The sequence below is a fragment of the Pseudorca crassidens genome, chromosome 4 (assembly GCF_039906515.1).
Source record: "Pseudorca crassidens isolate mPseCra1 chromosome 4, mPseCra1.hap1, whole genome shotgun sequence".
NCBI lineage: Eukaryota > Metazoa > Chordata > Mammalia > Artiodactyla > Delphinidae > Pseudorca > Pseudorca crassidens.
In genome coordinates, this window is record NC_090299.1 from 12,974,132 (window position 1) to 13,550,847 (window position 576,716).

Consider the following 576,716-nt stretch of genomic DNA (forward strand, 5'->3'; position numbering starts at 1 on the left):
AGCCAGCTGATATATGGAATACGCTATTCCACCAAATGTAAGAATCATGATGGCTCTATACAGGAGGGTATCAGCTACCCCACACTTTAGATGCACTGGGATTCCATTATCCTTCTGAAAGAGCTTTTGTTTCTCTGGAACTTTATTTTCAAACTGCCTGCGTGAAGCAGTACTTATGGTCCTCTGGGCAGTCTAACAAAGAGCCAGCAGACTCCCGCAGCATCTTGGCTCAGTTACTGCCCACCAACCGTGACAACTTAACACCAGGAACGGAGATCCGCATGTCGGAACCGGAACTACCTTCTCTCTCTTTCATTCTCAACTCCCTGATTCGTGTATACACAGTGCCGTTTTCTGTTCCTACAGGGCCATTCAATTCCAATTCTTGATAACTGAGAGATGGAACCAACCCCCCCCCTTCCCACCTCCCAAGGCAGCTGCCACATCAGCTGGGGCTTTGTTTCCTCATCATTTATCTCCGTTGGGATTTTTCAAATTCATCTGTGGACATTTAAATGAACAGTTATGTTCTGTGTAGTATTTTGAGGTTTTTAATAACTGAAAGCTGTTTAGGTTATCTAATCCCTACCAACCAAAAAAACCAAGCCATTTAAATTGTTTTTACTGGATATAATGTTTAACATTCAATTCAATGATGAAGAAGATAATTTTAGGATTACTAAAAATGAAACCAAATTTTTCATATATGATTCAGTGAGAAATCTTTATATTAATGTCATATCCAAAATGGTTTAGCTCTTTTTAAAGTTCTTTTCAGAGGCCAAAGATGAAGAATTTGGTTTCTTTCAAAGGTCTATTATTTAATTCATGTAATTTATTAATGTATTTGAATTTATATGAATATAATTAACTCATTTATTCAACTCATTTCATCTTACATTTTCTTGATTTTTATTGAAATACCATGTGTCATGATCTACAAGAATTCAAAAATCAGTAATTTTGCCAACTTTTCCCACTATTCTCCCATAACTAGCCTATGCCCACAAGCTGGAAGGCATTTTACGTCCTCATGTGAAACATTTTTCTGCCTCTGAACCTTTGTTTATGCTTTAAACCATCCATATACTCTTATTCCCTACTCCTCAAGTCTAACTCTCAAACCCTACCCATTCTTCAAGGTCTCTTAATATGTCTGTCATCTTCATGAAAGCACTCTTTATTCCCCAAATATGATCTCCAGTCTCTTTCTTCATAACTCTTCTGGTTTTATCATATTCTATCTTGGTTTATTGCTTCATTGCGGTTTTATATTTTGTTTTAGCTTAGAAAATAAGTGTCTCTTTTTTATTCTTATAGTCCATGAAACACTTGGAGAATTTGTAGAAAGTCAATAAATACCCATTAAAATTCAAGATAACTAAAAGCTCCTTTGCAATTCAAATTGAATGTTTTAAGTAATTATAAATAGTATCATTACTTAAATATAAACCCTGAAAGGGAAGATTTAAAAGTGCTACACGCTACATAAAAGGTGTGACAACACATGGAATAAACCTCTCTGGATTCCCACAAAAAGGGAGGTTTAGACTAGATGACTCCTCAGGTTTCTTCTACCTCTAAAATGCTAATATTCTTCTCCAACTTCAGATGCATTTTCATGAACATTTCGGTCAGGGGGCGTAGTGTTCGCATTGGCAATGAGATGGTCACCTGATGAGGGCCAGGAATGCATGTTCCCCAAGAAATTGGATGCTTTAGGAGTATAGCTAGGGTGGGGTGCACCTGGATGCTTCTTCCTTTCATGCATTGCTGGAAGCCATGTAGAAGCAGCAAATAAAAGACAAAGAGAAAATACCAGAAACAGGAAGAGAAACTCTTTCCTCCTACAATGTCTCCCCACTGCCCTCTATTGTCTTAGCTTAACACTGTGCCTGTTGAAAGTAAGAAATGATTATAGGATCCAGCTTCTTCATTGCAGAGCAGGCAATGCAGGATGGATTTGAAGCTGAGAGGCAATAAACTGATAACTAGCACAACAGGGAATATAAATTTCATTGCATACATATTATCCTCAATTTAGGAGCAGATTTCCTAACACTTAAAAGGTGGAATGGTCATGTTATGATATGAGGAGGTAAATCTGGATTTAAAAATTGTATAATTCTTTCAAACACCAGAGTACTAGTTAATAAACTACAATTTCAGTGTATTAAATTATAGTGAAACAGCTCAATGCATTACATGATTTTAACTTATTCTATAATTTTACAAATGAAGAATATATTTCGCTTTTCCAAATCTGTTCCAGTTTGATATCAAAGTCTATTTGTAATAAATACCATGAACTACTCATTGGGAAAAAGACAGACATGTGCCTTAAAATGAAACAGCATCTAGTGGTTGGTATATTAAATTATAATGAATCTTTGACTCTAACCCCTAGGAACTTACTTGAATAAACAGACAGTGTGATAGCACTAAAATATCATGTTCCTCCACAACACTGTTAATCAACTGTACTTCAATTTTTTAAAAAAATCATGTTCCTCAATTAACAGAATAAAGATCTGTTCTCCACTATGATTTCCTTGGATCGCATCATTCCTTTATTTACATTTTTTTCTATTATATTTAATAAATATAAAAATCCCTTGTACAACTTGGGTAGTATGCCATAGTGGTTAAAAAGCATGGGCTTTAAAAATAGACTGAGTAGGTTTGAATCCTGGCTCTCATACTTGTGCGACTCTGGGCAACTTGCTTAACTTTCTCAGTTTTGTCATTTCTAAAATGGGGACACAGTACCTGCCTCATAGGGTTTTTGTGTGTATTACATGAGCTAATACAAGTAAAGTGCTTAGGACTTTGCCAAGAGCATAACAGGTGACAAAAGTTTGCTATTGTTGTTTTTCCTACTACTACCTATCCTTGAGAACAACTGTCAAGCACTCTTCATTGATTATGTGACTGATTATGTTAAGAAGAAACAACTAATTTTCCCTAAAACTCTATTACCACATCAGAGAATAGAGGGATGAATCTAAAATGAACTCTCTCTCCCCTTAGAATTCAGGACCATTTGACTATTTCTTCAGAATAGGATCAAATGTATTGTTTGTACTTGTCCTAACACCTTGTCACATAAGTCATGACTGATTTATCCCTATCGCTTAAGCTTTCAATTATCATTATGAAACCTGTTTTTACGTTTACATTTATGTATTTCCTCACCCCAAATCACCCAACTGATCCTCAGAAAAAAATCTGTTAAGCTCTAAGGATAAAATTCCTCAGACTTCTGATTTTAAAGCTTGTTAAATTTCCTGTTTCAAGCCATGGATATCAATGCTAAAGAAGTTACTGATATAAAGTTACTTTAAAGAATAATCTGGTCCTGAGAATGTGCAGTTGAGCAGACTGAACATTTTTTTCCTGCCAGCCTTAATACATTCATGTATCTAGTAGCTCAATTCATAATCATTTAATAAAGTGAACATTTGTAGCCTTAAATATTAAGAAAGAAACAGGCTATTAAAAGTTAAAACCCTACTTCTATTTAGCTATGTTTAAAAAAAAAATTCCCAGGAATATTGTAATGAGTCTAGGTTTAGGAGCAAGCATTGTGCAAGTTAATGTAAGTAATGAACCTTTCATGTGAAATGATGTAGTGTCACAACTCATTTGCATCCCACTTATAAAGTGTAATTAAGTTTCTCTGACAGCATGGCTTATGGCTGAAAGAACAGACCTGGTTGCTAAATTAGTCCAGAGTCCCTCAGTTAATAACCCTCACAAAGAAAACTTCACACTCTTTCATTTAAAGTTCCCAAACTCCCATTTACAGAAGTGTATGACAAGGCAGCCCTACAGAGAAACCTTTGTATAAAATTGATGGCCTCTCACCAGATTTAATCATCAAAACACCTGAAAACCGGACTTTGATGAATCAGGAACTGAGAATATGCTATTTTCACTCCAGCTAGGAAGGCTGGTGGTCTGGAGGGGGAGGTTTCACACTTGAATTTCACTGCACTATATATTTAAACTATAGTATGTTTTCAAACTGAAATATGAAGTGTTGGGAATTTTGAGATTTATAACAGAACTGGCTTACCATAATAAGAGTTCAGAAATAATGGAATTTGTTTTTTCATTCATTCTTTCAGGACTTGAGTACTTCATATAAGTTTCCAAGTGAAGTTGCTATTCATTAAATTCTCTTGAGTTTTTGTTTATTTGCTATTGTCATCGTTTGTTTTGTTAAGGATATTCACTTTTGCAATCCCCAGAACTGAATGTGATGTTGCCACAAGATTAGAACTACAGAGTGTTATTTAGAACAAGTTTTAACTAAACAAGGATTTAACTTATAAGTAATCTAAACTGTTTTCAGAGAGGCAAACAAAAGGACAGGCAAATTTCTCAGGATCAGATTCCACTTCACTCCAGGGCAACACAAGAATCCTTGGCCAGCATTTATGCTATTTTCCTCCTCTTCTTTTCCATGCCACCCAAATTCAAAGGCTGATAAGGAAAAGAAACAGTCTATCTTTAAGCTGAAGGTCTCAAAATCAACTATTGGTATATAAATAAATAAATATATTAATATATATATAAATAAATATATATTATATATAAACATATATACAAATAAATATAACTATTGCTATATAAATAAATTGGTTCCTCAGAGAGTCAGTGAAAGTGTTGGTAGCTGGACAAAGAAGACTAGATATACCTTTAACATACAAAACATTCCTGAATCCAAGTGCCCAATAATTTAATAATGTAATGATTAATGGACTTACTCTAGTTCACTCAATCAATATTGCTCAGAGTATTTTAGGTTAAGTTAACACTTATTCTGACAGATGACCTGCAATGCCACCCCTACAAGAAAATTGTCATATTTAGAAATTAAATAATGTATTAAAGTGTAACATTGATTAGAAGCTATAATATTCACCTCCATGTTTTCAAAGCACTGAAATGTCCTTAGGGCAAAATTTACAGCTGTTCATTTTTCTACTTCAGGTCTCAGCACTATGCAATGTATCACTGGAATTTTAACAGAAACATCTCATGTTCTTTCTTGATTTTCCAAAGATCTATTTCAGGGAAAAGAAAACTTGCCAGAAAGGATGAGTTGATGGGAAAGAAGCACCCTAACAATTATTTTCTCTTATCGTTTATTTAAAAAAAAAACATTATTAGTAAAAGATACGGCAGAAGAGTCATGTTCAATTAGATGATTTATTTCTAGCATGTTGTTGGAACATTTACAGTGGTAGCAGACAATGATTTTACTTCAGCTGTCCAACTGAGGCCGAAAGGTGGTGGTACATGGAATTCTATTTGTTAAGTGCTTTTCGTTACGAGCTATAACCTGTGTTGTCAGAAGGTAAAGGATCACAGCAAAGCTCCTTCCACAGCTCTGAGTCTGGCTTCTCCCAGTTGTTTCCCATAATCCACTTCAAGTTGAAAGGCTTGAAATACTCGAGGCGATGGCTTCAGGTCACATAGAAAAAAATTCAAATTTTAAGTATTCAACACACAGCCATGGTTTTATTTATTCATTAAATAAAATTTAAAAGAAAAACATATCCATGCTTTAATTACTTTAAACATTGCTCATTAACGTATCTATTATTTTATTTTAAAATGATATTTATAATAACATATTACATCTTTTTTTACATACATGTATAATTTTTCTTATGTATACAAGTACAGAACTTGCCACAATATTCATTGAGGAGTGAGAAACCATTATTTCTATGCTAATTAATGATTATATATACATATATTTTTTTCTTAATTCAAATCTCACTGAAAAAAGTTTATATGAGCAGTTTGTTGAATTCACATTTTAAGACATGTGAAGATGGTATGAATCCAAGGTTCGCCATGCAATAATAAAGGTATCCTCTCATGTCTTATTGGTAGTTTCTGTGAGTCCCCGATTACTATGAAATACGCTCAACTCACACAGAAATACTGTATACTAATTAAGTACTTTCAGTCATACAACACTCCTCTAAAATGAGCTTTACCTATGTATTATCAAAGTATGCAAGCTTTTACTACCAGCGGCAATGTTACTACTATCATTCATAAAAGCAAACAGAAATCGTACAGTCCTGTACAGTGCCTAGTACAGCCTGAAGGAAGCTGATTCAAGGTGACTGCTATGTAGATTCATTTCCAATTATGTAGGAGTTGATGCAAAAAGACAGAGTTGTTAAAGTGTAAAAAGTAGGTCAAACAAAAATGCTGAAAATAATTCACCTGTGCTATACATAAAGAATACAAAAAACTATATAAGTATACATGTTACACATACTTATTTATAATTTTACATGTATGTGTATTTTTTTATTTTTTTAACTTTTTTATTTTATATTGGAGTATAGTTGATTAACAATGCTATGTGTAGTTTGAGTGTAGTTGATTAACAATGTTATGTGTAGTTTTTTTAATTTTAGGCACTGTGAAAAAAATGATGAATGCTTACATTATCTTCCCCTCAAAATGCATAGCATCTGAAATGAACAGGTATCAAAACAAAAATCTCAAATATTTATAAAATATAATACATAGGGAATACTTGCAAAAAGAACCATGTTTGGATTTGGGGTTGGAGTTAGGGAGGGCTGAGAAATACACAAGAAAGGTTACTTGGTAGATTTAATTCTACATTTTAGAAAGCTTAATTTACAATTGTTCCTTGGCATTTTCAATTCCAATTAGCTCTTAAAATATAAACCAGAAAATATTTTAAAATAAATTTGGTAAAAATCTCACTATTTGTGAATAGAGCTACTTATTCTAATTATCAGAAATGCAATGAAAATCTTTCTGGGATATAAAAAAATGTAAGGAGTTGTTGTTAAAGCTCTTATCTCCCTCTCACAACTCACTGTAGGTAAAGCCTGAAAGTAAATATATAGTCAAATTATTTGCATACTTACAAGTTAGGCCTTGTCCATCTTCCATCTCTTCATGTGGCATTGAATAGAGGGCTTCATAAATTCTTCTAATCCCTGATCCATGAATTGCATATGAATTCATTTTATCAATACCACGTGGAAAATATTCCCAAGGAAGAAATATAATCCCACTCCACTGGTTCCAGGTAGTGTTGAGTTTAAATTGTGAACTTGGCTCTTACTTTCATAGTTAGGAGGAAATAATCAAAACAGCAATAATTTTCAACTGGCAGATTTAATGCATTAAACAAATAGAACCAAAGTTTAAATTAGACAAAAATGATATAATTGCTTTGTAAGGCAAGCTTGTCAGTCATGGTTCCTAAGTTGAAGACCCATTAGTAATGCCATTGAGTATTCACCCCATTCACAGTTTTATTATTTATAAAAAGTTGAAAGTATTTATGGTCTTCTATAAAACATATAAAATGTCAGATTCAATTTGTACAAACAGCTAATTTTTATAAGGGCATAATGATACTGCTGACCTAAACACTGGTTCTTCATGCTTGGAGCTCTAAGGAAAAGCAACGGAAACTGCTTTGTTTGCTCATTAGCCCTAAATTTATTGTAGTTGTTAATATCTATGCTGATCCCTGGCAGGCAAACCCAGACTATGGAGACCTGTTAAGCAGTCACCTTAGCCCAAGGAACCTGACCTGAATCACAGACACAAGTTCTAATGGAATTCATATGCCCCTACCTGCTCGAGTTAATTATTTCATTCTTTGTCACCATTTCAGAAGCTGATCATATTTATTATATTGGTCACGTTCACTCATTCATCAACAACTATTTTATCAGTTTTGTAAGTAAGTTTTTAGAAATTTTTTGCTGACATCAATTTTTACCTTTCTAAATGGTTCATCTCATTAATGCTTATTAATATAAGGCATAAAAGGGATAGGTTTTGGAAACAATCCATGTCCCAGATAGAGAATACTGGATTCCTTTTTTACTTAGATTATCTCCCCGTAGACTTCCTTCCCCGTTCCCAGACAGATCCTGTCAACCCTAATGAAGAATCTAATATCAACTGAAGTTGGCCAGAATCACTGACAATCCCATTCTAAAAATTACCCATTTGGAAAAAGTGCTGGTCAAGAGCCAAATTACCCTCTCTGCTTTCCCTCAGAGACTGAGAAAACTCAATTTTTAAAAACTGTTCGGAGAACTGCTGTAACAGTGTTGTCCACAGGACAACTGACAACCTCTGTGAAGAGACTAAGCCAAAATCTATGATAATCTATGATAAACATATTCCACTGATCACAGTCATTTCCCTTGACAGTCTACTCTGCATCTAGAGAAGAAAGTATGTGAGGAATTTTATCCAGGGATGCTCGGGAACTAGCTCTACTGTAACTCCATAGAGCTGCCAATAGTTGTCTCCCTTTTAGAATTTTTTTTTTTTTTTAAGAGCACTATAAAAATAAAGGGTCCATTGTCAAATTAATGGAATACAATATACTATTCTGCGGCCAGGACGAATTTGAGTAACTTGCTTGACCTACTTTCAAAACAGAAATTCCTAAGAGTTCTCCATTATGACTATAATTTCTTGATTCATTTTAACATGCTAAGTGTATCATACGGATGCCATTTTTCCAAAAGCCATTTTCAAAAAAAGATATTTTTATAAAGATCTGAGCCCACTGAGCTTCAACAAATGTTAGGATCTAAATAGAACACCATTATCTTCTCCTCATTCCACTTGCTTCTATATCAAGAAACTTAAATCAATTCCTGACTTTATCAAGCTCTGGACTGTCATTCAATGAGTATTTATTAAATGCCTGCCATGTGACAGACACTTTTCAAGGAACTGGGCATACTGGGTCAACAAAACAAAGTCCTTGCCCTCACAGAGCTGATATTCTAGCTACATGCATAAAAGCGACTCTTGAGTAACAGCAGACACCTAAGGCAATCATCTTAAATCCCTTTACCATTTACCAAGAGAAGAACAGGATGCCGTTTTTGATTTGCTGAAAGCACTGCAGAAAAACTGATTTATGTTTAGAACCCAGACTATAGCAGTAAATCATTATCCAGCTGAATAACCTTTTTATTTACCATCTGCTATTCCCTTCTGCTTGAGAAGAGTACAATTCTAAGAGGTCAAAGAGGATGCCCACCTTCTACACCAACATGTTCCCATTGTCTAGCACACTTAACATTTGTGGAATGACTAATGAGCATTAGGCCAAGTAATATATGAATAAATGAGTATATTCAAAGGGAACTGTATGACTGTGGTTGATTTAACATCCTTAATTATTCACAGTATCATCTTTCTTGCTTCTCAAAGTGACTCTGTCAAAGTGACCTTCCTGTTATATTAGGCAGCAGGCAAGATCCTAAGAAAAACTGTAAACGTGCTTGTCATAGATTGAAGTAGCTATTTCTGTGCTCTTCGCCCACCCCCAGCCCTTCCCTTCCTCTACCTCCCAACATTTGGATATTCTGCTGCTAATTTCTTTAAATTCTGCTCTAAGTGGTGAAGCAAAAGATTCCATATGGTAGCTGCAAGAGGGAACCAATGTGCCATTTATGTGTTACCACAAAAGAGAGCTCCCTTGACTCCCCAACTGCAGCATCATCAGCCTTCCACCTACCCTCTCAAACCCTACTTGTTTTTCCTGCTGAACTGCTCATGGTTTATTATTTTTTTAATTGGAAAAATTTAAACCTGATTCAGGAGCCACATTAAAATCTGGTCCTCAAAATATTGCAGGACAATCTCTTCAAGGTTTATGGTGACTATTTCTGCAATGTCGCAGAAGGGCTTGTTTAAGCATTTGAGTAGAACCAGAGAAGCTTGTTTGAGAAAAGCTTTGCCTCTCACTGAGGCATTCCTGCACAGTTTCTTTGTAACTAGGATAGATTTTCATTCCAGCAAGAAAATAAGTGAAGCTCTTCAACATTCTTCCTGAAACACCATCTTGGCCATCAACTTTGCCTGATTAAGATTACAATAGAGAATTTCCTGGTGGTCCAGTGGTTAGGACTCTGTGCTTCAACTGCCAGGGTTTGATCCCTGGTCAGGGAACTAAGATCTCACAAGCCGCGTAGCGTGGCCAAAAAAAAAAAAAAGATTACAATAGTCTTCTATCAATTAGCAACACATAATAGAAGGCATCATCATAGTGTACTAGCTGTTGCTTCCCACTGTGAATTTTCTGTCACATAGTTCTTATTACAAACCTAGCCAAGATCATTTATATTTGAGAGGAACTGATTAAAGTGGTCATTTTAAAAAAATTGCGTGATTGTAAGGTATTTAGAAAAATACAAATTCCTAGGAGCCTTTCAAGATCTCCTAAATCTGAATATTAAGAGAAGATCCAATGCCTAGAACAGTGCCTTGCACACAGTAGATGCACACTAAGTATCAGTTAAAAGAATAATGTATGAGCTATTAAGTCCCACACTGCAGTGTTTCATTCCCTGAAGATAGATAGTTCATTCTGTGGACAGAATCATTAGGATTTTCCCCACCTGAACTCTTTGCTAGTCAAGACTTCCCCTGGAATGTGAGGTCCTTGAAGGAAGGAGCTCTGACGGTCTTTTTCACACATATAACCCCAGCCACATGAACAACACCCTGTACGTGGTAAATGCTCACAAAATATTTGTTGAATGAATGAATCAGCCGGTGAATCCCCATATTTATCAAGCCCCATACATAATGCCAAGGGTGTTCAATCAGAGTAGAACTCATAATACTAAATACAGGTAAACCTGAGCCAGAAAAGTTGAAAGTTGACATTGATGACTTCAACGCAGTTTAATAGCCTATTTTCTTTCTTCAAATAGTAATATTTACTATTTGGGAAGGATTGTAATGGCTCTCACATAAAGACCAAATTCTTCTTATTTAAACCTGTATAATAATGCCCCATAAAATTGTATATCTACAGCTAAAAATGTGAAATGTATTAGTTTATTAACATTGTAGCAGATTTTGCAGGTGGCACTGGTGTATCAATGAACTTCTAACCTAAAGAACCATCCTCAAAGAAAAGGTATAGTTTCTAACATAGAAGAAAAATTTTTTTTCTTCCTTTCGGAGCTAAGGAGGTTCTTCCTTTCGGAGCTAAGACTCCCAGTGTAGTAGCATGGCTTGGTGTTGTTTGTTGTTTTGTTTTGCTCTGCTTTTTATTTTTTTATTCCAAAACAGAAGCAGAGATATTTAAACTAGATATAAAGAAAACATATACCAAAAAAAATTTGGAGAAAACTTGTTTTTAAGAAATTCAATCAATATTAACTAAATTAACAAAACATTTTGAAAAAGTGGATACATGTCACTGGAGCAAAAGCTCCAAGAGAGCAGAGACTACACGTTATTTGACTTTGTATCCTTTGCCCCTAACACAGAGCCAGGCCCACAAAAGGTACTCAGTGAAAGTCTGGTAAATGAATGAATGAAAGAATGAATGAATGAATTCATTTCTGCCTAACAAATATATTCAAATAACTAACTTTGTTTTCATTAATCAAAGCCATTTTTTTTTTTTTTTCCTGGTACGCGGGCCTCTCACTGCTGTGGCCTCTCCCGTTGCGGAGCACAGGCTCCGGACGCGCAGGCCCAGCGGCCATGGCTCACGGGCCCAGCCACTCTGCGGCATGTGGGATCTTCCCGGACCGGTGCACGAACCCACGTCCCCTGCATCGGCAGGCGGACTCTCAACCACTGCGCCACCAGGGAAGCCCCAAAGCCATTTTTTAACATACCACTTTCAGTGGCAATTTTCTTGATCCTCAAGTGCACATACCTTTTTCCACATATTCAGACAAAATTGTGCTCCAATTTTCAGTGTTGATTATGCTAGATACTACAGAGCCAAACCATTTTAAGAATTCAGCAAAACATTTAACTCTATTTGACACACAAATAGACAGCAGTGTTAAATCTGTCACTTTGTTTCAGTTACCACTACAACTGTTGATGGGATTTTAATCCGGTTAGCATCTACTTAACAAACAATATACTCACAGCTCTCAGTTTTCATTTTTCCGCTTTTACAAAGTAGAAAGTTAAATGGTAAAATTAATAGAGCTGTAAAAAATATAGTACCAGATTTATTTTAATGACAGTGTGAGTGTCACTGATTTAGAACAGCTGCTCTCTAAATAAACAGACTCAGGGCCTAATAACTGTACAGAAAAAGGTCTATTGCTGGGGCCTGAAGACCTGTTGGCAGGTCACTGCCCAGTTACGATTACTGGTCTCAGTGGCAGTTTCCCCATAGCTCAAAAAACTGCCCAGCTGCTTTTGTATGCAGTGGTTCCTAGATCGATTTCTTACTGGAACAGATTCCTCACAAACAAGGATAATCCTTTATTTGAGGTTTAGCCACTTGAATTCCTCTCTGTACTCTTCACTGTCAGGCTTTGCAATTGTTATTTATCCTTGGTAGAATGCGCTTACTATTGTAGTTATGGCACTTTTCACTCTAAGCCCCTCTTTTCAGCGTCTTCAAGAGAGAAAGGTTTTTAGCTAGAAGTTTCTCATGCTTGCTGACAGTCTGGAAATGATTTATTTTAGAAGAGAATAGAGGTGAAAGGAGTAGAAGGAAAGGTCATTATTCCACCATCTTTGAGAACCTATCAGTTAATCACTGGTTTATTGCTAAATGAAATGTGATGGCTTTCAAGATTTAATTTTATTGCTTTTATCCTTAAGAAGTAACACTAAAATATTTTACAGTCTCATAAGTAGAGTAAATCCAACAGGCTAAAAAGGTTCCCTGTGGCTAAATTAATTTTAATTTATTCTCTCTCATATTAGGTAAAGTGGATTACTGCAACACTAGACAATGAAAAAATGCTTTAATCTTATACATATTTATAAACACATTTACAAATATATTTTTAATGTATGGATCTACAGATAAAAAATATTTATTTTGTGGGTATGCTTTCAGATGCTTTCAAGACTAGCTTCTTCCACACACATGAAAGAGTCCATAGTAATCAGAACTGTCACTCTTTAAAACCTCTACTTAATTTCCTGATATTTTAATCCATTGATTTCCAAAGCTTTTTCTCCACGAGAATTATTGCATATATACCTAGAACTAAATTATAAAACGGTTACTGAAAGAATTATTTAACAGTATTTCAAAATATATCAAACTCACTCTGGGCTTTCTGATTCTGCCACATAGAAATAAAATATTTACTTCTTTATTTCTTTAATTTCTTTAGAGAATAGCAAGATTCAAGGCCATCTGTTGCTTTTGTCTCTTCTTTTTCTAATAAAAGAGTTTCTTTGAAGTAAATTATTGCCAATTACACGTTCATCCAGGGAGAATAGAAAAAATAGTGAGTGGATTTGCTCAAAAGACTATTCCAACTTCACAAGTGTGAAGTCTTCAATATAGACTATTTAAACAGTAGAGACTAGAGTGGAAAATATACAGAGACTAAAACTAAATACTATAACTACTAAGAATTTAAAGGAACCTTGTCATTATCTTTTTAATTAGATGCAAAAGCAAGCTGTTTATGAAAGTTAAGACCCCTATACTTATGTCTGATTTCTTATGCTAACCTTAAAGACTCTACAATGAAAACTCACTGAAATACTGAGTCCACATACAGGTAATAACTTCTCAAAACCAAGCTTATATATCAGAAACAGAAAGTATACATAAAAATATAAAGTTATAAATCATGTTTATTATTATATTTTTATTATCTGAGCTCTAGAACTGGATTTTGTCTCATCTTCGTAATTCCAAAATGTAAAATTAAAATAAATAACCTGTGTTTTTTCCTCTAAGAATGTTTGACTCAGGGTAAGACTAACAGTAAGCCATTACTAAATTTAAATTCCCCTTTCTCCTCTTAGGGCAGGATCAATAAGTTAGAAGTAAGCTGGACATGAATATTGTACATCAGGAAGTTCCCCCAAAGAAGACACTATATCCAGGATAGAACTCAACATGTTATATAAACAGTGCACTGGAGCCAGCCTCACCTGAACTGGAGTTGTCTTAGCTATTGTCCAGAAAGCATAAGCAGGAACATAAGGAAAGATTCTCTTTTTTCCTCCATATTCAGAATAACACATTGGTATCACCTTCCTGGGTACAGGGGACAAGCGTGACTGTTGCCTAACTTCCCAACGTTGAAAACAATTATGCTCACTTGAAAAATCCTTTTTCAGCAGAAAAGTATTACTTCTCACAAATTCTTAAATGGAATACAATTTTATGTCCAATCAAACATTATTATTACTACGTATGAACCACAGTAGGACGATCTGGCAGGTATATTATTTGGGGCACAAATCCCAACCTGTGTTTAAAAAAAAAAAAAAGCATTACATACAATGCTCAGTTAGATGTTAGCCAGGGTTCAAAACGAAAATGTATGCACTAGCCATTCAGAGCTCACAAATAAATAAAAATGCAAAGGTCAGCAATGGTCTTTCTTCCTCACTGTTACTAAGCCTTCGAAATAAGCTCAGGAAATGTATGCAGGTAGTTTTTTGATTAATTTGATAGAGGTACAGCCATGGAACAAATTTACAAGTGATTTGCAGGCAGGCTGGCATTACTGAAATGAACGGTGCTATTACTATGATTTATGCTACTATTCCTAACACAAATGATAAAGTGAAATTTACAGTCCTTAATTACCACCATGAAAAATTGGGAGGGAGAAAAAAGAGCAAAGATTGGTAATTTGCAAACTTGTCAGTAAGGCAAGATGCAAAAATCCATTTGCTTTACTTAAAAATAAAAGATACTGCATAAATGGGCATTGCTATATTGTTATCAACCCACTGGAGAAGGGAAGGGAGTTAAAAAAAAAAAACAAATGACCAAAATGTAACCCTGAGATGCCAGGTAGTGTGGTTCAGGAAAACAGCTGATAAAATGTGGCCTCTATTTATTAAAAGCAGGAAGGCAACAAAATACAACACTACACTATACTTTATTTGGGCCAATCACAAAGGCCCAGCTTGCTCTTCAAATCACTTCCTTTCAAATGTTCTATAGTGGGAAAAAAAAAGAAAATTAAAGAAATCATATCTGTAATTTTTAACCAAATGTTTTTCTCTTGTCCTATTCATATCCAAATAGCACTGAGAATCTGTTAGGATATTCAGAGATGTTTACACAGACATTGCTATTCACAGAACTCTAACAAAGCTTTGCAGAGGCACCTGTTCTGAGACGCATGGCTCAAGCACTGCATTTGTCAAGAGGTTGGAGATTATGTGAATGCCTAGTTTCCTGGGCCCATGGCCGTTTGCTCTCTCCATCTTCCATAACTTCCTACTTTATGGTCCAGCCAGGCTTTATTTCCAATACTCATTCCCTCACATGACTAACCTACTATTAGGGAATGCCTAGGGTTCTAATGGACCTTCTAATCACTATTTGTTACGTTTGGTTCAATATATAGTAATTCCATTCAGTGGTCATTCACACTACTTCACGGACCGCTGCATAGCAAAACTCCGCAAAGTTACAAGGCATGGCAACTGGTTGTATATAACAGGCAAGAGAGATGGAACAATCAAAGATGGCAGAAGTTTCTTGTCTGCCTGATTTAGAAAATAATGGTGCAACTTTAGATAGAGGTGCACAACCAAGACCTGGAAACTGATAAGTTAGTTTCAGTAATGTTAAGTCTGAGTTGCTGTCAGGATACCCAGATGCAGATACGCAGTAAACATTAATAGGAATGTAGGACTGATGCTCTGGAGAAAACTTTAGCCCAGTTATATAGATGTTTGAGAAATCTGAACAGAAATTAAGGTTGAAGGCATGGAAGAGGATCAGATGGTCACAGTGGGGATGTAAAAACAAGAGACCTAACAGCAGAAACAAAGAGAAGACATATTTGGAGGGCTGGAATTAAAGAAAATAATGAGATCAGAAAGGACTAATCAGAGAATAGGAGGAGTCTGAAAAGAATTTCAAGAAGAAAGAAATGATCATCAATGTCACATGCTGCATAGAAATCAGGAAGAATGAGAAAATTCCATTAAATCTGTTGACCAAGATAACTTCAACACACAAAAACCAAAATACAAGATTCTGAGAAATAAACACACATAAGAAAAAGGAGCTGCAAGTGTAGAGTTTTCCTATTAGAAATCAAACAAGAAAAGATTTAAGAGAACACTATGGAGATGAATTAGGAGAAAGCGCTTTATATAGTAGATATAAAGCATACATGTGTCTTATCGATTTCTGATTTCCTGCCACTTCTTAAAAATTTCTTCTTTCATCACTGGGATATTATAGTGTATGGAAAAAGCCTTCAGATAGGTCTTTTATGGAGTTTATCCTTTTTGTATGTAGGACCTCAGTGATCATGATGGACTATTTTCCTTGCCTTGTTCCCAGAAAGCCTAAAAACATGTGTGCATTCTACAACCAAGTACTTTCTCCATTTCTACTTCCTATCAACTCAGGCTTCCTTCCCACTCCATAAATCTTCTTTTTTTAAAGCACCATTTTCTCCATTTCCATAACCTTCCTCCTGAGATTTTAAATTATAATAAAATTTTCACATCTTCTCTAATAACCTCCTTACTTCAAATTCATAAATTTCACACTTTTCCCTCAGGAATTTTCCATACCTCCATTCATCTTTATTTGGATAGTATCTCTTTTTCAAAAGTATTTGCTAAGTTATATTTTCATCACCATACTTGAAATGCAACACATGGAATTTGCAATGCTCTGCTTCCTCTAATTTATATTTCTTTTAACATTTTCATCAATAGTTAATATTAACTACAATTTGAAGGCTTATCCTATGCACTAAACTTTTAATATACTGTCTGACATTCATTGTCTCATTTCATCATCTCTAAAAACCTTTGAAGTGATTGTTTTTATTCTCTCCAATTCACAGATAAAGGAAACTGAGTGTCAGAAAGGTTAGGTCACTCATCCAAAGTCACACAGCAACTAAGCAACAGAGCTGGCTCGGAGTTTGTACCCATGTCCATTTGACTCCAATGTTCATCACTTACATTGCAGAAAATTCTATCTCAATCCTTTTAGTCTTACTTTATAAGAATATCAATTGTCAATTAATGTATTTTCATTATTGGAACATTGCACAGGACAATTAAATGCTCATTAGTGAAAGCAGGCCTCTATCAATTCTGGTTCATTCTAACTCAAAATACTCAAAAGGACAGATTTCAAGAATTGTTTTGTTCCTTCTTCTATCCTCTCTTCACACTTTATCAAGCAGTATCCTGTCTTGCAAGAGACCCAAGTTGTTTTAATGGGTCTTTCCCTCCGTCACTCTCCCTTGTTTTTTCCTCTATCTTAATTACTCTGAATTCTTTATTGGTAGATAGCATAAATGTGCACAAGACCACCAAAATTTCAAATTACCCTTAATTTTCGTTAATATTATGATACCCACATCTTCTAGAGTTGATTTTAGTACATATATTCTTTTTTGTCAGATATAATATATATCATGTATCTATAACATAAGTATATAAACACACAGTTTAATGGTATTAAATTAGCAGTATATATATTAGGTAGCTTTATATTATGTAGCTTAGTATGCATATGTTAAATTTTTATTTTTATCATATTTTATATATTTATATGCACATGTATATGTAATTTAATGGTATTAAACCAGCATGTTTTATATTAAGTCATTCTCAAACAATACATAGATTGGTTTTTTAAAACATTCCTTTCATAACTTTTCTCTCCTTTCTACTTTCACAATTGGAATGCTAGCTATATTCATGTCTTCTCAAGCACATTAAGGATCAAAAAGCACAATTACATTTAAAACAAAAGAGGGGACGTTCCTGGTGGAGCAGTGGTTAAGAATCCGCCTGCCAGTGCAGGGGACATGGATTCCATCCCTGGTCCGGGAAGATCCCACATGCCACGGAGCAACTAAGCCCGTGTGCCACAACTATTGAGCCTGCACTCTAGAGCCTGTGAGCCACAACTACTGAGCCCTCATGCCACAACTACTGAAGCCCATGCACCTAGAGCCCTGCTCCACAACAAGAGAAGCCACCATAATGAGAAGCCCATGCACTGCAACAAAGAGTAGCCCCTGCTCGCCGCAACTAGAGAAAACCCACGCGCAGCAAGGAAGACCTAAGGCAGCCAAAAATAAACAAATTAATTAAAAAAAAAGAGTTCTAGAGCCAGAGTGGGTTTGACTGTCACTCTGCCACTTATTAAAAAATAATAAAAAGAAAAGAAAAGAGAAGATGTCATACCTCTGTCTATGTGATACTTTTTCTAGAACTTCACTGTTCAATACTGTAGCCATTAGCCACACCTGGCAATTTAAACTTAAATTTGAATTAATTAAAATTAAATAAAGTTAAAATTTAGTTTCTCAGTTGCAATAGCCACATTTCGTGTGGCTAGTGGCTACCATTTGGGGCAGAGCATACACAGCACATTTTCCAACATCACAGAAATTTCTATTGGACAGTGCTGATCTAAGAAAATTCAACAGATAAGTCAATCTTTAGTATGTCTTGCTATTTTGCTTAAAATTATTCCCCGCCATGAATGAATAAAGAAAATGTAGTATATACATACAGTGAAATACTATTTGGACTTTTAAAAAGAAGGAAATTCTGCAATATGTTACAACATGGATGAATCTTGAGGACATTATGCTAAGGGAAATAATAAGCCAGTCACAGAAAGACAAACGTAGTATGATTCCATTTACATGAAGTGTCTAAAATAGTCAACTTCATAGAATCAAAGAGTAAAATCCAGGGGCGGGAGGAACGTGACATGGCGAATTACTAATCAATAAGCATAAAGTTTTGGTTTAGCAAAATGAATAAGCTCTAGGGGTCTGCAGTACAACACTGTACCTACAGTCAACAATAACATATTATACACTCAAAAATTTAAGAAGGTAGATCTCATGTTTTTTGTTTTTACCACAATAAAATAATATTTTAAAAAACATAGGACTATATCTGGGCACGGTTCTGAGGGAAACAAATGACCAATAACAAATTATTCTCTTACCATTAAAAAGAAATTATCTTCTTTCCTACCTTTTACTTTTTTTAATTGCTAACGCTTAGTCTTTATAAATTTTTCTACTCACTACCACTTTTAAATAACAGTCTTGGAAATATTTTACAATGTAAGATCAATAATGCAAATGTCCTCCAATTCAAAAAAGTCTTCCATGACTTTTTCTTAAATAAAATAGCCAAGAGATCTTGAACCACTTTTTATTTCCCCTTGCTCCAAAATTTAAATAACAAAACAAAGTAAAACAAGCCATCCTAATAGAGTGAGCAATTCTTTGTAAACTCCAGTGATAAGGCCACTGTCCATACAGTGGGTATGGTCCTTTGCTAAGAATTTTGTTTCTAGAGCTGGAAGAGAACTCCTCAATAGCGTGTTACACTTTTTATAGACAGGTCATTATTTCAGCTCCTAAGTCCTATATTTCTACCACTGTCAGCAATTTTACAACAGACTTCTGGTTTTTTCCTTGCTTCCCCATTTTCTGAGATGTTTCAAACCGAAAGAATACACATGTGAAAAGCTGTCATGACAAAAGTTAGGGTTGTAATCTATATTCATGGACCACACAGAGAATAACTGGCCAACATATACATCAAACCTTTAATCTTGACCTTCTTAGCACACACTCTTTGACTGAGATATCCTTGACAACAAAAAGTTTATGCCTGAATGTATTTCTACTAGAAAAAAGATACATCTTCTACTGTGTCTTTTCTTAATGATTAAAAAGAATTACCAAAACACACACCAAGTATTTTAAATATGAAAACTAGAAAAGGCAGCTAAAACTGTTGAAAGCAGTTACCCATGGAACAAGACCGGAGGGAGGAATAATGGGCCAAAGGTATATTGTATTCAGTCCTATAAGCCTTTCAGTAGTTTTTTTTTAATTTATGTATTTTATTTTTGGCTTCATTGGGTCTTCGTTGCTGTGTGCGGGATTTCTCTAGCTGCAGCGAGCGGGGGCTACTCTTCATTGCGGTGCGCGGGCTTCTCACTGCGGTGGCTTCTCTTGTTGCGCAGCACGGGCTCTAGGCGCACGGGCCTCAGTAGTTGTGGCTCGTGGGCTCTAGAGCACAGGCCTAGATTTTTTTTTAAAGCAATTTTATCATTAAAAAAATTATTTGTAAAAGGCACATGGTTTAAAAATCTACTGAAGGACTTCCCTGGTGGAGAAGTGGTTAAGAATCCGCCTGCCAATGCAGGGAACACGGGTTCAATCCCTGGTCGGGGAAGATCCCACATGCTGGAGAGCAACTAATCCCGTGCACCACAACTACTGAGCCCGCGCGTGCTGCAGCTACTGATGCCCACACGCCTAGAGCCTGTGCTCTGCCACAAGAGAAGCCACTGCAATGAGAAGCCAGCGCACCACAGTGAAGAGTAGAGCCCACCACTCGCCACAACCAGAGAAACCCCACACGCAGCAACGAAGACCCAACGCAGCCAAAGATAAATACATAAATAAATTTATTATAAAAAAATCTAGGGACACAACCTGATTGTCCACCAATTGAGGAACATGTCAATTTTACATATTAGAATAAAACGTGTGAACAACTGCAAAATACGTGAATTTGGAAAATATTTGACTTTTGCCATATATCTATATCTATATATATATATCTGCCCTTGATTCTATTTACAAAAACATCTTAATTAATGGCTCTTCCCAATTTATTAAGAAGAATATACAATTTTTTAAACTTTTAAAATATTTAAAAAACTGTTTTTATGGATACACACATGTTTAAAAAGGCAAGAAAACACTATGAAAATGATACAAACCAACTTTAGAATACTGAAAGTTGAAAAAACTGGAAAAGGTAGGAAGAGGAGACAAGAGAAGGAAGCATAAGGGATAAGAAATAGTTATTGGCTGTGTCTATAAGGATTTATTTTTTAATATCTGTTAAATCTAGGTGGGGAATGTTAAATCTCAGTGGTGGGTGTCATTATTTTCTGTACTTTTCAGTTATTTTGAAGTTATTTCACTTTAAAAAAAAATTTCTCCTTCCTCATTGTTGGAAGTGTCCTTGTTTATTTTAAGATTTTCCAACTAAATACACAGTATTCTCTGCTGCTCCTTTTTAGAGAACTGAGGAGAAACTTTAATCCCAGAATTGTAGTTATCATTATTAAATCCAATGTGCAAGAGCACACATAAAACAACAAGCAATATTAATAATCCGCCCATAAACCAGCCACACCAGTGATACATCAAATGTATATATATTAGCCTCATGCACTTCAGCCCTACTCAAGCCCTTGAACCCTTTTATTTGCTTCCTTTTCCTTGAACTTTGAGAAGAAAATGAAGGTTAAACAAGTATATAAATATTCAAATGTCCAAAATCATGTCAACCTACATTTAAAAATATGGTCACTGTAAAACAAAGGTTGATTTGATTAAAGATTTGTAGTACTCACTGTAAATGAATCCCTGTTGGAGAGCAGTAGGACCAGGTGCTGTCCGTGCCTAAGTGAACAAAAAGAGAATCATAATGATAGAGTTGAAATTAGGCAGATAGTTTGGGCATTTTCAAATTAAAATGTCATCCAATTTAAATTTTTATATAATCTTCTTTGTGATTTTCCAGTAGCTCATTCTCAGAAAAGCTGCAGGCTACTTAACAGACTGAAGCGAAGAATGAGTGACAGTGGGACCAAGAACACTTACATTTACACAGTTTAAAGGAAGAGGTTTGTCTTTCTCCATTTTTGTAGGTTATATAAATTTCTTCAACTTTTAAAAAACCTACAATTAAAGGTGTGCTAAACACTGTCCATAACTCTAAATTTCACCTAAATTTTCAGCTCTAGTTCTATTTTTTAAATTTAATTTTATTTTTTTATACAGCAGGTTATTAGTTATCAATTTTATACATATTAGTGTATATATGTCAATCCCAATCTCCTAATTCATCCCACCACCACCTCCCCACCACCCCTGCTTTCCCCTGTTGGTATCCATATGTTTGTTCTCTACATCTGCGTCTCTAATTCTGCCTTGCAAACCAATTCATCTGTACCATTTTTCTAGATTCCACATATATGCGTTAACATACGATATTTGTTCTCTTTCTGACTTACTTCACTCTGTATGACATTCTCTAGGTCCATCCATGTATCTACAAATGACCCAATTTCATTCTTTTTATGGCTGAGTAATATTCCATTGTATATATGTCCCACATCTTTATCCATTTGTCTGTTGATGGTCATTTAGGTTGTTTTCATGACCTGGCTATTGTAAATAGTGCTGCAATGAACATTGGGGTGCATGAGTCTTTTTGAATTATGGTTTTCTCTGGATACATCCTCAAGAGTGGGATTGCTGGGTCATATGGTAGTTCTATTTTTAGTTTTTTAAGTAACCTCCATACTGTTCTCCATAGTGGCTGTATCAATTAACATTCCCACCAACAGTGCAAGAGAGTTCCCTTTTCTCCACACCCTCTCCAGCATTTGTTGTTTGTAGATGTTCTGATGATGCCCATTCTAACTGGTGTGAGGTGAGGCCTCATTGTAGTTTTCATTTGCATTTCTCTAATAACTAGTGATGTTGAGCAGCTTTTCATGTGCTTCTTGGCCATCTGTATGTCTTCTTTGGAGAAATGTCTATTTAGGTCTTCTGCCCATTTCTTCATTGGGTTGTTTGTTTTTTAATATTGAGCTGCATGAGCTGTTTATATATTTTGGAGATTAATCCTTTGTCAGTTGCTTCGTTTGCAAGTATTTTCTCCCATTCAGAGGGTTGTCTTTTCATCTTGTTTATAGTTTCCTTTGCTGTGCAAAAGCTTTCAAGTTTCATTAGGCCCCATTTCTTTATTTTTATTTCCATTACTCTAGGAGGTGGGTCAAAAAAGATCTTGCTGTGATTTATGTAAAAGAGTGTTCTTCCTAGATTTTCCTCAAAGAGTTTTAGAGTATCCAGTCTTATATTTAGGTCTTTAATCCATATTGAGTTTAATTTTGTGTATGGTGTTAGGGAGTGTTCTAATTTCATTCTTTTACATGTAGCTGTCCAGTTATCCTTGCACCTCTCACTGAAGAGACTGTCTAATCTCCATTGTATATCCTTGCCTCCTCTGTCATAGATTAGTAGACCATAGTTGTGTGGATTTATCTCTGGGCTTTCTATCCTGTTCCACTGATCTATATGTCTTTTTTTGTGCCAGTGCCATATTGTCTTGATTACTGTAGCTTTGTAGTATAGTCTGAAGTCAGTGAGTCTGAGTCCTCTAGCTCTGTTTTTTTCCCTCAAGATTGCTTTGGCTATTCGCGTTTTTTTGTGTCTCCATACAAATTTTAGGATCTCTTGTTCTACTTCTGTAAAAAATGTCATTAGTAATTTGATAGGGATTGCATTGAATCTGTAGATTGCTTTGTGTAGTAGAGTCATTTTCACAATACTGATTCTTCCAATACAAGAACACGGTATATTTCTCCATCTGTTTGTGTCATCTTTTATCTCTTTCATCAGTGTCTTATAATTTTCTGAGTATAGGTCTTTTACCTCCTTAGGTAGGTTTATTCCTAGGTATTTTATTCTTTTTGTTGCAATGGTGAATGGGAGTGTTTCCTTAATTTCTCTTTCTGATCATTCGTTGTTAGTGTATAGGAATGCAAGAGATTTCTGTGCATTAATTTTGTATCCTGCAACTTTACCAAATTCATTGATTAGCTCTAGTAGTTTTCTGGTGGCATCTTTAGGATTCTCTGTGTATAGTATCATGTCATCTGCAGAGTGACAGTTTTACTTCTTCTTTTCAAACTTGTATTCCTTTTATTTCTTTTTCTTCTCAGATTGCCATGGCTAGGACTCCCAAAACGATGTTGAACAATAGTGGTGAGAGTGGACATCCATGTCTTTTTCCTGATCTTAGAGGAAATGCTTGCAGTTTTTCACCATTAAGAATGATGTTTGCTGTGGGTTTGTCATATATGGCCTTTATTATGTTGAGGTAGGTTCCCTCTATACCCACTTTCCTGTGAGTTTTTATCATAAATGGGTGTTGAACTTTGTCAAAAGCTTTTTCTGCATCTATTGAGATGACCATATGGTTTTTATTCTTCCATTTGCTAATATGGTGTATCACATTGATTGATTTGCATATACTGAAGAATCCTTGCATCCCTGGGATAAATCCCACTTGATCATGGTGTATGATCCTTTTAATGTGTTGTTGGATTCTGTTTGCTAGTATTTTGTTGAGGATTTTTGCATCTATATTCATCAGTGATATTGGTGTATAATTTTCTTTTTTTGAAGTATCTTTCTCTGGTTTTGGTATCATGGTGATGATGGTGGCCTCGTGGAGTGAGTTTGGGAGTGTTCCTTCCTCTGCAGTTTTTTGGAAGAGTTTGAGAAAGATTGGTGTTACCTCTTCTCTACATGTTTGATATAATTCACTGGTGAAGCCATCTGGTCCTAGACTTTTGTTTTTGGGAAGATTTTTAATCACAGTTTCATTACTTGTGATTGGTCTGTTCATATTTTATCTTTTTCCCTGGTTCAGTCTTGGAAGGTGATACCTTTCTAAGAATTTGTCCATTTCTTCCAGGTTGTCCATTTTATTGGCATAGAGTTGCTTGTAGTAGTCTTATGATGCTTTGTATTTCTGTGGTGTCCATTGTAACTTCTCCTTTTTCATTTCTAGTTTTATTGTGTTGAGTTCTCTCTCTCTTTTTCTTGATGAGTCTGGCTAAAGGTTCATCCATTTTGTTTATCTTCTCAAAGAACCAGTTTTTAGTTTTATTGATCTTTGCTATTGTTTTCTTTGTTTCTATTTCATTTATTTCTGCTCTGATCTTTATGATATTTTTCCTTCTACTAACTTTGGGTTTTGTTTGTTCTTTTTGTAGTTCCTTTAGGTGTAAGGTTAGATTGTTTATGTGAGATTTTTCTTGTTTCTTGAGGTAGGCTTGTATAGCTATAAACTTCCCTCTTAGAACTGCTTTTGCTGCATCCCATAGCTTTTGGATCGTCTTGTTTTCGTTGTCATTTGTCTCTAGGTATTTTTTGATTTCCTCTTTCATTTTTTCATGATCTCTTGGTTATTTAGTATCATATTGTTTAGCCTCCATGTGTTTGTGTTTTTAAAGTTTTTTTCCCTGTAATTTCTTTCTAATCTCATAGTGTTGTGGTCGGAAAAGATGCTTGATATGATTACAATTTTCTTAAATTTACTGAGGATTGATTTGTGACCCAAGATGTGATCTATCCTGAAGAACGTTCTGTGTGCACTTGAAAAGAAAGTGTAATCTGCTGTTTTTGGATGGAATGTCCTACAAATATCAATTAAATCAATCTGGTCTATTGCATCATTTAAAGCTTGTGTTTCCTTATTAATTTTCTGTCTGGATGATCTGTCCATTGGTGTAAGTGAGGTGTTAAATTATCCCTCTGTTATTGTGTTACTGTCGATTTCTTCTTGTATAGCTGTTAGCATTTGCTTTATGTATTGAGGTGCTCCTATGTTGGGTGCATATATATTTATAATTGTTATATCTTCTTCTTGGATTGATCCCTTGATCATTATGTAGTGTCCTTCCTTGTCTCTTGTAACATTCTTTATTTTAAAGTCTATTTTGCCTGATATGAGAATTGCTACTCCAGCTTTCTTTTGATTTCCATTTGCATGGAATACCTTTTTCCATCCCCTCACTTTCAGCCTGTATGTGTCCCTAGGTCTGAAGTGGGTCTTTTGTAGACAGCATATATATATATATATATATATATATATATATATATATATATATATATATATATATATATATATATATATATATGTCTTGTTTTTGTATCCATTCAGTGAGCCTGTATCTTTTGGTTAGAGCATTTAACTCATTCACATTTAAGGTAATTATCAATATGTATGTTCCTATGACCATTTTCTTAATTGTTTTGGGTTTGTTTTTGTAGGTCCTTTTCTTCTCTTGTGTTTCCCATTTAGTGAAGTTCCTTTAGCATTTGTTGTAGAGCTGGTTTGGTGGTGCTGAATTCTCTTTGCTTTTGCTTATCTGTAAAGCTTTTGATTTCTCCATCAAATCTAAATGAGATCCTTGCTAGTTAGAGTAATCTTGGTTGTAGCTTCTTCCCTTTCATCACTTTAAATATATCGTGCCACTCCCTTCCAGCTTGTAGAGTTTCTGCTGAGAAATCAGCTGTTAACTTTATGGGAGTTCCCTTGTATGTTATTTGTCATTTTTCCCTTGTTACTTTTAATAATTTTTTGTCTTTAATTTTTGTCAGGTTGATTACTATGTGTCTCAGATTGTTTCTCCTTGCAATTATCCTGCCTGAGACTCTGCACTTCCTGGACTTGTGTGGCTCTTTCCTTTCCCAAGTTGGGGAAGTTTTCGACTATAAGCTCTTCAAATATTTTTTCGGGTCCTTTCTCTCTCTCTTCTTCTGGAACCCGTATAATGCAAAATGTTGGTGCATTTAATGTCACAGAGGTCTCTTAGGCTGTCATTTCTTTTCATTCTTTTTTCTTTATTCTGTTCCGTGGCATAAATTCCACCATTCTGTCTTCCAGGTCAGTTATCCGTTCTTCTGCTTCAGTAGATCTTTGCCTCCATTTTTTTCGAAGGTTCTGGATCATCTTCACTATCATTATTCTGAATTCTTTTACTGGAAGGTTGCCTATCTCCACTTCATTTAGTTGTTTTTCTGGGGTTTTATCTTGTTCCTTCATCTGGTACATAGCCCTCTGTCTTTTCATTTTGTCTGTCTTTCTCTGAATGTAGTTTTCATTCCACAGGCTGTAGGATTGCAGTTCTTCTTGCTTCTGCTGTCTGCCCTCTGGTGGATGAGGCTATCTAAGAGGGTTGTGCAAGCTTCCTGATGGGAGGGACTTGTGGTAGGTAGAGCTGGATGTTGCTCTGGTGGGCAGAGCTCAAACTTTAATCCGCTTGTCTGTTGATGCATGGGGCTGAGTTCCCACCCTGTTGTTTGTCTGGCCTGAGGTGTCCCCGCACTGGAGCTTACAGGCCCTTTGGTGGGGCTAATGGCGGACTCTGAGAGGGCTCACACCAAGGAGTGCTTCCCAGAACTTCTGCTGCCAGTGTCCTTGTCCCCACGGTGAGCCACAGCTCCTCCTGCCTCTGAAGGAGACCCTCCAACACTAGCAGGTAGGTCTGGTTCAGTCTCCCTTGGGATCACTGTTCCTTCCCCTGGGTCCCAATGCACACACTACTTTGTGTGCCCTCCAAGAGTGGAGTCTCTGTTTCCCACAGACCTGTCAAAGTCCTGCTATCAAACCCTGCTAGCCTTCAAAGTCTGATTCTCTGGGAATTCCTCCTCCCATTGCCAGACCCCCAGGTTAGGAAGCCGGACGTGGGGCTCAGAACCTTCACTCCAGTGGGTGGACTTCTGTGGTATAACTGTTCTCCAGTCTGTGAGTCACCCACCCAGCAGTTATGGGATTTGATTTTATTGTGATTGCGCCCCTTGTTCTGTCTCATTGCAGCTTCTCCTTTTTCTTTGGATGTGGAGTATCTTTTCTGGTGAGTTCCAGTCTTCCTGTCAATGATTGTGCAGCAGTTAGTTGTGATTCTGGTGTTCTCGCAAGACGAAGTGAGCACACATCCTTCTACTCTGCCATCTTGACTTAAACTCCTCTCAGCTCTATTTCTATTAATAGGAGAAGTTGTCAGATAAAAGAACATTAATTTCAGGACCAGTTATTTAGACTCATGTTAATAATGTTTAACACACTGTTCACAGTATACTAAAATATTCTGCTCACAAAACAGAGTTGGCAAAGTATCAGCATCAATCCAGCCTCAGTTGATTTACTGCCCTTCACACAAGAGATGTGTGTATTTCAACCAAAGTCTGAATTAAGTACATACTTGCTAAATGTCATATTTACAAGGTCAAAAACTAAACTCCCTCATCAAAAATGTTAAGGAATGAACATCTTAGAAGTATTTCTTAATAATTCAGGTTCCCAATAATGATGTCTTTAAAATTAGAAAGTAAAATTAAATTAGTAGTGTTCAAAGTTGTAACATAAGCAAATTAAATTGAAGAATTTTAATACTTAATTTCTTTAAATTTTATTATTTACCATACTTGTTCACCTGTAATAATGGACAAAATAATGACACTCAATTTAGCACTATTTGACCTACATGTTTAAGTTCTTATAGTGATGTATACTATTTGTATTTTTTAAATATCATTTGTAGTGACTGGTAAAAAATAATAAAGAATACATTTTTTGAAAAAAAATTGTATATGCTTTCTACATTTTTCCGTCACTGCATTGACACTCTAAGAAACATCTAAGGCATATGAATTCAGATTTTTTAGAAAAAATTACAAAAATGTATCTTAATTTAATTTTTTTCTTTTTTTAATTTTTAAAACATTCAATTTATTTAAACTAAAAACAAAAAAAACCCAGTTCATCCATTTCTCCCTTTTCCATCTACCCCAACCCCACCCCAACCTCTGGGGAACCAATCTGTTTTCTGTATCTATAAGCTTAGATTATCTATCTCTCTCTCCATCTTTCTATCAATATAGATAGATAGATAGATAATTTTAGATTCCACATATAAAAGAGATAATCAGGTACTTGTCTTACTCTGCCTGACTTATTTCACTTAGTATAATGTCCTTGAGGTCCATCCATCTTGTCACAAGTGGCAAGATTTCATTCTTTTTCATGGCTAAATAATATTCCGTTGTAGATATATATCACATCTTCTTTCATTCATCAATGGACACTTAGATTGTTTCCATGTCTTGTCTCTATAAATAATGCTACAATGAACATGGGGATATATGCATACATGCATGTGCATATATTTTTTTCAAATTAGTGTTTTCATTTTCTTCAGATAAATACCCAGAAGTGGAATTGCTGGGTCATACAGTAGTTCTATTTTTAATTTTTTGAGGAACCTCCATATTGTTTTCCATAGTAGCTGTGCCAATTTACATTCCCACCAACAGTATGCAAGGCTTCCCTTTTCTCCACATCTTTGTCAACACTCATTATTTCTAGTCTTTTTGATAACAGCCATTCTAATAGGTATGGGGTAATACCTCATTGTGTTCCCAGCATGCTTTTGATATGTAAACTAAGCAATCCAGAGCCATGCTTCCTTTATCTGGTCATACCACCCAGGAGGCAGTATTTCTCTGCCTTAATCATCCCAGGGCCAGGTAGCAGGTAACTAAGGACGAACTTAGAGCTTACAGACTGCCAAAATTTTTCAAACAAGCCAAACCTGACCTATTTACAATGCCCTGCCTTGCCTTTCTCTCAGAAAATCCAAGCCTACACACCCCCTCACCTCTGCCCCTTCTGGCTCCTGACCCATGCTAGTGCTTTCTCATGTTGCTCTTCATGTTATGTCTTGCCTTCTGTTTCTAGGGCCTATAAGTATAATAAACTTTGTTTTTCTGAGCTTCTCCTGGGTCTCTTCTTGTGGCTGTATCTGAATGACCATCACAGAACACAGAACATGATGTTTATGTTTCACTTGTTTTCGTGTTTTATACATGTAGTATTACTGCTAATTGTCCATCAGTATCTAGTCTCTCTTGCTACCTTTTAATAATAGGTAGTATTGGGTTTAGCTGGCCTGTGACTGCCTGGCTAGAGGTGACATTTCCTAGCCTCCCTTGCAGCTGGGTGTGGCCCTGTGATTAGGTTTTTGCCCAACTTATCACATAGATGAGAAATAAACTTGTTTTTGTTCATCTAAAAGTCAAAACTGGGAACAGCATCTAGGAAGTATATAGAAGTGAGTTTCAATTAAATATGGAAAATTACTTTCTAACAATGGCATTCTTTAGAGGTTACTGCCCTTCCAACACTATATCTTCTTTTCCATCAAAGGTTGGGTAACAACCTTTGCTCCAACAACAAGACGATTTCTAAACTGAATAAAACTTTGGAATATATGGACCTTAATGGTTCTTCCAGCCCTAGTATTCTACAATTCTAAGCCAGATAGGAAAAGAAAAGTTGCGACAAGGGAGAGAAAGTAGGAGGCAGGAAAAAAGAGCCAGACAGAATGAGGCAAAGGAAAGGAAGGGGTAAGGAAAAGGCAACTTTTAGAACCAAGGAATAGATTACTGGGAAATACATTGAGTACCTAGAAAAAATTTTCTTTAATTATCATTTTTATACAATATCAAATTTCACATATCCTTACCCTTTTTAAAAAACAAAGAAATAACCACAAAATCTTTCAAACAAATATATTTGAAAATCTAGAGGGCAAGCTCTAGATTCAGAGTATAGAAAAAAATTATGTCCCATGGTTGTGAGATTAATTTATTGGAATTGAAGATTCCTCTTATTCATCACCTATAGTAGTTTTAGATGATTTGATTGATTCATGTTATAATCATGGGGTAATTTACTATTCTAATTTATAACATGACATCTGTTGACATTCGCCATACTTATATTTAATCTGCACTTTACAGATTCTGTCACTTCACAGACATCTTAGTTAACAGTTCCCTGCAAGTTATTAGTAAGTTTAATTAAAGCAAATAAGGTAAAGGACTTTGTCACACTCACCCGTCTACTGTCTCTAGTGCCTAACACAATGCCATTATTATAAGTATGGCTCAGAAATACTTCTATGCAATGATCGTTTATTAGCCCCACTGTGTTGCTGCCAATGCCCTGGGCACTGGAAGCAGTGCAGCATGGTGGTTAAGATTGCAGGTTTCCACATCAGATGAGTCTGTGTTTGAATCCCTGCTCTTGATACTTAGTGTACCTCAGTTTTTTATACCTCACCTGTAAAATGAACAAAATAATAATACTTCCTTCCCAGGTGAAGACAGTAAGGTAATATGTACAATATGCTTAGCATAGCCTGGCATACTGTAAGTCCTCAATAAATGTTATTTATAAGTCAATCATGTAGTATCTATAAAATGATGTCAATAATACAACCATTCATATTATAACCTATGTACTATAATTCACTGAATAAATGTTCCATGAGGAAAGGACTTTTTGCCAATTTTTTTTTTTCATTACTGTATCTCCAGTGCCTAAAACAATGCCTGGAACATAGCAAGTACTAAAAAAAAGTATTTTAAATAAATAAATCAGTAATCACGACATATTTTTACATTAAAGTAATTTAATTTTCTTTATTACAGGCGTTCATTTCAAGAATTATAAACCACATGGACGAATGCTCTATTAAGATTAAACGAAGCAGGACTTCTAACATATGAAGATAATCTAGTTCCTTCCAAGATCCTGGCTTAGAAAGACAATATAGGCAATAACTACTTACAGTAAAATGCCTACCTTTATATAATCTAAATAATAAAATCTTCAAAGTGGCAATAAATGTGGCTGAGTTAATGAAGCATACCATTAAGACATTCCGAGAAGCCTTAACACATAAGAACTTGAAAACCCCAAATGATAAATTCTTGATATTCTTATTACTCTCAGGACTACACAAGACAAATTCTTTTAACAGAAGAAATTAAAATGCTAATGATTTCAATCTTATCTCCCAACAACATACCTTAGTAGTTCCTGATATATGGCAAAATAGCTTATGCACATTTGTTTTTCCATTCAGTCCTCCAGAAAATTTGCCAAAAGGTAGGGTTCCAGGTGAAACAAAAGAAAGAAAACGTGAAGAATTTGAATAACTCATAGGATTTATATTTAAGAACTATATAATGACTGTGCTGGAGATGTGAAAATAAAATGAACACCAAACACTTCTCTCTGCCAGATTTTCCTTCTCCCTTTTTCTCAGAACCCTCATTGCCTTTGAAGAACTGCTCCTCACCCTTCAAACTATGTGGTTCTGGCAGGGTTGGCAATGACAGTGTCACAGCCTCCTTACATACTGAAGCAGGAAGAAGAAATCTGCTTCCTTTAAGGTGGCTAAGTTAGGACTGTTGTAAATTTCCAATTGCCTGAGTCACCTCCCTCACCACCACCTCATAAAGGAAGCCCCTCTCTATAGGAGGAAAGAACAACACAGATGCACATAGATGTGGAAAGGATTTAGAGGCGAATGGGGGGGAGGGGTAGGACATGGAGGTGTAAGAAGAGAAAAGAGCAAGAGAGAAATACTTGTTGACATCACCTCTAATCTTTGGATTGAGGCAAACTGAAGGAGGCTAGTTAGTTCACCTGTGATCTTCTGAAGTATCTGAGCCAACAACTCTTTCTTTCTGATCAAATTTCCTTGAGTTGTATTTCTTTCACTTATAAATAAAAGAATTCTGATGAATACTGGAGACTTTCAATTTACTTAGTCACATAATATCTAGAGGCACAGTATAAATTTATAAATCAAAATATTTAAAGTCTTATAAATACTCAAGATTTTCAACTTGTTTTCAACTTTTGTTTTCTATTTTTAATGTTTTATGCATTTATATGATTAAAACTACAAAATATTTGGGTTTTACTCATTGAAACTATTCTCCTTGAGATGTGAATGTCCACACAATTTATAAGAGTGAAGAAAATAACTGATTAATTTTGAAGAAATTATCTTAGCAACTCAAGTTAATATAGTTATTAAGTTATCAGCAGAAGCAGCACAGGGATTAAAGAGCATGGACTTTAAAAACCAGACTTCTTGAATTCAAATTTAGACTCTGTTACTTACTAGCTGTGAAACCGTGGTTAAGTTATTCAACAGATATGTTTCCTCACCTGTAAAATGTACTATGGTATGGCTAAAGGATTTAACATGTGAAAAGTGCTTAGAATAGCAGTTGACACAATGTAAGCATTGTGTAAAGTCATTATTGCTGCTGTTGTTATCTAAAACAACTGATGCTCAATTAACAGATCTCAGGTGTCACCAGCATGACTTGGCAAAAACAATACAGTGCCTTAAAACGCCTCATTGATTGGCCTATTTTATCATCTCACACGTTGCTTCAAAGAAAAAAAATGAGGATCAGAACTGCCCAATAGATGCACAAAAGTTCAGGTGTACACATCCAAACTGATGAAGCATTTTAACAATGTCAGTAATGCCGAAGCCAAGAACAGCATGGTGGTTCCCTCTGCCACTTACCCTTTTTCCTCTAAGGGAAAGGAAAGCAAATGATCTGACTGGGAGCTTGGGACTTGAGACAGAAAGAACCTAATGCTGATTGCTTCTGCGTGTTTTCTATGACAATATGATGATATGTTCAAAAAAAAATTGTTGCACCGTGATTCTAGAGATCTCGTGCTCAAATATGCAGAGGACCAGGCATGCACTGTAACTATGAGAAGCACTCTGAGTGTAAGCAGTTAAATTCAAAATTGTAAAAACACACTGTAAGTAAAAAAACGGAAAAACCAAACCAAAACAAACAAACAAGAAAGACCAATCTGCTGGTCATATTCAGCTATTTAGATGCTGGTTATATACTCAGAGGTGAATAGTGACTTCACCTGGGTAGTAATATTACAGCTGATTTTTATTTGTGTATGTGCCTTTTATTATTTCCTAAGTGTTTCACAATGTATATGATTTCCTTTTATCATCAAAGGAGAAAAGTACACAAAATATGTGTTTTTTATTTTTAAAAAAGTATAGGTTCAGTGACTCAGCTACACCTAACTGAATTTGCTAATTTGTTACATCTAAGAAAATCATAAAACAAGCTTTGTGATAAGAGGACAGAAATGAATAAGCACTTTAAGGAACAACTTTTACCAAAAGAAAGAGAGAGAAATCTGTGGATAAGGTTAATTTGAGGAGGTGAAGTACATACTTAGATGACTGGCTGTCACAGAGGAAGTCCAATATAGCATTTTCACCAGGCAAAACGTGAAGGGATTCAAATACACTGAATGTGGTAAGTGCTTTTTAAGAGTGGTAAAATTATATTTAACAATCCAAAATGACTGTCTTTAAAGCTATAGCCATGCAGTTTGTTTCTAAACCATAATCCCTGACTGAGCATCTTTACAGATATCAATATTGTCTGCCCAGCACAGTAAGGGCCAGAAGAATCCATACACCCTTGTCTGGACTTTGTGTAGAAACGGGTGATGCCCTGGATGGAGTTAAATAGATGGCTTTAAATTTTAAAAGTTTCAAGTTTAAAACAAATGCTTTTGAACTCATAACTCATCACATTAGGAAATTACCTTCTACACTTTGTTTGCTTGTTAACTCAAAGACAAAGTCTATAAAATGTAAGGGGTGTGTGTGTGTGTGTGTGTGTGTGTGTGTGTATGTGTGTATGTGTGTGTGTGTGTGTGTATAGAACTTACTTAGTGGAGTTGAACTAGAATCAAAAGTATCCTAAAAAAACTTTGGGTGTCATAACTACACTAGAAGCTCTCTATAATTTTGAGACCCGTGAGACTAGTTTCATGAAAAAAAACCAATCATGATGAATTTAAATCAGGAAGTGGGTCAGCCTTAAGGAAATATATTCTCAATCACCTGTGTGATTCTGTATTTCAGTGGAAATGCACAGTCTACCTACTTTAACGCTTCTAACTTCGTATGAGGTCTACAATAATAAATACGGGAGGGACTCATGCATATTTTTCAAACCAAATAGAATGAGAGTTTAGTGATTTTTTTTAACATCTTTATTGGAGTATAATTGCTTTATGAGTTTAATGATTTTTAAAACTATTTGGAAAGTTAGCCTAAAGCAGTGAGCAGCTTGTGTATATTAAAAGAGAACTTACGGGACTTCCCTGGTGGCACAGCGGTTAAGAATCTGCCTGCCAATGCAGGGGACACGGGTTCGAGCCCTGGTCCGGGGAGATCCCACATGCCGTGAAGCAACTAAGCCCGTGTGCCACAACTACTGAGCCTGTGCTCTAGAGCCTGCAAGCCACAACTACTGAGCCTGTGTGCCACAGCTACTGAAGCCCACGTGCCTAGAGCCTGTGCTCTGCAACAAGAGAAGCCACTGCAATGAGAAGCCCGCACACCTCAAGGAAGAGTAGCGCCTATTTGCCACAGTGAGAGAAAGCCTGTGCACAGCAATGGAGACCCAACACAGCCAAAAATAAATAAAATAAATTTATTTAAAAAAAAGAAAAGAGAGAACTTACGGGCAGAGTTCCACCTCCAGGTGCTGTTTAGTCTTGCTGTTCAAACAAAAATGATTCAACAACTGCAAATAAAAAACAATCATCATATTGAGAAATTTAATCCACAAAGAGTCAAGAAAGGAAACATTTCTAAAGAGTCACATTCTGAAGAATGGAAATCCAGTATCTTATAAAATTAAAGTTTTATATTCAACATTACAGCAAACTATTTCAGAAAACTTGATGAATATTCTCAGGACCTTGTGAATATTAAAAGTTAATTTATATGTTGTCCATACAAAGTAACGTTTCAATTGTATCCCGAAGTGATTTCATTGAAACATTAATTCCGCAGAATTTCTACAGATAGTAGGTATTAAATGTGGGAGGCAGCTTAGAATAGTAGTTGACTTCAAATTGTGCCTAAGCCACTATGTAAGCTTGGACAAATTTCTCAAATGCTTTATGCTTCAGTTTCCTAATCTGTCAAATGCAGGTAAAAATGATATCTACGTCATAGGACTAATATATGAAGTTTTTAGAATAGTGTCTGGCACATAGTAAGTACTCAATAAATTCTAGTTGCTATTGTTGTTATTAGTATTACTGAAAAGTAGAAAATATGTTTATGTATGTTGGGTTAATAATATGAAACAGATTTCTCTTCTGAAGGATTTGGGAATTACTAATATGCTAATATTCATAGTGACTCTCCAAGGGACAAATAGAGTTTGCAGTGTTTTCTAAACATTTTTCACTGGAAGCTTTTTTTTTCCCCTCAGCATATTTTTCAAAATTAATGTCAATGAACAGACTTGAGGGATTAAATAAATAAAAAGAGAATTTCAAAAAGAATTTTTTAAAAGATAATACAAACGAATTCATCTACTGTAATCAATCTAGTAAGGAATTTAAAAAATTCCAGTTCTAAAACCAGACAACTTGGCCTTTTGAGTACCAGCTCCATTACTTATGCACTGAGTGATCACAGGCAAGATAATGACCTTCTCTGGGCCTCTGCTTCCTCATTTGTAAAATGGTGATAGTAACAATACCTATCTCACAGGATTGCAGTGAGGATTAAATGGAACAGTACTTATAAAGTGTTTGCCAGAATGTGGTCAAGCAGGGGACAGAGATTCTACTCAGGGCATCCTGTGCACTGGCATGTCTCCATTCTTCTACGTCCACATCCAACATGACCTTCTGATGCCACATGAGACTTGAGAAGAGAATTCAGAATGTCTCCAAGTATTTCTGATTAAGGACACATTATTGCTAGTATAAGATTTTCTTGAGCGATAACATAAATTCCAACCATAAAAGTCCATGGCATAATAAATCATTCACCTTCTCGGAGCCTTCATGACTGAGCCCTGCTGGGACTGTGCCATTACCAAGACTTTGGGGGCCAAAGGAAGCTGCTCAGACAGATCCTGTATCTTCTCCTGCTCTGTGTGTGCTTGCTTCTGCCAGATTTCTGTATTCTTTGTCATTACAAATTGGGCAATTAATATAATTTATTATATTGGGGTTTGAGTGGCACAGGGGAAGGGGGTTCTTTCTATTTGTAGCTAAACAGAAATATTACAGCAAAACAGTGCCTCAACATAAGCACAAAATGAATATTAATTGTTAGCTATCATTCCCATTCAGAGGTGGACCCAAGGTTTATGGTGCCAGAAGCTTAACAATGTGGGAGGACCCTGTCTGAAAAAAATTCAAAATTATCAAAACAAAAGTAGACACAGGACATTAGAAGGGAACCATGCAAGTAAGGGGCCCTGAAGCGTAAGTTTCATTAGCTTTATAGTAAATCCACTCAGGGAACAGAAAAGACATGTTCTTGCCTTTTAGGAGTTTTAAAGATAATAAGGAAAACAGACATTACCTAAGAATTGAAACAGCAGTCAAAAATAATAGAGGAAATTCAATTTGGGGTTATGCAAATGTCATGAAGCAGTATATAATAAATTTTTTGATGAATGGCACAGCATAGATATATTATAGGAGTTCAAAAGACTGAGTAATCACCAAGAACTGGATTATCTTAGAAGTCTTCACAAAGGAGGTAACATTTTAGTCAGGTTGAAAAGGGAGGATTTGGGTAGGCAGAAAGGAAGGGAAATTCTATGTGTTCAAAGGTTCAAATCGTTTAAGTTAGAATGAGCAGACCTGCTTGGTTGAGGCAGAGGTTTCTGGAAGAACGGTAATTGAACACAGTTTGAACAGGAGCCAATCAAAGGCCTTGGACAGCAGTCTAACAATTTTGGGCTTAACCTTGCAAGCAAAACGGAGCTATTAATCTTCTTCAAAAAATGTAGTGACATAATCAAAGTGGTGTTTTAGGACCACCAGCCAGGTCACTGTGTGTGGAATAAGCAGGATCAGGGAGATGCTGGGAGCAGAAACCCGTCGGAAACCATGTACTGTGACGCTGGGAGCAGAAACCCGTAGGAAACCATATACTGTAACAGTCTAGACAGTCCTCAGGAAGTCATGCTGAGGATGGCAATGAAGGGACATACTCAAGGGATACCCCCAAAGAACAATCAGCAGGATTTGATAACTGTTTGTGGGGACAAAAAAATGAAGAGGTCAATGATGACATCAGGATCTCACAGCTGGTAACTTGGAGAATAACAGAAACTGGAAAGTCAGAAATAAAAGTGATTGTGTATAAAGACAAGTTCAGATTCAGGTGTGAGAAGTTTGGGATAAAGAAAGGGTATGTTCAGGTTTTCATGTCCACAACAAAGTGGTAAATATGGTTTCAAGAGAGATTCTGGAGAAAGAATTTCTACTCATTAAATTCTAGTAGTTGAAGAAATGAAAATTTTTAAAAAGGACAATAGCATATCTTGGAAGGTTCTGGATCTGGAGTCAAGAGGCCTCAGATGTAGACACAGGTATGTTTAAGGTAGCCAGACTTCTAGACTCCTCACAGGCAGAGTTCCAATACACTATGATTCCATGAAAAGTTTACCTTATTTTCCCTAACTTATTCAATGAAATCCGTAAATTACTAAAACATAAAATATCTGGATGAAAACTCTTTCTCAAAATATATAGCTATATTTTTAGAAATAAGAATCACAAAACTACCAAAAAGTATTTTAAAGGTACAGTTTTATAGTTCCTAGAACTTAGAGAACACTGTCAATTTAAATTTAAGGATGCATGCTTTACAAATGCCATTAAATACCTGAAACAAATCAATTGTCTATATTTATTACTTGAACTAACATTTTCACATGAATTGTTAATACTGTTTCATAGATAATTTTCTTAAATACCTACCAGATATAGACTGTTCATTCCAAAGATCTCAGTTCCAGGTCACACAGTTTTTGACCTCATCTTTCCACGTCACTGCATTTTCAGATACGTGGGATGAGTAGCATGAGGTATTTGGAAACTCTGAGAGGATTAACAGATATTGTAAGAGAGCACTGCCACAACATGTGCTCTCTATTTCTCTCAGCTTTGGTACTCAAAATAGAAAATTTCTCACCTTCATGCTCCATCAAAAGGCAGTCCTGCTTCGCCTGGTAGTGCTGGGGATCATCAAAGAAAGGATCATTCACTTTCATCAGTTAGCCTTGGACCCCAGAATCAAACTTGAGAGTCACAGGGCTCTGTAGCACTGGTAAACTGCGCCATGTTGTGGTAACTCTATATTCCAACTGTCAAAATAAAACAGAAAAGCAAATCCCATGGTATACGTAAAGCAACGTCTTTCTTGCTTCCTCGGTCTTGATCAAATTAAACTGAAATAACATTTTTTACTAATATCCTCGAGGCAATGAATACCCCATTACATTTTAAGGAATTATATTAATTGTAGTAAGACATTTTTGTGCTGTATTCACGCACAGCAAAATTTGTACAAAAAATATTTTGAGGAATGGCTTTTTGTGACTTAATACACAGGTACTTTTATTTATGTAGTATTTACAATGTTTAATGATGTGAATTTGCTTTTATTCATTTGTTGGGGAAGCAGAAAACTTTCCTTTACTCTCCTAGGTTCTGCCGGCTGGTCTAAGAATTAAATTGACATGAGACAAATTAAAAGGAGAAAATGAAACTTAATTTTTTACATATGGGAACCCCACATACGTGAGAGGTTCAAAGACCAAAAGGTAAAATGACGTATAGATGCCATCCTGAGCTAAGCAATGGGATAGGGGCCCAGGGCTTCCAAGGATAGGAGGGTCAGTCACAGGACAGTAAGAAGAAAAGCAGAAGTTTGATAATTAGATGTTTGCCCTGCCATATAGATGGGGCCACTTAGATAAAATTTATCTCTGGTAATAAATCTTTTCTGGGAAAAATTCCTAATTCAAATTCTACTGCCTTTCTCTAGTTAAGAGAAAGGCAGTAGTTTCTCTTGAACCTGCAGGGACTCAATTGCCCCCAGCTCAAAACAATCTTCATACAAAAGTGACACATTCTGAGGAGGCTCATTCCGAACCCCTACACATTCCATAAATAATTTTTGAGATCGTATTATGTGTGTAGCTTCTCACTAGGTTCTGCAGAGAAAATTCAAAGTAGAAGATGTAACCCCTGCCCTAAAAGAACATATAATCTTTATAATCAGAAAGAAAGACAAAATGCACATCTAAAAACCAATGAACAGTTCAACGAAGCATAGATTTAGAACCTGGCTGGATAACACAGAAAAGTAATAGAAAGACGGAGATAAATATAGGTTGGAGTAGTAAGAAAATGCCTCCTGGGACTTGAGCTGCATATGAAAGGAAAATACATATGTTGAATATAACTATCTGGGATAGTTTATTCTGGGTATTTATTTTATCTACTTCAAGTTTTTTGAGAACAGGAAATAATGATGTCAGTTAGTCAGCATTTATTATTCACAGCCCATGCTAGCTTCTGACTTCTATGTATCCCCCCAAAATGTAATATTAGAATGTTGTTCTTACCTGGGTATACATTAAATGCTTATTAAGTGTTAATCAATTAATAAAACAAACATTTCTCGTATAACCACCATCTGCCTTTTCTGTCCTAGATGTTAGAACTCCAAAAACAAGACACTTCCCTTGCCCTTAGGTAACTCACAATCTGGGGGAAAAGAGAACTGTGAACAACATGTGAGAAAACTGTGAAAGTGCTGTAACAGAAGTATGGGAGCACAGAGCAGGAAGCCTCTAGTTCTGACTGCGGGGATTAGAAGAGTAGATAGTGTCAGCAAAGACTTCACAGAAGTTACAACTGAAAGATGTGCTGGAACAGAACGGGAAAGGACACAAGTGTGATTATGAATGGAGAAAATTGCTTGTTAAAAGCAGCATAAGGAGCATGGTGGGTGATGGGGGGATATACTGAGAGAAATGATGCTGGAAGAGGGTGAAGATCCTGGGGCTAACATTAGAGTTTATGCTGAAGCTATGGTAAAACAAGGTCCAGTTCTAAGCAGAGAATTTACTGACAAGGTTTATGTTTTAAAAGAATTACTCTGAAGGATGTCTAGAAGAACAAAAATACTCTAAGAAATTTGGAGTCTTATTCAAAATTTAATTTTCTATTCCAATTTCCCCTAATTAAACTGGTAAGTCTTTGTTTTCAAAGTTATACTCTTTATTTCAAATGATTCTGTGAAACGTCTGTAAGAGAAAAGGATCTTAAAGAATGGAATTGAACTCAATTCAGTAACAATGGGACTCTTTATTCCCTCTCTACAACATAATACTTCTTGAATCTCCTACTGTTAGGTACACTCATGCATTCTCAATTACTCATTTCTCATTCTGTAAAGAAAATTAACCAAAGTGATTCTGATGGAAGGAGAGAAAGCAAAAATTTGAGCCAGTAATAAATTAGTGTAAACATTGAATGCTATAGGTTTAAACAGCCATTTAGAAAACTATCTCATTATAAGAGCAAAAGAAATTTATCCATATATTCAGTGGTATGATTGTTCTTTTGCTCCTATATATTCTCAAGTTATGTCTAGCTCTGAGCTACTTTTGCTTAGAAAAAGAGTTAGAACAATTTTTTAAATGTATTATGTTGAAGGTTTTTTTCCTTTTCTTATAAATAGATTATGTTCTTTCTAATATTCCAAAATGGTCAAAGGCATTCTTCTGGCAACTTGGAAATTTCAGTAAAAATATCACCTTCAGTAAAAATTTAAAATGTCAAAATAATCATAATTTTGTAGGAAATTTTAGTTGTTTTGTTATATAGTTTAGGAAGATCAAATAACAATAAGAAAATTTATGGAACAAAATGAAATTAATATGTGTGGACAAGAAGCACAAATTTTCTACTCTAGTATTCAAATGTTCTCTGGTCTGAAACTTTTGAAGAGAGCTATCTATTTTATTAAACCCACTTTGTATATAAAGAAAAGCTTAAATGCAAAAACAAAACAAAACAATACAAAAACTCCACAACACCATACACAACAGTTTTAGGTACCTTTATGCTCAACTGCTGATGTAATTATGATGTAGCCCCTTGCCTAAAATAGCTTGATGTTTACCAAATTCTCAACTGTTTAAAGTCTTTTTTCTGTTAAATTTATGAAATTCCCATTTGATGCCAGCACTACAAAGAACAGAATCTGGACTGATGAGTTTTGTTTTGTTTTAATCAGATTTCCACAAAGGAATATTATATCACCTGTAGTAACAGAGAGACGTTATTTGGCCAAAAACGCTATAACTCCTAAAAGGTAAAACTACGTTTTTTCTAAACTGGAAGAAATAAACTTCTAAAGTCAATAAAGAGCAAATAACACTCTTAACAGGCATGTTCTATTGAGCATATAAACTTTTACTGTTAGATTTCTTTTTTAAAAGTCCCTATAGGAAAATCACCAATGATTTTCAAGTGATAATAGGAAACCATTATAGGGGTCCCAGAAGAAAAAGAGAAAAAGAAAGGGACTGAGAAAATATTTGAAGAGATTATAGTTGAAAACTTCCCTAAATTAGGAAAGGAAATAGTCAATCAAGTCCTGGAAATAAAGAGAGTCCCATACAGGATAAATGCAAAGAGAAGCACGCCAAGATACATATTAATAAAACTATCAAAAATTAAATGCAAACAAAAAATATTAAAAGCAGCAAGGGAAAAACAACAAATAACATACAAGGGAATGTCCATAAGGTTAACAGCTGATCTTTCAGCAGAAACTCTGCAAGCCAGAAGGGAGTGGCAGGACATATTTAAAGTGATGAAAGGGAAAAACCTACAACCAAGATTACTCTACACAGCAAGAATCTCATTCAGATTTGACAGAGAAATTAAAACCTTTACAGAAAAGCAAAAGCTAAGAGCATTCAGCAACACCAAACCAGCTTTACAACAAATGCTAAAGGAACTTCTCTAGGCAGGAAACACAAGAGAAGGAAAAGACGTACAATAACAAACCCCAAACAATTAAGAAAATGGTAGTAGGAACATACATATCGAGGACTACCTTAAATGTAAATGGATTAAACGCTCCAACCAAACGACATAGACTGGCTGAATGGATACAAAAACAAAACCCATATATATGCTGTCTACAAGAGATCCACTTCAGACCTGGGGACACATACAGACTGAAAGTGAGGGGATGGAAAAAGGTATTCCATGCAAATGGAAATCAAAAGAAAGCTGGAGTAGCAACTCTCATATCAGACAAAATAGACTTAAAAAAAAAGACTATTACAAGAGACAAAGAAGAACACTACATAATGATCAAGGGATCATTCCAAGAAGATATAACAATTGTAAATATTTATGCACCCAACATAGAAGCACCTCAATACATAAGGCAAATGCTAACAGCCATAAAAGGGGAAATCGACAGTACCACAATCAGAGTAGGGAACTTTAACACTCCACTTTCACCAATGGACAGATCATCCGAAATGAAAATAAATAAGGAAACATAAGCTTTAAATGATACATTAAACAAGATGGACTTAATCGATATTTATAGGACATTCCAACCAAAAACAGCAGAATACACTTTCTTCTCAAGTGCTCATGGAACATTCTCCAAGATAGATCATAACTTGGGTCACAAATCAAGCCTTGGTAAATTGAAGGAAATTGAAATTATATCAAGTATCTTTTCTGACCACAACGCTATGAGACTGAATATCAAATACAGGAAAAAATCTGTAAAAAATACAAATACATGGAGGATAAAAACTATATTACTTAATAACCAAGAGATAACTGAAGAAATCAAACAGGAAATCAAAAAATACCTAGAAACAAATGACAACGAAAACATGATGACCCAAAACCTAAGGATGCAGCAAAAGCAGTTCTAAGAGGGAAGTTTATAGCAGTACAATCCTACCTCAAGAATCAAAAAACATCTCAAATAAACAACCTAACCTTGCACCTAAAACAATGAGAGAAAGAAGGACAAAAAAACCCCAAAGTTAGCAGAAGGAAAGAAATAAAGATCAGACCAGAAAAAAATGAAAAAGAAATGAAGGAAACAATAGCAAAGATGAATAAAACTAAAAGCTGGTTCTTCGAGAAGATAAACAAAATTGATAAAACATTAGCCAGACTTATCAAGAAAAAAAGGGAGAAGACTCAAATCAATAGAATGAGAAATGGAAAAGGAGAAGTAACTGACACTGCAGAAATAAAAAAGATCATGAGAGGGCTTCCCTGGTGGTGCAGTGGTTGAGAGTCAGCCTGCCGATGCAGGAGACATGGGTTCATGCCCCGGTCTGGGAAGATCCCACATGCCGCAGAGCGGCTGGGCCCGTGAGCCATGGCCCCTGAGGCTGCGCGTCCGGAGCCTGTGCTCCGCAACAGAAGAGGCCACAGCAGTGAGAGCCCGCGTACCGGAAAAAAAAAAAAAAAAAAAAAAGATCATGAGAGATGACTACAAGCAGCTATATGCCAATAAAATGGGCAACCTGGAAAAAATGGACAACTTCTTAGAAAAGCACAACCTTCCGCGACTGAACCAGGAAAAAATAGAAAATATAAACAGATCAAACACAAGCACTGAAATTGAGACTGTGATTAAAAATCTTCCAACTAACAAAAGCCCAGGACCAGATGGCTTCACAGGCGAATTCTATCAAACATTTAGAGAAGAGCTATCTATCCTAACACCTATCCTTCTCAAACTCTTCCAAAATATAGCAGAGGGAGGAACACTCCACACTCATTCAATGAGGCCACCATCTCCCTGAAACCAAAACCAGACAAAGATGACACAAAGAAAGAAAACTATAGGCCAATATCCCTGATTAACATAGATGCAAAAATCCTCAACAAAATACTAGCAAACAGAATCCAACAGCACATTGAAAGGATCATACATCATGATCAAGTGGGCTTTACTCCAGGAATGCAAGGATTCTTCAATATATGCAAATCAATCAATGTGATACACCATATTAACAAATTGAAGGAGAAAAACCATATGATCATCTCAATAGATGCAGAAAAAGTGTTTGAAAAAATTCAACACTGATTTATGATAAAAACCCTCCAGAAAGTAGGGATAGAGGGAACTTACCTCAACATAATAAAGGCCATATATGACAAATCCACAGCCAACATCATGCTCAATGGAGAAAAACTGAAACCATTTCCTCCAAGATCAGGAACAAGACAAGATTGTCCACTCTCACCACTATTATTCAACATAGTTCTGGAAGTTTTAACCACAGTAATCAGAGAAGAAAAAGAAATAAAAGGAATCCAAAATGGAAAAGAAGAAGTAAGGCTGTCACTGTGTGCAGATGACATGATACCATACACAGAGAATCCTAAAGATGCTACCAGAAAACTACTAAAGCTAATCAATGAATTTGGTAAAGTAGCAGGATACAAAATTAATGCACAGAAATCTGTTGCATTCCTATACACTAATGATAAAAAATCTGAAAGAGAAATTAAGGAAACACTCCCATTTACCACTGCAACAAAAATAATAAAATACCTAGGAATATACTTACCTAAGGAGACAAAAGACCTGTATGCAGAAAACTATAAGACACTGATGAAAGAAATGAAAGATGATACAAACAGATGGAGAGATATACCATGTTCTTTGATTGGAAGAATCAATTTTGTGAAAATGACTATCTTACCCAAAGCAATCTACAGATTCAATGCAATCCCTATCAAAATACCAATGGCATTTTTCATACAACTACAACAGAAAGTTTCACAATTTGTATGGAAACACAAAAGACCCTGAATAGCCAAAGCAATCTTGAGAAAGAAAAACGGAGCTGGAGGAATCAGGCTCCCTGACTTCAGACTATACTACAAAGCTACAGTAATCAAGACAGTATGGTACTGGCACAAAGGCAGAAATATAGATTAATGTTATAGGATAGAAAGCCCAGAGATAAACCCACACACATATGGTTACATAATTTACGAAAAAGGAGGCAAGAACATACTATGGAGAAAAGACAGCCTCTTCAATAAGTGGTGCTGGGAAAACTCGACAGCTACATGTAAAAGAATTAAATTAGAACACTCCGTAACACCACACACAAAAATAAACTCAAAGTGGATTAAAGACCTAAATGTAAGGACAGACACTATAAAACTCTTAGAGGAAAACATAGGCAGAACACTCTATGACAAATCACAGCAAGATCCTTTTTGACCCACCTCCTAGAGAACTGGAAATAAAAACAAAAATAAACAAATGGGACCTAATGAAACTTAAAAGCTTTTGCACAGCAAAGGAAACCATAAACAAGATGAAAAGACAACCCTCAGAATCAGAGAAAATATTTGCAAATGAAGCATCTGACAAAGTATTAATCTCCAAAATTTACAAGCAGCTCATGCAGCTCAACATCAGAAAAACAAACAACCCAATCCAAAAATGGGCAGAAGACCTAAATAGACCTTTCTCCAAAGAAGATATACAGATTGCCAACAAACACATGAAAGGATGCTCAACATCACTAATCATTAGAGAAATGCAAATCAAAACTACAGTGAGGTATCACCTCACACCAGTCAGAATGGCCATCATCAAAAAACCTACAAACAATAAATGCTGGAGAGGGTGTGGAGAAAAGGGAACCCTCTTGCACTGTTGGTGGGAATGTAAATGGGTACAGCCACTATGGAGAACAGTATGGAGGTTCCTCAAAAAACTAAAAATAGAACTACCATACGACCCAGCAATCCTACTACTGGGCATGTACCCTGAGAAAACCATATTTCAAAAAGAGTCATGTACCACAATGTTCATTGCAGTTCTATTTACAATAGCCAGGTCATGGAAGCAACCTAAGTGTCCATCGAAAGATGAATGGATAAAGAAGATGTGGCACATACATACAATGGAATATTACTCAGCGATAAAAAGTAACGAAATTGAGTTATTTGTAGTGAGTTGGATGGATCTAGAGACTGTCATACAGAGTGAAGTAAGTCAGAATGAAAAAAATAAATACCGTATGCTAACACATATATATGGGACCTAAAAAAAGGTTGTGAAGAACCTAGGGGGAGGACAGGAATAAAGACGAAGATGTAGAGAATGGACTTCAGTACACAGGGAGGGAGAAGAGTAAGGTGGGACGAACTGAAAGAGTGGCATGGACTTATATATACCACCAAATGTAAAACAGATAGCTAGTGGGAAGCAGCTGCATAGCACAGGGAGATCAGCTTGGTGCTTTGTGACCACCTAGAGAGGTGGGATAGGGAGGATGGGAGGGAGACGCAAGAGGGAGGAGATATGGGGTATATGTATATGTATAGCTGATTCACTTTGTTATAAAGCAGAAACTAACACACCATTGTAAAGCAATTATACTCCAATAAAGATGTTTAAAAAAAAAAAAAAGGAAACCAAGCTGCATTAAAGGTAGGGCTAGGTTGTATCAAATTACAGAATTTTATTTCTAGGTTTTCTACCCATACCTATAAGGGTAAAAAGTTACATAGAGTTAACACAATTATGTCAAGTCAATGGAATCAATGTAAATACACAGTCCGGCTAACCAGGCTACAATCTCCTTACTGTATCATTTCTTCAATTACAGGGCTTAAAATTTTTGCCCAGCCCTTTTCAAATAAGTACTTCTATTCTCTACCTTGCCTATGTAGACACAGCCCTAAAAGAAAGCCAGTAATTTATGTAGGCTTCTATAGTCATTTTTTATCCTTCTGATAAGTATCTTTGAAGTTATATTTTTTCAGACCTAATACACTACTACTGAGTCATGATCCTTTTTTTAAGATTTAATTGTAGATGGGAAAAAAAGTGATAAAATCAAACTGATCCTTATAGGGGAATCAGTTTATATTTTATAAAGTATATGAAGTATCAACAAAATAGATTAGCTTTATTTAATAAGGTCTAAACATAGCTAATATTTTATATGTGTATTAAAATCATAGGTTACTATTTTGAATTTGTGAAAATATGCATATATTTAGCTATTACCACAAAGTTGCTTTATAGAAGAAAATGGTGAGGCTGTTTATAATCTGAATTTATTCATCTGAAATATAAATATATAAAAGCATATATGTATGTATATATCAGGTAATCTAGTAATTCTATACTTTCACATATTTATCAAATTTAAATACGACTTAATGCATAGCATTTTTACTCCCATTAAGATATAAGACAATATTTAAGTTTTAATTATACCTTACTTATGAGCAAGACATAGAACAAAACAGGAAATATAAGGCTTAGAATTATATAAGGTATCCTATCTACATTCTCGCAATTAATACAGTGATGAGCTAGATACAAATAATAGTATAGGAATAATATAGAATCAAAACTTGGAAAAGAAAAAGTCACATGGTCTTCATTGAGCTATACAAAATTATAACACCATAAAGCTTGTCCCACTGTAGAACAAGGTGATCTCTGAAATTACAAGGCAGTGAATTCAGAACCATAAAAAGGAAATATTACTTCATAACCTTTAGTTAACCTGTAGCTATAGTTCCATAGGAGGCCATGAAAACAAATTCTGTGGTTGGATTTAAAAACTGGATAATTTTATAGCTACTCCTAATATCAAGCTTCAAGCTCACTGCCTTCAGCAGCTGGAATAGAATTCTTTGATCATTCACATCAGTAGACCACTAGGTATGAAGGTAGGTGGTACTACGTGTTATTCTAAAGATTAAATACTGTTTTTTTGGAGTCAAATGACACTGTTTACCACCTTGGTCTCCCTTCTAACATGTGGAGAGTGATGAAGGAGAATAGACGCTGCAGGAAGCTGCCCTCCTAAGTCAGAATTATCATCTTCTTATGGAGTCTTCCCACCAATTTACAAACCCACATGTACAGTAAACCTACTTTTGATAAAACACCAGCATCAGATGGATGCTAGTGTTCCCATTTCCAGGTGATTTCATCTTGAATGATCTTCTGTTTCCAAGCTGAAGCTTCACTGTCCAGAATGCCCACTCTTCTATACATGGTGCTTTAGCTCCTGAGGTTACTTCCTGTATCTATCATTTGCTCAAAAACTACATTTTACATTGTCTTATCTATACAAACATTTAAATTGTTTGTTAAAATGAACTGTCCTTTCATCATTATACATGTTTATAAACTGCTATTTCCTGCTCTGTGCCTTTGCTCATTCTGCCTCTATCACAGGAAAGCCATTCTCTGCCCCTCCCACATCAACTGTCCCTCTTAATTCCAGTTTCTCCATGAAGTGATTCCTGCTCTCCTCAGATGAAAGTGACACTCCAAACCCACCCTCCCTGTATGTCCAAAATATTGCACCTATATTTCTAGTATTTATCCATTTCTACCTTATTTGAAATGATGTATAAATGAAAACAACTTACCTCTTGCTCAGCTCTCTTGCAGAATGTAAAAATTTTATAAGCAGTTGCTGCACTTAATTCATCACTTGTGTGTTTCTCAGCACGTAGTCTAGTGTCTTCAATGTGCCAATTGCTCCATAAGCATTTGTGGCACAAAAGAATAATTAAATGAATGAGGTTTGTTATTTATGGACAATAATCCATGTGGAGAATTGCTTTGCAACATACCTGTTACCAATATCTTTATATAATTCTCACATCTCCTTTTCCAGCTGGCAGTTGTTTTCTTTCTTAGTTACTTTTGAAAATTTCAGTCCTTTAAAATAATAAAAAGAAAATTAATCTCTATAAAGAAAACAAAAAAATACAGTTCTTAGATCCAGTATTCACATGAAAAGAAATACTGCAGTAAGAATAAATAAAAGAGTGCTGAGACTGTCATTATTTTAAACACAGTCTTGTGGTTGTTTCTGGGTAGAGTTGAATAAGTCACCAAAAATATCATTTTGTTAACCTGCTTCTTCCATCTAGTGGCAAAAAGCAGTAAGAAACAATGTCCTAGAAAAACATTGTGATCAGATGGTTCTAAATGCCGTTTCAGGAATTACTTGATGGTGAGAGTCCAACATCCAAGGTTTAGGTTATGAGTATATGATAATTATTAAAAAAAAATAATTCTAGCAAATTGGCAGGGTTCAGCTCAGGTAACAGTAGAATTACTTAAATTTGTAAGTGTATTTGCATGTTTTAACAAAGACTTCTGATATGTATATAAAGGTATACATCACCCTGCATTAAATTGTAATGGATTTGTTTTTGGATACATAGTTTTATTTCTGGACCAAATTATTAGATAACTATTTAGAATTCCATTATTTCCTCAGCTCTTGGCACAGGGCTACTGTGCTATTATAAGTTTCAAGAGGTTAAAACTGAGAGCCACTGAAAGTGACCTATCCCATTGGAATTACCAGTTAAAATACTTTTGCAATAATAATAGTAGGCAGTGAAATACATTATGACCTAAGGCATGGGGTCAAATTGGAGGAAAAGAGGTAAAGTTTAAAGGAGGTACAGTCAGCTGTTCTGCATTGTTCAAGCTGCTTCAAAGGCATTAATGAAAAGTTACATGCAACTGCACAGCGTAATTGTGCATGCTCTGCACTCTCAAAGGCCACCAGCTAATACCTAATACATGAGGTTTGACTGCCCTTCTAAAACTTTGTTTGCCTCACTGCAAATGTAATTAATATTTTAGAAGTCAAATGTGGGTTATGCAGAAATGGATAAAATGTTCTCCAAGACAAGTTTTTCCCCTTCACCTATTCAACTGAGCCAGTTAACCATGCATAATGGTAATATAAATTAAGGGTTATCAATATATTAAGTGGAAAATACATTAAGATTACATAAAAGAAATAGAAGTATTAGTGAGTACCATAATTATTTGAAATTCAATATTTTGTATTAAAAGAAGACTTTTTGTTTGCTTCCTAATTTTCAAGAACTGAAAAACCTTGCCTTAACACCCTCAACCCCGAAAGCAAATCTGAGTGTAGAAGGATTGGCTGTTGGTTTTTCTCCTCTCCCTAGCCGCCCTCCTTGCTCAAATGAAAGTAGACTAAAGTTTTATGTTCTGTCACATATGGGGGAGAAGGAGGGGAAATAGAGCGATGACACAGAGGAGAGGGTGAAGCAAAGAAGATGGGATCATAGTGCAAAGCCATCTGAGCGAATAACAGGGCAGAAGGTGGTTCCCATTTCCCCAGTATTCTTGTGGCCAGTCTTCCTGGATTGGGCTAAGGAAAGGGTGCCAATTAACTGGGAGATCACTGGAGCCACTGCCACTGTTTAGATGCCCCAAAAGCCACAAGACTCGAAGCCTCACCCACAATAATTAAATTAACACAAATGATAGTTGCCACATGGTGTCAGCAAGAGCCAGGATAGGGATGGAATCCGGTGGCCCAGCAGGACTGCTGGCACCTGTAGTGGAAATTAGTCTGGCACTTGTCATTTACTTCATGATCATGAGTCCTCACGTTATAGGCAATTGAAATGTGTGGAACTCTCTTATGGTGTTATAATATAGTTTTGCTAAAACTAGAGTGTTGGTATTTAAAATTTTCTTTCACAGTGAACAAGTACAGTTCTGGAGAAGTGAACTTCAGGCAAACTGTATATACACAGTTATTGGCATTAATATCCTATTCAGTATGTTTATCAGTTCTTTGACCTTGATCAAGTTATATATCCCTATTTTATGGATGATGATACCCATCTGATAAGGTTTTTATGAGGAACTAAGTGAGAAAATGATTATAAATTCCTTGGAAAACGGTAGATGCTCAATAGATATGAAATATTATTAAGTCACAGGGTACTTAATATATACTAAGAATTTTTGTACATTACCCTGCATATATTAAGGTATCTAACATTTACTTATATGTGCTTGTAAAATAAAATTAACAGTGCTCCCTTTGGTGCAAATATTTCTTATCATAGCTTACCTTTGTAAACAGGCATGGTGATTTTTTTAAATAGATCTTTACCGGATTATAATTGCTTCACAATACTGTGTTAGTTTCTGTTGTACAACAAAGTGAATCAGCCATATGCATACATATATCCCCATAGCCTCTCCCTCTTGCGTCTCCCTCCCACCCTCCCTATCCCACCCTTCTAGGTTGTCGCAAAGCACTGAGCTAATCTCCCTGTGCTATGCTGCTGCTTCCCACTAGCTATTTTACATTTGGTAGTGTATATATGTCCATGCCACTCTCTCACTTCGTCCCAGCTTACCCTTCCCCTCCCCGTGTCCTCAAGTCCATCCTCTATGTCTACGTCTTTATTACTGCCTTGCCGCTAGGCTCATCAGTACCATTTTTTTTTTAAGATTGCATATATGTGTGTTAGCATACAGTATTTGTTTTTCTCTTTCTGACTTACTTCACTCTGTATGACAGACTCTAGGTCCATCCACCTAACTACAAATAACTCAATTTCGTTTCTTTTTATGGCTGAGTAATATTCCATTGTATATATGTGCCACAACTACTTTATCCATTCATCTATCGATGGACATTTAAGTTGCTTCAATTACCTGGCTATTATAGAGCTGCAATGAACATTGCGGTCCATGTGTCTTTTTGAATTATGGTTTTCTCAGGGTATCTGCCCAGTAGTGGGATTGCTGGGTCACATGGTAGTTCTATTTTTAGTTTTTTAAGGAACCTCATACTGTTCTCCACAGTGGCTGTATCAATTTACATTCCCACCAACAGTGCAAGAGGGTTTCCTTTTCTCCACACCCTCTCCAGCATTTGTTGTTGTAGATTTTCTGATGATGCCCATTCTAACTGGTGTGAGGTGATATCTCATTGTAGTTTTGACTTGCATTTCTCTAATAATTAGTGATGTTGAGCATCTTTTCACGTGCCTCTGGGGCATCTGTATGTCTTCTTTGGTGAAATGTCTATAGATCTTCCACCTTTTTAATTGGATTGTTTTTTTTTTTTGATATTGAGCTGCATGAGCTGTTTATATATTTTGGAGATTAGTCCTTTGTCCATTGTTTTATTTGCAAATATTTTCTCCCATTCTGAGTGTTGTCTTTTCGCCTTGTTTATGGTTTCCTTTGCTGTGCAAAAGCTTTGAAGTTTCATTAGGTCCCATTTGTTTATTTTTGTTTTTATTTTCATTACTCTAGGAGGTGGGTCAAAAAAGATCTTGCTGTGGTTTATATCAAAGAGTGTTTTTCCTATGTTTTCCTCTAAAGGTTTTATAGTGTCTGGCCTTACATTTAGGTCTTTAATTCATTTGGAGTTTATTTTTGTGTGTGGTGTTAGGGAGTGTTCTGATTTCATTCTTTTACATGTAGCTGTCCAGTTTTCCCAGCACTACTTATTGAAGAGGCTGTCTTGTCTCCACTGTATGTTCTTGCCTCCTTTCTCGTAAATTAGGTAACCATATGTGCGTGGGTTTATCTCTGGGCTTTCTATCCTGTACCATTGATCTATATTTCTACTTTTGTGCCAGTACCATACTGTCTTGATTACTGTCGCTTTGTAGTATAGTTTGAAGTCTAGGAGCCTGATTCCTCCAGCTCCGTTTTTCTTTCTCAAGATTGCTTTGGCTATTCGGGGTCTTTTGTGTTTTCATATGAATTGTAAAATTTTTGTTCTCATTCTGTGAAGAATGCCATTGGTAGTTTGATAGGGATTGCACTGAATCTGAAGATTGCTTTGGGTAGTATAGTCATTTTCACAATATTGATTCTTCCAATCCAAGAACATGGTATATTTCTCCATCTGGTTATGTCATCTTTGATTTCTTTCATCAGTGTTGTATAGTTTTCTGAGTACAAGTCTTTCACCTCCTTAGGGAGGTTCATTCCTCGGTATTTTATTCTTTTTGTTGTGATGGTAAATGGGATTGTTTGCTTAATTTCTCTTTATGATTTTTCACTGTTAGTGTATAGGGATGCAAGAGATTTCCGTGCATTAATTTTGCATCCTGCAACCTTACCAAATTCACTGATTAGTTCTAGTAGTTTTCTGGTAACATCTTTAGAATTTTCTACGTATAGTATCATGTCATCTGCAAACAGTGACATTTTTATTTCTTCTTTTCCAATTTTTATTCCTTTTATTTCTTTTTCTTCTCTGAATTGCCGTGGGTAGGACTCCCAAAACTATGTTGAATAATAGTTGTGAAAGTGGACATCCTTGTCTTTTTCCTGATCTTAGTGGAAATGCTTTCAGATTTTCACCATTGAGTATGATGTTTGCGGTGGATTTGTCATACATGGCCTTTACTCTGTTGAAGTAGGTTCCCTCTACGCCCATTTTCTGGAGGGTTGTTATCATAAATGGGTGTTGAATTTTGTCAGAAGCTTTTTCTGAATCTATTGAGATGATCATTAGGTTTTTATTCCTTAATTTGTTAATATGGAGTATCAGATTGATTGATTTGCGTATATTGAAGACTCCTTGCATCCCTGGGATAAATAACACTTGATCATGGTGTATGATCCTTTTAATATTTTGTTGGATACTGTTTGCTAGTATTTTGTTCAGGATTTTTGCATCTATGTTCATCAGTGATACTGGACTATAATTTTCTTTTTTGTGATATCTTTTTCTGGTTTTGGTATCAGGGTGATGGTGGCTTCGTAGAATGAATTTGGGAGTGTTCCTCCCTCTGCAATTTCTTGGAAGAGTTTGAGAAGGATGGGTGTTAGCTCTTCTCTAAATGTTTGATAGAATTCATCTTTGAATCCATCTGGTCCTGGACTTTTGTTTGTTCAAAAATTTTTAATCACAGTTTCAATTTCATTACTTGTGATAGGTCTGTTTATATTTTCTAATTCTTCCTGGGTTAGTATTGGAAAATTGCACCTTTCCAAGAATTTGTCCATTTCTTTGTGGTTGTCCATTTTATTGGCATATAGTTGTTTGTAGTAGTCTCTTAAATCCTTTGAATTTTTGTGGTTTCTGTTGTGATTTCTCCTTTTTCATTTCTAATTTTACTGATGAGAATCCTTTCCCTTTTTTTCTTGATGAGTCTGGCTAAGGGTTTATCAATTTTGTTTATCTTCTCAAAGAACCAGCTTTTAGTTTTATTGATCTTTGCCATTGCTTTCTTTGTTTCTATTTCATTTATTTCTGCTCTGATCTTTATGATTTCTTCTACTGACTTTGGGTTTTCTTTGTTCTTCTTTCTCTAGTTGCTTTAGGTGTAAGGTTAGATTGTTTGGGATTTTTCTTGTTTCTTGAGGTGAGATGGAATTGCTATGAACTTCCCTCTTAGAATTGCTTTTGCTGCATCCCATAGGTTTTGGATTGTCCTGTTTTCATTGTCATTTGTTTCTATGTTTTTAAAATTTTTTTCTTTAATTTTTTTCAGTGATCTCTTGGTTATTTACTAGTGCCCTGTTTAGCCTCCATGCATTTGTGTTTTTCACAGTCTTTTTCCTGTAATTGATTTCCAATCTCACAGCATTGTGGTCAGAAAAGATGCTTCACAGGATTTCAACTTTCTTAAATTTTCCAAGGCTTGATTTGTGACCCAATATATGATCTATCCTGGAGAATGTTCCATGAGCACTTGAGAAGAAAGTGTATTCTGCCACTTTGGGGTGGAATGTTCTAAAAATATTAGTTAAATCTATCGGGTCTATTGTGTCATTTAAAGCTTGTGTTCATTTATTTTCTGTTTGAATGATCTGTCCATTGGTGTAAGCAGGGTGTTAGCGTCCCCTACTATTATTGTGTTACTGTTGATTTCTCCCTTTACGGTTGTTAGGACTTGCCTTATGTACTGAGGAGCTCCTATGTTGGGTGCATAAACATTTATAATTGTTATATCTTCTTGGATTGATCCCTTGATCATATGTAGTGTCCTTCCTTGTCTCTTGTAACATTCTTTATTTTAAAGTCTATTTTACCTGATATGAGTATTGTTACTCTAGCTTCTTTTGATTTCCATTTGCATGGAATATCTTTTTCCATCCCTTCACTTTCAGTCCGTACATGTCCCGAGGTCTGAAGTGGGTCTCTTGTAGACAGCATGCATACGCATCTTGTTTTTGTATCCATTCAGCCAGTCTGTGATGTTTGGTTGGGGCATTTAATCCATTTACATGCAAGGTTATTATCGATATGTATGTTCATATTACTATTTTCTTAATTGTTTTGGGTTTGCTTTTGTGGGTCTTTTTCTTCTCTTGTGTTTCCTGCCTAGAGAAATTTCTTTAACATTTGTTGTAAAGTTGGTTTGGTGGTGCTGAATTCTCTTAGCTTTTGCTTGTCTGTAAAGCTTTTGATTTCTTTGTCGAATCTGAATGAGATCCTTGTTGGGTAGAATAATCTTGGTTGTAGGTTTTTCTCTTTCATCACTTTCATCCTGCCACTCCCTTCTGGCCTGCAGAGTTTCTGCTGAAAAATCAGCTGATAACTTTATGGAGATTCCTTTTTATGTTATTTTTTGTTTTCCCTTGCTGCTTTTAATATTTTTTCTTTGAATTTAATTTTTGTTAGTTTGATTATTATGTGTCTTGGTGTGTTTCTCCTAGGGTTTATCCTGTATGGGACTCTCTGTGTTCCTGGACTTGGGTGACTATTTCCTTTCCCATGTTAGGGAATTTTTCCACTATAATCTCTTCAAATATTTCCTCAGACCCTTTCTTTTTCTCTTCTTCTTCTGGGACCCCTATAATTTGAATGTTGGTGCATTTAGTTTCATCTCAGAGGTCTCTGAGATTGTCTTCAATTCTTTTCATTCTTTTTTCCTTATTCTGCTCCTCAGTTGTTATTTCCACCATTTTGTCTTCCAGCCCACTTACTCGTTCTTCTGCCTGTTATTGTTATTGATTCCTTCTAGTGTATTTTTCATTTCAATTATTGTGTTGTTCATCTCTATTTGTCTGTTCTTTAGTTCTTCTAGATCTTTGTTAAACATTTCTTATGTTTTTTCAATCTGTGCCTCCATTTTGTTTCTGAGATTCTGGATTATCTTTACTATCATTACTCTGAATTCTTTTTCAGGTAGATAGCCTATTTCCTCTTCATTTATTTGGCCTTATAGGTTTTTACCTTGCTCCTTCATCTGTGACATATTTTTTTGTCTAATTTTTTTTTTTCTTTTTGATGAGTGGGATAATGTTCCTGTCTCACTGGTTGTTTGGCCTGAGGCTTCCAACACTGGAGTTTGTAGGCTGTTGGGTAGAGCTGGGTCTTGGTGCCAAGATGCGGACCTTGGGGAGACCTCACACAGATGAATATTCCCGGGGTCTGAGGTCCTCTGTTAGTCCAATGGTTCGGACTCGGAGCTCCAGTGCAGGAGCTTGGGCCTGACCCCTGGCTGAAGATCCCACAAGCCATGACAGGTGCCAAAAAAAAAGAGAACAATAACAAAGTAAAAAGTAATATTAGACTAGGAAACTAACAGATATGTTAGAAAGAATATAAAAATGTAGATGAAACAACAACCAGAAGGTAAAACAGAACCACTATAGTAAAAAAGAGAAAAAAGGAAAAGAAAGAATAACAAAGTAAAAACATCAGACTAGGAAACTAACAGATGTTAGAAAAAATATAAAATATAGATGAAACAACAACTGGAAGGTAAAACAGAACAATAGTAAAAAAGAGGAGGAGAAAAAAAAAAGGTGGAAAAGGCCATGGTTGTGGAGGGCGTGGCCTAAGCAAGGGCAGGGTTTGGGCAGTGGTGGGGGGGCCTATGCTTAGGATCCATCTCGACCCCACCCTCGGCATGGTGATTTTTGTAAACAATTTTCAAGGCTCCCTCCAAGTCTTTGGGTAGCCAATAAACAATTACAATTAAAATTATGTCAACATTTGTGTCTTGCTTTTTGGAGTTTCTTAGAAAATCTTAGCTGAAGAGCTCAAGATTAATGCAAGGAAATTTAAAAATAAAAAATTTAAAGCGAAAGGAGGCAGATGAATAATAAAAAGAAAACATCTGTTAAAAGTAGGAAGATAAAATTATCACTTAAAATCTTTTAATCCTTGAAGAACAGAAACTCTCATGAATTTCTAGAAGTCTTGCAGCATATGTTTACATGAAGCCATGAGCCCAAAGAATGAAAAAGAAAAGTCATTCCAAAGCACCCAATTAATTTTTCTGTCCCATGGTACTCTGAATTGGAATGAGGCTATAATATGGTAAAATTTTTTGTAAAAAACATATTTAGAGAACACAGACATATTTTCCTCCTATCTGGATAGAATACATTCAAACTAAATGCCTATTCAAGATTTGAAACTTTACTCTTTGTAATTAAGGAGGAAGAAAGAAAGACGGAATTAATTTGCACACAAATGCATCCGAGTTATGATGCCCACTCACTCTTGTTTACTCTTCTGAAGTCAACCTGTAATTATTAGTTGGTCACCTTTAACAGGCAAAATATTTCTGAAGGACTCCCAAGATCACAACAAAAATACAAGATAATTTTAAAATATTTTAGGCTTTTAGGTGAAAGTTCTTTCTTTGCATGTCACATACTTGCTTTTTCTTTCTGAGTCTACGCATGGTTTTAAATAAATTCAGGAGTAATAGATGTGCTCCAGTTTTGACTCAAACTACTGGACTTTAATGTAGAATTTTTTTACAGAGTATCAAACCTCTCTGATTTACCCATACCAATCTGTATGTCTCATGGACACAGGTTTGATGCTGAACACTCTTCAACGGTTCTAAACTGTTCTGCTTACTATTTACTAGCAAAAGGACCTCTGGCATCCAGCTTTCCTTCTCATCTTTTGAAATAAAATTCTTTTAGAATTTTCTGCAGGTGCTCCTGAAAAAGCTTATCCCAAACTGACAGGCACTTAAATGTAATCCTCTCACAATAAAACTTTATCTGAAATGCTAATAATTAGAAATATTTACAAGTATAACCAATATATTCCATTTCTCTGTAATACCTATTAGAAATTTTATAGCATCAATTTTATTATAAACACATGGTAGAAAAGAAAAAAAACCACTCAAGCAAAGTTTCCATAGGACAGGAAGAACTATGACCCTCCCTAACAAATAGTCACATCCCTGCAGAATTGGAAAATGATAAAAAATAAGTCAAATACCCATTTGGCAAAAAGCAGCAAGTATGCAGGGCCTCCACAGCATGCTGCAATAAGAGTTAGAATCAGGATGGCCTTCACTTGTAAAAACTTAAAACAAAAATACATTTTCAACATTATTTATAACTTAATATATCTTATCAAGGTTAAGGCATTAAGTTTCATTATTTACTAGAAAGTTTATGATTAATAATGTTTACTGGCCTTGGTTGTGTTCATTTATTGATAATGGTGACAGATCACTGTGGCAAATATATGGTCAGAACAAGGTGACAAGACCAATATCACACAGCTAAGTCTGAGAGGGCTACTTACAGTCAACACAAACAATGCTTACTTTTTTTTTTTTTTTTTTTTTTGTGGTACGCGGGCCTCTCACTGTTGTGGCCTCTCCCGTTGGGGAACACAGGCTCCGGATGCGCAGGCTCAGAGGCCACGGCTCACGGGCCTGGCTGCTCCGCGGCATGTGGGATCTTCCCGGACCGGGGCACGAACCCATGTCCCCTGCAACAGCAGACGGACTCTCAACCCCTGCGCCACCAGAGAAGCCCATGCTTACTTCTTTTAAGGTTGTTTGTTCTTTTAAAATAGTATGAGAGGGCTTCCCTGGTGGCTCAGCGGTTAAGAATCCATCTGCCAATGCAGGGGACATGGGTTCGAGCCCTGGTCCAGGAGGATCCTGCACCACATGCCGCAGAACAACTAAGCCCGTGTGCCACAACTACTGAGCCTGCACTCTAGAGCCCGTGAGCCACGACTACTGAGGCCCACATGCCTGGAGCCCGTGCTCCGCAATGGGAGAGGCCACCGCAATGAGAGGCCCACGCACTGCAGGGAAGAGTAGCCCCCGCTTGCCGTGGCTGGAGAAAGCCCACGCACAGCACGAAGACACAACGCAGCCACAAAAAGAAAAAAAAATAGTATGATAGTGCTATTAATGGAGGGAAATTCTGTTTATCTTTTCATTATTTGCATAAGTTTAGAGGAAGCATTTTCAGCAACTCTTAACTTACAATCTGGCTTTAGTCTTAATATGACATTTGTTATATCTCCTGAACTAAAACTGGGAACAGATCTTCATTAATTAAATTATTTTCATTTATTCAAAATTATTTCTAGGGCTTCCTGAAACAAAATATTTAGCTTATACTATAGCGGGTAAAAGACAAATTAGGCACAAATCACGTCCCCATGAAGCTCACAGTTTAGTTGGGAGATAATTGGATAAGACAAAATGCAAAAATGATAAAGTGTAATAAAAAAGACATGCAGAAAAAAATTTTTTATAAAGTTTTTGGAAAGAGAACTTACTAGCAACAGAACATTGAAAGTTGGATAGGATGTGTATATGTTCTAAGAAAAAGGTTTTCATTCATTAATTCACTCATGTTTGGACCGATCACTCTATAAAGACACTAATTTAGATCTGTCCACTCTGTGAGAGAAAACTGAAAAAAAAAAAGGTGTGGTAATTTCCTTTCCCACTCACCAGAATATAGCCAGGCTATGTGTCATAGCTCTGAATTTCTTCACTGTTGCACTGTAGGACCTAAAGCAGAAGTTCCCAGGAACCTAGAATTCAATCAACATGTCCAATTGTATTTGTGTGTGTGTGTGTACAAGTAGATAAGGCTACACTCAGAACCATTTAAGTGGCCAACCTGTAGAAAGAGGGATGGTTTAGAGAGTTTTCTGAATGAAAACTATAGACAGAGGTTTGGGGAATTAGAGGATTTTGTATGGAGGTGGAAACCCACGACACTCCTATGCAGAGCCCTTGGGATGTGATAGAGCCTTTGACTGGGTGGGACAGAAATTTGAGGAGGCTGACCACAAAGAAAATAAAAGACTTCTGTGTCCGAGCTTGAATAGGAAGCAGTTGAGTCATGAGTTCAAGGGAACACTGTGGTTTTGTACTATCAAAATACTAATAACCAATGTAGATGAAAGAACAGAGAATACTTCCATAAATATTTTACACTAAGTAAGACTCCTAGAAGTCTTAAAACATCGTAGGAAAGGTGAGAAGACCCCTGAAACATGATTGATAGTGAGTGTCCTGTCAGCCAGGTAGGTGTGGTCTTGGAATAGCTGATCCATTTTAAAGAAATGTAACATTTCTTTACCCATATTATAAAAACAAATTTTCTATCTGCTGCATATTCAAGTATTCAACAAATATGTATCAAGTTCCTACTGTGTCAGACATGGTTCTAGGGAATATCTCACCTGGAGCTTATATCTGAGTAAGGTGAAGAGACATATAATAAAAAATATTTAATATGCTAGGTGGTGATAAGTGATATTAATAAAAATACATCAGAGTAAGTAAAATAAAAGATGAATAAGAAGGAACTTGCTATTTTATATGACATAATCAGAGAGAGCCTATGTGTAAGCCTAAGTAACATTTAAGCAGAAATTTAAATTCAGATGAGGAAATTAGTCCCACATATATCTGGAGAACGTGTGTTCTAGACAGTGTTAACAGCAAGAACAAAGACCTTGCAGCAAGATGGTGCTAATTATATTTGGGGAGTTGATGAAGCTGAAATGCAGAATGAGAGGAAGACCAGTTATACATGAGGTCTGAAAGATAAATGATTGAGACCAATAACTGAGATGGCAAGCCACTGGTACTGCTGAGCAGGTATGGCATGACCTCACATTATAAAACAGTCTCTGAAGTTCTGCTTCTACCCATGAAGGGGTAATTGCTATGGGACCTTCATGCAGGGCTTGCTATGGGTCCTGTCACAAACAAGTAGAAAAACTGGATAGATTATATGAAGCCAGCATTATCAGATGTTAGACAACAACCAGCTGTTGGCCTGGAAGCAATTTCCAGAACTCAGCACAGGGAGAGATTTTAAAAGTTTCAAAAGGATCAATCTGTTAGAGTAATGAAATGTTACTTCTGATAGTAGGTTATTAAAGGACTGCAGCTTCTGTCTCAGGTGTGCACACTTCTCTCTTACTCTCCTGAATTGCTTGCTCTGGGGGAAGTCAGCAGCCATGCCATGATGCAGCCCTGCATCATGGGAAGGCCCATGTGGTGTGGAACTGAGTGTGGGCAGCCAGTTGAGTGAGCTTGGAGGCAGATCATCCCCTAGTCAAGCCTTCTGATGAGACTGCGGCACCTTTAACAGCCTGTCTACAATCTCATGAGAGACCTTGAGTCAGAACCACCCAGTTAAGCCATTCTCAAATTCCTAACCCACAGGAACTGTGAGATAAAAAATGTTGTTTTAAGATGCTAATTTGGGGAGTAACTTTATATGCACCAATAGGTAACTATTAGAATATCTGGAATGAAAATTTAACCTGGTAGAATTGACAGCAGCTTAGACACTGCAAAGGAAGGCTCAGTGAATGTGAAGACATAGCAATAGTAACTCTCTAAAATAAAGCATAGAGAGGAAAAGGCTGGAAAAGAAATGAATAGAATCTCAATGACCCATGTAACTAACTCAAGCAGGCTTAACTGAGGACAGAATAGAACAGAAAAAAAGTATTTTTAAAAACTAATGGCTAAAAACTTTCCAAGTTTTATTAAAACTACAAATTCAGAGACCCAAGAAGCTCAACAAAACCCCAATTAAGATAAATACCAAGAAATCCATACCATGGCACATTATAAGCAAGTTGCCAAAACTCAGTGATAAAAAGAAAATCACAAAAGTAAGTGACCAAATAAAGACACGTTATAAACAAAGGAAAACAAAACAAAACAAAACAAGAATATAGCATATTCCATCAGAAACTATGCAAACAAGAAGGCAATGAAATTATACCTCTAGCATACTGAAAGGAAAAGTCAACCTAGAATTCCATGCCCAATGAAACTGTCTTTCAAAAATTAAAGACTTTTCAAACAAGAAAATTATGAGAGAATTCCTCCCAGCATATCTATACTCTAGTATATATTAAAGGAAGTTCTTGAGGCAGAAGAAAATAATGCCAGATTGAAAAACAAAAAACAAAAAAACTTAGATTTCAAAAGAATGAAAAGTGCTAGAAATATGGGGGGAGATTTAAAAAATTACTTGTCTCTATTTAAAAAAAATTAAATATAACTGACTAACAGAAGCAAAAATAATATACTGTGGCTAGAAGAATAAAGTAATATATTCTAGTTGTAGACTGTGAATTCAGTGAGTAGAAGTTGAGAAGAATCTACTCAACTAGTAGAGTAGAATCTACTCTTTGAAAGATACATTTAAGAAAATGGAAAAGAAAGCCAATTCATAGACTAGGAGAAAATATTTGCAATACATATATTTGTCTAAGGATTTGTATCCAGAATATATTTTTAAAAGAGCTCAATTATAAAAAGACAAAAATAGGCAAAATATTTGAACAGACACTTCACAAAAGAAAATATCTGCATGGCCAATAAGCACAAGAAAAGATACTCATAATCACTGGTCAGCCAAGACATACAAAATAAAACCACACTGAGAAATCAGTACACGAATATCTGAGGTTTAAAATTTAAAAGACTGACAATATCAAGGTTGGTGAAAATGTGGAACAATTAGAACTCTGTTGGTTCTATAAAATGGTAAAGCCACTTAGCAAACAATATATCATTTTCTTAGAAGCTAAACGTACTGTTACCATATGATCCAGTAATTTTGCTCTTAGATATTTACTGAAGAGAATTAATAACTTATGTTTGCAAAAATACATGTATACAAATGTTCATAGCACCTGTATGTAAAATAGCCAGACACTGGAAGCAACCCAAATGTCCATCGACAGGTGTATCAATAAATTGTAGTATATCCATACAATGGAATACTTCTGAGCAATAAAAAGGAACAAACTACCTATACATGCAACAACATGAATAAATTTCAAAAACATCATGTCAGTGACAGACCCCAGACACAAAGACTGAAATCATAGTATATAATTATATGAAATTTCTAGAAAAGTCAAAACTGTAGGGACAGAAAATAGATCAGTTGTTGCTTGGGTTTGAGTGGGGGAGCAGGAATTGACCACAGATAGGCACAGGGGATATTTTAAAGTAATCAAATTGTACATTTAAAATGAGTACATTTTATTTTATGTGAATCTTACCTGAAAAATGTTGCTTTTAAAAAGTAGATTCTGGCTTCTGTTTAGAGAATAGGCATGGGGGTTGGGGTGCAGGGGAGCAAGGCAAAGTGAGAAGCAGGGAGACCAGTTCAAAGACTACTGCAATAATTTAGGGTCTCAATAATCCAGGGAAGATGACAGTGGTTTGGGTAAGAGTGGTAGTAATGAAGGTGTTAAGAAGTGGTGAGATTCTGGATAGATATTTCAAAAGTGAAGATGATGAGATTTGTCAATGAATTGGATTTGGGTCAAATGACAAAGAAATTTCCATCCTGAACTACAGAAAGACTTGCCATTTAAGATAACTTGGGAAATATCAGGTATGGTGGCTGAAAAGTGTTCAGCTTTGGACATGCTAATATGAGATGCTCATTAGACAGCTTAGGGGCAATACGAAGAGGTGTGCATATGTTCATGCACACACTAGGAGGAGGAAGACATACACTTGGGAAACATGAGCACGTACACTGTATTTTAAACCACTATATTGACTGGGATGACCAAGGGAGTAAATATATAGAAAGAAGAGGTCTAAAGATTGAATCTTGGCAAATTCCATTTTTAAAGTTTGAAAAAAGAAGGAACAAGCCAAGAAGAATTAGAAGGAGAACTGAGAAAGTGATATCCCCGAGCGAAGGGAGGGACATCTAGGAGGGAACGATCAACATTGTCAAATTCTGATAAACAAGTGAGATGATGTCCAAAAAGATCATAGTAACGTTAAGAGCAAATTATCTGAGATACCATTTCTCACCTATCTGAATAGCAAAATCCTGAAAGCGTGATAACATACTCTGTTGGAGAAGCTGTGGGATAACAGGAACTGTCATACTTTAATGGTAGAAATACAAATTTCCCTATGGCACATAATTTTGTACTTTCTAGCAAAAGTGTGTATGTGTTTGCCCTTAGACTCAGAAAATATTATTCCTAGGATCATATTCCAAAGATATACTGGCAAAAATACAAAAGTCTGTATGAAGTAACTAGTTCAGCAGCAGAACAGCAATCTACTTTCTTCTTTTATATGGGAATGCCCTAGGTAAAAAGAAAGTGACCCAATCAAATCTCCTTGTAAACCACATCGTGACAAATCTGGTAAAATAATGATATTTGCTCGCATTTCCTTGTCAATGGAATACTTTTAGCAGGATGTATTTGGTTGGTTTAAGATTGCTTATGATAAAAAGAAAATGCTAGATTTGGATTTGTGGGGTATGGGTCCTTGGAAAATGTCACATAATCAATGTAATAATCTGAATATAAAATGGAGATGTCTATTAACTAAAATATAGCCCCCTTTAGTATTAAGTCCTGTAGCTGAAAACATGGGACCTGCTGCCTTTGTTCTTTTCACAGGGAATATTGCCTAAATCCACCTCTCACCCAGTTTTAATTAGCCATGCTAAATGAGAACCTTTGGAATTGCCTGAATCCTCCTCAGGCATTAACTCTAAGCAATACAGAATTCCAGGAGGGCAATAAAAGATCACTGTTCTAATTAAGGAAAAGGTTAAGGTGGAGTTTTGATTCCCATTAACCCCCTTTTATCAGTCCCAGCTACTATATAAGGCAGAAGTTTCCTGAAGGAAAGTAATAGATTGTCAAGGATCAAACAAGGTGGCTCCTCTGATTGCTTCAGTTACACCTAATCTTCAAAACTAAACAGGAAGCGCAACAGACCAAGGCAGTCTATTATGCCAGTATGCGTCTAACTTAACATCTAACGCAATGCCTTTTTATCAATCCCAGATTCAAAATCTAGCCAGACACGGTTTGCATTTTCATGGACTGGAAATCAGTGTTATATTATTATATTGCACATTAAATTTCCTGGCATATTGCCATAATCTAGTGAGTCGGGATTTGTACTAAACAACCATTAAGAGCAAGTTAATGCACTACATAGATGCTATTATGCTAATTGACTTCTCAGAGGAGAAAGGTTGAGAGGAGTTAAGAATCACAGTCACCTTTATGATAGATAGAGGATGGATGATAAATCCAGCTAAAATTCAAGTCCAGCCCAATCTAAGAAATTCCAGGAGCAACAACAGACATTCCTTAAACTGTGAGAAATAAGTTACTGTCTCTAACAAGCAAGAATCTCACAGCTAGGATTTGAGTTTTGGCAAAATCACATTGCTCCTATAAGAATATTGCTAGCCCCTATCACAAAGTTATCAAAAATAAATCTTATTTTAAGTGGGGTTCTGAGAATAAAAAAAAGATTTGCAGAGGATGGTGGCGCAGGGAGCCCAACTAAGACCTCATGATCCAGCTGCTCAGATTATTTAAGAATATTCACCTCCTAGAATATATGTAGATATGAAGCCTTTGGGAGAAATCAAATAGGGCTACTCAGCAAGACCTCTTGGATTTGGACTTCAAAACTAAGAGGCAGCTGTTCATTAAAGCCCATTTGAAAGACAGCTGCTAGCTTGTTACTGGGTATTGGTCAAACTGCCCCCCACCACAGAAGAGGATCAAATAATTCTGAGGCTAGATATCAATCCTGCCTTGGACGATGCCAGAGAGATATTGAATAGAGAAAAGGCAGCATAGCAAAGTTGACTAAGAGGCAATGCTACATGGAAGAGTGCAGTAGGTGGGAAGTTTGGGGGGAGCGCACTGAATACGAGAGCATGTTGCTCACAGAGCCAATGAGAGAGACCTCCAAGGATCTCCCTTCCCTACACTGCTCAGTGGTCCAAGCCCTGTGATTCTCACCCCAGCCAAGACAAGCAGCTGCCTGGTTCACTAAAGGGAGTTCCTGCTTTGAGGCTGTGTTACTGTTTAGAAATTAGCAGCTATGTGCCTTGCTGATAGAAAAAACCTTGAGGGGAGAAGGAACAGGCAAGGCTGCAAATTTGGCAGAGTTGAGAGCTGCTAGTTTAGCAGTGGGAGAAGAACTGGGTCCCTGATCTCAGAGGAGCATTTGGATATTTGCAGACTCTGGGCTGTAGTCAACTGCAAATGTGTCCTAGATCATTAGACAATAGAGAATATCCTTACGTGGCACTCAATTAAGGAAATCTCTGTGGAAATTAAGAAGAATGTGGGTCATGTGGCTGTTCACCCAAAAAAATCGGTTTCCAGCTCTGAAAAGAGACCGGAATTGTAAGGCAGATGCCTTAATCAAATTCCTGAGTTAGCTACCTGGGTTCTTAAAACCAGCAGATATGGAGGTTTGGATACAGAAGCAACCTGTGTCTTCCCTAGCAGAGGTGAATGTTACATAATGAAACCTGTAAAAACCTGTACCATAAAATCTGAAACAAACCAAATGGGATCCAGAATTTATTGAACAATGGACTCTAGTCACCACCCCTATAATGGGGAATGTGGTACAGGAGAAGTCATTTCTGCTGAGAAGGAATAGAATGATCCTATAATATTAACTAATACACGCTGTGTCAAATAGTAATTTCTCTTCTACAGCTGTGTGGTGTAACAAAGAATCTGTAAGTTTATTTATACAATTAAATAAAAAGCAAGATTTATGCAAACAGTGATTCCCCAGGATGAGAAAGTATTTTGAGGAAGCTGAATTAAACCTCCCCATAGATACAACACCTATGGAAACTAACTGGCCAGAGAAGGGAGTGAATTTGGCCTCAGTAACTTATACTCAAGTGCTTCCATCAACACACTGTAAAAAGGTTCAAATTCCTGTGGATAAAGGAAGAAAAAGAGTAACTGAGTTGGTAAAAGCAATTTAAAAGACCTATGAAGCAGCACGGTCATTGTTAAGGTATTCTGTAGAGGAAATTCTTGCACCTTCTAAGCTGCTGGTCCATGATCTGTTTCTCTCTGACCACCAAGGGAACATTCTCTGGGGGAAAAAACCCCACAGGTGTCCCAGTCTAATATTTTTGTAAACATAGTCTAAATATCTTTAGGCTAAAGAAATGTGCTAGTAGGAGTGCCCTTATCTGTGGAATTCTCTTAGCAAGATTATCCCTTGAATCTATGGATTCATAAGGCATGGCTCTGGGGAAAACGTCACATAGGCCCTTTGCCAATCTAAGTACAAAATGGAGATGCTTCAGAATTTAAACAGCCCCTCTTTTGCTATGTGAGGTCAGACACAAATCTCATTTAGAGACCTCATCTATTACTGGCCAGAGAATGTATCCAATGCAGAAAGGAAATACCAAGGTAGCCACACAGGATGGACTAAATTTCTCTTTGATTTGCGTGAGGCTTTTGATTTTATATCCTTGAAATCATTAGTAAATCTGGGATAAGAACCCTTTATTTATTAGTAAATCTGGGTAAGACCCCTTAAATTGTAAGTCTATTTGACTGTGAATCCTTTCTGTTAGCTCTAGTATGCTAACATTTATACCTAAGATGAGAGGATATGACCATTTATACATATTTGCTTATATTAAAAATGGAAGTGGGAACTATAAATTTTTTAATGGTTATCTATAAGGGGGGAGAGGTGATGGGTTAGAGGGAACCAGAATAGAGGCCAGACTTCTCTGAGTATATCTTGATTCATAGATTTGAAGTTGAAACCTCAGAAGCATTAAAAAAAAAAAAAAAATCCCCCAAAGTGAAAGGGGAATGAAACCAATGAAACTAATTGTATTGAGTTTGGTGGCATAATACATAGAAACCACTTTAAAGTGGCTTTAAACATGGGAATTTGGCTGTATATCCTTGCTGGGATATACTCTAAGGTTAAAAAGAACAGCAAAAACAAAAATACCCTTTAAACTCTTGTTAGTAATCATATTGTCGTTGTACTGTTAATTTACTCAGAGTCTGTTGAACATTTTATGGGAAAAAACAAATAAGAATGTTGAAATCACTGAAAACCACTTTGTGTTGTGTTAGAAGGGAAACAGATATAAAATGTATGAGATCAAGTAGCAAGTATCCATATGAAACCATGATGTATTTTTTAAAAGTACTAGAAAAATATACCCAACCCATTAGCAATGAGCACTTCTAGTGTCCAAATAGTGGTCTCTAAATATCATTTGCCACTAAGAGAAACCAAGACTTACTGGAGAAATGGCTAGCTCTATGTCTATAGCAAGCAATGTCCAAGACGAACCTGGAACATCTTGTCATACCAGAAAGCAAATAAGCTATTAATGACGACAAAGGTCATGTCAAAAGACTCAGAAAACAACTTAAAGAGACTCCACTGGCCAAAGATGGAACACATCGAACATCAATGAGGAAACTGCAGTGAATTAATACACATAAAGTATTTTTAATCCATGAGTTCAGAAAGATACTTTTAAAAATCTCATTTGTCATCTTTGGAGACTGCTAGAGGACCAAGTATTCAGAAAACAGCTAAATCAAAGAAAAGAATCAAGCATTTATCTTGTAAAAACAGTTCTTCTTGGTATCCAAATAGTTGAATTGAGATAATTCAAAAGCTATAAAATATGGAAGTAAAAGCAAAACTGATTATCACTCATGGATTTCGGCAACGTTCATCAATGGCTTCTAACATCACGAAATGGAGACAACCAGGAATTATGCTTCTCCTGACAGAAGAATACTATAATATCATTTATGAAATATTCTTACCAATAATTGAACCTGGATGTAACCAAGCTTCTAGATGTAATTCACAGATAATACAGGAGACAGATGGGAGCATGGGAATACAATTTTCAAAATCCAGACTGCAAAAAACTCTGTAATTTTCATAAAATGAGGAAAATATCTAGAATAGTGTCATAAATCATTGAGTATTTTCTCTTGTGTTGGATTTTGTGGTTTGTAACTGTGATACTTGTAATACCCACCGTCATTTCATATACAAAAAGGACAGATGTCTTTGAATCAAGATGACCTAAAAGATGGCAGAGCAAGAAAACCATATACAAATAGAGCTAGAAACCCGATGACACTGTGAGACTGTCAACCTCTACATCAAACTACCAGAAGTATGCCATATATCCTTTTACTGTTTAAGGTAGTTTGAGTTGAGCTTACTTGTACTTACAACCCAAAGCATCTTAATTTATAGATTAGAAAAAGAGCTACATACCGTGGAAACGGACCACCTCCAATGAATATATTTAAAAATTGAGGCTCTATAACTCTGTAAGTCCTACCTATCTATCTCTCTATATACCTATCTATGTATCTATCTTTTTAAACTTATAAATAAAATTGAGGAATAAAGTAGAAGGCCATACTTCTTTCCTTAGTTTTTAAGCTGCATCAGAGACACATTTGAGTTTGAGATTCCCCTCCAAATCTTCTTCAGTCACGAATCGCTGAGAATCTTTTAGATATTAACTAGTTACCCAGAGGAAAATATTGTGAACAACCAGAGTGTTTAAAGCCTATGTTCTGTAAACACTCTAAACTGATAGATTTTGAACTATTGTGACTAGATCCAAAATAAGGACAAAACTCTTGAAGCAATATATGTACTTAATAAATATGATTCATTCTTCTATTTTCAACTCTATTTAATTATTTATGGATTACAATCCACTATATAGATTCCATAATCTACTCCCCTAAGGGTTTGCAACCTGCAATTTGAAAAGTCACTGATATAAATTAATTTACTGCATTATTTTTGACAGATGATCACCTTCTCAGAAAGGAAAACAGATGCATCATCACTCTTGCAAACAGCAAAATACTAAGGACAGGAAAGCAGATACTCACAACTTTTAGGTTTTCTGCATAAGTAGACTATAAGATCATTTAGAATAAATTACTGCTAAATTTCTTCAGTTTCTGATACATGGAAATAAAAGGGTATTATAGGGCTTCCCTGGCGGTGCAGTGGTTAAGAATCCGCCTGCCAATGCAGGGCACACAGGTTTGAGCTCTGGTCCAGGAAGATCCCACATGCCACGGAGCAACTAAGCCCGTGTGCCACGACTACCAAGCCTGAGCTCTAGAGCCCGCGAGCCACAGCTACTGAAGCCCGCGTGCCTAGAGCCTGTGCGCTTAGAAGCCCGTGCTTCTCAACAAGAGAAGCCACTGCAATGAGAAGCCTGCACAGCACAACGAAGAGCAGCCCCCACTTGCCACAACTAGAGAAAGCCCGCACAAGCAACGAAGACCCAACACAGCCAAAAATAAATGAATAATTTTAAAAGACAAAAGGCTATATAGTTACTGCATGTTACTCAAGGGTACGGTTTGGTTGCCAAGTTTTCATATCTTCTGAAGCTTGTCTTTGGATCTTTGACAAAATCCAAGTTAGTAAAAGCGTTTAGTATAGAGGCAGCCTGGGTTTTCTTCCTCTCTGATACTCTACTACACTGTGACTCATTCCCTACTCAGGATAAATCCTAAGAGATCTGCATTCAGATTAGCCACTAGTCTACTACCAAAGTATACCTGCTGCAATGACAATGTGCAGGTGTGACACTGCACTGCTGCCATAAATTGTACCCTAGAGGAGCCTGGGGGGAAAAATGTGTTTCTCTTAGTAAGTGGATTATTAAAAAGGAGTAACTTGAATACCCATCTTCTCTGCGAGTGTACCACAAAAAAGTGAAGGGCTTATCAACCTCTTTCTTCTTCTATGTTATTTTTATTTGTAGAATCAGGGAGGAAAAGAACTTAGCTCTGTAGCTTTATATTACAGATGAGTAGTTAAGACTCACAGAGGCTGTAGTAAAGTTGACAAGTGCCCGGTCTCCAGAACCAAACTTCCTGGGTTCAAATCTACTGCTCCTTAGCTGTATGATCTTGGGCAATATGTTTAATATACGGTTCCTGAAAAATAATAAGTATTAGAAATTTTAATGAAAAGACTTGCACAAAATCAGGCAGTTAGGAGAAAAGCCAGGACTATTGCAGGAATACAGGACACTCGGTGTTTCTAAGGTATATACCAAAGCTTACTACTTGTGGTATTATCTTTTTTCTTCAGGCTATGTTTTCAAAGCTCATTCAAAAACATACATTTGTATTTAGCACATTTTTTTACTGCTTCGAATGCTTCCATTTATAGTTTGGTTTTCTATGTCTGAAAAGCTCTCTCTTCAAAAGAGGTACTCCAGGCACTACAGTGCCTTAGGGCATTATTAGAAACATGGGTTTTCAGTGTACTGTTGAATCAGATATACTGCTTAATGGATATTTCAGGTGATAGGCTGTCAGAAGAAAATTAGTTTTTACTAAACTATGCATTCTCTGTGAGTTTTTTAGTATCAAGTAAAAAATTAACAGAAAAACACTAAAGCTCTCTCAATAGCCAATTATGTTATTACATATTACTGTAATTCATACAAATGGTCAAGTGTATATCATTTGACAATATTTTCTATTTCTCCTTTAAATTACATATTAGATTTATAAACATCAGGCATAAAATTTATGGATCACACTGTATGGAAAATAATATTTTAAGTACTATTTATCATGAAATTATAAGGTGAAATTTATACAGAGACTCCTCACTTTTCATAGATAGATTTATAACTTCTAGTTTCTTATATTCTTCATACATGGGTCATCCTAGCTCTAGTGATAATATTTTCACTATTCCTTACATGAAAAATAATTGTTGGTGATAATAAATGGTTATAATAGTCAATTTTATAAATTTTTTTCTTATAGAGAAAAATTAGGACAAGAAGTGATCAGAAAATGGGTAGTGCCCACTGATTTAGTTATTTATTTTCCTTTTTAGTGCTTCTTTACTTTCTGGCACTAGAAGATGCTCTAGACTTATCTTGTATTTTCCCCGAACTAGCCTTGTCAAGGTGTTAAGCCCCAAGTTTAACATCCCGTGCCAATAAATTTTTCCCCTTTCCAGCCATATATACTGCCTTCTCTAGTAGAATAACTAGATCCACTCCAACATGTACTTCCCTGGTTCCAGGTCCCATAACCTTTCAGTGAACACAGTACTTCTTCCCATGGCATGTACTTATTACTGCCGTTTCCGCTTGAGCCGTGCTGCAATCTGACCCTCATTTTCAGTCTGGTGAGGAAACGGCATGTTTTGGCAAGTACTATTTCTGACGATCTGCTGTAGGTGAGGTTTTGGGGGGAATGTCTAGGCAAGATGATTGCCTCTAACGAGGGTAAAGGAGCTGCTTCTGCCATCCCGGAGGGTGAAGGAAAATCTGGGGTTCAAGATATGCCAGAACAGGTTCATCCATTCAATTGTCCTCATTCCAGGTCTCAGGGTCCCACTCTTTCCTTATGAGGCCCCTAATTTCAACACAGGAGTCAAAGCCGAGCATTCAGTCTCCTTTGCAGTATAGCTACCCTTACCAGTAAATCCTGAACTCGACTTTCCACACTTTCTGCCTTCCAGCTGCTGGAAATTCGGCTAATTCAAATGTTGATGTGCATTTTTCTGATGCTCACAAAGTGCCTCTAGTTTGTAGGTGGCTATTTTCATTTTTCAAGGTTTCCAAAGCCTTTATCAGAAAGCAGTCAACTCCACCTTCAACAGACTCCAGAGTTCCAAAGCAATTAGATCAGACAGTTCTGCTGGTGCAATTGTTGTCTAGGTGGGTAGACACATTCCTGGTACTTCCCACTCCACCACCTTCTCAGAATCCCCTCCAAATTGTTACTTTTTATTAGTGGAGAAATAGCAAATGAAATTATTTCAACATCCGAATTGTTTAAAGAAAAAAAAAAGCAGTTAACTCCACAGTCCCTATTATTTCCACTGCTTCTATGCCAAGTGCTATCTATCACACTGATGTTTGACCTACACCTGGTCCTCAAGCCAGTCTACCACTGGTGAAAGTCTTAGTAACTGATGTTACACCAGGGTCATCACCACCACCAATGGGGTCCCTATCACTGAATGCCCCATGAGTGATACAGTTCCTGATTCCCGTCCTAACGGGCTAATTCTGAGGGCCACTTCAGGTAACAACTGACTTAGCCTGGGTTCCCCGTGAAGCGGACATGGGACAAGGGCTTGCATATAGGTTGATTTTGGTAAAGTAATTCCAAACAGCAGTAAAGAACTAGGAACAGTAAAACGGGAAATGAGGGAAAGGCAATATAAGTTGTGTTTTGATTTGGCCACTGCTGTGAGCAACTGGAGTGTGGTCCTTTTAGGTGTCTTCTACAGAGCTGTGTGGAATCGACCTCCGAATTGTCAAACCAAGGGATGAAAGAGAGGAGTATTTATCCACCTATTCCCATCCTTCTTGGAAAAACAAATCTTGTATATTAACACATATATGTGGAATCTGAAAAAATTGGTTTGGACGATCTTATTTACAAAGCAGAAATAGAGACACAGATGTAGAGAACAAACGTATGGATACCAAGGGGGAATGGGAGGATGGGATTGGGAGATTGGGATTCACATATATACACTATTGATACCATGTATAAAATAGGTAACTAATGAGAACCTACTGTAGAGCACAGGGAACTCTACTCAGTGCTCTGTGGTGACCTAAATGGGAAGGAAATCCAAAAGAGAGGGGATATATGGATACGTACAGCTGATTCACTTTGCTGGACAGTAGAAACTAACACAACATTGTAAAGCAACTATATGCCAATAAAAAGTAAAAAAAAAAAAAAAAGAGTTGTCCCATGAGGTGTTAGCTCCCTCTCACATCCAAGGTAGTTTACGCTCGAGACTGGCTAAATATACTTTTAGCCAGCCCAAGCTGAGGCAGCAGACAAGCCATGAGACGGGATGCTGTCAGTTCCCTGAGTCCAACTGGCTGCTGGAGTAAAATGTTAGGCTGAGAGGATGGGAGGTGGGTCAGGAGAGCTTCCTAATGCACAGTGGTGGTAAGCACCGAAATACAGTAATGTTAAACTCCTATGGAAACGTCAAAGGGCACGAGGAGATGAGCCTTGGGCTTTGAGGCATGAGCACAAGTGTTGAGGGCTTACTGTAATTGCTCCACCATTTGCATCCTCTCTCTTTTTAAATATCAGATTAATTAGTTATCAATATATTCACTATCTTCTGCCCTCAAAGCCTAACATTTTAAAAAGAAGGAAGAAAAGGAAGAGATAAACTTATTTTTTCTGTGGCAAAAATTTTTTTAAGGTTGAAAAAGAAGTATTTGGGGGCTAAAAATAAAAAGTATATTTCCCTCTGGACTGTGACTTAGTTTACTGGAGCTGAGAAAACACATGAGAAAGCACCTGAATAAATACATGCACAGTGTAATCTATTTACGTGGCAAGAAGAGAGGATCTGCCTGATAACTATAGTGAACAATTCACAACCCAGCAAGGAAATGCATTTATGCGTATCTTAAACAAAGAAATGATATTCTTTCATGGTCCTAAAGTGGGAAAACAAATTTGAAACAGCTATTACAAACACCCACTCTCAAATACTAAGTTTCTATAGGGTGCATTGTTTGTATCTGACTAATGGATAAATTTTCCCTGAACTGCATGTTCCTTTCCAAAGAAAATGTTTAACATAATGTGTTTTTGCTTGCTTGGTATTAGAAGAAGGAAAATATTTCTTATCTAAAGAAAAGAAAGTCAAGAGATATTTTCAAAGCATCTAAACAGATAAAAAGAAGATACATATTAGGTTTCAGATAGCTCACAAAGTGCAACATCCAAATTCAATCTTTACTATAGTTTTGATTGTATCTAGGATATTTGTGCTTTACTTTGCTTAACTTTATTTGTGCTTAACTTTATTATAAAGTTATCATTTATATCTGAACCTTTGATGCAGGTACTCCACATTCTCATTAACTCTTGGTATTGTCAGTCATTTCCAATTTTAGCCATTGTGAATTTTTAATTTTGGTTATTTAGTGGTATCTTGTTGTGTTGTTATTTTTTGTTTGTTTGTTTGTTTGTTTTGCAGTACGCGGGCCTCTGTTGTCGCCTCTCCCGTTGCGGAGCACAGGCTCCGGATGCGCAGGCTCAGCGGCCATGGCTCACGGGTCCAGCCACTCCGCAGCATGTGGGATCTTCCCGGACCGGGGCACGAACCCGTGTCCCCTGCATCGGCAGGCGGACTCTCAACCACTGCGCCACCAGGGAAGCCCTTTGTTGTGGTTTTAATTTCCATTTCCTTGGTGATAAGGGAAGTTGAGAACACTGCTATACTTTCTACTTATTGCCCTTTTATATATTTTCCTCTGTGAAGTGTCTGTTCAAGTCTTTTGCTCTTTAATTGGCTTGTCCTTTTATTACTGATTTGTAGGCGTCCTTTATGTATTCTGGGAAGAGTCCTTTATCAGATATATCTATTTTAAATATTTTATCCCAATCTGTGGCTTGCCTCTGCACTATCTTTTTTTCTAATTCTTTTTTTTAAATTGAGGTATAGTTGATGTACAATATTACATAAGTTTCAGGTGTACAACATAGTAATTCACAATTTTTAAGGTTATATTCCATTTGTTGTTATAAAATATTGGCTATATTCCCTGTGTTGCATAATATATCCTTTTAGCTTATTTATTTAATACATAGTAGTTTGTACCTCTTAATCTCCTACCCCTAACTTGATCCTCCCCCTTTCCTCTCCCCACTGGTAACCACTAGTTTGTTCTCTGTGAGTCTGTTCATTTTTTGTTATACAGTAAGTCACCCATATACCAATCTTCAAGTTGCAAACTTTCAAAGATGCAAACGTGCCCAGAGAAAGGACGAAGACAGACAGAGGAAGAAGTAACTGAAGAACCGAAGAGATTCATGATGCAGGAAATGACAAGGGGATTTTCTTTATTTGAGGAGGCACTGTTATTTTTTGAGGCACAGGAACCGAATGTAGAACATTACACGAAGGTTGCAGCAGCCGTTCAGGATGCAGTCCAGTGCTACCGTGTCATCTATGACGAGAAAAAAAGAGCTACTACCCAGACATCACTGGATCATTTTTTCAAGCAGGTAAATAGAATTGAATCCAGCAAGGAACCAGAACCTGTGCCATCCACGTCAGGCGTGAGTGAAATTGAAGCTTGCCCTCTGTCTCCTATTGCTGTCAATCCTTCAGCTCTACCATCTCCCACCTCCTCTCCTTCCTCCAATCAGTAACTCTTCTTGCCTGTTCACTCGATGCCAGCCCCTGTATGCCACCTGTTGTACTGTACTACTGTACTTTTCAAGGTACTGTACTGTAAGATTAAAAATGTTTTCTTTTTTTGTTATGTATTATTTGTGTGAAAAGTATTATAAACCTATTACAGTACAGTACTATATAGCCGATTGTGTTAGTCGGGTACCTAAGCTAACTTCGTTGGATTTATGAACAAATTGGACTTATGAACACACTCTCGGAACAGAACTCGTTCGTATATAGGGGACTTACAGTGTATTCACTAGTTTAGTTTGTTTTATTTTTTAGATTCCACATATAAGTGATATCATACAGTATTTGTCTTTCTCTGACTTTTTTCACTAAGCATAATGCCCTCTAAGTCCATTAATGTCATTGCAAATGGCAAAATTTCCTTCTTTTTAAAGGCTGAGTAGTATTCAACTGTATATATGTACCACATCTTTATCCATTCATCTGTTGATGGACACTTAGGCCTGCTTCCATATCTTGGCAACTGTAAATAATGCTGCTATGAACATTGGGGTCCATGTACATTTTTGAATTAGTGTTTCCATTTTTTTTCAGATATAGATACATAGGGGTGGAATTGCTGGACTGCCTCTTTGCTTTCTTAAATGGAAGCTTTTGACAAACAGAAATTTTAAATTTTGATGAAGTTCAATTTCTCATTTTTTTTCTTTTTTAGTGATTTTTATGTCCTGTTTGAAAAAAATCTTTGTCTACCCTTGAATGTGAAGAGTTTTTCTAGAACTTTTTTCATTTCACCAGTCACATTTAGGTTAATTTTCCTGTAGGTTGTTAGGTAAGTTAATTTCTTTTCATGTTTTTCCAATTATTCCAGCACAATTTGTTGAAAAGACTACCCTTTCCCTTTGTCAAAAATCAATTGACTATATGTAGTTCTTTTTCTGGTTTCTCTATTCTGTTCCATTGATATATTTGTCTAAATCTATGCAAGGTCATATTTTCTTCATTATTGAAGCTCAATAAGTCTTAAAGTCAGGTAGTACAAGTCCTCCAACTTTGTACTTTTTCAAAATTGTTTTGGCTATTTCAGGTCCTTTGCATTTCCATATAAAATTTGAATCAACATGTCAATTTCTACCAAAAAAAAGCCTTCTGGGTTTTTTTAAATGGGATTGCATTGAATCTATAGATTGATCTGTGGAAACAAATTAGGCAGTTTATATTTTCTCTTTATAAAGAAATCTGTAGGTAGCAGTCCAGATATGACATGTTACTCTATTGTGCTGTTTGGAACCCAGGCTCCTTTATCTTCCTACTGAGCTATTCTTGGGTTGTCTCCTCATTAACACAATGGAGCAAGCATGTTACCTCGGGTATCAATTCTATAATTCAGGAAAAAGGGAGAGGGAAGGCAAAGGACAAAAGTACATGGCAGCAAAGTCCTTCATCTGTGAGGCATCTTTTCTTGAAGGCCCATCTAACACTGTATACTTAAATCTCGTTGACCTAAACTGTTTTACAGTGCCATTTCTACCTGCAAAGGAATATGAGTAAATGTAGTTCTTGAGAAAATCCCCTAAAAATTCAAGCTATATAAGAGTTAGCAAAGAAGAAGAGGAAAAACGATATCGCTGGGTAGGCAACTAGGTATCTGTACAAGTAATAAAGGTTCTTCTTCTGTAAGACTGCTAATCTCTGAGTTAAGAATGGTGGTAAAGGACCAGGTTTGGTGGAGAAGTTCATAGATAATCTACTAGATGGCTTCAAGCTATGAATTATAACACAAAATTTGAAAATTATGGACCAGGAGTGTTTGATGTTTGTAAAATAAAATGAAGACATTTTGACATCTTGTTTAACAGCATTAAGAAAATGTCATTTATTTGCAAATGAAAGCAGAATCTGTTGGCCGAATTCAAGATTACTTCATTCCACTTTCTTCTACAGAAGAAAAGTAGTCATAAGACAGGAAATACAGCTAATTAAATAGCACATGTATTTTAATAATGCCTTAACAGATGTGCACCTCCTGTTCAACTGAAATATGTCATTGTTTTCTATTCATTTCAAAAATGGACAGAGGAGTCTGAGTAAAGAATTATTATACACTACTATGGAGTTCAAAAATGTACAAATAAGATGTTCAGTCATAAGCTGGCTGAGGTTTAGGGGAGTGGGAAGAGAAATATTGATTTTGGTTGACAGAGTCCGGGATATGTGGGGTGATGGTGCTGCAAGGCAGATGGTAGAGCCCCTTGGCATGATGGCTCCTGGACTAAGTGACTCCAAGAAACATTTTCACTTTATAGATAAAATCATACATGAACTTTCTACTTTCTTGTTAATTCACACACAATTTGCCACAGAGATACTACATACTTTCACTGACCTCTATGAAATATTTATTGTTGAAATGTGTTCATGGTGTCTTGAAAGAGATTATACTTATTATTAGTTTACCTTAAAAGGTATAGAGAAGAAATGATTGATGTGGTCATCTACTATACTCCTACACATCAGGTTTCTCTATTAGCCACAGGTCTGACTCTGGTTGTTTCCACTCTTCTCCAAGCAGTGTGTTAAAACTGAAAGGCTTGAAGTATTCCAGATGATGGCTAAATGCAAAGAAAAAGATGGTTGGAATTGAAATGAATTATGCATTTGTGAAAAAGCTGTCCTGAAGGGCTATTTATTTTGTTATATCTGTTATAGGACATTCTATTTTAAGAATATCAAAGGTAAGATGTATTCTACATGTACAATTTTCTCACTCTAGCAATCATTCAACTCTGAAAATATTCACCCATATCTCAAAGCACTCTCCTTTCAGTTCTGCAGATAGCTCCCTCACAGCTGGAGGGAGAAATAAAAACCAACCCTGAAAACCTGACTCATTCCTTCTAGCCTTAAACAAATCATATTATACTCTTACAGATGTTTTAATATTCAAACTTTGATGATTTATATCAGTTATGTAAATAACTGTTTTTTTAAAGGTTTCAGCTCAACAGATTAAAGAACAGACTCCTTTGCCAAAGCAAGGCAGGTTTATGTAAAAGAGGGTTAATTCTAGTTCTTTTCTTTCTAGGAAAACCATTTAACCATTAGGAAGCTTTCTATTGTGGTTTAATGAGAGAAAGGTTAGCTAACATGCTGCAATGGAACTCTGCTCTGTAGGAAATCATTCTGCCCTAGCCAATGGCATAATCATACTTTTATCTAGAGTAAGCCTCCGATAACCTATACATAGGAAGCCTGAATACAGGAATACATTAGCTTGTGAAGAGCCAGAGAAACATGCCATCTTGCTATGTGAGCCCTGGGTGAGTTACATCTAGATTCCTGTCCTACTCTGTCCATCTGACCAGGCGGGGCCAGTTTTAGTCAACCCAGATTAAGCAGTTAAGAAAACGACAGTGAAGGATAAGAGAAAGAAAGGGAGAAAGAGGCCTTTCCTAGAAAAGCAAGGGGAAAAGGGAAAAATGCATCCGGCAGAATAAAGGAATAAGCTAGAAGAGATAAAAAGTCAAGTACAGCAGAGTAAGAGCACGACAGGAAGGGCAAGGGAGAGGGAGAACAGTGCAGCACTTTCCAAGGGTGAAAAGGCAGCGAAATCTGTGTACCAGAGTACAAAGCCCACTACGATGTCTCTGTTAGGCTTTTCTAAACACGCAGACTCACGGACTATGTTGGCCACTTGAGTACGCGCTATAGCTATAGTGCAGGAATCTCAGCTTGCCCCAGGACAGAGGCTGGCTTTCCTCCCTGAGCTGGTAGTGTTTGCAGCAGTCCAGAAAGGCTGGCCAGGGCTACATTCTCCTTAAGTGACAGCTTCAGGTGCAAAGAGATCAGACTCAAAATGGGAAAGCATAGGAGATCTCCTGGCTTGTATGCCCGCTGTCCAACAGGAGACAGTATTTCTTGCAATAACTCCCTAGGTATAGCTTCCAGGGTCCCCACAGAGAACATTACTGTTAAAGGGAAATCCCAAAGCTGTGCTGTCTCCATCTATGCTGCCTAGAAATAGAGCTGACATTTTTATCCTTATGAGGTTACCAGGAGAAGAGAACTAGAGAGTTGACTTAATGTCAGATTCTCAAGCAGCAAGGGGAAAGGATTTGCTCTTTGCAAAACCCTTTGCTCACACCAGGAAAAACAGATGCCTCTGGCCATTTCGCTCTGAAAGGGATCATAAATAAACTTACAACCACACTTCTATGCCAGTTGTAGTAATACTCACTAAGCAAGACTTTTCTCACACTGCCATGGAAATCTAAGTGCTCTACTGACAGCAGTGAGAGAGACTATGTTTGTCCAAAGTCAGTCTGCCAGATACTCACTGAAGACCATCAGGACACATAGAATTCTACTTGGTGCTTTTACACGTGTCTTCTTTGACCAAAAAATGTTACTACTACTCTACCAAGAATTAATTTTTAAAAACTGTTATAGTTGGGACATATTTTCATTTATTTTCTACTTACAAATCAGGTTTTTGTCCTTGCTGCAGCTCATGTGGAAGTACAGGGTAAAGAGCTTCATAGCTTCTTTTATCTTTTGATCCATGAATTGCAAATGAATTGAATTTTGTCACATTTGGTGGAAAATAACTCCAAGGAAGATAAGCTCTACCTTCCCATTTTGTCTCTCCTCTGGACGCTTTGAATGATAGATCAAGTTCTTGCTACAGAAACAACATGTGAAACACAAAAGGTAAATTCATATTTATAGTAATATTTAAATATGTATATATTAACATTAAAAAATCTATCTTATACACTTAAGGATTTTGTCTCATATTTTTATTTACTTACTTTCCACACATTTCTTTTTCCAGAGAGTAAAAGCACCAAATGCTGTCCATGGCTGTCAAAATTAAAATTCTTCATGAGTGTTTGAAATAAACATTATTTTCTTCACTATCCTTCATATCTGCCATGTGTATGCTTGTAACTAAATTTCCAAATAATTAAAAGATGCAATACGAATATTGGATAATTACAGGGACAGCCAGCATGTTCAGTTACTTAAAAATGGCTTCTTTGAGTTTAACACGTTCCAGGCAATTGCCGTCAAATGCGTAAAGCTACACATGTTCAGACTCCTTTTTATATTCTTTAAATAGGAAACTATATGAAACTATACTTCAATTGGTTAGATGCTCCAAAGTATGCAAAAGGGGCGGGGTATCTGGAGTTCATAATAAAACTCGTTCCAAAAATGAAAGTATCCTAAGGGAAGCCGGCACCAATTTCCAGGTCAAAATCCAACAACCTATTAAAGGTTATTTCTATAAGAAAACTGTCTTGAAGCTCATTAGGAAGATGGAAGATAAAAATATAGATTGTCTAAAACTACTTAACAGGTTGAAGACTTTAATTTGTAACTATTTTCTCATACAACTGTCCTTGACCTATCTGCCTGCTGTGTTTTCCTGCTTTCAACCATTAGTTCTGACACTGATGTCACATCCTCAAGGAGAAGCACAACATACTCCCAAAAGAAAATTCTAATAAGAGAGCATAGTTGGGATTATCCATGTCAGTAAGAATCAAAGGATTTCAAATAGTTACGTGAAGCAAATTTACGGTCTCTGGAAAAGACTATATCTAAACATTTTGACACAGATGGTCTGTTGGGAGCTTTTCAGGAAGGGTTTCCTTCAAGAAACTAGTCTAACAGAAAACAAGTATTCTTTTCCACTTAAAAGTTCTCTGCTTCCTTTTATTGTTATTATGCAACCTTAAGAATATCCTAAGAACAATAAAAGTTCTTAAAAATTCAAACAAACATATTCAAGTTGCTTTCCTAGAGGTTAACTGTCACAGAAGTTGATTGCCTGAAGCAAAACCATGATTCTTGATTATTAACTGTCCTGATGTATCTAAAAACAAACTTTTAGAATTTATTAATTTTATACATTATGGTTATTGAATAATTTCCTAACAAAAGATAATCTAATTATCTGATGTATCTTATGCTAAGTCATCACTTCATAAAAATAAACTGATATTATCATCTAAAAATTTAAACTAAGGATGTAACTTTAGAATTCTAGCAGATTCAAGTTCTTGACTATCTTCTAGACAAGTTCTAAACCTATTTGCCTTAGCTTCCTCACGTGTATGGTGAAATTTTCTTACCTCACATTACAGTTTATGAGAATTAATCATATTTTTCAATAAAAGATTTTGGCATGTTAGTTGAAGGGTAACAAAGATATATAATTACTCTTCTGAAAAATATAATTGTGAACAGCTATATTTTCCACACTAGTACTAGCAAGAAATCAAAACCAGGGAAAAGAAAATGATATCTAAAATCTCATTGAAATCAATTGTTTGGGACTCTGCTCAGTCTACAAAAGGACAAAGGCTACTAGATAACAGATGCTGAGAAGTATTTAAATGTCATTTTAAATGAGTAATGGAAATATAAAGAAATATTTCATTACTAAATATTAACTTAAAATTTCTTATAGTTTAGATAACAGGTAGGTATAGATTTACTTTTTGACTTCTACAAGAAAAATACTGCCAACCAGGTAGAGAGTTCCCAAGGACCAGTTAAATTTGTACAAAAAGAGTCCAAGGTTAATATTTTTCATAAGTCTAGGAAAAGCCATGTGTGATTTAGTTTTTATCCTTGGCACTGAACATAAAGTGACATAGTATACACTCAGTAAATGAATGATAAATAAAGGAAGGAATACATGAATACATAATTACGTATAAAATTAAAGTTTAATCTAGCTATTAAAAGAATCCCCTAAAAGAAACATTTTCATAAAGTAGTTCACTTCGTTATATCTATATGCCTCCCTTTATTTCTAAATAGTTAATATATAATAATTCAAATTTAGAGTTAATAATAAATATGCCTCTCTTTATTTCTAAATAGCTAATATATAACAATGCAAATTTACAGAGTAAATAATGAAAGAGTTTTATACTAATTTTTCATTTTGCAAAAACACCTTCAAATTTATTAGAAAACCAACTACATTAGTGAATTGAAAACAGTATCAACATAATATTTTTAAAATCTTATATATTCTACATTATACATTTACTTGAAAATAAGGAATTATATATAATTCAGATTAATTCAAATTAGCGTTCTGACTAGTTAACTAGAATTAGTGAGCGTTTACTATATCCATGATTTATAATTAGAAAATAATGTGTTCAAAATATGTAGCAGTGAGTTAGAAGAAATATTTTATACTTACGGACAAAGTTCAACTTCTAAATACTGTTCAGTTATGTCATTCAAGAAAAATGCTTCCACAACTTTTGAAAACAGAGATATGACATATTGAGAAACAATTTTTTTTCAACAATAAATAATTTGTTTATACCTTTAGAATATAAAGTGAATTAATGCATTATTTTTAATTAAAGCTATATCACCACTAGGAAAAGGGGAAAATAAAATAAATAGACATTGCCTGGAAGAAAAAAATACATAGAAAATAAATCATCATTTTTCCCCCATATCAGATTGCCATAAAATAAAAATATTAATGAAGCCTAGTGCTGGTGAGGTTGTAAAGAAATGAACATATCACACAGACTCTGAGCTAGTTATCTTCTTCTAGGAATTTATCCTAAGGAAATAATCACACAACTGAAAAAGAAGTTAGATGGTATTCATCAAAGTACAGTATTACTCAAAAAGAAATGGTCTAAATTGTTATCTCCTGTTATATAAATAAATATCCTATTACATAGGAGACCTGGTAAATAAATTATGGAATCTGTGTATTCCATGTAACAGAATATAATGCAGTCATTAAAATAAAATATACAGTTAAATATTTTTTGATATAGGAAGATATCCATGATATTTGGTAAGTAGGCTGCAGAGCAATAACCAAATGCACATGAAACAAAAATGTGCACATATGCCTGTGCCTAGATGCCTGCAAAACATGCACAAGAATGTAATGGTTGGTTATCTCTGACAGGTGGAATACACGTTGAGTGATTTTTCTTTATAATTTCCTGAAATTTTCTGAGCATGTTTATTTAAAAAACTGTATAATTATAAAAGTGACATGTTTCTTTTAAATTATTAAAAGAACATAAACATATATCTAAGTAAAAAGTCAAAGTCCTTTTCTTCCCACTTTGCTCTAAAACCTATCAGACTTCTTCTGTCCTTCCATAATCTATTTTACCTGCATAGATTAAAAAAATATATATGGAATCATTTTCTGATTACAACTTGCTTTTTTCACACACACACACACACACACACACACAAACTGTACAGCATATAGATACCTAATTCTTTTTAATTACTGCATAGTATTCTTCTATAGAATGTTATGATTTATTCACATAATTCTTTATTGATAGACATTTAGGTTGTTTCTAGTTTTCCATGTGTTATTTTTATAATAATAAGATATAGATATAGCCCCATCCACAACTCAGAGTCTTACTGTTCCTTTTGAAGTCTTTTACCTATGGCAAGGATGGTAGGATGAAGAAGAGATAATAAATGAGGGAAACATTTAGGAGGTGAAACTGACAGGACTTAACAAATAAATCCAAATATGGAGAGTGAGAGAGAAGGATATCTTGGAAAGATCTCACATTTCTACATTTGGTGATTCGATGTATTATAGTGCTATTGATTGAGATTGGGCAATTAGTGAAAGAAGCAAGTTTATGAGAGAAGTGGATGAGTTGAGTTTAGGACTTGTTGAGTTTGGTGTCTATAGTACCTCCTGTAGATTACTCACATTACTGTGTACACCAACAGGAAGCTGGTATATACAAGTTCTATGACAATAAAAGACAACATATGTTTAACATATGATAGATTAACACTGACAAAATGCATACTATATAGATTGTACAGAGAAAGTAGATGTTAGTATGGACTAGAAGAGTCATCAAAGGTTTCTTTGAAGAAATGAAACCTGAATTAGACCTTGAACGATGTGCATTAGAGGCAGGGGGACTCGAATGAGAAAAGGTACATGAGTGAGAATATGCACGAATGAGAATATCAGCCTTTTGGAAGTCAAGAACTTTTGGTTTAATTTGATAGCTTGATTCAGGAGTACCCTGGAAGCTTATGGGAAGGGTTTGAACCTTATCTTAGGGACAGGAATGATTTGTAATCTAGGAAATGGCATCATAAAGATTATTTAAGAAAGATAAGTTTGGTGGCTTAATTAGGATTCATTAGAAGGTGATCATACAGCAAACCTGAAACTGGAATTTCATGGCCGGTCTTTTAGCCCTCACTTAATGTGTGAGATTACTTGCCAGAATAAAATAAAAACTACATTTCATGTTTAAGTTAATGGTGTTTTCATAATAAGTGAAACACCCCAAAGCTTCCATAAAGAAGGTTTACAAGGTTAAAGTGGCAATTTGAAGATACTCAAAAACAAAACAAATGCTGAACTCAGAATAGGTAACAGAAGTAAAGGAAGGAAATATAGCAGCAATTAAAAAATCTGGATTTGTAATTGCCATTTTTCACTGTTCTAGTTATATAGTCGAAGTCACATAGGTAACGTGAAAAAGTCAAGAGTGTGAGATTGGTAGGAAATATCAGAAACTGCACATGTCAGTTGCTCAGAAGCACTCACTTCCTTACAGCAAGATAAAATAATAGTTCTATGAAAGGTTATTATAAAAAGATTTATGTCTGCAATAAAATACAGGACTTTCACTTACCTTCATAATCCCACAGTTCATTGAAAGGCTTTCCTGGTTCTCCTAGTGGGGCTGGAGGATCATTGAAAAATGGAGCACTGACTTCCATCATCACTCCTCTATCACCTGGATTCAGCCTGACAAACACTGGCTCATGCTTCACTGGAAAACCATCCCAAGTGTGTTCAATTTTAAAATCCATTTGAAGACTCTAATGGGAAAAAATATTTAAAAAAAAAACCTCTTTAACAATTTACAAATGTTTCCTTTAGAAAGAAATGAAATGAAAATTTCAAAGCCAAATTTCAAAGGTAGGAAGGCAGCAGAGTGACAAGAACAAGGTTCTGAGAGTCAAAAGGCCATTTGTGTTATGGTAAATCATGGACATGGAGTTCTATTATAAAATAGGTAGTTGGATCCTAAAAGCTTTAAGACTTTAAGTCTAGATCCACCTCGAGTTACCTACTAAAAAGTGTATCAAAATAGTTTTTAAGAACTGTAATTAAATCCACTGCAAACTGTTCATGTATTTAACAACTCTAAGCACTATGAGTTTATATGCCATCCTTTGTCTTATTGTAAAATGTGCAGATGAATTACTGGATCCCCTGGGAATCAAGATCTTTATAGCAAAATTCAATTTGATTTTTCAAAATCTCTATAAATGAGTGCAAGCATTGCTGTTAGCACCTGTTCTTTTGGCTAAAACTTTTCTTTTTGGGGTGGGAGTGGAGGGGTCTTCAACCATTTGAAGGCAGGCAGAGTTTAATATTGTCTTCCCTAGTCTCAGGGTATGGTTTTTCTTAGCCTTTTCAATTTTTGATATTTCAAGTGTTAAATGACCATTTGCTCGGTTAATCCCTTTTCTCCAACTGAAATATGGGAACAAAATCTGCTATCATTTAAACTATGAAATAGACTAAGTACATCTGATGCAAGCAGTATTTGCATTTTAAATTGTTACTCTAAGGATTAAATGGAAGGACACAGTATTATATTAATAAAATTATGTTTTGTTGAACACTATGGATCAAACACTTTATAAACATTATCTCATTTAATTTCACAAAAACTTGTAGAGGAACTATTATTATCCTCATTACAAACAAAGAAACAGACTTGTCCAAGGTCAAATAGCTAATAAATTAAGAAATAAATCAAGAAACTGAACCAATGTCAGCCATGCTTTCCCAGACTTTGGTACTGAAAACCTAAGTCTTTCTACTGGTTCTTTCTGCCTTTTCTCCTAAGATTTCTTTGAACATTGCCTGGAAATTACTGCAAGAAATATCAGCTAGACTTCCACTAATAGGGAAGAGTGCCATGGCTGACATGCCCAAGGGTAGAATGTAATTTTGGCTTTTTGCATAAAATGACCTTAGTTTCTTATCAGAACAACAAATTTATTAATTTGCTTAAAGAACACTCACGTCAATCTAAGCATGCATAATATAACAAAATCAACCTAAAAATTATAGGCCTGCTCACTAGTTTACAATCTAATCTAAAGATAACATGGACCCAGACAGAGACAATTGATTTTCAGCTCCCTTGGGACACTTGGGATTGTGGAGGCTTTATCCCCACCACCTTTCAATTTTCATTGTTTGCACACGTGCTCATATGAAGTAGAGACAATTCGTTTATTAATGTCTTTTACAACCTGGGCTAGTGGGCATCCATGCAGCATTCCATTCCCTGCCACCCTCTATTGCCCATACACTGCTGTTTTGATTCACAGCACTTACATTACATGACATATTGTACTTGTTTTATTTTCTCCGCATCCCTAGCTAGAATGCCTGTAAGTAACAGGAACTTATTATTTATTTGTGGAGTGAATAACTGTTCTAGTCTCTGGATCTAAAATTTCATGATTCTAAGATTTTATGCAGGAGAAATCAACTGTTAGTGGTATCACTATCTCTTTCAACACTATATACTAGAACAATGGCAAATAACTAAGATAAGACATCATATCTAGAAATTTCCTTTCAAATTAGTTTATCAAAGGTTTATTAGCTACTCACTCTGTTTCGGGCACCATAGCAGGTGCTGGAGAAATAAAGTGTAAGAAAGTCTGTGGGGAGCTAGGGATGATTCTCACGTAGCTAATCAACCAGGACTCATGTCCTAACCGACCAGATCCATTAGCAGTTGGTTCATTTTGCACTCCAATTTAATAAAGTTGGATCCCTACACCAAACTAAGCTTTAAATGAATCAAAGATATAAACATAAAAATCAAACCAAATAAAATCAAGAAAGTAAAAATCGGGAGGTTGTTTTTAAAAGATGATCTTAGAGCAGAAAAAGCCTTTTAAGATATAATCCCAAACCCAGAAGACATTAAAAAAAAAACACTGATATATTTGGCTATATAAACATTTTTTAAGAAAAGCAAAAATCTGCCTTCCTCCACCAAAAAAACCCATTACAAAATCAAAGACAGTTTGGGAAAAAATACCTGCAACTCATAGTTCAGACAAATAACTAAATTCTTTAATGTTTAAAGGGCTCCTAGAAATCAATAATGAAAAGATCACCACAACAAAAAAATGGGTAAAGATATGAATAGTCAGCTCACAGAAAGAAAATGCAAAATGTTCAGTTTCATTAATAATGATAGAAATGCAAATTAAACAACAATAAATTACTATTTTTCCCTTAGATTGTCAAGAATCAGAAAGTTTGATAAAATGCTGTGATAATGAGGACGCTGAGAAACAATCAATATATTGCTGTCGGGGCATAATTTGCACAGATTCTGTCAAGAGCAATCCCTCAATATCTATCAAAAAAAATGCAAATGATCTCTGACTCAACAATTCTAGTTCTACGAGTTATTACACCTGTATACATTCAAAAAGACATAAGTTATAAAGATATCTACTGTAGTATTGTTTAGAATAACAAAATATTGTAAGCAACTTAAATACCTACCAGTAGAGAACTAGTAAATAAATTATGCTATATCTTACAAGGAAATACCACACAGCAGTTAAAACGAGTGAGGCAGCTCTATATATACAACTAAAATATATTAGGTGAAAAAAGCAAGGTGCAAAAAGTACACATTTACTTAATAAAAAGGAAGAATATTTGCAAATATGCTTGTGAATGCATATACTATCTCAGGAAGCATATATAAGAAACCAGTGTGGCAGTGGTTGCCTCTTTGGAGGGGATTATCTGCCTGAGAAAGCTGAGGAAGCAAGACTTACTTTCAACTGTATCCGTTTTTTTAAAATCTATTTGAAGCTTATACTATGATAGACATGCATTTATTCAAAAATAAATTATTAAAAATGTTTTAAAGTCTAATTTTAAGCTGGATCTCTCAAACATTATAGTGATGACCTCTTTTCTCCCTTATGTTACATATGCTGAACATTTCTAAAAAGTCAGAATGAATATTAGGAATATTATTAAAAGAATATATTCATTCAAGGTGAACACCATTCTATTATACAATTTTTATGTTGGCTGTGTAAACTTTCTTAAAAAGAATGTTTATTATTAATCTGTACTTTTCCACATTTTAACTTCTATTCTTCAAATTATTCTTTCATCAAAAAAAGTCGAAAATAATTATTTTCATGTTTTACTTGTACTATGGGAAGACCTTTAAAAGGAAGTGAAGGAAGAAAAAGGAGACGGAACCCCGGAGCATTAAGAGCCTAGAGAGCAAAAAAAAAAAAAAAAAAAAAAATCCACAAAGGTTAAAAGAAGGAAGTTATGGAAAATACGTTCTCTCAACTGAACGTTTTGTGAGGAAAATTTCCAAATATTCTATTCACGAACGTTTGTTTTCAGTTTTCTACAAAATGATTTTTTTTTTTTCAGTTTGCATCTTCCCCGCCCCCACTCCCCGTCTCCCGCGTCCATTTAAGAGAGAAACGGAGAAAGGAGGAAGTTAGCCCGAAAGTGGGAGGAAACTGTGCCGCCAGAAGCAGCTGAAAAATAAGTTTCAAGAGAAAAAGCCAACAAGACTAGGAGAAGGTGGGAGGAACGACAGAGTGGAGAAAGCATTGACAAGGAGGGAACACAGACCAGGAGTCTCTTCTCGGGCCACCACTCGCTCGCTCCCTGCGGCAGAGGTCAAAAGACCTGCGGCTCCGCCCCGCTGCCCGCACGCTCTAGGGGAGGGACTTGGCGGACTGAAGCACAGAGACCTGTTGAAGGACCACCGCTGGTCCTTAAAGTCTGAAGACTTAAAAGTCTGAAGACTTTTAATCGTTCCACAGAAGTTTGAGCGGTTTTCTAGAGGAAGAAGGAAGGGTAACTCAGCAATATTTAAAATTGTTGCACAATTTAAAAATCAACTGTAAATCATAAGATTACAATAGAACACGTCTGGCAATAATTCACTTAATGTAACTAAAGGCTAACTGGCTATATAAGCAAAAATTGTAAATTATATTACACTAGCTGTAAATAATATTATCCTAGCTGCAAATTATATTATCCTATTGGGAGGTATAAACATAGTGGTCAACGATTCTAACATTGGCACCAGACTGCCTGGGTTCAAATCGAAATTCAGGCACTTTCCAACTGCGATCATCAGCAAGTTATTGTAAAAGGGATTTAAAAATAGCAACTACCTCACAAGGTTCTGTGAGGATTAAATGAGTTAATATACATATATTTAGAACAGTGCCTAGGGCATAGTAAGTACTAAAAAAAGATTATTATTATTAAAGTATATAGGTTTGCCTAAAGAAAACATTTATCTGTTCAAATCATTAAAATTACCTGTTTTTGAGGTGGTTTTCTTATAGAAAACTAGACTCTCAGACAGGATAGTCTGACCCTTGAGATCATGGAATATGGTTAAGTGCTCTAGAGATATGGTTCTGGTTGCTTCAGTCTTAACTATCCCAGCAGTTTCGGCATCTATCAGCCTATTTTCTTTTTTAAATAGATCTTTATTGGAATATAATTGCTTCACAATACTGTGTTAGTTTCTGTTGTACACCAAAGTGAATCAGCCATATGCATACATATGTCCCCATATCCCCTCCCTCCTGAGCCTCCCTACCATCCTCCCTATCCCACCCCTCTAGGTCATCGCAAAGCATGGAGCTGATCTCCCTGTGCTATGCAGCTGCTTTCCACTAGCTATCTATTTTACATTTGGTAGTGTGTATATGTCCATGCTACTCTCACTTCGCCCCAGCTTCCCCCTCCCATCCCGTGTCCTCAAGTTCATTCTCTATGTCTACATCTTTATTCCTGCCCTGCAACTAGGTTCATCAGTACCATTTATTTTTTTTTTAAGATTCCATATATATGTGTTAGCATATGGTATTTGTTTTTCTCTTTCTGTATGACAGACTCTAGGTCCACCCACCTCACTACCAATAACTCAATTTTGTTTCTTTTTATGGCTGAGTAATATTCCATTGTATGTATGTACCACATCTTCTTTATCCATTCAGCTGTCGATGGACATTTCAGTTGGTTCCATGTCCTGTCTATTGTAAATAGTGGTGCAATGAACATTGTGGTACATGTCTCTTTTTGAATTATGATTTTCTCAGGGTATATGCCCAGTAGTGGGATTGCTGGGTCATATGGTAGTTCTATTTTTAAGGAAACTCCATACTGTTTTCCATAGTGGTTTTATCAATATACATTCCCACCAACAGTGCAGGAGGGTTCCCTTTTCACCACACCCTTTTCAGCATTTATTATTTCTAGATTTTTTGATAATGGCCATTCCGACCGGCATGAGGTGAGACCTCATGGTACTTTTGTTTTGCATTTCTCTAATAATTAGTGATGTTGAGCATCTTTTCATGTGCCTCTTGGCCATCTGTATGTCTTCCTTGGTGAAAAATCCATTTAGGTCTTCTGCCCATTTCTTAATTGGATTGTTTGTTTTTTTTGATATTGAGCTCCATGAGCTGTTTGTATATTTTGGAGATTAATCCTTTGTCTGTTGTTTCATTTACAAATATTTTCTCCCATTCTGAGGGTTGGTTTTTGGTCCTATTTATGGTTTCCTTTGCTGTGCAAAAGCTTTTAAGTTTAATTAAGTCCCATTTGTTTATTTTTGTTTTTATTTCCATTACTCTAGGAGGTGGGTCAAACAAGATCTTGCTGTGGTTTATGTCAAAGGGTGTTTCTCCTATGTTTCCCTCTAAGAGTTTTATAGTGTCTGGTCTTAAATTTAGGTCTTTAATCCATTTGGAGTTTATTTTTGTGTATGGTGTTAGGCAGTGTTCTTCATTCTTTTACATGTAGCTGTCCAGTTTTCCCAGCACCACTTAGCCTATTTTCTTATTGTCTCTTTCACCCAAGGCAATGTGAAATTATTGTTTCTTTATAGGAAAATAAATTAATAACTAAATCATGTATAAAGTATTAAACTTCTCACAAAAAGGTAATAACTTAAAGAACTACAATGCTTCCAAATGGAATTGCTCTGTGTCCTAGTTGCTGAGAGTTACCAAAACTTTAATAGGATCTATGGGTTTAATTCAGCAAGGAGTCACTACACCTGATTGTCACAGCTACTCTGAGAAGAGCATGCATATTCTACAGGTTTAAGTAAAGTTACTGTAATTTTCTCCCAGTCTGCAAGAGCAGATATCACACTGGGGTGTTGCCATTATTCAGATATTTTCAGTTAAAATATTAAGCTAAGCCATATGAAATTTTGGAAAAAATCAACAATTTCACATGGTTCAGCCTAAATATATTCTGCTTATTACATACTTTAAAAAACTTTCTTGGGGGAAAAACAACTTTTGTGTTTAACAGAATGATTATTTTTGTTTTATAAAAATCACTTTTGGTGGGAGAGGGAAATGGGGAGTTGTTGTTCCATAGGTACAGAGTTTCAGTCATGCAAGATGAAACCGTTCTAGAGATCTGCTGTACAGCAATGTGCATAGAGTTAACAATACTGTGCCTGACACTTTAAAAATTAAGAGTAGATTTCATGTTATGTATTTTTTACTACAATAATTATAATAATAAAAAGATAAGCTTAAAAAGAGAGATTGAATTTCTAGGCCATCCTTCTCTTGGTTGGTCAAATAAACATAATTATTAAGAGTTTTTAAAAAATCACTTTTTATGGCATTTAATAATATCAGACAATGTTAAAAAGAAGTTTTGATCCTAGCTTAAACTTCCAACTTTGTATTCTTCATGATGCTTTCCCCACAGTACTTGGTACTCAATGTCAATTTACTGCATACATTAATATTAGTGAAATCTATTAATTTTTAGGGCTTTCCTTATTGCAGAAATATATCAATATAAAAAACATGAATTAGTGACTAGATAATGGTTAAACACATACTAAGTACTTTTCTCTCCTTCTCATTCCTTGTACTCAATTACGGTAATAGATACTTCCTATGCACACACATTCTTTAAATTAATTCCTTCATCAGATACTTATTAAGTGCTCATTGTGTTCCAGGTGCTATGATGGAGCCTGGAGTCAAACTACAAAACAATATGATAGACACTGCAGGAAGAAGCACGAAGTAAGTACAAAGGAAGCACCTACCTTGGGGTAAGTGGGTAGAGAACAGAAGGGAAGCTTTAAGAAGCAAGAACACTAGAGTGGATAAAGATAAGTGAAATCATAGCAACTTTGTTTCTTACAGATGAAAATTATTTTGAAAGTACTTCATTAAAATTCAACCAGTAAAAATCTTGTAACCAAAAAAAAAAAAAAAAAAAGCCACCAAGAAACAAACCACCACACCTCAAAACTGAAAAACTATATAGTTTGTATTGACCTTGACCATCTAGGCCAAATAATTCAAGTACAGAGATAAAAACTCCAATTTTGGATATTTAATTTTTGCAATGTGAAGACCACCTCATCATTTACATCCAGAAAGTACTGTTTGCTTTCACCCATACTAATATCTTATCAACTTCTAGTGTAAATGTAGAGTTAAGTTTATGACTACTTGTTTGGTGCCAAGTTAAATCACCCTATGACAGTATGCAAGGTTCAAATGTAGGGGAAGATACAAACAAGTCGTTGGGGAGTCAGAGAGACATTCCTGAAGAAAAAGCCACACACTGACTTCGAAAAAGGGTTGGGAGTTTGCACTTTCAATTTTTCCTTCCAACAAGTTTTTGTGTTAACTTCATGGCCACTAAAAACCAGATCAAGTTCAATCTTCACTAACTCAAAGCTAAATTAAAGTTTTTATAGTTATTAGATGTGCCTCCATATGTAACAACCAGCCTTTAGGGGAAGGTCTATCTCATTCTCTTAATAGTGAGTATGGAGAAAACCTGTAACAGGACTTCGACTACCTAACTGGATACAGCTGGACGCATTTAAAAAATTTCTTAATACATTCTGCTAACATTACTTTGTTTATATAACACTATAAGTACAAAAAACAAAAACTTCTTAAACTGTTAAAAAGAAAGCTAAATCGACTACTTCTACCTGTCTATTTAGAAACTTTACCTCAACCCATAAAAACACGTATTTGATTAAAAAGCACTAAAACTGGTGGCTGGCTTCAAGTTAACGTTTTGATTGCTGGGATTGAAATTTCCTCTAATGTTAACTTTTAAAAATAATGATGAGCTTTAAATCCAGACATAATCATTTTTTAAAGATGGGGATTGTAATCGGTATACAAATGTAAAGTTTTACCTCATTATTTCTTGCAAAAAATGTGAATTTGTCTTTCCATCTTTTTTTGAGGAATCAAAGTTATCTCTAAAGAAATAACTGCTGAATTTGCAGGATCTTTGGAGTACTTCTAACTACATGTCTTATTGCCACGCGGTTAACTATCTAAACAACAGCTGTGTCCTTTCTCCAAAGACCCACGTACTTAGTTCCTGGTACCAAATTCATACCCAGAATCCTCCACAGCTTTGGAGGTAGACTCTGAAGACGCCAGTCTGGGTTCAGACCGCAGACGCAGAAACCTACGTGCTTTCCAACCATCCGCTCTGGCCAGCGAGTTCTCCCAGTCCGGAAGTGTTAGGTAGCAAAGATACGGGGGCATTTAAAATATGTAGTTAATGCCCTATGTTTACATTTTTGGGGTTTTCTTTTTTAAAAAGGAATAAAAGAAAAAAACAAAAAAACCCGCTGGGCCCAGCCATCCTAGGACACGGGCCCAGCAGCTTATCCGCCGCCACACAGGTGGCTCAGCCGGCTGTCATCCAGGTTTCCACAGCTCCGCCCATCTCTTGACAGACAACCAATAGCGTGAGAGAACTCCAGGAAGCGCGATGACGTAAACGCAGACGTCTGCGTGATGACGCAGGCGGCGTCACCGTCTCCAAGGAGCGGTCTGGGGCACCGGTTTCAAAGTCGCAGGGCGGGCCGAGTGGACTTCCGCTGCTTGGCCCGGGCTTCTCGGCAGTCCTGCAGTCGCTCGCCGCTCCGCCAAGGACGCCGCCACCCGGCTGCCCGCCAGCTCTCTCGGCGCTCTCCTGAGTGGCCCCACACGACCCCGAGTGACCCGCGGGACGCCTGTACATCCCTGGTCCCACCTGGCTGGGATTCGGGTGAACGCGGGACAGAATTCACCTGGCGGGTCCCCAGCAAACCTGAAATCTTGTGTCTCGCTTGAGCGAGGGACTCGGCTGGGACTCGGGAGAAGGAGGTGCGGCGGGGCTGTTGACGCCACGTGAGTAGGATGCTGATTACACCGCTCAACTGGTAGACAACCTCCGAAGCGTTGCTTTAGATTTGTTTTCCCGCACAACGAGCTTTGTGCCTTTTTAGGAAAAGTAAAGGTGGTGAAAGCGTCAAACAAATTGTATCCAAATGGCCACAGAAATCGACTTTCTGCGAGATCAGAGTAAGCTCCACATTCCTTTATCTAGAATTCTTATATGTAATGTTTAATGTCGTCATCGTTGACTAGTATTTTCTGAATGCCTGTTGGGTGCATGGAAATTTGTAAAAACTTAAAAGAAGACAGCTGCAGAAAAAGCTTGATGGTGTATATGAGGATATGTATACATTTCAGCAGAACCGTTTAGTAAATACTGTTAGGTTCCTTAAGCTTATGTGGGACTCTGCTACATGCGTTTTTGTTATGCTCCTGGCATGCTCTGGAGAAATTAGAGGGCTAATGGCCAGAAAGAGTTTCCAAGTCTGCAGTTAGAACCTAGAGAGACAGCTCTGGCCATTTGTTCAAAAGATGTTCATTGAGCTCCTCCTGTTTCTATTATGTGCCAGGCGCTATACCAGCATAGCTATTACAAAGATGAGGAAGACTGTTCTACCCTCAAGAATTTAATTTGAGGAGAGAAGTATATAAATTCCATAAATACACTGAAGTGGCAGCAACTGACAACTCTTTTGCCTCAATTTCCTCACTTGAATGAGGAAATCATTTGAATCATTTGAATCATTGTTCAAATGATTAAATGACCGTTAAAATATGAATAGGATTTAGAATAGTATCTGACATAGTGCTAAACAAATATTAACTCTTACACGGTTATAATTTACTGTGGTCAAGGAAGGTGCCATTTGGGCTGAAACTTGAAGCAGTAATATAAATTTACTAGATAAAGAACTGTGTAGTCGAGTAGAACAATATTTACAACATTGAAGGGATTAGGAATATGCTTTGTTAGAAACTTTTAAGAAAGTTGGTTTGAATGGAATATGATGTATATAGGGAAATGGCAAATGGAGCTGAAAGGAAAGAATTTGGCTAGATAGTAAAGGACCTTGTTTGCTGTGTGTTTAGGAGTTTGGACCATTGCACAGGTTATAGGAATCACTGAAAGGAATTCAGTTGGGAGTAACCTGATCAGATTGTGATTTATTTGAAAAGCCCAGTTGGCTGTTATGAGGAACATGCATTATAGCAGAGTGCAGTTAGGCAATTGTTGTCATTATCCAGGTAAGAAGTGAACTAAGATAGGTTCAGTGAGATTGGAGATGAAGGGATTTGGAAGAAAGAGGTACAGGGCAACTCAGGTTTTTGGCTTGCTTGAGCAATGGAGAAAGTAGGAAAAAAGTGGTACATTCCGTTTCGGAAGCATCATAGACCGGTGGTTGAGAACTCAGCCTCTGGATTCAGTCTGTCTGGGCTCATATTTTAGCTCTCTTTCTAGGTCTTTGACCTTGGGCAAGTTACTTAGCTTCACTATACCTCAATTTTTTCATTTGTAAAATGGGTATAATAGCACAATAACCCTCATGGGGTTGTTGTGAGGATTAAATGAGATGATGCAAATAAAGCACTTAGCATGGTGTCTAGCACATTTTAAGTGCACAGTTTATATTACCTAAAATCATTAATGACATTATAATGATACTATAACATTAGCATTATTTCTTAGGTTTGAAGTGGGAATATCCCTTATCCCATAAGGAGGACTGGCTGGCCACCATCTGACTGGTGTGGGACAAGAATTGGTGTTGAGTAGTTTGGTTGGGGTGGGGAGAGTTCCTGAGGCACTCATAAACTATGAGTTTTAGAGGAATTCACCAGCAACAATTCTTAAATAAAACTGAAGTCCAAATACCAGAGAGAACGGTAGAAGCATAGTAAATTATTTCTTGAAAAATGAGTTCACCAGAAGACAAGGGCATGGAAGAAGGGAATCCTCAGACAGAGGGAGCAGAAGAAGCAAAGGCTCGGAGGCTTGAAATAACTACTTATTCAGGAAATTGGAGCATGGAATGGTAGGGTTTGCATGAAGAGATGAGAAGGAGTGTTAGACGTCTGTGAACCTCCCCTTTTTTCCTATAACTGGACCTCACATGCCAGGTATAGCTGGTGGGTGACCCCATTAGTTGACCAGCTGAACACCAGTTCAGGTAAATGTAGAAAGCTTACCCTTTTCCCACTTACCTCTGACCTTATCGTCATTGCCTTCTGTTGATTTTGGCCTCCTTTCATTTGTCCTAGCATATTTGCCGTACACCATTCTTCTACCTCCATCTGATAAAGGAGACATGATAGTCCTTAAGGACCTGTTCAAAGAGGGACTTGTATATTCTTGCCTCCTTTGTCAAAGATAAGGTGACCATATGTGCGTAGGTTTATCTCTGGGCTTTCTATCCTGGTCTATTGATCTATATTTCTGTTTTTGTGCTAGTACCATACTGTCTTTTTTTTTTTTTTTTTTTAACATCTTTGTTGGGGTATAATTGCTTTACAATGGTGTGTTAGTTTCTGCTTTATAACAAAGTGAATCAGTTATACATATACATATGTTCCCATATCTATTCCCTCTTGCATCTTCCTCCCTCCCACCCTCCCTATCCCACCCCTCCAGGCAGTCACAAATCACCAAGCTGATATCCCTGTGCTATGCGGCTGCTTCCCCCTAGCTATCTACCTTACGTTTTGTAGTGTATATATGTCCATGCCTCTCTCGCTTTGTCACAGCTCACCCTTCCCCCTCCCCATATCCTCAAGTCAGTTCTCCAGTAGGTCTGCATCTTTATTCCTGTGTTACCCCTAGGTTCTTCATGACATTTTTTTCCTTAAATTCCATATATATGTGTTAGCATACGGTATTTGTGTCTCTCTTTCTGACTTACTTCACTCTGTATGACAGACTCTAGGTCTATCCACCTCATTACAAATAGCTCAATTTCATTTCTTTTCATGGCTGAGTAATATCCCATTGTATATATGTGCCACATCTTCTTTATCCATTCATCCGATGATGGGCACTAAGGTTGTTTCCATCTCCTGGCTATTGTAAATAGAGCTGCAATGAACATTTTGGTACATGACTCTTTTTGAATTATGGTTTTCTCAGGGTATATGCCCAGTAGTGGGATTGCTGGGTCATATGGTAGTTCTATTTGTAGTTTTCTTAAGGAACCTGCATACTGTCCTCCATAGTGGCTGTACCAATTCACATTCCCACCAGCAGTACAGGAGTGTTCCCTTTTCTCCACACCCTCTCCAGCATTTATTGTTTCTAGATTTTTTGATGATGGCCATTCTGACCAGTGTGAGATGATATCTCACTGTAGTTTTGATTTGCATTTCTCTAATGATTAATAATGTTGAGCATTCTTTCATGTGTTTGTTGGCAGTCTGTATATCTTCTTTGGAGAAATGTCTATTTAGGTCTTCTGCCCATTTTTGGATTGGGTTGTTTGTTTTTTTGTTATTGAGCTGCATGAACTGCTTGTAAATTTTGGAGATTAATCCTTTGTCAGTTGCTTCATTTGCAAATATTTTCTCCCATTCTGAGGGTTGTCTTTTGGTCTTGTTTATGGTTTCCTTGGTTGTGCAAAAGCTTTGAAGTTTCATTAGGTCCCATTTGTTTATTTTTATTTCCATTTCTCTAGGAGGTGGGTCAAAAAGGATCTTGCTGTGATGTATGTCATAGAGTGTTCTGCCTATGTTTTCCTCTAAGAGTTTGATAGTTTCTGGCCTTATATTTAGGTCTTTAATCCATTTTGAGCTTATTTTTCTGTATGGTGTTAGGGAGTGATCTAATCTCATACTTTTACATGTACCTGTCCAGTTTTCCCAGCACCATTTATTAAAGAGGCTGTCCTTTCTCCACTGTATGTTCCTGCCTCCTTTATCACAGATAAGGTGACCATATGTGTGTGGGTTTATCTCTGGGCTCTCTATCCTGTTCCATTGATCTATCTTTCTGTTTTTGTGCCAGTAACATACTGTCTTGATTACTGTAGCTTTGTAGTGTAGCCTGAAGTCAGGGATCCTGATTCCTCCAGCTCTGTTTTTCTTTCTCAAGATTGCTTTGGCTATTCGGGGTTTTTTGTGTTTCCATACAAATTGTGAAATTTTTTGTTCTAGTTCTGTGAAAAATGCCAGTGATAGTTTCATAGGGATTGCATTGAATCTGTAGATTGCTTTGGGTAGTATAGTCATTTTCACAATGTTGATTCTTCCAATCCAAGAACATGGTATATCTCTCCATCTATTTGTATCAACTTTAATTTCTTTCATCAGTGTCTTATAATTTTCTGCATACAGGTCTTTGTCTCCTTAGGTAGGTTTATTCATAGATACTTTATTCTTTTTGTTGCAATGGTAAATGGGAGTGTTTTCTTAATTTCACTTTCAGATTTTTCATCATGAGTGTATAGGAATGCTAGAAATTTCTGTGCATTTATTTTTTATCCTGCTACTTTACCAAATTCATTGATTAGCTCTAGTAGTTTTCTGGTAGCATCTTTAGGATTCTCTATGTATAGTATCATGTTATCTACAAACAGTGACAGCTTTACTTCTTCTTTTCCGATTTGGATTCCTTTTATTTCTTTTTCTTCTCTGATTACTGTGGCTAAAACTTCCAAAACTATGTTGAATAACAGTGGTGAGAGTGGGCACCCTTGTCTTGTTCCTGATCTTAGTGGAAATGGTTTCAGTTTTTCACCATTGAGGACGATTATGTTTTCACCATTGAGACCTTTATTTTGTTGAGGAAAGTTCCCACTATGCCTACTTTCTGGAGGGTTTTAATCATGAATGGGTGTTGAATTTTGTCAAAAGCTTTCTCTGCATCTATTGAGGTGATCATATGGTATTTCTCCTTCAGTTTGTTAATATGGTGTATCACATTGATTGATTTGCAAATATTGAAGAATCCTTGCATTCTTGGGATAAAGCCCACTTGATCATTGTGTATGATCCTTTCAATGTGCTGTTGGATTCTGTTTGCTAGTATTTTGTTGAGGATTTTTGCATCTACGGTTCATCAGTGACATTGGCCTGTGGTTTTCTTTCTTTGTGATATCTTTGTCTGGTTTTGATATCAGGCTGATGGTGGCCTCGTAGAATGAGTTTGGGAGTGTTCCTCCCTCTGCTATATTTTGGAAGAGTTTGAGATAGGTGTTAGCTCTTCTCTGAATGTTTGATAGAATTTGCCTGTGAAGCCATCTGGTCCTGGACTTTTGTTTGTTGGAAGATTTTAAATCACAGTTTCAATTTCAGTGCTTGTGATTGGTCTGTTCATATTTTCTCTTTCTTCCCGGTTCAGTCTCAGAAGGTTGTGCATTTCTAAGAATTTGTTCATTTCTTCCAGGTTGTCCATTTTATTGGCATAGAGTTGCTTGTAGTAATCTCTCATGATCCTTTGTATTTCTGTAAGTGGTTCTGGGAAAACTGGACAGGTACATGTAAAAGTATGAAATTAGAACACTCCCTAACACCACAAAATACACAAAATACACAAAAATAAACTCAAAATGGATTAAAGACCTAAATGTAAGGCCAGACACTATCAAACTCTTAGAGGAAAACATAGGCAGAACACTCTATGACACAAATCACAGAAAGATCCTTTATGACCCACCTCCTAGAGGAATGGAAATAATAACAAAAATAAACAAATTGGACCTAATGAAACTTCAAAGCTTTTGCACAGCAAAGGAAACCGTAAACAAGACCAAAAGACAACCCTCAGAATGGGAGAAAATATTTGCAAATGAAGCAACTGACAAAGGATTAATCTCCAAAATTTACAAGCAGCTCATGCAGCTCAATATCAAAAAAACAAACAACCCAATCCAAAAATGGGCAGAAGACCTAAATAGACATTTCTCCAAAGAAGATATACAGACTGCCAACAAACACATGAAAGAATGCTCAACATTATTAATCATTAGAGAAATGCAAATCAAAACTACAGTGAGATATCATCTCACACTGGTCAGAATGGCCATCATCAAAAAATCTAGAAACAATAAATGCTGGAGAGGGTGTGGAGAAAAGGGAACCCTCTTGCACTGCTGGTGGGAATGTAAATTGATACAACCACTATGGAGAACAGTATGGAGGTTCCTTAAAAAACTACAAATAGAACTACCATATGACCCAGCAATCCCAGTACTGGGCATATACCCTGAGGAAACCATAATTCAAAAAGTGTCATGTACCAAAATGTTCATTGCAGCTCTATTTACAATATCCAGGACATGGAAGCAACCTAAGTGTCCATCAACCGATGAATGGATAAAGAAGATGTGGCACATATATACACATGGAATATTACTCAGCCATAAAAAGAAACGAAATTGAGTTATTTGTAGTGAGGTGGATGGACCTAGAGTCTGTCATACAGAGTGAAGTAAGTCAGAAAGAGAGAAACAAATACCGTATGCTAACACATATATATGGAATCTTAAAAAAAAAAAAAAAAAGTCATGAAGACCCTAGGGGCAAGACAGGAATAAAGAGACAGACCTACTAGAGAATGGACTTGAGGATATGGGGAGGGGGAAGGGTAAGCTGTGAGAAAGTGAGAGAGTGGCATGGACATATATACGCTACCAAAAGTAAAATAGATAGCTAGTGGGAAGCAGCTGCATAGCACAGGGAGATCAGCTCAGTGCTTTGTGACCACCTAGAGGGGTTGGATGGGGAGGGTGGGAGGGAGGGAGATGCAAGAGGGAAGAGATATGTGAACATATGTATATGTATAGCTGATTCACTTTGTTATAAAGCAGAAACTCACACACCATTGTAAAGCAATTGTACTCCAGTAAAGATGTTAAAAAGAAAAAAAGTGATTGTGTTTCCTCTGCTAAAAAAAAAAAAAAAGAGGGACTTTTGTATCAAACTAAGGAGTGAAAAATTCATTATTGTAGTGGGTGTTATAACCAGTAGGGATGGATTCTTTTTCTTTCTTTCTTTCTTTCTTTTCATTCTCTTAAGAGTGTCTTTCACCGAGCAGAAGTTTTTAATTTTGATGAAGTTCAATTCTTCAATTTGTTCTTTTATGGATGTGTCATATCTAAGAAATCTTTGCCTTACTCAAGGCTACAAAGATTATCTTCTATGTGGTCTTCTGTGGTCTTCTAGAAGTTTTGTAGTTTTAGGTTTTACATTCAAATCTATGAAACATTTTGAGTTAAATTTTGTACAAGGTGTAAGGTAAAGGTCAAGGTTCACTTATTTTGTATATGGATGCCCAATTAAAAAGACTGTCCTTTCTCCATTAAATTACCTTTGTATCTGTTAAAAATCAGTTGTACATATTTGTGTAGATCCGTTTCTGTTCTGTTGATTATCTGGAAACCAGTATCCTACTCTCTTGATTATTACAGTTTTATAGTAAGTCAGATAGTGTTGGCCTTTCAGATTTGTTCTTTTTCACAGTTGTTTTGACTATCATAGGTCCTTTGCACTTCTGTATACATTTGAGAATCAGCTTGTCAAGTGCTACAAAAAAAGGTGCTGGGATTTTGATAGGCATTGTATTGACTTTCTTGATCAATTTGTGTAGAATTCATTTAATGATATTGAGTCCTCTGACAAATGAAAAAATATATGTCTTGATTGATATAGCTCTTCTTTAATTTTTTCTTAGTAATATTTTATAATTTTTAGTATATAGGTTTTGCACATATTTTGTCAGATTTATCCCTGTGTATTGCTGTTTTTGATACTGTTGTAAATGGTATTATTCTTTTACTTTCAATTTCTGAATTACCATTGCTAGTATATAGAAATACTTTTTGTGCGTGAGTGTGTGTGCGTGAGTGTGTGTGTGTGTGTTTTACCGTAGCATCTTTGAAAGCTCGCTTATTCTAGTAGGTTTTATATGGAGTTCATCAGATTTTCTGCATTGACAATCTTTTCATCTGTAAATGGAGATGGTTTTACTTCTTCCTTTCCAGTCTGGTTGCCTTTCATTTCATTTTCTTGCTTTATTGTGCTGGCTAGAACCTTGCGTACATTGTTGAACGGAAGTGGTTGGAGTGGACATCCTTGTGTTGTTGCTGATTTTAGGTAGAAAGCATCTGTTTTTCAAAATTAAATATGATACTAGCTGTAGTTTTTTCATAGATGTTCTTTTTTTTTTTTTTTTTCAGTACGCGGGCCTCTCACTGTTGTGGCCTCTCCTGTTGTGGAGCACAGGCTCCGGACGCGCAGGCTCATCGGCCATGGCTCACGGGCCCAGCCGCTCAGCGGCATGTGGGATCTTCCCGGACCGGGACACGAACCCGTGTTCCCTGCATTGGCAGGCGGACTCTCAACCACTGCGCCACCAGGGAAGCCCTCATAGATGTTCTTATTAGGTTGAGGATGTTCATTTCTATTCCCAGTTTTCTGAGAGTTTTTATCAGAATGAGTGTTGGATTATTTTTCCAAATGCTTTTTCTGCATTTATTGAGATGAACAGATGTTTTTTCCGTTTTTAGTTTTTTAATAGGGTGATTTATATAGATTACTTTTCAATGTTAAACCTGCCTTTTTGAGAGAAACTCTTCTTGGTCCTAATGTATTATCTTTTTTATATATTGTTGAATTTGATTATCTAAAAAGTTTATTTAAAATCTTAACATCTGTGTACATAACACCTTTTTTAAAAAAATTTTTTTTGTCGCGTCACAGCATGTGGGCTCTTAGTTCCCCAACTGGGGATTGAACCTGGGCCCCCTGCCTTGGGAGCGCAGAGTCTTACCCACTGGACCACCAGGGAAGTCCCTTGAAGCCTTTAAAAAAAAAAAAATTTCTAATGTCTTTGTCTGGTTTTGGTATCAAGTAATGCTGGCCTCAGAATTACTTGGAAAAATACTTTGTCCTTTTCAGTTTTCTGGAAGACGTTTGTGTAGAATTGGTATTATTTCTTCCTTAAATGTTTGGTAGAATTTACCAGTGAAGCCAACTGGATCTAGAGCTTTCTTTGTGGGAAGATTTTAAACTGTAAAATCAATTGCTTTAATAAAGAGTTAGTACTCTTTTGTTTATGCAAGACAGACCCTTCACAGATCTTATATATATGGAGTTCTCTCTCTGTACAGCTTTCTCTCCTATTGTTTGTCCTGCCAACTCTAGTTTACTTGGTTTCCACTGAGTCTCAGCTTCATCTCCTTAGCTCAAAGGATTTGCTGATCTCTGCCTGCATTTTTCCTCCTTGTTCTGTGGCCAGAAATGTTGCTCAAGTCAGTAAGCTGGGACAATCACAGGCCTTACTTCATTTGTTTTGTGTCTGTCATTATCAGTGTCTGATGTGTGTTTGCCTGGCAAACCATTGTTTCATTTGTTTTTTTTGGTGTGTCAGGTGGGAAAGTGGACCATTTTACTTTATCTTGAGCATAAGCAGAAGTCCTATTTAATTTGCCCTACTTTTGAAATCTTAAACACGAATATCTTACTCCCACTATAACTGTTCTTTGACCTCATTGAGACCTCTATTCTTTGAAACCTTCATTTTCTTCCATTTCCTTAACTCCTTCCCAGTTTGTTTTTACTACTTTCTTACATAGGCTGTAACAGTTTCCCGTTGGTTCATCTGTTCTCTTGTAAGTAATCTTAATGTGATTATGCCCCTGCTTTTCTGTAGTACATGCCTGGTAACACCTTATCCTGAGTTTGATTTTACAGTTCTCATACCCATCTGTTCAATAACCATAGATAAAAACCTCCTGGATAAGTACCACCACAGTTTCAAGGTTATCTCATAACTAATAAGTAATTGGGCTGGGATTTGAACCCAGGCAGTCTAGTTTGAACCTAGTGTCTGTCTTCTTTACTACCCAGCAAATACACTTGCATGAAAGAAAATTATAGGCCTGTTTTACTTATGCACACAGAAACTAAAATCCTAAATAAAATATTAATAAATTGAGTCCATCAATGAATATAAGTTCATGTGTGTGTTTGTGTGTGCGTAGATATATAATATACATACAATTATCTTCATGCTGGGTTCATCCCACCAACGGAAGGTTAGTTAGCATTAGAAAATTATTCGGTACATAAGAGAAGACCTAGATTAATGGAGCAACATATCAAATTTATGGATTAGAGCACTCAATATAGTAAACATGTCAATTTCCCCACAAATTAATGGGTAGATTCAATGCAATCCCAAACCTAGATTTGACAACATGGTTCTAAAATCTATGTTGATGAGCTAGGAGTAGCCAAAAGAGTTTTAAAGAGCATCAAGGTGGGAAATTTTATTTTACCAGCTATTAAGACTGATTATAAATATCCAGTTATTAAATCAATATTATATTGGCAGATCGATAAGTACATAGATCAGTTAGCACAGAAACAAACACATACATCTCCAGACATTTGTTATCTGAAAGAACAGGCGACTTGAATCAGTGGGAAAGGATAGGCTGTTCAACAAATGGTGCTACGATAATTGGGTATCCAAATGGGAAAGAAAAAATCATAAAGATACTTTCTCACACCATGTAGAAAAATTATCTCCAGATTGATTGAAGGAATAAATTCTCTTTAAACTTTCAGAAAAAATTTTAAGAGGGTGTCTTTTTGATCTCAGGATCATAGAAGATTTCTTAAAGAGACAAACATTTTTGACTGAAAGAAAAATATATATGAATAGACGACATTAGAAATAAAAACTTGGATATCACAAGAAACATCATCAATATAATGACTAGCCCAGCCACAAGAAAGGAGAATATATTTATAATAAATATAATGAAGAGTTGATTACCATTCACAATTTAAAAAGTTTTCACAAACAAAAATACATTCACACTAATAGAAAAATGGTAAAGAATATGATAGGTCATTTACAAAAAATAAAACCTGAAGAGCTACTAAACATATGAAAATGTCAATCTCATCAGTAATCCAGAAAATGCAAATTAAACAATGAGATAAGTGCTTGTTCAATGAAGGAAATGGTAGATTTAAGTTATAGTAAAATTTGCTCCAGATTAAAGTCAGTCTATGAAGATTGTTTTCTCTCATTAATACACAATTGACTTTTTAACCTATTTTATTTACTGAGACATCAGATTTAGTGTTTTTTCTTATTTAAAACCCTATCAGGAAAGAAAAGAAGTAGTTTGTATTGGAATTATTATATCCCTGGCCTTATCTCCAACCTCCTTTTGAGACTGTGAGAGAAGAGTAATAAGCAGAAACTAGATCCTAATTTTGGTGCTATGTGTCAGGTAACTCTCTTAAAAGTTCCGAGGGTAACAATAAAAAAAGGAATAATTCCTTTTAAACTCAAAGTTAAAATGATTTAAATTATTAATACTTTATAATTATTCCTTTATCAGAATCACATATATGTCATATTTCTCCACCAAATTATGTGTGCTTTCAAGGAAGAAACTGTTATCTGAAGTTAACAGTGTAGAATGTATACATTTTGTGTGTGTAATTTTATATTTTTTAATTTATTTGTATATATAGTTAATATATATGTGCATATATATGTATATTTGCTAATGTGTAACATGCAGAAAATAGAGAAAACAAATATAAAGCTAAGAGAATTATTACAAAGCTCAAAACTCATATAACCATAACCCAGGTCAAAAAACAGAACATTGCTAGCACCCCAGAAGCCCTCTTGTGATCATACCCATGTCCTCCTCCCCAAAGATAATCAAAGATAACTAATATCTTCAATTTTACACTGTAAAAACTGTTTTGCCTGTGTTTGAAATTTATATCAATGGAATCATAAACCATGCGTCCTTCTGTGTTTGGCTTCTTTTATTTAATATTATGTTTTTGAGATTTATTCATACTCTTGAATGTAGATGTAGTATGTTCATTTTCATTGCTACAGAATATTCTAGTTTATAAATTTATCACTTTCATCTATTCTTCTTTTGATAGATACTTGCAGTTGTTTCCAGTTTGGGGGCCATTGAGAATAATGCTGTTACCAACATTTTTTGTCATGGCCCTTGGAGCTCAAGTGCACATATTTTGGTTGGGTATATTCCTAGGAATTATATTTGTGTTTAAAATTCTACTAATTTACACTCCCACCAGCAGTGTATGGGAGTTTTCTTTATTCCACGTTGTCACCAGCATTTGTCTTTTAGCCTTAGCTCTTTATTTTATTGTAATTTTAATTTGTATTTTCCTGATGTCTAATGAGGTTGACAGCTTTTCTATGTTTGTTGGGCACCTGGGTAACCTTTTTGTGAAATACTAATTAAGTCTTTTTACCACTGTGTTTATAGGATTGCCTGCCTTTTAACTGATAGAAGTTCTTTGTATATTCTAGAAATAAGCCCTTTGTCAGTTATAGGTGTTGGAAATACCTTCTCCATGTTTGTGGCTTGCATTTTTACTGTCTTAACAGTCTCTTTTTGATGAACAGAAGTTCTTAATTTTAACGTAGTCCAGTTTGTCATTTTTTCTTTTATGATTAGTGTCTTTGTGTTTTGATTAAAAAAATCTTTCCCTATCCTAAGGCTATAGAGACATTCTTTTTGTTTTGTTTTAGAATTTATTGTTTTGGCATTCACAGTTAGATCTTCATTTCACATAAAATTGATTTTTATGGGTGATGTTTTGTTCTTTTCCATGAGCGTATCCAGCTGATCTAGAACCACTTACAAAAAGATTGTCCTTCTCCCCTCACTGCTCTGGATGCCCCTGTGATCACAATTCAAGTGCTCATATATACATGGGTATACTTCTGGATCCTGGATTCTCTTCCATTGGTCAGTTTTGTTTATCCTTATATGACTGTCACACAGTCCAAATGCCTATAGTTTTATAATAAATCTTGATACCTGGTAGAACAAGTCCCCCCGCCCCGGTTCTTTCGCAAAATATTAGCTATTCTTGTTACATTTCCACCTATATTTTATTTTATTTTTTATTTTAGTTTTATGGGTAGGGCATCTCATTGTTATTTTTTTGAGTAGATCTTTATTGGAGTATAATTGCTTCACAACACTGTGTTAGTTTCTGTTGCACACCAAAGTGAATCAGCCATATGTATACATATGTCCCTATATTTCATTGTTATTTTAATTTGCTTTTCCCCAATGCACAGTGCTTATCGTTTTCCAATGATTTCCTAATGTTGATCAACTTATACATGCTTATTTCCCATCTGTATATATTATTCTGTAAGGTGTCTACTCATATTGCCATATTTGTTTTAATTTGGTATGTTTTTCTTATTGTGAATTTTTTCTAGTTCTTTGAGTATTTTGCATGCAAATCTTTCTTCAGTTATGTGTTTTGAAAATATATTCTCGTAGTCAGGGGCTTGTCTTTCCATTCTTTGAACATTGTCCTTCATAGAGTAAGTAGTTTAAATTTAATAAAGTCTACATTATCAATATTTTTTCTTTCATGGATTGTGCTTTTTGTGTTGGATATGAAAACTAATTATCAATACTAGAACTCATGTGGATTTTCTCCCAAGTTTTCCACTATAATTTTTATAGTTCTGTACTCTGTATTTAAGACAATGAATGATTTTGAATGAATTTATGTCTATGGTACAGAGTTTGTGTCTTTATTTTCTTATGGTCATCGATTTGTACCCTCATCATTTGTTGATGATGACTAAACACTAAAAGTCTGTACTTTCTGTATTAATGTGCCTTTATTCCTTTGACCAACGTCAAGTTGTCTGAATTTTCATAGGTGTACTAGTGGGCTCTGTCTGTTCTGTTTATCTTTGTGTCTGTTTGTTTCAAATACCATGCTCTCTTGATTATTTTAGCTTTCTAGTAAATCTTGAAATTGAGAAGTGTGAGTTCATCAACTTCTTCATCAATGTTGTCTAGACTACTCAATGCAATGTTTAAAACAAGTTTGTCCATATCTACAGAATGGCTTTTATTGGAATTGTACTGGATCTTTAAATCAATTTAAGAAGAATTGACATTTTAATAATATTGTGGCTTTTGATGATGAGCAAGGAATATATCTCAATTGATTTATTTTTCTTTCATTGCTTTCAAGAATGTTTCATATCTTTTTTCTTTTTAAAAGATTTATTCAATTTATTTTTTTTTAAAAAAAGAACCAGTTCATCCATTTTTCCTGCCTCTCCCTGCCCCCATCCTCCACTTCTTGAAACCACCAATCTCTTCCCTGTGTCAGTGACCTTGGTTTCTCTCTTTTCATATGGTATTTGTCTTTCTCTGTTACTTATTTCACTTAGCATCGTGCTCTCAGGGTCCACCCATATTGTCACAAAGGGCAAGATTTCATTCTTTTCTTATGGCTGAGTAATATTCCATTGTATATATACCACAATTTCTTTATCTACTCATCCAACAATGGATGTTTAGGTTGTTTCCATATCTTGGCTATTATAAATAATGCTGCAATGAACATGGGGGTGCATATCTTTTCAAATTAGTGTTTTAATTTTCTTTAGATAAATACTCAGAAGTGGAATTGGTGGGTCATGTGAATTATGTTTTTAGTTTTTTGAGGAACCAAAACCTACATACTGTTTTTCATAGTAGTTGCACCAGTTTATATTTCTACAAACAGTACCCATCTCCACATCCTTACCAACACTTGTTATTTCTTGTCTTTTTGATAATAGCTATTCTAATGGGAATGAGGTGATATCTTGTTGTGGTTTTGATTTGTGTTTTCCTGATGATTAATGATGAGTATCATTTCATGTGTCTATTGGCCATCTGTATGTCCTCTTTGGAAAAATGTCTATTCAGGTCTTCTGTCCATTTTTTAATCCAGTTGTTTGTTTTTTTTTCGCTACTGAGTTGTGTGAGTTCTTTGTTTATTTTAGATCTGTTCCCCTTTTCAGATATATGATTTGCAATTATTTTCTCCCATTCAGTAGGTTGCCTTTTCATTTTATTGATAGTTTTCTTTGCTGTGCAGGGGATTTTTCCTCTTTAAGTTTTGAGGTACAGCATTTTCACTATCATCGAGTTCAAAATACTTTTAAGTTTGTCGTGTAATTCATCCTGAGGCCAATAGGTTATTGAAAAGTAATTTCTTACATTATGGAGATTTTTCCTGTAGTTTTTGGTTCTTCATTCTAGCCTAACTGTGCTATTATCAGGTAATAGGACCTCTTTGGCTTTGCAGGGGAGCAAAAATAGTTTTCCTCTACCCTTCTAGGTTGTTGCCTGGGACCTCCTATAGTAAAAGACAGACTAATAGGAGAAAAACAAACAAGTTTAATAACATTTACCTTCTGTATACATTAGAGACCTGGGAAAACTGAGAAAAACTCCTTCAAATGGCCCAAGCTACAATCTTAAATAACATCTTCAGATAAAGACAAAAGAAGAGATGAGAAATTACCAGGAAAAACACAGTAAACAGGAGTAAAGTAGTTAAGCAAATTTAAGTCATTACCTTCTCTATTCATAAAGAGTTTCTAGAAATTTAGAGTCATCTTTCTCTTTCTGGTATAGAGAGGGAGACGTGCTTACAAATGGAGTTTTCCCTTATAAATGTAAATGTCTTTTACAAAATGGTAACTTCTACTCAGTTTTCAGAGCTTTTTCTATTCTGCTGTTTCTTAAAAATTACCAGGCTAAAATAATCCTTATGACAAAGAGGCATATTTTAGAGTAGTATATTCTCCTCTTCAGCTTCAGTCTTTTGAAAGTTGTTGAGACTTACTCTTATTTATTTATTTTAATTTTTAGTTTTTCTTCTTTTTTTATTGAAGTATGGCTGCTGTGCAGTGTTATATAAGTTACAGGTGTACAATTTTTAGTGCTTCACAATTTTTAAAGGTTATACTCTTTATAGTTATTATAAAGTATTGGCTGTATTTCCCATGTTGTACAATATACCCCTGTAGCTTATACCTAATAATTGTACCTCTTACTCCCCTACCCCAATATTGCCCTCCCCTCTTCACTTTCCCCACTGGTAACCACTAGTTTGTTCTCTATATCTGTGAGTGTGCTTCTTTTAGGTTATATTCACTAGTTGTATTTTTTTAGATTCCCCATATAAGTGATACCATGCAGTATTTGTCTTTCGGTGTCTGACTTATTTCACTTAGCATAATGCCCTCCAAGTCCATCCATGCTGCTGCAAATGGGGAAATTTCCTTCATTTTATGGCTGAGTTGTATTCTCTTCTTTATCCATTTATCTGATGATGGACACTTAGGTTGCTTCCATATTTTTGCAATTGTTAATAATGCATGCTCTATGTACACCTGAAACTAACACAACATTGTAAATCAGTTATACCCCAATAAAATTTTTTTTTTAAATAATGCATGCTATGAACATTGGAGTGCATGTATCTTTTCGAATTAGTGATTTTATATACCCAGGAGTGGAATTGCTGGGTCATATAGTAGTTCAATATTTAGTTTTTTGGGAAGCGTTCATACTGTTTTTAACAGTGACTGCACCAATTTACATTCCCACCAACAGTGTACAAGTGTTCCTTTTTCTCCACATCCTGGCCAACATTTGTTATTTGTGTTCTTTTTGATGATAACCATTCTGACAGGTGTGAGGTGATCTCTCAATGTGGTTTTGGTTTGCATTTCCCTGATAATTAGTGATGTTGAGCATCTTTTCATGTGCCTATTGGCCATCTACATTTCCTCTTTGGAAAAATGTCTATTCACTACTTATACCCACTTTTTAATCAGGTTATTTGTATTTTTGATGTTGAGTTGTATGAGCTGTTTATATATGTTGGATATTATTCCCTTATCAGGCATATCATTTGCAAATATTTCATTAAATAGGTTCTCTTTTCATTTTGTTGATGGTTTCCTTTGCTGTGCAAAGCTTTTAAGTTTGGTTAGGTCCTATTTGTTTATTTTTGGTTTTATTTCCTTTGCCTGAGGAGAAGGATCCAAAAAATATTGCTGCAATTTATGTCAAAGAATGTTCTGCCTTTGTTTGCCTCTAGGAGTTTTATGGCTTTCACTCTTACATTTAGCTCTTTAAACCATTTTGAGTTTATTTTTGTATATGGTGTTAGAGATGTTCTAATTTCCTTCTTTTACATGTAGCTGTCCAGTTTTCCCAGTACCACTTATTGAAGAAACTGTCTTTTATCCATTGCATAGTCTTGCCTCCTTTGTCATAGATTAATTGACCATAAGTGTATGAGTTTATTTCTGGGCTGTCTATCCTGTTCCATTGATCTATGCTTTTGTGCCAGTACAATACTGTTTTGGTTACTGTAACTTTGTAGTATAGTCTGAAGTCAGGGAGCATGATTCCTCCACCTCTGTTCTTCTTTCTCAAAATTGTTTTGGCTATTTGTGTTTCCATGCAAATTTTAAAATTATTTGTTTTAGGTCTATGAAAAGTGCCATTGGTATTTTGATAGGGATTGCATTGAATCTGTAGATTGCCTTGAGTAGTATGGGCATTTTAACAGTATTGATTATTCTGATCCAAGAACCCAGTATATCTTTTCATATGTTTGTGTATTCAATTTCTCTCGTCAGTGTCTTATAGTTTTTAGAATACAGGTTTTTTGCCCCCTTAGGTAGGTTTATTCCTGGGTATTTTATTCTTTTTGATACAGTGGTAAATGGGATTGTTTGCTTAATTTCTTTTTCTGATACTTTGTTTTTAATGTATAGAAATGCAACAGATTTCTGTATATTAATTTTGTATCCTGCAACTTTACCAAATTCATTGATTAGCTCTAGTAGTTTTCTGGTGGCATCTTTAGGATTCTCTATGTATAGTATCATGTCAACTGCAAACAGTGACAGTTTTACTTCTTCTTTTCCAATTTGTATTCCTTTTATTTCTTTTTCTTCTCTGATTGCCATGGCTAGGACTTCCAAAACTATGTTGAATAAAAGTGGTGAAAGTGGGCATCCTTGTCTTGTTCCTGATCTTAGAGGAAATACTTTGAGGATGAAGTTAGCTGTGGGTTTGTCATATATGACCTTTATTGTGTTGAGATATGTTCCCTCTGTGGCTGGTTTCTGGAGAGTTTTTATCATGAATCATTGTTGAATTTTGTCGAAAGATTTTTCTGCATCTATTGAGATGAACATATGGCTTTTATTCTTCAGTTTGTTAATGTGATGTATCACATTGATTAATTTGTGAATGTTGAAAAATCCTTGCATCCCTGAGATAAATCCCACTTGAATATTCAAAAACTTAAAAGAGACTTACCCTTTTGTCAGGAAATTATCAGTTTTAAATGTTCCATGTGATCTTGAAAGAATGAGTTTTGTATATTTGTTGGGTGCTATGTTCTATTGTATGTTGCTTTTCTTGCTTCAAATAAAAATATTACCTTGTACTTGCTGAGAGTTCTGAGCTCTTCTGGACCTTCTTTTCCATTGTCTCTTGCCCATTCCTGCTTAATTTGGATACTTTGTCCTGCAGTTTCTCCTCTGTGTGGAGGTTTGTCCTGGAAGAGAATTCCAGCAGATTTTAACTTCTAAACAGGAATGGTTTAGCCTTGTCTTTCCAACTCTTTTCACTTCTAGTAGCAGGAATAAAAAAATAAACGTGGAGAATATTTTTTTGACTTTAGTAACCTGAAGAGCAAACCAGGAGAGACTGAGAATTAAAATTTATAGGAGCAGAAAAATTAGTTCTTTGTAGCTGTTCTTTTTCCCATTGGTAGTACTTATTTGGCTTAGGCCATATAGAATGGCCTAGTTTTAAATTCTAAATTTTAAATTCTAAAATGGTGTGTTGAGATTGATGATTCATTTTATTTTGAACAACAGTGGCGACTAGCAGTTTTGCATTAGATGTATCAAATAATATCTACTTTATTTCTACTTTTTAAAAGTTGAACATTACCCAATTAACTACAAATTGGTTCTTCTCTTTGTTTCAGATCAAAGGCTAAATGAAGTTCTTAGACGGTATCAAATGGAAAATTTTTTCAAATATTCATCGGTACAGGTATGTAAATTAAATTGAGGCCTAACAAATTAAGTACAAATTTGGTTGTAAACATCTCAACATGAATACAAATGTAGAATAAATGCTACCTAGGATTATTCCATGTGAAGTGGCCCATAGCACTTTAAAAGTTTGCTTACAACTTTGATTCTTGTAAGGAGGAAAACTTGTTTTTATTTAATGACTGTAAATTCTTTGACCATAGAAATTGTGTTTTTCCCTCCGGAGTCTGAGATTACGTATTATGTATAGTGTTAAAATGTCTGAGTTCTAAAATGAGAATTCATTAGATTTTTGAAACATCCTAAATAGGTTTCTCAAGATACATCCAACTGTAAACTTTAACTCTGAATTCTTATAAATTATGGCAGAGCATAAACTAACTCAAAACAGTAAATAATATATGGTATAGTTTTAATATTTTTTTCTTGGTGTATTTTTTTAATTTAAATATTGTGTTAAAAAAATTTTTTTTGACCAATAAGGTATACTTACTGGTGGACTCTGAGTTATAGGATATTAAAAGAAAAATATCTCCTAGGTTAGTGGTAGTTATCCACTGAATCAATAAAGAATTGGTTTGCTTTTGGCATAAATAAATCTTGTAATTAAAACTGAAATTGCTTTTAAGAAATTAAAAGGAAGTTGTTTTTAAGATACTAGGTGATAGAAAATCTTTCATAATCCAGTAGCCTCTAAATTTTGCTTAGATTCTTAGGTTCTTTTGCTTCTGCTTAATGTCATATAGAATATGCCTGAAGAGGGAGGATTCAAACAAAAGATTGATTTTAAAGCCTGAGAAGACCTCTGGGCATGGAATTGCATCATATCTCCTGGAATCTGTGTCTGACTTGATTATGAAAGATGGTTTTACCAGATAAAATAATGACTCTCCATAGCCCTTTAAGTGTCCCTGCATTGTGTACTGTGATTATAATTAATTAAAGCCTGATGGTAACATACCAAGTAGGGAAAAGTTTTCCCTTATTTAGTAGTGTACTCTTCAGTGAAATTATATAGCTCCTTTAATTATTTGAAGGTACACATTCTTCTCTTACATGTACTATTCTTGTAGTCATAAGTCAAATCTAGATTTCTATTTCTTATTTTTAGTGTTAGTATATTGTTACTGCCTGATTCCTTTGCAGTCTACCATCTCTTCAGAACATGTTGCTGTCTCAAGACTCTAGTCCTCATGGGTCTTGCCTTTCACTGGGTAGTTTGCACTAGTGAGTGGGAGGTGATATGAGAGCATGAAAGCGAGTTTAATCTGCTTTCTAGCAGAAACGTCCATATCCTTGGTCATATGTAGTGCATCCTTGGGGATTTTTCACCCCAGAAGCATTATTCTGGTTTCTGATAAAATGCTCAGGAGGAATTTCTTTCTTTGTTGTTGTTTTGTTTTTGTTTTCTGTTTATTTTGTACTAAAGGAAGACATAGAAGTAGGAGTTAAACTGTTCATTATCAGAGAGTAAATGGGACCCAGGAGCACTGGCTCAGATCTCTTGTCACTGTAACTTTAGTTGTTGCTACTAGCAACAGAAATTCTTCATAAATTGTTTGCCCTTTTTGTTCAGCTGCATTTCCCAAGTTCCTAGAACAATTCTTGTTAGATATTCAATAAATATTTGTAGGATTAATTAAACAGCTGTATCTTTCCTCTTCTTCCCTCCTACCTACATATCTTCCAAAATTATTTGAGGTCTGTGTGCCAAATACAGTGAAAATGGAGATGTAAAAAGTCATGATCAGCTTGGGAAATACAAACAGTTCATGCCTTTTAGTTCTGTTTTTCAAAATAAAGTCCCAATGAACTGTCCCTTCTTTCTCACACTAGGTACCATAAAATTGCCAGCTCTTGTGTTAAGTGGACATATCTTATGAAACCTTTTTCCAGTATCAAAAAAAACAAACCTGCAGGAGTTTGATATTTATTTCTTACATTTTAAGTTGGTACTTCAAACATAATTTTCTCCAGAAACTATATTATAAATGGTAGTTAAAATTCTTTAGTACTATTACTACATAATGATCATTTAGACTTCTTTTGGATCAAAGTAAGTTCTGTGGATTGCCTTAAGATTTTTTGTATAGCATTATTTCTTAGGAAAATACAGGATACCTTTATAATAACTAATGATACATAAATTCTGTGGATTTAAACAGAAAGTTGGAGTCTTCCAATGTGTTGAATAGCTCATATATTTAATATATTTGGTTCATAATTCATTCATCTTAAAAAAAAACCTTTTCCCTTCCTATAATTGTATGTAACTTTTTAAAGATACTTCATTTTATTTACTTTAATTTTATTTTATATTGGAGTATAGTCAATTTGCAACATTGTGTTAGTTTCAGATGTACAGCAAAGTGATTCCTATATATACATATATATATACACACATATATCCATTCTTTTGTGTGTATATATATACATATATATATATACACACACACACACACACATCCATTCTTTTTCAGATTCTCTTCCCATATAGGTCATTATAGAATATTGAGTAGAGTTCCCTGTGCTATACAGTAGGTCCTTGTTGATTATCTATTTTATATATAGTAGTGTGTATCTGTTAATCCCAACCTCCTAATTTATCTCCCCCCGCCCAAACCTTTCCCCTTTTGTAACCATAAGTTTGTTTTCGAAGTCTGTGAGTCTGTTTCTGTTTTGTAGGTAAGTTCATTTGTATCATCTTTTTAGATTCCACATATAAGTGACATCATATGGTATTTGTCTTTCTCTGTCTGACTTACTTCACTTAGTATGATAATCTCTAGGTCCATTCATGTTGCTGCAAATGGCATTATTTCATTCTTTTTTATTTTTTGAAGAACTAATGGCTTTATTCCAAAATTTAAGAATCAGCAGCACCAGGAGGGGTTGTACAAAATGGAAGGCTTTTATAGGTAGAAGGAAGGGAGGGAGCGAAAAGGTATTAGTAAGTGAAAAGAAAGGATTGTTTCAGGCCAGGTCTTCTACCAGGACCGGAACCGCAGGGGTCTTTCTCAGGAAATTTCAGTTGGACTGTTTTTTTTGTTTGTCTGTTTGTTTGTTTTGCGGTACGCGGGCCTCTCACTGCTGTGGCCTCTCCTGTTGCGGAGCACAGGCTCCGGACGCGCAGGCTCAGCGGCCATGGCTCACAGGCCCAGCCGCTCCGCGGCATGTGGGATCTTCCCGGACCGGGGCACGAACCCGTGTCCCCTACATCGGCAGGCGGACTCTCAAGCACTGTGCCACCAGAGAAGCCCTCAGTTGGACTGTTTTAAAGGTCACATCTCTGGGAGGGGTTGAAACTGGCTTGGTTTGCTGTGATGGGGGGTGGGTGACCCCATTTGGGGCTTGTTATTTCTTTTTTAACACTTAGTATAATGGCATTATTTTGCATTTCCCTGATGAATAGTGATGTTGAGAATATTTTCATATGCTTATTGGCCATTTGGATGTTCTCTTTTCTGACGTTCCTGTTTAAATATTTTGCCCATTTAAAAAAATGGGTTGTTTGCCTTTTTTTAAAAATTTTTATTGGAGTATAGATGATTTACAATGTTGTGTTAGTTTCAGGTGTACAGCAAAGTGAATCAGTTATACGTATACCTATATCTACGCTTTTTTAGATTGTATTCCCATGTAGGTCATTACAGAGTATTGAGTAGACTTCCCTGTGCTATACACTAGGTCCTTATTAGTTATCTATTTTATATATAGTAGCGTGTATATGTCAATCCAGTCTTCCAATTTATTCCTGCCTCCCTTTTCCCCCCTGGTAACCATAAATTTGTTTTCTACATCTGTGACTCTATTTCTGTTTTGTAAATAAGTTCATTTGTGCCATATTTTAGATTCCACATATAAGCGATATCATATGATATTTGTCTTTCTCTGTCTGACTTACATCACCCAGTATGAGAATCTCTAGGTCCATCCATGTTGCTGCAAATGGCATTATTTCATTCTTTTTTATGGCTGAGTAATATTCCATTGTATATATGTACCATATCTTCTTTATCCATTCCTCTGTTGATGGACATTTAGGTTGGTTCCATGTCCTGTCTATTGTAAAAAGTGCTGCAGTGAACATTGGGGTACATGCATCTTTTCAAATTATGGTTTTCTCCAGATATATGCCAGGAGTGGGATTGCTGGATCATATGGTAGCTCTATTTTTAGTTTTCTAAAGAACCTCCATACTGTTCTCCATAGTGCTGTACCAATTTATATTCCCACCAACAGTGTAAGAGGGTTTCCTTTTCTTCACACCCTCTCCAGCATTTATTGTTTGTAGATTTTTTGATGATCGCCATTCTGATTGGTGTTAGGTGATACCTCATTGTAGTTTTGATTTTCATTTCTCTAATAATTAGTGATGTTGAGCATCTTTTCATGTGCTTTTTGGCCATCTGTATGTCTTCTTCGGAGAAATGTCTATTTAGATCATCTGCCCATTTTTCGATTGGGTTTATTTCATTCTTTCTTATGGCTAAGTAATATTCCATTGTATATATGTACTAAAAATACTTCAAGTAACTAGTTTCTTGAATGATCCCTTCAGGTTGTTGTGAAATTTAGTTGTCTTTCTTTGACTATGTTGTGTTTTCTATATAAATAAAAAGTATTTCAAGTCACATTACTTTCTAAGAGTGTAGTAGTAGGCACTGGATGACAAATATTCAAAGATAAGAAAAATATTTTATTCAAGAAGGTGAGTGGGAAATATCCCTTTTTTTCCCATTTCTTTCGTCCTACTTTTATTCCCCCTTAAATCCCTGCCTTTTCTCACATGCAAGCTAATTAAATCCTCTTTGTAACCTATACCACACTAGTATGTGTGTACTGAAGGGTAGGATTAGTGTTTTTGTTCTCTTTGTACTTGCTGGAGGAACAGGGTGGAATATTAAAAATAAGTTTATTTTCTCTGAAAACTCTCCTACAAGTGTCTTGGGACTTCTTTTTCTACTTGTTACACCTTGAACTCAAAATTAAAGTTAAAAAAAAAATTGAGAGTGTCTGCTGGGAAAGAAAAGAAATAACATAAACTAGAAAGAAGAGGAAGGAAGAAATAAATATAAAAGTGTGTCAGTGGAGGTATGAGTTGGTTGTGGAGGGGAAAGACAGTCATTGTGCACATTTATTCACTGATTCAGCAAACATTAATGTGTTAATTCAATAAATTTTGAGTGCATGACTGCTAGGTAAGCTCTGGGGACAGAGCTATGAATAAGATAGACAAAGGATCCTCCTTCAATGGAAGAATATGAATGAATGAATAAATGAAAACTGTGATAACCTATGAACAAAATAAACGGTGCTGAGATAAAGATTAAAGTGCATGTTGTGTGGTGGTGGCCGAGACCCGTTTTTGGTAGAAAGGTCAGAGAAGGCTTCTCTAAGGCAGTTAACATTCAAGTTGGCACTGAAAGTGAAGAACAAGTCAAAGAATGGACCAAAAAGAGGCTCTGAGGCAGGAAGAAATTTGACATGTCTTGTATAGTGTATAAGAGCTGGTCTAATTGTAATCAAATAATAGTTATTGGAAATTTACATTGAAGGAATAGTAGGGCTACTCCTGTTGATCATGAGTTTAAAAATATAACACTTGATAGATAAAATATAACAAACCACTTTTACTATTTAAGTCAAATTATTAGCTTTCTAGACCAGTGCTGTTCAGTAGAACTTCCTGTGATCATGGAAATATATAATTCTGTACTGTTCAATACAGTAGCCAGTGTCACATGGGGCTTTTACGCACTTGAAATTAGGCTAGCACAACTGACAGGTCTTTTATCTAATTTTCACTTGAAAAATGAAATTTAAATTTGAATAGACTAATGTGGCTTATGGCTATTGTGTTAGACAGTGCAGTTCTAAACTCCCCAGGTGATGAATTACTCAGGTAAAACCTTGAAGAGTTGATTTTGCATCATCCCATTGATGAAGATAGAAAATCAATAATTCAGTACTTTAAAGAGTCTGAGTGTAAGTCTATCCATTTCTTAGGTTGTACATCAACCTTTATTGATAAATGATGAAAATCAGTCTCCTCACATATGAATGAAAGGTGTAGGGGTTTGCTGCAACCCTCTAAAATGTATGAGAACACCTTCACAAAATGCTAATCGACCTATACTTTATTTTCTTCCAAAGGATAGAGGAAAGGATGCCATTTACTTATTTGATAGCCAGTGATAATGATTAAAGTCAGGGGCAAAAAATTAAACATTCAGAACTGTAATTACAGTACTTAGAGAGTATGTAGTTTTGTTAATTAGAGGAAGAAAAGTGTCCAGAAAATTTGTTTACCTGACTACAATCAAATATTATTGACATTCTTTCTGTGATATATCATCACTGTCATCTCAGGAAGTCATCTTGAGATCAAAATAGATAGAAATTAATTGTACAGTATCCATTTTTCAAGATTCATAAAATTCTATAAATGTTTCTTTTCTTTAGTATAGTTTAAATTTTGTTTTAGAGAATATAAAAAGTCTTATAAATGCTTTATAGTCAATTTCAATCTTATTTTCCCAACCTGATTTTTTCCCACTTGGTCTCTAGTTTTGCTAGAAGTGGGAAGGGATTGCTGAATCTGTATTTTTATTTTCAAAAATTTTTCTTATGTTTTTATTACATTTATTTTCAGAATCTTATAGCTTTTATAATTACTTTAGATTATTGGGTCATCTATTCTTATATTTGTATTTCCTTAGCAACTATCATTAGAAAATAGTTATGGAGCAGTGTCTTCACAGAATTCACTTTAACCAATATATATTGAGCACCATCTTTATGTAAGGCACTGTGCCAGGGGCTTTAGCAATATAAAGGTATGTAAAATAAAATAACGATTTCAAAGGAACTTAGAGACTAATGAAAATATGGGATGAGAAATATTAAATAATTAGGTAAAAGGCATCTTATTTGAATCTTAAGAACTTTAAAACCAAATATGAGTATTAAGAGAAAAAAGGAGATCATATATAGTTGGAGAAATCTGGGAAAGTTTCCTGAAGGATGTGAGGCATAGTTGCTGGGCACTGATAAATAGGTAGGATTTCGAAAGAACTTCAATGAGGGGGTGGTGAAGAGCACTGAGGGGGTGGTGAAGAGGACTGCAAATGGACCCATTGGCATGATGAGAAGCCAAAGGAGGTGAGAAAATGAGAGTTGTATTTAGCGGCTAAAACATACTTCAGTTTGTGTAATTCTTTCACATATGTGAAGAAGTAATTGAAAGTAACATTAGGAAGGGTAGGTTGTTTCCACATTGTAGAGGACATTGAATGGTTTAGTTTAATAGTTTGGATTTAATTTAATAAGCACTAGAAGATTACTAAATAATTTTTAGAAGAATGGTTTTCTGAATTATCTGGAAGAAATTCATTTATTTGTTTATCACTAATTTATTGTGCATCTATTGTAAATAAGTCATTGTGTTAGACTCTTGATAAAATAATAGTACAGGCATGGTGCTATCTATAAGGTAGATTAAAGTGGAGAGAAACATGTGATAAGAATCACAACTAGGAAACATAATTGATGGGTGGGAGGATAATAAGGGCTTGAATTATTATTTTGCAAAATGTCAGCCATCTTCAACTATCAGTCATAACACTGGTAGTTGATTTTGATTTTATAAAAATTTCTAAGAAATTTGAGAAGTAATATTTTTAAAGTTTAAACTACAGTTGACCTTTGAACTGTGAGAGTCCTCTTAGCTGCAGACTTTTTCCAAAAATTACAGTACCTGTATTTTCATTTTGCAAATCCTTAAATTAGGTAAGTATGGGCAAAGGTTTGTGTTAGATTAGATATTACAATATGTGGAATCAAAAGGACTAAGATTTGAGTCCTGATTCTATCCAGATTGTTTCAGCTTCCTACCCTTGAGTGAGTCATTTATCAGTTCCTTTGTTTTTGAGGCAGAGATAGCAGTTATGTGGGTTTTCGGCTGCTGATCAGCACCTCTACCCGCCAAGTTGTTCAAGGGCTGACTGTATTTAGTTATCCCAAGAAGCTTTTAAACTACTGAAAAATTGAAAGTTAAAATATCACTTGTCTCTCAATTAATTCTTTAAAAATTACAATAAAGTTTTCAGTGGTCTTGGATTGAATAAATCACTCCTTGAAGTTACATAGACGGTTGGATGCATTTATTCCTTAACTCATCAAGTTCTCTCTGGAAGGCTACCTTTCTTTTAGTATAATCCATTTCATAGTTCTTCTGGATCCATGTGAACAGAAGTGTTTTCAGTACTATACATGCACTAATAATTTTACTAAATATGCTCATATATGAAATCATTTTGTTGTATCATTTAGCAGGTTTTTAAATTAAATATAAGTGATACACTATATGTGTCCTTTGGCAAAACTTGCTTTTTTTGTTCAACATTATTTTAAAATATTTGATGCATATATCACCAGTTCATGCACTGTAACTGCTGTCTACTGCATTCCATCGTATGACTGTACCACAATTTAGTTATCCATTCCCCTGTTGAAGGACATTTAAGTTTTGTACAAGTTTTTCATCTTGCTGTAATGCTTAAACACATTCTTGAACATGTCTCCGTATACAGATGTGAGAGTTTTTTTAGGTTGAATACTTAAAATTGGAGTTTTCTCATCTTCAGATTTACTAGAAATTGCAAGAGGGCTCTTCAAGGTGATTGTACTAGTTTTCATTCCATTTCATGGTGTATGAGAGTGCTGATTTTGAAACATCCAACAGGTGGCATTGTCACTCATTTTGTTTTTGTTAGTGTGATTGGTGTGAAGTGATAGTCTAATCATTACAGCTGGAAATGTACTGTAAGTTGATCAGTTTGGATTTAATTTAATAAGTGACAGTATAATCACTACAACTGGAAAACAAATTGTCATGTAATTGTTAGTTTTTTTTTTTTTTTTTTTTTTTTTTGCGGTATGTGGGCCTCTCACTGCTGTGGCCTCTCCCGTTGCGGAGCACAGGCTCCGGACGCACAGGCTCAGCAGCCATGGCTCACGGGCCAAGCCGCTCGGCAGCATATGGGATCCTCCCGCACCGGGGCACGAACCCGTGTCCCCTGCATTGGCAGGCGGACTCTCAACCACTGCGCCACCAGGGAAGCCCTAATTGTTAGTTTTAAGGTTAGAATTCACACTTGGTATACTTTGGTATCCTGTGAATCTAAACTCCATAGTCTCTGCAAGATATTGATGGTTTGAAGCCTTTTTTTTCCCTCCTAAGAGACCCTCTCAAGCCATCTTCTAATTCAGGGCTTAGCAAACTATATCCCACTGACTAAATCTCACCTGCCATCTGTTTCAGTAAACAGAAATTTATTGGAACACAGCCACACTCATTTGTTTATGTGTTATCTACGGCCTCTTTTGTGCTACAAGGGCAGGGTTGAATAGCTGTGACAGACACCTTGTTATTCACAAAACCTAATAAGCTTACTGTCTGGCCCTTTACAGAAGACTTTGCTAACTCTTATTCTAATTCAACTATATTATAAAAAGTAATTATATTAAATGTGAATGAACTAAATACTCCAACTATGTAAAACATAAGCACACACACAAATCCCAACTATGTCAACAACAGAAAGATTTAAAAGAAAAGGATAGAAAAAGTTATACCATGAAAATATTAACTAGTAGAAAGCAGACATAGCTCTAGTAACATCAGACAGAGTAGGCATTAGGTAAGAAATGTTGCTTGAGATAAAGAGGAGGGACATCTGCTGAAGGAGTTAAATCACCAGTAAGTTATAAATTCTAAATCCATATATACTGGGACTTCCCTGGCAGTCCAATGGGTAAGACTCCACGCTCCCAATGCAGGGGGCCCAGGTTCAATACCTGGTTGGGGAACTAGATCCCCCATGCATGCCGTAACTAAAGAGTTCGCACGCTGCAACTAAGCGTCCGCATGCCGCAACTAAGACATCTGCATGCCACAACTAAGAGTCTGCATGCCGCAACTAAGAGTTGGCATGCCACAACGAGGATCCCATGTGCTGCAACTAAGACCTGGTGCAGCCTAAATACATACATACATACATACATACATACATATTTAAAAAAAATAAATCCGTATATACCCAATTGCATAGCTTCAAAATACATAAAAGCAAAAAATATTTTTAATTTAAAGAAGCAAATATAGAATTTCAGGGGAGAATTTAACACACCTCTCTCAATAGAGAGAATAAACAAACAAAAAATTGGTAACAATATAAGAAATACAAACAACATACTTGACAAACTGGATCCAAATGACATATAAAGAACATTGGGGGCTTCCCTGGTGGCGCAGTGGTTGAGAGTCCGCCTGCCGATGCAGGGGACACGAGTTCGCGCCAGTCCGGGAAGATCCCACATGCCGTGGAGCAGCTGGGCCCGTGAGCCATGGCCGCTGAGCCTGCGCATCCGGAGCCTGTGCTCCGCAACGGGAGAGGCCACAACAGTGAGAGGCCCGCGTACCGCAAAAAAAAAAAAAAAAAAAAGAACATTGGACTCAACAAAAATAGAATACATACTCTTTTCCAGTGCACGTGGAACAGTTACCAAAATTGACAGTAAGCTGACTCATAAACAGACTCAACAAATTTCAGAGGATTCATATCATTCATATTTTGTTTTCTGACCACAGTGGAATTAAGGTATAAAGCAACAACGAAAAGATAAACTAGAAAATCCTCTATTCCTTTGAAATTAAGCAATATACTTCTAATGATCAAAGGGAAAATTATAAATGAAACTTGAAAATATTTGAGCTTAATCAAAATTTGACATAGCAAAACTTGTAGGATGAACTTTCATTTCCTGGAAGATGGAGTAGACCTACTTATTCCTATACCTCCTACTAAGTACAGTTAAAAGCTGTGGACACTATATATAAAACAAAGATAAGGCTCAGATTCTTGCCTGTTTGCCTTTTTAAATTTACTTTTCAATCAAAACTTCACACTTTATACAAAAATTCACTCAAAATAGCTCATAGACTTAAACTTAAGATGTAAAACTGAAAAATTTTGGGGGAAAATAATTGGAGATATTTTTTGGAATTTAGAGCTAGTCAAACAGTTTTTGATACCACAAACATGGTCCATAAAAGGAAAAATGGAAAAATTCAACTTTGTCAATATTAAGAACTTTTGCTGTGCCCAAGAGGATGAAAGACATATTACAGACTGGGTGAAAACAATTGTAAACCATATATCCAACAAATTACTACTCTGTAGAAATTATATAGAACTGTCAAAGCTCAAAAGTTAAGAAAAAAAAGAAAAGAAAAGAAAACAACTATACAGTTAGAAATTGGGCAAAAGATATAAACAGTCCTTTCGTTTAAGACACAATACAGATGTCGGATAGGTACATGAAAAGATATTTATCATTATTAAAGTTTTACTTTCCTATTGCTGTTCTAACAAGTTACCACAAACTCAGTGACTTAAAACAACACAAAGTGTGATCTTATACTGCTGGAAGTCAGAAGTTTGAAATGGGTCTCACTGGGCCCAAATGAAAGTGTCAGCAGCACTCCCCACTTTCTGCAGGGTATAGGGGAGAATGGGTCCTTCACTCTCTCCTCCTCCCCATTCTAGAGCTGCATTCCTTGCATTCCTTGGCTTGTGGCCCTTTCCCTCATCTCAAAGCCAGCAGCATAGGCATTTTGGCTTCAGTCTTCACCTTTCTTCTGATTCTAATTCTTCCTTGTTCATAAGGACCCTTGTAATTATATGGAGTTCAGCTGTATAATCTCCTCCTCCTGTGATTCTTAATCACTTCCGCAAAGTTACTTTTGCCATATGTCATTAGGATTTACAGCTTCAGAGAATGCGACATAAATATTTTTAGGTGTCCATTATTCAGCCTACTACAGTTAATTACTAGGTTAATTAAAAAAATTAAAACCATAATGAGATTTCACAACATACCTTCCAGAATGGTTAAAATCAAACATAGCCATAGTGGAAAGTCAAATACTGGAAAGTATGCAGAAAAATTGGATCAATCAGACATTGCTGGTAAAATGTAAAATGATACTCTGAAAAAAATTTGGCAGTTTCTTTTAAAAAAAGTAAACATACAGCCCAGCATTTGTACTCCTGTGAGTTCATCATAGAGAAACCTAAATGAACCATGACAACCTAAATAAACTTACATTTACACAAAAACCTATACACAAATATTTGTAGCAGCTTTGTTCATAATAGCCCCAAATGGGAAACAACCCAGATGTCCTTCATTGGGTGAATGGTTAAACAAACTGTGGTACATACTTACCATGTAATATAACTCAGCACTAAAAAGAAATTAATTATTTATACACATAAAAAATGTCCAGGAAATTATGCTGAGTGGAAAAAACACCAATCACAGAAGGTTACATACTTTATTGGTTCCATTTATATAACTTTTTTTTTTTTTTTTTTCCATTTTTGGCTGCTTTGGATCTCCGTTGCTGTGCACGGGCTTTCTCCAGTTTCAGCGAGCGGGGGCCACTCCCTGTTGCAGTGCGCAGGCCTTTATTGTGGTGGCCTCACTTATTGCAGAGCACAGGCTCTAAGTGCGCGGGCCTCAGCAGTTGTGGCACACAGGCTCAGCAGCTGTGGCTTGCGGGCTCCAGAGCGCAGGCTCAGCAGTTGTGGCACGTGAGCCCAGTTGCTCCGTGGCATGTGGGATCTTCTTGGACCAGAGCTCGAACCCGTGTCCCCTGCATTGGCAGGCGGACCCCTAACCACTGCACCACCAGGGAAGTCCCTATGTAACATTCTTTAAATGACAAAATTATATAGATGGAGAACATATTAGTGGTTGTCAGAGTTCAGGGATGGGGAGGGGTAGGAGGTGGATGAGTGTTGCCATAAAAGTGCAACATTAAGGATCTTTGGGTTATAGAGCTATTCTGTGTTTTAACTTAATATCATTATTATGGAAGTGATATTGTACTGTATTGTCTAGAGTTTTGCAAGATGTTACCATTGGGGGAAAACTGGGTAAAACTATATGACATTTCTCTATTATTTTTTTTAAATTGAAGTATAATTGATATACAAGTTATAGGTGTACAATTCTTAGTGATTCACAATTTTTAAAGGTTGATTCCATTTATAGTTATTATAAATATTGGCTATATTCTCAGTGTTGTACAGTATACCCCTGTTGCTTATTTTATACCTAATAATTTGTACCTCTTACTCTCCTACCCCTATATAACCTCTTCCTCATCCTCTCTCCCCACTGGTAACCACTAGTTTGTTCTTTATATCTGTGAGTCTGCTTCTTTTAGGTTATATTCACTAGCTTGTTGTATATCTGATTCCGTATAAGTGAGATCATACAGTATTTGTCTTTCTCTGTCTGACTTACTTCACTTAGCATAATGCCTTCAAGTCCATTCATATTGCTGCAAATGGCAAAATTTCCTTCTTTTCATGGAAATACAATGGAATACTACTCATGGCTGAGTAGTATTCCATTGTATAAATGTATATGTGTGTATATATATATACACACATATTATTTTATGCCACATCTTCTTTAGCAATTCATCTATTGATGGACATTTAGGTTGCTTCCATATCTTGGCAGCTGTAAATAATGCATGATATGAACATTGGGGTGCATGTATGTTTTCAAATTAGTGTTTTTGTTTTTTATAGATATGTACCCAGGAATGGAATTGCTGGGTCATATGGTAATTGTGTTTTTAGTTTTTGAGAAGCCTTCATACTGTTTTCCATAGTGGGTGCAACAATTTACATTCCCACCAACAGTGTACTAGGGTTCCCCTTTTTTCCACGTCTTGCTAACATTTGTTGTGTCCTTTTTGATGATAACCATTCTGACAGGTGTGAGGTGATATTTCAGTGTGGTTTTGATTTGCATTTCCCTGATGATTAGTCATGTTGAGCATCTTTTCATGGGCCTGTTGGCCATCTGCCTTTTCTCTTTGTAAAAATGTCTGTTCGCTACTTCTGCCCACTTTTTAATCAAGTTATTTGTTTTTTCAATGTTGAGTTGTATGAACTGTTTATATGTTGGATATTAATCCTGTATCAGTCATATCATTTGGAAATATTTTCTCCCATTAAGTAGGTTGTCTTTTCATTTTGTCAATGGTTTCCTTTGCTGTGCAAAAGCTTTTAAGTTTAGTTAGGTCCTATTTGTTTATTTGGGGTTTTATTTCCTTTGCCTGAGGAGAAGGATCCAAAAAATATTGCTGGAATTTGTGTCAGAGAGGGTTCTGCCTATGTTTTCTGCTAGGAGTTTTAGGCTTCCAGTGTTACATTTAGGTCTTTAATCAATTTTGCGTTTATTTTTGTATATGGTGTTGGAGAATGTTCTAATTTCATTCTTTCATATGTAGCTGTCCAGTTTCCCCAGCACCACTTATTGACAAGACTCTCTTTTCTCCATTGTATAGTCTTGCTGCCTCTGCTGTAAGTGTATGGGTTTATTTCTGGGCTTTCTATCCTCTTCCATTGATATATGTGTTTGTTTTTGTGCCAGTACCATACTGCTTTCATTACTGTAACTTTGTAGTATAGTCTGAAGTCAGGAAGCATAATTCCTCCACCTTCCTTTTGTCTCAAGATTGTTTTGGCTATTTGGGGTCTTTTGTGTTTCCTTTCATATTTTAAAATTTAGGTCTATGAAAAATGCCAGTGGTATTTTGATAAGGATTGCATTGAATCTGTAGATTGCCTTGAGTAGTATGGCCATTTTAAAAATATTGATTCTTCTAGTCCAAGAACACAGTATATTTATATATCTCTTTGTGTCATCTTCAGTTTCTTTCATCAGTGTCTTACACTTTATGTAATACAAGTCTTTTGCCTCCTTAGGTGGGTTTATTCCTAGATGTTTTATTCTTTTTGATACGATGGTAAGTGGGATTGTTTCCTTAATTTCTCAGTCCGATATTTCATTGTTAGTGTATAGGAATGCAACAGATTTCTGTATATTAATCTTGTATCCTGCAACTTTACTGAATTCATTGGTGAGCTCTAGTAGTTTTCTGGTGGTGTCCTTAGGATTTTCTATGTATAGTAGGCAGTTTTACCTCTTTCCTTCCAATTTAGATAATTTTTTTGGTCTCTGATTGCTGTGGCTAGGACTTCCAAAACTGTGTTGAATAAATTTTGTGAGAGTGGGCATCCTTGTCTTGTTGCTGATCTTAGAGGAAATGCTTTTAGCTTTTCACTCTTGAGTATGATGTTAGCTGTGGGTTTGTCATATATGGCTTCTTTTATGTTGAGGTATGTTCCCTCTACACCTGCTTTTTGGAGAGTTTTTATCATAAATGAGTGTTGAATTTTGTCAAAAGATTTTTCTGCACTTACTGGGATGATCATATGGTTTTTATTTTTCAATTTGTTAACAGAGTGTATCTCATTGATTGACTTGCAGGTATTGAAAAATCCTTGCATCCCTGAGATAAATCCCACTTGATCATGAGGCATGATCCTTTTACTGTATTGTTGGATTCAGTTTGCTAGTATTCTTTGAGGATTTTTGAATCTATGTTCATTAGTGACATTGGCCTGTAATTATGGGGTTTTTTTGATATCTTTGTTTGGTTTTGGTATCATGGTGAGGCTGGCCTCATAAAATGAGTTCTGAAGTGTTCATTCCTCTACAGTTTTTTCGAGTAGTTTGAGAAGGATAGGTGTTAATTCTTCTCTAAATGTTTGATTGGATTCAACTACTAAGCCATCTGGTTCTGATCTTTTGTTTGTTAGGAGTTTTAAAAGTATCGATTCAATATTATTACTAGTAATTGGTCTGATCATATTTTCTATTTCATCCTGGCTCAGTCTTGGGAGAGTGTACCTTTCTAAAAATTTCTGCATTTCTTCTAGGTTGTCCATTTTATTGGCATATAGTTGTTTGTAGTAGTCTCTTACAGTACTTTGTATATCTGTGGCATTGGTTGTAACTTCTCTTTCCTTTCTGATTTTATTGATTTGCGCCCTCTCTCTTTTTTTCTTGATGAGCCTAGCTAAAGGTTTTTCAATTTTGTTTATCTTTTCAATGAACCATCTTTAAGTTTCATTGATCTTTCCTATTGTTTTCTTAGTCTCTGTTTCATTTATTTCTGTGATCTTTATGATTTCTTTCCTTCTACTAACTTTGAGTTTGTTTGTTCTTCATTCTCTAGTTGCTTTAGGTATAAGGTTAGGTTGTTTATTTGAGATTTCTCTTGTTTCCTGAGGTAAGCTCCTATCACTATAAACTTTCCTCTTAGAACTGCTTTTGCTGCGTCCCATAGATTTTGGATGGTTCTCTTTTCATTTTCACTTGTTTATGGGTATTTTTTTATTTCTTCTGACTTCTTTAGTCATAAATTGGTTGTTTAGTAGTATGTTGTTTAGCCTGCATGTGTCTGTGTTTTTTGCAGGTTTTTTTCCTGTAATTGATTTCTAGTCTCATAGCACTGTGGTTGGAAAAGATGCTTGATATGACTTCAATTTTCTTAAATTTACTTACGCTTGTTTTGTGGCCTAGTATGTGATCTATTCTGGAGAATGTTCCATAAGCACTTGAAAAGAATGTGTATTCTGCTGCTTTCAGGTAGAATGCTTTATATATATCAATTAAGTCCATCTGGTCTAATGTGTCATTTAAGGCCTGTGTTTCCTTATTGATTTTCTGTCTGGATGATCTATACTATTATTAGTATTACTGTTAAAGTCCCCTACTACTATTAGTGTTACTGTTGATTTCTCCTTTTATGTCCATTAATATTTGCCTTATATGTTTAGGTGCTTCTATGTTGAGTACGTACATATGTACAATTGTTATATCTTCTTGGATTGGTCTCTTGGTCATTATATAGTGTCCTTCTTTGTCTCTTGTAACAGTCTTTATTTTAAAGTCTTTTTGTCTGATATAAGTATTGCTACTCTGGCTTTCTTTTGATTTTCATTTGCATGAAGTACCTTTTTGATCCCTTCACTTTCAGTCTGTGTGTGTCTCTAGGTCTTAAGTAAGTCTCTTGTAGGCAGCATAATTTAAGGGTCTTGTTTTTGTATCCATTCAGCCACACTGTATCTTTTAGTTGGAGCATTTAGTCCGTTTACACTTAACATAGTTATTGATATGTATGTTCTTACTGCCATTTTGGTAATTGTTTTCTATATGTTTTTCCAGGTCTTTTTTCCCCCCTTTCTTCTTTTGTTCTCTTCTCTTGTGATCTGCTGATTATCTTTAGTGTTATGTTTGAATTCCTTTTTCTTTTCTGTATGTATGTCTATTATAGATTTTTGGTTTTTTGGTTACCATGAGGTTTTTGTATAGCAGTCCATATTTATACATGATTGTTTAAGGTTGCTGATCTTCTAATTTCAAATGCATTTTTAAAACCCTGCATTTGTCCTCTTCTCCCCTCACAATTACTGTTTTGATATCATATTTTACATCTAATTATTTTGTCTATCCCTTAACTGCTTATGGTGGATACAGATGATTTGATTACTTTTGTCTTTTAATCTCCCTACTAGGTTTGTGTGTGGACGATTTTCTACCGTTACTATATGTTTGCCTTTCCTGGTGAGCTTTTCCATTAAGTAATTTTCTTGTCTCTAGTTGTGGCCTTTCCTTTTTTACCTGAGAAGGTCCTTTAACATTTGCTATAAAGCTGGTTTGGGGCTGTTGAACTCTTTTAGCTTTTGCTTATCTGTAAAGGTTTTGATCCCTCCAGCAAATCTGATCCAGAGCCTTGCTGGGTATAGTATTCTTGGTTGTAGGTTTTTCCCTTTCCTCACTTTTACTATCATGACACTCTCTTTTGGCCTGCAGAGTTTCTGCTGAAAAATCATTGACAGCCTTATGGGCATTCTGTTTTATGTCATTTGTTGATTTTTCCCTTGCTGCTTTCTTTATATTTAACTTTCGTTATTTTAATTGCAATGAGTTTTGGTGTGTTCCTCTTTGGGTTCTTCCTATATGGGACTCACTGCACTTCCTGGACTTAGGTGACTATTTTCTTTCCCAGGTTAGAGAAGGTTTCACCTATTGTTTGTTAAAATAATGTTCTCAGGACTTTTATCTCTCTCTGCTCCTTCTCACCCCTATAATGCAAATATTAGTGTGCTTGATATTATCCCAGAGGTCTCTTAAACTGTCCTTATTTCTTTTCTTTTTTTTCTGTTCAGCGGTAATGATTTCCAGTACTCTTTCTTCCAGCTCACCGGTCCATTCTTTTGAATCATTTAGTCTACTATTGATTCCTTCTAATGTATTTTTTGTTTCCATTATTGTATTCCTCATCTCTGTGTGATTGTTCTTTATATTTTCTAACTCTTTCTTACGAACTTCTAACTTTTTGCTTTTTGCATCCATTCTTCTCCCGAGTATTTTGATCATCTTTACGCTCATTACTCCAACCTTTTCTCAGGTAGATGCTTATCTCCACTTCAGTTATTTCTTCTTCTGGGATTCTATCTTGTTCTTTATCTGGGACATCTTATTTTGCTGCCTCACTTTGCCTAAGTTGCTATTTTTATGTATATGGTAGGTTAGTTACATTTCTTGACCTTGGAGAGTGGCCTTCTGTAGGAGACGTGCAATGTGTACCAGGAGTGCAGCCCCTCTCGTCACACAAGCTATATATTCTAGGGCTGCGTGTGTCCTTCTTTTTTGTTGGGCTCATTATGTGGGTGGTCTGGTAGCGTGGTTGGCCCCTAGCCTGGTTAGTTGCCAGGTGCTGCCTTGTGTGGATGCTGCTGGTTAGCGGGGCATGGTCACAAGGCGGCTGGCTGCAGAGCCATAGGGAGCCCTGGGGTTAGTGTTGGCTCACTGGTGGGCAGTGTCAGGGTCCAGAAGATTCCAGCCTGTTACTGGAGCCTTCAACTGGTGGTTGAAGCCAAGTCCTGGGGTTAGTGCCAGATTAGTGGCAGGAATAGCTGGGTGCAGGAGGGGCCAAGGGATCCGAGAGCTGCTGTCAGAGTGCTGTTTGGGGGGCCGGATACTGACACAGTGGGTATGGGCTCTGGGGTGTACCGAAGCTTGCATTGGCCTGCTAGTGGGCAGAGCTGGTCCTAGGGTAGGGTCTGCCCTGATGTGGGCAGGCTAGATATACATGCTGCAGGACTATGGTTTTCTTGCATCTGTTGTCTCATCTCTGGTATGTGAGGCTAGCGTATGCTTCCTGGAGTGCAGAGTTGGTGCCTGCCCACTGGTGGGTAGAGTTGGGTCTTAGACCTCTGGTGGGCAGTGCTATGTCTAGAGGCATGTCTAGAGGTGGTTGTGCACTCAGGAATTCTTTAGGCAGCCCATCTGCTGATGGGTGGGCTGTGTCCTTGCCCAATTAGTTGTTTGGCCTGAGGTGTCCCAGCACTGGTGCCTGCAGGCTGTTGGGTGGGGTCAGGTCTTGGCACTGATGAGCTTGAGGGAGGAGGATCCCAAGATGGTGGCCACCAACTGCAGCATCCATGCAGTAGATAGCTCCCACTTATGTCTGCTGCCAGTTTCTATGTCTCCAGGGTGAGCCACAGCCACCCACACCTCTCCAGGAGTCTCCCCAAGACTACCAAGGTTGTCTGGCCCTGGCTTCTATCAGCTTACTCCTTTTTCCCTTGCTCCTGGTGCATGTGAGACTTCGTGTGCACCCTTTAAGAGTGAAGTCTCTATTTCCCTCAGTCCTGTGGGGTCCCCGAAATTAAGTCTCCCTGTCCTTCAAAGTCAGATGCTCTGGGGGTTCCTTTTCCTGGTTCAGGAATCTCTGGGCTGAGGAGCCCAACGTGAGCCTCAGAACTCTCACTCCTGTGGGAGAACCTCTGCAATATAATTATTCTCCAGTTTGTGAGTTGCCCACTTGGGGTATGGGACTTGATTATATCACGAGTGCACTTTCCTCCTACCTGTTTTGTGGTCATTCCTTCTTTATGTCTTTATTTATGGAAGACCTTTTCTGGTAGGTTCTGATTTTTTCCATTAATGGTTGTTCTGCAGATAGTTGTGATTTTGGTGTGCTCATGAGAGGAGGTGAGGTCAGAGTCTACCCCACCATCTTGGCCAATCTCCTCAAAGGAAACTTCTATTATTTTTTATGACATATGAAGCAACAATCAGTAATTGTATCAACATAAAAATTTTAATATTTATTTGAACTTGTAGGATGTAGCTAAAGCAGTGCTTAGAGGGAAGTTTATAGACCTACTACATGTATTTGAAAAAGAGAAAAGATAGAAAAAGGTAGAGAAAGCTGAGGAAATTAAATCCAGAGAAAGAAAGAGGAAAGAAGTGAGGTAAAAATCATTGAAATAAAAAAATAAATATAAATATGGGAAAAACAAGGGTAATAAGTTGGTTGATTTAAAAATCACTAATATCCATAAATCTCTACCAGGGTAGATTAAAGAAAAAGAACAGAGAAAAAGCAAATTATAAGGATCAGATGAAAAATTTGACATTGCTGCAGATGTTACATACATTAAAAATGATTATAAGAGGATATTATAAACAACCTTACACTAATATCTTTGACAATTTAGGTGAAATAGATAAAATACTTTGAAAAGCAAAACTTAATAAAACTGACACAAGAAGCAGTAGAAATCTGAGTAGTCTTTCATCTTTTAAAACACTAAATTTAATATTAAAAACCATTTCACATATCAAGCATGTTTTCAAACCACAAAATTATGAGATTAGAAATCAAATAGTAAAAAAAATTGCATAAATACAAACCAATGGAGACTGAACAATGTGCTACTAAACAACCAATGAGTCACTGAAGAAATCGAAGAGGCAATCAGAAAATACCTGGAGACACAGTGAAATCAGAAACACCATGATCCAAAATCTGTGCAGTGCAGCAAAAGCAGTTCTGAGAGGGAGGTTTAATGTGATATAAACCTATATCAGGAAACAGAAAATCTCAAACAACCTAAACTACCATCTAAAGAAACTAGAAAAAGGAGAACAAACAAAAGCCCAAAGTAGTAAAAGGAAAGAAAGAATAAAGATCACAGCAGAAATACATGACATAGAGATGAAAAAAAAAAGAAAAAAAATCAAAGAAATTAAGAGCTGACTCTTTGAAAAGAAACAAAATTGATAAATCTTTAGCCAGAAAAGTCAAGAAAAAAAAGAGAGGATCCAAATAAATAAAATCAGAAACGAAAGAGGAGAAGTTACAGCCGATACCACAGAAACACAAAGGATCATAAGAGATTACTATGAACAGTTATACACCAAAATGGACAACCTAGAAGAAACTGATAAATAGCTAGAAATGTACAGTCTCCCCACACTGAATCAGGAAGAAGTAGAAGGTATGAACAGACTGTATCACAGTAATGAAATTGAATCATTAATAATAATAAAAATAACTTTCAACAAATGGAAGTCCAGTGTAAGAACAGTTTAACACCTACTGTTCTCAAATTCTTCCAAAAAGTGGAAGTGAGAACACTTCTAAATTCATTTTTTGAGGCCATCATCATTCTCATTTTAAAACCAAAGACATCACAATAAAAGAAAATTATAGGCCAACATCATAGATGCAGAAATTCTCAACAAAATATTAGCAGGCCAAATTCAACAATACATTCAAAGAGTCATGCACCATGGTCAAGTGAGATTTATCACAGGGATTCTAGGATGGTGCAATATCCGCAAATCAGTCAGTAAAATACACCATATTAACAAATTGAAGATTAGAAATCATATGATTATCTCAATAATGCAGAAAAATCTTTTGAAGTAATTTAACATTCATTCATGTTAATTCTTAACAAAATGTTTATAGAGGGAACTTACCTCTACATGATAAAGGCCATATATGAAAACCCTACAGCCAATATTGTACTCAGTTTGAAAAACTGAAAGCATTTCCTCTAAGATCAGTAGCAAGACAAGGATGCTCAGGCTCACCACTTTTATTCAGCATAGTATTGGGAATTCTAGCCACAGCAATCAGACAAGAAAAAGAAACCAAACTGGAAAGGAAGAAGTAAAACTTACACTGTTTGCAGATGAGATGTTACCTTATATAAAAAATTGTAACACCTAGGAATAAATCTAAGGAGGTAAAAGACCTTATAGAAAACTATAAGACAGTGATGAAATAAATTGAAGACAGCACAAACAGATGGAAAGATATCCTGTGTTCATAGATTGGAAGAATTAATATTGGTAAAAATGACCATATTATTCAACGCAATCCACAGATTCAGTGCAATCCCTATCAAAATAGCAATGGCATTTTTCACAGAACTAGAACAAATAACTCTAAAATTTGTATAGAAACACAAAAGACCCCAAATAGCCAAAATAATCTTGAGAAAGAAGAACAGAGCTGGAGGTATCACATGCCCTGATTTCAAACTATATTACAAAGCTACAGTCATCAAAACAGTATGGTACCGGCACAAAACAGACACATAGGTCAATGTAACACAATAAAAAGTCCAAACACTAATCCACCTTATATAGTGAATGACAGAAAGCAAGATTACTGGGCAGCTTCATGCAAAAGAATCAGACTGGATGACTTTTCACCATGCACAAAAGTTCAAAATGGATTAATGACTTAAATGTAAGACCTGAAACCATAAAATTTCTAGAATAAAACAGTCAGTACTGTCTTTGACATCATTCTTAGCAGTATGTTTTTGGATCTGCCTCCTTATGCAAGGGAGACAAAAGGAAAAAGGATACTACATCAAACTAAAAAGCTTTTGCACAACAAAGGAAACCATCCACAAAATGAAAAAGCTGCCTCCTGAGTGGGAGAAGATATTTGCAAATTATATATCTGATAAGGGGTTAATATATGAAGAACTCGTACAATTCAACATCAGAAAAACAACCTGATTAAAAATGGGTAGAGAAGCTGAATAGACATTTTTCAAAGAAGACATGTAGATGGCCAACAGATACGTGAAGAGATACTCAACATCCCTAATCACCAGGAAAATGCAAATCAAAACCATGAGATATCACCTCATACCTGTCAGAGTGGCTTTTATCAAAAATACTAGAAATAACAGTTGTTGGCTAGGATGTGGAAAAAAGGGAACCCTTGTACACTGTTGGTGGGAATGCAAATTCGTGCATCCACTACAGAAAATGTATGGAGGTTCCTCTAGAAATGGAAAATATAATTACCATGCAATCCAGCAATTCCACATCTGGGTATTTCCAAAGAAAGCAAAAACATTAATTCTAAAAGATATATGCATCCCTTTGTTATTGCAGCGTATTATTTATAATAGCCAAGATATGGAAGCAACCTAAGTGCCCATCAATAGATGAATGGATAAAGAAGATGTGGTACACATGTACAATGGAATATTACTCAGCCATAAAAAGATTGAAATCTCTCCATTTATGATGATATGGATGGACCTAGAAGGTATTATTCTAAGTGAAATAAGTCAGACAGAGAAGGACAAATACTGTATGATTTCCCTTATATGTGGAATCTTAAAAGACAAAACAGATAAACAAAAATAACAAACAGAAACAGAGTCATAGATACAGGGAACAAACAAGTGGTTGCCAGAAGGGAGGCATGGTGGGGTATGTTTGAAATAGGTTTGGGAAATTAAGTTACAGACTTCCAGTTACAAAATAAATGAGTCACAGGATGAAATGTACAGTGTGGGGAATATAGTCGACAGTAATGTAATATCTTTGTAAGTTGACAGATGGTAACTAGACTTATTGTATAGGCAGGGCCTACTGACATCAGTGTTAATCTTGATTAGCTGGATCTTATAAGCTGTACCTTTTGACCACCTTCATCCATTTCTCCCTCCCCTTAGACCCCACCTCTGGTAACCACAAATCTGATCTGTTGGTTTTTTAAAAATATCTATTTATTTATTTGGTTGCATTGGGTCTTAGTTGCAGCATGTGGGATCTTTCATTGCGGCACACGGGCTTCTGTCTTGTTGTGGCATGGGGCTCTAGAGCACGTGGACTTAGTTGCCTCACTGTATATGGGATCTTAGTTTCCTGACCTGGGATTGAACCTGCATCCCCTGCATTGGAAGGCAGATTCTTAACCACTGGACCACCAAGGAAGTCCCTGATCTGTTTTACTTCGTCTCACAATGAGCATTCCTACATGGAGTGATGTGAGCAATAGTGTGTGAGATATAGTTGTTGGAGTAGCTCTCAGCTTAGGCCGGTTACTCATTTTCACAAGATGAGTAGAGAAATGCCATTTGAAAAATGACAGGAAAGCTACCTCTAATTTCTCCATTCCATTCCCTGCCTCCACTTCCTATTTCTGTTCCTTCTTGCTCATGTTATCCAACCCACCATCCTCCCCTGTCTCCTCAATCTTTTAGCCCTCAGTCTACTTCTCAGCACTGTCCACCTCTTTCAGCTTTATGCTGTACCTGTTTCCCTCTTCTGACGAGTGTCATCCCTTTCTGCCACCCTTCCTTAAGGATTTTTGTTCCCAGCTCTTCCCCTATTCCTTCCAGACTGTCCACTTGCTGCCCTATTCATCTTGCTCCCCTTTCTTTTTACTCCTTTATCTTTGCCCCTACTCCTCCTCCTAACTTCTTCCTAGTCCCTTGTACTCTGGTCCTAATCAGAACTCCAGCCACCCCCAATCAGATCTGGAGATTCACAGGTAACATATTTGAGAGATGATTTATCTACTAGTAGGATAGATCTGGTGCAGTTCAGAATTGCCAGGATGGTGGATTCCCAGAAGTGTGACCTGGTGAACATAGGGAATTCAAGATGATGTCCAAACAAAATTTAGATTGAACGGTAAGCTTGTTTATTTACAGGACCTCTTTTCTATGATGGTGTTTTCAGCTATGACCAGATCCTGGTTATCTTGCTACTTACTATCTGTATTTTGCCTTCTGATTATCTTACTACTGTCTTTATTTTTTCTTCATCCTCATCAGTCCTCTTCAGATGCCAGAGACACCTTTAACAAGTTCCTTTTTCTAGAGAGTCTGTTTGTTCCTATCCTCTCCTGCCTGATCAGCCAGCCTGCATAATTCTCTACATTTGTAATTGGCTTCTTTATGAAACTTCGTCTGTTACCACAAAGCAAATGCAAGACCAGTGACAGAGAAGGTAGAGGAGAGTGAGGAGTGGAAAGCATCTAATCTGATCTCTAGGAGGATAAGTCTATTGATCTACCCTGGGTTAGAGTGAGTGCAAGAATGGGTGACTCCTGAGAACTCACACACAAGGGCCCAAGGCCCATATTGTAGACAGATGAGGACTCAAGGGTTTTTGGTCTGGTTCCTCTAAGACTCCATCTTTTCCTGCATCCTATGATTTTAGAACCTTGCCAGGGACTTTCTGCCCTTGTTCTGCCTTGTCAGGGACATTCTCCTGCAAAAATGGGGGACGGGGGGGCTCCATTGTGTTCTCATCAAAGCTCTGAAGGTTGAGCCTCTCAGTCAGTTGCTTATACCCCAGAATGTGGAAAGTAGCAGAGTCTAGAAGGCAAGGACCTGTCCAGATCCTACCTAGAGGATAGCATCAGATGAACAGATAATTTATTTTTTTAGAAAGTGCTCTTCTCAAACTGATATGTAAATTCAATGCAATCTCAGTCAAAATCCTGACAGATATTTTTGAGGAACTTCACAGGTAATTTATATGGAATGGCAAAGGACCAGGAATAGCTAAGACTGTCTTAAAAACTGTTAGGAACAATTTCCCTACCAGATATCAGGACTTATTACAAAAATTACAGTAATTAAGATTGTGTAGATGAATAAACAGGTGACATGGAATAGAGTCCAGAAACAGATTCACACATATGTGGACACTTGATATAAGACAAAAGGATCATAGCAGAACAGGGGGATAGGACTATCTTTTCAATAAATTGGTTCTGGGTCAACTGGATACTCATATGGAAAAAATGAAACTAGATTCCTACCTCACATTACGCTCAAAAATCAATTTCAGGTAGACAAAGATCTAAATGTGAAAGGGTAAACACAACACATTTTCTAGAATTCCAGTGGTCATGCTATTGAACACTTGAAATGTGCTATTAAGTGTAAAACTTGCACTGGATTTCAAAACAGTGTGACAAAACAATAAAATATCTCAGTAATTTTTATTGAAATGTTGAAATGATACTAATTTGAATATATGGGTTAAACACAGCATTAAAGAAATTTTTTAAAAATCCAACTAAAGAAAACGTTAGGTCTAGAGGACTTCATAGTGAACTTTTCCAGTCATGAAAAGGAAGAAATAAAACCAATCTTACATCTCTGTTCCAGAGAGTATAAAATGGGGAATTCCTTCTCAACTGCTTTTGACCCAGCATAATCTTGATAACAAACTTGGAACAGAGTTTTGAAAAAAGATAACTATAGGCAGTCTTACTCATGAACTTACTTTTAAAATACTTAACTGTTAGCAAATAAAATATATTAATTAAACAAAGATGGTTTAACATTTGAAAATAAATCAACATAAATCACCATATTGACAGCATAAAAAGAAGAAAAATTATATGATTATGTCAAGAAATCAGAAAATAATTAGTAAAATTTAACTCCCTACCACAATAAAAAGTCTCAGGAAACTAGGAACAGAAAGAAACTTCCTTAATTTGATAGACTAGCTACAAAACACTAGATGTGCATTGTACTTGATGGTGAAATGTTGAAAGTTTTCCCCCTGAAAATGGGAATAAAGCATGGATGCCTGGTAAAAATCACTTTTCTTCAAAGCAAGATGAATAAAGATACAAAAACTGGAAAGGAAGAAAGAATACTATCATTATTTGTAGAAAACAATACGATGTATATTGAAAATTCAAAAATCATCAATCTGTCAGATTTAATAAATGAATTTAGTAGTGTTTTTGGATACAAGACAAAATTACAGATTTAATTTTATTTCTATAAATAGCAACAATTCAATTGAAAATGAAATTTAAAGAGTGATACTATTTACAGTAGCATGAAAATACATTAAATACTTAGAAATAATTCTAATGAAAACCTTAAGATAATAAATATGAGGATATACTGTGTTCATGGATTATATAGCTTAATTGAATTCAACAAAATCATAATCAAAATACTGGGGGATTTTTTTCTTCAGATTTGACAAGTTGTTTCCAAAATTTTTGTGCAAAAGGCAAAGAAGAGCTAAGACAATCTTAAAGAAGAATAACAAGCTGGAGAACAGATAGTAGCAGAAGTCAAGGTTTATTGTGAAGCTCTCATTATTAAGACAGTGTGATGTTGGCCAAGGATGGACAGGTAAACCAACTGAACAGAATAGAGTTCAGAAGTAGCCCTACCCACGCCAGATTTTTATGTAGGAGAAAAAAAAATCTTGATCCCTACCCATACTATTCTCACATGTAACTTCTGGATTGATTGTATGTCTAAATGTAATAATGGTTTCAGAAGAAAATTTGGGAGAAAAGTCCATCAGCTTATAATAGGCAAGATGTCTTCAACAGGATTAAAAAAAACATTAATCATAAAGTAAATGACTGATCAACTGGACTACATCCTTGATTCCTGCAAGCCACTGTGTCCCAGCCCCAGCCTATTCCACACCACAGCCTACCACTAGGTCTTGGATGAATACACGGAGAAAGAGACATGACCTCGGGCTGCTTCTGGGCAGAACTGCAGATGACTGCATGGGCAACATATATGTTTGCTGTGACCACACACTCAAGGACAACAGAGCCTGGTCTAACACAACCCTCAGGGTTTCTACTTTAACAACTAGGGAACAGACCCTGCGCAGGCCCTGACAGGGCAATGACAGCAAAGAGGAGGACCTGCCCCTCATCCTGCACAGGCTCTGGACACCACAACACCAATCACACCCTCTATCAAGGGGATAACAGCCAGCACACTCTAAGGAAAGATGTGGTTGGCATCCATATCAAAACTGGCCCTCGCACCAAAAAGATTGGGCTCACTCAATCTACACAGGGACATTCACACATAAAAACACCCCTTCAAGACCACAGTAGATAACTGTTTCCCCTAAATTCATAGAGACAGAGAAAGTTAAGTAAAATGAAAAAGCAGAGGAGCTACTCCCACCTAAAAGAACAAGAGAAATCCCCTGAAAGAACAAATAATGAAACAGAATTCTCCAGTCTATCAGACCCTGAGTTCAAAAAGGAGTTAGTAAAACTGCTAAAGGAATTAAGAAAGACTGATAGAAATGCAGATCACTGTAACAAGGAACTAGAGGCTATAAAGAGGAACCAATCAAAATTAGACAATTCACTTGCTAAGGTGAAAACCGATCTAGAAGCAATGCATAGCATATTAAATGACACAGAGCAAATAATTCATCTGAAAGATAGAATAATGGAACTCATCCAGTCAGAACAGCAGTCAGAAAGACAAATGAAAACAAATGAGGGCATCATATGAGATCTCTGGGATAATATAAAGTGTGCCAACCTATGCATAGTAGAAATTCCAGAAGAAGAGAGAGAAAAGGGATCAAAAATGTATTTGAAGAAATAATGACTGAAAACTTCCCCAACCTAAAGAAAAAAACAGATATCCAGGTACAGGAAGTACAGAGGGTCCCAAACAAGATGAACCAAAACAGACCCACACCAAGACATGTCATAATTAAAATAGCAGAAGTTAAAGATAAGGAGAGGATTCTAAAGGCAGCAAGAGAAAAACAGTTACACGGGAATCCCCATAAGACTATCAGCTGATTTCTCTGTAGAAGCTTTGCACACCAGAAGAGAGTGGCATGATATATTCAGATTCCTGAAAGAGAAAAATTTGCAACCTAGAATACTCTATCCAGCAAGATTATCATTTAGAATAGGAGAGAGAAAAAATTTCTCAGACAAGTAAAAACTAACAACATACAGCAATATTAAACCTACCCTACTCTAAATAGAAAAAAAAAAAAAAGCAAGAATCTATAGGAAAGGGAAAATCACAATAGGAAAGGCAAATATATAAAATGATTGAAGATCACTTAAATAAGCAATGTAGGTTTAAAAACAAAAAATTGTAATAGTGATTATAAGCAAAAGTGATTAACAGCAAAAGGATAAGCATCAAGATGTAAAATAGGACATCAAAATCAAAATGTGGGGGAGGGAAATATAAAAATGTAGATCATTTACGACGTGTTTGCACTTGCATGACTATCAGTTTAATGCAAGTAGGTATAGTTACAGGTCAGCATACTTGAAATCCAGGGTAACCACAAATCAAAAACATACAGTAGGTGTGGGCAGTGACTCTTCTCCCCATCGCACAGTTTGATAAGACAGCTTCTTCTTTTGAGGGGAAGAGTGGGTGGAGTAGAAAGAAGGTTTGAGGCTCTCAGATACTCCTGAAAAAGAAGAAGCATCTCTTCATGTGATGAGGATAATGTAGTCATTGGAGCAGAGGACTCTGGTCCCAGGATCCTTCCACACAGTGGCTTTACCAATGGACATTCATAACAACCCAGAGAAACAAAGTAGGAGAAGGAAAATGCAGAGACCAAAAGAGGAGCTCACATATAAGTCACTCCAAGGTTAAAGATGGCAGAGTAGAGAGACCCTGATCTCCTCTCCTCTCATGAGCACACTGAAATCACAAGCAGAAAAATCATTGATGAAAAAGACTGGAACCTATCACAAAACATCTTCTACAGATAGAGACAAAAAGAAGAAATCACAATAAGATGGCTAGAAGAGGCGGACTCCTGATATAATCAAATCTCATACCCCCCAACTGGGTGACCCACTGGGGAATAATTGTATTGCAGAGGTTTTCCCACAGGAGTGAGGGTTCTGAGCCCCACATTGGGCTCTCCAGCCCAGGTCCAGCACTAGGAAGATAGGCCCCCAGAGCACTTGGTTTTGAAGGGCAACAGGGCTTAAGTGCAGGAGCCCCAAAGGACTGGGGGAAATAGAGATTACACTTTTAAAGGGCACACACAAAGCCTCACATGCACTGGGACCCAGGACAGAAGAAGTAATTTGATAGGAGCTTGGGACAAACCTTATCTGCTGGTCTTGGATAGTCTCATCGAGAGGTGGGGGCAGATGCAGCTTACTCTGGGGATAGAGACACTGGTGTCAGACATTTTGGGGAACATTCAGCCACCTGAATGCTGCTTCTATGGCAGCTGACATCTTGGGATCGTCCCTTGAGCTCATTAGTGCCAAGACCTGGCACCACCCAACAGCCTACAGGCTACAGTGCTGGGATGCCTCAGGCCAAACAACTAACTGAGCAGGGACACAGCCCAACCCATCAGCAGACAGGTTGACTCATGACCTCATGAGCCCACAGGCTCCTCTAGACATGTCCCTGGAAGCCATGCCCACCCGAGGGCCAACACCCAGCTCCACTCACAAGTGACCAGGCACCAACTCCTCCTGCCTGCAGGCCTGCACAGTCCTCTCAACCAGTCTCACCCACCAGGGGGCAGACAACAGAAGCAAGAAAACAATTTACCCTGGGACCAGTTAGGCCCTGGCCTAGCCCACCAGCAGCCCAAAGCCACCTTCAGGACACCCTGGAGCCCATACCCAACTGTGTCAGGAGTTGGCCCCACCCACCCAACATTCTCAAATGATCTCTGTGATCTCTGGGCCCTGCAGCCAGACTCCAGGACAAGCTCTGCCCTCCAGTAGTGTAGTCCCAGGATCTGGCAACAGTGGATGGGCAACAGCTCCAGAATCTTTGGGACCTTGACTCCACCCACCAGTGAGCCAGCACTAGTCCTGGGGCCCCCTAGGATTCCACAGCCAGCCACCTCATGACCAGGCCCCACTAAACAGCAACCAACAGCATCCACATAAGGCAGGGCCTAGCCAGCAACCAGACTAGGGGCCAACCAAGCCTACTAGACTGCCCACAGAGCCCACCACAAGAGAAGGATCCACACAGCCCTATTAGGGGGAACCCCTAGAGCATATAACTTAGGTGACAAGACAGGAGTACCCAGCAGGGATGCATAGGATGCCTCCTGCAGAGGGCCACTTCTCCAAGATCGAGAAACATAACTAATCCACCACATAATAAAAATACAAATAGCAACTTAGGCAAAATGAGGCAGCAGAGGAATGTGTTCCGGACAAAGGAACAAGATGAAACCCCAAAAGAAGAAATAAGATAGGCAGTCTACCTGAGAAAGAGTTGAGAGGAATGACCATAAAGATGGTTAAAGAACTCAGGAGGAGAATGGATGCACAGAGCAAGAAGTCAGAAGTTTGTAATAAAGAGATGGAAAATAATAAAGAACAACTAAACAGAGATGAAGAACACAATAACTGAAGTGAAAAATACACTACAAGAAGCAATAGTAGACTAAATGATTCCAAAGCATGGATTAGTGAGCTAGAAAATAGAGTAGTGGAAATCACTGCTGCTGAACAAAAGAAGGAAAAAAGAATGAAAAGAAATGAGGACAGTTTGAAAGACCTCTGGGACAATACCAAGTCCAAGTCTAGTATTCAAATTATAGGTGACCCAAAAGGAGACGAGAAAGGGTCTGAGAACATATTAGAAGACATAATAGCTGAAAACTTTTGTAACATGGGAAAAAGAATAGTCACCCAAGTTCAGGAAGTACAGAGTCCTATATAGGGTTAACCCAAAGAGGAACACACCCAGACACATTGTAGTTAGAGTGACAAAAATTAAAGATAAAGAACACTAAAAGCAGCAAGGGAAAAGCAACAAATAACATACAAGGGAACTCCCATAAGGTTATCAGCTGATTTTTCAGCAGAAACTCTGCATACCAAAAAAAGTGGCACAATATATTTAAAGTGATGAAAGGGAAAAACCTACAACCAAGAATACCCAGCAAGGCTCTCATTCAGATTTGATGGAGAAATCAAAAGCTTTACAGACAAGCAAAAGCTAAAGGAAATTCAGCATCACCAAACCAGCTTTGTAGCAAATGTTAAAGGAACTTCTCTAGGTGAAAAAGAAAAGGCCACAGCTAGAAACAAGAAAACTACAAAATGAGAAAGCTCACCAGTAAAGGCAAGCATACACTAAAGGTAGGAAATCACCCACACAGCAAGCTACTAGGAAGGTTAAAATACAAAACTAGTAAAATAATCTATATTCACAATAAGTAGTTTAGGGATACACAAAATAATTCGATGTAAAATATTATATGAAAAATAGTAATTGTGGGGGGAGGAGATTACAAATTTAGGGTATTTAAAATGCATTTGAAATGAAGAGATCAACTTAAAACGGTCATGTGCATATATAGACTGCTATACAAAAATGTCATGATAACTGCAAACCAAAAATCTATGATAGATATACACATGAAAAAAGAAAATGGAATCCAAACATAACACTAAAGATAGTCATCAAATCACAAGAGAAGATAACAAAAGAAGAAAGTGGGGGAGAAAAGACCCCCAAAACAAATCCAAAATGATTAACAAATCATGACAATAAGAGCATACCTATTTATAATTACCTTAAATGTAAACAGATTATAGGTTCCAACCAAAAGACACAGACTGGCTGAATGAATACAAAAACAAGACACATATATATGCTGCCTACAGGAGAGTTACTTCAAATTTAGACACACACACAGACAAAGTGAGGGGATGAAAAAGGTATTCCATGCAAATGGAAATCACAAGAAAACTGGAGTAGCAATATTTATCAGAAAAAAAAAAATCTTTAAAATGAAGACTGTTACAAGACCTAAAGGAGGAGACTACATGATGATCAAGGGGTCAATCCAAGAAGATGTAACAATTGTAAATATATATGCACCCAACATAGGAGCACTTCAATATATCAAACATTAACAGATATTAAAGGAACTATCAACAATAACACAATAATGGTAGGGGATTTTAACATCCAACTTATATCCATGGATGTAATCAATTAGAAACACAGGCCTTAAAATAACACATTAGACCAAATGGACTTAATTGGTATATAAATAGACCATTCCATCTGAAACCAGCAGAATACACATTCTTTTCAACTGCAACTGGAACATTCTCCAGGATAAATCACATACTTGGCCACAAAATGAGCCTAGGTACATTTAAGAAAATTGAAATCATATCAAGCATCTTTTCTGACCACAACACTATGAGACTAGAAATCAACTACAAGAAAAAAAACTACAAAAGTCCACAAATACGTGAAAACTAAACAATATTCTACTGAACAACCAGTTTATCAATAAAGAAATCAGAGGAAATTAAAAAAATACCTAGAGACAAATGAAAATGAAAACATGCTGATCCAAAACCTATTAGACATAGCAAAAGTAGTTCTAGGAGGGAAGTTTTTAGTGATGTAAGCTTACCTCAAGAAACAAGAAAAATCTCAAACAACCTAACTTTACAACTAAAGGAACTAGAGAAAGAAGAACAAACAAAACCCAAAGTTAGTAGAGGGAAAGAGATCATAAAGATCACAAAAAATAAATGAAATAGAGACTGAAAAAAAAAAGCAGTAGGAAAGATCAATGAAACTAAAAGCTGGTCTTTGAAAAAGATAAATAAAATTGATAAACCTTTAGCCAAACTCATCAGGAAAAAAAAGGGAAAAAGTGCAAATTAATAAAATCAGAAATGAAAAAGAAGGTACAACTGACACTATAAAAATACAAAGGATCATAAGAGACTGCCATGAGCAACTATATGCCAATAAAATGGACAACCTAGAAGAAATGGACAAATTCTTAGAAAAGGTACAGTCTAAGACTGAACCAGGAAAAAAGAGAAAATATGAACCAATTACCAGTACAGAAATTGAATCAGTAATTTAAAAACTACCAACCAATAGAAGTCCAGGACCAGATGGCTTCAAAGTTGAATTCTACCAAACATTTAGAGAATAGTTAACACCTATCCTTTTGAAACTATTCCAAAGAATTGCAGAGAAAGGAACACTTCGAACTCATTCTATGAGGCCACCATCACCCTGATACCAAAACCAGACAAAGATACCATGAAAAATGAAAATTACAGGCCATTATCACTGAAGAACATTGATGCAAAATTCCTCAACAAAATACTAAAAAACTGACTCCAACAATACATTAAAAGGATCATACTCCATGATCAACTAGGATTTACCCCAGGGATGCAAGGATTTTTTGATATCCTCAAATCAATCAATGATATGCACCACATTAACAATTTGAAGAACAAAAACCATATGAACACATCAACAGATGCAGAAAAACTGTTGATGAAATTCAACATTCATTTATGATAAAAAAACAGCTCTTCAGAAAATGGGCATAGAAGGAACACACCTCAACATAATAAAGACCATATGACAAACCCACAGCTAACATCATGCGCAGTGTTAAAAAGCTCAAAGCATTTCATCTACAGTCAGGAACAAGGATGCCCATTCTCACCACTTTTATTCAAAATACTGTTAGAAGTCCTAGTCTAGCCACAGCAATCAGAGTAGACAAGAAGTAAAAGGAATCCAGATTGGAAAGGAAGAAGTAAAACTGTCACTGTTTGTAGTTGATATGGTGATAAGAAAATCCTAAAGATGCCACCAGAAAATTAGAGCTCATCAATGAATTTGGTAAAGTCATAGAATACAAAATTAACATAAAAATAAGCAAAATTAATATACAGAAATCTGTTGCATTTCTATACACTAACAATGAAATATCAGGAAGAGAAATTAAGGAAACAATCCCATTTTCCATCATATGAAAAAGAATAAAATATCCAGGAATAAACCTACTTAAGGAGGCAAGAATCAATGTATGGGAAGAATCAATATTGGTAAATGACCATTACTACTCAAGGCAATCTACAGATTCAGTGCAATCCCTATCAAAATACCAGTGGCATTTTTCACAGAATTGGAACAAAAATTTAAAAATTAGAGTGGAAACACAAAAGACCCCAAATAGCCTAAACAATATTGAGAAAAATGGAGCTGGAGGAATCACACTCCCTGACTTCAGACTATACTAAAAAGCTACAGTAAACAAAACAGTATGGTACTGGCACAAAAGCACCCAAAGATCAATAGAACAGAATAAACCCAGAAATAAACCCACGCACTTATAGTCAGCTAATCTATGACAAAGGTGGCAAGAATATACAATAAAGAAAAGACAGTCTATTCAATAAGTGGTGCTGGGAAAACTGGACAGCTACATGGAAAAGAATGAAGTATATGAAATATAGAATATCCTGTAACACCATACACAAAAAATAAACTCAAAATGGATTAAAGACCTAAATGTAAGGCCAGACACTATAAAATTCTTAGAGGAAAAGATAGGCAGAACACTCTGTGACATAAATCACAGCAAGATCTTGTTTGATCCACCTCCTAGAGTAATGAAAATAAAAACAAAAATAAACAAATGGGCACTTCCTGGTGATCCAGTGGTTAAGACTCTGCACTCCCAATGCAGGGGGCCTGGGTTTGATCCCTGGTCAGGTAATTGGATCCTGCATGAAGCAACTAAGAGCCCGCATGCTGCAACTAAAAGATCCTGTATGCTGCAACTAAAGATCCTGAATGCCACAACTAAAGATCCTGCATGTGGCAACAAAGATCCCGCATGCCAGAACTAAGACCTGGTGCAGCCAAATAAATACTTTAAAAGAAAAAGAATATTCTCTCAACAAATAAAATGAGGCTCCTTAAAAAAAAAGATATCCCCTAATTAAACTTAAAAGTTTTTGTACACCAAAGGAAACCATACACAAAATGAAAAGACAAGCTATGGATTGGGAGGAAATATTTGCAAATGCTACTGCTGACAAGGGATTAATTTCAAAATATACAAAGAGCTTATACACATCAATATCAAAAAAAGACATACAGCGCAATCAAAAACTGGGCAGAATCCAAGAAAGACATGCAGATGGCCAATACACACATGAAAAGATGCTGGTTATCACAGAAATGGAAATTCACACCACACTGAGGTATCACCTCACACCAGTCAGAATGGTCATCATTAAATAGTCTACAAATAACAAATGCTGGAGAGGGTGTGGAGAAAAGGGAACGCACCTAAACTTTTGGTGGGAATGTAAAGTGGTGCATTCACTGTGGAAAACAGTATGGAGATTCCTTAAAAAACTAAAAATAGAGTTACTATATGATCCAGCATTCCCACTCCTGGGCATATATCCACAGAAAACTCTAATTCAAAAGGATACATGCAGGAACTTCCTTGGTGGTCCAGTAAGTAAGACTCCATGCTCCCAATGCAGGGGGCTCAGGTTCAATCCCTGGTCGGGGAACTAGATCCTGCAGGCTTGCCGCAACTAAGAGTCCACATGCCTCAACTAAGAAGTCCGCACACCGCAACTAAGAAAACTGCATGCGGGCTTCCCTGGTGGCACAGTGGTTGAGAGTCTGCCTGCCGATGCAGGGGACATGGGTTTGTGCCCCAGTCTGGGAAGATCCCACATGCCGTGGAGTGGCTAGGCCCGTGAGCCATGGCCGTTGAGCCTGCGCGTCTGGAGCCTGTGCTCCGCAACGGGAGAGGCCACAACAGTGAGAGGCCTGCGTGCCGTAAAAAAAGAAAAGAAAGAAAACTGCATGCTGCAACTAAGAAACCCGCGTGCCGCAACTAAGGATCCCGCATGCTGCAACGAAGATCCCATGTGCCACAACTAAGATCCAGCATAGCCAAAATAAATAAATATTTTTTAAAAAAGAAAAAAAAAACTAAAACAGAAGGATACATGCACCCCAATGTTCATAGCCACAGCATGTACAATAGCCATGGAAGCAACCTGAATGTCCATTGACAGAGAAATGGATAAAGAAAATGTGGTATATATATATACACACACACATATACATAAAATGTGATAATACTCAGCCATAAAAAGAATGAAATAATGCCATTTGCAGCAGCATGCATGGACCTAGAGATATCATACTTTAGTGAAGTAAGTCAGACAAAGACAGATATCATAAGATATCACTTATATATGGAATCTAAAAAAGTGATATAAAGGAAGTCATTTACAAAACAGAAACCGACTCACATACATAGAAAATAAACTGAAAGTTACCAAAGGGGACAGGGATGGGGAGGGATAATTTAGGGATTGGAGATTAACACACGCACACCCTTGTCAGTTGAATCATTGCAAATATTTTCCTCCAGTCCGTAGATTGTCTTTATTTTGTTGGTGATTTCTTTTGTTGTGCAAAAGCTTTTAAGTTTGATTAGGTCCCATTTGTTTGTGTTTGCTTTTATTTCTGTTGTCTTGGTAGACAGACCTAAGAACCTCTTCAAACAAAAGTCCAGGACTGGATGGCTTCACTGGGGAATTCTCCCTAACATACAAAGAAGAACTTAAATGTATCCTTTTCAAACTATTCCGAAAGATTGAAGAGGAGAGAACAGTCTCAAAGTCATTCTATGAAGCCACCATCACCCTAGTAACAAAACCAGACAGAGACACTGCAGAAAAGAGAATTACAGGCGAATATCCTTGACAAATATAAATGCAAAAATTGTCAACGAAACATTAGCAAACTGGATCCAACAATACATAAAAAGGAGCATTCCATGATGAAGTTGGATTCATTCCAGGGTCACAAGGATGGTTCAATACACAAATCAATCAATATTATACACCATATTAATGAAAGCAAAGGCAAAAACCACATGATAATTTCAATAGATGCAGAAAAATTTGACAAAATTCAATATCCATTCATGATAAAAACTCACCAAAGTGGATTTAGAGGGAACATATCTCAACATAATAAAAGTTGCTTATGACAAACCCACAGCCAACATAATATTCAGTAGTGAAAAGCTGAAAGCCTTCCCAATAAATTCAGATTTAAGACAAGATGCCCATTCTCACCACTGTTATTCTACATAGTATTGCAAATCCTAGCCACAGCAATCAGACAAGAAAAATAAATAAATTTTATCCAAACTGGAAGGGCAGAACTTAAAACGTCACTATTTGCAGATGATATGATACTCTATTTTGAGTACCCTAAAGTCTCCACGTAAAACCTATTCGGTACTAATAAATGAATTCAGCGAAGTAGCAGGCTACAAGATCAATATACGGAAATCTGTTGCTTTTCTTTACACTAACAATAAAATATCAGAGAAAGTGAAAAAACAATCCCATTTAAAATCACATCAAAAAGAAAAAAGTATTGATACCTAGGAGTAAACTTAACCAAGGAGCTGAAAACTATATAACATTGATAAAGGAAATTGAGGGTAATTCAAAGAAAGGGAAAGATATCTCATGCTCTTGGATTGGAAGAATTAATATTGTTAAAATGGCCATACTACCCAAAGCAATCTACAGATGTAATGTGATCCCTATCAAAATATCCATGACATTTTTCACCAAACTAGAACAAATAATTGTAAAATATATATGGAACCACAAAAGACCCAGAACTGCCACAGCAATCCTGAGGAAAAAGAATAAAGCTGGAGGCATAACCCTTCCAGACTTCAGACTATATTACATAGTTATAGTAATCAAAACATTGTGGTATTTGCACAAAAAGATATTTAGATCAACGGATCTTTAGAATAGAGAGCACAGAATTTAACTCACACACCTATGGTCAGTTAACCTCTGACAAAGGAGGCAGGAGTGTACAATGGAGTAATGACAGTCTCTTTAGCAAATGGTGTTGAGAAAGCTGGACATCTGCATGTAAGTCACTGAAATTGGTACACTGCCTCATACCATATACAAAAATGGTTTAAAGACCTAAATTTAAGACATGACACCATAAAACTCGTAGAAGAGAACATAGGCAGAGCATTCTTAGACATAACTGATAGCAATATTTTCTTAGATCATTCTGCCAATGTAAAAGAAATAAAAGCTAAGATAAATGAATGGCACCTAATAAAACTTACAAGCTTTTACACAGCAAAGGAAACCATAAACAAAATGAAAAGACAACCTACCAACTGGGAGAAAATATTGGCAAATGATGCGACTGACAAGGGCTTAATTTCCATAATATACAAGCAGCTCATACAACTCAATAACAAAAAAACAAATAACCCAATCAAAAACTGGCCACAGACATTTCTCCTAAGAAGACCTACATGTGGCCAACAGGCTCATGAAAAAATACTCACCATCACTTATTATCAGAAAGATGCAACTCAAAACCACAAAGAGATGTCACCTCACACTGGTCAGAATGGGTATCATCAAAAACTGTACAAATAATAAATGCTGGAGAGGGTGTGGAGAAAAGGGAACCCTCCTACACTATTGGTGGGAAGGTAAATTGGTGTAGCCACTATGGAAAACAGTATGGCGTTTCCTTAAAAATCTAAAAATAGAGTTACCATCTGCTGCAGCAATCCCATTCCTTGGTATATATCCAGAAAAGATGAAAACTCTATTTCAAAAAGATACATGCACCCCTTTGTTCATAGCAGCACTATTTACGATAGCCAAGACATGGAAACAACCCAAGGGCCCATTAACAGATGATTGGTCTAAGAATATGTAGTATAAATATACAGTGGAATATTAACTCACTCATAAAAAAAATGAAATATTGCTATTTGCAGCAACATGGATGGACCTATAGAATATCATACTTTAGTGAAGTAAGTCAGGCATGTATCATATGATATCACTTATATGTGGAATCTAAAAAGTAATACAAATGAATTTATATACAGACACGAACTCTCAAACATAGAAAACAAACTTATTGTTACCAAAGGGGAGATAAGGAGGGGGAGGGAAGAACTAAGAATTTGGGATTAACAGGTACAAACTACTATTTGTAAAATACATAAGGAACAAGAATGTACTGTATAGCGCTGGGAACTCTATTCAGTATCTTGTAATAACCTATAATGAAAAGTAATCTGAAATGAAATAACTGAATCACTTTGCTATACACCTAACTCAGTACTGTGCACAGTACTTACACAATAAGTCAACTGTACATCATTTTTTTAAAAAATCCCTTTGAATCTGTCTGTCCTTCCCTCTGTCCCATTCCCTTCCTTCTACTCCTAGAAGGTAACCCCTTTTTTGGTGATATATCCATGTTGATACATATGTCTTGCTAATCCCTTGACCTACTTATGAGATCCTATTGTATTATTTTTCATTTATCCTATTTTTTTTTAATTACAGTAAAAGCTCCACTGAAAGTTCTTATACATCTCCTTGTGTTTTGAATGTTTCTGCATACTTTATAATAGTTACTGTGTTTTTTGGTCATGTTAAAATTATACTGTCCTCTTAACCTTGCTTATGGTGTCATTAGTTGTATAGAAGTTTTAAATTTGGATTGTAAAATATGTTATTTCTTCTGTTTATAGATTTTACTACTTGTGTCTTTCGGCTAGAAAATGTATTTTGAGTGAGAGTATGCCAGGCACTGCTTGGAATATTGGTGAACAAAGCAGACAATAGTCTCTGCATTTTTAGAGCTTAAGAAAGCTTTCTGTATCTCAAGGTCAATAATACATTTTCTTTCAATAGTTATTAACTTTTTAAAACATTTGGATCTTTAATCTATCTGTAATTTACTTTCCATTTAGTGTGTGCTGGGATCTAATTTTATTTTTTTACCCAACACTATTAGTTGAAAAGCAGTACTTTGTCCATTTATTATAGTTATAATTCCACTTCTTTTATATACTGCATACCCATAAATACTTGAATCTATTTCTGAATTTTCCGTACTGTTCTGTTTGTTACTGTGTCTGAACCATATTGTTTTAATTACTCTAGCATTATAGTGTTTTCTCATGTAGTAGAGCAAGTTCTCCCCTCTTTTTTTTTTTTTTTTGGCCAGATTATCTTGGCTATTCTCGCACATTTACTCAAACATAGGAACTTTACCATCTGTTTAAGATCAAGTTTCATAAATTATTCTATTGGATTTCTTTTTTGGAATTGCATTGTACCTGCAGTGAATTTTAAGAAATATATACATTTATAATACTGACTGTTCCACATATGAATATGGTATAGAACCCTGTTTATTTAGATCCTTTATGTCCTTCAGTAAAGTTAATATTTTATTAAAGTTATTGCAACATTTTTTTTGTTTTATTCTCAAGTACTACCTTTTCTTATAGTAGTGAATACCATATTTTTTCCTATCACATTTTCTGATTATTGCTGGTATTTGGGAAAGCAGCTGTTTTTTTTATGTTTGATCTTCTATCTGGTGACTTGGTGTACTCTGTTCTTAGTCCTAATAATTGGTAGATTATAGAGAGAGTTTTCTAGGTAAATGGTCAAATTGTCTGTAGATCAGAATAGTATTGTGTGTTCCTTTTCAACCTTTAGATCTCCAACCCCCTGTCCCTGCAGCAGATTCCACTGATTGGAACCTTTAGTACAATGCTGAGTTTTAGCAGTGATAGTGAGCAGCCTTGTATTATTACTGAATTTCGTGCAGTGCTTCTGATGTTCCACTATGAAGAATAGTAATTGATGTAGGTTTTTGGTAGATGTTCTTTATCAATCGAGAAATTTCTTCCTATTTCTATTTTGCCAAGAGTTTTATTATGTATGGGCGTTAAAATTTACTGAATACATTTTCGGCATCAGTTAATATAACTTTTTTTTTCTCTTTCCCTCTTTTGTAATTGCAGTGACAGATTTAAGGTTATAAAATGTTTACTTGTATTTAATTTTAAACTACTGTCAGTTTTGACTAGAAAGATGTGAGAAAACAAAATTTTAATATGCAGTATTTTATGTTACAGAAATCTGTCTTCAAAGGAGTTGCAGGTGACACAGTAGAAAACTCAGTAGTTGACCAAAGGTAAGGTTGAATTACCAGAAAAATATTATTTTCTTAATTATGTTTAATTATTGTTAATTTTTTAGTATTAGGAATGTTTATTTTATATTCTGCTATAATTAGGTTTAAATGATCTGTCATTGAATTGACAAGGGGAAAAAAGCCAGTATTATTGTCTATAATAGTGGTTCTCAACTGAGTGATTTTTGCTTCCCTTCCCTCCCCAGATATTTGACAATGTCTGGAAACATTTTTGCTTGTCACAATTGTGGAGGGTAAGGGTGCTAGTGGCATCTAATGGGTAGAGGCCAGGAATGCTACTAAACATCCTACAGTGCACAGGTCAGCCCCCAACAACAAAAAATTATTCAGCCTAAAATATTAATTGAGCTAAGGTTGAGAACCTCTGGTTTAGGAAAAAGGCAAAGTATTGATTGCTATGGAGAAAATTAACATAAAAATTTTGATGTTTAATTTATTTCATGTTACATATTTATTAAACTAGATTAAAAAGAATATGTATCTTTTTAACTTTGAAATTTTCTTTAGCTTTTTAGTTCCTCTTATTACTGAGTATGATAAGCATCTGGAAGAGCTAAATGGGCAGCTGAAATATTATCAGGTATGGAATCATAGCTATCAACCATTTGGTAATATTTTCTTATTAAAAAAAGAAAAAATAGACTCCCTTTCTTTACAAAAACATTGATAAGGAAGAAAATGTTTACCTGTAATCAATTTACGTGTTATTTTCTGGTGTACAGCAAAGTGATTCAGCTATACACATTTACACATTTATGTGTGTGTGTGTATATATATGTATTCTTTATCAGATTCTTTTCCATTATAGGTTAGTACAAGATATTAAATCTAGTTCCCTGTGCTATACAGTAGGTCCTTGTTGTTTATCTGTTTTATATATAGTAGTGTGTATCTGTTAATCCCAAACTCTTAATTTATCCCTGCCCCCTCTTTTCCCCTTTGGTAACCATAAGTTTGTTTTCTACTTCTGTAAGTCTGTTTCTGTTTTAAGTATAATTTTTTTTTTTAGATTCTACATATAAATGATATCATATGATATTTGTCTTTCTCTGTCTGACTTACTTAGTATGATAATCTCTAGGACCATCCATGTTGCTGCAAATGCATTATTTCATTCTTTATGGCTGAATAATATTCCATTGTATATATGTACACCACATCTTTTTTACCCATTCATGTGTTGATAGACACTTAGGTTGCTTCCAACTGTTGGCTATTGTAAATAGTGCAGCTCTGAACATTGGGGTGCATGTATCTTTTTGAATTAGAGTTTTTGTCTTTTCCGGATATGTATCCAGGAGTGGGATTGCTGGATCGTATGGTAACTCTGCTTTTAGTTTTTTAAGGAACCTCAATACTGTTTTCCAGTTTACATTCCCACCAACAGTGTAGGAAGGTTCCCTTTTCTCCACACCCTCTCCAGTATGTATTGTTTGTAGACTTTTTGATGATGGCCATTCTGACCAGTCTGAGGTGATATACTTCACTGTGGTTTTGATTTGCATTTCTCTAATAATTAATGATGTTGAGCATCATTTCATGTGCCTGTTGGCCATCTGTATGTCGTCTTTGGAGAAATGTCTATTTAGATCTTCCCCCCATTTTCTGATTGGGTGGTTGTTTTTTTGCTGTTGAGCTGTATGAGTTGTTTGTTTAAATTTTTTAATTGATAAAGAACAACAGAAAGCTCTCTTGCACAAATGGTATTTTGCTTTTATTTTTAGGACTAGTGAGCCTAAAGTTTCTGCTGAATTCACTCTCTCAAAATTGCTATAATGACATGTGGTTTGATTGTTATAAAATGGAATATCTAGTTATCTTGAAATTAAACTGTTTTAAATTTTAATTTTTTATAATTTACCTGATTCATATATGTCTTTAATCAGCTAGTTTACTAAGGTGTTTAACTTCATTTTTCCATTTGGCATTCTCCATCTAAGAGTGATTACTGGATTAACTTCAAGAGAGAGGAAGCTGTAGCAGAAAGCCTAAGGGGCAAGAATAGTTGCTACTTTTAGAGACAAAAAAGATGTTGACAGCTACTTCTTAAAACACTTGCTCAGGGCTTCCCTGGTGGCGCAGTGGTTGGGAGTCCGCCTGCCGATGCAGGGGACACGGGTTCGTGCCCCGGTCCGGGAAGATCCCACATGCCGCGGAGCGGCTGGGCCCATGAGCCATGGCCGCTGAGCCTGCGCGTCTGGAGCCTGTGCACTGCAATGGGAGAGGCCACAACAGTGAGAGGCCCGTGTACTGCAAAACAAAAACAAAAACAAAAACAAAAAAACACTTGCTCACATAGATATTATTGAGTAGCAAAGCTCTTATGATTTATCTTATTGACCAGTCAAAAAATAGTATATCTTGAAAGCAGGAAAATATTCACAATAATTCTCTATATGAAAGTTTCTTCCAGAAATGTAAATAATAGGGGAAAATTTGATGATAAGAAAGGTACTGCTGAATTTTTGTTTTCTTTCAACGATTAAATGTTTTGAAATATTTTGCAGTAAAGAATCTTTAGTGTTACTGTCATGATCCACCCTGAATCCTAGTTAATGCATATATCCTACCTAATTATTTGAATAATATTTTTCAAGATACGCTGACATTTTTGCAATTTTTAAAGATCGATTTTTTAAAAATAATTACAAAATGGGGATAATTGCTACAATAAAATCCAAACCTCTTAGTCTGCATGGCATTCAAGCAAGACCTGCCACCTGCCTTTCCTGTTTTACCTCTCATTGCATGGCTCCATGTGTGGTCAGTTCTCAGTTATCTGGTAGTAAATTCATTCATTTTGATTTAATTGTGATTCAGGCACAGCAGGGACCTGGGAAAGGTTCACCTTTCAAGCCGGCTTTGTAGTTATAATTGGCTGTTACTGTTTTCCTAGGGGAAGCTTCCTTGAGCTTCTCTAGTTGAAAGGGAGAGAGAAAGGCTTGGAGGATTGCCTGTTCCACCCTTCCCTTGCCAGGTTCACTCCAGGATTGGCTCTTCTCCTTTAGCCTGGGGTACCCAATCAAGAGTAATGGACAGATCATGAATTGATTGCAGTTTTGTTTTAAGTATGATTTTACATGGCCTCCTTCCTGATCTCCACTTGCTCGTTTACTCTTACTGAGAACTGATGACTATGCCTGTGTCGTCTAATATTTTTTGCTTCTTTGCTTTTACTCATATTTCACCCTACTTGAAATGCCATTTCTTTCCTGTTGAAATCTTGCAATCCCTTTAACCCCTCAGAGAAAATTAAAAATACCTTCATTTCATTCCCTTTACAGTATATATTTTATTCGTATTGGTATTTTAGTTAGTGATTTTTTTTTTTTTTACCATCTTTCCTACTAATGTATGTGTTAGTGACCACATTGGTTTACTGTAGCAGCCTTGTATAGGGCAGAGAGTTTATACAACTAAACAAGGTGGTCAATCAGAGACTGAATGAATTATTGCTAAAGAAGATCTTTATTTGCTTTTTTCGCCATTAACATTTTACTTCTTGAAATTCAAGCACTTACATGGGCTTCACCTAAACTAAGATGAATTACGATATATATTCAAGGTCTAGGGATCATCGGATATTTCTTATAGTGAAATATTAAGGAATATCTTACATCTCTTTTCCTATAAACATCTCTAAATATAGGAATTACATTTTAAAATATTTATTAATATGTTATATAAAATATTTTTACTTATATTCTATTCAAAATGTTCTATTACACTCTGTATCATTAAAATATCTATATTTAATATTGCTTGTTAGAAGTGAAGAATAATTATTTCTTATCTGTAGACTAGTGTCATAGAATCCGATTGCTTGCATATGAATGAACTACTTAATATAAATCTAATTGTCTGGAAAATGTTTTTCTGCAACCATATTTTATTCTTTCAGAAACAGATGGGTGAGATGAAACTACAACTTGAAAATGTCATCAAGGAAAATGAAAGGTAGATCAATTAACTACTGATTATCTTATTGTTGTCTTAGGTAACTTTTATTATTGTTATTTGGTATTTTATTCATGGAGTATACTGGTTATGAGTGTGGACGCTGGGGCCTGATTTCCTTTTTGACTCCTGGCTCCATTGCTTATTAGCTATATGACCTTGGACAAGTTAACCTCTGTGTGCTTTAGGGTTTCCTCATCTATAAGTGGGAGACAATAACAGAACCTATTTCTTAGAGCTGACTGTAAGGGATAAAGTAATTGCTTAAAATAGGGTACATAATAAGCACCTTATAAATATTAGCAATCATGAATAGTATAGTATAGAATATATATTATATTAGGAAACATACTGATAAAACGGAAACCTGTCAACCCACCATCCAGTTAAGAGCTAAAATGTTATCAATACTGGTGCACTTATTCATGTTTTCCTTCCCTATCCCATGCCCCTCCTTCCCTCTGCCAGCGGTTAATACTGTCTTGAATTTTTGTTTATCGTTCCCTTGCTTTTTAAAATTTTTGTAGGTATGTGTATTCCTAATGATATATTATTTAGTTTTGCATTTTTAAAAACTTCCAAAAATAGTATTATTTAGTCTTCTGAGACTTTTTTTCCACTCAATATCATGCATAAGCAGAAGAGTTTCAGGGTTGGGTCATAGGCTATGTGAATATTCAATTTTGCAATATATTGCTAACCTAATTTCCAAAGTGGCTATACCAATTTACATTCCCACCAGTGATATTTATGAGTTCTTATTGATTTGTATATTTTATCAGCACTTGCTCTTACCAGGTTTCTTAATTTTTGTTATTTTGAGTCCTAAATGGTATTTCATTGTGGTTTTAACTTACATTTTCCTGAATATCAATATGGTTAACCATTTTTCATGTATTTATTTACCCATGTGGTTTTCTCATGAAACGCTTGTTCATTTCTTTTTCCCATTTTCTCTTTATCTTTTCCTTAAATTGTCAAAGTACTTTATATAATCTGTATTCTGAATATTTGTTAGTGTGCTGATCAGTGTAAACAGTAACCATCATAGACACTTCAAACAAGAAGGGATTTAGTCACTTACAGTTAAGTACTATGTAGGTAAGATAATTGGTTTTAGAGTCATACCTTAGAGGCTGAGATTCTGAGGCCAGGAATTTATGCTGCTGCCACCATCTCTGTAGCTACCACTACAGCATCACTTCCATGGAGCTGAAAACTTGACACTGGAAAGTGGGGCGTGAGGTACTCACTTCAGGAGACACTCACGTCTATCAGTTTTGCTTGCCATCTGTCATACCTATAGAAGAATGTTCTCAGCTCACTTCTGCCTTCTATATCCCCTTCAAGTGCCCGTCACTGGTGAAACTTTAATTCCACCAGCTGCAAGGACATCTGGGAAACATAGTTTTAGACTTTCAGCCATTATGAAAGATGCTGGGATATGGAAAGGGATGGGAATGAATAATGAGTGCCAATGGTGCATTCAATGCGCTAGACAATAGGTATGTTTCAGATATCTGTTCCCAGGTTGTGATATGTTTGATCAACAGAAATTTCTTTTCCTTTTTTTTTTTAATTTTGAGGTAGTTGAATATATCAGTCTTCTTTCTTATGGTTGTTGGTCTTTGTATATAACAAATCCTCTCTCAGCCTGTGGTCCTAAAGATCTTCTCTTACATTTTCTTCTAAAAATGTTCAGCGTTTTATTCTATCCCAAGTTTAACTTTTAAAGGTCATGCAACTGGACTGAGACCTGATATATCTTTTGTTGTCGCCTTACAAAACAAAACCAAAAAATGAAGAAATACATTTTTTTTTGGTTTTAAATTCATTTAAAGCATAAGCTCTTTTTAAGTTTGGCATTCCTTTGTTTGCATTCTTCTATGTAAATCTCTTAATTGGATTTTCAGTTTTTCTCATTTAGTTGTGTTTTTTCCCATGGGAAAGTCTTTCTAACTTTAACTTTTTATGATTTACTGTTCTTTCTCAAAAATCTTCCTATTAAAGACTATTGCTAAGATTTTTGAATCACCAGTGTATGTAAGTTAAGTTTGTATTTTAATGTATTGGAGATAATACGGTGTTATATGATTGAGCTAATGATTTAGTTGTTTCCTATATTTGACTCCATACTCTTCCTTTTATGTCCAGGTCTTTTGAAACCAGTCTTTTAAAAATCTGCCTTTACCTGTTTAATAGTACTGCAGTCATGGCTCATGAATGTATTTATTCTTAGTATAATAGGGAAATGGGAAAAATGGATTCTGAGCTTATTAAAAGGCACTTTTAGTAACTCGAAATGTCATCAGGTTTTAAAGTGAACTCTATGCCCTTAGGGCAACAACCTGCTTTTAAGTATTGCTGTTAAAGACTGCAAAATCAAAAAGAGCTTATCATTTTTAAGGAAAATGTCTTAAATATGGTCAAGTCTGAATAATGGAAGCTAGCAGTGGCATGGATTATACAATAGTATGCAATTCCACATTATTGGGTTTTGGAAACTTTTTAATACATTTGTGTATAGGCGAGTATTTTCTGGGAATTGATTACAAATAGAAAATAATGAAGTCATTTTATAAAATGAGACTTAGGAAGAGGTGAAAAGATATTCATTTTATCATCCTTCCCATTTTTAGTTTATTCCTTTAAACTCAGTTCATGTTTTTTATTTTGTTTTTGTCTCATTTTTTCTTTAATATCATATTTCCTCCTCATAACTTGCCAGAGGATGAAAATTGGATAAGATAATTAAATGAGTGAATATATATACAGCACTTCCTGGCACTAAGAAAATACTACCTTTTATTGTTATTATTTTTATTTTATTATTGAGGGTATGAAAGACATTATTTGTTGCCTCCATAAGAGCTATTTTCCCTTCTTTCATAATTCATATAACCCTGATTTTGTTCCAGTTGCATTGTGCTCAGCGGAGATGAGCTTCTTCCACAATCTCAGGTGATAAAACTTTGATTATAAACCAGTGCACATTTCTTTTTGCCAGGAATTGGTCTAAGTATGAACTGACTCACTTGTACCCAGTGAAGTATAAGGGAGAGTCTGTTGTAGAGCCTCTGGGAAAGCTTTTTCTCCCTGATAAAAAGAGAGACTGGCAAGAAGAAAACAACCTCCTTCCTGTTCCTTGTCATTTTAGAAAGTGATATATGTTAAAGCTGCTATAGCCATTTTGTAACCATGAGAGTATGTATTAGAAACACAATGAGATTAGAAGAAGGGAAAGATGGGGAAGCCTTTGGTCCTTAAATTACATTATTGAACTGCTGAAACAAATCTATAGCCACTTGCCTTCAGATTTAATATTTGGTGAGGTAATAAAACATTCATTCAGTCATTCACAAATATTTATTGAGTACTTACTAAGTACCAAGCACTGTTCAAGTTTCTGGAATACATTAGTAAATAAAACAGACAAAAATCACTGTTGCTTGTAGTCAAAGTATAGAAACTAGTACAGAGACTTAACGACATCTGTCAGGGATTCACAAACTACAGCTTGAGGGCCAAATCTGGCCTGCCACTTCTTTTGGTAAATAAAAGTTTATTAGATCACAGCCAGACTTGTTCATTTGTATACTGTCTATGGCAGCTTTTGCTCTACAATGATGGAGTTGAATAGTTGAGACAGAGACTGAATGGCCCACAAAACCTAGAATATTTGGTATCTGGTCCTTTACAGAAAAAGTTTACTCTTCTCTGATACATGTAGCTATCTTTTGCTGCTCAGTCTGTTAACTAGTCTTTGGTTCAACTGTCACCAAAAAGCTTTTTTGAAATTTATAACTGTTTACTTTTTTATTTAGGCATATATGTAGCTTTAGAGCACAGAAACAGAAAACTTCAACAGGAGTATAAAGTTAGTATTTAATAAATTAAAACAATTATATTTAGCATATGATTTATTTTACTAAGTTTGTAAGTTTTTGTTTTATGATAGTCTAATATATTTATCTTTTTAAGATTAAAACTAAATATTTATGATTTAGAAGATTTCAATAGCATTATAAAATAGAATTTTTTAGCACTATTTTCATTGATTTGTTCTTATTGACCAATGATAATTGAATAATAAATAATAATATAGATCAGAGTTGTAATTTTAGGTTTGCTTTCACCATCCCTAATTATTATATCATTAGTGTATGTTGATAATAGCCTATGAACACAGTATAGTCTATTTGAAATTTGGGAGGAAGGCGTTCATGTGTATATTTATAAAAATAGTAATAAAGCCATTATTTTTCAGTACTTGTCCAAAAATGGTATTCTCTACCCCAAAACTTTATTTATATAATAGTAAAAGATGAATATATTTGATCTATTTTCCAATGAGAGAGTGAAAAGATATCTCTGGAACAGAGATATCTCTGGAACAGTAAACCCTGCTGTTCTGATGCTGGTTTACACCATTATACTGTGAGGAAACCATCCCCAAAAGTTCACCCAAATCCTAAGCTTTCATTATAAAGTTTAATATTTCTCTTTTTAATAACCTTATATAAATTCAGAGGTACCCTGATTTCTGTGTGTCTCTGTTTATAATAAGTCTGTGTTTGTATATTTATGTATATATATGCCTCTTACCACACCCTCCTTTGATGAGTAGTCTCCAGTCAACACTGGCCGTCTTACTTCGTCTTTCTTAAAACTGGCAAACCAGTTTCCACCAGAAGACCTTTTGCATATTTCTTCTGCCTGGAATGTTATTCTCCAGACCTACACAGGACTGTCTCCTCTTCAATCAGGCAGGCATGCCCTGACCACATTATCTAGCACTCTTCCTCCCTCCCCAACTTTCTGTTTTATATTATCCAATTTTATTTGTGGTACCTATTACTACCTGAAATTATTTATTTGCTTGGTTATTATTTGTCTTATCTACTAGAATGTATCCTTCATGGAGCAGGGCCCTTGTCTATTCTGTTTACCACTGTATACCTAACACCTTTGAACAGTGCTTGATACATATTAAATGCTCAAAAAATATTTTTTGAGTGGATGATTGCAAATATTAGGAACATAAACACATACATATATTCATATTTGGCTGTTTTTTCTTCAAGAAATAGAAACAGGTCATTCTGAGTAAATGGGAATGTATGATAAGGAGGAACATGGAATACAGCTAGAACTGGGAAACAATTAGGACAATCTCTGAGGATATGCTCCTCTTATCAGTTGTCTCATACAGCCTTAATTGTCCCCCTCAGTAATGGCACCCCTTTCCATGTAGCAGCTGCTCCTATTCTTCCAACCAAAAAGCTGATTCTCTCTGTTCTTTAGGTCAAATCCTGAAGGTACCCATTCTTGTTAGTTACTAATGGCCAACACTACTATTTTCAGTACGCTTCATGCCAGTCAGCGTATGATAGGGCTGCCCTTGAGAAATATGCAAAACTTTAATCTAATCATTGACTTCCCTCTGTAAAAAAATAACCTGCGCTATTCCCCAGAGCATGGGTTATGGTCAAGGATTACTTAAGTCTGCACATGGCAGATGGTGTTAACTATAACATGTCCAATATATACATTAGATTGTAATTGTTGAAGATATCACTCTGGCTGGAGACATCAGAGAAGGCTTAAGTGAGGGGATGAAATTTGAGCAGAGTCTTTAAGAATGAGTAGGAGTTCATCAAATGAAAAATCATATGTTTATTAAAATACAGATCATTTACTGTGGTTATATCTCAGCGTATTTGTATAGGGGAATTAGGCATAAGACTGGGATGGTGGGCAGGGAGCAGATCATATAAGATCTTATATGCTCTGCTAAGAAATTTAAACTTGTCTTTCAGATGGCGTAGGGGGCTCTTCAAGGGCTTTTAGCAGAGGAGGAGGGTGCACTGTTGAAGGATTGAATTCAGTTACACTTTAGAACTTGAAAATTCCGAATTTTTCTGGAAAGAATATATATGATTAACTGTAGGAGCAGAAGAAGGGAAGCAACAATTCTAGTTATCAGACTGTTCTGTATTAATCCCCAAAAGAAACACTACACCATGGCAGGGATGTGGATACCTTCACTGAGGAAGCTTGGACTTAAGGATGAAAAATGTCAGGTGAGGGAAGGCATGTAGAGAGGTTGTACCAGGCAGTTGTCTAGAATGTTTTCTAATTATATGTATTTGTCTTACTCTATCTTCTCTCTTACTCGACTGTAAGATTCCCTAACACTATTCCCCGTTCCCCTATTTTAAGATCTACAAAATTGGGATGTAGCAATAGTGAATGACATGTCAAGATTAATAAGCAGCAATTTTTATTTTTAATAGTATGTAAAAGAATGGTGCATCTTACTATCAATGACAAATTCAATTCAAAGAAAGACTGGTTAGAAGTGTGTTTGATTTGTCTTTGTCACCTCAGAGATCAAAACTTTTATAAAGTCATCATGGCCAAAATTCTATTGCCTATTAATGCTAATTAGTTATAATTTCAGGACTGCAGTTACTGGCTGGGTGATTTTCCTGGTATTAATACTTTAATCTATCTGGAACTCAGTTTCTTTCTTTTTTTTTTTTTTTACTGAAGTATAGTTGATTTACAGTGTTGTACCGATCTCTGCCGTACAGCAAAGTGACTCAGTTATACACATATATACATTCCTTTTTCATATGTTATTTTCCATTATGGTTTTGAATATAGTTCTTATTTTCCATTATGGTTTTGAATATAGGATATTGAATATAGTTCCCTGTGCTGTACATTAGAACCTTGTTGTTTATCCATTCTAAGTGTAATAGTTTGCATCTGCCAACCCCAAACTCCCAGTCTATCCCTCTCTTTCCCCCCTCCCCCTTGGCAACCACAAGTCTGTTCTCTACATCTATGAGTCTGTTTCTGTTTTGTAGATAGGTTCATTTGTGCCATATTTTAAATTCCACATATAAGTGATGTCATATGGTATTTGTCTTTCTCTTTCTGACTTACTTCACTTAGTATCATAATCTCTGTTTGCATCCATGTTGCTGCAAATGGCATTATTTCATTCTTTTTTATGTCTAAGTAGTATTCCATTGTATATATGTAGTACATCTTCTTTATTCATTCATCTGTTGATGGACATTTAGGTTGTTTCCGTGTTTTGGCTATTGTGAATAGTGCTGCTATCAACATAGGGGTGCATGTATCCTTTTGAATTATAGTTTTGTCTGGATATATTCTCAGGAGTAGGATTGCTGGATCATATGGTTCATTCTATTTTTAGTTTTCTGAGGAACCTCCATACTGTTTTCCATAGTGGCTGTACCAACGTACATTCCCACCAACAATGTAGGAGGTGGAGCTTAGTTTCTTTTTTTTTTTTTTCTCCATGCAAATTATTCTTTATTTCTTCAGACACTCATACTTTCTTAGCATTCTGTCTGCTCAACATTTTCCAGCAGCCTGAGAACACCACCCACATCTCTATACATTAAACTTATACACATTCTTAGGAACCAATTTAAATATGATCTTTTCTGAAAAATCTTTGCACATTCCATTATAGTATTATTTTTAACATCTTTATTGGAGTATAATTGCTTTACAATGGTGTGTTAGTTTCTGCTTTATAATAAAGTGACTCATTATAGTATTTTTGTACCTTGGTTAGGGCATTTATTACTTTTACTTTGGATTGCAGACACTTGCTTATGTGTATGTGCATCAAATCAATAAAACAATAATTCAAATCTGTTTCATGTCTTCTATTACTTAAATAGGTCTTTTTTAATTAGTTATCTATTTTATACATATTAGTGTATATATGTCAATCCCAGCCTCCCAATTCATCCCCCCTCACCCCGCTTTCCCCCCTTAGTGTCCGTATGTTTAGATCTCAGTTCCTTAATCTATAAAATGAGAGATTTGGACTAGATTTCAGTTTTATTTTTTATATATTTTTATGATTATAGTAAGTGCTAGTTAATTTTGAAGTAATACTGCAAGTGGTAAGATAGAAAAATAATAAAAGCCATAAGTAACAACTTAAAAGGCATAGATATGTAGTAATTTAATGTAAAGCATCATATTATATTTTAGGATAATATTTATTTTCATAAAGACTTTTTATCAGGAATATCTTACCCAATGAAATAGTCAACAGGAAGAGGTCAGAAACACTGTTACTTTTTTGATTTAGTACATTGTACCTAGCATAAAATATAGTACAAACCCTCTTTCTTTCTAGATTAATAGATGGTCTGCAGATTGAAAGAGGCAATAAAGTGGAGAATCATAAGACATACATAGAATACTTTAAAAATTTTTGACGTTGACTCAATGTAAATGTGCACTTATGTAATCTTTTTTTTATATACTGCCTAAGACCTTTACTTGAGTAAGCCTACTAATTGTAGTTCTTTGTTGTCTTTTATACATAAACCATAAAGATAATTCATTCTTTATTTTTTTTTACATATTTATTGGAGTATAATCGCTTTACAGTGGTGTGTCAGTTTCTACCTTATAACAAAGTGACACAGTTATACATATACATATGTTCCCATATCTCTTCCCTCTTGCATCTCCCTCCCTCCCACCCTCCCTATCCCACCCCTCTAGGTGGTCACAAACCACCAAACTGATCTCCCTGTGCTATGCGGCTGCTTCCCACTAGCTATCTATTTTACATTTGGTAGTGTATATATGTCCATGCCACTCTCTCACTTTCTCACAGCTTACCCTTCCCCCTCCCCATATCCTCAAGTCCATTCTCTAGTAGGTCTGTGTCTTTATTCCCGTCTTACCCCTAGGTTCTTCATGACATTTTTTTTCCTTAGATTCAATATATGTGTTAGCATACGGTATTTGTTTGTCTCATTCTGACTTATTTCACTCTGTATGACAGACTCTAGGTCCATCCACCTCACTACAAATAACTCCATTTCGTGTCTTTTTATGGCTCAGTAATATTCCATTGTATATATGTGCCACATCTTCTTTATCCATAAATCCGATGATGGACACTTAGGTTGTTTCCATCTCCTGGCTATTGTAAATAGAGCTGCAGTGAACATTTTGGTACATGACTCTTTTTGAATTATGGTTTTCTCAGGGTATATGCCCAGTAGTGGGATTGCTGGGTCATATGGTAGTTCTATTTGTAGTTTTTTAAGGAACCTCCATACTGTTCTCCATAGTGGCTGTACCAATTCACATTCCCACCAGCAGTGCAAGAGTGTTCCCTTTTCTCCACACCCTCTCCAGCATTTATTGTTTCTAGATTTTTTTTTTCTTTTTTTTTGTGGTATGCAGGCCTCTCACTGTTGTGACCTCTCCCGTTGCGGAGCACAGACTCCGGACACGCAGGCTCAGCAACCATGGCTCACGGGCCCAGCCGCTCCACAGCATGTGGGATCTTCCCGGACCGGGGCACAAACCCGTGTCCCCTGCATCGGCAGGCGGACTCTCAACCACTGCGCCACCAGGGAAGCCCTGTTTCTAGATTTTTTGATGATGGCCATTCTGATTGGTGTGAGATGATATCTCATTGTAGTTTTGATTTGCATTTCTCTAATGATTAATTATGTTGAGCATTCTTTCATGTGTTTGTTGGCAATCTGTATGTCTTCTTTGGAGTAATGTCTCTTTAGGTCTTCTGCCCATTTTTGTATTGGGTTGTTTGTTTTTTTATTATTGAGCTGCATGAGCTGCTTGTAAATTTTGGAGATGAATCCTTTGTCAGTTGCTTCATTTGCAAATATTTTCTCCCATTCTGAGGGTTATCTTTTGGTCTTGTTTCTGGTTTCCTTTGCTGTGCAAAAGCTTTGAAGTTTCATTAGGTCCCATTTCTTTATTTTTGTTTTTATTTCAATTTCTCTAGGAGGTGGGTCAAAAAGGATCTTGCTGTGATTTATGTCATAGAGTGTTCTGTCTGTGTTTTCCTCTAAGAGTTTGATAGTGTCTGGCCTTACATTTAGGTCTTTAATCCATTTTGAGCTTATTTTTGTGTATGGTGTTAGGGAGTATTCTAATTTCATACTTTTAATGTACCTGTCCAGTTTACCCAGCACTACTTATTGAAGATGCTGTCCTTTCTTCACTGTACATACCTACCTCCTTTATCAAGATGAGGTGACCATATGTGTGTGGGTTTACCTCTGGGCTTTCTATCCTGTTCCATTGATCTATCTTTCTTTTTTTGTGCCAGTACCATACTGTCTTGATTATTGTAGCTTTGTAGTATAGTCTGAAGTCAGGGAGCCTGATTCCTCCAGGTCCGTTGTTCGTTCTCAGGATTGCTTTGGCTATTCGGAGTCTTTTGTGTTTCCATGCAAATTGTGAAATTTTTTGTTCTAGTTCTGTGAAAAATGCCCATGGTAGTTTGATAGGGATTGCATTGAAACTGTAGAGTGCTTTGGGTAGTAGAGTCATTTTCACAGTGTTGATTCTTCCAATCCAAGAACATGGTATATCTCTCCATCTATTTGTATCTTTAATTTCTTTCATCAGTCTTATAATTTTCTGCATACAGGTCTTTTGTCTACTTAGGTAGGTTTATTCCTAGATATTTTATTCTTTTTGTTGCAGTGGTTAATGGGAGTGTTTTCTTAATTTCACTTTCAGATTTTTCATCATTAGTGTATAGGAATGCCAGAGATTTCTGTGCATTAACTTTGTATCCTGCTACTTTACCAAAATCATTGATTAGCTCTAGTAGTTTTCTGGTAGCATCTTTAGGATTCTCTATGTATTACATCATGTTATTTGCAAACAGTGACAGATTTACTTCTTCTTTTCTGATTTGGATTCTTTTATTTCCTTTTCTTCTCTGATTGCTGTGGCTAAAACTTCCAAAACTGTGTTGAATAATAGTGGTGAGAGTGGGCAGCCTTGTCTTGTTCCTAATGTTAGTTGAAATGCTTTCAGTTTTTCACCATTGAGGACGATGTTGGCTGTGGGTTTGTCATATATGGCCTTTATTATGTTGAGGTAAGTTCCCTCTATCCCTACTTTCTGCAGGGTTTTTAATCATAAATTGGTATTGAAGTTTGTCAAAAACTTTCTCTGCATCTATTGAGATGACCATATGGTTTTTCTCCTTCAAGTTGTTAATATGGTGTATCACATTGATTGATTTGCGTATATTGAAGAATCCTTGCATTTATTCCTGGAATAAACCCCACTTGATCATGGTGTATGATCCTTTTAATGTGCTGTTGGATTCTGTTTGCTAGTATTTTGTTGAGGATTTTTGCATCTATGTTCATCAGTGATATTGGCCTGTAGTTTTCTTTCTTGGTGACATCCTTTTCTGGTTTTGGTTTCAGGGTGATGGTGGCCTCCTAGAATGAGTTTGGGAGTGTTCCTCCCTCTGCTATATTTTGGAAAAGTTGGAGAAGGATAGGTGTTACCTCTTCTCTAAATGTGTGATAGAATTTGCCTGTGAAGCCATCTGGTCCTGGGCTTTTGTTTGTTGGATGATTTTTAATCACAGTTTCAATTTCAGTGCTTGTGATTGCTCTGTTCATATTTTCTATTTCCTCCTGATCAATCTTGGCAGCTTGTGCATTTCTAAGAATTTGTCCATTTCTTCCAGGTTGTCCATTTTACTGGCATAGAGTTGCTTGTAGTAATCTCTCATGATCTTTTGTATTTCTGCAGTGTCAGTTGTTAACTTCTCCTTTTTCGTTTCTAATTCTGTTGATTTGAGTCTTCTCCCTTTTTTTCTTGATGTGTCTGGCTAATCGTTTATCAATTTTGTTTATCTTCTAAAAGAACCAGCTTTTAGTTTTATTGATCTTTGCTATTATTTCCTTCATATCTTTTTCATTTATTTCTGATCTGATCTTTATGATTTCTTTCCTTCTGCTAACTTTGGGGTTTTTTTGTTCTTCTTTCTCTAATTGATTTAGGTGCAAGGTTAGGTCGTTTATTCGAGATGTTTCCTGTTTCTTAAGGTAGGATTGTATTGCTATAAACTTCCCTCTTAGAACTGGTTTTACTGCATCCCATAGGTTTTGGGTCATCGTGTCTCCATTGTCATTTGTTTCTAGGTATTTTTTGATTTCCTCTTTGATTTCTTCAGTGATCACTTCATTTTTAAGTACTGTATTGTTTAGCCTCCATGTGTTTGTATTTTTATACAGATATTTTCCTGTAATTGATATCTAGTCTCATAGCGTAGTGTTCAGAAAAGATACTTGATACACTTTCAGTTTTCTTAATTTACCAAGGCTTGATTTGTGACCCATGATATGATCTATCCTGGAGATGTTCCATGAGCACTTGAGAAAAATGTGTATTCTGCTGTTTTTGGATGGAATGTCCTATAAATATCAATTAAGTCCATCTTGTTTAATGTGTCATTTAACGCTTTTGTTTCCTTTTTTATTTTCATTTTGGATGATCTGTCCATTGGTGAAAGTGGGGTGTTAAAGTCCCCTACTATGAATATGTTACTGTCGATTTCCCCTTTTATGGCTGTTGGTATTTGCCTTATGTATTGAGGTGCTCCTATGTTGGGTGCATAAATATTTACAATTGTTATATCTTCTTCTTGGATCGATCCCTTGATCATTATGTAGTGTCCTTCTTTGTCTCTTGTAATCGTCTTTATTTTAAAGTCTGTTTTGTCTGATATGAGTCTTGCTCCTCCAGCTTTCTTTTGATTTCCATTTGCATGGAATATCTTTTTCCATCCCCTCACTTTCAGTCTGTATGTGTCTCTAGGTCTGAAGTGGGTCTCTGGTAGACAGCATATATATGGATCTTGTTTTTGTATCCATTCAGCCAATCTGTGTCTTTTGGTGGAAGCACTTAGTCCATTTACATTTAAGGTAATTATCGGTATGTATGTTCCTATTCCCATTTTCTTAATTGTTTTGAGTTTGTTATTTTAGGTCTTTTCCTTCTCTTGTGTTTCTTGCCTAGAGAAGTTCCTTTAGCATTTGTTGTAAAGCTGGTTTGGTGGTGTTGAACTCTCTCAGCTTTTGCTTGCCTGTAAAGGTTTTAATTTCTCCATCAAATCTGAATGAGATCCTTGCTGGGTAGAGTAATCTTGGTTGTAGGTTTTTCTCCTTCATCACTTTAAATATGTCCTGCCAGTCCCTTCTGGCTTGCAGAGTTTCTGCTGAAAGATCAGCTGTTAACCTTATGGGGATTCCTTTCTGTGTTATTTGTTGTTTTTCCCTTGCTGCTTTTAATATGTTTTCTTTGTATTTAATTTTTGACAGTTTGATTAATATGTGTCTTGGCATGTTCCTTCTTGGATTCATCTTGTATGGGACTCTCTGTGTTTCCTGTACTTGATTAACTATTTCCTTTCCCATATTAGGGAAGTTTTCAACTATAATCGCTTCAAATATTTTCTCAATCCCTTTCTTTTTCCTTTCTTCTTCTGGGACCCCTATAATTCGAATGTTGGTGCGTTTAATGTTGTCCCAGAGGTCTCTGAGACTGTTCTCAGTGCTTTTCATTCTTTTTTCTTTATTCTGCTCTGCAGTAGTTATTTCCACTATTTTATCTTCCAGGTCACTTATCCGTTTTTCTGCCTCAGTTATTCAGCTATTGATCCCTTCTACAGTATTTTTAATTTCATTTATTGTGTTGTTCATCATTGTTTGTTTCATCTTTAGTTCTTCTGGGTCCTTGTTAAATGTTTCTTGCATTTTGTCTAGTCTATTTCCAGGATTTTGTATCATCTTTACTATCATCATTCTGAATTCTTTTTCAGGTGGACTGCCTATTTCCTCTTCATTTGTTAGGTCTGGTGGGTTTTCATCTTGCTCCTTCATCTGCTGTGTGTTTTTCTGTCTTTTCATTTTGCTTATCTTACTGTGTTTGGGGTCTCCTTTTTGCAGGCTGCAGGTTCGTAGTTTCCATTGTTTTTGCTGTCTGTCCCCAGTGGCTATAGTAGGTTCAGTGGGTTGTGTAGGCTTCCTTGTGGAGGGGGCTAGTGCCTGTGTTCTGGTGGATGAGACTGGACCTTGTCTTTCTGGTGGGCAGGTCCACGTCTGGTGGTGTGTTTTTCGTGTATCTGTGGCCTTATTATGATTTTAGGCAGCCTGTCTGATAATGGGTGGGGTTGTGTTCCTGTCTTGCTAGTTGTTTGGCATAGGGTGTCCAGCACTGTAGCTTGCTGGTCGTTGACTGAAGCTGGGTGTTGGTGTTGAGATGGAGATCTCTGGGAGATTTTTGCTGTTTGATATTATGTGGAGCTGGGAGGTCTCTTGTGGACCAGTGTCCTGAAATTTGCTTTCCCACCTCAGAGGCACAGCACTGACTCTTGGCTGCAATAACTAGAGCCTTTCATCCACACGGCTCCGAATAAAAGGGAGAAAAAGAAGGAAGGAAGGGAGGGAGGGAGGAAGGAAGGAAAAGAGGGTAAAATAAAATAAAGTAAGATAAAATAAAATAAAGTTATTAAAATAAAATATAATTATTAAGATAAAATTTTTTTTCAAAAGTAAAAAAAAAAAAAATACAGATGGACAGAACCCAGGACAAATAATGAAAGCAAAGCTATACAGACAAAATCTCACACAGAATCATACACATACACACAAAAAGAGGAAAAGGGGAAAAAATAATAAATCTTGGTCTCAAAGTCCACCTCTTCAATTTGGGATGATTCTTTGTCTATTCAGGTATTCCACCCATGCAGGGTACATCAAGTTGATTGTGGAGATTTAATCTGCTGCTCCTGAGGCTGCTGGGCGAGATTTCCCTTTCTTTTCTTTGTTCGCACAACTGCCGGGGCTCAGCTTTGGATTTGGTCCCGCCTTTGCGTGTAGGTTGCCGGAGGGCGTCTGTTCTTTGCTCAAAACGGGGTTAAAGGAGCAGCTGATTCAGGGACTCTGGCTCACTCAGGCCCGGGAGAGGGAGGTGCACGGAGTGCAGGGCGAGCCTGCAGTGGCAGAGGCCGCCGTGACATTACACCAGCCTGAGGCACACCGTGTGTTCTCCCGGGGAAGCTGTCCCTGGATCATGGGACCCTGGCAGTAGCGGGCTGCACAGGCTCCCCGGAAGTGAGGTGTGGATAGTGACCTGTGCTCGCACATAGGCTTCTTGGTGGCGGCAGGAACAGCCTTAGCGTCTCATGCCCGTCTCTGGGTTCCGTGCTTTAGCCGCGGCTCGCGCCCGTCTCTGGAGCTCCTTTAAGCAGCGCTCTTAATCCCCTCTCCTTGCGCACCAGGAAACAAAGAGGGAAGAAAAAGTCTCTTGCCTCTTCGGCGGGTCCATATTTTTCCCCGGACTCCCTCCCGGCTAGCTGTGGTGCACTAACCCCTTCAGGCTGTGTTCACGCTGCCAACCCCAGTCCTCTCCCGGCACTCTGACCGAAGCTGGAGCTTCAGCTCCCAGACCCCGCCTGCCTAGGCGTGTGAGCAGAGAAGTGTCTCGGGCTGGTGAGTGCTGGTCGGCACCGATCCTCTGTGCGGGAATCTCTCCGCTTTGCCCTCCGCACCCCTGTTGCTGTGCTCTCCCCCGCAGCTCCAAAGCTTCCCCCCTCTGCCACGTGCAATCTCCGCCCGCGAAGGGCCTTCTAGTATGTGGAAACCTTTCCTCCTTCATGGTTCCCTCCCACTGGTGCAGGTCCCGTCCCTATTCTTTGTCTCTGTTTATTCTTTTTTCTTTTGCCCTACCCAGGTACGTGGGGAGTTTCTTGCCTTTTGGGAGGTCTGAGGTCTTCTGCCAGTGTTCAGTAGGTATTCTGTAGGAGTTGTTCCACGTGTAGATGTGTTTCTGATGTATCTGTGGGGAGGAAGGTGATCTCCACGTCTTACTCTTCCGCCATCTTCCTAGTTGTCAATTCATTCTTTATAATTTCCAGTTTCAGTTTCTTTGAAGAAGAGTGAGAACTTAGAGATCCTTTTGATCTCCTTTTGATCCTCTGTGATTTTATAAATTTTCTGACTATTATAATTATTTTACCTACCTCTAATTCAACAGCAGCTATTTAACAACTCATCTTTACTGAGCCTTTCATATTCAGTCTAGGTTTCATAGAAAAAACCCCAACTCTCTTGTAGTTTTATTTTTTTCACTTTGGTTCACATTTAATTAAATTATACAGTTATAATAATAGTTTATGGCAGGTATAGTAGATTGGCTTAACATCTGTTCCAACCTCCTTTTTGTATACCTTGTACTGCAAAGGCTTGAAAACTAAAAACTAGTTCAGGGTAGGAATTAGGTTCTGCTAATGATAAACACATGTAAGAGACCTAAATTAGGAGATAAATAGGAGGAGAAGCTGTGTATGAGAATCTGTTTTTGTGGATGAGATTCTAACAAGTGTAGAGTGTCTCTAGAGCCAGTAGTTCTGGCAGCCGCTTCTGTCAGAGCTAAGTCAGGGTGTTCCTGCAGGCAACAGCTCTGGCAGTTACTTCCTGACCCCAGGATCTCGGCTAAAGAGGTGTGCTCCTAGAACCCGCGGTTGGTGTAGCCACTTCCTGATTGTCCAGCTTCCTAATTGTGGTCTATATATAATTTCTCTCAGCAAAACAGTTCTACAGTTAACTAAACCAATAAGATTGACTCTTTTTTTTAGCATTTGCACTAGAAAATAGAGATCAGCTAGTTGATGGTGACTGCAGATAAAGCACCTATGCAGAGAAATGTGGTGCCACTAGTGTTATTAATAAGGGTAACACTGTTTACTTCTACAAAGCTTTGTGTGATTTCTCTTCATTTCTCCTCTTACTGTGAAGCCAATCAAATATGATGGAACTTTCTCCTCTTTATTTTCTTACAGGTCTTATGTTTTGACTTGATTATATATTTGAATAAATACAGCTAGGACCACAACTATCTTACTATCCTGTACATAATATCTCTTCAAATGTTTGTTGAACTTACTACAATTATTGATATCTAATTTTCAATATTTGGTAGCCATACATAAAAAATAATGCTTTGAAAAAGACTAATTCCTTAAACCTTTGCAGTACTTAAATGGCTTTATTTTCTCAATTATACTGCTAAGATCTTTGGAGAATTAAATAACATGTATTTACTTAGTATTTATAAATATATTATTGCAACTAGATAATACTTCAAAGAAAACAAGGGCAAAAATAGACAGGAATGTAAAAGGTATAAAGAGTAAAGAACAAGTTTGAGTATATGTGTGTATATTTTTCTGTTTATACTACTCATATATAAACCAATAGGAATATACTGTGTTTTTCAAGACCCATGAAACATTTACATAGACATGGGCTGCAGACCCTCCCCACCACATACATACATACAAATTAAACATAAATTACACCTACAATAAATTAGAAATAACAAGAAGTGAGTGTAAAGAATTTCTTTTAACTACATTTTCAACTACTGAGATAAAGAGGAAAACTAAAATTAAAAACTGCATAAAATAAATAGCATATCAAACTAGTGAGATGCAGCCAAACTGGTACTCAGAACATTTTTAATTAACTGAAAATAAGTTAGATAGTTTTGTTTAGAGTGATGGTAAGAGACTCCTTCTGAGAAAACTAGAGAATCTGGACAAAAACTAGAAAATCTTGACAAAAATTTGACAAAAATCAAATTTGTTTAAAGTGAATTGGAGTCAATGTAGAATTGTAGGGTAAAGACCAGGAAAAGAAAGAAATCCAGGGATATGAACCTGCATTTGGGGTTACTTTCCCTTAAACATATCTCCTGATGTCAGAAGAGGTGAAGAGTGGTTGAAAACTGAGCAGAGCTCGAAACAAATTCATGGAGCTGGAGAAAGAAAAATTGAAATTTAGAGCCCATCAGACTTGAGGGTAGGTGGCTCAGGAACATCCAGGCTTTGAAGTAAGAGTGACTCCCCCAAAATAGACTAGTCCTGAAAAGATCTAAAACATGACTCTGATGTTTGATACAACATGATGTTATAAATGACATGATCAGGGATTGATAATACCCTCCCCACCTGAAAAAAGAAAAGGAAGACTTTTAGAGGAAGATAACATCATTTCTAGGCCTCAGAATATCTCTGTATTTTTTTACTTGTGATATCTGGCTCATATCTGGTGTAAAAAGAACTGGTAATGGGAAGATTGAAGACAGCATGGTTAAAAAATCATAAAAAAATAGTATACAATAGAAACAGATCCACGGTTTGGTCTTTAAAATAACTATGCACTATGTTCAATGAAATAAGACACAATTTTGAGAATTTCTATAAGAGAACTAAAAACTCTTAAAGAACCAAATAGAAATTCTAGAACTGAAAATTGCAGTAATAATGGAAATGAGACATAACTGAAGAGAGAATTAATGGAATGCAACCCAAGTCAGAAGAAAATATTCAGAATGAAGGTCAGAGAGAGAAGGGGATAGAAAATGCAGAATAAAATAAATAAATAAATAAAAACTAAGAGACATATGGGAAATAGTGAAAACAGCTAAAAGTCATATAGCTTGAGTCCCAGAAAGAGACGACAGAGAGACATCAATCCACAGATTAAGAACACACCATGCATTGTAAGCAGGATAATACAAAAGTACTGTACCTAGGTACATTATTATAAAATCAAAGAAAACCAAAGAAAAAGAAAAAACTTAACAGCAGAAAGAGCTTGTCTTATTATCTAGCCTCAATAAGAGATTAACTGACTTCTCAACAGAGATACTGGAAATCAGGAGACAGTGGAATATTTTTAAAGTGCTTAAAGAAAAACTGTCAATGTAGAATTCTTTACCCAGTGAAATATCCATCAGAAGAAAGGTCAGATGAAAAGAAATTGAGAGCATTATCATTAGCAAAATTAAAGAAAATCCTAAAAAGATATTCTACAAAAAGAAAATAATCCCAGATGAAAGCTTAGAATTACAGGAAATGCTGCCCATGGGAGAACGTCTAATGAACATCAGCTATTCTAAAACAATAATAATGTCTCTAAAATATCTGTAGAGAATTAAATATAAGACAGCAATATCATAAATTTAGGGAAAGGGCATTTGGAGTTAAAATATTCTCAGGTTCTAGCATTACCCAAAAGAAATATAATACTAATTTATTTTAGTTTGATAACTCAGTGATGCATGTTTTAATCTTTAAAAGTAAAGCCAGCTGCCAACCAAGATAATGTAACTGCCAACCATGTAACTGCCAACCAAGATACTATAACTGCCAACCAAGATAATAGAGTAGAAAAATGAAGTAATAAAAAAAAAAACCAAAAGAAAGCATGAAAGGAGAGAAAAATCATAATGGACAGGGCAAATAGAAAGTAAATACTAAGATAGTAGATATAAACTCAAATACATTAGTAATTACATTAAACTTCAATGTACTAAATGCTGCAATTGAAAGACAGTGATTTATCAGAGGAGATTAAAAAAGAAACCAGTTATAGTGTGTATTTCTTATCAGACAGATTTTTAAAATAGAAGAATATTGAATGATTGCAAATAAGAGGATGGAAAATAGATAAACCATGCAGTGCTAACCAAAAGAAAGCTGGTAATATCAGACATAGTAGACTTTACTGCAAGAAGAGAATATTATAAATAGGGATATTTCATAATGATAAAAGATATAACAGTTTTAAATTTGCAAGTACCCAGAGACTTGCTTGGTTGCACAGTGGTTAAGAATCCACTTGCCAATGCAGGGGACGTGGGTTCAAGCCCTGGTCTGGGAAGATCCCACATGCTGCGGAGCAACTAAGCCTGTGCACTACAACTGCTGAGCCTGCGTGCCACAACTACTGAAGCCCACACGCCTAGAGCCCATGCTCTGCAACAGGAGAAGCCGCCGCAATGAGAAGCCTGTGCACCACAACAAAGAGTAGCCCCCGCTTGCCGCAACTAGAGAAAGCCTGCACACAGCAATGAAGACCCAATGCAGCCAAAAATAAATAAACAATTAAATAAATAAATTTATTTATTTTTAAAAAATTTGCAAGTACCCAGTAACAAAGCCTCAGAATAGAAAATTTCAAGTTTTTTGTTTTTCTAGGTTATAAAAATTCAGTGATAGCATTGAATGGCAAAACAGACAAATCCACTAGATAGCAGGATATATAAACATATTGCTCCTCAGTAATTGAAATAAAAACTCAAAAAATAATATATGAACCATGCAATTAACAAACCTACTTAACAGACAAATACCTAACACCTTCAAAATACATATTCTTTTTAAGTACATGTAAAACATTTCCAAAATTGACAAATCCAGAAAGTAGCTCTCGGAACTTCCCTGGTGGTCCAGTGGGTAAGACTCTGCACTCCCAATGCAGGGGACCCTGGTTCAATCCCTGGTCGGGGAACTAGATCCCACATGCGTGCCGCAACTAAGAGTTGGCGTGCTGCAACTAAGAAGTCTGCGTGCTGCAACCAAGAAGTCTACATGCTGCAGTCTTCCACGACGAAGATCCTGTGTGCCGTAACTAAGACCTGGCGCAGCCAAAATAAATAAATAAATAAATATTTAAAGGAAAAAAAGAAAACAACTCTCAGATTTTTTGAGTACTCAGATTCTGTTCCTTAATAACAGTGAAAATTGTATTAGAAATCAGTGTGTGTTTTTTTATAAATTTATTTATTTATTTTTGGCTGTATTGGGTCTTCGTTTCTGTGCGTGGGTTTTCTCTAGTTGCGGCGAGCAGGGGCCACTCTTCATCGCTGTGCGCGGGCCTCTCACTGTCACGGCCTCTCCCGTTGTGGAGCACAGGCTCCAGACGTGCAGGCTCAGTAGTTGTGGCTCACGGGCCCAGTTGCTCCGTGGCATGTGGGATCTTCCCAGACCAGGGCTCGAACCCGTGTCCTCTGCATTGGCAGGTGGATTCCCAACCACTGCACCACCAGGGAAGCCCCTAGAAATAAGTTTTTAAAAAAAAAAGAAAAGAAAAAAAGAATCAAAATTCCCAGCTGTTTCTAATTAAGCAATATGCTTTTAAATATTACTCATAGGTCAAGGAATTAACCATGAAAGCTGGAGAATATTTTCAACTGATAGTGAAAATACAGCATAAAAACTGTGGGTTGCAGTTAAGGCCATTTTTAGAGGGAAATCCATACTCTTAAGTGCATATATTAGAAAAGAAGTCTGAAAATCAATGGACTCTAAGAATTTGCTGAACAGGTTAGGAAAAGAACAGCAAACTAAACCCAAAATTACGAAACATTTGGAGAATTAGGGTACATCAGGCAAGAGACAGCAGGATTGCAAATTGCAAAATTAAACACCGCTACCCCAAATACTTCAGATACTAAAACAAAAATAAACTACTGATGCATATAGGTGGTCCTTGCTTTGCATGACAGTGCAGGACTATAAAAATGACCTTGCAAGGTATGTCCAAGGTGATGGAGTACAAAGACCCTGAACTCACCTCCTCCTCTAGGCACACCAAAATTACAACTATTTACAGAGCAGCTATCAATGAGAATAACTTGAAGACTAGCAGAAAAGATTTTTCACAGCTTAAGATATAAGGAAAGAACCAAAACAAGATGGGTAGGAGGGGCCAGAGACATAATGTAGTCAAGACCTGCACTTTCATGTAGGTGACCCACAAATGGGAGGATAATCACAATCACAGAAGTTCTCCCTAAGGAGCGAGGGGTCCAAGCCCCACATCCGGCTCCCAAGCTGAGGGTCCTGCACTAGAAAGACAGGCCCTCAAAACGTGCGGCTTTGAAAGCCAGCAGGACTTGCATATGGGAGAGCCAGAGGACTGTAGGAAGCAGAAACTCCACTGTTAAAGCACACACACAAAATCTCACATGCTCTGAGTCCCAGAACTGAGACAGCAATTTGAAGGAGGCTGATAAGACCCACTTGCTGATCTCGTAGAGTCTCCTGGAGAGGCGGGGCAACTGGGACTCTTCCTGATGACATTGGCAACAGCCATTTTGGGGAGTTCATTCTACCATGAGGACACTGGTGCTGGCAAGTGCCATTTTGGAGTCCTCCTTCTAGCCTACTAGCACTGGGGGCCTGCCTGCCCAACAGCAGATAAGCTCCAGTTCCAGGACCTCCCAGGTGAGCAGCCAGCCTTGCAGGGACCTGGCTTCACCCACCAGTGGACCAGAACCAACCCCAGGCCTCCCCAACAGCCACACCCAGGTACCCTGGGGCTCAACTCTACCCACCATCAGGTCAGAACCAGCCTTGGAACACCCCTGGCCTTGCCACCAGCCACAACAGGACCCAGCGCTGCCCATCAGCTAGCCAGGACCAGCCCCAGAATCTCCAGAGTTCCAGAGCCAGCTTCATTAGGATGTGGCCCCACCCACCAGTAGGCTGACACCAGCACTGGACCCCCTGGGTCCCACAGCCAGCACCCAGGGAACCAGATCTGTATACCACTGGGCTGAGACCCACCTCCCTGCCAGGTCATGCGACCAGCTGTACCAGAACCCAGTACTGCCCACTAGTGGGCCAGCATCTACCCAAGGACCTCCCAGCCTGTGCATCCAACCATGCTGAAATCTGGCCTGCCCACCAGCAGGCCAGCAGCCACCATGCAAGGCAGGGCATAGCAGCCAACCAGCCTAGGGATGAGCCTTGTCTACCAGTGTGCCGAGAGTAGTCAGCCTCATCACACAGAAGGGCCCACACAGCCCACATATGGGGTCAAGTGCTGCTGGGCCCCATAGGATGTCTCTTACTTAAGACCACTTCTCCAACATCTGGAAACATAACTGACCTACTTAATACTTAGAAATGAACATGGAAAATTAGGCAGAACGAGGAGGGAAGGAATATTTTCCAAATGAAGACAAAACCCCAGAAGAACTAAGCCAAGTGGAGATAAGCAATCTACCTGATAAAGAGTTCAAAAGAATGATAATAAAGATGCTCAGTGCAGCTCAGTGCTTTGTGTCCACCTAGAGGGGTGAGATAGGGAGGGTGGGAGGGAGATGCAAGAGGGAGGAGATATGGGGATATATGTATTTGTATAGCTGATTCACTTCGTTATACAGCAGAAACTAAGACACCATTGTAAAGCAATCAAACTCCAATAAAGATGTTTTTTTTAAAAAAAAGAAAATTCACTCTGGCAGAAGCTAAAATTTGATACAATTACATTTAATACAGATAAATCACAATTAATAAAGCCTGTGTTGTTAAAAAAAAAACATGTAAGTACATATTCACCTTATATTCAGGATATTTGCTTTCTCTTATAAATATCTGTCAGTTTTATTTTCTAATCATCTTTCCTTTCTCCACTGATCTGATGTTATCTTTATTATAAACTAAATACATACATTTGAGTTTGTAAAATAATCACAAAATGAGAAATACAGACACTTGAAAATGTTTAGAGAAAACTGTGTAACTGTGCTGATAAATGTGAAACTATAAGTGAAATAAACAATTTTCTATGAAATAAAAAGGTGCTCAGTGAACTCAGGAGAAGAATGAATGAACACAGTGAGCAGTTAGAAGTTTCTAACAAATAGTTTAAAAATATAAAGAAGTAAACAGAGCTGAAGAAGATAATAACTGAAATAAAAAATACACTAGAAGGAATTAACAGTAGAGTATATGATACAGAGGAACAGATGGGTGAACTGGATGACAGAGTAGAAGAAATCACCCAAACTGAACAAAAAAAGAAAAAAAGAGTTTTTTTAAAAAGAGGACAGTTTAAGAGACCTCTGGGACAACATCAAGCATAATAACATTCAAAATATAGGAGTCTCAGAAGGAGGAAACAGAGAGAAAAGGGCAGAGGAGTTATTTGGAGAAATAATAGCTGAAAACTTTCCTGACCATGGAAAGGAAGTAGACATGCAGTTCCAGGCAGCACAGAGAGTTCCAAAGAAAATGAATCCAAAGAAGTCCACACCAAGACACATTGTAATTAAAATGGCAAAAATTAAAGATAAAGAAAGAATCTTAAAAGAAGCAAGGTAAAAGCAACTAGTAGCATACAGGGGAACTCCCATAAGGCTATCAATTGACTTTTCAGCAGCAACTTTGTGAGCAGAAGGGATTGGCACAATTGATTCAAATTGATGAACATACCAACCAAGAATACTCTACTCAGCAAGGCTATCACTCCAATTTGAAAGAGAGATAAAGAGTTTTACAGACAAGCAAAAGCTACAGAATTCAGCACCACTAACCAGCTTTACAAGAGATATTAAAGGGACTTTTCTAAGTGGAAAGGACTACAACTAGAAATAGGAAAACTGTGCAAAGAAAAATCTGATTCGTAAAGACAAACATACAGTAAAATAGATCATCCACTTACAAAGCTAGTAGGAAGGTTAAAAGACAAAAGTAGTAAAAACATCTATTTCCACAACAAGTATTTAAGGGATACACCCCACAAAAAGATATAAAATGTATCAAAAACATTAAACATGGCAGGGGATTTTAAAAATGCAGGGTTGTCAGAATGGTTTGATCTTAAGGGATCATCAACTTAAAATCATATATGAATGAATTTAAAATATATATTATTTATTATATATATATCTTTATAAATATAGTTATATATGAACCTCATTGTAACCACAAACCAAAAATCTGTAATAGATATGCAAAAAAGAAAAAGGAATCTAAACACCAAATTATAAACTCTAGCACTAAAGATAGTCATCCATTAGATCACAAGGATACAGAGCAAAAAAAAGGAAGAAGAAAGAACCAAGGAAAGAACCAGAAAACAATGAACAAAATGACAGTAAGTACATACATATCAATAATTATTTTAAATGTATTGGACTAAATGCTCCAATCAAAAGACTTAGAGTGACTGAATGGATACAGAAAGAAGAACTATATATATGCTTCCTAGAAGAAACTCATTTTAGATCTAAAGACACAGAGATAGAAGGTGAGAGTATGGAAAGAAGTTTTCCATGCAAATGGAAACAAAAAGAAAGCTGGGGTAGCAATTCTTATATCAGACAAAATAGAGTTTAAAACAGAAACTGTTACAAGAGACAGAGAAGGACATTACATAATGATAATGGGATCAATCCAACAATATATAATAATTGTAAATATTTATGTCCCAACTTAGGAGCACCTAAATATGTAAATCAAATATAAGTAGCCATAAAGGGAGAAATTGTGTTGAGTTACACAATAATAATATGGGACTTTAACACCCAACTTACATCAATGGAAGATCATGCATCCAGACAGAAAATCAATAAGGAAACACTAGCCTTACATCAGATAGACTTTATTTATATGTACATCTATGTATATATATGTATGTATAAAACATTCCATCCTAAAAGCAACAGAATAAACATTCAACTACATATAGAACATTTTCCAGGATAGAGCACATACTAGGCCACAAAATAAGTCTCAGTAAATTTAAGAATATTGAAATTATATTAAACATCTTTTACAATCACAATGCTATGAGACTAGAAATAAACTACAATGAAAAAACTACCAAAAAAAAAAAAAAACAATGGAGGCTAAGCAGTATGCTACTAAACAACCATTGGGTCACTGAAGAAATCAAACAAGAAGTCAAAAAATACCTGGAGTCAAATTAAAATAGAAATAGAATGGTGGAAAAGCTTTGGGAAGCAGGAAAAGCTGTTCTCAGAGGGAAGTTTCTAGCAATATAGGCCTACCTAAGGAAGTAAGAAAAATCTCAAATAAGCAATCTAACCTTACACCTAGAGGAACTAGAAAAAGAACTAATAAAACCCCCAAAGTTAGTAGAAGAAAAGGATCAGAGCAGAAATAAATGTAATAGAGACTTTAAAAAAAATAGAGAAAATCAGTGAAACTAAGCTCTGGTTCCTTGAAAAAATAAACAAAATTGATAAACCTTTAGCCAGAGTCATTAAGAAAAAGAAAGGACCCAAATAAAATCAGAAATGAAAGAGAAGTTACAGATTCATATTTCTGTACTGACAATACAGAAATATGAAAGATCATAAGACATTACTGTGAACAGTTATACACCAATAAAATGGAGAACCAAGAAGAAACAGATAAATACCTAGAGATGTACAATCTAGGTACAAGACAAGGATGCCCACTCTTACCACTTTTATTCAACATAGTATTGGAAGACCTAGCCACAGCTATCAGACAAGAAAAAGAAATAAAAGGTATCCAAATCAGAAGGGAAGAGGTAAAATGTCTACTATACATAGAAAATCCTAAAGATGCCACCAGAAAACTACTAGAGCTCATTAATGAATTCAATAAAGTTTTAGGGTACAAAGTTAACATACAGGAATCTGTTGCATTTCTATACACTAACAATGAAGTATCAGAAAGATAAATTAAGGGAACAACCTCAATTTACCTTCACATCAAAGAGAATAAAATAGCTAGGAATAAACCTACCTAAAGAGGCACAAGACCTGTGTGCCAAAAACTATAAGACATTGATGAAAGCCATCCAAGCACTAAATTCCAAAAGTTAAAGTTTGGAGAGATGAAAATTCCACTGAGACTGAGAAAGATAGAAATACTTTACAGAATAGTTTAAAAAAAAATTCCAGAAGAGAATAAGCAATAGGTGACATTTACATTTTACAGATTGGGAAACTGAGGCCAAAAGAGGTTAAGGAACTTGTCCAAAGTCACATAGCTAATGAAATGAGTTACTGGTTTCAAATTCAGGCAGTTTGGGTATAGGCAATATGCCTGTAACTATTAAGGATTCTTTTTTTTTGTTTAGTTTTTGTGTTTTTTTAATTGAAGTATAGTTGCTGTACATTATTATATAAGTTACAGATGTACAATATAGTGTTTCACAATATTTAAAAGTTATACTCCATTTATAGTTATGATAAAATATTGCCTATATTCCCTGTGTTGTACAACATATCTTCTTAGCTTATTTTATATCTAATAATTTGTACTTCTTAATCCAGTATCCCTATACTGCCTTTCCCCTCTCCCCTTGCCCCACTGGTACCTGAGGTTATTGTCTTGTGACTTATTTGATGAACTTCGTTTTCAATAAATATGTTTTAAGATTTAAGATTGCGTTTTTCTAGTTTCAATGGAGATTGTAGTATTAGTAGATAATTCTGTTTAAATTATTTTAGAGAGATGGATGCAATTCCTTTGGGAAATTTTTACTTTGAGGTGTGTTTATTATAAATAATGTTTTCTGGTTATAATTATATAAATTCAGTGTTTCTAAGTTTTTCTGATATTAAAAAACATTTTTCCTTCTAGGAGTACATCATTTTGACATAAACACCTAATCAGTCTTTTAAGTTGAACCTTTCTATGCCTTTTTTTTTTTTTTTTGGTGTAATTTCAAAGCATGAAATACTTGTAATTTACTTTAATGTAAGGTTCAAGTTGAATTTAAGGCTTTCAGAGTTATGGTCAAGCTTATGTAAGAAAGTGCTGGCAAGTAAATCCTCTAGTCTTGATTTCATAACCACCAAGAATTTTATTCTATGCTTTATAAACTGGAATGAGTGAGAAATCAGATGAGTTTTGTGAAACACAATGAAGAAATTAACAATAATCTACAAGATTTAAAATTCCCTTTCTATTTAAGTAACTAGATGAAATTATCATATTTAAAATTTTTTATGAATGACTTGTCAATTAATAAGGTATAATTTCAGAATTTTACCTCTTTAAAAAATTAAAATCTTCCTAGGACAAACTGAATTATGTATGTTTGAATTAATTATGACAAATTTAATTCATTCACAATCGTGATATATTTTTTCTTATAGCACATTATTTAATGGTTTTAAAACACTTCTAAATTTAGAGGTTGACTTAAAAATGATTTTTGTGTAAATAGTGATTTTTTGACCCAAATGTTTATTTAGTTGACCTGAAACAGTAATTACTATTACCAAAATTAGATTATTGTTAACTGTTTGTTCCAAAGGTTGCACAGTGAATTAAAAGATGCTGTTGAAAAGCAATTGGAAGCCATTCCCTTTGGCACAGAGATGGGAAATGAGATATGTACAGATGATGAAACAGTCAGGAATCTTCAAGAACAACTACAACTGGCCAATCAAGTGAGTGATATATGTATTGAATTATGTCCTAAATAAACAGAGTTTCTAAAAAATCTATCGTCAATCATTATTTATGAATGATAATAACAGAATATTGAAATTGTTAGCATAATGATTTTCTACAGTTTGCAAAATAGTTAACAGGTAACAAAGCTTATAATATGTGCCCTCCCTGTATGTTATAAATGTAGTTGCCATGTATATATTTTAACTGAATCATAATTCTTTTGGCATGATTTTTAAGTGTTATAAAATATTTTAATGTCAAAGAAAATTTTTAAAGAAAAGAATCAATTATCCACTTGCCTAAATTTACATTTTTCATTTTCCTGTGTTTTGTTTTGATACTGTTTTCTTCAATTTTCAAAGATTATAGAATTATATTTTTCTAAAGTTATGCTTCTTTTAGAATTATACTTTTTCTCCTTTTTTCCTCCTTCATGGTAATTGAAATATTTGAGAAGCTATATTGTATATATCCTGTTTTCAGCACCACAATTTTTTTTGGTTATATGTAAGGGAACTTTATTTTAATTTACAATTTTGCATCCTAGGTATCTCATATCTTTTATGGATTTTAATCCCATTCTTCTACCTTCCTGTGTGCCTCAGTTTCTTCATTTTATAAATGGGGATTAGAAATACTTTATTACAATTTTGATTTTATAGTTATCTATGAAAAGTCATTTTTTTATTCCTTGTAAATTTGGTTTTGGAATTCTTTGCTTTTGAAAGTGATATTTTAAGTTAATCGGATAGGTTGAATCTACCTTGATAAGGAGCATTATGTAGCACTGAACTCTTTTTAATGTGTAAAGGGAAGGAATTTGAAAAATAATAGAGGCAAAAATAATGAGAAAAGCATGTTCTTTACTCTGTTCTAGACTAGTATTTCAGAAAGGATTTATTAATGTTGACATATAAATAAATGAAAATTACTGTAAACTTATAAATGCTTTCTAACAAGGTATTAAATATGTCCTTTGAAAGCTGTGGCAGAATGTGCATTTCTTATTACTCTTTAAAAATATTGTGACAGACCATATGTAAAAGTACACCTTCAATATAGACAATGATTATTTGTCAGTCATACCTCAATAAATCCAAAATTTGTTTAATTTATAAAAAGAAAAAAGAGTGCAAAACTAGATAGGATTCATTTTTTGTTTTCTTTTCTTTTTTTGAAACTACAAATCTTATGTCTTAAAAGCATCTCCCTGTAGTACTTTTGTTGCTATAATTTCTTTTTGTTGTTGTTGTTGCTATAATTTGTATTGCTAAATTTTGTTCTTTGTTTTTTTAAACCACACTTGTTCTCTCTTTTCTCACCTCTTTCTCCTCCTATCTTCTCCTGTCTTTGCCTTTCTCCATCTTCATCTTACTTGGTACATATTATTTTTCTGAAGATGGGGTCCTACCTTTTTGCTACATTTTGGATCATTACTTCACAGAAGCTTTGGTGAGGTACAAGTTTGACCAGTCAAAAATGAAAAAGGAGATTTGTTAAAAACAAATTTTGCCACAATATCTGCAATATATTTTGTATATTAAGTATGGAATTTTAACTGAGTGAGAGTTTTGGCAATTTTATGAAGTATGAATAATAGAAAAATGTTAATAAATCCATAAAATAGTAATGTCAGATGTTAATTCTAATAATAGAATAATAATAATAGAATAATAATAATGTTAATTCTAATAATAAGTAATAATTCTTATTACTTATTCATACATGTTTATTAAATTTATTATTAAGTTCTAGTAAAACATATACAATTGTTTTGGTATCCATCACTAGATTGAAAGCCCTTTGTGTCACGCGTGAAGATTAGGTGAATCCAAACTGAATAAATTTAAAACTCAATAAAATACAATTTATAGTAGAAAATTGAGAGAAAGAGGGAGAATTCTTTATTATATTATGCTTTATTAAAGTAATAAGTCTAGAGAATTTAACAGAAGATTCAAATACCTTCATCCATTCCACAGATATTTATTCGGTGTCTATTATATATGAGGCACTGTGCTTAGTATTTATCATATACAGTGCAGAATGTTGGCTCCTACTTTTGTGAAACACACAAGCTTTTGGAAGAAAAGTTTGGCCAAACTTCTTGAGTTTGGTCCCCATTCTACTTTGTAGCTCTATGATCTTGGGAAACTTCTTTGTGCTTCACCTTCTTCATTTATAAATGGAGATTATAATAATTCTTATTTTATGGAGTTCTTATGGTAATTAAAATTTTGAATCCCCATTAAGCACATAGGGTAATGCCTAGCACATGTGTGAGTTCATAAATCTACCTATTATTTTTATCATCTTTATCATTATTATTACTAAACAGCATGATAAAGCAGAATTAAAATTAGGTGCAAAAGGTTCTGTGTATCTCAAGTATAGTTGCTTTGGGAGCCAGTAGCACTAGTACAATATCAAGTACCTAACTAAATATTTTTAGTTTGGAGTATTTTGTTCTCCTATAATAGTGTGATTTGTAAAAATCTTTCTGGAGGGCAGTTTGGCAGTAAGAGCCCTAGAAATGTTCATATCCTTTAACCAATTAATTAGATGGTGACATCACATAGATTCTAGGAATCTGTCCTAAGAAACAGTATATAAAAATATATGAATAAATATATTCATTATAGTAATGTTTTGATAGTGAAAAATTGGAAGTAGTTTAAAAACCTAAAAATGTGGAATCACTTACATTGTGTTTTTTCCAAATGATGTGTTATACATTAGTACAGTGGTTCTCAAATTTTGGTGTGTATCGTAATCACCCGAGGGCTTACTGAAATAAAGATTGTCACCCCCTCCCCCAGGTTTTTGATTCAAGAAGTCTAGGATATGGCTCAGTAATTTACATTTCTCACAGGTTCTAAGGTATTGATGCTAGTCCTTTGAGAACCACTGGCTTAGGAGAATCTGGGGTTTCTTCGTAGTCCAGATGACTTACCATCAGGCACGTTTGGGAAACTGCAGTCTTTTGAGTTATGAGGCATTTTTATGACTATTCTATTGAAAAGAAAGCAGTCTTAAGGAAATAAAATGAATTGTACAGGGTCATTCAGCCAGAATTAGAAATCCAACCCAAATTCTGGCTCCAGATTCTGCTTTTGTCTACATATTTTTAAACTACATACATTTTAGGCAAAACTAATCAATAATTTTAAAAGTCAGGATAAAGGTTATTTTGGGAGGATTGTAGTATCTGTAAGAAAGGGGCAGCTGGCTTCTAGCTGCTGGTAATCATGTTCTCTTTCTTGAACTGGGTGCTGGTTACATGGGTGCACTCACTGTACAAATTTATGATTTGTGTGTTTCTGAATGCATGTTATGCCTCAGAAATAGTTTCCTTAAAGCTTATAAGTGTATATTTATTTGAAATGTATACTCATTTTGTTCCAAAAATGCATATCTTTTCACTACACCTTCTTACCTACTTACTAAAACTGAGAGAATTAGCTCTGACCTGGGATTTAAAAGCTTGGGCTTTAGGGACAAAGAGATGAAAGTTTCTTCTTGATTCTGTCAGCAGCTTGCTGAGGTAACTATACTTCAATTTTTAAAAAGTACATGCAAAAAAGAAAAAAAGAGAGAATAATGCTTTTTATATGCTAGCTTAAAGTTTCTCAACCGTTTTGGTTTCAGGACCCCACTTCAGTATGCTTAAAAATTATTGAGGACTCCAAAGAGGTTTTTTTTGTGTGGGGTATTTATCATATTACTAATTAAAACTAAGACATTTTTAGAAACAAATGGGAGCATAAGAGTGCATTTTGGTAGCCATCAGAGCAATGACAACATCACACAGTACATCATATAAACTTTGGAAAACTGTACTGTACACTCATGAGAGGATGAGAGTGAAAAAGGCAAATAATGTCTTCATATTATTATGAACAAAATTTTTTCTTCAAGGGTCCCCATATCACTTTTGAGAATTACTATATTGAAAGAATAGTTAATGACCTGAAAAAATTCTCATTATAAAATTCCAGGTGAAAAATAGACAATACAAACAGCACACTTTGTGTTTCCCAGTTTTTTTAAAGAAAAAAAATACAGAATTCTCCCCCCCAAATCACATTTATAAACAAGACTACATCCAAACAAGACTACATTCATAAAGATGTTTATATCCAGATGTTAGCAGTATTTATTATCAGGTGCTAAAAAATATTAGGTAATTTTATTTTCTTCTCTATTTTTCTGTACTTTCCTAATTTTCTATGATAAACATTTATTACTTTAGCAGTCAGAAAAAAACCTCTTGTACTTTACCAGGGACAGTTTTCATCAATAATTTCTATGGCTTACACTTTCTGGAACAAGAAAGTGATTGAAGGGTTTTAATTTTAGCTATTAAATCTGAATAAAAAGAAAATTTCAAAGTAAGGAATTTTCATCTTTAGGTTTATTCTCTAAATTTTTAAATTAATTAATTAATTAATTTATTTTTGTCTGCGTTTGGTCTTCATTGCTGCACACGGGCTTTCTTTAGTTGCAGCGAGCGGGGACTACTCATCGTTGTGGTGCATGGGCTTCTCATTGCAGTGGCCTCTCCCATTGCGGAGCACGGGCTCCAGGTGCACGGGCTTCAGTAGTTTTGGCTCGTGGGCTCTAGAGCGCAGGCTCAGTAGTTGTGGCACATGGGCTTAGTTGCTCCGTGGCATGTGGGAACTTCCCGGACCAGGTCTCAAACCCGCATCACCTGCATTGGCAGGCAGATTCTTAACCACTGTGCCACCGGGGAAGTCCCTCTAAATAATTTTATTTACAACTTTATATCATCAAAAATATTTCAACTGTACAATCTTAGACAAGTTCTATTTTTATTTTGTGACTTTATATACAAGAACTCATTCTGTAAAAGAATATGATTTATTTGTACTGTGCAGTAGCCTGCTAATAATTTAATGAGTTCTGAAATGTTTTTCTTTTATAGGAAAAAACTCAGGCTGTAGAACTCTGGCAGACTGTTTCTCAGGAGCTGGACAGACTACAGAAACTTTACCAGGAACATATGACTGAGGCCCAGATTCATGTAGTTGAAAGTCAAAAACAAAAGGTAATCTTGGATTTCATGGTTTTCTTGTATATCAGTAAGAAGTTGCATTCTGGAGAAACTCAGTTTTGGAGAAGAATGCCTAAGTCTCTACCGTGTTATTTATGTTGGCAGTAAATTGATCTTCAGTGGTTAGAAATCTTTTGAACACATAAGATAATCAAAACTGTGCCTAGTGTGCATAGGGTTTTATAATGTGATTAGCAACGATAGCTGTATTTAGTGCTAATAAGCAGCTCTAAGATCATTATGTGTAAATGGATCTCCAAAACTTTTATATTCTTGATTTTTTTACCTGGTTAAAAAAGACAAAGACTAATCATTAGACCATGAACAGGGAAGAAGCCTGCTCTGATGTGATGATAACACTTGTGAAATGAAAATGTTAACAACCTTAAATGTGACCTTTTACTAAAATGTGAAGTTTGTCTAACATAAATTAAGCAGAATAGGATTTTACAATAGGAAGGCTCTTAATGGTTATTAAGGACTTCTTTCTATCCAAAGCAAGAATCATTTTATATTCTTTTAAAGTGAACATATAGCTTTTGCTTTATACCTCTGTTGACAAGAACGTACTATCTCACAAGACCATCCATTCCATTGGAAAATCTACCTCCCTTATCTTTCCATTGATTCTTTTTCTGCTAGGTACATTGAAATCTATGGAGAAATTCCAATTCTGATTCCTTTCCTGTGGATTTTTGAGAGGGCAGCTGTCTAAATATACTGGTTATCATGCCTCTCTTCAACTCTCATTTATAGACTTTTCAAATTCCAGTTTATGACTGTTCCTATTATTATCACTGTAACTAGGAATTTCTACCTAAAGAAGTCATAATGATACTTAATGATGCTTTGCAGTTTACAAAATGATTTTTCTATACATGCCCTGGTTTGAAAATAATCCACATGTAGTCTGTGCCGCAACACTTACCTCTGAGATCTGGAAACCATTACTAATATAAGTTTGTTCTTTTAAGGCTGTTTTTTCATTAGGTTAATCAACTAAGCCATTGGGTTTAGGGAATTTTTTTCCACTTGAATAAGATCATTCTTATGCTATAGCTTTGCAATTAGGGTTTTTTTCTTTCCTTTTTTTTCTTTGGCTGCACCTCTCAGCAAGTGGGGTCTTAGTTCCCCGACCAGGGATTGAACCCATGTCCCCTGTATTGGAAGGCGGATTCTTAACCCCTGGACCACCAGGGAAGTCCCTGCAGTTAGGGTTTTTTGTGTTTGTTTGTTTGTTTTTGTATACGACTTAACAAATAATACTTTGTCCTTATTTCCCTAGTTATCCATCAATCTTGAATTCTGTCATCTGACATATGATGTTTAATCCGATCATAACAGATAATCAAAAAATTTAAAACTTGTGGGGCATTCAAGCCATGAGAATTTTAAAGAAGGAGGAAAGGCACAATAACTCCTGTGCTGTGGTTTGTACTGTAGGTTTTGAATAGGTTTGAATATTGTTTGTCAATATTGGGTAAGGTCTCTCTAGCATATCTATCTACTAATGGATTGATTTCTAGAAATAATGATTTCACATAAAACATAAATAGCTACATTAGTTTCCACATTGCCACCTTATTTAATTTTGTAATCATTAAAAAATTTTTATCTTTTTATTTCTTCAACTGTTAATTCACACAGTACTTGTGAGAAGAAATACAATTGATGTCATCTAGATTTAGGCATAATGATTTTAGCCTTGATTTTAGTCGAATTTTAAATATGGGTTGCAAACAAAATGCTATTTATGTATTCCCTCTTCCTACTACAGGATCAGCTGACCAATTTTCAACAACTGACCAAGCAACTTCATGTAACTAATGAGACCACAGAAATGGTAAGTGAAAATATCCATTTAATGCACTTGTTATATAAACTAGAAATTGTCACTATAAGTAATAATGTTTATTTTTGCTAAGGCAAATCAACAAGAAAAAATACTTGAAATTAAAATAGGTAAGCAGTATTCTTTTCTTTTTATCTGTCTTTTTCTTTCACATTCAGCAGCATGACATGAGGGTTCACGCTGGTTTCCAGAGATTTAAAGCTAACATCTATCTGAAATATATCCTAATCTGAAAATACTCTTAAGAGTCCTTGGTAAGATTTCCTGAGGGTAATCTCGACTGTGAGCTCCTCAAGAGTAGGACTCATGCTTTGTTCTTAGTATTTCATCTAGAACATAGTTAGGTATACACTAAGAATGGTGGAACTTTTAGACAAATGCTAACCCAAATCCTTAAAAACAATAGAACACTAAGAATCATTTGTTAGTTGATTGACCACCACTCACCTAAATTGCTACACCTAAATTTCCCTTTAATTTTTTCTCAAAAGAAATAAAATTAGCCTTCCCAGCTCTGCTCTTTATCTTTCTCCCCACCTCTCACTTTTATTTTCTTATTCTCTTCCTTTCCTTCTTGGAATTTTATTTCACCTCATTGTTGAATGATAGGATTATGACATCCCAGGTAATTTCCTCTCTTTCCTTTCTTCATTTTGCTTAGTTTCCCTGCTAATTCAGAATTAGCAGGGTAGTACCTAATAAAAATGTCTTTGTTTAAGAGTGGAGTTGTGCCATCAAAGGTAAGTTTATCCAATTTTATTGTACTTAAAAAAACTTTCTCCTTTAACCATGTAAAAAATTATTAAATAAATTTCTCCCTGTTTTACTTATGTTAACATTTGGAATTTCTAATCACTTATAATTTTTGATAATATACTTCTTAGAGTTTTTAAATAGTATTAAAGTACTTCAAAATAAAATGATGACTGATTTCCATAATTAAGAAATTCTGGGCTTCCCTGGTGGCGCAGTGGTTGAGAGTCCACCTGCCGATGCAGGGGACGCGGGTTCGTGCCCTGGTCCGGGAAGATCCCACATGCCGCGGAGCGGCTAGGCCCGTGAGCCGTGGACGCTGAGCCTGCGCGTCCGGAGCCTGTGCTCCGCAACGGGAGAGGCCACAACAGTGAGAGGCCCGCGTACCGCAAAAAAAAAAAAAAAAAGAAATCCTGTTTCTACATGACATTAATAGTTTAACCTGCTGTAACATTTGTTTATTCTTTTTTCAGTATTTCCTAGAATTGTGCAGATTACATAATCCTTTGGTATTTTGTACCACAGGGCCCATATTTTATTATATACAGCCCCAAATCATTCTGATGTAAGTCATAGAAAAACATATTTGAGTATTTACAGGACATACTTTAAAAATTTCTAAGGCATTCATAGTTTTAGGCCAAAACTAAGAATAATAAGCTATGGATACAATAAAAGTGATAAGAAAGTGACAAGTTGGATTAAGCATTGTGTTATAAAGAGCAAAGAAAAGACTACCCTGGTTGTTAAAATAGAGGAAATTGGCTAAGAGAAATTTTTAAGACTTGAGTTTTTCTTAATGTATCAATCGTTAAGGTATTAAACATGACTCTACTAAGTGTAAAGGAGGTTTAAGTCATAGTAAAGATTTTGTAAAGTCTCAAAGAGCATTCAGAGCATGGTCATAGGAGCAAGTTTGAGTCAAAATCAAATAATTTCCATTAAAAAGTTTTCTGATTACATGAATAAACTCATGAAATGAACAGGCTCCTATAGATGTACAATAAATTGATGAGTATATAACAAATAAATAAAATCTCTTATAACCAATGTACTTTAGTGACATGCAGAAGGTAAAATGCCCTGACCTGAATGGTACCTAAAAATAGAAGTTTATTTATTTTTACTGTAGATGCAATAAGAGTTTACATTTCCTAGAAATTCCCTTTACTGAAATCATATTTTTCTTGAGACTTACTCATCTCTATAAAGTAACTCAAAAATATTTGTTAATTGCATACTAAGTTCCTTCTACTGCTATAGTTTCTCTAGTTGCAAAAGAAATGTGCATCTATCCACAAAGCCCCTGTCTAGTTGGAAAAACAGAAATGACATATGAAATAATCGGTGAATAAGGCACTAAGACAGATGATTGAAAGGGATTCTCTGAACCTTTATGAATCTCCAGATTCTGTAGTATAGGTATAGTATATAATTTTTTTGTGATCGTAAATACAGAGCATCATAAAGCCATATTCAGATGCAGTTGTTGAGCTCTTACTAGGCTTGCTAGCAAGTTATGTGTGTTTGTTCCCAACACCAGCTTCTTAAAATTCACGATTCTAATTTATACTTCTGCTAATTACTCTACATAATCTACCTTTAAGGTGCTCCCAAATAATAAAAATCACAAGCATTAATTATGCCAGTTCCAAGACTATATATAGTAAAACATGAATGGTACATTATAAACATTATAAAAGGGAATCAATTTGGTCTGAAGTCGTTGAGATAGCTTTACAGGAGAATTTGAAATGATATTAAAGATCATCCTTTCCCTCAAGTGATATAGGCATCCTTCTATTAAATGCTTTACAGTTTAGATGATCCTCTAGCCTCTGCTTTGAATATCTCCTGTAAGAGATCTTGTCATTTCCCCAAAGAGCCTGTTCCTTTGAACTCTGATTATTAGAAAGCTAAAATCTCTCTTACCAGGCTTCCTCCCACTGACATATGGTTTTATCTTTGGGAGTAACATAGAACAAGCTCAATTCTTTTTTAAGTCGACCCTTCAATTATTTGCATATAATCATATGTCTGTTGTAACTCATGCCCAGTGTTACAGTTTTTTGTTTTGTTTTAACTTTTCTGGTGTGGTGTAATTTACCTACCTTTCATTATTGTATCCCTCTTTCTCTGCATGCCATAATTGGTCTCTTAAATTGTGGTCTGTGAATTGAATACTAAATTCTGTTCTGGAGTAGTTTACTTCCCGAGATAAAGATAAAGATGCAGTCCTCAGACTCTCTTTCATGTCTTAGTTAAGGCATTCATTCATTCACTCATTCATTCCTCAAAGGTATAAGTGCTTAGAATGTACTGAATCATGTGCTAGATGCTGGGAGTTCTGGGTGCAGCTGGTCTTCGAAAACAGGCACATGTTGTAGCCAGGAATATACGTAGACTTTAAACATAGTACTTAAGTACGGTGCAATGTGCATTGTAAAAGTATATGTAAAGTTTTATCAAAATGCAGAAAGGAAACAATCAGTTTTGCCTTAGAGTGACCACACAGGTTATGCAGGGATGAATGCTGGCTGAATGAGGACATCCCAAGTAGAGGGAAATAGAAAAGTGTATTAAAAATATGAAGTTGGGGTAAAACCAGCACTTAGAGAAGATAATCAATTCCCTTAGAAAATTTTATTCTACAGTTGGAAGACTGCTTTATAACTTACCTTAGCATTAGCAGACCCTGAGGAAAGGGTTCCAGAGCATGCCATTTATTTGGGAGATAATACCATGAAAAACCAGTAGGGGAGTGGAGAAACAAGACTAGGAAGGGAAGAGAAGGTAGCCAATAACGGGTTTTTAACAATCAAGCAAATTAACACTGTGGGTAACTGAAACTTAATCCCACTGCTGAACTGTGGAAGCCAGTAAAGAAACAGCCTCAGTTATTCCACCGCAGGGCATGGGAGTTGGGGATTTTTACCCACCAATTCCATCCGGTCATTGTTTTGGGGCTCTTACAGAACAGGCTGGGGGCATGAATTCTACACCACCTATATAGCCTTCTGCACAGTTTGGTGAGCAAAGGAGGCTCAGAAGGCCAGAAAAAGCCAGAGGACACAGAAATGCAAATGCAGGTAGTTTGAAGTGAAGCAGGTGTCCACTGAAGTAGTGAAGGCACAGAAAGATGGCCAGGGTTATATTTTATCATTAAAAAAATCTAATTATTATCATGACTTCATTTCATTTTTTTCTACTCATATACCCTGTAGTTAGTCTTTAAAGATACAGTTTTAAATGTTCTGATACTGAATGTTTCTATTTTTTTTCTTTTGGCAGACTAATCAACACTTTTTGAAAACAGTAACTGAACAAAATGTGGAAATCGAGCAACTCCGAAAACAACTTAGGTATTTTCAAAAATAATTTTGTTATTTTATTAATAATTACTTTTCTTCAGGGGAAGCACTGGTGTCATAATTTTTCCCGTGAGTGTTTTTTCCTCCCTTTTAAGCTGCTGTCAGTAGCTTCTTATGTGCATGATCTTTTGGGACAAGAAGAAACTGAAATCAAGACTATCAGTCAGGCAACAATGTAATACATATATGTGAAGGGCTGTTCCATGATGGCAAAACTAGTGCTTATGGAAGAAAGTCAGTCCTCTTCCTGGGACTTCTGGGAACCAAGCCAGCCCCTCCATCAGCCCCCAGGGCCTTGCCTTCTGAACACCCCAGGGCCCATTGGCCTCTGGACACTGTCTTCCCACCAGAGCCCCGCCCACCTCCGGGGGCTGTCTGTAATGGCCCGCAGATCCCCAATTCCCGGATCCCCTCTTCCCCACCCCCAGGCAGGGGCAGAATAAATGTTTATACGGATTTTAGAGCTCAAAAAAAAAAAAAGAAAGAAAGAAAGAAAATCAGTCCTCTTAAAAAATTTTTCTACACATATCTTTCTTTGTATTCTCCCATAAGCAGACCCTAAGAGTTTGAAAGCACGTAGTTTATTTAGAGGTAATACCAGTAGAGGTAATACCAGGAGAGGAGTGGGGAAGTGAGATAGGGAAGGGGAGGAGAAGGCAGCCAATAAGGGGTTTTTAAAAACCAGGCAACTTAATATCGTATGTCTATATTATGGTCCAGTGGTTTAAAAATCATTGCATCAATAGACTTCACGGGAAAAACTCTAAATGACAAAAAAACCATTTTTTCACATTTCATTCCCCTTAGTCATAATACTTAAAATTCAGAAGCTTAGTCATATAAGGTTTTTTGCTGTGATTCTGTCATGTAGAAATACCTTTAAATTGTAATGTAAATTTATATTTTACAAAAGTTGTAAGTTACTGTTTGTTAAATGAACCTTGCTATTTATTTTTCCCACCATCATGTATTTTGCCCTACAAATGCATTATATTGGTTTTGTTTTGAAGGAAAACTTATTTCACGAAATTATTTTTTATTTTACAAAATTTTATATACCAGTTTTCATATTTTTCTCTTATTACCTTCATGAACTTTTAAATTTAATTTAATAAATTTACCTTCTTTTCCCCTAGCCATTTTTACTTGTTGGCTCTTATTTAGTTCTTCTTATTTCTTTCAAAGTTATTGATTTTGCAATTTAAAATACTAATGATTTATATAATTGCAAGATCTTCTTCCTCTTTTTTTTCAAAATATAAGTGGCTTTTAAAATTATAATAGTAATGGAAGTTCATTATAAAAATACTTTAGATAGTATGAAAATATATCAAATTGCAGTACAATTCTGACAGTAAGTTATTACAGACTCCACAGGTTAAGAGCACAATCCCCAATGTGACTACACTCACTCAGATGCCAGCCACAAATTCATGGGTCCCCAGGCCACTCATACCTCTGACCAATTGAATACAAATGTGGGTGTTCTCACTAACCCCCAGGCTCAATAATTCTTGAAAATGGCTCAGAAAACTCAGGAAAGCACCATACTTGTGATTAAATTTTTATTACAAAGGACATAGATCAAAACCAGCCAAAAGAAGAGACTTAACTGGGTGAGATCTAGGAAGGTCCCAAAAGCAGAGCTTCTGTGTCCTCTGCCCATGGAATTAGGGTGTGTCAACATCCTGGCACAGCAGTGTGTTCGCTAACCAGGAATCTCACCTAAGCCTCAGTGTCCTGAGTTTTTATTGGAGTTTCATTATGTGCATTTGACTTACATTCAATGTAAATAAATTTATATTATAATTAAATGGTATTTATAATGACTGCATCATAGAGCAAAACCTTATATGAATAAGCTGAATTTTAAGTATTATGACTGATCGAATGAATCATTGATCACTTGATTGAACTTAGTCTCCAGACCTCCTTCCCTCCCTGAGAGTCAGGAGGTTGGGCCTATATCACGTGGCTCAAAGCTCCAACCCTCTAATTACATGGGGCCTACCGTGAGTCATTTCATTAGCATAAACTTAGGGGTAGTCCCAAGTGCCTACCATGAATAACAAAGATACTGCTATTACTTGGGAAATTCCAAGGGTTTATATTCTCCATCCTAGAAACTTAGACAAAGACCAGACAAATTCTTCATTATACAACTCTTTTTAAGTGGAAAATAAAAATCTCATAATTCCATTATTTAGAGTTAACTATTATTAACTTTTTAAATGTATAACTTAGGTTTGTGTATTTAAGTATTTTAGTTTAAAAAAGGGGGGGATGATATACACACTGTCTAATAGCCTAATTGTTTTTTCTTATAGATTATATGAATATCATATCAATATTATCAACCATAACATTATATAGTATACTATTATATGGATGTGCTATATTTATTAGTTAAATGCTTATTCACTTTCCACTGTGAAAAAGGCTACTTCTTCATTGAACATTACAATTAGAGCAGTTTTAGAACAGTAAATACATAATAGTTAGCCGTAAGTTAGTCTTGGATGTTATTATTGTTTATTGTTATTACTAAATAAAATTTTAGTACTACTAAAGAAATTAAAGTGAATCTTATCTAATTAAGACATTTAAAAGAAAGGCCAACTTGGTTGAATGTTTTGTTATACATTTTTTTAAACTTCCTTTTAAAATTGTTTTATGATAAAAACACTAGACCCTAAAGCATAAACTGACGGAAATATAAGGCATGGCAGCACAAGTCCATAATCATAGTAAGGATTTTAACTCTTTAAGTGACTGATAGATATAGAAGATGTGATTTATGTGATTAACAACTTGATCTAACAGACATCTCTGAAACATTGAATCCATTTATTTAATAAATATCTAGCAAGCATCTACTATTGCCAGGCTCTACACCTGGGGTATATCAATGTATAATACAGTTGAAGACTTCTGTCCTTTTGGAACTTACATCCAGCAGGAGCAAGCAGACAATAAATACAATATCTCAGTAGGTTAGGAGACAATTAGTACTAGAGAAGAACAAAACAAAACAAAAGATCAGGATGAGAGATCTGGAGTGCTAGGGACAGTGGTGAAGTTGCAGTTTATTTTTAGTAGAGTATTCAAAGCAAGCCTCCCTAAGAGGTTGAGATTTGAACAAAGACTTGAAGGATGTGAACAAATAATCCATGCAATACAGGGAAAGTGTCTAGAGTAAAGAACTTGCCATTGCAGAGGTGGAAATGTGCTTGGGGAACAGCGAGGAAGCTAGATGCCTCTTATCTATTGCTGAGTAACAAACCATTGCAAAACTTGGTGACTCAAAACAATAACTTATTTAGATTATGATTTGGGAGAGAAGAGAACAGGCTTTCTGGTCTGGGCCTGTAGGGCTGATATCTACTGAACTTGTCTATTTGTCTCTAGCCAGCTGGTCGGTCTGCTAGCAGCATGGTCTGGTAGTTGGCAGCAGATGATAAACCTGTCTGGCAATTGGCAGTCTCTTCACCAGGTCAGCAAGGCACATCTTACTTCTTCACTTGGCCATTCCCCAGAATAGCAAGAGAGCAAATCCCAACGTACAAATACTTTCCAAGTCTCTCTTGGATCATATTGGGTTGACCAAAAAGTGCCTTTGGTTTTTAAATAAGAATAAAAGACACATTTTTCATTTTCACCAAAACTTTATTGAACAACGTATTCACCCTTTTGTTCCACTACCTTCTGCCGTTTTTCAGGCAGCTTCATAATTCCATCTTCCTAAAACTTTTTATCTTTTTGAGCAAAGAACTATTCCAGATGTCTTTTACAGTCCTCCAGGGAATTGAAGTTCATTCCATTAAGAGAATTTTGTAAAGACTGAAATAAATGGAAATCTGAAGATGCAATGTCTGGCGAATATGGCGGATGAATCAGAACTTCCCAGCCAAGCCGTAACTGTTTTTTGCCTGGTCATCAAAGAAACATGCGGTCTTGCATTATCTTGATGGAAGATTATACATTTTCTGTTGACTAATTCTGGACGCTTTTCATCGAGTAATGCTTTCAGTTGGTCTAACTGGGAGCAGTACTTATTGGAATTAATCGTTTGGTTTTCCGGAAGGAGCTCGTAATATAGGACTCCCTTCCAATCCTACCATATACACAACATCACCTTCTTTGGATGAAGACCGGCCTTTGGTGTGATTGATGGTGGTTCATTTCACTTGCCCCATGATCTCTTCCATTCCACATTATTGTGCAGTATCCACTTTTTATCACCCGTCACAATTTGTTTTAAAAATGGAACGTTTTCATTACTTTTAAGTAGAGAATTGCATGTGGAAATATGGTCAAGGTTTTTTTCACTTATGTGGAACCCAAACATCAAAGCAATTCACATAACCAAGCTGGCGCAAATGATTTTCAACGCTTGATTTGGATATTTTGAGTATTTTGGCTATCTCCCGCATGGTATAACATTGATTGTTCTCACTTAATGTCTCGATTTGATCGCTATCAACTTCAACTGGTCTACCTGACGGTGGAGGATCGCCCAGCAAGAAATCTCCAGCACGAAACTTCGCAAACCACGTTTGACATGTTCAATCAGTCACAGCACCTTCTCCATACACTGCACAAATCTTTTTTGTGTTCCATTTTTACCTTTTCTGAAGTAAATAAAGCATAATATGCCAAAAATGTTGCTTTTTTCCTTCCGTCTTCAATATTAAAACGGCTACACAAAAATTCACCAATTTTGATGTATTTTTTTAAATGCCCAGTGATACGACAGCTGTCACAATCTAATAAAATTGTTTCAAATGAAGTTAAAGACAACTAAGTGTTACTAGAGCCATCTTATGGAAAAAACTGAACGAACCTTTTAGCCAACCCAATTTTTGGTAATTTCTCATGGCAAAGCAAGTCACATGGTCAACCCAAATTCAAAGGATAGGGAAAAAGATACCCCTTTTGATGGGAAGATTTTCAACATCATGTTGCAAAGATGTGAATAAGAGAGGGAAGAATTTTGGACCACTTTTACAGTTTCTCACGCTAGTATATCTGGAACACAGTAAAGTAGGAAGAGGGTAGTAGGAGATAAGGTCAGAAATGTTACAGACGGTAGGAAACAAGGTGATATGGGGCCTTGTAGGCCATTGTGAGGACTTTGATTTTTTACTATGGATGAAATAGAAATAGGTTTTAACAGAAGATTGACATGATCCGATTTATATTTTAATGGGATTGATCACTCTGACTGCTGTATTGAAAATAGACTTGTAGAGAGGCAAAACATGGAAGCAGGGAGACTCGTTCCAGCTGGATATCAGTTAAATACCCAAAGTAGTTTATGAGTGTACATGTTCTGAAAAATGTTAGAAATAATAACCTTAGTAACTAAAGAGAAAAAAAAGGTTTAACTAGGTGTTGAGTTATAGTAAACATTATTATTAAAAATCAATGGTGAGAAGATGGATCAGTGCTTTCACCTGTTCCTCCTGCTAAGAACAACTAAAACCCCAGGACATAAATACAAAACAAACATAGGAAGACCGAAAGGTGGAGAGAAGAAAGCTGATTGGCTAGGTGCCTCAGGATCCAAGGAATGACACTGTGGTCAGTTCCCTTGACTTTTTGATTTGAGTTTGTTTTTGCTTTTTTGCCCCATATATCCCAGAGTTGGAACAGAAGAAGCCAGCAATCTGACAATACCAACAAGGCACAGACCAAAAAAGAAAAGTGCCAACAGAGACTTTCTCCTTCTAGCCAAAGGACCAGGAAAGGAGAAGCCAAGCATGACAAAAAACTTTGAACAATCTCTGTACTCTAGCCAGGTACCAAAGGAAAAAAACTATGTACCCACCTGTACCCATCCTACCTGTACCCACCTGTACCCATCCTAGAAAGGCCTAGTAGGGAGTTTGGACTTCTACCTCTACCTCGCAGTAAAAGACAGCACCTTATTCCCCCAAAAGAAAGGTATCAGAGGAGATAAACTAAAATAATCTAAAACTTATTTGTTAGGTTTCTATCAAAGTCACTCATCATGCCAAGAATCAGGAAAATCTCAATTCAAATGAAAAAGACAATCAGTAGACCCAACACTTAGATGACAGAGATGTTAAAATTATGTGACAAAAATTTTAAACAGCCATCATAAAATGCATTAATGAGAAATTATGAATAAGCTTGAAACAAATGAAAAACATTCCCAACAAGGAAATGGAAAGTCTCAGCGAGGAAATACAAGATATACAGATGAACTAAACAGAAAATTTAGTTGGTTGGGAACATTAAATTCTCTAATGAGAATAAGTCTTCCCATATTTTTAAAATCAGTCTTAATAGAGTTCATATTAAAACCCCTATAGTGTGTGTGTGTATGTATGTGAGAGAGAAACTTGGTAATCCTAACATCATGAAATGGTAAAGTGTCATTTATGAAAACAATTCTATAGAAGAATAAACTGCAATGTTATTTACAAGAACTTGAGTTTGGCAACATAGAACGGAAGGAAGAATATATGTATAGTTTAGTACATGACAGAGGTGGCATTATAAATCAGTAGGGAAACAATCATGTTAGGAATTGTTGCTATCTATGGAAAAAAAAGTGTGAAGTTTTGCTTTTCACATTTAGGCATTTACATGGTTTTATGGATTAAATAAGTAAATGTAAAAATCAAAAGCTTTGCAGATTTTAAAATATCTGAAAATCTCCCTTTAATAAATTTTGCTAGGGAAGTACTTCTTAATCAAAATTTAAATGCAAGCCGAAAAGGAAAAGATTGATATATTTGAGTATGTTAAAATGTAAAACTTCTGTTACAAAAATTAATATAAGTCAAATGAAAAGGCAACCCACAGTCTGTGAGAAGACATTTGCAATGCACATAACTGACAGCGTATTAGTGTTGAGGATACATTACCTAAGCATCAATAAAAATAAAAATCCATAGACTATTGGGCAAAGGATATGAACAAACATTTCAGAAGTCATAGCAGTCAGAAAAATGCAAGTTAAATAATGAGATACTACATCAGACCCAGTTATCAATGTCAAAAATATAATGTGGAGTGTAATAACAAGGTACAAAAGAAGACTGCAGTATTATGCAATTCATATACATTTCAAATGTTTTAATCAATAGTGTGTATTGATTATGTATATTTTAGTTATATATATATATTTAGTTATATATTCATATTCTCATATATAGTAAAATAATTTAAAAGTATGTGTGTGTACATATATATACACATATTCGTATATATATAGTGTGTGTGTGTGCAGTGCATATGCTATTAAAGAATTAAATAAAAACATTTCCAGAAATAGTATGCCCTAATTTCAAGTTAGTGATTATGTCTAGTGATTGTCTACAAGTAGACTATTTGTAGAAGTAGGGAATTATAGGTGGCCTAGGTGTCTGTCACTAAGGAAATGGATAGTAAAATGTGGTAATTGCATCCCATGGAATACTGTGCATCATTTAGAAACATGTATTTACATGTAAAGATGTAGAAACAGCAGCATAGGTAGATCTAGAAAACAAGGTTTATATTAAGAAAGTAAAAAGAGATATGGATCTATAGTACAAAAACACATACATGCAAATAACAATGTATGTTTTACCAGTATATGGATATATCATATTTTAATGTGAACCTACAAAATGAAGGGGAATGAGAGAGCGATTGGGAATGAAGAGGAAAACAACGAAAATAAACAAATAAGAGCAGGTCTTTCATAGCTAATGGTCATGGGTAGATAATGGGGTTATGAAAAGAATACTGTGATTAACTCAACTCTGCACTCAAGGTTCAAAAAAGAGTAGAAGAAAAAAGAGAATATGAGAGTTATGGTATATGTGGGATAAGTCTGGGTGTGGAGATTTTGGAAGGAAAATGAGTAAGGAAACTGGTTCATAACGACCTCTATGATATGATGATAATGAAAATAGAAAATAAAAATGCAAATAAAAGGCTATATATAGAGAAAATGGTGATATTGGGCTAAAGGACGGGAAAAATCATGAAATTTTATGGCTAAAGTTATCTTAATCATTTAGTTCAAGTTCCTAAATTTATGGAAGAAAACCAAACTGAACCAAAGTCTCAGAAATTGTCTTGTCCAGGGTTGCACCACAAATTCAAAGAGGAGCCAAATTAGAACTTGCATCTTGTAATAGCTCATCTAGTGAGTTTCTAAGCCGGACTTTCTGACAGTATTCACAACAGTAAGGTTGATTGTTAAAGAAAGAATGATGAGTGGATACATTGTTTTTTGACAACTGTGTCATTTGACTTTTGGACATTTGGGCCTAAAGATTATAAGTTGGAGATTAACAAAGATAGTTTGGGTTTTCTAAAGCCTAAAATGTCTTAAGTGTTTAATTGTCCATGAGCAACTTTGCCATAATATTTACTGACAGTATTCCATAGCTTAACACTAAGCAGTTCAGAGTTGTATACATAAAACTATGCTTGCTTTTCCTGCCACAGATTTGAAGGAACATAAGGATAAGCAGATGCTTCTTTTAGGGAAAAGGATGTTGCTTTCAAGTTTGACAGATTCTGAATGATGGGCATATTGATATTACCAGAATTTAAGTTTTGAGATGCCCTATATATCCATGCCAAGAATAACTACCTTAGAAACTCTTTAAACACTAGCTTTGTTTAAGTTTGTACTTAAACTGAAAACATATTAGTTTCATTTGTTGTCTGATGTTATGGTGCAAAAAAAAAATGAGAATCATGTGAATTTATAATTAAAGCTTTTATCGTCTTCCTTTTTGAGAGTTTCTGCTGATACCCTATCATAGCAGAGAAAACTTGTCAGCCTAGTTTCAAAGAATCTTCATTCACCTGGTCCTTCCCAACCCTCTAGTTATGTATAATAGTCATTTTGCTGTTTCTCATGGAAGAACTTTTGGTTCCTTCCTGTTTGCCTTTGATCATTATTCTGTTTTGTAGAAAATTTACAATTTTATAAATCTGGTTAAAACTTGCCTTCTCCAGGAAGACATCTCTGGTTCATTCCGCCAGATTTTTACCCTTCTTTTCTTGTGGATATACTGAGCATTTATTCATTTTAACTGAGATTGTATGCTGTTTTTCTTCAGGTGATTTTTTTGTCATATATATTTGTTTATAATGTGTATCTAGCTGAGTTATGGAAATATTTTTCAAGCCATATGTGCTCAGATTTCATATCTGCCTTGTAAAATCTTTGAAGGAAAGGATTTCGTTTGCGTATATCTTTCAGGAATAACCAATATTACCTTTGTAAAGAATGTACTGTAAAGATTGACTCTAAAGCATTTGCACAGGGGTTCATATTATCCTCTCATCAGAGTGGCATTATCAGAATATTTATTAGAAAAAACTTTTAGCCACTAAGGAATGATCTCATTAGCAGCCATAGATAACTGGTTTCATATAAACAGTCTATAACTTATCAATCTATTTATTTTGTATTTATTGAGAACTTATAGAGATATGTGCTCTGAGTTTAGAAATAGTCTTTAATAAGTTTATGTATGATGTGACAGCCTCAAAATTGTTGAAATTTGACCTGTTTCATCTCATGTACACTTTTGTGGCTTCAATAATCTCTAAAGGTAAGAGCCCATTAAATTTTTGCACCTTGAGGTTCTCCTGGTTATCTCCACCCAGATAGGTCCGTAACACTAAACTAAGCTTGTTATTATATCTCCTGAATCTTCCCTTTGTATTTATAAATGGCATCATCCAGTTTCTGCTTCAGAAAACTAGGAGGTATCCTAAATTCTTTTCTGTCCCAACTCTACTTTCTGAATGTCTCTCAGATCCTTCACCTCTGCATCATTATATTGTTATTGCCTTTGCTCAATCCGTCATCTCATCTGAGCTACTGCAGTAACCTCCAATTTGGCTTACCTCTTCTCCATCTTCCTTCTTTTTTGTACTATCATCAAAGTGATCTTTCAAAAATAGAATCTGAACATGTCAGTCTCCTTCAGTGGCTACAAAATGCCTATGGGATATAATCCAAATTTTCTAGCATGACATGAAGTCTTCTACGACGTGACCCCTGGCGACTTAACTCTATATCTTGTCACCCTGCATCTCAATTTCCTGAACTATTGTTGGTTTCCCAAACAAGCCATGCTATTTCACAAATCCCTACCTTTGCTCACATTGTTCAGGCTGCCTAAAATACCCTTTCCTGATAAATATCTTCTCGACTTTCAAGGTTCAGAAGTGTGCTGTCTTCTAGAAATCATTTTCCGAATCTGTGTTTCTTCCTCCCCAGGTAGAACCAAACATGCCTTCCTTTGTGCCTCAGCTGTAGACTGCACGTGTATCTGTCACAGTATTTTTAACACTTTAATTTACTTAATTCTTTGCAAATCAATCTTTCTTTGCTAGTTTTTAAGCTCCTTAAAGGCGTGGATCATAATTTAGCCTTTTTACCTTGCCATCATCTAAGACAGTGCTAGATACATGGCAAGTGCTCAAAAGAACCTTTTTGAGTCATTAAGTCAGTTAATTAATTAAATTGCACTTCACCAGAGGGGCAAAGCTGAACTAATTTACGTGGGTTTTCTATTTGTGTATTTTGCCATTGATCTTTTGGGGCACAACTGTCATTATTTAGAAAATTATATTTTATATTCTTCACCCATGCAGTAATATGTGTCCAGTTAGTAGTCCTGTGTGATGAAGTCTCGTGCCATCCTGCTTTATCTTGCCCAGTTGTGAATCATCATTTTGTCCACTGTATCCGGCCATATCTCATCACTTGTGGGGTCTCGGCTATCAGGTTGACACTCAGGGTACTGCAGTGCTTGTGTTCAAGTAACCCTTACTTTACTTAATAATGGCCCCAAAGCACACAAGTAGTGATGCTGGCAATTCAGATATGCCAAAGAGAAACTTTAAAGTGCTTCCTTTAATGAAGAGGTGAAATCTCTCTATTTAATAAAGAAAGAAAAAAATCTTCTGCTGAGGTTGCTAAGATCAATGGTAAAAACGAATCTTCTATCCGTAAAATTGTGAAGAAGGAGAAAGAAATTCATGCTGATTTTGCTGTTGCACCTCAGACTGCAAAAGTTACAGCCATAGTACATGATAAGTGTTAGTTAAGATGAAAAAGGCATTAAATCTGTACAATGAGAGAGAGAGAAAAAGACCACATTCACATAACTTTTATTACAGTATATTGTTATAATTGTGTTATTAGTTATTGTCAGTAATCTCTTCTTGTGCCCGATTTTAACTTTACCATAGATGCGTACATATAGGAAAAAACATGGTATATACATAAGGCTCAGTACACTCTACAGTTTCAGGCATCCCCTGAGAGTCTTGGAACATATGGGGACTACTGTATATGTACCTTTGCGAGGTAATAGTTTTATTTTAGCTGAGATAACAGATTTTTCTCAGATGTTTCATGTTCCAATTTGAATAATATTGCGTCTTTTATTATAAAAATGCTATGGAAATCTGGAATTCATGGATCACTAGTTTTGATTCATAGTGTCTCTTGGAAACTATCCCATGTGAGAAATGGCCCTGAGCAGACGTGCTTAGTCATAAGAATTGCCAGACAGTTCCTTATGTGTTGGCAGCTAGTTTTCTGAGCATAGAAAACATGTTTTAAGATAAAAAATAGGTTTTTGCTGTCAGTTTCCTGTCTCTTCACACTGTTTTACTTTACTGTTATTTAAGGGGTTAGTTGGTCACCCCCTATTCAAAACTGTTTGTATCTTTCCCACTTAATCTTTCAGGGGCGTAAAGAAGAATATGAGACTTTACTTCTAGAACCTACTGGTCAAGAGCAGAAACAAATTCATAACTTCATTGTTTGGAACTTTTGCCTCTAATAGGTGATTACTGGTTTATTTCAAAATATGTATTTTACTGATAATTATAATTTTATTTTGCAAACACTCCATATTTGCACACCTAACCTAAAAGTGCACTTCTGTGCGGTGTGAAGTATAAAGAGCATAGGTTTTGAAGTCAGACAGCTCTAGGTTAGTATTCTTATTTTTAATTTTCTATTGACTTGGGCAGGTTGCCTAACTGAATGAATTTTAGGTTTTTTTTAATTTTATTTTTTAAAATTTTTTTATTGGAGTATATTTGATTTACAATGTTGTGTTAGTTTCAGGTGTACAGGAAAGTGAATCCGTGATACATACACATGTATCCCCTTTTTTTAGATTCTTTTCCCATATAGGCCATTACAGAGTATTGAGTAGAGTATCCTGTGCTGTACAGTAGGTTCTTATTAGTTATTTTATATATAGTAGTGTGTATGTGTCAATCTTGATCTCACAATTTCTTAATCTCTGCAATAGAAATAAAATGAGCTTCTTTGAGTGTTGCAGTGTACTATAATTCTTATTGTCTTTGCTCTTCTCTATTCTACTTTAGTATCCAACCTGTGTAGGTAGGCTTGTATGATATTTACAAATTAGTTGTTAATAGATTTACGAGTTAGTATTAATGTAATAAGTAGACAGCAGATATTTCCCTCCCTTGCTCTGGAAACGAGCCTTACCTTTGTTGTTGCTGCTATAATTTCTAGGAGCCAGATGAAGTATTCCTTTCTTTTTCCCTCCTTTCTATTTTTATATCCCCATGTCTTTGCCAACTGTACAACCCTAAACTCTGTTTCTTCTGGTATGTTCCATCAGTTATATTCATTCTTTTTAAAAATCTTAGTCTCTTGTGTGTTTCTTCCAAGACCTCAGGTATATATACCTCCCCTGATGATTCCTCAGATTACTATATTTTCTTCTTCTCATTCTTTGAAATTGCTTGGAAGAAGAGCCTGTATTTGCTATAGTCACTCTTCAGAATTTCTTTCAATTTGGATTTGGTCCCATATCTCTTTTTTTCTCCTCAAGATGACTGGTACCTTTTTTGCCTTAAAACAAAATACTTCATTCTCCTTGGTTATTGATTCTTTTTGATTGATGATTTTTCTGTCCTTCTTGAACATTTTTCTACTAGGTCTTTTGTATTTGTGTCCCAATTTCTTCTCTGACCCTTGTCACCATTTCCTTTCCTTTGCTTTTCCCATTTCCTTACCATAGCCTACTAAAAGTACAAATTTCTTAAATTACTATCCATTTTACACACCTTTCCCCCTCTCCTTAGATGATTACCTTTACCCTACCCAACTTAAACTTTCAATGTTTCCCACATAGGTACCTCTGACCTTGATCACTTTGTTGAGCTCTATACTTGAATCGCTAGGGCAGTGGTTTTCAAACTATCTTTAGTTAAAAAAAATCTTATACATAGAATCCCAGTATACTGGTAAAAGTGGAATTGCTGTGATTGAAGTAAGGAGTGAAAATCTTCCCCCTCTTAGTAACCAACACCCTCACCCAACCTAGGGATTTTGCTTGATTCCTCGCCTTTGTTTTACCCCCACATCCAAGTCGTGTGGGCTCTGTATCCAGATTATCACACATCCAGTCATCACCACTATCATCGCTACCCCAAGCCGTCACTCTCTCTTGCTTGCATTTGCCTCATCTCTCGTCTCCCTGCTTTCACTCTTATCCCACTGTTATTTATTCTCCACACACCAGCCCAAGAAGTCTCCTCAAAGCATCAAACAAATCACATCACTCACCTGCTTACCACACTCAGTGGATTTCATTACAACTGGAACAAATTCCAAAATTCTCACTATGCCTAAAGGCACATATATGATCTGACCTCTCTGCCTTCCTAACTACCCCGTACACTTTCTCTCTCTGACACATCCCAGCTAATTGTCATTTATTTAAGTACCTTTCTCATACTCTTTGCATTTATCATTAATTCCCTCTGCTATAACTCTTTCACGTTAGATTTTTTTTAAATCGACCCCATTGTCCTTTAAACCTTAGCTCAAATGAATGGTCCTTCTTTAGACAGGTTGTCATTGATGACCCAGGTCTCTCTCCCATTGTTATATATCATTTGCTTCATTGCATTATCACTTTGTGAAACCATCTAATTTATTTGTTTACATATTTACTGTTGGTCTCTCTCTAAAACAATGTAAACTTTATGAGGTCAGGGGCTTTGTCTCCCTTGTTCGCCACTGCATCACCAGTGCTGACAACAGTGCTTAATGCAGTTTGGTGCTCAATAAAATAAGTGTAGGGCTCTGGAAATACAGTTAAAAACAAACAAGTGAACCACGAACATGTGAAGCTCAACATGTCCAGATTATATTCATAGTGCCTGGCATATTGTAAGTATTTAGTAAATATTTGTTCAAAGAATGGATGGATGGAATCTCTTAGATTCTGTCTCTGTGAAATCTGTGCCATCTCTCTCAGTGGAACCACTTGCTTATTGTTACCATCACTCTAGTTAGACATTCCCTGCCTCTTACTCATTTAAATTCCTGAAGTGCAGCTCCGATTCCATTATTTGAGCAGCTCTCCGTTGCCCTTAAATTAATACAGATCACCTCACTTGTCAATTAAGGCCATTGATATTGTAGCCCCCATTGCCTTTTCAGTCTTAGTTCCCTTCTTCCCTAAACAAGCCCTACACTTTCCTACTTTTATGCTTGAACTTACTTTGTTCCTTCCTGAAGTTTTTTCTTTGTCTCTGCTTGTGAGATTTACTGTTCCTCTGCCAATTCTTAATGTAAATACTTCCCACTTGAATATTCCCTGAACTAAATGCAAATGTTCTACCTACTCTGAATTGTAATACTGATACTTTATTTTAATCTTCTGTGATGCTTAAAGTATGATTTGTGACCCTCCTAAAGATTACTGTATCTCACCTTTCTTTGTGTGTTTTGTTTTACCTTAAAGAACACCTTCAGTGTTCCAAACATCACAGGCACATAGTAAACATTTTTTGAGCATGTCCACTGTGTAAACCTATTTAATAATAGAAAATGAATTAATATGTTCTCCACTTTGTCAGTGGTACCCAAAGTTATATAAGTCTAAAATTGTATTTGGAATAATGATTTAAAATCTTTTTTTAAAGATAAACATATTGATTGTGCAGTTCTTCTGTCAAATCTAAGGCAGTAGCTGTATACCAGAATCATCTATAGAGAGTCTGAAAAACAGATGAGCAGGTACCATTCCCAGACATTCTGAATGAATAAGACTCAGATAGAGACAAAGCTTGCTTTCATACAAAGAAAGAATAGAGAACTACTGCTAGTATGATGCAAAATTATGTTCCAACATAGAACTTAGAATTTTGAATTACTTTGAATTGTATATAATTTTGAATTATGTAAGAATTATACACAAATGAACTTTCACGACTGAGTAGCCTCTGTTGTAAAGTTTTGGAAACTCAGTACATGGATTATTAGTATCTATTGCTTTTAAGAGTTTCTTTGTAGGCTTCTGTCCTTTGAATAATTTTAATTAGACTGCTACTAAAAATTGAAAGGAGAAAAAATTAAAATAAACTTTTTTCCAGTTTTCCTACTTACTATCAGTTTCCTAAAAGCAGAAGTGATCTTAAACATTCAGAACTTTGTCTAAAATTGTTTGGAGATTTTCTAAACTTTTTAAGCACAAATGATTGGCTTTATTTTACTGGATACTTACAGAAGAACTTACTAAAGTAGCTAGTGTATGCATTTTTCTTTTATTTTAAATTTTAAAATTTAGAATATGTATCAAATCCATAAAAACTAGTTTTATTTCTCTCAAAATATTATCACTTTTCATTGTATGAAAGAAATATTGTACACATTTCTAGAGTTCTCTTGATATGAGCCTGCAAAAACAGACAAAAATTTATCTTAAAATGGACTCAGATCTCAAAAAAAAATGGTATTAATAATTAAAGCAGTTTAATTTCTGTACAAGTTAATGCTATAATTTAAATATATATTATATAAACTACATTTAATTATATCCTCTGTTTTATGTTATATCTGGTTATACTTTGCTTAACAGAGCAAATCTTTGCTTTTTAAAGATCAAATCTCTTTAATATAAGTAATGAAAATTACGTTAAAGAAAAATCTTAGAAATTTTAAATTCTTTGACATGGAAGCATACCTGGAAATGAAAAATGTGTTTTTTAAAATATTCCTTTGTAGGAATATAAGTATTCTTATTATTTATCAAGTTTTTAAAATTTAATTTTATTTTTTAAACAGCAGGTTCTTATTAGTCATCTACTTTATACATATTAGTGTATATATGTCAATCCCAATCTCCCAATTCATCCCAGCACCACCACCCCTCCCTGGCCACTTTCCCCTCTTGGTGTCCAATACATTTTCTCTACATCTGTGTCTCTATTTCTGCCTTGCAAACTGGTTCATCTGTACCATTTTTCTAGATTCCACATATATATGTTAATAGATGATATTTGTTTTTCTCTTTCTGACTTACTTCACTCTGTATGACAGTCTCTAGATCCATCCACGTCTCAACAGATGACTCAATTTCGTTCCTTTTTATGGCTGAGTAATATTCCATTGTATATATGTACCACATCTTCTTTATCCATTTGTCTGTCGATGGGCATTTAGGTTGCTTCCATGACCTGGGTACTGTAAATAGTGCTGCAATGAACATTGGGGTGCATGTGTCCTTTTGAATTATGGTTTTCTCTGGGTATATGCCCAGTGGTGGGATTGCTGGGTCATATGGTAATTCTATTTTTAGTTTTTTAAGGAACCTCCATACTGTTCTCCCTAGTGGCTGTATCAATTTACATTCCCACCAACACTGCAAGAGGGTTCCCTTTTCTCCACACCCTCTCCAGCATTTGCTGTTTGTAGATTTTCTGATGATGCCCATTCTAACTGGTGTGAGGTGATAACCTCAATGTAGTTTTGATTTGCATTTCTCTAATAATTAGTGCTGTTGAGAAGCTTTTCACGTGCCTCTTGGCAATCTGTATGTCTTCTTTGGAGAAATGTCTATTTAGGTCTTTGCCCATTTTTTGATTGAGTTGTTTGTTTTTTAATACTGAGCTGCATGAGCTGTTTATATGTTTTGGAGATTAATGCTTTGTCTGTTGATTCGTTTGCAAATATTTACTCCCATACTGAGGGTTGTCTTTTCGTCTTGTTTGTAGTTTCCTTTGTTGTGCAAAAGCTTTAAAGTTTCATTAGGTCCCATTTGTTTATTTTTATTTCCATTTCTCTAGGAGGTGGATCAAAAAAGAGCTTGCTGTGATTTATGTCAAAGAGTGTTCTTCCTATGTTTTCCTCTAAGAGTTTCATATTGTCTGGTCTTACATTTAGGTCTTTAATCCATTTTGAGTTTATTTTTGTCTATGATGTTAGAGAGTGTTCTAGTTTCATTCTTTTACATATAGCTGTCCAGTTTTCCTAGCACCACTATTGAAAAGAGTGACTTTTCTCCATTGTATATCCTTGCCTCCTTTGTCATACATTAGTTGACCATAGGTGCATGGGTTTATCTCTGGGCTTTCTGTCCTTTTCCATTGATCTATATTTCTGTTTTTGTGCCAGTACCATATTGTCTTGATTACTGTAGCTTTGTAGTATAGTCTGAAGTCAGGGAGTCTGATTCCTCCAGCTCTGTTTTTTTCCCTCAAGACTGCTTTGGCTATTTGGGATCTTTTGTGTCTCCATACAAATTTTAAGATATTTTGTTCTAGTTCTGTAAAAAACTGCTACTTGTAATTTGATAGCGATTGTGTTGAATCTGTAGATTGCCTTGGGTAGTATAGTCATTTTCACAATGTTGCTTCTTCCAAATTAAGAACATGGTATGTCTCTCCATCTGTTTGTGTCATCTTTGATTTCTTTCATCAGTGTCTTACAGTTTTCTGAGTACAGGTCTTTTACCTCCTTAGGTAGGTTTATTCCTAGGTATTTTATTCTTTTTGTTACAATGGTGAATAGGATTGTTTCCTTAATTTCTCTTGCTGATCTTTCGTTTTTAGTGTATAGGAATGCAAGAGATTTCTGTGCATTAATTTTGTATCCTGCAACTTTACGGAATTCATTGATTAGCTCTAGTAGTTTCCTGGTGCCATCTTTAGGATTCTGTCTGTATCGTATCATGTCGTCTGCAAAGAGTGACAGTTTTACTTCTTTTTTTCCAATTTGTATTCCTTTTATTTCTTTTTCTTTTCTGATTGCTAGGACTTCCAAAACTATGTTGAATAATAGCAGTGAGAGTGGACATCCTTGTCTTTTTCCTGATCTTAGAGGAAATGCTTTCAGTTTTTCACCATTGAGAATGATGCTTGCTGTGGATTTGTCGTATATGGCCTTTATTATGGTGAGGTAGTTTCCCTCTATGCCCACTTTCTGGAGAGTTTTTATCATAAATGGGTGTTGAATTTTGTCAAAAGCTTTTTCTGCATCTATTGAGATGATCATATGGTTTTTATCCTTCAATTTGTTAATATGGTGTATCACATTGATTGATTTGTATATATTGAAGAATCCTTGCATCCCTGGGATAAATCCCACTTGATCATGGTGTATGATCCTTTTAATGTGTTGTTAGATTCTGTTTGCTAGTGTTTTGTTGAGTATTTTTGCATCTATATTCATCAGTGTTTTTGGTCTGTAATTTTCTTTTTTGTAATATCTCTGTCTGGTTTTGGTATCAGGGTGATGGTGGCCTCAGAATGACTTTGGAAGTGTTCTTTCGTCTATAATTTTTCGGAAGAGTTTGAGGAGGATAAGTGTTAGCTCTTCTCTTAATGTTTGATAGAATTCACCTGTGAAGCCATGTGGTCCTGGACTTTTGTTTGTTGGAAGATTTTTAATCACAGTTTCAATTTCATTACTAGTGATTAGTCTGTTCATATTTTCTATTTCCTCCTGGTTCAGTCTTGGAAGATGATACCTTGCTAAGAATTTGTCCATTTCTTCCAGGTTGTCCATTTTATTGGCATAGAGTTGCTTGTAGTAGTCTCTTATGATGCTCTGTTTTCTGTGGTGTCCACTGTAACTTCTCCTTTTCATTTCTAATTTTATTGATTTGAGTCCTCTCTCTCTTTTTCTTGATGAGTCTAACTAAACGTTTATCCATTTTGTATATCTTCTCAAAAAAACAGCTTTTAGTTTTATTGATCTTCGCTATTGTTTACTTTATTTCTATTTCATTTATTTCTGCTCTGATCTTAATGATTTCTTTCCATCTACTAACTTTGGGTTTTGTTTGTTCTTCTTTCTCTAGTTCCTTTAGGTATAAGGTTAGGTTGTTTATTTGAGACTTTTCTTGTTTCTTGAGGTAGGATTATATTGCTATAAACTTTCCTTTTAGAACTCCTTTTGCTGTATCCCATAGGTTTTGATGGTCGTGTTTTCTTTGTTATTTGTGTCTAGGTATTTTTTGATTTCCTCTTTGATTTCTTCAGTGATCTCTTGGTTATTCAGTAATGTATTGTTTAGCCTCAATGTGTTTGTGTTTTTTACTTTTTTTCCCTGTAATTCTAATTTCATAGCGTTGTGGTCACAAAAGATGCTTGATATGATTTCAGTTTTCTTAAATTTACTGAGGCTTGATTTGTGACCCAGGATGTAATCTATCCTGGAGAATGTTCCGTGTGCAGTTGAGAAGAAAGTGTAATCTGTTTCTGGATGGAATGTCATATAGATGTCAATTAAATCTATCTGCTCTATTATGTCATTTAAAGCTTGTGTCCCTAATTAATTTTCTGTCTGGATGATCTGTCCACTGGTGTAAGTGAGGTGTTGAAGTCCCCCACTTCTATTGTGTTACTGTCAATTTCCTTTTTTATAGCTGTTAGCAGTGGCCTTATATATTGAGGTGCTCCTATGTTGGGTGCATATATATTTATAATTGTTATATCTTCTTCTTGACTTGATCCTCTGATCATTATGTAGTGTCCTTCCTTGTCTCTTGTAACATTCTTTATTTTAAAGTCTATTTTATCTGAGATGAGTATTGCTACTCCAGCTTTCTTTTGATTTCCATTAGCATGGAATATCTTTTTCCATCCCCTAACTTTCAGTCTGTATGTGTCCCTAGGTCTGAAGTCGGTCTTTTGTAGACAGCATATATATGGGTCTTGTTTTCGTATCCATTCAGCAAGCCTGTGTCTTTTGGTTGGAGCATTTAATCCATTCATGTTTAAGGTAATTTTCAATATGTATGTTCCTATTACCATTTTCTTAACTGTTATGGGTTTGTTTTTGTACGGTGTTTTCTTCTCTTGTGTTTCCCACTTAGAGAATTTCCTTTAGCATTTGTTATAGAGCTGGTTTGGTGTGGCTGAATTCTCTTAAGCCTTTGCTTCTCTGTAAAGCTTTTGATTTCTCCATCAAATCTGAAAGAGATCCTTGCCAGGTAGAGTAATCTTGGTTGTAGGTTCTTCCCTTTCATCACTTTAAATATATTGTGTCACTCCCTTCTGGCTTGTAGAGTTTCTGCTGAGTTCCCTTGTATGTTATTTGTCATTTTTCCATTGTTGCTTTCAGTAATTTTTCTTTGTCTTTAATTTTTGTCAGTTTGATTACTGTGTGTCTCAGCGTGTTTCTGTTTGGGTTTATATTGCCTGGGATTCTCTGTGCTTCCTGGGCTTGGGTGACTGTTTCCTTTCCCATGTTAGGGAAGTTTTCAACTATAATCTGTTCAAATATTTTCTCAGGTCCTTTCTCTCTCTCTTCTCCTTCTGGGACCCCTATAATGCGAATGTTGTTGCATTTAATGTTGCCCAGAGGTCTCTTAGGCTGTCTTCATTTCTTTTCATTCTTTTTTCTTTATTCTGTTCCGTGGTAGTGAATTCCACCAATCTGTCTTCTAGGTCACTTATCCATTCTTCTGCCTCAGTTATTCTGCTATTGATTCCTTCTAGTATACATTTCATTTCAGTTATTGTATTGTTCATCTCTGTTTGTTTGTCTTTTAGTTCTTTTAAGTGCTTGTTCTTTAATTCTTCTAGGTCTTTGTTAAACATTTCTTGCATCTTCTGGATCTTTGCCTCCATTCTTTTTCTGAGGTCCTGGATCATCTTCACTATCATTATTCTGAATTCTTTTGCAGGAAGGTTGCCTATCTCCACTTCATTTAGTTGTTTTTCTGGGGTTTTATCTTGTTCCTTCATCTGGTACATAGTCCTCTGCCTTTTCATTTTGTCTGTCTTTTGGTGAATGTGGTTTTCCTTCCACAGGCTGCAGAATTGTAGTTCTTCTTGCTTCTGCTGTCTGCTCTCTGGTGTATGAGGCTATCTATCAAATTTTTTTAATGAAAACAGGTTTTGACCTTTATAACAGTATATACATAAGCACACATATGTCTAAAACATTTCCACGTAAGATAGTATAAATATATAGTTATTAAAGTTCCTTCATAAAATAAAATGAGAATTATTTTTGTTGACAACTTTAAAAATTTTACAAGTTTGAATATTTGAAATGACTCACAAGACTCCACAGAGCATACTCCCATAAGGCTTCTATTTACAGGCAAAGTATGTTGTGCAGTAAGAAAAAGAGCATAGGGAAGCATAGGAGGACATCCAGACACAAGTACTCTATGGTCTTTCTGCATACAAAGACATTCTTTGTCTCCTGGTTGAACCACCAAGATGTGTACAATGAATCTTGGCTTCAGGAAAGCTTAGAGAAGGTTTTTTGCCCCTCTGTTCACATAGTCCAGCCTGGCTGTCTAACCAGTTATACCAGGTGAAAGCCATCAGTAAGCAGATCCTGTGTGAGCATTACCAGAGAAGATTCAGACTCTAAGCAGCACACCATAAATCTCACTTTTCATTTTTTGGCCCAGAGTCAAGGCCAGATATTCAGGCATCCCCCAAGCTTTCTCAATCCAGCTGTAAATTTATGCAATACCACACCATTCCTGACAACTCAAAATCTAAAAAGAAGCAAGATTATGATGATAGCTTACATTTGTGAAAACTATGATAAAGTTTATAAAGTAATGTAATATGCATTAGCTTATTTGAACTTTATGATAATTCTGTGAGCTGTACAGGAAAATTGTTTTTATCTCCAGTTTATGGCTGCAATTCTGAGCCTTAGAGAAGTTAAGTGATTGGCTCAGTTCACATGGCCTTCTGTGGTGGTAGAGCCAGGTGTAGGAGGATACAGCTTTTATTCTAGAATATGTTTCAGTATTTCATGCTAGAAGTAGATATAAGGAACTATTTATTTCTTTTCTATCTTGTGGAACAATGTAGGAATAAATAAGTATATATAAAACTACTGCTTATTTTCCCCCAAAACATAGTTCTTTGTGTGTTTTAGGGAATGTAATATAATAACTTAAGTGCTTTCAGAATATTTTTCTTTTTAGTAACTTATAAAAAACAAGTCTTAAGACCAGTGCCTGAATTTCTTATTTCTTATGTAGGAGAGAGATTCTGTTTCAAATGAAAGATTCTGTTTCAAACAAGATATATTTTGAAGAATTGTTCACAAAATTATTATTTTAGGATTTCCGCACATGAATAAAAAATTGGATATGTAAGATCTAAGTAAAGTGTGAAGACATAGTTATACCCATGACTCTTCTGTCTCTCTCTTTTCCTCTTGTGCTTTCTTTCATTCACTTATGATGTATTTACTTGTCTACTATATGCCAGGTACTGTGCTATCCCTGAGGATTTAAAATTTAATAAAATGTGATCCTTGCCTTTAATGATCTTACATTCCATATTATTTTTCATAAACTCACAGTTCCATGAGAGGAGTATCTGTTAAAAATGTATAAAGTATTATGAATCATGGGGGCTGGTATTATAAGGTCTTTTGCCTAAGAGAAGTTAGAGAAGACTTCAAATGAGATTTTTGAGGTTAGTCTTTAAGATTGTTGAGGAATTTATCAGAAAAAGCAGAAGAAGGCTGGTCAAGTCAAACATGTGAAAAAAATAGGCAAGGCTGTGTTTCAGAAACAGGGAGTTAGTAGTCTGTTATACCAGGAATATAAATTACATGAGGGGAATTAGCAAGAGATGAGACTCTTTGAAGCCAGATGATGACTAACTATATGCCACACTGAGGAGTGTTGATTATATTCCCAAAGAAGTGGGAATCCAGAAATCATTAATAAACAAGAATTTTATCATCAGTGGGCTTCCCTGGTGGCACAGTGGTTAAGAATCCACCTTCCAATGCAGGGGACACAGGTTTGAGCCCTTGTCCAAGAAGATCCCACATGCTATGGAGCAACTAAGCCCATGAGCTACAGCTGCTCAGCCTGCACTCTAGAGCCCGTGAGCCACAACTACGGAGCCCGCGCGCCTAGAGCCCATGCTCCGCAACAAGAGAAGCCACCGCAATGAGAAGCCCGTGCACTGCAATGAAGAGTAGCCTCCATTCACTGCAACTAGAGAAAGCCCGCGTGTAGCAGTGAAGTCCCATCGCAGCCAAAAAATAAATAAATTTTTTTTAAAAACAGAATTTTTTTATCATCAGATAACTTTTTTTTTTTTTTTTTTTTTTGCAGATAGGATGCATTATAGAGGATGAATTAAAGAGGATACCAGCAGTAAAGAGATCAGTTTGGAATCTATTGGAATAATCCTGGGAAATAATGATGAGGCCAGTGGTTGGGCCATGGAAGTGGAAATGGATTACACAACTGAGGGACAATTTAGAAGTAGAATCGTTAGGCAGATTAGATAGAAATCAGAAAACCATCTACTATAGAGTTTTTGTTTGGGCAGATTATCTTCTCCACTTCCCTGTTGTTTGAGATGAGACCACTGAGACAGTCTTGTGGTCAAGTGAATTGCATTAAGCTATATCACTGGTTAGTGACAGAACTGGGTTCCTGACGCTAGGATTCTCCCATATTGCACCTCAGTCCCACTGTGGCTCTAACAATTTTTTTCTTTAATCATGCTCTGATCTTACATTTGTTTACACTTAACAGTGCGCTTTAATGTACATTATCTATTTTGAGGTTTTCAGCAACCCCATGACATAAGTAGAATAAGCATTATTATCCTCTTTCTCAAGGGAAGAAAGCCAAGTCAGAGTGGGTGCTATGCTTATTCAGAAGTTGCTCAGTTTTGTCATTACTATATAAAATCTTACTCCTTAAGTTTTTCTTTTTAGGATATATGGAATTTTATAACTGGTAGATTTGTTGATTGATTCATGTAGTAGATGCACTCCTGAAATTGTCTCTAAGCTTAGATTTTACATGCATTCGTGTAAGGTGGTTTTGGAGTTGTTTTTGTTTTTGTTTTGTCATTTGGTGAATCATTTTGCAAGTAGAAAAAATGTATGTCTAATAAACTCAGATTTTTATAAATTGGATTCATTTAAAGCAAAGCATATTCTTAAGTGCTTAATCTTATGAAATATTATTGGTATCACTTTTTCTGGTAGACAGTATATCATAGAGGATTTGGTTTAAATACCAATTTCATTCTTGTTTGTGAATCCTTGGGCAAGTTGGCAAACCTGTCACCCTCACTCTCTTGACTTCAGTTTGATATAATAATAGTACTTATTTACAGGTATTGTGTTAAGTGAAACGATGTCTACAAAGCATTTAGGACAGTTCCTGGAACCTAATAACTACCTGATACATTTTAGCTATTAGATTTTTATTTCCTGTTGTTTTTATGCTAACCAATTATGGAATTATAAATATTGTTAGAGTCAAAAGTAGTGAAGTAACATTTGCTGTGAGTTTTGCATCAAATAATTTCTTTAGGTTCAACAGCACTAATATGATTTATATTTATAATACATACATAAAATATAATTAGGAAACAAGTATGGGCAGTTCCTACACTAAAGTACCTTCCTTCCTAAAACTGTATGTTTTTTTCCCCATAATCCACATGTTCTGTATTTACACGTAGTATTTAATTGGTATAATATTAAAACTCTTTTTTTCTGTTTCAGAAAGTCTTATTTTTTATTCTAAAATCTTTTTCTATGGGGAGTCAAGAAGATATTGAAACTTATTTGATAGTATTAGAACATTCAAAAACTTGTCCTTTGCAGCTTCAGTCTCAGAAGAAAGTAAATATTAGACCATCTTGTGGGAAATGTTTCAGTTCATTATGTTAAGTGATTATATAATACTTCTGGTGTTTAAGGAATGATCAAGGTGTTGAAACTTAGGTTCATTTTCATAGAAAGGCCAATCAGCGATATTTCACTAACTCTGTTCAGGAAATTATAGACATAACTATATTCTGCTTAATGCACTGACATTCTTGTTAGGTAATTTATCAAGATGATAAAGTTCTTCATGAAATCTATTGAATTATTTGAGTATAAAGCATAATTTATCCAAATAAAGTATTAATGATTCCTACTTTGTACTCATCCCTGCAGCTATATTTTTTCTTCTTCACACTCTTCGACATAAAGGGATCTTTCAGTATTTATCCCTTACATTCATTTTTAGGTGTATCGTGGTTGGTACTGATTTTACTAAATTTAGATTTCTAATTTAAAAAATTTGTATGGTCTATGAAAACAGTGTTTGTTGATTTACTTTGTACTTTAGGCAAGCCAAGTTAGATCTGAGAGTTGCAGCAGCAAAAGTGGAAGAGTTAACTAAAGTGACGGAAGATCTTCAAGGACAGATGCAAAAGAAGGTATCTTCCTTTTTCTAAGACAACTGGATGCAGATGTCTGTAGCTTTGTTTTCTATGTATTTTATTGTTGATCTGTTTTGGATTAGGTGTTAAAGAGGATTGCTGGAAAATTAATCATTTTATTGTCCTCAAAATATGAAATATGAAATTAGGAAGCTAAATTGTAACATTGAAAATAACTTTATTTCTATTCACTATACCCTAAGTCAATAAACATCACAATATCATAATCATCCCTAAACACATCATTACTGAAATGCATGTTAATGTAAGATCAAGTTTTAGTTAGTTGGTTATATGTAGATGGAAAAGGAGTATTTAGTACTACGTTTTGTTTAATACTACATTTTGTGTTATTGGCATAAAAGACTGGTTCTTTTTACATGTAATGGGGAAGTTTCAAGAAGGTGTCAAGGAAAGGTCAGGCTTTAGATTTAGATGGATCTAATTATTAAAGCTGGAAATTACAGGGGAATCTGTAAGAGCAACAAAGCCACAAAGAGGATGAGCCCTACCTCTGCCCAAATCTTGACGGATCCTCAAATTATGCAGGCACAGTGAGTTCCCTGGGAGCCTAGTTAGAAGAGCAACAGTGAAAGAAATAAGAACTCATCACAGATGCCAGCTGCTGTACACTGTAGGGGACACACTTCAGAGTTTGAGTCTAGGTAAGATAATTGCCTAACTGAACAAAAAAAGCTAATAAGCTTCGAAAAAACAGAATCCAGAGAAACTGTGATTCGTTATCTTTATTATCCAGTTTTCAATCAAAACTTACTAGACACTAAAGTATGATTGGTGGGGGAGGGGGAGGAAGAAGAAGTTGATAGAAACTCATTTTCATTGAGTTTGGATTTAGCTGTTGGATTTAGCGGGCAAAGAAAGGCTTCAAATATGCTATTATAAACATGTTCATGGAATTAAAGAAAATCTATTTTTAAATTAGAGTAAAATAAGATTTTAGTGAAGGAATGGATAGAGAATGTTTAATTGAGAACTAGAAAATAATTTTAAAAATAGAAATTCTAGAGTTTAAAAGTACAGCAACCCAAATAAAAATTTCATTAGATGGGCTCAAAAATTAATTGGAATGAGCAGAAGAAATAATCAGTGAACTTTAAAACAGATCAATAGAAATTTTCCTGTTCAAAGAATAGAGTTTAAAAGATGAAAGAAAAATGAACAGGACCTCAGAGATCTGTGGGACAATATGAAGCAAGCCAATCGACGTGTAATTGGAATTGCAGAAGTAGGGGGCAGAAAAGATGTTTAAAGAAATAATGACTGAAAACTTCCAAAATTTGGTGGAAAACATTAGCAAATCCAAGAAACTCAGTGAACCCTTAGTACAATAAACACAAAGAAAATCACTTTAAACACATCATGACAACACTGACAGCCAATTATAAAGAGAAAACTTGAAAGCAGCAACAGAAAAACGATATGAACAGGGAACAGAGATAAGAATAAAGGCTGACCTCTCATCAAAAAATTGTGGAAGCAGAAAACACTGAAGCAATATATTTGAAGTGCTGACGGAAAAAAATGCTCATTAAGAATTCTGTGTCCAGGGACTTCCCTGGTGGTGCAGTGGTCAAGAACCCGCCTGCCAGTGGAGGGGACACGGGTTCAATCTTTGGTCCAGGAAGATCCCACATGCTGCAGAGCAACTCAGCCCGTGTGCCACAACTACTGAGCCTGTGCTCTAGAGCCCGTGAGCCACAACTACTGAGCCCACGCCCTGGAGCCCGCGCGCCACAACTACTGAGCCCACACGCCACCACTGCTGAAGCCTGCGTGCTCCAGGGCCTGAGGGCCACAACCACTGAGCCCATGCTCTGCAACTGCTGAAACCCACGTGCCTAGAGCCTGTGCTTCACAACAAGAGAAGCCACCACAATGAGAAGCCCGTGCACTGCAACAAAGAGTAGCCCCTGCTCACTGCAACTGGAGAAGGCCTGCGTGCAGCAACGAAGATCCAACGCAGCCAAAGATAGATAGATAGATAGATAGATAGATAGATAGATAGATAGATAGATAGATAAATAATCGTATGTCCAGTGGAACTGTACTTCAAAAATGAAGGCAAAATAAAGGCATTTTCAGGTAAAGAAAAACTGGGAAATTTTGTCACTTAGTAGAGCTGTCCTTCAAACACTGTTGAAGGAAATTCTTTAGACTGAAAGGAAATGACACCAGGTGACAACTCAGATATAGGAAGAAATTAAGAGCAACAGGAGTTGTAAATATGAAATAATACATGTACATAATTTATATTTTCTTTTCTCTTGTCAATACCTTAAAAGACTTGACTGGATTTATAAAGTATGCACATACACTATATGACAACAAAGGCACTAAAACCTAGGATGTTTCATGGTAATAAATCCACTGTAGCAAGGTTTTTTTGAGATGATACAAATAAAACCTATTAATTTATTTTAAAGCGTCACTATTTAAAGTAGAAATATCCTATGATTATAACAGAATGCGGTATAACCTAGCTAAGAGAACATATTCTGAGGGCAAATTATCTGCAACAAATCCCTGCATTGTTTTTTTAGACTTGCTCTATAGAAATAGTTGGAATATTGATAGAAATCCATATGCAGTGACTGTTTTGATTATTGTTTTACTAATACAGAATTGATAGTGAGGTTCTCCTCCCCCTTTTTTAGTATATTTATGGTTTGTTTCCAAAGTGATATTGCTTTAAACTTACATATGAAATTCTAGCAATATAATAACTTTACAGAGTGAACTGTTTTCTTTATGCTGTTTAATGATGTATTGAATTTTTACAAACTTAAAGTAAGCATCCAGTTTCTTTATTTTCTAGGAGGAGGATATGGTGTCTGCCCAAGGAAGAGAGGAAGCATCAGATAGGCGCTTACAGCAATTACAATCTAGTATAAAACAATCAGAAACAAGGTAAACTGCTAAATACATCTAGCTTTGTCTATAAGCTTCAAAAGTTATTCCACATTAGAGTTTGTTTATGATTTATGATATCGTCTAGAATATATATTTTATAAATGCTAAACAAACTATAATCATAGGTTTAAAATCTGGTTTGCTGGACATTGTTTATTAAAAAATCATATTCAAAAGATTGAACATGTGTTTTGAACATATATTGAAATATCATTTTTGTCTTTGCCTTTTCTCAAAAACAGTAATAGTCAAGTTTAGTTAATCCCAAAATCAGAAATGTTCTTTTCATCTTAAAGCAGAAAAAAAAAATAGCGAAGTTAGGTAAAAATTATATAGAAAAATCATTTCTTACTGAGAAATACTTGAGAAATCATTATAGATGTTTTTCCTGGAGTCTTATGGAACAAAAATTTTCAGTTACCTTTGAAGGTCTGAGCTACTTTTTAAATATATTCTGTAACTTTGTCTTTAATTGCTGTCTTAATGCAGATGTTCATTCTAGAATCTTTTGTTGTTGTTTTCTAGTCCTTGTTTGATATTCCCTTAAGGAACTTGAAAATTGTCATTTGTAATCTATTAAAGATACAGTGACTACAGCACATAAAATCATATTATGGTTTATAGCTGAAAAATCTACTCTGTATGATTGGAATCTGTTACACTCAGAAATAGTCTACTGATCTGAGGACATCAAAAATTGAGATCTCAGTTCTAGTCACAGATCCATGGCTAATACTGTTCGTTCAGAAAAAAATTAGTGTCTTTGAGCTTCTGTTTCTTGTTCTCAAAAATGCTAATAAAACTAATTTCTTTGCTCATAGTGGGTTCAGAACTAATTGATTTTAACTGCTAACTTGAGATTCTGATGGAAGATGTTCTAATTTTTAAGTGCTAGGGTTTTTGGGGTTTTGTTTTGCATTTTTCTAAACTTTTCAACAGTTGAATGATATTTGACTGCTTTCTTGAACTTTTTTGTTAACCTTAGAGAAAAGTCTGTGGTTGTAGGTTTTTCATTTGTTATTTTAGTAGCATTATGTGCTATGAAAATAAATGCTAGAGACTTGAAGTAGTGAAATCTGAATATGTAAATTTCAGTTCCTTTGATTCTGATAGTATTTCATAAGGAATCAAGTTGTTCATAGATGCTTTAAGTTGTCTTTTTAGTACTGAAGACTCTGAGATTTTTGTTGTTTTTTCTTCTGCTTTTAATATAAAGTTATAACCTAACTGAAAGCTTCCTAAAAAGAGATTACTGCATACGTAAGAAAATCTAAGGATATTTTTTAAAGTTCAGTATTCAGCTAGCTGCCTTTGAGAAGAAAATTTTTACGTTGGCTGTCTTTTGGAGCTATTAAATTAATGTTGTTTCTATTATGATTAAAAAAAAGTTATATTTTAAAGTTAAAAAAACTCTTGTATTTTTATATAAGAGAAAGCAGAACTATTAGTGTAGTTGATATGTGTCTATAAGCAATGTTCAGCCAGTGTTTTAAGTGTGAATATATCCTGTTTAATGGAACTACCAGCTATGGAAAAACTATGTTTTTAATGGTCATCTTTGTTGCATAAACTCAAAGACACTTTGGCCTCCGTAAATACTTACTATTTGAGTTATTAAAATTATATTTATTATTTATAAAATTATTATTTGTGATCCTTTCAAATGCTACAAACACCTAGGAAGCATAAATCATTTTCTCCCATCTTCCAAAAAAAGGCCTCTGCCTCCCTGCTTTTTAGATGATTCACGGGTACTGGGAATTATCTCCAGGGAACGCCAGTTCTCTGGGAAAGACTGCTGATTTGTATATTCTCTGTTGAATAAGGTCGGAGTGAAATGAATAGAATTGCTTTAAACTACCTCTTCATATTTTTGTAATTTGGTGTTTCTTTCAAAGTAAGAATATGCCAATAAGACTAAGAATTCGAACCATTGTTCTTTCCTTGTGATTTGTTGTCTCCACCTCCCCCGCTCCCATTTTAAGGGATACCATTCTCCCTCAGCTTCCTGAGTACACATGGAAGGTACATTTTTTTAGACATTGTTTAGAAATATCTTTATTCTACCTTTAAAGGTGATAGTTTGGGTGAGTAATGAATCCTAGGTTGGAAATCCTAGGTTTTAAATCATTTTTCCTTAAAATGTTGACATTTTCCTCATATTATCTAGCTTCCAGCTGCAGAAAAAAAAATTCCTGTGTCATTCGAAATTCCTGCTTTGTGTGTTTGACCTGTTACCCCACCCCCGTGGACCCCGTCCCAGAGACTTGCGGGATCATCCACCCACGACCTCCACAGTTAATATTCTACAATTGCAGATGTGCACATTTAGTAAGAATTCGTCTTCACTCATTTTACTGGGGACATTTCAATATAGAAATTCATGTTCTTCACTTCTGGCAATATTTTCGGGATTTTCTGTTGAATAATTTTTTTCTCTGTTTTTTCATTTTTTCTTTTAACATAATATTAGCTGGATATTGGATCTAATGGATTGATTCCCTAATTTTCCTGTTTTTTCTCTCCCATTTTCCATTTCTTCATTTATTTTCTCCTTTCTTGGGGGTTCCTTTAAATTTTCTTCTAACTAACCATTTGTTGAATATTTTATTTTAGCTATCATAAATTTTTTAAAGAGCCATTTCTTATCCTCCGAATGTTTCTTTTTCTATAGTATCTTAGTATAAATATTATATCATCTCTTAGTAAAATATATTAAAATATTTTTAAGGTTTTATTCTGCCATCTGCATTGTCTCTGATTTCTCTAACATTCCTTTGTTCTTTGTGCCTGTCTTCCTTCCAAAGGCTTGATGATCCTTTCTATCCATTGATATTTAAAAATAAGACACCAAAGTGCCTGTTTCACCAGCACATATACTAAAAACTGGAATATACAAAGAAAATTAGCATGACCCACACTCAAATCCATGAAACGTTCCATGTTTTTAAAAATCAAATTCACAGATACAGAGAACAGATTGATGGTTGCCAGAGGCAGGGAGTGGGGAGGGGTGGGTGAAATAGATGAAGGTGGTCAAAAGGTGCACACTTCCAGTTAAAAAAGAAATGAATCACGGGGATGTAATATACAGCATGGTGACTATAGTTAATAATACAGTATTATATATTTGAAAGTTGCTAAGAGAATAGATCTTAAAAGTTCTCATCACAAGAAAAAATATTGTAATTGTATATATGTGGTGATATCAACTTGACTTATTGTGGTGATTATTTCAAAATATATGCAAATACTGAATTATTATGTTTACACCTGAAACTAATAAACAGTTTTCCCTCAGTATCCACTGGGTTTTGGATCCAAGACCCCTGTGGATACCAAAATCCATGGATGTTCGAGTCCCTTATATAAAATGATACAGTGTTTGTATATAACCTATGCACATCCTCCTGTATACTTTTTTTTTTTTTTTGGCGGTACGCGGGCCTCTCACTGTTGTGGCCTCTCCCATTGTGGAGCACAGGCTCCGGACACGCAGACTCAGCGGCCATGGCTCACGGGCCCAGCCACTCCACGACATGTGGGATCTTCCCAGACCGGGGCACGAACCTGTGTCCCCTGCATCGGCAGGCGGACTCTCAACCACTGCGCCTCCAGGGAAGCCCCTCCTCCTGTATACTTTAAATCATGTCTAGATTACTTACTAATACAATATAAATGCTATGTAAATAGTTGCCGGTGCACAGCAAATTAAAGTTTTACTTTTCAGAAATTTTTTTTTAATATTTTCATTCTAGTTGATTGAATCCTGTAATGTGGAAACCACAGATATGGGGATTGACTGTAATGTTGTATGTCAATTATATCTCAATTTTTTTAAAAAGTAAGATACCAAAAAGTAGATAGGTAGGTAGGTATGTATAGCTGGGCTTATAGTCTGGCAGACTAACTATATTATGTTTAGGCAGTGAGCTGGCTTTTTCCTTGGGCAGTCCCCAGATATCAGAATCTGAGGGTGCTCTTTCTTGAGCCAATTTCTCCAGAGTAGGATCCATCAGTCTTTTGACGTGGGCTGGGAATGGAAGTGCACAAGCCTGAGTGTATTCCAAAACCTGAAGAAAGAGTCTGGCAGGTGATAATGTTCAATACGCAAACTTTCCTTCAGTACCCTGGGTTTTGTTATGTTTTCTCACCACCAACTTAACTTGAAATGACAGCGCCTTGCTAGATAGTTATAGATAGATACATAGATCTGAATCGTAATTTAGGTGGAAGTTTCTTTTTTTTTCCCTCATTGGGGTATAGTTGCTTTACAATGTTGTGTTAGTTTCTGCTATACGAATTAGCTATATGTATACATATATTCCCTCTCTCTTGGACCTCCCTCCCACCCCATCCCCAATCCCACCCATCTAGGTCACCACAGAGCACCAAGCTGAGCTCCCTGCACCATACAGCAGGTTCCCACTAGTTATCTGTTTTACACATAGTAGTGTATATATGTCAATCCCAATCTCCCAGTTCATCCATCCCCCCCCTTCCCCCCACCATATCCACACGTCCATTCTCTACATCTGCGTCTCTATTCCTGCCCTGCAAATAGGTTCATCTGTACCATTTTCTAGATTCCACATGTAGGAGTTAATATACGATATTTGTGTTTTCTCTTTCTTACTTAATTCACTCTGTATGACAGACTCTAGGTCCATCCACATCTCTCCAAATGACCCAGTTTTGTTCCTTTTTATGACTAATATTCCATTGTATATATATGTACCACATCTTCTTTATCCATTCATCCATCGATGGACATTTAGGTTGTTTCCATGACCTGGCTTTTGTAAATAGTGTTGCAGTGAACATTGGGGTGCATGTGCCTTTTTGAATTATGGTTTTCTCAGGGTATATGCCCAGTAGTGGGACTGCTGGGTCATATGGTAGTTCTAGTTTTGGTTTTTTAAGGAACCTCCATACTGTTTTCCACAGTGGTTGTATTAATTTACATTCCCACCAACAGTGCAAGAGGGTTCCTTCCCTTTTCTCCACTCCCTCTCCAGCCTGTATTGTATATAGATTTTTTGATGATGGCCATTCTGACTGGTGTGAGGTGATACCTCATTGTAGTTTTGATCTGCATTTCTCTAATAATTAGTGATGTTGAGCATTTTTTCATGTGCCTCTTGGCTACCTGTATGTCTTCTTTGGAGAAATGTCTGTTTAGGTCTTCTGCCCATTTTTTGATTGGGTTGTTTGTTTTTTTGATATTGAGCTGCATGAGTTATTTGTATGTTTTGGAGATTAATCCCTTGTCAGCTGCTTCATTTGCAAATATTGTCTCCCATTCTGAGGGTTGTCTTTTCATCTCGTTTATGCTTTTCTTTGCTGTGCAAACGCTTTTAAGTTTCATTAGGTCCCATTTGTTTATTTTTGTTTTTATTTTCATTACTCTAGGAGGTAGGTGAAAAAAGATCTTGCTGTGATTTATGTCAAAGAATGTTCTTCCCTGTTTTCCTGTGAGCGTTTTATAGTGTCTGGTCTTACATTTAGGTCTTTATTTCATTTTGAGTTTATTTTTGTGTGTGGTGTTAGGGAGTGTTCCAGTTTTATTCTTTTACATGTGACTGTCCAGTTTCCCAGCACCGCTTATTGAAGAGGCTGTCTTTTCTCCATTGTATATTCTTGCCTCCTTTGTCATAGATTGGGCGACCATAGGTGCGTGGGTTTATCTCTGGGCTTTCTATCCTGTTCCATTGATCTATATTTCTGTTTTTGTGCCAGTACCATACTGTTTTGAGTACTGTAGCTTTGTATAGCTTTGTGTAGCTTCAGGCTTCAGTATAGCCTAAAGTCAGGGAGCCTGATTCCTCCAGCTCTGTTTTTCTTTCTCAAGTTTGCTTTGGCTATTTGGGGTCTTTTGTGTTTCCATACAAATTGTAAAATTTTTTGTTCTAGTTCAGTGAAAAATGCTATTGGTAATTTGATAGGGATTGCATTGAATCTGTAGATTGCTTTGGGTGGTATAGTCATTTTCACACTGTTGATTCTTCCAATCCAAGAACATGGTATATCTCTCCATCTGTTTATGTCACCTTTGCTTTCTTTCATCAGTATCCTATAGTTTTCTGAGTAAATGTCTTTTACCTCCTTAGATAGGTTTATTCCTAGGTATTTTATTTTTTTTTGTTGTTGCAATGGTAAATGGGACTGTTTCCTTAATTTCTCTTTCAGATTTTTATTCATTAGTGTATAGGAATGCAAGAGATTTCTGTGCATTAATTTTGTCTCCTGCAACTTCACCAAATTCATCTATTAGCTCTAGTTGTTTTCTGGTGGCATCTTTAGGATTTTCTATCTATAGTATCATGTCATCTGCAAACAGTGACATTTTTAATTCTTCTTTTCCAATTTGGATTCCTTTTATTTCTTTTCCTTCTCTGATTGCCGTGGCTAGGAGTTCCAAGACTGCATTGAATAATAGTGGTGAGAGTTGACATCCTTAGGTGGAAGTTTCTATTTGGCAGTATAGCATATTTGTTAAGTACACTGACTCTGGACCCAAACTGACTGAGTTCAAACTCCAGTTTCACCAGTAACTAGATCAATAACCTTGGGCACATTGCTTACCCTTTTTGTTCTTCCGTTTCTCTATCTATAAAATAAATATAATGATTTAACCTACCTCATAATTTATATGATATAATCTCATATCCTACCTCATAGGCTAATGCTATAACCTATTTCATAGCATCATTGAAGATATTGAAGATTATGTTTTCTTTAACATATGTAAAGTACCTAGCACAAAGAATGTTCTTACAGGTGTTTGTTATTATCATTGTTGTTACTATTATTATAGAGCGGGAATTTGGCCCAATTTTAGTAAGTTGAAAGAAAGGATTCATATAAGATTTGGCTGTAGAGGATATAGAAGTGCTTTATGAGAATAATAACAGGTGTAATATGTCTTTTATGTTATAAAATTATGGAAACCTTTAAATTATGAAGCTGATGATCTGAATCTACTTTCCTATAACTCCACCCCTAACACCACCGTGACTTTTCAGAGCCACATGGTTGCTGTGGCTGATGGACTGTTAAATACATGTAAATCCTTTAGTTGCAAGGCTTTTTCTGACATGTGTGGGTGTGAAGCCTGGAGGTGAGTGTCAGAGTGCCTTGACTGAAGATTGGAATTCACAGAGTCCTAAACAAAGCTTGCCCTGTTGAGACACATGGACTCTTGGGAGATGAAGATGGCATAAACCCTTCATGAGTCCACCTCCTCTGCCTGGCCCCCAAGAGGCCATGGTGAAGTGAATGGGTGAACTGTGCTAGTAAAGTGCCAGATGTCCTGTACCTCTGTGGGAGAGGTAGAGATTGCTTCATCTTCTACCACAGTGCTTTAACCAAAGTAACATGGAGTGAAGCATGTCATGTATGTAAATCATTACAGTATGAGAGGACTGTATTCCATTAAAAAGCAGAGACCTGCAGATTTTGATTAAAGCCTAGTAATGTGTTATTTTAGAAAATACCTTAAAGAGTAAATGAACTAGAACAAAGGTATCAAGAAAGGAAAGATGAAGATTTGTTTTCAATTTAAAATAAAGGTGTTAGTGGAGAATATTAACAACTGTAAACAAAAGGAAAACAGGAATGACAATATTAATATTACATAAGGTAGAGTTTAATGGGAAAAACAGAAAATAGAATAAAGAGGGACCTTATATAATGAAAAAATAAATCACCATTTTGAAAGAGGTACAACATTAATAAACCTAAATATGGCAAATAATAGGACAGCTAAATGTGTGATGGAAAAGCTGGGAAATGCAAGGGTGACAATGAAAATACAGTTACGTTCATTATGGCTTCTCATGCCACCACTTAGAAAAGAAATGCCTGAAAAAAACCAAAGAAACATATGTAATGCAAGGGAAGAACTGTCTTACCAGAACATATCAGAACATATTGTAAAGCCACTATAATCAAGTTAATATGACTTGGGCCTAGACTAGACAAATAGATCAGTGAATCATGACAATTGATAAGTAAATCATGATATTTTCACATTTTAGATATAAGGGTTTATTTCAATTCATCAGTTACTAATGCTACTCATACAACTGGCTATCAATCTGGAAGAAAGTTAAATTGGACTCCTGTCTTATAGCACATTCAGAAGTAAATTCCAGATTGATTAAAGATTTACAGGTAAAAATATTAAAGTCATAACATTTTTTTGAGGAAATCTAGGAGCTTACATTAACCATCTATGGATAAACGAGATCATCTTTATAAAAACTGAAATCCCGGATGTTGAAAAAAATAGTCAAATTTAGCTGTATTCAAGTGAGCATTTTTAGTGTAATAAAGATTTCCTAAATAGAGTCAATAGGCCACAACAAAAAAGTAAATTTGGGAAAAGATATTTGCAGCATACAGAACAGACTGAGGGTTAAATATCTTAATATTCAAAAAGTTCTTATAAAGGGACAAGCAAAATTAATAAGCCATCAGGAAAAAGTAGGCAAAGGATATGAGGAGGAAATTGAAAGACAATTCACATAGCTAGCAAACTTTTAAAATATGCCTGAACTCTCCAGTAATTAGGGAGATACAAATTAACAGTAAATACAAATTAACAGTGAGGAGAAGTTGCATCCGTCAGACTAGGAAAGGAAAGAGCTTCTGGATGTATTTCTTGAAGGGATTTTTACAAGGTGTTATTGAATCAAAAAAGCAAGTGCAGAAAAGGGTATATACTATGATCTTAATTTTTATAACACGAAAAATTGTGTTTAAAAACCTGTGGATTGATGTGTATATACTGTGTATGTATATTTATGTGTATATGTGTGTGTATATAAGAATCATATGATTTTGTGAACATGGAGAAAAATATTCAAAGATATACATTAGTAAGTTAACATGGGTTACCTGGGTAGAGAGTAGTAAAGGGGAACCAAGTAAAAAACTAAAAGACAAAAAGACCATATAAATAGAAAGAACAGCTTATTCTTTAAGCGTTTGCTTTATAACACTGTCATGTAACTGTATAAGACAGTATGAGTTAACATAAGTAGGAAAGTGTAGAAAATGTAACATAATCAGAGTCATAATATCTAGGCTCAGTCTAAGCCCCACTGCTCATTATTCATATGACCTTAATTAAATGTTTAAAATGTTTAAGCTCTCTGGGTCTGTTTGTTATTCTTTTAAATGGAAATAATGAAACCTACTTTACAGAACTTTTGTGTGAATCAAATGAGAAGATACATGTGAAAGTAACTGTAATAATGCCTGTCCTGTAATAGATACTCTGTAAATCTCCTGTCTCCCTCCTTTTTAGAAATATTTAACTTTCTCAACGTTACTATTAATTTTTAGGTTATGTGTGACAATCCAAGAAGCTACCCAATTAAGAGCAGAAAAAATACATTTGGAAAAACAGACCAGAGACTTACAAGCAAAGTGCTATGAATTAGAAAATGAGAAATATGAAGCTATTGTAAGAGCCAGAAATAGCATGCAACTCCTGGAAGAAGCTAACCTTCAAAAAAATCGGGTAAGAAAACTAGTAACCATGTTTATAAATAATAATAAATAGATAATAAATAAAATAATGAAATACTGAACATTCCCCCATATGACCTGATAGTAAGGGACTCAGTAACTACAGAATTAATGCATAAAAATGAAATTGCTCACCATTAATAGGCATACTATTGATACATTCTTGATGTTAAGACTTAACATCATAAAATATGATAAGATGTCAACCGTCTCCTAAAACTTTCATTAAATGTTTTTTATGTCGCCAGTCCTTGTGTAACTAATCTTCATCCCCTGTAGTCTTATACTTTAAAAAAAAAATCTGTTAAAGTACTTACCGCAGTATGTATACTCTGTATTTTAGTCACTTGAATCAGGTGAATCTTATTAATCTTCATTTCGCCTTCATTACTTACACAATTACTCTAATAGAGCAGAAGCTTAATTGACAGGAATTAAATTAACTATAAAGATTTATTAACCCGAGCCTTCATGTCACTGCTCCTTTTTTTTTAACCCTCTAATAATTGTGATTACTATGCTACCACATATCACATCTTTTACCACTTTCATTTAATGGTATTTAGTTTATAGAAGTCACAAAATAGGTTTGCTTTTTTTTTTTACATCTTTATTGGAGTATAATTGCTTTACAATGGTGTGTTACTTTCTGCTTTATAACAAAGTGCATCAGTTATACATATACATATGTTCCCATATCCCTTCCCTCTTGCGTCTCCCACCCTCCCTATCCCACTCCTCTAGGTGGTCACAAAGCACCGAGCTGATATCCCTGTGCTATGCGGCTGCTTCCCACTACCTGTCAATTTTACGTTTGGTAGTGTATGTATGTCCGTGCCACTCTCTCACTTTGTCACAGCTTACCCTTCCCCCTCCATATCCTCAAGTCCATTCTCTAGTAGGTCTGTGTCTTTATTCCTGTCTTACCCCTAGGTTCTTCAGGACATTTTTTTTTCTTAAGTTCCATGTATATGTGTTAGCATACAGTATTTGTCTTTCTCTTTCTGACTTACATCACTCTGTATGACAGACTCTAGGTCAATCCACCTCATTACAAATAGCTCAATTTCGTTTCTTTTTATGGCTCAGTAATATTCCATTGTATATATGTGCCACATCTTCTTTATCCATTCATCTGATGATGGACACTTAGGTTGTTTCCATCTCCTGGCTATTGTAAATAGAGCTGCAATGAACATTTTGGTACATGACTCTTTTTGAATTATGGTTTTCTCAGGGTATATGCCCAGTAGGGGGATTGCTGGGTCGTATGGTAGTTCTATTTGCAGTTTTTTAAGGAACCTCCATACTGTTCTCCATAGTGGCTGTACCAATTCACATTCCCACCAGCAGCGCAAGAGGGTTCCCTTTTCTCCACACCCTCTCCAGCATTTATTGTTTGTAGATTTTTTGATGATGGCCATTCTGACTGGTGTGAGGTGACACCTCCTTGTAGTTTTGATTTGCATTTCTCTAATGATTAGTGATGTTTTTAATGTTGCTGGCTCCCTTACGAAGCAATCATTAAATTATTATTTCATTTAATCAATATTTATTGAATTCATAGTGTATGCATAGTACTCCACTGGGACATATGGGGATTACAAAGGAAATACTTTGTTTTATTTATGTTTTCTTTCTTATATGATAGATGGTTTTCCAAGAGAACTATTAAAAACAAAACAAGCTATAAGTTGCATGGTAAGAAGCTACTAAGAAATAAAAAAGAAACAATTATCCAAATCTAAGCTGTGGGGAATGCTAAGGTGCTTTTTATACCTTTCAGATACTATTCCCTTCTGTGATCTTTTAGAATGGATGAAAGGAACAGAATACATAATATGCTTGGGAATTCCTCTAAACGCCTAAGTTAACTAGAAAAATTAAGAACAGGGCAGAATTGTGTCTCTCTCTTCTCCGAAGCCTATGAGCATTCTTAACATCAGGTCATAAAAATGAATATTTTCTGTGGAGCACAATGGACAGAGAAGGTAGTAGTAATAATACTCATCCCTGTCCCTTAAATCTTTTCATCCAAGTCTCAAATCCACAAATTGGGCTTGAACCGTAAATTGCCTGTTTATGGCTACAGTATTAAGTTCCCTCTTGACTTACTGCTTAATTACCAGAGGGTTCCCACCTTCAGTTGCTTGTTCCAAGAAGTTCTCTTAACCAATCATACAAACAGGTATGAAGCACAACCTTACCATAGTTTCTTATGAAACTTCCCTTTTCCCCATTGTCCCATTCTCCATGACAAGATTGTTATATCAAAACAGCTATTACTTCTCCCTAGCTTACCTATTTAAGTAGGAGGAAGTTTATTAAACAACAAAAACAGAGATAGGAATGTGTATGGTATCTTTGCAAGACAGTGGGATCAGAACACAGAGCTGCTTACTCTGTAATGATATTTATAAAAAAAAAGAAAAAAAAGATTCATTCAAACCTAAAATTGGAGGAGTTCCAGGCTCAGGAAGATATTTGAACTAGACATGTAAACTTGGGACTTTTCAGCATATAAATGGCATTTAAAACTGCGAGATTGGATTAGACCACCAAGGGGTGGATGTGGATAGAGAAAAGGACCAAGGACTAAGACTTGGGTAGTTCAATAATAGGTTCAGGAGAAGCGGAAGAAACAGCATTGCAGACTCAAAAGGAATAATCAGTGAGTTAAGAGGAAAACCAATACTAGGGTGTGCTAAAAGCCAAGTATAGAAAGTAAAACAAAGAAAAGAAAGTCATCCATTATCTCAAGTGCTGTTTGACAGATCAATAAGATAATTATGCAAAATTGACTCTCATGGGTTGGCAGTATAGAGATCATGGACAGTGAAAGCCTGATTAGAGTGAACATAACAAAGTTTTGGAAATGTGCAAGTGCAGACTTTAGAGGAGTTTTGCTCCACAGGGAAGCAAAGAAATGGGATGTGACTGACAACAGAACTAGGCTTATAAGAGTATTTTTTAGGTGAGATGAAAATGATTGGTTGGTTAGAAATTTCATGGAGAGGAAGTAGGTGGTGTCTACAGTGATGGAGGTATGAGGTGACAAGGGACATAATTTGAATAAAACCAAATAATGGAAAGAAAGGGAAATCTAAGAGATTTTTCCAAGAATATAATATTTAGATTTGATTATTTGTTTTACATAGGGAATAAAGGAGAAAGAAAATTAAAAAATAATCCTAAATTCCCAGCCGTAGAGATTAGAAGAGTGATGTTACTGGCTAAAACAAATATCAGAGGAAAAGAATAAATTTTTAGTTAGGACAAGGTCAGTGAGGAGGTTAAGGAAAATAAATATCATTCATAACTTAGGCAAGATCTCAAAGTGGAGATGTCTCAGAAGTTTCGCATAAGAGGTATGCTTTCAAGAAAGTGATTAGTGGATAGGTTTTTACCCATTTATTACATAATCTCTATTAATAACGATGTGACCTATAATAACATCAAATTATTATTTTCTGAAGGCTCTGCTTGAGGAGAAGCAAAAAGAAGAAGATATAGAGAAAATGAAAGAAACCGTTTCTCGGCTTGTGCAAGATGCTGCCATAAGAACCAGGAAGGAAGTAAGGGGGTTTTAATTATATTTAAAATTCAAAATTTTACAGAATTTCAACAGCTTAAGAGTAGATACTACCTGAGTTTTTGCCTTGTGGACCTAGGTAATTATTTGTCAGCTGATTGTATCAATTGTGCTAAATTTCATATAAAAATCATCTCATGATAGTAGCCCCTAACATTGGTGCCAGGGTGAGGTAGAGGTAGGGGGTAGGGCAAGTGGGAAGGAGAGAGATTTAGGCTAGGAAGAAGGGTCAAAAAGAAACTTAGAACATACAAGAAGCAAGAGAAGAAAACCCACTGTTATTTGCAGTATCTTAGAGTGTCTTAGGACTGGAGTACAAGAGAAATCTGCTTTAACCTCTTATTTTATTTGTAATGAAGCTGAAACCCATGAGAGGTTATTGGCTAGCTCAAAATTGTACACTAATTAAAGCCAGAACTTAGACTCAAACCTTCTCCTTGCTATACTGAGCCTAGCGTTGTTTCAGTTGCATCATGCAGATACCTATATGATTTGTGAATTGTGTTGTTGTTTGCAATTCCATTATCAAGACTAAATCTTATTTTTCTGTGTTAAAGCAATGAGTTGTTTCTTAGTTTAAATTGCAAGCCTTATGAAAGTTAAAACTGTCTTGGAAATATAAGTTTGCTTTCATATAAAGAGAGAGGGAAGACATACATTTATTTGCCTTTTCCTCTGGTATGGATATGAATTAATTCATAAGTGGTGTGGTAAAGTTAAAAAGTGTAAAGTGAGTTTAGGAGGAAGAAACCACAAAAACCCATTTTAAAGATGAAAAAACTGAAAAACAGAGTAGTTAACTAACTCGCTTAGGGTTCCACCTCTAGGAAGTAGCAGAACTGGGTTGCAGATGAGCTCTACTCTCAATCACTATGAGAAATTGTTTCTCGTGAATTTTGTATTTTTTTTATTTTTAGAAATTTTCAAACCCATAGAAAGGAAAGAGCCGTATAATGAACACTTATTTACCTCTCACCCAGAAAACTCTTAGTGTCTTGCTACACCCATTCCATCTCTCTTTATGTTACATACACACTCTTCCCTTGTGCCAAACATTCAGACATAGACTGCAGGCCTCATGACACTTCATCTTGTCATCTGCTTCCCCAGAAAAAGGATATTTTGCTACACAACCACACCACAATTACCATGTCTTAAAAAAAATCAACATTACTTCAATTCACACTCGAATTTCCCTAAAATATTGTTTATAGCTGTTTGGTCTTTAAAATTCAGGATCCAATCCATGTTTATGCATCATTGTATTTGACTACCACGTCTCTGTAGTCTCCCTCAATTTAACCCAGTCCCCTGCCTTCCTTTGTATATGACAAAGAATCCTTTGTAGAATCCTTCAGAATATTCCACATTTGGATTCATGTGACTGTTTCGTTTTGATTAGATTCAGGTCATTTCTGGCAGAGTGATGTGTATAACTACATCCCACTTCATCACATCAGGAAGCTGTAATGTCAGTTGTACATTGGTGATGCTAAGCTTGACCACATGATTAAAGTGTTAAGACCAGATCTTTCCATTTTATACTTTATGAATAATTGGGGAAGATACTTGAAGACCATGCAGCTATCCTTTTCCACCAAAATCTTTCATCCAGTGGTTTTGTCATCCATTGATAATCCTTGTCTAAAATAAATAAATATATTGGGTAATTAGAAATTCTATTTCTGTCAATCTTTCTATACATTTATTAGTTGTTATTTTTTGGTTAGGGCTAGAGTCCTGCCCCCTTTGTTTGTTATGATGGATTCGTTTTTATTTTTTTATTTCATGATTCATTGCCATCAGTCTTCATTTTTATTCTCAATTTGTCTCTCTAGTTTTCCTGGATAAATGATATTTCTCATCTTGTACTTTCCTTGCCTCAGACCTAGAATCAGCCAGCCACTTCTTCAAAAAGCCTTGGTTGTAATTTTTAATTTGATATTTTGTCAGATAGATGGATTAGCAAAAGTAGAAATTCCTGTTTTCATTTTTACTGTAATATTTACATTAATATGCTTTCCTGCATATTCATAAAGACTATCTATGAAATTATTAACATAAGTGATTTCAAAATATATATACTATTATGATCATAAACCCTCATGTTACCTGCATCATTTCTAGATACTAAAAGAACACTTTTAAAAAACTATGTGAGAGACAGACAGACATGATTGGGCTTATAAGAACCAAAATTATTTTATTCTAGGAACCTTCATGACTTAGTTTCAGCTTGAATATTCCTTATCTATAATGGGGATAATAACTACTTCATCATGTTGTTGTGAGAATTAATGAGATAATGACACGTAAAGCACTCTGGACAGTTCATAACACATTAAATCTCAATAAATGCTAACTGTGATTGTCACTGACCTGTAAATAGGGTGGGTTGATTTTTAATATAATTTTTCATAGGAAAAGCTACATCAAATTATAACCTAAAATGGAACGGAAATGGACCCACATATAATATGCTCGGCAGGCCTTCCAAAAGATAACTCTAGTTTGATTAACTAAAGTATATAGCAGTGTTGTAAATGTTCTACAGAAGGTTTACATCATGTTTGAGAAATAATCCATTTTATAAGATGCTATAAAATTTCCAAAAACCTTTGGGTCATAAATGTGTACTGATGATATATCATCAGGATCAATATTCTTCATGGTCTTTTTAAAAACATGAGTAGGGACTTCCCTGGTGGCGCAGTGGTTAAGAATCTGCCTGCCAATGCCGGGGACACGGGTTCGAGCCTTGGTCCGGGAAGATCCCACATGCCACAGAGCAACTAAGTTGTGTGCCACAACTACTGAGCGTGAGCTCTAGAGCCCGCGAGCTACAACTACTGAAGCCCACACGCCAAGAGCATGTGCTCCGCAACAAGAGAAGCCACCACAATGAGAAGACCGCACACTGCAACGAAGAGTAGCCCCCGCTCACCACAACTAGAGAAAGCCCACGCACAGCAACAAAGACCCAACACAGCCAAAGATAAATAAATTTATTAAAACATGAGTAGATATTAGAAAAAAATATTGTCTTAGGAGCCACCCTGAGGAGATGTGACTAATTCTTGAAATTACTCTGTACACATAAATTCTGCTATTTCTGAAGATATTTAACTGCTAATTAAAATAAGGGTTTTTCTTATAAAGTAATGTGACACTGAAATATGATGTGTACTATAAAAATATTCTTCTGTTTATAAAACAAAAGTGCCTTAAAAGTTATTAATTACATTTTTAGTGTATATTTCAGTTTTTCTCCTGACTTGCTCTGTGGTAGCAGATCTCAAAGTATTGTTCAGGTGGTCTGCAAAATCATACCTACTTTCATAATTAGAGTAAAACAGTTTGCTTTTTTCACAGTCATTCTCTCATGACTTTGCAGGGTTGTCTTCCAGAAGTTGATGGTATGCAACAACACAACAGCTTGAACCTGGAAATAGATATGAGAGTCTAGCTATCTTCTATTAAGCCATAGACATTAAGGAAATTTGCAAAAATGTAAACTAATAACACTTTTCTAAAATTTTTTTAATTTTTGGGAAATACACATATTTTCACAAAAGTGTATTTTTTGTTAACCTGTAATGACTTTAGTTATTATTTATAAAGGGATTAATAAGTAATTATTTTGAAATTTTCTGTTTTCATTTCTAATATGGTAAATTTTAATTGAAAGAGAACCCGTTATAAAGACCAAAATTTGACAAACACATTAGGAGACATCATCCTGTTCACTTACTTCCACTGTTATGATAAATTCTTGACTCTTTAATACATCGTGTGCTTATCCTTTATGCCCTAAAAGTTATAGTTTTATTTTTTATCAAAATTATTATTCTAAATGTTTTTATTGGATGTTAATTATTTTTACTGTAGACCTAAATAATTCATAGATATCTTAATTTACAGGTTGCAAATACAAGAAAACAATATAATGTACAGATTTCTCGACTAACAGAAGAACTTTCAGCCCTTCAAATGGTATGTTAGAAAACTATACTGCTATTTTCTTCTGAATATTGTTTACTTTAAAGGCCAGGAAACATTTTTTTTAACATCTTTATTAGAGTTTAATTGCTTTACAATGTTGTGTTAGTTTCTGCTGTATAACAAAGTGAATCAGCTATACATATATCCCCATATCCCCTCCCTCTCGCGTCTCCCTCCCACCCTCCCTATCCCACCCCTCTAGGTGGTCACAAAGCACCGAGCTGATCTCCCTGTGCTATGTGGCTGCTTCCCACTAGCTATCTATTTTACATGTGGTAGTATATATAAGTCCATGCCACTCTCTCACTTCGTCCCAGCTTACCCTTTCCCCTCCCCATGTCAAGTCCATTCTCTATGTCTGCCTCTTTATTCCTGTCCCACCCCTTGGTTCTTCAGCACCATTTATTTTTTTTTAGATTCCATATATATGTGTTAGCATACAGTATTCATTTTTCTCTTTCTGACTTACTTCACTCTGTATGACAGTCTCTAGGTCCATCCACCTCACTACAAATAACTCAATTTTGTTCCTTTTTATGGCTGAGTAATATTCCATTGTATATATGTGCCACATCCTCTTTACAGGATACATATTATTGCACATTCATTTATTCAGAAGATACCTATTAAGCCAGGAACTGTAATAGATGCTAGGAAAAGAATAAAAATCAAAGGTAAACGTGTTATCTGCAGTCTTGGAACTTATGGTCTAGTAGGAAAGATGGATGGCATTTATCACGTTTTACTATGATTACATTTTTGGGACAAAGAATGCACAGGGTGCTGTTGAAGCATCCATCTGTAGCTGATACCATATGCTGAAGTTCATCTGAGAGACCAGGAAGAAAGAAAAAGTATACATGATGGTGGGAAAGGAAAGACAGTCTTTCCAAAAGAAATGAGTACTCAAGGATGAGTAGGCAAAGAAGGGAGAGGAAAGAGTGCTTGTGTGACTAGAGGTGGAATTAAATATATAAATTTAACTTGAAGATCTGATGAAATGGAATTTAATAACCTTGTTCACAGGGGCATAAAAGTACAAGTATTTCCAGAGATTGGGAAGATATTTTCAACTTTACAGACTCTCATCTTTCCTGAATTTCCATATCACTTTTAATCTTTCTTACAAAATTTAGCAATGAATTATATCTTGTCATAAATATTATACATTGTATTATGCCTCTCTTTCTCTGTCTCCTTGTCTTCCTTCTCAGTCCCTCCCTCCCCCTCTGTCTTTCTTCATGAAAATCTTATCTTCCCAAGTAGATTGTAAGCACTTCAAGGTAGAAGAGTCTTATGTTTTCCTTTATTTTCCCCATTGCCTAATACACTACTTTGCACAGTATGTTTTCAATAAATCCTTATTGACTTATTGATATTTAAGCACCTCTGAAAGAATGATCACATCTTTTCCACATTCTACAAACCAGTGTACATGATGAGACCTTAGTTATTGTATGTGGGTCCTGAGAGTTTTAGAACAAGAACAGTGTTACTTTTTGGTTGTTTAATGTCATTTGTTCTAACACTATAGGAACATTAAGTAAAATTAATGGGATGCAGTGTGGCCAATTAGTCATGTCTAATTGTTTGTTGTTTTTCAGTTTTACTTCCTCTTCTGTCATCTTGCTATTTCGCTTGTTCTCTTACATGGACTGATTTAACTATCAAAAGATTTACAACTTTGAAGAAGAGGGGTTTTACCCCAGTCTAGGATTATTTACTAAATTATAAACTCTGGAGGGACAAGAACATTATTTATTTCTATTTAGGAATGTGTACTAGGTAAGACCTGCAGGGATTTTAAAAATAACTCTTAGCTGTGTAACAACCAGACCTATGTAAACTCACTTTAGAGTAAAAAGAAGACATAATTTCAGATTATTACAGAACGTGCTTCTTAGGATTTATAGTAAAACATTTGTAACTCATAGCTAAGTGGATTTTTCTAAAGATATTAAATATTATCTGATGTCATGTTGGTTTGGTGAAAAAACTGTACTAATTGAAGTGTTTGAAATATTAAGGATTTAGAGGTATATTTGAAGAAAGACATGTTCAGCTACTTTAAAAAGCAGATTTTCTCAGGAAACTCAGACTACAGTTTGAGGCATAATAACCTAATGTTGACTATTTATTTCTATTCTTCATTACCAATTTTACCACCTATGCACTAAACATGAAGTCAGGGAGGGAAGTTAAGCATACTTTAGCTAACCCAAAGCTAAGTTGTGCTTGCAGGAAGGATAAAGTCTTGTATTTTAGGTTAATGTGTAGATTTTTTGGATAGGTTTAAGAAAAGGCCAGAGGGAGTCTGTCTCAAGCCACATATCTCATATGCAGCGTATGTTTCTCTTCAAATACTCAAGGTTTTACTTCTGCCAAGTAGCAGAGGTTTTTTGCTAATCTATAGCAAATTAGGGAGAGGATTGGTTATAAATGCCCAAATTTATACATGTAAAATGAAACATTCATTATGATCTTTTTTTTTGATCCATGAATTTTTTAGAAGTCTAACTTCAAATTCCCCAATACATGGGTATTTAGACTCCTTTTTATTACTAATTTCTAATCTGGTTAAATAGAGACCACAGATCATGGTCTATATGATATTGATTCTTAATATTTGTTGAGACTTTCTTTATGGTACACTATGAGGATATGATTTTGGAAGCACTCCATGAGTTCTTGAAAAAATTTCTAGTACCATTTGGTCATTTCTTGTCCAAAAGGTAGGAATATTGGTGGTGATTAATATCTGAAAAGCTTTTAATAGTAATTTTAAATGTTTGCTTTAGTTTTTAGTGTATTTCTGATAGAATTCTTGTATTTCTCCTTAAAGGTTTCTACTTTTCTGTCTCATTTTAACTTTGTTATCTCAGGTTAAGTAAATATTCAACCATTGTCGTTTGGCAGTTATATGGTGGGTTAGATAAAGAGAGATGCATAACACATTTATAACATATCTTTCTTTATATGCTACTCACCAGACCCAGAAGTGTGATCTAACCTTATTATTAATATCTACATTAAAAATCATTTGGGAATCATATCATAGATGCAGAAAAAGCATTTGACAAAATACAGCACCCATTCATGATAAAAAAAATCTCTCAGTAAACTAGGAACAAAGGGAAACTTCCTCAGTTTTGTAAAGAATATCTATAAAAAATCTACAGCTGTGGAACTGAAAGCTTTCCCACTAAGATCAGGAACAAGGCAAGGGTGTCCCCTCTCACCACCTCTTTTCAAGATCATACTGGAAGTACTAGCTAATGCAGTTTGACCCCCCCCCAAAAAAAAGGAAGTAAAAGGTATGCAGGTTGGGAAAGAAGAATTTGTTTTCAGATAACATGATTATCTATGTAAAAAGTCCAAAAGAATAAAAAACTAAAAACCCTGGAACAAAGAAGTGATTATAACAAGGTTGTAGGATACAAGGTTAATATACAAAAGTCAATTGCTTTCCTATATACCAGCAATAAACAAGTGGAATTTGAAATTGAAAACACAGTGTCATTTACACATTGTCATTTGCATTAGCACCCCCAAAATTAAGTAGTTAGGTGTAAATCTAACCAAATATATATGAGGAAAACTACAAAACTCTGATGAAAAACAGCAAAGAAGAACTAAATAAATGAGGATAGCCCATGTTCATGGATAAAAAGACTCAATATTGTCAAGATGTCTTTTCTTCCCAACTTGATCTATAGATTTAGTGCAATTCCAATTGAAATCCCACCAGGTTATTTTGTGGATATTAGCAAACTGATTCTAAAGTTTGAATGGAGAGGCAAAAGACCTAGAATAGTCAATACAACATTGAAGAAGAAGAACAAAGTCGGAGGACTGACACTGTACTGCACTTCAAGACTTACCTGAAACCTACAGTAACCAAGACAGGATGATATCAGTGAAACAACAGACAAATAGATCAATGGAACAGAACCCAGAAATAGACCCACATGAATACAGTTAGCTGATCTTTGACAAAGGAGCAGAGGTAATACAATGGAGCAAAGATAGTCTTTTTTTAACAAATGGTGCTAGAACAATTAGGTATTCACGTGAATGAATCTGGATAGAGAACTTACATAAAAATTAATTCAAAATGGGTCACAGATCTAAATGTAAAATGCAAAACTATAAAACTCCTAGAAGATAACATAGGAGAAAAATCTAGATAATCTTCGGTTTGGCAATGAGCTTTTAGATACAACACCAAAGGTATGATCCATGAAAGAAACAACTGGTGAGTTGGACTTCATTAAAATTAAATTTTTCTGCTCTGTGAAAGACACTATCAAGAAAATGAAAATTGGGGCTTCCCTGGTGGCGCAGTGGTTGAGAGTCCGCCTGCCGATGCAGGGGACACAGGTTCGTGCCCCGGTCCGGGAAGATCCCACATGCCGCGGAGCGGCTGGGCCCATGAGCCATGGCCGCTGAGCCTGAGCGTCCGGAGCCTGTGCTCTGCAATGGGAGAGGCCACAACAGTGAGAGGTCCGTGTACCGCAAAAAAAAAAAAAAAAAAAAAATATAAAGAAAACGAAAATTGAAATCATATATTGGGAGAAAATATTTACAAAAAAACCCATATCTAATAAAGGACTATTACCCAAAATATACAAAGAATCCTTAAAACTCAACAGTAAGAAAACAACTGGATTTAAAAAATTGAGCCAAAGACCTTAACAGACACCTCACCAAAGATTTACAGATGACAAATAAGTAGGAAAAGATACTCCAAATCCTATGTAAAAATGCAAATTAAAACAACAATGAGATACCACTCGTTACACCAAATAAGTGCCAGATATACCTATTACAATGGCCAAAATCCAGAACACTGACACCACCATATGCTGACAAAGAGCAATAGGAACTCTCATTCATTGCTGGTAGGAATGCAAAATGGTACAGCCACTTTTGAAGGGAGTTTGCTGTTGTCTTACAAAAGTAAATACACTCTTACCATAGGATCCGACAATTGCATTCCTCTGTATTTCGCCAAAGGAGTTGAAAACCTTATGTTCACAAAAAACGTGCACATGGATGTTTATATTATAGCAGGCTTTGTCATAATTGCCAAAACTTGGAAGCAACCAAGATGTCCTTCAGCTGGTGGTGGATAAACAAACTGGTACATCCAAACAATAGAATATTATTCAGCACTTAAAAGAAATGAGCTACGTCACCATGAAAAGACATGGGGGAAACTTAAATGCATATCACTAAATTAAAGAAGCCAGTCTGAAAAGGTTACATAGTATATGATTCCAGCTATATGACATTCTGGAAAAGGCAAACTATGGAGACAGTTAAAAGATCAGTAGTTATAAGGGCTTAAGGAGGAGAGAGAGAGAGATGAATAAGTGTAGGCAAAGCATAGAAAATTTTAAGGACAGTGAAACTACTTTATATGATACTATAATGGTGCATATATATCATTATAAATTTATCCAAACCCATAAAATGTACAATACCAAGAGTGAACTCTAATGAAAACTATCGCCTCTAGGTGATAATATTGTGTGATGTAGGTACATAAGTTTTAACAAATGTACCACTCCATCGTGGCATGTTGATAATGGGGAAGGCAATGTATGTATGGGGGCAGGAAGTGTAGGAGAAGTCTGTTAACTTCCTCTCAATTGCTGTGAACCTAAACTGCTCTTAAAAAATAGTCTATTCAAAAATTACATGAGGTGAGTTATGAACATAGGAGAAATCCCAAATTTCACACCAGAAAATTACCTTTTCATAGATTAGCAACTTATTGTATGAACATATTTAGAACATTAAAGTTATATTTCTTGGAGGGACCTTCAAGGTGGTGGAGGAGTAAGGCATGGAGATCACCTTCCTCCCCACAAATACATCAAAAATACATCTACATGTGGAACAACTCATACAGAACACCTACTGAACCTGGCAGAAGACCTCAGACTTCCCAAAAAGCAAGAAACTCCCAACGTACCTGGGTAGGGCAAAAACAGAAGAAAAAACAGAGTCAAAAGAATAGGGACAGTACCTGCACCTCTGGGAGGGAGCTGTGAAGGAGGAAAAGTTTCCACACACTAGGAAGCCCCCTCAGTGGCGGAGACGGGGAGTAGGCAGTGGGGAAGCTTCGGAGCCACAGAGGACAGCGCAGCAACAGGGATGCAGAGGACAAAGCGGAGAGATTTCCACACAGCGAAACCCTGCCAACCAGCAATGACCAGCCTGACAGGATTGTCTGCTCACCTGCCGGGGCAGGTGGAGGCTGGGAGCTGAGGCTCGGGCTTCAGAGGTCAGATACCAGGGAGAGGACTGGGGTTGGCTGTGTGAACACAGCCTGAAGGGGGCTAGTGCATCACAGCTAGCCGGGAGGGAGTCCAGGAAAAAGTCTGGACCTGCCTAAGAGGCAAGAGACCATTGTTTCGAGGTGTGCGGGGAGAGGGGCTTCAGATCACCGCCTAAACGAGCTCCAGAGATGGGTGCAAGCCGCGACTATCAGTGCAGACACCAGAGACAGGCATGATACGCTAAGGCTGCTACTACAGCCACCAAGAATCCTGTGTGCAAGCACAGGTCACTATCCACACCTCCCCTCCCAGAAGCCTGTGCAGCCCGCCACCGCCAGGATCCCGTGATCCAGGGACAACCTCCCTGGGAAAACAAACGGCACACCTCAGGCTGTTGCAACATCACAAGGGCCTCTACCACCACAGGCTCACCCCATATTCCGTATCCCTCCCTGCTCCTGGCCTGAGTGAGTCAGAGCCCCCGAATCAGCTGCTACTTTAACCCCATCCTGTCTGGGCAAAAAACATATCAGAGGGCGACCTACATGCAGAGGCGGGGCCACACCCAAACCTGAACGTCAGGAGCTGTGCGAACAAAGAAGAGAAAGGGAACTTTCTCCCAGCAGTCTCAGGAGCAGCAGATTAAATCTCCACAATCAACTTGATGTACCTGCATCTGTGGAATACCTGAATAGACATCGAATCATCCCAAAATTGAGGCGGTGGACTTCGGGAGCAATTGTAGACTTGGGATTTGCTTTCTGCATCTAATTTGTCTTTAGTTTTATGTTTATCTTAGTTTAGCATTTAGAGCTTATTATCATTGCTAGATTTATTTATTGATTTGGTTGCTCTCTTCCTTTATATGTGTGTGTGTGTGTGTGTGTGTGTGTGTGTGTGTGTGTATTTTCCTTTTTCTCTTTCCATGAATGTGTAGGTGCATGCTTCTTGGTGAGATTTTCTCTGTACAGCTTTGCTTTTACCATTTGTCCTAGAGTTCTATCTGTCCATTTTTTTTTTGGATAGTTTTTAGCGCTTGTTATCATTGGTGGATTTGTTTTTTGGATTGGTTCTCTTCTTTCTTTTTCTTTTATTACTTTTTTATTTTTTTGTTTTAAAAAATATTTTCCTTATCTTTTATTTTAATAACTTTATTTTATTTTATTTTTTCTTCCTTTTGTTCTCCCTTTTCTTCTGAGCCCTGTAGCTGACAGGGTCTTGGTGCTCAGGCTGGGTGTCAGGCCTGAGCCTCTGACGTGGGAGAGCTGAGGTCAGGACATTGGACCACCAGAGACCTCCCGGCCCCACGTAATATCAAATGTTGAAAGCTCTCCCAGAGATCTCCACCTCAACATAAGACCCAGCTCCACTCAACGACCAGCAAGCTACAGTGCTAGTCACCCTATGCCAAAAAACTTGCAAGAGAGGAACACAACCCCACACATTAGCAGGGAGGCTGCCTAAAATCATAAGTTCACAGAAACCCCAAAACATACCAATAGACATGGTCCTGCCCATGAGAAATGCAACATCCAGGCTCATCCGCCAGAACACAGGCACCAATCCCCTCCACCAGAAAGCCTACACAAGCCACTGAACCAACCTTACCCACTGGGAGCAGACACCAAAAACAACAGGAACTACAAACCTGCAGCCTGTGAAAAGGAGACCCCAAACGCAGTAAGTTAAGCAAAATGAGAAGACAGAGAAATTCACAGCAGATGAAGGAGCAACGTAAAAATCCACCAGACCAAACAAATGAAGAGAAAATAGGCAGTCTACCTGAAAAAGAATTCAGAGTAATGATAGTAAAGATGATCCAAAATCTTCAAAATAGAATGGAGAAAATACAAGAAACGTTTAACGAGGACCTAGAAGAACTAAACAGCAAACAGGCAATGAGGAACAACACAATAAATGAAATTAAAAATTCTCTGGAAGGAATCAATAGCACAATAACTGAGGCAGAAGAACGGATAACTGACTTGAAAGGTAAAAGAGTGGAAATAACTACTGCAGAACAAACTAAAGAATAAAGAATAAAAAGAATTGAGGACAGGATCACAGACATCTGGGACAACAGTAAATGCACGAACATTCGAATTTTAGGGGTGCCAGAAGAAGAAGAGAAAAATAAAGAGACTAAGAAAATATTTGAAGTGATTATAGTTGAAAGCTTTCCTAATATGGTAAAGGAAATAGTCAGTCAAGTCCAGGAAAGGCAGAGTTCCATACAGGATAAATCCAAGGCGAAACACGCCAAGACACATATTAATCAAACTGTCAAAAATTAAATACAAAGAAAAAATACTAAAAGAAGCAAGGGAAAATCAACAAATAACATACAAGGGAATCTCCATAAGGTTAACAGCTGATCTTTCAGCCAAAACTCTGCAAGCTAGAAGGGAGTGGCAGGACATATTTAAAGTGATGAAAGGGAAAAACCTACAACCAAGATTACTCTACCCAGCAAGGATCTCATTCAGATTTGACGGAGAAATTAAAACCTTTACAGCCAAGCGAAATTTAAGAGAGTTCAGCACCAGCAAACCAGCTTTACAACAAATGCTAAAGGAACTTCTCTAGGCAGGAAAAAGAAGACAAGGAAAATACCTACAATAACAAACTCAAAACAATTAAGAAAATGGTAATGGGAACATACATATTGAGGACTACCTTAAATGTAAATGGATTAAGTGCTCCAATCAAAACACAGACTGCCCAAAAGGATAATAAAACAAGACCCGTATATATTCTGTCTACAGGAGACGCACTTCAGACCTAGGGACACATACAGACTGAAAGTGAGGAGATGGAAAAAGATATTCAATGCAAATGGAAATCAAAAGAAAGCTGGAGTAGCAATTCTCATATCAGACAAAATAGACTTTAAAATAAAGACTATTACAAGAGACAAAGACAGATGCTGCATAATGATCAAGGGATCAATCCAAGAAGAAGAAATAACAATTGTAAATATTTATGCACCCAAACATAGGAGCACCTCAATACATAAGGCAAATGCTAACAGCCATAAAAGGGGAAATTGACAGTAACACAATAATAGAAGGGTACTTTAACACCCCACTTTCAACAATGGATAGATCATCCAAAATGAAAATAATGAAACACAAGCTCTAAATGATACATTAAACATGATGGACTTAATTGATATTTACAGGACATTCCATCCAAAACCAACAAAATACACTTTCTTCTCAGGTGCTCATGGAACATTCTCCAGGATAGATCATATCTTGGGTCACACACAAATCAAGCCTTGCTAAATTGAAGAAAAGTGACATCATGTCAAGTATATCTTCAGACCACAACGCTATGAGACTAGATATCAATTACAGGAAAAAATCTGTAAAAAATACAAACACGTGGAGGGTAAACAATACGCTACTAAATAACCAAGAGATCACTGAAGAAATCAAAGAGAAAATAAAAAAATACCTAGAAACAAATAACAATAAAAACATGATGACCCAAATCCTATGGGATGCAACAAAAGCAGTTCTAAGAGGGACGTTTATATACCTCAACAAACAAGAAGCATCTCAAATAAACAACCTAACCTTACACCTAAAGCACTAAAAGAAGAACCAAAAAAATCCCAAAGTTACCAGAAGGAAAGAAATCATAAAGATCAGATCAGTAATAAATGAAAAGGAAAAGAAGCAAGCAATAGCAAAGATCAATAAATCTAAAGCTGGTTCTTTCAGAAGATAAATTGATAAACCATTAGCCAGACTCATCAAGAAAAAAAGGGAGAAGACTCAAATGAATAAAATTAGAAATGAAAAAGGAGAAGTAACAACTGACACTAGAAATACAAAACGATCATGAGAGACAACTACAAGCAACTGTATGCCAATAAAATGGACAACCTGGAGGAAGTGGACAAAGGCTTAGAAAAACACAGTCTTCCGAGACTAAACCAGGAAGAAGGAAAATATGAACAGACCAATCACAAGCACTGAAATTGAGACAGTGATTAAAAATCTTCCAACACACAAAAGCCCAGGACCAGATGGCTTCACAGGTGAATTCTATCAAATATTTAGAGAAGAGCTAATACCTGTCCTTATCAAACTCTTCCAAACTATCGCAGAGGGAAGAACACTCCCAAACACATTCTATGAGGCCACCATCACCCTGATACCAAAACCAGACAAAGTTGTCACACAGAGGGAAAACTCTAGGCCAATATCACTGATGAACATAGATGCAAAAATCCTCAACAAAATACTAGCAAACAGAATCCAACAGCACATTAAAAGGATCATACACCATGATCAAGTGGGGTTTATCCCAGGAATGCAAGGATTCTTCAATATACACAAATCAATCAATGTGTTACACCATATTAACAAATTGAAGGAGAAAAACCTTATCATCATCTCAATAGATTCAGAAAAAGCTTTTAACAGAATTCAACATCAGTTTATGTTAAAAACACTCCAGAAAGTAGACATAGAGGGAACTTAACTCAACATAATAAAGGCCATATATGACAAACCCACAGCCAACATTGTTCTCAATGGTGAAAAACTGAAAGCATTTCCACTAAGATCAGGAACAAGACAAGGGTGCCCACTCTCACCACTATTATTCAACATAGTTTTGGAAGTTTTAGCCACAGCCATCAGAGAAGAAAAAGAAATAAAAGAAATCCTAATTGGAAAAGAAGAAGTAAAGCTGTCACTGTTTGCAGATGACATGATACCATACACAGAGAATCCTAAAGATTCTACCAGTAATCTACTAGAGCTAATCAATGAATTTGGTAACATAGCAGGATACAAAATTAATGCAAAAAAATCTCTTGCATTCCTATACACTAATGATGAAAAATCTGAAAGAGAAATTAAGGAAACACTCCCATTTGCCATTGCAACAAAAAGAATAAAATACCTAGGAGTAAACCCATCTAAGGAGACAAAAGACCTGTATGCGGAAAACTGTAAGACACTGATGGAAAAAAATTAAAGATGATAAAAACTGATGGAGTGATATACCATGTTTTTTTTTTTTTACATCTTTATTGGAGTATAATTGCTTTACAATGGTGTGTTAGTTTCTGCTTTATAACAAAGTGAATCCGTTATACATATACATACGTTCCCATATCTCTTTCCTCTTGCATCACCCTCCCTCCCAACCTCCCTATCCCACCCCTCTAGGTGGTCACAAAGCACCGAGCTGATCTCCCTGTGCTGTGCAGCTGCTTCCCACTAGCTATCTATTTTATGTTTGTAGTGTATATATGTCCATGTCACTCTCTCACTTTGTCACAGCCTACGCTTCCCTCTCCCCATATCCGCAAGTCCATTCTCTAGTAGGTCTGTGTCTTTATTCCTGTCTTACTGCTAGGTTCTTCATGAATTTTTTCTTTCTTATTCCATATATATGTGTCAGCATACGGTATTTGTCTTTCTCTTTCTGACTTACTTCACTCTGTATGACAGACTGTAGGTCCATCCACCGCCTTATAAATAGTTCAATTTTGTTTCTTTTTATGGCTGAGTAATATTGCATTGTATGTATGTGCCACGTCTTCTTTATCCATTCATCCAATAATGGACACTTAGGTTGTTTCCATCTCCTGCCTATTGTAAATAGAGCTGCAATGAGCATTTTGGTACATGACTCTATTTGAATTATGGTTTTCTCAGGGTATATGCCTAGTAGTGGGATTGCTGGGTCATATGGTATTTCTATTTGCAGTTTCTTAAGGAACCTCCATACTGTTCTCCATAGTGGCTGTACCAATTCACATTCCTACCAACAGTGCAAGAGAGTTCCCTTTTCTCCACACCCTCTCCAGCATTATTGTATGTAGATTTTTTGATGATGGCCATTCTGACTGGTGTGAGATGATATCTCATTGTAGTTTTGATTTGCATTTCTCTAATGATTAATGATGTTGAGCATTCTTTCCAGTGTTTGTTGGCAGTCTGCATATCTTCTTTGGAGAAATGTCTATTTAGGTCTCTGCCCATTTTTGGATTGGGTTGTTTGTTTTTTTGTTATTGAGCTGCATGAGCTGCTTGTAAATTTTGGAGATTAATCCTTTGTCAGATGCTTCATTTGCAAATATTTTCTCCCATTCTGAGGGTTGTCTTTTGGTCTTCTTTATGGTTTCCTTTGCTGTGTAAAAGCTTTGCAGTTTCATTAGGTCCCGTTTATTTTTATTTCCATTTCTCTAGGAGGTGGGTCAAAAAGGATCTTGCTGTGATTTATGTCATAGAGTGTTCTGCCTATGTTTTCCTCTAAGAGTTTGATAGTGTCTGGCCTTACATTTAGGTCTTTAATCCATTTTGAGCTCATTATTGTGTATGGTGTTAGGGAGTGATCTAATCTCATACTTCTAGATGTACTTGTCCAGTTTTCCCAGCACCACTTATTGAAGAGGCTGTCCTTTCTCCACTGTACATTCCTGCCTCCTTTATCAAGGATAAGGTGACCATATATGCGTGGATTCATCTCTGGGCTTTCTATCCTGTTCCATTGATCTATATTTCTGTTTCTGTGCCAGTATCATACTGTCTTGATTACTGTAGCTTTGTTGTATAATCTGAAGTCAAGGAGCCTGATTCCTCCAGCTCCGTTTTTCGTTTTCAAGATTGTTTTGGCTATTCGCGGTCTTTTGTGTTTCCATACAAATTGTGAAATTTTTTGTTGTAGTTCTGTGAGAAATGCCGTTGGTAGTTTGATAGGGATTGCATTCAATCTGTAGATTGCTTTGGGTAGTAGAGTCATTTTCACAGTGTTGATTCTTCCAATCCAGGAACATGGTATATCTCTCCATCTATTTGTGTCGTCCTTAATTTCTTTCATCAGTGTTATAATTTTCTGCATACAGCTCTTTTGTCTCCTTAGGTAGGTTTATTCGTAGATATTTTATTCTTTTTGTTGCAGTGGTAAATGGGAGTGTTTTCTTGATTTCACTTTCAGATTTTTCATCATTAGTGTATAGGAATGCAAGAGATTTCTGTGCATTAATTTTGTATCCTGCTACTTTACCAAATTCATTGATTAGCTCTAGAAGTTTTCTGGTACCATTTTTAGGATTCTCTATGTATAGTATCATGTCATCTGCAAACAGTGACAGCTTTACTTCTTCTTTTCCGATTTGGATTCCTTTTATTTCCTTTTCTTCTCTGATGGCTGTGGAAAACTTCCAAAACTATGTTTTATAAGAGTGGTGAGAGTGGGCAACTTTGCCTTGTTCCTAATGTTAGTGGAAATGCTTTCAGTTTTTCACCACTGAGGACGATGTTGGCTGTGGGTTTGTCATAAATGGCCTTTATTGTGTTGAGGAAAGTTCCCTCTATGCCTACTTTCTGCAGGGTTTTTATCATAAATGGGTGTTGAATTTTGTCGAAAGCTTTCTCTGCATCTATTGAGATGACCATATGGTTTTTCTCTTCAGTTTGTTAATATGGTATATCACATTGATTGATTTGCATGTATTGAAGAATCCTTGCATTCCTGGAATAAACCCCACTTGATCATGGTGTATGATCCTTTTAATGTGCTGTTGCATTCTGTTTGCTAGTATTTTGTTGAGGATTTTTGCATCTATGTTCATCAGTGATATGGGCCTGTACTTTTCTTTCTTGGTGACATTCTTGTCTGGTTTTGGTATCAGGGTGATGGTGGCCTCGTGGAATGAGTTTGGGAGTGTTCCCCCCTCTACTATATTTTGGAACAGTTTGATAAGGATAGGCGTTAGCTCTTCTCTAAATGTTTGATAGAATTCGCCTGTGAAGCCGTGTGGTCCTGGGCTTTTGTTTGTTGGATGATTTTTTATCACAGTTTCAATTTCAGTGCTTGTGATTGGTCTGTTCATATTTTCTCTTTCTTCCTGATTCGGTCTTGGCAGATTTTGCATTTTGAAGGATTTGTCCATTTCTTCCAGGTTGTCCATTTTACTGGTATACAGTTGCTTGTAGTAATCTCTCATGATCTTTTGTATTTCTGCAGTGTCAGTTGTTACTTCTCCTTTTACATTTCTAATTCTATTGATTTGAGTCTTCTCCCTTTTTTTCTTGATGAGTCTGGCTAATTGTTGATCAATTTTGTTTTTCTTCTCAGAGAACCAGCTTTTACTTTTATTGATCTTTGGTATCATTTCCTTCATTTCTTTTTCATTTATTTTTGATCTGATCTTTATGATTTCTTTCCTTCTTCTAACTTTGGGGTTTTTTTTGTTCTTCTTTCTCTAATTGCTTTAGGTGCAAGTTTAGGTTGTTTGTTCGAGATATTTCCTGTTTCTTAAGGTAGGATTGTATTGCTATAAACTTCCCTCTTAAAACTGCTTTTGCTGCATCCCATAGGTTTTGGGTCGTTGTGTCTCCATTGTCATTTGTTTCTAGGTATGTTTTGATTTCCTCTTTGATTTCCTCAGTGATCACTTTGTTATTAAGTAGTGTATTGTTTTGCCTCCATGTGTTTGTATTTTTTACAGGTCTTTTCCTGTAATTGATATCTAGTCTCATAACATTGTGGTCAGAAAATATACTTGATACACTTTCAGTTTTCTTAAATTTACCAAGGCTTCATTTGTGACCCATGATATGATCTATCCTGGAGAAGGTTCCATGAGCACTTGAGAAAAATGTGCATTCTCTTGTTTGGGGGCAGAATGTCCTATAAATATCAATTAAGTCCATCTTGTTTAATGTATTATTTAAAGCTTGTGTTTCCCTATTTATTTTCATTTTGGATGATCTGTCTATTGGTGAAAGTGAGGTGTTAAAGTCTGCTACTATGAATGTGTTACTGTCGATTTCCCCTTTTATGGCTGTTAGTATTTGCCTTATGTATTGAGGTGCTCCTATGTTGGGTGCATAAATATTTACAATTGTTATATCTTCTTCTTGGATCAATCCCTTGATCATTATGTAGTGTCCTTCTTTGTCTCTTGTAATAGTCTTTATTTTAAAGTCTATTTTGTCTGATATGAGAATTTTACTCCAGCTTTCTTTTGGTTTCCATTTTCATGGAATATCTTTTTCCATCCCCTCACTTTCAGTGTGTATGTGTCCCTAGGTCTGAAGTGTGTGTCTTGTAGACAGCATATATATAGGTCTTGTTTTTGTATCCATTCAGCCAGTCTGTGTCTTTTGGTGGGAGCATTTAATCCATTTACATTTAAGGTAATTATCAATATGTATTTTCCTATTCCCATGAGAAAATGGGAAGAAACAATTAAGAAAAATTGTGTTGGGTTTGTTATTATAGGTCTTTTCCTTTTCTTGTGTTTCTTGCCTAGACAAGATCCTTTAGCATTTGTTGTAAAGGTGGTTTGGTGGTGCTGAACTCTCTCAGCTTCTGCTTGTCTGTAAAGGTTTTAATTTCTCCATCAAATCTGTATGAAATCCTTGCTGGGTAGAGTAATCTTGGTTATAGGTTTTTCTCCTTCATCACTTTAAATATGTCCTGCCAGTCCCTTCTGGCTTGCAGAATTTCTGCTGAAAGATCAGCTGTTAACCTTATGGGGATTCCCTTGTGTGTTATTTGTTGTTTTTCCCTTGCTGCCTTTAATATGTTTTCTTTGTATTTAATTTTTGATAGTTTGAGTAGTATGTGTCTTGGCATGTTTCTCCATGGATTTATCCTGTATGGGAATCTCTGTGCTTCTTGGACTTGATTAACTATTTCCTTTCCCATATTAGGGAAGTTTTCAACTGTAATCTCTTCAAATATTTTCTCAGTCCCTTTCTTTTTCTCTTCTTCTTCTGGAACCCCTATAATTCGAATGTTCGTGCGTTTAATGTTGTCCCAGAGGTCTGTGAGACTGTCCTCAGTTCTTTTCATTCTTTTTTCTTTATTCTGCTCTTCAGTAGTTAATTCCACTAGTTTAGCTTCCACTTATCCATTCTTTTGCCTCAGTTATTCTGCTATTGATCCCTTCTAGAGTATGTTTAATTTCATTTATTGTGTTGTTCATCATTGCTTGTTTCCTCTTTATTCTTCTTGGTCCTTGTTAAATGTTTCTTGCATTTTGTCTATTCTATTTCCAAGATTTTGGATCATCTTTACTATCATTATTCTGAGTTCTTTTTCAGGTAGACTGCCTTTTTCCTCATTTGTTAGGTCTGGTGGGTTTTAACTTGCTCCTTCATCTGCTGTGTGCTTTTGTGTCTTCTCATTTTTCTTATCTTACTGTGTTTGGGGTCTCCTTTTTGCAGGCTGCAGGTTCGTAGTTCCCGTATTTTTTGATGTCTGTCCCCAGTGGCTAAGGTTGTTTCAGTGGGTTGTGTAGGCTTGCTGGTGGAGGGGACTAGTGCCTGTGTTCTGGTGGATGAGGCTGGATCTTGTCTTTCTGGTGGGCAGGTCCACGTCTGGTGGTGTGTTTTGGGGTGTCTGTGGCCTTATTATGATTTTAGGCAGCCTCTCTGCTAATGTGTGGGGTTGTGTTCCTGTCTTGCTAGTTGTTTGGCATAGGGTGTCCAGCACTGTAGCTTGCTGGTCGTTGAGTGAAGCTGGGTGTTGGTGTTGAGATGGAGATCTGTGCGAGATTTTTGCCGTTTGATATTTTGTGGAGCTGGGAGGTCTCTTGTGGACAAGTGTCCTGAAATTGGCTCTCCCACCTCAGAGGCACAGCACTGACTCCTGGCTGCAGCACGAAGAGCCTTTCATCCACACGGCTCAGAATAAAAGGGAGAACAAGTAGAAAGAAAGAAAGGAAGGGAGGGAGGGAGGGAGGAAGGAAGGAAGGAAGATAAAGAAAGAAGATAAAAGAAAATAAAATAAAGTAAGGTAAAATTTTAAAAAAAGCAAAAAAAAATGGACAGATAGAACCCTAGGGCAAATGGTGAAAGCAAAGCTATACAGACGAAATCTCACACAGAAGCATACACATACACACCCAGAAAAAGAGGAAAAGAGGAAAAAATAATAAATCTTGCTCTCAACGTCCACCTCCTCAATTTGGGATGATTCGTTGTCTATTCAGGTATTCCACAGATGCAGGGTACATCACGTTGATTGTGGAGCTTTAATCCGCTGCTTCTGAGGCTGTTGGGAGAGATTTCCCTTTCTCTTCTTTGTTCACACAGCTCCCGGTGTTCAGCGTCGGATTTGGCCCTGCCTCTGTGTGTAGGTTGCCGGAGGGCATCAGTTCTTCGCTCAGACAGGACAGGGTTAAAGGAGCCGTTGATTCGGGGGCCCTGGCTGACTCAGGCTGGGGGGAGGGGGGGGTACAGAGTGCGGGGCGAGCCTGCGGCGGCAGAGGCCAGCGTGACGTTGCACCAGCCTGAGGCGCACCGTGTGTTCTCCCGTTGTCCCTGGATCATGGGACCCTGGCAGTGGCGGGTTGCACAGGCTCCCCGGAAGGGAGTTGTGGAGAGTGACCTGTGCTTGCACACAGGGTTTTTGGTGGCGGCAGCAGCAGCCTTAGCGTCTAATGCCCCTCTCTGGGGTCCGTGCTGGTAGCCGCGACTCGCGCCCGTTTCTGGAGCTCCTTTAAGCAGCGCTCTTAATCCCCTCTCCTCGCGCACCAGGAAACAAAGAGGGAAGAAAAAGTCTCTTGCCTCTTCGGCAGGTCCAGACTTTTCCCTGGACTCCCTCCCGGCTAGCCGTGGTGCCCTAACCCCTTCAGGCTGTGTTCACGGCGCCAGTCCTCTCCCTCTGCTCTGACCAGAGCCCGAGCCTCAGCTCTCTGCCCCGCCTGCCCCAGTGGGTGAGCAGACAAGCCTCTAGGGCTGGTGAGTGCTGGTCGGCACCGATCCTCTGCAGGAATCTCCCCGCTTTGCCCTCCGCACCCCTGTTGCTGTGCTCTCCTCCGTGGTTCCAAAGATTTCCCCCTCTGCCACTTGCAGTCTCCACCCGGGAAGGGGCTTCCTAGTGTATGGAAACCTTTCCTCCTTCACAGCTCCCTCCCACTGGTGCAGGTCCCGTCCCTGTTCTTTTGTTTCTGTTTATTCTTTTTTCTTTTTTTGTTTTGTTTTTCTTTTTTTTTTTGCGTTACGCGGGCCTCTCACTGCTGTGGCCTCTCCCGTTGCGGAGCACAGGCTCCGGACGCGCAGGCTCAGCGGCCATGGCTCACGGGCCCAGCCGCTCCACGGCATGTGGGATCTTCCCGGACCGGGGCACAAACCCGTATCCCCTGCATCGGCAGGCGGACTCTCAACCACTGCGCCACCAGGGAAGCCCTATTCTTTTTTCTTTTGCCCTACCCAGGTACGTAGGGAGTTTCTTGCCTTTTTGGAGGTCTGAGGTCTTCTTCCAGCATTCAGTAGGTGTTCTGTAGGAGTTGTTCCATATGTAGATATATTTCTGATGCATCTTGATGAAGAACGCTGCGATGTGATGATCCAACTTTAGTATTCTTAATCTTTAGTGTACTTCTCTGCAAGGACTGCAAGCCTTGATGACTCATTGGTTACAAGAAAAAGCCAGACATTGAAAACCAATGCAATATTGTTGCATTTGAATATTAACGTTTTCAAACACAGACTACTGAAGATATGTTTTCTGACTATAGGTTCTTCACTGGATAATCACCTCTGTGGCATGCTATTCAAGCCACCTTGGGTGTCAGGAAAGGAGCCTTCCGCTGCTCCTGCCAGATGTACTGTGGTCATATCCTGAGGCCTCTGGGTATGGTTCTGGGTAGGGATAACAGTGCCAGATGTTGACAGAGGCTCACGTCCTTGCGAAAGATCTGCTAGTGTTGGAGGGTCTTTGGCAGAGGCGAGGGATGGCTGTGGCTCACCGTGTGGACAAGGACACTGGCAGCAGAAGTTCTGGGAAGTACTCCTTGGCGTGAGCCCTCCCAGAGTCTCGATATACCATGTTCTTGGACTGGAAGAATCAACATTGTGAAAATGACTCTACTACCCCAAGCAATCTACAGATTGAATGCAATCCCTGTCAAAGTACCAATGGCATTTTTCACAGAACTAGAACAAAAAGTTTCACAATGTGTATGGAAATAGAAAAGACCCCGAATAGCCAAAGCAATCTTGAGAAAGGAAAACAGAGCTGGAGGTCTTAGGCTTCCTGACTTCAGACTATAGTGCAAAGCTACAGTAAAGAAGACAGTATGGTACTGGCACAAAAACAGAAGTAGAGATCAGTGGAACAGGGTAGAATGCCCAGAGATAAACCCACGTACATATGATCACCTTATCTTTGATAAAGATAATATACGGTGGAGAAGACAACCTCTTCAATAAGTGGTGCTGGGAAAACTGGACAGCTACATGTAAAAGAATGAAGCTACAACACTGCCTAACACCATACACAAAAATAAACTCAAAATGGATTAAAGACCTAAATCTTAGGACAGACACTATAAAACTCTTAGAGGAAAATATAGGCAGAACACTCTATGACATAGATCACAGCAAGCTCCTTTTTGACCCACCTCCTAGAGGAATGGAAATAAAAGCAAAAATAAACAAATGGGACCTAATGAAACTTCAAAGCTTTTGCACAGCAAAGGAAACCATAAACAAGACGAAAAGACAACCCTCAGAATGGGAGAAAATATTTGCCAATGAAGCAGCTGATGAATGATTAATCTCCAGAATATACAAGCAGTTCATCACCTCAATACCAAAAAACAACCCAATCCAAAAATGGGCAGAAGACCTAAATAGACATTTCTCCAAAGAAGATGTACAGCTTGCCAACAAGTACATAAAAGGATGCTCAACATCACTCATCATTAGAGAAATGTAAATCAAAACTACAATGAGGGGTCACCTCAGACCAGTCAGAATGGCCATCATCAAAAAATCTAGAAACAATAAACCCTGGAGAGGGTGTGGAGAAAGGGGAACACTCTTGCACTGTTGGTGGGAATGTAAATTGATACAGCCACTATGGAGAACAGTATGGAGGTTCCTTAAAAAAGTACAAATAGAACTACCATATGACCTAGCAATCCTACTACTGTGCACTTACCCTGAGGAAACCATAATTCAAAAAGATTCATGTAGCACAATATTCATTGCAGCACTATTTACAATAGCCAGGACGTGGAAGCAACCTAAGTGTCCATTGACAGATGAATGGATAATGAAGATGTGGCACATATATACAATGGAATGTTACTCAGCCATAAAAAGAAACAAAATTGAGTTATTTGTAGTGAGGTGAATGAATGTAGAGACTGTCATACAGAGTGAAGTATGTCAGAAAGAGAAAAATTAATACCATATGCTAACTCATATATATGGAATCTAAAAAATAAAATAAACATGGTTCTGAAGAACCTAGGGTCAGGACAGGAATAAAGATGCAGCCTTAGAGAATGGACTTGAGGACACGGGGAGGGGAAAGGGTAAGCTGGGATGAAGTGAGAGAGTGGCATGGACATATATACACCACCAAACGTAAAATAGATAGCTAGTGGGAAGCAGCCGCATAGCACAGGGAGATCACCTTGGTGCTCTGTGTTCACCTAGAGGGGTGGAATAGGGAGAGTGGGAGGGAAACGCAAGAGGGAGGGGATATGGGGATATATGTATATGTATAGCCGATTCACCTTGTTATACAGCAGAAACTAACACACCACTGTAAAGCAGTTACACTCCAATAAAGATGTTAAAAAATATAAAGTTATATATCTTATACACTAACAGTTCTATCTTAATAAAAGATAAATTTAGATTAATAATCTTATTTACAACATAGGTTTAAAGATCTTCATTATAATCAGAGTTCATTAATTTGGTATCATAATTTAGAAGCTTATTTTGAACTTGAAAAACATGTTGTTATATAGTATTTCTGTAAAATAAAGTTATGATAAAGATAATTGAATATTAGCACTGTACTGTCAGCAAAGCAGGTTCATCCAGCGCATAATAGTAGAAAATAACCACACCCATTCTCAAAAATAGAGAAAAACAAATAGCTGTGAAGAGCTAGTCGTTATAATGATTGTTCTTAGTTTTAGTTTCATTTGCAAAATTTTACATTTATTGAGTATTGATATGCTTGTTTGATTTTTACTGATTAAAACCTTTCGAGTCAGAAATGTTTTATGTTCATGTTAATGAAACATTTTTACTGTGTCTACTGGCTGCTTATAAGTTTTGCAAAAGAAAATTAACTGTTCTAGAATTTCTATACCCATGCATCTTTTAGGCCATAGGTTATCCTATGGTGTTGTGTCACTGTCTAGTTCTATGTTACCTTTTAAAATATGTGGTAAGAGTATATGAAAAGGAAAACTGTAATATGAGAAAGGGGTCTCATTTATTTTTTTCTCCCCAGAATCCCTCAGCCTCTGTTTTCCATCTAGTATGTTTACTTAGAACTTCTTGGCGTTCTATGCCAGAGGTGATCTCTGAAATCCTGAGATAGGTAGTTCTTTAAAGATTTGAGTTTTTCGTTTTTGTTTTTTTCCCCTAATAATCAATATGGTCCTGGTATACAAATAGGGTAAGTGTGGTATTCTTATTATGAACATATCATCTTCCTTTCTGTTTTTCCCCATTTTTCTTAAGGTTTTACAAATATATTTATTTACCACATGATTTGAATTTATAGGAGTGTGCTGAAAAACAAGGCCAAATTGAACGAGGCATTAGGGAGAAAAAAGCAGTGGAAGAAGAACTAGAAAAGGTAAAGAGAAAAAGGAAAAAATAACTACCTAAAACCCAACTGCAAGTATTCAGCATTACTGTCTGCTTTCATCATACTATCTACTAGCAACCCCTATATTATAAGTATTCTCCTGGTGAGTGCTTTTATTTACTTGGAATATTTTCAGAATCTGCATTTAAGTACTGGTATTGCCTGTATACATTTCTTAACAAGAGTGGCCACATTATTTGAACTTTTTACTTAAAGGTATAAATTTTACAAAGTAACTGTATTCCTTGCTTAGACCTCATCCCAATATTAAATTTTATTTTGTCTTCTTTTTAAATTTTCTGCCAACTCTTATTGGGTGTAGGCCATCTATAAATATAAAAAGTATATATAACCAAAAAAATTATAAAATGCTATGATTTTTACCTTTTTAAAAACACAGAGTTTTAATCACAGTTAGGAAAGAATATTTACCCCAGTGACATTTGAGAACGAATATTGCAAGAAGTCTATAGTTTGAAATTTACTTCTTACTTAGATAACTCTTTTTATTTAGCAGTAAATATCCCACTCTTTTAAAATACCTTGGGGAGAAAAAGAGCTAAATTTGATTCAGCAAATCAAATTGTGTTTTAGGTGCTGTATTAGGAACTTTCATAGAGAGGTTAAGTAATTTACCCAATGTTAAAAAAATAGTAAATGGTAGAGTCAGAGTTTGATTTTCAAAGAAGAGCTGTGTGTTATAAAAAACATGTTATATCTGTATTATTGATATAAAAGATTATGACAACATCAGATAATAAAAGAGTAATTTACAAAGGAGAATATAGTATATAATCCCATTTGTGGGGGAAGAAAAAAAGAAATATACATATTATGTTCAGGGTAGGCCATTCATGGTCACCACTCCTACAAGGTTGATCCCTTCTGAGTTTCCCTCTGTTATGGAATAGGGCTAGGTCCCATTTAGATTGGACCTGCCATCAGGGTTTGGGATGAATTTTTTTAATATCACATGGCATAGGTTAAGGAATAGGCTTTATTGGGGAAATGTAAAACCTACAAGACTAAAGGCAACAGGTAAAGAGAAGTCACAGCTTTCTCTTCTCCCACTGTTCCACAGACAAGTATGCTATAGTCAAAATACTGCTGGTCCTGCAGTATAGGTCTGTATTTTAGTAGCAGGACATTGACATTTTGATACGCTGTCTTTTTGTAGAGCAGGAGTGACAAAGCAGTCTTGTCAGTGGGAGAAAACACAGGTTACTTGGCCAAGCATTCTGGATTGGAGGGTACCTGTGTGTAGGGTGTGTCTGAAAATGTGAACTGCCTAGCACCTGGAGACCTTGCAGTTCATGGGATGCTACAGCCTCTCTGTCATAGGTGGAAGCCCAGTCTCACAGGAAGCAGAGCTTGAATACAACCACTTCTGCTAGGGAAGGGGAAACCCCCATTTCAGCTAGATCGTTGTCTGGTTAACCTAGAGATTCTGGACTCATCACTTTCAGATAGTTCTACTCATTGCACCACAGTATGTGTCTGTACTTTTGAATATTGCAATACAGAATTGTCTTAAAAGTGGTCATCAAAGAATCAAAGCAGTTGTCTCCAAGTGGTAACATTTAGAATATTTTTTTAATTTCAGCTATTTTATATTTCTTTCTAGCATTTATTAAAACTATTTGAATGGTATAATGAGCCTGAATAATTTCAAAAAATAAGCAATTACTTTATATGTCAGTTTTCAGCACTTTATTTTGTAAATGTGAAACAACCAAAATTAATTATTGATATATTCTAATGTTATAATGGGACAGATGAACACATGATCATGAGTTTTTATTTCTCATCATTTATTTCAGTTTCTAAACTGTATAATTTCTTAAGATAATTTCCTTGTGCAAAGTAATATACATACAAGCCTCTTCTGCAGATTTACCTTGAAGGCAGAATAAATGAAAATGATTACAGAAAACTAGAAGAAATGCACCAAAGATGCCTGGTTGCAGAACGTTCAAAAGATGATCTTCAGCTAAGACTTAAGACAGCAGAAAATAAAATCAAACAACTTGAAATAAAGTAAGTTATTCTTTTGGATTTTCAGAATTCATACAGTTTTTGAGATTTTTTAGTTTTTATAGGACTCATAATTATATCTTATGTTGAAAAAAGACGTTTTAGCACCAAATAGAATTTCTTTTCAAGATTATTTTTGAAAACTAATTTCTTCAGGAAGAAAAGATACAGTACTGTACCATTTTATTTTAAGTTTCTTGTTTCTGGCAGTTAAATAGGATGTTCATAAGATCATTTTTTTCATACTAACTATGCAGCTATTACAGTAGCTTGCTTATAATTATTGCTTTTATACTCAGTTTAGAGGTATTGAATATTCAGTAATAATCCATCATTTGTATTTATTACATTGTCTATTAAAATGATAAATTTATAATCTGGCCTATCCATTCTGAATATTTCTCTACCTTTTCCCCCCAGAGTATTACTTATTATAGTAAAACTTACTTAAGTTGAATGAAGTTTTGATCTCTGTTACAGAATATGTTTAATAGTTATTTTAAAAGAGGAATGATAGCAGCAGTATGGCAGAATAGGAGGTCCCCACCCCATGTCTCTCTACAGAAACAAATATTTGGCAGGCATCCATAGACAAAAATGCCTTTGTGGGAGCACTGGAATCCAGGTAGGAGGTTGCAAAGCCTTAGTGGAGCCCAAAAATTAGGAGGCAGGCCTGCACACTAGTGGCAGGCCCTCCAACTGTGGTCCCATCTATGAACCCAAAGCAGCCCCATCTTCCTGTGGACTTGGCTCCAGCCCTCCTTGCCCAGTCCCGCACCTAGCCCCTTCCCAAGGAACCCTTATAGGTACTCTCAGTAATAGGCCTGCCAACCTCAGACCTGGCTGTAGCCGCCAAAGCATTCCCATTACCCAGCTCCAGTTCCACTCTCCTGCAGCCTGAACATAATGCTGCCCATCCGGGAACCAGCCCAGTAACCTCACGGGAGCACTAATGGACCCATTGGAAGCCACACCTGACTGTGCCCCTGGTAGCAAGTCTGCCAGTGACAGACCAGACTGCACACCCAACAAAAGCCACAAGACATGGATCCAGCCCTGTTCTACCACAGTTTGAGGCAGTCTTACATGGCCAGGGATTCACCCAAGGGACCCAGCAGAAGCCACTCTTGTAGATGCCCCCATTACAGGCCTCAGACCTGACTGTGATCCCTGAAACAATCTGTGACACAGCTCTAGTCCCACCCTACCACAGTCCAGAAGCAGTTCTGCCTGCCCATAGGCCAGCCCAGTGAACATGACAGGAGCACCTTAGAATCCTAACAGACACAACACCTGACTGCACCCCTGGTTACAGGTCTGCCAACCATGAACCTGGCAACAACCACATGACATGGTTTCAGTCCCGCTTAGCTGTGATCCCAGAGGCAGTCCCATCAGTTCTGAGACAAGACAGGAGAAGGTCTTTAGCTGCCAAAACCAGTCTAAAGACTGGAAGAGGAGTCTGCTCCTTCACATGCACAGATAGCAACAAAGAATCAAGCAAACATGACACCACCAAAGAAAACTAATAAGTCTCTAGCAATCAATGCAAAACAAATGGAGATCCATGAACTTCTAGAAAAAAAATTAAAAATAATTGTCTTAAGGAGCTTAATGAACACAGATGGTCAACTACATGAAATCAGGAGAACAATACATTAACAAAATGAGACGTTTAACAAAGAAATTGAAACCATAAAAGAACCAATCAGAAATCCTAGAGCTGAAGAATACAGTGATTGAACTGAAAAATTCAACAGAGAGCTTTATCAGCAGACTTGGTCATGCAGAAGAAAAATCGGCAAACTCAAAGACTGGTCATTTGAAATCATGCAGTGAGAAGAAAAGAAAAAAGAATGAAAAAAGAGTGAGGATAACCTACATGATTTATGGGACATCTTGAAGCAAATCAGTATCCACATTATGAAAATCCTGGAAGGAGCAAAGAATGAGAAAGGGGTAGAAAGTTTATTTAAAGAAATAATAACAGAAAACTTCCCAGATCTGGGGACAGTAATGAATATCCAGATCCATGATGACCAAAGAACAACAAATAGAGTGAACATCAAGAGCTTCATTTGACACATTATAATCAAAATGTCAAAAGTCAAAGAAAAAATTTGAAAACAGGAAGAGAAAAGGGACTCATCACATACAAGGGACTCCCTCAACCCCTGCATAAAACTATCAATGGATTTCTCAGAAGAAATCTTGCAGGCCAAGAGAGAGTGGCATAATATATTCAAAGTGCTGAAAGAAAAAACTAGGAACCAAGAATACTATACTCAGCAAAGCTCTCCATCAGAAACAAAGTAGAGATAAAAACTTTCCCAGAAAAAAAGAGATCAAAAGGAAGTTCATCACACTAGACTTACTGTACAAGAAATAATAAAGGGAGTTTTTCAAGTTGAAATGAAAGGACACTAATTAGCAACGTAAAAACAAAGTATAAACCTTTAGTCGTAAAGATAAGTATATAGTCAAATTCAGAATACTCTAACACTGTAATGGTGGTACATAATCACTTTTAACTCTGGTATAGAAGTTAAAAGATAAATTTTTTGAATAACAGTAGGTACAATAATGTGTCAATGGATATACAGTATAAAAAGATGTAAATTATACATCAGTAACATAAAATGTGAGAGAGCAGAGAAGTAAAATTGTAGAGATTGTTATGTGATTGAAGTTAAGTTGTTACCAGGTTAAAATAGACTAACTCTAAGATGTTTCATGTAAGCCTCATGCCAATCACAAAGAAAAAATGTGTAATAGGTACACGAACGATAAGAGAATGAAAGCATAGTACAAAAATCAACAAGAAGCAACAAAATGGTAATAAAGGAACCAAGGAACTACAAAACAGAAAACAATTAACAATATGGCAATAGTTATGTCCTTACCTATTAATAATGACTTTTAATGTAAGTGGATTAAATTCTCCAATCAAAATACATAGAGAGGCTCAATGGATTAAAAATCAAGTTCCAACTATGCACTGCCTACCAGGGACTGATTTTTAAATATGAGGAAACACATAGACTAACAGTTACAGGATGGCAAAAGATAGTCCATGCAAATGGGTACCCAAAAGATAGCAGGGTGTCTTATATCAGACAAAGTAGACTTTAAGTAAAAAACTATCACAAGACCAAAGATGGTCATTTTATAATGATAAAAGCGTTAATTTGTCAAGAGAAAATAGCAATCATAACACTATATGCAGTCAACATCGGAGCACCTAAGTATAATAAAGCAAATATTAACAACTGAAGGGAGAAATAGAGAGCAAACAATGATACTAAGGAACTTTAATACCTCACTTTCAACAATAGGTAGATCATCCAGACAGAAAATCAATAAGAAAACAGCACATTTGAGCAATGCTAAAGAACAAATAGACCTAACAACATTCTATACAACAGCAACACAGTACACATTCTTCTCAAGCAGGCACAGAACATTCTCCAGAATAGATCATACGATAGGCCACAATGTAAGTCTTAGCAAATTTAAGAAGATTGAAATTATATCAAGTATCTTTTCCAATCACAATGGTATGAAACTGAAATGCAGTAACAGGAGAAAAATTGAAATATTAACAAATAGGTGGAAATTAAATATCACACCAGTGGGTCAAAGAAGAAATCAAACAGGAAATCAATAAATATCTTGAGACAAACAAAAATAGAAACAAAATATACCAAACTTATGGGATGCAGCAAAACCAGTTCTTAAAGGAAAGTTTACAGTGATAAATGCCCTATATTAAGAAAAGAAAGATCTCAAATAAACAACCCAACTTTACACCTTAAGGACCTAGAAAAAGAAGAAAAAACTAAGCCCAAAGTTAGGAGAAGAAAGGAAATGACAAAGATTAGAGCAGAAATAGAGAATTTTTTTAAAAAATAGAAAAGATCAACCAAACTAAGACTCGGTGTTTTAAAAAGATAAACAAAATTGACAACCCTGTAACTAGGCTAAGAAAAAAAGAGAGAAAATCCAATAAATAAAAATCAGAAATAAAAGAGGACACATTACCACTGATACCACACAAATATAAAGGACCATAGGAGACTACTATGAACAATGATATGCCAACAAGTAGGACAACCATGAAGAAATGGATAAATTACTAGAAACATACAACCATACGAGAAATAGAACATCTGAACAGACCAGTTACTCTTAAGGAGACTGAATCAGTAATCAAAAACCTTCTTGGATTTTTGAAACATTCAGAACCAGATGGCTTCACTGATGAATTCTACCAAACATTTAAAGAAGATTTAATGCTGCCAGTCCTTCTTAAACTCTTTCATAAAATTGAAAAAGAGAGAACATTTCCAAACTCATTTTACGAAGCCAACATTACTCTGATATCAAAGCAAGACAAAGATACTATAAGAAAATAAAATTACAGGCTAATATCCCTGATGAACATAAATGCAAAAATCCTAAAAAGAAAAATTCAAGAGTGTATTAAAAGGATCATAGTAGGATTAAAATGTAGGATGCAAGGATGCTTTTGACATACACAGATCAATAAATGTGATACAACACCACATTAAAGAATAAGGGATAAAATTTGTATGATCATTTCAATAGATACAGGAAAAGCATTTCACAGAATGTAATTTGTAATAAAAACTCTGAACAAATTAGATGTAGAAGAAATGTTCCTCAACATAGTAAAGGCCCTATATAACAAGCCCACAACTAATGTCATACCCAGTGGTAAAAAGCTGAAAGGTTTTTTTTAAAGATCGTGAAAAAGACAGGAGTGCCCACTCTTGCCACTTCTATTCAATATAGTACCGTATGTCTTAGAGAAATTAGACAAGAAGAAAATACAAAATGTATCTAAATTGGAAGAGAAGTAAAATTGTCTCTGTTTACAGATGACATGATCCCATATATTGAAAACTGGAGACTCAACCACAAAGCCATTAGAACAAATACATGAATTTACTAACAACAAACTATATGAAAAAGAAATTAACAATTCCATTTACAATACCACCAAAAAGAATAAAATGCTTAGAATGAATTTATAACCAAGGAAGTGAAAAACCTGTACACTGAAATCTAAAAAACATTGAGGAAGTAAGTTGACAAAGTCACAAATAAATATAAAGATGTGTTTATAAATTGAACGAAGCAATAACGTTAAAATGTCCATACTACACAAAGCCATCTATAGATTCAATAAAATCCCTATCAGATTTTCCATGGTGTTTCCACAGAAATAGAAAAAAGTCCTAAAATTCATAATGAACCTAAAAAGACTGAATAGCCAAAGCAGTCTGGAGCAAGAACAAAAAACTGGATGCATCACACTTCCTAATTTCAAAATATATTACAAAGCTTTAGTAATCAAAACAGTACAATACTGGCATAAAACAGATGTATAGATTATGGCACAGAGTAGAGAGTGCAGAAATAAATACACACATTTGTAGTCAATAGATCTTTGACAGGGGTGCCAAGAACACACATGGAGAAAGGATAGTCTGTTCAATAAATGGTGCTGGGAAAACTGGATATCCACATGAAGAAGAAAAATTGGACCCTTATGTCACACCATGTACAAAAATAAGGTTATAATGGATTAAAGGCTTAAATGTATGTTCTGAAGCTATAAAATTACCAGAAGAAAACATAGGGAAAAAGCTTCTTGACGTTGGTCTTGGCAGTGGTTTTTTTGAATATGACCCCACAAGTACAGGTAACAAAAGCAAAAATAGACCAGTGGAATTACATCAAACTAAGAACTTTCTGCATAGCAAAGAAAACAGTCAACAGAGTGAAGAGACAACCTATGACATAGGAAAAATGTTTGCCAATAATACATCTGATATGGAGTTAATATCCAAAATATGTAAGAAACTTAAGAGCAAAAAAAAAAAAAAGAAAAAAACACATAAATTAGGCAAAAGACCTGAACAGATTTTTCCCAGAAGAAGACTTAGACAGCCAATAGATATATCAAAAGGTACTCATCATCACTTATTATCAGGGAAATGCAAATCAAACCCACAGTGAGGTATTACCTCACACCTGTTAGGATGGCCTTTGTCAAAAAGACAAAAGATAACAAGTGTTGGCAAGAATGTAGAGAAGGGAGAACACTTCTATGCTGTTGGTGAAAATGTAAATTAGTACAGCCACTATGGAAAACAGTATGGAGGTGCCTCAAAACATTAAAAATAGAACTACCATATAAGCCAAAAATCCTATTTCTGGGTATAGATCCAAAGGCAACAAAATCATTGTTTCAAAGAGATATCCGCACTCCCATGTTCATTGCAGTCAGTATTATTGACAATAACCAAGATATGGAAACAACCTAAGTGTCTGTTGACAGAAGAATGGATAAAGGAAAGGTGGTGTGTGTGTGTGTATGTGTACATATGGGGATGGATATATATATTTTTTTCTCTAAGAATCTCTTCCTTTCTCTATTTTTTTCTTATAAATAATTTGTTGGAAAACTGGATTGTTAGTATTGTAGAGTTTCCTCTACCTATATGCATATATGTGGTGTCATTTACCTTATTTCCTGCCCCATGCAGTTCCTAAAAACTAATAACTAAATCAAGAGGCTTGATCTGATTCAGCTTTCACTTTTTTTTGTAAGAACGCTTTATAAATGGTAATATTTTGGACTCCTGTTTGGAAGCACATAATGTGTCATTGTTTTTGATCTCAGCATCTCTCTCACTTGCGCATTTTTTGAGGATCATTGCCTAGATCCATCATTTCATTAGGAATAAGCCAAGGTTGAGATAGGAAAGAAGGGGCTGCAAGTATTATGGGGGTAAAGGACCTTCTATATTCCCTGTGACACCTATTGACCAGGGAATGTTCACAGTATTTGATTATCTGGGATTGAAAAGATGGAAATTTAAAAGATAGGAATAAAAATTAGCAGTATATTGAAACAAGATACATGTCTGGAGGTTGTGTCACTCAATAATCCATTGTTGAGAAAGTTCAAGAAATATAACCTATTTAACCTGTGATAAAACAAGAAGTTTATACAACTAGAAGTTTATAAAAACCGTTTCTAAGACATGTAACAGGAAAATATGAATTGTGTCTTATTATAATTCATAATTTATTGTAGTCAGCTAATGTCTTCCTACAGAGTTGATTGATAATGAAAGGAGTTTTGACTATTACCTACTCCACCTTCCTCACCATTAGCTTTAGTTTGTCCCCTTGAAGTCCTCTTTACACAGTGATTCTCAGTGTTAGTAAAAATTTGAAAGAGGTTTCACATTGACTTTCTAGGTGAGTGATAACAGTTCAGCTTATCTATTCTTAGTTAAGATTGCTTAAATTGAACGTACTTGCCTGGTGTAACGTAACATTGTGAAACCACATAGTTTAAGTCTATAGTGAGGAGAAATGGCTCAGAACAAAGAAAACAGGTCTACAGTATAACATATAGACAGACTTCTTGACTTCTATTGCATTTCATTAAGTTAAACTTAATGAAATTTTGTTTTGTTTTCCTTTTGTTTTTTTTTTTTTTATTCAGTTCCTCGGAAGAGATATCACGTTGCCAAGAAATGATTCAGAAACTTCAAAATGTATTGGAGTCTGAGAGAGAGAACTGTGGATTTGTCAGTGAACAAAGGCTGAAACTTCAGCAGGAAAATGAACAGTTACAGAAACAGACTGAGGATTTAAGAAAGATTGCTCTCGAGGCTCAAAAAAAAGCCAAATTAAAGGTGTTTTCAAAACTAGTTAGAATTAAATGTGTACTTGTGAAAATCAAAATATAGAGAATATTTACAGAGACCTAGTAGAACATTTTTAAGGTCTTTTTTTTTTTTTGCCTTCTCATCAGATAGCACTAAATCATAATGCAGAGTGTTAGCCAGTCTTTTCTTTATTGTAGAACTTGGCAAGCATACTTGAAAATGATTGCTTTCACTATTCACACACAAAAAAGTTCTTTTCCAACCATGAAATGCACTGATATTCCTGCCAAAGCAATTTAAGCAGTGCTAGCAAAACTATAGATTAGATAACTTCACGGACTGCCGTCCTCTCTTTTCCCTCCATAATAGCCTCTCGAAAATATAAGTCTTAAAACTAGCTGTATAGCGGATGGTACGTCAGTATGCTCTGAGAACCCCTCATAGGTAGTCTAAAAATTCCATGACAGGAAGAAAGCAAGGGACAAAAATCTCCTCTGGGAGAAAATTCCCTTTTATTTTCTCTCTCCTTCCCCCCTTCTTTACTCTAATGCTTACATGGTTTGGCAATAGGAACATGATAACCTGTTTGAGGGAGTTTCAAGCACAGGTATCACCATCAACATGTTGCTTGCCTTTCCCCATTCCACGTGACTTTTGTAAAAAGTGGCATTAACTCTTTATGATAAAGCTCTATTTTCCAGTTTTGTAGTAAGGATATGGGGTAGTAACATTAATGTTTCACTTTTTTCTTGTTATTATGAGCTCTCATAAGAACTCACATTCCAACCTAGTTCATATCAGTGTATATTTATTGAATGCCTCCTTTTGCAAGTATCAAACACTGTGATTATTTATAAAAGCTTGAACTCTGAAAAAGAGACCCTTACATATGCAAAGAAGCTTGTGCTTTGTGCTTTAGACTATGAGAAATCTTTGAAAAACAAAGGGGCAAAGTCATACTACCAGACATCAAGACTTGATATAAAGGTATAGTAATTAAGATAGTGCGTAATCTATATAAGAATAATCGACCTGATCAATGGAACAAAATAAAGTCCAGGAACAAACCCACTTTTCATAATCACCTCATTTATAACAAAGGCACCACGGAAGTTCAATAGGGAAAGAATTATCTTTATGACAAATAATGCTAGATCTTTACAATAAATCATGCTACAATAATAATAGATCAACTGGGTCCATATTTTAAAAATAAACCTTGACCCCTATATCACACCATACATTTAAATTAATTTGAGCTGTCTTGTAGACCTAAATGTGAAATATTAAATGATGGAACTTAAGGAGAAAATCTTCATGACCTTAAGAAAGAATTTCTTAAACAACACAAAGAGAACTGATTATAATGAAAAGATAGGTGAATTGGATTTCATTAAAATTAAGATTTTTAAGTCATCCAAAAGAGACACCATTGAGAGAGTGAAAAGTAGAAGAATTTATAATACATACAACCAAAAAAAAAAAAAGGATTCATTTCTAGAATATAAAAACTTTCACCAATTAATAAGGAAATAATTAATAAGGAAAAAACGTTTAACAATCAGGAGAAAACAGACACCCCATTTCCAAAAATGGGCAAAAGAATTAAATAGACACTTTATAAAAGAGAATATATGAAAAAATGTTCAACTTCATTATCTGTCAGGGAAATATAATTAAACCTATAATGAGGTACTACTGCATAGCTACCAGAATGGCTAAAATTTTAAAACTGACAATATCAAGTCTTGACAAAGTTGTAAAACAACTGGTAGTTTCATGTTATTTTGGGGAGTGTAAATTGGTACAACCACCATTTGGCAGTATCTTTTAAAGCTGGACATACATGCATACTATGCCAAATAATAATAATACTGGCTACATACCCAACAGGTATGAGTGCTTGTGTTCATCAAAACGTGTGTATAAGAATATCCATAGAAGTTTTAATCATATCAAAACACTGAAAATAACTCAAATGTCCATCAACATGAGATGATATAAATAAACTGTGGTATGTTCATGTATGGGAATAGAAGAAAAAAATGAACTATGTCTATAAGCATGGTGGGTGAGTCTCACAGACATAATGTTGGACAAAGAAGCCAGACATAAAAAAGCTTATAGTCTATTAATTTCATTATATGAAAGTGAAGAATGGGCATAATTACCTATAAGGATGGGATCAGAATAATGGTTACATTGTAGGTGGGTGAATATTGATTAGAAGGGCATGTGAGAGAGCCTCCTGTGGTACCTAAATCTGGGTTGTGACTCTGGTATGTCAGTATACATGTAAAAGTTGGTTGTATCCTTAAGATTCATGTACTTCATTGTAAGAGAGAGAGAAATAAATCTTGGCAGAGAAAAGTGGGTAGGATTATAGATAGAACAGGAGTGGCTATGGGTTTGATGATTATAGAAGCTGGTGATAAGCGTATAGAGATTCATTGTAATAGTCTTTCTATTTTGTGTATGCTTGAAAGTTTCCACACTGAAACATTTACATAATTAAAAAAAAAAAGTCAATGTACTTCAGTGAAAAAATGTTAAATCTTCATCTTATGTTTTAAATTTCATATGGATTAATAACTAAAAACTATTAATGATGAATTTCCCCACTTGATACTGCACCTGTTCTATCTTTAACCATTCAGGATAGTAACTGATGTTTCTTGGAAAACAAAAAGATGACAGAAAGCTTATCTACCAAAAATGCTCCCTTTGTGCCAAGTCTGCATCTAGCTTAAGAGAAGCATCATTGGTAAATAAGGGACAAAAGTTCTGAACCAGCTAGATAGCTGTAATTCTATTTTATGGAGGAGGGCTGTCAGATAAATTTCTCCTTTGTAGCCGATTCCTTCTTTGACAACATAGGAATCTAGTGCTACACTTTGCAGCTTTTCTCCTCCTTGAAAAAGAGTGTGATCTTTCATAGATAAACTGAAAGGAGCCAAAAAGATCAAGACAGTTGGATGTTGAGAGGTCGGTTGGCTGAGAACCTTAACAACTTATTATATGAAGTTTTCATTTGATCTTAAAGCCACTGCTGTCCTCTCCGCTCCAGCTTTCTCTTTTCCTAACTCCTCCTCCCTTCTTTCTGAAAAGGATCTCCATATCTCTGTGGTATGAATACCCCTCATAAAAATATAAAATTAGGAAATGGATAGTTTTTAGCAATCTTGTCTACTTTTGAGTAGTTTTCTGCAGAGGAAGGACACAAAAGAAGAAGGGAAGGAGACCATAAATCCTTTTTCCCAACCCAACATTCTGAATTGAATCATTAGTAGGACTTTTGTTGTTATAGAAGACATGGTTGTTTTGGTCCTTATCCTTCCAACATCAGCGTAGACCTGTCCAGTTTAACAATCGGAATTGCATCAGCTGAAGGATCTGGGGTTTGTTTGAAGACTAAATTTTGATACCAGAAAGCTATCATTTATTCAGTCTACAGATATGTTTTGACATCCTTACTATGATTCAGGTGCTGAAAATGTAATAGTAAACAAAAAACACATGGTCCCCATCCTTAAAAACTTATTTGCATGGAGGTGGGAAAACTAAATGTATCTTTGCAAACTAATAAATGCCCTTTAGGAAAAGCGTAGGGCACTATGAGAGCTTTTTCTAGATAGATGGTAAGAGAATTTCCCTGTAGGATCAATAATTGAGCTGAATTCTAAAAGCTGACTAGAGATAACTAAGATAAGCAGGAGGGGAAAGATTATTCCAGGGAAAGGGAACGACATGTGAAAAGACCCAAGAATGAGAAGGCATTGTGGCAGAAACAAAGAAAGAGAAGGGAATAGTAGCATAATACAAGCTTGTAGAATTAGAGACAGGTTATCATGAAGGACGGTAGAAAAAAGCTTGTCAAACTGCAAATAGATTTTCCAATTGGAAATGGGGAGTTAAGTAGGCAGGAAGAGTGCTAAAGCTATATAGATGCATAGATCAGTTTTTAATACATGTGTGAGAGAGACAGAGACAGAATTAAATACTTCCACTTAAGATGTCAGAACCATGGCTTCTCCAGAGAAAGTGGAGATTGAGGCAGGGAAGGATATTCAATTCTAAATTTGTAGAATTCAGTAATTCAAAAATTGTTTAAATCGAGCAGAGTCACGGAGCTTCAGGAGGCTTGCACAGCAGTAATATAATACACAATTAATAAATCCAAAGTTGTTTTTTCCAGTGCCAGTGTTTATAAAGTCAAATTTCTACTTGTGTACCATTTGAGAAAGCAAATTTAAGAGTTTTAGGAAGTTGTTGCATTTAGCAGGGGTAGTGAGGACAGGATGTTTGCAGTTTTCCCCCATGAGCCATGGGTTTAGCTGTTGTTGAGTTTTCTTTGGTGTTTTTGAATTGGTAAAATCGAGTTCCTTATTCATTCTTTTTTGAGTTTAAAAGCAGCCATATTTAATCAATCACTAGAAGTCATTCCAGCTGTCACCATTTTTAAATCACATTAGAATATCACAAGATAGATATTCTTTATAATATTTCTTTAGTGTAGCAAGATAAAGATGGCCTGAGAGTGCACCAAAGAAGTTGTTCTTGTAACTATTTAACTATTTCCTCAATTGCCTGAAGTATGGTAATAGGTAGTTTCATTCTAGCTGCATACAAAAGCAGACAGTTCACTACATACACTGGGTACTTTAGGACATTAGGGTTAATTCTCTCCCTGAATCCAGCTGAGAAAGCTTTTAGGGTATCCAAAGAGCATTTATTTGTATCTTCATTCTGCATTAAGGTATTTTTATTATAATGACATAAATAACCTAGAAATAACTGAAGACATTTCCATATGAGTTTCTGAAAATCACTATAGTCTTTTCCTGAAAAACAAAATACATTGTTCATTTATACTGTAACTGAAGTGGTAAAGGAATTCCTGCCCTTTGAAAGACAATCTGAACTTTAGTATGTAAATCAAAAGTGACTTAAGGAGCTTCTAAGATGAGCTTCTCATGAGCACCTCAGAGTGCTGGGAGGATGGCATACTTGGAGAGGGCGTGGAAGCTCTGCACTCCCCCTACATCCATACCTTGCTCGGTATGTCTCTTCTATTTGACTGTGCGGAAGTTGTATCCTTTATAATAAACCAATGAACACTTCTTGTGTTTTAAAAACATAAATGGCTTCCGTTTAAACCCAACTCAGTTACTGAGAGCATGAGTATTTTCTATGGATTCTGGCAAGAAAAGTAGAAGTAGATGACAAGAGCAGCTTTATTTCAGATAGTATACTTTTTTCCTACTGGCATTTAAGGTGTTGGGGAAAGTGGTGAAAAATTTGTAGTCCATCATAATTCTGGTTTCATTAAATTTATGTTATAAAATAGCATAAGTCTTCATCTGTGATGGAGACAAATTATAAACTTAATTTTTATATAGGTTTCTCATCCAAATATTTCTATGCCGCAAACACAAAAAAAGGATTCCTTTTGTATATATCATTGATCAGTATATCTCCTAGAAAAACAGAGAAGAAAAAATACTGTGTTCATTTTGTTCCTTAGATCAGTACGATGGAGCATGAATTTTCAATAAAGGAACATGGGTTTGAAGTTCAGTTAAGAGAGATGGAAGACAGTAATCGAAATTCCACGGTTGAACTGAGGCATCTCTTAGCAACTCAGCAGAAGGCAGCCTGTAGGTGGAAAGAAGAAATGAAGAAACTCACTGAGAGTGCGGAAATTAGAATCAGTAGTCTAAAGTAAGTCCACTATTAATTGTTTGATACATTTTACAGAAGAAATTATTTAACTTTTAGTTTAATGTTCTTGCCATAATCTTTTTTGTAAAAATGTATAAATCTGGGCCTTGTACTTATATATTTTATTCAGCAAATATTTATTAAACTACTATGAAAAATATTAAGCATTATAAACCAAACTAATACTGTTTGTTTTATAAATTTTATGCATACTTCAGAAAATACAATGATTTTTGTTGGACAAAGCAGTTTAGAATCTTAATACTATTTGCATATAGATATAGCATAGTAATGTTCTGTAGCTGCAACAAAATCTATTTGGCCTACAAAGCCTAAAATATTTGTTCTCTGGCCCTTTAAGAATTTGCTGACCCATGCAGAAAGAACTTGAACATTTATGACGAATGAAATGGGAAGCTATGAAGGGCTTTTAGCAAAATGATATAATCAGGCTTAACTGTTCAACAGGTCATTTTGACTGCTGTGTGATGAATAGACTGGAGAGGGTCAAGGGTAGAAGAAGAGAGAAGGCAAACCAGTACTGTAATAATCCAAGTAAAAAATGATGGTAACTTGGATTAAGTTTTGAAGGACTGAAAATCATTTTTTTAAAAAGCTTGCTTTGGGCCGTGTTAAGTATGAGCCACGTAAAAGGCATTTAAGTCAGAATATCAGCTTGTTAGTTGGATACATAAGTTTGGAGTTCAGGAAAAATATTGCAACAGGAGGAGTATATTTGGAAATCACTAACATACACATGATTTTTAAAGTCATGGAATGAGAAGGTATAGAAACGAAGTCTGGATAGGGAAATTAAGCTATCCAAGGACTAACTTCTGAAAATTAGTTTAGAGAGATGAAAATTCCACTGAGACTGAGAAAAAATATTGAGACAAACAAGAATCAAGACAGAAAGGTTAAAAATAAAAATTCAAAACGAGTAAGCGATAAAAATAGGTGATGTTTACATTTTACAGATAAACTGAGGCTGAGGGAGGTTAAGGAACTTGTTCAAGGTCACATAGCTAACGAAGTGACAGATCCTGATTTCAAATTTAGGCAGCTCATGTGAAGACAACATAGTCCTAACCATTAAGGTTTGTGGGGGTTTTTTGCATTTTATTATTTTTTTAATTGAAGAATATTTGCTGTACAATATTATATGTTACAGGTATACAATATAGTGATTCACAATATTTAAAGGTTTTATTTAATTTATATAATAGTTATTATAAAATATTAGCTATTTCCCCTGTGTTGTACAATATATCCTTTTGCTTATTTTATACCTAATAGTTTGCAACTCTTAATCCACTACCCCTATACTGACCCTCCCCCCTTCCCTCTCCCCACTGGTTACCACTAGTTTGTTTTCTATATCTGTGAGCCTGCTTCTTTTTTGTTATATTCACTAGTTTCTTTTTTATGGCTGAGTAGTATTCCATTGTGTATATACTCCACATCTTTTTTTATCCATTCATCTATTGATAGACACTTAGGTTGCTTCCATGTCTTAGCAATTGTAAATAATGCTGCTATGAACGTTGGAGTGCATGTATCTTTTCGAATTAGTGGTGGGGTTTTTTATCGTATATATACCCAAGGGTGGAATTGCCAGGTCCCATGGTAGTTCTATTTTTAGCTTTTGAGAAACCTCCATACTGTTTTCCACAGTGGATGCACCAATTTACATTCCCACCAGCAATGTATGAGGGTTCCCTTTTCTCCTCATCCTTGCCACCATTTGTTATTTGTGTTGTTTTTGATAGTAGCCATTCTGACATGTATGAGGTGATATTTCATTGTAGTTTTTAGCTGCATTTCCCTGATGATTAGTGATGTTGAACATCTTTTCATGTGCCTGTTGGCAATCTGCATTTCCTCTTTGGAAAAATGTCAGGTAAGCCTGTATCACTATAAACTTCCCTCTTAGACCTTGTTTTGCTGTGTCCCATAAGTTTTGGATTGTTGTGTTTTCATTTTCATTTGTCTCTTTTTATTTCCTCTCTGATTTCTTCAGTGATCCATTGCTTGTTTAATAGCATATTGTTTAGCCTGCACATGTTTGTGTTTTTTACAGATTTTTCCTTGTAGTTAGTTGATTTCTAGTCTCATAGCTTTGTGGTCAGAAAAGATGCTTTATATGATTTCAATTTTCTTAAATTTATCAAGGCTTGTTTTCTGGTCTAGCATATGATCTATCCTGGAGAATGTTCCATTTGCATTTGAAAAGAATGTATTTTGCTGCTTTCAGGTGGAATACTCTATATATATCAATTAAGTTCATTTGGTCTGATGTGTCTTTTAAGGCAAGGATTTCCTTATTGATTTTATGTCTGGATGATCTGTCCATTGATGTAAGTGGTGTATCAAAGTCCCCCACTATTTTGTATTACTGTCAATTTCTCCTTTTATGTTCATTGATATTTGCCTTATGTATTTAGGTGCTCCTATGTTGGGTACATATATATTTACAGTTGTTGTATCTTTTTCTTGATTTTATCCTTTGATCATTATGTATTGTCCTTCTTTGTCTCTTCCAACAGTCTTTATTTTAAAGCCTATTTTATCTGATATAAGTATTGCTACTCTGGGTTTCTTTTGATTTCCATTTGCATGGAATACCTTTTTCCATCCCCTCACTTTCAGTTTGTGCGTGTCTCTAGATCTGAAGTGAGTCTCTTGTAGGCAGCATATATACGGGTCTTTTTTTGTATCCCGTCAGCCACTGTGTGTCTTTTGGTTGGAACATTTAGTCCATTCACCAATCACCAATCATTTAAGGTGATTATTGATATGTATGTTCTTATTGCCATTTTGTTCATTGTTTGGGGCTTATTTTTGTAGGCCTTTTCTTTCCCTTTCTTCTTTTGTTCTCTTGTGACTTTATTACTATCTTTAGTGTTATGTTTGGATTCCTTTTTCTTTTTTGTGTATATATCTGTTACAGATTTTTGTTTTGCAGTTACCATGAGGTTTTTGTAAAGCAGTATAGGTACTACTTCATATATAAAGCAGTTTTACATTGTTTTACATTGCCAATCTCTTAATTTCAAATGCATTTTAAAACCCTGCATTTGTACTGTCTTCCCTTCATGATTACTATTTTTGATGTCATATTTTACATCTAATTTTTTTGAGTATCTCTTAACTACTTATTGTGGATATAGATAATTTTACTACTTTTGTCTTTTAACCTTCCTACTGGCTTTGTGTGTGGATGATTTCCTAACCTTTACTGTATGTTTGCCTTTACTGGTGAGTTTTCCATTCAGTAATTTTCTCGTTTCTAGCTGTGGCCTTTTCTTTTTCTCCTAGAGAAGTTCCTTTAACATTTATTGGAAAGCTGGTTTGGTGGTGCTGAAGTTTATCTTTTGTTTGTCTTTAAAGCTTTTGATTTCTCTGTCAATCTGAAGGTGAGCCTTGTTGGGTATTCTTGGTTTGTAGGCTTTTTCCTTTCATCACTTTAAATATATAGTGCCGCGCCCTACTCACCTGCAGAGTTTCTGCTGAAAAGTCAGCTGATAGCCTTATGGGCATTCCCTTGTATGTTATTTGTTTCTTTTCCCTTGCTGCTTTTAATATTCTCTCTTTATCTTTAATTCTTGTCATTTTAATTACAGTGTTCTTGGTATGTTCCTTTTTGGGACTCTCTGCACTTCCTGGACTTGGGGGACTGTTTCCTTTCCCAGGTTAGGGAAATTTTCATCTGTTATGACTTCTGATATTTTCTCAGGCCTTTTCTCTCACTATTCTTCTTCTTGGGACCCCTGAAATGCTAATATTACTGTGCTTAACGTTGTCCCAGAGGTCTCTTAAACTGTCCTCATTTGTTTTCATTCTTTTTTCTTTTTCTGTTCAGTGGCAGTGATTGAGTAGAGTGGCACTACTCTGTCTACTAGCTCACTGATCTGTTGCTCTTCATCATTTAGTCTTCTGTTGATTCTTTATAGTGTATTTTTCATTTCAGTTGTTGCAGTCTTCATCTCTGGTTGTTTGTTCCTCATATTTTCTAACTCTTTGTTACAAACTACTAACTTCTTGCTCTGTGCATCCATTTTTCTCCCAAGTTCTTTGATCATCTTTATGATCATTACTTTGAACTCTTTCTTGGGTAAATTGCCTATCTCCACTTTACTTATTTCTTCTTCCAGGATTTTATCTCTTCCTTCGTCTGCAACATATTCCTCTGTTGCTATTCATATTATTCGTACTTTTATGTATGTGGTAGGTTAGTTATGCTTCTCAATCTTGGAGAAGTGGCCTTTTGTAGGATATGTCCGATGTGTCCCAGCAGCATACTCCCCTCTTGTCGCCCAAGCTATACATTCTATGGGTTCCCCCTAAGAGGTCTGTGTGTGTCCTTGTGTTGTGGCAGGCTGACCATGTGGGCAGTCTGGTAGGCTTGTTGTCCCCTAGCCTGGTTGGTTGCCAGGCCCTGCCTTGTGCAGATGCTGCTGGCTACTGGTTAGTGAGACCTGGTCACGAAGCAGCTCGCTGCAGAACCCTAGCGGGCTCTGGGCTAGTGCTGGCTCGCTGGTGGGCAGAGTCAGTGTCTAGAAGACTCCAGGCTGTTGCTTGCCCACTGGTTGGTGATGCCAGGTCCTGGGGTTAATGCTGTACCAGTGGCAGGCAGAGCCAGGTCCTGGAGTCTGGCTGCAAGGCCGAAGGATCCCAGAGCTGGTGTCATATTGCTGGTGAGCAGGGGCTGGTTCCTGACATAGTTGGTTATGGGGGATTGTGGTGTTCCGAAGCTTGCCTTGGCCTGCTGTGCATGGGCTGGGTGTGAAGGCTACAGGATCATAGTTTTCTTGCATCTGGTGTCTACCCGCTCTGGGTGATGCTGGTTTAGAGGCTTGTGCAGGCTTCCTGGAGGGCAGGGCCAGTGCCTGCTCAGTGGTGGGTGGAGCTGGGTCTTGGTCCTTTGGTGGGCAGAGCCATGTCTGGGCGCAACTGTGGCCTCAGGAAGTCTTTAGGCAGCCTGTCTGCTGATGGATGGGCTGTGTCTCCACCCAGTTAGCTGTTTGGCCTGAGGCTTCCCAACACTGGTGCCTGCAGGCTGTTTGGTGGTACCAGGTCTTGACACTAATGAGCTAGAGGGAGGATCTCGAGACGGCAGCCACAAGCATCAGTGTCCACACAGTATATATCTCCTACATATGGCTGCCACCAGTGTCTATGTCCCCAGAATGAGTCACAGCCATCCCTACCTCTCCAGGAGACTCTCCAAGATGAACAGGTAAGTCTGGCCCAGGCTTCTATCAAATTACTGCTTTTGCCCTGGGTCCTGGTACACATAAGATTTTGTGTGTGCCCTTTAAGAATGAAGTTTCTAATGAACCTTTCAGTTTGGCACTCTGTGGTTGTCTTGTTAATTATGGTAAGAACAGTTTTGGTGGAATGCTGGAATGAAAATGTAGTTAGAATAAATTTAAGAGAAAAGAAAAAGTTTTGCTTCCATTTAATGGTGAAGTAGGAAATTTGGACCTGCCCTCTACCACGACTAAAAAAGTTACATGAATTATAGAAAGCATCTACTAAGAGTATTAAATAACTAACAAAAAAATTATTACCAGTTTGACTTTATCCCAGGAATGCAAAACTATTAAAGTATTAGAAAATAAATTGATGTTATTTACCACATTAACTTATTAATTAATTAAAAGAGAAAAATCATAAGTTCTTCTCAATAGATACAGAAAAAGTATTTGAGAAAATTTAATATCTCTCCATTTATGATTTTCAATATATCTCTTAGCAAACTAGGAATAGAATTTCCTTAATTTTATGAAGGCATCTATTCTAAACATTATTCCTAACAGCAAAATAAAATAAAGTGTTAATAACTTTCCTCTGAAGATTGGGAAGATGACAAAGAAGACCACTGTTACCACTTCTGTTAGTATTTGTACCAGAAGTCCTAATCAGTGCAGTATGGCAAGAAAAAGAAATAAAAGGTAAGGAAAGGAAGGAAGTAAACAGTCATTCTTCACAGACAGCATAACTGTATATGTAGAAAATCTAAAATAATTCATAGACAGAGTATTAGGTGAACATACAAAAATCAATTGTGTTTCTACATACATAGCAGCAACAAACATTTCAAAATAAAACTTTAAAAATAGTAAAATTTACAATGCATCAAAATATATCAAATACCCACGAATAAATTTAACAAATGAGGTGTAAGACTTCTACATGAAAACTATGATATAAAAGTAATTTTAAAAAAACTTTTTTGAATTTTAAAAAATAAAATAAAACTAATTAAAGAAGACCTAAGTAAGTAGAGATCATGTTAATTGATCAGAATACTCAGCATTATAAATTTGTTAACACTCCCCACCCTGACTATATGTAGAGTCAGTGTAACCCCAGTCAAAATACTAGCACATGGAGGAGTATCCAAAACATATTAAGTGAAAAAAAAAAAGTAGTATATAGTGTGTATAGTATTCTACCATTGGCAGAGAGGGCATTTGAGTGTGTGTGTGTACATATATATACAAACATGCTATATATACACTGCGTTCAGACAGACAGACTCACACATACACGCACATTCTGCTTTTTTAAAAAAGAGAAGACAAAAAATAATTTAAATGGTTTTCCATGAGGGGAGAGAAGAGGATAAGGATGAAGACTAGACTTCTTTAAATGAACCTTGTTTTATAGATTTGTAGGCTTGACTTTGAAACTATATAAATGTTTATATAATGTTTTTTGTTTTTTATTTGTTTTGGGCTGCATTGGGTCTTCGTTGCTGTGCACGGGCTTTCTCTAGTTGTGGCGAGTTGGGGCTACTCTTTGTTGCGGTGCGTGGGCTTCTCATTGCCGTGGCTTCTCTTGTTGCGGAGCACAGGCTCTAGGTGCACGGACTTCAGTAGTTGCAGCATGTGGGCTCTAGGGCGCGTGGGCTTCAGTACTTATGGCGTGTGGGCTCAGTAGTTGTGGCTCGTGGGCTCTAGAGCGCAGGCTCAGTAGTTGAGGTGCACAGGCTTAGTTGCTCCGTGGTATGTGGGATCTTCCCGGACCAGGGATAGAACTCATGTCCCCTGCATTGGCAGGCAGATTCTTAACCACTGTGGCACCAGGGAAGTCCCTATATAATTATTTTTAATTAAATCAAAATTTAAAAACAATACCTAAAAATTGAAAGTAAAATTAAATAAATCAACAATTCTGTAGGAAATTGATGGCTTAACTACGCAGGTGAGTTATTTCATGTGACATTTAACAGTAATTAGACTGTATACCCTAGTGAGATTAATCCTAAGGGTAAAAGGAAATGCAAAAAATATATAAAATGTGTTTAGTAGTCTTTGTTAGCAATAACATTGGTATTATTACTGTGAAACTTATAATTATAGGATAAAGCAAATGAGTAATTATATAAATGTCTTTAAGAACCAAGATTTTCATCATAAGGAGAAAAAACTCAAAGAAATTAAATAAAACTTATAATTCTAAATTGAAATTGGAAATATTAGTATATGAACTTATGCTGTGTTTTACTCTTTAAAATATATATTTCCTAGCTTTGTCCACTAAAAGGACCTAGATACAGTGACCAGTATTCAGATACAATGAGGTATCCTAAAAGAAACCAGGACTCCTTAGATGAATGAATGATAACAGATCGGGGATAGGAAAGTACAAGATGAGCCTGGAAAACACCCTGTGGTAGCAAAAGGCTAGGAAGGTATCAAGATTAAAAGGACCCAGGAGCCAACTTGAGGAAGCTCCCACTGACCCATGTGGTGACAGTTTGAGCATCAAAAAGAATATCTGCAGTAAATTGCAACATACCAAGTATATTAAAAGTCTGTGACTTCAGAATGATATTACATAAAGAAAAAATTCTTTGGTTACCTTTGGAAGACGTTATAGAAACAACTCTTTCTGAAAAGAAGATAAACCAAAAAATCCAGCATTTATTCTACTCTTCCTGTACTCACTATACTTCACCAAATGCTGCTTGGACTTTCCTATCATAATAGCCCTTCCTTCCCTGGTTAGGGAACCAACGTAGAGATTTTGCCAGTTAATTGCTCAATATGTCTCTTCCAGTTATGCATCTCAGAACCAGGGAGATAACCACAGGGTAGGATTATGGATACCCTGGGTCCACTGTGAGACAACTCAAGCCAAAACTCCTTTGATGACCTGACCTACATTAACCTCTCTGGTTGGTGGACCACAGTGGTATTTGGAGTCTCCAGGAATTTGTCATTTCAGCAAGTGTCCAGTAATCCTGAAAGTGTCTGAATTGCCCCTTCCCCATTGCATGGTTACCCTGCCTGCTCTTCACAGGTCCTTCTTAGGGGAAGGCCAGGAGGAAGTATATATGGATGTATAAAAGGTTCAAAGGAACCTACAGCTCCTTCCTTCATTCAAGAGCTCTGAGTCTGTGAACTGATTCAAGTTTGAGAATTGGTTAAAGGGTCATGACACTGTCTTACAATGATTCAAGACTGCTATTCACAAGACCTAGAGCTTTTCTATTTCTGCAAATCAAATAAGACTTTAGTAGACTGCCCATCTATTTCAGTTCTAGGGTGACAGTGATAAAATTATCAAGCCCCAAAGATCTCTGTAAATCAGACTCTACTGATTACTACTTCAACTCTACTGCCATTCCAATAATGATGACTGCATTTTCTTTGGAGATTTAATGTCAGTACATCACCCTTGCTGTTGAGAATTGTATCATTTTCTTTCACTTCAGGAAGCCCAGTTCCATGGTAGCAATCCCCACTGTCATTTCAGTCCAACAGAGAATAACCACTACAGAGCTCTTCAGGGATACTGGGGCAACTGTTGTGACTATATTTCTCATAGTCTTGGTGAAGGAAATGTCCTCTGGACCCTCCTGGGGGACATAGTTGAAAGATGGATGAATTGGTTTTAACATTTAAAAAGCCTACCCTAGCTTTCCAGTCTCCCTAACTTTTGATAACTTCCTCGACACCAGTGATTCTCAAGTGGGGATGATTTTTGTCCTCCTCCCCTCCCCGGAGCATTTGTCTTGAAAATATCCAGACACATTCAGGGATGCTATTGGCATCTAGTGTATAGGGGACAGGGATGCTGTTAAACATCGTGCAATGCTCAGGACAGCGCTGCACAGCAAAGAATTTTCCAGCCAATGGTGTCAGTAGTGCCAAGGTTGAGAAACCCTGCTCTACTCTATAATAAGGAGCTTCTTACATTTCAGTGTTCAGTATAGGTCACCTTTGAATCCAGATTTTGTTCAACTGACCAAGCAAACCAGAATACTCAAGCTAATTCATTGGATCTAGAATATCTGCTTTGTGAGCCCATATTGGTAAATGTGGCTTAATCCAATGTTTTATTCTTTCTGCTGTAATCGAACACCCTTCGGATCTATTCTCACACATACTCTCTATGTGTAAAATTGGCAGAATCATAATTATTTTAGTGCATTCTGCCTCCTCACAGGTCTTGTTTTGTACCTCATTTCCTAGAGCTTATTAGACTTCAGTCTGGCTACAGATATAGAAGCAATGGATGATGGTAAGGTAAATCGTGAAGGGAGTCACCTATTCCTTGCAAGGCAACCCTCTCAGGTGAGGCCACGTTTCAGGCAAAGGAGACTTACCTTTCCAAACAGTGTAGAAGGACTGCTTCTACTGGCAAAGGAGGCATTGCAGAATTTAAGGGTTCAAGGCTCCAGCTTCATTGGAGTCTGTCTGTTCACATGTCCCCATTTCAGTTTGTAGGGGTGAAAAGACCCTGCAAGGTTGGGAATTCAGGCTGTGGTGTAGTTCAGCCATCCATGGAATTAGACTTTGGATTTGATTATCAGAAAACTCAGCCTTGCAGCCAGTGGAGATAAGGGTTTCTTTTAGGGTAGTCATGGTAGATTTCAGGCCCCTAATCTAGACTTTGAGCTCATAATTGAAAACTCTGACCTCTTTATTTTTATTTTCAAAGTTCTCCATTGTACCTAAAAGCTGCATTATGCTCTTCATTCACTAAACTATTCTATGTCATTAATTACTTGGTCACTCAAAACCATATGTTGTACAGGCACTCGATTATATAGGTAATAATTTAAGTAACTCTTTTACCTTTGCATACTATGGATTACCAGTGTCCCCTTTACCACTGGCCTTTAAATTTAATCAAAGCATAGAACCAATTTTAGATAACTCACGACCAGTTAGAGTACCCATTCATAAGGTTATATTCCTCTGGAACTTCTTCTGGTACCAGTTCCTCTGTGTATCAGGTTTTATTCAGGGAAACAGAGCTACTCCGGGTGATATAGAATATGGGATTTATTTGGGAAATTAGGCCTTACACAGTGGCACTGGTAGAGAAAGCAATGCAGTGTCGTTGTGTCTGCATCTCATGCTAAGCCTGAAGTCACTGTGTGTCAGCTAAATCAGTGGTTGTGAAGGAAACCTGGATGTAGATGAGAGCACTCACAAGGACAAACAAGAACCCTATTTTCACCTGTCTTTCACCACATCTACCTCCAACCCCTTTCATGGATGATCTGCAGGAGAAGCTGTTGCCCTTCACCATGGATCTGTATATGACCCAAGAGGCCAAAAGAGGACATCTGCCAAGAGGCAGAAGATGGAATTGCTGTGGGTTCTGATGGTGCCCCACACCAACATAGTGACCTAACATACCAGCAACTGTGCATGAGTTGCCACAGTGCCAGGTGCCCGCCAACTTCACAGCCTACTGCACAAATTTCTCTTACGGTCAACACCAGCCTAGGACCAGGCAGGGAAAGGAATCCTGGAAAAACATAATTCCAGCTTAACTAAGTTGATGCAGTCGAAAGCAAACCACCATGTGTTTGTCATAATGTAATTCCTGATGTTGGGCAGTTCACAATGCTTACATAAGGAAAAACAAAGCCATATAAAATAATGTAGACTTAACATCAATCTAAAGAGTATATTTATGATAGCTGTAATTTCTTGAATACACATTCTTTGCCACTTTACATACTCCTTTAATCATCTCAAAAACTTTATGAAATAAATGCTGTTATACCCCCTGTATTAGGGTTTCTCAGAGAAACAGAACCAATAGGGTGTGTGTGTGTGTGTGTGTGTGTGTGTGTGTGTGTGTGTGTGTATAAAAGGGTTTATTTTAAGGAATTGGCTCAACTGATTATAGAGGCTTGGTGAGTCCAAACTCTGATGGAGAAGACTGGCAGGCTAGAGATTTAAGGAGTCGCATTTCAAACCCACAGGCATTCGTGCTGGAGACATGAAAAGCCAGTGTTACTGTTCAATCCAAAGGTTGTCTACTGCAGAGTTCCCTCTTGCTTGGGGCAAGTCAGCTTTTTGTTCTATTCAGGCCATCAACTGATTATATGAGGCCCACCCACATTATGAAGGGCATTCTGCTTTACTTAAAGTCCAATGACTTAAATGTAAATCTCATCCAGAAACACTGTCATAGAAACATCCAGAATAATGTTTAACCAAATCTGGGCACCACGGCCCAGCCAAGTTGACACATAAAGTTAACTGTCACACTCCCTTGTCATACATGAGGAAACTCCGGACTTTAAAAAGTTTATACAAGTCTACAATTCATTATCTGCAATTCCAAATTCAAAAGGACTCTGAAAACAGTCTTTTTCTAAGTTATATGCGTACACTTCTTTAAAAAAACCTGACATGAAATGATAGGAAGCGATTTATGATACAAGTGTATCTACGTGTGCCCACACACATATACACATGTATATAGATACACAGAAACATTTCCTTAATTGTGCCTATTCATATGTTTTACTGAAAAATATTTATAAACATTATAAACTCTATCCTACTCTAAACCCATAAAATATTTTTCTTGGATGCTTGGATTTTGCTATATTGTATATGTAATTTGTGCACACCAACTGATCACTCCCAGTAGATTATTGATAGTGAGTGTGTTTTATTTTTGTTTGTATTCCCTGAAGTATTGAGCAAAGTGCCTTGCCAAAAGGAAACACATAGAATGTTGAATTTAACTGCCTTGAGTCTATCAAAATAGTTTTAATACTACTCTGTCTGCTGCTTGTAGTCTGGGCTAGAAAGATTATTAATGCTCTTTACAGTTTATGACTTCAGGAGTACGACTTGATTTTTTGAAAAGTAATTTTATCCCAGTTATACATGTATTTCTTTTTATTTTTTATTGGAGTATAGTTGATTTACAATGTTGTATTCATTTCTGATATAAAGTAAAGTAAATCAGTTATACATATACATACATCCACTCTTTTTTAGATGCTTTTCCCATATAGGTCATTACAGAGTATTGAGTAGAGTTACCTGTGCTATACAGTAGCTTCTTAATTAGTTATCTATTTTATATATAGTAGTGTGTATATGTCAATACCAATCTCCCAACTTATCCCTCCCCCCTGGTAACCATAAGTTTGTTTTCTACAACTGTAACTCTTTCTTTTTTGTAAATAAGTTCATTTGTACCATTTTTTTAGATTCCACATATAAGCAATTTCATATGATTTTGTCTTTCTCTGTCTGACTTACTTCACTCAGTATGACAATGTCTAAGTCCATCAATGTCACTGCAGATGGCATTATTTTCTTCCTTTTTATAGCTGAGTAATATTCCATTGTATATATGTACCACCTCTTTTTTAACCATTCCTCTGTCAGTGGACATTTAGGTTGCTTCCATGTCTTGGCTATTGTAAATAGTGCTGCAGTGAACATTGGGGTGCATATGTATTTTCGAATTATGGTTTTCTCCAGATATATCTCCAGATATATAGGAGTGCCATTGCTGGATCATATGGTTGCTCTATTTTTAGTTTTTTAAGGAACCTCCATACTGTTCTCCATAGTACCAATTTACATTCCCACTAACAGTGTAGCCTTTTCTCCACACCCTCTCCAGCATTTATTTATTTATTTATTATTTTTATTTTTTTTTGCGGTACGCGGGCCTCTCACCATTGTGGCCTCTCCCATTGCGGAGCACAGGCTCCGGACGCGCAGGCTCAGTGGCCATGGCTCACAGGTCCAGCCGCTCCGCGGCACGTGGGATCTTCCCGGACGGGGGCACGAACCTGTGTCCCCTGCATTGGCAGGCGGACTCTCAACAACTGCGCCACCAGGGAAGCCCCTACCATACTGTTTTGATTACTGTAACTTTGTAGTATAGCCTGAAGTCAGGGAGCCTGATTCCTCCAGCTCTGCTTTTCTTTCTCAAGATTGATTTGGCTATTCGGGGTCTTTTTTTTTTTTTTTTTTTGCGGTCCACGTGCCTCTGCCATTGCGGAGCACAGGCTCCGGGCACGCAGGCTCAGCGGCCATGGCTCACGGGCCCAGCCGCTCTGCGGCATGTGGGATCCTCCCAGACCGGGGCACGAACCCATGTCCCCTGCATCGGCAGGCAGACCCCCAACCACTGCACCACCAGGGAAGCCCCTATTCGGGGTCTTTTGTGTGTCCATACAGATTGCAAAATTTTATGTTCTAATTCAGTGAAAAAATCTATTGGTAATTTGATAGAGATTGCATTCAATCTGTAGATATTTTGGATAGTATGGTTATCTTGACAGTACTGATTCTTCCAATCTAAGAAGCATGGTATATCTCTCCATCTGTTTGTGTCATCTTTGATTTCTTTCATAAGTGTCTTATAGTTTTCTGAGTATAGGTCTTTTACCTCTTTAGATAGTTTTATTCCTAGGTATTTTATTCTTTTTGATGCAATGATAAATGGGATTGTTTCCTTAATTTCTCTTTCTGATATTTCATTGCTAGTGTATAGGAATGCAAGAGATTTCTGTGCATTAATTTTGTATCCTGCAACTTTACCAAATTCACTGATGAGCGTTAATAATTTTCTGGTAGCATCTTTAGGATTTTCTATGTATAGTACCATGTCATCTGCAAACAGTGACAGCTTTACTTCTTTTTCTCCAATTTGGATTCCTTTTATTTCTTTTTCTTCTCTGATTGCTGTGGCTAGGGCTTCCAAAACTATGTTGAATAAAAGTGGTGAGAGTGGAAATCCTTGTCTTGTTCCTGATCTTAGAGGAAATGCTTTCAGTTTTTCACCATTGAGAATGATATTTGCTGTGGGTTTGTCATATATGGCCTTTTTTATGTTGAGGTAGGTTCCCTCTATGCCCACTTTCTGGAGAGTTTTTATCATAAATGGGTGTTGAATTTTGTCAAAAGCTTTTTCTTCATTTATTGAGATGATCATGTGGGGGTTGGGGAGAGGTTTTAATTTTTATGATCATATGGTTTTTATTCTTCAGTTTTTTAATGTGGGGTATCACAATGATTGATTTTCATATATTGAAAAATACTTGCATCCCTGGGCTAAATCCCACTTGATCATGGTGTATGATCTTTTTAATGTGCTGTTGAATCCGGTTTGCTAGTATTTTGTTGAGGATTTTTGCATCTATGTTTATCAGTGATATTGGCCTGTAATTTTTTTTTTTTGTGGTATCTCTGTCTGGTTTTGGTATCAGGGTGATGGTGGCCTCGTAGAAGGAGCTTGGGAGTGTTCCTTCCTCTGCAAATTTTTGGAAAGATAGGTGTTAACCCTTCTCTAAATGTTTGATAGAATTCACTTGTGAAGCCATCTGGCCCTGGGCTTTAGTTTGTTTGAAGTTTTTTAATCACAGTTTCAATTTCAGTACTTGCGATTGGTCCATTCATATTTTCTATTTCTTCTTGGTTCGGTCTTGGAAGATTGTACCTTACTAAGAATTTATCCATTTCTTCTGTGTTGTCCATTTTATTGGCATGATAGTTGCTAGTAGTAGTCTCTCATGATCCTTTGTATTTCTGTGGTGTCTGTTGTAGCTTCTCCTTTTTCATTTCTAATTCTACTTATTTGAGTCCTCTCCTTTTTTTTCTTTATGAGTCTGGCTAAAGGTTTATCAATTTTGTTTATCTTCTCAAAGAACCAGCTTTTAGTTTCATTGATCTTTTCTATTGCTTTCTTCATCTCTCTTTCATTTATTTCTGCTCTGATCTTTATGATTTCTTTCCTTCTATTAACTTTGGGTTTTGTTTGTCTTCTTTGTCTAGTTGCTTTAGGTGTAAGGTTAGGTTGTTTATGTGAGATTTTTCTTGTTTACTGAGGTAAAATTTATTGCTATAAACTTGCCTCTTAGAACTGCGTTTGCTCCATCCCATAGGTTTTGGATCATTGTGTTTCCATTGTCATTTGCCTCTAGCTATTTTTTGATTTCCTCTTTGATTTCTTCAGTGATCCATTGGTTGTTTAGTAACATATTATTTAGCCTCCATGTGTTTGTGCTTTTTGCAGTTTTTTTTTTCCTGTAATTGATTTATAATCTCATAGCATTGTGGTTGGAAAAGTTGCTTGATATGATTTCTTAAATTTACCGAGGCTTGATTTGTGGGCCAAGATGTGATCTATCCTGGAGAATGTTCCATGTGCACTTGAGAAGAAAGCGTCTTCGGCTGCTTTCAGATGGGATGTTCTATAAACATCAATAAGTCTATCTGGCCTAATGTTTCATTTAAGACTCCTGTTTTCTTATTGCTTTTCTTTCTGGATGATCTGCCCATTGGTTGTAAGTGACATGTTAAAGTCCGCCACTATCACTGTGTTTTACTGTCAGTTTCCCCTTTTATGGCTGTTAGCATTTGCCTTATATATTGAGGTGCTCCTATGTTGGTTGCATATATATTTATAATTGTTATGTCTTCTTCTTGGATTGATCCCTTGATGATTATGTAGTGTCCTTCCTTGTCTCTTGTAACAGTCTATTTTAATGTCTCTTTTGTCTGCTATGAGTATTGCTACTCTGGCTTTCTTTTGTTTTCCATTTGCATGGAACATCTTTTCTCATCTGCTCACTTACAGTCTGTATGTGTCCGTAGTTCTGAAATGGGTCTCTTGTAGACAGTGTATATACAGGTCTTATTTTTGTATCCATTCAGCCAGTTGGAGCATTTAATCCATTTACATTTAAGGTAATTATCAATATGTATGTTCCTAAATCCATTTTCTTAATTGTTTCTGGTTTGTTTTTGGAGGTCTTTTTTCTTCCCTTCCTCTTTTGTTCTCTCCTCTTGTGGTTTTATGACCATCTTTAGTGTTGTGTGGGGGTTGCTTTTTCTTTTGTGTGTGTGTATCTATTGTAGTTTTTTGGTTTGCACGTCCCATGAGGTTTTGATATAGCAACCTATATATATACAAGGTTGTTTTAAGTTGCTGGTCTCTTAATTTCAAATGCAATTCCCATTTCCGGCATTTGTAGTCTCCTCATGGTTGTGGGTTTTGATATCATATTTGTGTGTGGATGACCTCTTACTTTTACTGTATGTTTACCTTTACCAGTGAATTTTCCCATACGTGATTTTCTCGTTTCTAGTTGTAGCCTCTCCCACTGCCCCCACCTAGAGAAGTCCCTTTAGCATTTGTTTCAAAGCTTATTTGGTGGTGATGAATTCTCTTAGTTTTTGCTTGTCTGTAAAGCTTTTGACTTCTCCATCGAATCTGAATGAGTCTTGCTGGGTAGAGTATTCTTGGTTGTAGGTTTTTCCCTTTCATTACTTTAAATATATCATACCACTCCCTCTGGCATACAGAGTTTCTGCTGAAAAATCAGCATATAACCTTATGGGGATTCCCTTGTAGGTTATTTGTTGCTTTTTCCCCTGTTGCTTTTAATATTTTTTCTTTGTATTTAATTTTTGTCAGTTTGATCATTATGTATCTTGGTGTGTTCCTCCTTGGATTTATCCTGTATGGGACTCTCTATGCTTCCTGGACTTGAGTGACTATTTCCTTTCCCATGTCAGAGAAATATCTCTTCAAATACTTTCTCAGGCCTTTCTCTTTCTCTTCTTCTGGGAGTCCTATAATGCACATGTTGAAGCGTTTAATGTTGTCCCAGAGGTCTCTGAGACAATCCTCATTTCTTTTCATTCTTTTTTCTTTATTCTGTTCTACTGTGACAGTGATTTCCACCACTATGTTTCCAGCTCACTTATTCATTCTTCTGCCTCTGTTATTGATTTCTTCCAGTGTGTTTTTCATTTCAGTTATTGTGTTGTTCATTTCTGTCTGTTTGTTCTTCACATCTTCTATCTCTTTGTCAAACATTTCTTTTATCTTCTTGGTCTGAGCCTCCATTCTTTTTCTGAGATTTTAGATCATCTTTACTATCATTGCTATGAACTCTTTTTCAGATAGATTGCCTGTCTCCTCTTCATTTAGTTGTTCTTGTAGGTTTTTATCTTGCTCCTTCATCTGCAGCATATTTCTCTGTGATCTCATTTTGTCCAGTTTACTGTGTTTGTTTTCTCCTTTCTGCAGGCTGCAGGATTTTAGTTCCTCTTGCTTCTGGTGTCTGTCCCCTGGTGGGTGAGGTTGATCCAGGGGCTTATGCAGGCTTCCTGGTGAGAGGGACTGGTGCCTGCCCTCTGGTGGGTAGCAGTGGGTCTTGTCTTTCTGGTGGGCAGGGCTCTCACAAGGGGTATATTTTGGGGTGGCTCTGAGCCTAGTACAACTTTTGGCAGCCTGTCTGTTGATGGATGGGGCTGTGTTCCTGTCTTGCTGGCTGTTTGGCCTAAGGAGTTCTAGCACTGAAGCCTGCAGGCTGTTGGGAGGGGCCGGGTCTTGGTGCTGAAATGAGAACCTCTGGGAGAGCTCACGCCAATTAATATTCCCTGGGGCATCTGCTAGTATGCTAGTAATTGGCCCTGGTGACTCTCAGGCTTTGCTTTCACCCGGCCAGCATGGAGGCTTCGCAGGCGGGATGGTGCCAGGGTGGTGACTGAGACATGCAAGCCCATTAGGCAGGAGGGGCCCGTGGTGGCAATCAAGGCAAGCAAGCTGCCCAGCCAGGGAGGGGCCGGAGGAGGTGGCGGCCAGGGATGCGCGAGCCCACTCCAGCAGGAACCCTCCCTAATACCTGGGAGGAAGGGGCTGGCTCATGAGGAGAGAGGCTGCAGTGGTGGACCCGCCCTTTGCATGTCACTCAGCGATGGTGCTTCATTTCTCTGGTGGTCCGGGTTTCCTCCATGAGCATTCCCATTTGCAGAGCTCCTCATTCCCATCCCTTCTGGCTGTATCCTCACAGCCGACAGCAGTCCCCTCCCCAGGTTTGCTCTCCAAACCCCATGTTCCAACACCCAGCTCCTGTGCGCACTGGCAGACACACGTCTCAGGATGGGATGAACAAGGCCGTGGTAAGGACCATCTGTGTAAGTCTCACTCTGTCCTGCCTGCGTAGACCGGTTGTTGCACTCTCCTCCGAGCCCCTGAAGCTCCCCTTCGGTCCCAGCTGATCTCCCCACCAGTGAGGGGGTTTCCCCAGATGTGGGAACCTCTCCTCTCCTTCAGCTCCCCACCAGGGGTGCAGGTCCCATCCCACTTCCTCTCCTCTTCCTTTTATCCCTTTTTCTTTCTTTCGTCCTACCCGGTTACATGGGGATCTTTCTTGTCCTTTTAGGTGTCCGAGGTCCTCTGCTAGTGTTCAGCAGGTGCTCTGTGAGAACTGTTCCATTCGTAGATGTGTTCTTGATGCGTTTGTGGGGAGAGATGAACTCCATGTCCTCCTCCTCCTCCTCTGCCATCTTGACTCCTATATATATGTATTATATTATCAAGGCATTTTCACATGATTCTCATGAGTTATCTCATTACTACATAAGAGCCTGTGAGTTGTGAGATTATCCATATTTTGGAGGGTATTATTAGTTCAGAGAAATCAAATAATATCTTCAAAAATTATAGATATTCTAGATTTTAAGTTATATACATCTTAGATTCTGTACATATATATTTTAACATGTAGGATTAATTATATTTGACTAATAAGCACCTTCATTTGTACAACATAAACCCTATAAATTAAATTCATATAACTAAAATTATTTTAAATGTTCTAAGATGTTTCATACTTTTAAAGTAACCTCTAATATAAGTGTTCAGTGAAGGAAAATTTGTGTAGCTGTGTTTTCAATTATAGACAAATCAATGAATCTCATGAATTATTTTCCTCCAAAACATAAACTGAGGCAGAGATCTGGCATGGGCACAGAATGTAAGTGTTCCTACGTGTGACACATACAAAAGATCAAACTGGGGACTTCCCTGGTGGTGCAGTGGTTAAGAATCCGCCTGCCAATGCAGGGAACATGGGTTTAAGCCCTGGTCTGGGAAGATCTACATTCTGCAGAGCAACTAAGCCCGTGAGCCACAACTATCGAGCCTATGCTCTAGAGCCTGTGAGCCACAACTACTGAAGCCCGTGCTCCTAGAACCTGTGCCCCGCAACAAGAGAAGCCACTGCAGTGAGAAGCCCGCGCACTGCAACAAAGAGTAGCCCCCGCTCGTCACAACTAGAGAAAGCCTGTGCACAGCAATGAAGACCCAACACAGCCAAAAATAAATAAATTTATTTAAAAAACAAAAAAGATCAAACTAGAGAGCAAAGATGAGAAAGAAGAGTAGACTTCAGACAACTGAGAGGAATATAAAAGAACATACCAGTGACATTAAACCAGCCAGTTCGGCTATAATTGTAAAAAAAAGAAAAAGTTGGATAAAATACTTTATTAGTGAAAATATGTGAGTAAATCTCAAAATATGAAACTGGTAACTGTGGTTATTTTATATAATCACTCAAGACCTTTAGTACCTACTGATAATATTAACAAGGTGATGCTAGATTGGTAAAGTTATTCATCTTTTGGTAGAACTCTTTGTAATGAGCTAAGTCAAGATAATAAAAGGCTTCTTTGATTACTCAAACCCAGTTTTCAAATATTGAGAGATGTAATAGATTTTAGGAATAAATGTTGATCTGGCTTGAGCATTGAAGGTGGGAAATACACTGCAGAAGAAAAGATCCAAAGCTCAGCAGTGAATGGTAATTTTGGAGGAACATATTTACTGGAACATAAAAGTATTAGTAATCAAATATTAATAGTAAATGACATCTTTAGTGATTCCTGGTTTATAAATTCTGTAATGACAAATGTTTACATAAATGAAATATGTTTACGCTTGATGGAGGGGTTTTAAGGTGAAAACAGGTCTTGACACTAAAGATAATTGAATGCTGAAATCTAAGAAAGAAATATCACAAAAGGGAATTCTTGTTTGATTATATTATGGCATTACTATTCCCATAGATATTATTTTGATTTCATCTTCTCTGTTCAGGACTTCCATTATCAGTTTCATTAATGAATTACTAATCTCCTGAAGCTTTAAATGTGGCTCATTTGGGAAAAACATGACTTCTGTCCCCAAAATAAAGAAACAAACTGATTAGCTCCCTCCCTTTCTCTCTCTCTCCTCTTGTTTAATAGTTTCATATGCCTATGCTGGTCTTTGAAGTGAAAATAGTTTTTCTTTTTTGCTCTTCTTCCCTGTGTTTTTAAATAATCCACCTTATTTTATCTGGCTGCTTCAATAATTTTTCTTTTACTTTTTTCTCTATTTTTAGGTACTCACACGTAAACTTGAAATAACATAGACCTTCTGATCTCAAATTCTTTTCTTTAAAAAGATATCTATTCTTATACTATTAATTATCACCTCTTTGTTGTATTCTCCACTGTACCCCATCCAGCCCTACACCTTACCTAATGTTTGTCCTAATTTTGTAACTATCTATAGGATATTTACTGTTTGTCTTGTTATTATCTTAATTTCTACATTCCAAAACCCAGTTTACAGTATTACATCTTCCAAATAGATTTCTACTTCTAATGGTCTTTTCTCTGTTATTGGTGGTACTGTTTCCCTAATCTCCTGGATATAAAACCTTTTAGCCATGTGACTCATTCTTTGTCTTCATTTTCTTTCAGTATCCAGGTACTGTTGATACTTCTTTTGAAATGTCTCCTATTTTTCCACTCCCAATGCCATGACTCTAGAATTTCATTAGTTATCTATTGCTATGCAACAAATTCCCCTAAAATTTAGTTGCTTAAAAACAGCATTTATTCTTTCATAATGTCATGAGTCAGGGAATTTGGGAGTAGCTCACCTGGGTGATTCTGGTTCAGGTTCTCTCATGAAGTTATAATTAAGATGTGATGTGAAGATTTGATGGGAGCTGGACAATCCACTTCCAAGCCCACTCACATGGCTGTTGGCAGGAGACCTAAGTTCCTAGTGGGTTGTGGCCACACCTCAGTTCAGTGCCACATAGCCTCTTCACAGAGAAGCAAAAGTATCCTAATGACATGGAAGCTGTCTTCCCCCTTGGCAAACAATCCAAAAGAGAGAAAAAGGAAGAAATCATAATGCCTTTTATGATGTAGTATCTGAAGTCACATGTCACTTCCACTTTATCATGTTCATTAGAAGCAAGTCTATGTCCAGCCCATATTCAAGGTGAGAAGAATTAGGCTCCACTTTTCGAAAAGAAGACTCTCAAAGAATTTGGGGGCATATTTTACAACCATCACAAGACCAAATATGCATCGTTTTGCCCAATTTGCGGATATTGCCATTCCAGCTCAAGCACCATTATTTTCCTCAAGTTTCCTGTATTTCTCCAGTCCATACTAATATGTTCAGTAACTTAGAATTACTGAAGTTCTTGGAGTCTGAAACTGTTTTTTATTAACTGTTTTTTAAAAATTATTTTCTTACCTCTTTTAGATTAGGGTCCATGGGCATACCCTCTTTATTCTTTTAAAATTTTTGTAATATAGTATAAATGCATAAAACACGTACAGTTTTTTAAAAGGTATATTGCAAACACCAATGTAACCACCTCCCAAGTCAAGAAATACCCATACTATTTCCCAGTTAGAATCCTGTTGGAGGAGTGATGTCAAAATTATAATAGCATAAGACATCCTTCATTTTTGTTCCTCTCCCTTAAACAACAAAACTCTGTCATCCATCCACAAATAAAAGTGCCTCTGTGGGAGTTGTGGGATCCAGGACTATACATACAGGAAGGGACCCGGGAGGAGCCTTGCCCAGCCATGCACTGGGTAATAGAGACACAGACCTCAGTATGGGCAGTGGAACTGGCAGAAGCCTATCAACTGGCTCTAGCCCCTTTCAGCCACAATCTGGGAGCATCTGGAGATAACTGATTTGGGCAGTCACCCCAAATCAGTTATCTGGACAAGAGAGCCTTTGTAGAAGTCCAGATATTCAGAGGAGGAATTACAGCATTCTGTTAGAGGATATATATATATTTTGACACATTGGAGTGGAATTGAGAGGAGAGGAATTGAGAGGAGACGTACGAGCTTATGAATTCTGGAATTCTGCCACGAGAGGGAGCAAGGAGCATAAAGTAGGTGTATCCATGCAAGGTCAGAGAAAGCCCCAGAACCTATATCAGGACTAACAAAAGGTATCTCTCACCTGAAGACAGTATAGATTGGAAGAGATGACTGCTACTTCAAATCCAAAATTAGTAACACAAAACTACAATGAACATGAAAAATCAAGGAAATGTGACATCGCCAAAAGATCACAATTGTCCTCCAGTAACCAAACCCAAAGACATGGAGATCTGCAATTTACCCAATAAAGAATTCAAAACAGCTGTTTTAAGGAAATTCAATGAACTACAAGAAAACAGAGAAAGATAATTCAGTGAAATCAGGAAAACAATACAGGGACAGAATGAGAAATTTAAGAAAGAGATAGAAATCATAAAAAAGAACCAAGCAGAAATTTTGGAGCTAAAGAATTCAATGAATAAAATGTAAAATTCAGTAGAAATCATTAACAGCAGAATAGATCAGACAGAAGAAAGAATCAGTTAGTTAGAGAATAGGAACAATGAGGAGATATACAAGTATAAGACAGATAATCCAGTTAGAGGAGAAAAAAGAAAAAGAATGACAAAGAGTAAAGAAAGCCAATATGATTTATCAGACACCTTCAAAAGAAACAATATCCAAATCATTGGAGTTTCAGAAGGAAAGAAAGGAAAGGGGCCAGAAAGCTTATTTAAAGAAATAATGGCTGAGAACTTGCCAAAACTGGGGAGAGATTTAGCTGTTCAGGTTCATGAAGCTAATGGATTACCCCATTATTACAATCCAAAATGATCTTCACATTATAATGAAACTATCAAAAATCAAAGAGGGGCTTCCCTGGTGGCACAGTGGTTGAGAGTCCGCCTGCCGATGCAGGGGGACATGGGTTTGTGCCCCGGTCCGGGAGGAACCCACATGCCGTGGAGCGGCTGGGCCCGTGAGCCATGGCTGCTGAGCCTGCGCGTCCGGAGCCTGTGCTCTGCAACGGGAGAGGCCACGACAGTGAGAGGCCCGTGTACTGCAAAAAAAAAAAAATCAAAGAGAGAGAATCCTAAAAGCAGCAAGAGAAAAAAAGATTGTAACCTACACAGAAACCCATATTAGTCTGTCAGCAGGATCTTTACGGGCCAGGAGAGAGTAGGATGGTATATTCAAAGTGCTGAAAGAAAAAATATTGCCAACCAGGAGCACTCTATCTAGCAAAGTTATCCTTCAGAAATGAAGACAAAATAAAGATTTTCCCAGATAAACAAAAGCTGAGGAAATTCATGATCACTAGATCTGCCTTACAAGAAATGCTGAAAGGAGTTCTTCAAGCTGAAATGAAAAAACATTAATAAGTAACATGAAAACATATGAAAATATACAACACACTGATCAAGATAAGTAATAAAATTCAGAAAACTCTAATACTGTAATATGATGGTGTGTTAACAATTGTAGTAAAAAGGTTAAGGACAAGAGTATTAAAAATAACTATAACTACTGTAACTTGTTAATGAATACACAATATAAAAAGAGGTAAATTGTGACATTAAAAACTTAAAAGGCAGGGGAGTAAAAAGGTAGAGTTTTTGTATGCAAGCAAAGTTGCTTTCAGCATAAAACAGACTGTTCTATCCACAAGATGTTTTGTGTAAGCCTCATGGTAACCACAAAGCAAAAACCTATAGTAGATTTGCAAAAGAAAAAGAGGGGAATCAGAGCACATCATCATGGAAAATCACCAGTTCACAAAGGAGACAGTAAGAGAGGAAAAAAGGAGCAAAGGAACTGTAAAACAGCCAGGAAATAGTTAATAAGAAGGCATCAGTAAATCTTTACATATCAATAATTACTCTAAATGTAAATGGATTGAGTTCTTCATTCAAAAATAGTGAGTGGCTAGATGAATTAAAAACAAGACCCATCTATATACTGCCTACAAGAGATTCAGTTCAGCTTTAAGGACACAGGTCCAAAGTGGAAACTGAAAGAGAGCAGGGGTAGCTACACTTATATCAGACAAAATAAGACTTTCATGTTGCTGTTCCTTTTCTAACTTCTTGAAATAGAAGCATGTCTCACAGGTTTTCATATTTTCCCAATGCATGCATTCTTCTTTTTTTTTTGCATTCTTAAATGTTATAAATTGTCCACTAGATACTGATGTAGCTTTAGCATAGTTTTGATATGTGTGGTATTTTCACAATTATTTAATTCAAAATATGTTTAAATTTTTATCTTTTCTTCTTTCAATTCATATGTTATTTATGTCATTTTAAAATTCCTAAATATATGGGGACATTTTAGTTATCTTATTGTTAATTACTTCTGTTTTCCACAGATATGTCTTTTAGAAACAATATATTGTTCTGTTTTAGACCATTTAGTTCATTTATATCCAGTGTAATCTAAAGTATGTTGAGATTTGTTTTCATTGTTTTATTGTAGTACATTGTATTCTGTCATTGCTTTCTTTCTCTTTCCTATCTTGTCTTCTTTATTGACTTAGTATTTTTTTCATCATTCCACTTCTCCCCCTAAGATTTGGAAATTATATACTATGTATTCTTTTGGTAGTTACTCTAGAAATTATAACATATATACTTACTATAGGAAAGTCTAAAGTTAATCAAAACCCTTATCCTCCTTCCAGATAATATAAGAATTTTGGAACATGTTAACACCACTTATTTCCCTTGCCCAACTTATATATTATTGTTGCCAGATTTTAAAGTCTGCTTTGTAATGTTTTGGTTTCACCTTACTAATTGTTTTATGTAATTACAGTTCATTTATATTAGCCCATATATTTACCACTTTCTTTATTCTGAATTTCTTCTTCTATCTCAAACATTCCAGCTGGGACTACTTTCCTTGTATCTAAATTAGATCTTTTGGAATTTCCTTTAGTGAAGATATGCTGGTGATAAAATCTCAGCTTCTGTGTATCTGTGAAATATATTTATTTTATGTACACATTTGAATGATATTTTTGCTGGGTATAGAATTCTGAGTTGACTCTTGTTTTCTTCCAGAAAATTAAAAACAACAATCTGTTAACCTCTGGCCTCTATTGCTTCTGTTGAGAAGTTATCTGTCCACAGTCCTTTGAAAGTAATCTCTTTTCCTGTGGCTGCTATTAAAATGTTCTCTTTGTTTTTCTGTAATTTCATTGTGATGTGTATAGGTATAGGTTTCATTTTATTTGTTGTATTTTGTGCCTTCTGAAAGTGTGGCTTGGCTTTGGTTCTAGAAAATTGCCAGGTGTCAACTCTTCAAATATGGCCTGTGGCGATCTTTACCTCCTGCCTAATGGAGGAACTGGTGCCAGACTTAACTTCCCACCAGAAACAACTAGAAAACTGGACAAAATATTTGAAACAATTGCTTTTCTGATCCATGAGAGACAAGAAAAACAAGATGAAATCTAGACTCACCTTGGATTTCTGCCTAAAGGCACTTTAAGGACCATAGTCCACAGAAGGGAGATTTCAGCCACTACCCAGTGATCCCTCTCAGTTGAGCAGAACAGAGATCAGAGTTTGATGCCTGAAACTGAAATTTGCAGGGCAGAGAACCAGAAAAGATGGAGTTACACAGAGAAAGAGATCTAGAAATCTGCATAGTGGTCCTCTTGAATGTGTTTCTAAAATCCAAGTCAGGATGTATTAGAGTGAAATTCCTCCAAGAGGCCAGGCAAACAATGAGTGGTGAGCTGTAAGCTGGAAAACGTCAAGAGCTCACACAGGGCTAGGAAATATATTATAGTTACACCCAAGTACTGTGGACAATTCTTGTTGAATACACAGGGCATGCAGTAAAGATTCCAGAATCACTTCACCTTAGAACTAAACCAGTCCAGAATTAAAAGTATTCTAAATTCACCTTGGCAAGACTTAAAACCAAGCCTCAAAATAATGAAGCTGTCCTCAAGTAATCTAACTGCCTGCCAGACAAGTCCAACACTTTTAATACTAGATAAGCAAAAATAGTTTTCATAACCAAGAAAACTCAGTGCGTGGAAACCCACCCAGAAGTGACAGAGGTGATGCACTCAATAAACAAGAAATTTAAATCAGCAATTATAAATATGTTCAGTGATTTAAAGTAACACATAAAAATGACAAGGAGAGAAATGGGACCAAATGGAAACTTGGGGATGAAAATTATAATATCAGAAATTTTAAAATTTACTGGATGGAATTAACAGCAAATTATACACTGCAGAAGAAAAGATCAGAGACCTTAAAGACAGGAAAAAAAAAACTATCCAAAAATGGATGCATAGAGAGAAAAAAATACAAAAATAATGAGCATTGAACCTCAGTGACTCGAAAGACAATAGCAAGCAGTATAAAGATGGGTGGGGGTGGGGTAGGAGTAGAGATATTTTAAGAAATAAGGCTTCCCTGATGGTGCAGTGTTAAGAATCCGCCTGCCATTGCAGGGGACAAGGGTTCGAGCCCTGGTCGGGGAGGATCCCACATGCCTCCGACCAACAAAGCCCGTGCGCCACAACTACTGAGCCTATGCTCTAGAGCCCACGAGCCACAACTACTGAGTCTGCATGCCACAACTACTGAAGCCCCAGCACCTAGAGCCCATGCTCTGCAATAAGAGAAACCACTGCAATAAGAAGTCTGCACACCACAAGGAAGAGTAGCCCCTGCTTGCTGCAACTAGAGAAAGCCCAGGTGCAGCAACAAAGACCCAATGCAGCCAAAAAATAAATTTAAAATATAATTTTTTTTTAAAAATGCCAAAATTTGATGAAAACCCTTTATATCAGTTATCTACTCTTGCCTAACACCTTACTCTAAAACTTAGTGGCGGAGAGCAACAGACATTTATTATCTCAGTTTCTGTGGGTCAGGAATGCCTGGCTCAGGGTCTCTCATGGAGCTGCAGTCAGGGTGTTGGCCGAAGCTGTAGTTATCTTAAGGCTCCACCAGGAGAGGATTCGCTCCCAAGCTCACTCTATAGCTGGCAGCCTCAGATCTTCACTGCTGTTGGCAGGACACATCAGTTCCTTGTCTTGTGGATGTCTTCATAGATCAACTCAGAACATGACACCTTACCTCCCTCAGAGTGAGGGCTGAGAGAGAGAGAGAGAGGTGTACAGAGAGAAGGAGGTAGGGGGAAAACAAAGGTCCTGGTCTTTTTTTTAACCTGGTCTTAACAGTGACAGCCCATCACTCTAACCTTTTTCCATTAATTATAAGTGAGTTGTTGGGTATAGTCCCCTTGAGTGTAGGGGTCTGAATACCAGGGGGTAGGGAAATTATGGGCCATCACACCACTACATCACACCATACATAAACATAATTTGAAATGAATCATTGTCTAAACATAAAAGGAAAACAAAAACTTCTAGAAAAAATGTGAAGAAAATCTACAGTAAGCAAAAATTTCTTACGTAGGACACAAGAACAAATCATAAAAGAAAAAATTGATAAATTGGACTACATCAAATTAAAAACTTCTACTATTCAAAAGCCACCATTAAGAAAACGGAAACAAAACTATGCAAAAAGATTTGCAATTAGTATATCTGACAAAGGACTTGTATTCAGATTATTTTTTAAAAAAAAGTCTTACAACTCAATAACAACAACAGTTTGGTAGCTTACTACAAAGTGAAATGAGTACTTACCATATGACTGTGCAATTTTACTCATAGGTGTTTACCCAAGAGAAATGAAAATATATATTCACACGCAAAACTCATGCACAAATATTTGTAGTTGCTTTATTTATAATACCCAAAAATGGGAAACAACCCTAATGTCCACCCACAGGTGCATGGATAAACACTCAGCAATAAAAAGAAACAAACTACTGACACGTACAGAAAACATGGATGAATCTCAAAAATGAGATGAAACAAAAGCCAGACAAAGAAGAGTGCATACTGTATGATCTCATTTATATGAAGTTCTAGAAAAGACGGTTCTAATCTATGATTACAAAACAGCTTGGTGGCTGTCTAGGGCTTGGGTTGGGCTTGACGGAAGTGACTACAAAGGGTCATGAGGGATCATGTTGGGGTGATGGACGTATTCTATATCTTAACTGTGATTGTAGTTACGTGGGTGTATGCATTTGTCCAACCTCACCAAGCTCTACACTCATGGTGGCTGCATTTTATTTTCCATAATTATACCTCAATAAGGTTGATTTTAAAACAAAAAACTGCCTTTGCTCACTTCTCTCTCTCCCATCCTTCAGGGACCCTGTTGTAAGGTGTATTAAACTTTTACATTACATTCTAACCTTCTTTATCTCCATCTTTTTCTTTCACTGTGCTATATTCAGTTTCTTCAAATCTATCTTATATTCAATAAGTTCTCTTTTTGTATGTTCAATCTGCTTGCTGTATGTGCCCACTGGGCTTTTATCTTAAGGTATTTTTTTATGTCTGGGAATTCTATTGAGCTCTTTTTCAAGTCCACTATTTTGCATTTGTAAAGCCTCATGTCCTTTGCTGATACTTTCAAGTTTGTCATGCTTTTCTTTTAAAGTGGTAAACATTATTTGAAAGTCTGCATCTGATAATTCCAACATCTGTCATCAGACAGGCCTGTTTCTGCTGGTTTCTGTGCATGTTGTCTGGTTTCTCTATCTGCTTGTTAGTAACTGCCCTGGAAAATTTTTGTAATGAGACTTTCACAGAGAGGCTTTGCCTTTGCTTCCTCTGGGTTCCTGGGAGCTCTACCAGTTCCGAGCACCTCAACCAAGGGGAGGATTTCTGTCCTACTCTAGGTATTGGTTCTTTGAGGTAAATCTGTAAGATGGCTAGTCTGTGGCCACAACTTCTCAGGCATGTTTCTTTTTCCTTTTCTTTTCCTGCTTTGCTCATGCCCAAAATAGCTTCTTTGTGTCCTATGACTAAGGGGAGGGGCATGGATTCAGATATGGTTCACCTTTATCCCGAGGGGATACCTCTTCAGGTCCCAGATCAATGTTGGAGAGGATCTCTGTAAAGCACCCCTTTCTCTGAGTGATAATAGAGCCAGATCCTAAATGTGGGGTACTGTAAATGCCTTCCAGGGCATAAGAAGCATTGGTGACCCAATATTCTACTTATTTTTCTCATTACAAACTTTCATTCAAAAATTGTCTTGGGACTTTTTGCTGTGCTATATTTTTATTTCGTTAATGCTTTTCAAGTGTTGTAGAGTTTTTAATGGGTTGATTAATCTGAATAGCCTAGTGTGCCTTTACTGGATCCACACATACACCCTTTAAAAATTTCCCACCTCATTTGGCATAGTAATGGACATATCTTGGTGAAAACTAGGCTTTAGATAACTTTTGTCTTACACAGAATTTACACGTGTCTGTGGTCAGTTACAGATCCTAGAAGTTGAAATGGACAAAATAAATCAATCAGGACTTTTACAGGAAATTAATATTAGGATCATTAGAACCAGTGTTGTACTTACACAGCGTGTTACTTGTAATTAATAAACATTAGCAGTTGATGTTAGTATTATTTCTTAACTAAAAGAAATATGTTGTATATCTCTGTGTTTTAACCATATTACCTTGAGTGAGATATATAGGGAGGCCAGACGCAGATCAAGAGACAGACACCGGAAAGAGTTTTACAACTTCTTATACTCACAGTTCTCTGTGGTGAACACAGCACACCACACAGGGCCACACGGGGGAAGCACCAGGGTCAGTCACAGGGCAGAAGGAGTCAGGGATGGGGGGCAACAGTGGGCAAGAGCCTTTAGTGTGATTTCTGCTAGGAGTGAGTCAAGGTAAGTAGGTTTAGGACTGGCTAATTTGATGACTGTGGTGGGCTCGGAGCATAGGGGCTGTCCGTGGTCATCTGATATCTGTCCCTGGGGTGGTTAAGGCAGGTGTACAGTGGCCCAGAGTGTGAGAGCCCAATAAGGGAAGTGGTCGTGGTGTGAATTTAATCGGCTGCTCATGAAGGGAAACTGATGGGCCTCTAGCTGGGGCCTCAAAACTAAGTCAAGAAAACATTTAAAAACAACTATTTTATGTTTCGAAGCAACTAATAATGTAGAGTCCTAAGCCTGGGATATAAGGACAATTATTCTTTGTTTGTTTGTTTTCTTGTTATAGTTTTTATTTGATATTGGAGCATAGTTGATTTACAATGTTGTGTTAGTTTCAGGTGTACAGCAAAGTGACTCAGTCATACATATACATGTATCTATTCTTTTTCAAATTCTTTTCCCATTTAGGTACAGAATATCGACCAGCACTCCCTGTGCTATACAGTACGTCCTTGTTGATTATCTGTTTTAAATATAGCAGTGTGTACATGTCAATCCCAAACTCCCAATCTATCCCTTCCTCCCACCTTCCCCCACCCCATACCCATAAGTTCGTTCTCTAAGTCTGTGAGTCTGTTTCTGTTTTGTATATAAGCTCATTTGTATCATGTTTTAAAGATTCCATACATAAGCAATATCATATGATATTTGCCTTTCTCTGTCTGACTTACTTCACTTAGTGTGTGAAGGACAGTTATTTTAATGGGACAGAAGTGCCTACATTTGATTTACTTGTATCACAGTGTTGAAATGAGAGATGAAAAAGTGTGTGTCATTATTGGCTGAAATCTTAAAAAGTCTTGAAAAATGTAGCATAACTTGTAACTATGCATCTTGCTTAGTGAGGGCCTGCCCACGCTGAGGATGTCCTGTAAAGATGTCTAGCATAATAGCTTTCTCATCAGTCAGTACGCTTTGGTGTTTAGAGACTGTAAATCTCCTCAGATAAAGTTGCTGTCACTTGGCAGATACTTTGCATCAAGTTTAAGAGGAAGGCAGTGTTACCACTTTGGATCCTACTACATTTGATTCTTCCACAGTTCTCAGGAAGAAAAAGTAATGAGTAAATCAGTTTGGTTTAATATTATCTTTGTATTAAAAATTACATGTAGATTATTTAAGTGATGTATGTTAACTCTGCAAGAATAGAAGCACATTAATATTTTATATACTTTATTATATTAGTAAACTTATCTGAAAATATCCAAATTGGCTCTGATTCAGGGTTTTCGTATACCTTTAAAAGTGTCAGCAAGATTACTAGCATCTTAGCTATCTGTCCTTTCATTCTGTTATTAAGATCAAAATTACACCATGCAGTTTAAAACATCTAATACTTCAGTTTGCAGATTTATGCAAGTACTTCTGGAAACAAAGCAGATACCAAAAAACTCCCTTTTTATGTAACAAACATTTCAGTGACTGACCACTCTTTTCTAAGCATTCTGCTAGATGCTAGAAACACAAAGATGAATAAGACAAGACCCTGCCCTTAAGAAGTTACTCTATCACATTATGTACTTCTGTTTCTCTTCATAGCACTCATCACTAACAATAATCACATTTTATATTTCTTTACATTTTTAAATTTTTTCTTCTCCAGGAGAATATCAGCTCTATAAAGTAACTTGTCTCCTGTGCTCTCCACTGTATCCTTAGACTCTAAGAGAATGTCCAACCTTAATAGGTACTCAGAACACACTTGTTGGATGAAACCTAGTGAATTTTTTCAATTACTGTTTCTTTTCTAGGCCAAACTCTCCTTCCAATTTTGATCCTTTCTGCAGAACATACTTGTTGAATGAAACCTAGTGAATTTTTTCAATTATTGTTTCTTTTCTAGGCCAAACTCTCCTTCCAATTTTGATCCTTTCTGCAGAACATACTTGTTGAATGAAACCTAGTGAATTTTTTCAATTATTTTCTTTTCTAGGCCAAACTCTCCTTCCAATTTTGATCCTTTCTGCAGAATTTTAATTTTTGAAATGCATTTGAACTTTGTGAAACACGATGAAGTATAATGTGCCCCCACTATTCAAGAGATTGCATCTCCAAGAAGCTTGAATTCCCATAATTATACCACTGCCTTACAGTGAAACTTTTTTCCCATCTTGTAAACTTTTAAAAATGTTATTCATTCTAAGAATTACTGGGAAGACGTAGATGATAAAGGAATACATAGTTCAGGATGTAGGCACTAGGATTGAGTGAACTAACTTTTAAGAATTAGTACTGTTCATAATCAAGATCATACTTCCAGAGGAGAAAATATTACACAAAACAATGTGGCAAGGATTATTTATCCAATCACGCTTGAACTCATGTTTGAACTTCTGTTCTAAAATCTAAATAAGTACACGTTGGTCATATATTACAGACCTCTGTGAACTGTGTATGTCCACAGGCACCACCAGCAGTTATCGGCACATAGTATTTTTTTGAATGCATATGTATATATGAGTATAAATACTTATGTAAACATAAAATCCATAGCATAGTGTTGGGCATTTGATAAGTATTCTTTAAATGTTTATAGGTGATTCATTTGAGAATTATTGAAATATGATTTTTTAAGAGAGTTTTTGCTAGCCAACAGTACAAGACCAAAGAAGAATCCCTTCAGCCTGAATTCTGGGATACAATGTCGGCTTTATGAGTAAGCAGAGTAGGTAGCCCTATATATGACTGGTCTACAGGAGTTTGCTAGAATGAGTCCTGTGCCACAAACTCTCATCAGTCCTGCTGCCTGTCTTCACGCCATCGTAATGTAATTCTTTCGAACATTGGAAGTTATTTGTCTTTCATGGGGTTTTTGGTGGTGTTTTTAGCTAAAATTCAGATACTATGGAAGTAGCCCCATAGGTTCCAATAGTTGGCATCTAGGAAACAGTTTGGATACGGTCCACAGAGTGACTTAGAAGAGCCAGCTGCCTTGGCTCCTTTCTCAGTACCTCCTTTCCTTTACCTCCAGTCAGTCCTTGAGGCTGATCTGCCTTCTTAATGGTTTTCAAATCCGTTTGCCTTTACTCACTACCCCTACCTTAGTTCAGGCCATTCTTGTCTCCTACCTGGATTACCGCAACAGCTTTCTGATTGGTTTCTGGAACCTCGAGCTTGTCTTCCCTCTAATCCATTTTCCATACTATGTCAGAGATACCTTTTAGATTATAAATCTTGTTAATTCATTCCACTCTCCCACCCTTCCGACCCCCAATTAGGAAGAAATTGGCCACAGGGATTTTCTGACCTAGCCCTTACATGTGTTCTAATCTCATTTCTTATCACTTTCCACTTTTTATTACTCTCTTCTACTTAAGAAAATTTTAGAGAAGTCCGCATCACCTTAAGGACCACTTATTATAATAAGAAATTAATATTACCAGTTTTAGAGATCAAAATTATATCCAAAGCACCTAGTCCTTTAAAAATAGCTGCTAGGTGATAAACGAGCCACTCACTTCTCTTTGTTAAACCACAGGGCAGTGGTGGGAAGTGGGGGAGTGAAATGCTGTAATAACTGCTTTGCTGTTATCCAGCAAGGAATCGTACCTTTTAAAAGACAATAGCAGTGAGCACAGCACAAAAACCCCCATCCTTATGGAGCTTTTATTCTAATACGGGAGGCAGACAGTCAACAGGAGAAATTAAGTATATAATGCAATAGATATAATTAAGTGCAAAAGAGAAGAATAGAGTGGAAAAGAGAATGGGCAGTGTATATATTTTTAGAGGGAGTGCAGTTTTAGAAAGGGCCAGCAGGGATAACCGTTCTCAACTCTCCTGACCCTCTTTTCTTGCAAACAAGCCCTGGTTAAATCCAACTCCTTGCCCTCTCTGTACTTTCACCCATTCAGCTCAAGGTGGCCAGAGTAAAACACAGCCACGCTGCTGCTGTCACTCTAAATTCATAATTTCAAATGGGCCCTTATCCTGCCAGGCAATCAGTCCGTATACTCCTTGGTGACTGTTTCATTCCCTCATGTCTTTCCTCAAACCTTTTACATCTCCTCCCCTACTGCCACTTTCATGTGATAACTTCAGTTCCTACTTCACTGAGAAAAGAGAGGCAATCAGAAGAGAACTTCCACAGTTCCCATCATTGTACTTGTATTCCTGTATGCATCTTTCCCCACATCCCCTACTGTAACAATAGATAAACCGTCCCTGCTCCAGTATGAGGCCAGACTCTTCATTTATCTCATAGATTCCATCTCCGCTTTGCTATATTACCTCCTCGTCGGACTCGCAACTGAAAACAATTTTCCGTAAAAGTAGAACGCCTAACGTAGCGACATGAAGTGGTTATCTGCCCTAAGAGAGCAATAAATAGAAAAAATCGACGGAATAACCAACTTAAAACAAAACAACCAACCTTCTAAGGAACATTCCTACTTAAATTAAATCTTGGTGTGTAGATTTATATAGACTTTCCACAGTGCTGGTGCCCCGGGTCAGATATGCTCAGCAGATTACACTAGGTAACAGGGTCTTGCCCGGTCTAGCCACACAGTTTATATCTTAACTCCAAGGAGTACGCTTGAATCCAGTAGATCTAACTAGTTTTTTCAGTTGCAAAGCTGACCCCCTTTTCTGTCCAGCCTTTAAAAACCAAGTGTTGGTAAACAGCCTTCCAAATCCTAAACAAGTTAAAACTACCAAATTTCCAGTGATTTCGTGATTTTCTTTTACCTCTTAGATAAAAGGAAAAAATGGAAATAGAATATTTCCTCCAAAATCAAGAGAATAATACCATTACTTCATACCAAACATCAGTAGGATATTGTTTTTCTAATATTATGCAGTATTCTTAAAAATAGCCATTTAACATCAGCATGAAAGTGAGCAAACGTCACCATGCCATCAGAGACACTATGTTCTAGCTGGGGAGTCAGACTGTAAAGATGTATACTAACAGAGGTTTACTCTGCTACTTCATTTTTAACAATTTTATCTCTACTTTTAGTGAACTAATTATTTTTTTTTTACCACTTCTGTGAATTTGAATTTATACCAAACTCAATTTGTATGTCATTACTACAGACTTACACTGTTATCAAAGCTTATTAAGTAGTTTCAGAATTACTATGAACTTTTGAAATCATCCTTTTAGCACATAACTGAAGGCATTATGTTCATTTTATTTCCAGTTTATACAGAATCCTAGAGGATTGTGTATGCCTTCCCAAAATAGTCTCCATCTTTTATACATAACTCTTAATTTGACTTTTAAATATTGAAAAACATAAGCTTAGAATCATGTATTTACCAATGGCCTTAAACAAGGAACTACTGAAGTATCAGTTTTAAAGACCTAAAAATTTTCTCCTAAACATGAGTGACTGACTTAAGATCTTAGTGTAGGAGTCAGTTGGGTATATAAAAAGCTAACACAATAGGTTCAAGTCCAAGGTCTGCACCACAAATGTGTGATTATCTATAAATCGATTTTCTCAATTCTCAATTTTATCATGTATAAGAATAAAAACTACCTTAGTTTGCTGGGGTTATTTATGAAATGGTGTAAATATCAAAGCATCTGGTAAACTGTAAAGCATCATGCAAATATATATATATTATTATTAGAATTAGACATATTCTATACTCAGATTTTTTTTGGTTTGTTTTTTAATTGCCTACTGTCCCCAAATCGCTAGTTCTTGACTCTCCTTGAGATATTTTCGACATCCTTTTCAATTCTTATCATGATCTTTTCCTTTCAAGTTTAAATGAACAGTGTTGTTACTGCTTTTCCTTCTGCTGTTCTAGTTCAGTGTAGCACAATTTCTAATAAATTCACAATAACTATATAGGGAAAGAATCCTTCGTTGAATGCTCTTATTAAAGACAAGAAAAAAGAACTAGATTTTTCCAGCTATCACCTCTCCTTTTGTGGCAATGTGGTATGATCTTTCTTCCACTGTTTTTGTTAAATTTAGAAGAGCCCATGTCCTGTGACATTTTTGGTAGATTGAGGAAGATGACTTAAAATGGTTATCAAAATAAGTAGGTCATTTATTACATGCTTTGAATGTTTAGATTTAGTTATATTCTTTAGACATCTTTTTAAAAGGAATAATTATGCTTAAGTAATTGCTTAATTAATAAATAAGCATAAATAATTATTTATGCTTAAATAATTATGTTAAATAATTCTTGGTTATATAATTTTTATAAAATTATTAAAATGTGAGAAAATATTTTCTAAAATATATAAAAGGTTTAATTGTATATATTCAGGATTTTGCATGGGAAAAATCCGGTTTTCATAGGGTATAGTTAACCTTTGCTTAATATGTGTTACGTTGGTTGTTTAAGCCATGGGATTGAAAATGGAGATACATTCCAGTATACTAAGAAAACTTTTGGCATGTCTCTACTACGTCACTAAAATTGTGTTAGCATGCTCTGACATGTCAAAACTAAAATGTTGTCTTTCAAAGTAGAAACTATTTTCACAAGATTTTGCATTAAGATTATTTCCTTTCGTGAAAAGATTATATATTTAATAATGTTGAGAAACAATATAATATTTTTAGTACATAAAGAGGCAGCACAGTATTATAGATAAAGAGCACTATCTCAGGAGTCAGTCAAATTTGAATTTGAATCCCCCAAAAGCCCTATAAACCCCATGTGTTACTACAGACTTCATTTATATGGTAACAAATTTAAGGTATTAACTTTAACTTTATGCCCGGCGTGTAAAATATTTAGGAAGCAAACACTGGGCTTGGGGAAAAACCTTTATATATACTAAGAGATTGTTGTATTCCAAGTAAACCATGATATAATGCATGAGACCTGTGTATGAGAAGCATACATGCTTATTTTGTTTTTAATTGTACAAAAACATTACTAGTTCTAGAAAGCACTAGATTTTATATAGGATTTATGTATATGAATTGTATCTCCTTCCTTTTTGGAGACATAAGTAACACTGAGGACTCTATATGAAATCAAGTCAAAATTCTTTTTGCAATAAAAAAAGTAGCTACTAAAGTATTTTCACTGACACATCTCTCCTATTGGTCATAATACAGAATTACATGGCAGCCACAATAAATTTATATTTTTTGAAGTAGAAAATTAAAATTTATCCTTATTCCAATGAAAAAAATATGAATATGATGATCTACGCTAGACATATTTACGACAGCATCCTTATTGGGCATTTGCAGTTTGATGTATGCTGTGTTGTACCAATAGTGCACCAGCTAACTGCTAGATGGTACTTCTCTGTTTCTGGGGAAGGAGTCATTTGCTCTCCATAGAAATGGTTTTGTTTTTAGAATGATTCAATGATGCAATCCCAAATCTTCAACCCAATTAGGTCTTTTATTAATAATAAATTGCAAAATAAACACAGAGCAATACATTAAACATGCAAATGGCTAATTTTATGCATTTGACTCTCCCAGTAAGGATTTCTCTGTATGTACCATGAATTTATGCATTCTACCATTCATGTAAAAAGTGTTTAATAGCTATCAAAAATGAGCTTTTTCATGGTAGGTCCCAGTATCCTGCTTCCCAATGTATTATTATTACACCATATTAAGCATCAAAGCTTTCTTCTCGAAAATCTGCCCTTTAAAAACTTAGTGCTAGTCTGTCTCACCAAATCTTGAAAACACTTGGCTGTTCTTCTCTGTCATCTCTACTTCATAGCAATTAAATTCTTATAAATTGGCTGTTATCTTGTTTGCTGTGTGTCTACCTATTTACTACAGTTAGGAGTATATTAGAGACTAAATCAAATACTAAATACCAGGATAGCCGCAAAACACTTAGGATGCTAGAGTCCTCTCTGGACTAGTTTTGCTGGCTTTGGAAACCTCTGCCCCTTCCGACAACTGACAATTAAATATGATCACCAGGTACCTGTGATTTCTTAAGATCTACCCATAAGCAAGTATAGCCATAGTTAAATGTAACACAAAATAATTAAATAAAATAATTTTCCTACAGAAGGAAGTATTTTATCTTAGTATCAAAAAGCTTAATGTAAGAAACTTTTTAAAGATTTGAGCTCCTCTGTGGTATCCTCTTTCAGTTTGAAGTTTGTTTTAATTTGTAAAATTGTATTAATTCATCTCTAATTATTTCCTCTTAGTTACTGTTTTATCTTGAAATGTATACACACAGAAAATTTTGAGCTTCCAAGAGGAAAGCATTTTAAAGCTTACATATTAACATATAACATCTATAAATGTAATATAGCTGTATTAATCTTACTTGAATGAGAAACTATTGTTATTTTTATAGATTAAATTTTAAAACTTCTTATGGGAAAAAAATGAGATGAGATTTGCCCTACCAGATATCAAAATCTAGAAAGCTGTATGGTGGTATTGGCACAGGAATAGGTAATTTGAAAAGAACACGGAAAAACAAACCATGTAAAATTGGAAATTTTGTTCATTATAATATGGCATTTCAAATCAATGGTGAAAAGATGATGTTGGAAAAATTTTAACTCATTTAGTGCACTCTTTATTCACTATACAAAGTAAATTACAGATGGATTAAAAAGCTAAATTTAAAAAAAGTATTAAAAGAAATAAGATTAATTTTATTATCCTAGAATGGATAAGTCTTTCTAATCAAAACACAAATCCAGAATGCAAAGATTGATTAATTTATTTCACCATAAAAATTAAAATTCTGTATGAAGAAAGATGCTAAACAAAGATAAAAGACAGGGGCTTCCCTGATGGCGCAGTGGTTGAGAATCTGCCTGCCAATGCAGGGGACACGGGTTCGAGCCCTGGTCTGGGAAGATCCCACATGCCGTGGAGCAGCTGGACCCGTGAACCACAACTACTGAGCCTGTGCGCCTGGAGCCTGTGCTCTGCAACAAGAGAGGCCGCGATAGTGAGAGGCCCACGCACCGTGATGAAGAGTGGCCCCCACTTGCCGCAACCAGAGAAAGCCCTCGCACAGAAACAAAGACCCAACACGGCCAAAAATAAATAAATTAATTAATTAATTTAAAAGAAAATGACAAAAGATAAAACAAAAGATTAATATGCAGAACCCATGGAGTTCCATAATTAAGGAAAAGAGTGACAGCCTAATAGGTGGACAAAGTATGTGAACAGGTAGCTCACAAAAGCAGATATACAAAGCTCCTTTAAACATATTAAACCAAATTCAGCCACACTATTATACACTAAAGAAATGCAAATGTAAACAGTTTTGCCAAGCAATTTGGCAAAAATGTAAAAGATGGTTAACATGCAGCATCTGCAAATATATGAGGAAACAGGATTGGGGTATACAGTATTGGTGGAAATGTAAACTACCAAATCCTTTGTATAAGGTAATGTAACAGTAGCTAAAAAAATTTAAACTATGCATATCCATTTGCAATACCTGGTATCAGAATCTGTCCTGCAGAAATGCTTGCATGTGTGTAAACGTGAAATAACATACTTATCCCTGCCATCGGTCAGGCCTTTTCATATCTTTAACCATGGCTGTCAAAGTAGCCTGGATCACCCTGGTTTCCACCATCACTTTTTTTTGCCACTCTATTCCATCTTTCACACTGCTCTCAGAATTACTTTCGTAAAAAGCAAATACAGTCCTGGCCCTGCCTACTTAAAAATTTCTGTTTTACTGTTGCCTATAGGTTTTTTACGATCTTTCCTCCCCCTGTTATCAGCAGTCTGCCTGTTCCTACTTCATGAAGGGCATGTTCCAGCCACACTGAACAGCCGCCCCAATAAACCAGACATTGGTAAGGGCCAGCCCTTTTACCACTCCTAGTCTTCACTCCATTCACTCCTCACATATGTACGGAGTGGTGGCGCTATTCTTTAAGTACTAAGGATAACAGCAAAGCCTTTTTGAAATATTAGAGTATTGATGGGAAAGTGGAAATTATCGAACAAATAAATGTATACATATAAAATCGGATAATAAGTATCATGCAGAAAATTAAAATAAGCCAATGTGATAATGGATTGGTGGACACCTGAGACTGGTAGACGAGGAAGATCCTGTGAGGAAATAAACCTTAAGATCTAATGATGAAAAGGATCCTATCATTTATTTATTTTTGCGGTACACGGGCCTCTCACTGTTGTAGCCTCTCCCATTGCAGAGCACAGGCTCCGGACGTGCAGGCTCAGCGGCCATGGCTCACGGGCCCAGCTGCTCCGCGGCATGTGGGATCTTCCCGGACCGAGGCACGAACTCGTGTCCCCTGCATCGGCAGACGGACTCTCAACCACTGCGCCACCAGGGAAGCCCCGGATCCTATCATTTAAATGTCAGGGGAAAGAGCTGTTGAAGAAGAGAGAACAGCTAGTGCAATGACCCCAGGGCAGGAATATACTAGATGATTGAAGTAAAAGAAATAGTATGCTAAATGAAGGCAGTAGTGTAAGATTTAGGCAATGTATTATATAAAGTAATGCCAGCCACCACAGCAAACGATCTCAGGGGCTTAACACAACAAAGGTTTATCTCTTGCTCCTATTACATGTCTAAGGTGGTTTGGCAGGAAGGCTCTGCTGGTAGAGGTTACATCATCTTGAACACATGGTCTTCTAAGATCACTGGAGCAGGGACAGAGAGGAATGGAAGAACACTGGGTTTTAACTAACTCAGCTCTGAAGTGATGCACATCACTTCCTTTTACTTTCATTGGCCAAACTAGGCATATGGACCCAATCTAACTGCATAGGAGCCTGGGAAATGTAAATGGAGCACGTGGCATGTTTGGTGAACACTCTCTGCTGCAGACAGGGACCTGATCTTGTCGGGTTTCATTAGCCAGGCTAAAGAGTTTTAAGTGTGAATGAAGGCCAGTGGACAGTTTTGAAAGAAGTCCCCTGATCTGATTTTTTTTTAAAGATCACTCTGTCTCCTGTGTGGAAAATGGAAGTGAGTAAAAAGCTGAGGAGGGACTTAGAAGGCTATCACAAGAGTGTTAATAAGAGATAGTGGTGGCTTAAACTAAGATGAAAGAGAAAGGTGGATTAGTTGGGAGTCTTTTTATTTTTAGAGGTAATAGAAGGTGCTGATGGATTGGATGTAGAGTATGAAGGAAAAGAAAGGAATCAAGGATGATTCTAGGGGTAATTGGTACATGCTATTTCTTTCTAAGGATGTTCTTTCCCAACTCCCCACCTGAAAAAATGTTCTTCCTTCCAGGTACCCAACTCAAATATATTTTTTTCTATAAAGCATTCTTTATACCTCTGACAGAACGCATCTTTCCTTTTCCTATAGACTCCCATACCATTCTGCTCATTCTTCTTTATGACATTTACTGAACTGTAGCATAACTATCATTTACCATCCATCTCTTCTACAAAACCATGAGCTAACATCTTGCCTGGCATATAGCTGTTCAATAAAATTGTATTGAATAAATGAATGAATGAATATACAATGGCTAATATTTTCTTCTCTTGCCCAGTGACAGGACAATTCATATATATTTATATGAATTATACAGCATTCGAGCCTAAGGAATTCTCTTCAGTCTCTAAAACATTATTCTTGGCTGTATATCTGTAATGTTTGGCTGCCATAACTGCTTTTCTAAAATTTTTTTTTTAGTTTTTTTTTTTTTTTATTAAATTAACAGAATGAGAGGCAGCTGCAGGTACTGGCAGATCACAAAATGCATAGTTACTAAAAGTAACTGAAGCATATTACAGTATAATTCAACAGAAAAAAAAAACACCTGGCACATGCTATGTTAATTTGTCATAAAAGAGCTTCAAAGAAAGCATTTGCTGCAGCTGGCACATCCATCATTTCCCTGAAACGAATAGTACACCTTTTGTTTTTAATTGTCTCGTATAGTATAGAATAGAGCCTTATGTGATTTAATCTTTAGTCATCACTAAAGGATTTCATGCGTTGAGGAAATTTTCCCTTACAGTGTATCAACCAAAATATACATGGCCCATCCTTAACTCAAACTGTGCCTCAATAATAACAAAATGATCTAAGCAATTACAGTAATTAATTATAATGCCTGAGATATTGGCCCAAATTTCAAACTCTTATCCCATGCCTTAAGGAACCATAACTTCTCTTATTTTAGTTAAAGTATTTGTGGCATTTTCAGAGACTAGTGCATTGTAGGGAACACTTTGCTTTTAACTTCATAACCATACCTTTTCAGTTATATATATACCAGTGATATTGAGAATTGAAGTATATTTAGAGTAGAAATTTTCTCTTTCAGCATGAGTTAGGATATCTATTTCTATGACAGAGACAAGCAGAAAAAGGCTAATTATTGTTATAAAACAGCTTCTAATGCTGACCTTTTTGAAATAATGTTTTTCCAGGTGTCTACTGAACATTTCCATAGGTACCTCACACTCAATATCTTCAAAACTGAACTCATTATTTCACACCTAGCCCAAGTCTTTGTTTCATCCTGTATTTTCCACTTCCATGTGTTAATATCTACCCACTTGCTCAAGTAAAACTCTAGATGTCATCCTGAACTCCTCATTTTACTCACACCCCTAAATATCCAGTATTACTAATGCTACCTTCTAAATAACTCTTGAATCTGTCCATTTCCCTCCAATAGTTAGGCTATCAACATTGCTCACCTAGATTACTGCTAAAACCCCCTAATTTACTACAGTCATATTTGCTTAACTATTTTTCCTGCTGTAATCAGCAAGACTTTCTGATGCTCAAATCAATCATGTCACTTCTCTCCTTAAAATACGTCAGTGCTCCCCAGTGTACTGATGGTAAAGTCTCAACTTCCTATCAAGACATATAAGATCCTTGTATTTCCTTGTATTACCTTATACATATAAAATCCAAGCTGTATTTCTTTGTGATTCCTCTGTCATCCCCACTCCCATATCCTAGTAACACTCTGTTCCATTCATACTGAGCTTTCTTTCAGTTTCCTAAATTTATTATCCCTTCTTATTTCCTGGCCTTCACACATGGATTTGATTGTAACACTCTTCGTTACCCTGGTTTTGTCCATCTAACTTCTATTTATCTTTCATGTATCGGCTTACGAGCCTACTTCCTCTGGAGAGACAGCTCTAATCCCCTGATCCTCCATATGTGTTCCCATAGCACTGTGAATTTTTTATAGCATTTACTACCTGTATGATAAACCTCATAGCTTTTCAGTATTTCTGGTAGTTCCTAAGTTTCACTGTGGCGGAGAATGGATCTTGTTCTTCCTTGTCTCCCTAGCACCTAGCAAAGGCACTCACTTCAGTATATATAGAACGAATGAACTTTGTAATTGCCTCAGTCTTATCCTAAGATTAAAATTATATGTTGTAAGGAAAATTCACACATTACTTTGAAACTTTGAGTTCATTCTTCAAGTAACTTAAAATAAGCTTTCTATAAATGGTTTCTATAAGTAGAGCTCGGTAGCACGTTGGTTTTTGTAGTCGTAGTCTCCTGCATTTATTACACAGTTTGACGGCTACTTTAAAATGTAATCACTGAATTATCGAATTAGTTGTCAGATGAGAGCAAGTAGACGGAAACTTTGAAAAAGCGAGATACAGGATATTAGAAATGTTCTTATTGAATGGACTAGTTAAGTGATTCTGTGGAATTAACTAAAATTTGTCTAGACTAAAAGCCACCTTATGTGTGCCAGGCACTGTTCTAAGCCCTGTGAATGTAGCTTCTCTTTTAGAGCTTTCATTCCAGGGTGGGGAGAGAAATAATAAGAAGGTAAACTAACAAATAAACAAGATAATTCTGTGTATTTTAAATGGCATGAAGAAAACAAATGCGATGATGCGATAGTAACTCGGACAGGGTGGGAGCTGAAAGGGCTGGACTGTTTCTTAAAAAGTAGTCAGAAAAGGTGAGATTTAAACTGAGGCCCAAATGATAGAAAGAAATCAACTCTATGAAAAAGCCAGGAAAATATTCCAGGCAGATGAAAGAATAGCAAGTACGAAGGTGCAGTGTTAGGGAGCAGACCCATATGATTAGAGTATAGTGAGTGAGGGGAGAGAATGCTGTCAGGTTGAGGAACTAGGCAAGAATCAGACCATGAGAATCTTGTAGGCTATTTTAAGTAAGCTGTTTGTACTTACTTGAACCAGGATATTTAAGTAAGTCTATTTTAAGTTTAAGTCCAAAGTGCAGCAGTAGGAAATCACTGGAGAATTTTAGACATTCCTAGGTCTTTAAAAGACCACTTTAGCTATTATGTGGAAAACAGACTAGAGAAGGGGCAAAAATGGAGTCAGGGAAACCAGATATTAGATTATGACAGTATTCTAGGCAATAGATGATAGTGGCTTAAAACAGAGTGTTGTGGGTGGAGATGGAGAGAAATGGGTAGTTATGAAATATATTAGGAAGGTGTAGGGTAGAACTCACGGTAAGTCAAATCTAGGGGATGAGAAAATGGAAGGAATCTAAGATGACGTCTAAGCTTTGACTCGAGCATCTGGGTAGATGGTGATGATGCCCTTTACTGGGAGGGAGGAAACTTGGGAAGGTATGGATAAGAAGTAGTTGCCATTTTGGACAAGTTGCATTTGAAGTGCTCGTTTGTGTTCCTCTACAGTCATGGCCTAAATGAGATCACTTAGGGGGAATGTGCAGAAAGGGAAAGAACGAACCTGGGCCTGTGACCAAGGGTGCTTGAATGTATCTAAAGCTGGCCTGTAACCTGTGGTATTTTTAGTTAACTGAATAAGACTTGAAACCTTAGGATGAATTTCCTTTTTTAGTAGTCAGGTCTTTTGAAGCCACACACGAAGTCAAGGTCACAGTCTTTGCAATTGCTGACCATTTTGCTGCATACTCAGGATTAAATTTTTTTCAGAGAATCTTCACTTTGCCTTTTAGATCTTGATATTATATAATGCCACAGATTTGCTTTACTGACATCTCTCGTAAATGATTGGGCTTAAGGTGAGAGGCAGTGTGATTTAGTTGAGAGAACATTTTGATTAAAAGACTGGGTATGAAGCCCATTTTTTCCTTCAATCATTGCCTGACCTCAGGAACATTAAATAACTTTTCTGAGTCTTAATTTCTTTACCTATAAGATGAGAACAGTAACTACTTTGCAATATCAAAGCACTAATAAGATACAGTATTAACGTTCATGTGCAGTAGAAAACCCTCTTGGCTGATGTCCACTTCATCGTGGGCAACATGCACCGGTGAAGTTTCTGTACAGAGCATACTGACCAGGGCCCGAGACTTTCTCTGTGCCCTTACCTAGTCAGCTTAGACACTCTGCACTTGCTTTACAGTATCAGTGTGATTGTTCCCAAGCCAGGTTATGCCAGTTATACCTGTTTTAGAAATACATAATTTAATTAAATAAGCTAGTGATATGTGAGTACAAAAAGAAAGTTATTGTTTCTTTTTAAACTGAATTGTATACTTTGGAGAATTTGCTGTTGAATTAAGTCTGGATAAGCAACTATAAAATAGAGGGAATACTGTAAAAATCTAGAATATTTCTGTATTTGGACTGCTTGCCAAGTGCCTTTAAATTCTTGTACCACCTTAATGAAAGCAAAAGTGGAAACGATTCTAGATGATAACGTTATGGATGTGGTTTGTGTAAGAAAGACATTCAACATTGAAACACTCCAATCAGTGTGCTCATACTTTAAAAGAAAAAATTCTTTAAGAGCTTTGTATATTCCAGGCAAAAAGCTCAGACAAAATCCTTATCCTTCCTTAGGCCTCAGACCTCTTAAAAATCTGAGGAAATCTATAGACCTTCTTCCCAGACTAGGTAAACACACAAGATCTTGTATATAGTTCAGGGTATTTGTGAACGTACTACCTGAAGCCTGTCCGTGGACCACAGAGGAAGGGCTCTTGCGTTAGGTGCTCACCCCTCACCCACTTCCACCTCCAGCTGAAGAATTGGATGACTTCCCAATGTTGATTCTAATATTTTTTAATAGATACAGCATTAATTATTTTGTTTATAAATTATTTTATAAAATTTTACTTACACAGAACATAGTAAATCAATTATATTTTACAAATAAATTTTAAATTATATTTTGTAGGCATGACTAGGATTTTCTATCACATACATATGAATTAATATAAGTGAACTAAAAATATTTAGGACACTGATGGGCTAAGCAATTCCCAGTAATAGAATAAGGAATTCCTTGTTCTTCTACAGTTACATTGAAATCGGTAGAAGATAATTTTACCTTAAACCTTATGATATGTAATATGTCAGAAATTATAGAGAACCTGGGTACAGTTCCATTTAAATTCTGTAATTAGTATAAAGTACTCTTTAACTGCCATAATGTCATAAAGAAACTGGAAATGTCATCTATCTCTGTACCTTCTGGCAGGCTACACTTAAATCATTCCCGATTGGTAAGGATGTTTCTGTTTTTAAAGATTTCTAGTGAAGAGGTTATATAGCTTTACTTGGCAAGTGTTTGAGTGTAATACCACTGTGAAACTTTCTGGAAGGTCTTATTTTATGTTTATCCTAAATTACTAATGACATAGGGAACTCCCAATTATATTCTCTAATAAAGAGACATTTTCTCATAGATAATACAGAGTCAGATCATCCTCCTGGGTCTTTCTGTTATCCCTGCAATGAAATATCCTGATAGAGAAATAAGGAGCTGCAAAGTACTGACAGGCAGGCTCCAGGAAGACCTCGGCGGATAGAGTTGGTGAAATCACTTTTCTCTCCACCCTTTAATACATTCTAAACTTTCATTCAGGAGTGAGATTGAAGGAAATGCTTAACTGAAAAATTCTCTTTTCTTAGGCACTTCAAATCCTTTGGAGAAAGTAGTAGACTATAAATAAATCTAAATAAATGTTTAAAAATTTTTATCTAAAGTGTGTTTTGTGGTAGATTCCTCAGTAACTGTTGAGCAAATAGCGAATAAAATTTTCTAACTGCTAGGTTTCCTAAACCTGCAAATATTTATTAAATCCCTATGTGTAAAGCCCTGTGGTGTATCCTGTGGAAACTAAAAACAATCCCCTTTTTAAAAGTCTCCATTATACTTGGGGGCCTGTGAGTATGTGTGTGTGTGTATAAGTGTATATGTATATAAACACATAGATAAACCACTGATTAGAATTATAATACAGAATTGTTAAATGTCTCCTACATAAAATAAATAATGCTTTGATGCGAGAAGAGAACTGTCTGGATTAAAAGGAACTGGGAAGGAAGCATAGAAAGAAGAGGAACAAGGGTGGAATCTTAAAGAATGGGCAGGATTTTAACGGGAAATCTTCAATAGAGGGTACAGAAAGTGATACAAAATGAGCCTAAAGATGATACATATATGATTTATTGGTGAGACAGTGAGAGCCTAACTGAAGTAGAAGGCTCCTATTGGAGATAAGGTTGGAAAGATAAATTACACAAAATTTGGGAGGAATTTGAATGCAGTCTCAGGAGTTTGGACTGTTTTGTCTGGTAGCAGAGAGCCACTGGAGATTATTGCTCAAGGAAACAAATTATTAAGGTGGTACTTTAGAAAGAGAAATATGCTAGGGATGTGTTAGGGAAAACTACTCCATCAATTGAGCACTGCTGTGTGCACTGGTGGATGCTTTACATGCAGTTTTTCACTTGATGCTAAGAAGCCCGAGCAGCTGGCTACTGCAGTAAATCTAAAAATTAAGTTATAAGAACTTCAGTTGTGATGGTAACACTGAGTAGTAATGAAGAATAGGGAATTCCCTGGTTAAGGTTCTTCCCTGAAGAATAGGGAATTCAGTGCTTAAGACTTGGTGCTTTCACTGCCGTGGGCTGGGGTTCAATCCCTGGTGAGGAAACTAAGATCCTGCAAGCCGTGCAGTGCAGCCAAAAAATGTATATGTACACACATACACATATAAAGGAAGTGAAAAATGGATGCAAAAAACACTGCAGAGGAAGAATCTGTTTAGGGGCAAACTAGATGTTGCATTCAAGAGAAAGTGAGAAACAGGGTTGACTTTAAGGTTTTTAACCTAAGTAGTGAGGGCAGAGATGTCAGTATAAAAACTGAATAGCAGGATGAGAAGTAGGTTTTATCTTAGGACTTTAAAAAAAAAACAGAGAGAGAGAAAAGTAGGTTTGCAAAGGGATGCAAAATGTTTGATGTTAGTCATGTTAAATTTGAATATAGGACTGAACCTTTAGGGAAGAAATCAGAAAGATATAACTTGTCAGGTTTCCAAGTAAATGTGTAAATATTTCTATTCCTTACAGTGCCTAATACACACATTCACACATACGTTCTCTTTCACTTATTCATCTAACAAACATTTAGCATTTGCCTGCCGTGGTGCACAGACCAGGGGAGTGGTTAAGAGCACAGACTTTGGAGCCAAAGGGCCCAGTTTTTCAATTCTGACTCTCCAATTGACAAGCTGTGTGAGTCGAGGCAAGTTACTTAACTTTATTTTTAAATGCCTCTGTCTTTTAATTTTCTCATATGTGAAATTGGGGATCTCACGGGGTTATCATGAAAGCTAGAAAAGGTAGTTTACATAAAGCATCTGGAACAGTGCTGGGCACCGAGGAAGCACTGGGGGATTGTTCGCCGTTATTACCACCGTCACCAGCATCTTCACTGTCTTGATGAATAGCAGTGTTGCTTGCTGTCCAATGGGGGTGACAGCGCTTGATACACGATAGAACAGATATTTACACAGATAAAAAGTAACTTAGAGGGCTTCCCTGGTGGCGCAGTTGTTGAGACTCCGCGTGCCGATGCAGGGGACATGGGTTCGTGCCCCGGTCCGGGAAGATCCCACATGCTGCGGAGCGGCTGGGCCCGTGAGCCATGGCTGCTGAACCTGCACATCCGGAGCCTGTGCTCCGAAACGGGAGAGGCCACGACAGTGAGAGGCCCACGTACTGCAAAAAAAAAAAAAAAAAGTAACTTAGAGTTAATAATTTGTATCTTTGTGATCTTAAATTTTGTGGGAAATTATTACTATCTAATAGGAATTATTACTATTATTCAGATAAATTGTCATGGGTAAATGAATAGCTTAGGCATCAAATTATGCAGTAGGTGTTTTGTGAAAAGGTTTTGTATAAACTGAGTTTTAGCTAACTTTATAAATACAATCATTGTATCATCTTCCTCTCCATAGTACTCAGAGGTTATTTCTCATCAGCACTAATGTGCATAACTTTTACCTTTAATTACGTTCGGCCTAGAAGACTGGCCACGTTAGTCACTTTGCTTTTCTTTGTTATGTCATGTTGAGGAGCAGCAGTAACTTAAACTACACAAGATACTTTAAAGGAAGCATAGTCATTTATCCCGCATTATTATTACCACCAAAATAGCTGAGGTCAAACATTAGAGTTTGTCTGTCGCGCCATCAGTGATAGATACTCAAGCTTCTCATACTCAGTGACATGTATAGATGAAGCCACTGAGTAGGAATAAGTCGTTTCGCCTTAGTCTGTAAGTTCTGTTGTGGCAACATCCGTGTGTTTACCACCGCATGCCTTGCACTTGGCCATAAAGAATATTCGGTAGATATTTCTGGAATTGATTTGTGGACATTATTTTTTGTCCTCTTCTACGTATTTATAACAAACTGCTTGCTGATTTTAACAGCTATCCACTCAAATATAGGACACTAGAGGGACTTACCAGGTTTTTAGGTTCACTTGGAAAAAATTCAAGGCTCATAATTGGAAGTGTTAATCTATCGATTTACTTTAGAAGCAGAAGTAAGGTCAAAGGATAAAAACCAATCCTGAATTAACTATTTTAATACTCAGAAATTGATTTGATCTTGTTTAAAGTTATTTTAAAGACTACATTGTATCTGCTTCTAACCTGGGACCCTGGAAATTATCTTTAGCCAAAAGCAATATAATGCTTATATGTTGAACAACAACAACAACAAAGACAACATTTCTGTCTTCTGTGCATAAGATTATTCCAGCTAATAAAGCATAAAAGATAATGAATGCATAAAATAAGGCAAATATACAATCAACCAAAACATAAATTTTAATCCTGAATGTACTACATTGAAATGATGTTGAGTGATTGACATTACCTTAAATTTCCGAGAGTTGAGCCCTGCTAAGAAGCACCATATATGAATCTTAAAAATAACAAACACTGTATCTGTTTCATATGAATACACTTTCATTTTAATGCCAAGTACTACCTCAACATACTGATATTAACGAGACTTTGGCACTTTTAAAATATGTGTATGTGAGTTTTTTGCTTTTTCTATTGTGGTAAAATAAACATAATATAAAATGTACAATTTTAACCATTATTTAAATTGTGATAAAAAATTTACAGTCTTAATCATTTTTTTTGACATCTTTATTGGACTATAACTGCTTTACAATGGTGTGTTAGTTTCTGCTTTACAACAAAGTGAATCAGCTATACATATACATATATCACCATATTCCCTCCCTCTTGCGTCTCCCTCCCACCCTCCCTATCCCACCCATCTAGGTGGTCAAAAAGCACCGAGCTGATCTCCCTGTGCTATGCGGCTTCTTCCCACTAGCTATCTATTTTACATTTGGTAGTGTGTATATGTCCATGCTACTCTCTCACTTCGTCCCAGCTTACCCTTCCCCTTCCCCGTGTCCTCAAGTCCATTATCTACGTCTGCCTCTTTATTCCTGTCCCTCCCCTAGGTTCATCAGAACAATATTTCTTTTAGATTCCATATATACGTGTTAGCATACGGTATTTGTTTTTCTGACTTACTTCACTCTGTAGGACAGACTCTGGGTCCATCCCCCTCACTACAAATAACTCAATTTGGTTTCTTTTTATGGCTGAGTAATGTTCCATTGTATATATGTGCCACATCTTCATTGTCCATTCATCTGTCGATGGACACTTAGGTTGCTTCCATGCCCTGGCTGTTGTAAATAGTGCTGCAATGAACATTGTGGTACATGACTCTTTTTGAATTATGGTTTTCTCAGGGTATATGCCCAGTAGTGGGATTGCTGGATCATATGGTAGTTCTATTTTTAGTTTTTTAAGGAACCTCCATACTGTTCTCCATAGTGGCTGTATCCATTTACATTCCCACCAACACTGCAAGAGGGATGCCTTTTCTCCACACCCTCTCCAGCATTTATTGTTTGTAGATTTTTTGATGATGGCCATTCTGACCAGTGTGAGGCGATACCTCATTGTAGTTTTGATTTGCATTTCTCTAATGATTAGTGATGTTGAGCATCCTTTCATGTATTTGTTGGCGATCTGTATATCTTCTTTGGAAAAATGTCTATTTAGGTCTTCTGCCCATTTTTGGATTGGGTTGTTTGTTTTTTTGATACTGAGCTGTGTGAGCTGCTTGTGTAATTTGGAGACTGATCCTTTGTCAGTTGCTTCATTTGCAAATATTTTCTCCCATTCTGAGGGTTGTCTTTTCATCTTGTTTATGGCTTCTTTTGCTGTGCAAAAGCTTTTAAGTTTCATTAGGTCCCATTTGTTTATTTTTGTTTTTATGTCCACTTCTCTAGGAGGTGGGTCAAAAAGCATCTTGCTGTGATTTATGTCACACAGTGTTCTGCTTATGTTTTCCTCTAATAGTTTTACAGTGTCTGGGCTTACATTTACGTCTTTAATCCATTTTGAGTTTATTTTTATGTATGGTGTTAGGGAGTGTTCTAATTTCATTCTTTCACATGTAGCTGTCCAGTTTGCCCAACACCACTTACTGAAGAGGCTGTCTTTTCTTGCCTCCTTTATCAAAGATAAGGTGACTTTCTGTGCATGGGTTTATCTCAGGGCTTTCTATCCTGTTCCATTGATCTTATTTCTGTTTTTGTGCCAGTACCATACTATCTTGATTACTCTAGCTTTGTAGTATAGTCGAAAGTCAGGAAGCCTGATTCCTACAGCTATGTTTGTCTTTCTCAAGAATTCTTTGGCTATTTGGGGTCTTTTGTGTTTCTGTAAAATTTGTGAAATTTTTTTTTCTAGTTCTGTGAAAAATGCCATTGGTAGTTTGATAGGGATTGCATTGAATCTGTAGATTGCTTTGGTTAATAGAGTCATTCTCACAATGTTGATTCTTCCAATCCAAGAACATGATACATTTCTCCATCTGTTTGTATCATCTTTAACTTCTTTCATCAGTGTCTTATAGTTTTCTGCATACAGGTGTTTTGTCTCCTTAGATAGGTTTATTCCCAGGTATTTTATTCTTTTAGTTGCAGTGGTAAATGGGAGTGTTTCCTTAATTTCTCTTTCAGATTTTTCATCGTTAGTGTATAGGAATGCAAGAGATTTCTGTGCATTAATTTTGTATCCTGCTACTTTAACAGATTCATTGAGTAGCTCTAGTAGTTTTCTGGTAGCATCTTTAGGATTCTCTATGTATAGGATCATGTCATCTGCCGTGACAGTTTTACTTCTTTTCCCATTTGGATTCCTTTCATTGCTTTTTCTTCTGATTGCTGTGGCTAAAACTTCCAAAACTATGTTGAATAATAGTGGTGAGAGTAGGCAACCTTGTCTGGTTCCTGATCTTAGTGGAAATGGTTTCCATTTTTCACCGCTGAGAAGGATGTTGGCTGTGGGTTTGTTATATATGGCCTTTATTATGTTGAGATAAGTTCCCTCTTTGCCTACTTTCTGGAGAGTTTTTATCATAAATGGGTGTTGAATTTTGTCGAAAGCTTTTTCTGCATCTATTGAGATTTTAGTATGGTTTTTATCCTTCAGTTTGTTAATATGGTGTATCACATTGATTGATTTGCGTATATTGAAGAATCCTTGCATTCCTGGGTAAACCCCACTTGATCATGGTGTATGATCATTTTAATGTGCTGTTGGATTCTGTTTGCTAGTGTTTTGTTGAGGATTTTTGTATCTGCGTTCATCAGTGATATTGGTCTGTAATTTGCTTTTTAGGTGACATTTTTGTCTGGTTTTGGTATCAGGGTGATGGTGGCCTCGTGGAATGAGTTGGGGAGTGTTCCTCCCTCTACTATATTTTGGAAGAGTTTGAGAAGGATAGGTGTTAGTTCTTCTCTAAGTTTTTGACAGAATTCGCCTGTGAAGCCATCTGATCCTGGGCTTTTGTTTGTTGGAAGATTTTTAATCACAGTTTCAATTTCAGTGCTTGTGATTGTTCTGTTTATATTTTCTCTTTCTTCCTACTTCAGTCTTGGAAGATTGTGTTTTTCTAAGAATTTGTCCATTTCTTCTAAGTTGTCCATTTTATTGGCATAGAGTTGCTTGTAGTAATCTCTCATGATCCTTTGTATTTCTTCAGTGTCAGTTGTTACTTCTTTTTCATTTCTAATTCTGTTGATTTGAGTCTTCTCCGTTTTTTTCTTGACGAGTCTTGCTAATGGTTTATCAATTTTGTTTATCGTTTCAAAGAACCAGCTTTTAGTTTTATTGATCTTTGCTATGGTTTCCTTCATTTCTTTTTCATTTATTTCTATTGTGATCTTTATGATTTCCTTCCTTCTGCTAACTTTGGTGGTTTTTTGTTCTTTCTCTAATTGCTTCAGGTGTAAGGTTAGGTTTTTTTTTTTGAGATTTTTCTTGTTTCTTGAGGTAGGAATGTATTGCTATAAACTTCCCTCTTAGAACTGATTTGCTGCATCCCATAGGTTTTGGGTCATTGTGTTTTCATTGTCATTTGTTTCTAGGTACTTTTTGATTTCCTCTTTGATTTCTTCAGTGATCTCTTGGTTATTTAGTAGCATATTGTTTAGCCTCCATATATTTGTATTTTTTACAGTTTTTTTCCTGTAATTGATATTTACTCTCATAGCATTGTGGTCGGAAAACATACTTGATACAATTTCAGTTTTCTTCAATTTACCAAGGCTTGATTTGTGACCCAAGATATGATCTATCCTGAAGAATGGTCCGTGAGAACTTGAGAAGAAAGTGTGTTCTGTTGGTTTTGGATGGAATGTCCTATAAATATCAATTAAGTCCATCTTTTTTAATGTGTCATTTAAAGCTTTTGTTTCCTTATTGATTTTCATTTTCGTTGTTCATTCCATTGGTGAATGTGAGGTGTTAAAGTCCCCTACTATTATTGTGCTACTGTTGATTTCCCCTTTTATGGCTGCTAGCATTTGCCTTATGTATTAGGGTGCTCCTGTGTTGGGTGCATGAATATTTACAATTGTTATATCTTCTTCTTGGATTGATCCCTTAATCATTATATAGGGTCCTTCTTTTTCTCTTGTTATAGTCTTTATTTTAAAGTCTAGTTTTGTCTGATATGAGAATTGCTACTCCAGCTTTCTTTTGATTTCCATTTGCATGGAATATCTTTTTCCGTACCCTACTTTCAGTCTGTGTGTGTCCCAAGGCCTGAAGTGGGTCCCTTGTAGACAGCATATATATGGGTCTTGTTTTAGAATCCTTTCGGACAGTCTGTGTCTTTTGATTGGAGCATTTAATCCATTTACATTTAAGGTAGTTCTCGATATGTATGTTCCCATTACCATTTTCTTAATTGTTTTGAGTTTGTTATTGTAGGTCTTTCCTTGTCTTGTTTTTCCTGCCTAGAGAAGTTCCTTTAGCATTTGTTGTAAAGCTGGTTTGGTGGTGCTGAACTCTCTTAACTTTTGCTTGTCTGTAAAGGTTTTAATTTCTCCGTCAAATCTGAATGTGATCCTTGCTGGGTAGAGTAATCTTGGTTGTAGGTTTTTCCCTTTTATCACTTTAAATATGTCCTGCCACTCCCTTCTGGCTTGCAGAGTTTCTGGTGAAAGATCAGCTGTTAACCTTACAGAGATTCCCTTGTATGTTATTTGTTGCTTTTCCCTTGCTTCTTTTAGTATTTTTCTTTGTATTTAATTTTTGATAGTTTGATTGTTATGTGTCTTCTTGTGTTTCTCCTTGGATTTATCCTGTATGGGACTCTCTGCACTTCCTGGACTTGATTGACTATCTCCTTTCCCATGTTAGGGAAGTTTTCAACTATAATCTCTTCAAATATTTTCTCAGTCCCTTTCTTTTTCTCTTCTTCTTCTGGGACTCCTATAATTCGAATGTTGTTGCATTTATTGTTTTCCCAGAGGTCTCTGGGACTGTCCTCAATTCTTTTCATTCTTTATTCTGTACTCCAGTTGCTATTTCCAGTATTTTGTCTCACCTGTCACTTATCTGTTCTTCTGCCTCAGTCATTCTACTATTGAACCTTCTAGAGAATTTTTAATTTAATTTGTTGTGTTGTTCATCATTGTTTGTTTGCTCTTTAGTTCTTATAGGTCCCTGTTAAGCGTTTTTTATATTTTCTCCATTCCATTTCCAAGATTTTGGATCATCTTCACCATCATTACTCTGAATTCTTTTGCAGGTAGACTGCTTATTTTCTCTTCATTTGTTTCGTCTGGTGGGTTTTTACCTTGCTCCTTTATCTGCTGCATATTTCTCTGTCTTCTCATTTTGCTTAACTACTGTGTTTGCCGTCTTCTTTTCGCAGGCTGCAGGTTCGTAGTTCCCGTTGTTTTTAGTGTCTGCCCCCAGTGGTTAAGGTTGGTTCAGTGGGTTGTGTAGGCTTCCTGGTGGAGGGGACTGGTGCCTGTTTTCCCGTGGGTGGGGCTGGATCTTGTCTTTCTGGTGGGCAGGGCTGCGTCTGGTGGTGTGTTTTGGGTGTCTGTGAACTTATTATGATTTTAGTCAGCCTCTCTGACAATGGGTGCGGTTGTGTTCCTGTCTTGCTAGTTGATTGGCATGTGGCGTCCAGCACTGGAGCTTGCTGGTCGTTGGGTGGAGCTGGGTCTTAGCGTTGAGACAGAGATCTCTCGGAGAGCTCTTGCAGATTGATATTACGTGGGGCCAGGAGGTCTCTGGTGGTCCAGTGTCCTGAACTCAGCTCTCCCACCTCAGAAGCTCAGGCCTCACACTAGGCCAGAGCACCAATACCCTGTCAGCTGCACGGCTGCCACGGAAACAAATCTTCTCTCAAGAGCCAACTCTTTTTGACAGATTTGTCAGTTCTCTAGATGAATTTATTTGTGATCTCCTGACGTTACCGAGCGTGCTTGGTTTTGCCTGACAGGTAGCAACCAGATCACTGAGTTTTCGAGGTTTGCAACAAACAGAGGGCTTATTCAGTAAGCAGCCAAGCGACAGGATAACCAGTCTCATATTTGCCTCCCTGAAGACAGGGGCTCAAGCTATTTTGGGAATAAAGAATAAAAAAGTACAGCAGTCTGAGGTGTGGTGAGTGTGAGGCACGCAGGGATTGGAAAAAGGTGCAGAAGTTGTCCTTCTGCACAGGCGTAACTAAGCTCGAGTGGTGTATTCTTGAGGGGTCCTCAATGCCCTCTTGCTGCAAATGCAAAACAGGCTTCCCAGGGGTAGAATACTTTGGTCCTTGCCAGCCAAGAGATGGCTTTTTATCATGCAGAATATTTCTCTGTTGTTATTATTATTGCTGTCTTCTTTTTCGTTTAGCAGTTTGTTACAGGTTATGATAAAAGATACACATGAACATCAAATGGACGAGATGCATAGGGCCAGGCATGGGAGAGGGGTACGGAGCATCTTTACCCTCTCCAGGCCCAAAACTCTGCCCAAATTTCCACGTGTTCACCCACCTGGAAGTTTTCCATTCATTTTAAGTGAACAGTTCAATAGTGCTAAGTATTTTCACACTATTGTACAACCAATGTCCAGAATACATATGTGTTTTATAAAGAAATGAGTCGTTTCAGATATGGTCTATTAAGAAGCAACTTTTATTTTGCACACAAGATATTTTTGTTCAAAACATGAACATGTATCTCACTAATAAAGATTCGATTTTGTTAAATTTTTGAACAGTTATATTAATGGCTTTTTCTTCCGTTCTTTTTTTTTTTCTTCCCTGTCTCTTGATTAATAGGAGTGAGCTGAATCGACAGAAACTTCATACCCAAGAGCTGCTTTCTCAGCTGGAAATGGCAAATGAAAAGGTAGTTGAGGTAAGATAATGACCCTCCTGGGAAGTGCTTTCTGCTGCAGGTTGATACACATGTTATAGAATTTTACCTGAGCCAAGTCCAAATTAATTCTCAACTTGGAAATACCATATGGATGTGAGTATTTCTTGTAGAAATCATACATAACCCTAAAAGTGCACACTTAATATAATATGAATAAAAGCTTTGAAAGCTAGTGATTCATCACATTTAAATGACAAAGATAGAGCTCTTATTTCAGTTGCACCAGTATACCTTGTGCTTTTTCAGAATTGTTAGGATCGCCTTTATTTCTGTGCATGTCTGAGACTTTTTTTTAACCCAATTCCTCTAATTTTTTTTTAACATCTTTATTGGAGTATAATTGCTTTACATTTTTGTGTTAGTTTCTGCTATATAACAGACTGAATCAGCTATACATATACATATATCCCCATATCCCCTCCCTCTTGCGTCTCCCTCCCACCCTCCTATCCCACCCATCTAGGTGGTCACAAAGCACTGAGCTGGTCTCCCTGTGCTGTGCGGCTGCTTCCTACTTGCTATCTATTTTACATTTGGTAGTGTGTATCTGTCAGTGCCACTCTCTCATTTCGTCCCAGCTTACCCTTCCCCCTCCCCATATCCTCAACTCCATTCTCTTCATCTGCGTCTTTATTCCTGTCCCTCCCCTAGGTTCATCAGAACCAGTTTTTTTTTTAGAATCCATATATATGTGTTAGCATACGGTATTTGTTTTTCTCTTTCTGATTTACCTCACTCTGTATGACAGACTCTAAATTCATCCACCTCACTACAAATAACGCAATTTGGTTTCTTTTTATGGCTGAGTAATATTCCATTGTATATATGTGCCACATCATCTTTATCCATTCATCTATCGATGGACAGTTAGGTTGCTTCCATGTCCTAGCTGTTTTAAATAGTGCTGCCATGAACATTGTGGTACATGACTCTTTTTGAATTATGGTTTTCTCAGGGTATATGCCCAGCAGTGGGATTGCTGGGTCATATGATAGTTCTATTTTTAGTTTTTTAAGGAACCTCCATACTGTTCTGCATAGTGGCTGTATCAATTTACATTCCCACCAACAGTGCAAGAGGGTTCCCTTTTCTCCACACCCTCTCCACCATTTATTGTTGGTAGATTTTTTGATGATGGCCATACTGACTGGTGTGAGATATCTCATTGTAGTTTTGATTTGCATTTCTCTAATGATTAGTGATGTTGACCATCCTTTCATGTATTTGTTGGCGATCTGTATATCTTCTTTGGAAAAATGTCTATTTAGGTTTTCTGCCCATTTTTGGATTGGGTTGTTTGTTTTTTTGATACTGAGCTGCGTGAGCTGTTTGTGTATTTTGGAGACTGATCCTTTGTCAGTTGCTTCATTTGCAAATATTTTCTCCCATTCTGAGGGTTGTTTTTTCATCTTGTTTATGGCTTCCTTTGCTGTGCAAAAGCTTTTAAGTTTCATTAGGTCCCGTTTGTTTATTTTTGTTTTTATGTCCACTTCTCTAGGAGGTGGGTCAGAAAGCATCTTGCTGTGATTTGTGTCACACAGTGTTCTGCTTATGTTTTCCTCTAATAGTTTTACAGTGTCTGGGCTTACATTTACGTCTTTAATCCATTTTGAGTTTATTTTTATGTATGGTGTTAGGGAGTGTTCTAATTTCATTCTTTTACATGTAGCTGTCCAGTTTGCCCAGCACCACTTACTGAAGAGGCTGTCTTTTCTTGCCTCCTTTATCAAAGACAGGTGACCATCTGTGCATGGGTTTATCTCAGGGCTTTCTATCCTGTTCCATTGATCTATATTTCTGTTTTCTGTGCCGGTACCATACTGTCTTGATTACTGTAGATTTGTAGTATAGTCTACTATAGTCTATAATATAGTCTGTAGTATAGTCTATAGTCAGCGTGATTCCTCCAGCTCCGTTTGTCTTTCTCAAGATTGCTTTGCCTATTTGGGGTCTTTTGTGTTTCCATAGAATTTGTGAAATTTTTTGTTCTAATTCTGTGAAAAATGCCATTGGTAGTTTGATAAGGATTGCATTCAATCAGTAGATTGCTTTGGATAGTACAGTCATTTTCACAATGTTGATTCTTCCAATCCAAGAACATGGTATATCTCTCTATCTGTTTGTATCATCTTTAATTTCTTTCATCAGTGTCTTATACTTTGCTGCATACAGGTGTTTTGTCTCCTTAGATAGGTTTATTCCTAGGTATTTTATTCTTTTTGTTGCAGTGGTAAATGGGAGTGTTTCCTTATTTCTCCTTCAGATTTTTCCTCATTAGTGTATAGGAATGCAAGAGATTTCTGTGCATTAATTTTGTATCCTGCTACTTTAACAGATTCATTGAGTAGCTCTAGTAGTTTTCTGGTAGCATCTTTAGGATTCTCTATGTATAGGATCCTGTCATCTGCAAACAGTGACAGTTTTACTTCTTCTCCAATTTGGATTCCTTTTATTGCTTTTTCTTATCTGATTGCTATGGCTAAAACTTCCAAAACTGTGTTGAATAATAGTGGTGAGAGTGAGCAACCTTGTCTTGTTCCTGATCTTAGTGGAAATGGTTTCCATTTTTCACCACTGAGAAGGATGTTGGCTGTGGGTTTGTTATATATGGCCTTTATTATGTTGAGATAAGTTCCCTCTATGCCTACTTTCTGGAGAGTTTTTATCATAAATGGGTGTTGAATTGTCTCAAAAGCTTTTTCTGCATCTATTGAGATTTTAGTATTGTTTTTATCCTTCTGTTTGTTAATGTGGTTTATCACATTGAATGATTTGTGTATATTGAAGAATCCTTTCATTTATGGGATAAACCCTACTTGATCATGGTGTATGATCCTTTCAATGCGCTGTTGGATTTTGTTTGCTAGTATTTTGTTGAGGATTTTTGTATCTGTGTTCATCAGTGCTACTGGCCTATAGTTTTCTTTTTTTGTGACATCTTTCTCTGGTTTTGGTATCAGGGTGATGATGGCCTCGTGGAATGAGTTTGGGGGTGTTCCTCCCTCTGCTATATTTTGGAAGAGTTTGAGAAGGACAGGTGTTAGCTCTTTTCTAAGTGTTTGACAGAATTTGCCTGTGAAGCCATCTGATCCTGGGCTTTTGTTTGTTGGAAGATTTTTAATCACAGTTTCAATTTCAGTGCTTGTGATTGTTCTGTTAATATTTTCTCTTTCTTCCTGCTTCAGTCTTGGAAGGTTGTGTTTTTCTAAGAATTTGTCCATTTCTTCCAGGTTGTCCATTTTATTGGCATAGAGTTGCTTGTAGTAATCTCTCATGATCCTTTGTATTTCTTCAGTGTCAGTTGTTACTTCTCCTTTTTCATTTCTAATTCTGTTGATTTGAGTCTTCTCCTTTTTTTTCTTTATGAGTGTGGCTAATGGTTTATCAATTTTTTTTTCTTCTCAAAGAAACAGCTTTTAGTTTTATTGATCTTTGCTATGGTTTCCTTCATTTTTTTTTCATTTATTTCTATTGTGATCTTTATGATTTCCTTCCTTCTGCTAAGTTTGGGGGGTTTCTTATTCTTCTTTCTCTAATTGCTTTAGGTGTAAGGTTAGGTTGGTTTTTTGATATTTCTTTTGTTTCTTGAGGTAGGATTTTGCTGCTATAAGCTTCCCTCTTAGGACTGCTTTTGCTGCATCCCATAGGTTTGGGGTCATCATGTTTTCATTGTCATTTGTTTCTAGATATTTTTTGATTTCCTCTTTGATTTTTTTCAGTGATCTCTTGGTTATTTAGTAGCGTATTGTTTAGTCTCCATATGTTTGTATTTTTTGCAGTTTTCTTCCTGAAATTGATATTTAGTGTTATAGCATTGTGGTTGGAAAAGATACTTGATACGATTTCAATTTTCTTCAATTTACCAAGGCTTGATTTGTGACCCAGGATATGGTCTATCCTGGAGAATGGTCCATGAGCACTTGAGAAGAAAGTGTGTTCTGTTGGTTTTGGATGGAATGTCCTATAAATATTAATTAAGTCCATCTTTTTTAATGTGTCATTTAAAGCTTTTGTTTCCTTATTGATTTTCATTTTCCTTGTTCATTCCATTGGTGAATGTGAGGTGTTAAAGTCCCCTACTATTATTTTGCTACTGTTGATTTCCCCTTTTATGGCTGTTAGCATTTGCCTTATGTATTGGAGTGCTCCTATGTTGGGTGCATAAATATTTCCAAATGTTATATCTTCTTCTTGGATTGATCCCTTAATCATATGTAGGGTCCTTCTTTTTCTCTTGTTATAGTCTTTATTTTAAAGTCTTGTTTTGTCTGATATGAGAATTGCTACTCCAGCTTTCTTTTGACTTCCATTTGCATGGAATATCTTTTTCTGTCCCCTCACTTTCAGTCTGTATGTGTCCCTAGGTCTGAAGTGGGTTTCTTGTAGACAGCATATATATGGGTCTTGTTTTAGTATCCTTTTGGGCAGTCTGTGTCTTTTGATTGGAGTATTTAATCCATTTACATTTAAGGTAGTCCTCAGTATCGATGTTCCTATTACCATTTTCTTAACTGTTTTGGGTTTGTTATTGTAGGTCTTTTCCTTGTCTTGTTTTTCCTGCCTAGAGAAGTTCCTTTAACATTTGTTGTAAAGCTTGTTTAGTGGTGCTGAATTCTCTTAGCTTTTTCTTGTCCGTAATGTTTTCAATTTCTCCATCAAATCTGAATGAGATCCTTGCTGGGTTGAGTAATCTTGGATGTAGGTTTTTCTCTTTCATAACTTTAAATATGTCCTGCCACTCCCTTCTGGCTTGCAGAGTTTCTGCTGAACGATCAGGTGTTAAGGTTATAGCGTTTCCCTTGTATATTATTTGTTGCTTTTCCTTTGCTTCTTTAATATTTGTTCTTTGTATTTAATTTTTGATAGTTTGATTAATATGTGTCTTGTTGTGTTTCTTCATGGATTTATCCTGTTTGGGACTCTCTGCACTTCCTGGACTTTATTGACTGTTTCCTTTCCCATATTTGGGAAGTTTTGAACTATAATCTCTTGAAATATTTTCTCAGTCCTTTTTCTTTTCTCTCTTCTTCTTCTGGGAGCCCTATAAATCGAATGTTGTTTCATTTAATGTTGTCCCAGAGATCTCTGAGTCTGTCCTCAATTCTTTGCATTCTTTTTTGTTTATTCTGCTCTACAGTAGTTATTTCCTCTCTTTTATCTTTCAGGTCACTAATCTGTCCTTCTGCCTCAGTTATTCTGCTATTGATTCCTTCTAGAGAATTTTTAATTTCATTTATTGTGTTGTTCATCATTGTTTTTTGCTCTTTAGTTCTTCTAGGTCCTTGTTAAATGTTTCCTGTATTTTCTTCATTCTATTTCCAAGATTTTAGATCATCTTCACTATCATTACTCTGAATTCTTTATCAGGTAGACTGCCTATTTCCTCTTCATTTGTTTGGTCTGGTGGGTTTTTATCTTGCTCCTTCATCTGCTGCATATTTCTCTGTCTTCTCATTTTGCTTAACTTACTGTTTGGGGTCTCTTTTTTGCCGGCTGCAGGTTCGTAGTTCCCGTTATTTTTGGTGTATGGCCCCAGTGGTTAAGGTTGGTTCAGTGGGTTGTGTAGGCTTCCTGGTGGAGGGGACTGGTGCCTGTTTTCCCGTGGGTGGGGCTGGATCTTGTCTTTCTGGTGGGCAGGGCCTCGTCCAGTGGTGTGTTTTGGTGTATCTGTGAACTTATTATGATTTTAGGCAGCCTCTCTGCTAATGGGTGGGGTTGTGTACTGTCTTACTAGTTTTTTGGCATGCCATGTCCAGCACTGGAGCTTGCTGGTTGTTGAGTGGAGCTCGGTCTTAGCGTTGAGGCGGAGATCTCTGGGAGAGCTCTTGCCGATTGATATGACATGGGGCCAGGAGGTCTCTGGTGGTCCAATATCCTGCACTCGGCTCTCCCACCTCAGTAGCTCAGGCCTGACACCCGGCCAGAGCACCAAGACCCTGTCAGCCACATGACCAGGTACGTGGAGATTTCCTGCCTTTTCCGAAGTCTGATTTCTTCTGCCAGCATTCAGTAGGTGTTCTGTGGGAATTTTTCCACATGTAGATGTATTTTTGATGTATTTGTGGGGAGGAAGGTGATCTCCACGACTTACTCCACCATCATCTTGAAGATCCTCCTCCTATTTTGTTTTAGTCCATCACAAAAGACATGTAGAAAATACTTTTTCCTACTGGAATATATTAAAACATTCCTTTAGATTAATGCTTTAGAACTAAATATAGCAAGGGTTTATCATTTTTTCCTTTGAAGAAAAAAATTTAAACAATTTCCAGATTATTATTAGAACTTTCTAGAACTCTAGTTCTTCGTTTGATGAGCAAACTTCGAAGGTATTTGTTGGAATTTCATTAACAGGCTGTATGGTCCATAGGTCTCTGTGGCCTTCTGTAGGAGCCATAGTGAAGTCATTACACTTCAGTTTTATAGCATTGTAAATTGACATAAGCCATTTAGAAAACAATTAAACAGTAGCCTTTCAAAAACTCTTTGATGTTGCTCCCACTTCCAGGAATCTGTTCTAAGGAAATAATTCAAAATTTGAAAAAATTTAAAGGGAAATATTCAACACAGTAATGTTAATTATTTTGGAAGCTCAAAAGCAACTAAAATGATCAATTAAAAAAGAACAGTTGCATATATTATGTTTTATCTAAGCTGGACTGTGCCTTAACCTTTATGGTAGCAGCGTAGTAAAATGTATATATAGTCTGATTATAACTATGAAAATGATTATTATAGATGATGGCAGTTTTTCCTCAGGTTTTCTCTAGTGTTCATGATGTGTCTCTTAAATTTAAGACTGTGTATTTAAACATCTTGGTAAATTGGAAAAGCCAATATAGTTCTCTTCATACAATTTAATTTTGCTTTGGGGCACACTAAGAAATAGAATAAGCACATTTTAGCAGGATACTGTTAGTTCAGTATTTTGTATTACTAGGCATGACATTCATTCTTATCACTTGTATGTTATGACACGGGAAGTACCTAGTTCAAAGAACTGTATAACAGTTTTACATGTGCAAAAACTTTTTTTTAGGCTAGTATGTATGGAGAAGGCTAATACCTTTTTTAATTGATAGATTCTTTTAACTTGTCTGCATGACACCATGTTGTGACAGATTTATATTCATGATGCCTATGTAGTTGCCTGAGGCCGCTCTAACAAAGTAATACAGACTGGGGTGGCTTAACCAACAGAAACTTATTGTCTTGCAGTTCTGGAGGCCAGTAGTCCAAAATCAAGAAGACGGCAGAATTGGTTCCTTCTGAGGGAGAATCTTTTCCAGGCCTCCTTCCTAGCTTCTGGTGGCCTCAGGCATTCCCTGTCTTGTTGATAATGTTCTCCCTGTGTCTTCACGTGTTCTTCCCTTTGTGCATGTCCGTCTCTATGTCCAAATTTCCCCTTTTTATGAAGTCACCAGTCATACTGCATATGGACCCACCCTAATGACTTCAAGTTAATCATCAACAAAGACCCTATTTCCAAATAAGTTCACATTCATAAGTACTAGGGGGTTGGGGCTTCAACATCTTTTTTTTAGGGACATAATGCAACCCATACCAATGCCTTAATAATGCTCTTGACCCTAATACCTTCTGGAGAATACCTTCTGGAGTATACACATGTATTGGGAAACATGTAGACTGATTTCTTCCCCTTTTAAATAATACCGTAAGCATATACATCATTTACGATAAGTCTAGCTCTGTAAAAATCAGGATTTCTAGAATGAATATTTTCTGTTTCTTGACCTTAATAATGCGTGGCCTATGTCACAGTTCCCCTGGAAGCTGGTCTAGCACAGTGGTTCTAAATGCGCTAGCAGACAGCATCGCCACCACCCAAGAACTTGATAGGAGTGCAGATTCTCAGGACAATCCCACCCCTACTGATGCTCTGGTTGTGAGGCTCAGGTCTGTGTTCTCACACTCTCCGGGTGATTCCAAAGTAGTGATATAGCGTCTCAAGGTTAACAAGTCACAAACTGAAAGCCTTGGTCTTAACTTCAGATTCACTTTGCTTTTAGATTTAATTCACTTTCTTTGGTGGCATGTGGTGGAGGGTCAGGGGAGGGGAACCAGTTTAGTCATAATGTAAAACCAGCTTTGAACCTTGAAGTTCATGACTTGAAAAATGTAAATTTGGAGATCTATTATCTTTGCATTTTGTAAGTGGTAAAATGATGTCCAGATTTTTCATTGATTATTCCATAAAACATCTCCGTGCCACATATGGATTTCTAACTTGTTTGTCTTATATTTCCCCTTAATAGAATGAAAAGTTGATTCTAGAGCATCAAGAAAAATCCAACAGACTTCAGAAACGACTGAGTGAGGCGGAACAGAGGGCTGCTTCAGCCTCCCAGCAGGTAGGGAGCTTCCTCGTTGTCCCTGGATAACAATAGTCTGAGTAGAGTGGAGATAAGAGAAGTTCCTTAGACGTTTCCAGAGAACTAGTAGTTTTATTTTTATTTGATTAAACGACTTAAAAGTAGTCTCTTTAATGTTTAAGGTTGAAAAGGTAAACTTCAGAAACAGAAATAAACATCGGTGTCCGCCATTTGACACCTAAATCTGGAACTGCACTGTCCAATATGATAGCTGCTAGCCACAGGCAGCTGTTTAAATTAAAATTAAATAAAATTAAAATTGAAATCTTCAGTCACACTATTCAGAATTCAAATGCTCAAAAGTCACATGTCGCCATGTCATATTGCACAGCGTAATACAGAAACAACTCTGTCACCCCAGTAAGTTCTGTTGGACAGCACTGCTCTAGCATTATGTTCTGTCTAAAACGAGGCAGGTATTCACTGACAGATTCGGAAGTAAATGACATGCTTTGAATGTAGTGTTTCAAATTGCAGTGCTTTTATTGCAGTTTTTAAATGGAAAAAAATTACCTAGCTTATAGGTTTAACTTCATTTAATGCACATTTGTATATGACCATATAAATCTAAAATACCATATAAAAGTTGTCCAATGGGAAATAGAGTAAAAAGTGCAGAACATCAATGAAATTATAAGGGGCAATTACTCCTAATGCACACGTATCACATAAATGAAATGGGCCATTTGTTCTAAAGTAGGAGCAGTAGTCTCTCCTGTTAGGATCAAAATGAAAAGAGTTTAGTGATTATAAAGATAGGCTTGAAACAGACTGTTTAGATAGATAGATAGAGAAAAACAAACCAAGTTACTGTATTAATAATTATGTAATATTTGGTACTGTTTCAATCAAAATTAACATTATTCTTAGATTTTATTACAATAGTAACTCTAAATACTGAATTCAGTTTGTGTTCATGATGTTTATAGATTTTTTCTTGAAATCTACTTCTGGTATGAACATGGCATAGCACTTAAAGAAAATCCAATCATAATTTGCCCTTCAATTTTCCTGCCTCTTGAAAGTAATTATTGTTTTACCATGTAAGTTTAACTTCTTATGAAATTATGGATTACTGGATGAATTAATTAAATATTCAAGAATTCATTTAGATTATAAGGTAACAGGAGCCAAGGTGTATGGGACGGTATCTTGAGAGCAGGTATTTTGGAGTCAGGCAGATAGCCTGGTGCCATTAAGTAGCCATGTGACGTTGGGCAATTTCATCTTCTCTAAGCCTCAGTTTCTTCATGTTTAACAACACCTCCCCAATAGAGTTATTGAAAGATCAAAGGAATTAGCACATACAAAGCACTTAGCATAGTCATTAAGTGGTAAATAAGATACATATATATAGAAATTAAATTTCTATATCACAGTCTTTAAAGATTCAAGTTTACCTTTTTCAAGGACTGTGGTAAAGAAAATGCCTACCTGAAACCAACTACCTGCACGAGGGTACAGTTACAGAACCTTAACGATATAATCCAGTTGACTTCTAGTTGTCTCCTTCCTGACAGAATTAAACCTAAGCAGTCCAACAAAGATGTTTCTCCTGTTATTTAAACTCCCTAATGGCAGAGATTACACCATTCTCCTTGTGAGCCTTCTTTTTAATGTTTTGTCAGTAACCACTTCACAGATTTTTCCCTAAGTTTTTTTCCTTCCATTCTGTTCTCATTTGAAGATGGAAAGTAATCATTCAGCATTTTCCCCATACACAAAAAGGAATTTATTCCCTGGAGCTAATTTTTTTTTCTATTTTAAATGTGTCCAAGTCATAAACTTTTTTATAGGACATATATTCAGTCTTTTTTAATCTTTATCTTTGCCTTCTCTGAATCCTTTCTAATTTTCTTCCAAAAACTGGAAACTTCTGTTAAAAATGATATCCTGGGAAGGGCTTGATATTTAATGAAGTAAAGGCGTTAAAACAGGGATCCCCAACCCCTGGAACCGGGCCAAACAGCAGGAGGTGAGCAGCAGGCGAGCGAGTGAAGCTTCACTTGCTGCTCCCCATTGCTCCCCACCGCTCCCCGTCGCCCCCCGTCGCCCCTCGTCGCTCCCCGTCGCTTCCCGTCGCTCCCCATCGGTCTCCGTCGCTTCCCGTCACTCCCCATCGCTCCCCGTTGCTCCCCGTCGCTCGCCGTCGCTCCCCGTCGCTCCCCTGAACCACCACCCGCCCCTCCCCCCATCCGTGGAAAAACTGTCTTCTACAAAACCAGCTCCTGGTGCCAAAAAGGTTAAAGACCGCTGCATTAAAAGATGATTGTTGTCTCTCACATGTCATTCTTACCAGTGCAGCCAAGCATCATGTCATTGGTTCAGCACAAGCCCTGCAGTGTAGTCATTCAGTCACTCTCGAAATGTGCTGTTCTGATTAACTTTTTCTATATCTTCTTCATCCATCTCTGGACAACAGTTAGATGTTCCAAGTGTATCATTCTAAACTATTGAATGCCACGCTGTGTTCTTTTGACGGTATGGGATTTTAAAAAATCAGTGTGGTGAAGCCCTTCTCTGCAGGACACAAAACCTAGAAACTATGAAAAGAAATTAATAAATGTGACTATTTAAATTTCAGATTTCTGCATAGAAAAGTCGTAAAGTCAGTGACAGAGAAAAATATTTGCAAGACATATGACAAAAGGCTCGTATCCTAAACACACATGGAGTGGCTAATCAACAAAAAAAAGAGCTACAGTACAATAAAGTGAATAAAGGATAAAAGACATATGGCTTTTAAACATTTTTTTTAAGTGCCCAACTCCTCCTCACCCAAAAGGCAAATAGAGACTTAAACTGTAATCACATATTATTTTTCACCCGTCAGATCATGAAGGTTGGTAATACATTGTGCTGGCACTTGCACACATCACTGACATGAGTGTGTATTGGTACAACCTCTTTGGCACCCAACTTGGCAGTATCTCTCAACAGTTGTAAACGTACCTAACCTGTGACCTAGCAGTTCTAAGAATTTATTCTGCAGGTAGTGTACTTGCACCTGGGCAAGTCTGTGCAAGGAAGCACGTAAAAATCCTAATTGCAGCATTGCCTATAATTCTAAAAGATGAAAGACCTTCTAAATGCCCATCAATAGGAAACCAGTTAAACTATGGAATATCCATACACGGGAAATTTTGCAGCTGTTAAGAGGAATAAACTAGATTTAATGTGGAGCTATCTCTAAGGTAGATCATTTAGCAGGAGAAAAATATGAGAAGTGTGTATAGTACTTTATCATTTTTTAAATAAAAAAGGGTGAGGAAATATGTGCATGTGTTCTCACTTAGAATATTTCAAGAAGTATACTTAGAAGCTGGAAATAGTGGTTTTGCCTGGAAAGAGGGATGTGGAATGAAGGACAGAGATGGGAAGACTTCCTTTATGCTGTCTACTCTTTTGTACTGTTAGATATCTTTTACCATGTGTCTGTATTATCAATTCCAATTTAATATTTAAAGATTATTTTCTTATTAGACTTACTGTGATCTGTCATCATCTTTTTATTACCAGCCCTGCATTGTGCTGGCTCACACTTAGTTTGTGTTCTAGCCTCTTTCCTGATTAACTTTTATCTAGATGTTTCTCATTCGTTTGTAAAATATGTTTTGGAATTCTCAGTGTATTACTGAGCTATGGAATGCCGTCTTTGACATGCATATCTCTAGGGTGATACAGGCATTTTAAAGTCTCAAGAGTAAAAGAGAAATGAACACAAAAAGCGACCTCTAACAAGACCCCTTACAATAAGATTATTTTCAATAATTGTAAGTTGTGATGCATTATACTTTGTATTTGTCTAAGATTTTTCCACAGAAAAAGTAGCTACTTACTGATTGTTTATTTCAATTGCAGCTCAGTGCGATTACAGTACAGAGAAGAAAAGCAGCCTCCATGATGAATCTGGAAAATATTTAAAAATATTCATAGTTCACTCACAGAACTTTATACTTGGGAAAGCTGTTGGACTAGAAGTTTATTAAAATGGTAAAACCTGCATAGAATGGTTAAGGCTTGCGTCGTTTTGCATAAGCATTTTCCATTCTGTTTTGAGGGTTATTGGAAAACAGAACAGCTTCCTGTAAGTAAAGAAAAGGTAATCCTATATTGAGCTTCAGTAGAGAATAAAGCCAGCTGGGAAGAACTCATTGCCTTCATCAACGTGTCTATTTTTTAATTCCTCCTTTTTCCCTTGGAAGAGCGTAACAGTTTTCAAACTATGCTAATCATGAGAAAGAGTTTTAAGAAATTGCTTGAATTTTAATATTCCAGGTTCCAGAATTTGAGAATTTTACATCTGTTACTCGTAACTCATTTTTAAAGTTCCCAAGTATCCGTTTTATTATTAACTCACATGTAATAAATTATGCACTTTCTAAAATGATGCTGTCATGTATTTTATTTATTTTTTTTAATTATAAATTTATTTATTTTTTATTTATTTGGTTGCATTGGGTCTTCGTTGCTGCACGCAGGCTTTCTCTAGTTGCAGCTAGCGAGGGCTACTCTGCCGTGCGCAGGCTTCTCGTTGCAGTGGCTTCTCTTGTTGCAGAGCATGGGCTCTAGGCGCACGGGCTTCAGTAGTTGCGGTGCGTGGGCTCAGTAGTTGTGGCACATGGGCTTAGTTGCTTGTGGCACGTGGGATCTTCCCAGACCAGGGATTGAACCCATGTCCTCTGCATTGGCAGGCAGATTCTTAACCACTGTGCCACCAGGGAAGTCCCTGTCATGTATTTTAATGTAATAATTGTAGTGATTCACTTTTACCTTACACGATTTTCAGTATTTATCAAATATTGATATTTAAGAATTTGGGAAGGTTTTCATTTGCTTGGGGTTTTGGGGGTTTTATTTTGTTTGTTTTTGCTATTACTCAAAGCAGTATTAATCAAATGGAATCTTAAGTTCTGAGACTGCGTGGGCATTGAACTATTGCAGTCCTATTGATTTTCATAGATCCATGTAGTTAGTTACTGTCTGCTCCTAGTTTGAACGTGGTGTACCCTGCTTTCTGGTGATTAGGGTAGATGGGTTTGCATCTGGACAACAAGTTAGGAGACCGTTGCAGTAGTCCAGATAAAAGATAATGAGTTGAGTTTGAGGTGACTTGAAAACATGCATGTGTAAATATCCAACCAGCAGTCAAAAGTTTAGGACTGGTGCCAACAAATTGGGATAGCCATTAGTTCTTTGGCCTGGAGCTGAGATTTGAAGCCGTGGAGTGTAGGGGCTTGCCTCCGGGCCTTATGTGATGTACTGACTACCTCTTCCCCTCCATTTCTCATGCTGTATCCCTGACGATGGCCTTCTTTATCTTCCATCATTACGTGATCCTCCCTCCCCACATAGGGTCTCCGCACATACTTTGCCATTTGCACATTCTTCAGATCACTACTCAGACAGCACTGCCTGTGAGAGCCTTCCCTAGCCTCCAGACTGGGTTAGGTCCCCTTGTTGTACTGCTCTTAATATATGCTATATTTTTTTCCTGTATAGCACTTACCAAAATTTGTAAATAACTCTTTTTGAAATTTTTTTCTGTAATGTCATCTCCCCAGCAGACTGCAAGCTCCTTGAGAGTAGGACTCATGTTTACTGTCCTTCATCGTTGTATTCTTAGCCCTCAACACGGTTCCTGGGACATGGAAGGTATTCAAAATTGTTTGTTCAAAAACTGAAAAAGAGTCTTTAAGGACAGGCCCTTAGAAAATGCCTTCGTTGGTTGAATGAGCTCAGGAAGAAGAGTCACTGGAGGAGACTGAATAGGAGCAGTGAGAGGCTGGTAACCAGGAGAACCCAAGATGACAGAAACTAAAGGACAGATGAAATCTGATCTTATAGAAAGGAGGGGGCAAATGGTTGCTAGTGTCAAATACAACGATAAGACCAAATAATACAGACATGACAGTTAAATGGTAGATAGGCGCTTAGCTTATTTCCATTTCTTAAAGAATTTGATTCTCTAAATTCCTTCCCATGTCATTCACAGACTGATTTCCATGTAATAAGAGTTATGTTCATATTTATGTTTATAGAATATAGTGTTTATTTTTTTAAACTTTTAATTAGAGAAAATGTTAGAATTATATCCGACAAAAAAATGAGACTGTAAGAGAAAGCACTTCAGAAACTAACATTGTAGACTAATGAAATATAAGTATTATTATCCTGTTTTAAAAAGAAAATCTAACTTTCCAGACATTTCTTTAAGGTAAAATCTTTCAACATAGCACTTTCTCCAAACTTTGACCAAAGGTACCTACTCTTGACATTTTAATACTAATAACCTCCCCCCTCCAGTTGGCTATCTTTCTTGAATACTTAGATATTCTCCAAGAAAAGGATAAGCTGCTAAAATGCCGATAATAGGCCCTTCTGACCTCTGTTCAATTTGAAGAGACTTAAGCTATTAGCAACAGAACTGAACATGTATGGTTATTTTTCTTCCAGAAAAGTTTGTTAGCTAATGATTTCTAATGTAAAAATGTAGTAGCGTTTTTGACATTCCTCATATTGGTCAGTCTTAACTTCATTTACACAGACAGTAAGTATCATTTACTCTGTGAGCTTTATTTTAGGAGACAGGGGAAATGAATAGGAAAGGGAGAAAAGAAATGATATAAATCTGAAATTGGGGGTAACATAGCTAGTTCATTTTATTTATTTGTGTTTCTATATCGTGTCTCCCTGAGGAAGAAAAGAGATATGATTACCTCTTCTTCACTTTGTGTACAAATATGCAAATTGGGGCAGCCAGCGATCTTCTGATTTCTCCTCTGGTGTGAGAACTATGGGAGAACATTAGTAACAATTCAGTCATTCGTTTATTCAGCAAATATGAATATTTCATAGCTGCACAGTCTGCCAAGCCAACTCAGACAAACCAAGGCAGAGCGCAAATACACTTTTAAACATTTTATTATAAATTCTGTTCTTTAACCATAATGTGTTTTATCAATTTTTCCAAAATAAATCTGTAATAAGCTTTTTTTAATCAAGATTAATTTTTTAATTAAGATTAACCTCTTAATCAAAAATAATGACTAATTTTTTTAGCTTACTTTAAGATGTATGTATACATATAGATATGTATACAGAGAGGAGACAGACACTGCAACACCCCAGTGTTGCCTATGAAATCTGTCCCCTACCAACTTTGTGTTTTTTTCCTTAATTTTTTTTGGCTGTGCTGCACAGCATTCAGGATCCTAATTCCCCAACCAGGGATCGAACCTGTGCCCCCTGCAGTGGAAGCACGGAATCTTTTTTTTTTTTTTAATTTTTTTATTGTATTTATTTTTGACTGCATTGGGTCTTTGTTGCTACGCGCGGGCTTTCTCTAGTTGCCGCAAGCGGGGGCCTCTCTTTGTTGCGGTGCGCGGGCTTCTCGTTGCAGTGGCTTCTCTCGTTGCTGAGCACGGGCTCTAGGTGCCCTGGCTTCAGTAGTTGTGACGCACGGGCTTAGTCCCTCCGCGGCATGTGGGATCTTCCCGGACCAGGGCTCGAACCCGTGTCCCCCGCAGCAGCAGGCAGATTCTCAACCACTGCGCCACCAGGGAAGCCCCAAAGCACGCAATCTTAACTGGACCACCAGAGGAGTCCTCACTACCAGCTGTTAAAGCGTGAAAAATGTGTAGCTTTTTTGACAACATTAATGTTCTTAGTATTTACATAAGGAAGAACTAAGTGAATATGTATATACTTAGATAACAAAAATCATAGGATGGAAAGGCATTGTTAAAGTAATTTTTTACAACACTGGCACCCACCCAACCACCAAGAAAAAAATCTACACTCAGTGGCCTTGTAGCCCAAGGGTTCACCACAAAAACTCACACGTGCCCCCACATGCCTGTAGACGCTCCCAATGCACTAGCTCTAACCCTACCCTTAGTTCTTCCACTCAAAAAGTATTTTGGAATGTAAGCAAAGGAGAAAAACATTAGAGAGATAACTTTGAACCTGCTCTCGTTTCTTCCTTTTTAAGTACATGTTCTTATAGCTCACTCCTTTATTTTTAGTAACGAATTACCAGTGTTACTGTGCACAGCTGTTGAAGTTCACTGGGGCGGGGACGGCAGCTCCCTCTCCCTTGAGGTGGCCCAGTCCACTCTGCAACAGCCTTGACCACTAGAAAGTTCTTGCTGATACTGAACTGAAATGTGTCTCCTCCCTTCATTCTGCCTTGTACCACAGAGTAAGTCTAAACCATCTTCCACATGGCAGATCTTCAGCCTTTTAAAAATAATTATCATGCTCTCCCTGTACTTAGTAAGCACCTCCATTTCCTCAGAGGACTTGGTTTTGAGTCCTTGCGCCAGCCAGTCACTGGTCTCTGAAAACATACATATCTTCTTTCACTCGTTCAATAGATATTTATGAGCATCTTACTTTACACCAGGTATGCTTGGGATGCCTCAGTCTTATGCCCAGAGCCAAACATTATTTTCAGGGTATAAACTATTAATTCCCTTGTTTTGGATCATGACTGGGAATGGTGGGGAGAGGGTAAGTGATACCTGCCCAAGGAGTGGTGGGGGGGACAGCTTATTAGAATCTCCAGGGAACTGTGGCTTCACGGTACATACCCTTCCCCTTTCCCTCGCCCCAAGAAGAGTGACATATTCTCTTACGGAAGCCTGCTTTGACAGTTACTCAGTTAGCAATTCAGGAAAATGTTCATATAATTTCTCATTAGTACGTAGGATGACAAAAAAAATGAGAATTACTGGTCTGGAGTCTACGCCTTCCATTAATTCAGCTTCAAATCATGTTAGCTTTTTTGGAAGTTGAATCACACTGTTGGGCAGGTATTGAGCATATTGTTGACTGAAATCTTAAGTTTTTTCTAAAGGTTTTGTTGCTAAGCCAGATCTTTGCCCCAGAAATTGGACTGGTCATTTATTGCTTTTCATTATATTATTACAGCGTGCTGAGGTCATTTTACCTCCTAATTCTGTCATCCAGTTTGTTACCTATAAGCATAGGAACTGTGTCTAATTTTGTTTTATTGCTATATTTCTTGCATCCATGACAATTTTTTATTTACAGTGAATTCCATCTACAGCTTTGATAACCACCCGTATCTTCATGAAAATCACTGAAAAAATGAGAACTAGACAGATCTGAGTACAGTCAGTCTCTTCGAGCATACCAGCCACCACCTCCCATGACGGGTTATAATCAGGACCCATGAGGCATCATGGTCAGGCAACAGGTCAGTCAACCTGTTTTTAATCTAGCCCATATTGCTGCTTCCACACTATCATAAAAACATCAAGAGAGACCTAGGCTTCTGCCTAGGAAAGTTCATTTATGCTGCAACTGTCATACTTCCCAGACCTAATCTAGTAATCCTGTCTGAGAAGACAAGTTAGATGGGTTTCTTCTTAGTAAATCCATGTAGCATCCTAGTCATCACTGCTTGTTCCTTTTACGTTTATTTAAAACCCTTTCAGTCCTTTAGTATGGCATCATGGAAACTCTCGGTCACGATTTTTATCCTTTTTTCAAAGAATAAGAAAGCCATCAGATCATAATATGATGTATGAGGAAATCTGTTGGCACTTAGATCTGGGAAGATTAAAAATATGACACTAGGATTTCCTGTCACGTGAACTGTGTTCTAGGGGATAAGGGAGAATGAGAGTAGCTACAGTCATGTTTCTGCAAATAACCAAAAGAATCCATTGGATCCATTGGAGAATCTTCCCCTGGATCTGCAGTAACCATGCTGATCTGTATTAATGTCTATTTATTGAGCACCTACCTTACACAAGCATTGTGCTAGCATTTTGCATTCATTATCTTGTATAATCCAACAACCCTGCTAGGTAGGTGTTGCTGCTAGGTTGGTGTTGTCATTCCTTTTCCGAAGATATAAGGTGTCATAAAAGTTAAACACCTGGCCCAGGGTCACAGAGATGGAAAGTAGCACTGCAGGCTTTCAAACCAGGTCTCTCCAACACCAGATTCCTTCTGCCAACACTGCATCCTTAGAGTCTGTGGAATTTGTGCTTTTGACATCTCTCCCATTTGCTGACAGTGACCGAGCAGTCGCCTCTACAGGTTCTCTGAGTGCCCCCGGGATTCTTTTGTTTGTTTTTGTTTTGTTTTTTACATTTGTTGTGCACTTCACTTCTATTATTATTACATTGTAATATATAATGAAATAATTATACAACTCACCATAATGCAGAATCAGTGGGAGCCCTGAGCTTCTTTTCCTGCAACTAGATGGTCCCATCTGGGGGGGATGGGAGACAGTGTCACCGACGTGTGTTGCTTATGTCCAGTCTACTCTGTGATCTCGTTTTGGTCGCTGTCACTGCAGAAAACCCTGCTCCACAGAGATGGGATGTTGGAAACGGAAGCAGGCTTTTCAGTGCTTTTGTGGCAACATCAGGATATTCCGCCATGACTTTAATCCAGAACGTATGGAGACCTGAAGTTGTCTCAAACATACTTTTAAGGCCACCATCATTTGTGATCTCAAGCAATTAATCCTGTTCTAGCACGGACAAAGTCGATTCACCTGGCTTATTCACAGATGGGTCGCAGATCCATTCCTTCCCAGTTTGGGGTCTTTTGTGGTTGGGAAGTAGTGCTCAAAGTCTTTGGAAAGCTGAGCTAGGTGATATGCACCAGCTGGGAGAAAGAAGGCCCTGGCTCAGTCTCTTTCAAAAATCTCTGCTAATGTTTGAAACATGTCAAAAATCCCAGTGTTCACACGTCTTCTCTTATACACAGAGGTGAGATGGCTTTCTAAAGGTAGATCACTGGCCAGAGCTTTTGAGTTACAAGAGCCACTTCAAAGATTTCTTTTAGAAAAACAGTCACCACTGGCAGCACGTTTCAGTGGCACAGAATGGGTCACAAAACTTGCTTACTTGTGTGGCATATTCAACCTGCTCAACAAACTCAATCTGTCACTTCAGGGGAGAACAACACCTGTGTTCAATTGGCAGATAAAGTGACTGCATTCAAAGCCAAACTGGAATTATGGGTGCCCCGGGGTTTAATTCCTCTGCGTCATGAGGCTCGAACTCACTGTTAGCAGCTCGGTACTCTCAAACGAGTGCTTCACCCTAGACTTCAGGTAACTCTTACTAGTGTCCATTCTCTCCTTTTCAGTTCAAGGATTCGTGTTCTTGATAGAAGATACACAAAATAGGTTTTGAAAAATTCTGCGTTCACTTTTTCATGCATCAGCCTTATTGTAATGATTCAGAGCTGCGACCGAGTCTTTGCCTTTTCTGACTCTGACTCTAACCCAAAAAGCCCTTTTGGTTATCAAATTATATGCATTACATAGAAAACTTCCTAAGAAAAGCATCTTCATATCTAGTGGGATTTGGGTATTTTTTCAAACCTTGAAAAGAAATTGGCCATCACCTAAAAAGTCAAGTAAGTAACTTTAGTGAAAAATATAGATCTAAGCAAAGGAAGTTATATAAATTAGTGGGTTACCTCCTTTAAAGGTTTCCAGATTTTTTTTTTGATTGCCTTATAAAGCTTTCTTTTTTTCAATTGAAGTACAGTTGATGTACAGCATTATGTTACAAGTGTACCATATAGTGATTCACAATGTTTAAAGGTTATAAGTTATAAAATATTGGCTATATTCCCCATGTTGTACAATATATCCTTGCAGCCTATTTTATATGTAATAGTTTGTACCTCCTAATCTTCTACCACTACATTGCCCCTCTTCCCTTCCCTCTCCCCACTGGTAACCATTAGTTTATTCTCTATATCAGTAAGTCTTCTTCTTTGTTATATTCACCAGTGTGTTGTATTTTTTAGATTCCGTATATAACTGATATCATACAGTATTTGTCTTTCTCTGTCTGACTTATTTTACTTGGCATAATACCCTCCAAGTCTATTCATGTTGTTGCAAATGGCAAGATTTCTTTTCTTTTTCATGGCTGAATAGTATTCCATTGTGTGTGTGTATATATACACATACATATACGTGTGTGTATGTATATGTGTGTGTGTGTGTGTATATATATATATATATATATATATAATCTCCTTTATCCATTCATCTGTTGATGGACACTTAGGTTGCTTCCATGTCCTGCCTGTTGTAAATAATGCTGCTATGAACATTGAGGGTGCATATGTCTTTTTGAATTAAGAGTTTTCATCTTTTCCAGTTATATGCCCAGGAGTGGAATTGCAGCATCATATGGTAGCTCTATTTTTAGTTTTTTAAGGACCATCCAAACTGTCTTCCACAGTAGGGAATTTACATTCCTACCAACCACATCCTTGCCAACATTTGTTATTTGTGTTCTTTTTGATGATGGCCATTCTGACAGGTGTGAGGTGATACATCATTGTGGTTTTGCTTTGCACTTCCCTCATGATTAGCAGTGTTGAATATCTTTTCCTGTGGCTGTTGGCCGTCTGCATTTCCTCTTTGGAGAAATGTCTATTCAGGTCTTCTGCACATTTTTTAATCAGGTTTTTTTTTTAATGTTGAGTTACATGAACTGTTTATATATTTTGGATATTAACCCCTTATCAGCCATATCATTTGCAAATATTTTCTCCCATTCAGTAGGTTGTCTTTTCATTTTGTTTATGGTTTCCTTTGCTATGCAAAAACTTTTAAGTTTAATTAGGTCCTGTTTGTTTATTTTTGGTTTTATTTCCTTTGCTTTAGGAGACAGATCCAAAAAAAATACAGATTTCTTTAATAAGTGGTGACAATTTCACCCAAAAAAATTTACCAAATATCTACCAAAAAAATAATATGTTAAATTGTGTTTAGCAATTATAAAGTGGTTGATACTATATTATATGATTTTCCTGTGTCAAAATAAGCATGGTATTTTAAAGCGAGGTATTTGAAAGGTATTTACTTACTTTGAGTATTTGGGACTCTTTGAGGCAAAGATATGACCACAAGCATTTGACATGAAAAAGAGAAGCTCAAATGATTCAAACGGTAAAGCTGGAGCAGAGCCAAAATGAACAAGAAAAGAAGGAAGGCACCTCTGAGGCTGCTACATGGAGGAAGGAAACACCAGAGAAAAAGATTTGCTTCATGAAGAAATGGCCTCACACTGATAATAATCTGGAAATTAAGCCATCAGCCAGATTAATAGGTAAAATAACCATAATTAACCCATAATTATAAACGTACTATTTAGAACTCTGCCGTATATAAACCAAGTAGTAGTGAGAGTATCAGGATACATTAGTGATACATTAGGAATGATGGTATACATTTTTTTTCTTTTATCTTTGCTATTTAATTTGCTTGACTTATTTATAAAAGCTAACCAGATTTATTATACTTTATATCACAAAAATACTGATTTGAAGGTTTTGCATAGCATCAGAGTTTTAAGACATGAGTCCTAACTGCAGATTCATCGTCTAGAAACAATGTGATTTTAAATAATTCTCTGTAACTTTCCAGGTAACGTGTCAGGATATAGAGAAATTTATTCTTTGAGTTCTTGATAGCAGTGCTATTTTTTATCATAGGCGTATATTTTATATCTGTAAATACGTGTGTGCGTGTGTGTTACATAAATGTATAGGACACTAAATTAACTAATTCCATTCTCCCTAGAAGAAGGCAGGGACTAACTGACTACAAGCCAACAATATTGCTCTTTATCCATTAGGTTATGTTCATAGTCATTCAAGCAGTACATTAACATAATATTTTAAACCAAGGTAATTAGCTTTACTTTACAGAAATTCATTGAACTGAAAGTTCACATGTATACTCCTCCGTATACTCAAAAACACATGAACTACTTTATGTGAACTCTTTTTGTATTCCGAGAGGCAGTAGGGCCCGGGGGGCTTAGTTGCAGCCTGGCTAGGATTGACGCCCAGCTCTACCACCTACTGACCTTGAGCAAATTACTTAATTGCTGTGCCTCTGTTTCCTCATCTGCAGATAGATAATAGTGCCTTCCTCACATGCTGTGAGGCTTAAACAAATTAATACGCATAAAATACCAAGCAGTGCTTTTGCCATTTGATAAGCCTTTTGTAATCATGTACAGAAGCCTGGAGGTTCTCTGACGAGCTTGTGGAATAACAAAGCCAGTTTTTATTGTGGAAGTTATCACTACGGAGATAGCGCTGGCAAGACCGCAGCTAACTGGGAGCAGTGATTGATTTCAGCAAGACTTGAACCAAGGAAACCAGGTAAGAGGCTGCTGTGATAATCCAGGCAAGAAATGATGAGGCTTGAACACTGTATGGCAAGCGGTAGTGGGATTAAGAGAAGCAAAAGTTGCTGAAGAGATACTACGTATAATACATAGATCTAGATCAGCATTTGGCTACAGGAGTTGAAGAAATAAGAACAGGTTCCAGGCTTGGATGGCATTCTCTTAAGGCAGGACATAGAAAAGGATGAGTTCCAAAATCCCAAGCACCTGCATACATCAAAGAGGAAACGCCCAACAAGCAGTCCATCAGAACTCAGAAAAAGCTGGATTGCAGCAGCATCAAACTTAGCAGCACAGGGAATGGTCAAAGTCAAGGAAGTAGATAACAGATTTGCTTTTACCCTCTTTTTCAATCAAAGGTCTATTCTGCCCCGGACTGGAGCACATCATCTAAGGCAGTTCTGAGCACTGAAGGGAAATCATATTGAAGATTTCAACCTTGAAGTTAATTGCGAAGTTTGCTGCAGACGGCGAATGTTTCAAAGGTAGAAACCGTTTTCTAAGTGATCTGGCTAAAAACACATACACGAGTCCCTGGTGCCACGTTTCCCATCACATGTTGCAGAACTGCCAGCAATAGGCCCTATCCTCTGGCTCCTGGGGACTTAATTTCCCTAGAGAACTATCGTGGTTATTCAACTTTAGACCTTGTAGGAAGAATCAGTTATTTCTCTCTGGGGTCTTACTCAGAGCAAGCTATGTGGAAGGGAATAGTCACTAAGGAGGAACAAGGAGAAATAAACAAGCTTTTAGCCAAATGTATGAACAATTCATGTTTAAAAAAACTGGCCAAATTTTTACAAAAGTTGTAAATTAGGGACTCTGTACCGCTACCCTGTTGTGACTCCTGTACGTTGTAATCTACATGAGAATATGTAACCCTCCCGGCTTTTGCTGTTCCCAGCACAAAGGTGCATTTCATTATATGCTAATGCCTGCATGTAGGGGTTGAGTAAAGCCTGCTTCAGGCAGGGAGAACACCAAACTAGAAATTAGAACTAGGGCCTTGGCCCGGTCCCGCCAATGCCTAATGCTATGATCTTGGACGTGTCTTCCCTGTAGAATAGAGATACCTCTTCTTTGCCCTAATGTTCCAGAATTCTGTGATCAAAAGAATGCATTTAATGAAACTGCGCCCTTTGAAAATTATTTTTTAAGAGTCTTATAAACACAGTCTCCCTGTCATTCAGAAATAACATTTTTTTTGCCTCAGAAGGCTTATCAGTCAACATTATGTTGAAGAAGTCAGTGTCTTGTTCCTAATCATAATAGCCAAACATTTACCAAATGCCTACCACGTGCTTTCTATGAGATGCTCTATGAGCTTGCTTTAAATAGCACAGCAACCCCAGGAAGATAGATAGTAGGATGTCACTGTCCTTTCACAGAAGGGAAAGTTGAGGCTTATAAAGGTTAGGTGACTTGGCAAAGGTCACACGGCTGGTGAACTGTACTTCAGCCTCTAAACCCAGGTGTCTCCAACCCTAATGTGTAAGGTGCTTCCACTGGTTGTTTTCAGCTCTAAAACTGTATTCTGGAAAGAACTCCAGGTGGGGAACACTAAAATCAAACCATTATCATATATCAGTGTCTCACCATCAAAGTTGAGCCAGAAAGCAGCCTAGTGAATCTGTGCTCTTCCACAGTCTTGGTCATGTTCCCTGCAGTTTGCGTTCCTGATCTAAGCTGTGAGACTGTCGACATGTACCATCGTGTGAGACATCACATACATATGCAGCTAAGTCATATACATCTAAATATTTAGCAAAACCAGATTTCAAGACACTCTAAAATGTACTGCAAAATGTACAGCATTTATTCACATACAGACAAAAAGGCACAAATTCTACTAAATAGTTCAACAAAAAAATACAGCTGTCCTCAACTAGTTTTATAAATACTTTCAAAAAGGGGGTAGAAATAAATACAGGATTGGGCCATGTAATATAAAATAGTCATCTCTACATATACTTTGTTTAATTCTGATTTTTAACTCTTCATGCACCTTTTTTTTTTCAACTTTAGCTGAATGGACACCAAGCTAGGCACATAGTGAAAAATCCTCTGTACAAGGTTACAAATGTAATGACAAGTTTGTCCATTTCAAAATAATTAAGATTTGTACACAACACATATAACCCTTCATTTAGATTTTGTGTTTATAACCTAACAAATGACATTCCAGGCAACTTTACAAAAGTTTAACTAGCCTACATTTTGACATAATACATTGATCATAATCAAAGATATTTCTTGGTCAGGATGCACAAGGAAAGATAGATAAAGCTTTAAAAAACAAAAAAAAAAAAAAAAAGAAAAAGGAGGAGGAGAAGGAGAAAAGAAGGCAAATGGTTCCGTACTCAGAGTGCAGGTGGGCAGGTTCGGCTGGCTGGTTGCCGCTCATGCGGCCGCATACAGAGTTCCCAGCAGGACGTGAAACTCACCCACTCACAGAGCTATCATTACACTGTGCCAGAGAAACTGAGCTCTGTACCATTTGCATTTCGAAGCAGGAATTAAAAGTGTGGGCTTTTTGTTTTTGGGTGTTTAGTTCTTGTGTGGGTTTTTTTTTTATTTTTATTTTTTGTTTTGTTTTGTTTTTGGTTCAGCATAACTTGGAACGTTTGAAAGCTTTTCAACCTAAATGTGGGGAAAAAACAGGTAAGGCATTATTTTTGCACAAAACTAGCATTCCTAATAGTGCAAATGAATCTGGTACCTCTTATAATGGTGAGAGGTCATACACTTACTAGAATTAATTTAGATTTTCTTTTTATGGCTTGACAAATTATCCCTCTATATATTCTACTCTCACCCAGAGCTGTTGCTGTAGTCAAAAGATAACTGTAAATCGAGTCCACCTTCTCCTGTATCCAGCAAAAGGTTTTTTGCTCATATGCAAAAAAAAAAAAAAAAAAAAAAAATTTTTAAATTATGCCGAGTTAATGTACAACTTGGATTCATAAGAAACTTCTAGTATCTGTAGCAACAGTTTATCTGGACAACAGTCTTTGAAAAATGAGCCCCATAGCTCAAAAATAGTCAATCTAAAAACCTGGGTCATTCTTTCCCCTCCCCTGAATTAGCTACTAAAATGTATTCGAAAAGTTAAGACTTGGTTTGAAAATGTCATACATACAATGGGGATGTATCATCAGATCTACTATTTGATCATCTGATAAACTTGCATAGCAAGATGGAATTCAATAAGCCTTTTTCCTTGTTGACAATCGTCCGGAAGACTTGAAAGGTAACTACAGAACTCAAAGCATTACTCATTAAGTATCAGAATGTCCCTGCCACATGGAAACAAATGTATAAATGAATCAGGAATCTGAATACTGATATTAACAAACTAAAGGATAATTTAGGGGAAGTTGGGCTTGTTCCAAGTGCCCATAACTCTAAATCTCATTGCTACTTAAACAACTTTCCTTAAGTTTGATTCACAACTACATTGAATTCCAAAAAAAAATTAACAGGACCTTAACACTATCCACTGTCTTAATACATAATGCACTGCAGCGAGTGCAAAAAACAGAACATTGTACTCAAATTTAATGCTAAATTTATTATTGCTGATAACTTACTAGTTATTGCCGTTTGCAATTAGAAAGTCCAAGTTACGAACTAGAGCTTAGAACTCTGACTCCAGAAAACCTATTACACTTCAATCTCTTTCCTGTATAACCTTGGTCAATCAATGGTAAGAGGTTATCGCAACTTATTGCCTTTCTATTTTTTTTTTAAATATAACCTATTTTGCTTTTTTTTGTCTTGTTTTTCTTGTTTTTTGTTTTTTTTTTTTAAAGGAATCTGTTCATGTTGGAAGGCCGGATTCCCCAACATATGCACTAGTGGTCGGCTCTGGGAAATATGAGTCACCAGAGTCTGGAAGTTCATCACTTGAACTTGAATAGCCATTGTATTGTTGGAAGCCAGATGGCCAGTTTTTGCCAATGGCCAGCGAAATCCCAAGCTGGCCCAAAAGGCAGTGGTTAGGGAAGAGAAAGGTCAAAAGGACTGGTAAAGACAGGACCTCAACTGCCCTTTCTCACAGATGGAACTCTGTAATGGCTTCACCCTCCACCAGCCCTATATCCACAACACATTCAAGGGCTTCCGGCAGCAGGACCTTGCTTACATTTACCCTAAATCTCCAAGCTCTAGCGGCTCTACCCTGTCCCTTCAGATCTTCCAGTAATGACTTTTAAATTTTCTCTTCCCTCATCTGCTATATTTACACATGAATTCCCTAGAGTTACTGAAGCTTCAGAGCTACTGCCCGTATACTATAATGCAACAAAAACAGCCTTGTGGGCCAAAGTATAAATATGATTTCAAGATCCACCACAGTCCTAGAAAATAAGTTTTATGGGCTATTAAATGGTACGTGAGCATTTCTCAAGAACCACATCTGATTCTGTATATTCAGGTAACCAAGAGTTTGTGCTTTGGGAAGAATACAGAGGGCAGTAAAAACTCATGAGGCTTATTTAAAAGCCTTGCCCTCTTTAGAAACTTAATTCATCCATTCTTATTTTAGTGTTTAATTCAGCCTCTAGTCTTAGCAGTGTCTTACGGTTACAATCTAACTCTTGTGTTTCCTCAACAAGTTGCAAATAACACACTTCTCACAACAATGATTTATAAATGACTCAAAAAAAAAGATTCAATCTGAATTGCAAGTAAATGTGTTTGTGCAGCTCAGGAGTGACGGGTTTCTGCTCGTCCCCCGTGTCTGAACTCTCGCCTACCCCGTGACAAGCCCGTGGTGCTCCCAAGCCATCTCTGCTTCATCAAGAGGCCAAAATGCTTCTCCTGATAATGTCTGTCCTCCTGTTAATGGTGCTGCTGGCATGTATACATTTCTTTTCTGATGCCTCGCTCTCTGAGTCACTCATCTCTACATCAGGGACGTACCCGTCATTCTCGTTGTCAGATTTCAACTTGCTCTTTGCCCTCTCCTTGGCTGGAACTCGGCCTAAGCCCAAATAGGGGTAGTCTGAGTGCTGGTGGCAGGCCCCCTCGTGGGCCTCTCCCTGCTGCTGCCGTTCCCCCTTCTTTGGAATCCGGAATCCTCCCCAGTTCTTCACTGGGCTGGCAGGTGTTGTAGGCACTTTGACTGCAGTCTGGTTATAGTTTACTTTGATTAGGGAGCCGTTGCACTTGGGCACCATCTCTTTCCTCGTGCCGGGTGCTGACTGCCCCACTCCAGGGGCAGTGGCAGCTCTTGTGTTGTCCACGTGCCTCTGGGACACGTCTGTGGACCTGAGAGGCTTGTGACTCTGTCTGAAAGGTCTGTCCTTCAAGTCTCCCTTACCAAGATCACAATGAAAACGATGGTCTCTTCTGCTCCCGTGGTCTGGCATCACCACACCATTCTTCTGTTGTGCTGATATGAGACGTGCTTCTGCAAAGGTCTTTTCAAAACTCAAAAAGCTCTCTGGGACCACCATCCCCTCCCTTCTACTGCCCAGGTCTGGCTGCTTTAGCAGGGTTTTGCCTTCACTCCCAGCACTGTTCTGCAATGGATCTCGCTTATGGGGCTTTTTCATCGAGTGAACCAAGGAAGTACCCATTTGCTTCCTGAAGAACGCAGAATGCCACTTCAAGTCCTCTATCTTGGGGGCATCGGGGCCCACAGAAGGGCTGTTAAACAGAAGCATGTTTTCCAGTGACGAGGAGGAAGAAGAAGGCGGCGCACCTACGAACACAAAAAACACACGTCAAGGAAAGTTACAGCAGAGGCAAATCCAGAACAATAAAATTCCAGACCCTCAGCAGGGCCTTCCCACCCAACAGTAAAGCACACAGCCACCCACTTCGTAAAAGTTCGGTTTTTATAGTAAAGGTAAAGGTATTACCTTCCGTAAAATCTGAATACTCAGTATCCTCTATTTTCTAAAACAGCTTAAGTTCATGTACTTTTTCATGAAACAATGTCTTTTCAAGGAATACATTTTCCGTCAAACAAAATAACTGATCTGATTTTCAAATGGGATTCACTGCGGAATCCGTCTGCGGTGAAGCAAGCACTGCTTCCACCCGGTCTCAGAGCAGCGCCTGCCAAGAACTGCCACCTGCCACGCCTACAGACGGGGGGTGGGGGGTGGGGGTGGGGTGAGGGTTGGGGGGCTGGGGGTACTGGGGCTTTTAAGGTTCTTTCTCCAAATTATCTACACCCTCACAGGGCTACATGGCTATGATGAGGATAAATACACGTCAATTGTGAAATGAATAAAGGAAGGTGGTTGAAATCATTCTTGACACAGCGTACATCTGTTTACTCTCATATGTAAAACCCATTTGTGGAATTAAACTGAACTGCCATCCAACACAAGGATAAGTTAAATTGGTGTTTTTCAAACATTTCTGAGGCAAATCACAGTAAGAACTAAGTTTCACGATGTAACCCAGTAAAAGCTCACTTTTCCTGCAATCATATTAGCCTCATGGCCTGATTGATAGGCACTGTGACAGTTTCTGTTTCACTTGTTTTAATGCTAGTGATGACCTGCTAAATTCATCTCACAACCCGGTAATAAACTGTAACCCTCAGTTTGAAAACGACAGGGTGAATTCGTAACATACTAGAGTTCATCCGAAGGACCACGTTCCTGCAAGAGCCTCCAGAGCACCTACAAAGAGCAGTTTTCATGTTTCCTGAGTTATGAACCACCAGGAAAACAAGGTTCCCCCCCAGAGTAGCAGGCAGGAGCCCATGTGAGAGTTTAACTGCTGAGTGGAAACGGACACTGCATGTAAACAGAACAGAGCTAGCAACTCTAAACGTAAAATGATCATGACCGTAGGGAGGGTGTTTTACAGTCTGCTGGTTTAGAAATGGCTGCTTTCTCAATAATCAAACTCAGGGTCAACCGTCACGCCACACGTATTCTTTCTTTTATGCAGTCACCTAATGTGGGAAAATAGGAAGGTAAGAGGGGCTATTTTCCAAGCTCTGATTTCTCTCCTGACTTGGGATCCATGTCTCTGAAGGGCCTCTGGCTCTCATAAGTATTGTCTCCGCTGAGGACACTCATCCAGCAGAAGGGCCCTGCCCAGTCTCGGAACCACGGGACAGTTTAAACCGTGGATCCTAGGGACACACGTTAAGTCAGGGCCATCTCTGCCTCCCTCGGAATCATCTCTCTTACAAGGTAGCTCAGTGTGAGGCACGAACTACACAACGGAAAGTCTCAAACTGGAAGGAGAAAAAAGGCGTCCCAAGGGGTTTCCACTTCATTCCCTGGGGCAGTTCACAGGAAGATTACCACTGCTTCCAACCCGTCATACCTAGTGTGGGTCATTCCTCAGAGGGTGGCGAGGACCCCTTTTCCTGTTCTGGAACAGCAGTAGGACTTCTGAACGTAGATCTGCATTACATCTGTTACACAAAACACTTCCTAACCTTGTTAAGAAGCTCAACCACTTACCAAAAAACCTCAGCCACGAAATACAAGGGGAAAAAAAAAAAAAAAACTGCCTGCAATAACCATGAAAAACGACTCAAGTGAAATCAGATGAAAACGTTCTTTACAGCTTATTTTCCTAGGTAATCACTCATTACGTAAGGACTTTTAACAAGAGTCACAGAAAGCCCTCCACTGGCAAAGCTCCACAGACACAACCTGCACTAATGATCCTGGGCGGCAGCAGCTCGGCCTCTGCAGCTGGAGGCCGGGTGATCCGCACCAGACAGCCTTGGGGTGGGGGTGGGGGGCTGCTGTTTACACAAGGACACACCACGGGCAAGGGAGAAGACAGGTCCCCTATTTTATCTGCATTCAAGTAGGAATAATGAAGAGACAGAAGTTCACCTTAAAGACTCTGAGTCAAACTGCCTGTACTTGTGATACCCTAACTCAGAAAAATCTATTTTAAAAGTTTGACAGCTCTAAAGTCTAGCTGACGATAGAACACTTGATATATCTGGGAAATATTTACTCTTGGGAAGGAAATTACCTAGGATGATATTATTAATACGTTAATGCTATCGAAACAATGTAACACACGTCAAGAATATCATTTAAAACTCCCCAAGCTTTTTCTCTCTTCTTTGTTCGGCTGACCAGTTTGCCTCTAGTCACACATATCCAGTTAGTTTTAGGTAAACCCAGAATGTGGATTTCAACATAATAGGTTATAACAACTTCTTTGTTGTATCTGTGTTTCCTAATCTACAGAGACGAAAAACCGCAGAAGCAGAAGGAGAGTAAGCCGGTGGACTCTGCACAAAAGGCAAGCAGTGCAGACACTGCTGCTCTAACTTCAAAGGGCAGCAGACACGAGGTCCCCTAAGACCCGCCTGCTCGTGGGTCATGGTTCTGCCTGATCCGCACTCGACAGACTCTTCCTCCTCTGAAATCCTTATAACGCCTGCTTTCTGGGGCTTCTGATCACGGAACGCTAGTGCGGAAAAGCACTTCAGAGGGCAGGATTCTGGACCAAACCTCTTACAGACCAACAGAGTCCCGGAGAGGTTAAACAACTTGCCCTCCTACGCACTTGATCTCAAAGTCACTCAAGTGTTCTCCGGAGGTGGGGGAAGTCCATGTCTTAGTTTTCTTTTTCTCTTTGCCAGAGCAATGCAACGTAGGCAGCACTAAATAAGTATGTTGTGCTGAATCTCGAAAGTATTCAAAGTTCCAACTACACCAAAATAATCCACTGTGAATGTTACATCAACATGGATATGTGCCTTCAGTACACAGTCTTAAGATATATTTACCATATGTTACAGGTGGATCCAAAGGCTAGATAATTATAAATCTTTCTAAGTATCCCCAGGATACTTTACATTTATCAAGTGCTTTGCAATATGTAAGTTACTCTTTCGAGTCTCACAGTTGTTCCCAGGAGGTAGCTGGAGATCTCATCCTCACGTTACATGTGAGGAAACGAGGGAGACTTGGAAAACTTAAGACTTGCTTGTGTTGAGCCTTTAAGTAGCCAATATAGGATTTGACCCACACATGAGGCCCAGTTCATAGCCCTCTCCTCTAGACCATGGCGCCTCGAATGCCTAAAGATTTTCTTCAACAACAAAAGCCTTTGCTTCTTTGATTCTTCTACAGTATAAAAGAAAATTAAAGAAACTAGCATTTTTTTCCCTTAACAGAGGGCTTACAAACCCCTGCCCTATTGTTTGACCTACCGGGGCTTAATGCATACCTGAAACTCTTTCTTGCTCCAAAAGCTTAGTGTAAAGATTGAATATCTGTTCCTGGACTTTGCACACAGATCGTTTAATCTTTTCCCTGCGGGTCACCATGTAAGTGAGGTTCCGAACCTAGAACGTAGAGAATAAAGATTCTAAGTAAGCAATACATTATAACAGGACTTTGGTGTTTTTTTGTTTTTTTCCTCTTTACCTGAGAAAAATTTGTCCTACTAGGTCCTTGAGTGACTTTTGATATCCAAATGTACTTTAAACATTTTAGCTAATCTCTAAGCCTCCCTTTGGGGGTGCTAACAAGTATTCTGCGTATACCCCTCAAGGTGGGTAGCAGCACAAAAGAGGCTGTCAGAGGAGGTCCTGCCCCTGCACCACACCTGGCCACAGGCTCCTCCTGGCGAAGAGACAGACGCCCATCGGTGTCCAAGTCCAAACATGCCAGCTCTTGCCAAAGGACTCTGCTTATCACCCCTTCAGTATCCTCTTCCCATGAATTCTATCGTCAGAGGCTTCAGAGCAGTTCAGAAGCCACCTCTGCTGCACTTTATTAAGCATCTTCTGAAGATGGAACTAGATAGCATTAGGGTCAAGGGCCATCAGAGGGAGAAGCCCCTCACAAACAATGTCCCCACACAGGGCTCACTAGAAGGCCAAGTAGTCACCAGGAATCCAAGTAAACTTCTTTTGTTGACACTGAACTCTCTGAATTACCTTGGAACTTACAGGCCGCTGTGTTCCTACAGCGTGTGAACACCTAGGGAACATCCTTCTTGCTTTGCCATTGACTTGCTAGCTCAGCCTCTCAAGGCCAGCTTTCTGTATCACCACCTGAAAAACTGAAACTGCCCTCTTCTCGATTCATCGGTCAGTAACCGAGAAGACCCCAGCACTAGGAGCTCCGCTTTGCATCTGATGTGCGACCACTGGGGAACTGCATGCAGATGCTCATTCACCAGTAGTAACCGATCAACACTTAAATTTGTTCCCCATTTTCAAAGCCACCTGTGATCAGCCAATACAGAATCAAACTTTAATGACTTAATCAATAAACCCCCTTACATCTCTCAGTCCTAAAACCTACTGGTAAGACCTGATTAGATGGCATGGGCCTGAAAACACAAACGTCAAATGCAACACAGCAGATAACACAATTAATAAACCTTTCTTCAGGAAGATGTGGACAAGACCACCCCAGTAAGCTCAGTGGCAAGACTGAAAACAGGGACTGCGTATCCCCATCAGCTCCTACACCAAAGGCATGACTGCACTCTCCTAACGCTTGGGCTATCCCTTCTCCTGCCACCTTCCCCCAAGGTCACTAACCTTTTGGCAGCGAGAGTGGCAACAAGCGACACACACAGCCCTGCATTTTGGCTTCTGTACAGATACGCCACCCCTAAAGAACCCTAACAATTCCAGCTGTTCTTCCCCAGCTGTGTTCAAGGCAGCCTCCTTTCCAAGAGGACACAAGGCATTAAGAGGGACAGGTCAGCTGGCTTTCACATTTGCATTGCTCACGTTGTAAGTGGTATAATTTCCTGGCCTAAAGCAGGACCACCAAGTCAGGCTTCTCTTGATCCTAACCTATTCACTATTTGTTTAGGATCTTCCTAACACTTCTTGATAAAAATAAAAATTATCTTAAAGAACTGAGAATAAAATCACTCTTCCTGTCTCAAAGTAAATCTTATTTCAGTGTCATTCACCCTGGTTAAAGCACATTCTTTCTCTGACAGCCACACACCCTCAGGCCAGGAAGTAGGTGTCCTTTATGAGAATTCTGACCAGTTTGGGGATGGAGGTAGCTAATAGGCGACCCTCTTTGATAAATATTGCTCCACCCAGGGGAGATTAAGAGTAGAAGGTCAAAAAGAGGAAGAGGCCGAACCTAGATCCTTATCACAGGCTCAAAACAACTGGAAAACATACAGAACGGTTTTTACATTAAGACAGGGAATCCAACTTTAGAAATAGGAAATGGAAACAAACTCTCTGACATCCTAGGAGTGGACAAGGTTACTCTCCTATTCAAGTCAGAGGTACAAAAGAGATACATCGTTTTTTACTTAAAATTGTCAATGGAAAGAGCAGAGCCAGAGAACCTGAACTTCGTATTATTACTCAAATTTAATTTTGGTGTCTTCACTTCCCCCAGGAAAGATTTCCACCCTGGCTGTTAAGTGGGAAATTCTCCATTTCCATTCCCCATGATTTCTGATACGAGACATCTAGCTGTGACCCCAAGAAGCAAAGGTCGGGGTTTTCAATTGGAGCAAATCAGCCCCTGAATAAACCAGGCCGGCTGACCACATTAGTATAGTGAGTGCCCTAAACCTTACCTCTCTCATGCACAGAACACCCTGAAGGGCAACTTCCGTAAGCAGCCCCTGTATGTAGAGCTGAACTGAGGCTCTGTCCTCAACACACACCCTGCTTGGCCCTTCCTGTACACTGCTAGACTGCTAGACCTAACCTCCCGCCCACCCCCGACCCCCCGCTTCATCTTCTCCCAATTGCCAGCGAGGTGGTAGGCAAAACCACCAGCCCTCGGCTGCCACCCTCATACCACGTTAAACCCAAGAGTCAGGCTTTCCCCAAAAGCAGTGGTTCCCAAACACACACGTAGGGGCCCTAAAACACAGAATGCTGGCCTCCAACCCCACCGTTTCTGGAGTCAGAGGTGGGATCCAAAAACCTGCAGGTCACGTTGCTGCTGGTTGAGGACCACGTGCTGAGAACCACTGCCCTCAGGAACTCGATAACGACCTCAAGTTTTCCTGAATCCCAAACACTGCTTGCAACACTAAAGCTTAACATGCCTCTTGTTCGGGGACAACTGTAGCCTCTGTCAGACTGTCAAGAGGTGACCATTCCACCAAATGTTGAGTAAAATGGTCCCCCGGGACCTGACCCCTTTCGATGCCCCAGGCAGGAGTGCAGAGGTAGCATGTTTTTTTTTTTTTATCTGAGCAAGTACTCATTTGCTGAACTCATGTTTATTGCATCCTTTAGAAGACAATGTTTGGGGGAAAGGAATCCCACCAGAGTGAAGTGGCAGCCCTGGGAACTTGGCATGGCACCCGCCATATATCGGCAATCGTGTCTTCAGGTTCCCAAACCCACCTGAGTCCATCCCTGTCATCTAACTTTCTGATCCAGAACTGGAACCCGGGTGTGCAAAGTGCCCCCCAGTGTATGTCTGCAGGAAAGAGCCACTACCGTTATCACTCAGAGAGTTGGCTGCCTCTCTAACGAAGGGTACTCACTTGTCAGTTCTGAAGTGACCACACGCCTTGACCACAGTCCCACATATTAACCTGCTACGAAATGCTGTTGTGGGGACTGGGCTGGACTTCAAGTTACTTGAAAAACAGACTTAGGATTTATTCTTACTGTCACCCCTACCCTGATGAGTCTTTGGCCTAATACACTTCTTGTTTATAATCACAAATAACTGTGCACTCTGGGGCACGGCGGCCAAGATTTCCACTTTTTAAAGCCTCCACCATCGCAGGCCTCGTGGAACATTCTGGAAAACACATTTTTCATTTTAATAAGCCCGTTTCAGACTGACGCTAAATGCCCTCAAATCTCTTAGACTCTTTAATAAAGTAAATATAAGTAATACCACACACACAAAAATCCTGATTTATTCCCTGTTTCTCATACATCATTGGCATCATTCTACTTAAAACGCAACAGTGATGACTCCAAAAAAAAAAAAATGTTTAGAATTTAATCGTAAGTGCGTGTTAATCTGAGTAACTTAAGTACAGAAAAGAGTTAGTACACCACAAGCATTTTCTACACTTTTATTTTGTGGTGATTGCGAGACAAACACAGTCCGAACATGAGACTTTCCGTCCTCCCTCCTGAGGACTATCTGACTCCAAAGCTCATGCGCCCCAAGTACAGCAGTTGTCAGGCTGGGATAAGGCTTCTCACCAGGATTCGAGCTTCTCCCTTCTGAATCCCTTTCTCATCTCTAACAAAAAGGCCACACATACATGTGGTTGAGAGGCGAGGTCTTCTTTACACTCACCACCGGGGTGGGGGTGGGGGGGGCACAGGAGCACAAGAGCCTCACACACCCTCTTCCCGCCTGGCCTCCGCCTGAACCCGCCTGAATCCGGAATCTTAACCTGGTGCCTGGAAGGGGCGTCACAAGCAGCCCGCACTGTCAGGTACTCAAAGGGTCTCTTCTAAGGAACACTTACACTCTCACTGCTACGCCTTCTCTACCAGGGCAGTGCAGGTCTCTGTGAGAGCTCGGTCTTTCGGTTCCGTACTTCTCCCCTGTCCCTATTCTTTGCCTACACTCCCGCTGCAAATCACCTCTGAGTCAGATTCTCTCCCAGGCAGGTGAACCACAGCCCCCATTAATAAGTCAGGCGCTTGGGGGAGACGCGTTAACCGTTTCAGGCCACTTAGGTGCCTTTCGGCACGGGCTGCGTTGGGCCCGAAGCCTCAGTTCCATCTGTGCACTAATGAATTGAATCACTGTCGGCAGTCGGGGGCGCTGACGCGAGAAAGCGCTCTAAGACACATCGCCGACTAGCAAGCTTCAGTCAGAGACTACCTGCAGGGAGGCGGCGGCCCTGGGGGAAAGCCAGCCCGCTCCTAGAGTTATGCCTGTAGCCGGAAGGGAGGTCCAGACTGGGACTCCAGAGGTACTGGAGAATGGGCGAGACGCCAACCAGCCAACAGCTGCAGGAAGGTGCCACCAGCCGAGGCTCCGGGCAGCCACGGGCCACCACGCGGGCCAATCCAGTGGTGAGGGTGTTCGAAGCGCGCCGCGCGGGACGGGGGGCTCCCCGGGTCAGATCGGAGGCCCCTGTGCACCAGGAGTCCCCACGCCCAGTCTAGACACAGCACACAGACACACACGGACACAGACACACATGCACACACAACATGTACACAGCCTGAGTGATGACTTAGCACCTCACTGCCGGAGTACCTGGGGAACAGATATGCATGTGCATGGCAGCTCATGCCCACACATCAGCACCCACAGCCTGCTCTGCTCGGCGACTGTACCGGGAAGGCCCCCGCCAGCCAGGCAAGAGGCGGAGCTGGGTCAGAGAGGCAGTGCTTCCCTCTCCTCAATGAGCCCGTGACCAGCACCTAGAAAGTGTTTCCCCAGGTTCAACGAGAGACTGCCCTACCTCGGCCCGCCCCACCCCCTCACCGTTAATTAAATCCACTCTGGTTTTCTAACTCAGTTTGTAAACAGTTCTGAGCCCACCCCTTGGGCATCCTCCTGGGGGGCTCAGTTCCCTCTAGCTCTAGAATGAAGGGGGGCGGGGGAGGGGAAGACACACCCCATTTGATCTTCCAGAAGAACAGCAAGAACTAACGAGGAAGTGTTTAAATCAGAGAGGCTCCCCGGGCTCTGTGGCCGTCTTGTGTGTGTGCACAGTGAGTTTACCAGCCCATAAATAGATTCAACCAACACAACCTCATGCTGAAGTATGTACAAGGGTCTGAGAGGAAATGCACTGGCTACCACTCCTTGCTCTGGGCAAGCGGTCGCCTCTTTGCAATCTTCTTCTCTACGTCACCACAAGGTGTCAGTGTCGACCATTACCCTCTCCAGGTCCTGCCGCAGGTGCGTGAACAGCTGCAGCCTCCTGAACAAGACATCCTGCTCCCGCTTCGCGAGATTGTCCTCTTCGTCCTTCTTTGGGGTGATCAGGGGCTTGTTGAAGTTGACCTTCCTCTTCAACTTCCAGTACTGGTACAGGAAATCCACGACCTCCTCGGGCAGCCGCAGGGCCCTGGCAACATCCAGCAGGTTGACGAAGGTGTAGAACTCATCCTCCAGCTGCTGCAGCTTTTGCTTCCGGACACTCACCCGGTGGGCCTCCTCCTGATTCTGCTCAAGGCTGCCAAAGGGCTCCAGCGGATCCCGCGGGGGGCACTCAGGGGCCCCGTTCTCCCGAGCGGCCCCCTCACCGAGGCTCTCGTCGGGCTTGCGATGTGAGCTGTGCTTCGGGCAGTAGGACTTGAACTTGACTTCGTCGTTCTCGGCCAAGATGGTCTTCATCTCCAGGCCCCGGTCGAAAGCACAGGTCACGTGGAAGGCTGTGCGGCAGTTCTTCACAGAGCACTGGCAAGAACACGCAGACAGCAAGAGGAGAGAGATTAGGGAGTGACAGTGACTGAAGCCCCGGGTGCCAGGCACCCCCTCCCTACACACGCACAGGAAGAGCTGCACTTGGAGCTCGTGCCGGGACAGAGGAGCTTCACACGGATTCACCCTGGCAGATCCAGTCGTGTTTTAAACAAGCTACAGCTTGGGATTTAAGGGAACTCTCTTTTCATAAACCGAACCATAACTCTCCTAGAAAAGCAACTGCATCCAATAACCACCTCTTAAAGCAGACACGATCACACAGATGGCACGTGTAGACAAAGGGGGCCCTGGCGCTCCGACTATACTCCAAAGAACGTGTGCCCAACATGCAGAGTATGTCCTGAGGCATTCATTTGTCTCTTCTCATAGGTCTGGGCTTTTTTAATGTTTATATAAAAAGCCTGAGTGGCGAGAATCTCCTCAGGAAGAATGACCACCAACCAGAGTTTTGAAAGGCACGTGGATCCTCCTTCCTAAGCCACAGTCAGGACGAGTCCCAACACCAGTGGGAAAATAAATGGCTCACTCCTCCTCCAGCAGTGAGGGTTGCTCAAGACTGAGGAGGGTGAATTAAAAACTCCCAAAGACTGGAAAGGAAGAGGAGACCAGGACAATCCAGGACAGGAAGGACGGGACTGGTCTCCGCACCCGAGGAAGCTTTCGCCAGGCGCAGAGGCTTCCAGGCCAGTGGGGGACAAGCTCTGAGATCTGCGTGCGCTTCGCCTGGCAGCGCAACCGTGAGGGACCTGCTGCTTGTGGGTGGAAGGGAGGTCAACGTAGAGGCCAGGCATCACCCAGCTCTGCCCCGGCCTTACCAAACACCTCCCCCCTCCCTCTCACCGCCCCACCAGGGGAACCCCGTAGTGCCTCCGATCCAGACGGCAGGCCAGAGGCCTAGCAGGAGAAAAGTGACTTCTCCCCATCTGATCGTGCTGGGCGAATTCCTGGAAGGAGGCTCCCTGTGGTGACTGAAGCCAGTCCCTTAAAAAGCAACACTGTACTGTGTGAGGCCAAGGGATCCGGGCATGCCAGGGCTGCAGACAGGAGCAGAGCTGAGTGGCCCCAGGCCAGCTGAGAAGCTTAATTAATTAAACTCATTCAGCAGAGCCCTGCACAGCACCACCACAGATCGCAGCGGCGTGGGCGGGGCTTCTTCCCCAATCATTGCAGCCTTTAAGAGGTGACTCACTGCCAGTCGTGATTTCTTCCATTATTAAAAAGTCGCTTTCACCCAGAAGTACAGAAAATCTAGCTCCCTTCACAGAAAATCAATTCCCCCACTGAAAACACTTAAAGCGCATGAACTAACATAAATCTGTAATTTTATCTATAATAATAACCTCAATTCCAAGGAATGTGTGAAATCAGCTTTAGTGGCAGAACACACACACACACACACACACACCTGGTCACTATCAGTACACACACACACACACCTGGTCACTATCAGTACACACACACACCTGGTCACTCAGTACGCACACACACACACCTGGTCACTATCAGTACACACACACACCTGGTCACTCAGTACACACACACACACACACCTGGTCACTATCAGTACACACACACACACACACACCTCGTCACCATCAGTACACACATACCTGGTCACTATCAGTACACACACACACACCTGGTCACTATCAGTACACACACACACACACACCTGGTCACTATCAGTACACACACACCTGGTCACTATCAGTACACACACACACACACATACACACACACACACCTCGTCACCATCAGTACACACATACCTGGTCACTATCAGTACACACACACACACACACACACCTGGTCACTCAGTACACACACACACACCTGGTCACTATCAGTACACACACACACACACACACACACACACACACCTGGTCACTATCAGTACAAGACAAAGTGCTCCTCTCTCCTAGCAGGCAGCCAAGTGGGAAGTAAAGTGGGAACAGATGACGGAGACACTACCAGTGTTTGGCTTAAACGACACTTCAACTCAGCGCCCCGACCTGAAAAGAGGAACTCGCCACGGCAGAACATTTATACGGGGCTTTGTAAAGACGCCAAATGGCCTTCCTCTGGGTTTTCCTATTCAGGTTGACTCAGTAAACAGATGTTACAGAAACGTAAGCCAGAGCCTTTCCAGCTGCAGACATTTCAGACAGGAATTCTTTAATAAAATCAGTCTATTCTGTGAAGATATGAAAAATCATCAAAAACTTCCTTGGCCTCTCCTCCTTCAAATTCATGTTCTGGGAAAAAGAGGTCAACGGCAACAAAAAAGTCATTTTATCGTCTCTCTTCAAAAGAGACACAGAGATCCCAATCGACCGCCTCCTGGAAACATCAGTGAAGGACCTACTCAGTAAAGGGCGTAATTTCTATCCTCAGAAGAACACCGGGTAACTTGGAAGAAAACGATGTCCATTTTCCTTGGTTTGCCCCAGCCTGTTCCCTCCAAGTGTTCGCATGGGCCGTCTGCACACACACACACACACACACACACACACACACACACACACCTCTGTGTCTTCTTTTATTTTGTGGCTTTTAAAACATTTCTCCTTCACTCCCTCCTAACACAACGCTCAGGCCAGAGGCTTTTGTCATGTTTTAATTTTAAGCAGATTCCATTCACATACAAAAATCTGCACTATTTTCAAGGTCCACAGCCAAATCCCACCAGCTGTCTCATGCCTCACCCTCTGAATATTCTGTTACGTTCTGGATTCTTGAACACCAGTGGAAGTGATAAGGAAGAAAAAGCACAACAGCTTGGCGTGTAAAATGAAAACTTGTAAAAAGAAACACCAGTCAGTGGATACCTTACACAGAGGAATATTTATCAGCCAAAATACAAGCTGAGTTTGCCAAATGAGGTCATTTCTTTAAAAGCCCCGACCGGCAGTTTGACCGAGCTTGTGGAGTGAGTGAGTGAGAGTGAGAGAGAGAGAGAGAGAGTGTGTGTGTCTGTGTGTGTGTGTGTCTGTGTGTGTCTCTGTCTGTGTGTGTGTGTGTGTGTGTGTGCGCGCCAAGCCGTTGCGTGTCCTGCATCAAGAGGGCAGCCGCCCCAAACCGGCACCTCTGCCCACGGACTGTGACGTGGGGACCAAGGAGGGGCCGGCGTCCCTGAGCTGGCGGCCCCCACAGAGGCAAAGGGCCAACGGCAGCCGCAGACAGCATCTGGAGACCGCGGTGGGACAGCACCTCAGGCCTCCGAGGTCACGCCTGTCTAGACGCCAAAAACGTGAGGCCCGGAGAGGAACTTCTCAGGCAGCGCTTTAGACAACACCAAGAAACAGCACGCCATCAATAGTCTCTCCGTGATCCTGTTATCTGCCTCATGGCTGTCTACACCTGCCTGTACGTGGACACAGAAAACGCAGGCCGGCTTCTTATGTACGAGCTCCCCTCCCCCAGCCCCACCCTCCCCCACACTGTACCATAAAAAAAATCAGATATTCAGACTGGGCAGAACCCCTGGTGCAGCACCTCATGGGTGTCCCTCCACCCACCTGGTCGGTGCTCCAAGGAGTCCCCGTTCTGCCAAATGCAAAAGGGTTGGCGTGCCAAGCTGATTTCCAACAGTGCGCACCGCACCAAGACACCCCACGCGCACACCTCTGAAACCAGCGGCGTCGGGGGCAGCCACAGAGGCAGGGCTGCCGCTCGGCAGGCGGGAGGGTGACTAAGCCTCCAGTGCCGAGACTCCAGTTCTTCCCCAAAACTGTCGGCCTGTGGAAAGAGCTGCAATGCCAGGCTTTGGGCAGGGAGGGAGAGACCAGATACAAACTGGAACTGCCCTGACGCTCAGGCGGACTTCTGAGTTGCCCTGTGATGGTTACAGCTGGGGTTCCGGTCACACTGGACACTCTCCACCAACAGAAGGTGTGTATACTGGGCTGGAGACGTCCCTCAGCAACCTCAGAAGGGCTGTGAGAACCTCGTCCCGCTTCCTGGATTCTAGCCCCATCTCCAAGCCCTGTGACGGTCAGCTCACAGAGCCCTCCCCCGTCCCGCTCCCTGGAACACAAGGAAGGCTGATAATGCCATCCTGACTAGGCTGGTTACCTGTATGGAGGCCCCAAACTTCTCATTGCAGAGGCTGCACACCAGCGCCCACCGACTGCTGGGGATGTGAGACACCTTCGTGATGGGCTCCATCTTCTCGGGGCTGCCAATGCTCACCTGGAGGCCCAAGAAATAACAAGACAGGGTGGCAGAGGTCGTCAAGACAGGGGCCGGACACAGACAGCAGCAACTCAGAGATCCATTCCTCCCCCACGGCCCTCCTACCAGAGGGTGCCGAGGGGCACTCACCCTCCGAGCGCAGGTAAAATCCCACTTTAAAGCATCAGGACAGCACAGGGGCCAGCTAGGGGCCAACTCTACGCCCTCCTCGGGGGGGTCATCTGACACAAACGCCCTGTTTGTAAAAACACTCAGACACCCCAATGCTCACTGCTCACCTGAGTGACAGCAAAGACAAGGTAACCCATCTACTACACCTCTGGTCCACTAAGAAGCGGTCAGGACTGGAAATCCGTCTCAAACATATTGCAATCAGTTGTGAACGATGGAGCAGAAGTAAACATTGACCACTTTTAATCTCTCTCTCTCTAAAGAAAGCCATTCTCTTCAGTCATAAACTATCACTACATACAAAGCGGAAAACTACCAAGATAAAGGTCCCCTCCCTCTCCTCTCAGCCTGGATCACTGAACTGCATCCCTGTTAATACCAAACCGTGAGACTCCCATGCTACCAAGACCCGAGTCGTGAAGCCTCAATCCAAATCACTCCCAGATCCTTTTCCTCGGGAGGAAAATGCACCAAAATCATATGCCAAAAAAATGCTGAAATCTGAATCACAAATGATAGTCTCAGAGCGAGCCAAGCAAATTAAATCAGTCAAAGTCTGGGACTTGAAATAAATTAGACCAGACCTGAAATTAAAAAGGTTGAGGCCAAGTAAGAATTTTAATAAAAAATCACAAAAATGTGACCTAGGGCAGTGGTTCTTTAACCGTGACGGTGCTGTATGCATGGCTCACCAGGCCCAGGAGTTTACGGCCCATCCCAGGGAAAGGACAGAGCCACACCCAGGCCGCAGCGCGGACGAAGGAACGCCGCGGGTCCGCTTCTGGGAGCGTGACAGCAGCGGAGGGTCAGCCGCAGTGGCATCAGAAGGCAAGTCTGAACACCTCCACCCAGAATCCAACTCACGGCTGCCTCCAGTTAACATTTCCACCAATTTACACACCACTGACCACACGACAGCATGCTCGAGATTCAATTTAAGGTGGAAAAATGGGTAGCAATTCAAAGGTGTCTTTTTACTCCTCGGCTACAAAGTGGCCCAGTGATGAAGGGCTCCCTGTGAGGACGAACAGCCACGGGCTCCCAAGGTGAACCACCAACACGGGCACCCACCTCGGGGATCCACAGCGCACAGCTGACGTGGACCCACTTGGTCCCACTGCGGGTAGGCTTCATCGCTCCACCTTTCTTGGGACACAACAAACACTTGGGCTGAACCCCCAGGGCACACGTCCGGCACAGCCAACTGCCCTCTGGGACTTTGAGAATTCCGTAACAGGCCTGTAAAGCCACAGCACATCCCCAAGGAAAAGAGAGAAAGAGAAAAAAAAAAGAGTTATTTTTACCCTGTGTGTCTACGAATTTTAAAACGCCTAGAAAGGTTTTAACAGAAGCACCCCCAACATAGAGGCACTCCTTTCAGGAAGAGTGCCGGGCAGCCTCACAGCAGCAGTCGGGAGGTGGGTACAAGGTACAACGTACTTACCGACCAGAGGGTGGTCCTGAAAACTACTTGAGGACAGAAAGGTTTGTAAAAGAGCTGCTGTGTTGCTACAGATACCCATCTATATCAATTTTCTAAATACTTGGGCAGTAAATCCTCAAAACTCTCTCCAGGGCTAGATGGCGGAAGGCATCCCTCTCTGATTTACTGATGGAGGTGGGCTATAAAGTGAGGGAAAAAACACAAAGCAGTTGAGAGCCTCCCAGAGCTACTACACGAGACACCAGTGAAAAGGAGAGGGAGGGCTTCCCTGGTGGCGCAGTGGTTGAGAGTCCGCCTGCCGATGCAGGGGACACGGGTTCGTGCCCTGGTCCGGGAAGATCCCACATGCCGCGGAGCGGCTGCGCCCGTGAGCCATGGCCGCTGAGCCTGCGCGTCCGGAGCCTGTGCTCCGCAAGGGGAGAGGCCACAACAGTGAGAGGCCTGCGTACCGCAAAAAAAAAAAAAAAAAAAAAAAGAAAAGGAGAGGGAACTGAGGACCAGCCTCGCTCCCTGGGCTGAGCAAGCTCTACTGACCAGGCGCCGACACCCCGCCCGCCTCCCACACACAAGTGAGCACAACAGGCGCAGAAAAATGAGACATTCTAGACAAAGAGAATTTGGTCTCTTTGGCGGATAGTTAAAACAAAGCCTGCTTTGCATAAGATGGTAAATTACACAAGACAGCAAAAACTGCAGGAATCAAGGCAACTTAAAGTCACTGGGACGGTTCAAAGAAAGAAAAGACAAACGTTAAAGCAGTGAAGAGACAACACCATGATGGTACCAGGAGCACATTCAGAGCCTTTTAAAAACACCAAACTGTTCAGGACTTTATCCTTAAATGAACTACAAGTCAGGAAGTGGAGAGACAGTAACATAGTTCCAATTCTCCAGACAGGAAAAACACAGCCACTATGCAATCTGAATATCCAGGACGCAAAAAGGAAACCACAGGATGATAGTTCAGGGAAGTTAAGTGACACTAAGATTGGAGCTTAGGAGCACTGTGTCGGTGCCATGAATGAGCCACTGTCAACACAGACTTACTGAAGGGAAAAAAAAAATTTTTTTTTAATAGAGCTAACTGACACAATTAAGGTTTCAAATATCAGAAAGGTCTGTATCAGGCACTCGAGACAAAGTCTCATTTGAAGAGGTAATTTTTTTTTTTTTTTTTTTACTGGAAAAGCAAGTCTAAGTAAAACAGAAGATTAAATAAAGGACGCCTGAAAGACAAGTCATGAAGAACATCTCAAAAGCAAAAGGAACCACAGGAAATGCTAATAGGCAACGTGGTGTGGCTGAAAGAACAGCAGACCAGGCTCGGGGCGGGGGTGTGGGGGTGGGTGTCGTCCAGAGCTCCCCGAGTTCCAGCTCCAGCTCTGCCACTAACCCGCAGTGGGACGCTGAACAGCCCACCCTGACTTCAGTTAACTCATTTATAAGCAGAGGGTTTGAGCAGTTTTCAAGCAGAACCCTTTTTTTCAAACAAGATTTGTCTCGTGGGGGGGTGAGGGGGGAAGTAAAATAGCAGGAAAAGAACTGAAACATCATCCAAGTAAATGGCACCAACAACGTAAAAGCAACAATGGCAGCCACAACGCTCATGGTCTTGAAACAACAAAATCTCTCTAAGAATTCTCCATTATCCCGAGGAAAGCGCCTAGATAACTTGAAAACCCAGAGCTGCAGATGGGCTATAACATGACTTCATAAGCAAGAGACTTGTGGTCTCCCCATCAGGATGAGACGGGACAAGGCCACCGCTGGTAAAGTCCTCAGGCAGAAGGGAAACCCAGGAAGCAGACACATTCTAAAGAAAACAACAGTCAGGAACTTCACAAAGCAAACTGGATTCTTCTTGCCAAGAGGTCACCCAAGCCACTGTCCCTTTAAGTTGGTTTTAAATCTCAGCATCAACAGGTGAATTCAAAGAAAGTACCTCTGGAGAGCCTATTACCTAAAGAGTGTATGTGAACACATGTCCCCACAGAAATACAAATGACTTCATTACTGCATGAAAAAAATAAACGAAAGAGGTAAGCGTCCAGACTAAGATTCTCCCAAGCTTTTAAAATCACCCAGTGCCCAACCTTACTGAAGCAACCGCCAAATCCTCTCGACATCGCAGAGGACAGGAAATAACTTTCAAGAAAAGGGGACCCTTTCCGCTTGTTCAAGGGCTCCGTTTATCTACTAACATGTTAGCAAATGTTACGTGTTGACTAGTGTCCGAAAAGTATATGTTAAAGCAAGTCCTAACACCGCAGGTACCTCAGAATGTGACCTATTTCGTTTGGAAACAGGGCCACAGGAGATGTAGTCAGTTAAGATGAGGTCACACTGGAGTAGGGTGGGCCCTTCATCCAGCGTGACTGGCGGCCTTACAAGAAGACGGCGACGTGTGAAGACACAGATGCGTGGGGAGGACACAAAGTGACGGCAAAGCCAGAGACCAGCGTCGTGCGGCTGCAAGCCAAGGGACGCCCACGACCGCCAGCAAACCGCCAGGAGAGGCGAGGAAGGTTCTCCGTCCTGGTTTCAGAGGGAGCGTGGCCCTGCTGACACCCTGATATCAGACGTCCAGTTTCCAGATAGCAAGACAACAAACTTCTGTTCTTTTAAGCCATCCAGCTCGTGCAAGGGCAACTAACACAGCAAACCAACCGCCTTTTCAAGAGTCCCCCCGCCCCCTGCCCTCCAGTGTTCTCAATAGCTATAAAGCCAGGTGTTGGAGCAGGGCAGAGGGGCTCACACAGTCTCAGTAAACCTGACTTCTGTGGATGGGAATAAAGGCACTAATGCGAAGAAAGAATGAGGTCCACAGAGGATCCTATTCTCCTGGTTGTAAAAGTAACAAGAAATACTTCAAACGCTAAGCACCCGTCAGCAACAAAAAAGATGGGCCCACGTCTTTGACTCATGGACCCTGTCTGGAGGAACCACCCCAGGGGGCCTCCTTCCGGGCCCCGCTGCCCACATACCTGGTGCACACAGATGTTGCACTTGTCACAGAACACCATCTCATTGCCGTCCTCACCGTCGGGCGACTGGCAGACGTCACAGACCACGTCTTCGTCGTATTCAATCCCCAGGCCTTCTTCAGTCTCTATAGCATGATTCATATTATCGTAGCATCGCTGTTCAAATTCCTCCAGGACCCTTTCCATGGTGTATTCATCTAACTCAGGCATTCCTGGAGGGAAAATGCCACAAAACCATTTTAATAAACCCGTATTAATATATATACTACTATTCATACTAATAAAAATGCACAATGAATAAATAATATTATAAACAAATCTATCCTGAGTGCCCCCCAAATATTTTCTATTGGATGTCCCTCAGACCCTTCCAAGGAAGGGTCTTGAAATTCAGAGGCAGAAAGAGACTTGCACCCAACAGTTTGTTCCTTACGGTCAGGCACTGAAGATGGAGTGCTTGCTGTAAAAAGATCATTCCCAAAATGGTTCCAGGCTATTAAATGCATATATCGTTAGACTGTCGTTTCATTACAATATTATATATACCAACTAGCGTGTAAGTGACTTCAAAACCATGACCACCTATTATGGTTTGGGCATTTTTTTCCAAAAACACATTCCATTCTTGCTACTTAAAATGGTGCCGAGAACAGATTTCACTGTGAACGCTCAAATGTTTTTTACCTGGTTTATCCCTCCTCACCCTCTGAATTTACTAAGCTGAGATGCATAGTTAGTCAGACACATGAAAGACGGAAACACGAGGGACGTCTCAAGCAAAGGAGACAAACAGCTCCTGGTGAATCAAAGAAAATGCATTCTTATGCAAGAACGGCCAAAAACAAACTTCAGGCGGTTATCATGGTGTGGTTACGGCTAGTGGTGGGGATGAGACTTTTATTTTCTTCCATCTGCGGACGTATCCCAAACTTCCTACAATGAAAATACTCATGCAGGAAAGAAAAAAACAGCTTGTAAAAAATATTCAAACACATGTAACTGGCAAGAAACAACAGAAGTGTCATTAGGGCCAACAACAACTTATATGCATTATCATAGATTTAATTAAGACTTCCAAGTTTTAGAAAACTTGGAGCACACATTAGCGCTGACACTGTGATAAGCCCTATAAACACACAGTCAAAAAAGCCACCTACAATCTCAAACCTTACTTCATGACGAGGTCGTTTCTGCGCGGCCAGGAGGTTTCATCTCAATTCCTCCTACCAGTTCCGAAAACACCACTGGCTTTGAAAATACAGCCCTATGCCCTATAATTCATTTTTACCAAAAAAGACCAATAAAAGCTAAGACGAACGCCTTTACGCATGCGTTCGATACATGTGATACAACTGCATCGCTTATCCTGCCCAAGTGTTCAGCACCGCCTTGCAGTCTGACGAGTAAGCCCAGCACTCACCACCTAGACCACCCACCGAAGCCCCCGGTCCCTGGCCGTCTGTCCCTCTGCCTTAACACAGGACACCCAGTCAGTCCAGTGCGTTACAGCTGTCTTTACAAAGTAGAATTTTATAGTCTATGAAGCTAAAACATAGTACTCAGTTCCAAGAGAGCACTGAAAACTCCCGAACAGACTCCCACCTCCTAGCCTGCTAACATCCTGGCCACTAACACCTAAAACCAAGGACCAGAAGGAAGGAGATCTACTTTATCAAAATATCGGAGTAACAGCTTTCCCAGCTCAGTCCACACCATCATTCCCATTCAAAGGCTGGGGAGCAGCACGCAGGGCAGCACCTGTCACACGCCAGGCCCTGTGCTAGGCTCAGGCTTCCACACAAAACAAAGTCTTAGCCCTTCAGGGCTTTGAAATCCACCATGAAACACTCCGTAGATATTCACCATGTGCTAGACTGCACACAGACAGCCTGTGCCACCACTTCCCGACCTTGACCTACATACAGCACAATGTAGGTAATGAATCCTCATGTCTCTCACAGGAAGCCCAGACTGGGTCTCCCTGACTTGCCATCACCACACTTCAGGCAACCCTTAGCAACCTGAAGTGGTGTGTGAGCCGAGATCCAAGTGTCCTCCTGGTCGTGACACAAGGAGATGCAAGCAAACGAGGTCCTCTGAGCCGTACATACACGAGAATGGTTGACTTGTAGAAAAGATCGCAATGGGCAGGGCACCCAGCTAAGGTAGGGCTTCACCAAAGGAAAGCCAGGACAGATCGACGGGTGAGAGGATAAAGCACTCAGGTTTGGAAAAGGACCCAAGGGGAATCACTGAGGTGAGAACACGAGGGATGTGTTTGGAAAACGGTGAGCTTGGCTGGAGTGGCGTCTCCTATGAGAAACTGCAGGCCACGGCTGAAGAAGGCGGCATCCGAAGAGCACCGCCGGAGGGGGAAGAAACAGAACACCAGAGCAGGAAACTGTGGACCAGACCCTCGTGCGATCTCGGGGAAGCGCTACATTTCTCTGGGCCTCAGTTCTCTTGAGGTAACCGGCAGGGTTGCAGGGTGCAGGGCAGGAACTGGGAGCCCCCGCTTTCCTGCCCGTGGAAGACACCCCTCCTCGATCCCACCTCTCTGTCCACGAGACGCACACAGACTGAGTCCCTCTCAGCACACCTGCCGCAGCAGCACACGCGCATCTCCAACAAAGAGCCCGTGATCCCGAGACCGGGCTGAGGCCGAGACGGAGCTGGCGTCGCCAGCGGTGAGGAGCCTCGCCCCTGAACCGCGGGCCTCACGCACTCGCCGCTCATCGTCCGCGGCCAAGCACCAGAGCCCCCGCCTCTCACCCATCTCCTTGAACTCCTCGTTGGTCAGTTCCAGCCACGCAGCGTCCATGTCGTTGAGATCGTAACGACACACGCTGTCGGCCAGCGTCCGGATGTCAACGTAGCCCAGCTCTGGAGGCTCGGAGCCCGACGAGACGATGTATTTCTTGGGCCTGATGAACATGAGGGACTTCTCTTCAGACACGACCCTGGTTAACAAGAAAACAAGGCAGCCAGGTCACCCTTCCTGCCACAAGAAAGGAAGTCTGCCAGGAGGCCCCCAAGCGAGCTTCCACCTCCAATCCCCAAACCTTAGGTCACTGCCGGGTTCAGAGAGTTAAAACCCTAACGCCACCGCTGATAAAGCAAAGCAGGAGTCGTTAAAACCCCTAAAATAGAAAGAGATGCAAGTGAAAACGCTGCAGAAGTCTTCAAAATCAGCCTCTCCCACGTGGCCTCCCAGGACGCTGCCGTGCCCAGCCACCAGCTGTGACAGCAGTGTCAAGGGTTAAAGATTACATCACTTTCCACTAACCAGGCCTGCCCGCCCCTGCTGGAGGCCACCAAGCCCTGGGTTCTCAGGGACACGGAGGCAGCCAGAGCAGCCGCGTGGCAGGGCACACACAGCAGAAGGCCGGGAAGCCAAAGGGAGAAACCCGTCACCTCTGGTTCTAGAACTCAGGCCTTGTCCATCGCTAAGCAGTCTGAGAGCCAGAGTCCCAGCCACGGGCGGGACGCTCCCGGCACAGCTGGGGACCCAGGGAGGAGCACAAGTGCCCTCCACTCCTGCACTTGCACCCTCGCCCCCGCCCCGGGAACGCCTGGAGAACTGCCGGCCCCCGCAAAAGAAAGTGCAGGAAGAGGGCGAACCACTGCCGACGGGGAGTGAGGCGCCTGGGGAGCACCCCACGGCCACCGGCCCTCCACCTGCACGTCGCAGCGTGCCGGCAGCTCGCGTTAACACCCAGCTGTCCAAAGAGGCCGTCGAGGTGTTTCCGTCACCCTGTGATTACCAGGGTGGCTTTACCTACAGGACACGGAGACAGGCACGGTTAAGGGAGCTATTCGTCCCACTCAGCTAAGGGCAGGGTTTTAGCTGACACTTCCATGAGCCGTGTTAGCGTTTACTCATCTTGTGCTGGGCTCGTAACCCCTGGACTGGGATCGTCAGTGCTGCACAGCTAGTCGGAGCTGTGCCCCAGAGGCAACCCTGAGGCAACCAAACCGTGTTTCTCCCACAGAGCCCAGTGAAACCCTCCGTCCACTCCACAGGCTGCAGCCTGACCTGTGGAGGCATCGGAGCGGTCGTTTCAGCCTGCATCTTTATGGGGACATTTGTCACAGAGATCCCAGACACAATAACCAGACTCGACCACCGCCGGCGCCTGAGGGACAGGACGTGGGTGAGGGCCAAGGGTTAAGTTCAGTCCACACTTGGCAACGGTGAAAGAGGTCATTTCGCAAAGCAGGCAGGTGACTGACCACGCAGCGGCGGCGAAGCCGGCTGCCAGCTGAGCACAGAGGGCACTCAGCTCCCTCGCCCCGCGAGGAGCCTCAAGGCCAGTGGAGCCGGCCGGAGAGGAAACAAGAAAACCAAACCGGCCCAGCTTCACGCTGAAGCCGGTCAGCGAAGAGCCGACCCTCAAGACCCTTAAGGAGAAAAGTGGTTAGAAGTAAATCCAGAGAAAGCCCATCCGAGGAGTACTCCTCAACACACTCCTCCGCTAAGCTCCCCGCCCACGGGACCCGAACCTGGCAGGACTGCTCACACCTGTCCTCCCCCAGAGGTGGAGGGACCACGGCAGGACCCAACCGATGACAGGCACCTCTCTCCAGCACAGCGGCCCTCCAGAGGGAGAGGGGAAGCAGCTGTGCAAACATCCAAATGTCCCTCCCCCGCAGCCAGCCACTTCCCAGGGAGCCTTGGAATTTACCTTCCTCTCTAAGAGAGAGGCACCTTCCCAATTGGCTGCAATGTTAAGTTCGGAGGCCCATGGCCCTTAAAAGCACTACCTTCGGACCTGAGGTGTGTTTCTACTGCATTTCTCTTTCCCCAGAAGCCTCACTGCTGACCCAAACACCACTGCTCCTCCTCTCAGGCACCCGGCTGTCAGGGCAGAAAGGCAACTGTCAGGGGAGAGGCGGCACCCCTCCCCTGGGGCACGTCTACCTGGCCACGGGCTGAGGGATGGTCCCAGGGCTCACCGGCACCTGGACCCCTTTCTCCCACTCCTGTCTCCAGGGATCTGCCAGCACATAGTACTCATCTGGGTTCAGCTGGTAGGAGTCATGCAACTTCATGGCAGTGATCAGGTCTGTCCTAAACACCTGGAAAGGGAAAGAAAGGGTCACTGACATTGGATATTTGCATTCTTACTCAGAGCGCTGGCAGCTGCAGGGTAACCATGGAGCTGCCACGTAACAAGGTCACTGTTTCAACAGAGAACCAGTCTGACCTATTACAGGAAACCCCTCGGCCTGCCACGCCCTGGGCCTCGCTCAGGGTCGGAGGTGGCAGCAGCTCACACTGCCCTCCCTCCCTCGCCAGCTCTGAGAGATGGCGACGTCCGCACCAGCTACTGCAACACAGGAACCTCGCTGCCGTCCCCGGAAAAACTTCTAAGAACTCCCAATTCACCAAGCAGGCTGCTGAAAACACGCGCCTAAAAAATCCCTGGAGGGAGATATTTCACTCAAGGGTGACTTTCTTGTAAATGTTTAAGAAATAAAACTCCACTAACCATGTAACAACTCCAAGCCAAAACCCAGAGCCCCCAGGGACCCCTCTTCTCGACTCAGACTGCCTCTCCCCACCTCCCGCCTGCCCAGGCACCCGGGCTTAACAGCAAGGTGTCCGGGGAGGGCGGGTCCTGGTTGGCTAGAGCCGGGCAGAGTACAGGATGGAAACATCTGGGAGAGAAGCAACGACACACCAATGGAGGCAAGGTAGAAAATGGGCTGGTAAAGAATGTGTTTGCACACCTTCACCCAGCATAACTTCTACTAGGAAAGCAGCATTTGTGGGGAAAGGAGAGGAGGGAGGGAGGGGAGGAGACAAGAGAGGAAGAAAGAAGAAAGCAAGCAAGCTACCACCCTGTCTTCACCCTGCCACAAACAGACGCACAAGACTCAAAAGCACCCCTCGGCCCTCATCTGGGGCCAAGAGGGGAGCAGCACAAGGGTGGCCCCCGCGTGCCCGCTCCTCCTGGCGGGGGGGGGGGGGGGGGGGAGGCGGCCAGAGCCCAGCCCACTCCTGTCCCAGGGCCGCACGAGGAAGCTCTGACCCTGGCATTAGCGCCGGCCCAAAGCTGTATTTGGCACCAAGCGTGCCTGCATCTGTAAGCTACACTCCCTGTTTACACAAGTCACAATGCTGAACTCTCTCTTCTTGGGACAGGGAGTTCTTTCTTGTGCTGCTAAGCACAGTTCACACTATACGCCTGCTATTAGGTCCGTATTTGTTTTTCCCGGTGGCTTTTCGGGCTGGTGATCACTTAAATGAACGTCACCGTAACAAAGTCTGAGGCAGTGTCTGAGGAAGAGGGCCACGTCTCCAGCCGGCCGTCTGGGGCCCGACTTGCCCCCAGTTTGCCACTCCTCATCTCTAAAGTCCCAGTAACAAGCAAGAACCTGGCTGTGCACCCCCACACACAAAAGCACAAGATCAGGCCCCCCTGCAGCACCGAGCCCCGCGGCAGATGCCCGCCCGCGCCCCAGTGAGCATTAACTTTGCCAGCCGTGCCCTGCAGACCCCCAAAAAGTCCTTTCAAACAAAGTCACAGATCTACACCTTCAGGAAGCACATCAGTTAAAAACACGTTCCAGCTAAGTCTGGTAAGTAACAAGTAAGGGATTTTGCCCAAGAAGGAGGAAAATCAGACTGAAGCAACAAGATGAGAAAAGGCAGCCCAGCGTTCCTGCGCTCAGGGACTTGGACGAGGACGGTCAGGGACTGAAACAGATGCCCTCACATGGACGTGAGCTCCTGAGTCCCCAGCTGGGCTCCACCCTAGCACTCCATCCAAAAAAAAAAAAAAACAACGCTGGAACAAAACACAGGTCAGGGACAAGACTGGCACCGTCCACACTTGCCAGTGCCGACTCTGGGAGGGGTTTCTAGCTGCGCCTGGGGCACCGGTGCTCTCACACAGGTATCAGCTCCCTGTTGGAGCACCCTGGATTCCTGCCCTGAAATAACAGGAGTGCGGTGTGGACATCAGAAGGGTATTGAGGGGGCTGTGGAGGGAATTAAAGAGAGAAAAAAGAGCAGCGGAGTCACTCCCGATACCAGAGGAAAGGAAGGCAGCGCTGCAGATTCAAAAGGACAAAGGCCTGGAATAAATCAAGGTGATAAAACGGGCACCTTCTCGTGAGCATCTGATCTAATGTTTAAGTGTCCCCTGGGATGGTTTCGCACAATTCTGAAGTATATTATACGCTACTTCCTCGTGGAGGAAGTTATTCCACAACTAAAGAATCCTACGCTCAACACAGCGCCCCCGGCTTCCCTGCTACCGTCGAAGAAGTTCCTCATGGATGGCGGCCTCTGCTCAGTCGCTACGGGATGAGGCTGTCTTTAAAGTCATCCCACTAAGAGGCAGTGCAAAACCAAGGGGCTGGACCGAAAACTCTCTTCCCCATAACCTGCTCACCTAAACACTGTGACAAACTGAAATGCCTTTTCTTCCATCACTTAGATCCTCAGAGCCCAGTCCAAGGTTTTCAGAGAACACAGATCTCAGGAGTGGGAGGGGCCCCTAACCAACAAAAACCACAAAGAAACTCACCCAAAAACAATTTTGGATAGATGACAGATAGGTAGATAATAACAAAATGTGAGGGAGCAGGGAAATGTAAGGTGAGAAACAAATTTCAAAAGAAGGGGAGAAAGCCTTAAGCATAATCCCCTAAACAGAATCCCAGAATTACACTGGGTTTTGCCAAACAAACCACAAATTCACGACTAAAACTAACTTGAGGCTGGCAGTGACCAGCAGCAGCTGAACATGCTGATCTCCAGGCCATAGGAAAAGTTGCTGGGAGCCAGCAAAGGTGAAACAGAGAAGGAAAAAAAAAAAAAAAAAAGAAAAGAATTAATAATAATAATAGCTAACATTTACTGAGCAGGATTTACCCTCTACATATTAACCTCTGGGTGTTAACCCACTTAATTCTCACAAAACTCCTACGAGGTGAACACCTGTATTATCCCCATCTTACAGATTTGGAAACTGAGGCACAGAGAGGTTAAGTAACTTGCCCAAGAATGCACAGACTGACACCACTATCAACCAACCAGGTGTGTGTGTCAACCATATGTACTCACGCACACACGTACGACACGCACAGTCACGCCAGCATTCAAGAAATACCTCTGAAGGCTTTCGATCTTCATGTCTGGAGCATGAACTTCTCCTGTGCTGGGATCTGGAATTCTGTGACCAAGTAGTTGACAGGCCTAAAGAAACAAATATCCGAAAAGGAATAAATTACAAGTACACCAATCACTGAGGGTTCACAGGGTTCTTTTTTTTAACCAGACTCAGCGAGGCGCCCCTCAGCACCGCCCCAGGAGCCGGCCCGATGCTCTGCCAGAGCTCTCCTCTCCCCCCCTGGAGCTCCTCCACCCCCACGGCTCATTGAAACGCTCCCTTCCCACAGCAGGCCAACAAGACCACTCCACACACACTGCGTTCAGGGCTGCGGCGTCACAGGCACAACTCACGGGGGGAGAGGCCTTTCAAGAACACCGTGCGGGCAGAGCCTTCACCCATGAGCCTGCACTTCTGCAGAGGTTCAAAGCCTTGCATTGGTAAATAGAAATTCAGAAGCTTCTCTCTTAATTTCCAGTAACTTTTAAACACTACCATCATTGTGCTAAATCCTAAAGCCGTGCCCCAAAAGGTCTGACTCCACAACGGAACTTAGCAATCCCTAAAAAAGGGAAACTCAGACCCGCCGTAGACTAGGTGCTCCGGCCAAATCACCTATAAAATTGCCTACTCCCCTTTCCCAGAGAATGCCTGTCAGCTCTCTTCTGAGCTCCGAGGACAAGATGCTCTTATCCTCTGTCGTGGGGCCTTTCCCGCGCCAAGCCACGGAAACTGGAAGCCCTACCAGGCCACCTATGTCTCTTAACACTGCCACCGAGTCTGAGCTCCTCTCGCGCCTGAGACCCCTCTGCAGCACTGTCTCCACCCTGCCTGAGACGCTCCCTCAGCCGCAGCGGCAATTCTCCTTCCTGGTGTCCCCACTGTGGGTCCCTGCCCTCCCGCATGAGCTCTCTCACCTTCTTGCTCCAGTGCCCTCCCCGGGGAGCGCCCATCCACGCCCATGGTCTTACCTGGCAGGCCCAGGAGACTGTCAGACCTGCGTTCCCACACTAACCTCCCTCCCCGGCACCAGGTCCATGTTCACCCTTCAGATCAGACATCAGTCAAGCCCATGGCGTTCCTATGATCAGTCAACCCAGCACAACAGCGACTGGGCTAGACATTATACTCAAACCTGCTCTCCTTATTCCTACTTTGACGCATATCACCACCATCTCTACCTGAAGTCCGAAATCAGAGAGTCATTCTAGACTCTCTTCACTCAGGACACATCCACTCCACGGCCCAACAGCTCAGAGCCCAGCTCCTCTTCTCTGCCTCTGCCACCGCCTCCTGTCCGCGGGTGCCGTACTGACACCAGAGATCTGAAACAGCCCTAACCACCTGTCTACCTTCCCAGTAACGTGCCTCCATGGTGAACAAACTGTACCATCTCCCAGAAATTAACAACTCCCCGCCCCAAATAAAAGCTAAAAACTGAGGGAACTGCCATTCTACCAGTAAAATCACTTGCCACTCAAAACAGGAAACCCTTATCTCTACAGATTCCAGAGACAAGGGACACAGAATCAAAGCATCCTTAAGACTCTGGGGGCATTAGGGAGTAGGTTCTGCCCATAAGCCTATCATCAGATTTGCAATGACAGGGACTGAAGGGGATTGCCAAGCTTCCCTCTGACAGGGAAGGGCACGACCCTTGATGGCCAGTCCTGAGGCTTGTTTACTGGGTCAACTGACTGACGGTCTGCTGCTACGCCAGCAGAATTAGATTTCCTATCGGTGACGCTACCGCACTGTTCAGTAACAGTCTAGAAAATTCTTCTTTAAAAAACAATCCTAAGTGTGTCTCTCTAGACTCCCAGATGAACAAGAATAAAGTTCACACCCACACTGAAAGAAATACTCTGGGCACACTGGGGTGAGCCTGACTTGTAGGAAGCTCTGAATCTGGTCACCACTGGAAAAAGGAAGACAGAAGCCAAATTAGAAACCTGATGAGGAAGGCAGCTAAGCAGCTCATGTCTCCAGACAGGCCTCTCCTCCACCGTCCGGTCCTGCAGGCCATCGTCTGGCCAGCCCACAGGCGGTAAGAAGAGACGGGGGAAAAGCACAAGACAATTGTAGACGGACGGCCCCGGGGCTCAGGGAGGGCGAAGAGGTGCAGGGCAGACAGGGATGCCCCCTTTACTGTGAATCACTAGGTACAGGGTTATAAATGACAAGAAATTTTAAGCCATTCCATTGCTGTACTTCAATAACTAACATGGGGTCCGGGGACACAAGCGCTTACGTCGAACACTTTCAGAGTTAAAAGCAGCAACAACAAATTCATGCATTCTTAAGTTTTATGACCCTCTTTTGCCTCCTTCTGGGTCAGGATCCCTCCAGGGTGGTTTCCAAGGTTGCCAGGAAGCTTGCAGCTTTGCTGGCACAGGACACATCCAAGTAATTGCAATCATTTAGTAACTTTTTCCAGGGCTGCTTCTATATTCTTGAAAAATGTTGCCTGCTTTTAAAAACAGATATTCAAAAATGCTACAAATCTGGTATCTGATTGTATTACCCAAGAGAAATTCTGGTCCACCCAGAAAGTCTGTTCCTCTTCCTTTTAATTTGCCTAATGCAAAAAGAGGAAGAGAAAAATTAATCTTACTAAACTCACTTTGCAGAAAGGGAAAGACTGGGGGGAAAGCTAAGTTTAAATTATCACTGACATAAGGAATGTTCTTAGCTTATTTATAGAACCACCCAAGCATCCACTGACAGAGTGAATGAATAAACAAACAGCGGCATACCCATACCATGGAATACTACCCAGCAATAAAAAAGAACGAGCTGTTGATACACACAACACGGATGAATGCAGGAATAATTATGTGGAGTGAAAAGATAAAAAGAGTATGTATTGTATTATTCCATTTATATAAAACTCTGGAAAATATAGACTAATCTATAGGGACAGAAAGTAGATCAGAGGTTGACTGGGGAAAGTGGGGAGAGAAGGATTATCATGAGTTTTATGATTTCATGGGTGTAAACATGTCAAAATGTATCAAAGTGTACAAATTTAAATGTGTGCAGAGAATAAGTGATGATTTTCTACCATCCATTAACAGTAAAGGAAAAGAAAACGCTCCGTTTTACCCTGCACAGGTGGTTTGTGTAAAACCTAGACTTTGCTGCTGAACAGTGAGAAGCTGGATCCTCCCACGTCCAGCAGCAGACAGTTGCTGATGGTGATTTCCTCCTTCTAATTCACTTTAACACTGTGTCATAACTAGTTACAAGACACAGTATACCTAAGTCAGTGCTGTGCACACAGCAGAGCCTCAATTTTTTAAAAAAACGTCTTTAAGTGAACAGAACACAGTGCCGTTGTTTGGGACTGTAACTCAAGAGTCGGAGGTGGCTCTGTTTCACCTATGAGAAGTCATGCTTTTGATCTCGAGGAAGATGAGGCCATGGGAAACAAAGCACTAATGCCTTTAAAGACAGCATGGCGGGGGCACTGCTTCCTGACTGGAACACACCTCCATCTACAAAGACATCCACGGCCAGTCCACAGGAGACTCCAAGCCAAGTGCCTTGACGTTCCTACGCCAGTTCTCCTCCCTCACCCATGTTCCCTCTGGATACTTCCCAGAACACGATCCAAGCAAAAATAATTCGCACCCATTTTAATTTTAAAAAGTTATGTCACAGAACATTTTTTTTTGAAAGTATGTTGGAGGAAAAAGAATTTTAAGCCAGAAATTAGAGTATTTCAAACACCAAAAGGACTGGGAGATTCTGATTTACACTATAGTAAAATACTGGCCACTTGTTAGTTCTTAAAAACCACGTGCTAAGATTATGCTGGGTTGGTGCTGCATTTTGTTGTTTTCAGAATGCTAACATTTAATGACAAGCTAAATTAAGAATATGGCAAATAGGGCTTCCCTGGGAGTCCGCCTGCCGATGCGGGGGATACGGGTTTGTGCCCCGGTCCGGGAGGATCCCACATGCCGCGGAGCGGCTGGGCCCGTGAGCCATGGCCGCTGAGCCTGCGCGTCCGGAGCCTGTGCTCCGCAACGGGAGAGGCCGCAGCAGTGAGAGGCCCGCGTACCGCAAAAAAAAAAAAAAAAAAAAAAGAATATGGCAAGTAAGATTTTGTTTTATTTTCTCGTTGCTTTCAGGAGAAGTTAGGAACTCTAAAAATTTGGCAATAATATCTAAAATTATTTTATTGCCCACACACAAGATATTACTACCTAAAGTTAAGTCCGCTCTAGTGACAAGCGTACGTGACTTTTAAATTCTTGACGTATACGCTGTTTGAGTATCAACAATTAATCTCCATGAAACACTGAGAAGAATTAACAGAAAATAAACCCTTGCTTTGTTTTACTATCCCCATCTTCCCTTAAAACAGAAATGTGGGGGGAATAATAAAAGCTATAGCAGGCTCACAGGTCGCGGCATCGAGAGCGTGGCTCCCGTGCGCGCACTGCATTATGAACCCTGCCTTCTGGTGCTATTATGCATTTATCTCCAACACTCTCCTTTGAAATATTAAAAATAGTCATGCTGTCTTGCCCTAGATCTAAAATAAGGAAGAAAACCTCAAGAGCAAATCTAATACATATTGCACACACCTCCGACATTCGGTAGCTCGTGTGTGTTAAGCCTCCCAGGTGGTGCAGCGCATGAAAGGTTCAGAAATGAGAATGAGTGGCAGCCTGGGTGGCTGTTCACATCGCCACAAATGCAAACTACAAAAGAACCTCACCACTGACCAAATGGCGAATCTCCTGTGGCTCAGACCCCGCCTCTAGATGCTAAACACTACTCTGGTGTCTTCAGGAGTGTTAAACCAGCTTAACAAAGGAAGGTGCTGGGACCCGGCAAGTGTGGAGCCCTGCAGGCCAGCCGGTGTCACCACAGCAGAGCAGGCTGGAGGGAGCAAGGCCAGGCCAGCCCTGTGCCAGTAAAGTGGTGCTATGCAAGGTCCTATCCGGAAGAAGAAAACAAATGCAATGTAGTTCTACTTGCTTGAACTGCATGATAGAAGGCGAGCCTCTCACACCACTGCTGTGTCTATCGGGGTCTGACCCCACGTCTCCCACAGCCCAGCCCTTCCATCCCAGCATGGCTTAGCTCTAACCGTCCAACTCACTTCCACCTTCCAAAGAAACAAAGCTTAATGGGCACCTTAAGAGAACTGGCCCAAGAATGTTTCAACATACTTGGGCCTTTGACCAACTGACACAATGTTTCATGGTCACCCGGCCCTTCTGTTGAGTCCAAGTCCACAGACCAGATCATGCTGTGCTAGTTACTCCTCAAGCCCAAGACGATGCTCTGCCCATCGATGTCAAGGACAAGCCCCAAGTCGGGTTTGAAAAGGGGTAAAGCCATCTCCAGGTGCCTGGAGGAGACACGGGCACAGCCCACGTTCTGTAGTACTTGAGCCCAAAATTCCACATTTCAAGAATTCCTACACAACTCTGCGGTATCACAAGATGCAACTGATGGGGGGAAAGGAGCAAATTAAAGGTACAGTCAAACAGAAAGAGAAGTGGAAGCAGAGTTAACTTTTATGCAAAAGAGAAACCTCCAAGAAGCCTCCAGAGACTTGCCATGAAGGAAACCAAGCACAGCCAGACCAAAAACATGACGGCAAGTTATTAAAAATGTAACATAAAGGGTCCAAAGCAGAAAGGACGTTTCACCCACTAAAAATTCTGGTCTTTCTTCATTTTCTATCTGTAAGCTGGAGAGAGCCCAGAAACACAGAAGCCCTCACAAAACTTCATGTTTGCCACTCATCGACCTGCATTACTAAGTGCAGAATTAGTAGGTTTGAATTTTACTCAGCTATTCTCTGTGCCTTCGTTATCACCAGTGATGGAGCAGAAGCTGGCTGGATAACTGGAGAAGACAGGAGTGTTTCAGGGTCAGCGCAGGTGTGAAAAACCGGGAGACCAGGCAGGGCCCTCACAAGGTGCCTGGCCCCAGAGCCCTCGCCACACACCAGGCCTTCCCACGGGGTGGTCAACACAGCCCTGAAATTTAGGGCATTAGGCAGGTGAAAATGGTTCCCAGACCCAATTCCAACACGTGCTTGTGGAAGCTTCCCCACACCAACGAGCAACTGTCAGACGCCAGCAGCGTGTCCAGGAATTCAACTCAATTCTGACTCGGAGATAGAAACAGATTCCAGACTCAGTCCCGTGAGACCAAGTTCCACTTCAGATGCCAGTTGCCAAGCCCAGGTTATTACCTGTGCTTCTGACTGGCAGAGGTTCCCATGAGCCCCTCTCCTCGGGTTCAACTACTTTGTTAGAGCGGCTCCCAGAACTCAGAGAAACATGTTACTGACTAGATCACCAACTTAACTCTAAGAGGATATTGAAGGATATGAGTCAACAGCCAAACGAAGAGATACGTAGGACAAAGCATGGGGAAAGGGCACAGAGCTTCCATGCCCTCTCGGCGCGCACCGTTCTCTCCCAGTCACCACGCGCTCGCCATCTGGAAGCTCTCTGACCTCTGTCCTTTTGGGTTTTTACAGAGGCTTCATTACCGAGACATGATTGATAAAATTATTGGCCAATGATGACCGATTCAACCTCCAGCTCCTTCCTCCTCCCTGCAGGCTGGATGGAAACACCAAAAATAGCTGGGGGACCCACTGCCACATTTGCCAAAACCCCTAACACAGAGGACCATGGACTTGGAAGCAGGAAATAAAGTGCTTGTTTCCCCGGGCCACACCCTGGCACAATGCATAACTTCAGAGACTGGCTGAGCCACCCAGTCCCAGGAGCCCAGCAATTACAGACACAGCCTGCAAACACCCCAGTGCTACTTCATCCAACTGCCAAGGCTGGCAGTCCAGGGCACCCGGAGAAAGGCTTCAACAACTATGTCTGCAGCTGGATGAGGGCTTGCACTGGCACAGAAAATGCCGGTCCATCCCCAACTGTAAATACCACACCGGTGTTCCCCTGGACCAGGCCAGAAATCAAAGCAAAGGGCTCCACCCAGCCCAGGAGGCCAGCGGGGCCTAGCCGTGACCATGGCTGGTGCTGGGGCCCCAAGCTGACGTCCGCAGCTGCCTCTTCTCCACGTTGACATGCTCTGCATTGGGCCGGGAGCTGCTGCCAGGCTTCCGTCGGGACCGCAGGCTGGAAAGGCTGGGGAGAGGCCACCACACGGACCGCCCATCTCACAAGCAGGGCTGCCAAGTACTCAGACCCAGCTAAGGGCAGGCCCAGTTCTGTGCACCTGACTGCAGGGGCAGAAGGCACCTGCCCACACCCACCACGTGCCTACACAAGAGGATGGGCTCCAGTGCCAACAGGCAGGCTGGTGGCAGAAGCCCACACTGGGCAGCAGCTGCCCTCAGAAAGGATGGGGAGTGTGTCCCATGGTGCAGATAATGTACATGTGTTCGTACGGCTTGGCATTCTGGGGGTCTCAATGAGAGCTGTTTACCACGACCATCATCCACCATAATGACCAAATCACTAGGCCTGGACAGACAGCACAGCCATCAAGTGTCACCACTCGCTTCACACTGAATCAACTCCAGGACACAGCCAGCCTGCCTCCTTTCCACGAGCAGCTAGCATCCTCATCCTCTACCACCACCACTCTATTTCCACGTGTAGCCTAGGGTAGAACAAAACCCAGGTTGTACCCTGTAGGTATTTATCTTAGTCCTCCATCCCTGCCTTCTTCAGGGAGGCCAGCACAGACACAGGCATATTAGCTGGAGGACGAAAAAGGCCCATTACCAGGAAGGTGACCTGATGGATAGACTTTTGGTGGGGACTTTGGGTACTCTCTTCCCCTAGAGTTCTGGGTGGAAATATAGGTTTAGATGAAGCACTTGGTCTTCTAGGGCTGTTATGGGCTGAACTGTGTCCCCCAAAATTTCATATGTTGAAGCCTAACCCCCCAATACCTCAGAATGTGACTGTATTTGGACATAAAGCCTTTAAATCGGCGTTTAAATGAAAATGATTGGCCCTAATCCGACGTCACTGGATTACAGGAGGACACTTAGACACACACAGAAACGTCAAGAATGCACATCCTCTAGTCCAGAAAGGGGAAGAGTCTAAGTCTGAGAGAACATTCCAGGAGAACCTTTTCTAACCCAGCTCTCCCAAAGTGGACATGAGGCAGTGCTGAGAGTCAACAACGTGAGCACGGACCGGCTCCTCAACCAAAATCAGAGGAAAACAGGACTCTGAGCCTTTTACCAGGCACTGTTAGTACACGGACATAACTCATGAACCCTTCTTCTGATTAATTCTGAACTTAAAAAGCAAGTTGTTTTCTTTTTTAATTGCTGCAGGACAAATTGTGTACACGGGCTAACAGCAAGCGTTTATTGAGTGCTTGTAACTCCAGAGGACACTTTGACCGGCACCACAGGGGGCAGAAAAGAAATACCTAAGCATGTTTTTGCCTCAAGGAGTAAAAAGCCTAAGTAAATAGAGAAAACAGGTAGTGAGGGCCGTGAATAGATAAGCGCTAAGAAGTTCAGGGTTCCCGAACGCTCCCACAGACGGGGTACAGCCCCTTAATACCGCTCCCTGAAACAGAAGGAACGCCCCTCTCTCTGGAGTGCTTACCCAGCTCACTCCTCCCTCATGCCAAACACTAGCTCCCACCATCTGTCCCAAGAGCTCCCAGCCCTTCACCGTCCTCTGGTCTCAGCTTACTTCGCAGGTACCCCCAACACCCAACACCCACCCATCACCACCAGTTCTCCTTCCCACTGCTCCATGCCTGCACCCAACGCTCCAGTCAAACTGCTGTGTTTGAGTTCTTCTGTTTTTAATGTTTCCGGTGGCTGTCAGTGTGGCCACCTACAGCAAAGCTTTGCTTTCTAATTTGCCACTTTTAATCTGCCGAAAACTTGGAGCGCGGAAAGACAACCCTGTTTGCCTGAAACGATTTCATCCTTCAGGACCTGCCCAACTTTCATCTCCTCTGTAGGTTTCCCTTGCCCTCCCCCTCCTGAGTTTGTGTCTACATATATACATTTCCACAGTGCATCAGAAAGGCATCTCCGACTGTCCTGGTGACTTTCCATCGGAGCTCAATCTTATATATGCCAAAGACAGAGTTCCTTGAAAGCAGGCCCAATACTTTTCCCATCACTCAGCAGACCGAGCATTCTTTCAAGGTTTCCCAAATTTGATCTGTAATATAAAACATAAGATAACGGGCCAGAGCTCAGGCACTGTGCTAGGTACAAAATTTCCTTGTTATCTGAAGGGAGCTCTTCCCAGGATCGTCTGTTAGCTTCCCAATACACAGATGCTGTGTGACATTTATTTTGCCTGCCTGGAAGCCAACTAACTTCTGGTTCTCAGCTGCACTGTGAAAATACGAGGATGCCAGAGAGCTGAGATGCATACAGTAGTATTATTAAATACAGGCATGTTCAAATCAACTGAAGACCGCCGACTCGTGTACTTAATATTTTCACATCACACTAGGCAGTCCTCAATCTCCCTTTGTATCGGGGGTTGGACTAGTTAATAATTAACTGGCTTCGATTAAGTTCCCTTTTCATAAAGAGCAACTGTGAAGTGCTGTAAATGATGTTTAGGAAAAACAGACACACCAGTGACTCTTGAAACTGGATTATCCATCTCTGGAAAACAAACAGGAAGCCTGAGGAATGCCTGCCTGCAGTCAACCTTACCCAGAAAGATTTGGTTACAGACCTGCAGTATCACACTCAGATGTGTTTCTCAGGCCTCAGCTCTTCGCTGACCTCCCTGATATTCGAAGGGCCTCAGCTATTTAAAGCATTACATTAAAGAACCATGTTTTTACACTGACCCAAACCCTGGTAGGTTCCAAGAACAACAAAGCAGGACTTACTGCCATTGTCGTCAGAATCCTCACTGCTGCTGGGAAGGCGACCTCGTTTCATGATCTCCCCGGGAAACAGCAGGCAGCCTGCAAGGCAATGAGACAGCACTTAACCCAAGATGATAATACACAATCATCAAGTTGTGCTTCAGATGGCAGCCCAGGATTTACAGCACACAAAAGCAAACAATCGGCTTTAAGTAGCATTTGAATCGTAAGCAGTAAAAAGACCAAAGATACATAATGAGGTGCAATTATTAACAGAACAGGTTCAAAAAGGAGGGGGAGGAGTGGAGAAGTCACATATCAGCAGGTCTCCCCAAGGTGCCAGGCCTTCTCTCTCGTTCCTGTGACATTATCACTACAACTACTCCAGGAGTCTCTTTAGGGGACTGGCAGCAGGCTCTGCAGGAACAAACCCCCGGAAATGAGCACAGGGCTTCCTCACCGCAGACAGATTCGTATTTTACGCGTGTGCATATGCGTGGGGATGGGGCTGTGCCGGGACGTGTGAATATTTACGCTGCGCTGGGCGTGACGATGCTTCTCGGGCAAATTTTGCTAAAAGAAGCCCAAAAGCTGAGTACCTGGAGTCCTAGGAACAAAACCAACGGGACAACTGGGAATGCAAAGGTATCCTCTAGTCATCTCCAACCCCTCAGTGATTCACTGGGATCCAGACCCCTTCCCTTTACTCATTAGGAAACTCAGGCTAAAGCAGCCACTTACCCAAGGTCACATTGTGAGCAGGGAACTTCTAATTGCAAATCCAAGTTCACTACCCTTCACCCCGACTCCTTACAGGCCTTGTCCAACCTAACTCAGCCAAACTAAGAAAGCAGTTCGTGCAGACACCCAGCCCACCTTGCCAACGCCTGCCAGGTGGTAACAGGCCTCCAGCACCACAGAAGAGAGAAAGACTGCATTCAGGAAAGAGGGCAGTGCACCGAGATTGAACGGCCAGTCACTGAACTTACACAGGTGAACTCGAGGTTATATTCACACAGGGCAGCTTTCCAAACAAATCCGAAAAGCTCTTCCAAACTAAAACTACTGATCACCTCGACATCTTTAGGGCCCTGATCTTACTGCCAGATCAGTGACTCCCAATGAGGGAGGAGGGCTTTCCAAGTCAAAGTATGGTTGGTCATCCATTCCCTACCCATCCAGCCCCTCAGAAAAGTATATCCCAACCTCTCCCTCATTGGGAATCACAGCATTACAATGCGATGAGCTTCTAAGAGTGTGGCACGCAGGAATGGTGTGGAAAAACAATGTGGAACCACCGTGCTCGAAACAAGACAGGAACTGTCCTACAACAAGTCGGAAATCAAAAACCCAAAGGTCCACTCTAAGTGGAACTGTAAAGCTGAAGTCAAAAAGGCAGAAAGCACCCCATTTTGCAGCCTGCTCCCACCTACAAAACAGACCTGTATGATTCTCTCAAATATGCAGGCTCCTAATCTCTATTTTATACTTTCTTTATGAGACACTCACCCATTAAAGTTTGTGTGTTTTTACCAAATGATCCTTCCAAAACCATTAAAAGAACTTCCACAAGGAAGCCCGGGACGTGAGTCCTCACTCAAGTCATGGGCGGGGTCACAGTCCTAAAGTCCACCCTCACTGCCCCTCCCCGGCTTTGCTGCAGAGCCCCGTTCACCCCTAATTCTGACACCCAGCAACCTACAACTCGGCCTGGGGCAGGCCCACCCCCGGAAAAACTTCCGCAGACAACACACTCCCGTGGCCCCCTCCCCTCTTGAAACGATTATCTTCCCCGCCCTGTCACCATGTGCCAAAACACCAACTGCTGACAGCTGAACCCTCCTCCAGCCTCCTGGAAGGCACCCCTGCTCCCACTCCGGACCTGTCAGGACGTACAAGGAGGGGACGGAAAGGCGAAGACCACTCGTTCCCAGCAACAGCTTCAGCCTCAGCTCCCTAGGGCCTACATTACAAGAGAGCTTTACAACAAGAAGAAAAGAAAAGGAAGGTGCTACCGGAAGAGGAATTCCTTAAAAGTAACAGCGTGAAGCAGCAGGGCAAGAAGAATGCAGTTCCCACCTGAGGAGCGGGTGTAAGAACTGTGAGAAGGTAAGAGGCTGAGAAAGCGCACGAACGGTCCCCAGCTGGAAATGAGGCAACAAACGCTGGTCACAGCTTCATTGACTTGGACAGCTAACATTTACCTAAAGGGAAGAGTTTGGAAAACGGAGAATCTTTTAAAATCAAAATGTTTTCCTGCTAGCTTTCCACAGTTTCCCAGAGAAAGCACGCGCTTCAGTCACTGTATACAGAATGCAAGCATTGACCAAAATAGAATGATGTTCCTAAACACACATACATACTCTCATGCAAAATTACGCAAGAAGAGTAAAAATAGTACTTTTGTTCTAATAAATTCCGTTTTCACCAGCCCTAAAAGATCTTGAGTAAAGAAGGTTGAGAATGCTGTGCTGTACTTCTCCAGGGAACCTGGTACAGGAACGGGGTGAGCGCACGCCAGAATCGCCTCCTCTGGGGCTCTAACGTACTTAATCCTTGACATCAGCCTGATGTACCTCACCTGGGGTTACTTACTCCACCAAGAAATCCAAGTACACACACACGTGACTATCTTTAAGACAGACACTACAGCGGTTGCATGCTGCAAACATCTGTCCAATGAAAGCCAGTGAGAGAAAGCCGAGGGCCCTTAGCAGCATTTAGGGCAATCACTGAGTATTATCTAGGTGGTAGTAGGATCAGTAATAATCAATTAAAAGGGCTACTTGCAACACTCCAGAGAAAGCAGCAAGAAAATATAACTGCATATATAATGCATCCCACAAACATGTGAATACCTAATATATTAGGAGGCGCTGGAGCAAAATGACTATCCCTGATCTTATGGAGTTCCTGGTCTAGCAGAGAAGACAGACAAGTCCACAGGAATTCAATATGCTTAATGCTCGACAGTGGTAAACACAAGACTCTACAGAAACACAGCCTGACTGAGTCGGAAAGATTCTGAGCCGGAGTCCTGAAGAGCAAAGGGGAGGTAACAACAAGCAGCAGCACATTTTGGGCAAAACGCTGTAATACTTTACATATAACCTAGCATATTCCTCTGTGCAGCAACTTCACATTCAGAATCTCGCTATTTGCTCATTTATTTACTAATATTCATCCCTTCTTACCTTTCTATTCAATTGCCAAGGCTTGTCATTTCATAACGTATGACCCTTTCCGGTCCCCCTACTGCCCCACGAGGTCTTCAGCCACCTATACCGAAGATTACTTTAGGCACCACCCTTCCGTTCTCCATGCCCACAATTTTTTACCCCTTCCAATTGTTACAACAAATTAAACCATCCTACGAGGTGACCTCATCGAGCTGTTCCCTATGCCAGTCTCTCCCTCCGTTCCACACTGCAAATGGGTCCAGCCAGAAACTCAGAGGTTTTCCACCACCTGGCCCCTCCCTGCTCTACCCAAACATCTCTCCTAACAAGCCCCTGTAACCAGTTTGCCTGGCTTCTATCCTTGAAAACACCTCTTCTTTCCATCCTCAGTCTCTGCTGATGGTGGTCCTTTGGCCCTTTCCTCCCCCGCCCCCATCCATCCCAATCCCACCTCTTCTCCAGGGCACAGCTCAAAGTCACTAAGTACCCTGTCAACCATCCCAATTAAAAGCATTTACATTCTATACCACTCATTTCACATTTTTCCTTCTTTTAGAACTTTTTCACCCTACTTTTTAATGTACTATTTTCTTTAACAGCCAATCAACTCCTGCCTTGCATTATCACTTAAATGTTCTATATACGTGTCTCTAAAAGGTTATAGTAAGTTCCAGAAAAGAGATTCTCTCGAATTAAATGTAAAATAAAGACATCACAGAGAGAGGTCTTGAGCAAAACAAGACTTCAAAGGGCAGCTACAACAGATACCCCCAGCCCTCTGGGTCCAGTCCTCAATAGGGCTTGTCCTGACATCCTGTCTGATTTCATCAAAACTGGCTCAAAGTGATGCAATTTATAGGAGCCTGGAGTGTCCATTTGCCATGAGGAGCATAACAGCTAGGCAGACAAAACACTAATTATTGGGCATTTGGGACTTTGCCCAAAAAGCGAAAGATTACCTAGGAAGCCTGATTATAATCAGAACATTGCCTGGAAAGACCAAGTAAGAGGAAGTCACTGGCCAAAGACCCTGGCTGCATCAGTGAAGCGACAATCCTTTGGCAGCACGGAGGGACATGCCAAGACAACCAGGCACGAGTGGCAGCTGCTCAGAGCACCATCTCCTCAGGAAGCACAGGTAACATCCTACATGCAGATCACTCTCCTGCAGCCTCTTCTGTCGCAGGGGTTAAAATGTAGTGGATTAGCTAATATAGTAATTCAATTACAACTGTATCAAGTTAGATGCCAGAAATATGGTGAACAAGATACGGAATGGCCCACAGGGCGATACAGTAAGCAAGTAGATAAGTAGCCTCAGTGTGGTACCTACTATAAAGGTTACAGGATGCATGGATCATAGTGGACATGGGCTATGTATGTGAGACGGCAAGGTACCTCAAAACCTTCAAATGTAAGTTTCCTCAGACTGAAATTCGGGGGGGAAGTCAGCAGGCCCTAAGTTAAGAGCAGCCATCAGCTGAAGGAACCCATCCCCAAGTGGTTCAGGAATTTGTAAGGGAGCAAGTTCAGCGACCTGGGTGTGGCACCAGGGAGGCAGGACTGGCATGTGACTCCAGCTAAGAAAGAACGGGAAGTGGCCTGGAGGACAAAGAGAGAAGAGCTTTTACAAAGGAGTAAGATGATTAAGAATCTGAGGATGTCTGTTCAACGCTACTCCCGGGAAGAAGACAGCTGTGAGGAAAACAAACTGTCCAGTCACTAGAATTACTCTCTGTGGTGGAACAGGGACCATTTATCAGGCCATAAACTCTACAGCTACAATAAGGACTACACCCTAGTGGTTTTAATTATCTTATGGTTTATATGCAGAAAGGCTGTTTTTTTCCTTCAAAGTATCAGTTTTGTCCACTCTGTTTTCATTCTTATTTATTTCACTCTCAAGAAGTTCTAGAACTTCAATTCAATTAAAGTTCAATTAAAGACCTCTACATACTACTTTTCTATGTATTACCTAATGCAATGTATTGGATTAGCTATGTGTTAAAATAACCTATAGGATGAATGACTGAGTTCCTGTACATAAACTGTATCCTATGCTCACTCAGCTTTATGGAATTTAAAATGCTTCACTTTAATATCTAAATGACCTTTCACTGGAGTAAGTTCCACTACTTTATTTTCAAATTTATAGGTGCCCTTCCATTCTCTGTCAAAGTTAATGATCTAATACTTAAATGTACTACATTTTATAATGTATTTAGAAAATGTATAATATAAAAATGTACTTTAAAGAATGTATTTTCAGACACCAAGTAGTCTTACATAAAGATAAAGGTATTTTATAATGAGCTAGTTCTGTTTGCTAAGTTCACACAATTCAAATATTATTTCTAAACACTATGCAACTGATAATTTTATTGCTAAGTTATTGGTCATAGACTATTACCTCCCCTATAAAAAATGATTTACATTTCCTTAATATGTCTTCTTTCTTTTTGTCTTCTATGAAGTATACAGTACCCAAGGCAACAAAATACCCAAATATAATAATGACCTATACTTCACAGTAATCTCCTATCCCTAAATGAATGTGAAGGAAATCCAGCTGATTTCTTACCTCAGTTTTTAAAGCAAACATTAATCGCCTAGGTAGTAAGTTTTCAAATTGACAACACTATCTAATTCATATGCTCAGAGCGTAAAAAGACTAGTGTGACTGTAACTCAAACCCAGATTTCTCACTTTAACCAAAGGGTTATATCTGGTCAAAAAGATAGTCACAGATTTGACTTAACTGACAAACTGCTTAGATATTAAATGTTAAAGTTTTAACCTTGTCTAAATATTTCAACCCAGAAAAACGGAACTTTTAAAAATGTGTCCTTTATAATGTCGTACATCAAGATGTGTTTAAAGGGGGCTTCCCTGGTGGCGCAGTGGTGAAGAAGCCACCTGTCAATGCAGGGGACACGGGTACGAGCCCTGGTCCGGGAAGACCCCACATGCCACAGAACAACTAAGCCCGTGCGCCACAACTACTGAGCCTGCGCTCTAGAGCCCACGAGCCACAACTACTGAGCTCCTGAGCCACAACTACTGAAGCCTGTGCGCCTAGAGCCCGTGCTCCGCAACAAGAGAAGCCACCGCCACGAGAAGCCCGTGCACCGCAACGAAGAGTAGCCCCCGTTCACCACAACTAGAGAAAGCCCGCGCACAGCAATGAAGACCCAACGCAGCCAAAAAATAAACAAATTTATAAAAAAGAAATGCTGCCCAAGCTATTATAGAACCTTTGCAAAGACATCATACTTGAAAATATTCAGCAGAAAAGAGTTTATATTAGCAATAATCAACCACCTCTCCCAAAAGAAAAGATTTTAAGAACTGACCAGATAATCTTAACTGCAAGATTTACTCCTATGAATGTTACTAATAAAGTCCAAGTGCTACAACACATTAGCTCACCATAAATTCTTTATAAATTATTTTTAAACTCAGACTTTAAAAGTTAATAAAACAATTTTTCAAGATTTTAAGGAATTTATAAGTAAGAGTGGTTCTGAATGAATTAGGCAGCTCCCATTTGGCAATTTATTAATAATCCAATCTCTGCTTATGAGTCCTAGAACAATCTATTAAACCCTTCCCAGGTCTCTGTAATTGATGACTCAATTAGAGTCAGTACCTAAAGAGCAGTTATGACAAAACACTCCAATCACTTGTATTTGTAATGTATCTTTTTTAACTTCCCTTTACATGAGAGTAAATGAATTCACCCCAAACAATAAAAGCAATCAAGCACGTTGGCCTCCAATCCTGAGCTTCTATCCCTATTTCCATCTACCCCAAATTCCTTTCTGTTAGATCTATATGCTCAGATATGGAAGATCCCAAAGACATATCAAGAAAGAAACACCAGCAAACTGTAGGGGGGGGGAATGAAATATCAGTCCATTTACATATAAAAGAGGAGAGAAGAGAATATATACACCAAATGCTTGCATACTCAGGGAAAATTTCTGGAAGAACATTAAGGTTAATAGTGTTTATCTCTGAGAAATGTGACTGAAGTGTTCCAAACAGAATAGGTTGGGAACTTTTACCTCCCTTTATGACCTTTTACATGTTGTTAATTTTTTACCATGATCCTGTACTACGCTATTTATAATAGTAAAGATTTAAAACCCCAAACCTTTCTTCCCTGCTCCTCACATTATAGAAGACGCTGGGAACACAACTTCTTGGCCCCTGGCAGGCACCAGCCTAAAATGAGCAACCATCAATAAACTATATACATTCCACCTCCTTCCCGAGATGGGGTATCAAAGGCTTGTCTTGTTTCAAAACACCTGACAAAATAGCACAGGACGAAGAAATAGAAAAGGTAACAGGATAGTGCTGTAAAATGCTACTATCACTCATTCACTATTTACTTCAAAAGTAAAGCTTTCAAAACATAAGAATATCCAGCGCCAGTAGCAGGTCACTGAAAACATATGCAATTAGAAAAACTAAGCCAGACAGGAAAACTAGGGTTTAAACTACCTTTAAAGAATAAATACTCAACTTCCTATTCACTTTAAGAACAGTACTATTTCAGAAAAAAAAGTAAAAAAAAAAAAAAAAAAAAAGCTACATTCCAGAGATGGTTACCAAACACACCATTTCCTCTACCCATTGCAGGCAGGCATGGTTAATAAATTAGGTCACTCTCCACCCCCCCTCCCCCACCCCCACCGCAAACCCAGGCATGACTTCAGAATCCTCCTTAACACATTGCTATTAGTCAGAATTCAAATGAAAAACAAAGCCTATTTGCCCTATAGGTCCTCTTTTCACACTTTTCTTTTGACAATTTACCAGAAAAAACTAAGACCAAACTCTTCAGAATAGATTCTTGGGATCTCTGAACCAAATTCTAATTTATAACACACACACAAGCACATCTTCAGATCAGACTCTAAAACTTCACTGAAGAATAACACTTTAGAAAAAACAAAGTGTAACTTAGCTAGCAGGAGATAATTCTGAATGAATCAAGGTAAGGATAAGGATGGAAAGGAGTCTACAACCCCTTATTCTACCCTTGGAAGAATAAGCCAATAAATGCCAAGTGATAAAGCGTAATTTTAAAAGATTTTTAAATGCTCAAACCAGATGTTCTTATACAGGATATACAAAGCAGCTTCTGCAGAAACCAGACTCAACCAGTTAATGACAATTACACTGTGCACAGATTGAAATGCAGCTGTTTTGAGGAACTTTGTTCCCTGATTATAGCCGGTTGTCAGAAACTATCAGTTACCACTAACAATGTTAAGTCACCAAAAATTTTTAAAGTACTGTTTTAAAAAAAAACTCAGACTCCCAGTGTTGTACATTAGGAGACCAAGACGGCACACTTAAAACTGCATTTACACATCATCTGAATTACGTATGAAAACAAACATTTCATCACAATTGTACAAGTTTCGTTATTATGGTCATGGAAACATAAGACAGTCTCAGAGCCTACCAACAAGGTCTGGAAAGTATTATTCTCTGAGGCGAAAGCTGAAGAGTCTCACCCTTTTCATGGATTGTGTCTACAGGAAACCCTCCCCAAAGAAACCCATAAAATCATAATTGCGGCACTAGAAAACATTTTAGAGATCATTTACCTGGCCCGACTTTAAAAAGACAAGTACGTAAATAAACGCTGGCGAGGTTAAGCAGCGTGAGCGGGGACACACAGGTAGGTAGGTCTAGGGTGAAGCCAGTGGCTGAACCAAAGACCAGTTCCCGAGATGGGTGGCCCTCCTGTGCCATCCACCCTCCTCCCAGCGCCTGAACCACAGGCTTCCCGCTCCTGGACACCTCCTGCGATTTAGAAAGAGGTCATCTCAAAGATTAAGGCCATGGACTACATGTTACCAGGGAGCCGACAACTAAAATGTACTAAGTAACAGTCTGTTAACTTGGAACTTGAAAACACGGTTTCCTGGAAGCTGATGTGAATATGGTTGCAAATGCCATTTTGCCTGGTGGAGCCTACAAAAGGTAGAGCCGGAAAGAGAGTGTGCCAGTAGTTCCCTGGACACTATCACAGGGGTAGGAGTCCTCTGAGCAGCTGGCATTAACTTCTGATCGGTGACACATACACCCTACTTGGAGAGAGGTTATCTTCCTCTGGATGTATCTCCCTCCGGATATATCCCCAGGTTATAATGTATATCCCCAGGTTATAAATGTATACCCTTCTTGGCCTGGTCCCCTTGGAGGGTGTGACTCCCTAGCTGTGCTTTCCTAGGTACACAGGGTCCTGTATTACACATCCTATCCTCAAAGGGGATCTAGGAATCAAAAAGTTAAGAGCCACAGCCCTCAGACTAGCCAACTCCCTTCATATTTATCAAACAACCTTCTGATTTCAACTTGTTATTTCAGATTCCTATCAGAAAGGGAATTCAGCCCCAGCAGAGACAATCTGGTGACTAGGTGATGCTGTTATCACTATACTATACTACAGGTATATACTATAAGTACATATAGTATAGTAAGGCTGCATGACTATAAATCAGGGGTCCATAGCCTGTTTTTGTCCAGCCCCTGAGCTAAGAATGTTTTTTACATATTTAAATGGTTTGGGGAGAGGGCATCAAAAGAACATTTCAGAACACCTGAAAATTATACCAAATTCAAACTTCACTGTCTAAATAAAGTTTTATTGGGAGACACCACGTTCATTCATTTACCTCTTGTCCACCGATTGCTTTCGCAACAATGGCAGAATTGAACAGCTGTAATAGAGACGTCAGGCCCACAGAGCCTAAAATATTTGCTATCTGGCCCTTTACTAAAAAAGTTTACTGATTCCTGCTATAAATCAATAGACTGGCAGTAAGGGGGTGAGAGGGAGGGGCGGGGTGGTGGTGGTGGTGCTCTAAACAACTTAAATAAAGGCCAAGAAACCCATGAATTTTTCTCAAAGGAAAACCCCTGAGGCTCCTACTTGGGGCCAGTGTACACAAAGTTATAAAAACTTCTAACATGCTTATCTGATTTTCAAGCCAGTGACCAATAAGCCGAAAAATGACTGTTCTAGACAGGCATTTTCACTACAATACATGGTTAACAGGGATGTAAAAGGATCAGAGAGAAATCATAAAAAGAAGTCACCAGAATTTAAATGCTAAACTGAAATCCCAGGATGCACTTAAAGGTATTCATCCAAACCCTGAAATGACATGCAAATTTCGGTGCAACTCACTTTTTCTGTGGGAGAGATTCCACAGGTTTTGGAACTCAAGTGTCCTTGACCTTAAAAAAGTTACAAGCCACCAGAACTCAGCCTACACATCTTTAAGTGCATCATTTTATTTCAACACTGAAATAACTGATGCTTATAAAAATGACCACGAGTCATTAAGAAAAACCTTAAACCATGTTATGTGTACTTTGTGCTAAACAAATGCGAACCAGGTAGCTCAAACTCCAGCAACTTGTTAACCTTGCCAATGCTTGCTGCTTACTTACCCTGGAGTAAGGAGTAAAAGAAAAAAAAAATGCTCTTTTATTCTTCAGTTTGGACCCTCAGCCATGAAACCTTCACTTAACTGCTTAGAAACTGTCTTAGCAGCTGTCATGAATTTTCAAATTAAAACCTCCTGTGCAAACATTAAATGCTCAATATTAAAAAGTATATATTACTGCCAATTGGAAGAGCTTTCAAACCAAGAGAAAACTGTGGATTAATTCCTTCAGCAAATAAGCCCAAAAGAACCTGAAGTTTTAAAAATGAACTTACTTCAACTGTCCTCAGTCACCTTATTATGTCTTAACTCTACCTGAAGAACCAAAAGCAAAAAGTTAATATCTGACTTGTTTTAGAATATTCATCAAAAGCTTGGTACTTGAACATTTGTTAGGCACACATAATACACCACTGCTCTAGAGTTAATAAAGGACTCAAAAGTGGAAATACCCAGTCTCTTCCCCAGAGACCAGGCTTTCCATTCCATTTCTGGCAATCTATTTTTGTTGCTTTCAGGTGAGGAAGACATCCTTAATAATCATTCAAGGTCTAGGCTAGATAAGGCCAGGCCACAATAACATGGCCAGAGTCAGGATCAATAATATCAATAATATCAATAATATCAATAATATCCTCTTAGACTAGATTTTCTCTCCATGACAGTTAACCCCAGCTAAACTTAAAGACAAGATGCCACTTCCAACTCAAAGGTTAAAAGGCCCTCCAAGGCCACTCTTCCATTTGTTAGGAATGCAGAGTTAACTTATTCCATCAGAGCCCACCAACTGTGAAAACATCAAAATATATACCCCTCCCAATCACAGAACAATATTGTCGTATAAGTACACCAGGCAAATGGCAAGACTCTGTTTCAATTAAGTCTCAACTTTTTGAAATATTATATACTACAAATAATAAACATATTAACTGTCCAAATTTTAATTCATAATCAAATAAAGTGCTGCCAGGTCTTGAAAAGAGACAAAATAGACTGAACACTAAAACGTTCAAGGAAACAACTTACTGTCTCAGGAACTAAAACTTTCCCAATTAAGGTTCCTACCAGGCTGCTGACACCACCTAAGAAACTAACAATTCCAAGCAAAGCCAGCCTTCATTTGAAAAAAATAAATTCTTTTTTTAAGGTATCGATAAACATGGTGACAGTTCTAGCTATCACAGGCTTGCACAAGGAGGGGAGGAAAAAATTTAACCGGTATAACTCCCACTGTTTGAACAATTTTTAATTCCAATCCAAATAAAAAGCAAGATATTGGCTAAGATGTCATATTTTCCTCCAGAGGATGTCTTACTGTTATTAACCATGTGGGAAAACTGGGTTTATAATGCAAATTCTGACAGACCATTAAGAGTGTAACAGATGCCCCGCATCACTAAATGAGGAAAGAGCTTCCCCAACAGAAAGGAAGGAAAGCAAACAGAACCATGACATTCTTAAGTCTCCTCCTCAACTCCTGACTTGTATTTGGTCAGTGCCTGGTGTCTTTTTTTTTTAACATCTTTATTGGAGTATAATTGCTTTACAATGGTGTGTTAGTTTCTGCTTTATAACAAAGTGAATCAGTTATACATATACATGTTCCCATATCTCTTCCCTCTTGCGTCTCCCTCCCTCCCACCCTCTCTATCCCACCCCTCTAGGTGGTCACAAAGCACCAAGCTGATCTCCCTGTGCTATGCGGCTGCTTCCCACTAGCTATCTATTTTACGTTCGGTAGTATATATATGTCCATGCCTCTCTCTCGCTTTGTCACAGCTTACCCTTCCCCCTCCCCATATCCTCAAGTCCATTCTCTAGTAGGTCTGTGTCTTTATTCCTGTCTTACCCCTAGGTTCTTCATGACATTTTTTTTCTTAAATTCCATATATATGTGTTAGCATACAGTATTTGTTTTTCTCTTTCTGACTTACTTCACTCTGTATGACAGACTCTAGGTCTACCCACCTCATTACAAATAGCTCAATTTCGCTTCTTTTTATGGCTGAATAATATTCCAATGTATATATGTGCCACATCTTTATCCATTCATCTGTCGATGGACACTTAGTTTGCTTCCGTGTCCTGGCTATTGTAAATAGAGCTGCAATGAACATTTTGGTACGTGACTCTTTTTGAATTATGGTTTTCTCAGGGTATATCTTGATGTTTGCTGTTCTAACCACCTCAGTACTGGAACACAAACAGGTGATAATTCTTTTTCCAGCAAGTCTGTGGATAAAAACATCACGCAAATGTCTTTAAAGTAGTTTTCAAACAAATAATCTCCAAATTGAAGACTTCCAAATTACAATAAAATGCTAGTTTAATTCCAACTCTTTCAAATCCAGTCATGATTGATTCCAAAGGCATGCCTCCTCAATGCCAGAGGTTCTGTCAAAGTTACTACACAGACTAAAACCTACTTACGGGAAATAACCAGATGCAATAAATGGTCTCTGACTGGACAGCGTTTTAGACAAAGCTGCTGTGTTATATTTCAGGGCCGAGTGAGGAAATCTGAATATCTCCCAATAAGAGACAAGCCTGCTAACGGGGGGGGGGCGGGGGGGGGACACCAAAAAGCAAAAACTCCCTACACAACTGTAGAGCCAGTATGACTCATTCCGATTAAAACATACATACAAACATATACACAATTATCTGGAAAACGATACAATGCTGATTTCTAGGTGGCAGGAATGTGTTTTTATAGTTGCTTCTCTAATTTTCAACAATGTACACGTAACACCACTTCTGTAATAATACTTTAAGCCACTAAGGGCTCCTTGAAGTCCAAAATCAGTATTTATGAAGGTGAAACACATGGAGATCTGCTTGTATTCTCACCAAGTCCTCCAAATTTTGTTTCTGTTTTTAGTTAATCCTTCTCCCCAAAGTGTCTGGGCTAAGCAATTGTTCATTTCTAAAATACAACACTTCCTTAAATTCCAAAAAAGTTTCTCTCCCTGGTCTCTCCAGCACACTCATCATTTCTCACTATTTTCCCTTTATAGCTACTCTTTCAATCTCCGTAAGAAATATAAAACTAAAATACTAATTTATAGGCTGAAAACCTGTCAAGTGATGGAGGAGGAACTTGGGCGGGGGGGGTGATCTTTTTCTTTCTAAATGAACATATACCTACCCTTGTCAAAAGTTAAAAATCTGTGACAACCCACTCAACTTTTCTTCTTGAAAAGCAGCCTATGACCTTAAGATGGAATCAAGTTCAAGTTCTACTGCCTTTATCTCTGGCTGGTGTAAGGAGGAAAGGAGATGTGTAACACTTACGTAGCTGAAAATGCCAAGTCATCAAATACACATATAAAAATACACAAACTTAAGGAAGAAAGCAAAATAACCAAACAATCCGAAAGTCATCTGAGTTAAAAGTGACATTAGATGAGACTGAAACCTTTGGGACAAAAGGACTAAGAATTCTCAGTTCCAGGTATCTGCTAGACTGTCACACACAGAACATCCTGTTAGCTCTCCAGTGTGTGTTGCCCACTCTACTACCACACATTATTGTATCAACAGTGTTGTCTGTGGAAGTAAGGTCCAGTTACACCGAACGCTTCCTTCCTCCACCTAAAAGCGATTAAATCTTGATTAGCTGTGATTTGGTCAAATACCACTTACTAAAGTAATCTCCAACCATTGGTGGATCACTGTCTAAATCAGCTTTCAGGGAAATAATTTCTCTGGATCTTAAAACTAGTTCATTAACTTCGAAAGATATTAGCCTCGAGCCAGGTAGGTAACTAGAGAGCTAGCCTTTCGCAGCGGGTTTTCTAAAAAGGAAAAATAGTTCCCTAATAAAAACCTTTGGGAAAGAAGCCCCTAAGCATTGCCATTAATGGAAACTTCAGATTCTCTCGCAATTTCCTAAAAATGTAGCCGTCTCAAGTCATTCAACTGCAGCTATCACTTTACAAAAAGAAAATTTAAATTCCCCCTCGGCTGTGGTAAACAGAGGGCGGCAGACCTTCGCCGCCGCCGAAGCGAGGTGGGCGCCTCCCTCCTCGTTACTAGAAAACCAGCCCAAGCTGCTTTTAAACGGTCTCCGGGTGACGACGCATTCCTAACGGGTTTCGAAGGCACGTTTAAATCGCCCGCTTTTTTGTTTGCACGCTGCATTCACCGGGTGCCGGGACTACGGCCGCCCCCGCGCGCCGGGGAGGGGGAGCCCAGGGTGGGGAAGCCAGGGCGAGGGTGTACGACAGGGCAGGGAGCAACCCGGGGCGAAGGACTCGTGGATGCGGAACCCGTGTGGGAGGGGGGAGAGTGCGGGTGGGCTGCGCAGAGAGAAAGCTGAGGACCCCAGGAAGGGGGAGGGGGATCCCGGGGAGGGGAGTACTGAGCCGCCGCCCCGCACCGGAGAACGCACCTCGCGGCTCCCGCGGCCCGCCGGGGTGTGCGCAAGGCCGCGGCTTCGCGTGGCGACGCTGCCCCCTCCCTCTCTCTCTCTCCTCCTCCTCCTCCCAAGGCGACAGAAACAACAGCGCGGGAGGAGGGGAAAGTAACTCCCGGCACCTCCGCCGGAATTAGCCCCGGTGCAGTGATGACACCTTCTCGTGGCGCAACCAAGCCCCGCTCCCTCCGCAGCGGCGTCCCCTCCGCAGCGGCGTCCCCGCCGCCGCCCTCTCCATTTGAAAGTGGCCACCCCCCGCCGCCGCCGCCGCCGCCGCTCCTCCCGCCCCGCCGCCGCCAGCTGCACCAATCCGCTCGGCCCCAGTTGCAAATCAAACGCTCCCTCGCGTGTAGAAGCCACTTGCGCCGCTGGAAACGGCCGCGCCGTCCCCCTCCCCGAGTCCCTCCCGGGCGGCACCTTCGGGCTGGGGCGGGCGCGCCGGCGAGAAACGGTTGTGAGACGGGAGCGGGAGCTGCGGCGGCCGCGAGCAGCTAGGAGAGGGCTCGGCGCCCGCTCCCGCCCCCAGACAGTTCTGGAAACTGTGTATCACCTCTGTCACAGGAAGCCATCCGACGAGGAAGGCGGCGCGGAACCAACAAACAAACGCCTGCGGCCGCCCGCCGGAATCAGCGCGGGGACGGCGACGGGCTTCGGGCAGTTCCCCAGGCGGGAGCGCGGTGGCCGCCCCCGCGCCTCGGGCTTTGTGCGGGGTTCCCGCGGCGCGGGCGCGGTGGGCCGGGCGTCCCCGCCCCCGAAGCCCCCCACCCCGGGCCCGGCAGCTCTGCTGGGACCGTTAGGTGACGCTCCAGCCGCGGCCGAGAAAGCAGCGCCTCAGCCGCCGCCCGCCCCCATTTCCACATGGAGCCACCTCTCCTCCAACGCCAAAGGCGGGCCACAAAAGTTGGCCCCAGGGCCACCCAGCACCTGCCCACGTGCCGCGGAGGCTCGCTCCCGGGTATCCCCCGTCCCCTTCCCCCCGCCGCCCTCGGCCGCCAGGTCACCTATTACCGGTGGGAGGGGAGAGAGGCTGCTATTTAAACGCCCGCGGAAGTTGAGGCACCCCCACTGGCGGGTGCCGTGCACCTGCCTCCCGCCGCCGCGCTCCACCACTTTGAGCAGCAGCCGCGTCCTCGGCCCCGCCTCCAGCCCGCAGGCGGGCGGGGGGAGCGGGAAGGAGGTGGAAGGGATCGAATTTCTCCAGCAAATGGGACCGTTCCGACAGGATTCGGTTCCCCGGTCAACATTCCACATTCCATCCCTCTCCCGCATTTGCAAGCCAGCTCCAACAACCCGGAAAGCCTGCTAGCTATCGAACAACAGCCCCCAACTCACAAATACACACTCGCAGGCACAAGACACGTGCACTGAAGGGCTTTGCAACTTGCAGTCCCGGGGTGCACACTGCACGTTCATTTCAGGCAGCGAAGACCTAGCGATACCACCTCCACAATTTGCAGATGGTGCCAAAGGTTGCAAGTTGCAATCCGTTTTAAGTTCATGGTTAATCCGTAGTTTGCTCTACCAGTGCAACTCCTTCCTAATTTCACCGATAAAGGGTTTTACACTTCACAGGCAGTCTCGCTGTAAGTAAAAGGTCTGATCATTGGAAACCCAATTTGGAAGAATCTAATTTCTAAACTGTCCATCCACTCCCCCACCACCCCTCCCTCACTGCCCTTGAATTGATGCAATGAATATTTTGGACATGTGGTGACGCGGTGACAAGAGCTAAGGCTGCGGCCACCCAACACAGATGTACCTATACACACACACCTATGTTTGGGCAAATACAGTCGTCGTCCCTTCCCCCCGCACCACCACCATCACCACCACGGTCACACACACTCTGGATTCATATATGTACACGGACCTGTGTTCTGCCATTGCCATCTGTCTACCAAGTTGCTACTATGCTTTCCACTTTCATGCAACCTAATGCACTTCGGCTTTTTAAAAAATTCTAATATACTAAAGCCAACTAAACTGGGCTTCTGCTTCTGAACGCGTTTTAATTGATGATTGGCCTGAAAACCGCATGTTCTTCACAAACCCAAAAGAAGAAAAAGCTCTAAGTCTTCAGTTCCCCAAAATTGAAAAATAATCATAATAAAACTTACTGATCCAACATAGATCAATTCTCAGGATCCAAAAATCATCCTCTCCTCCTCTGGCCCCCGCCCCGGCAATGCCCAAGTTACTGGTGGGATAGTAACGCTGCACTCGGCGGCTGCGTGCCCTCCCTCCTCGCTACATATCGAGAACCCAATCTTTTGGCGCCATATTAATGACGTACTATATTATTTCCACTAGGCAGCGACCTTCGGCATTAAATTACTCCCGAGAACTCCCAAGCAAAGCAACAAAACCATCAAATATGGCTGAGCCTCTCTGCTCGTCCTGCCGCCGCCGCCGCCGCCGCCGCCGCCGCCGCCGCCGCCGCCGCCGCCGCCGCCGCCGCCGCCGCCGCCGCCGCCGCCGCCGCCGCCGCCGCCGCCGCCGCCGCCGCCGCCGCCGCCGCCGGAACGGGACGAGCACACAGACCCACACGCGGACACGCGCGGACTCTGGCCCGGCGCACCCTCCCCGCGCGCCCCCCGCGGCCCGCGCGCGTACCTGCTGCGGAGGGCTTCGGCCGCGGCGCTGGGCTCCTCGCCGCTCGCTCCGCGCCGCATGAGTTCGGGCCGCGGCGGGCGGGCGGACTGACTGGCGGGCGGGGAGCCGGGCGGGCCCCTGCTCTCGCCCGCGCGCACACACCCGGCGCTCGCGCAGGGAGGCACTCTCGGACGGGCGTTTGGCTGGTTATGGAGGAAGGACTGTGTGAATCAAACTCATTTCTGGGTCACTGCTGCCACAGGGGGGAGCACTTTAATCCCTTGCCAAAACGAGAGGGTGGGGACAGGAGGGCGGGGGGAGCGCGCGGAGAGCCCGAGGCGAGGGGGGCTCGGTCCCTTGTTAACTCTTCGCGGCCCTCGCCGCAGCCGGCTCGGCCTGTGTCCGCAGGGGCTTGCCAAGAGCAGCACTCTTCAGCTTTTAAAATCTCTTCCTTCATCTCCCTTGTGAGCCTAGAAATTCTTGAGGTGTCTCCAAGCAGGGGGGTGGGCTTTTAAATTATCCCTTTCACACTGTCCCAGTTCCAACTCTTGTCTGACATCACTGCACTAGAAATGGATTCTTTCAACTTAGTTTAAAATTATGTAGATTAAAATGTGGCTATTAAGGAGTGTAGTTTGGGTGAGAGGTTTTATTTTTAGGCTGAATGGCATAGTTCTTTGTAGTAACAGTTTTGGGGAGTTCTGAATTAGAATGACATTTTTAAATACAGAAAATCCAGTTTTGGAGCCGGAACCCCTCTTTAAGTTTGTATCGAAATGATAGTTGTAAATGATCACTAATTCATTAGGAGACAGTAATTATTTATAAATTGACACCACCTTTATGTTACACAGTGTCACAGAACTGGAAATCGCCTTGCAAATATGAGAATTGGGCTTAATTCTAAAACTGGAACTGCAGACTAATATAAAATTAGTTACCAGAGATTAATTTAGGGGTATAACTTACTTTTTCATTGGAGTTTAACATACGTCTTTTGTGGGTCCCCAAAAGAAATAAGTATATATGGCATTCAGCTTCAGAAGGGAAAAGACCTGGATACAGATTAAAAATCCCATTCAGTAAACAGGAACAGAGATCGCTAATTACAAAATTCAATATCAAACCCAAAGGCATATTTATCCACTGGGAGAATTGTTCTGAATATATCAGGTTTGATTTCACACAATCACACACCAACCCATCCACCCACATCAAGAACATAATAAGCTGATAAACGTGGCAAAACAAAACTAATTGAGCCTTCCAAATATTTTTCAGAAAGCAAAGTAAACCAAAGGAAATCTTAAGTATATGTCCTCTTTCTCCCTTGCCTGCTTCACTAATGAAGAGTACAAAGACACCCTATCAGTCCTGTTCATGGGCTCACTTAATCCCGTTCAAAGAGCACATATGTAAAGCACTATGCTATCATTATTACTGTTATTAATATTGCACTGCAATTACTGTTATTTTCATTGGTTCACCTTTCACATACTCTACTTCGCAGCCATATAGACCCTGCATTGAATCTGACTACAGGTTATCAGCTGTGTGACTGTTGGGTAAATTACAAAACTGCTCTGATCCTCAATTTCTTCATGAGTAATAAAATGAGGTTAACAGGCCCTATACCTAAAGGGGTGTTAAGGGGAATGAGATAACTCCATAAAAGTGCCCAGCAGAGGCCCTGGCAGTAGGAGGGCCATCCCTCCCATCTCTCTTTCTTGGCCTTCTCTCCATTGAAAATTGCAACTTTTCTACATTCCAGCCAACCTTACTTCACTCATTCCCCTGCAAAAAAAATAAAAGTAAAAATAAATTAAATCACATTTGCCACTTAGCTTTTAACTTATTTTTTCCTGACTATCCCCACTCCCAAAACATCAGGCAACAAAATGAAAGGGTACTGAATAAATGGATGAGAAAAATAAAGAGGTAAAATGGCGCACAAACTCCCAACACTGATAACGTTGATCAAGACTGATGGTCCCAGAAACATCCTCCCAGTTACACCACACTGTTTCAGAATACTGATCTGCTGAGGTAGTGCCGTGTGCCATAAATAGCCCTGGACTAAAAGTCTGGAGACTCCCATCAATTCACACTATAACTCTGAAAAATTTCTTTGGATCTTAGTTTCCCCACTGAGATGATAGACAAGATGATATCCAACATCCCTTTTCTCAGTAATTTTCTGATTGTTCTTACCAAACTTAGAAGGTAATGATTATTTGTAGAAATGGAGGACAACTTGAATCAATAAACAACGTGTAAAAACATTTTGTCGTTAATGATCAGCCATTGACATTTTTTAAATAGGTGTCTTTTGCCTGACCACAAAGGAAACTTGTAGACAACCTATTTCTAAAATGGGACCCGCAATGGCATGGTTTGCCCTGTGGCAGCACATTTAATACAGTCTAGAATAAGAAGTACTAAGCTGGTAATTAGGAAAATGAGTTTCTGGTTCTACTCTGTCACTTATTGTCTTAATTTACCAAATCATTCACGATCACCATTTCCTGGTCTCTAGAATGGTCCTGTTAATTCACATTTTATTATCAGAGATAAAAGGACATTCAAGAAAATAGGTACAGAGTAGTCAGTGTAGTTGAAATATCAAGATTCTAGTCTTTCCTGGTCTGATCAGTGTGCATGGTGATAATTAAAATTTTATACATCCCTTTCATTTTGCTGTAGGCATACAGTTTAATTATTTTCTTCCATAATTATAGATTTTTATAGAAAAAATTTGTATATTCATATTCCTGATTTTGAAACCATACATGATTAAGCCTCTAAATGTTTACTTAGTTATTTCATTTGTTTCTACTCTGTACGTAAAGAATTACAAGGCCTAGACACAAAATTCAGAATTGTTCATCTTTGAAACGAAGTAGATACATATGCCAAAGTCCTGCGTATCTCATTCCTTTAAAGAAATGCACAAGAAATTCTTCCTGGCAAATACCATTGCCAACTGGTATATGTTACGACAAATAATGTATACACAATATTTATTGCACAAGTGCTCTCATGGATAAAACAGGTTGTGTTCTAAAAGTTTATATGTACTTTAACTGTTTGGAACTTTGAATTTATGCCCCAAATAAACCTTGTTATTGAGAGAGCTTAAGTTGTCAAGCAGTTTTTTATTTTAATAATTTTAATAAATAAATTACAGAAAAGAATAACGTTTTTGAGTGATATTATTTGGCTGGGAGGGATCTAATTCAAAGAGGGATAAGTAGGTAGAACTCTGTACAGGAGGAGTAAAGTTGGGAACGATCCTCAGCACATGCCTGACCCCATGAGAAGAAACAGGAGGTGATGGGTAAGAGATTAGGAATAGAGCTCCCTGACTGACCAGTCGATGAGGTCACCAGTCATGAACAGCCTGGCAGGCAGGTGGTTACAACCTTCCAATATACAGAATGATCGGAAGGCCAATGACCAAGATACTTTCTTGCTGGTGTCAGGACTGACTAAATTATTTCTCTTCTTGAGGTTCTTTCCTTCCTTTTCTTTGTTTTCTTTTGCTTGTCTTTGATTTGATTATTTTAATTTTGTTGATTTTCATACTTCTGGCACAGTTTAAGATGTCAAAGAGAAATAAGTCTGACAGAGGGACAGAAGAGGAAATAATTTAATTCAGCCAGATGGAAATGCCCAAGACTGAGGAGGTTCAAAACAGGAGAAGCTTTTCTCAGTCATGAAGGGAAAACAAGATGATGGAGAGAATTTTTGAAATTTAGAAAGGCGGAGAAAGGTGATAAAACTCACCCATCGGGATAACTATTATAAACATTGCCATATCTTTTCAGGTTTTTTCCTAGGCATTTTTAATAAAATTGGAATGATGGTACATATTTCATTTTACAATCTTCCTTTTCACTTCTTTCATCTTTATCATTTCAGTATTTTACTTTTTAAAGTAACTTTTTCCCAGGTCTTTGCCAGCCTGCATATCATAACTTCATTTACAGGCCGCTTCAACCATGTATTCTCATAGTTACTCCCTCAAACTTGTCAACTATTGGGAAGTTTTGCCAAATTTAATATTGAATTCAAATATCTCTATTTTAGCCATACCTCCAAGACTTCCAAAGCTTGTTTCCCACCCACCTTTCTTCTTATCTGAAAAGTCACTCCAATCTACTCCTCCAGTCTTCTCTAACTAGATGCAGAGCGGTGGTAACTCAAAATGTGATCTCCAACCAGCAGCAGCAACTGGTCCTGAGAACCTGTCAGAGATCCATTATTTCCGTCCCCACCCCAGACCTACTGAATTGGAAAGGGGGATCCAGCAATGTGTGTTTTAATGAGCCCTCCAGGTAATTCGGATTCACGCTCAAGTTTGAGAACCACCTGAGTAGATCTTGCTTCCATCCACCACATTCGAAGCACAGGAGACAAGGTTGCAAGTGAAGAGGCAAATAGGTCTATTCTCTGCCCATAGAGTAGTTAAAAACATAAACAGGTGATGACAATTAACTACAGGATGCGGGGGAAGCATATACACCTGAAAGATTACAGGTGTTAGCCAGATTGGGGTTGGGGTGAGGATGGGGGTCTAGTGGGGTGTTGTTTGGGGTTTTGTTTTTAAACAAAACCTCTAGCTTCTGTGTGAGGAACGGATGGTGAAGGTGACACGAGGCAGGAGGCTTTCTGCAGTTACCAGGTGAGAGACGGAGGCGTGGAGGACAGCCATTGATCACGCACGGAAGGGAGACAAGTACGCAAAGCAGCCTGTGATGGAGGCATGCTTAACGCTGTCCCAGTCCTCCGGAGGTCTCTAGCGCGCCCCGTTCAGCGCCTGCTCCGGGCTGGGCTGCGAGAGCTTCCCCCAGCCATCTAGGTGCCCAAGGGATGTTACTGGGGCTTACGGGGTCCCTGTGGCGTCCCGGGAGGGAACAACGTCTGGGCAACCCAAGGAAGGTCCTGTTGGGCAGTGAACAGGTTGAGCTGTCCAAGCCCTGTCCCTGCACGCAAAGCGGCGGCGGACAAAGAGCCGGCCACGGTCAGGAGAACTCGGGCCCCTCGCAGGGTCCTTCTCGGCCCCCCTTCTCGGAAAAGTCTGGGTCAGATCCCAGGCCCCTCCTCCCTCGAGTCGCGGGGTGCCCCTCCACAGTCTTTTTATCCCCCACGGGAAAGCTCCATTTTCCTCTTTTCTTCCACAAAACACCTTAATGGTCCATTATAACCTGAGCCCAAATCATTAGCAAATGAAAAACTCGCTCCCACTTTCTCTAAGGCTGCAGAGTGCAGAGGGGGAGAGAAAGCAGGGAGGGAGGCACCCCACACACACTGGTTTAGTTCCAATTTTAAGGAAGCAAAGAAAAGGAGTTAACGCCAACACTTAAGTTTCTTCGTTAAAATTGTTTGATAATTTACTTTTTTCTTTTTCCTGCCATGAGGCACGTTTAGTTGTGGACACGACTTGTGTGTGATGGATTGGATGTTAGAGGTGAAGAAGTTGGGTTAAAAGATGACTCCCAGGTCTCTGGCTTAGAGAACTGAGTGGATTCTTCATTTGAAATTCCACCAGACATTCACTAAGCGCTGAGAGGCTTGCGTGGTGAAAACGACAAACCCCTGGCTCCCGGAGCAAAGGAAAGGAAGGAAATTGCTGAGGAAAGGAAATGCGAGAGTGGAAATATGATGAGTTCAGCTTCAGGAGACAACTGAAGATGCCCGCAAGGCAGATGGGGTTGAGAGTCTGCTGCTCTAGAGGAAGGCTGGGTTGCAAACATTGGTTAAGGATTCATCAGCATAGAGAGGTTAACTGAGGCCATGGGAGTGGATGAGATCAACTGGAAGTGTCTATAAAGTAAGAAGAAAACAGAGTCTAGGCTCCAAACTAAGGAGTCATATTTAAAGGATGGCCAGAGGGAGCTGCAAAGGTTCAGTGGTTTCGTCAACGACAGTCCAGTTTACTTGTCCTCATGCCTAAATTTATCAGGACTTCAAAGCACCATAGGAAAAAAATCACAGACCTGTGCTGGTTGTTTCCACGAAGTTTTCATTATCCTCCACCACGTCCTGAAATCACTCACTATTTCCCCAGACAGTTCAATCTCCCATTCTTATTGGGATCTTTTTTTTTTTTTTTGCGGTACACGGGCCTCTCACTGTTGTGGCCTCTCCTGTTGCGGATCACAGGCTCCAGACGCGCAGGCTCAGCGGCCATGGCTCACGGGCCCAGCCGCTCCGCGGCATGTGGGATCTTCCCGGACCGGGACACAAACCCGTGTCCCCTGCATCGGCAGGCGGACTCCCAACCACTGCGCCACCAGGGAAGGAAGCCCTCTTATTGGGATCTTGCTCAGAACTCTCTCCCTGTCCTCAGTCTGCCATCCTGCCACTTACCTAGGCATTTTCAGCAGAGCTCCTAACCTTCTACATCACAGATGTAACAGAAGCCACTGGAGAGGAATGCCTCTGACCTTCTACCACCAAACTTGCCAAAGGTCTTCCCTGCAGGCTCACCCTCCCCCTTTTCTATCACAATGGGAGGCATGTGACCTTCCCTTCACCTGGGCTCAGTCTCCGCAGACCTGGCTTCACCTTTTTCTGGTCTCTGACTCAAGATTAGCCCTTCTCTTTCAGGTACCTTCTACTTCTCTGGCTACTGACTCCTTCCTAAACATATTTAATATACTTCTGCCTCCCTCTAAAATGAAACAGCCTCAAATCTCCCTTCCCCTGCCTTCCCCTTTGTAGTCACACTTTTTGAAAGAATGGTCTGTACTCACTCAAGCCTACTGAAATCTGACTTATGCCCCCCAATCACCCCAGAGAAACTGCCCTTGCCAAGATCACCATTGACATTCTTACTGCTAAACTCAGGGGCAATTTCTCATCCTTGTTTTACTTGACCTTTCACTCACATTTAACACTGTTGTCTGTTCATGCCCTGTTTCTTGAAATATTTTCACCTGGTGAAAGCCTTCTTTCACATAACATCAACACTCTTCTGGTCTCCTATCTCTCTGGCCTCTTCTAATTCTCTTGCAAGCTCCTCTTTCTCTTTTGTTACAGCAATGCCTCAGACAAATTGTTTCTGAGTAAATGAGAGGTTTTTTAGAAAATTCAACTGCAGGAGTAATTTTGGTTGAGACATTTTATAAGAAAAAAGGAATGGTTCACCAGCCATGTTTAGAAATGGATACAAAAAAAAAGAACATCTGGTTAAAGATTATTAGGCTAGTCAATCAGCTCGATGGGTAACCCTAGCTTCCCAGAAGGAGTTCTCAGTCTTATTAAAGTCTGTCAGAAAACTGTTCACGCACTTTATCAGGAATGCTAATTGCTTCCCAGAAGGAGTTGTAAATTACATCACACAAAAAAGTTCTGTCCCAGATGAGCTTTGAGTCAATTTGCTTTTTCACTTTCAGTCTCTTAAATGTTGGTTTTCCTTAGGGTTCTGTCCTAAGCCCTATTCTCTTCTCATTCTACATGTATCTCTTGGTGTTCTCATCTACTCTCATGACTGCCCCCCAAAACATACACCTATACTTGTATCTCCAATAACTTTCTGAACACCCCATTGGACTACCCACAGGCAGTCCAAACTCGGTATAGCCAAAGTGAACTCATTTTCCCTCCCACTTTGTGCTTCCTCATGTGTTCCATATCTCAGTTAGTGGTACCACCATCCACAATTTGCAAACCCAGGAGTCAAAACATCATCCTTGACTCTTGCTTTTCCTTTGACATCTCCTCCACCATCATCACCACCACCACCAATCCAATCTATCACCAGGTCACATCTACATCAGGCTTCATCTCTCCATCCCTACAGCCACTACCATCTTCTCAGTGACTTAAACCACCATCTAACTTGTCTCTCCCCCTCCAAACCCGTCCTCCTCTAATTCATTCCCTACTCAATGGTCAGTGTGATCTTTTAAAGCAAAAATATGATCTTAGCATTCTCATTTAACACCATTAATTGCCATTTTTTCTGTGTTTACTCTTAAGGATAGAAAGTGTGATCAACACAGCTACTTACTTTTGCTAGTTCCCCTTCCAAACCCTCCCCCTGCTCCATGGCTTTTCACATTTCTTCAGCAGTATCCATTCAGAACCTTTGAAAACGCATAACCGTAAACTTGGATCATTCTTCCCTATCTACACCCCTTCTTTTGGCTCTAATGCACTCAAGTTCTACCAAACAGGCTTATCCTACCTCCCTAACCCCACCTTTTTCTAGGCTTCTATGACACTCAGTATTATCAATATATTCCCTCACTGTTGTAATTTTTTGTACCCCTCACTAGACTGTGATTCAAGGACTTTGTCAATTGTTCTCTCTGTTATGTTTCTAGAACTAGGTCTAACTGTTGGTAGGCAGTTAATAAATGTTTTTAATGCAATGGATGAATGATCAATATATTTGTGTAATTAAATAGTCTCCAAAACACCATTTAAAAAACAGATAACTTTTATTCTTATTTTCTTATACTAAAAGTATTAAATACTATATTTTAGAGAAGCCAAAATTAAAATCACCAAAAGGCTATTACTCAAAGACAATTACCACTAAAATTTTGGAGTATATTTTTCCTGTCTTTTGTATACTTATGTGTATTTAAATAGACATACATTTTTTAGACAAATGGGATCATACTGTATTTCTGTTTTCTGACAATATTTTATTTAACTTATCCCTGTAGTTGGGGGTTTAGGTTATTTCTATGCTTTTACTAATATAGAGTGCTTTAGTGAATATCCTTATAGTTCTATAATCCATGGTTAGGAAAATGGAATTTTATTGACAGTGTAATAATCCACCATATAAATGGAATTTGCATGATTCCTGATTCTTTATTGTTACACATTTATGTTTTTCTCTAAGCCATACTTTTACAAATAAGGCTGTAAGAAATATTCCTATGCATAAATTTTTGTTTAACTATTTGACCATTCTTAGGATAGATTTTGAAAAAGTAAATTACTAGGTCAAAGATTTTAAGACTTTGGAATAATTTTGCCAAATTGCTTTCAATGAAACACGTTGTCATTTATTTATTTTTTTGGCCACATTGCACTAGCATGAGGGATCTTGGTCCCCAAGACCAGGGATCAAACCCATGCCCCCTGCATTGGGAGCATGGAGTCTTAACCACTGGACCACCAGGGAAGTCCCAAACACGTTGTGATTTAGATTCACCACTACCATTGTATTGGGGACTTGCTGAGTGTTTGACAGTTACCCAGCATAGAGCTAGACTCTATGGAGGACTAGGAACATGCCCTCAAAGAGGTACATATTTGGAAAGATATATAATATGTACATGAAACAATAAAGGTAACCTGACCACAAATATAAATACCACAATAATTTGGAGATAGGAAATTCTATTAAATGCTAAAATAGGTTAAACAGGTTTCATAAAAGAAGTATAATGATTAAGACCAGGAGAGGTAGAAAGAAAGAATTGGAAGCTGTGGGGAAGACTGAGTTGGGGAGGGTGCCTAGAGAATCTGCACAGGGAGCAGGAAGGGGAGCAACTAACAATTATTGAATGTTTTCTGTGCACGTGCCAGGCACTGCACTAAGCATTTTATACCTAATATGTCATTTCCTTCTCGCAGCAAACCTGAGAAGTAGGTATTATTATTTTTACCCAGATCTGACTGACGTGAAAAACTGATGTTCAGAGCGATTAAGTAATTTGCCAAAGATCATAAAGCTTTTGAGAGGCAGCACCAGGATTTGAACCCAAACAGTCTACCTGCATAGTTCATGCTTTTAAGGACATCACTCAGCTAACTCATTACAAAGTCAGGATCATGTACCCAGTCAGGAATTGTATCAGTGACTTGAGTCAGTTGGCACTCAGTAGATGCTTGAGAAAGAAAATGAGGGCAAAAAGGATTCCACATGCTAAGGCTTATTTCAGACAGCAGAGAACTAAAAACTTACTTTAAAATATGTGGCATGAGGGCTTCCCTGGTGGCACAGTGGTTGAGAGTCCTCCTGCTGATGCCGGGGACACGGGTTCGTGCCCCGGTCCGGCAAGATCCCACATGCCGCAGAGCGGCTGGGCCCATGAGCCACGGCCGCTGAGCCTGCACGTCCGGAGTCTGTGCTCTGCAATGGGAGAGGCCACAACAGTGAGAGGCCCGCGTACCACAAAAAAATCAAAAAATATATATATATATGTGGCATGGACTTAAATGTAAAATTATAAAGCCTTGAGAAAAATATATAGGAGAAATCTTCAGGATCTAGGGGTAGACAAAGAGTTCTTACACTTGACACCAACAGCAGAATCCATAAAAGGAAAACTTAGTAGATTGGGTCTCTCAAAATTAAAATTTTTTTCTCCAAAATACTCTGTTAAGAGGATGAAAAATCAGTCTACAGACTGGGAGAAAATATTTGCAAACCACATATTCAACAAAGAACTAGTATCTAGACTATATGGAGAACACTCAAAACTCAACAATTTTTAAAAATCAAACAATTCAGTTAGAAAATGGGCAAAAACCATGAACACATTTCCCAAAGAGGAAATACAGATGGCAAATAAGGACATGAAAAAATGTTCAACATCATTAGCCATCAGGAAAATAATGCAGATTTAAACTACAATGAGATATCACTACACTACTATCAGAATAGCTAAAAAAAAAAAAAAAAAAAAAAAAAATAGTGGCAACACCAAATGCTGGCAAGGATGTGGAGAAACTGGATTGCTCATACATTGCTTGTGGGAATGTAAAATGGTCCAGCCACTCTGGAAAACTGTTTGGCAGTTTCTTATAAGACTAAACATGCAACTACCACAAGGCCCAGCAATTGCACTCTTGGGCATTTAGCCTAGAGAAATGAAAACTTATGTTCACATGAAAGCCTGTATACAAATGTTCATAGCGGCTTTACTCATAGTAGCCAAGAACTGGAAACAACCCAGATGTCTTTCAATGAGTGAACAGTAAACAAACTGCACTACATCCATACCATGAAATATTACTCAGCAGTTAAAAAAAACTATTGATACATACACACATCTCCAAGAATTTATGCTGAGTTTAGAAAGCTGATCCCGAAAGGTTATATACTGTATGATTCAATTTACATAACATTCTTGAAATGACAAAATTATAGAAATGGAGAATAGATTAGTGATTACCAAGGGATAATGAGGGGGTTAGGGAAGCACTGAAGTGTATGTGACTGTAAAAGGGCAACATGAGGGATCCTTGGTGATGGAAATGTTATATATCTTGATTGTATCGATGCCAATGATATTGATATACATGAATGTATCCTACAATAATATTGAACTATAGTTTTACAAAATGTGACTATTTGGGATACTGGATAAAGGGCACACAGGATGTCCCAGCATTATTTCTTATAACTGTATGTGAATCTACAATTATCTAAACACGAAAAGCTTAATTTTAAAATACATAGCCAACTGGAAAAGAATTTAAACACTAACATATTCTTAGAAAGTAACCTAAAAGGTAAAGAAATCTCCCTGTGTTATTCAGCAGAGCCACATGAATGAAAAATTCACCTGGCCTAAGGTGGTGCAGATGTATACATTCCTAAGACTTCCGCTCTGTGGCAGGAAGGCCCACCTTTTCACTACGAGTAGAAACAAGAGGCTAAGGAGGGTTTCAGAGGTAGGAAGAGAAAAGGAGAACTGAAAAATTAAAAAAAAAAAAAAAAAATGGAGTGGTTCTTCTTAGAGCCCTTTATAAATATTCTCTGTCACCTGGCTTTCTGTTTTCCATCTAAATGGCCGAAAGGAATTAATGACTATGCCCTTTCTATGGTAGAGACTCACCAGGGCCCTGAGGGCGGGGGAAGAATCTGAGTCTTGCCTCACATCAGCCAAATCTTACCTAATCTCTCACACATATTTCTCCCCTCCAGTCCCGAGGCTTCGCCCTGAATGCCCTCCCCACCCTCCCCGAGGCCCATTCCCCTAGCAGCCCCACTACCCAGAACAGAGCATCCGTGCAGACATCTAATATATCACTGACTGACTTCTAATCATGGGTCGAGCCCACTAGGTCACTCTGTAACATTCATCTTAGTTTTAAAAACATGAGAGGGACATTGTTGGCAAAAATCCAGGAGTAATGAATTCTATGTTCTAGAAACAGAGAAACTGAACTATTTCAGTTTGAAAGGAAGAGCTGGCAGAAAACCAACAGAGCAAAGTCCTCTGGGGGGAAAAGAAAGCAGGCTGGTTAGTTAACTTGTAGGTCTGTAAGGTGGGCAGATTTCTTTAAAAAGCAAACAAAGCAATTTTAGACTTGAGAGACTTAATTGGCATCCAAGGCCAAGAATATGAATAATGTTATATAAAAACCTTGCTCAAGTGAGAATTCTGCAATCCAAGCATTCTGACTCTAATAGCTAAAATTTAAGGGAGAAGAATATAGAAAAGGCTGTTTATTTTCCAGTCATATATTATAATATGTACCATTCATGGTATCAAGATTTAAATCTCATCTTTTGTTTTCATCATCATGGCAAGAAAAGTTTGATGCTTTTCAGAAGTTCGATGTCTAAGAAAATAAAAAGTTAAGCTGCTTTTGTAGGTTACAGACAGTGCTAGGATACTAGAATGCATTTGTTCTTCCCTCCATAAAATGAGAAACTTCATCTATGCATATAGTAAAATTAGGGAATTAATAGTAGCTTAATACAATTCCAGATGACTTTGCTAGTGAATAAGGAATAGCATATACTAATAGAATTCAAAGAAAATTAAAAATCTATTTGTTTTAACCCTTTCCTTTTCTTATAACTCTCTCAGTCCACCTAAAATATTATCAGTGAAAAGAAAGAAAGGCACACAGGAAGAAAAACAACAAAGCAAGAGCCTGAGGAAACTATACCTATGTCATCCTCTTTCAAATTATAAGTTTCATTGTAAGTATCATTGGATGGACAAAGATTTATGTATAAAAATGCCCATTTCTGGGTTATTAATTTCATTACAACAAAAAATGGGAAACAATCTAATGTCCAAAAATAGGAAAATGTTTAAGTATTTTACGGTATGTTGATATGGCGGAATGTTTTGCAGCCATTTAAAGAAGTCATATTTTCAAATAGCAAAAATTAAAGAGTGAAATACCTACTAATTGTGGGAATAAGGAGGAAAGGGAACTCTCATACAAGGCCAGTAAAAAAGTGAATTGTTACAGCCTTTTAGGAAAGTAACCTGGCAATATCTATTAAAATTAAAGATACATTATCCAGACAAAGAACCTGATGTAGGTAAGGAATATTAAAAAAAACAAAAGCAGGACTTCCCTGGTGGTGCAGTGGTTAAGAATCCGCCTGCCAATGCAAGGGACACGGGTTCGAGCCCTGGTCTGGGAAGATCCCACATGCCGCGGAGCAACTAAGCCCGTGCACCACAGCTACTGAATCTGCGCTCTAGAGCCAGTGAGCCACAGCTACTGAAGCCCGCGCTCCTAGAGCCCGTGCTCCACAACAAGACAAGCCACCTCAATGAGAAGCCCACGCACCACAACGAAGAGTAGCCCCCGCTCGCCACAACTAGAGAAAGCCCGCGCACAGCAACAAAGACCCAATGCAGCCAAAAGTAAATAAATAAATAAATAAAATAAAAATTGGGTTTGTTTAAAAAAAATTTTAAAAAAAACAAAAGCAAAAGCAGGTGAGGCCTATGCCATGGAATCCTCTTACACAAACGTAGAATACTTTTCATGGAGGTAATCCCAACTGAAAGAGCCTACTTCCAACTCCCTAACCACTCATAATGTCACTGGGGTCCACCACTGTGGGATCCTCAAGCCTTGCCTTTCTCTTTAACCCCAGCCCTATGGGCAATACTATCTCTCATTTGGCAACCACTCAACGATGTTAAGGGACCACCCATATTGTTCAGCCCCCTACACACTTCCCTTTCTTCACTGCTTCCTCCCACCCACCACATATTAATTTCCAAGTCTGGTTAACTCTGAATTTATGATACGTCTCCCACTTGTCCCTTCCTCTTCTTCCTATACCATCTATCCTGACTCAAGATTGTATTACATATCACTTGATTATCCAATGGTAAAACTGGTTTTCTTTCCTCCTTAGCCCTCCCTGCTCCAATTTATTTTACACACTGTGACCAAAGCAATCCTTCATGAAACTCTGACCATGATACTCTCCCGCATAGAGCACTTGATGCCTCCTCTGTGGGTAGAGAGCAAACCTCAGCATCCTCAACACAACACTCCACGTCCTCAAGCACCTGGCTCTAAACATGGCCTGAACTTGCAGCCCCAGTACCTTTGCGTGTTGAATGGTATACTGTGTTGACTAGTATCTCCCCAAATTCATGTCCACCTGGACCCTCAGAATGTGACATTTCTTATTAGGAAACGGGGTCTTTGCAGATGTCATTAGTTTAGATGAGATCTTGCTGGATTAGCGTGGGCCCTAAACCCAATGACTGACTTCTCATCCTAATGAGAAGGCCACATGAAGACACAGAGAGCCATACAGAGGGAAGATGGCCATGTGAAGATGGAGGTAGAAATGAGAATGATGCAGCTACAATCCAGGGAATGCCAAGGACTGCCAGGAGCCACCAGAAGCTAGGAAGAGTCAAGGAAGTATTTCCTGGAAACTTCAGCAGGAGGTGATGATACCTTGATAGAGGATTTATACCTTCCAGAACTATGAGAGAATAAAGTGTTCTTTTAAGCCACCAAGTCTGTGATAACTTGTTATAGCAGCAATTGGAAACTATGCTAAAACCCATGGGAAGGGCAGCAGGGTCAGGCACTAGACAGGTGCCATTTCGAAGAGCAGGGCATCCTGTGACAAAGAGCAGCCCCTGTTCTGGCACTCAGGACTGCTGAGGCTCTCCGCAGGCACCTAGACGCCATCCCAGGCAAAAAGCAGGAACTGGGAGTTGAACTTTCATGGAAGACACAAAAATACAGTTAATAGGAAATTTTTTTTTTTTTTTTTTTTTGCGGTACGTGGGCCTCTCACTGTTGTGGCCTCTCCCGTTGCGGAGCACAGGCTCCGGACGCGCAGGCTCAGCGGCCATGGCTCACGGGCCCAGCCCCTCCGCGGCCTGTGGGATCTTCCCGGACCGGGGCACGAACCTGTGTCCCCTGCATCGGCAGGCGGACTCTCAACCACTGCGCCTCCAGGGAAGCCCCAGTTAATAGGAAATTTAAGAGCATTCCTGCCCACAACCCAGCTGGGTAGGGTGTTCAGGCATAGTTCAGTTATAGTAAATTAAAAACTTCAATATTACAACCCAAAGCTAAATGTGAGACTGTGCTACCCCATACTAATCAATGTTTGGCTGTTTTTTTTGTTTTATATCTGTAAGTCATATCACTACAATGTGGTGAATTTGCAGCTTTTACGTCCAGGACCCTCTGATGTTCTTTATTGTACTCTCTGCTTAATACAGCCACAATTAGTCCTGCAGGTCCGTTAGAAGTCCCTTGGACAATCAAAGGGCAAGTTAATAAAGACCATTGTACCATGTGCTCAGCTTCTTTGGAGAGAGCGAGAATCGTGCTGTGGGTTGGTATTAAGGCTAGTGACGCGCTTATTACATGCACAGAGCACAGTGAGATCAAGGAGGTGGGAGCGGGGAACAGACAATCCAGGTGGAGCCCTGGCTCCCTGCCCTCTGCCTCACCCCTTCTGGCCCTGGCAGGGAAGAGCTTATACTGGTGGACCAGCTCAGCCATCAGGCAGGAACAGGAGTCAGGCCCAAGCCTAGTCAGGCAAGACTTGGCCCATCAGCCAAAATCTCTCTTCTCCCCCTTCCCCCACTGCCATCCAAGTAAAGTGAATCTATTTACTTAAGGTTAACTTTTGTGCATTCAAGGAAAAGTATTCAAAAGTTACTTTGGTTTTGAAAAATTAATGCTTGACTTTACAAAATCAAAACCCAAGGAGATTTTCCTGTAAGCTTATAAATTTATAAAATTGTATAGATATAGCTAAATTTAAACAACCCCTTGTAAAGGGGCTTTTAAAAATATATATATTTATTTTTGTATTTGACTTGGCTGTACCGGGTCTTCATTGCCGCATGCAGGATCTTCGATGAGACGTGCGGGATCGAACCAGGGCCCCCTGCATTGAGAGCGCAGAGTCTTAACCACTGGACCAGCAGGGAAGTCCCTCTAAGGGGACTTTTGATGAATGTTTGGTCACAGTTAATTAACCTACTTTAAATATTTTAACTACATTTATAAATTTAATATATTCAATTTATTTTTTTTAAGTTCTTCAGTTGTCTGACCAAAACACAAACCAAAACCAAAAAACACTTTCCAAGTACTTAAGTAATTCACATATATCTAATAAATTAATCTTATAAATATGTTAATTTTAAGTTTTTAAAATGTCTAATAGTGTATTTACATTTGAAAGATTTCCACTTAAAATCACAAATGTAAATCAATTACTTAGTTACACATTTTAAATAAGCATTACACATACAATGTGTCATTCCAATAGGTTGTATTCTCCTAAACATTATAAAAACTTAAAACACTAAATATACAGATTCCTTTACACAAAAATACTAATACCATGTGTGTGATTTTTAGAACACTACTATATTTAATTGTAAGCCTTCTCAATGTTTTAAAAAATGCTTATTGCTTTAAAAAAAGTTTATCTTCTCAAATTGTTTTGATGATATTTCTAAAGCTGGTTGAATTGCATATGAGGTCTGGAGTCACGAGTATCTAGGGGAATTTTTCTCATACACCACTACGAAGATGAGTCCCTTTATACTACTAATATATCATAAACTACAAAACTTAAAAAGGGAGCTGACACCAGCCTCCAAAAGGGCCTCCGACGATGCTCTCCTCCTGTCAGTCACTTCCCTGTGTAGACACTTCTACTCTGAATGAGGCTAACCTGTAATCAATAGGATATTGTGGAAATGATGGAGAGTGACTTCTGAAGCTAGGACATAAAAGACATAGCTTCTTCTACCTTACACACTCTTGGATTTTTTTTGTGTGGAGGAAGCCAGCTACTCATGCAGCCCAGGGAGCCATCTACGTGGTAAGGAACTGAGTCCTCCTACCAACAGCCAGCATTAACTTGCCATGTGTATGAATCACCCATCTGGGAAATGGATTCTCTAGCCCCAGTCAAGCCTTCAAAAACTGTAGCCCTGGCCAACATATTGACTGCGACTTTAAGAGGGACCTGGACTCAAAACTAAGCAGCCTCACCCTTCTACATAGTCACGCTGAGCTAGCGCCCTGGGCTGGAATCCGACCTCAGCCTCGGCCTTGCCGGCCCATGGACCTTCCCAAAGTGAGCGAGCTTTGAACCTTCGTGAAGATGTGTAAGCAGGATGCCAGTGTCCTGAACACTGAAGAAATGCACTTCCTGAGGGAGCGGGTGGAGGTCATTGGAGGAAAAATACCACCTGCTACTCATAAAACTAAATCAGCACATACCAAAAAGAAAAACCAGATAGTGAGAAATCAGAGGAAAACATAAAGACAGATGAAACATCAAGTGAGGAAAGTGATCTAGAAATTGAAGGTGCGATTGAACCAGACACGGTTGCCCCCTCAAGAAATGGGAGATGAAAATGCTGAGATAACTGAGGGGATGATGCATGAGGCAAAGGATAAAAATGTGGCTGCCATTGAGGCCCTAAATGATGGTGAACTACAGAAAGCCATTGACTAGTTCACAGATACCATCAGGCTGAATCCTTGCTTGGCCATTCCATATGCCAAGAGAGCCAGTGTCTTCATCAAATTACAGAAGCCAAATGCTGTCATCTGAGACTGTGACAGAGATATTGAAATAAATCCCGATTCAGCTCAGCCTTACAAGTGGGCCAGGAAAGCGCACATACCTCTGGGCCATCGTGTAGAAGCAGTCCGTGATCTTGCCCTTGCCTGTAAACTGGATTATGATGAAGATGCTAGTGCAATGCTGAAAGAAGTTCAACCAAGGGCCCAGAAAACTGCTGAACATCAGAGAAAGTATGAGGGAAAACATGAAGAGCGAGAGATCAAAGGAAAAAGAGAAAGGCTTAAGAAGGCTCGGGAAGAACATGAGAGCCCAGAGTGGGGAATAAGTCAGGAGACATCAGGAACTCAGTGTGGCTGTTTTTCCGTGGCTTTCCTGGGCCGACACCTGGTAACTTTCCTGGAGGAACGCCTGGAATGGGAGGGGGTATGCCTGGAATGGCAGGAATGCTTGGGCTCAATGAAAGGATTAGTGATCCAGAGGTTCTTGAGGCCACGCAGGATCCAGAAGTTATGACGGCCTTCCAGGATGTGCCCCAGAACTTGGCAAATATGTTGAAAAATCAGAGCAACCCAAAGGTTGTGAATCTCATCAGTAAATCTTCAGCCAAATTGGGAGGTGAAGCCTAAGGCTCTTCTGACAAATCAAGCCCATGAAGGAAAGATCACCTAGTGGATGTCGCAATCATACAAACCAGTGTACCTCTGACCTTCTCATGAAGAAAGCTACGGTGCTTTGAAAATAATCTCTCTCCCTCTGTCCCAAATGCAGCTGAAACAATTTACAGTGGTTTGCTATTAGAACAATCATTCAGATAACATTTTCCTACTGGGAATTAAAAGCTTTATAAACACTTTTTAAACCTGAAAAATATTAAAACAACAACAATTAAGCCCTTCCTGCCGAAAAACAAAACCCACTAAGCTGTTCTCCAATTCCCAATCCACAGAAACTGTGTAAGATAATAAATATTTATATTGTTATTAATATAAATTTTGGGGTAGTTTGTTATGTAGCAGCAGATAACTAACATCCCTAAATCCAAATCATATCATTAGCTAATTTTCAACCCTCATTAGTTCTTAGAAACCTCCAGTCAGGTGACTACACCATTGCTTGGATTCAACTATTTATTGTTTCATCTCATCCTCAATATTTTTTTTTATTCTCTCTATCTGTTGGGTCCACAATCATACAGAAACTTTGAAGTATATCTAATTCTGCTTCTCATAAGCCTGTTCCTGACTCTATCACAAATTCAAGGAACTACATTCTACTGCCACCCATCATCACAGCATCCTCCACTGGACTAGATTGAAAGTTTATATTTTAACAATAAAAGATGGAAGCATCTTTTCCAGAAATCCGCTGCTGAAATACCCAAGAAGTCTAATAAACATCTCAGACTTAACATGGTTAAAAAAGAGCTCCTGATTTTCCTCTCCCCTAGCCTACTCATCCCAGGCTTCCGCAGCTCTGTAAATGACAGCATCACCCACCCAGATGCTTATAGGAAAAACCTAAAAGTCATTCTTGATTCCTCTCTTCTTCTCACACGATCAACAATGGGGTTCCCTCAGCTTCTACCTCCAGAGTATATCCTGAATTTGTTGACTTCTCTTCACCTCCATATCCTATCTCCACACCATCTCCAATCTTTCATCTCCATCTCCTTGGCCTAGACTATGCCATCATCTTTCACGAGGACACTGCAAAGATCCTCCTAACTGTAACCCCTGTTGCTTTTCTACATACACATTCACGTACAGGTCTTTGTGGGACATATTTTCTTTCTCTTGGGTAAATAGCTAGATGTGAGATTGCTGAATCCTATGGTAAGTGCCTGTTTAATTTTATGAGAAACTGCCGAACTATTTTCGATCTTGCACTCCCGCCAGTAACATCTGAGAGTTCCAGTTGTTCCGCATCCTCTCCAGCACTTGGAATTTTTAAAAAATCATTGTAGTACGTGTGTAGTAGTCCTTTTTCATTTTTTGAATTGAGGTAAAATCCACATACGATGAGATGTACAGATTCGAAGTGTACAGTTCAAATGAGTTTTGATAAACGTGTATACTCATGTAATCAAGATGAAGTACATTTCCATTACCCTAATAAATTCCCTACTAACCCCCTTCCAGTCAGTCTCTACCCCCTAGAGGCAACCATTTCTGATTGTTATTCCTCATAAGAGGGTTAGTATAGTATACATCCTTTTGTGTCTGCCTGATTTTGTTCAACATAATGGTTTTGAGATTCATCTATGTTATTGCATGTATCAGTCATTGTTTTTATTGCTGAGTAGTATTTTATTTGTATGAACATATCACAGTTTGTTTATCCATTCAACTTTTGGTTGACATTTGGGTTATTTCCAGCAATTCCATTCCGAGGTATTTACCCAGGAGAAATGAAAGCATATGTCCACAAAAAGACAACAATCACCTGCTTCCTCTCTTGATCCACTAAATCCATTCTCCAGATAGAAGCTAGAGGGATCTTTTAAATAAATTACTCAAATCCCATCTCTCCTCTGCTTAATACCCTTCAGTGACTTCCCATTCCACTTAGGAGAAAATACAAACTCCCTACCACAGTTTGTGAAACACAGACATCACTGATTCTCAACCCTGGCTGCACAGAGGAATCCCCTGGGAACTTTTGTTGCTTGGGCTCCACCTCAGATCAAGTGAATCAGAATCTCTGGAGGAGGGTCCACATAGTTTTTAAAGCTCCCCAGGACATTCTAACAGGCCTCCAGGTTTGCAAGGCCTTGCCCGGTGACCTGGCCTGTGGCTCGCCCACTTTATCTCATGCCACTCTCCCCGTTGGGTGCTGTAATCCAGCCACGCTGGCCTCCTTTCCGCCCTGTGAACACAGCGATTTTATCCCTACCTCAGGGGCTTTGTACTAGTGTTTCTTCTGTCTGGAATGTTCTTTAGATCTTAGTGTAACTGGTTCTTGTGATTCAGGTCTCAGCTGAAATGTCACCTGCTTAGAGGGACTTTTCCTGCCCACCCAACCTAAATGAGCCACTCTGGAGCATGTCACTTGTTCAAATGTTCTATATCACATTTATGTCCAATACTGTCCTGTTCAAGCATTTTTCTTTGTGTTGATTGTCTGTCTCCCCCCTCTAGACTGTAAATCCCATGAGAACAGGGACATTGCCTGCCCTGTTCTCCACATATCCTTAGTATTTATAATCATGCCTGGCACATAATAGAAGTTTCAGAAATATTTTTTGGAAGCATGAAAGAATACGTGTATAAAACGTACATATTACCTGGGAGAGAGGGCAAAAGTCCACAAGGGGGTCTTCTCTCTTCCTTTCCCCCCGGTGTTACCATGAGGTGGTTGATTTATAGGAGAATGGAGAGACTCTAAGGGGATTAAACCCAGATACTCAGAGTTCATTAGGTCCTAAAAGGCAGAAAGATTGTTTTCGGCTTCTAGTATCTTAACTTCAGTCATAACCTGAGGCTGTTCACATTGTAGATACTCAGTAAATATATTTCTATTAGCAGTGAAGTGACTATGATCTGCTTGGAGGGGCTAGAGGGGATGTGGGAGGAGGTGATGGGAGGTGGAGTGTGTAAGTAGGGATTAGGGGATCATGAGAAAAGGAGACAGAAATATATTTATGCCTTTATATTTACTTAAGGGAGCTGTCACCGATTCAAAGCATGAAATTCAGTTTATTCTAGCCAATTGGATCTCAAAACACTGTCCTATTCTACACGTAGTTTCTCTTTGTAAGCAAGGCAGTATGTTAAAACAAAGTTTTAAAGAAATTTTAAAAGAAAGGAGAGAAAAAGGAAAAAGTGATACAGGGAAGAAGAAAGGAGGGAACCAGGAAGAACGCAGGAAGATCTTCTTTGCGCTACACACAGTACTAGGCACGTTCAGGGATTTACTTATTTATCGCAACCCTATGTGAAATAAATATAATTATACTCATTTTACTGATGAGGAAACTGAATGAAGCTTAGAGAAAAGTAACTTCCCTTTTAAATATTCTTACCACTTAACTGTTAAAATAGATAAAAATATTCAAGATATACACAGCAAATATGCAGGTGACATTGACATTGGAAATGCCATCTGACATAAGCAAATAGATCAAAGATTCAAATTAGTCTTGTCAGGCTAGAACACTGGATTAAAACCAAGGGTTAGATACAATGTAGTGGATAAACTAAATCTTGCGGTCAGCTACACAGCTACAGAAAGAAGGAGCCCTAGTTTGGCTGGAGTTTGTCTAAAAACATCTTATTTGGTTGACTGCTAGTTTAATATAAGCCAATAGTAGATGCTAAAAATGTGAAGAGGACACCCCCTAAGTATCTCTTGACAGTTCTTACCTTAAACGACTTCTTTTCAGTATTTACCGCTAGAGATATTTAAAAAATTCTCTTCTCTCCTGGCTTCTGTTACATCTGATTATCTTTCCATCTCTGAAGCAGATCCTCATTAATACTAACACTAATAAGACAATAGCCCTCATTTATTAAGGTTCTGTGCCAACTACACAATTACTGTATTTAACTCCCTCTAATAGCACTTAATGAAATAGCATAATTATTTCCATCATCTTATAGATGAGAAAACTTAGGTTTAAAACATCTAAGTGATTTTCTCAAGACCAGACAGCTAATAGCGTTCGTAACGCTCAACTCCAGCAGTCTGACTTGGAGCCGCACCCTTCTAACCACTGTCCCTTCTGCCCCAGAGTTTCTTTCAGAGCTTCCTTGTCCTTTGCTCATCCCTTTAAGTGTCAGTGTTCCTTACAGTCCAGTCCTCAGGTCTCAGCTCATCTTACTTCATTACCTCTCTGGTTAATCATCAGTAGACATGGGACTTTTAACTGACAACTTCTACATTGATGAATCCTATGACTGCCACCAATAGTTGCCGCCCTAATGGCACTTACCCTTTCCACTGCCTTCCTTGCTAGTAGGTGCCTCTGTAAGCTTCAGAGGAGGCTGGATCCAGCCCCAACCCTGGCCCCAGAGACAGAATCATGATTGGTTTAAACCCGGCATGAGGCTTACCCGGCCCCCTCTTTTCAGTGACTAGTCTAAGTGCTGGAAGAGAGTCAGCTGAGAGATGTTTGAGAACTTATCCTGGCTCTTAAACAGAAATATTCATCAGCAGGTAATCTCTTTTCTATCACCTTGTTGTGTCTGCATGTGCTGTGGAGAACTAAGTCAGCTATCTTGGAGCCTTTACTAATTTTCAAGAGTATAAAGGGCTCCTGAGAATAAAATGTTTGAGAACTGCTGCCTAGTCCGTGCCAGTATCATCTTTCACTAGGTTATTGATACGGTTTCCTAAATAGTCTTTCTACTGCTAAGCTGAGCATGCCCAACCCCAATAAACCCATTCTCTGCATTGCTACCAAGGTGATCTTACTAAATGCTAACCAGACTCCTACTTAATCCATCAATGGCTCCCTGTTGCTTTCATTTTAGCACCTAACACCCTACTTCTCTTGGGGTTTTTTTTTTGTTTTTTTTAACATCTTTATTGGAGTATAATTGCTTTACAATGGTGTGTTAGTTTCTGCTTTATAACGAAGTGATTCACTGAATCAGTGAATCAGTTATACATAAACATATGTTCCCATATCTCTTCCCTCTTGTGTCTCCCTCCCTCCTTCCCTCCCTATCCCACCCCTCTAGGTGGTCACAAGGCACCGAGCTGATCTCCCTGTGCTGTGTGGCTGCTTCCCACTCCTCTCCTCTCACCCATCTGTTCACCCCAGCCATTCACAGGTAATTGCAGTTTCCTACCAGAAATGATACTGCCTGTTGTTTCCATCCCTTCCCACCTTTTTTTTTTTTTTGGTGTTTGGAGCAGAAGACATTTATTACAGTGAATTGGTTACACAGGTGATGGAAGAGCTAAGTCGATCAGGATGGTGAGGCAAGCAGAAGTGAGCAAGCCACCACCAATGGCAAGTTCTGGGCGTGGAGGAATGAAAGGAGGAAGCGATGTCACCAGACCCCCAAGGGTCAAGGTTACCCAGGGAAAGCTAGAACCATGGTAGACGTGTTCTGCATGTTCTGGGACCATGAAGGAGCCAAGCCACTGCCAACAGTGCCTTCCAAAGCTGAGCTTCCTAATCTGCTCTTAAGTCCACACTGTCACATCCTATCCCTTCATCCTCTAGCTAGCTAACTTCTACTTTTCCTTTAAAACTCAGATCAAGGGTCGTTTTCGACAGGAAGCTCTCTCAGCCCACAGTGTAATTTACCTGTCCCTCTCTGTGCTTCCAAAGCATGACTTATCAAAGTGGTCACCAGAAAGTACTGGGACCACTGGTTTATTGAGTTTCCCCCTAGACAATAAGCTCCTTGAGGACTGGGACAGCCTCTCTTTTCTTTGTATCATTTGAGCGCAGGGCAATGTCTGACTACAGTGTTGGGGGCTATTATATGTGCTCAGAAAATGTTTTGCAAACATATTAATGAATTAACTCTAGGTAATTTGCTTCTGGGATGAGTTTCATTTTCTGAACCATTTGCTTTGTGTGTGTGTGTGTGTGTGTGTGTGTGTGTGTCCAAGGCCTGGACTTTTCAGGGCATTTTCCTTCACACACAAGCTTCTTCATATAGCCCTTGAGAGGAAATGTTATTTCATTTCTTAATACCGTCTCTATACTGTGGGATGTATAAAGATGCTTTCTGGAGCCCAAGTCTCATGGTCCCCTTCAAACTGTGTTTCCTGGAGTGGAGGCCTCAGTGGTTTCTTCCTAATTCTCACACTTGGAACACTTAATTTTAATTTTACAAACCACCTTCCAAAGAAACCAGAAAACTGTTCTGTCAGTCTTGTACATTTTGTGATTTTCCTTTTTTCTTTTTTTTGGCTGTGCCATCCGGCATGCAGGATCTTAGTTCTCTGACCAGGGATCGAACCCGTGCCCCCTGCGATGGAAGAGTGCTGTCTTAACCACTGGACCGTCAGGCAAGTCCTCTTTTGTTCTTTTTCATAACCTTTTTTCTTCCACTGTGGATAAAAATAATAGGTAACAAAGACTTAATTATATTTTGGGAATCCCTTCTTTCCTTTTAGAAATGGCCACTAATATTAGCGCCTTGCCATTTTTTTGAGACAGTCTGTGCATGCACAAGTACGAAGGAAAGCTTTCTGGACAGTAGGAGGACGGTGAGCATGGTATGAGGATGAACAAACTGTCAGCGGACAGTCCTTTTTTTTTCCCTAACAGCTTCATTGAGATATAAATCACATACCATACCATTCACCCACTTAAAGCGTACAATTCAATGGGTTTTAGTATATGCACAGGTGTGTACAGCCATCATCACAATTTTAGAACATTTGCATCACCTCAAAAAGACACCTTGTACCCTTGAGCTAATCTTCCCCACACCCACACTTGTCCCTTTCCCCATCAGCCCTAAAACTACGAATCTACTTTCTGTCTCTGTAGACTTCCCTGTTCTGGACTTTCATGTGAATAGAATGATACCATACGTGGCCTTTGAGGACTGGTCCCTTTCTCTTAGCATAATGTTCTCAAGGTTCATCCGTGTTGCAGCATGTGTCAGTACTCCATTTCTCTGGACAGTCCTTTCTAAACACCAAAACTGGACTGGCCCAGCGCTGTCACTGGAGCCATCAGTGTGAATATCTTTGGTGAGAAGATTTTCTGTTGTGGTTCCTTGCTGGTGAATCTCATTGGAGCCTGCTACGTGTGCCTCTTTACCTAAGCCACCACTATCAGCTGGCATTGGGCCTTATATGAAAATGAGGGAATTAAAAATTAATCAGAATTACAGACAGAATCCGCCAAACCACTGTATGACTTTTGAGCAATAGAATTCATACGGAAACCACCTCAGACTGTTTCTTCATACAGTTCTAGTGGACTCTCTAGGTATGTCCAGCAGGGAAGTCCAGGCTAGTGATAGGGCCAAAGCCTATGTGATTATTGTCAGTTCATTGGTTCTCAGTGTGGTCCGCCAGACCAGCAGCATCAGTATCAGCTAGGAACGTGTTAGAAATGCAGATTCTCAGGCCCACCTCCTAAATCAGAAACTCTGAGAGTGGGGCCCAGTAAATCTGTTTCAACAAGCCCCCAAGTGATTCTGATCCACACTCAAGTTGGACAACCACTGGTTAGTTAACTGGTATAGTACTACCAGCATTGGCACATGAACACAAATCAATTACTGACTCATACTCTGTTTTGTATCAAGTGTATATACTCCACGGATGAAAAAAAACCTTTGGGGTCTAAGTAGTAGATTATGGTACCTATGCTGAATTTCTATGCATTGATATGACAGAAAACTTATTTTATTACTCCCCATTTCCCATCTTTATTTCCTTTTAAAACAAGGCTTTGATAAAAACTTACTTAAAAAAAATCCTGATAGACCTACTAGAGAATGGACTTGAGGATATGGGGAGGGGGAAGGGTAAGGTGAGACGAAGTGAGAGAGTGGCATGGACTTATGTATACTACCAACTGTAAAATAGATAGCTGGTGGGAAGCAGCCGCATAGCACAGGGAGATCAGCTTGGTGCTCTGTGTCCACCTAGAGGGGTGGAATAGGGAGAGTGGGAGGGAAACGCAAGAGAGAGGGGATATATGTATACGTAGAGCTGATTCACTTTGTTATAAAGCAGAAACTGACACACCATTGTAAAGCAATTCTACTCCAATAAAGACGTGAAAAAAATAAAATCCTGATAAACTTGTTGCCTTTATAGAGTTTATTTCCACTTCGGACTGAGTAGATCTTGTAGGTAGCATGCCTAGAAGATGGTACTTCTACAAATCTTGGTTCAGGAAAAAATAATTCCTATATGCACTCATATCAGACACAGGTCTCTAGAGGCTGTTTTTCTGAGTGAATGTTCTGTCAGCATAGAGACAATTATCAGGGAGTGCATTTTTAAAGCAATTGGTAACCTGATGCCTGTATTGATAAAATACCCAAGAGTTCGCTTTGAACACACCCAGGACTTTATCTAACCTTTGTTGTTAAGACCAAACACTTTTTAGATAGTCTGGGGATAGTTGTTATCTCTTTCAGAAAGAGCACAGGAATGGTTTATTCTCAGTTAATCTGGATAGATTTGACTAAGGGTTAGCAGTTTCGAAATTCTGCTAAAATGTGCCTTAGATACTTAGACAAAAGTACAATTCTTGATAAAAAGCAATTTTATTTGTCAGAATGCACTGTTGTGTAATTCTTTTGAAACAGTATTATTTCATCAGCATCCATTTTCATTTTGCTTTAAATACCATTAAAATTGATTTTTAAAAAGTCTTAGACACGTAGATAGAATCCTGTCATGAGGTGTTTAACTGTACACGGCCTTACGCTGTTAATTATTATTTCATATATCTCTGTCTCATCCCTCAACTAGATTTACCCTGAAGGCTATAACAATTTCTTGTACATATGTGTTTGCTCTCATGATGTCTATCAGATATCCTAAACATAGCAGACATCTGTTAAATATGTGTGTATTGATCGATAGCTTTGATAGTAACTTGAAACACCCAGCCTCATTGTCAGGAATAGAAGCTCTCTTAAATTAGGTCAGTTAAGGAGAGATAACAACAGACCACTCCACAGATATCCAAGGACAAAAGCAAAGCACACCTAGACCACATGGGACATGGAACTGGATGTTCAGGACCCAAGGCTACTCCTTTCTTCTCAGGACCCTGGGGCTTCGGGTCTGTGCTTCTACCTGTATATCTCCTTCAGTGTCTTTAGTAGTCTGACCTCCTTTTTATTGTGGTATCTCTATTCCCTGAAAATATGAGCTTACATTTGGCTTTGGTTTGTCACGGATCTACCCTACTATTTTATGTCAAGAGCCCATTGGCATCTAATTGGTTCAATTTTAGTGGCCCAATTCCAAATTCCATAGAGACATCATCATCTGATTAGGGTAGAGTTCAGCTCTAGTTACAATCAGCCATGAGTAGGAAGTAGGAGGTGTAGAGGAAATCAGGTAGCATATAAAGCTATTCCTCTCCAGGAACTGTGGGTGGAACAGGTTCACTAAGAAGGGGTCTTGGACAAGGAGGTAACAGCTGACATAACTACTCCAGTCTATCTACTACACCCTAGAACTCAGACAAGTATACAAAAGTTAGACATTAGAGGTAACTAGGGTCATGGATAAATTTCTCTTTTGATCTAGATCAGAGCTTGGCAACCATAGCCCTTGGGCCACATCCAGCTTGTGGTCTGCTTTTGTAAGAGTGAAGAATGGTCTTTATATGAAGAAGAATAGGCAACACAGACTGTAAATGACAAATGCTAAAATATTTACTCTCTGGCCCTTTACAGAAAAATTTTGCCAACCCCTGCTCTAGATGACCTTTCTTTCTTCATTCATTTCACAAATATCCACTGAATATTTACTATGTTCTAGGCACTGTTCTAAGTATTGTAGATACAGTGATGTCACAAAGACAAGCATGGTTCCTACCCTGGCAAAGCTTAGATTCTATTGTGGGAGAGAAAAGATCAAGAGTAAGTATATACAATGCTTGAAATTTTCCATGAATTAAAAGTTACAGATGGACTTCCCTGGTGGCACAGTGGTTAAGAAGCCGCCTGCCAATGCAGGGGACACGGGTTCGTGCCCTGGTCTGGGAAGATTCTACATACCGCGGAGCAACAAAGCCCGAGCGCCACAACTACTGAGCCTGTGCTCTAGAGCCCATGAGCCACAACTACTGAGCCTGTGTGCCACAACTACTGAAGCCCTCATGCCTAGAGCCCGTGCTCCGCAACAAGAGAAGCCACCGCAATGAGAAGCCCCTGCACCGCAATGAAGAGCAGCCCACCCTTTAAGCAACTAGAGAAAGCCCACACGCAGCAACGAAGACCCAACACAGCCAAAAATAAATAAATAAAATTATTTTTAAAAAAGTTTAAAAAAAAAGAGTAAGTATATACATTAATAAATAAATAGGACAATTTCAGATTATAAGTGCTGTGAACAAAATAAGCAGAGGATATTAATAAAGGGAGAATAACAAGGGAAGGGGACAGGTTGGGGAGATCTTATCTGTGGAGGTGACATTTATGCTAAGACCTAGAAGACAGGAAAGAACCAGTCACGAGGAGGTCAGCATTACAGCCAGAGGAAATGAAGGCAAAGTCTCTGAGGCAGATAAGAGGTTGTCTTAGTCAAGGAACCCCAAACAGGCCAGTAGTATTAGGACAGAACGTAATAGGAAATGAAGTTGGAAGGTAGGGAAGGGCTAGATCATCTACAGCCCTGGAAGGAAGCCATTGAAGATGACATGATTTCATGAATAGTATGATCTCACAAATGTTTAAAAAAGATCTCTCTGGCTGCCACGAGATAGATTATAGAGAAACAAGAGTGAGTTCTATTAAAGAGGTTATTGTAATAGTTCAGGGGAGACATGACTGATTTAAACTAAAATGTTGTCATGAGAATGGAGAAAATTGGATGAATTAAAATATTTTGAAAGGAGAATTAATGAAACTAACACATTGGGTATGAGAAGAGAGGAAACAGCATGAATCCTAGATTTCTGTGCAGCCGGGTAGATGGTGGGTCTGGTCACCTTATCCATATCATCTTTGATAACTGAGTAACTGAGTCTCTGCAACTAAGAGTCGTGCTTACGTGTTAGAAAAATTTTCAAAGCCAGAAAAAAATTATTCTCCATATTGAATCTTCTTAACTTTTATCTACATACTTTTCTGCAAGGGATCATTGAACTAAAAAGCACTTCTATAGCAAACTCCAGACTATCCACTTGGAAAACTGTAAGTAGTTTTCCCCTCTTCAGAATAATAGCTTGTGTGTGCTTTCTGACAGTGGAATGACCTCTCAGGGCTGCCATTTTGTCCCTTGATGTCATGACTCTGTTTCTCCCTTTGGGAGATTGCTGTGAAAAGGCAGAGAACCATGGGTCACTGTCCAGTAGGGGACGGCTGGCCTGCTCCCTCTTCCCCATCAAGGGCTATGTGCAAAATGAGAAGTGGCATTAGCCTAGAGACACTGAGATTTGTTTTGAAGCAGTTAAAGAGGAAGCGAATGCTCAGGGGAAGCTTTAAATTTCTTCCTACTTACAGAAGTTGAATTGTAAGAGCTATCTCTCTACCATTAATCACCAGGTCTAGTGTGAAGCCAGCCAACTTCAGAGAGTTAGTTAAAAGAATTGACTAATGACTCAACTCTCTCCTTATCTCCCTCTCTCTTCAGGTTTGATCTCACCAGACACTCAGGCTGCACTTACCCGCTCTTACTAGAACCTTTCCAGTGTACTGCACTGCCCAGGAAGCTCTGTGTTTGGAGGCCTGTCCTGTAGCACTGTCCAACCGAATGATGGAGAACTTCAGTGCCCAGCCTGGGCCGTGAGTGGAGCGGAGGGTGGAAGAGTGCTAGGTCTCTAGAAATGTCCGAGTCGATGGTGATGGTTTAGTCATGACCTAGAATCTCCGGGAGGTCTTGATGATTTTATTTTAACAATTGGACCCTTATAATATAGAGAATGTCTTTTGAAGTTAGTTCTTCTAAAAGTCTGCTTTGGTCTCCACTCACTGACTCCTGGAAGGATTTATTTTAGAAATAAGATTTCATGGTTATCCCTTTTGTTCCAACTTCAACGATTAAAACATCCAGGAATGTGTTTTGATTCTACTTCTTTGTAGTTATTTTATCATGGATCTTTCTGAGTCTTAGATTATATTAAGCAGTTATTAGTCACTTTCAATCCACAGATTCACTGCATAATCCCTGATTAAAACCAATTATTACTCTCTCAACGATATTCCATAAGAGCTAGCTGTTCGATCACACTTATCTCCAATGATCCACTCTCCTCCCCAAATAGGGAGTTCCCTCCACTCCCCTCCACCATGGCTGCATGCTTCCAGGAGGTCCTTTGCCAGCATCTAGTCAGATATATCTTAAGTAATGAAGTCAATAGGGAAAAATAAAGGATGGAAATATATCCACTTAATATCAGTGAACTTGGTTAACTACTTAAGGCTGTATCTCGAAGTAGAAGCGTGTTACAGTGTGTTTTGTAAAGCAGTGCTTGTAAACCACTGAGCTTTCAAAATAACTTTTTCCTATTAAGCCTGCATTGAGAAATGGGGTTAATTTGCCCCATTAACTTTTTTGTGTGTGTGATAATTACAGGAATTGCAGATTAGCATGAGTGAACTGGCAAGGTTCTGAGCTAATAAAAATACACACAAAAATTATAACATTCAACTGCGTCAAGAGTCCTCATGAGGAAAACATTAACCATTCCTGATAGGCCAGTTTTGAGTTCAAGCTAGCACATTAATAAATATTTAGGGAAAAATCCCTTTCAAGTGACATATGGTACAACATTTCCCATAATAAAAGACACAGTTCTGCTATTCAGAGATTTGAAACTGATAGTAGATGAACTAATAAAAGATAAATTCCATGAATTAGAAGATATTTAATAAATGTTTTTTCAGGCGATAATTATAACATTTTGCCAGCCAGGCTATACAGCTCTTTACTTTATTAGAACCATATGTAAAATATTGTAATACTGCACTGAACGCTTGGAGCACATTACCATGTATTTCATGAACATTTGCTAAGTACCTACTGAGTGCCAGCCACCATGCTAGGAGTAGGAGATGAAAGCCCCAACAGGTAATCCTGTCTGAACACTCTGCTCAGAGATCCTATGACTAGAATCACTTATGTTACTTCAGATTGGTTGAAACTATCATTCTAACTGCATGTGGTTGAACTTCAAGGATTGCAAAGGAATGAGTCCCCTGTTCTAACGTTAAGAAGCCATCAGTGTACACTACTGGCCATTTCTCAGCTGTCTTGGGAATCTCTCCAAGTTCCAACTAATTATATAGTTATATTATCTACTCAAGTGTTCTAAGGCATCTGCCTTCAACATTGGCAAGCTCACTCATAACCCCAAAAGTGGGAGAAGAAAAACACTTCCTATGTCTCTGAGCAAAGATCTCTTCTCTGTTTAGCAAAAACAAAAAATAAGAATAATAAAACAAACAGACACATCTTTCCCAGCTGGAATGGAGAAAAGGAAAATTTTACCATGTATTCCATTAACCACTGACTTCATGACCACTTTTTAAAGAACCGTTTTAGATTTACAGAAGAATGGAGACAGAGGGTTTGAATATTACATCCCCACTCCACCCAACCCCCAAGTTTCCCCAGTTATTGACATCTTACGTTAGTATGGTACATGTTACAATTAATGAACCGATATTAATACATTATTAATATCTGAAGCCCATTTTATTTAGATATCCTTAGTTTTTACCTAATGGCCTTTTTTTGGTTCCAGGATACCACATTATATTATTTGTCATGTCTCCTTAGCCACCTCTTGGCCGTAAGAGCTTCTCAGACTTTCTTTGTGATGACCTTAACAGTTTCAGGGAGTACTGGTCAGGTATATTGCAGGATGCTCTTCTACTGGAATTTGTCTGATGTTTTTCTCATGATTAGCCTGGGGTTATGGGGTGTTGGGGAGAAGTTCATTGGGGTATAGTGATGTTTTCATCACATCATATCCAGAGTACATACTATCAACATGATTTATGGCTCTTGATGTTGCCTTTGATCACCTGGCTGAGATAGCGTCTATCAGGTTCCTCCACTGTAAAGTTACTCTTTTCTCCTTTCTCCCTTTCCCATACTGCCCTCTTGGGAAGGAAGTCATTATGTGAAGCCCACACTTAAGGAATGCAACATTATGTACCCCCTTATTGTGGGTGGAACATGTACATAAATTATCGGGAATTCTTCTGCACGAGAGCACGAGACATTTTTCTCTTCTTTCCCTTTTATTAATTTATTCAATAATTTATTTATATTAGTATGAACTCATGGATATTTATATGTCAGGCTATAATCCAAGGTACTGTACCTTATTATTTAGTTACTTGAAGTGTTCCAACTTTGGCTACTGGGAGCTCTTTCGTTGGCTCCTGTGACCCTTTGACATTCCCCTTCAATATGGTGTTTTGGTTTGGTTTGTTTTTTGAGCACTTCATGACCCCTTTTCAGTCTAAGAAAGAACCTTTTATAGTCAGTCTCTAATATTGAGATTCAGGGAGTGGGAGAGATATTTGTTCAGATATTTGTGTCTAGTTTCTCAAATCCTGTGATGAAAGTGCCTGTTATTTTAGGCTCATCCAAGGATATAAACTGTCTCAGCTCTTTACCTCCCACCCCTGCCCCTGCCTGGGCATAGAAGAGAGTTAGCTATAATCCTCAGCCCATGATATATTATCATCACTAGTATAGGCAAGTTTTTGCACTTATTCTACTTATTTATTCTCTTTTGTCTCCATACTCCATTCCCATTTTTCCTTTCCTCCCCCACCCCAGGAAACTATTCTAATGTACTTAATGTGAATAATTTTGATTGTTTAAAAAGCCCTTACTTAATTATTGTTATCTTGGGAATTCCCTGGAGGTCCAGTGGTTAGGACTTGGCACTTTCACTGTCGGGGCCTGGGTTCAATCCCTGGTCAGGGAACTAAGATCAGACAAGCCTCGCAGCATGGCCAAAATATATATATATATATATATATATATATATAGTTATCTTTTACAGGTGCAACCATGGCATTGTGGATACATATAGAAAATGTGTCCATATTTTTAAGAGTATACTGTATACTATGTAGGATGAAATTATATGAAATCTTGGATTTGCTTTAAGATATTTTGACAAAGTAAAAAAAAATTAATGAAATAATGGATAGAAGAAGCAAACATGACAAAATCTTACTACTTTTAAAATCTGAGTGATGGCTATATGTAAACTCTTTGTTCTATTCTCTCTACTTTTGACATATATGAAATTTTTCAGAATGAAAAAATGAAAAAGAAGTTCTTTCCTCCCTCTAGGTCACAAATAGTTTTCTATATTTTCTTTTATTAATTTTATAATTTCAACTTTCATGTTTAGGTTTTTAATCCAGGTGTGGCTTTAGGCAGGTATTCAGTTATATTTTTTTCTTTATATAATGAGTAAATTTTCCCAAAACCATCTACTAAATTATCTTCTCTTCACGGTTTTATGGTAACTCAAAGTTAGCAATAATTATCATATACACATTGGTGTATCTCTGTCTATTCTATTCTGTTCCATTCATTAATTTGTTCTTTTGCCAATACTACCCTGTTTTTATTACTAAGTCTTTGTAGTTTAATTTAATATTAAACTAAACTCTTGTTTTTAAAAGTTTAGTTAGCTATTCATATGCCATTTCCATACAAATTTTAGGTATGGTTATCAAGTTCTTTGAAAAATTTTAATAGTTTGATTAAGGTTGTACTGTTTATAGATACAGTTTGAAAGAATTGACAGGTTTATAATTATTTCGTATCTGTTTTCCTGTCATACTGACATAATGAAGGAATGGTCCTATATCTCTTCTATCAAAACCTGGCCAATCCATGCTGTCTATTAACAAGCTAGCATTTAACTGAATAGCAGTAAAAGTAGAATTGGTTTCAAAACACTACGTGGGTGGCAAAAATATCAGAAGCCAAAGTCAGAAAAAGATATTCATTAAACTCATAATTATTCTTGGTACTATGTACCAAAAAAGGACATAAGTGTGCATATTATATCATTTGGGGAGTTACATTTAAATGGACAACATCAAGTGCATAAACGAACAAGATTTAGCACAATAAGAAGTCAGCTAATTAGTGAATGGACCAATGTGTCTCTAGCATACAAAAGTGCAGAGTAAATGCATACTAGGGGAGACAAATGGGAGAGTGGGAAAAGAAAGGAGAGATAGCCAGGCCAGAGAAAATGTTAGAAGATATCAAGATTTATTGTTGCCTGAAAAAAGTAAGCTAAAAAGTGTATAAAATAGACTGCCATTTGTGTGAAAAAGGAAAGAAAAAGAGTGTATCTATACAATTTATATACATAAAATATCTCTGGAAGGGTACAAAAAATCTAATAGCATTTGTTGTCTGCAGGAATGGGAATGAGTTGGTTGGAATGAGAACAGAGAGGGGAGAAAGATTTCTTACTGTATACACTTTTATATAATTTAAAATTGAATTATGTAAATTACATATTTAAAATTTTTTAAAGTTGTTGGGTCAGAAAAGAAAATTTTATGAATATTTATAATATGGAATAGGAACAGCAGGCATGCATACATACATGCTTGTACACATACATCAAAAGAATTTTGTCCCACGGTGCCACTAATTCAACTTTATATTAGTAAGAAAAGAAAGGAAGAGACCATGGTAGAAGATCCAAGTCTGTTATCAAGGCCTGTAAGCCACACAGAACACCCACCGATGTGAATAGAGCAGAACCAGGAACCAGGTACGGAAGAGGTGGGTCTAAGTCACCCTCAATGTCCTGGCGATCTTCTGAATTTCGAGTCTAAATGATATTTAACTATGAGCTACAATCTCAGTTTACTCTCCTATGCCACCTGCCACCAGGATGTTGGGAAAGCAACTTGGTCAGTTTCTTCCTCCGCCCAGTCAGCTGAAATCTATGTCCTAAGTTTAATGATGGAGCATTGATCTGTGTAATATAAGAATTGATAATCGGATTCCCCTGGTGGCGCAGTGGTTAAGAATCCGCCTGCCAATGCAGGGGACACAGGTTCGGGCCCTGGTCCGGGAAGATCCCACATGTCGCGGAGCAACTAAGCCTATGCGCCACAACTACTGAGCCTGCGCTCTAGAGCCTGCGAGCCACAACTACTGAGCCCACGCACCTAGAGCCCGTGCTCCGCAACAAGAGAAGCCACCGCAATCAGAAGCCCGCACACCGCAAAGAGAGTAGCCCCTGCTCGCTGCAACTACAGAAAGCCTGCGCGCAGCAATGAAGACCCAAATGCAGCCAAAAATAAATAAATTTAAAAAAAAAAGAATTGATAATCACTCAGCTATCCCAGCAAGTTCATTGCCAACCATTAAAAGGTTACAGATAATTCACTGTAAAAAACACAAGAGAGACAGATTTCTGTAGCCTCACGGGGCAAGAGCTAACAGTAAGACTCAAAAGCCTTTTTCTAGCTCATAGTCAAAATCTTATATTTTGCAGGTAATTCTTTCTCTGAGTGATAGATAATTCCTAACTTGGTTTATATATCTAAGTTTTATCCTTGCTACCACTAGCATTGGTAGATTTACATCATCTTGACAATTTACCTATGATATATATATAAATAGCACATCCATGTCACAGCTGTATATTTCTGTGTTAAAATTCCCCTAAATTAAAAAAAAAATTCCCCTAAATTAAATTTTGCATATTGAGTTTTAAAATCACTTATTTTCATCCAGTATATACATTCTGATCTTTTAGAGTTTAACCTTAACAGATTCTCTCCTTGCTTTTTTTTTTTTTTTTAAATTTTGAGTTATGTTCTGTTATGGTTCTACTTAGAATTTTTCACATAAAATATTTTTCTCTGAAAACTATCATTTAACAATTGTCCTACGTCCCTTAATGCTACTGTTGAAAATTTTGTGCCTTATTTTTAAACACTCTTATTATAACTTACCTGTACTCATGGATATGAACAAAGATTTGGAATCTGATCAGGTCCACACAAAATTTTTAGGTTGCCCATATCTTGAGACTCATTTTCTACTGAAATATTGGAGAAATAAACTTCATTTAAATCTTTATTAATGAAGGCAAGTACAAATTCTATTTAAAAAAGTCAAAATGCAACTGCAGTTTATTATATGGACAATGTAGCCAGGCTGCTTGGGGTCAAATTCCAGAGCTACCACTTACTAGTTGTGTAACCATAGATAAGACATTTAACCTCTCTGTGCCTCAGTTTTCTCATATGCAGAGTTGGGCTAATAATGGTACCTACCCCATAAGTTTGTGAAGAAGGGCATAAGCAAATATACATAAACTACTTAGAACAGTGTTGATGTAGTAAGTTTATTAGTTCTGCCCAAATAAGTAATTTGTGGGTCTACTATCTGGGACTTGTTTGACTTTTTTTTTTTTTTAACAATTTCTTTTTCTTTACTTTCTTTCATACAGTTTTCCCTTTTTAGAACAGCTCTAGATCCCCATCATCATCAAAATATATTATTCAGTACCTGTGCTGGTATACCTAATTTCCTACAGAAAAAGTTAGCTATGACTTTATCAAAGTTCAAGGTCAGTTTTGGTAGGTAACATAGGTCACTTTTCTTCTCATCCTCTTTCTTTCTCTGAATCCTTTCTTCTCATCCACAACCAGATGCCTCTTACGGTGATATTCAAATTGAGAAGCGAGTTAGGAAGGAAAAGGCAATCTGACTTTTAGAGCCCCACGAGAGCTTATGAGCAAAATGAACAAAGAATCCAGACATTATACCTAGTGAATGCCCCAGGAGGATAAAAAGGACAACAACGTCAACCAATAAAGCACAGTTACTACAGAAGCTTTTCCACATCACAACACATCCTGACCTTACTCTGAGAGCTTTTTGCTACTTAATCCTTTCATGGATGCCTTATGCACTAGAGGGGACAAGAGCGAGAACAGAATAAGCCATAGAGTTTCGGAGAGAATAAGGTACAGAGATTCAGAGGAAAAAGAAAAGGAGAATTTTTGGGGTTTTTTTAAGAGCAAGTTTTGACAAAGAGGTAATGGGAACAGGAATGGAGACGAGAAATGCCATAAGGAAGCCACACATCCAGGGAGAAATCTGGGATAAATGCAGTGATTAGGAGATGGCAATAAGTACCATTCTACTCTAAAGTGAAATCAAAAGGAAAAAAAAAAATCAGAGAACATGTGGGGAAATAAATAGAAAGCACCTGAAAGGATGAACCTGCAAAGAAGAGCTTAAATTCGCAACAACATTTGAGAGAGTGAAGAAAGGTTTTCTTCTTTTTCAAGATTCCCATGCCCTCTGAAAATACAGTCTCTAAGATATATAGACTATCTCTGTGGTATTCACCAGCAGCAGTCTTTGTGGTATTCACGCCTCCAACCCCATTTCCCCCTCTTTTGACATTTATTTTCTTTCAAATAGGCTGCAAATCGCTCTTACTAGAAACTTGCCAAATCATATTTCAAAAATCTGTAAGAGATGACGCTCTTGGAATAGTGTCTTAGGGGTTGGCTGTTAGGTCACACAGCTTTAGGCTCTGCCTGAATAGCCACAGCAGCAGGGGGCAGGTTGAAAGTTAGCTCACCAGGTTAGAGCTAAGGGCTCAAGTTACTTCCTCAGGCGACCCAGTGGCTTTGCTTGCTTTGTGGCGCAAACTGAATCTCTAGCCCCAGCCGTCACAATGGCCAATGGCCAAATGATGTCTGGGTTCTTATAGCCTGAGCATTCATGCACAATTTAGCCTGGAGAGCTTCATGGCTTACTGCAGGGAGGGTCAGGATTAGAACCCAGTGTCCTAGCTCAAAATGTACTTTCAATAGAGGCAAGATTTGTGGAGTCTAAGCATGGCTGTGTAAGGCTTAGTAAAGAGCCTTCATTTACTGGGAGACTACTGTTTGGGCAACTGCTTTGGTCCTTGCTTCTTTCCTACCTCTATTAGATGGATAATATTTCCTGGGTTTTTTTCCCCCCCTGGTCCTCTGTGTCCTCCCCTCACCCTCTATACTGGTTTGGAAGCTATGATGTTTCATTTCTTTTAGTGGTTTCCATTAATTAAAAAACATACAGTGGGATTTCTCAAACACATACAAATAGAGTGAATAGTATAAATTTCCCATTGTATCTATTGCCTAGCTTCATAAGGTATAAATTGCCAATTTTGTTCCACCTCTGATTATTTTGAAGAAATCCTAGAAAGTACATCAATTTACCTGCACATATGTTACTATGTATCTCTGAAAGATAAGGACTCTTTCTAATATATATATATATATAATTACAGTACTATTATTACACCTAAAAACATTAAAAATAATCCCTTAATATTATCAAATATCCAGTCGGTGTTCACACTTCCCTGATTATCTTCACTTGTCTTATATATTTTTTTCTTTTTTTGCAATTTATTTGTTTGGGTCAGTATCCAAATAAGGTCCATACATTGCAATTCTTAGATAAGTATATTAATTCTCTCTCTCCTCCCCCGCCCCCGTTTCCCTTCCTTCTCCCTCTGCTTTATCTTGTAATTTGTTTTTTTGTTTGTTTGTTTGTTTTGCGGTATGTGGGCCTCTCACTGTTGAGGCCTCTCCCATTGCGCAGGCTCAGCGGCCATGGCTCACGGGCCCAGCCGCTCCGCGGCATGTGGGATCTTCCCGGACCGGGGCACGAACCCGTGTCCCGTGCATCGGCAGGCGGACTCTCAACCACTGCGCCACCAGGGAAGCCCTGTAATTTGTTTTTTAAATGAAGAAACTTGTTTTACCTACGAAGTTTCCCACAGTCTAGACTTTGCTGATTGCATCCTCATAATGTTTTTTAAGAAAATATGTTCCACTCTCTTTTAGGTTTCCTGTGAAATTTTAGTTAGATCTAAAGTCTTGAGCAGATTCAGGACTTTGTTTGTTTATGTATGTGGTTTTGTTGGCAAGATGGCTTCGTGGATGGTGTTGCACGCATGTATCAGGAGACACATAATGTCCGATTGTCTCTTCTTACGACATTATCAGACACTGATGGTCATTGCCCACAATCAGTAGTTAAGTTGGGGCTACAAATGATGATATATTTTCCTTCTTGCTTCTTTGTTTATTAGCTGGAAAATTTTTGTAGAAAAAACACTTCCTCTATCAAATATTTAGTTATAGTGAAACGCAGATCATATGGGAAGGACAAGATAAGTTAATTCAATCAATCAGATTTTAAATTAGCTAATTGGTTCCCAGCTTCTTCCAAAGGTGATCAATAAGATTGGGAGTCTGTATTTTGGGGCAAGAAGGGGGGAATCTCATCACGAACTAATGGATTTAAATATAAGTTGTAAGCAAATAAATAAAATGGTGTAGTTTAAGCCAATAATTTTGGAGTAGTTTGTTACATGGCAGTACATAACTGCAACAGTCCCCTTTCATTTAAAGAGAAAACTTTGTGAAAAAAAAAAAGAGAGAGAGAGAGAAAACTTTGTGAATAGAGCTGTTTTTTTAAAAAATTAATTAATTAATTTAGTTTTGGCTGTGTTGGGTCTTTGTTGCTGTGTGAGGGCTTTCTCTAGTTGTGGCGAGTGGAGGCTACGCTTTGTTGCGGTGGCTTCTCTTGTTGCAGAGCACGGGCTCTAGGCGCACGGGCTTCAGTAGTTGTAGCATGTGGGCTCAGTAGTTGTGGCTCGTGGGTTCTAGAGTGCAGGCTCAGTACTTGTGGCTAAGTACATGGCTTAGTTGCTCCGCGGCATGTGGGATCATCCTGGACCAGGGCTCGAACCCATGACCCCTGCGTTGGCAAGCGGATTCTTAACCACTGGGCCACCATGGAAGCCCAGAGGTGTTAATTAAAGCATTTTGCATTGTCCTTTCTGCTGCATCCATGAGCTAGCATTCCATCCTTGATGGGCAGGTGGCATTGCCATTAGTTTTAGAAATTGCTCCCCATTTTGTGCCCATCCACGTGTAGCAGGTTGCCTGATCAGTCCGTGTTCCCCTCATGTCTGGTTTGGCTTTATTGCCTCATGGATCATGTACTACATTTGCCTCTCGAGAGTCAACCCCTTGCCCATGGCCAGGTTATCTGATTTCTGCCATTGCTTCTAATTCACTGGTGACCCATTTATTACAAATCCAATGTGCAGGAGGCTCTTTTTCTGAAGACAGAACTTTAAGCAAAATTGATCAGTCTCTTTGACTCACACAGAAGCCATGTCTAATTTGTAGGATACTTTTGATATTACTAGAACTGTTTTCCTCTCTGAATGACAATGATTTGCTTGGAACCTCATCTGAGTATGAGGCACTTACATACAGCTTTCTTAATAATCAGTCTCTGGGAGCCTATGGACTGATGGTGAGGCTAAATGGAACAATACTTTTTTTTTTTTTCGGTACGCGGGCCTCTCACTGTTGTGGCCTCTCCCGTTGTGGAGCACAGGCTCCGGACGCGCAGGCTCAGTGGCCATGGCTCACGGGCCTAGCTGCTCCGCGGCATGTGGGGTCTTCCCGGACCGGAGCACGAACCCATGTCCCCTGCATCGGCAGGCGGACTCTCAACCACTGCGCCACCAGGGAAGCCCGGAACAATATTTTTATAGTAAAATTTTAAAGGCTACATCTACAGACTTCTTGCGTCTCCAGATCTCCAACATTCAGTAATTAAGACACATCTAGGTTTGTTCACTAGCTAAGTGAATCTCACCCACCAGCTTTCGAGGTTGGCTGATTCTTTCCTGCAAAGTACTTTAAAGGCATCATCTCATTTAACTCTCACAAAACACTTATGAGATAGGATTTCTGATTGCAGACAACAATACACCAGCACCTTTTAGGTCACCTGCATATAGCAAAGCTGGAAATGTTAAATCAAAGCGTGCCAGGGGTTTGCTGCATTGACTCTAATGTGAGCATGGGTAATAATCATCATCAAGGTTTGTTGAACCCCTAACTAGACACTATGGCAGCTACTAAAAAAGTATAAAACAGAACCTGTAATTTTGGTGGTCTTAGCCCTTCACATTGTTAGCTAAATGGATGACATATGCATGCTGAGTGCTCTGTAGACACTCCCACACTTTGGGTGTGTAGAAGTCCCTAGAGGTGAAGAAAAAATAAAAAGCTAATCCCAGGCAGAGAAGCTGGGGTGAGAGGAGCAGAAGAAAGAAGCCGAAGAAGAAAGAAGTTTCCTTGACATAATAAGACTTATCCACAAACCACAGCATATATAACTTAGGCCAGAGGGAAATATAGTAGATTTATATTCTTTCTTGCTATGTGTTTTATTGCAATACCAGAAGATAGTACCAACAAAGGAAGAACAACAAGAAAAACACTGAAACACAGTAACAGCAATATTCTGACGGGCTGCTTATTTCCCTCATGGTGATGTTTTCTGGTCAAGTTGCTAATGTTATGATTGTGAGGGAGGGTGATGGGGTGAGGGTAGTGAGTATACCTAGGAATAGTTCTTAGAAATCCTTGATCAAGTTCAGTAGCACCTTGCTAAATCTCAAGCCTGGTAATTTACACACACTTTTATACAAAAACACAGACACACTTTTGCCCTGGTTCTTTAGCAAAGACAGGGCAGCTTAGAGCTGCAGAGAAAGCTCACATTACAAAGACTTCATTACTTTTATAATATATGCACCCAAGGACATTTACTAGTATACTGAGAGCCATTAGCATAAATAATTAAAACGAAACTACTCTTCTCTAAATAAATGTATAAAGTACATTGGGTGATTCCAAGCCCTAAGCTTTCCCAACATACTGCTTTGTAAACTTACAATGCAAGAATCCACCCAGGCCATTAAGTTCATATCCCTGGTATTTCCAAACAGACTTTGTAAAGCAAATTTGGATGGGGCACAGGAACTTAGGACATTGAACTTGTACTTTCTAGTTGGTCTTTTTTTTTTGTTACCACAGTAATTATTTACAAGAAAGTGAAAATATTTATAGACATTTTTGCAGGAAGGATTCTCACAGCACTGTTTTACACAAAAACTCTGATGCACAGTTAAAAAAGCCTGCATGTCAAGCAACATGACATTTCTCAAGAATCACTGCCATCATGGAAGCCACTGTGATTTGTTATGAGGAGTTTCCTTCTGGAGTCTTCCCTACTCAAAGAATATAAAACGAAGAGCCATGACAACATGACCAAAAGGATTTCCTATGCCCGTTAACTTAACAAAACACAAAATTGGATATCTAATAACTTCTTGGCTTGCTCCCGTGCTAGTCCTGGAGGAGACTGAGTTCTCCTCAAGAGTGAAAAGCTATTTTAGAGTTGATTTCTACAGTCAGGATTCTCCATAGTATTTGGTTGGTCAACTTCCAGGCTTATCCTGATTTGAGTCTTCTGAAGATGAGTAGCTTTCTGGGATTCTGAGGTATCCCAGAAACCCTGAGGTCCTCTAGAGTTAATCTGACCCAGTTTAATTCTTGAAACTGAACTTTAATTCAAAAGCAGCTTGCAGAGTATCTAACTTAGATTTTTACTCCTGGGGTCTCTTTAAGCAAAACTAGACCTCTTCTTCCTCCATTCCTCTTAAACTCAGCAGAAATCTGCTGAAGAACTCAGTCTCTGTATTACAGCTGTACCACCTGAAGACTGGTAAGCACTCTCCAAATCAAAAGAATTCATGCCACATTTTAGGAAAACTCATGTCAAATAAACATCACTATCATGATAGATTAAACTAACAACTAAAGGATAAGCCAAGACATTTGAGAAGATTGATATGTAACTTCATTTTATATATAATGAAGCTCATTATCGGTAATCAGAGATAGGTAGAGCAAGACAAAATACAAGCTTCATTTGCCCAAACTGTTAAGCCCATCCTCTATCGGTTGCTTCATCAAAGTTACGGTTATTGTGGTCTTCTGACTTGCCCTGCTGCCTTCCACTTTAACCATGTCACCCACCACCAGCTTGAGCAGGATAAGTAGTCTAGGATGCTCAAACACATGTGTTAAGTCGACCCTCTGGTCTTGATCACTGTTTATTCTTTCTCCTCCGTACAAAATTCTAGAGAAATACAAAACCCTGAAGAGGCACTTGGGTTAATTAAATGTATCAAATTGACTCAATTGAAATGTCACATTTACCTAAATGAGAAGGAAATCCAAAAAAGAGGGGAGATATATATATATATATATATATATATATATATATATATATAGCTGATTCACTTTTCTGTACAGCATAAACTAACACAATATTGCAAACCATTTTTTACCCAGTTTTACTAATCAGAGACTAAGATATAATGTATTTTTATAAATAGTTAAAATGTAGACAGAATGAAGAGATCAATAAATAATTTTATTTTCAATAATAATTTCCCCATTCTCACCTTTCCTGTCAAGTTTGTCCTGTCTTACAAGTGAGAAAGTGAAGAAAACTGTTGAAGGGCAAGTTCAGAAGGCAGAATAGTGTGGCATAAGGTACATATATAAAGCCTGGTGAAGATAAAATCAAAGAATCTTAGTATAATAATTATAGCAGCAAAAGCTTTCGCTATCAGGGAACTGGTGGAGGCTGGATCTTCAAGTGTTTGAAGTTGGAAACCTGCAATTTGTCATGTCCTGGTCATGTCCTTGCTCACAGCTGGTGCCTTCTTGCAGTGTCCTCAAGTGGTGGAAGAGGTTAAGGATCTCTCTGGAGCCTCTTTTATAAGGGCACTAATCCCATTCATGAGGGCTCCACTCTCATGATTTAAGCACCTCCCTCAAACTCCACCTACCAATACCATCACATTTGGGTTAGGATTTTCACATATGAATTTGGGAGGGGAACACGTTCAGACCATAGCATCATCCCTCAAGGGAAACCCTGAACCAGTAAGTTACACAAATGTAAAGCCTGATGATAACGTTCTTCTTAACCATTTAAATGAGTTCATTATCAGAGATAGATAATGCCTCTTCAGAGATAGAAAGTATTTTCCCCCATAATCTGAATTTCAACTGCCTCATGCCTAAAAATAAGTTCTTTCTTGGGAGATATGCGGTTGGCCTTGTCCAAGCATTTGTTTATAAGGAGATCAGGAAACCAGATTGTGGCAGACATAATGTTTGTGCCTGAGGAAATAGAATCCCAAGGAAATGGATGAGTGCGTATTCATGTGACCTGGGCTATATACGGGGCTCACTACACAATCTGTACACCCAGTGCAAAATGAAAATGTGGAGCCCCTTGTTCAAAAAGCAAGAAAAAAAATGCCATTAAAGGTACTAACATATAAAGCTTTTCCCTTTCTTCCATTGTCTCTTTCTCTACCTCTCACAGTGCATTTTTGTTTTTGTTTTTGTTTTAATTCTTTAGGCAAACAGACCACACTAGTCCTGTGATTTTTTTTGGCTGCGTAGGGTCTTCATTACTGCACGCGGGCTTTCTCTAGTTGTGGCGAGCAGAGGCCACTCTTCGTTGTGGTGCGCGGGCTTCTCATCGCGGTGGCTTCTCTTGTTGCAGAACATGGGCTCTGGGCTCATGGGCTTCAGTAGTTGTGGCATCCAGGCTCAGTAGCTGTGGCACACGGGCTTAGTTGCTCCACAGCATGTGGGATCTTCCCGGACCAGGGATTGAACCCGTGTCCCCTGCATTTGCAGGTGAATTCTTAACCACTGAGCCACAAGGGAAGTCCCTCACAGTGTTTTCTATTTGCTATTTAATGTCACACTCTCTCTGGCACCGAGATACTCACTGGCAACAGAAGATTCTCACAGGGACTAACAAAGACTCTCTCCTTGACCAAACTTTAGACTCCTCTGAACCTCTTCTGGACTTGGCCTCAACTATGGCCCCTAGCCTTGCTGCACAGCTCACTTGTAGCAAGAATTCTGCTAAGTCATTTTAGAGAGAATCTCCCACCTTTGCTAACTGATCACCTTGGCCTGCCTTTAGCAAGAATCCTGTTAAGTCAATTCAGCAAGAATCCCCCTACTCTTGATGTCTCCTATCAGTAATTTTCTACCCATGAACCCCTACCCCTGCCCCACTGCTCCTTGGCTACAAATCTCCACTCGTCCTTGCTGCATTTAGAGTTGAGCCCAATCTCTCTCCCCTATTGCCATAGTCTTGATACCTATCAAAATAGTCCTGAATAAAGTCTTCCTTACTGTTTTAACAAGCGTTGGAATAACTTTTTCTTTAATAGTCATGGGGCTACAACTTAGATAGGATCAGATTCATCATCAGACCACTGGGCTGGAAGTTCTTCCTGGCTCTTTGTTTCACATGGAGATGTATTCCCTGACCCCTGGGCTGGAAATTTCTTTCCTGGCTCCTTGTGAAGCCCCTTTGTTCTCTCTATTTGATCCTACTTCTCCCATAAGAACTTCTCAGTTGACTGAAACCCCCTTCTCAAACTCTTGCTAACTACATGCTCCACCATTACTCTACTAAAAGTCCACACCATTACTCTACTAAAAGTCCACTTCTTTTCCTGTTGGCATGATTTTACAAAGGATAATTTGGAACTAAGGATCTCTGTGAACTGGCTCATCTAAGACCTCTGTCTTTCCATCACTTCTCTTCCTTTTACCACCTTCACTCTTCCCTTCATTCCATGAATCTTCTGATGCGTCCACGTTCAAGTACCTGCCTCCTCCAAGAAGATATAGTGGAGAAAGGACAGCCTCTTCCATAAGTGGTGCTGGGAAAACTGGACAGGGACATGTAAAAGTATGAAATTAGAACATTCCCTAACACCATACACAAAACTAAACTCAAAATGGATTAAAGACCTAAATGTAAGGCCAGACACTACCGAACTCTTAGAGGAAAACATAGGCAGAACACTCTATGACATAAAGCACAGCCAGATCCTTTTTGACCCACCTCCTAGAGAAATGGAAATAAAAACAAAAATAAACAAATGGACCTAATGAAACTTCAAAGCTTTTGCACAGCAAAGGAAACCATAAACAAGATGAAAAGACAACCCTCAGAATGGGAGAAAATATTTGCAAATGAAGCAACCGACAAAGGATTAATCTCCAAAATTTACAAGCAGCTCATGCAGCTCAATATCAAAAAAACAAACAACGCAATCCAAAAATGGGCAGAAGACCTAAATAGACATTTCTCCAAAGAAGATATACAGATTGCCAACAAACACATGAAAGGATGCTCAACATCACTAATCATTAGAGAAATGCAAATCAAAACTACAATGAAGTATCACCTCACACCAGTCAGAATGGCCATCATCAAAAAATCTACAAACAATAAATGCTGGAGAGGGTGTGGAGAAAAGGGAACCCTCTTGCACTGCTGGTGGGAATGTGAATTGGTACAGCCACTATGGAGAACAGTATGGAGGTTCCTTTAAAAACTACAAATAGAACTACCATATGACCCAGCAATCCCAGTACTGGGCATATACCCTGAGGAAACCATAGTTCAAAAAGAGTCATGTACCAAAATGTTCATTGCAGCTCTATTTACAATAGCCTGGAGATGGAAACAACCTAAGTGCCCATCCTCGGATGAATGGATAAAGAAGATGTGGCACATATATACAATGGAATATTACTCAGCCATAAAAAGAAACGAAATGGAGTTATTTGTAGTGAGGTGGATGGACCTAGAGTCTGTCATACAGAGTGAAGTAAGTCAGAAAGAGAAAAACAAATACCGTATGCTAACACATATATATGGAATCTAAGAAAAAAAAAAAGGTCATGAAGAACTTAGGTGTAAGACGGGAATAAAGACACAGACCTACTAGAGAATGGACTTGAGGATGTGGGGAGGGGGAAGGGTAAGCTGGGACAAAGAGAGAGAGTGGCATGGACATATATACACTACCAAATGTAAAATAGATAGCTAGTGGGAAGCAGCCGCATAGCACAGGGAGATCAGCTTGGTGCTTTGTGACCACCTAGAGGGGTGGGATAGGGAGGGTGGGAGGGAGGGAGACACAAGAGGGAAGAGATATGGGAACATATGTATATGTATAACTGATTCACTTTGTTATAAAGCAGAAACTAACATACCATTGTAAAGCAATTATACTCCAATAAAGATGTTAAAAAAAAAAAATCCAAAAAAAAAAAAAGTACCTGCCTCCTCCATCCCTCTGTCCACGCTTGTTGGACCTTCTCTTTCCTGTCTAGGCCCTCAGCTCCCTACAGTCACTAGAACTTTAAGCCCCTTGCCCCTATGGGGGGCTCTCAAGGGACTCAGGAACCTGGGAAGCAACTGCCTGAGGCTGAAATGGAAAGAAAAAGCCTATTATTGTAAACAGACTGGATATTTCATCCACTCAGATGAGCTTTGGAAACATTTAGACAACTGATTGAATATCCCCTCAGCCTCTCACCTAAAATTCATTCCACAGCCTCCTTAAGTTTTTTTTACAATCATGTTACCTCCTATTACACAACATGGCAAAAGAAAATCAATATTTCCTCAACAAATAATGGTAATATCCTTTAGCTCTCTATCGAGTAAGTAATCTCAACTTGTCCCATTTGCCAGAAACACAATTCAGATAAAAATATAAAGTGGAGCAACTATTTCATGTAAACCAGTGAGTTTACAATATTGTGTTTATCAGATTCATAGCTAAAATTTTAGAATGGAAGTTATTTGGTCTCCACAGGTGTCTGTATATTTGTGTATGTTTATATATGTATATATGTCATTTATCTGTGATATTTTTCTACCTCCAGATGTATTACCAAATTAACTTAAAAATCTCATAAAGTAGCTGTCAAATTGGTTTAGAGATAAGACCTTATATAAACAAACTATTCTTAAAACTCTCAGAAATATAGAAACTAACCCAAATGTTTTTGAAGTTCATGTGACTTGAGTAAATCTTTGACTCATCTGGTATCATTAGTTCAATAAAAATGACTATGTCTTCACAGTTTCAGCATTAAGTATACTTTTTATTTTACTTGAGTTTACTAGTCAAACAAGGTAATATTATACCTACTAGATGTTTAATACTATAAAAATTATAAGAACAAATGGACAAGTAAAGATCTAATATAAGTAAATTTTTTTGATATCCATTATCCATTACTTCATACGCGTCAAGCACAGCAGTAAGACAAAAAATCCATGTATTTAACCTTTACGGGTTTTGCTTCTGTGATACTTGTCTAACATGCATATGTTATAAAAATAGTTAACAGGGAAATAACTTGAGATAATGATTAACTTTGTTTAATAATATGTCTGCCTGAAAACAGTTTCCAAAGTCTTTTTGGTAACTTGTAACCTTTGAGTTATGCTAAGTTAAGTAACAGATGTGTGTTAAATATCTAAATCATTTCTAAGTCAGACAAACTACTGAAACATTCATTACTAAGCATAAGTTTAAGTTTACATACTTTTAGCTTCTTATTTTATATGGTACAGAGAAGCTAAATGTATTTGGATTTTGTTAATAAACAATTCTTTTTGCCACCTCAAAAAGTTGTACTATGAGGAAGCACACACCTATAAAAATTGTGAGATGGAGTGATGGTTAATTTTATGTGTCAACTTGACTGGGCTAAGGGTTATCCAGATAGCTGGTAAAACATATCCTGGTGCGTCTGTGAGGGTGTCTCTGGAAGAGATTAGCCATGGAATCAGTAGACTGAGCAAAGAAGATGACCTAACTAATGCTGGTGGGCATCTTCCAATCCAACAAGGACCTGAAGAGAACAAAAAGGTGGAGGAAAAATGAATTCTCTCTCTTTACTTGAGCTGAAACATCCATCTTCTCCTGCCCTTGGACATCAGAGCTCCTGGTTCTTGTACTTTGGGACGCAGACTGGGACTTAACAACATCAGGCCCTTGATTCTCAGGACTTCAGACTTGGACTGATTTCACCAGTACCTTTCCTGGGTTCTCCAGCTTGCAGACAGCAGACTGTGGGACTTCTTGGCCTCCATAATTGTGTGAGCCAATTCCTATAACAAATCTCTTATATATGTCCATATATATCCTATTGGTTCTGTTTCTCTAGAGAGCCCTAATACAGATTGCATATGCATAAAATTTGCTAGTCTACAGAATGGTGGTATGTGACAGACAATCATAATTGTCTACTTCCTAATTTTCTCTGTTAAAAAACGGTTACTAATGGCTAAGAATGATAATAAGTATATGTAAATAAAACTATTACAAATAATAAAGGTGAAGAGAAACAACTTTACCTGAAAAGAACACAAGAAATGTAGGATCTAGTCTTGTTAAGAGAAAAAGAGTAATTTTGTCCTAAATTAGATGACTGATTTTTCCAATATGAGAAAAGGAAAAGTACAGGACAAGAACTAACTGAATATAAAATGCTGTAGAAAGTTGCAGAAAAAGATAGTTGTGGCCACCTACTGACTATTTGTGGTTTAAAATAAAAGGTTATCCTGCCTGCAAAAAAAAAAAAAAAAAAGAAAAGCAATCTTGGAAAAGAAATCTTATCTCGTATGGTCCAGGCTGGCTTAGATTGGATGTGTTTATTCATAAGTTTTTTTGTTTTTTTTTTCGGTACGCGGGCCTCTCACTGTTGTGGCCTCTCCCGTTGCGGAGCACAGGCTCCGGACGCGCAGGCTCAGCGGCCATGGCTCACGGGCCCAGCCACTCCGCGGCATGTGAGATCTTCCCGGACCGGGGCACGAACCTGCGTCCCCTGCATCGGCAGGCGGACCCTCAACCACTGCGCCACCAGGGAAGCCCCATAAGCTTTTTTTTTAATGAACTTTGATATCAAAAGTATACTGATACAAAACTAGAATTTGGTTTTCTCTCTGTTAAAAATGATGATTTTCTTTGATTATTGATCTGCTCTTACTAAGAGATTGTAAAATGTTTTTCTTTACCTTTTGCTTAATATGCTTAGGAAAACAAGATTCTGTGTCTTATCAGAATAATTTCCTGTGCTTTATGCTAACCTTTATCACATCCCTGGTTATTTAAGGGGGCCAAGTCTTCTCACTTTTTAAAAGAGGTAAAGTTTTTTTTACAATCATGTTACCTCCTATAGTTACTTTTGAATTCTTTTGTCACTTTGGTTAAATAGGTAGCTCAGTATTGTTTCACAGTAACTTATGATCTTATTTAATCAAGTATTCAAACCTTTTGACATTTTTGACAATTTTGCCTTCCCCAAATCAATTTCTAGATGAAATCTTGATATTGAACTGACTTTGAGATTTCCCAGAGAGCTTCTGGAAAACCTCAAAGGTTTTGTTCTTTTACCTTGTAAAAAGAGAGATATTTAGAAAATAGTTAGGGTCTTCCCTGGTGGTCCAGTGGTTAAGACTCAGCGCTTCCACTGCAGCGGGTGCAGGTTTGATCCCTGGTCAGGGAAGATACTGCATGCTGCACTGCGTGGCCAAGAAAACAAAAAAAATTAGATTTCTTTGTATGTTGAATGGCATGAAAATCATTGTCAAGTAAGAAGTGATTAACCTTCTCTAGATTATATTTGTATGGGTAAATAACATTAATATAAATATTTTAGAAATTGTGTGAAGTTTATAGAAATTTGTCAGTACTCTTGCTGTCCATGATATGTCCAGTATAATGTCATAATTTCAGTTATTATTTTTAAATTTGTATGCCACAGAAATAACCAAATTCCCCCAGTCATATGAACTCACATCAGATGTTTAACCATGGTCATTTTAAGTCTTTTGTCATCCACAAGTAGTTATTGTTTTACTCTGACATTTTCTTGAAAGTGTTTGCAATCAACTTCAGGCCAGAGTGCTTCATTTTCAACAAAAAGATATGGACTCAGAGACACATGGAAAAGAATACGACAGGGGGCTTCCCTGGTGGTGCAGTGGTTGAGAGTCCGCCTGCCGATGCAGGGGACACGGGTTCGTGCCCCGGTCCGGGAATATCCCACATGCCGCGGAGCAGCTGGGCCTGTGAGCCATGGCCGCTAGACCTGCGCGTCCGGAGCCTGTGCTCCGCAACGGGAGAGGCCACAACAGTGAGAGGCCCGCGTACCGCAAAAAAAAAAAAAAAAAAAAATACAAAAGGTACCCTGGGATACAGGCTTTTGGTGGCATTGCTTAAATAACTCTGAGACCAAACCACTGAAGTGAGTAACAATTTCCAGAACTCTGGTTGAGAAGCTGACAGGTTCATAAAACTGTTAACCCAAGATCAAGCAGAAGAAAAATTAATTACATGGGATTGAATGATCTGATTAAGGATAATTATGGCTTTTTATTTGGAACTCTGCTTTAATGTTCTATGTTCTGATAAAATGTACCCCTTTCCCTTTTCTCCTCAGCTATGTATAACCCACAACAATTTAGTAATTATATGTTTATAAACAGAAATTGAACACTTATATTTTTCTACCTGCCTGATCCCTCCAGAATTAAGAAATTCTTATTGAGTATATCCATGGCAAAATTATTATTTGCATAAATTCAATAAGAATCTGTTCTTTTTGTAACAGAACATGATTGGAAAAATTAGTTATATTACCAAGCTTTGACTAGAATGTCATATTTAAGAATGACATGCCTAGAATCAGATATCAGATACCAGATAAAACCAGATAGTTTTAAAAAACTAAGATTGTCTTTATGGAGCCAATGCTTACAAAGCCTTCTTGAAAAAAACAGCCTGGTATCTGATTTACAGGATTCCTGGTCTTACAGGTAAGTAAAGAAGGTCACTTCCTGCAGGCCCAGGAACCCTAGGATATTTTGGGGACCTCAAGAAGAGAGGAAATCACCCAAATCTATAGGTATTGCAGGTAAAATATGGCAGTGTGTTTTTGGCTAGGCGTCCTAGTTTCAAGAGGCTTTTTCAAAGTCTTCTGAGATTCCTTATTCAAAGTTCCAGTAGGGCTTCCCTGGTGGCACAGTGGTTGAGAGTCCGCCTGCCAATGCAGGGGATGCAGGTTCGTGCCCCGGTCCGGGAAGATCCCACATGCCGTGGAGCGGCTGGGCCCGTGAGCCATGGCCGCTGAGCCTGCGTGTCTGGAGCCTGTGCTCCGCAATGGGAGAGGCCACAGCAGTGAGAGGCCTGCGTACCGCAAAACAAAACAAAAAAAGTTCCAGCAAAGTAGACTTTAAAAAAGCCTATATTGTCAATTACATTGTTGCTAAACTTATGTACATAACCAGGCCAAATCTAATGAGACCAGATTTAGTTTGTAAACAAGAATCAGAAAGGAGGGTGACTATACAGAGAAATTTCATGTTTCATAAACTATAGGAAATAGTTATGCTTCACAAACTGTAGGAAAACTATAGCCCACTCTGTGGGTTATCAGATTCTGATCCTATTCATTGCCTGAGGGTTTGCTCTCTATGTGTAAGTTAAATTGGATCCTGCTCTATTGCACCACGTTTTGTCAGTCCTTACAAAATTTTCTAGTTTCCTCAAATATCTGGCTACAACTCTCCAAATCAATGTTTCCAACTTCTCTCCCACTCTCCTGCCTTAGCGCCACCAAGAACTAGAACCTGACTGCCCTAATCCTTATCAGGATTCTAGGCTGTCTTGTGCCTAAAGAAGCCCTGCAAGCTCAAGCTGGACATTGGGCAACCTTTGTGCCTGAAGCTGCTGCTGCGTGGGCCACTCAGGAGTTTCACTGGAAAACCTGCATCTTCCACGCTCTGCCTCAGGAAATAGTCACAACTGTGACACGGACGTCTATCAGAGACACTCAAACTACAAACCAGGAAATTCATCATTACCCCTTCTGTCCTCATTCCACCATCTTAGGATGTTTCAAGCCCAACATCTAGAAATCTTCTCAACTGGCTGCCCTACTACCAAGTCTCAACAGATGGTTCAGTTAGTCCTTAATGAACAAAAAGGGACTGATAAGCAACAGACTTATATTGTCCAAGGGACGAAAGAATGTGTCTTCTTTCCTTGAATGAGAAGAGGGACTGACAAAAACTCTTCGACCAAACTTTAGACAGGCTCCTCTGAGCCCTCTTTTTGACTTTGCCTTGGCCTTGGCCCCCATCCTTCCTGGGCCTGCATAGCTCACTTGTAGGGAAAATCCTGCTACGTCAGTTTAGAGAGAATCTCCCACTCTTGATATCTGATCAGATTCCTCAACCTCCACCCTTAACAGCTGATCACCCTGCCTTTGGTAAGAATGCTCTTAAGTCAGTTCAACAAAATCTCCCTAACTTTGATGGTAATTTTCCTATCTTTTAGTGACTTTCCATCCATTGACCCCTCTCATTCTGCTACTTGGCTATAAATCTGTCCTTGCTGTATCCAGAGTTGAGCCTGATATCCCTCCCCTTTCGCCATAGTCCTGACACCCATTGCAACCGTCCTGATTAAACTCTTCCTTATTGTTTTAGTAGGTGTCTGAATAATTCTTCCCGTAACGCTACTCCAGGTTCCCACCCTGAGACTCAGCACGTGGCCACCACATTACCTTTCTGCCACCTGCAGGACCACATGCCGTGCCCACCTGGGGGCAGGGAAGTCAAAACAGGCATCTGTGCCAAGAAGCTCAAGGTACCTGGATCAAGGAAAGGGGAAGGCAAACGTTCCTCGTTTCTCTGGATCAGAGGGCAAGTTGGAGACCTCAGTGGCGGATACACTTGGAGGACAACCGTGCCAAGCAAAATGGACATCTCACAAGGGTCACTAGCAACACAGGCAAAAGAAAGTGTCTTGAACAGGAACAAACAAAACAAAACTGAGCAACTGTTCTAGAGTAGATGAGGGAATACCCTGAGAAATTTCCAGAAAGAACAGTGGGAAGACTTAAAAGGACTACATTTCAGCAAACGGATCAGTGATAATTTTGTTACAAAAAGGAAATGTAACTTCATTTTGAAGTTACACTCTGCCGAGGCAAAAATGTATGGGTTTCACATTCCAGAAATTAAAATGACTATGATGATCATTCCTGTTCTAAAATGCAAAGAAAAAATTCTATGCTATTCACCACTTTAAGAAGCAGAATAGAAATGATTTCTTGGATATAACACCAAACACACAGGTAACAAAAGGAAAGATAGACAAATTGGACTTCATCAAAATTAAAAACTTTTGTGCATCAAACAGTATAAAAGGGGAACTCACAGAATGGGAAAAAACATTTACAAATCACTATCTGATAAGGGATTAATATCCAGAATATATAAAGGTATGTAAATGTGTGAATAGTAGCTATGTCTAATGTGTGTATCAGTTTGGGATGATGAAAGAGTCCTGGAGATGGATAATGATGATGGTTGTACAACAATGTGAATATTCTTAAAAATGGGTAAAATGATAAATTTTATGTATATTTTATTACAATAAAAAACACAGAATAACCTAACTACCAAAACACCTGAATTTATTAAACCAATAAATTAGGAGATGGTTATTGGACTATAGAAGGATTTGTCAATTTTCAAATGATTTCCTTTAAGGAAGACACTTACCTAGAGCTTTTCTGTCTTTTCACAAACCATTAAGCATTCGTTAAAGCAGTCAAAAGCGGGTAAAAGGAAAAGGTGAAGAAAAAAAGAAAATATACCAGAGACCTTTGCAAAACTGTGTCTGTCTCTTTTTTTTTAAATTTAATTTATTGATTTTTGGCAGCGTTGAGTCTTTGCTGCTGCATGCGGGCTCTCTCTAGCTGTGGCGAGCGGGGGCCACTCTTCATCACGGTGCGCGGGCCCCTCATTGAGGTGGCTTCTCTCATTGCAGTGGCTTCTCTCATTGCAGAGCACGGGCTCTGGGCGCACGGGCCTCAGTAGTTGTGGCACGTGGGCTCAGTAGTTGTGGCTCACCGGCTCTAGAGAGCAGGCTCAGCAGTTGGGGTGCGCGGGCTTAGCTGCTCCGCGGCATATGGGATCCCCCGAGACCAGGGCTCGAACCCTTCGAACCCATGTCCCCTGCATTGGCAGGTGGACTCCCAACCACTGTGCCACCAGGGAAGCCCTGTGTCTGTCTCTTTACAAGGTTATAGAGTATTCTGTTTATATGGGTTTTCCAAATGTTTTGTTTTGAAAAAAATGAAAAACTTACAGATATGATTCAATGAGCTTCTGTATGTCATCTGGGTTCATCAGTTGTTAAGTTTGCCACATTGTCTTTCTCCCCTCCCCCTTAAAATATGTATATATAATTATTATAATTTTATTATTACTTTGGATGAGCTATTAAAGATTAGAGAGTATGCTCCAGACATCATGATTCTCTACCCCTATTTTTAGCATGTATTTCATAAAAACAATGACTCTGTATTTCATAGCTACAGTACAATGATCATATTCAGAAAATTTAGCATTGATGCAGTTCTATAGAATGCATATAAAAATTTCTCCAGCTGTCTCCTTATTGTCATTTATAGAAAAGAATAATTATCTTTTCTATCCAGAATCTAATCTAGGATATGCATTTAGTTCAAATATTGTGTTCTGTAGTCACTTTTAATCTGGGACAGTTCAGCCTTTCATGACATGAACAATTTTGAAGAGTATAGGCCAATTATAGTAAGTCTCTCAATTGGAGTTCATCTGATTTGTTTTTATGATTAGTTTTAGGCAACACATCTTTGGCAGGAATACTACACAGTGATGTTGTGTCCTTCTCAGTGCATCACATTAGGCAACACGTGACATCAGTTTGTCCATTCTTCTGCATTCTCTTGGTTAAGGTAGTGTCCACCATGTTTCTTCACTACAAGGTTACCATTTTTCCTTTTGTTATTGTAATTTGTGGGAAGTACTTTTGAGACTAAGTAAATGTCCTGCCAAAGTTGAATTCAATGGTTTTAGCATCCGTTAACGATTCTGGACTGAATCAATTATTTCTATAATGGTTGCAAAATGGTAATTTTTAAACTCTACCATTTCTTTTACTAAACATTGTTTTAAAATGTTATGTTTCATAGCAAATAAATGCAATCTTTTATATGGCATATATATCAGAAATAAATTTGTATTATGGCTGTTAAGGTGGAAAAAATGCAGTACGTTTTTAACTCTCAGAAGACATTAAAAAGGAAATTTAAAAGGTATGGGAGGACTTCACTGGTGGCGCAATGGTTAAGAAACCGTCTGCTAGTGCAGGGGACACGGGTTCGAGCCCTGGTCCAGGAAGATCCCACATGCCGCAGAGCAACTAAGCCCGTGTGCCACAACTACTGAGCCTGTACTCTAGAGCTCGCAAGCCACAGCTACTGAGCTGTGTGTCACAACTACTGAAGCCTGTGTGCCTAGAGCCCATGCTCCGCAACAAGAGAAGCCATGACAATGAGAAGTCGTGCACTGCAGAGAAGAGTAGCCCCTGTTCATGGCAAATAGAAAGCCCGTGTGCAGCAACAAAGACCCAACACAGCCAAAAATTAAATAAATAAATAAATTTAAAAATAAATAAATAAATAAAAACTATGGGGAAAAGGACAAGTATTTCAGTTTTCTTTGCAAAAAGTAGAAACTTCTTTTGGATGAAAGCAGTCATTCAAGACTACACTAGTGTTCAATATAAGGTGGTCCATCTCTAAGATAAGGATTCAGAGAGTGGAAGAAACATTTTAAAGCCTGATTATAAATAACCAAGCTGAGGATAAACATCAATTGGTTACAATTAGGGATTAGTTTGGTTCTGGGTATTTACTTCTTTAAAGTTTCTTTTAGATATTATCTTAAAATGGGGTATAGTAGTTCTAATTGTATTTACCTATTTTTCAAAAGTACACTTTATCTTTTCTTTTAAACATTTGAGTGTGCTAATATTTTTTCTTAGTTTCTTATACTTGAAGCCTAGCTAGACCATGACCCACAGAACTAAGGGATCATTACTCATGTAACAGCAGGATATAGTAATTGCACACAATAAACTAGGAAGAAACATCTTCAGATGCTGAACTTGCAAAAATAAACATACTAAGTGAGAAAGACCTTAACTCAGTGGTTCTAAACCCTGATAGCACACAAGAAACACCTGGGAGCATTTAAAATGCCAGGCCCCAGCTCAACCTAGTTATACCCACATAGCACAGGTATGTGGGGAAAAAAAGTCCCCAGGTAGTTCTAATGTGCAGCCAGAATTGAGGACCACCAGCTAAATCCATCACCTATTGAGGAAACAGATCTCAGGCTGGTTAAAGCTTCCTACCCACTTCTCCATTGCTTTTTTCATCCCAGGCTAATATCTTTTGCTCTTCCCAAAGCACCTTGGGATTTGGCTAGAGGACCTCTTTCTGCAGCTGTAACCACTTTTCCTTCCTGTTATAGTTCCTCCTTTGAGGCAGGACAGGACACAATAAATATTTCCATTTCTCTTGATTCCTCTCCTGCAGAGTCCCTTTCATTTAAAGTGTTTTTTTTTTTTAAATGCAACAAATGAAATAATAAAACATATATTGCAGAAATTGTAGATATTGTGAAAAATTTAGTTAATTCTTAAAATATCTGTTGTTTATTGAAATATAAACAAATTTCCTTGCTTTTTATCTCTTCCAACCCTCTGGTGTTGGAGAGTTTCTTACAGTGGTCTTAAGGATCTTTAGTTTCAGTAAAGAAGTTATAATGTTTCTCTAATGCTCATTTATTTGCCTTTAAAGGTTCATAATTGCATGCAAAATGCCATCCTTCTTTTCATTTGAAAAACTGCACCTGATGAGTTTTATGGCTTCACTTCAGCAGAACCATGTAGGGCCCAGACAGGTGTCTTGTAATCTCCTTCCCTCGGCCCTGCAGCAACGCAGTAATCCCCCTGATGTAGAACAACACTGACTTCATATCCATTACTGGATGTCTTTGAACATAAAGTGCAGCTTTTGATAACAGATAGTCTTCCACAGAGGCAAGGCTAAAATCACAATAACTGACTTCAGTTGAAATAAATAGCACCAAATGCAGTGGCCTTTCTATACCAGAAAAATCCCAAGCTTGTTTTAGTGATCAAGTCAAAAGACAACTTCCAAAACCTTTGAGTCAATGTGACAAATAACCTGGCTTAAAGTTTTGCTCTCTTCTGGACACCTAATTTAGGCATGATGAGAAGAGAAAAAAATAATAATTTTCCAGTCTCCTTTTTTTTTTTTTAATTTATTTACTTTTGGCTGCATTGCGTCTTCGTTGCTGCATGCGGGCTTCTCATTGTGGTGGCTTCTCTTGTTGCAGAGCATGGGCTCTAGGCACGTGGGCTTCAGTAGTTGTGGTTCGCGGGCTCTAGAGCACAGGCTCAGTAGTTGTGGCGCACGGGCTTAGTTGCTCCACAGTATGTGGGATCTTCCCGGACCAGGGATCAAACCCGTGTCCCCTGCATTGGCAGGCGGATTCCACTGTGCCACCAGGGAAGCCCTCCAGTCTTATTTTATTTTATTTTAAAAGAGAGATTGTTATAGTGAACGCCACTACTTATTTTCTGACTTCAGCAATTATCAACGTTTTGCCAGCTTTGAAAAAAAAATTTAATACTAGGGAGAGCGCTACAATAATTAAGACAGTCACAATGAAAAGACAAGCTGATCTGGAAAATTTTACAGGAGGAAAAAGAAAAGAATGGTAGTTAATTACTAGAAATTTGCTTTCCTTGGCCCAGCATTCAGTTTTATTTAATACTGTAAAAGAAATTGCTGAATGGTAAAGAAAATTTTCAGCTGAAACAATAACATAAGCATTGTTTTTATTGTGGGTTTTGTGAGACCCTGCCTGGGAAGAGTGGCACTGTACTTCCAGGACTGCTGCAGTGTTCTAGTTTCGAAAGATTATCGCAGATGTGAGAAATGGGGAAAGGGAGCTTTTCTCTTTCCAGGGGCATTCTGTGATAGAAAGGGCCCAGGCTGAGGACTGCTAAGATTTAGGTTCTATCCTCAGCTTTGCCGATAGGTGGCTGAGTGACCACTAACAGAATAAAGTACCATATAAAATCGGAGTTAAAAACAAAATAAGATGTAGAAGGAAATTATACAGAGCCCAAAAGTATATTAAATAAACTATAGCAGATTGAGCAGATTAGGATTTAAAATGGGTATCTTGCTAAAGAGAAAAAGGAAGAAAAATTGAACCTGAATCTAATCAGGTTAACCTCTAGGCTTAACTACCAATTATAGGGGGTAGAAGAACAAGTTAAACAACCAGAGGAAACAGCCAAAAACAGAATGGGGGACATCCTACAGAAAAAATGAGCCAGCTTCTATAAAATATTGATGCATAAGAAGGAAAAGGTGAGGGAAATGGGAAGGGGGGAGGCCCTTGTAGAATAAAAGAGACTTAAGAACCATAACAAACAAACACATTGTGTGGACAATTTTGGGATCCTAATTCAAACAAACCAACTGGGAAATACATCTTTAAGACAGCTGGGGAAATCTGAAGATGGCCTGAGCATTAGATATTAAGAAATTATTCATAATTTTGTTAGGTGTGATAATGGTATGGTAGTTTTTTTTTTTTTTTTTTGGTAGTTATTTTTTTTTTACGTTTTGCTAGAGTTGTTTACTAAAGTATTTACAAGGGAAATGACATGATATCTGAGACTTTATTTAAAACTTTTCAACAAAAGGAAGGAAAGAAAGAAAGGAGGGAAAGAAGAAAAGTATGTTGGGAGGGGATAGATGAAACAGGGTTGATAAACTTAATTTTTGTTGAAACTGTGTAATTAATACATGGGGGTTCGCTATGCTCTTCTGTCTACTTTTGTGTATGTTTGAAAATTTCCATAATGAACCATATTTTTAATGGATCTTTGGGACACTTGCAGGGGGATATGATGCTGCTGTCAGTCAACCTGTTCGTTGTGATTTACAGCTGAGAATTTTTCATCCTATTTTAAAGCAAACAATGTAGTAGCACCTAAAGGACAGGTGCAGCCATGATTCAGGTTAGGCTTATTTCAGCATTGTTATTTTGTCGTAATTCAACTATTTTTGAAGGACTATTTCCTGCTTATTCGCTGTTTTGTAACACAACCTTTTCTAGCTCTTGAATTCTGTGGTTTATGAAATACCATTTATAAATCAAACCCTGTGTGAGTCCCCAAGTTGGGCCACTTGGATGAAATGGAAGGAGTTCTTATACCTCCAGAATGCCCAGGAAAGTACATTTCATTCCGAGAACACACTCATGGACTTAGGTGAACAGGCCCTGTGGAAATTTTGAGCTTTACTAGTTAAAGTGGACAAAACTTGTCAACTGAAGGTCCTAGCCCTGGGAAGATATGAATTACGGTGCTCTCCCCAACACCAGATGAGAAGTTAACCTTGTTCAATGACAAATTTTGGTTTCATCTAGGGCCTCTGCCCATATAAGCAAAAGCTGCTAGCCAGTAGTTGGCAGGGTGTGACTTTCTTATGCCCAAAACAGATCTCTTTCAGAATCTAAAATCCTGACAAAGCCCTCTTCATAGGTTTTTAATATGCAGAAGGAAGATATCAAATAACTATTTAAGATCTGAACTTGATTTAAAGAAATATTAGCCAAGGTTTTGTACACTAAATTGCTTTTAGGGTAAATTTTCAGCAGAATTCTAAACATTTTAGAGTAGCTGTTAAACTATGAGTGAACCAAAATGTGGTTAATTTTTTTCAAAACTGGAAGAAAAGCAGTAATTTTTTAAAGGTCTTTAATGACATCTCCAGTAATATACCTCCAAATGCTCATTCTCTTTTGAACAGAGGCCCAGCATGGGAAAACTGAGGCAAGTCATAGAGATGCCAAGAATAGATTCTAGAATCAAAACCCTACCAACAATTGACATATATTAAGATATAGCCTTTAAAACATCTGGCATATATTTTTCACTGTACGTTTTAATAAAAAAGTGTGGATATGCACATAAGTGTATGGATCAAAATATTTTCACAAAGTGATTGCACCTCTGCACCCACCCCCCAGATCAGAAAACGAAACATTACCCAGTAGCCCCCTTGTTCACCACCAGGTTCAACTGCTGTAACCCCACTGTAAGACCTATTCTGTGCTCTTTCGCCACATTTTATTTTTTGTCTGTTTTAAAGTTTATATAAATGGAATCATGCAGCATAGCTTTTTTTGTATCTACCTTCTTTTGCTCAACATTCTTTGTAAATTCATCCGTATTGTTGCAGGTGCTGTTATTATCTTTGCTGAGTAGTTTTTCGCTGTATGAATACCCCGTAGTTTACCCATTCTCTTGTGGATGGACATTTGGGTTATTTCCAGCTTGGGGAATTACAAATTGAGCTGTTATGAAATTCTCATGCTATCTTTTGGTGCACATGTGAACGTGTATCTGTTGAGTATATGTAGATGGCATTTGTTTTAATAAAAACTGAGATTTATAGTGCAGGGACCATACTTTCTTTATCTTTGTGGTCCCAGGACATACTAGTGCCTGGTACTTAGTAGATACTCGATAGATCTTTGCTAAATGAATGAATGAATAGATGATATCTGTGGCCTATGATCTTTCCTTTTAGACCTAATACCATACCACCCAACTAGTAGATTTTGGGGTGTCTTTGAAATCTTTCTGTTTATACACACATGTCAGTTTTCTTTTCTGTTAGGTGTTATCACAGAGGTTTTCTATATTATGTATCGGTGTTGTAACGGAAACGATTGATGCCCTGCAGGCCTTTCAAACAACAACATGCATATTAAGACTGCCCTCTGCCTGTGCCGTTTACAGCTTGCTTTATGCTTTGTGAACTGCCTGACACTTCTGCTCAGAGTCATTTGTCACTGAGGCTGCATTCTACATTGATCTGTCTGCTATTCTTTTTTCCAGTATACTGTAACTAGACATTTTTACTTGAATTATCTCTAGTTATGATACTAACTCTTACAAGTTGGTTACATAAACTTAAAAAAATGAACTTTAAACTAAAATTTTGACTTTTATCTTTTTGCAGCGTAGGCGTGGGACAAAAAAGAGCACTTTCTCAGGCTGCATTTATATGAAATGGGGAATGCTATGGCATATGTGGCAGGTGTTGATATGTAGCCAAAAGAAATGGCTAGCAATATTAGAATCTTACCTTATTTTTCCTTTCTCTAGTTCAGAAAATGTTACTCTTTCATTGTTGGGTGGCATTCATTAATATAACGTGAAGATGATAGAACAAGAGAGTAAAATATCACAGGCTTTTCATGAAGCTACAGACACCGACAAAGTGCCCACCCAGGTAGTCTTCCAAGTGTTGCAGGACTCAGGGTTATGTGACTCTTAACATTAGCATCATCTAGAGCAGGAGACCCAACATCACTGGTAGCTCAAAAGAATTAGCTCTAAAAACATTAAAAACTAGAAATAATATATGACTTGCTACACACTTTTGCTGAAGACAAAATATCTTCATGAAGAGACTGGTTTAGAGATATTGCCCTTAAAAGGCAGGAGATACCTACAAAGAACAGTCACTTTTGCTTACCCAGTTAACTAAGAAATATCCTTCACATTTTCCCTCTGGAAAGAAAGACTTTGGGTGACAGTTTTTTATATTTTGCTGTTGTTTGGGGGCTGTGGAGTTTTCTTCTTTGTTGTTTTCAAGCCTGTAAGCAATGGGAAATGGCCTTGAACCTAAGCTCTGGAGTTTTATACCTCCTGGCATGCATGTAGCTACTTTCTGGGTCAGTGTACTTGTAATTTCTTTTTTTTTTTTTTTTCCCTCCTAAAGTCACTTTGATATCTCATCATCATTTAAAAACTACTGTTCCCAAGGGTTCTCCCCTAGTTGTCTTTTAGATGACTGATTACAATCAAAGGAGGAGAAAAAAATAAAATCAACTTTAAAATAAACCTAAAAAGAAAATGGGAAAAATCCAAACCATTTAAATCCGTGCCATAAAACTATTTTAGAAAACCAGCTTTCTATATTTTAATGCTTTCCATGTCTGAGGCATTTCTCCAGACTTTGGTGCTATAATTGTAACACCATCTTGACACTTCTACTTTTAAGCCACAAAGTTTTTGCCTTTTCCTTTTTCAAAGAAAAAAAGTTGGAGCCAAGTGACTACTATGCATACTCATGACTCATAGGTAATGGAGGCAGCAGGGAAAGGTCCACATTAAACAAGAAGATAGAAGCCTGTGTTTTTTGATGGTGTATGTAGTAGGGAAGGTGGCCAGGGCACTGAAGCAAGGGGAATGGCTGACGTTTATACCTGCTCTAATGGGGAGTGGGAGTGGGGGTGGGGGAATGGTAGGAGACAATGACTGCAAGGACGATTCCTTGGTGGGATTCAGAAAATAGGGCCCTCTGAATTGCTCCTTCAGAGTAGACCCTCTAGGAAAGAGCCTCCTTTTCCCAGCTGAGGCAAGAGGATATCAGGTCAGATGTCAGATCCTCCCAGAGCACTGGGCCAAGTGCTCTGTGCTGGACACAACCTGTACAATCAGGGTTGTGACCATCAAATGCATGGCAGCCTTGCAATTTACCAGTCCTTTGGCTATCCCACCCTAAAAGGGGCATTTTTCCAGGTCATGTCAGCAATGACCTTTCAGCCAGCCCCATAGGTGTAGGAATTTTGAGGCATAAGCAGCTCTCCCTGAGCACATAGTTTAGGGTTGGTGGAGAAGGGGACAGGGAGAGCTTGGGATAAACAGGCTCATCTCAAGACCCTCTTTAAAAAAAAAAAAAAAAAGTCAAAATAAAAAAAGGAGCTGCAGTAGGCAGAGCTGGGGAAACTATTAACAACAGATAAAAGAAAGGAAAATCATATTTACTAAGTGCCTCTCACATGCCAGGTACTTTTAGATGATTTACTTTTTATCAATATTACCTTTTAATCATCAGGAAACCCTGTATCTTAGATATTGCCTTCTTTCTCCCAATAGGTAAAGAATCTCAGGCTAAAAGAGTCAATTGCTCAAGGTCCCATGGCTAGTAAGTGCCAGACTCAGCCCCCAAATATTACAACTCTTAAGGACCAGCTCTTTCAGTTCTCATATGTTGACACTGCCTATCCCCAGATCAGACACAGGAGACTTGGTCTGAATGGCATGGCAGAGACTAATGGCTGCCTTCCAAAAACAATTCTCTACTTCTTTTTTTGTTTGCTTGTTTTTTCCACTTCTTTTTTAAAAGCAGAACTGATTTTAGCTGAGCACGTGGCCACTCAGCTAACAGACTACATTTCCCAGCCTCCCTTGCACATTGATCACATGACTGCATTCTGGCCAATGCGATGTAAGTAGAAGTGACAAGTAGAACTTCCAGCTTCTTTGTCTCTTTCCCCTTTAGTGCTACTGAGAATATGGATATAATCTTGAGCCATGTTGTTACTTTGGGAATAAAAGTTTTAAATATGGCAGACCAAAAAGCTAGAAGCAGCCTGGGTCCCTGACTATCCACCTTCAGACTTCCTTTTTTATGAGAGAAATAAGCTATCTGGTTTAAACCACTACAAGCATACCTCGGAGATATTGCAGGTTCAGTTCTAGACCACTGCCATGAAGTGAGTATAGCAATAAAGCAAGTCACAAGAATTTTTTGGTTTGCCAGTGCACATAAATGTTGTTTATACTGTAGTCTACTAAGTGTGCGATAGCATTATGTCTAAAATAAGCAACGTACATACCTTAATTTAAAAATACCTTATTGCTGAAAAATGCTAACCATTACCTCACAATGCAGGGTTGCCACAAAACTTCAATTTGTCAAAAAGCAAACAAACAACAAAAACACAATTATCTGTGAAGCGCAATAAGGCAAAGCACAACAAAACAAGGTATGCCTGTATCTGGAGTCTCTCTTACTTGCACATGAACCTAATCTTATCAGACATAATGTAGATCTGCCACCTTATGGATCCATACCACTGACTTCTTTTCTCTCTTCTACTTCAGTACTCTCTGGTTCCACATTTCTTACCACCCAAGCCAACATTATACCAGGTATGCTATCGCTTCTGTCTGATGCTGAGCCTTAGCTAGGACACTGGTCCATACTAATAGGTTTCTTTGATTTAAAATTTTAGTTAAGCAAGGTCAGTTCCTTCCCTAGGAAAATTCTTTAAGGCTGATTTCCTTAGCCCTTTCAGCAAAAAGCTCTGCTCACCACCTGCCTGTCTTTGACAGGTCCCCCCAATTTTTGTCATATCCTTCCCCCAGAAAATGAGTACTTATGCATCCTAACTTACAAAACTAAGGGATATCAGTCACCTGCATGCTCCATAAGGAAACCCTGGCTACTCCTAGATGACTTGTCCTTCTACGCAGTAAGAGAAACAAGGGGGTTACCTTCTGGTTCCCAGATATGCCAGCTTCATGAACAGGAGCGTCATGTGCATTTGTGTAGGTTGTACATTGCATAAGGACGTTTGCCCTGAGAAAAGGGCACTGTATTCTAATAAGCACAAAGGAGCTGTGTGATGTGATGGCCAAGCCATTGCTTGCAGGACTCTACCTGCTCAGGCACTGTGTGAGATAGCTGTGTACCACCTGTTTGTGACAACAAGACTTTAACCTCTATTAATCTTAGTTTTCTCATCCATAAATACAGATAAATTTCCAGGATATATGTTTTCTCCTCTATGAGGTAAGGAAAATACCTTACCTGGAAGGTAAGGAAGAATAGATAGGTTTTAAAGTTCTCCACAAAGTCTAAAAAATTCTGCCCTATTTTCTCTTTACAGAGACACTGCAACCTATGTGACCCAATCTAAAATAGTCACAGTCCAGAGTCATTCTCTATTACATCACCTTGCTTTATTGTCTATATCATCTGAAAATATTCTGTCATTTATTATTTACTTGTTTATTGTCTGCCCCCTCCCTCTGCATCCCCACTGTTCTAGAATATGAGCTACACGAGATCAGGAGCCTTGCCTGTCTTGTACATTGCTGTATCATCCAAGAGTTCCTGGCACATAGGTTTTCAATAAATACTGGTTGACAAATGAATGGATAATTTTGATAGTACTGTAAAAATTTTCTAAAAGTTCCACAAAGTACTATTACTAGTAGTAATTCAGGGTTTTGATCATTCATATATTTCTCTCATTGAGAGCTTGACTTTCCTTTAAGCCACTTATCACTTTTACTGTTGTGACTTTTAAAGTTTACAGGGTAAGAATATGGAAGTGAAAGACAAAAGAAAGGCTGAAGTGCCAGTGTGTAAACGAAGAAGCCAGGGGGTTATTTCTTTGCTTTTATGCTGTGCCTGAGTTGAAGACAGCAGTTACATTATTTTACTCTTTCAGAAACAGCATTTTAAATACACATCTGAAAGGTCATCAGTTCAGGCTTTTTGCCACAGTAGAAGAAATCTACCAAAGAATAACCAAGAGATGGCTGCCTTACTCTGAAGTAGAATGCAAACTCACAGGTGATTGGTGAGCCTTTATTTGTTTTGTGTGCAGAATCCCCAAAAGGCATTCCTCATTTCAAGCAAGGTCAGGTGTTCCACACTCCCTATAACCTCTCTCAAGTAGTCAGGCCCGTCAGGAACTCCTCTCAGTGGCTTCACATTCCAGGATTCCTGCCAGCTTGCTACTTGTGGAGCAGTCAGAGTATGTAGTTGGTTTGTTCCTCAAAGCTATGGCCATCCCTTTTTAAAAATCAGCTTTCGGGCTTCCCTGGTGGCGCAATGGTTGAGAGTCCGCCTGCCGATGCTGGGAACACGGGTTCGTGCCCCGGTCCGGGAGGATCCCACGTGCCGCGGAGCAGCTGGGCCCGTGAGCCATGACCGCTGAGCCTGTGCTCCGCAACAGGAGAGGTCACAGCAGTGAGAGGCCCGCGTACCGCAAAAAAATAAAAAAATAAAAATCAGCTTTCTTTCGATTTCATATAGGTGCTCTATTATTCAGGCTTAAGAGAAATAAAGAGTAAGAGGTAGAAAGGAAAAAGGAAAAATAAGGAGGGGAAGGTCTGGTCATGACTGCTGCTGTGAAATATCAAAATGCCATTGACATTACCCTAGTTATAAACAGAATAGAGATGCGCAAGCAGCATTTTCAGGGTGTGATATGTGTCCTTAAAACTAAGAAGGGGTAAAAATGAAATGGGATAGAAAACAGACCAAGAGTAAAAAAGCATAAGAAGAAAATAAGCAGTAGAAGAGAATCCCTTCTGATTACTCAGAGAACTTGTTAAATTACATTTAAAAAAGAGAAATAGTCCAATGCAACTTCATCTCTTAAGTATCCTGACTCTTTAGTTTAAGAAAAAGCAGATGTACTGAATATAGTAGTGAAGATGTTTCTTCTTTTAAATAAAGATGCTACAGTTTCCTGTTATATGAACTGTTGTTAATCAAGTGGATTTTTGAAAAATAATGTTTTGCCATTTGATCATTTTATAAAATGTAATAGAATTTCAAGATTAGAAAAGTAACTTTTTGGTAAGATAAAGAACACATATAATATGTCCATAGATGAAATATTTAAAAATACATTAAGATGGATATGTAGATATCAGCAACAGAGAGTTCTCAAATACAGAAGACAAATTAGCAAATTCATGAATAGAGTTTGGTTCAGTTTCATCTTAGGATAACAATTTGTTCACTTAAGTAAGATTCTGGATCTCGATTAGCATGTCAGTATATAAAGGTATTATTTGAGCTTTGGTTCCTGCTTTTAAAAAACACTTATATATTCTTTGAAAATGGTATCAGTCACTAGTGCTTATTAATGCTAGAACTGGAAGACAACGACAACTCAAAATGGTTAGAACTGGGCTTCCCTGGTGGCGCAGTGGTTGAGAGTCCGCCTGCCGATGCAGGGGATGCGGGTTCATGCCCCGGTCCGGGAAGATCCCACATGCCGCGGAGCGGCTGGGCCCGTGAGCCATGGCCGCTGAGCCTGCGTGTCTGGAGCCTGTGCTCCGCAACGGCAGAGGCCACAGCAGTGAGAGGCCCGCGTACCGCAGAAAAAAAAAAAAAAAAAGGTTAGAACTTAATGTCTATGATACTGTGGTAAGGTACCACAATGAGATATTAAAACGAGATTAGGCTTTGAAATCAACCTGACTCTACCACTTACTCACAAGATCTTTAATAAACTACTTAAATACTGAGCTTTTGCTTCACCAGCTTTAAAATAGGGAGATTATTACCTACCTCACAGAGGTCTTGTCAAAATCAATGTAATGTATTTGAAAGCATCTTGGTCTCTGCTGGGTACACAAGTACTCAATAAATGTTAGTTTCCTCAGCTCACCTGCTTAGGAAATTTCTACATGCAAAATACTCTAATTTAAAATATTACAACATTTAGATTTTCTGAAACAATCCTAAATAAAACGTATACACAAGGGAAAAAATAAGACTCAATTTACCGTGGGATGCATACTTATAAGGAGGATTGTAAGCCTTTTGAAGTCAACAAAAGACAGCTATTGAATTTAAATACTTCCTTTTGAAACCTAAAGTGTTTTACAAAAATATGTAGACTGTATTATCATGATATCAGGAGCCATGGCATCATGGATCATGATAACTATTATGATTACTATATTGGTTTCAGCTTTCTCAGTTTATAAACTCAGAATAGGCTACATTTGGCAGACATCAAACTGAACTGTAAGATTGGCTTCTGACTCACCAAGCTCCTCTCTTGATATGACTGCTATTTCATGAATTTAAACAAGTGCCACAAGTGCTCATTTCCATGTGTGACGTTATTGATAAGCTTCCAGGTCTCAAACTGGTGAAGACAGCCAGATTACAAGCCATTTTGCTTAGTGTGAATGATGAACTAGCTTTAATATAGCCCCTGTCAAGATTTTCAGTTAAGTTCCTCAAATATTAGTCAATTACTTTAGTATGAACACAACTAGCGACTCATTTTCCAACATATAGTGGAAATACAATGGATAGAACAGAGAGTCTTGTGACAGAAAGATCTTTAGAGGCATCCAAGACTGAATGGCACCCGCTAGAAGCAATAAAACCATCATGGTGTACTACCTCAAGGGTAATTCAAATGAAAAACGATTCCAAATCATGTAATAAGAATAAGAAGATCCAACAAAATTCTGAGTTTTCACATGATGATGACTATAGAAGTCTTTTTTTTAAAGAAATGGCAGATGTAAGATTTGAAAAAAAATTTTTTTTTCCCTCTGTTTCTCTTGCTTTGCTGATTGGTGCATGAAGTTGTCAACTGCAAACTCCCCAAGGAGCCCCCAGAATGATCTGTTGATCAAGCATGGCTAAGTTTGTTAAACCTGTTGCAAGGAGGGAAAGGACAAGTTGGACAGAGTCTTAGGAATACCTCAGAGGGAGAGGTCAGAGGCAGAAGTGTATAGGGTTGGGGTGTGGGTCTTTTAAAGTGGGGCTCAGGTTAAGACTGGGAAAAGTTTATGAAATGGTAGTTTGGGATTGATGGACACAGCTAAGAGAGGGTCTTAAGACAAGTCTGGACAAATAAAGTCATTTGGTAAGAGAACCATTTGCCCAGGTAATTAATCTATTGTCCTGAGAATGGTGTTGTTTGCTCCAATGAGTGATTATTGTTCAAAAAATTGGTTTTGGGGAATTTCCCAATACAAACAATGAAATTATTTACTGCTCTACAAGTTTATCTTCCTGAGCAAGAATTTCCTAGAACAAATAGTAAGTCACGTTGCCACGGGTGGTCTTAGTTGTCAGTCCTAGTAGTTAAGCTATGTGGATACAAGTGGAATCAGTTCTCATTGCCCAGTATGGTACCCCACACTGGGCAGAACCTCAGCATTGAATTGAATATTGAATGAGGAATAAAAAAGGGAGATAGGGGGTCAGTCAACAAAGGGATGTGCAAAATAATTCCAAGGAGACTTGAATAACGTTACCTGCTTTCTCTAAAAGAACAGGTTTGAAGGACTTCAAAGTTCAAATTTTGGCCCAAATGGTCCAGATAGATCTGAACTTCAAGGAGTAGAGGCCAGCTTCCCCCTCCCTCACCGAAGCAATTATACTCTAATATAGAAGTATTAAAAAAAAAAAAAAAAAAAGGAGTAGAGGCCAGAGAGAGATGATTCAGCTGAAGCTTATACAGACCTGATAAATCTATTTGACTGGTCTGAGATGCAAGGATCTGATGGTGTGTTCCTTGCAGGCTGCACCTGCCCTGCCCATTCAATTTGCTATCCCTAATGTGGGATACTGAGTCATTAAGTGCTCCATATATGACTGCTGAAATGAATGAGGTTCTACTAAATGTTGTAGATTTGTCTCTGAATGGGGAGCTAGAGAGACCTGTAGATGCAGGTGTGCCTGGTTGGTAATGAGGCCATCCACGTTTAAGAAGCTGAGAACTAACCATAGTGAGAATCTTGGACTAAGAAAAGACTATGAAGATGCTTAAAGGACACAGAAACAGATGAGGTAAAGGAGAGCGCAGAGAAGAGGAGACACCTGATAATTAAAAATAGCTTGTGTTTACACAGCGCCTTTTCCTGCACAAAGTGTTTTCATTTGTTATTTTATCTGATCTTCACAACATTCTTGTAAAGAAAGTAGAATAGGCATTATCACCATTTCATGGATGAGAAAGTTGCAGCTCAGAGATGGTTAAAGCGTCTCGTCCAAGGTCACAACACTGTAAAATTGCAGATGGGGCTCTTGGGCCTGAATCTTCTGAAGCATTTTGCAACTGCTCAGAATTGGAAGCAGAACTAAAACTGTGAGAAGAGTGAGAGAAGTGTCTCTCTTTACCCCTCCATCCATAAGGACCAAGGTTTGCCGAGCTGTAAGTTCTGTAAATAGACAAGAGTGTGGTGTGAACTGTAACATTGGGAACCGCTGATGGAGTTGCTGGACCCCATACACTCTGCCTGGGTCCCCTGAACATAGCCTCTGAGCACCAGAAGTCTACACTGCCATCATTTAAGCACAGATGACTGTTTTTACGCCAGTTTTGCCTGGCCACGTGCTCCCACAGACAGCAAAATTTCAGTATCCCTGTCTGTCTGGGCTTAAGTTTTTGGCGAGAATTTCCTTCTCTTGTGAACATCTTGGAAAGCTTTTTAACTGAGCACAAAGATGTTTATTTTGAGAAGCAAAAGGGACTAACTAAATCCAAAAACAAGCCCTACCTCTCCCACCAGATGATTCTTACTTTTAAAATATAAGGTATTTTGCTACCCCCAGTATCTAATAATAGGCAGAGCCCACAGGTGACACTACCTGGGATGGCTCAGAAGATACTGGTGATTCTCTGTGTGACTTCAAGCCCTGGAAAGCTATTAGGAATCTGGGGTGGAGAACATTGAGGGAAGTAGAAAGGGAAAGAAGTGATAGGTCTAGGAGGGGGAGAGTGGTTATAACCAGGGGGACTGGTTCCAGGACTACCCCCCCTCCCCCACCCCCCGCAGGTACCAAAATCCGAGAATGCATGAGTCTCTTATACAAAATGGTACAGTACAGTTGGCCCTCCTTATGCAGATGAGGAACCCGCGGATGCCGAACCAAATGTATTATGAAGCTAGGCAACCAACCATGATGCAGCTGGCCCGGCAATGGTCTGCTTACATCTCAAGTATCTTTTGGAACGGTTTTCACAGTGCTTTTAGAAGCGGTCATGTCCAGGCATAGACGTCGTGTGTTAGGCCCTAAGGATAGTGGCAAATATCACGTGGTCAGTAATTTTTGAGGGATGTTGATACACAATCATGTCACTTTAGAATTATACTTTATAGTAATTGGTCCAGGTTTCTCACTTGAGAGATAGGAAACTAAGACAGAAAATTAAGTGACTTTCGCAAGGTCATACATAATTCAGCAGTAAATCTAGGTGTATAAGGCAAGACTCTCGAGTTTTGTGGTCATTGCACTGCACTGCGAAACAGTGATTCCGAAAGCTAACATTTCTTTTTTCTTTTCTTTTTTTTTTAAAGGTTCTCTTCTTTCCACACTGGATTTCTCACTCTTTTACAATGCTGTCAAACTTCCCTTCTAGTGTGAAAGGACCTGACAAAGAAAAGGCTTTCTTAACTGAAGTTACAGGTAAAAGGACCTTTTCTAAAAGTTGTGCTTAGAGGCCCAGACTTTAAAGTTTCTCTTGAAGTATCCAATAGAAATGCGGTAGTAGGGGTAGGGATTCAATGAAAAAGGGAGAGAACTGAACTTCCTACAAGTGAGAAGGCAGATCCCTGAGGGCTTGGGGACAAGCAGAAGGACATTGGTTTAAACCAAGATGAAACCTTAATTTCCTCATAGTGGAAACTGGCAAAAATTCGTGATTAGGTCCTTGAACTTATTGTTTGCTTGCTGTATACAAAACCCTTTATGAGCCGTTAATTAGTACAGGAGAGAATCACACCACTAGCACCAGCAGATGGTGTAAAGTTATAAATCAGTCTGGTTTGGGGAGGTAGGAGATTAATTTGACTTAGAGCAATACTCTTTGTCTTCTAGAAAAAACTCAGGTGTAGGGGCCAAGTAGGAAGGGATGCCTCTGGGATCCCCTAACACTCACGAGCTCTTAAACTCTTAGTATTCAGTTTTCCAATTGCATGCCTCGCTCCTACAATTTTACACCAAACACCATAGTGCTTTTGCCATCAGGTCCTATGATTTACAGGTAGACATTCAGTTTTCTTGATTGCTTTTCAGTCTCTGTAAATTCATTTTATTCTTCCTTTTATGGTCCCAAAGACTCTAAATCCCCCCCTCTCCCAACACCATAATCACACGGCACAGTTTCTCTTCTTTCTCTTAAGAAAGAAATAGCCATTGGATTTTATGTTTCCTCTCGCTCCTGAGGGAAGGAAGCGATACCAGTTTGAAAAAGTCCTTGTTAATATTGCTGTTCTAGGCAAAGTATTACTTTACTTTTTAGCTGGACGTGCCTTACTTCCTGGGATTTGTTTTCTGAAGTTAACTCCTGATTTCAACTCAGGTGCAAAGAAATTCTGACAAGCCAAGAATCAAACCAAGGGGCAGAAGGTAAGGGTTACTTATCTTTTAGGTCTAATAGCTACAGTTGCAGACGTTCCAAAAGGGAAAGCAGTAGCAGTAGCAAAGCAAGTCAAGGCTGCAAGTTTAACTGCCGCATCAATGAAGATAAGAAGCAACCAAAGTCATTAGGGTATTGATTTTTGATTCTTCTCCCAGACAGCATTCTCAAAATTTTGAGGGTTCTTTTCTTTTCCAGTTAGCTAAATTGCAATGGACTGAAGTTTACATCCTCCCAAATTCATGTGTTGAAATCCTAACCTCCAAGGGGATAGTATTAGGAGGTGGGGACTTTGAAGGGTGATTAGGTCATGAGGGTGGTGCCTACATGAATGAGATTTGTGCCCTTATAAAAGAGACCCCAGAGAGATCTCTCACCCCTACCACCTTGTGAGGTCACAGTAAAAAGACAGCTGTCTAGGATGTAGGCTTTCACCAGACACAGAATCTGACAACCCCTTGATCTTAGATTTCCCAGCCTCCAGATTGTGAGAAATAAATGTTCGTTGCTTTTAAGCCACCCAATCTATGCTATTTTTTTTATAGTGGCCCAAATAGACTAAGACATAAATAAATGCAGAAATGTTTCTTGTTTGGCTGTAGTGATGTTTCGGTTTTCCAGGTAGAAACATTCTTCCTGACTCCTAATAAGTATCAAATTGTTGGAATTCCATCACTTACAGCTTATATTCCTAGGAACAATTTAGGGCTTTTTCATCCCTCTGACATTGAAGCTTGAATTTCAAAAATTGTCCTTTCAATAGAATTTCAAGGAAAATAATTCAAATGATGAAACTACAGTGGTTTGGTCTTTTAGGGTTCTTTTCTTCCCCTCTTTGGATTACAAAGTTACACTTTTCTCATCTATCACCACACAACACTTAGACATCTCAGAGCAAACTGACAAGCTGTTGCTGACCAAAGAACTGAGACATCAATCCCCAGGTCACCTGCTTTTGTGAAGCTGTTCAATGAATTGGGAATTTTATTTGGAGCACAAAATACCAAAACCTGTTTTACGTTAAAGAAGTGTGGTGTTTTTAAAATATGTTCAAAAATCTTTAACACACCTCCTTTCAAAAGGTGGAAACTTCCCCTCCCCTTGAATGTGAGCAAGACTTAGTGAACTGCTTCTGATGAATAGAATGTGGCAGAAGTGATGCTATGTGGTGTCCAAGGCTAGGACATTAAAAACGATTGCTTCCGCCTGGCTGTCACTCTCTTGGATCACTTGTTTGGGGGGAAGCCAGCTGCCATGTCATGAGAGCACTGGAGCATCCCTTGGAGAGGTTTATGAGGAGAAGACCGCCCCCCAAAACCAAGTGACATGTGTGAGCCATCTTAAAAGGGCATCCTCTAGCCCCATCAAGGCTTCAGATAACTGCAGCCTCAGCTACAATAATATCTTGACTCTAGCCTCCTGAGAGACCCCAAGCCAGAACTACCCAGCGAAGCTGCTCCAGAATTCCTGACCCACAGAAACTGCCAGAGATAATAAATGTTTATTGTTGTTTTAAGCTACTAAGTTTTGGGGAAATTTGTTATGCAATAAAGATAACTAATATAGGAAGCGATTAGCAGAGGATACTGTTCTATTTTTGAAACCCTTGAAACGAAAATAACAATTATTGTACAATCAGAGAATTCTTTTTTCCAGCTATTTACATTTTATTCTCATTCATTTGAATCACATAAATCCCACTCATAATGCTCCTACTTTTCTTTCCGTCTGTTAACATCTGAAAGGTTGATATGCATTATTTGCATGTGAATGTGTAGATGTGAATGGAGCAGAAATGCCAAAAAGTTAAGAAAACTAAAAACTAGATATGACACCCCTATTACTCATTAAATATTTTACATCTTTTATCTCCTTTAAAATCCTTTTCTGTCTTGGAGAAACATACTTTAGTTTTGGATTGGTGATAGCTCCAAGGGACTACATGATGTTAGGGGCTCATTACCGCTTGAGTGAACTGCTGATAAATCCTCACCTTTGCCCTCTGGCAAGATTCTCTTCTAAAGGCACAGACCTGACTATATCACATTTTCACTTCAAAACTTTCAAAGATTATTCATTAGATTCTGGATTGAGGTCAGTCATCAGCTCCCCAACCCCATGTGTGGTTATATACAGGGCTCAAAACAAGATAATGTCTGGGAGAATGTTTTATAAACCATAGGGCATATACAAGTATGACATATCCTCTTCCTTAATGTTATATAATACCTCATAAGGTCTTCCATTTTCTAAGGGATTAGAGCCCACTGGCAACCTGGGGATAGTGAACCTGTTTTCCTTGGTGATTAGGTTTACTGGAGTCTTTTGGATTTGTTAATATTTTGTACGTAACGCAAGACTGTGGATCCTCTCGTATCCCTCTGCCATAATCTTCATTATGGACTTGAGATCCTAACTCATCTGTTTTTTTAAGAAGAGAATTTTAAAAGCAAAGGCAAATCCATCTCTAGTCACGTTGGCTGTTAATGTAATCTGCCTGAAATGGTGGGTGGGAATTGGTGACCAGCATCTTTCTGCTGTACAACACAGGGGAGGAATAATATCTTTTTCCTTCTACCCTTCTAGGTTCTTGGCTGGGACTTTGCAACAAAAGACAGATTAATAAGAAAAGAGCATACAAATTTACTTAATATAAGTCTTACATGACACAGGAGCCTTCATAAGGAAATGAAGACCTGAAGAACAGGTTAAACCTGAACATTTTTGTACTAGGTTTGATAAAGAGTGGAAAGTAATGGAAAAATGTGATAGGACAAAGGGTATAAGCTATGGGTGGTAAACTGGGGGACACTTAGCAAAGCCTGTTTGCTCAGATTCCTCCCAGTGTCCCTCCGTCTTTGGAGATAAGGATGCTCTTTTCCTCTGGGTACGGAGAGGGCACCTCTCACATGAGGGTCCTACGACCTGACCTTCAAGTAGAAGGTCAGAGAATCCTTCCAACACCTCTGTTTTTCAAATTCCTTCAGCTTAAAATATTCAATATGCCAAGGTGCCATACTTTGGAATAGCATGTCCGAAACCTCATCACCATTAATCCATGAAATTTGTAAAGTCGGGAGTCATGCTGAAATCACGTAGGGCCAATAGCCAATCATTTCCCAGCATTTCATTAACTGGGTGTGATCTTTGGTAATCTGCATTTGTGCCAGTTACTAAATTTTTACTTTAAATTCCAAACCCAGTCTTTGATACCCTGCTCTGCATTTCTGCTTTGCCAGTGGCTCCATGCGAGGCTCTGCAAGTGACGGGTGGGTGTGGAGGGAGACTACAAGGCTGGAGGAGGAAGATGGGACTTGCTTCTTCCTGTTTTCTCTTTGCTTCTGGTTGGCTTCCAGTCAGCTTGGGGTCCTGTCCGGCAACACTTCTTCAACCCTAAAGCAGCAGTTCCTTCCCACAGTACCAGATGAATCCAGCTGTAGGACCAGTTTTATCCCCACCCGGATAGTGGGGACCCTTTCCTTAGATGTCTGAGTTTCACCTTCTCAAGATCTTCTTTTAAGTTTTGAAGTTTTAATAATTCCAATCTTTCTTCTCCTAGCCCCAACAGTGTGTGGCAGCCATGAGAATGCCCCTCACAGACCTTCAGCTATAGGGAGTATAATCAGGATTGAGAGATTTCACAAATAAAAATATAGGATGGATGCCAGTTAAATCTGAACAACAAACAATTTTTTTTTTCTTTTTTTTTTGCGTTACGCGGGCCTCTCACTGTTGTGGCCTCTCCCGTTGCGGAGCACAGGCACCGGAAGCGCAGGCTCAGCGGCCATGGCTCACGGGCCCAGCCGCTCCATGGCATGTGGGATCTTCCTGGACCGGGGCACGAACCCGTGTCCCCTGCATCGGCAGGCGGACTCTCAACCCCTGCACCACCAGGGAAGCCCAACAAATAATTTTTTAATATAAGTATGTCCAATGCAATATTTGGGATATACTTATACTAAAATTTTATTCATTGTTTATCTGAAATTCAAATATAACTGAATGTCCTATATTTTATCTGGCAAACCTAAACTTAATTGACCATACTAACTGAGCATGCCAGAACATTGGGGCAGATTCCTGGGAGACTTAGGACTCCTCTGACCAGCCTCTTTGGCTCAATAACTTTCCTATAGCTTTGCAGGAACTTCCTCAGATTTTATGGGCTTTTCTTTGTCACCCAGGAGATACCTGCATGTCAGCCTTCCCTGCTCCCTCTGGGTTTCCTTTATACAGGAATTTCCCCTAATAAAATCCTTGCAGGTTCAATCCTGTCTTAGTATCTACCCTGAGGTAGGCTAACACAGGGTATAACAGCTTCATACAGTTCCTACTTGTAATGCTTTAGAATTCCTCTTTACCCTTTCAATTGCCTAGTAAACAACTTACTACCTTGCTAACAGTTCTTTGTATTAAATCTTCTCTCTTCAGATAATTGATGTGGTTTCTGTCTCTTGACCCGACTCTGACTGAGTACCCGTGAGTTTAGTGAGAACTCTGAATTGCTCCAGGAAGTTTAAAAGGCTAAGCCACTCCATTAAAGGGATGTGGGATGTTCATTTTCCTTTAATTTCCCTTGTTATTTAACACAGAGCTGGCAAAGCAGGTTGAGTGAGATGACCGCCTGATAGAAATGTGGCATCAGACATTGGTTACGTTGTGTTCGATATTGGGAGCCACATTTGGACACACTGAAAACTAGAAAGCCTCTGCAGGAAACTCATCATGAAAATAACCAATCTTGAAGCCATTCTAAGGCGGGGCATACTTATTTAATCTGAAGAAGACAGACTGCAGGAGAATGGGGTGACTGTTCTCAGGTATCTGAAGATCAGTCATATGGAAGCTGGATTAAACTTATTTGCATGCCTCCCAGTGTTAGAACTGGAACCAGTCAGCAGAGCTAGAATAAGACATGTGGGCTCATAATTTGGTAGCAATGCAAACCTGTATTCCTTTAATATTTGTTAAACATATATCTGGCAAAAGTGGGAGAAACCAGGGCTTCCCTGGTGGCGCAGTGGTTGGGAGTCCGCCTGCCGATGCAGCGGACACGGGTTCGTGCCCCGGTCCGGGAGGATCTCACATGCTGCGGAGCAGCTGGGCCCGTGAGCCATGGCTGCTGAGCCTGCGCGTCCGGAGCCTGTGCTCCACAACGGAAGAGGCCGCAACAGTGAGAGGCCCGCATATCCCCCCAGCAAAAAAAAAAAAAAAAAAAGTGGGAGAAACCTTTTTTTCGGCCAATGAAAATGTGTAGTTCTTTCTGCTCAAAACAAAGGATTTATTAATGTGGTACAATAACAATACACTCTTAACTTTTTGAAATTTTTTTCCAGGTTTTATGTCACTCTCAACTGGATAGCCTAAGTCACGTATGCTCTCTTAAGTAAGAATAGAGGTGATTTACATTAAATATCCTGTCCAAATATATTTGAGTTCCTTTATCTGATTTTCATGTTCGCACACATTTCCTTCTTTTATCCAAATACGTACTGTATTATAATCTTAGGTTATTTTATAATTACCTCAGTGGGAAAATTATGGCCTAATAAAGGGTTTGTAATTTGTAATAATAAAATAAACACCCATTCCTAGTAAATATTATGGCATTATTTGGTTTTGGAATTTCAGATGACCAAATTGTTAGACGCTAGTGGGAAAGTTCTGGAGTTGGGGGACTAGCCCTTATCTATCTGCCTTGTGTTACTCATGCATTTGCCTCTAAAAAATACTCAACAGAGATCGCTTAGTGTAGATGAGGAATATACATTTTTAAATTTCCCCTTGAAAGCACTGTTTAATTCCACTTAGCAGAGCCAGTTTACATGACCTCAGTTATGTGAGGAGTGATATGTGTTAACTCGTACCATTTTACAGTTGAGCTTAGGGATATTTTAGCACCCCTTTTTATTTTATTTTATTTACTTATTTATTTTTTTGCGGTACGCGGGCCTCTCACTGTTGTGGCCTCTCCAGTTGTGGAGCACAGGCTCCAGACACGCAGGCTCAGCGGCCATGGCTCACAGGCCCAGCCGCTCCGCGGCATGTGGGATCCTCCCGGACCGGGGCATGAACCCGTGTCCCCTGCATCGGCAGGCGGACTCTCAACCACTGCGCCACCAGGGAAGCCCTTAGCACTCCTTTTTAAATTAATGCTCAGGAGCTGCCTGTTTTTTCTACACCTTAATCCAAATCTCTAGTAGGTAAAAATTACAGGGGAGTATATTTCTGCCGGTATACACAAGACCTCACTAAGAACTAGAGTTTCTAACAATAAACTGAGCTACCTTGCAATGCACAGTGTTCCTCAACATTGACCATCACTAGTCATGGACATTACAGAAAAGAATCCTGCATTGGGAAGGAAGACAAACTGGAATAATAGACAGAAATAACTTCACATAAATAAATGTAAACTCCTGTCTTGTTATGCTTTAACAAGTTGTGGGAGGCTGGCAAAACAATAGTTCATATAAAAATATGTTAAGAAATAGTCTATGATACTCGAAGATAAAGCAACAGAGAAGGCTATACGTCCTTTTAATGTCATCCTGGGACACTGTTTAACAGTCCCACTTAAGGACTTTTTAATTTTCTAAGAGTGACTTTGTTTGGCTTTGTTATTTAGTATCAGTTAGAGCCCAGGAACTATGAAGGTAGATGTTACCTTGTAGGTTTTTACCTGATGGAGATGCAAATGATTTCTCTTTGGTGGGAAACATAATCTCAAAAGTTACGATTTATTGACTGATAGGGTATTAAATAGATTTTTTTCTAACTTAAAAAAACTTATTTCAGTGTGCACTTCTTGCTGGACTATATATTTCTTAGTTTCTCAAATAGTTTTAAACCAGTTTTATTATCTTACGTTTCCTTTATGAATGAATTGAATACATTTTTTGACCTGTGTTTATTCTATATTTCTACGAAAGCCAAGTTTTTAACTTTTGAAAATTATATTTGACAAGTACATGAGTTAAAAAGTGACATGGCCATCCAAATTATGAAATATCAATAACTCCAGAATTCAGAACACACTGTTCACTGAACTAATCAGCTGACACCTGTGGCATTTGATTAGGTTCTGGGTCCCCCACTTTTAGAATGACACTGTCTGAACAAGAAGAGAGCAGCTTATATGATGAGAGGTCTGGAAAACACAATAGATGAAATATTAATACAACTAAGGAACAAAGACTTACGAGGGATGTGTTGTGCCGGTTTTTAAGTTTAATCTCTGATTGCATCAAATGTGACAAATCTCAGTGCTATATGTATTGAGGAAAGTCATTAACCTTTCTAGGTCTCAGTTTCATTATTTGTAAAGTGAATGAGTTGGACTAGCACTAAAATCCTAAGATAACTATAATCAATATTGAAATTTTATTGAACAAAGGAAGAATTAGATTTATTCTGTGCATTTCCCAAGAGTATGACTAAACTCTCTGGTTAAAAGCTATAGGAAAAAAAGGCTTCCCTGGTGGCTCAGTGGTTAAGAATCCACCTGCCAATGCAGGGGACACGGGTTCAAGCCCTGGTCCGGGAAGATCCCACATGCTGCAGGGCAACTAAGCCCATGAGCCACAACTAGTGAGCCTGTGCTCTAGAGCCCGCAAGCCACAACTACTGAAGCCTGTGCACCTAGAGCCCATGCTCTGCAACAAGAGAAGCCACCACAATGAGAAGCCCGCGCACTGCAACGAAGAGTAGCCCCAGCTCGCCGCAACTAGAGAAAGTCTGCAGGCAGCAACGAAGACCCAACACAGCCAAATTAATTAATTAATTAATTGATTTTTTAAAAAGCTATAGGAAAATAGACTTTTGGCTGAGTGTAAATAAAAGTTTTCTAACTATGAGAATTGTTCACAAATAGAACAAGCTATCTTGTGAAATACTGAGTACTAGGGCCATTTTGGAGGATCCACTGAGATATTCAAGTGAACTTTACCTGCTGGTGCTATTAAACTGCATGGCCTGAGAAGTGATTAAACCCAGACACATCTTTTCTTCTTTCCCATAGTGAATGCCAAATGGCTAACTCTGCATTTCTAAAGATTTTCTTTCTTTTTCCTGATTTTGTGTTTTTGTTTCTGTTCTTAGACAAGTCTGCTAGTCTGTTTAAATTAACTTATGGTCAAGCATAGTTGTGTCCTGGAGCAGATTATACTGGTTTGTGAGAATCATATACATGTATCCCTTCCCAATTCTGCATTCATGACATTGTGTTGGTAACACAATTAAAAACAGAAATTATAGGAAAATTTACACCACAGAAATAGGCACACATTAGGGTTTGTTTTAGGGGACAGCTGGTGTATATGAACCTATGTGTGTCTTTTCACAACTAGACCCGGGCAATAGTAAGTCCATGTCTTGTCTCTAACCACTAGACAGGTCTCAACTGCATAATCTAGAGAGCATCCTAGTAAAACTTGCGGGTTGCGCCATGTCTTTTTCTAGAGTCAGAGCCAAGACTGCTAAGCAGGTCTCAACTCCATAGTTTAGGGTTGGCCCTGTGTGTATATATATATATATATATAGTTCTAATATGCACATGGCTGATTATTATGGGGAATTTGGTTTTTCCATCTGACCATTTGACAATCTCTGTCAGGTGGATAACGCGGATCTATTTTCTATCAGGTGAGAGACGACATCTAATCCAGTTTGTCAGTATTTTTCTTTGGCTATTTATCTACTGTGAGCTCAAATTGATTAAGAAACTATTTGTGTCCACTAGAAAGGAGAACAGCCCTTCGAGAACCAGACCACCAGAAGTTTTGTTTCTGAGTTTACTCCTGACCTGTAGCTGACGTTATAGAGTTGAAGCCAGCCAATTCTCTATAATTGAGAAAAGTTTTTCTCTCATTGTATGTGTGAAATATTTTCTTAATTCTGGATGACATTAATAAATTAGATTATAAGGTCTTTTATTTTTCAAACTATAGTTATTTTTCAAAAAGTGTATGCTTTTTATTCAGAATGAAATGGGTTTAACATTGTTACTTTATTTTTTTTTAAACATCTTTATTGGAGAATAATTGCTTCACAATGTTGTGCCAGTTTCTGCTGTAAAACAAACTGAATCAGCTATATGTATACACATATCCCCACATTCCCTCCCTCCTGCGTCTCCCTTCCACCCTCCCCATCCCACTCCTCTAGGTGGTCATAAAGCACCAAGCCGATATCCCTGTGCTATGCAGCTGCCTCCCACCAGCCATCCATTTTACATTTGGTAGTGTATATATGTCCATGCCACTCTCTCACTTCGTCCCAGCACACCCCTCCCCCTCCCCATGTCCTCAAGTCCATTCTCTACATCTGCGTCTTATTCCTGTACTGTCCATAGGTTCTTCAGAACCTTTTTTTTTTTTTTTTTTTTAGATTCTGTATACATGTGTTAGCAAACGGTACTTGTTTTTCTCTTTCTGACTTACTTTACTCTGTATGACAGACACTAGGTCCATCCACCTCACTACAAATGACTCAATTTCATTTCTTTTTATGGCTGAGTAATATTCCATTGTATATATGTGCCATATCTTCTTTATCCATTCATCTGTTGATGGACACATAGGTTGCTTCCATGTCCTGGCTATTGTAAATACAGCTGCAATGAACACTGCGGAACATGGCTCTTTTTGAATTATGGTTTTCTTAGGGTATATGCCCAGTAGCAGGATTGCTGGGTCGTATGGTAGTTCTATTTTTAGTTTTTTAAGGAACTTCCATAGTATTCTCCATAGTGGCTGTATAAATTTACATTCCCACTAACAGTGCAAGAGAGTTCCCTTTTCTCTGCACCCTCTCCAGCATTTACTGTTTGTAGATTTTTTGATGATGGACATTTTGACTGCTGTGAGGTGATACCCCATTGCTGTTATGATTTGCATTTCTCTAATGATTAGTGATGTTGAGCATCCTTTCATGTGTTTGTTGGCAATCTGTATATCTTCTTTGGAGAAATGTCAATTTAGGTCTTCTGCCCATTTTGGGATTGGGTTTTTTGTGGTTTTAATATTGAGCTGCATGAGCTGCTTATATATTTTGGAGATTAATCCTTTGTCAGTTGCTTCATTTGCAAATATTTTCTCCCATTCTGAGGGTTGTCCTTTCAGCTTGTTTATGGTTTCCTTTGTTGTGCAAAAGCTTTTAAGTTTCATTAGGTCCCATTTGTTTATTTTTCTTTTTATTTCCATTTTCTGCCTATGTTTTCCTCTAAGAGTTTTATAGTGTCTGGCCTTACATTTAGGTCTTTAATCCATTTTGAGTTTATTTTTGTGTATGGTGTTAGGGAGTGCTCTAATTTCATTCTTTTATATGTAGCTGTCCAGTTTTCCCAGCAACATTTATTGAAGAGGCTGTCTTTTCTCCATTGTATATTCTTGTATCCTTTATCAAAAATAAGGTGACCACATGTGTGTGGGTTTATCTCTGTGCTTTCTATCCTGTTCCATTGATCTATCTTTCTGTTTTTGTGCCAGAACCATACTGTCTTGATTACTGTAGCTTTGTAGTATAGTCTGAAGTCAGGGAGCCTGATTCCTCCAGCTCCATTTTTCTCTCTCAAGATCACTTCGGCTATTCGGGCTCTTTTGTGTTTCCATACAAATTGTGAAATTTTTTGTGCTAATTCTGTGAAAAATGCCATTGGTTCTTTGATAGGTATTGCACTGAATCTGTAGATTGCTTTGGGTAGTCAAGTCATTTTCACAATGTTGATTCTTCCAATCCAAGAACATGGTATATCTCTCCAACTGTTTGTATCACCTTTAATTTCTTTCATCAGTGTCTTATAGTTTTCTGCATACAGGCCTTTTGTCTCCTTAGGTAGGTTTATTCCTAGGTATTTTATTCTTTTTGTTGCAATGGTAAATGGGAGTGTTTCCTTAATTTCTCTTTCAGATTTTTCATCATTAGTGTATAGGAATGCAAGAGACTTCTGTGCATTAATTTTGTATCCTGCTACTTTACCAAGTTCATTGAATAGCTCTAGTAGTTTTCTGGTAGCATTTTTAGGATTCTCTATGTATAGTATCATGTCATCTGCAAACAGTGACAGCTTTACTTCTTTTCCAATTTGTATTCCTTTTATTTCTTTTTCTTCTCTGATTGCTGTGGCTAAAACTTCCAAAACTATGTTGAATAACAGTGGTGAGAGTGGACAACCTTGTCTTGTTCCTGAACTTAGTGGAAATGGTTTCAGTTTTTCACCATTGAGAATGATGTTGGCTGTGGTTTCTCATATGTGGCCTTTATTATGTTGAGGTAAATTCCCTCTATGCCTACTTTCTGGAGTTTTTTTAATCAAAAATTGGTGTTGAATTTTGTCAAAAGCTTTTTCTGCATCTATTGAAATGATCATATGGTTTTTCTCCTTCAATTTGTTGATATGGTTTATCACATTGATTGATTTGCATATATTGAAGAATCCTTGCATTCCTGGGATAAACCCCACTTGAACATGGTGTATGATCCTTTTAATATGCTGTTGGATTCTGTTTGCTAGTATTTTGTTGAGGATTTTTGCCTCTATGTTCATCAGTGATATTGGCTTGTAGTTTTCTTTCTTTGTGACATCTTTGTCTGGTTTTGGTATCAGGGTGATGGTGGCCTTGTAGAATGAGTTGGGGAGGGTTCCTCCTTCTTCTATATTTTGGAAGAGTTTGAGAAGGATAGGTGTTATCTCTTCTCTAAATGTTTGATAGAATTCACCTGTGAAGCCCTCTGCTCCTTTGTTGGAAGATTTTTTTTTTTTTTTTTTTGCGGTACGCAGGCCTCTCACTGTTGTGGCCTCTCCCATTGCGGTGCACAGGCTCCAGACACGCAGCCTCAGTGGCCATGGCTCACGGGCCTAGTTGCTCCACGTCATGTGGGATCTTCCCAGACCGGGGCATGAACCCGTGTCCACTGCATCGGCAGGCGGACTCTCAACCACTGCACCATCAGGGAAGCCCTGTTGGAAGATTTTTAATCACAGTCTCAATTTCAGTGCTTCTGATTGGTCTGTTTATATTTTTTATTTCTTCCCGGTTCAGTATCAGAAGGTTGTGCTTTTCTAAGAATTCATCCATTTCGTCCAGGTTGTCAATTTTTTTGGCATATAGTTGCTTGTAGTAATCTCTCATGATCCTTTGTGTTTCTGCAGTGTCAGTTGTTACCTGTCCTTTTTCATTTCTAATTCTACTGATTTGAGTCTTCTCCCTTTTTTTCTTGATGAGTCTGGCTGATGGTTTATCAATTTTGTTTATCTTCTCAAAGAACCAGCTTTAGTTTTATTGATCTTTGCTATCGTTTCCTTCATTTCTTTTTCATTTCTTTCTTATTTTTAAAAAAATGTATTTATTTATTTAATTTTAGTTTTGGCTGCGTTGGGTCTTTGTTGGTGCCCGTGGGCTTTTCTCTGGTTGTGGTGAGTGGGGGCTAGTCTTCATTGCAGTGCATGGGCTTCTCATTGCACTGGCTTCTCTTGTTGTGGAGCATGGGCTCTAGATGCGTGGGGTTCAGTAGTTGTGGCACGTGGGCTCTAGAGTGCAGGCTCAGTAATTGTGGCACATGGGCTTGGTTGCTCTGCGGCAAGTGGGATCTTCCCCAATCAGGGCTCAAACCCGTGTCCCCTGCATTGGCAGGAGGATACTTAACCACTGTGCCACCAGGGAAGCCCTTTATTTTTTTTATTTTATTTTATTTTTTAAATGTTGAGCCTTCTTTTAATTTATTTATTTTTATTTTTGGCTGTGTTGGGTCTTCGTTTCTGTGCGAGGGCTTTCTCTAGCTGTGGCAAGCGGGGGCCACTCTTCATCACGGTGCACGGGCCTTTCACTGTCGTGGCCTCTCTTGTTGTGGAGCACAGGCTCCAGACGCGCAGGCTCAGTAGTTGTGGCTCATGGGCCTAGTTGCTCTGCGGCATGTGGGATCTTCCCAGACAAGGGCTCAAACCCGTGTCCCCTGCATTAGCAGGCAGATTCTCAACCACTGTGCCACCAGGGAAGCCCAGAAGCCCTTTATTTATTTATGATGTGATCTTTATGATTTCTTTCCTTCTGCTAACTTTGGGGTTTTTTGTTCTTCTTTCTCTAATTGCTTTAGGTGTAAAGTTAGGTTGTTTATTTGAGAAGCTTCTTGTTTCTTGAGGTAGGATTGCATTGCTATAAACTTCACTCTTAGAACTGCTTTTGCTGCCTCCCATAGGTTTTGAGTCGTTGTGTTTTCATTGTCATTTGTTTCTAGGTATATTTTGATTTCCTCTTTGATTTCTTCAGTGATCTCTTGGTTATTTAGTAGTGTATTGCTAGCCTCCATGTGTTTGTATTTTTCACAGATTTTTTTTCCTGTAATTGATATGTAGCCTCACAGCACTGCAGTCAGAAAAATACTTGATACAATTTCAATTTTCTTCAATTTACCAAGGCTTGTTTTGTCACCCAAGATATGATCTATCCTGGAGAATGTTCCATGAGCACTTGAGAAGAAAGTGTATTCTCTTGTTTTTGGCTGGAATGTCCTATAAATATCAATTAAGTCCATCTTGTTTCATGTATCATTTAAAGCTTGTTTCCTTATTTATTTTCATTTTGGTTGATCTGTCCATTGGTGAAAGTGGGGTGTTAAAGTCCCCTACTCTTGTGATACTGTTGATCATGATACTGTCGATTTCCCGTTTTATGACTGTTAGCTTTTGTCTTATGTATTGAGGTAATCCTATGTTGGGTGCATAAATATTTACAATTGTTATATCTTCTTCTTGGAGTGATCCCTTTATCGTTATGTAGCGTCCTTCTTTGTCTCTGAAATTGTCTTTATTTTAAAGTCTGTTTTGTCTGATATGAGAATTGCTACTCCAGCTACTCCAAAATCACACAAACAAGCACACACCTACACACTCACAAAAAGAGAAAAAGGAAAAAAAATATATAAAAAAGAAAAGGAGGAAGAGAGCAACCAAATCAATAAACTAATCTACCAATGATAATAAATGCTAAATACTAAACTAAGATAAACATAAATCTAGAAACAAATTAGATGTAGAAAGCAAACCCTAAGACTACAGTTGCTCCCAAAGTCCACCACCTCAATTTTGGGATGATTCATTGTCTATTGAGGTATTCCAAAGATGCAGGGTACATCATACTGATTGTGGAGATTTAATCCACTGCTCCTGAGGCTGCTGGGTGAAATTTCCCTTTCTCTTCTTTGTTCGCACAGCTCCTGGGGTTTAACTTTGTATTTGGCCTTGCCTCTGCATGTAGGTCACCTGAGGGCATCTGTTCTTCTCTCAGACAGGAGGTGGTTAAAGTAGCAGCTGATTAGGGGGCTCTGGCTCACTCAGTCTGGGGGGAGGGAGGGGTATGGAATGTGGGGCGAGCCTGCGGCGGCAGGCCAGCGTGATGGTTGCACCAACCTCAGGCGCACTGTGTGTTCTCCCAGGGTAGTTATCCCTGGATCACGGGACCCTGGCAGTGGCAGGCTGCACAGGCTCCCGGGAGGGGAGGTGTGGTTAGTGACCTGTGCTTGCACACAGGCTTCTTGGTGGCTGCAGCAGCAGCCTTAGCATTTCATGCCCGTCTCTGGTGTCCATGCTGATAGCCGTGGCTCGCGCCCGTGTCTGGAGCTCGTTTAGGCAGTGCTCTGAATCCCCTCTCCTTGCGCACTCCATAACAATGGTCTCTTGCCTCTTAGGGAGTTCCAGACTTTTTTCCGGACTCCCTCCTGGCTAGCCGTGGCGCACTAGCCCCCTTCAGGATGTGTTCACGCAGCCACCCCAGTCCTCTCCCTGGAATCTGAGCTCTGAAGCCCAAGCCTCAGCTCCCAGTCCCCATCCGCCCCAGCGGGTGAGCAGACAAGCCTCTTGGGCTGGTGAGTGCTGGTCGGCACTGATCCTCTGTGTGGGAATCTCTCCACTTTGCCGTCTGCACCCCTGTTGCTGCGCTCTCCTCCGTGGCTCCAAAGCTTCACCCCCGCCCTGCCACCCCCCATCTCCACCTGTGAAGGGGCTTCCTAGTGTGTGGAAACCTTTCCTCCTTCACAGCTCCCTCCCACTGGTGCTGGTCCTGTCCCTATTGTTTTGTCTCCGTTTATTCTTTTTTCTTTTGCCCTACCCTGGTACGTGGGGGGTTTCTTGCCTTTGGGGAAGTCTGAGGTCTTCTGCCAGCATTCAGTAGGTGTTCTGTAGGAGTTGTTCTACATGTAGATGTATTTCTGATGTATTTGTGGGGAGGATGGTGATTTCCACATCTTACCCCTCCGCCATCTTGAAGGTCTCCAAGGTCTTTTAAATTAAAGGAACTCTGATGTAATTGACTTATAGAGTAAGTCAATCATTTATACTTATAGTATGTTTACATAAATCTAGTATCTCCAGAATTCCTATAAAATAAATGAAGTATTAGAATACTCTAAATGTTCTAGACTTTTAGCAAAAAAAGTATATCATAAAGTGCTGGGAAGCATTTTATATGATAATCTAAATATATATGCATAATATAAAATTCATAATAATCTAAATTCACACAATTAAGGTGACTCTTTGGATAAATCACAGTAGCTTATAATTTTGGTTCAAGAAAAAAATCTATATCTTTTTCCTCTGATATTAGTAGTAAATATAATATATTTGTACATTTTATTTTTTAGAAGATCTAAGTCTGTTTTCTGAGTGTCCTCAACTTTCTCTACTGGTTTATTTATTTTTTAATTAATTTTTATTGGAGTATAGTTGCGTTACAATGTTGTGTTAGCTTCTACTGCACAGCAAAATGAATCAGCCTTACATATACATATATCCCCTCCCTTTCGGATTTCCCTCCCATTTAGGACACCACAGTGCTTTAATTAGAATTCCCTGTGTTATACAGTATGTTCCCCTCAGTTGTCTATTTCATACATAGTACAATAGTGTATATGTGTCAATCCCAATCTCCCTCTACTGGTTTACTGAAGAAATAAGTTAGTATTACTATTTAATAATGTTAAGAATTATGAAAAATGTAAAATTATATGTCTAACCAAATTGAACTATAATTTTGACAATGTTTTTGATATCACCCATCATTATGATCTATAGTATGTTAGATAAAATATAATTTTTAAGATTCTTAACTTTACAATATTAAATCAATTAATGAATAATCTCTGGATACCTAGATAATCTCTAAGACTGCTGAAACACTGATTACTAAACATAGTTTAAATAGATAAATATATATATCTTTGTTTCTTATTACCATGTTACGGCATAGCGTACTTTGGATCATGTTAATGAATATGTTCATTTGTGCTTGTATATAACACTCAATTATCAATTACCCATCACCCAGTTTTCTCTGTGAAATGGAGGTTAGTTTGTTTAAAAGTTATAGTTAATATAGGTAGTAAGACCATACTAAGAACAATAGCGACAATGGTATAAACAATAATGAAGACAAGAACAATGTTTGTAAAGGAATTTGTTTGGTTTTTCAAAGGAACAGCAAGTAGTTTTATTCTAAGGGAAAATATCTGTTCCAGAACATGAAGCAGGGTAGGGAAAGACAACACCTGAATGGAGACAGAAAATAGTAGAAGGTTTACTGAAATGTTCAAATTTTGGCAAAGTTCTCTCTGTTTTGATGGGTTTATTCAAAAGATAATTTTTTGAAAAGGAACTTGGAATTCTTTATTGCCAAATATTGAATTAATGCAAAAATAGAATTTTGCTTTCTCACTATTAAAATGTTAAATTTATATTAGAGCTCTTAACAAGGGGTAATAATCAGTTATTATTTATCTTTTGTACAATTCATTCAGATAGCAGAGATTTATATTGCACCAGAATAATTTTCTGTACTTTGTGTTGATTTTATCATGTCTGTGATTATTTTTTTAAGAACAAAGAGCAAAGTCTCTTCACATATGAAAGAGCCAACATTGTTTAAAATTGTTTTACCTACTTCTATGTCTATTTTAAATATTATATTGTTGCTTTAATGATTAGGTAAGTAATCTTTTTTTCTCAAACATCCATGATCCTATTTTAATCATGGACCAACTCTCCTCTACTAAATCTGTTGCTTTTGCCTTCCCAAAATCAGACTCTAAATTCAGAAAAAAGTAAAATTCTCAGAAAACTATCTTGGAGATTCCCAAAGAACCTCTGGAAAATCACAAAGATCTGTTCTCTTACCTTATGAAAAGAGAATGTTAGAAGTAATTAGGTTTGTTGGGTAGCACGATATTTTTTAATAAGTTCAATACTATTGTAAGAGTACCACTGGAAGAGTTGCCCAATCAGAAGAGGTGCTCAGCCTTCCCCAAGTTAAGTTTATAGAGGTAAAATGTTATTAATATAAATATTTCAGAGATAGTACAATTTACAGGGAGGTCAGTAAGATTTGGCACTGCCCTTTCTGTCCACAATATGTTCTTATCCTCAGGGGAAACACTGATCAAACCCTTATGAAACATGCACATATTAGACAACTTTGTTCTCCTCCATTCTGATACTGCTGGTAACTGTAATAAATTAACCACAGCCATTCAGTCTTAGAGGTCACTTCTGCTTCTCTTTCATGCTTGCCTGAAGGCTCTGCTATAAGTTACAAGCCAGATATTGGATTGGATCTTTAACAAAAATGTCTTAGAGCCTCAAGGAAAGGACTGTAGTGGGTACTCCTAACTATTGATACTTCAAGGAATGGACTCAGAATACAGACTTCTGAGCTGACAGCACTTAGACAACTTTCAGACTGTACCAATGTTCTGAGGATTTCCAGGACTTGTTTTTTGGTCCTGAAGCTGATAACTTCGTGAACTCAGATTGCTAACCTAAGACCCAGTGGAACAAGAACAGGAACAAATAATAATTGTGGTTATTTGCTTGGAATGTTGGATTTTTTAATGCTCTATTTTCTGATGGGTATATTATTAAGTTTTTAGATGTCAAGTGTGCTTTTTTAATGAATTCTATTCTCTTAGAGGTACATGCTGAAACATTTTCATATGAAATGATGTCTCAGATTGGCTTCAAACAATCTGGGCAGGAAAGTGAATAGGGTAGATGAAATGAATTTGCTTTGTATTGATAATCGTTAAGCAGTGTGATGGGTACATGCGGGTTCATCATGCTAGTTTCTCTACTTTTTGGTCTGTTTGATATTTTTCCACAGTAAAAACTGTTTTAAAAATTCCACTATCACATATTCTCCTGTGTTTTAAGCTCTTCATTATTTAAATACCTACATCTTAGTTCAAAATATACACAAAGAAAACTATTATCAATCTTTATTGTTAAATTTAGGTTGTTTTTGACTTTTTATTATTATAAATAATACTGAAATATACCTTTTTGTGCATAAACTTTTCACTATATTTTGAATTATCCCCAGAAGAGGACTTGGTGGACCAAGAGGTAATGAAGTTCTAAGGCTCTTGGTCATGCAGCCATTCAATTTCCCAATTGTCTTTACCAAGATGCACACCCACTGACCATACCCTCATTGCCATTGGATATTTTACTATGTTTTAGTATTTTCCAATTTTGTGAGAGGGATAGTATGTCATTGAACTCTCACTTGAGAATTATTTCCAGTAGGCTGTTCCTGTGCTGTTATTTGAAGTTTCAATATCTTGTGCTCACTTTTCTTTGGATAATCATCCCTACTTGGCCTTTGATATTTGGCTGCTGGTGGTCATGATGCCTTGCCCCTGAGCCAAGGGAAATTCCTGGAGGCTCTAACAGTGCGATCCTGAAAATTTCTGGCCAGATGAGTGGGAGAGGACAGGTAATGACTGGCACAACTGAAGGGCTGAGCCAGCAGGACAGAACAATGCGCCAAGCATATCTAGACCCTGGAGCCTGGGAAGAGTTAACATGTGAAACTTACTTCAGGGGTTACATTTTACATTCCAATTATGGCTCTGCCATTAAAACAGGAAGGAAGAGAGAGTGAGCTTTCTAGACCAGTAAACTGTCCCCTGGCCAATATTTTTATCTTAAAGTTGGATATAGCAAATGTCAGAGCAATTTAATGAACATAAAGTACGCTGAGAGACTGCCTTTAGTTTACCTGATTTTGAGAATACATTTCAGGCAACAGGTGGGTATGTAATCAGCTTTCCGTAGACAGTTTGAAAGTGTTAGGAATAAACCACCTGCCAACAAGGATGTGATAGTTACTCACTTTTCTTAAGTCAGACTTTTTGGATACAATGTTAAAGTTTTCAACCTTACTCCAGTACCAAATCTTCCACCATGTCAGCTTAAAAGAAAGAGACAAGGGCTTCCCTGGTGGCGCAGTGGTTAAGAATCTGCTGGCCAATGCAGGGGACATGGGTTTGAGCCCTGGTCCGGGAAGATCCCACATGTCACAGAGCAACTAAGCCTGTGCGTCACAACTACTGAGCCTGTGCTCTAGAGCCCGCAAGCCACAACTACTAAAGCCCACATGCCTAGAGCCCATGCTCTGCAACAAGAGAAGCCACTGCAATGAGAAGTCTATGCACTGCAACGAAGAGCAGCCCCTGCTCGCTGCAATGAGAGAAAGCCTGTGTGCAGCAATGAAGACCCAGTGCAGCCAAAAATAAATAACAAATAAATATATTACAAAAGAAAAAAAGAAAGAAACAGAAAACTTAGCAGAAAAGGGAGATAAAGCAGGAGAGTGGTAACAGTCTAACAGAGATCCTCTATGAATATCACTTCTGTTTTAAGGAATCTATTCAAAAAATCACCTTGTCTGGTTGCTCTACTTGATAAATAAGTTTTTATTTATGGATCTGTTAGGAAAATTTGTGAAAGACTTTGAAATGGGCAAAAGATTACTGGATGTCCTTCCAGTGCATTATATAGAAGACCTTTAGAGCTTATCTGATTTTATAGGGATCTGTTCCTTTTACTGCCTTTGACTAGGCTACTTTACAACTCTATAAACTGTAGAAAGCTGATAGTAATACAAGTGATCCTTATCCACAGAGATGCAAATGAATTTTGTCTTATAGAGATACATTTTATTTTCCCTTGCAGAAGATTCCAACAACTACCGTTTATTGGCCTATAAAGTTTTCACATCTATTAGCAGTTTCATTTTCTCATTCTTCATTGCCTGTATATAACTGTTTGTTCTTCAGATTTTTTCTTTAAACTGGTTGTAACATCTTACCGGTTTCCTCATAAATGAAAAATTTCAATAAAATCTTTGCCATTGCTCACTTCATATTTGTATGAGAATCTTGATTTTAATTAAAAAGAAATCTTTTAACAACTCCAACCTCAATTAAATATGTATTAATTGTTTCCAGCAGCCATTAATAATGTTTTTGCCCTAGGAGGCCCCAGATTTTTTTCCCAGCATCTGTTAAAGGAGATCCATTCCCAGAAGTGAAACAAGTCTCTGTCTCTAAAGTGGGTAAGTCTCTCTCTCTCTCTCTCTCATCTATTCTGCCTATAATGTAATTCAATGTCTGATGTTTGCTTGGACTATACCTGAATTTGCAGAACTTCTAAGAACATAAGTGCAGCCACTGCCTTCTCACAGAAGTCTTTAAAAGTACCAAAAATGCAAGAGAAAAGTGGAGAGAAAGGATGAAGGAAAGTACAGTGTATGGAACAGTAATGGACTTTTGAGGTGGGCTGTGTAGAAGCAGTGTTATTCTTTGTAGCATCTCATAGCTGGGCAGTAAATGGCCTCCAGGGCTAAAGAGCGTAAAGTCATTTCCAAATGTCTTGAATTCATGTTTAGAATAGACTTAAGAAGAGACTATTAAGAGTGATGGCATGGTTTTTAAAGTTTCCCTTAAGTGTCTGAATGGTGTAGTGTCTGCAGGAGGAAGAGACCAAGTATTTATAAAGGTGAACTGAGAGGGCAACAATGGATGTAACACACATATCAGCCTCCCCCACCCCCCTTGAAGGGCCTCCTCCTTTAGGGTTTTGGGGCAAGGGCAAGTAGTCTCCTGAGTCTGCCCCTGAGTTGTCCATCTGGGAGCTGCTTTTCCTTAGACACTTCTCATGTCTAAACTCTCTGTGTCTTGACTTAGCCATCTATGAAATGGGGACCATGATCATACTGCTCTTGCAGGGATGTTGTGAGGCTGAAATACATTAAATCAAGTAAAGCACTTAGAAAAGTGCCTGACGCTAGTAAGTGCTAGATAATCATTAGCTGTTAAGAAGCAGCATGTGGACAAGCCTCTTAGATAGCCTCATCCACCAGAGGGCAGACAGCAGAAGCAAGAACTACAATCCTGCAGCCTGGGGAACGAAAACCATATTCACAGAAAGATAGACAAAATGAAAAGGCAGAGGGCTATGTACCAGATGAAGGAACAAGATAAAACCCCAGAAAAAAAATTAAATGAAGTGGAGATAGGCAACCTTGCAGATGAAGAATTCAGAATAATGATAGTGAAGATGATCCAGGATCTCGGAAAAAGAATAGAGGCAAAGATTGAGAAGATGCAGGAAATGTTTAACAAAGACCTGGAGGAATTAAAAAACAAATACCTAGAAGAATGAAAGAACAAACAAACAGAGATGAACAATACAATAACTGAAATGAAAAACACACTAGAAGGAATCAATAGCAGAATAACTGAGGAAGAAGAATAGATGAGTGACCTGGGAGACAGAATGGTGGAATTTACTGATGCAGAACAGAATAAAGAAAATGAATGAAGAGAAATGAAGACAGCTTAAGACACCTCTGGGACAACATCAAATGCACCAACATTCGCATTATAGGGGTTCCAGAAGAAGAGAGTAAGGACCCGAGAAAATATTTGAAGAGATTATAGTCAAAATCTTCCCTAACATGGGAAAGGAAATAGCACCCAGGTCGAGGAAGTGCAGAGAGTCCCAGGCAGGACAAACCCAAGGAGAAACATGCTGAGACACATAGTAATCAAACTGACAAAAATTAAGTACAAAGAAAAATATTAAAAGCAACAAGGGAAAAAAAACAAATAACATACAAGGGAACTCCCATAAGGTTAACAGCTGATTTCTCAGCAGGAACACTACAAGCCAGAAGGGAGTGGCACGATATATTTAAAGTGATGAAAGGGAAGAACCTACAACCAAGATTACACTACCCAGCAAGGACCTCATTCAGATTCGATGGAGAAATCAAAAGATTTACAGACAAGCAAAAACTAAGAGAATTCAGCACCACGAAACCAGCTCTACAACAAATGCTAAAGAAATGTCTCTAAGTGGGAAACACAGGAGAAGAAAAGGAACTACAAAAATAAACCAAAAACAATTAAGAAAATAGTAATAAGAACATACATATCGATAATTACCTTAAACGTGAATGGATTAAATGCTCCAAACAAAAGACACAGGCTTGCTGAATGGATACAAAAAGAAGACCCACATACATGCTGTCTACAAGAGATGGACTTCAGACCTAGGGACACATACAGAATGAAAGTGAGGTGATGGAAAAAGATATTCCATGCAAATGGAAATCAAAGGAAAGCTGGAGTAGCAATACCCATATCAGATAAAATAGACTTTAAAATAAAGAATGTTACAAGAGACAAGGAAGGACACTACATAATGATCAAGGGATCAATCCAAGAAGAAGACATAACAACTATAAATATATATGCATCCAGCATAGGAGCACCTCACATAAGGCAGATGCTAATGTCCATAAGAGAGGAAATCTACAGTAACAAAATAATAGTGGGAGACTTTAACACCTCACTTACACCAATGGACAGATCATCCAGACAGAAAATTAATAAGGAAACACAAGCGTCAAATGACACAATAGACCATACAGATTTAATTGATATTTATAGGACATTCCACCTGAAAACAGCAGATTACACTATCTTGTCAAGTGTACATAGAACATTCTCCAGGATAGATCACATCTTGGGTCAGAAATCAAGCCTCGGTAAATTTAAGAAAATTGAAATCATATCAAGCATCTTTTCTGACCACAATGCTATGAGATTAGAAATCAATTACAGGGGGAAAAACGTAAGAAACACAAACACATGGAGGCTAAACAATACATTACTAAATAACCAAGAGATCACTGAAGAAATCAAAGAGGAAATCAAAAAATACCTAGAGACAATTGACAATGAAAACAGGACGATCCAAAACCTATGGGATGCAGCAAAAGCAGTACTAAGAGGGAAGTTTATAGCAATAAAATCCTACCTCAAGAAACAAGAAAAATCTCAAATAAACAATCTAACCTTACACCTAAAGGAACTACAAACAAATTTCTTTCCTTAGCAGAATGAAAGAAATCATAAAGATCAGAGCAGAAATAAATGAAATAGAAACTAAGAAAACAATAGCAAAGATCAATAAAACTAAAAGCTGGTTCTTTGAGAAGATAAACAAAATTGATAAACCTTTAGCCAGACTCATCAAGAAAAAGAGGGAAAGGACTCAAATCAATAAAATTAGAAATGAAAAAGGAGAAGTTACAACAGATACCACAGAAATAGAAAGCATTATAAGAGACTACTATAAGAAAATCATGCCAATAAAATGGACAACCTGGAAGAAATGGACAAGTTCTTACAAAGGTATAATCTTCTAAGACTGAACCAGGAAGAAATAGAAAATATGAACAGAAAATCACAAGTAATGAAATTGAAACTGTGATTTAAAATCTTCCAAAAAACAAAAGCCCAGGACCAGATGGCTTCACAGGCGAATTCTATCAAACATTTAGAGAAGAGCTAACACCTATCCTTCTCAAACTCTTCCAAAAATTACAGAGGAAGGAACACTCCCAAACTCATTCTACAAGGCCACCGTCACCCTGATACTAAAACCAGACGAAGAACAAAAAAAGAAAATTACAGACCGATAACACTGATGAATATATATGCAAAAATCCTCAACAAAATACTTGCAAACAGAATCCAACAACACATTAAAAGGATCACACATGATGATCAAGTGGGATTTATCCCAGGGATACAAGGATTCTTCAATATATGCACATCAATCAATGTGATAAACCATATTAACAAATGGAAGAATATAAACCATATGATCATCTCAATAGATGCAGAAATAGCCTTTGACAAAATTCAACACCGATTTATGATAAAAACTCTCTAGAAAGTGGGCATAGAGGGAACATACCTCAACATAATAAAGGCCATATATGACAAACTCAGAGCCAACATAATTCTCAATGGTGAAAAACTGAAAGCATTTCCTCTAAGATCGGGAACAAGACAAGGATGTCCACTCTCACCACTATTATTCAACATAGTTTTAGAGGAACTATGTTGAGAAGAGAAGAAAAAGAAATAAAAGGAATACAGAGAAGGAAAAGAAATAAAAGGAATACAAATTGGAAAAGAAGTAAAACTGTCACTGTTTTCAGATGACATGATAATATACATAGAGAATCCTACAGATGCTACCAGAAAACTACTAGAGCTAATCAATGAACTTGGTAAAGTAGCAGGATACAAAATTAATGCACAGAAATCTCTTGCATTCCTATACACTAATGATGAAAAATCTGAAAGAGAAATTAAGGAAGCACTCCCATTTACCACTGCAACAAAAAGAATAAAATACCTAGGAATAAACCTACCTAAGGAGACAAAAGACCTGTATGCAGAAAACTATAAGACACTTATGAAAGAAATTAAAGACATACAAACAAATGGAGAGATATACCATGTTTTTGGATTGGAAGAACCAACATTGTGAAAATTACTCTACTACCCATAGCAATCTACAGGTTCAATGCAATCCCTATCAAAGTACCAATGGCATTTTTTACAGAACTAGAACAAAAAAATCTTAAAATTTGTATGGAGACACAAAAGACCCCGAATAGCCAAAGCAATCTTGAGGGGAAAAAAATGGAGCTGGAGGAATTAGACTCCCTGACTTCAGACTATACTACAAAGCTACAGTGATCAAGACAATATGGTACTGGCACAAAATCAGAAATATATATCAATGGAACAGGATAGAAAGCCCAGAGGTAAACCCATGCACCCATGGTCAACTAATCTATGATAAAGGAGGGAAGGATATACAATGGAGAAAAGACAGCTAGTTCAATAAATGGTGCTGGGAAAACTGGACAGCTACATGTAAAAGAATGAAATTAGAACACTCCCTAACACCATACACAAAAATAATCTCAAAATGGATCAAAGACTTAAATGTAAGACCGGACACTATAAAACTCTTATAGGAAAACATAGGAAGAACACTCCTTGACATAAATCACAACAAGATCTTTTTTGACCACCTCCTAGAGTTATGGAAATAAAAACAAAAATTAACAAATGTGATCTAATGAAACTTAAAAGCTTTTGAACAGCAAAGAAAACTAGAAACAAGATGAAAAAACAACCTTCAGAATGGGAGAAAATATTTGCAAGCGAATCAAGGGACAAAGGATTAATCTCCAAAATATACAAACAGCTCATACACCTCAATATTAAAAAAACAACCCAATCAACAAATGGGCAGAAGACCTAAATAGACATTTCTCCAATGAAGACATACAGATGGCCAAAAGGCACATGAAAAGCTGCTCAACATCACTAATTATTAGAGAAATGCAAATCAAAACTACAATGAGGTATCACCTCATACCGGTTAGAATAGTCATCATCAGAAAATCTACAAACAACAAATGCTGGAGAGGGTGTGGAGAAAGGGAACCCTCTTGCACTGTTGGTGGGAATGTAAATTGATACAGCCACTACAGAGAACAGTATGGATGTTCCTTAAAAACCTAAAAATAGAATTACCATATGACCCAGCAATCCCGCTACTGGGCATATACCCAGAGAAAACTGTTATTGAAAAAGACACATGCAACCCAACGTTCACTGCAGTACTATTTACAATAGCCAGGTCATGGAAGCAACCTAAATGCCTATTGACAGACAAATGGATAAAGAAGATGTGGTACATATATACAGTGGGATATTACTCAGCCATAAAAAGGAATGAAATTAGGTCATTTGTAGAGACATGGATGGATCTAGAGACTGTCATACAGAGTGAAATTAGAAAGAGAAAACAAATATCATATATTAATGCTTTTATGTGGACGCTAGAAAAATGGCACAGATGAACTGGTTTGCAGGGCAGAAATTGAGACACAGATGAAGAGAACAAACATGTGGACACTGAAGGGGGACAGCAGCGGGGTGGTGGTGGTGGTGGTGGTGGTGGTGGGCTGAATTGGGTGATTGGGATTGACATGTATACACTGATGTGTATAAAACAGATAACTAATAAGAACTAATAAAAAAATAAAATGAAACTCATAAAAAAAGAGAAAGAATCAGAATTATGGAAAAATATTACGTAAAGTATGTTATTTATCATTGTAAAAATTCAAAACTGTTTAAATGCCCCCCTAGGAGGGTAATTGTTAATTTTTAAAAAAAGAAGCAGCATGTGATTAAAAGCTGGATTCAAATCCTGACTCCACTACTTACAAGGTATGTGTCCTATGGCAAGTTACTGAAACTCTCTGCCCCAGTTCCTCAACTGCAAAATTGGTAAATAGTAGTTCCTAACCCACTGAGCTGTTGTGAGGATTAAATGAGTTAATATGTATTAAGTACTTCATGTAGCATGGATACAAATACATGTTGTTGTCAAGTAATTATTATTACTACATCCATAATTATTAGACATCATTATTTTTATGTATACTTCCTCAATGCAAATCTCTACCTTCCTTTAAGAAAACTCCACCCGAACAGTGAAGAAAATAAAATAAGAAAGATCAACTGTTCACACTATACAAACTGATTCAAACAAACACATTAAAAATTAAAAAAACAGTCATGGGACAATTGAAAATGTGAACATTGTGAACACCGAGTAGATATTTGATGGTTTGAGGAATTATTAATTTTTTTTAAGGTAAGATAAGAGTTACAGTCATGTAAAAAAAAGGGAATCATTAAGTTGAGATTGAAATCATATGTGCCTGGGATTTGCTTTAAAGTTGTATCTGTGAGGTGGGAGGATGAGGTAAGACTAGCAAAGGTTGTGAACAGGTGATGGGAACATGGAGGCTCATTAATCCACTCCATCTTTTTTTTGTGTACATTAATTGAAAAATAAGAAGGAGGTGGAAAGAAGACAGTTACACCTCTAGGATCCAGGCTTACCCTGTGAATCACCTCTCTTCTCCTGGCCTCCAGACAATCAGTAGGACCTAGCAATCTCCAGCAGTGTATTTTCTGAAGTGTGGGTTACTCTGTCAAGAGCAGTATGGAAGCGCCTTCAGCAGGAGAATTGAAGGAGCGCTTTGGCACTGACGCCAAATTTGAACCACCTCAAGTTTTCCCTCCAGTATGACGTGTGAGGTGAAAATACACTTTCACATCCCCTCCAGTAGTCTACTGGGTGTCTGTTGCATCACACACACACACACACACACACACACACACACACACGCATGTACTACATTTTCCAAGGACAAAAGCTAATTTTCAGAAACAATAGAGTCAAGATCCATTTTTTCATCTGCAACATAGTTTCAGAACTGCTTCTTCCCACGAAGAAGATAGCTTTCATTGATATTTTAATGCAGAGCAATGTCAGTTCCCTTTGTTTTTCCTCAAACTGTACCCTGAGACCTACCACTGCATAAGAAATGGGATCCATTCCAGAGCAATTGACCTCTCCATGGCCACCCTTAGGCTCACAAAGACCCGGAAAAAGCTTTAGTATCTATGGCTTTTTCCCCTTAGTATTTAGCCCAGGTCTTATGTCTTTCCAGTGTGGAGATTATTGAAATGCAGAAAGATGTGCAAGTTTAATCTCCTCTCCAAGCAAACCCCTGAGGACTGGAGTAAGGAGGAGAACTGTGGGAGGTGAAGGGGTGGGGTGATAGTTTGTTCTTTCATTCACAAAAAAAACAAAATAGATATCACAGATTGTTAGACTTGAAAGGGCCTGAAACTGAAAGATAATTCTAGACCCACTCCTTCAGTTTACAAATGATGCTTACGGAAATCAAAGGGAGCATTTGCTGCAATCCTACACAGGGTGTTTATAATACCTATTTAAATGACTCTTCTCACAAAAACTTAGCTAATAACCTAAAATCAGAAAACAATATTCTTTTGATTTTTTAAATCATTAAATTACTATCTCAGCCCCAAACTTTAAATAAAAAGTTGTATGTACACTTAAATATTTATTATAGTTGTTAATTTCAAAATTATCGGCACTTTGCTCGTTGTGGTTTCCTCCTTGCAGAAATCCTTCAGGCGTACTTATCAAGGGCAGAGCCATGGTGCAGGCCTCCCTGGGTGGGCAGTCAGGGCAAGCCTTGTCTAGAGAATTTAAAAACTATAATAAAACCAACTAAGAGTTGATCTGCTTTTTATTAGCATTATTCTCAGCAATTCTAAACAATATCCGTCATGAAATTGCCCTCTCTGAAAAAAATTTTTGGCCTAAATTCTAAACAATTGCTGCAATTACTGTTAATATATAAGTAAGCTTCAGATTAGCACATTTTTGTTACATTTTCTTTAATAAACATTGTAGTCCATATAGGAATGAATTCAGAGATCTCCCAATTACCCACTTAGCCTTCGACAATGTGGACTCAGCTCCACACGTTTGCTTTGATAGTAAGTCCTGTGGTACTTCATATGCCTATATTTAAAATTTTGATGTGAAATAAATGATGATAGTCCAACAACTTTAAAGATGAAGAAACAGAACTTGTTACTTCAATTCTGCCATTCTGTGTGACCACTATCTTTTATTTGTGCAGTAATTTTGTTAAATGCAGATTTTAGTTCATACATGAAATATTTTTACTTTGAATGCTATTTTAAAAATAGAAATACATTCTTTTTAAATTGTTAATTGTTTTTGAACTAATAAATCAAGAAAATAAAATATTACATCAGTGATATAATTTAGTAGTTACCTAAATAAGTAACTTTTGTGAAGTTGTGGTTTTGTTAAAATTTACTCATTAGTTATTAAATATTTTTAACATAAAATATCATTAGATTATAACCAACAGATGAAAGTTCAAACTGTTAGATATAAGCTATCAAGATATCCAAAGGTGCTGCTCTGATATTGCCCGAAGATATCAAAAGAAATCTCAAATATCAAAAGGGAAATGTTTGAATTTTCCTTGAATTTTCTGTCATTTTCACCAAGGACTGGACTTTTACTATCATTTAGCCATTTTCTATGATATTTGCTAAGAAGAAAAACCTTAGAAATTTTTACCAAATATAAATGAAATCTATGATGAATTTTTCTGGAGAAGATATTTTAGTGGGAAATATGTGACTGTGGAAACATTTAAAAACCATTAGAAATGATCCTAAAGAAACTATGACCTGAAAGTTATTGCAATTTTTTGGAATATATTGCCAAATGAGATTTTTATAAATCTCTTAAACTTAACTCTATGTTTAAAACTTTCCCTAACTACTTGTATGCCTGTTGCTTCATGTGAAATTAAAATAAATCAAAACTGTTCTTTGATTAACTATGAACAAAGATAGACTAGGACATTTGTTAAAATGCTTGTTAAACATAAGTGTGTGAAGAAGATCCATTTTCATAAAATCTCTGACACATTGATGACTTTTGCAGTAAAAACCACCACAGGGTGCCAGAGCTCGAGAGGAGTAAAATGATGGAGACTAAGAAGGATTCATTAAGACCTCTAGAAGACAACACTTTAAAGATACTTGGCTAATCTATGGAGGAATTTGAGAGGGGATGGGTTTTCTAAAGTGTTTGAGGAATGGGGTCAGAGAAATACTGTTTTGTTAATGATATCATGCCTCTATTTTTACCCCAGGCGTATGTCGTGGGCCAATGTTAATAACAATTGTAAATGTCCCTTCTTTTGCTAAAAAAGAAGTCCCAGAGAGAAGGTCCTTCTAGAAAGCAGAAGGCTTTCACCCACCTTCCTTCATTCTTCCCTACTTCCCACTGTCACAGGAGTCTTTGAGGGGACATGTATACGCATCTAGTAGGTAATTCAATCTTTTTTGCATAGTCAAAGAGCCTGCAAAATGCCAGTGGGTTCCCTCTTTCCTAAAAGGCCAGAATTCCTTACATCTGACTCCAGGCTTTCATATTAAATCCATAACTTTTTTTTTTTTTTTTTTTTTTTTTACTGGTATCTTCGCAAACATGTTCAACATCTCATGGTTCTATGAGAGTATAACCCATATAAAGTCCATCTACCTTGTGGTCCAGTCTTAGCAAGGAAACTTTAGTTCAGTCTCCAAAAATAACTGAACATCAGTTAATATCTTTTTATAGATTTTTCTGGAAAATGGCTCTGGAGTTGGGATTTTATTAATACAATTCAGTAAATGTCTTAAATATTTCTCTCTATAATTCTCTCTTCATTTCTCATATATGCGGAAGCTACCCCCCAAATCTTTATATCCTCTTTCTGCAAACTCCCCCACTTTCTTCCCAAGTCCAAGGCTGCTAACTTCGGTCTCACCTTCCCTTCCTCTGTCATATTCCAGAGCTATTTACTTCTGTGTGGCTATAAACTCTGGCTTTCTCAGTTAAGCAGCTACAGTGCTCTCATTATCCAAAACCCCAAATCTGCACAAAGTTATGGGAAATATGTTAGCCACAAAAGAAATTCTGCTGTGCAGACAGAAGGGAAGAAGCGATGTGAATTCCTATATGATAGCATCTTTATCTATTCAGGAGCTTCCCCAGAGATTTTCTCTGTCAAGGATAAAACCTGTCTGTGACCAAGTAGTAGATTCAAATTCTGGTGTGGCTAAAGAGAGAATCTTCCAGTAATTGAAGACAAGGGAGGCCATTTACATTTAGCAATTGAAGACTAACAGGGAGGGAGATTTTTATTTTTCCATTTTGATGTGCTATAACTTATTCTCATTAATATTTTTTTGAAAATGGGGGAGGAAGGGTGAAGAATAAAAATACTGTTGATAGAGGGCCAGTTTCCTTATTAATGCCACATGTCATCCTCAGACACGCAGCATGGCCTGGTGAAAGAGCACAGACTTCGGAGCTAGATATTTATACTGACGCCTGAATCCCAGTTCAGTCACTTTCCGACTGAGTATAACTTGTAATGTGACAATTATTATCAGAAAAGGAAGGAAGAAAAGAAAGGGAAGCATTGTCTTCTGTAAATGCAGATAATAGCTGCATTGTCAGAATATTGTGAGGACTAAATGAAACAATGTTTGTAAAATGCTTAGTACAGTACCTGTCATATAACAGATATTGAATGATAGTTATCTATAATAAGAATAAAGGCATTATTTTTTACTGGATTTGGAGGGCCTCTGCCTAAACTTCTTTTATTTCTAATGTTCTAAAGTTAGTCTTATTTTGTGCTAGTTTTGCTTAAAATACACATATGTGTGTGTGTATCTAGAATAAAAGCAGTGCTCAACAAATAGTGATATGCACATATCTGAGTAACCAAACTTTTCATATCCCAATGATTGGTGGCAATAATCAAGAATTTGAATAATCTCTTGTAGGTAACAGTAAGTTACCTCCACTTCACCTGTAATTTGCATATTCCCACCAGCTCCTCTCCTAGTGTCCTCTTCATGACCACCAAGGAGAGCTAGAGGACCTTAGAAGAGGCTCAGAATAGTACTGCCTTGATTTTGGCAACAAGCATATTGTTTCTTCAGCTAACTCAGCATGCTTGAGATCATTTTAACAGCAGAGTGTTATCATGTGGTTTCAGTAGAAAAAGTCCCCATGTAAAAATAGCACCTTCTTCCTCAGCATGTCTGCTCCTTTAATGAAAATAAGACTTAAGCTTAGACTGAGCCAATGCAGCTATCAAGGAGTGAGCTAAAATCTCATCTGCTTCAAACACTGTTAGCCAAATTCACAAACCATGGTACTTACAGCCATTGACAATAAGAAAGACAATGCAGTAAGAGACACGAACACTACAGGATATTTCAAACCTAATACACAATACTTAAATAGCAGTTTCCTAGAATGAGCCCTCAGAGAATATGGTCAATGAGAAGAGTTGCAATTGCTCTGCAAGAATATTTACAGCAATATAAACAAACCAAAAAGGAGCAAAAAAAAAAAAAAAAAAAAAATTCAGTAACACTCACAAATTCTTACCCAATCCATTTTTTTTTTTTTTAAAGAGGGATACACTAATATAATTCAAGCCATATGGCAACCCTAGTAGGTTGCTTCTTCTTGGAGAATGGTGTTTCATTCATTCTACCAGCCTGCGTGCATTCTATCGCACCGTGTTCTGTTTTGGCATTGGGAAATTCTATGTGCACTATTGATATGACAATAAAACAGAACAAAGGTAGTTTTTACATTTTTAAGGAAAGACACAACTACATTTTAAAAAATTATCCTGGAAGACACAGGTTCAGACCTATTATTGGGCCATCAGTGTCCTCCCATATCATCTTCAGAACCTGTTCTGCATCAAGCCCGATGACTTGAGTAATTATACTTAGCGTTCCCTCAGAAGAGTGATGCCGGCATACATAGTAGTATGGCTGCAAACATATATACTTCTGCAACTGACCTATCTATGAGAGCTCCATCAAGGAATCCGGCAAGGAAATACCTGGTAGTATGTCCATCTTATGACCATCAGAAGTTTCACTTTCATTGAGTGAAATCTACTCAGAACAGAAGAAACTTTACCAGGAGCTTAATTTGGGCCCTAGAAGTCTCTAAGCCCTTTTATCAGGGGGAAAAAAGACCCTCAATTTTATTTTATAATCCATTTCCCCAGAAACCAGATCTTTCTTAAGAGAACAATGTTTCTTTTTTGCAAACCCTAAGATACCTTTTTTTTAACCATTTTTATTGGAGTATAATTGCTTTACAATGGTGTGTTAGTCTCTGCTGTATCACAAAGTGAATCAGCTATACGTATACATATATCCCCATATCCCCTCCCTCTTGCATCTCCCTCCCACCCTCCCTATCCCACCCCTCTAGGTGGACACAAAGCACCGAACTGATCTCCCTGTGCTATGCGGCTGCTTCCCACTAGCTATCTATTTTATGTTTGGTAGCGTATATATATCCATGCCACTCTATCACTTTGTCCCAGCTTACTCTTCTCCCTCCCCATGTCCTCAAGTCCATTCTCTAGTAGGTCTGTGTCTTTATTCCAGTCCTGCCCCTAGGTTCTTCAGAACCTTTTTTTTTTTTTCCTTAGATTCCATATATATGTGTTAGCATACGGTATTTGTTTTTCTCTTTCTGACTTACTTCACTCTGTATGACAGACTCTAGGTCCATCCACCTCACCACAAATAACTCAGTTTCATTCCTTTTTATGGCTGAGTAATATTCCATTGTGCCACATCTTCTTTATCCATTCATCTGTTGATGGACACTTAGGTTGCTTCCATGTCCTGGCTATTGTAAATAGAGCTGCAATGAACATTGTGGTACATGACTCTTTTTGAATTATGGTTTTCTCTGATATACCCTAAGACACCTTTAGCAGAAACTCTTTGAAAGCTGTTTGAGGCTGTCAGATGGCTCTTATTTATTATGACAAACAGAGATCTCTAGAGCCTCATTTCCTTTGGCATCACTGCAACCTTTACTCAGGTAACAGTGGCTATCCTCAATGCTACCTGTGTGGATTCCATGTCTGCCTCTTTTCTCCTGTTTGAAAGCAACGTTAGAAGATGTTCACCTTGGTCAATCAGGAGAGACCACAGCGCCCTGCGCACAGTAGGCATTCAGCAAATGTCAGTTAGCCCCGCACTGCCTCCTTCTACCACTCCCAGTCCCTTTTATGTAAAGGAAAATCTAGAATCAAGTGACTCAGGGGGTATAAGGGCATTGCACAGCTCCCAGAATTATCTCCTTAGTTTGCAACCAAAACAGATTTCAGAGGAACTGCAGGTCAAACATCTGGGTGGAACTAGTCAGTGGGCCATTTGAAAAATGGAGACAAATTTAAGAAAAATTTAGGAACTGTCTATATAAACTGGTGAAATCAAGTACCTAGAGGTTTGTAACAAAGCTGTGAACGTGAGTGAGTTTACTGAGAGGACGTAAGAAAGAGAAGGTGGATGGAGACAGAACCACACATTTAATCATGGCAGGAGAAACAGAGCTCTGAAAAGAAAACAGAAAAAGCAGTCAATAAACTAGGAAGAAAATGAATATTTACTTATAACAGAAGCTATAAGAAGTGAATTCCAGGGCTTCCCTGGTGGCGTAGTGGTTGAGAGTCCGCCTGCCGATGCAGGGGACACAGGTTCGTGCCCCGGTCTGGGAGGATCCCACGTGCCGCGGAGCAGCTAGGCCCCTGAGCCATGGCCGCTGAGCCTGCGCGTCCGGAGCCTGTGCTCCGCAACGGGAGAGGCCACAGCAGTGAGAGGCCCGCGTACAGCAAAAAAAAAAAAAAAAAAAAAAAAAAAAAAGAAGTGAATTCCAAAAAAGGAAGTTAACTGTGTTAAAAACTACAGAACAGTCAAGGAAGATAGAGTCTGAGAAGATGTCATTGATGATTGGGCAGTAGCTAGTTAACCTACTTACTTGCTGCAGAAACCAGCTTTCAAGAATTAAGAATTGAATCCAGGAGAAGGAAGTGGAGGGGATAAGAAAAGTTACTCTTCCAGGAGATCTGATGGTAATAGGAAGAAGAGCACTAGCTTAGTATATCAAAGAGGTAGCAGAGCTGAAGTTTCCATAAGGTGTACATGTGGAGTCATGGCATAAGTACTGTGAATGTGGTAGATTGCAAAATGAGCACAAAATATATCCTTCTATGCATGATGCTTTGCACTGTGACTTTGTAGCCTCTCCCATCAAGATAGAGTCTATTTCTCCCTGGAATCTGGATTTGGCCATGTGACCTGCTTTGGTCTCTGGGTCATTAGCAAGCATGACACAAGTAGAGGCTTAAAAAGTGCTTGCATAATGGGGTTCACTTTCTCTTGTCCACCATGTAAACAAGCCTAGCTTGTCTGCTGGAGGATGAGAGATGACATGGAGAAAAGTCCCAGTTGTTCCAGCCCTAGTTGAATCTGCCCAGACTAGGAAAATTGTCCAGTGAGCCACAGAATGGAGAGAGATAAGAAATGTTTGTTGTTGCAAACCACTACACTTTGGGATGGCTTGTTACACAGCAAAAGCTACCTGATACAATGAGATATTTTCCTCTTTTTTTTTGCCACACCACGTGGCTTGTGGGACCTTAGTTCCCTGACTAGGGATTGAACTTGGGCCCTCGGCAGTGAAAGTACAAAGTCCTAACCACTGAACCACTGGCGAATTCTTGAGATGTTTTCCTTTTGTACCTATTCTCTGCACAAACAGTATGAGACCAGAGTGTTGAGTAATGTCATCTTAGAAAACAAAGGAAAATAAAACTTACAAATACCAATAATGTTCTATCTGGTGATAAGACTGTAAAAATCAAAAGCATCCAAAATACGGCTGTGAATTTAGGTAAGCACCAATGTAAAAGATGTCCAAACATCAAGGAAACTCCCTGCCATCAAGTCTATGTAATTTATTTATGGCAGAAGCCCAGGTCATTTCTAAGCCTTTATATCATAACCTGCTGATAAAGAATTCTATAAAAAAATATGGTGGCAGTTTTTAAAAGATGGGTGATTTGATTTCTATAACAGCTATCAGTTCACACAAAGGTTATGGATGATGTATTAGGTTACTGGTTAAAGAAGAAAGAATAGAAACCAGCACATATGTAGGACCTGGGGTTAAGAGTGGAAGCCACCATAGTGGTCATAGGCAGGAGAGACAAGCCTCATCTCTGGGCCCAGGAAAGACTGCAGTGGGACCCCGTATATTTCACCAAACCCTGAGGACATGTTGTACTACTGTCCAGTAGTATAGTTGATGTTCGTAGCAAGGACTCAGAGCCATCAAGAAAATGTTAAATGATGTTCGATATACCGGGTTTAATGAGGCCAAGAAGAATGGAATCCATGTTATTACCATTTCCATAAAAATAGCTAAATTTTTAAAAAAGTTTGCTGCTTAGGGCTTCCCTGGTGGCGCAGTGGTTGAGAGTCCGCCTGCTGATGCAGGGGACGCGGGTTCGTGCCCCGATCCGGGAAGATCCCACATGCCGCGGAGCGGCTGGGCCCGTGAGCCATGGCCGCTGAGCCTGCGCGTCCGGAGCCTGTGCTCCGCAACGGGAGAAGCCACAACAGTGAGAGGCCCGCGTACTGCAAAAAAAAAAAAAAAAGTTTGCTGCTTAAAGGATCTAAGCTTCAGTTCAATGAAAAACTCACTTCTTTGTGACATCCTATTTTCTGACAATACAGATTGGTGAGGTATTAATTTAGACATATTCATTTGGCATTATAAGGAATTCTAAGACTGTAACACAACAATTATTTCCAGAGACAGAAAGGAAGCATTGTCTAGCAAGTGGAGAGTAGAACAGCACTTTGTTAAAATGAGGAAATACATGTTGATGTGTTTTTTCATGATTTCTTTTTAAAAAAAGTATCTGTCAGTATTCTGTGGCCTCCATTGTTTTTAATTCACATTTCTCTGGGGATAGATACGACCATTAACCACTTTGCCTCTCCACTCAGCAGGTACTAGAGTGATCCTCGGTCTTTGTTCAAAATTGCAGGCTTTAGATCAGCCTCCATACAGAGTCTCTCTTTAGCAGGCCTGCAGTTTGGACTCCCAGTCCTTCTCCATCTTTACTGTTGTTTCCTGGATATGGCATAATTATTGTCATCACAGTTCTCATGATTAAAAAACATTCACTGAGGACCAACATACCAGTTTCCATGTGGAAAACCATTAGTGGTTCCACAGTCCATTGTCCCACCTTGTCTATTACAGCATCCAGCAGGTCTAATTTTGGAGCCAAATTGCCACATCCCAGGCTAAAGGCACCCATCATTTTGTTCTCTAATCCAAGGGTCTTTTTTTTGGGGGGGGGGCGGTATTAACTGAAGGAAGCAATTACTTGTCATTTTAATCCAGTGGTGTGTTAGGTTTATTTTGTTTGGGTTTTTTTTGGCTGCGTTGGGTCTTCCTTGCTGAAGGCAGGCTTTCTCTAGTTGCAGTGAGCAGGGGCTACTCTTTGTTACAGTGTGTGGGCTTCTCATCACGGTGGCTTCTCTTGTTGTGGAGCACAGGCTCTAGGTGTGCAGGCTTCAGTAGTGGCAGCATGCGGGCTCTAGGGCAAGCGGGCTTCAGTAGTTGTGGTGTGCTGGCTCAGTAGTTGTGGCACACGGGCTTAGTTGCTCTGCAGCATGTGGGATCTTCCCAGACCAGGGCTCGATCCCGTGTCCCCTGCATTGGCAGGCAGATTCTTAACCACTGCACCACCAGGGAAGTCCGTCCAATCCAAGGGTCTTTGACATAAGCCATAGGCTTTATACTATTCTCTTAGTGCTTTTATTATGTTCTCAAACTTCTCAATTATCTAATGTGGTCTAATACTCTCCAAAACCAGGTGTACTGGTTTTTGCCTTGGATACAAGTGTTTCTAAATGCGACGTGCAGGATTTTTAAAAAGCTCAGACTTTGGTGTAAGACTTGAGTTCTAGTCCTAGTTCTAGCATAAGATTATTTTGAGCTGATTATTTTTGAGAAACTGCAGACACGGGAGAAGCTCTGAGACAGAGTAGAAGTTACCCTTTAATAAGGGACATTTACATTTATAAAGGAAGTCTCTATTGGTAAGTATCTCCCTCTCTGGACCAGAAAGAAGAGGGTAACTCTAAATCAGAAGAAACTCTTGTCAATGGAGACAGCACTGCCTTAAATCTGCATAGCAAACCTTACACTTGTTTACTGTGCTTTTCCTGGTAACTTCCTATAACTGGTCTCCCCACCCTTCCCAATCTTTCTTTTGTCTTCAGGAGAAGATGGTACATAAACTGGAAGCTTGGGCCATCTCAGAGAGTTACTCAGTTTCTCTGTGTGGGCTTTCTCTTCAGAGCTGCCTGCCTACAAGACAAGCTGACCCTTTGCTCCAGCATCCACATGGTATTCCACGTGGTCTTGAGGACCACAGAGTGAGAAGGAAGACAGCCACCCTCCATTCAACTGCCTGGGTGTGTGCTCTATACATCCAATATGCTCCTTCCATAAGTCCCAAGGTTTAGACTTGAAGCAAAGGAGTAGAAGGCCTGATTTCAGTTGCAGTCCTATTATCTAGTCCAGCTTTTTTCAGCAAGAAAGCAGGAACTTGGATCTTAATGGACTCTGTGACTATTTGTCATTTGGTATATCAGAGATCTCAACAGCAACCTACTAGTGGGAACAGGATTTAGTATAACTTCATGTCTTCTATTTCTTCTCACTAGTACACAGTTATTATGGGAATAGAGGAGACCCTTACACCATGAATTACCAGCAGTCCAACGTTTTTCATTTTATAGACAAAGAAAATGAGGCTCAGAGAGACTGAGTCACCCAAGCTCACATGTGTACACAGTGGCTTGGAACCCAGCTGTCCTAACTCCTGGCCCAGTGCTTTTACCAGGGTACCTTGTTCCTCTTCCTAGCAAAGTATAATTCAAAGCAGGTCTCAGCTGGTGGGCAAAATTCTCTGGACTCTCACATTAAGTTCTGACTCTCATCTCCTAGGTTTCCACCCTATGTTCAGCTTGGATCCAATTATTGCTAGCTTCTGGTCCTCTTACCCACCTGGTTATGAAGGACGGCATACATCCTAAATCTGGGTATCCCCAACACATCTCTAGGCCTCAGGAGAACTGAAGAGTCACAAGGTACAATTCCTGAGTCTTCTAAATCAAAACCACCTAATTTGGAAGTAAGGCTGGGTAGCTTTTGTGTAAGGCATGTAGGGTCATTTCTAACATTCCAGGAACTTTATAGTATCAACATTTTTTCCATGGCTAAGCTCTGCGGAGATGTCTTATTCTTCCATTTTTTCAATATCTAATGTCATAAGCTTAGAGCCCCCTAGAATGACGAAAGGACTATGGCAATGATATTCCACATCAGTATATAATATTGTCTGATGACAAAATTAGGCAGGATTCTTATGAGAAATACATATAGCACATATACACAGGGCATTGGGTATAACTGTCGGTGAATTTCCCAGCTATATATTACAGGTCCACAAGCGTGCATTTTCCAACCATTCCAACAATGGCAGAGGGGATAGAGTCCTTGGGAAATGCATTGCCTGTACAGATTACAGTTGTATCTCCACTTCCATCTTGTGACAACTGGTGCTCGATGCCAGCTTATTGGGCAGCATCAATGGCACTGGGGCCCTCGCTGTCTAAAGGGGAGGGAAGCCCCGTGGACTGAGTAGGATAAGTGACTGGTCTCTGGAAGGCCCAGGCGATGCAGACTCTCAGAGTGTACATACGAGCCCGTGTGTGTCTGGTAGCAGGGGAGAATGGGTAACACGGTAGTAGGGCATGAATGGGTGCTCTGAACTTCTGCTTATGCCCTGGCTTCCTGGAAGCTCTTAACTAGCAGTAAGAGCTTCTCCCAAAGAGAAATGGCTACTGCAATCACAGTGCAGGGAAACTGCAGGGCAGAACCTCGAATCTACCAGCCTGAATGGCTGATGCTATAAATGTCCTAATAAGAGATTAATTTCTTAATGGGGATGGTGTTTTTTGAAAATATTCATCCATTTTATTTGTAATCTCCCTTTTCACCCATTATCATTCCCAGCAGCTTAAGTAGAGGACCAGACAAAAGCTACCTTTTGTAAAGGAGTTATGAACTTAGAAAAGCCACTACCCAATAGCATGGGGAAGGGGAAAATTCCTTTTGTCCTAGAGATGATGAGAATCAAGCAGTTAGCCATCTGTGCTCTGATTTGACCTTCTGTGGTAAAATCCTAGAGGAAGGAGCAATGAGATAGATTTCAAGACAAATCCAAACGTAGAGAGAGTTTGTGCCTGTCTCCTCAGATCAGAAAATGCATTAATTGCATAATCCATTAGCAGGCACATTGTATCTCCAACTCCAGCTCCCAGAGGATACCACCATGCAAGGTGCTCCAAGAGGCCTCTGCAGGGTACTTATAGTGGCCCAGTACAGTTTGTTGGAGACGGCTAAGTTGGTATCCCAAGCTTCAGTTCTCTTCAGCAGCCTGTGGCACCAAAAGTGCCCAGGAGTTCCCACCAACCCTGAGGCTACAGGATGTAGAGAATGGGGCTGGAAGTTCAGTGACCCTGGAGCAAAGGGCTGCAGGGCACACCACCCAGATCGGTCATAAATTTAGAGCCCTCTAGAATGATGAAAGTGCTGACTGACTCAGGACTCACTGAGCCAGTGCCTCGGGCCCTGTTCAAGCTAAAAGAACTGATTATGTGGTACTTGGCCAGCAAATTTAGCCGCTATCATTTCTTCTCTCACCTGTATCTACAAAGACATGGAGTCTATTTTCCTTCCCCTTGAATCTGGCTGACCCCGCACTATCTTGACCAACTGATTGTAGCTGAAGTGATGCTGTGTCAGTATGAGGCCCCAGCCTGGAAGCTTTTGTGCTTTTGTTCTCTCGGCAGCCCGTGCCGCGCTTTAAAGAAACTCAGGCTACACTCCTGAATGATGAGAGGACATGAGGTAGAAGACCATGGAGGATAAAAGGCCATCTTGGATGTCCCAGTCCCCGACAGGCTCTCAGCTGAACACAGCTACGAGTGACAGATACACTGTGTGGAACAGAAAAATTGCCCAGCTGAGCCCAGTCAATCCACAGAATCGTTATAAATTATTGTTTTAACGATTAAAACATTGTTGGCTTAAGCCACTAAGTTTTGAGGTGGTTTGTCACACATCATGAGGTAATTGTAACAAACACAGATTCACAAGTCAGGGGTATAATCAGTGAGGTCCAGCTCAGCCAGAAACAAGCCTAGTCCAGCACTTTGTAATAGAAACCAGCAAGGATCCAGAGGAGAGAGAACCCTGGGGTCTGGGGCCCTTTATCCTCTATCCCCATGCATGCGCGTGCATGTGCCCTTTTAGGAAGGAACAGAAAGAGAGAGGGAAACAAGTCGGAAAGGGTGGTGCGGTAGACAGGATAATCCCCCCCACCCCAAATACGTCCTTCTTCTAATCCGTGGAACCTGCGAAAATTTACTTTACATGGCGAAGGGGAATTAAGAATGCAGATGGAATTAAGGCTGCTAATCAATTGACCCTAATGTAGGGAGATTATCCTGGATTATCTGCGTGGGCTCATGTAATACAAGAGTCCTGAAATGGGGAAGAAAGAGACAGAAGAGTCAGGGCAGAGGGAAGAGATACAAGAACACCACCTGCTGTTGCTGCCTTTGAAGATGGAAGAAAAGGGCCACACTCCAAGGAATATGGAAGGTGCAAGGGAATGGCTTCTCCCCCAGAGCCTCCAGAAAGGAACCAGCCCTGCCGACACCTTGAGTTTAGCTTAATGAGACCCATTTCGTACTTCTGAGCGGTAAGGTAATACATTTGTGCTGTTTTAAGCCGCTTAATTTGCGTTAATTTTTTCAGGAGTAACAGAAAACTAATGTAGGTGGCAAGTTGTAGTGATTGAATAATTATTCAAGATAAGACTTTCTGAAACTGGAAGACACTAAACTGGCATTAAATGGCAATTTTAAGCTTTTTTTCTCACAGCACCCAGTGTGGGGAAGGCTAGAGAAGTACGATTAGATCATTTCTGGAAACCAAAAAAGCTACCTTTTGTTTTATCACACTCCTGAGTAGAGCGAGTTAAATGTGAGACCTTGTCGCACCTCTTGTTCTGAGGCTTGATTTCCTGTTAAAACCAACTCCCCTTGGAAGAGTCACCCATTAAACTTTTCAAAATGAATGGGTTTATCTGATTGCTTCTTCTGAAAACAGGAGTTGGGTAAGGAGAGAATGGAGGAAGTGAAGTTAAGGCTTGAGCACCTAGATTCCTGGGAGGGGGAGTTGGTGAGGAGGCCAGGCTTGTCCCGACTCAAGGGTGTGGCAGACACCCCCTGAACGAATCGCTGTCCTTGAGCAGAACTGTTACCAGACATTGCTCTTTACCAACGGTCCCAGCAGTGCCATAAACTCTGCATCGTGTGGTACCAAGTGCAGGTAGGAGTTCCTTATGCCCAACAGCGAGACCAATTGCTTCACGTTATTTAGGGCTCTCACATCTTTCTGGCTTCTTTCCCCTGCATTTTAGATACCTGTGGTTTCAGCTCTGTGATTGGAGTCCCACATTTCATCACTGGTCTCTGACCCTCCGAAGTTAAGAGTTTTTGAATCAAAAGTTAAGTTATTTTTAATTTTTAAAGTAAACTTTCTGTCACCATCACTACTGATTAGTATTCTTTGTTCTCAAAACGATTCTAACAGTATGATATTAGAAACAACACTGAGTAAGTAATAATGAAATACCACATTCTTAGCATGCCCCACACCACTGTAATGATTTCCATGGATTTATTGTTTCAAAGACACACAAATACGTGGGGTACTTTAAGGGCAACTACATAGGCACCGTGGATGCTCTGAAGTTGACCCTTAACTTAGCAGCAGTTCTTGTTCAGAGTAGGGAGTGGGGAATAAAGCAGCAACAGAGGAGGGAGGGAGATGAGAATCTAATGATTGCTAAAGTCACGGGGAGGCGGGATAAGGGTGGGGGATCTGGGCATCATCTAGATAGGTTCAAAGTTGCTCTAACACTCTGTGACTCTCAGAGGTTACTTACCTTCTCTGTACCTCTATGTCTACATAAGAAAAAAGGTGGGGATGGAAATAATAGTGCCTGGATCATAAGGTCAATGTGACGATTAAATAAGTTAATTCATAAAAAGCACTTAGTTCTAGCTAGGCAGTAAACGCTTGATGAATACTAGTGATTTTTCTACAGAACCCAAAAGTGGAGAAATCAACACTTTTGCCAGACCACAAGTATTTTTCTCATTTATTGTCCATTTTTACTACACATCAAGATAAATGTCTAGCTCACTTTGATCCCCTCCTCGCGTGAGGTTGGTGTCCAGTTCTGTACGTGCCTGGAGTCCCTGGAAACATCTGAGAAGACCAATGCTGTTTCCAGATTCCCTTATCAGGCCTCCACTTCTCCATTGTTTCCCAATCCCTGCCTTTCCCCATGTGGCCCCAATATCAAAATATTTAGTCCGTCTGTCCCAGAGGGGTTTGGACTCTCTCTTCATTTGTGCTTCTTGAAATAATACGCTCCTGAGGCACAGACCATTCCTTCATCACTAAAAAAGGTCAAGCATTTATTAGTCTGTGTATAAACATGACAACAAAGGAGCCCTTGTAAAAATGGAATGTTCAGCTTGGATAGAACACAGAAGAGTTCCTCTTGGATCTGGCAAATTCCTTTGGATTTCGTCTCTCTTAAATACACCACATTAATGTCACTGTTTCTTTCTCGATTCTCAAGCCTTACTTCTAAATCCCCATGAACCCTTTGAGGTGCAGGTTTCTTCATTTAAAGTCTATAAGTGCAATTTCTTTTTCAATTCAAACACATTAGCAGTTTCTTCAGATAAACCAATCCTCATACTATGAATAAAAGGTGTACTCTCCTATGTGTCACACAACCACTTGTCACAAAAAGGAGAAATAACTTTGCTTTGCTCACCAGCAGGCATGTCATACAAACGTTATGCCTATTCTTTTGGGCAGCAACCCATGGAAGCCCAACCTCTGACTAATTTTCCTCTTTAGATGTCCTCTTCAGATGACCTTAACCCAACACAGAACTCTCCCTCTATCTCCTTGGTTTTCACGTCCATCATGGCAGCCAACCGCCATCTACATTAGCCTGTTCCCTTTCTTGAACTCTGATCCTCTCAGACAATATATATTATCTCTCTTTGTAAAACATAGCTTTTGATTCAATACTATGCATAATCTAGCTCTAAAAACATTTTCAAATTTCCACATTGTCTCTTTATAAGCTGTTGTTGGTACCGTTCTTTACAGAAAATTCTCTTGGTTTCCTTTTGCAAGGAATGAAGAAGAGATGAATTCCATACAGAGACATTTTCTATACAGTCTCAGGTAAATCCTATCTTGGAGAATGGTGACCATGTTTCATGCCCCTTTAAGGCTAGCAGAGTAAAAGTACCATCTCTTAAAAAAAAAAAAAAAAGATCCACCTCTGATTGGAGAGCCCAGATTTTATTTTTCTGGTGAGGCCTGCAGGTATGGAAGCTCATTAAAACCAGTGTGATTGGGCTTCCCGGGTGGCGCAGTGGTTGAGAGTCCGCCTGCCGATGTAGCGGACGCGGGTTCGTGCCCCGGTCCTGGAAGATCCCACGTGCTGCGGAGCGGCTGGACCCGTGAGCCATGGCCGCTGAGCCTGCGCGTCTGGAGCCTGAGCTCCGCAACGGGAGAGGCCACAACAGTGACAAGCCCGCATACCGCAAAAAAACAAAACAAAACAAAACAGTGTGATCAATCTGCATTCTCTGTCCTGTTAAGATTGTCTCACTATGAGAACATTCTACATGAACAATAGAGTTGTTGGTCTTCTTCTTCTTCTCTTTCTCTTCTCCCTCCTCTTCCACTCCCCCCACCCCAGCTCTCTTTTCCACTTATCCTCTTCGTCTCTCTCTTTTTTTTTTTTTTTTTTTCCATTTTTGTCCAAAGCTGCCCAGGGAAGCAATGAGGCTTGGAAAAGGATCTAAAATATATTGGCTCACTAAATACTTAATTTTATTGCTATGAATTTCTCTGGTGTATGGCAGGAAGTCACATGACAGTACTTTTTCAACTTAATGTCAACTTGTATTATTTTGTAACTATATAGGTGAATGTCAGCCCTAAAATTTAGCAGTTTACCCTTCTCACAGGAAGTACAAAGTACATTTCATTTGAATAAATGAAACAACATCTGCTTTCTTGGGCTGGCCCCAACTTTACTTTTCTAGTTTCTTCTTCTACCATACTCCTTCACTTCCCCCTCCCCCCAACCTCCCCTACCCCCCTCCCTCATACAATGCTATTAGTACACCATATTACTCCCTCTTCTGTGAGCTTAGAACAATTTATGAACTCCAACTAGGTGAATAAATGAATGAAATAAGCTGTGCCATTACAGTCTGTGCTTTTGCTCATATGTTCCCTGTTTTTGGAATATCACCCTTCCCACTATCCCATTTTTAGTGAGGAAATTTCTACTCATTTTTCAAGGCCCAGCTTGCTGCTGCCTCTGCTTGAAGTCTTCACTCATTATCACTGTCTCCTTCCTCCTTACATTCACAGTGTTTTACTTCTTAAATGTTACCCTCACTTTGCCTTTGTTTGCCTTTTTTCATTTACTTGGCTTCCTCTCCCCTTACAATGCAAGTTCCTCATGGTAAGGCGTGTCTTTTTCATTTCTGTATCCCCCAAATCTAGCATAATAGTTGCCATAATATAAGCACTGATATGTTTAATGTTTTAGTTTACTGTTTGTTAAGCTCTGGGATAATGACTTTCAAATTCCAGGCATGGGGGACAGACAGAGAGTGTCCACCAACAAAGATACAGGATGTAGAGCAGGAGTTTAAGGTGAATGTATATCCTTGTGTAGATATCTGGTAGTCACTTGAATCTATAGGTCTGGAGCTGAGGAGAGATCAAGACTAGATATATACAGTTGGGAGTTATCAGTATAGAGGTGAGAATTTAAACCATGGGAGTGGGTGAGAGAACTGATGAGAAGCACTGAGGACAAACCTTAAGGAAAGCCAACATTTAAGAATGAATGATGGGGGGCTTCCCTGGTGGAGCAGTGGTTAAGAATCTGCCTGCCGATGCAGGGGACACGGGTTTGATCCCTGGTCCGGGAAGATTCCACATGCCACGGAGCAACTAAGCCCATGAGCCATAACTACTGAGCCTGCACTTCTAGAGCCCGTGCTCCGCAACAAGAGAAGCCACTGCAATGAGAAGCCCGTGCACCACAACGAAGAGTGGTCCCTGCTCGCTGCAACTAGAGAAAGCCCGCGTGTAGCGACGAAGACCCAGCGCAGCCATAAATAAATAAATTAATTAATTAAATAAATCTAAAAAAAAAAAGAATGAATGATGGGGGAATTTCCTGGTGGTCCAGTGGTTGGGACTCCGTGCTTTCACTGCTGGGGCCTGGGTTCGATCCCTGGTCAGGGAACTAAGATCCCACAGGACGCGTCGTATGGCCAAAAAAAAAGGTTTGCTTTAAAAAAAAAAAAAAAAGAATGAATGATGAACAAGATGCAGAATGATGAACAGGACTCTGAGAAGGAATGATTTGGCAACAGGTGGTGAACAAGAAGGGGGGAAGGTCATGGAAGCTAAGGGAGGATTCAAGCTCAAGAAGGGCAGAGTGGTGATGGGGTCAAATGCTACAGAACTAGGGCAACACGTAGAGAGAAGTACAAGGCCAATACAGAATTTGCAAAGGAGGGAAGTGATAATTTTCTTTGATAGGTTCTTACTTTCAAGGATGAGAGAGTGGCCAAGATGGCAGAGTAAAAAGACCCAGAGCTCACCTCCTCTCATGAGCACACCAAAATCACAACTATCTACGAAACAACCATTGATGAAAAAGACTGGATCATACACAAAAAGATCTTCTACAACTAAAGACATAAAGAAGGAACCCCAACGAGACAGGTAGGAGGGGTGGACTCATGATATAATCAAATCCCATACCCCCCAGCTGGGCAACCCACAAACTGGAGAATGATTATATTGCAGAGGTTCTCCCACAGGAGTAAGAATTCTGAGCCCAGGGGTCTGGCACCAGGAAGATGAGCCCACAGAGCATTTGTCTTTGAAGGCCAGCAGGGATTAACTGCAGCATCCCCACAGGACTGGGGGAAATAGAGACTTCACTCTTAAAGGGTGGACACAAAAATCTCACGTGCACTGGGACCCAGGGCAAAAGCAGTAATTTGATAAGAGCCTGGGTCAGACTTACCTGCGGGTCTTGGAGAGTCTGGAGAGGTGGGGAGGGGATGGGAGAGGGTGGCTGTGGCTCACCCTGGGGACATAGACACTGGTGGCAGATATATTTGGGAACATTCAACCATGTGAACATCTGCTGGTGGCTGCCATCTTGGCTCACCAGCTCCAAGACCTGGCCCCACCCAACAGCCTGTGGGAGCCAGCGTTAGGATGCCTCAGGACAAATAACTAACTGGGCAGGGACACAGCCCTACCCATCAGCAGACAGGCTTCCTAAAGACTTCCTGAGCCCACAGCCATCTCTAAAGATGCTCCTAGACATGGCCCTGCCCATCAGAGGGCCAAGACCCAGCTCCACCCACCAATGGGTAGGCACCAGCTCTTCCCACCAGGAAGCCTGCACAAGCCTCTAGACCAGCCTCACCCACCAGGGAGCAGGCACCAAACACAAGAAAACTATGATTCCACAGCCTGCACTCCAAGTCGGCCAACAGCAGGCCAGACCCTACCCTGGGACCAGCTGGGCCCCGGCCTTGCCCACTAGCAGGCCAATGCAACCTTCAGGACACCTTGGACCCCATACCCAGCTGTGTAAAGAGCCCTCCATCCCTGCACAAACAGTGATCTGAAACGAGCTCTGGGATCCCTGGGCCTGCAGCCAGACTCCCCGAACCAGATCTGCCTGCCAATAGTCTGGCACTAACGCCAGTATCTGGCTTCACCTGCCAGTGGGTGGGCAACAGCCCCAGAGTCTTCAGGACTCTAACTCTGCCCATTAGTGAGCCAGCACTAGCCCCATGGCCCCCTAGGGTTCTGCAACCAGCTGCCTCATGACCAGGCCCCACTAACCAGCAGCCAGCAGCATCTGCACAAGGCAGGGCCTGGCAGCCAACCAGACTAGGGGCCAACCAAGCCTACTAGACTGCCCACATAGTCAGCCTGCCACAACAGCAGGACACACGCAGCCCTCTTAGGGGGAACAGCTAGAGCATATAGCTTGGGTGATGAGAGGGCAGTGCACTGCTGGGACACACAGGACATGTCCTAAAGAAGGCCCTTTCTCCAAGGTCAAGAAACATAACTAAGCCACCACATACATAAAAATACAAATAGCAACCTAGACAAAATGAGGCAGCAGGGGAATATGTTCCAGAGGAAGGAAAAAGGTAAAACCCCAGAAGAAGAACTAAGTGAAGTGGAGATGGCTAATCTACCTGAGAAAGAGTTCAGAGTAATGATTGTAAAGATGATCAAAGAACTCGGGAGGAGAATGGAGGCACAGAGCAAGAAGTTAGAAGTTTTTAACAAGGATGAGACAAATAGTTATGAATAAAACCTAAAGGGTCTAGGGGCTATGAAAACCAACCTCTCATTAAGACAATTAGATCTCATCAAATCTCACCAGGAAAATCATATTCCAATCTGAAGTTCCTTGTTCTTCCTTATAAAAGGGATCGCAGGAATAAGATAGAAACTTCTGTCTACACGCTGTGGCTACATTAGAGTAACTGAAGAGCTCCAAAACACACGCCCTTACATGATGAAGTCCTTTCTTGTTGTGGGGTCACTGTGGAAGGGTTCTCAAGGAGAACCTCTGAGGGCATGAAGAAAATTACCCATCACCATTGAGCCTCCAGGAGTAACAAAGAGGAGCACTTAAAAGCAAAAGATGCCTTCAGGTAAGCATTTATTACTATGATAACGGTTATCACAATTTAATTTACATTAATTTGGATTTACCTTACTTATATTAAAAGAATACATGGTCTTCTTTCTGAAATTGATTAAATTAATATCAACATAGAAACTATTACTTTTTGTTGGGCGGGGGGAAAGGCGACCCATCTATCTATTCTTCTACTCATTCTTCCATCCACCCACCCACCTATCCATCCGTCTGTCTATCCAAATTACGTTTTAAGGCCCTCTTATTTAGTGGCTTTATGCTAGTTCCTGAGTCTGCAAAGATGAACAGGACCAGATTCAAGACCTCAACATAGTCACCATCCAGTATGTAGGAATTTGATCTAAAACATCATTAAAATTAGGCCAGTGTTCAGGATATGTATCAAATGCTTTTAAAGTAAACCCCAGAGATATGCTTTAGGCATTATCTCTGTACTTCTTCACTATACTAATGTTCCCTGACATTGTTATCACTGATAAATGTCAAAAGGGAGAGTGATATTTTTGGAGCTGATTTTTTTTTTTTTACCCTATTACAAAAATAGATTATAAACACATACACATATGTCACAGAAAGAACTTAGACTAATATTTCTATACAGGGATAACCATTAGCATATTTTTAAAGCTCACAGTTACCTTCCTGTTGTCAGTTACAGTCATCTGTTGGTTTGAACTCCTTATTTTATGATAGCTATCAAAACCTATTGGTAATACGTAATCTGATTAAATTTAGCAAGAACATGAAAATTTTATAGTCAGAGTTCCTGAAAGAGGCTGTATGATTCAATATTTTCATCCAACCATCTTTATAAAGGCATAGTGCTAACGTAAACCAACAAATAATGATCCCTAATAAAATTAACACAAAGCTATAATTGAATTCAAATTCATAAACGTTTTATTTTTAGGTAGCTGTTCTCTGTTTAGGACCTCAGCCTAAGTCAGTATTTAGTTATAATTTACACTAGGCAAATGCTTGGGGGAAAGAACATATATACTAAGGCAAAGCATAAATGAGTCAAAGTTATCCATGTCATCACGCTACTCTACCATAGGCCCCTTTGCTTCTCCTGGAAGGTTGTTGGTACCCCTAGTGTTGGAGGAGGGTACTGAGGCTAATCTGGATTGCGGTTCAGAAAAGTGAAAGATACAATGCCTTTCACGCAGGTCTCTGGAGAAAGCTAAGGTTTCTCTAACCTTGGAGAAGCACACTCTAATACAAAATGCAGTATCATACAACTTTATTTAGTTCAAGGAGGCTGTGGTGGCAGTGTCAATACAGCAGGTACAAGGGCTGAAGGAGCTTTTATTACATCACAGATTGGCAGCCTGACATGTAAAGACCAGTACTGATGGAATATTCAAGTCACTAACTTTGTCTTTCTACTCCACTCAAATAGCATGAATCAGTCAGCTCTGCTGCTATACAAACAACCCACCCACACCCCAAATTTTAGTTAAAACTGCAAAGGCTTTTTCTGGGATCTGTAATGAAGAAGACATGTGCATCAAAGCTCTCTTTGTGTTTTCTTCATTCTAGATCCAGGCTGAAAGAGTAGTCCATTTTTGGACATGCCACTCTATGACAAAGAGAAAATAGCAAGAGAGCTGATGGAAATACACAATGAGTCTATCTATGTCAATTAAGGCTGCTATTACAAAAATACCATAGAGTGAATGGCTTAAACCACAAACATATATTTCTCCCAGTTCTGGAAGTTGGGAAGTTCAAGATCAAGGCAACAGCAGATTCAGAGTCTGGTGAGGGTCTGCTTCCTGGCTTATAGACACCTGTCTTCTCATTTTATCCTCACATGGCTGAGAGAAAGAGATCATCTCTCTCACATCTCTTCTTCTAAGGGCACTAATCCCATTCATGAAGCCTCCACCCTCATGTTCTAATCACTTCCTAAACCCATTGTGTTGGGGGTTAGGGCTTCAACATATGAATTTGGGGGGAGAAGAACAAACATTCAGTTCATAGCAGGCTTTTAGAGCTTTCACTTGGATGAGGCATAGTCAAGGTTACCCACATACCATTAGCCAAAGTACTCACATGCCCAAGCCTGACATCAAAGGTGCGGAAACTGTCTACTCCCCCATAGGAGGCACTGCAAGTTGTGTGATCCTGTTAGAAGGAGTGTGAGTTGCTGGGAATGGTAATGCAATGCCCCGTACCATGCTCCCTTTTGCAGTCCCCACCTAGTTCTCCAGCTGATTCCTTCAGCCCCTTCCACTTGCTGCCAGCTCAAGGAGGGTACAGTGGTGAGTCTTGTGGAGGAGACCACACACGCAGTGAGGCTGCAGCAGCTGTTGTTTCCACGCTTCCCTTTTTGTTCTCGTCAGTCTCTGAGTACAGACGGCAGGGTGGGTTGGGAGGGAGTCTGCAGATGAGGTGGAAGACGACTGAGAGAACAGAGACCTTTCTCATTAACTGAAGGGGTCATTTGTGTGCATCTAGAGGGCTGCGCCTGCGAGAATACAATTAAGCCCACTCCTCAAAGCCATCCTCCTCTTCAGTTAATATTTACTGAGCACCCACTGAGACACTGGCCCTGTACTCAGAGCTACAAACTCTCCCAGGCTGAGAAAGGCTCTGACTAATTTGCACATTAAAAAGCACACAGGCAGAGGAAACCCACCTTCTTCTCCTTCCCAGTCACCCTGGGAGAGAACCTCTTCTCTTCTTCATTCACGTGTGGAATCCCAATTAAACACAGTAAACAAAGGAAAACTTCTTACACGGTAATTTTCTTCCCTCTCCCCTTGCTTTATTTGCTGTCTGGATTTTATTGCTCAAGAATTGCCTGCTCTAAGCATCATCTCCTATTAACTAGAGAGATAAAAGCCATAAAGGGAAGGGAACTCCTTCAGTTCTCTTTGCTGGTTGTGAGACAGCAGCGCCTTTCCAAGGGGAGTTGACATCTGTTGACTGAGACTGCAGTCCTGCACCAGGGCTGTGTTCACACTCCGAATGCAAACTGCAGCTATCAGAGACAGAGCCGGGTTTGATAACTCCTTGAGCCCAGAGCAAATCTGCTTGGGCACTAGAAAAGAAATGGTGTAGTCTTAAAGCAGATGTATGTTCTTAATGTGGTTGGCTTGTAAAGTGATAAAACATGGAGTTTTTCCCCCCTTAGCCCATCACTACTGTTAAACAGTGTAACTTAAGACAGGGCGATTCTATCACAATTCCCTGTAATATTTAGTCCATATACTAGAATGAAACATAGATTTGTATCATTCGTTTTCTCACGTCTGGTAAGATATTAGGAGCAAACAACGTGTGTCTCCACGGTTATAAACAAAGGTGTCATGTTTGCAGAACAGATCCTATAGGTAGAACTTCTATAAATGGGGTAAAATATGGGGTTTTCATTGGTTGAAATGACGTTAACTATTTCAATCAGCATGATTTTTATAAGAAACATTTTTCCCTTCTCTGTGAATGCCATCAAGCATTTGTGTCTTTGTATCACCTTTCTCCTAACCTGAGTTCTTGGTCCAGCTCTTCCACTGTGACCTTCAGAAAATCAACTATTCTGAGTCTCTGTTTCTTTCCTTGTTAAATTAGGGTGTTGATTTGGATCAGGATTTCTCTAGGTCTGTTCTGGGGAACATCGTTTCTGAGGAAATTAGTGGGGGTCATGTTTTAAAAAAGAGGCTCTGTGGTCAGATAAGTTTTGGAATTGTGACATTAAACAATATTAAACACATTTCCTTACTCAGAACTTTAGCGTCCTAATACTATTCATTGTGATTCTCCAAAGAGAGAGATAGAGTAATGCCTTATTTCCCCAATTGATTTAGCCAGAAAATTTTTTTCTTGCAGATTATTTCTCAGAATCAGTCTGAACATTAGACTTCAAAGATCCTTCAACTGATAACATTCTATGATTCTATTTCCTATTTATTCTGCCTAACTTTCCAATTTCTCTCACCTATTTCAGGAAGAGAACTACCTGGGTTTTCTAACTCCTTCATAAGGTGAAAGTCAGTCTGTTCTTTATTCCTTTTCCCCCTGTAATTTATTTGAAAATTTTCAAACCCACAGAAAAGTTGAAAGAATAGTACAATCAATATATACTCTTCACTTAGATTCAACAACTGTTAACATTTTGCTCCAATTACTTTCTCTGTCTCTGTCTCTTTCTCTCTCTCACACACACACTATACATACCATATGTATAATTTTACTGCTGAACCATTTGAAAATAAATTGCAGACATCATGACACTTTATCTCTAAATACTTTAAGATGTATCTTTGACTTCCCTGGTGGTGCAGTGGTTAAGAATTCGCCTGCCAATGCAGAGGACACAGGTTCAATCTCTGGTCCGGGAAGATCCTACATGCAGCGGAGCAACTAAGCCCATGGGCCACAACTACTGAGCCTGTGCTCTAGTGTCCACGAGCCACAACTACTGAGCCCATGTGCTGCAACTACTGAAGCCCATGTGCCTAGAGCCCATGCTCCACAACAAGAGAAGCCATTGCTCACTGCAACTAGAGAAAGCCCGCACACAGCAACGGAGACCCAATGCAGCCAAAAATAAATAAATAAAAAGTTATAAAAAAAAGAAAAAAATGTATCTTATAAAACAAGAGCATTCTTCTACACAACCTCAGAACCATTATTACACATAAGGAGTTTAACATTGATTAATATCATGAAAGTATACTCTGTATTTAAATTTCCCTAATCGACCCCACAATATTCTTTACAATGTTTTTTAAACTCTAGGATCCATTCAGGGTTCACACATTAGATTTGGTTATGTCTCCTTGGCTTCTTTAATCTAGAACTAGCTCCTTAATTTGTTCATTTCTCATGAGATCAACCTTTCTGGAATAGTCCAGGTCACTTATTTTGTAGAAAGTCTAACATTTTAAATTTGTGTGATAATTTCCTCATAATTAGCTTCAGTTGAAATATTTTTGAAAAAAATTAACAGGCGATATGGTTGCGTATTTCAGACTGCATCATATCAGGAGAGACATAATGTCACTTTGTCCCATTATTGGTGATGTTTTGAGTAACAGCATGGTTAAAATGTTATTTGCTATATGTCTGTTACAAAGATATGCTTTCCCTCTGGTAATTAATAAGTGATCTGGTAGTTGATATTTTGAGATTCGTGAATAACTTCTTTCCTAACAACCCTTCACCCAGTGGCTTTAGCATTTGTTGATGATCCTTGCCTGGACCAAATATTACACTGGGATTGCAAAATAGTGCTTTTTTTCTAATCCAATCCCTTCTTTTTTATTAACAGTTATTCTTCTATAGATAAGAATTTTCTCTTCCTCTTTCTCCTTCTCTCTCTCTATCACTTCCCCTATCTCTGTCTCTCATTGAGCATCATGATGTACCATAGATTCTTTTTTTATTCAATGTTTTATAATCTATTATGTAATTCATCCTTCTAACATTTATTCAGAGACTACTCTCTGCCAGGTACTAAAGTGAGATTAACCTAACGTTAATCTTAGTCTGCTTTACCTTCCCCCGTAAGTACTTAAGAAAACTATCAGTGGAACATTAACAACTAATCCAAATTCTTGAACTGGCCACCACTTTGCCAACAAACTTTTGTCAGATAGAGGGAACTGAAAATGAAGATGGGAGTGGAGAGTGATCTCCAAATTTTAATTATTATTCCCCTTTTGTAAACCTCAGCCAGGCTACTGTGGTTACAGCAATCATCAAATGGCCATGTGAATCATCACAGAGGAAAAAAAAAAAAATCAATTACCAACTCCATGGAGCCACACTTGATCAGAAAGGAGAGAATTCCAACACCAAGAACTTGGCCCTGATACATGGGCTCATCGTCCATGGAAGGAGAATCATAATTTCTATTTCTACTCTGTGCACAAAATAGTCATTTAATGATCACTCAAGTCATTAGGAAGACCGGGGAACTATGTCCATGTCTTTAACAGGTTCTTAAGCCAATAGCAAGGTATCAAAGGCCCTGGTCAAGACAGGAGCCCCAGAGCACTTCCCTGGCCAGACACAGGCCACAGGGCCCAGATGGGCAGCATCCTCACCTCCCCAACAGGATCTGAATGATGAATTCCAAACAATTAATCACCAAATGAATCAGAAAACAGCTTTCAGTGGAAGGAAAAAGGACCCTGCGTTTCTGGGAAAGAATAGACTGACCCATCCTGGTCACATTTTCCAGTGGAAGGAGTGTTCTGAGCTTTATACAAGGGGAGAGACACCTTGCAGGGCACACGCCTGGTGCTGTAGCACCCTGCTGACTATTAGAGGTCAGAAGACATATCCAAAGGACAGACAACCTTCTAGACTTGATTTTTTTTTTCTTTTGTGGGGTCAGGAGTGGTGTATCCTGCTCCCTGTGGAGCCTAGGAGCTTCTCCTCCAGCCCTAGAAGAATACACAGTCTGTGTGGAGGGGCGGAGGGGCAGGCAGAACAGGCAGAAACTGGTGTCCTGCCAGGGACTCAGGAGACAGGGGGCAATTGTGATCCTTGGAATCTTTGTTACCTCAAGGTTTACAAAACTTTAGTGTCTTTCTGAGGTCATGGCGGAAGATCTTCCCAGCCGCCAGAGCACCTCCAAAGGAATAAGGGCCCAGTGGAAAAAGTTCAGGTTTTGGAGTCCACAGACTTTGGGTTCGAATGTCATCCCTGAAATTTATAAGGCATAAAGCCTAGGCAACTTAGTTATTAATTCCTGTTCCCTCATCAGTAAAGTAGAGAAAGAAAATACCTCACAGATTTGTTGTGAAAATCATGTTAAATAAGGTAAAGCATGTGCATTGCTTTATTAGTTAGGATTCCTTTCATTCCAGGTAACAGAAACCAACCTGAGCTGGTTTAAGGAAAAAAGTGAGAGAGATTGAGACAGAGAGAAAATTAATTATAAGGTTTTAGTGATATTCCCTTGTTCTTAAAGTCAAGAATTCAGCTAAGCCTTATAATGAGGCTGTAGCCGAGACATAAAAAATCATCAGGAACCACTGTAGCTTCTCTTCGTATATTTGATCTTTTTTCTCCTTTTGTGAGGATTGGCTTTCTCTCCACTAGGCCAACAGAACTGACAGACCCATAGCTTTTGAGTTTATGTATCCCTTTCCAAGACACCAACACAGAGGTAGTGGGAATCCATAATTCCAATTCTAAAGTCTCACAAGGGAATCTGATCCTTTACCTTATGACAAGAGTTCCCTGTGGCATGAGTGGATGGTGGCTGGGACCATGGAGTGTAGACTCAGCATAAACAGGGCTGAAGGGGCTGACCCTGTGGTGAGCACTGTACTGAGGGGATCCTTGTGGACTGTGTAGACATTTCAAAATGTGTTTTCCACAGGTACCTAGCTCAGTATCTGCCACATAATGGGGGTATTATTTTTCTTTTTCCTTCCTCTCATATCAGATATGATGAACCTAAGAGAAGAGTTGGGGAAAATCACTCAGATATTCTGTGGCATGTAGGGCCCTTTGATAACTGAAATGAAATCATTAGGATTAACACAGGATCTGGCAACAATAATACCACTAAGATAAGTAAGGCAGGCTGTGTACATTTTAGACCTTCCTTCTCTTCCTAAATTTGACTTCTTGCTGTGTTCTCTGAAATGTTTCTTTCTACCCTTGGAAAATCCCTTGTATCTGGTGATATGATGACAGGAACAATACTTCTATGGAGAAAAGTCCTCCCTACAGAAGTGGGTGGATTAGGAGGTAATGGTTGAGGCTAGTGGGCAAAGAGAATATTAAGAACAGAATTGCTCCAGAAGCTTAGCTGGCTTTTTCTTACTGCTGCAGACCACATTCCCAAGTGCAGCAATTGTGCAAAAAGGCAACATTTATTCCTTCTATCTTTCTTCCTTTCTACCTTCCTTCCCCTTCCTTCCTTCTTATCTTCTTTTTCTTTTCTTCTTTCATGCAGCAAATGTTTACTGAGCATTTTACTATTGACAGAGACACAAAGAAAAGCACTCAAATGTTTCATATGATCACCTCTTTCTCCTGGGAAAGCAGTGGCTCAGCCAGGAATTTCTGGAACTGCAGCTGGGCACGAGAGTAAAGAATACTGTCCCTGATTATGGGAAGCTGATTAAAGTGGCGCTTCAGCCCAGAACCTGAAGAAGGTCAAAGCATCCAGACCAAAGCTCTCCATGAGTGGACAGCATGAACCTGGACCAAAGGGTGAACAACAGTGAGCATGCAAGGCAGAGCCAGCAGGTCGAGGCAGGGCCTCGCATGACCCCCAGAGGCTATAAGCCACCAACGGCAAGAACTTCTTATGGGAAGCCCACAGGCCTTGGCCAGAAAGGGACCTCTGAAAGCACCCAGGCCTTTTGGTCCTTAGGAGAGAAAAAAGAGAGTTCTGAAGGGAGAAATGTTCACCATACCAAATATTTGCCTCATGGTTTAGATCAGAGTATAAAACCCTTCCTCAGTAATTCTATTTCCTGCCCATCTCCCAACACAACTTGCAAAATTGTAAAGAAAGAAACATTTCTCTAAATTTACTACTGAGACTAAACTACTCACAGGAGCTTAGGCCAAACATAAGCTTTTTCCTTAAGAAACAACGACGTGCACATGGCCATTTAAACACAAATTTCTTGACATCACCACTGAAAACAAATTATGTCCAGGTGGTAGAATATATTAGATAAGTTTCAGGGTCTTCCTACGTTAACAGCTTAGATTTGAGGCAGCATTTTATCTTCACAGACTGGCATTTGTCTCTATTATGTTTCTCAACCAACTAAAAACCCTTCAATCACTGGGAAATATTTAATGGGTAATGAGAATTGCTTGAGTGACAAGTCCTATTTGACTAAGTAGCCCAGCCATGTCTTTACTATTGATATAAATGCTTCCATATTACATTTACATCATTCATATCCATTGTAAAAAAAATGTATCTCAACAGCCCAAAAATAATGTGGCAAGAAGGCAACCCTGGGGTGTTATAAATATCAAATAAGTCATAACTATAATGATAATATTGGAATTTATCGTTAGAAGATAGAGGTTGAACTTATCAAGATGCCACAAGTGAGCAATAAAGATCTCCTTATTGAGTGCAGATAAATTTCAGACTTTTGATAACCTTGTTAAACACTCTACAGTTCCTTATTCTTAATGCCATCCCTTGGTTTTAAAACTGCTCACTGCTTTTATAGTTGCTGCTTTTTGTTGCTTTTCCATACCTGATGGTCTCTAGTAAAACACAAGTCTGGTATCAAAGAGTCTCTTTTCTCTGCTTTCACTTCTCCCTTCCCGAATTCCTTTCCCATCTCCCTTCTCCCCACTATCTTCTAACTTCTACACCTAATAGTAGGACAAGGACATGAACAAGGAAAATAAAATGCAAATATTGAATAACAGGAGAGACAGAAGTGTAGCACCCACTTTCTCTCTTTTCTCGACCTAAATAAATCTCATTCATCCTTCAAGACCACTGTATTAGGCTACACGGGCTCCCATAACAGAGTACCACAGACTGGGTGGCTCACACAGTAGAAACTTATTTCCTTGCAATTCTGGTTGCTAGAAGTCCAAGATCAAGGTGTCAGCAGAGTTGGTTTCTTTGGAGACCTCTCCTCAGGGTTTGCAGATAACATCTTCTCCCTGTGTCTTCACGTGATCGCTCCTCTGTGTGTGTCTGTGTCTTCATCTCCTCTTAGAAGGATACCAGTCATGTTGGATTATGGCCCATCCTAATGACCTCACTTAAACTTAGTCACTTCTTTAAAGACCCTATATACAAATACAGTCACATTCTGAGGTATGAGGGTTAGAACTTCAACATATGAATTGGGGGGCACATAATTCAGCCCATAATAGCCACCCTCATCTACCTTCACTAAATTCCACTTCTCTGCCACACCAGCCTACCTGCTGTTAACCATACACAGCCTTGTTGAGCTCTGCCATTATATTAGTGGCTGATTCAATTTAACTGGGGACTTATGGACACTGCCTTGAGTAGTTTTTAGATGAGAGTCATTTCTCCCTCAACAAGATCCATGAGCACAGTGACAGCTTTTAATCCCTCTCAATGCCTAGAACACGGTCAGCACATTAGTAGATAGGCTTACAATAAAACAGAAAAGCAAAACAAATCTCAGATGAATTGAATGTCATTCTTTTAGTTGCTGTGTTTGTGCATTTTTATCCCTTTGAGAAGAGAAGCCCCTTAGAGGCACAATTGTGCCCCTCTGAAGAGAAAACAGAGGAATTAATTCAATTTGGCCAGTGAAAATGAAATTTGGACAATTTTCAAAATCTTTTGTCTTTTCAGTATGATTTTGAAGTATAGTGAGGTGAAAATTTTATAAAAAAGGTCAATTCCAATATTTTCATATGTTTTCTGAGACTTTGTTTATAAGGAGCTTAGTTAACTTTGGATAATGATCACTATACATAAAGTGATCCTTCTTTGTAGAATAAGTTTAGAACACTGTAGCATGGGTACCGAAAGCCAATATGGAAAGTAGTTACTAGCAGAGGTAACATCTGCATTACACAGTTTGATTTTTCCATTTATAGAGCTACCTTACATGTCCTTCTTAACTTCACAAACATTGTGGGTAAATATTTTTGCTGTGACCACGACTTTTAGGATGTTATTTGGCTCTTCATGTTTCCATAACTCAACAGGTTCTTCCAGAGCTTACTTTGCTCATGCCTGAGGGTGTGCCCCCCAAAAGTCTACTCAGTTATAGTCTTTCAATTGTTTGGAAAATTCAGTCTCAAACAAGAGATGAAATCTATGTTGTTTTTCTGACTCTTTAGGGATGTAAACAAACATCTGCCTTATTGGAAAAAAAGCATAATTCCTTTGCATAAGAAATAAAAAGCCAGGTTGAGGAAATTCCAGAATGGCGCAAATCATGGTTTATGTCACCTTCCACGGCAGCTCTAAAGAAATATTAACACCCAATATCACGTAGCTATTGATAAAGAGGGAAATGCCAGGAAATTCTGATTTAATGCTGTCTGGACTGTTCATTCAACAAAGAGGATAATAACAATGACGATGGTGGTAATTCTCAAAAGGAATTAGACATTTGCATTGTCTTCAGCCTATGAGATGATACGCATTTTGAGGGAGACTAGGATGTTATTAGGCAGGTGAAGGCCATGTCCAGGAATGCTGTCTAATTGCCTCCCATTTACTATCATGGGCCAAGTGCTTTGCTTACATTACCTAATTCAGTCCTCACGGTGAGATGGGTATTATTCTCACCATTTTATGGACGAGGAAACTGGAGGGCCAAAGCATTTCTGTACCTTTCCCAAGTCATACATAAGTAGGGGAGAGCGGAGTGTCAAGATGTACACTCCCAGACCATCAGACCCAATCTACCCAAGACTGTATCAAGTTAAAGGTATGAAATTTGGGTAGGAGAAATGTTTGCTAAAGTGACAGCCTGGGTTTTTATTTTTGCTTTTGTTTTAATCCTCTTTAATGTATTTCTCTGGTCCAGTTCCTTCAAGAGCTGTCCCTGTTCTAAGTTTCTGTCTTCTACGAGGAAATCGACCTGCCAGAACAATCAAGGACTTCACCTAAGAGTTACCACATTGTAGTAAATAAAAGCATCTCCAAACTGCCTGGAAGACAATTATTTATGGAAGCAATAATTACGTTGTATTTTGGTAAGAGAACATTTCTCTCCTCAACATATATAGGAACAACCACCACTTACAGCTGAAAATAGACGCGGGGTCTTTTGCTTTCAGATGACTGCAAAACACATTCCCAGCATCTCATTTCAGAAAATCAAGTTTTTATTTAAAGTTCCTTTGGGATTCTCCCCGAGCCTGACTCTTCTGTGAAAGGGACCTGGGACCTGCCTTCTGCAGTCGGCAACAGCAAGGACTGTTCTACTCTCCGTGGTCCACACAGCCCATCCACGGGAGTGAGGGCAAGGAAGAACAAGCGCGGTAGCTTCCTCGGTGAAAAATCACTAGTGAGGCGCAAGCGTTCACGCACATGGTTTCCAGAGAGATTTCAGCCAGACCTAGCAGTCCCCCTAATCGTCACACCCCGTTGTTGATTCCCACCTTCAGCAAAAATCCTTTAGGGCAGCAAGCGCAGCAGGAAACCTGTCATTAACAACCACCATAGTGTCACATCAGCGATTCTCAGTAGCGTCGGCTCCACTATTTAACTCAGCTGTTTACCTCATCGGGAGAGCTTTGTTTGATTGTCAGAAAATAGAACATGTACATTCGTCGGTCATAAACACACACAAGCTCTCCAGAGCACAAATAAACAAAACGATCAAGCACGTTGGTAAATGTGTTTGCATGATTTAACGAAGCCAGATGAAGCATGTGCATAACCCTGCATATCAAGCACCATGGAGTAACTTGTTTGTAATCTGTCTTGTACAATACAGCTATTGCCACTCACTCCACTCACCCAATTCAGACCCTGGAAATGTACTATTTTTAGACTGGCTTTGTACACCACTATTTACAAAGCGCACTGTTAAATCCTTTGAATAGCGGCCAAGAAGTTGGGTGAGAACCTAGAAACCTGCCACACAGACCAGCATCCTAATCAACCCTGGGACAGCCAGCTAGAGATCTGCCTTTGTTTCCTTTTCTTCTTTTCCTTTGTCTCCCCAGGAATATCAGTGTAAAAAGGCAAGGAGACAAAGAGGTGGGCCTTATCGGTTCTTGTCGTTCAAATGGGTTGCTTTACTCGCTCTCCTAGATAACAGCCCATTTGTCAACATCTTGGGCGATTTAAGCTGCTCTTTGTCAAAACCACTTTTGGAAAAGATTTGACCATTGATTTACTTGAGAGCCTGTGTGACGGCAGAAGGTGCGTCATGGAAAACTCACACGTGGGTGCTTCACAGCGGCTGGGAGTCGGTCACGTGACGGCTCACTGCTCCGGGCCAATCCACTGCTGGCAAGCTGGCCAAGTGGCCACAGGGGAAGGAGAGACAGAGAAGAAAATAGTAGGCAAAGTGTTGGCGTGAGGCCGTTGGTGGATGAAGCTATCGCAAAGAGAAAGGATTGCAACACCAGGGAGGAGATGAAGGGCCTCCTATCGTTTTGCACCCAGCAAGAAACCTGAAGGAACTAAGAACTAAGTTTGGCTCTCTTTTGACAGCTTGAGAAAAGCTGAGAACGGAAGCAATGACTGGGCTAATTCTGGACAAAATTTTTTTAAATGATATTTGAGAGGAATCCACGTCTTTGCCTCAATTCTTAGCTTCTGTGTAAATTGCTCATTTTCCAAATTCTTTATTTTTTTTCAGGTGACTCCAATTCATTTGCATTTTTTGTAGTGGATGGGATCCTTTGAGACATCCCTGGTGGCTTGGCTGGTAAAAGTGGTGCAGCTAGGGCTTCCCTGGGGGTGCAGCGGTTGAGAGTCCGCCTACTGATGCAGGGGACACGGGTTCGTGCCCCGGTTCGGGAAGATCCCACATGCCGCGGAGCGGCTGGGCCCGTGAGCCATGGCCGCTGAGCCTGCACGTCTGGAGCCTGTGCTCCGCAACGGGAGAGGCCACAACAGTGAGAGGCCCGCGTACCGCAAAAAAAAAAAAAAAAAAAGTGGTGCAGCTAGAAAGTGGCCAGGCAGTGATATCCCATCCTACCCCTGCACCTGTACTTGGATGTCCTCATTCCTTTCACTTTACAAAACTAATCAGAGGAGAAATAGAGAGGAGAGTTTTAAGTGCTTTGGATCAGAACTGTTCTCTGAATTTAAGGCATTCCATTATTTTAGTTATTATTTCAGGTTCAGTGAGGTCTTTATGTTCATTATAATATTAGAGGCATTTGATAGAAAAGCAGTGTGCCAAGATGCTTAATAACAGTAACAACAAAAGCAGCTTACTTTTGAGCCTATATGTGCCAGGCACTGTTCTAGACACTTTGTACAATATATCTACCCTTACCAATGGCTCAGCAAGCTAAGTATCATTTTCCCCTTTGTGGGGGAGTACTGAGGATCAGAAGGTCACTTGGCCAAGGTCACCAGCCAATCAATGGCAGATCTGAAACTCAAATCTAGGTTTGTGGGGCTCTTTCTACCACATCAGGCAACACCATTTGTAAACGTGAACTCATTCTGAGCACCTCAGGGCACTGGCTTTACTTTGGTGACTCTCAGTCCCATATTGGACTTGGTTATTTTATTGGACTCAACATGTTTATTTACCTAGGACTTTTACAGAAGAGTAATAGGATTGTTATTTGTGCTTTATCTGATGGAATTAGGCTTGCCTGCTGCTACTTTAAATTCCTTCATATCTTATAAGTATTCCATTTGACCTGATCCTTTTCCTGGATGTGTTATAGAAAATGTGGTCTATAGTAACAGTGATAAGAGTGTCCTGGCTCCTTTATAGATGCATAAATAAATGAGGAAAGAATTTTTCCCCAACCCTGAGCATGTAGGCAGCACCACTATATAGCAGGCTTGTATGCACACCAAGTTGGACTTAAACCAATCACTGGAGGTAAATAGGAAAGGGGACAAAGTTCAAGAAGAGATGCAAAGAAAACAGGAAGTAGGTATTGGTGAACTTGGCATGTACAATAGTATCGCTGTCATAGAGAACATCAGCTCAATAGATTATTCTCACATCCCTCCTATATATCCATTTATTTGGTTGATCATTGTCACCCAATAAGGGTAATGTGAGGAAATAAGAAGAACTATAGGTCTTAATATAATTCTAGAAAATGAAAACTTCCTAACTTCCTTTTATAGCTCTAAATTCAAAGCTTTTGGCCTCAAGGTAGATCAAAGATACGTCTATACTCTTTATTACCTGGATTTTTTCATTTGCTTGTACCACCACGTCCTGTTTCTGTTTTGTCTGAAAAGAAAATGAAATAGAATTACCTCCTACACTCTTACTGCTATTGACATTAAATTTCATCTTCTTTTATTATGATCAGCAAAGTTACTCATAACATTGGGATTTGTTTTTAAAGTTATAGCTACTGCATTGCTTTGGCACTGTGTTCCACCTAAACTCATGGCATTTGTGTACTATTTACCTTTCAGAAAGCTATTTTACAAGAAGAAAAAGAAAATGGGAGTATAGACTTCCAACAGCAAACATCTTTTCTGCTCTCTCCTTGGCTCTGAAACAGGATACGTGAAACAGAATTTCAGGCTGTAATTAATGCAGCTCTTCATAAGATAAGAGGTTCTTTTATCTGTAAAAAAAAATGCTGTACTAATTCTCAACGAGAATCAGAATGCTCCAGTTAATGCTCTTTCTACAAGAGGAATTCACCTTTTCTACTCTGCATATTTGCAGTCAAATTTTCATATTTTGTTACAGGAAACTGGAGGTGGGTAAACATGCAACGATAATATTATTTCATAGGACTGAGTCTAAAAACCTTAAATATTAACAATATATTGAGATAAATGCTGAGTAGGGGTTACATAAAGAATTTCCAAATAATATCCACTTTACAGGAATGTACCTGTAAGCACAGACCTTAATTGGATACAATTTACATCCAGCCCTTTTGATGGGGGTAGTAAAAAAAAAAATTGGGAAATGCATCCTCGTTTGACACAGTAGGGAAAAGAGCTATAGTTCCTTTTTATGCCCTACAGTACTGTCCAAAGAAGGAAGAAACCTCTGCTGTTTCCATCTTGATTTAAATATCTTCTTGTAGAATGCACACGGCAATTCAGAAACAATACTTTCATTATGTATGTTTTGTGTGTGGGCTTGGAATAATTGGTAATGCGTTGGCACTGTGTTCCACCTAAATACATGTCATTTGTATACTATTCAACTTTTTAAAAAATCTATTTTCCAAGAAGAAAAGGAGTACAGCAAATGACTAGAAATTAGAGACCACAAGATGCTTCCCTAAGGTCCTGTCAAAGAAGACCTCACTGTAAGGCAATATGGCTCACATCACACTGCTAATTCCATTGGCCCCTTTGGGTGGTCCTCTGTTTCTGCAGCCATTTATAACCAGATAACCATTCTTTCCCTTTCATCATGACACCCTTCGAGATGGGTGTGAAAGGGAGCAAATTGTCATTGGGCACAAAGGCTAAGATGCTTGGTTAAAACAGGAAATTAGGAGGCTTGACTTAAAAATGTACATAGATTTTCAAGGTATGGTTACTGCAAGTAAAAATGAGTGGGAAGTTTCAGCAACAAGGTTATTGCTATTTAGGTTATAGTAACAATTTCTATTTAAGTGAAAATATATTTGTAACACCTCAGAAAATAGAAGACAATAATAAAGAGAATGGCAGTATAGCTTCTGTGTCTGTCCAGTGTTCACTTTTCCTTTGCACGTCTGTCTGTGCCTGTGTTCACACACATACACACATGCAGGATCCCTGACCAGAGAAGAGTTCTTTCTTGTGTGTTCACAAAGAGATGAGAATTTTAAGCTCAGAACCTCTTGAAGATGAGAAACTTTTCTTGGCAGACAATCAACTGATTCTGAGTGAACAAATCTGACAGAGCCCTTTTCCTTGGTTCTTTTTGTTCATATTGTTCACTCGCACACAAGGAGGGCTGCTAGGGAGGGTAAGAGGACCCTCAAACGAGATGAAGGTGAATTTTTCTGGACCAGCTGCCAAGCAGTGCTAAGCTTCAGTTAACCTGTTACCTCTCTTCCTTGCCTCTGGCCCTCAGTTTTCCTTTTGTATCCTGAAAATAGCAGTGACATTAAATTGGGTCAGTGGAAAAAAATCAGTGACCAACTCCAGCTTATAATTTGCTCCCCAAGAAAACATTTGGTAAATATCCCTTACCTAGATGTGGGCACTTTAGAAGGCTCCTAGCGTGGTATTTGAATCTGTTCACTTTAGGAAAAGATGTTGATTATTTTAGACTTGAATTTCCACAACCAGAATTCACCTAATGCCATTCTAATGTGCTATGCTTCACAGAAAGAGTGTTTGTTTGTTTGGCCGCACGGCGCAGCATGTGGGATCTTAGTTCCCTGACCAGGGATCAAACCCATGCCCGCTGCAGTGGCAGCACAGACTCTTAACCACAGGACTGCCAGGGAAGTCCCCAGAAAGAGTTTTACATCAATATATGTAGCTATATACCCAATAGAAGTCCCTGCAATATACACCAGGAGGCATGTACGAAAATGTTCATAGAAGCACTATTCAAAATAGACTGAACTATCTGGAAATAGGCTAAATGACCTTTGACAGGAAAATAAAGTGTGGCATAGTCATATACGGAATATTATAGAGCAGTAAAAGTGAACGGACTACAGCTACATGCAAAAATATGGATGAATCTTAACAACATAATTCTGTGTGCAAAAGCAAGTTCCAAAGATTACTTTTAGCCCCTTTAAAGTAAAAAAGTTACTACAAAATTCATTTAGCAGGTATATGTATACGTATAGTGATAAAACTATATGAAAATGCAAAGAATTGTGCTTATATTAGGTGTGGTGAGTCAGAGAGATGGGATGGAAGAGTAGTACATAGGTATATTATTGTCAAGGTTTCAAACATGAACTATTAGTTCATGTTTGTTTATTATATTATTAAACATTAATAAAGAAAGGGACATCCATGGGAGGAAAATCAACATGAAATAAAGTATTGACAGAACATGTAGTGATGGTTACATAAAAATGCAGTAGGATACTGAGTTTTGTGCAAAATAAAATAAGTAACAAAAATCTGAAATCGTAAGGGCAACATACGACAGGATCTGGATCTGGCCACGTCTGATTGTTTCATATCTAATCTATTCTTTCCAAACTCCTTTGGGAGCCATCTCCCTTCTAGTTTGAATTCCTAATAGTGGAAATTCCCTGTGACTTTATCGTTGTTTCTCTTCTCTCATCCCTACATAACCTCTCCTTGAAGAGTACATCCACTTCTATGTCTCCAATTACCTTTCAGATGACTCCCCAGATCAATACATCCAACGATGATTTCCCACCAGTAGCACAATCCCAACCGCTCAGGGTATCTCTCCTTGGATTCTAGCCATTTTCTCAAAGTTAACCACTGGGGTGACCATGAACTTATTACATAAACTCTCTGACGGCAGTTTCCTCATCTTTGAAAAGAAGGGTCTATGGATATAATTTCTAAGGTCCTTACCATCTCTAAATTTCTATGGATTTATGAATTATTGACTCTTCTTCACATTAGTTGCTTGTCCAGGATACCGTCATTACTCTAGGTTTAACGCTGACATTTCTAATTTTGTTTGCTTATACCCAATCAAACCAAATTCTGTCACTTCTTTTTTTGAAGTGTCTCTCAAATTTACCCTATTTTTCCATTCCCCTGGTTTTACTTTAGCCCTGGACATAATGAGTTTATACCTGGATTACTTTAAATACATTTTAACAGATTTTCCTGCTTCCCCATTCCCTTCTTTTTTCAAGCCCTCTCACACATTACTTCCAGATTATTTATAGAAATAGCTTATAAAAATTCTCAAACCAACTTATGAACCCATGATTCTATATTACCTAGTAAGCAATCCCAATACCCCTAACAAGTTTAAGGTCCTCCATAACTTCCTATGACCATTTCTCCAGCCTCCTCTCTTACCATTCCTCACCATTTATGCTACAGTGAAATTAGCATCATCAATGTCACACAAATACATACAATAATTTCTACCTCTAAACCTTTATTTATGCTAATTCTTCAAACCAAAATGTTCTCTTCCCTCTTTTTTTTCAACCGAAGATGCCCATTTTTCAAGGACCAACTAAACTTTCACTTATTTACAGCTTTCTCCAATGTCTCAAATTTCTGGTGAAATTTCTCTTTTCACCCAAATACTACAGCAATTAAACCTTGATTATGGACAATTGAGTATTGCTCTTTAATTTCTCAAGTAACTGGGTTTTTAAAAAAAATCTTTCAACTGAATTACAATATTCCTAAAGGCAGGAACTATGTCTCAAACCTTCTTACAGTCCCCATAGTATTCATTCAGCAAATATTAATCTCTAGAACTAAAAATGTATACATTCTAAAAAAGTCAATATCTATTAGATTATGTTCAATTTAACCTTTATTGAGCACTTGTATAAGACACTGTGATAGGCACAAGGGCCTTACAGAGTTGAATATGTAATTCTTCTCCTCAAGAAGCTCAGAATCTATTGAACTTGGAGTAATACAGTCTGTACTTTCAAATTTCTAGACTTAAATCTGGCCTCTCTCTAGAGATACAGACCAGTTATGTCCAACTGCCTTTAAGATCTCTCACTGGAGGTTTCACAGGTACTCACCTCAAATTTAACTTGTTATTACTTCTTTCTACACCTATCTCTCCCAATACAACTCTGTCAATTTTTGTTACATAATTTAAAGCTATGTTATTAGCCCTATTTAAATTAAAAGTTGTTATATTGTCTTGGGACTTGTTCCTTTAATTATTTAATCCCTAATTATACTTCATTCCTTAAAAAATATTTTGCTTGATATTACTATAGAGACTACAGCTGTTTAGAATTTGTCGATTTCATCTTTAACCCTTTTACTTCAAATATGCTCTTAAATTTTAGGTATTTCTATTATAAAGATGGTAAAGATGATTATTTTTCCTCCATTCAATTGAGAATCTCAATCTTTTAACGGAAGCATTTAGTCCACTTGTATGTATTATAATTTCTGATATATTTGGAGTTATTTCTCTTATTTTGGATCTTCTCTTTGCCTTTCTTTTGTTGTTGTTGTTGTTGCTGTTTAAAACTTCTTTTTTAAAAAAGAAGTTTTTTTGTTAAAAAAACTTCTTTCTAGCCTTCTTTTGGATCAATCACAGCTTTTTCCTATTTCCCTTCACTGATGTTTTGGACAGTAGATACCCTATAACTATTCTCTTAGTGATTATCCTTAAATTAAAAAAAATTTATATTAAAATTAAACAATTTCTCTACCTATTTTTAAACACAAGAACCTTAGATCCCTTTAACATCCCTTTGATCATCCCTCCTTCATTTTACACGTAATTGTTGCCCACATTTTAGTTCTTTCTTTTTATTAACCTGAAATTAGACATTGTAATTTAGTGATTTATTCAATTGTATGTTTATTCGGTTACATATTTAACAATTCGTTTGCTCATCATTCTTTCTTGCACTTAAACCTTCTGGGTAAAAGTTTTCCCTTCCTGAAGTACATCCTTTAGAAATTCTTCCTCCCTTCCTCCCTCCCTCCCTTCTCGTTCCTTCCTTCCTTCCTGCCTCACTCCCTCCCTTTCTTCTTTCCTTCCTACCTCGGCGCTGGGTCTTCATTGTGGCACGCGGGATCTTCGTTGCCGCATGCAGGATCTTTAGCTGCAGCATGCGGGATCTAGTTCCCTGATCAGGGATCAAACCCAGGCCCCCTGCATTTGGGAGCTCAGAATCTTAACCGCTAGACAACCAGGTAAGTCCCTAGAAATTCTTTTTTCTTTTTAATTTTTTTTTGCGGTACGCGGGCCTCTCACCGTTGCGGCCTCTGAGCCCGCCGGGGAGCACAGGCTCCGGACGCGCAGGCCCAGCGGCCATTGCTCACAGGCCCAGCCGCTCCGCGGAGTGTGGGATCCTCCCGGACCGGGGCACGAACCCGTGTCCCCTGCATTGGCAGGAGGACTCCCAACCACTGCGCCACCAGGGAAGCCCCTAGAAATTCTTTTATTAAGAGTTGATCGTAGGGACTTCCCTGGCGGTCCAGTGGTTGGGACTTCGCCTTACAATGCAGGGGGCACAGGTCTGTCCCTGCTGGGAACTAGGCTCCTGCAAGCTGCACGGTGTGGCCATGAAAAATTAATAAATAAAAATAAAAAATAAAATAGACGTCTCCTATAAAAAAGAGTTGATTGTATTCAAGTGTAGATATACATATATTTGTGTGTTGGGTGTTTATATGTCAAGAAATGTTTCTTATGTCCCTCATGTTCTTTAATGGTTATCAGGGTATGACTTTGTAGTTAACAGCTATTTTCTCTTAGCATTTTGAAAATATTATTTTATTGTCTTTTGGCTTCTATTGTTGCTATCAGTGTAATTAACATTTAAAGATAATGTCTTAACTATACTCAATATTTTATAATAACCTATAATGGAAAAGAATTAAAAAAAACATATACATAAAATATATAACTAAATCACTTTGCTGTACTCCTGAAACTACCACAACATTGTAAGTCAACTGTATTTCAATAAAAATTAAAAAAAAATAAAGACAATGTCTTTTTTTCTCTGTTTACTTTTAATATCTTTTCTTTCCTTTGATTATTTTTGCTCATAGTTCCCCCACAATGTGCCTAGGTATGTATTTATTTTCATTTGGGTCCCCTTGTGCTTTTAGAATCTGATGATTCATACCTTTCATTTATTCTGGAAAATTCTCAGCCCTTATTTCTTTGAATATTGTGTCTCCATGATTATCTCTACTCTCTTTCTTGTATTCCAAATAATTCTTCTCATTCCGCCATATCTCTTACTCTTTTAAATATCTTTTCTGTCTCCCGATTTACTCATTTTCCTTTTATTGTAACCAATTTTCTATTTAACCGAATTTTTAAATTAACTGTATTTTGTATTTCTAGAAGTTCTATCTTGTTTATTTTTCAAAATTTCTGTTTTTCCCCCCAAGTATCTTATTCTTTTCTTATGGTTTAGATTAATTCTTTTAGGTCTTTAACCATTTTTAAATGCTTATTTTATAGCCTTAAGTCATTGGTTCTATTATCTCAAGTTCCTGGGAATTTAACTCTGCTGTTTAGTTGTCTCTGTGGATTCTTACTCACAGTGGATTCCCTCCTCCTCCACATGTGTTTTATAGTTTTTGATTGAACTCATCTTCATCAAGGCTTTATCTGTAGAAATCTTTGCATAGATTACATTGAAGGTACGTCTCTCCCAAGCAGTTTTTCATTTGCTTCTATTGGGCAAATCTGTGTTACCTCTGGCTTCTTTTTATGTAAATTTCTAGGCTGAAAAATTTCTATAAATTAAAATCCAAACTGACATGAGACTTTTTTTCCCCTCTACCCAAAGTCCAGGCCAAGACAGGCAAGCTTCCTTATCACCTCACAGTGCCCATAGTTGTTTTATTTTTGTTTTCTTTGATGGAGGGTATAGCCCTCAATGATCTTGGCTTTATGCATGGACCCCTTTTCCATTCCCTGCTTCACTGGCACTCAAGGCTTAACTTCCTGCATCTGCCAGAAATCTCCCTTCAAGTTTTCTAGAATTCAGTTTATGCCTAGCTTTTTGTTTTGTCTTCCATCTTAATTTTTAGTTCATGAGGATTTACTTTCCATTATTGTAAGCTCAACTGTGCATGTAATGCTATTTTTTCAGAAGGAGCCTCACATTATGTGATTTGCTTTACGCTCCGATCTGAAATTCAAGTCCACTGTTTTAGATCTGGGTCTTGCTTCTCTACCAACTCCCTGTCATTTCAGACTGCTCTTTTCTTTCTGAAGCAGACTTACCCAGGACTCAGACATTTTGAATCCCTTTCTCTCCATTCCTATGCCTGCCCCAACTTTCAGGGATCCTGGCCAGGCTCTGACCCTGTATCCCTGCCTGCCCAGAAGGGAATATTGGCCAGCAATAGCCTATTTCATTGCCATATCAATAGTCCCTTGCCATCGGGTCCATCCTTAACATTGCCTCTAGAATGACATTTTCTAAAATTCAGATCTGATTATGTCACCCCCTATATAAAATCCCCTTCGTGAAAATGAAGACTGATCTACTAAAAAAAGAGAAGGGGCTATATTCAAAAATATCAGTGTCATAAAAGTCAAAGAAAGGCTGTAGAGTATTCTAGATTAAAAGAGTAAAAGGACATAAAAACTAAATGTGAAACTTTATCTTAGACTGGATCCTGTACTGGAAGGGGCAAAATGCTATTAAAAGATGTTATTCCTTCAGTAGACAAAACTGGCATATGAATTCCAGGTTAGATTAACAATTGTTATATCAGGGTTCAATTTACTAAAGCTGATAACTGCTGTGTGGTTATGAAGAGAATATCCCTCTTTATAGGAAAAACACACAGAGGTATTTAGGAGAAGAGGACCATAATTCAACTTACTCTCAGGTGGTACAGGAAAACATATTATGTGTGTGTGTGTGTATGTGCACACACACATATATGTATGTATGTGTGTATAATGAGAAGGAGAGAGAGAGATCAAATGAAAAAGCAAATGGAACAAAATATTAACAATAAGTGAATCTGGGTAAAGGATATATACACAGGTGTTCCTTATACTATTTATACTCACAACTTTTCTGTAAATTTGAAATTATTTACAAATAATTAAGAATAAAACAAAATTTAAAAACCCTCTGCTGTTTCTCCACTACCTGAGGATGTAGTTAGACTCTTAGTAGCCTGGCTTCAACGTCTTTCTAGTTGCATCTGCTAGCATTTCCCCTCTCATACCCCAATAAGCAGCCCAGTGTTCCCCAATCCCCACATTCAGATCACAGCTTCCCGCCTTTGCACATGCAAGTCCCTAGGCCTGGAGTGTGATTCTGCTCCTTCCTGCTCAGAAAATCTTCATTTCCTCAAGCCCCAGATCAAAATTATCTTTTCTCCCAGGAAATTCTCTGAAAACTCTTATGGAAAACTTTTAGACAAAGGTAAGATGCTCAGAATGCCAGGAAGAAATAAACAATAATATTTTGTTTCAAAGAAGAAACGTGGAAAATAAAAGATTTTGAGAGAGTTGGATAATTTCATTTTACAATTTTAAAAAATTTTCTGCATGATTCAGTGTACATAGCTTCAAAGTCTTCATTCAACATGGAACTTGTATTTGAAATTTTCTACTATGTCACAATCTGTTATTTTGTTGGGTTGGCCAAAAAGTTCTTTCAGGTTGTGCTGTAAGATGTTACTGAAAACCTGAACAAACATTTTGGCCAGCCCAATATATTACAACAACATTCTGTACATCCTATAAGACAGCATGCTATACCATTATTTCTTTGGGTATTGGTTTCACTAGTCACTGTGTGGGGTGGGAACTGTCTTATTCATCTTTATATCCTCTCTCACATTTGGCAAGATGCCTAGGATGTAGAAGACCCTAAATAAATTGAATAGTCATTGTGTAAAACCACCTAATTACCAAACTTAATTTTAACGTGCATATACACACATCCCTCAAGTTTAACATTGCTATCATTCTAGCAAATAAACAGAAAACACTTTGCAAAAATGTTTTCACTGGACCTACTCCTTCCCCTGGGCAATCTAATAAACAGAATCCACTTTTCGCCAGTTCTCACTATGCAAAATGACGTGTAATGGGTAAGTGAATAAATGGCTATAGGCCTATACACAGTGAAACCTTTTAAGAGCAGATTTACATAGAGCTAAATCTAGTTATGGTCAGAATTCAAAAATCCCACCAGACTCAAAGCAATTTGCAACAAAATTCCATTTCAAGTCTGTTTGTCTTTGGTTTCTTAGACTGTTTTAAAAATATTTCCGTCTGTAGGTAAATCAGTTTTTGAGCAAACATCAACATCTATGTAGCTGGAGTTGCCAGATAAATGTATGTATTCATCTGCCTCTCTATTTAGAAAATAAGTGATTTTATACTTTGAATTCATGAGGACAATGATATTTAAATAAGCACCATCCATGTACTAGGTTTTCTAGAGAAAAGAGTGCTTTCTAGGATTTAAATTAAAATTAAAAATCAAAGTAAATTTATATTTTATTGTCCACAAAACATTTGAAAATGATACAACTTTCCCAAATCTAATTTAAATCATAGCTAAGAATATCCTAGCATATCAGTTGTTTCCTGGAATTTTAATAATATTGGAAGAGATGGGAAGAGATTTTCTTTTTTTAAGGATGGATTTAAATAACTGTTAAGAATTTTATTTTTTATAACAAAGCTATAATATTTTGAGTATTATTGTGTTTTAGTGAACATGAAGTCTACAGATTCTGATATTAATTTAGGTGTCTCAGACCACAGTCTTTGTAAGTAAAAGGTCTCACCTCTTATTTCATTGGATCTCCCCTCCATGCTGCAATTCATGGCATTTGATTTCTTTTCAGTGTAGCTAGTCTTTTCACGAGCTAAAAATTAAAGATGTGCTGCAACCAGAGTTCTTGAATTACAAAGCTCAATGATTATATTTGATATAAGATCCTCTAATCTACAATTAGGGACTAATGAGGACACGCTATTGACTCAAAAAGGTTGGGAAGCTTGTATTTGTTGACCCAGGATAAATTCTAACGCCTTGAGTTCTAATAATAAGCCACAGCACATTATTTTCTCTCTCTTTCTTTCACTTCACCTTTGCCCCACATATGACATATAACTCAGAACTAGAGATGTCTTTCCTGGAAAAGAAGAGAATTAGAGCAAACATAATTGCTGTCGGCAAACACTTTGCAGTTCTTGGCTCCAGAGGGCAAAACCCATGGGTGGAATTCATAGGGATAACAATACCAACTCAGTGTAAAAACTTTCCAATATTAAAAGCTACCACATAATAGAATGGGTTGCTATCCAGCTTCTCATTAGGGTAAGTGTTCAAGTAGTGGCAGGTGACCCCCTGCAAGGCTGTTGTCAAGGGGATTCTAACACTGGACCAGACACTGCTATAGTAATTCAAAGTCTAAAACTCTATAATTCTGCAATACTGGAGATTTAATGCTTACAATATTATTGTCATTCAGTCTAGTTCCTGTTACTATCAAAGTCTTGCCTGACATTTTTATCAGTATAGGTTAAAGTCACTGAAAATGGTCAGTGCACCTAACCTAAATGTCAGTTTCCTGATCTAGAGAGTGAGAGAATTGATGAAATGATCTCCAGAATTACGTCTACTTCTAGCCACGTTCTGAACCCGCAAGAAAGGAGTCACTATGTATTTACCTCACTAACCTTTTTGGGGTAACATGTAAGAAATTTAATAAATGCATGCTGTTTTTCAACAACACTTATAACCTTTAGGAATCTATTCATTTTCACTGATTCAATTTTAGTCATTTTGATTGCTTTTGTCAGTGGGAAAGATAATGTCACATAATTAAAATAATAAATAATCTCCTCAATAATTTGTGTTTGTTAATCTGTGACAAAACCTCCAGCTATATTTTGTATATTATATATATATTATATATATATTTTGTATATTATATATATATTTTGTATATTAAAAATAGCACATAACTTGCAGCTCCTACAACTTTTCACAATTTAAAAATTGAGGATGGGCTGCAACCAGAGTTCTCGATTTACAGGGCTCAATGATTATACTTGCTATAAGATCCTCTGATCTACAGTTAGAGACTTAGAAGGACATGCTGTTGACTTAAAAAGTTGAGAAGCTTGTGTGTAATGACCCAGAGTAAATTCTAACTCCTTGAGTTCTAGTAATAAGCCACAGCACTAAATAAATAAATATATATATATTATATATATTTATTATATAAAATATATATATATATATATATATATAAAATACACGTATCTCCTAGGAAATGAATGTCTTTACCTGAACAGCAAGTGATATATGCCATATATATAGGATTGCCAATACTCCATTCTCTGAGACCGGACTAACACCAAACCTCCGAGTTTCCTAACAGCTCACGTGAAATCCACCCTAATCTGTGGGATTCTTAACACCTAACCTCTGAGATAACCAACACTCCAGCAGGTATTGAAGTTAAAGCCCTTGGGACCAATGTTACACATTGAATGTGGCTTGTGTGATTGAAAAACTGAAATTTAAAATTTAAAATTTTTAAATTTTAAAATTTAATTTTAAAGTAATTTTAAGTAATTTTAAATTACTTTTAAAATTAAAAGTAATTATTTAATTTTAATTAATTTAATTTAAATAATCACACAGTTTGTGGCTACCATTTTTGTTGGCGGAGCTTTAGGTCTTCCTCAAGCCAAACTTCCTCAGGGCAGCCTTCTCTAAGTCCCCATCTGGGTTCAGAGTCCTCTTCCTCATGACCCTTATCCTTTCCTACAACACTTATCTTACTCTGTAATTGTATATTCATTGCCGGATTATTTGATTGTGGCTATATTTGCTCACCATTATATCCCAGCATCTAACACAGCTCCTGGCACACCAAAACTATTTTTCAATGTATAAATGAATGGACATTGTGAGGGGAAGAAGAGAGGGTGCAGATTAAAATTGCTGCCAATAATCTTCAATGGATAATCCTTTCCAAAGAAAGATGACCATGCTACTGGAGTTAGGGGTGGCACTAACGAGTCAACTGGTTAACCCATGTCCCATGTCAATTGGCCAGCACTGGTGCCAGGGGATACAAGGACAGATAATACTGACAGGATGAAGGTAAGCTCCTTGATCTCAAACTATAGGTATCATCTCATTATCCACCACCTATCAGGTTACCAACTGCCAAATTTCAACTGTCAAAACAGTATCTCTTCCAGAAGAGCTATGAGCCTGATTAATTTATTCTGATATACTTGGGCTGTGACTGACATTTCATAATTTTAAAAATACTGGGGTAATATATTTGAAAGTAAAGCACATTATTTCAACACCTGATTTACTCAATTTAACATATGGCTTATATCTAAATGGGTTTGAAAAAGATTATACATTCTCAAATGGATAGAATTATAATTTCCCCTATTTAAGGGTTACATAATTAAATGTAGGCATGTAATTTTTGTGGAAGCAGATATAATATCTAGAACATCCTAAAATATTCCTGCTGCATCTTCTACTGATATTCTCCTCAGGAAAAAATTAACCTCAAGGAGGTCCTTCCACATCTAACACCTTAATTCTTCCAGTGACAAGTTTGAGAATTCCTTCCTAAAGTCAAAAATTCTTGAGGATGCTCCATTTTATCATATTTATATTTTTAGCGACGAGTTGGGTGAGAAAACATACAGAGATAAAGGCTTCTGTAAACCCAGTAATGTTCTGAAATGAATAATCACCACAGTGCTTACATATACTTAAAAAAATAAGAGTACAAATTTATGCATCATATTATTTATGTATAAATAATGTTTTTAGTGAAAACACACACTTGCTCTCCTACTCCAGTATTTCCACCACAGTTCACAGCCCTTAGGTGGGGGACCATTAGGAAAGAATTTTAAGCATATTTTGTTTCTGTTATATATTTGGTGGTTCAATATCTCAGAAGATGGAATAAAGAGGAAAATGGAATCACTGAGCAGAGACAGTCTTAGGCAAAATACAAAAAAAAAAAATTTTTTTTTTGGCCTATTATATGTACTTTTCACAGGGAATTATAGACCTTGGAGACATTCCAAGGGTTTATCTGAGCTCTGTTTCCTACAATGCAATAGAATTGTATCTAAATGATTCATAATAGAAATAGCTGGATGATTTAGGGGCATTCAGCAATGAAACAATGCTACTATTTTACATTAGTTTTAACATATTCGGAAAATAACAGTATTATCTCTGCAGTTATGACTATTGCCATTGAAAATGTTCAATTTCCACTACTTTATAAGTGTGTTAAGGGGAACAAAAGTCTAGTCAGTCAGTGTCTATTTCACAATAGACCAGCCTATCAGATCATTTCCTAGACAGTAGCCTTTTACTGATTCAAATCGTACTTTAGCCATAGGCATTTACTCACAACATTTCTTCCAGTCTTTTTATGATAATGGTTTATATCAATCTGGTTTTTGCATGTAAATGCCTTAATTCTTAGAAGAACTCCATCCCCACCTACCTAGTTAAGATAAGCATAACATCAGTGAGTGATTGATTCATGAGAACAACATCCTGAAAAGTTCCCCATTTTAGGAGCTTTTTGGGTTTTGCAAAATGTGGTACACTGCATTTGTATTTCAATAGAAATGTACCTAGATGAGAATAAAAAAGCAAACTTCCTTTGTACAGTACTCATAGGGCTGTGCTATTAAGTGTTGCTCCGTTTATGGTTAATTTTTCTGTATCTTCAAGCTCTAGTTCTAGAGCTTCTGGTTTTGTAAGGCATCTTAAATGAGTCATAGAGAAACAGTTGCTCCTCTAAGACCAGGTTTATTTAGATTGTGCTGACTCTGAACTTCTGAATCATAAGCTCCCCTCCCCCTTGATCATGTAAACTCGTGATGCTCAAGGTAGGTTCCTATCTTGTGGTCCTTCCTGATTCAAGTCCTTTACAAAAAAATCCATTTTGTCTATATTCCCAAGATGATAGTACCCCAGTTTTGAAGACTTACATTTTACTGATAGAATTCTTTGCCTGCTCATCCTCCAAGACACACAGTGGCAATTTGACCAGCAGCAACTGTCCAGATAGCAAAATGCATGTCCCTTTAATTTCTATACAGCCAGGTTATATGGCATGCCACAGGGAGAGCTCTGAGGTACTCCTGAGTCCTTTATATCGACGGATAATTCAGGTTCCACTGTTAATTCAACAGTTAATACTAATCTGTTGCATATCACAACTCATAAAAGACTATTTCCCAGGGAGTTCCCTGGTGGCCTGCTGGTTAGGATTTGGTGCTTTCACTGCTGTGGCCCGGGTTCAATCCCTGGTTGGGGAACTGAGACCCCACAAACTGCACAGTGTGGCCAAACAAACAAACAAAAGACTATTTCAGACTCTTATAGCATTATGGGTACTCAATAAATATTTGTTGAACGAATTAATTTACAGTCTTGGATGGGTAAACCAAAGGCTCAGATCTCTTTTCTGTAACCACAGCATTTACACGTATGGAGAATGCTGCCTTCCACGTTATTGTGTCACCTCCTTTCCCAGCATCCCAATGTGAAGTGAACATGTCCTAGGAATGGTGTTAAGTGCTTTGCACACACTGTATTGTGAAGTATAAGTTGTCAAGCTATTTGTCTGCAACAGTGTAAAATTTTCTTTAATACGTAAACTAAAATCAAAGACAACCTCTGAGCGTCATCCCATGAAGCAATCTGCGGCGCTATGCCGGGTGACGGCTTCCACCACAACTACCATTGTGTCACCCTACACTACTCTTCTGCCTCCCCTGACCAAAATCTGAGGTGACTCCAGACTTTTCCAGTCCTTATTTTTTTTTAATCTTAGCTTCAATAAAAACACATGGAATACATCAAGTAATTCTTTCGCACTCTATGAATGGCAATCCAAAGAATGATTTCTAAAGAATGATTAAAGCACACACAAGAATTTACATTATACTCCAGTAGGTAGGAATTCGATTGAAAATACTATCAGTGCTTTATAGTGTGGGGAAAACCCTGACTTTTTAACATTAACACTATAAACAAAATCGTGGGCAGTGAAAAAAGAAAGAACCTAGGTTCCACAACTTGAATGGCTGCCCTTTTTATATAGCTGGTCAACCTTTTTTCATCTCATTTTAATTTGCAAATTTATGATTTTCTTAAGCTAAGTTCTGTATTCAGGCGGCATAAAATATCAGCATAGCTAGGAAGTGTTTTTGCATTTTACACGGCAATACCTTTACCCTCACACAAAGTTTGTGGCTTTGAAAATAATTTGAATAATGTGGTATCTTAAGATTAAGATGCCAGACTGATATATATATATATATATATATATATATATATATATATATATATAAAATTATAATCCACCTGAAGTTATACTGAGAAAAAAATCTCTATATAACAAACATATGTACAAGTCCCAGTGATCCATGTCTAAGGAATGTTATAGAAACCAAATTCTGGTTTGGCCAAAGAATTTAAACAATCCCTTGGCGTTTTCTGCTACCTCAGGTGTAACTGAATGTAAAACTTTATATCTGGAATTTCTGGGGCAATTAAAACTCTTAATTCTTTTTTCCCCTTGTACCTTCATTGGTTGGCAATTAATGACTTGGCTTTTGACCAACATAGGAAAAAAATACTTCTTTCTATGTGATGATAGATGTCATTTTCTAACTCTCAGATGGCAATGGGAATTGACCCTGATAGTCATAAGCAATAAAATTTTGTACAGAAAGAATCCTATTTAGTGGAGGAGAATTTTCCATTTGGAAATTCCTTCTAATAAGAAATAAGCAGAAACAACTTATTTTTTACAAGGAAAACTGCTCTGTGACTGCCCTCATTCCAGGCCCTACCATGAAGACATCTCTATTGTACCACCAACTCACCAAAGTGGTGACAGGAGTCATGGGACTGAGCTGTGGTGGTGACTAAGCCAGCCCCAAATGTCTCCAAGTTTCCAAAGCAGCCTCATGGGGAGGTCTGTCTGACCTCATCACCGCAGAGCAAGACAGGATTTTGTAGAATATTCTTTTTCAGTCTCTTAAAGAGCACAAGCGAGGACACATGAAAATTAGAAACTGATTTCTAGGAAATTTAACCTCTCGAAATATGGGGATTATCTAATGATACAGTCATTCACCAGCTGCTGCTGTATACATACAGTAATACATACAAAAGATGAAGGACAGCTATGAATCATTAGCACAGTACTTGGGACTAATGATACGATTATTAAAGCTACACATCAGCCTACACAAAGCAACACTTTCCTTCCAAAAAAAAGAGTTGATAAGTGTCACCGTCCAGTGAGGCATTTTTCAAACTAAACCCAATGAAGAAGCTGGGCTGTTGGCCATAATTCTTACAGAAACCAACGTATACTTCTTCTGTGCCTCTGACAGCCCAGCCCGGTGACGAGCGCACAGGAGTAGTTGCACTGCATTTCACTATGTTTGCACTAACGTGGCACCAGGCTTCAGAACTCCCCACGGCTCTGCAGAGCAGAGGTCAGGCCCATTCTCCCTGTGTGGCTTGGTCTGCCCCTGTCGTCAGGACCTATCCAGGGTTTTATCAGCATCACCTCTGACTCATACTTAGCATTCAATAGCAAGATGGAGTCGCCAACAATGAAGACCTGGCAGAGGGCCAGCCCATTGGTACTAACGCAATGCCTGCCACGGTGTAGCAAGCTGGGCCAGACGTTTATGGGAAATGGCTGACAGCTGGATAAACAAGCAGCTCCTTTTTTGGTGAGCTCCAGCGGAAGCAGAGTGGATAGAATAAATTCTTTAGGTATGTGCTTCAGATGACTCTGTGTTGCTACGGGCTGCTGGAAAACAGCCTCAGACAGGGACATCATCATGGCACCTTTGGAGGCTCTCCTCCAGCCAAGGCACCAGCAGGGAGAAAGAGGCCGAATGGCAAACTGTGTTGGCCCACAGAGCCAGCCAAGGAAAGGCTCTATGTGGAAATATCAAGCGTGAGAGCTGGCTGGTTAAATGCCTTGCAGTGTCCAGTAGTCCCACTCAGAGGCGGTAGGAGGCGCTGTGTATGGCCACTCCCTCACCACCCAATCCACTTCTCGCTGAATTCCGAACCCCACCCAGCAAGGAGGGACCCTGCGTCAGTCAGGAGCCCAGAGACTCAAGATGGAGAGAAGCTGAGGGTATAAGTCTGTGGTAGAGGGAAATAGACAAGAGCTGTAAAATTAGGCGATCAGGGCATGTGTGTTTTTCTCCCTGACTCCCCCGCTGCCCTCCTTCTCCACCCCCTGCATGCCTGAGAATGAGTCACTTGTGGAACTTGGTTTAGGTTTTAAGGCAGTTTGGTTGTTTGAGACATATTTAGCACAGATAAGTTTAATGTAGCATCAGAAAGAAGTCCCCACATTTTCCTTTACGTGGCTTTTCAGAACAACAGAATGAGCCAGGTATCGGCAAACAGCAGCCAGCTGAGATAAGCGGCTGTTCCGGGTGCAGATGCCCTTGTGCCAGGAAAACAAGAACAAGCATGAGCGAGAAGCAGGAAAACAAAATCCACAAACACAACACTTGATTTACAGCTGTGAGACAATACTTCCTTTTCTTAGACCCCAGGCTCCACAGACTATGACTCACAGAGGGGGATGTGCAGCGGCCCGGAGAGGCAGGAGGGGGTCAGTGACGGGAGTAGAATTACACCCCACTTTGCCGGCCCCTTTGTGCCCCTGGGTCACTGCCAGGCCTGTCCTAATCCTGCAACATGTGGAAAGCCAACATGTTCGGACTGAATAGTAGGGGATTAGACCTAAAGAGATTACTAGTAAAACATTTTCTGAAAATAGAAAAAAAAAATATGTTTTAAGCATGAGAGAAAAAGGAAAAGTTTCTTTGTTGCTAATTGGAAAGCTTTGCAAGTATTGGATTACTGAGGAAATCAGGACAGTCTGGTACACAGCTTTGACTACGTGGTAGTGACGGTCGCTTTCCACGAAGGCCTATTGCTCTACATTGGAGGCCCCAGAGTCAGCCGTTAAACAAAAGCTGTTATGTTTTGGGGTCTTGTCAGAGTTGGACCCACATGGAATCGGGAGGGGTGAAAAATGCTGGTTCAACCTCAATCGTTAGATTATGGTTCAAAATCATTTTCTTAGAGATAGTGAGTCTGCAGAAAA

The 576,716-nt window shown here is 38.4% G+C and overlaps 3 protein-coding genes and 1 pseudogene across 22 annotated transcripts; 2 read left to right on the forward strand and 2 right to left on the reverse strand.

Annotated features, from left to right (window-relative positions):
• Nucleotides 1-5,203: 5,203 nt before the first annotated feature.
• Nucleotides 5,204-95,336, reverse strand: C4H4orf33 (chromosome 4 C4orf33 homolog). Of its 6 annotated transcripts, XR_010942854.1 has the most exons (14): nt 95,112-95,336; nt 90,230-90,439; nt 86,199-86,388; nt 83,729-83,789; nt 81,312-81,363; nt 80,982-81,181; nt 78,958-79,112; nt 71,156-71,267; nt 49,051-49,138; nt 38,540-38,711; nt 35,047-35,108; nt 21,425-21,473; nt 6,936-7,134; nt 5,204-5,472 (listed from the first exon to the last, which is right to left on the reverse strand). XR_010942854.1 is itself a non-coding variant. In XM_067735091.1 (7 exons), exons 1-6 carry the CDS (start codon nt 95,124-95,126, stop codon nt 79,007-79,009), a joined length of 624 nt encoding a protein of 207 aa, XP_067591192.1. In that variant the 5' UTR covers nt 95,127-95,336; the 3' UTR covers nt 76,168-76,300; nt 78,958-79,006. The 6 variants fall into 6 exon arrangements, 1 of the variants encoding a protein (XP_067591192.1); XR_010942852.1 differs by lacking the exon at nt 90,230-90,439; XR_010942855.1 differs by lacking the exon at nt 90,230-90,439 and having other exon boundaries at nt 95,036-95,336.
• A 181-nt stretch (nt 95,337-95,517) lies between these two features.
• On the forward strand, nt 95,518-364,244 carry SCLT1 (sodium channel and clathrin linker 1). Of its 4 annotated transcripts, XM_067735087.1 has the most exons (24): nt 95,522-95,991; nt 114,646-114,713; nt 156,398-156,456; nt 156,985-157,057; nt 160,379-160,434; nt 188,196-188,331; nt 193,284-193,406; nt 195,190-195,255; nt 199,309-199,379; nt 224,807-224,897; nt 227,737-227,828; nt 237,183-237,360; nt 240,845-240,943; nt 244,882-244,953; nt 266,772-266,846; nt 268,750-268,895; nt 276,439-276,631; nt 282,129-282,325; nt 339,216-339,294; nt 347,592-347,687; nt 351,570-356,931; nt 358,652-360,835; nt 361,754-361,898; nt 362,284-364,244. In XM_067735087.1, exons 1-21 carry the CDS (start codon nt 95,958-95,960, stop codon nt 351,630-351,632), a joined length of 2,067 nt encoding a protein of 688 aa, XP_067591188.1. In that variant the 5' UTR covers nt 95,522-95,957; the 3' UTR covers nt 351,633-356,931; nt 358,652-360,835; nt 361,754-361,898; nt 362,284-364,244. The 4 variants fall into 4 exon arrangements, with proteins under 4 accessions (XP_067591191.1, XP_067591189.1, XP_067591188.1 ...); XM_067735088.1 differs by lacking the exons at nt 358,652-360,835; nt 361,754-361,898; nt 362,284-364,244 and having other exon boundaries at nt 95,521-95,991; nt 348,638-352,095; XM_067735089.1 differs by lacking the exons at nt 358,652-360,835; nt 361,754-361,898; nt 362,284-364,244 and having other exon boundaries at nt 95,522-95,817; nt 351,570-352,095.
• On the reverse strand, nt 363,720-421,838 carry JADE1 (jade family PHD finger 1). Of its 12 annotated transcripts, none has more exons than XM_067735078.1 (11): nt 421,676-421,838; nt 404,013-404,090; nt 394,161-394,246; nt 390,959-391,116; nt 388,810-388,997; nt 386,038-386,249; nt 382,681-382,848; nt 381,319-381,435; nt 376,696-377,217; nt 371,102-371,219; nt 363,720-367,631 (listed from the first exon to the last, which is right to left on the reverse strand). In XM_067735078.1, the coding sequence occupies exons 2-11, from the start codon at nt 404,062-404,064 to the stop codon at nt 366,724-366,726; spliced, it is 2,529 nt and encodes an 842-aa protein (XP_067591179.1). In that variant the 5' UTR covers nt 404,065-404,090; nt 421,676-421,838; the 3' UTR covers nt 363,720-366,723. The 12 variants fall into 12 exon arrangements, with proteins under 12 accessions (XP_067591179.1, XP_067591181.1, XP_067591183.1 ...); XM_067735080.1 differs by lacking the exon at nt 421,676-421,838 and adding an exon at nt 421,356-421,473; XM_067735082.1 differs by lacking the exon at nt 421,676-421,838 and adding an exon at nt 421,381-421,416.
• A 17,118-nt stretch (nt 421,839-438,956) lies between these two features.
• Nucleotides 438,957-440,053, forward strand: LOC137223078 (hsc70-interacting protein pseudogene; annotated as a pseudogene).
• Nucleotides 440,054-576,716: the final 136,663 nt, after the last annotated feature.

Bases quoted from the DNA above. Each gene is read 5' to 3' on its own strand.
- JADE1 (XM_067735077.1), bottom strand. The intron at 391,117-394,160 runs GTATTTCTTGAA...TTCCCTTTCCAG, and splicing joins AAGATCGAAAGCCTTCAGAG to GTGTTTAGGACAGACCTGAT. The intron at 371,220-376,695 runs GTAATGGTCGAC...TCTACGTTCTAG, and splicing joins TGCGGCAGGACCTGGAGAGG to GTTCGGAACCTCACTTACAT.
- C4H4orf33 (XM_067735091.1), bottom strand. The intron at 83,790-86,198 runs GTAAGTGAAAGT...TGTTTTCAAAAG, and splicing joins TGAACTGTGGGATTATGAAG to TTGTGGAAGCATTTTTCTTG. The intron at 81,364-83,728 runs GTAAGTATAAAA...TAATTTTGACAG, and splicing joins TTAGAAGTTGAACTTTGTCC to CCATGGACAGCATTTGGTGC.
- SCLT1 (XM_067735087.1), top strand. From the start codon at position 95,958: ATGGCCACAGAAATCGACTTTCTGCGAGATCAGA. The intron at 227,829-237,182 runs GTAAACTGCTAA...ATTAATTTTTAG, and splicing joins ATAAAACAATCAGAAACAAG to GTTATGTGTGACAATCCAAG. The intron at 282,326-339,215 runs GTAAGTCCACTA...CTTGATTAATAG, and splicing joins ATTAGAATCAGTAGTCTAAA to GAGTGAGCTGAATCGACAGA.